The 420,423-nt window shown below is 38.2% G+C and overlaps 13 protein-coding genes and 1 long non-coding RNA gene across 49 annotated transcripts; 3 read left to right on the top strand and 11 right to left on the bottom strand.

The window, feature by feature from the left end:
* Positions 1-10,840: 10,840 nt before the first annotated feature.
* Positions 10,841-62,391, bottom strand: usp54a (ubiquitin specific peptidase 54a). Of its 5 annotated transcripts, none has more exons than XM_084092284.1 (22): positions 62,265-62,391; positions 40,805-41,402; positions 33,708-33,800; positions 31,386-31,520; positions 30,327-30,440; positions 28,009-28,091; positions 26,282-26,387; positions 25,148-25,294; positions 24,433-24,582; positions 22,130-22,298; positions 20,843-21,028; positions 20,358-20,546; positions 19,538-20,075; positions 19,300-19,442; positions 18,012-18,173; positions 17,711-17,830; positions 16,179-16,320; positions 14,956-15,857; positions 14,412-14,539; positions 14,134-14,271; positions 13,341-13,557; positions 10,841-13,074 (listed from the first exon to the last, which is right to left on the bottom strand). In XM_084092284.1, the coding sequence occupies exons 2-22, from the start codon at positions 40,949-40,951 to the stop codon at positions 12,515-12,517; spliced, it is 4,569 nt and encodes a 1,522-aa protein (XP_083948410.1). In that variant the 5' UTR covers positions 40,952-41,402; positions 62,265-62,391; the 3' UTR covers positions 10,841-12,514. The 5 variants fall into 5 exon arrangements, with proteins under 5 accessions (XP_083948410.1, XP_083948409.1, XP_083948411.1 ...); XM_084092283.1 differs by lacking the exon at positions 62,265-62,391 and adding an exon at positions 49,881-50,059; XM_084092285.1 differs by lacking the exon at positions 62,265-62,391 and adding an exon at positions 49,881-50,059 and having other exon boundaries at positions 18,012-18,170.
* A 1,090-nt stretch (positions 62,392-63,481) lies between these two features.
* myoz1a (myozenin 1a) lies at positions 63,482-69,691 on the bottom strand. The gene is made up of 6 exons (XM_084093177.1): positions 69,441-69,691; positions 67,743-67,839; positions 66,042-66,229; positions 65,582-65,846; positions 64,600-64,771; positions 63,482-64,498 (listed from the first exon to the last, which is right to left on the bottom strand). The coding sequence occupies exons 2-6, from the start codon at positions 67,828-67,830 to the stop codon at positions 64,264-64,266; spliced, it is 948 nt and encodes a 315-aa protein (XP_083949303.1). The 5' UTR covers positions 67,831-67,839; positions 69,441-69,691; the 3' UTR covers positions 63,482-64,263.
* A 1,665-nt stretch (positions 69,692-71,356) lies between these two features.
* Positions 71,357-82,447, bottom strand: synpo2la (synaptopodin 2-like a). Of its 2 annotated transcripts, none has more exons than XM_084092964.1 (4): positions 82,018-82,447; positions 78,526-78,677; positions 77,651-78,360; positions 71,357-76,229 (listed from the first exon to the last, which is right to left on the bottom strand). In XM_084092964.1, exons 1-4 carry the CDS (start codon positions 82,117-82,119, stop codon positions 73,699-73,701), a joined length of 3,495 nt encoding a protein of 1,164 aa, XP_083949090.1. In that variant the 5' UTR covers positions 82,120-82,447; the 3' UTR covers positions 71,357-73,698. The 2 variants fall into 2 exon arrangements, with proteins under 2 accessions (XP_083949090.1, XP_083949091.1); XM_084092965.1 differs by having other exon boundaries at positions 77,651-78,276; positions 82,018-82,259.
* Positions 82,448-84,884: 2,437 nt separating this feature from the next.
* camk2g2 (calcium/calmodulin-dependent protein kinase (CaM kinase) II gamma 2) lies at positions 84,885-145,919 on the bottom strand. Of its 12 annotated transcripts, XM_084092968.1 has the most exons (23): positions 145,686-145,919; positions 140,917-141,011; positions 124,428-124,487; positions 120,154-120,208; positions 119,224-119,289; positions 116,020-116,092; positions 113,040-113,142; positions 112,388-112,471; positions 112,113-112,207; positions 106,844-106,966; positions 106,488-106,571; positions 106,243-106,285; positions 105,919-105,981; positions 101,955-101,995; positions 97,655-97,732; positions 95,542-95,586; positions 95,073-95,127; positions 91,607-91,711; positions 89,159-89,290; positions 88,644-88,719; positions 87,905-87,999; positions 87,535-87,783; positions 84,885-87,455 (listed from the first exon to the last, which is right to left on the bottom strand). In XM_084092968.1, exons 1-22 carry the CDS (start codon positions 145,748-145,750, stop codon positions 87,551-87,553), a joined length of 1,869 nt encoding a protein of 622 aa, XP_083949094.1. In that variant the 5' UTR covers positions 145,751-145,919; the 3' UTR covers positions 84,885-87,455; positions 87,535-87,550. The 12 variants fall into 12 exon arrangements, with proteins under 12 accessions (XP_083949094.1, XP_083949092.1, XP_083949096.1 ...); XM_084092966.1 differs by lacking the exon at positions 95,542-95,586; XM_084092970.1 differs by lacking the exons at positions 95,542-95,586; positions 97,655-97,732 and adding an exon at positions 101,209-101,241 and having other exon boundaries at positions 145,686-145,911.
* A 5,556-nt stretch (positions 145,920-151,475) lies between these two features.
* On the bottom strand, positions 151,476-155,338 carry LOC311069899 (arylsulfatase I). Its single transcript, XM_084093455.1, has 3 exons — positions 154,921-155,338; positions 154,165-154,497; positions 151,476-154,081 (listed from the first exon to the last, which is right to left on the bottom strand). The coding sequence occupies exons 1-3, from the start codon at positions 155,178-155,180 to the stop codon at positions 152,986-152,988; spliced, it is 1,689 nt and encodes a 562-aa protein (XP_083949581.1). The 5' UTR covers positions 155,181-155,338; the 3' UTR covers positions 151,476-152,985.
* A 3,817-nt stretch (positions 155,339-159,155) lies between these two features.
* ndst2a (N-deacetylase/N-sulfotransferase (heparan glucosaminyl) 2a) lies at positions 159,156-277,202 on the bottom strand. 7 transcript variants are annotated; one of them, XM_084093805.1, is made up of 18 exons: positions 277,065-277,202; positions 225,722-225,756; positions 211,218-211,364; positions 195,456-195,538; positions 184,186-184,280; positions 173,227-174,863; positions 166,865-166,952; positions 166,220-166,374; positions 164,842-165,027; positions 164,120-164,248; positions 163,660-163,842; positions 163,338-163,434; positions 163,094-163,217; positions 162,608-162,782; positions 162,132-162,302; positions 161,644-161,753; positions 161,444-161,546; positions 159,156-160,282 (listed from the first exon to the last, which is right to left on the bottom strand). In XM_084093805.1, exons 6-18 carry the CDS (start codon positions 174,244-174,246, stop codon positions 160,157-160,159), a joined length of 2,667 nt encoding a protein of 888 aa, XP_083949931.1. In that variant the 5' UTR covers positions 174,247-174,863; positions 184,186-184,280; positions 195,456-195,538; positions 211,218-211,364; positions 225,722-225,756; positions 277,065-277,202; the 3' UTR covers positions 159,156-160,156. The 7 variants fall into 7 exon arrangements, with proteins under 7 accessions (XP_083949931.1, XP_083949930.1, XP_083949932.1 ...); XM_084093804.1 differs by lacking the exon at positions 184,186-184,280; XM_084093806.1 differs by lacking the exon at positions 184,186-184,280 and having other exon boundaries at positions 211,223-211,364.
* A 1,168-nt stretch (positions 277,203-278,370) lies between these two features.
* zswim8 (zinc finger, SWIM-type containing 8) lies at positions 278,371-329,599 on the bottom strand. Of its 12 annotated transcripts, XR_014603566.1 has the most exons (28): positions 329,124-329,444; positions 327,242-327,274; positions 323,612-323,765; positions 322,301-322,395; positions 319,914-320,086; positions 315,027-315,134; positions 313,764-313,845; positions 313,530-313,650; positions 311,749-311,950; positions 311,308-311,483; positions 309,931-311,155; positions 308,359-308,490; positions 308,081-308,260; positions 307,472-307,655; positions 307,265-307,363; positions 307,016-307,140; positions 304,926-305,214; positions 304,626-304,778; positions 304,160-304,382; positions 303,642-303,931; positions 301,733-301,956; positions 301,112-301,603; positions 300,580-300,760; positions 296,897-297,067; positions 296,699-296,814; positions 296,442-296,561; positions 281,695-281,873; positions 278,371-279,955 (listed from the first exon to the last, which is right to left on the bottom strand). XR_014603566.1 is itself a non-coding variant. In XM_084093357.1 (27 exons), the coding sequence occupies exons 1-27, from the start codon at positions 329,299-329,301 to the stop codon at positions 279,752-279,754; spliced, it is 5,856 nt and encodes a 1,951-aa protein (XP_083949483.1). In that variant the 5' UTR covers positions 329,302-329,444; the 3' UTR covers positions 278,371-279,751. The 12 variants fall into 12 exon arrangements, 9 of the variants coding, with proteins under 9 accessions (XP_083949483.1, XP_083949484.1, XP_083949487.1 ...); XM_084093357.1 differs by lacking the exon at positions 296,699-296,814 and having other exon boundaries at positions 296,897-297,070; positions 300,580-300,820; XM_084093358.1 differs by lacking the exon at positions 296,699-296,814 and having other exon boundaries at positions 300,580-300,820.
* Positions 329,600-331,895: 2,296 nt separating this feature from the next.
* On the bottom strand, positions 331,896-352,170 carry LOC311069758 (neurotrypsin). Its single transcript, XM_084093176.1, has 14 exons — positions 351,831-352,170; positions 349,422-349,464; positions 345,647-345,889; positions 342,973-343,111; positions 342,696-342,874; positions 341,831-341,978; positions 338,379-338,557; positions 338,076-338,217; positions 337,647-337,861; positions 336,943-337,084; positions 336,583-336,861; positions 335,812-335,934; positions 335,398-335,678; positions 331,896-333,939 (listed from the first exon to the last, which is right to left on the bottom strand). Exons 1-14 carry the CDS (start codon positions 351,909-351,911, stop codon positions 333,620-333,622), a joined length of 2,514 nt encoding a protein of 837 aa, XP_083949302.1. The 5' UTR covers positions 351,912-352,170; the 3' UTR covers positions 331,896-333,619.
* Positions 352,171-355,172: 3,002 nt separating this feature from the next.
* On the bottom strand, positions 355,173-359,069 carry chchd1 (coiled-coil-helix-coiled-coil-helix domain containing 1). The gene is made up of 3 exons (XM_084092876.1): positions 358,749-359,069; positions 356,432-356,544; positions 355,173-356,001 (listed from the first exon to the last, which is right to left on the bottom strand). Exons 1-3 carry the CDS (start codon positions 358,876-358,878, stop codon positions 355,897-355,899), a joined length of 348 nt encoding a protein of 115 aa, XP_083949002.1. The 5' UTR covers positions 358,879-359,069; the 3' UTR covers positions 355,173-355,896.
* A 4,923-nt stretch (positions 359,070-363,992) lies between these two features.
* On the bottom strand, positions 363,993-371,875 carry LOC311070077. Its single transcript, XR_014603614.1, has 5 exons — positions 371,762-371,875; positions 370,646-370,719; positions 370,420-370,569; positions 370,173-370,275; positions 363,993-364,913 (listed from the first exon to the last, which is right to left on the bottom strand). It is a non-coding gene; the product is annotated as an uncharacterized lncRNA (long non-coding RNA).
* A 9,759-nt stretch (positions 371,876-381,634) lies between these two features.
* Positions 381,635-396,508, top strand: LOC311069857 (rap1 GTPase-GDP dissociation stimulator 1). The gene is made up of 14 exons (XM_084093356.1): positions 381,635-382,027; positions 383,122-383,226; positions 384,646-384,768; positions 386,120-386,245; positions 386,968-387,096; positions 387,859-387,984; positions 388,167-388,310; positions 388,734-388,865; positions 388,961-389,095; positions 389,409-389,534; positions 390,876-391,015; positions 391,092-391,218; positions 393,868-393,996; positions 395,049-396,508. Exons 1-14 carry the CDS (start codon positions 382,015-382,017, stop codon positions 395,174-395,176), a joined length of 1,683 nt encoding a protein of 560 aa, XP_083949482.1. The 5' UTR covers positions 381,635-382,014; the 3' UTR covers positions 395,177-396,508.
* A 3,351-nt stretch (positions 396,509-399,859) lies between these two features.
* Positions 399,860-405,087, top strand: LOC311069564 (GRIN2-like protein). The gene is made up of 3 exons (XM_084092805.1): positions 399,860-400,022; positions 402,549-402,838; positions 403,620-405,087. Exon 3 carries the CDS (start codon positions 403,630-403,632, stop codon positions 404,908-404,910), a length of 1,281 nt encoding a protein of 426 aa, XP_083948931.1. The 5' UTR covers positions 399,860-400,022; positions 402,549-402,838; positions 403,620-403,629; the 3' UTR covers positions 404,911-405,087.
* Positions 405,088-409,616: 4,529 nt separating this feature from the next.
* On the bottom strand, positions 409,617-413,176 carry mtg1 (mitochondrial ribosome-associated GTPase 1). 3 transcript variants are annotated; one of them, XM_084092802.1, is made up of 12 exons: positions 413,118-413,176; positions 411,792-411,949; positions 411,501-411,565; positions 411,323-411,427; positions 411,115-411,201; positions 410,950-411,006; positions 410,786-410,876; positions 410,571-410,632; positions 410,379-410,475; positions 410,188-410,269; positions 409,960-410,072; positions 409,617-409,817 (listed from the first exon to the last, which is right to left on the bottom strand). In XM_084092802.1, exons 1-12 carry the CDS (start codon positions 413,159-413,161, stop codon positions 409,714-409,716), a joined length of 1,065 nt encoding a protein of 354 aa, XP_083948928.1. In that variant the 5' UTR covers positions 413,162-413,176; the 3' UTR covers positions 409,617-409,713. The 3 variants fall into 3 exon arrangements, with proteins under 3 accessions (XP_083948928.1, XP_083948930.1, XP_083948929.1); XM_084092804.1 differs by having other exon boundaries at positions 411,792-412,125; positions 413,118-413,143; XM_084092803.1 differs by having other exon boundaries at positions 411,792-411,980; positions 413,063-413,132.
* Positions 413,177-413,901: 725 nt separating this feature from the next.
* On the top strand, positions 413,902-420,122 carry elovl6l (ELOVL family member 6, elongation of long chain fatty acids like). The gene is made up of 6 exons (XM_084093647.1): positions 413,902-413,932; positions 416,201-416,310; positions 416,392-416,531; positions 416,641-416,772; positions 417,716-417,867; positions 418,147-420,122. Exons 3-6 carry the CDS (start codon positions 416,437-416,439, stop codon positions 418,572-418,574), a joined length of 807 nt encoding a protein of 268 aa, XP_083949773.1. The 5' UTR covers positions 413,902-413,932; positions 416,201-416,310; positions 416,392-416,436; the 3' UTR covers positions 418,575-420,122.
* Positions 420,123-420,423: the final 301 nt, after the last annotated feature.

Here is a 420,423-nt window from a genome sequence, read left to right as displayed (position 1 = left end):
ACAACGCGAAAACGGTTAAGACTGATGTATTATGCATGCCAGGCCAGTAGTTGGCGATGTCACTTTGTAAAGAAACACTACGTGCCTATAGACCAGGCGGGAAGGAAGTCGACCGGAAGTTGAAGCCGGCCGCGTGCCACCATCTTGTAGCAGAACTTCACCTGCAGTTAGCATCCCATTGACTCCCATTCATTTTGGCGTCACTTTGACAGCGAATAACTTTACATCTGAGGCGTTTGAAGACTCCATTTGTCCATTATTTATTTCTAAAGAAACACAACAATGTATAAAATGCTCCATTACCTTGTAGCTTATGTTATGGCCTCGTAGAAGCAGTTTTTGTAAAAGTAGGCTAACGATTGCGTCATAACCACGCGACTCTCTGTCGCACAGTAGAGAGATTACCGTATGGACGGGAGGAGAAGCTCGCGGGCAATCGGGGGGACGTGGAGGCAAAATGACAATATAATTAATCAGAATACCTAGCAAAAGTTGCTCCTGCTCCAAGCTCATGTACAGCTCCTACTCACACTCTCCGTCTCTGCAAGATTCGGAAGGGAATGATTCAGATTTCTCTTGGCACAGCTACTAGAAGACAGACGGGTTGCTCACGTGGTCCGTGTAACGCTTTGCTCGGTTTGAGTCTGCGCGTCAGGAAAGGAAGTGCTAAGAAATCGCTAAAAATGGGCTTCACTTGTCTCAATTGAGATCCAATGAGATGGCTCTGTCCACTTCTTATACTGTCTATGCTATAGACTGAACATGTAATATGCATGACGTCACGATTTTCACAAATTCATGTTTTTGTAGTATAACGATAACGGACAATAATCTTTTCAAAAACCTGCACTTTGTAACTTGTTCTCAAAAGTTTGCATTTTTGAACACCGGTGTCGTGTAATTGAACAGTCAAAACGCATACAAAAATTTCCATTCTTAGTTGAAAATGGTGTCATGTGAGCCCCTGAATCTGAACAGCTGAAAACGTTATACCCATTAATAGACACAGTAAATAAATCCTAGAACAGCAACCATAATGAAATTACCCTTCCCAATAGATAATGCTTTTTTCCAGCAAACTCTCCTCTGTTCTACAATTTTTTTAAATGGGTGAGTCTTAGTGTGAGATTTAGTGTGTTGCTTTCTCGCTCTTTATGACAACTAACCTATGCCACTACCACACCACACATCAAAGTAGCCAGAGCAACGTTTCTCTATTTACGGATATGACGAGACACACAAGGGAGAGTGACGTATGTTATTTCCCGCGAAAACAATCCCGTCAGGTCTAAAATATTAACACTTATAAACTTACCGCAGTGAATCAGGTTAAGACAAAAACAAGTAATATCTGCATAATCTCTTCAAAATATAGTAACTTTAAACGTAATATTGAACAACACAATACAGTTAAAATGTTATGCTTTAGTATTTTAGTAAACATCAAAATAATTGTACCTCTTTAAAGCACGACAAAAAATTATTGAAACATCACGAAACTTAAAGTAAAACTTTTAATTTGACATTACAAAGTGCACTTTTTAAAAGTGTACTTAAAGTCCCGCTGCAGTCAATCATTTTATCGCTCAAAACTCATCTTTTATCACCAAAATTATCGTTTTTTAAACGATTTTAAACGTTCTTTAAAATAGCTTGAATGTAACTCTAAACCCTTGCCTCATTTAGTATAAGCAGTTATGAATATGCACATTAGCCCCGCCTCCACTCACTCACACCAGCTCAGAGATCCACTTGTTGATCACAAGTTGACCTGATTGGTTACAAGGTAGTTTGTGACCTCAGAAACACCAGCGATTTCAAACCGCGTTTTTGAGTTTTCTTTGGTTCACTGCAGTTTTAAGGAGAAAATACTCAGCAATGGACTTATTAATTTACACATGGTTTATCAACATTAAAAGCTTGATTTTTTACCACAGGGGGACTTTAAGTATCGTGTGTTAATGAACAGTCACGAAAGTGTACTTTAAGTACAACTAAGTGGCCTTTTATTTCATTAATAGATCTGCAAGTATTTTTTAAAAGTAAGATTTGAGGTTCAGAGCACACAGTAGTGCCTCAGTGTGATTTTGGTACAGATGCCCAGAAGGCTGGTCACTCTCACACACCTTTACTTCATGCAGGCAGATTAACAGCCCCCTCATCAGTCAACACGCTCCCTGCAGGGGTTAAATCACTTTCTCTTGAATCATTCTTACTGACAGGCCAGAATCAGTCAGTCACAATGAACCATAGCTCGTATGCAGAACAATCAATCTAGGCAACAGCTCAAGGTGCAGATGATAACATCTGTGCTTCTGCAGTCACATAAAAGTAACAGGAATATCATTGAATGCTGATTTGATGCAAAATGAAATTTTATTCATATGCTATGCTATGTCCTTTGTAGAGGACACCAGGACTCAATTTTTTTTTTAAATAAAAAGACAAGAATAGGCAAAAGCAATGGAATTTTTTAAAACAAATCACCAATCAATTTTTTAGGTTTCAGGATTTTATATACACCAAACTTTGTATAAAGATGATTCTCAACTATGTTATGAAAGATATAACTATTATATCTATTATTATATATTATATCAAATAGAATTATTTGATTAACCATTTTGCTTTATGTGTAAAATGGCCATAAGGGTTTTTTCCTTGTACATTCTAATTTGCATTATAATGTGTTCTTGGGGCAACATGTAATAAAAAAAGAAACGTAATAAGGGGAGTAGTTATTGGCAATATTTTCATAATAATATCTAATATTTCATAGGAATATTGAAATTTCTTTCCCTATTCAGTTGTTGTGTCTCCCATCGTGCATGATAAACATGATTTAAGTCCTGATGTCCTCTACAGTGGACATGTATGAAAATAATGTATTTGTTTCGTAACAGAAAGTCATATTTTGATTTGAAACCCCATAACATTTTCCTGAGATGTTTATTTATGACAAACAATTACAATTATTTGTCAGACTTAAATTATAATTACAAAATATTATCATATTTCTATAAGAGTGTTAAATTTGATAACCAAATTAATGTCAGTCATTTTTAAAGTCCAAGGAGAGGAAGTTGTCATTGTGAAACTTCCAAACATTTGGTATCTCTGAAATGCCCTGATGTGCTCTTTATAGGACATCCGTGATGTATGATGTGACATGTATGATGTCAGAGAAATTCACAAAAATATAATGTCCTCCAGAGGACAAAAGTCTATTCCTGGGTCCCAGGAGGATAGGCAACCATGCATTCCTGCCAAATTCACTTATTTCATACAGTTAGAAAATGGAAAAAGAATATAGGCTCCTTTTAAAAAGATACAAACTCCAAAAGTTAGACTTAAAATCAAGGGTATTATTCATATATTAAAATAACCCCAATCTCAGTCTGAACTGTGAATAGAAGGCAATAAGAAAGAGGTCAGATGCTGTGCTAATGGAGGATTAAAGGGTTAGTTCACCCAAAAATGAAAATTCTGTCAGTAATTACTCACCCTCATGTTGTTCCAACCGCGTAAGACCTTCGTTCATCTTCGGAACATAAATTAAGATATTTTTGATGAAATCTGAGAGCTGGATCACTTGTCCATAGGCTGCTAGGTGACCAAAACTTGCTGGCCCAGAAAAGTTATTAAAGAGGTCGTTAATATAGTCCAAGTGACTACAGTGGCTTAATCTTAAGTATATCAAGCGACGAAAATACTTTTTGTGCGCAAAAACAAACAAAAATAACGACTTTATTCCACTATTCATTTCCTTCTCTCTGGGCCTCGTAGTGTTTTTGCGCAGCGCGTCTGTGTTACACGTCATCACGCATCACACACATGACCAGCGTCGGCCAATTGTGAGCCTACGTGGTGACGTATAACACAGACGCGCAGCGCAAAAACACTACGTGAACCAACTAGAGGCCCAGAGAGAAGGAAATGAATAGTGGAATAAAGTCGTTATTTTTGTTTGTTTTTGCGCACAAAAAGTATTCTCGTCGCTTGATATACTTAAGATTGAGCCACTGTAGTCACTTGGACTATATTAACGATCTCTTTAATAACTTTTCTGGGCCAGCAAGTTTCGGTCACCTAGCAGCCTATGGAGAAGTGATCAGCACTCAGATTTCATCAAAAATATCTTAATTTGTGTTCCGAAGATGAACGAAGGTCTTACGCGGTTGGAACAACATGAGGGTGAGTAATTACTGACAGAATTTTCATTTTTGGGTGAACTAACCCTTTAATGTGGGCACCTGCGTCACTGAATTGCATCTCTTCACAAGTCTAGTGCAAAAACAGACCACCAGTTTTCCAGACTAAATAAATAACACTGGCCTGTACCAAACATCACAAACGCTTTCCTGAATACAGGAAATATTTTCCAAAATATTACCCCCAGTATCCTCTCCATAGTGATGAGTACATTAGTAAGAGGAAAAAATTCACAACATACAGCAAGGCATTTTAAGGACATTTTTAGTTTTTAGCTCATTTTAATCATTTGGGAAAGTCCCTGAATAATCCTTACTGAGCCACATACCAAATCATTTCTCAGGACATATCCATCATCCTTAGTTTCTGCTTTTCACTAAAGAACAGATTTTGTCTTTTAGGAGTATTTCTCTTTATAAAACAGCCAAAATCATTGTGTAATTGAGGGAATGAAGGGCAAACTATGATAAATATTCTCTCACTGATGCTATAATTGGCCCAGCAGCCATGAACAACCTCACTGAGGTCTTTAATTGTAGTTGCAAATATCTTAACATAAAGCCCCTTCAAAAACGGAAATAGAACGTTTACTTCACAAATAAAAAAGTAATAACATTCTATTGGTGGTATATTAGAAGTAAAGTCATAACTGTAATAAACCACCAGACCAAACAAGCCCTCACAGCAGTGAGGCTGAAGCACATTCACAGTCTCATCACATATTCACAATAATCCCACTTATCTGATGACACACGGGCAGGCTTATGGAACCAGAATTCACACAGCAAGGATTAGGACAACACTACTTTATCACAGCACAGGATACTTATCACAACTCACTATAATGTCAGAACCAGTATACCTGAGAGATTATTATATGTGCATTGTAATGTTGAGTTATGCTACATTAACTTAAATGGATACAAGAAACTGTCCTGTGAAATACTGCAGAGTATAGTTAGTACTATTATGACTTCTTATTATGTGAATACATAGACTTTTCGCACAATGATTCTGAACAATTCCAGGGACCAGCTGTATAAACACAGCCGCTAAGTTAAGACTTTTTCTTAAGAACTAGTCTGATCAATAAAGCAATTAGTTAGGGCTAATCAGTCTTTTATTCTGATTCAAGATAAAAAATATGACCCATCTGAAGATAAAAAATAGATGACTAACTTGTTAGACTATAAGAAGTTTATGCAACCGACCTCCACGGACCCTGCACATACAGCAATTCTATACACTTTCATGGAATCCTTGAAAGATATAATGGGTTCTTCTCAATGGACTCTATTCTAAGTGTTACAAGAACATGTTTTGTTCACCTAGTGCACAAAATCAATCAAATCAAAAGATTTTTGAAAGACAATCAACCCAAATATGAAAATTGTGTCATCATTTACTCACCCTAACACACTCCATATCTGTACAACTGACTTTATTCTGCAGAACACAACAGATTTTAAAGAATGTTGATAACCAAAGAGTTTTGGTACCTATTGACTTTCATTGTATGGACAAATTAACATGGAGACATTTCTTAAAATATCTTCTATGTTCCAAGAGGAAAGAAAGTCATACAGTTTTGGAATTACATGAGAGTGAGTAAATGCTGACAGAATTAATTTTCATTTTTACATTTATGCATTTGGCAGACGCTTTTATCCAAAATGACTTACATTGCATTTCAAGGTACAGATTTACATTCTTATCAATTCTTGCTTTCCCTGGGAGTCGAACCCATGACCTTGCAAGCGCCAACGCTCTACTGTTTAAGCTACAGGAAAGCTACATAATTTTTGGGTGTACTTACCCTCAGCTGAATTTGCTAATTCCAAAATTGTTTTACATTTAGTTTCACACTATTTTAAAGTGTTTATATTAGTGCTGGGCAACAATTGATCGCATCCAAAATAAAAGTTTATGTTTACATAATATATGTGTGTGTACTGTGTATAATTATTTTGTATATATAAATACAAACACATGCATGTATATATTTAAGAAATATTTGTATATGTGTATATATATGTGTATATATATATATATATATATATATATATATATATATATATATATATATATATATATATATATATAAAATTATATTATATATAAATATATTTTATATATAAATAAAAAAAAATCTTAAATGTATGCATATGTGTGTATTTATATAAACAAAATAATTATACACAGTGTAATACATTTACATAAATACACTGTATATGTGTCACATCTGTTTTGGGTTTTGTTTCATGTTCATGTCTCTTCTTTTGTAGTTTCGTTCCTGGTTTCTCCCTTGCCCTCATTTGATTTTGCCATGTGCCTCCCCTGTTTATGCGTCTTGTTCTGGTTTGGTCCTGTTTCCTCATTGGTTTATTGTGTTCAGGTGTTTCCTGTTAGTCATTAGTCTTTGTGTGTATATATATAGCCATCATGTCCAATTGTTTCTTCGTCTAGCTTTGATGTTGTAAGGTTCAAGTTCATGTTTGATTTCAGGTTTATATTTCAGTTTATGTTTCAAGTGAAGTTATGGTCATTGTTATGTTTTTTTGGTATTAGTTTCATGTTTACTCCAATAAACTGTACATTGGTTCTCTACACAACCTGTCTTCAGTGGACTCCATTACAATATGATGGTTATATGATAAGTACAATGTGAATCTAACTAAAATGAATTATTAGGTGGAAGGACTCTTATTTGATAGAGCATTTGATTGGACAAAAATCTGTGTAGTGCTGAATGTCGTCAATATTTCTGGTCGGTTTTCCTGGAAAGATTCGGATGTTAGTCAAAATGGCTCAAAATGAAAAACGGGGCCGAAGGCGCCTAAATATGGTCTACAATCACATTTGATTGAAGAGTAAATATGTAGCTGTAATAAAGCTATACTTCACATTGCACAAAATAGCTGACAAAACAGCTCTAGTTTGAATGGAAACATTGAAATGGAAACAGGAAAAACTGCAAAGATGAAAGAGACACAAGGTCAGTCAGCATTGGTAATGGCCTAATCATTTCTGTGTGAGAGAAATATTGGTCAGAACATGTAACAGTTAAGCAGACTCTGGAGCACAAAGGGTCTGACCAAAGATAGTCATCTTCACTCTACTACTTATAGGTCATCTTAGAAAAGGTGAAAGAATGGATTAGTTCAGCACTGCCATTTCAGTAACATGAATATGTTTGATAAATAGACCAAATTCATTCATGCATGCACTCAAAATAACCACCGAATAACTCACACAAGTCATATTACTGTATCTTCTTAATATACTTGCAACAGGCACAACAAAAAGTAGCCAGAAGGAAAAAGGAGTTAAGGAACCAAATGTTTTATCAGTAATGTTTTGAATGAAAGACAGGAACCAATTAAAGACATGTCTATTAGTCCACATATGGTAAAATATCCAAGCATCTTTGGAGCAGTTTGGTTCAGAGCTGGAGTTCTGGACTATGGTATATAATATAGACAAAATAAAGATCCTTGCACCTATTATTAAATCCTTTTCACTAAAAACTCTCGTTTCCTGTAATCAAGTTTTCAAGAAGAATTTTTTTAATACTTAGATGAAATGTGACTTTCATGGTCACTGCAGCAGATTCAAGCCTACGCTTTGCATGTTATTGGCAGCATGAAGACTTCCCATGCTGATTAGATTAATGCTCATTAAATCTTTATAAGTAATTCCAAATGGTTCGCTTCCAGAACAAAAATCTATTACCCCGCAGAGGAAAGTACTGTGATTTAAAACCAACACAACCCCTCAGTCCCATCAGATTTCAGTTAACGCATAACTCCCCTGCCGAAGATCAAACCATTTGCATGGTCGTTTTGCAGATTATGGTAAAAGATGCATCTTTTGCTTTCGCATGCCTTCAGAGTTTAGCTGGACAGCAGTTCCAGTGATGCTACAGCAAATGAGAGATTACAGCGCCTGTCAATGGTTTGCTTCTCTGTTTTTCAAGAGCGCCATTTCTCACTGCTTGATCAGAAAGACAACAGAACAATGTCAGGTGATCCACCAGCGTGAGATATGCCCCTAGAATGACCCACTTACATTTTCAGTTGAATCGACAAGGCAACATTTCTAAGCGATATTGAACCACAGATGGCTGGTTTGGTGGATCGATCGCACTACATCAATACATCTTCATATCTGCAGGATACAGGCATCCAGAACATTATTAAGCCTATAGTTAGGAAGCACAGCTGGTGCTATAGTTTGAAACAGTGTGAATGACATTATTTTGATTAAGGGCATGTTACAAAAGAAAATCAGCTTGAGGCTTTGTAAAGAATATAGAATATATGTATTGGAGCCTGAATATTGCTTTGAGAACATTTATGTTCTTAGCAGGTGCTTTCTTACCATAGCAACTTGGAGGGAGTACATAAAGAGCACAAATCGTGTTACCGCCACAGGTAGATGAGAAGGCTTAAGCTTTCAAACTGCTACATCAACTTGCATGCATTATAATCAGCTCCAAGGAAAGCAAAAAACAGCTCAGCAGGGGCCTGGTTTAAAAAAAACAACCAAAAAAACATGAATTTTACAAGGTAAAACAGTTCCTCATGATGCGTTATATGAAACATCCTGCGTCCAGTCCTCTGCTGTAAGAAGTAAATGCTTTTCCAATAAAGAGCTGGGCCCGTATTCATAAAGAATCTTAATGCAAAGAGTAGCTCCTAGTGACAAAATTCTAAGAAAATTCTTAGAAATGTGGGCGTTTACTCTTAAAATTAAAGAAAAAGTCCTAGTAAAGAAAAAAGTAATTCAGAAAGCATCTTAACCCTTAAAAGAGGTCTTAAGGTCAAAATTGTTAGGAGCACGGACGAGGACTTTTAAGAGGCTTAAGTTTCTTTAGCAGAGGAGAAAATGGCAGAAAGACGAAGAAGGAGAAGAAATGTGTTGCAGACAATGGATGACAGTGAGTTAATAAGACTAGATTAGATCGTGCAGGGATCATGTTTGTGACTGATCTTATTAGAGACACGCTAACATCTCCGACACAGCGCAGAAATGCCATAGCGCCAGAAATGAAAGTAGGCTAATCACTACATTACGATATTTGGCCACTGGGAAAATTCCATGTTTGATACATTAAAACCAACATGCAAACCACCACTTAAATAGACATGCCAGTAATCAGTGTAACTGGAAAGAGTGGAACAATTTTTATCATTCTAAGCAATCAAATACCTTATAGGAAATTAACAGCATGGTAAATAAAAAAAGGATTTATATACACATATATAATGTGTGTGTGTGTGAGAGAGAACGATCAAATAGGAAAAATTACGCATGTAAAGTTCAAAGTGAAGGCTTAGAATAGACCCTATACTTAAAATCACTTTTTTTTTTCCTTCTTGGACAACCAACCAATCACAGTCGTCAAAAGATTGTGTCATACATAGCAACGGGGTCAACCCCGCCTCCTTACTAAGATAAAAGTTTTTGTCTTTTCCTTGCTCAGAGTTGCTCTCAGATCGGTCCCGAATCGCTCTTAAGCTAAGACTCCTACATAAAAGTTTTTAAGCTAAATTAAGAGTTTTCTGAGAGGATTCTTAGATTCTTTATGAATACGGGCCCTGATGTTTCTGGCCTTTACCTGCAGATGCTGCTTTGACTCAAGTTCTTTGTGAATCTGCAAGGAAGAAACTCACAAGACCTTTTGCTCTTTTCCTCACAGACAGCACAAGTCAATTCACACCAAACTGAATTGGCAGTTGCTCCACTGACCTGTTGCAGTTTACTTTGCAATTGACTTGCAGACTATTTTGTCATTGCTGTTACATTGGTTAACACTTTACTAGAACACATCCTGCACTATTCTAGAGCAACGCACAAGTCCAAAAGTGTAGGTCATTTAACTGGCCTACTTGTACTTGCTTGTTTGCTTACCTCTACATAATAATCTTCAATTACCTTGCTTACTTTTTCCTCATTTAGCAGTTCAATACTTCAACTTACCTTCATACTAACAATTTCTTTTGCACATTTATGCTCAACTTTATACACAAAGACATTTATTACATTGACATAGTGACTCGTTTAGACCTCCTTCCTTGTTTTAGAAGTTTTCTTGTTGCTAAGGAACTGAAACAACCTTATTACTGTTATACAAAACTAGAAGCTCATTGTCATCTCACTGTGTTAATGTTTGAAGAACAAGTGAAATCCTTGGAGAAGAACTCATGATGGGTCAAGGTTAACAAACCTTCCTGTTATGACTGGAAAGAGGGGAAATATCACAGGAAATAAAAGTGCAACAAGCAAACAGCAAGTGCAGGATGGTCACTGGAGGGACTCTCAAGTCTAAATTAGCATATTAACAGTGGCACATGAACAAGCATCAGTTTTGTTTTTATCATGCAAATATTTTTGTTACTTTGATACCATCATTGAAATGTCTGTTCCGTTTGACATTCTGTTCTGTCTGTTTCTGTTCATGTTGGAGATTAGGTATAATTTAAATCAGAAAAGGGTTCATGATTACTGGATATTTTCAAAATCAATTTGATAGGGATTGCTGGGAAGATGGCATTTCAACAAACAAAATTTGCATTTACGCATTTACGGATGGATGGATGGATGAAAGGCAGTCAGAAAAAAGGTACAGCGTTCTGCTCCTGATTGGAGCTTAATATAACTTTATTGCAAAAATACAAGTTTTATTTCTAGCACAGCATTTACATCAAATCTGAATCCATCTGTACTTAAGGTCAAAGACTGAATAGGCCTATCTGTACACACTTATATATACAGCCTTGCTTTTTTGCCATATCTGTTTGAATATTAATTAAAGAAAAGGGTAAATCAGTCACAGATCCATGTTCTGTTAGTAATCATCATGCCAGGGCAGTGTTGCACTGCATATTGGCCAAGCAAAAAAAAGTGAGAATTCAATGCAGAGGCACTCCGATTCATCATTAAGTCCTGATTTACATGCAAAACTGTTCTAGCGAAATAAAAATAAGAGAGCATGTGATTGGTTGAGGTATTTGACATGCTCTACAATTTATGAAAAAAAAAAAAACATGTTTGGCCCTGTTTCAAGATGAGCAGGTAATACTTTGATTTCCATGAAATGGCACATTGCACCATCAAACTTGGCTAACAGCTGAAACACTTTCAATGTGTAAGACTACAACTAAACATCTCAGGCCACAAGTTTCACCTCAACATCGTCCAAGAAATTAAATAAAATGAATATAAAAAGTATTTATTTTCCAGTGGGGGGAAAAGTGAAATTATCTTGTTTTGAGAACTGCAATTCTTGAATTTATCACTTTTATAATAAGCATTATTATAAGGCTGTAAATCGATAAAATGGACACTGGCACCCAGTTCCATTGCCTTTCACAAGCCAAGGCACTGCAGACAGTTCTGTCTTTCTGTTTTCAACATGTCACGTCTTAAAACAACCATGAAATAGTTTTGCACTTAACAGTTAATGTAAGATATACTGTATAAATCAAAGTTAAACTGCTGCTACTACAAAATGTAAAAAAAGAAAAAAAAGATCACAGGTGTTGGTGCTACTATCGGGCGGAACAATACTGTACACAAAAATATCGTCACAGATGCCAATGAGGTTTTTGAAAGTTGACTGTTGGTACACTGGAGGAATCTGATGTACCTCTGATTACTTACACAATGACGTTACAGCCCTCTAAACGAAGTAGTTACACAACCATTGTTTTCCCATAAAAATGGGAGAAGTTACAACAGAGGAACGCTTCTAACTTAACACTTCTGAAGTGCACTAAACTTGAGTTAACATAGTTAAATTACAATCACAGAACTAAGGTTAGCTTGAAAAGCTAATTAAAAACTAAAGCGTATTTGTGCATATACGAAGCAGACACTGTATATCAGCAGGCAAAGTTTGTCAGTCTTGACGTTTCGTGTGTTTGCGTCAGTTAAGTGCTCTGTTCTGCACAGCTTTATGCTGAGATTGTGGCCAATTAAAGTGAACTTAACTCTGGAAGTGAATTAGCAGTGGAAACATTTACTGTAGGTAACAGTGCAGGGAGTGACATCCTTCTTCCAGCGTTTAAACGCAGCAGCTGCATTTAAAATACGGTTTCAAAAAATTAACACTCCTCACTCACATTCACGTCTGAGCCAAAGCTGCCATGAAAGTCATTGTCTTTCACTTTAGCCAAAACGGCTAACAAGAACTTCCAGCTTTTTGCTGTGTAAAGAGCTTCACAGAATGGGCATGGGGTCTTATGCTTACTTTTAAGACAGAGAATGAGTGCGTTGAAGGATGCATCTCCAGTGTGACTCAGCTGGTCATCCTGTAGTGGTTCATTTGGGCTCTGCAGGTCTGGCAGTAGCTTCTAGTTGGTTCAGCAGGGCTCTGCTTGCACAGCCCGCAGAGATAGACAGGAGGACCACGGGGCATTCCACCACGTGGTTCTGTCCTGGGGAAGACATGTGTGTCCCTACCAGCCCTCCAGTCCCTCTCAGGGGGCATATCGAGGCGGCGGGGTTGGGCTGGCGGCTCTAGGTGCGGGTGATGATGGCTGGAGTGATGCGGGAATGGGGTGGTTGAAGCAGAATTTTGTTTCGGATGTCTGTAAAAACCATCCATCGTCCTGCTAGATGCTGTAGTGCGGTGAGGGTGGGACAGTGTGGCGTACGCTGCGTCTGGGTAGTTCCGGGGCCCCGGGCCCACTGAGGGTCCAGACCTCGCTTGGTGCACTGGGGGCCCGGATGAAATTGACCTACGGAGGGCCCGTGGAAGGGTGCCGTAGTTCAGTGCAACGTTGTGGTAGTTTTCACAGGAGAACACTTCACCCCGGTCAAGCACAGCCAGAAACTTGTTGGCCTTTTGGCAATCTCCTGCAGAGAGCATCGAAGATAATTTGAGTAGTTGTTTAAAGCAATAATGCATTCAGGGTTAGGTTAAACAGTCAAATTGAATGCAACTTGTAAGATGAATCATCAAGCTCTAATTTCATTATCCTCAACCTCAAGAGTGTTTTAGGTCCTTTGACCAGTTTCACAACAGATCTGATGGAACGCAAGATCACAGACAACAACAGAGACGGCACTCTCTTGCATCTGTGGCAGGGAGGCTGAACGAGCGAGTGGGGTGAGATGGTTACCTGTTTGTCCATGAGAGGGTCTCAGTGTCTGCTGGTGCAGGTGTGATGGAGGGGCGGGATGGTGGCGGTGGCTTGGGTGAAGGTATTGGGGCAGCGGTTCGTGAGGGAACACAGGAGGATTGTGGGAAGGAGGGGGTAAAACATGCAGGGAGGTGGTGGAGCGACGTGTGGGGGGTTGTACGTTCACATGCTTCGACATCCTGGAGACATGGGGGTCCTTTATGAAAGAAATAAAACAGAAGAATGAAAGGAATGAGTGAGGAGACAACGTGAAAATAAGACCCAGCCAGACAAGGAAAGAAATAACAAGAAAAAAAACAAAAAAAACAATTGGTACTAAAAGAATAGGACAATGGACAAATCAATTATAGAAAATATACAAATTAAAACAATAAAAGCAACTTGAGCTCTAAGTCAGTGGTTCTCAAACTGTGGTCCATGAAGGATTCCAACAGGTCTGTGAGATGATTGGCTGATTTAATAAAATAAAATGACTAAATGAATAATATTATAACTGACAAAAACTGCTTGCCAGCTGAAGTGGTATGTCACCTGTCAAAGTTTGAAAACCACTGCTCTATGTATTGTAGTTTTATTGCGTTCACTATAGTCACACCAGGTGGCAGTATTTCTCTTTCAAAATGAGTTCACAAAAACCATGATGTAGCATTTCACATATCCTGAAAGTACTTGAAAGCAAATTTTGCAGCAAATTAAATGTTGCTAATGTATTTTGAGTGCATAATATGTGGTTTGAGTGTTTGACCAAGTGACTTTAAACTGAGACACCCACAAAGCTTCTGGATGGGGGTACGTCAGTCCGTCCTCCAATGACAGTTCCACTGAGACTCCGAGCAATTCGTCGTAGGTTCTCTGCACTGTATGATTCATCCTCACCCAGTGGTGCATCATAGGTAACAGCAGACACAGGCTGCTCACACACACGACACACTGCATTAGCATTTCATATCCTTATCCACATTAAGAAATGACAATTACTTCATGACACACATCTTACACACGCTTCAGTACTATAAATACTACTGAGAAAATGCCGGTGTGCCAACTCACCTTCTGAAGTGGTTTAGTGCTGTATGCTGGCGTCCTGTAGGCACTCCTCTCGATCTCTGCTGTGGGGGTTTTAGAACGGCCAAGTGTGGCAGAGAATCCAGAGTTGTGCTTACGGGAAGCAGCGGGGCCTAGAAAAACAGTACATTTATACAACCTGAAGAGTCTCTAAGAAAGGACTTCTCATTAATTATATACAAAATATTTATTATCATATAAATAATAATAACAATAATATTTAATATTTTTATTATTAATACTTTCAATTATTACATTTTTATTATTGTAAAAAAAAAAAACAATTATTTGAATACATTTTTAAATTATAATAAATCATTATTAATATTATAATAGTTAATACTTTTGCAGGTGGCAGACCTTTTCAACGGTAAATGATGACAACAACAACAACAACATTACAGGTTGTATTACAATTTTACAAAATGTAAAAGAGATATACTTTTATTTTAAAAAAAAATATTGTTTTAAATTATATGGAAGTTATGGGAGTTATATGGAACCTAAGTGAGGTCTTGTTCGAAATTACCTGATCTGCTGGCAAGCTGAGGGCTGGGTCCCAATGGGGCTCGGGGCATGCTGGGAGCCTTCAAGCTGGCCTGATAAAGTGAGTCCAGCTCAGACAGCTCCTCACAGGGTGAGCCACGTCCCGACCGCGCACAATTCTGGGAATTGTAGTATCGATTGACATTCTCGGCCCACCTCTCCACGGGCATAGGGCTGGCTGGATGCTGCTCCAGTGCTGGTGATGAAAGGGTTGGAGGACAGGGGGATGAGGGGGAACGGAAGTCTGCTGGAGAGTACAGGGAGGAGTCCGTCACGGTAGGACTGCGATCGGGACGTTCCAGACTGCGACAGGACCAATTACGTGAGGGTGCCGTGAGTGATTTTTGACAGGCATCAGAAGCGCGGCTGTGGGGTGCGTGTGTTAGGCCATGGAGAGACTGAGGTCGAGGTGGGATTTGAAGTCCTTCCCCAGAGCTGGAGTGATCAGAGATGGAAGGTGTGTGACGGGCACTGAAATTAGTTGGACCAGAGGGCGTATTGAGCGGAACCGAGGACTGGAGAAGAGCCTCGCAGCCATTCACTGCAATAACAGGCACAGTGGCAGAACTGCGTTTTTTAGTTTGTACAAGAGAGTTTTCGATGGTGACAGGGTCTCTGGGGCCCCACGTGTCTGAGTGTGGCACATTCTCATTCTCTGTAACAGCAAGAAGACTTGAGTTGTCCCTTGCGCTGCCCTGCTGCTGAGAAAGTGTGTCTGTATGGTAGGAGGAGACAGCAGGGCCGGGGGCTTCAGAAATAGGTTTATTTATAGACTGAGGTTTCATGTGGAGAGGTGACGGTGGTCTTAATGCATCTTCTGAAACGGTCTTCTCATCCTCTTCTTTAACATTAGTCAGAAGTATTTGGACCGGGACAGACTGTTCACTGAATGCAGAACATAAAAAAATACCAATGAGTTTCTGATAATAAACCGTGAACTGCGAGTCAGTATCTTGAATCAGTTCTTGATGATGTCATGCAGTATATAGACTTACTTTAGCCTCTCTAAATGAGTGACATTACCTGGGCAGCGCGCTGCAACATGGTTTCTTACGCTAACCTGACTTTCAATCCTCCAAGTAACTTACAACAATAATGATCATTATTTTATTTTTTTAAGGCAAAATGCATGATTCCTCTTCCTGTGTGCGGGGCTCCTGGAGCACACACACACACACACACACAACTGCAGCCAGCAGCAGGTACCTGAGGGGCTGTTTCTGTTCCTTTTCTTCCTCCTGTTGCTTCTGCCGCATGCGCTGCTGCAGACCTCGTGCTCTCCTCATGCACTTTTGCATCCTGCCCTGAGCGTTAGCACTGCTCTCATGCAAGGTATGCCTGAGTTTAGCTACAACGCAAACAAAACAAAACAAAACAAAAATAGGCAAAAGAAAAATGAAACAGATGCAGAAAATAAAGAGCCGAATCATGGGGCGCATGCAAACACATTACGGGGAACTGAAATGAAAAGGATCTTGATGTTTGACTGACTGGGTCACACAAATAGGGTTGATGGGGAACCTAATAAAATCCTTACACAAATGTTAAATTCTATCAAGCACAAAATGATTAAATTATAATGAAGTTGACTTAAATCAAAATGATTTGTAGTTAAGCCATTGAACTAAAAGAAAAGCAAATTACCCGAGCCTAATACCGTTTCTCAGTATAATTAATTATAAATAATTACAGGACAACAATACTTTCACCATCATATGAGCTGCACTCTACCCAACCCTACAGAGGCTCTGGAAAGTGAAGCAGGTAGGGGAGTGAGGTGTAGGTAACACACAGGGGCCAGGCCATAGAAGGTGTGAAAGAGAGAGTGTGTGCAGTGTGTGTGTGTGTGTGTGTGTGTGTGTGTACATATGAACACCCCATAAGTGACAAACCTCAGGGTATGACATACACAAGACAGACAGACAAAAATGATATTGGTAAGTAAAGCCTTTCACATTGATCACAGACAGAAAGACAGACAGCATTTTAACATTTATAAAAAACTGATAGCTCTGGTTCTGGGGCTGGATTCATGAAAATATTAAAGAAGTTAGGAAGTTTCTTAAGATAAATTCTAAGAAATTTGTAGGAAAGGACCTAAGTGCAATTCTTGAAAAATGTGTATTTTTTCTTAAGAAAATGACATGCTTTGGAAGACTCACTGATCAACTCAATGAAAAACACTTTGAAGGCCAAATGTTTTGTCTGCCGGCAGATTACCGTAATAATCATATTAAGCAGGCACACTATTTTCATTGAATCCAGCCCCCAGATTCTGCTAGTTTAATTTCAGTTATGATCAAATATATGCTTGAGGCTGTGCGTCGTGTAGTGACTAGTAGTCAACCGATAAGGGTTTCTCAATAAAATGCCTAATGTATAAATATAATAAATATATTAATATGGTCAAATTTATTAAAAGGGGTTTTTAATTATTTCAACTGAACCCACTTTTTTATTGACAATGCTGTTGATTAGGTTTTGGAACTGGCTTTTGTTTATCAGCCAGCAGGACATAGTTATTGGCTGACACGGATCTCGACATGGTCACACATCACCAGCATTGACTATAATCAAAACACAGCAGAGCGTATAGTGTACATCATTACTATACGCAGAATTCATGAAGAGTCTCTACATTGAAACAGAGACAAACACACTCAAACACAGAGATGTAGAGACACACAAGCTTGTGGCAGTAGTGATAGCAGCAGCAGGCTAAGGGCAGGATTACTTACACATTGCTTCGTTAACCACAGACAGAGCGGTGGCCACCTCTCCTGCCTGTTCCAACCTCAGAGATTGGTCTAACAGAGACTCTGCCTCCAACACACACCTTTCAAAGCCTTCCCCTTTCCCTGCAGGTGACAAACATCATAGCATAGCGCTTTTCAGCACGGAAACCAGCACACCCACATTTCACACACACGTACACAAGCAGTCCCAAGCTCCAAATGTTAAACCACAGCAGAAACCCAAGAAATGCATCCGGAGACAGAGCCACTCCCTTCGCCCTTTCGCGGCATGCTGACGCCGTACCTTGGTTCTGGAGCTCATCCAGATCCATGAACTTGCTGGGTCTGGGATTGAAGCCCAGGGCCGCCTCTTTCTCCTTTTCCTTTCGCCTCTGTAATTCTTGCTCCGTGGCCCGGCGAGCTACTTCCTCCTGTAGCTCATCCAGTTCACTGCGGCCCTCACCTGCTACACACAAACATTAAGGAATATTAAGGAAACATTCTGTAATGATCCATCGCTGCATTTACAGTCAACCAATTCTGTTTTTCATTGACATCCAGAACACAGGCTTGACCTTGTTGCATGTATGTAAACAGCAAAAATAAAGATTATTTGGGCATCCAACTTTCCAATGCCATCTGACTTACATGCAGTGTTGTTATTGTGCAGTCAGAAAACGATAACAACTGAAAATGGTTTTTTGTTACTGAAATAAAGCTGAAGCAATATAAAACATAAACATCAGATTAAAAACGACTAAGTACTAAAATGACTAAAACTGAAATAAAAATGAAAGCGAAATAGAAAATAAAGTAATAAAAATGACAAAAGCACATAAAAACTAAACTTAAAACACAGCACATAAACTTAAACAAACTAAAATTAAAAAAGTTAGAATAAATAATAGCATATAAATAATACTAAAATAACAATGATTATATCTAACCCCTTGTATCTGATTCTCTTAATTCTGAAACTTTCTTCATTGTTACACAGTTGAGACAGTTAGTTGGTGTCTTAATTTTACCCAATCAGACCAAAGGTACAGGCCAATCATTTGAAAAACATCATGTCAATTATTGTGTGATTGATCATTACATACGCTAATCCCTATTATTAATGTTAACAGGAAAAAATAAAATAAAAATCAGATGAGTGTCAAAATATTGCATCGAAGCATTTAGATTTGCAGTGTGAAATCAGCCTAAGAGGCACATAGTTTTAATATGCAAAAAAAAAAAGGCAATGATCAAACATATCTATTCTGGTCACATGGAGAAGCACAAACAGATATAGCAGCTGATATTTCTCCAGGGCAGACTCATGTTCCTCAGTTTACATAACAGATATACAGAGATAACATTTCACAGAAAGGAACAGGATGTATTTGGCCACTGATTCCACTACATTCTGCTCAATACTGCTTGCTTAGTATATTAAGTAATTTTTTATGAAAAAGCAAAAAAGGCATGTGACACCTAGTTTAAACATTTGGAAAGAATGATTCATACCCTAAGGTAAAGAACAGGTGAATTCACCAACATGATGGCTATGTGACGACTATAAACACACATGATCATACTGTACACACCTAAACTCATGTGACTGCTGCCCTTGACTGACGCTTTGACATCCTGCAGTAGGGCACTGCTGCTCTTGGATTTGACGACAGGTACAGTTTTCCATGACGGGCTGACTTCAGGTGGAGGGTTTTTCTTTCCTCCCTCTTGTAAGCTGGAAAACAGAGAGAGAGAGAGAAAGATAGAGAGATATGAATAATGTGTTAACAAAGATCCTTATGAATTCTGCTAAAGATTTTTGCATCATACCTGTGCGTGCCATTACTGGTGCCCTCGCTAACAGGCATGTCTAGACTGACGGGGCTGTTACTGTTCCTCTCACTGCTCTCGTAGCCGCTCTCCATCCTCTGGATAAGCCGTGGGGGCTGCTCTGATCCTCGTCTCAGGAGTCCTGGCAGGTCTCGAAAGGTGGTTTGCTCCATGGATGCTGCCAAGTTCCCCTGAGGCCCTGTGTCTTCAGTCAACAGAGCTCCTAGCGGACTGTACCCGGCCTGCTTGCGCCGTTCCCTGCTAAAGATGCTATCAATGTTGAGGGCCTCACGACGAGGCTTCCAGGGCGGACGGTATCGCCCTCCAGAGGAGCTGGACTTGGACTCGCTGCTGGTGCTGTCGGCTTCCCAGTCTCGGGCCTTAGTGGTGGAATCAGGTGGGCAAACTGAGCCCGAGGACGACGCAGAAAGAGGCCGGTTATGGATAATGTTGCTCATGGTCTCCTTAAAGTCTCTTAGTCGACTGGAGCTGGGTTTAGGTAGGGAGCGGGGAACCTGCTGCTCTTTTAAAGTCTCGCCTGTTAGAGAGAAGGAGAGAAAAATAAAAAAATAAAAAGAGGAAGAGGAAATGTTATTTTTACATAACCTAATATTACTGTACACAGCCAGTAAAAGCAACAGTGATGACTAATGCAGCTCACATTGTCCAACATGCTACACTATCCTCTAATGATCTGTCAGAGAGCATCAATCCACTGACCACAGTTACAGATTGTTAACCTGGGTTCCATTAAAGTAACACAATGATCTGTTTTTATTTTGTATTGTGGTTTGGTGGCAGCATTATATTAAATGCATACCTTCACTGTGATAGCCAGCAGACAACACCTCATCTGTCTTAGAACAACGACTTCTTGAATCACCCCGGACCTCAAGTTTTCGTGGCCTGCTGGCACTTCTTTTCCGGTCCAAAACTCCTCCCTTTCTGTCCAAGACCCCATCTTTTCTCAGAGTGTGGCATTGCACTGGATCGCTTTCAGTCAAAGGACCTTCACAAAATGAACAACAACAAAAGTCATTGTTGGAGTTGTAGAGCAGCAGGGACGATTTGGAGGGGAGGGGGAAAATTCTTCTGATACATTCTTTTGTAAAAAACCCACACTTCAGTATCTTTCATCAAATCACAGCCTTTGCAATTTGATAACCACACTAAGCCAGGTCGCGCATTATTTGTGCAGCCTTAAGCAGGACAAATTGACTACTGTATGGTTCAACACATTTAGTGTCAATACATCTAATATGGTGTCTAAACTGTATTTCAGTGTGAACGTATATAATGACGTACCTGTGGTTTCCAGGCTGCTGTGGGAGGCAGAGTCGTTGTCAGGGTTACAGATGACGGTTCCCTGGGAGTCAGAGGAGAAGTGGGAAGCCATAGACTCGTGGTGGGAGTGGGAGTGTGAATGCTTATAGCTGTAGCTGTCAGTGGAGGAGTCTGTCCGTGTATCGCTGGAAATTGATGGCTCACGGCCTGACAAAACAGAAGATTTCATTCTTATCACTAAAGCTACCAATTGGAGATGTTTACATTTTTAGAAAATAAAAAAAAGTGAGTGGCAACTGCCCGCATAAAACTTTAAGATATTGTGGGTGGTAGCCAGGGAAGGGAGGAGAAAGGGCATTGCTAGGTGGTTGCTACAGAATTCTGAGTAGTTGTTTACTAAGGTCAAAGATAGGTAGGTACTTTATTGATAGGAAATTGAAGTGCTTTAGCAGCAATACAAGAAGACCACCACAAATGTCACCCATACACTACATGACTTTCAAAGTCATCTGATTGCTGTTCCTTTCACAGGAACCAGTTCCACTCAAAACCTAATTCCCACTTCAGGACTTTGATCACACACAGGTCTAGATTTTTAACCTGTCACATATCTCTTAAACTCAGATTTTAGGTCTTTGATGGAAATTTTCTTTAACTGTAGGCGAGCGGAAAAAAAAGTTAATTGGTTAACTGTCACCTTACCACATATGGTGAAAAGCTGTAAATGGTTTAACACTGCAGTTATGCAGTTTTACTGTAAATACTGTTTGTATGTAATTTATGGGTTTTGGAAGTTAAAACTATAAATTACTGTGTAATTTATAGTGAAAAACAGTTTTAAAAAAAAAGACATTGCCAGAAGTGCCTCTCATTACACCACATATTTTATTTAAATAGTTTTGCTTCATTTATATTAAGGTTATCCTATATTATCATAGTGGTTATCAGTAGATCAGTAGATTTTAAGCTGAAAAGTAGACTTTGGTACTTGTGTTGGAATACTGACATCATATCCCCTAATGAAATAAACCACATACCAAGTGAATTTCTGACAACCACAGCTGCTGATTTTTTCCTGTCAAATTAAAAGGGACTTTTTTTTTTTTTACAGTAATAGCCTTATCAAACTCTACAAAATTTGTCTAAAAAGCAATGCACAGATATAATTATTATAATCAGACATGAAATATTACTCATTTTGTTATGAATTAAACATTTGATGTAGTGTGTAGAACTTCCCTGATGAAGGAATGAAAGAAATAAAGTGAGTTCTATGAATAAACTAGCCTTATGATGGTGTGTAAATACCTGAATCCTCACTGTCATAATATGCTTTAGTGTAGTGATGTAGGTCTAGGCGTGAGGCCAAATCCTGAGCTGACACTGGCGTCCCCCTGGGGTCAGCATAAAGCAGCAGCAGTGGCTGGTAATGCCCCTTTATACAACGGGACACCACATCCTTCCACTTGGGCCCAATCTGTGAGAAAGAAAATGAGAGCGAGAATGAGAAAGTATAGTTATAAAGCAGTTCAAATAATACATTTGACAGATTTTCAAAATCGCAATCCCAACAGATCTCAACCAAATGTTACTTTTACACATTGTGGAAAACTAAACAAAAGCAGAGGCCAGGTTGAAATGTTCTGGATACCCTGAATAACAAAGCTGAGACTGAAACCCAAGTCCAACACTTTTCAGACGAATCTTACCCTGACTCCAACTTCCCAAATGGACGACTTTCTCTACGCTTCCTCCATAACCAGACAGGGTGTCCGAGCGGCCGCAGTAACAGACAAGAATGAACGCAAGCGTGAACTAGTTAGCTTTAGTGTGTGTGTTTGTTTGCGGTGGACTATCATGGCGGTTTCTCTCTGTAGGCCACGCCCTGCCGCTGTCCAGCTGGGGTTGTAAACAATAGTGGGATATCCTTGTTTTCAGAGGGCTTTTGTAAGAGCTCTGCGCAGCTCATGTGTAGGTCAGCATAGCCTGCCAGACTCCACGAAAAAAGCTGATTTGTATGCAACTGTCCAGGATCCACAGTCCTGCACTGCTATTGTGAATCTAAATCCTGCATGTTCAGAACTAAGGGAATGACACACCGCGTTAGTGACGTAACGCAAATTATTTATTTTTTCCAAGTAGTTTGCACAATATTGGTACCACATCAGTCATCAACCAATATTAGAGATTTGTATCAGCTGATATTGGATATTTTCGATAGTTAATTGTGCATGCTCAGTTCCTTTATTTTTACATTTAAAATCTTTGCTGTCATCTCAACCTTTACATAAACTTAATCTGTAAAAACACACACACACAAAAAAAAAAAACACGTTAAATCTTCAGAAAATTAAAAAAAAAATGTAATACTATATATTATAAAATATTGTTTTATTTTTCATTAATTTAGCCAAAATATTACAGATTTTTTGTATTTAACACTATTAATATTTAATATTTAAATAAAATGTACCATTTATCAGTTATCAGTCATAACATGACTTTTTTTATTACCGTTTAAAAGTCTGGAGTCTATAAGATTTTTAAATCTCTTATGCTCACCAAAGCTGCTTTTTTAAAAAATATAGTATGAACACCAATACTGTGAAATACTATTATAATTTATTATTGCAAATAACTGTTTTCTATTTTAATATATTTCAAAATGTAATTTATTCTTGTGATGGCAAAGCTAAATCAAAGCTTTCTAGCATCATTGCTCTAGTCTTCAGTGTCACATGATCCTTCAGAAATCATTCTAATATGTTGATTTGGTGCTCAAGAAACATTTCTTATTAGTATCCATGTTAAAAACGTTTGTGCTGCTTAATATTGTTGTGGAAACTGTGATCATTTTATTTCAGGATTCTTTGATGAATAGAATAATTTCAAAAGAACATCATTTATCGTTTGAAACCGAAATCATTTGTAACATTTTCTGCTTGTTTGATTGTTATAATAAGCAGATTGCTTGTCTCTTTGTCTGTCAACTGTTTGTATTATTTTGTGAAGCGACCTTGGGTTCTTGAAAGGCGCTATAAAAAATATATTATTATTATTAACAATGTAAAAGTATTTACTTTTGGACAATTTAATGCATCCTTGCTGAATAAAAGTAAAATTTCTTTTAAAAAAAAATCTTACTGACCACAAACTTTTGAACAGTAGTGTATATTGTCGGCATGATCCAGAATTTTAATACTGGTGAATAATAATCACTGAACGCTGTATCATTCCTGTCTATGTTATGACCATAATGTGCACTGATGACTACTGACAAGAAGCGAGCTACTGGCACATGTACCTGCATACACACTCCTGACTGGTGAGTCAACAAGCTGCCGAATTATGTAAAACAGCACGCAAGCACTAACGGAGCAAACACACATACACTCACCCACCCACTAACCACATGCTGGGAGCCTGTGGGGCAATGCTAAATAACGAGCCAACACATTGGACTATCCCAGTTAATGATTCCACACAAACTCCCCGTGGACTGAGCAAGCAAGGAACATTAGACAAGGGCATGTATAAATAAAGCAATACGAACAACTCTGACAAACCAGCAAGCTAAGAGCAGCGTCTTTCACATTCTCCCAGATAATTACCTCTTTCACATGAGCATCATCGAAGTAAATCCACTTGCGGATTTTGGTTTGGAAGAAGAAAGTGGAGTAGTGTTTGCCGTAGTAACAGACCACGCCCACCAGGTAGAGCTCCGCCTGTTTGGCCTTGTCCTCCGTCACTCGGTAGAACAGCTACGGGTGAAACAAAGGAGGAGAGGGCGCTTATTACTTATGCAGGCATACACATTCACATACACACACATAAAAGTAGATGCACACAAAACTTACAAAGATTACGTATTTTAAGTGATCATGACATCTTTCAAAGGCACTAGAAACATCTGTGATGGAGATCAAATTACCACTCTTGACCTCTAGATGCATTTTGATTTACAACAATCATTTGTTTGGGCCTGTTTAAAAAAGGTTTACATTTCACATTGAAACATGAACCTGGTACTTAGCGAAATGTTAAACCACTTAGGACACCCTGTGCCCGCCCCGTGTCCTAAGAAAGCGTGAACTCAGTGGCTTTTATGTTTGAGTCATTGTCATTGATGCAACAAGTTTGACAAGTTCTGCCTGTAATTCCCATGTGCATCACAGTAATCTCGGAGGCCTGGCTGCATTTATCACCATCTATATCAAAGGGTTCTGTTTTTGGCTGTGGGTTTGTTCATCTACCATCTGACTTATGTCAGCAGCATTGAGTGTAGTTTGTGGGATTTTTTGACTACTGGCAGGGAGTTTCTCTTACATCTCCGAGCCGCAGGACGGTGCCCAAGCTATGAATGACGTCTTCTGCCAGGTCAGAGTGGTCTGAGTCCCACACCAGGCCAATGGTGATGATCTCTGGGGAGTTCATCAGGACACGTCGGATGCGGAGCTTCTCTCCACAGTTGCCCTGTAGATGAGAAAAGAGAGAGGGCTTTTTCATACTGGAGCTTAATGAAAAACACACATAAAGATTTACACACACTGTTACTATTAATTCTCCTTCTCCCTGGCCAAACACCAGTCACCCTTACATAATTCATAATTCACAAATCACATACACACACATAATATGTATGTTTGTGTGTGTTTAAGCTGCATGTGAAGCATGTCTTCATCATCCCTGAGGGTCAAGAAAACATGTGTGTTTCAGATCTGTACACCTTGTTCTTGAACTTTCAAATGTGTTTAATTCATACTGAATATCTTGCTTTAGGGTTAAAATCTCAAAACATGTTTGCTTCCATTAGCACTAGGGAACAGACAGACCAAGCATAATACAATCTAATAATGTACTGATTCATTGTTGTATGAATGCCTTATATGAATATCAAAGAAATCTAACAAAATTTTGTTATATGGTTTATACTTAAAATGAGAAGAAAATTGCTTGCCAAGGGGTTAAAAAATAAACTTGTTTTCCCTTTGAATTAAGTTTATTCTTCTTACCCCAAATTTGACAACATTATAAATGTCTTTACTGTCACTTTTGATCAATTTAAGTTCTTTCTATAGAATTTCTTTTAAAAAGTAAACATATCTTGTTTCAAGGATGTTTAGATATTTTTGCTGGAAAGACAAAATACTGATTAAGAAAAGTATTTTTTTGTGATGTGATAAGCCGCCATCCCTTACGCACGGAAACTCTGATCTGACACGAAAACAAATGTGTGTGTGTGTGTTGCTTAAGAAGTTGGTCCTCCTCAGGGCCACGAGACAAATTAACATTCCACTGATTGCATCCTGTTTTGACCCAGCGATTACTCAATGGCCACCATCCTATTCAAACCCAGACAAGCGCCACACACACACAGACACACTGTCCCAGGCTTCATTATGCCTAATTAGCACTTGATTTGATGGATCTGAGTGTGTGGCGCTGTGTAGTAATGCTAACCGGGCAGTTGCGCAGGTCTCCCACGGTGCTGGCGTTCCTCAACAGCTCTCCAAACATGTCTGGGGTGGGCTTCTCTCGGCATTCCAGCATTCGCACTGCCTGGTTACTGTAGCATAACCAACACATGTCATACGTTAAGATATCACAAGCAATAAACTGCAGCTCTCATATCTGTAATTATGGGTGAAGTGTTTGTATTTGCTGCCTTTGATTTAGTAAACAGCCTATAATTACTATATGACTTCAAATGGAATTTGTAACACTAACCTAAATAAGCGATTCAAGTGTTTGGGTGCATTTGTGTACAGTGTTTTTGTATTCAGGAGGGTGTTTCTGAGGTCATTGTCCAGACAGGTTTGAAGTTATTGTTGCAGCAGAGGTCACTGCATCTCAAAGACACTGCAACACTGCGTGCCTGGAGCAACATCGCAGCTCAGGCAGGTCTCAGGGTGACAGTCTTGCCAATGTCACAATGTTACCTGTACATGCTCCTCTGAGTGAGAGTGTGTATATACACAAGGGAGACTTCGTCATCATTCCATACAATACTTTTAATATAAATATTCCCACTGACATTCAAATACACAATATTATAAAATGATCTAAAATCTCCTGGCTTAGAAATTTTGACTGAATGAGAGCCATGTTTAAAGCTGCTGGAAAACAGCCTATATGCTCACATCTTTGACCAAACATGAGTTGAATTATATATTAATGGGCCAGTTGCTGAGCGGAATTCAAAGGCATGTCCATAAAGATTGTCTCAAAAGTTAGGAAACGTATTATGTCTCCCTCAGATACGTTTTTCCAAATTATGGGATCCTAATGATAAGCTAAATATACTTACACTTATATACTGTGGATACAGTACTGAAAAGTATAGTCAGATTTTTTTATTTAAAATGTGTTAAGTACATTTATTATTATTAGAATATTGAATCATTCCTTTCATGTTGCATATTGAAACCAATCAGAGCCTGCCTATGTAGACTGCACTTAACGTTCCATGTAGGCAGTAGGCAGAGAGGCAGATCAGGCAGAAGCTTTGAGGCAGAGAATATTGCTTAGCTGAATAACTTTAAATATTTGTATTGTACTAATTTATTAATCCATTAGTTGTAATCCTTGCGACAGTACTTGGACAGTAACAGTACTCAGGTTCAGTGTTTTACACAGTAATAGCAATATCAGCTATCGTCATAAAAATCCTCCTTAATCACAGAGCCACATATTGGAATATTCATGAAGCCCTTTCATTGTTGTTGTGCTTACGTCTGTTTGTTCACGGCGCAAAGTATCTGCCGCACTGGCAGTCTGAATGCAGTAATCCAGACTGCACTCGCAACTCGCAGCTCTAAAAGCAGATGCTGACAAAGTCTGACTGCAGAAGTTCAAGGGGAGCTGCTCTGCTGTGTGGCTCGGCTTCGGATCTGGCCGCTCATCACCCATGATAAAAAGCAGTGGCCAGGAGACCTAGAGTAATATTTAAGCTGGCTGTTGCCATGTGCTCTTGGCCATTGAGGGAATCTCTTTCTGTTCTGATTGATTTCACTGTGTTTGATGTGGCGCAGAGCTCATTTGCTCAGCTGGAGAAGAGTATAGGACATGATGTTTTCTGTGCCGTGCACAGTGTGGCTCTTTTTGGTCCCAGCTTTCAAAATGACCTCATTCTTTAGCATCACTCACTGTTGTGCATGTGTATGTGCTGCAGGGATGTTTTTGCTCACCACAAAGAGGTGGTGGAGATGTAGTGGACCATCTGAATGAAGGGTAAGGGGTCTGAGGAGGCTCCACAGTTGCTGCACACACACTAAATTAGAAAGCAAACAATATCTGTTAAGTAATCCTTTCTATAAAAATGGACAGAGTGGTAAACATTACTGTATATTAAAAACTAGGCGTATTAGGGTTCAATACAATAAATTAATTTACAATTGATACAATTAATTTTCGTTAGTTTTATATGACTTTACTATGATCTAAAATAACTTTTATTTTTCAAGTCATTTATGATGATCTTAAAAAATTATTTACAAATACATAATTATAAGGAGGTATTTATAGCCAAATAAATACTTTAAAAGTGAGCAAAAAGACATCAATTGCGTGTCAAATCAAATCCTAATGTATACCATTTTAGATTTTTTTCCCCAACAAATATTCTGCCATTCAGAAATATGTCCCATTATGGAAGTTAAATACATTTCCAATGGATTTCATGCTGCCTTCAAAATAAAAGATACACCCAACCTCAAGTGAGCCTTCCTGTTATACTCGAAACTATTACTAACTTTGGAAAATGTTCTGGCTTTAAAGTAAATTTTTAAAAAAGTGAACTCATGCCCATTGGCCTGAAGGATTTATCTGTAATAAACTCCTCCCCATTTAAAGTTTCCACAGAAGAAAATACATATTTAGGAATAGTGGTTACTTCTAAATATAATTTACTCCTCAAAGCTAATTTCAACCCCTTACTATCCAAGTTACAAACCTGTATATACTATTGGAAAACTCTCCCGATCTCCTTAATTGGCAGAATAAATGCGATAAAAATGATATTTCTACCTCAAATATTATATTTATTTGGTAATATTCTAATACTTTTGCCCAAGTCCTTCTTTAAACACCTAGATTCGATTGTTCTTCCTTTTCTATGGAACTATAAGGGACACAGAATCAAAAAAATACACCTTTGTAAACCCAAACATGAGGGGGGGTTGGCCCTTCCGGAATTTCGCATTTATTACTGGGCCACTCACTTACAAGTTTTTGCACTATGGTTGGAACAGTCAGCTAATGCCCCAGAATGGCTTCAGATGGAGCGGGATTACTGCCATCCCTATGATCTTGGAGCAGTGCTGCTTTCCCCAGTGATATTAGACCAAACCGTAGTTAATGGTTTTGTCATAAAAAGTCAGTTACGCATTTGGAGACAGATAAGAGATTACCTTAATATAAAATCACTCTCCCTCTTAATCCCGATCGCAAATAACCCATCATTTCCCCCTTCGAGGTTGGATTCGACCTTTAATCAATGGAAGGAATTGGGTATATGCACAGTCAAGGACCTTTATATTGATGGGGCGTTAGCTTCCTTTACGCAACTACAACAGAAATACAACCTTCCAAAAAATATTTTTTTCAGATTTTTACAGATAAGGAATTACTTGCGTACACATAATGTCGCCCTGGATGAGGTCCCGCCCTCAATCGGTGATGATTGTGTCATTCAGTTTAGAGGAAACAAAAATCAGTTATCTTTAATTTATGGAAAGTTACAAGCAGCTACTTCTCCCTCTACAAGCTTGATTAGAGAGGAATGGGAGCGAGAGATGGGGATTGGAATCTCTGAAGAGGTTTGACAGAATTAAATGGTTTAGAGGATACTGATAAACAATCGGTCAATACAAGATTATGCCTCATTCAATTTAAGGTCTTACATAGATTACATTTCTCAAAAAAGAAATTACATAGGATTTTCCCCAATGTCTCGCCTCTTTGTGATAAGTGCAAATCAGAGGATGCTGATTTAGCCCATAGTTTTATTTTCTGCCATAAAATACAGGGATTCTGGTGTGAGGTTTTTAAAATGCTTTCAGATGTACTTAATGTAAACTTGGAACCAGACCCAGTGCTCATTATATTAGGACATTCTAACCATATATATTCGTTGAACAGTGGCTCAAAAGAAATTTCTCACATATTGTCTGATAACAGCCAAGAAACTGTTACTACTGTTTCTTTCATCTGCTACCTCAATAGGAATGTTACTCCTTAATGCACTGTATTGTAGGTTGACTTAAGTGCTGTGTATTAATGTCACTGGATTGTATATTAACAGGCGGGGGATGGGGTGTTGGTTATAGTAATTTATTTTATTTTATTTATTGTTTTTTATTTAATTTTTTTTGCATATAAGAAAATTAATCCTGGAACCTGTAATTATTTCAAGGCTATTTGTTGTTTGAATAAAAAAACCATTTGACAGAATAAAAGATACTTGTTAATTGTTACTACTAATTGCTTGTTATTTAAGGGGATTTACCTGCTCAAAGAGTGTCATGGCAAACTTCTGGTGAGGGATGCAGTGTTTGGCTGTGCAGATGTCCTCCTTGGTCTCATCAGAGATGTGAAAGTGGATCCTCATGAGGATATTCTCCTGCAAAAGAGAATTATTGCTAAAATATTAACACGTAGTGTGCTCCAATCAAAATCCAACTGAAGAGAAACAGCGTGTTTCCTGCATGTCTCATGTTAATTGATTCTCACTGTCCAGTGGGTGAGTCTGTGGATAACTCTTTTGGCTGAGGGTTATGGCTAAGGAAATTGGGTTATGGGGGGGGATTGGGGGGATGGGGGGGGGGGGTAATGGTTGTGTTCTGCTGGAAATGTTGAAAGTTCAAGCATCTGCCCTTCACCAGTGTCTCCAGTCTTGCATAACGGCCAGACAACAATAGTGGTTAAAAGGAAAAAAATTGCATTTGCAGTTTGTGGTTGCAGTTCTTACTGGTCAGCACATTGTACAATGTTGCTAAACCAGCAGTCGAGAGGGGCTGAGACAGGGAGCCATTCTTTATCTTATATGTTATGATGCTATGGCCTTTAAAATGAGCCATTAGGAGGAAATTAATCACTGTGTAAAATAGGAGATGTCTCTCTCTGTGATTACAAAAGATTACAGCGTCAAACAGGAAGGTTTACTTTTCAGTGGATCGCATCGCAGCTATCTGTACTATCAATCATCCTACCGAAAACTGACATGGAAGCAGACATGCAAGCAACAATGAAAGGAAAAGACTGAGATAGAGATATAGTTACAGGGCCAAGAGGATAACAAACATCTTCCTTCTACTTGTACTGATGGACTCAAGACACATGTCATAAGCTGAGCTAACAATGTACACAAGAAATATTTAAGACAAAGCAATATCCTCATCAAGAAAATCTACCTCATCAGCGGAGAGTACAATGTGGCATGTGAAAGCATACTAAAGAAGATGGAAAGAGCAAGGATATGGAGGAGAATAGGAGGAAAAGCAGTAATGCTTTAAAGGGGGAGGGAAGTGAAAGAAAAGAGTGATGGTAAAGAGTCAAGAGCCCTTACGAAACACTCAGCTGCGTCATCCATAATGCCAAGCTGGAATCGCTGCTCATCCTGGAAGGTTTTGGCCAGAGCACAGCGGAGAGCATCAGAGGGCAGCACCTTCTCACTGCTGAACTGGAACTGCGCAAAGATGCTCTGAAAAAACAAACAGCTTTCTGTTAATGTTAATCAAAGAGAACATTACCAACAGTTTGCCACCCAGTTTCTAAAAAAAAAAAAAAAAAAAAACACTCTTCACTGGGCCAGTACCCTTAAAAGGACCCCTAAAAGGTTCATAGTAGTACCTTACGTATATATATTACTACTCTAAAGCACTAATATACACTTTTTAGAGACAGATAAGGTACAATTTTTGCATTTGTTTCTAAAATTCTACAGTGGGCTTTAAAAGGGCACCTGGGAAAACAATTTAAACAAAAAGTTGTATGATATTTTTAAAACCTTTTAAAACATGATGTTGGAAAATGAATAAGACATGTTTAAGTTTCTGCACTATTCAAATAAGTAAATGATGTTACAAATCAGCAAATAACAGCTTACATTTTGGTTTGTTCCACAAACACTGCATTTGAATGGCTTCAGAATACTTTTAAATGTAGCCAATAATCATAACTTTTTGCTTTGTATGAAAAAGAGCAGTGACATTCTTAAAAAACATTTTTGCTTGTGTTTTACAGAAAAAAGAACATCATATGTGCGACATGCGAGTAATTGAATGAATTTTCATTTTGGGGTGAACTATCCCTTTAAAAGCGGTCTCTTTTCCCCTCTTAAGCCACATTTAAACCCTGCATAATTAAGTGTCTCCTGGTATATATGAACACACCTAAGGTTACCCATGCTGTAAGAAAGCAAGACATGCCTGTCTGCAAGACTTCTGTGCTGATATAAGAAACTCTTCAGTAAACTGAGTCATTATGGGATTAACATCTTTGCTTTGAAGGCTGAAAACTCTGAGAGGTTTGAAGCAAGATATACCCTGGACTTATGCACTGACAGTGAAACATACTGGAGTAAAGTCAGAGAAACACAGACAGCTGAATACAGAGGCAGTATTATACCCATGAGAGAGAGCGGACAGGCTGACAGACATATTGTCCCAGTCCTGTGTGTGAGAGCAGACAGGCAGCCCCCTACTGCACTGGCACAGGGCTCAGGAGAGAGCGCTCTAATTTCCAGCTGAGTTATTGAACATTTGATGGAAAGCGCCAATGGCACTCCTGAACATTAAAAAGGAATCTAATATAAATTGAGAGGGAGGGAGGGAGGGAGGGACAAAAAAAAGGGACGGAAAAAGGAATGGCACGGCAAGAGTTGCATACCCACAACACTGCTTGTCATGCAGCTCTAGTTAAACACATGACGGCTAGTTTTTTGACACACATCTATTCCTTATAATGCTTTACCATATACTTCATGTCTTAATAGTACATAAACATAAACATAATACAATACAGGTTAAAAGGTCTGCCAACAGCACAAGAGATAAAGCAATGTTTGGAAGCTTTAAACTTTAAGCTTTAAACTGATATAACAATGATTTTTGTGTTTTGGTGTCCAACAAACATCCAGTGTTTTTAAATAATTGGTCATTTGTGCTTTTTGACAAAATAATTAGGCCTAAATAATCATTAAAATAAACCATACATATAATGAAAATAATTCAACTAAATGGCAAGTGAATTATTGTCTTTGGTTCTCATTTGAGAATGAATAGTGGTTACATAAATTTGAGTAACTTATGCAAACAAAACATGAAATAAGTGAATGCACAGTGGTGTAATGGAGTTGTTGGGTGCTGTTCTTTATAGACTTACCGAAATGGTAATCAGTTAGGCTAAACCAACATAAAAAAAATAATTACTGCTTAATGTCATTCCAAACCTGTATGACTTTCTTTCTTTCCACTGAGACATTTCTCAAAATATCCTCTTTTACGTTCCACAGAAGAAAGAAAGTCATACAGGCTTGGCACAACACGAGAATGAACATTACCTTAACTTAATCATGTCATTTTTGGGTGAACTATGCCTTAAAAAAACAAATGTGTGACTACCTACAACAACAACAACAACAACAACAACAAAAAAACCTGGGTAAACCCAATTATCTCTCTGCTTCAACAATAAAGTTCACTATTAATGTTTCATAACTCTTCAGAATCTTAAAGCATACACAGATGGTAGAAACGCATTAGGCTTCATATAAAAAAAAGGAAACTACTGAATTAGAAAAGCTATAATGGAGCAGAGATCCCAGTCAGCTCCATGATTTAAATGCATCATGAATAATGTTAAAAACCTGATGGGCTCAGTGCTTTACCTTCAGAGCGCAGAAGATGCACGAGTCTTCCATGCACTTGTGTGTGGTGAGCTGCCGGAAACTTCGCCGAAAGATATCCAGATGCCAGAGAACCTGTAAGAAAAATGAGAAATTAGACCAAAGCAATGTTTACATAGACCTCTGATCTTTGAAGCTGACTGTGCATGATATAAAAGCTCTCTGAAAGACAAGGTTGAATCAAGTGTCAGACAGTCTTCAAGACACCTTCTAAAATGCCTAAGCACTAAAAAGCACTTGCTGCTCTGCACCGCCTGCAGTTGACTTTCCACCCCTTCTTAAATGTCTCTCTCAGGAGGGCACGACATCTTAAGAACAGAAGCCAGTTTGGAGACGGAGATTTTGCAAGCTGTATCTGATGCTGACAGACACCTTTCTTCAGCAATCTCCTAAATTCAGCTTTCTTGACACCTCATAATCCAATCTCATCCAATCACATGAGAGAAGCAATTATGTCTTACCAATCAGGTGTCAAAGATCTGATAAGCCCATGTGATTTATCCAAGAGTTTGAAGAAACAGGGAGCAGGTTACCAAGCAGAGGAAATTCTGAGTGTGAGATGAAGTGATGAGCATGCTTCCCAGCTTTAGTCTTTCATCTTGAGGAATGTATGCATCTCCAGAAGAAGGATGATGCAGAATGTCAGCGGAACAAACAAAGACCTGCTAGCTTCCTGCCGGGCAGCTTGCACGCACGCACAGACACACAATCATATACACCTCCCATCTGGCCATGCCCAGGAGGCTGCGGAGGCCGTCCTGACCCCACCTGCCTGCCATGAGCTGAGACTGTGTGCCATGGCCCCGCTGCTCGTCCGGCACATCTACACGCTTGCATGCTGAATTATTGAGAGAGCTGTCAGTCCCACTAAACACAACTCAGTTACCCAAATGAATCTGCTGTCAAACTTCACCTCAACAGATCTTAACTCTAATAGTGATAAACTCTGTCAATAGCTATGTTTCCATCAGAAGTTGCTAATTTAACTTATGTGCAAAATTGGAATATCGCATAAAACATTTGAAAATAAAGCACCGTTTCCATCCAGTGAGCCAAAGAGAACAAAGTCGTCACTTCCTGATAAGTTGGCGCTAATGATCACTAAGAAAAATGGAAGTTGCAGCAGTAGGAGAAGCCAATGTGTATATAATAATTTCGTATATAATAAATTACTTGCGCCTCAGAGCGCACGGACGAAATGCAAAGTTATTTTGCTTTCGGAGATAGATGTCTGCTGTTTGGGAACACAGTTGTATAAGACAGTTATAGGAGGTAATTATACTGAACCCCTTTGACGACAGACTTTGCTCGGGCATTTCAGAACAACCGCTGGTTAGTCCTGTTATGCCGTCTCATTGCAAAGTTTTTTGATGCGCATCGAGGAATTTATTCAGTAAATGTGTTTTCGCGACAGTTTATGCTTGTTTTCTTATTGGATAAAAAGTTTATCTGACTCAATTGAGCGTATACGTTATTAATGCGCATTCTTTCAATTTTTGCGCAGTATCCATCCAGTGTTTTTTTTATGCAATATCCCAAAATGCACATAAAAATAGGTGGATGAAAACATAGCTAATGAACTGTAAGACCTACTTCAGTCAAATGTCTTGCGCAGAGCTGTGTGTTCGCTTTACTTTGAAAAACCCTTTAAAAATCTGTAGTGCTGACAGAATCAATTTTAGAGAGTAATTTCAGACACAAATCAGAAAAAATCTGTTTGAGTGCAGTTGGGGCACTGAATGTGTCTCTGCACAATAACAACACTCAACAGCATTGATCTCTAAGGTCATTCAGCTCACCCTATATGACCTTCTGCTGACGCTCTTTGCATGGCAAAAGGAACTGTAAGGCAAGTGAATAAAATGCTTGAAATGCAATGCAGTCTTAGCTTAAACAAAAGCTTAAATGTAAATGTTTGCCCAAAAGAGAACTTAAACAGCACTATCACAGTATCCATCGTACAAATTTTTTGTTTTGTTTGCAATGGCCTTAGGAAGTAATTGTTTAGGAAAATCAACTGGTGACGGTTTACACGAAACCTTGGCAAGCAGGGCTCAAATATAAAGATCTGAGTGTTTCGGGACAGGTTGAAAAAGAGTAATTAAGAATTAGGGGTGGAGGTGGGGGGTTGATTCACATATGAATCCCGACTCTGTCTTCTAACTATTCTAATCGATTCAGTTTTGACCAATGATTTGTGACATTCTCAATATATATTTTGTTTCACAGAAGAAAGAAATTCACACAAGTTTTTAAAACATGTATTTAAAAGAAAAAATATATATATTTTTTTTTTTTTTTTACTTTATTCCGTCAACATCACATTATTAACATGTAAAATATATATGTTAATAACGTGATGTTGACAGAACAAAGAACAGTGGAGCACCCGGACAGTTTAGAGAGCGCACAGGCTTGCCACGGGGGACAAATGAAGCTAACTTGACAACAACAATTCCTATATCAATATTTTAACGAATAGAAAATAGCCTTAAATAAGACATGTCAGAATTGTGACCACAAGAATGGAATCGTGAGAGTCGAAAAGATTTCCACTCCTAGTAAGAACATGCTGAAAGTTATGGACCAATCAGCAATGCTTTGCCATGTGAGCCATCATTGTCCGGCAAGTGCTAATGAATTTATGGTTGTCTTGTAGTTTCCTGTACAATTACAATAACAGGATAATTTGATACTAAAAAAATTGTAAGCAATAGTTTTAAATAATTGTAAAATATTAAATAATATTAAGTACACTATAAAAATATTGATATGATAAAAAGATGACGTAAAAACAGTTTTATTTATTATACCTTCAGGAGATGGGTTGGATAAATAGGGTTAAAAAAAAAGGAATTAAGCAAAACAGCTTTTTTTAATAATACAACATATGAACATTAATATTGTTTAAATACATTCTAACTGCACTGGAAAAGAAAGAAACAGAACCAAACACCTTAGACAATGATATAAAGATATTTTCAGGACTTTTCTAACAATAAGCAAATCCTGGTCTCTGGGTGTATGTACGCAGCTCTGCAGACACACAGGGACATTCTCAGCCAGTGGCCATGGACTAGCTAGTGTGTCCATGTCTCAAGCGGTCAACATCAGGGCACAGTGTCCCCTTCTATTGATTTGACATCACTGATTTGACACTGAAGTTCTGGGAGCTTTTGACATGCCATTGAGTTTGCCTCTGAGAATGTCTAACAACAAAATCCAGCTTTTCAACTGTCCAGTAGAGTTGTATAGTTGTATGGGATGCGACTGGCCGTATTGATGAGAAGCCTGCAGGACCTTACAAATAGTACAGGTGTTCGCTTGCCAACCTGGGTCACATCTGCTCATTAAAGCAATGTTCTGACTCACCGTCATCACTGAGGGGAATGTCAAGCCCCTGTAAAGGGACAGTTGAAACTAAAGACAATTTGACGGTTTAAAAAAAAATCTGTGCAAAACAAATAAATGCCAGCAGGATCAAGGAAACTTTAGACAATCTTTTAAGAAATGGTCTTTTTAGATGAAAAGCAGCTGAAACTGATAAACTGTGGAGATTGTCATTGTGAAATACATGAACTGCAATAGGACGTTGCTTGAAAGATTAGTTCAATAAGAGCGAGCAAAACTACACGAATCCCCAAACTGGACAGATCAGAGATAGCCCTCTGCAAAGATGGACACCACGGCCCATCACTAACCAAATTACACGCTTCAGATCCAGGGAACGGAAAGCAGACAGGAGGCAGAGCCGATGAAAAAGAGAGATAGACTGAAACGGAATGAAAATTACTATGACTGACTGAAACTGAGTTACTTTCTTCAGCTCATCAAACATTCAAATAATGTGAGCGGTCATGTGAAGACTTTCCTTCACGGAATGTGACCATTTCACACCATGTGCAACATGTTTATTTCAAGAACAAACCTGACCTAACAATTTCAGGGTTCAGTGAAGAATGATTTATTTATTTTTCTTTTTTAGCTTGCCAGCAGTTCAGAACATTATTTATATTATAGAATATAATTGTGATATTTTTATATGAATATATATAAATTTATCCACAGTATTAAACCGGTATTAATAGATTAATAAACCAGTATTAATAGATTTATCCACAGTATTAAATGGCCTAGGGTCACAGATTTGTCTGTGATTTCTGAGGAAACTTGTTTCAACGCTGTCGCAATAACCACAATATTGTAATACCACGATACTGACAAACCAACAATGGGGGATGGCAAGCAGCCGCAACCGCGATGTAATGTTTTTTCTTTTTTTCACGAGGCTATCCCCTTTGTTTTAAACTTCATGCATGTGTATTGAATGTAACATAAGTTAATAATTATAACAAGAGTGAAGAATGTAATTTTTCCCACCAACTGGCTCTTTTCTTTTACTTAATTAAGGAGTGGGGGTTCAATCTTCAGCTGGCCGACAGAAGCCGCCACTGACAGGTCACGTGACCTGCCACCAGGCCATCCTTAAAAATATTTTGGTTTGCAGTAACAGCAAAAAAAAAGAAAAAAGGGTCGGTAGGTAGGTCTATATTTTTTTTTTCAAGATTCAATGAAAAAAAAAATTTGTCATGGTGATTACATATGTATGAATTTAAACTAATTTTCATATCGTGACGTCACTGACTGGGTCAGAATCAAGAAAGAAGCCACTAAATATCAACTAAAGTGGATTTTCAGAGGGAAATAAATAAATTAAATTGACTTTAGAATTCACAAAATGACAGTTAATTGCATTAACATGCAATGTAATACCTATGAAAAAAACATGTTAATGTGTTACATTAACAATGCATCTCTATTTAGTTTTTCACCGATGTCTAGGGGCTGTTTACACCAGGCCACTTCATGCGTTTTCTCAGATCGGATTGCTGTCTGATTTATCACACCTGGTTACATAAATGTGTTTTTTTTTTTTTGCGTATATAAATCCGATCTTCAATTCCCGCTATATGCAGATTTAATGGAGTGCACGTCACCGAAAGCAACAGTTATGAGATGCATTATTTTATTGATCATCAGCTAAAATTTCTGAATCAAAGCCCGCAATAAGAGAAAGCGGAAACAGCCCTGGTAAGATCATTTCGTTTCTTTACATTTAATGAAGATGATTGTGTGTTAAGCGTCAGCGACTTACTTTCACTTTGATTTGCGATAGTTTGCACGTTGGCTTGATGAATAGATGCTCAGCTTCTCATCTGCGGCGATGCGTGTTGCAGTAACGTCGTCATATCTGACTATAACATGACATATAGCCTATAACACGCTCTCACATGTTTATTTTTTAATAAACCATATTCAACAACATATAAAAATGAAATAATCTTTAGAGTAATTTGATAAAGCCGCAGCCATCATTACCAAGCGCGAACCATTGACAGTGAATGAAACGAAGCGAACTTAGTCTACAGGCCGTAGTGTGACATGCGTAAACCAATGGTGTAAACAATCATATGACGCGCCACGGGTTTTTATTTAAAAGAAAGAACGTAGCTTATGTTTGTATGTAGGTCTAGGCAATTTATATTCACAGTACTTAATAACTAATATTATTTTATTGCATTTGTATTAGTTGTTTGAAGAGTTAAAAAAAAAAATCGGTCGGTCTTAACGCAAGTTTACAACCGGCAAGTCGGTCGGACTAAAAGGGAAAATAAATAAATAATTGGGTCGGTACTAAATTGACAGGGTCGGTCGGGTTACGGCAAACAAGAATATTTTTAAGGATGGCCCCATCCACTGGCAAGTCAGCTGACCTGCCAACCAAGTTAAGACAACTACTAGAGATTTATACATTTAGGCTCATTAAATAAAACAGTTACAATCATTTTCTATTTTCTGTAAATTGCTTAAAAAAATACTTTTTTAAAACTTTTTTAAACCAACAATTAATATTTATTTCTTTTCATTCATGTCCGACTGTTTGGTTACCGCCACTCCTGGCAGCTCAGTCCAGTCAGTCGCCATTGAGCTCCAAGTATAACATGTCCCCTACCACTCTCGTTGCAAGAAATATTACAAGGATTTATTAGTGTAATCCTATTCTAATGGATGTTTTCTTTTACTGACCTTCACTGGCCTTCACTGGCCTTCACTGGCCGCTCAATACGACCAGCCACTGTTGACTTAATCTCAATTTTGTTACATTTTAAAGACTTCATTCTCCATTTGCATTTCAAGTATATCAAGGATGTTTAGATATACGTTTTGGAAAACAGGATTACTGTTTTCACCCCCGGGTTTTGCCATATTGTTAATCTTCATGGCAACAGACAATCCAGCCGCGACACTCCCTCAAACACCCAACCCCCCAAACCAGTCATAACTGACTGGCTAATTTGTAGCTTTAGACATATTATCAGCCAGCTAAGCCCCTTTATTTCCATATAGCTGATTATACAGTAATCCAAAAATAGAGGGTGAGTAATGGCAGGTTGCTGTGCAGGGTAATTACCGGCCAGGACAGTGTGCGTCTGACAGTTGTTTGTGGGGTCTAGTGCAGACAGTGCTTGAATCATCACTAAATCTAACGCAGGCTCCAACGAGCAGCACAATGGATAAAAGGCACAGTGGTTTCTGTCTAATGGCGCTCATGCGAGGAGAGCTACGAGTGAAGAGCCAGTGCACCGTTCCTACTGCTGCCATATGCATCTAGCCGCTTGACTTGTTGCTTTAAATGGCTAATCATGAGGGGAGCACAATTTCGCCCATGAGAGGAAGCATCTATTGAGGTCACGCAACGCACAAGTCATTAATTAATGAAAGAATATGCAAAATATTTATCCTCGCAGCCTACAAAGCAAAAGTAGATCCGAACAGTTGATGAAAACATCACGGCAAGCTCATGTGGGTTTTCCTCCAAGTGTGCAAAGTTTAATAGAGACCACACTGAGTCACTTGATACATCTGTGATACATCCCTAAAAGCACCAAATAAAGACTAATAATTTGTGTCAAAAGTCATGAGAAACTATTTGTACTATAAGTCCCTGATCAGATTTCTGAAATTAAAAGGAGGTAACATGTAAGATGTGTTTATAGCATGAACATATGTCGTCCTACCTGTAGAGCGCTGTTCAGGAAGCAGCTGTTCTGTCCCGGCTCGTTGATGAGTCCTTTGCTGGGGGCGATTGATGTCATGGTTCGTGGGGTGAATATGCCCTGTAACCCACTGCTGCCAGATGCAAAATAGTTTCTTTTCCATGACATGGTGGAGGAAATCTGCGCAAACTCTAAATCGTCCCTCCGCTTAATCTCATGTTCATCTTTCCAAAGCCGAGGAGAAATGCATTAGTGTTGTATCCAAAAGATGCAAATATTTCTTAAAAAAGTTCAATGGTCTGTTTTTGCAATCAGAAAATATAAAATATATACATTTGTTCTGGGGAAACTTTCATCCAAGGGTGTTGGCTTCTTGTTGTCCTCTTGCATCAGACAAAAAAGCAAATGCTGCCTCTTGGCCTTATTAACTGCTCTCTGGGACTTGGTTGTGGAATTTCACACTACTATACTTTTGGGTTGTAGGAGGTGTGGTGATCTTCACTACTGCGTTCTGTGCTACACCATTAAACAGAAGCAACAGTGTGCAGACTGACGGCAAGAGTCTTGTCCTACTTGTAAACAGGTCACACAAGGCGTGAATCTTCACAACACTGTATATCTGAAAAAATAAAAATAAATAAAAATGTTAACATCTCACACACAATCAAATTTTGTTTAAATTTTTTATTTTGTTTAAATCAAACACATTTCCTAATATTTCAAGGTTTTCCATGACCATAGGAACCCTTAAAAGGATAGTACTCCCAAAATGAAAATTCTGTGAAAGTGAGCATAGACTCAAAACAAGTAAAACACAAACAGTAACGTCTTAACACCGTAGCTGTGAAATTTCCTATACAATCTGACTCAGATCTCATCCTGCTGACTAAAATAACACTTGGGAGCAGACAAGGATTTATTGATTGATTGATTGATTTTATTTGACCCTTTTCTTTAAAATACGATACAGCTTTGCACCATACATTATAAAAGAAACAAAAAAAACAAAGTCAGGAAAACACAATAAATCCCTAGGGCTTATTTCCATTGTGGCCCCAGTCAGGGATCTGTTATCTGTTTGTCCCACTCCAAGCCAGCATAAAGAACATCCCTTAGCTGACTGGTGATGTCCTGCACTGACACATGACTTACAGGTCGACCTTCCAGACACAACACTCTGACATAACTCAACAAGTGATAAAATAATCACAGCTCTTAAACCACTCTCCCACTGGTGGCCTTAGCTATGTTACCAGCACTCAGCCAGCCTGTGCACATGCATTAAGGCTAGAAAGACGTCCAAAGAGGACCACATCCATTGCCTGCAACATTTAGGTTTTACATCGAACTCCTGGCAGGAAGTTTAAAAGCCGCAGCTTAGAGCCGTTCCTCTCAAGAGTTTAGCAAATTTCCATCACCGTCTGATGTGCTTTTAACGAATGCAGACTTGAGGGCAGTTTTCAAGGAACGCAGAATAAAACAAGAGAGGTGGGAGGACCACAGACTGACAGGAAAAGGCAGAAATGAACAAAGATGACAAGAGCCAAAGAGAATGGATGAACAGGAGAAAAATATTTACAAAGAAAAAGTACTGATTGAGACTGAAATGTAGAAAGAAATTCTACCAGGATGTGTGTTTATCCAGCTGTGAGTAACCGGCTGACCTTACACTGCTGATGTCACTGGATTCCATGTCTGTGTTTATGGCTTTGAAACCACATTAACGCCTAAACTCGCTCTTAAAATATGCTTTGCCTATAAACAACAGGGTATAATGTCCTCTTTTAAACACTCATCTGCATTAGTCTTTCGGACAGATTTGTCAAAGCTTTGAAGGGGAACAGTGACCATGTGATGAGTAGGAAAGCTAACTGATAACTCTCTCCAGGTATTACTGAATCACTGGGCCATGCAAACAAGCCAAGCAATGTTAAAAGTGCCACAAAGCTTAGAAGTTTACTTTGTTTGGGGAATTCAACCAAAAAAAAAAAAAAAATAGCTTACTTAGATGTCTCTGCACATTTATCTAGGATAGTAGAAAGTACTTTAACATTGAAGACATCACAAAAAATGTGCATACACTTATGGTGGGTTCTTTTTCCCAGGTAGGCTGTGTACTGTGCCTCTGCTTGGTCAGCAGGGGGTGAAGTAGGTCGAACGGCAGGTCAGGCAGACAGATTATCTTGATCAGACGGTGGATTATCCTGTCTGGCAGAAAACAGAACTAGCAGTGTTTACTGTAAGGTCCTCATTAGCTCCCAGACAGTGGCTAAGACTGTCTTGCTGGGCACTGTAGTAAGTTCTTGTAAACATGGTTTTGGTGAACCACAAGCGGATAAACAAGCATGTCTCAGAGATTCACTCAATGTCCTCAAAAAAACAAAAAAAAACATGGATATACTAGGGGTGTAATAAAATATCGATACACATGAATATCGCAATATTATATTTGGCGATACTGTATCGATTCTCAAAAACACGGTCGATATTTGTTTACATCCAAGATTCATGTCCGTGGCTTTGTGTTCAGTTTAAATCGACCGCTAGATGGCAGTGTAATCTCAGAACGTAACCTGAAGGGAAGAAGCGCAAGAGTGCATCGCTAGCGTTAGCATTAGCAAACCCAACTCATAAGACTATAAAATTATACCAGCTCCCGCCACAGTGCGGATTCATTTTGCTTCCACTATAAAAGGTACCACTAAAGAGATCGACAAGAGTCATGTTTGTATGTTTGTATTCCGTGCTGCTGAGCGTTTAGATTTGCTCAGGTTTTATGCATATGGTGGTGTTCTTTATGACAGTTAAAAAAAAATAATAATATTGCAATATATAGCCTTTCTTACAGAATTGCAAGATATTGTATCATGATCCATATCACATCACCAGATTCTTGGTGATACACGGCCCTATGATGGTGTCAAATAAAATGCAATTCATGCCAATATGTGTATGCCTAATGCAAGCCTCTAATTACATATCGTCACCTTCCTAAAATAATTGCCTAAGTCAATTTTTGACAAAAATGATTTTTTGTGTGTTTTCTGAGAAACCTGAAAAAATGACTTGGGCAATTATTTTACGAAGGTAACGATATGATGCTTTAGCCTGGCTTAAGCTCCACCATCACACGACTCCACTCTCTGATCAACAAGCACTAGTACAACCACCAGTTCACCTCATACAGACAAACAATGCTGAGCACCAAACAGCCTCTGCAGGCCTCAAGGAACAAGAGATCTAAGAGAACAAAGGTCAACTGCATCAACTTCATCTGCAATACGGAGCAAATCATCATGCAAGTAAGGCAATTTCCATTTTAGGAAAACCACTATGAAAAGCCAAGAAGCCGAAGGTGATGGATCCCCGACCAAATCTAACATAAGGTGTCACAGGATTATTCCTGCAATAATAGACTCTGCCGGGAACAGCGATGCCCATTTAGCCATCAGGGGTGAGAGAATTCCATCCCTCCCAGCCACCAGCTCTGACGCAGCTATCTGACATTTTCAATCCAGCAGGGCACATTTGTGGCACTAATGGAGTCTGTAATGTCTCACTGGCGAGAAGCTTCACACCTCAGTCTGACACCGACCGCTTTGCCAAACCTTCACTTGAAACAACAGTGAGAAAATATCCAACAGGGACAAAAGCTTGAGGGAAACATGTCGCCAGGCGACAGTGCAGTTGGATGAGCCTGATAGTCCTGGCACCCCATTTCTATCACTGAAAGTGAATGATAAACAAGCAAGCTATCTGGCCAAAGCTTCTCTACAGTTTACTTAAGTGAAAGTGATTTAGAGGCTGTTTCGGCAGAGGCTTTTTGCCATCTTATCATCAGATGCCAAATGAACAATGCTGTTTAGACAGATAGTGGACAGGCTTGCATGCGGCAAAAGCTATGTTTGGGATATTCTCTGTCCAGATAATTATATTAATAAGACATAACTCTGCTTACGTAATCAGCCTTAACCTACTTATTAAAGGCCGCTTGTGGAGTGCAAAAGGACAAGTAAACCTTGAATGTTCACGCTAGCGGCTTGGGTTATTTTACCGTCTGAGAGAAGCTAAGTAGGGCGATAGGAAACAGAAAAAGGCCCATCCCTGAATGATACGCTCTCCACTGTCTCCATCAGACCCAGGCTGACATCATCCCGCAGCAGGAGCCCGGTGCTGAGGAAGCACAGGTCCAGGCTGAAACACAGTTATTTTCCACTAAACAGAAATAAGACAGGGTGGGTTGCGGTTGCCATGGAGACCAAGACCTGGTGCTGTTTTTGGAAGGATGAGGTGCAAGCACATAGGGTGGTCAAGCACAAGATACAGCCAGGCACAAACAGTGTCCTTATGTTTCTATGCACTATTCCAAAAATTACTTAAAGGTGCAGTAATCGATTTTTAAAACACGCTTGTAGCACCAAAACACACTTGTAGCCAATCAGCAGCAAGGGGCGTATATACTCATGATGGGGGAGGAGAGACAGCTCAGTGCACAAGACAGACATTAACAGAACAAGGGAGATGGCAGAGAAAATACAAAAGAGGAAAAGGCCAGGGGAATATAACTTTTAAAAGAAGGGTTACGATCAGGCAAGAAAGACCTTAAGGAACAGGAAGGACTAAAAACTGACGCTGAGGTTGCTTTATTTCTTCTTGATACGTAGGATTTGCTGTGTTTCACAGAACTAAGACATGCCGACTATTGCTTGAATATACTCATTTGTCATCTTCACTTGTTTGTTCATTTGCATTATTAATATTATAAGCCTGGAATGTCTAAACTTCCTCCCCCATCTGTTTTAAGCATCGGCTCCCAAAGTGTGTACGAAAAGTGAGAAAACATACTCCTAATATGTTTTTTCTTTTTGTTCCCCTTTTAGTGACCGCTATAACCCCTTAATCTTGTCACATTTGTAATAAACTTGGACTATGGTGTTATGTAGGGGGCTGTTCATGAAAACATGTTTGTTTTTTGGGATGGAAGGGATGACTTTGCCATCGAAGGAGTAGAGGAGCTAAACAATTAGACATTCAACATGAATTAACATTGTAACACATATTGTTTTCACTTATTGATGACATCATGCCCGGTAGGCACCGCAGATTCTGCAATAGTCATTGCCTGTGTTGAATAGCATATATGTGAATGTGATAGGGGTGGGATCCTTTTGGGTAGGGGTGTATTTGTTTTGATGATTTCAAATATCAACAGCGGTCACCAGAAATGGCTTGCTGCACCTTTAAGCATAAAAAAAACAAAAACAAATTTGTCATACAAAAGATACTGAATAAATGCATGCCATAGATCACATACCAAGGGATCAGAGGATGTGGCCCATGGTTGGAGAGTTTAGTCATCCTCCTGTAAGCATGAGCTAGTGAGCATCACTTTGCCCTGGCACAAGCAACTGCATTTCCCTCGTACCATCTGTGAAGCTTTGAGGCCACCTGAATCTGGGCCAGTACGCTACAAGCTCTCTCTTCACAGCACAGAGTAAGACGGAGAATGCAACCATAGCAGGGCAAATTTAGCCTGTCAGTAACCACTGCAGTCACATCAGTATTAGCTTCAGTGCTGTAACTAACACAAGTTAATGAAACTGTTAGAAACTTTTTTCTTTTCTTTTTTATAATCTGGAATAACACTTGTGTCACTTCAACAAATCAATCTATGTAAATCCTTTTTCTGAATATGCATACATCCCAGCTAAAGAGCCTGTAAAAGCATAGTCAGATGAGTTGGATGTCCCATAAGGCCACAGAAACAAAGGAGCCATCCCATTCAAAATGTTGAAAACAAGCAATGGCAGAAAACTGCAGGGTAGCTATTTTCAAGTCTAAGTAAACTGTTTTTGTAGTTAGCATGTCATAGGACTGGAAACGGAGTCCAGCGAGTGAATTTCGAAAGGTGGCGGCATTCTAATTAGAACAGGTTACATTTTTTTTTTTTTTATACACTCACTTACAAAAAACAATCCAAGCTCCGCACAATAAAGTAGTGCAATAAAAAAAAAACATGCAGAGGGATACTCTGAGTCTATGGTTGGCTGCACAACGACGACTTTCATGATTTGCCATTAAACCTGCAGGATGAAGTCAATGGACAGGCTTCTCCATCAGTGCACATCCCCACAGAACTGATCATCAGATTTAAAAATGTGTCAAATAACCAGCAAAATACCGGAAGTGGGGCATTCCACAGACGAGAATCCATGAACTGCATTATTAGACTTTTCTAATGCTGCACAATATATTAAAACTAGGGCTGTCACAAGCGATTATTTTAGTAATCGAGAATTCATGTAAAAAATAAAAATGTTGCTCTTCACCCTGAAACCCGCAGGACATATATTTATTTAACTGAATTGCAGACTTTTGATTGATTTCACAATAGCACTATGCAATATTATGATTTTTAAATGGTTTTAATTAGGGATGCGAACCTGATTTGCTGCCTCTGTGATCTGCTCTCTCGGTCTCAGGGCTCAAGCAGCTCCGCCACACACACACACACAAAGAGCAGACAGCGATAGGGAAACTGAGCGTGTGTGATTACCTGCGTCTGTCCTTCTTTAGATCAAGTCATATTCGTGAAAAAATCAGTTTGCCATCAACTTTGTCAAAAGTTGAAAGCGATATCTTTGTCGTAGTATCATTTCAACGTTTAAGGGGATTTCCCATGACTGGCGTCATGCTGTTCAATGCATTAAATCAATGCCAGTGATCTCTGTGAAGTGAAACTTTAGCGTTACCCAGGTGACGTATTGCTCATCAATCATTCAACACCTTTTTTCATTCATGAATGAATCAGCATTTTAGTTGAATGAACATTTTGATGATGACTCACTCATAGAGACAGTCCCTTGCCGCCACCTGCTGGCATAATATAACTGCACTGACTGACAGCCTGCAATTATGTTCAGTTTTAAAGTTTTGTAGGCTCTTTAATAAGCCAAAGCATCGTAATATGAATAGTGTTTTGCGTTAGGGTTAGGCATCCTCCTTACCTGAACCTTTAACATTGTTACAACATTCTTCATAAAAACATATTAGGAGTATGTTTTCTCACTTTTCGTACACACTTTGGGAGCCAATGCTTAAAACAGATGGGGGAGGAAGTTTAGACATTCCAGGCTTATAATATTAATAATGCAAATGAACAAACAAGTGAAGATGACAAATGAGTATATTCAAGCAATAGTCGGCATGTCTTAGTTCTGTGAAACGCAGCAAATCCTACGTATCAAGAAGAAATAAAGCAACCTCAGCGTCAGTATACAGGAACTCACAGCGCCCATTGCGTTACTGTGGCATTACTATCAACAGGATTTTTCCCAACGAACACTTTATTTTGTGTGCCAAAGCCTGTTAGTGTGGTCTGTTTGATCTGAAGCTGACTCTGCCAAGGGTTTAGCCAGATTTCACATCAGTGCAATTAGACATGTGACTACCAGAGCTGACCTGCAAAGGTTTAAGTGATTCTTGAGCAGCCAGTACACCTTTTTCCGAACGAGTCTACTACATTTTAAATTATGGGTGGCACTTCCAGTTTGGGGAACTTCCACTCAAAAGGACTGAAACATTTTGAATATTAAGACCGCAACAAATAATCCAACAAATTTTTTTAACTCTTGGTATTTTAATGTGACATTGGTATCACAAGAATATCTGTGACAAAAGGTCTTTTCAGTCCCCTGTGTTCACGAGAGGGCGTAAATCAAGAGATAATTAAACATTTTGGCTGAACTAACCATTTCCAGTTTGGGAATAGTCATTTTGACACGCTTTCCTCAAAGTGAAAGCGCTAACAATTTAAAGTGACTCTCCCTGAAGTGAAAGCATAATTTAACTCACCATATTGCGTTTTTAGTTTTGGTAGTATGATTTTTACAAAGCGTTTTTAGATTGTTTATTCTCATCAGGTAGTGCATTAATCTGCCCAGGTGGCTTATGCCTGCATTGAAAGCCAAGTGTACCGAGTTAGAAAAAAAAACAAGTTTACAGATTTTCAGTAACAGTAATAAACTACTATATTTAATGTTGAATATAATGTATAATATAATGCAATGGGGCAATATTTGTGGGTCCTAATAAAGCCAAATGTCTACCAAAATTTTACCAGTAAAAAAGGGATTACATTATTTATAGGCTATGCATACTATAATTCTGTATTTTCAAGTTCAGAATGATGAATATTTTTATGCTGGTGTCACCACCGTTTTACTGCTTTACCTGTTCTCTTAGGTTTTCAGCTATCCTAATTCTAATTTTATGTTAAAATTCGGTTTTATTGTTCAGTGACACCCCTTGTCAATTGTTAATTTCAATACATATTTCAATTAAATCTTGAAATATTGTAAATTCTTCAAATTGTATGTACAACAAAGTTATTGAAAATTGTTAATGTTCGGAAATAAATCTGTTAACGTTACATATAACATGGCTACTTCAGTGTTATAGACAAGTTCCTCATGTAATCAACACAGATTCCTCCATGAGATAAAAATTAACTAAAAGAAAACGAGTAACTTAGAACAATAAGTAACTTGATATAATGATCTAGTTGAGGAGGTACATAACTATAACAACCACACACTATTTAACTTAGGCACTCAACAGGTTTCTAAAGCAAGACAAAGGTTTTCTTCTAAGGGTTTCAAGATTTTTCTCTCACATGAAATCACAGCACACACGTTCAGACGTTAAACACTTGTTATATAGTCGCGTTCAAGTTTAACTTTCTCACGATGTAACGTTAACTTACATAGCCTAACACTCTGAAACATCGATGCTGCATTAAAGTTATTAGCGCTGCCGTTTTCACCTTCTAACGTTAGTGCGCTTAGGTCAAGCCAACATACTTCTATTAAGCAAACACAAGTTTCAGCACACGCAGAAACAAGTAACGATATACATGTCTTGTATGTGAAAACGACATTTCTTCTGAATGTTTCTCTCTGAAGCCTTCGACTAAGTTACGTTCCCAGCTTTGCTCCATAGGGATTCAGGAACAATACTCTTCCGAACCAAATCCTGTGAGGAATGCCTGAGCAATCTTCCTAAACTTTTCGTTAAAGAAAATGTTTGTAAAACTCACCCTTTTCTTTCAAATGTACGTCCATACAAAAGTTGTGAGTGGAAACCTCCTGTTTGTTACTTGACAACGGGACCGTTAGTTTCAGTTACCGGTATCCTCTCGAGCTCCGGATTCTCCTCAGCACATAAATCACCGCGCGCGTTCATTGAGCTCTGTGATAATGCAGACACAGACCGGACGGGCGGGGGAGGGGTGGCGCTATTACCTGCAGCCCCTGCACCCCCCAAATCCCCCCCGACACACACTAAATGGGGGCGGGTGAACTACTGAGCAATGCCCACCCATGAAAAAGGATGCGTTTATGGATTTAAACACTCCATGAAATAAAAGCAGGAGTTTTATAGCTTTTAGTCCATATATTTTAGCTTTGGGGGTTTCTTTACGACAGTGTACACTTAAATGTTGGAAAAAAAAACTACATTTTAACATGCATTTAAAATGTAGCCTATAGTCCCTCCCTTATATGAGAAAATACAAAAGTCAATTAGGCCTACTCACTCTGCACTACATATGAAGACTTCAGATGCAAAAGCCTCCAAGTCCATCTAAAGTTTTTGTTTAATACTAACATTTTTATCAGGCTCCTATAGGTTTCTACTCAAGTCTACCATTTCTGAATGGGCTGAGGCCGAGATTTAGTGAGTTTGAAGTGAAAAGTATTTTTAATGAATGTATACTATGTGCGGAGAGCATTCACTCAATATTATTATCTAATTTTCAACAGAGGTGGCTTTTAGAGGCTTTTGCCTCAGAGGTCTTCATATATTTGTCAAATCAAATGCTCTTTATAAGATTGTCCCTCCCACTTATAGGCTACATAAATCATGAGCTGCATCCAAATTCCCATACTTTATGTACTGACGGTTTATGAATTATACTGGAGTGAATAAATCATTGTCACAGAGCTGTCGGTCAGACAGAGATTCATAGAGGATTCTCTGCGTTTAATGAGAGCGTTACTGGTTTGTGATTTAGCTGTCAAATTTCAATACATAGATCCTCCATATATTGAAATTATGCTAAATTATTATTTTAAGCTTAAGTGACAAGGTTCTTTGAGAATAAACACATAACTTACAGAAAAAACGGTGGTGGTGGTGGGGGGGGGGGGGGTACTCTGCAGACACTGATGGCAGGCACCAAAAAAACAGCAATTTTACAATCCCCATGCTGTTAACTGACTGACTGCTGACTGAATGAATGAAAATAACATGGTGTAGGGCAAGTTACTTCCTCCACCCAGAGATAATTAACAGGGCCATAAGAACAGTTTAACCTGGAAAGCAGCCAGCAGCTCCCATCAAGACTCATTATTAAAAACATACGACGAGTGTCACAGATTGAGAAACTACTTCTATTACACATCAGAAAAAAATTACTGAGAATGTATTCACAACAACACTATTTAACTCTTTAATGGCATAGTTCACCCAAAAATTTAACTTTTTTTTTTCTGTGCACATAAAAAGATATATTTTGAGAAATGTCTGAAGTGTTTGTTTGTTTTGTCTATACAATCGAGGTCAATGGTCACCAAAACTGTTTGAATATGAACATTCGTTTTTTTTTTTTTAAATCTTCTTTTGTGATAAGCAAAAGAACTTAATTCATGAATTAAGTTAAGTTATTTTGCTTAACACAAAAGAAGATTTTTGAAAATGAACCGCACCCTCATGTAGTTTCAAACCTGGTTTGAAACAGGTTTGAAACAATATGAGGGTGCGGAAATGATGACAGTTCAATTTTGGTAGAACTTAAATTTTCATCAAGTATGCTAATAAATTTCTTCTGTATACAGAATCAAGATTTAAATGGATATCATTCATGACATGACCAAATGAGGTCAAAACAAAAAGTTACGTCTACACCCAGATTTTCCATTGGCTGATAAGAGTATGCAATAATGAGAGCCAGTCTAAACTCATAGTGTTTATCGATATTTTCAGTGGCCACCCAGAGGAAGGAAGGGAAGGGAGGGCCAGTCCACACTTAACTTTACATTGGCAGATGTTAAAAGCTTTTTCTTCTGAAAAACAGACTGATGTGGTGACTGTAATGGACTTTTAAGTATGAAAAAGATTTGACCACACCAAAGCATGAACATCAGAAGCCCATAAACCATAATGAAGGCCATTTCTGACATGCATTTAATATACGTTTTGTCTCAAAAAATCTCAATAATCATTTCACAAGCTTGCCAGGGAAAGGTGGAGGTGGAATAACAGGATAATTCCAAACATACAATGGCATTTTGTGTTGTCAGAGATTTTTGAGATGTTTGAGCTGAACAAACCAAACAGGTTCTAGTGCATTTTATTACAGACAGAAACGAGGCTACTGTTCTTACACGTCACTGCACAGAAATGGATTTTAAAATGTAAACTAAAATAAAAAATAAAAACGTACCAAAAAAAAAAAACTGTACATCTTCCAGTCTGCACAGGAATAAAACACAAAGAGACACACACACGAGAATCAATCACACCACAAAAAAAAAAAAAAAAACATTATGAAAGTAAATCCCACAATCCAACATAATCACTAACAATTTTTCACAGAAAATAACCTCCCTCAAAATAATAACAATAAAAAGGGAAAGAAAAAAAACCCAACAACAATATTTTTGTTTTGTCAATTTAAGAGGGAAAAGCCATACCGTTTCCCACAATGGGCTATTCACTGAAAAGACAAAAGCTCAAGTTCAAAAACAAAAGGTTTCATTCATAATGCTTGCACTCCTAGTTCCACCACTTGCTTCCTCCCCCGTCCCAAAGGCATGACAAATTGTTGTCCCAACTTCACAACTGCATTCATTAATGGTGATTGTTCTGCCATTATTGTCCCAGAAAAAACATTTGAGTTTGGTTAGGGAATTATAGCAAACAAGACACAAAATGTCAGCATCTTCATAGCATCTTCACTCACCCATGGTAATAATACTTGTATTGAACCAGTGAAAAAAATCATTAAATTCTTCTGAGAATAGTGGTAATAATTAGTGTTACTTAACATATGGCACAAGAAAACTAACTGGCTTCAAAAACATGGACAAGAAAAAGTCCCATATGAAAATGTTAGCAAGCAAAAATTACTTATTGACCTTCTAATGTCCATTAGAGATGTTATCTATTCTTCCTGGTTGATATTTAAATAACTACAATACAGTATCACTGCATTTACCTTCAAAATTTACAGTACTTATAAAAAGCATGTCACTTATTTATCACTTAGTTTTGGGGCACACTGGCTACAATTTATTTTAACTGTTGATTTGCATAAAAATGTATAACCCACTTTTCTTGGCAAGAGGAAGAGAAGCGAGAGGAGAAGTTTTCACATCTAAACCCCAGAACAATAACCTAAACACTTCATGTAACGCAAAATTTGCATTCACATCATTCATTAGAAATGGAGTGACCATCCGGGTGATTCAGAGGTCTGAGTAACTATTCCTGCTTTACTTGATCTACTTCCTGAATGACATCACCCTCGCTGAGTGACACCTCCCGGACGGCGAGGCGTGCTTTACTCACTCGGTCATGTGATTGCCCAACACAAGGGCTGTTGTCAAGTATTATCTCACACCGTAATGACATCAGAGGGCAAAAAGGCTTCTTATGTATAAACTCATTGTCTGACTAAAACTACACCTGCTCCACAAATACTACACCAGAATGGAAAATAGGTCACTACTGGAATTTCATTGTTTACTACTTCACCAGTTTTCATAGCATGTTTCTGAGCCCTAATATTTTTAGCAATTTCCTGCAGTAGATTCCTATCTGCTCTAGGTCTCATTTTTCATATTCTGAAAAAGCACAACAGCTCATGGTATTTAAAACAGATCTGAGCAAAGCGGACCACTTTATGGCATAAAACACAGCTTAAATAAATCTGTGCGGTGACAAAGACCGAGTTAAACTGTCTAAAAGTAAAAACTTTACAGGGTCACAACTCCAAGGAAAAAGCCCAACTGTTAATCTATGATGACATCCATACACAGCCTAGTGCTGAAAGTATTGTTCATTATCAACACAAACAGAACCCGAATGTCCTCTTTAAAGATGAAAAAGCCAGAATGAAGCCACTAAATGTTTAAAACACTGCAATCGCACCTGTCAGCTACAGCTCTCTGGCGTACGGTTCCCGTAAAACTGTAAAACAAACCCTCAGGCTGACAAAAGAAGTTTCTTATATGGCTTTATCCTATGTCTGTGTACTTACAGCACCTGTCTGTCAGACATCTGTGATCCGGTCGGGAGCAGCTGGAATGTGTATGTCTTGCTGACAATCATGCAGGTTTTTCCAGGTGATTCTGAAACAATGACATCATCCCTATCAGCACACACCTGTTTCCTCAGGAAGCTCCTCCCACCTTTCTGCCTTTAAAGGGACAGACAGGGTACCACAAAATCCCATGTGACAACTCATAAAGTACATTATCTGTTTGGACAGACTGGGTCATGTGAGCCGATGCCAAACAGTGTGTTTTAGACAAACATGACCTGACTCAGATAGCAAATATTACTTGAGACATTTAACAGAGACAGAATATAGAGCCAGTCAGTCAAATAGAAAAAAAGAATGACCATTAATTATTATGTAATGTCTTGAGGTCTTGTTTTTTGTGTGTCATTGCCTATGCATCAGGATTAATTAAAAACAAAAAAACAATGACAGACATTTTATATTAATCAGCTGACACTCTTAAACGACAATGGATATTTACATCTAAATGGATATTTTATAAACATTGGCTTGTATCGATACTTATTAATATAAGCCTTTTAGTAGGCCCACATGCTTATAAGATTAAACCCCAAAATGTCACTTAAAATTAGCAACTGAAATATGGGACATATGGGACATTTTTGGCTGTAATCCTCTTTGCCATAATAGAGTGGCGCTGTTGCATGGATGGACAATAAAAGGGCATCTTGGTCTAATTTTATAACTAATTTGTCCTGAAAATCTGTTATTAAGAGATAAGCTTTTCTTAGAGATCTGCTAATTACATCATTAAAACTTTAAACATTAAGAACCTGTCATCTATAATCTTAATCTGCCATTCACATTAAGACATTCAACAACCTTAACTCAAGATCTATCATAAGATGTAATTTGCATTAAAATAAAATGATTTAGGTACCACAAAATTTGCCCTTAATTGTGGCTTTCATATTGGTGTGGGCATTTATCCATTGCAACAGGTGTGCTTCTGCAAGATAATCAAATTTATTTTCTATTAAGCCAATTTAAATGCCATTTTCTGGACAAAATAACCTGAAAGAATGATGAATAAATACGTACACTAGTAGAAACACCTTAGCAGCACACTGTAATTGAACAAAATTGAATAATGCACAAAATTGTCTAACCATAATTCTAAGATCTAAGAATAATCTTAAATGGAGCATTATAGAATAGAAACGACATGAATAAAGTAAAACTTTTAAACTTAAACTAAAAATAGGAACACAATATCCAGGAGCAAAGACAGTTTTATCCCTGCCAAATAAACACAAAACCAGCCACATATCAATAGTTATCCTCATGGCTGACCTGTTCACATTGTCACTATGCAACAAAAGTGTCCCCAATCAGAGGCTCTTTGGGGTTAGAGTGGTTGCGGGGGTTAAATTTGGATTGCTCAACTGCATCCGTCAATATGTGCGCTGCGTCTCCTCGGGTGGTTGGTAGTACACACACAGCGCCAATGGCACAGAATACAGTAGCCATTCACAAATGTGCGCTGTGCTCCCATGGGAATTCTGGGGGAGGGTTAAAAATAGTCTGGTGTTTCAAATGGGTGCCTTTCTCAGAATTTCTGTCTCTCAGCATGTTTCCAAGCTTGAACCTGGCTGCTGAAACGTCACTATTCTTTATCATCTATAAACAGTGTGGCCTCAACCATGAAATTATTATGCCAGAGATAAGAATGTGGATATTGTCTTTTTTTATTTAAAGCCTGTCTGGGTCAAAATTGTTTGGGTTATGCTGTTCTTTTCATATCAGAAAGAGAGACCGTAGTTTTTAGCTAAGTAAAGTCTCCAGGAGGCTCTCATTTTTGGGTGGCTTAGGCATTCAGGGTGTGGACTTCCTTACAGCAACCCACAACTCCATGTCTTCATGGCTATGTAGAAATTTCATGGTTTTCAAGGAATGCCCGTGACTCAAGCTTTTTCAATAATACACAGAGATATAAGCAGAAACAGATGGGAGGGAGAGAGAGAGAAAGAATAAGAGGGAGTGAAAAAAGAAATTAAAAAATCCTATTCAATGACTCACAGACGCCTATTCGGAACAAGGTCAACCAGTGTTTGTAACAAATTGAGTCTTTTTACCTGACATCATAATTGCCTAGTCAACATCGTAACGTCCCTTACCAGCATTACACCCTATAGGGGGTCATGTCATGGTTTAAACACACTGTGTAATGACCCTGTATGTCAAATACACTGTCAGCTTCAATTAATGTTCGGTTCGGTGCCTCCAAATCCAATTATTTGTTTAAGCTACTGTGAATCTTTTCTATGGGAACAGCAAATAGTTCACATGCACCGCACAATGAGATATTAAATAAACCGGCCAGCAGATTAAAAAGTGCAGGGCCTCCCTTAATTACATTTGAGAGAGCCTGTGGAAGTCTCTTGTGTTCAGACACCAGTCTTTTAAGAGTAGCTAATGTGCAACAGGGTTTTATAACTGACCTAAACCAGTCATTTTAGGAAGCATACTAAATACAGTAATAATAGGAAATAAGTTTACAGGGAAAGCAATCAGCAGAAATGTAAACAGAAATGTTTACACTGACATTTATGGGAGGGTCAACCATTCTTTTCAGTAGTAAAGTCTACTAAATGATTTTCCATGAAAACAATAGCAGCAATTTGGTATTAAACATAGTTTGTAACTTACAAATATATTATACACAGCATGTAGAAATAGGTAACGTGTAAATACCACTAAATATGTACTATGGCCACAAAAAGTATTTCTTCACTGAAACCACACTTTAAAAAGACCTTGGAACTTTGGATACACTACCATTCAAAAGTTTGTGTCAGAACTTTTTTTTAAAGAAATGTAATTATTTTATTCAGCAAAAACGCATTAAATTGACCACCAAAAAGACTTTACTGGAGTGCCTAATTGCAGAGCTCGTGCAAACACATCAACATTGCTATGATCAGATGCTTTCTTAACTACGGTTTTCTCTCCGCTGTCATTTTTTTTTGTGTGTGTATGTTTTTTTTGTTATTGAAAGGAAAGTGCGCAGCACATATCTAAAAGCCACTCTCAGCAGTGTGGGCAAGGATGTTCGCTAACAGTACGTACCACTGGTCACGTGTTTCGGACTTTGTTTTATCCCTAAATGAAAAAAAAATATTACCATTGAACTAGGGATGTCACGGTACCAAAATTCCAGTAGTCGGTAGCCTACCGATACCATTAAAATTTTACGGTTCTTGGTACCAATTTCGGTACCACAGCAAAATCTGTTGGAACTATTTTTCTATTTTATTTAACTATTTGAAAAAAATATTCAATTCAATTCAATGACTTTATTTATGACGGTAATCATAAGTAAATGATACATACAAGCATTAAAGGCTACATGCTGTTTAAACGTAAATATTGCTTATAAAAAAAAACCCATGGAGACGTAGCTAAATCTACTGTACAGTAGCCTAATTATTTCTGTCAATTTCTTCAAGTTAAACCAAACTTTTATTTTGACGGGTTGCCGTTTCTGTGTGTGTATGATATGACGATAGTTTTTTCTCAAATTAAACGGTAAAATGCTCATGAAGTGACTCTCAGAGTGGCTCTGGAGATGAATTTCATCATGTCCTCATATCGTGAGGCAGCAGAGACTGAAAACAGCGCGAGCATCACTCGTGCTTCAGTGTGTGTGTGTGCAATATGGCAAGCCAAGTGCTTCAGAATTACGCTATAGATTAATCACGTTTACAGCCAAACGCCGTCAAATATGTATTTCACACGTTTTATACGGCGTTTGTAATTACAACAGCATATTTTGTGCCGTCAAATGCGGTTTAAAACGCCGTCAAACGGGATTTAATCTATAGTGTAATTCTGAACCACTTGGCTTGCCATAGTGTGAGGTAAATGAAACCGCGCGCCTGCGCCATTCATTCACACAGAGACAAGCAGAACATGCAGGGTTAATATTTAAAAAGTCTTTTTGCAGTCTATTATACACAGACACTATATATATCGGCTACAGACAGTGCTCCAAGTAAAAAAGTTAGTCTGGAGCCCCGCGCTTAGATAAAAACACAGAAGCGACTTAAAGCAGCTGCCTATTAGTGGGTACCGAATATACCCGGTACTACAGAAATGCTGGTATCGTCACATTTTCAGTACCGACTTGGTACCGAAGTACCAGTACTTTGACAACACTACATTGAACAATTAATAAGTTCAATTCATTAAGTCAGAGTTCATTCACTCTTCGTGCGGAACTTGACTTGCGTACGTACAGCCGTTACCGGAAACCAGTGATTATTGTTTAGAAATATGGATATTTTTCTTACAAAAACTAATCGCTTCACTTCAGGACGCCTTTATTAACCCCCTGGTGCCGTATGGATTACTTTTATGATGGAAGGAAGCGCTTTTTATGAGCTTCAAAAAAGGGAGGCTACTATTCTCTCTCATTATAAAGCTGGGAAGAGCCAGAATATTTTTTATATACCTCCGATTGTGTTTGGCTGAAAGAAGAAAGTTATATAACGTTACACCTAGGATAGCTTGAGGGTGAGTAAATTATGGATAATTTTCATTTTTGGGTAAACTAACCCTTTAAAGTGTTGCTTAACTATTAAGTAGTATCATGTTGCTCCATGCCTTTTTTACAGAAGTTTTTTTTAAAAGACCAAATGTAAAGTGAGACCAAGAGGCTTGTGGCTTCAGAGACTGTTACATAATGACTGATCCAGACTGCCACACAGCTTACATGTGAGAGGAGGCCCTCACTATCAGCTACAGGCCAGCAGACAGAATTTAATGAGAAACAGGCAGGTGCGTGTGAGCAGCACTCGAAAGACAGCTGGACCACTGAAAGCATTCATCTTTCTCCATTTCTCTCTCTAAAAGCATTTCAACAAACAATTAATAAAGAATAAGAAACAAAAGGGCAATAGGGACAAAAACTAGAAAACACAGAGTAGAGCTGCACGATTCTGGATAAATTGAGTATCACAATTTTTTGTTTCAAATAGAGATCACGATTCTGAACAGACAACTACATAAAATAAAATGTAATTTACTAGAGGTTCTGACATAACGTTAATTTCTGCAGTCCATTTAAAAATATTTAATTATTCAGATTTTTTTTTAAATTGGTTTGAGTGAATGATTCAATGACAAAAACATTTTTTAAGACACTCGTCGCCCCCTAGTGGCACAGCAATGTAATCGAAACAATCGTTATTTGAGAAGCCAAGTTAATTTGCTCTATTTTGATCACTACGTTAAACATCAGTGTTTATATCCGGACTATAAACTTTTAACCCTTCTGAGATATGAATATTTGTAACACAATATCGATACTGTATGGTTGAAAACACTGTTTGTGAAGCGGTTTTATACATACTAAACATGATAACTGTTCTCTCTGGGTCAGCGGCAATGCCAACCATAGCTGTGAATGTTCTGGTATGATATAGTCAAAGGTTTAATAGGCACAGGTGAATCGTTGTCATGTAGGAATAAGATTGAGATTAATCGTGAAGCTCTAACACAGGGCCATTTCCTAAAATGACGAAGACACAGTGGCCCCAAAACATATTTGGACAGTTAGGCTGCACTTGTTAGTTTGATATTTTATTATCAATGCAATAAAATGTTTTTTTAATTTTTAAGTGTGACTTGATGTGTATAAATACTTTTTAGGCCAACTGTCCATTAGAAAATTACCAGAGCTGTTATATAGACAGACTTGTATCACTGTGAAATAAGTGACTGCTGTCTGTCATATGCATTTCCTGCAAAAAATAAATAAATAAATCTGCACTATTCTTGTTGAATAAGAGTTTTGTTCCTTTAATAAATCACAACTGTATATGCGACTAACTTATTGGCGATTACCCAACCTGTTTTAGATATTATAAAAATGTATGCAAGGTTGTATTGTGATATTGTGTAATATTGACTGGCTATAACAGTCCAAATGTGCATGATTATTTATACTGACTGACTGCCGTGAGACTTGCAAACTGAAAAGCAATAAAGCAATGTGGAATGCCAGCAGCAGTGTCAATCTCATTAAAATATCTTCACTGTCCATGATAAGTTTTACTGGGCTTCAGACTGTTAAAAATATATATTAGTTTTATTATCATAAAACCCTCAAAGTGCAAATAAAGTAAGCAGTTACAGACATAAAATAAATATAAAAGCTGTTTTAATTATATGTTTCTACATTTCATTTAGAAAAACCCAATGAGAATTCTCCATTGGGCTGCATGCAAGACCTGTGACTTCTTATCTACTCTAGAGAATATTGGTACCTAAATGGGACTGCAATTTTCATAATTTCATTAAATAAAATGTCTAAGCCTGTAATCACAAATGACTGCGATTAGTTGATCATGACCAATGCTGATGAAAGCAATAGGAAAAACATGACGGCATCATTCTGAATGCATCCAAGGACAAGAATTATCATTGCCACTTTATAAGTAGCAAATATAAAAAAAGTACATGAAATAGTAGAATTCTCATTATGCATTTCTATGACAATCTGTTGTTAAAGTCCATTCAGCATTAATGGACTGCTGCTTATTTGTGTCTCCTTTGCGGAGAGTGAATATATACCATCACCGAGAGAGGAGTGCATGTGAGCTGAGAGTGCATATCTGCAACCAGACTCAACTTGGGGATTGATGAAGCAGGAGAACTGCTCTCACAAGAAAAAGACCTTGGCTAATATCAAATGAAGACAAGAGTTTTCATTTACACATGAATGTCCCCCACTCAGTTCAAAAGTTCCTCTACCTTGAGAAGTTTAATAAAAGTTACCCTCAAGCGCTTTTCTGTCCCTTCCTGTCATAAGCCCTTAAAAGCATGTTGTGAAATTTACAGGAATCCCATACACCCCCAACCAATTAGCCAGACTGAAAGCTCTGTTTGCTGATGAATACACGGGAGCGTAGGCCCTCGAGGTGTGACCATCAGTATGTTAATTTATTCATTTCTAAACTTTACATAACAATTAGTAGCCTTCTTTTGCATGCATGCCAGGGCTCTTATTTACTTTTCACAGAGAGATGGCTAAAGAAAGGGGTGATGAGAGAACATAAATGGAAGCTTCGGATGGAGGGGTGTCTATTTTGATCACTCCTCTTCCTTGTAAGAGAGACACCGCCCCCTTGTTTATGTGTTTATGTAACATGTCATGCTGAAAACTGATTTTTGTGCACATCATTGATCCAACTCATTAAACTTCAGCCATTTTGTGATGAATGCAATTATGATTTTATGATGTTGCCATTTCCCCTGAACAGTAGGTGACAGGAATAAATGGATCTGTCTCTGAACAGTAAAAAAAAAAAAAAAAAAAAAGTAATGAAAATGAACCAAGATAGATAGATATCATTTTTAGCACACCTGAATGACCTACACATCTCAGTCTCTCGCTTCTCACCTGCACAGCCTCTGAAACACCACCAGATGACATTGGCGTCTAGAGGACAATCAAGTGTATTGAAAAGATGAGAAACCGCTACGTCACTGAAAATGGTGAGAAGCATATGGTCTTTTTGTGCTTGTAAGTTAAAACGCACGAGACGGTGTCAGAAATAAATCACCTAAAATATATAGGCTATAATATCAATTTTCCCTTTGATGTAGGCTGCATTACATCGGCATAACAAATATAAAATGTGAAAATGCATGCATGATTTGCCATATATGATAGAATTGATGCATGCATCGACACGATCGAGGCTCAACCATGTGGTTATTCTACTACGTGGCGAACTTCTAGATGCGCTCGTTCGTTGTGTCCGCCACAACGCACAGTGTGCACAGCTTCGTCAGCACATTACAGCGTGTGAGATGTCGTGTCTCTCCTTCGCACTATGCCTGTGTTAACAAAACAACCCTCGCGGAGAAGCATAGCATAAAAAGAAAACGCTCATTTGAAATACGCCGTACTGCGTAAATTATTAAACCCATCTTTTCTGACAGTGATGCATCCCTATGTTTGTTTACTAGATCAGCACATGCCTGTGGGAGAGCAGCTACGTCTTAACTTCCCAACTCAGAGTGCAAAACGTCTTCTCTGCCCTCTTTTCATGTCGGAAGAACCGAGAGGACTTGCTTCGATAGAATGGTGAAAGGTGGTTTCCTTACCTTGCAGTGTGCATCCTCCCCCTGGCTGGTCGGCTGGGCAAAATCTGTTATTTTCTGCCGCTAAACCTTAAACATCCCTCAGCGTCACTGTGTGCTGCAGCCAAGGCAACCAACTCTCGCGATGTTTGGCGTCTCAGGTGTCGACGGAGTGCGACAAGGAGACTGTGCTGTTGGATGGGATGGTTGGAGGCTCTGTAAATACAGGGGTTCATAAGTAGAAAGGGGAATCGAAACATTTTGAACGTTTTCATAAACGGTTCCATTAACGATTATTTTACTAGGCTACTTTAGAAATATTTCGAAAAAGAAATGCTGGTCCCACTACATTTAGCCTACCTCACTCAGCAGCAGTCTGATCCTTTGCCAAACTGTAAAATCATGGACAGATTCACAGATATAACAGATCAGACAAAAAATGCAATTATTAATGTTTGCAGACTTTTGAAAAATACTTTTTACAGACTTTCTATGCAATGTAATAAACTGTATGAATGGCCCACAAATATGGAAGCTTATGGGTAGCGATATTCAATTTGAAATAATATGAAAAATGGCAATGCAACATGTAAAATGGCAATGTATTTCGTATTTTCATTTTCATTTTCCGAACCAAATATGCAACATTTGGAGCAAAATGGTAATTCAAAATCAATAATAGGCTATAATTTACATTTACTATTTCCTATAACATATAATTTAAACATATATTTTTTAATTAGTAATTGACCATAAATTGCCTAACTATATATTAAAAATAGGCCTAGGCCTACTTAAACAAAAATGTTGACATATTTCATTCAAATTCGTAAGACCAAACATTTCTTGGTTTGTTTCGAGATAAGATGAAATAAAAACTAAACAATAGGATAGATTTGTGAATCAGATTAATCAGTTAATGCTCCAACTGATTAATTTATTGAATTTGTTTTATTGAATTTTTATTATTTTATATATTTATTTTAATAGAAATAACTGATAATGTGGGTAATTTGTTCAATTGAACACTGGTTGTTGTGTTGCACGTTTTTCATTCACTAAAAAGAACCGCCTCATAAGAGTCATTATGAAAGTCCTAATGAAATATTGCACGGATGTGTGTAGTATTAGTGACATAAAACAAAATCAGATAGCCTATACTTCTGATCCACTTTCTCCTTCTCAATTTAGTTATAGTCACAAAAGGTACAGTATATTCACAAAAGACTGCAACAAAAATATAAGCAATTAATAATTTATTAAAGAATGGGCATGTAGTAGTGTGAATACAGCAGTTTTGAGTTTTTTATTTTATCACCCCTTGTTAAGTATTTGCATTAATGTTTGGATTTAATTAGTACATTGATGTGCATAATGTGATAACATTTCATATTACTTGTTATAACAGTAATTTACCATAGCAAGAACAACAATACAGTGTAAGGTGTTCCCCAGCTTAATTATAATCATAAGTACATGATTTTCATGACTATAATCAGTACTTGCTCATGTTAATTACATTATAATGAATGGTAAAGTGTGATGATATGTAATTTAAAGGGCGGTTCCAGATTATGCAGTCAAAACTGTTTACCTTTATCTAAATTACAGGAAAAACAGCAGTGTGTGCCAAGCAGTTCATCACTGATAGTGCTAACCGGACATTGTTGCCCAAGGCACGTTATTCTCATTTGTTCACTTCTAAAGTGCAACATGCAGACAAAAGATCAAGCGAATCAAAACATTCTCCACCTGACACCTTCATTTAAATTGATATAATCCCTGCATTCAATTCCTCCAAAAATACATACATATTTCTTTGCTTAAAGCTCACATTCAGATGCAGATTTAGAATCAAAGTTAAAAGTACAAGTAGAGACGTTTGCCATTCACATTTTAAACATCTTCCTGATGGATCTACAGTTTGTTGCATTGTGACTATGTGTGCATAGGTGTGTTTTTGGTTATTATAGTGCAGGGAAATAAGGACAGGCATAAATTAGGTTTGTTTAGGGTCGTAGGTTCACAGGTCGTCAGTCTCCCCATCAAATGGTATAGTATCCAACTCCATGTGAATGCTGCCTGGTTCAGCACTACCCCCCCAACCAATGGGTGTGCGGTTAAAGGAGGGTCGTGAGCCGATATCATGCTGGTACACCACTGCTGTTTCAGGCTCCTCAACAGCCACCTCGATGTCTGGCAGCTGGAAGGTCATCAGCTGAGAGGCCTTCTCAAAGCCTCCATAGGGCATAGCACTCCTAGACAGATTGAGAGATAGTAATTAAAGGCAAAAAAAGAGACCATATGACTGAAAAGTACAATTGCAGAGTGCACAGGAAGTGAAGAAATGCAACGGCACCTGTTGAAGCTCTTATATTTGCTCAGCTCCTTATAAGAATGGGGTCCTGGCATTTGAGCCTTCATTGTGGCTAGAAGGTCTTCATTGCCCTTCATAGCCCGTTCCCAAGGCGAAACGTATGTCCTCCCATATGCATCCCTCTTTTTACCCTTTTCCAGAGCACTTTCCTCACCTATATAGAAATAAACCATAAACTGATTGAAAGTGAAGTGATCGATCAAGTCACATAAGTAAAAGTGTTCATTAGTTAAAAGGATAGTTTGCCAAAATTTCAATTCTCTCTTCCATCATTTACTCCTTTCGTGTCGTTCCAAAACTCTATGACTGGATTTGTCCATTCAGTGAAAGTCAATGGAGTCCAAAATAACACTGGACCCCATTGACTTCCAATCTATAGACAAAAAACAAATGAAACCTTTAAATAGTCAACTTTTTTTTCTGTTCCACAGAAGAAGTCAAACAGGTTTGTAAAAGCATGCGGGTGAGTAATTAATGACAGAATTTTCATTTTTGGGTGAACTGTCTCTTTAACAACAGTGTTATTTTAGTATTATTTATATACTATTATAGTTTTTATTAAAATTCTTAAATTATTTTTCATTTTAGTTTATGTGCTTTTATCATTTTTATTAGTTTTAGTTCTTTTTAAATTTTACTATGTATGTTTATTTATTTATTTTTATTTCAGTTTTAGTTTTAGTTCAGTTTTCAAGTTAGTAATTTATTTTAGAGCTTCAGCTTTCAACTTATTTTAGTTAGTTCCAAGGCAAGATCTGTAATTTTCTTTGTTTAAGTTTCTCATCTAATATTTATTTTATTTTATTTCAATTTTTAATTTATTATTATTATTATTATTAATTGTTGTTTTAATTAATGAGAATAATTCTGTTTAACACAAGTTTTATTGTGAGTCTCCATGGCATGTTTCTAGTGTGGGTGAACAGGCTAGTGTATAAAGGTCTCCATCTGGGTTCCTACTCACTCTGTGAGGCATCTCCTGACACACCATCCTTCCCTCCTGCTCCTCCTGCTCCTCCTGCCACGCCGGCACCTCCCGCTCCTCCAGCGAGCCCACCTGCTAGCAGCCCACCCCCTGCTCCCTTGCTATAGCTTCCGGGTTTGGGAGGAGGCACTGGGGCTTGGCCGGTCCCACCAGCCTGACCAGCCATCTGTCTACCAATCAGGCGGCCACCAACATCCATCATCATCTGGCCCCCCAGGCTGGGCACGAACTTCTGGAGGTTATCCTTTACACAGAGTAACATGGTAATTAGTGGAAGAATCTCCAAATCAGCAATTTAAATAAGAAATAAGAACATGACAAGAATGAAGAATCAGAGATGAATTTAGAACATTGACATACAGAAGATCTGTTATTTAGGAATAATGACAGGCATAAATTAGGAATAATATACACAGATGTTCAGAGCTCTCCGCCTTACCATGGACTCACTGCTGAAGAGGTCGGGGTTGTTCTCATAGATGAACTTCTCCACACGAATCTGCCTCATCTTGAACATCTTGGAGCCTTTGTTCTTCAGAAGGGATAGCTCCTCCAGCATGACATCCTTGGGTACCCTGATTTTTTTCCCCAAGTCAAACTCTGAGGCCTCAGGCTCCGATTCATACTCTATTAAAAAAAGGCGATATTTGCTAAATATTTTATGTTTATAAATCATGTAATGAAAAAAGTCTGGTCAAAGTCTTTTATAAAATACACTCTAATAGAAGAAAAGGTTCTATATAGAACCTTAGAGAGTGTATGAATGCTTGAATCTGACTGGTTGATGAACGTTCTAAGGTGTGCAATTATTTTCAGGAAAAAAAATATATAATAGTGCTGTCAAATCGAATGTGTGTAATATATACACACATATATACAGTATATATAAATATAAATATATGTGTGCGTACAGTATACACACACAGAGACACACACATATATATATATATATATATATATATATATATATATATATACTGTATATATATATATATTATATATAGGCCTATATATATAAATATACTCACACATATATTATGTAAACAAAAGCTTATGTTAGATGCGATGAATCGTGATTAATTGATTTGACGCACACACACACACACACACACACACACACTCTGCCTATCTGTGCACATGCCTGGCAGCGTAATCAATTTAATATTTTGGAAAACTTGTATTTTGACTGTGCATGATATTATTATGATGAGACTATGCTTGAAAAGAAGGTCCTGGATTCTCTTATATCAAGTGTCGTCATATTTATACAGATATATTTTTTCTGCATTGTAATCATAAAAAGAACTAAGTAAACATTAGTCATCCTACCACCCACTGTTTGTGCTGGGAAATCACCCACAGTTCCTTGGAAATGTTCATGACTGTTAATAAACAATACATTTATTTGAAATTTATCAAGTCTTTTTCTGCATTAGATCTAACATCCCTCATAGCTTTAACAAGGAATAAGTGTTTCCTCACATCAAAATAATGTTGCCTAAGGAAAAAACAAACATGTACCAGGATCACAAGAGTCTCTCGACAGTCTTCACAATTCATTGGCTAAATTTTCCATTCTTTCACAACAATAATTTTTCACTCACGTTCAAAGCGTGAAAAAGAACATGTCGATTTCATTTTGTTTCCGCTGGAGACACTTATGTAATGTTCTTTCAGTGGAGTATGTGTCCCATGATTATAATGATGAGGGGGAGGAAGAGGTGCTCTGGTAATAATCAGAAACACAGCTGACATTTCAGCTATGAAATCTACAAGATACATGTTGTTGCTGACATATTACTCCTCATTAAAACATATTAAATCCAGACGCATGAAACCTTAGTGACAGGCTCTGAAATTAAGATGATGTTCCCAATAAACAGTTTCAAAGTGACACCTCATAAGACAGGCTGTCTACGCAGACGATTGAGGTTGTATACTGTCAGCATTATGGCATGGTCATAATCTAATCTCTTTAATGACATCTTTCAAAGAAGACACCTTCACACCTGTCAGGAAGGCTAAACAAACACACTCTTTAATTATATGAAGCACAAAAGATGGGAAGAAAAAACAACAACAGTTATTTAGTCTTAGACCCCATCAATCAATGATAAAGCTCAAATTGTGGGTGTCTCACCGTCTTGGGTTATGTGTGACAGGTCAGTGATGATCTTGGAAAGCTTTTTCCTCTTGTTGGGTGGGGCTGGTGTTCCTGACAGAGGCATGATTCCAGACTGGGAAAACAGAGATCAGAGTGGATTTGACCATATACAAAAACGCATCCTTGTCTTGTCTATATGCAGTAGTTATTGATTGATGAACAGGTATTGTTTTTGTGTTGTAAGCAAACTCTGCAGATGACACGGTTAGTCCCTGAGGAATAATGGGGAAGAACAGACACTTATCAATGACCTCACATTCCTCATATTGTAAGGACAAGTAGATATCTGTAGATGCTTGTAGTGTTTGCTTTGTTTGGGGTGGTATTTTCAGACACTGTTTCCAGACACAATTGATCTGAGATTTACAGAAAAGCAAACTCTCTATTCATAACAGAAAATACATAATTTATGGTTTATGTGGTTGGATCATTATGTTCCTACTTACTAAAACTGTCAATGTATTGATAAATACTACAGGTGCTTCTTCATTGTTTCCTTTTCAATAAATCCCCCCCCCCCCCCCCCCGAATAAAACAAAAATTAAAAATATTGTTAACTGATCAAGTGTTTTCTCAATTTCACTTTCCATTCTGTTAGTCCTTCATACAATTCCTAACAAAATCAAATTCCGTAATGACGTCCTCAGGTGACAGCATTTTTAGTGGAGCATCAACAATACAAATATGAAGTAACTGATTAATACATTAATACATGAATTATGTAATTTTGTGCTATTAATTGGTTTGTCTCACTTAAAAGCATTGCATCCAAATTTCAGAAATCAGTATGATAAATGTACTGTATGTATGTATTATATGATATCTGTATCTGTATGTAGTTCATACAGATCTGAATCAAACACTAAAGAATATCCAAATTTAGCTCTTTATTTCCGTTATTTTCATGCCATATAAAATAAAGTTATAATTAATAAAGTTTAACCTAATTTTCTACTTTCAAAGTCTGAGCATGGATGTCCATTAGTAAAGTGCAGTTTGGGCCTATTTTTAATTTTCATTTCATCGGCTTACACATAGTATATCTGTTATTTTTTCAAGGCTCTGTTAATGGCAAACACTGCATCGACTTGACTGTAACTCAATACAGTATGGCTATTTTTGAAGCGAGACCTATTTTAGTGACGAGTCGTGGCATTGGATTTATTTATTTATTTTGTTAGATACTCTGAATTTGTAACAAACATACACACATAAACACACCTACACAATGACTTATCGCATTGTAGAAATTGTAAATCTCCTTCAAACTGAATCGACACCACGAATTGATGTGTGGTGAGAAGAGGGGGGCGCACTGACCCACCCTGTAAAATAATCACAAGCTGGGGTCCACTAGGCTTAAGTTCCCTAGCTGGACAGTATGCTTTGCATTCCATATAAAATCGTCAGCCAGGTTGGGTGGGAGTGTTCAGCACATTCCCACTTTCTGGCAACAAAAAGGCACAGGGAAAATGGAGCATTCAAGCTGGATTATTCCAATCAATGCAAATTTACAATGAGAAAATGCTGTCAGTGCTTGCAAACTCTGAGTGGGTATCACACCAGCAAAAGGAGTTATTGCTGGTCATGTTTTCATCGCGTCATGCAGCTGTTAGTTGAACAGTGTGTGCGGTTAGTTAAGTGACTGAAACAAAAATCACATAATCCACTTACCAAGGCTCTAGACTGCTTACAAGACGTGGTTTCAAAGGTACAGTGAAAATAGGAAAAGGCTTGTGGCTAAGAAGTTTGGTACCTTTGACCTGTGTGGCTGGACCAAGAACCCAAGGCGTGCAAAATCCACTCGGGATTTGGATGGCAGATCTTCATGGGGGGAGGGAGAGTCCGGGTAAGAAGGGGGAGTGAGGGGTAAGGGGGCCCAATTGGTCTGCACAGCACTTTGCTGATGGGAATATCAAGAGACTAATATCTGTCTTGCAGATGCTTCATTGGCTAAATATAGAGAGAAGGAGAGAGACCGGGTGATTGCACATAGTTATCAAATAGCTTCAAGAGGCAAAAGTGCTGTGGTAGATTTGCACTTTTTCTTCTTTGGTTAGTCACCTTCCACTTGTGAGAGGATTTGCACTTTTTAAATCCAGCAGCGGGCCCCCTAACTGTGCTAAATTTATTTTTATGATAATGATTTAAGCACTCAGAGGGGTCAACGAACTTTAGTCCAATATAACATGGTTCTAAATAGTTGTAGTGTGAATGAGACAATTAGTGGTGAAATTCACAAATTTGCACAGAGTGCAATCTCACTAGTTTGACATAACGGCCTGGGTTGAAATAGAACCTTTAAGGCATGTATGGGTGTGTGTATGTGTGTGTATACACACACACACACACACACACACACACACACACACACACACACACACACACTCTCTCTTTCTCTCTCTCTCACACACACACACACACACACACACACACACACACACACATATGCACACTCACTCACACACACACACACACACACACACACACACACACACACACACACACACACACATATATTTATACACTGACACTATACAAAAATGTTAAGCTTTTTTTAGATTTAGCATTTCAATTAATAGTAAAATTACGTCAAATTGAATTGAATAATCCTTACATATTTTAACTGAATAAAATAACAATCCTTAATCAATTATTAAAATATGTAAGGATTATTCAATTCAATTTGATGGAATTTTACTATTAATTGAAATGCATAAATATATATATAAAAAAATACAATTATTCAGAACAGTAAAATTAATATAAATAATATAATTTTCTTTCTTTACTCCATAATGTCTCTGCCAGTCGGGAAGAATTATTTCAGGTGACATTTCCCACCTGTCTCAGAGACAATGCTTGTTATATCACTTTCTCACCCACATCATTTGCACTGCATGAACCCGAGATTCTCGCTATCTTTGTCAATTCAGGAAGGATCTACTCAAAAATGGAATCTAAATAGGGAAAGCTTGGAGCAGCCATAAAAAGTGCCTGAACATTATCAGTCCTAAATATAGGAGGACAGCATATGCATGAGAATGGTGCCAGGTTCAGCTGTAGTCGTCTCACCAACAGTGTGCAATACCACACTTCACCGCTACTAAGTTTTAGAAGAAAGAGTGTTGATTATAGATTTGGCACTATATAAATGTCAGTTATTGTGATTTAAAATTATAAAGATAACAGCAGGTGGTTGTTTTTTTGTTGTTGTTTGTTTGTTTTTTTGAAAAATAAGAAAACGCTGAAATGCTCACTCTCATGTTTCATTACATAACCCGATTTAAATTTTAAAATGTGAGACATAAGCGCCACCATGTGGTGATTAGTAACCTTCATTGCACGAACCATGTGGTTTTAGTCTTTCCTAAAGGGACACATTGATACTGATATTTTTTTTTTTTCTTCAAATAAATTAATCAACTATTAAAACATGCCAAAGATTAAACGAGTATGGCCTTTTTCATAATGGCTTTTTTTAAATAATTCACACACCATTATCCTTGAGAGTATACAAGTGAGGCATTAGGATCATAGCTGAATTACATGCAATGGTTTGAAGCTTGCCATGAGACAGAGACACTGTGTGAAATTTCAGGTTTTATTCAAACTATTGATTGTATTAGAAATACATGACACTTTCAGTTAGAATCACATATGTCCTAAAGTTCAGCTGAGCTCATTATAAGCATTGCAAAAAACAAAATCACCAGAGACATTAAAGGGTTAGTTCACCCAAAAATGAAAATTTTGTTATCATTTACTCACCCTCAAGTTGTTCCAAACTTGTATGAACTTATTTCTTCTGCTGAACACAAAAGAAGATATTTTGAAGAATGTTGGTATAACCAAACTGTTGGCACCATTGTCTTCCATAGTTTTTTTTTTTCTTTTCTTTTTTTTGTTTTTTTCTTCATGCTATGGAATTCAGTGGGGTCCATCAACTGCTTGGTTACCCATATTCATCAAAATATCCTCCTTTATCTTTAACGGATGAAAGAAATTCATACAGGTTAGGAACAACTTGAGGGTAAGTAAATGATGATTTTTGGGTGAACTATCCCTTTAACCACAAAGTGTTTACAAAGACAGACATATTAATCAAATGATTTGTACAACAGCCATAATTAAGAGAACTGAACAATGTAAAACTTTAGTTTATAAAATAAAACATGATAACAAACGAACTGGAGAGACAAACAAAATTGTGGCTCAGGTTTTAAACACCATATCTACTCTGTTCCTGTTAACGTCTAATTCAATTTCTAAATGTAGCCTAATTTTTTTTAAAAAGGAGAGTTTAAAAATGAAATTTTCTCTCCTGCCAGTACTGCAATCATTATTTATTCATCCTCTCTGAGTCTCTGTATATCTAACACATATTTATATAAACTGATTTCCTTTCTTTTAACCTCAATTCATTGTTCCCTTAATGTTACAAGGCCTCAGATTTTTTTTCTCTAAAGACGTTGCAATATTTTTGAGGAACACTTTCAAAAACAACCACAATTATCAGCCTCACTGCCACAAATGCCATTCAAATGTCATGTTGCTTTGAGTATTCTGACTAATTCTAGTAAAGCCAGTTGGCTAATAAACCTTCTAATAATCCTGGACAGTGCTAGGTTTGCACTTTTTACGCCTGTCAAATAGCCTATGTCTGTCTCTAGGACTCTTTCCAACACTGTATCTTTCCAACACTTACTAATTTGACCACTTGAATACGTTTCTAAATAAATGAATTAAAAAGATTTTCATTAATCTCACCCCTTTAAAATATAGGTACAGGGATATAAAGACTACACATCCAGCCAGAGCACATTTTAAAGAACCAGCCTGGTTTCCCTGTTTACTTTGCTCCTACAAATAGGCTGTGACCCTCATGCACCTGTTCAGTTCAGGCTCTGCCAGGAGAGATATCATTTCTGATTGACCTAAGAGCATACAGCAAAACAAAGCCTCGGCTTTTCTCATTTTCTTAGGGATTTTTTCTTTTCTTAAAAATGTCAAGTAGATCAAAGCTTTGCAAAGCGATGACACTTTTGTATGTAAAAGGTGCCAAAAGTCAAAACTCACACGTCTTGAAGAAATTTTGAAAGAAAATATCTCTAAATACCTCAGTCAAATCCATGTGAAATGTTTTTCTAGGCACTGTGTCAGAATGTAGTTATCTTCATCCCTATAAAATTGGGAATCTTGCACTACAAAACCCTGTTGTCTAGCAGTCACTGATAAATAAGTACTCTGACACATGACTGTCAATAGCTTTACAATAATTATTATTACATTTAGTAGGCTATTTAACTTGTTAGGCCCATTTTTACTGCTGTAACCTGATGTGTAAATGTAACAAGATATGCAATGAGAAAATAAACAATACATAACGCAACTGATAGGATTGAGAATAATGGGCATTACACACCTCTAGGGAGCCAGACCAAATGTGAGTTTGCCTAAACAATGCCTGAGTAGCTATTTGGCTATTGGTTAATATCCAATTTGCCCGCACAGCCTGAAAGATGTCAACACAGTCATTTCAGAGAAGAGCAAGTTACACTTCGATTGAAGTTTACAAAGCTAAACAATGTTTTTCTTATCATAACGTTGCATTACAACGTAACTTTACATTAAGACCAGGAACATGCATTGAGAAATGCATGCATGTAGGTTCAATTTTGATTTCAAAATATTTAACATGGGAGCATTTTGCAGAAATGATTGATTTTTCAGTTAAGTTTTGAAAAATAATTAATATACTCCACAGTATATTTTCATATGAAATGAAGAATATAATTTCTTTGTTTCTTCAAGTTATATTAAACAGATGTTAACACATTGATCATACTTTGATCACACTGATCAAAATAGGAATTTTGAGTCTGGAACAGAAGCAGATGGTTTAGCTTCTTTCGCATATAAATTAATACTGTCAGTGAGGTAGGGTTCCAGGCCTCCAGACGCGGGGCTGGATACCCCCTCTTGTTGCAATAAAGTGAGGTTTGGGAACTTGAATATGAGACTTTGGTAGGATTGGTGGTAGGGCACTTAACTCAGGGGCACTCTTAAACTGTTTGGCAGCTTGGAGCCCAGAGTAGCTTAGGCTTGACATACTTGACATGGGAGCTGGGGGTGAGTACGGCATGGGGTGAGGGATGGGCACAGCTGAAAGTCTGGGGAGCTCTGGGAGGCCTGGGGCCCGTAAAGGTGCTGAAGTTGATTCGGTCACAGGTTCAGGTGGAGGGGACGTCAGGTCAGAACGAGAGAAGTGTTCGCCAAGCGTGGTCTGTGAGCGTGGTACAATCACTGTGGGGTTGAGAGTTGGTGCTGACATTGGGGTGGGAGTGGAGAAACGTTTGATTTCATACACACGTGCTGCCTTTACTGGGATCTGCTTTGGTGGTGTCAGAGTGTGGCCCTCCTTCTGTTGCCTCTGGTATGAGGGGATTGAAGACTGTGTGCCAATGCCGCCACCAGAACTGAACATTGCAGAGTTCAGTTGGTAAGGCTGCCGCCTCATGAAGTCCAAGACCTTGATACCCTCTTTTGGGACACCATAAGTACCCTTACCTCCTTTGAAACTTCCCTCAGACACCTTGGCACCTCCACGCTGCACCCCAACAGGACAGGAAGGAGACAGCAAGGGGTTGTAACCTATTGGTGGAGGGGCACGAACATTAGGGGAGTACTTCCACTGGGATGGGGTTGGCAAGGGTTCCAGTGGTTGGATCAAGTCTATGACTGATTGGGATTGTTGGGGTTGTAGAGGTGCAGGCTGCAGATGTGGAGAGTCTACAACAAACAAACCCATGCGACTCTGTCTACGAGCAAACAGCTCTGCACCTTTTCCCTCTGCTTGAGGGATCTGTGACATTTCTGGTATGACCCGTGGCTTAGGAGCCACAGGCGGTGGGACCCTTGTCCTATTGTCATCAGTGTTGTGGGTAATATCTTCAGGTTCAGAATATACACACCTGGGTCTTTCATCTAGGTTCTGCACCATAGACAATAGTTCAGGGTTTGGTGAGTTCTTCTTGCTGTCAGGCATCTTAAACATTGGCTTGTATGCACTACGGCGTTGGGACTCTCGGAGAATACCAGTGCGGCCACCAGAGGAAGAGGTTTTTTCATGATTAACTTTTGGTGACAGCGAAGTAACAGGGCTTGTAGGGGTCTCAGAAGTTGTTGCGATGTTGTCAACAGGGATTGCAGGAGGAACAGCTGTTTTGTCATTTATAAGAAAGGTAGGTTCTTTGGTTTGAACTATGGGAGGTGGCACTGATCCAACCTGGATGTTTTCCACTGAGGAGCAGTGAAGAGCAGGTTGAGAATATGATTCCATGGATACAGAAGTAGATGGAGGAACAGACTTTCCAGGCATAAAGGGCTGTGTAGGTATCATTTCAGAAGGGACATATTCACTCATTTGATTCATTGTGACTTGGCTTACAAAGGAGACAGGGGTGACACCCATGTCATGCTCTTCTGATGCTGCTGAAAATGATGGTACCTCCACAGACACCGAAACAGGTCTGGGTGTCTTTTTACTAACTGCAGGGCGGAACACGACAGGAGCGGTGGCTGCCCGATTGATAACGCAGCCTGGGGCAAATGGACGGGCAGTTCTATTTAACACAGAGCTGGCAGGTAGTTCTGGTAGAGGAGTTGGTGGTAGAAGCATCACAGTTTCAGCAGAAGGTACTGAGGGATTAGTTTGGGGCACCACAGAGGGGGCTGGCACCATTGTGTTTAAAGTATCCCTGCTAACCATAACAGGGACAGCAGAAATGGCCTTAGGTGTGCTCATCTGTGTCATGCTTTGTGTTTCTGCTGGTGGAACCTCGTGATGTAGTGTTTTTGAAGGTCTGGCAGGTTTTGGAGCAACTGATGGTGGCTGGACATTGGGCTTTGTCAATAAGTCTGGTTGTGGTTGAGGTTGCAGTGTCTGTAATTGAGGAAGTGATTGCGTCTCTTTCAGGACAATGCCCAGCTTTTGGCTTTGTAACTGTTCTTGCGCAGCTTCCATTTTCTTTGCATGTTCCTCAGCCCTTCTCCTCTGCTGCTCAAACAACTGTGCCCCCTTCCCAGAAGTATCACTCAAACCAGGACTGAGAGCACCACCCTCTCCTTCCTGACCTCTGGAAGCAGATCTTTTCTCTAGCATCTCAAGATAGTCGCTGTCCCATGTGGGGTCCGGTGCAGCAGAGAAGCCTTCCTCATCAAATTCTGATTCACTGCCAGGAAACAAGCCATCCTCTTCTTGAGAGTCTTGCCTCATGTCCTCATCAACACTTCCAAAGCTGGTTAGTGTGTATTTCTTGGAGCGTTGCCGGCGCTTTTTAAACATCAAAACACCCTTTGAATGAGGGTTTGGTGCATCCGTCAGTAGTGAGGCGATGGTGCGGCACTTGGACCGAGCTTCTTTCACCTGTTTGTCCATGACCGTCTCTCCGCGGTTCAATTCTGCATTACATGAGATGAAAGATTTCAGAAAAAATGTTATTGTTATTGTTATGTTGTTATTACAATTATAAATAATTTTTTATGGCTTTACACCATTCACTTTATTCAGTCAGATATATTGTTGAATAAAGTCAGTCTCATTAGGCCTGCATTATTGTGCAAAATCAGTGTCCATCAATGGCCATACACTTGCTAAACTTTACTCCTCTGTTAGGAGGAGTTAGGATAGTTAAAGATCTTTTAACTGTTCTTTTAACAGTTTTCACATCATAACTCAGTAAAAATGTGTTTTAAATCAAAGCATTTAGCATCAGGGCCACTCATTATATTAATCTATAGCAATTAGAGAAAAAGAGCATGGTGCCAAATTGATTTGTCTACAATGGGGACAAGCATTATTTGCCAGTGCTTAATTGTGGTCCCTGAGAAGAGCATGAGAATGTTTAGGGTACAGATTAAAGTTATCTTTAGATTTATGACTGTTTATTTATGCTGTTGCTTGAAATGTCAGTGCTTCAAATAGCCGTAGCTCTGAATATGCTTGTGCACTTTATAAAAATGGTACTATGGCACATGACCAGAACCTAAAACTAACCATTAAGTCTCACCTCTAACTTAATCCCTAAACCTAACTGTTATCATAAGAGGGAATTAACTGAACAAGAATTAATGTAAATCATGTGAAGTAGCCGTTTCGTTGGATTTAATAACTGTTGAATCTAATGTTTGCACTAAATGAATGAATGGTTATCATCGTAAATATTTTTCATACATATTTAACATTAATGTTCTATTAATAGCACATTAGATTCCACAGCAAGTTATGTCAGCATAAACACAGATGCCAATGTGTTGTTTACCACCTGATCTGGGATCAACAAACACACATTCCACAGCTGCAGTCCAGGAACAGTGTCATACCAGTGCATGGACACTGCATTACTAGTGTCCAGGACCTGGAATGTAAAACCTGTGTAACTAATGGTGCGCATCTCATTTTATGGACACTAACCTGTCTTCTGAAGTATGCTAATTTGTGACTTATACTGATGACATTTAAGTGACTCTAAATTCCATTCCAGCCAGATGCTGGCTGTTCATGTCTGAAAACAATACTGAGAATACTAACAATCTTGTCCAGTATTTCAGCTGAGAATATAGGTGAAGAGAATGAGGCCTGTGAGGTGCACTGTCACCTGATATGAGCTAGCAGCTGGAGATGCTTCTGCCAGCTCATGCAAAGCAGTGCTCAGGTTATCAATCCTGCGAGCCTCAGGACAAATATAGACACTGGTGGGGGCTACTCAACCCTCTTCAAGGGTTTACATGCAGGCAACCACAAACAGTGACTTTAAGAATTTACAAAGCAGGTGTTCATGACAGTAAGCCAATCACAAGAGCAATAATCTCAATATACTCACTTGCTTGTTTTGCTTTATCCATGTATGTTAATGTGAGTTCCTCATCCACTGGATTGTCAACTGGACCAACCATAGGAACCATCTGACTCCGAGAGCTCAGCATAAGAGCTTCTTTGGCTCTTTCTAGAGAAACCAGAGGGGGAAGGTTTGAGGGCTCCTGAAACCCACTGTCTTCTTCCATTAGCACTTCTCGTGGGTTTTGGTCATCCGCACTCATGGATGAGGTCTCCGTTGAGGTCTGTGAGGACCAGGCTCTATGGGGAGGGGGCTGGTAAATCACTTCTTTGCGGGCTACACCAGGCAATGCGTCTTCCCTCTTATTAGGCCCCAAAAGATTGTACATTTGGGCATCCGAGGCACTGTCATACCCACTCATTTCTGAAGTCTCTGCTCCCTCTGGTGAGGCTCGAGCAGCCTTGCCAGGTGAATTGCTGGGACTGCGTCGTTTTGGTTTGCGTTGCCTCTCATGAGCAGCCACGTCTGCATCGCTGTCCGTTTCTCCGTAGTAGGCTTCACTGCCCGGCGGGGAGGTCAGTCCACTGCGTCCGGTCGGGGACATCGTGGGTTCACGGTGTATCTGCCGCACACTGGACTGGTGAGGTCGGGAGCTGGATGGTGACATGGCCCTAAGGGCAGCACGGTACTCTTTATCAATGCGGGGAGAAGGAGCTCGAGCAACAAGAACCACTGACTGGAAGCCAGCCGGTGCCCTGATAGACATGTGAGGGGGTAAAATAGCACAGGGGTGGTCAGAAACAATATCTCACAGCATCCCTGGCTTGGAGGTCTAAATACAGTCAATACAATCATTTACTTTCAGCTCCCATTTGAGATAAACAAACACATAAGCATTGGCAAAGTAAAAGATGGTTTACCTCCTAACTCGGATGTGAAGCATTCCTGGCATGCAGTCGATCAGGTTCATGACCTGGGCGTGCGACAGACTCCCACAGGAATTCTCATTGATGGACACCAGCTCATCTCCCTCACGTAGTCCGGCCCGACATGCTTTACTTCGCTTACGCACCTACAGGATAAATGCAAGTTGATAATGTATGAATAGGTCGATTTTTTAAATGGCCTTGGATATTTAACATAGAATATAACATATCAAATTCTTACCATCTTTAAAAAGTAGACCTGCAAGGAATCACAACGAGTGACATGAATTTGGTCACATGCATTTACAAAGTTCATAATTAGTGTCTCCAATTCACCTATCCTGCATGTGTTTGAATTGTAAGGGGGACCAAAGCGTACACATCAACATTGGGAAAACATGCAAACTCCATATCGAAAGGCTTCCTGACACAGCCGGGACTTGAACCAAGGACCATCTTGATGTGAGGCAACAGTGCTACACACTGAGCCATTATGTCACCCATAAACACAATACAAAATATATTTAGAAATAAAAAATATAGTTCTTAAACAATCAATAAATGTTTCTGCTACTAAGTGAGATGAGCCAGCAAAAAACGTGCAACATTCTTCATAATAATTTTATCTTAATATTTACAATATGAATGATGTCTAAATCAGAATGAAAACAACACAGTAGGCTGGCATAAACAGTTAACAACAGACTATGTGCCAGTGTGTTAGGTTTGTTTCTCAATTGGACCTTCAATGCCATTGCTCCAACTCCTGTCCTGTCTGTCATCTTACTCAGCACAGGACGTCAGGCTCTGATTTCAGTGGTTTTGTTCACAGTGACAGGTTGCACGTATTACTGAAGCTGCAATAATCAGTCTATAAATACTTACATTTATCCTTTAAATAAGAACAGTTTGATGTGTTAATGACATTTTACATTCTCTGCTCTTTAATACTGTGAAAGCTCCTGAATCAATAAACCTGACTGTTAAAGCTTGGGTAGGCAATGTTTTTCATAAACACTTTTTGACACCGGTTGAAATGCTCTTCATATCCTGATGGCAATCTATAATAGAAGTGGTCTAAATATTTAAAAATGTACATATACTGTGGAAGTCTCAGGACCAAATTATATATTTTTTTTTTTCAAATATTCAGTCCGAATGCAATGATATGTCAAACAACAAATGTATTTGCATACCTTCGCGCACCCTGCTCATGCAGACTTCACACGTCATCAGCGTGTCCCATGAGTCTATGCCTAGTTGTAGACAGAGGCTGAATCCGAATTCTCCCCCTATAACCTCAAATAGGCATTATTTGAGGGGACAGCCATTTGTAGTGGTGTCCAAAACTATAGTGGACGTTATCGAGTGCACTCATTCTTTTACCACATTGCACTGCAATAATGTACACTCAACGTCTGTCCGAATTTGCTCCTTCAATCCTTCAAGTAAACTGTATTAGTGGACTAACATAGGGAATAATGATTGAGGATTTAAAGGGTGATTTAGGATTCAGCCAGACAGCCGTGTGCCGCAAACAAACAGCACCATCTTTTACTGTTACTTTTTAACCAAATCAACGAGCTTATGCTGTGTTCACGCCATGTCATAATTTCAGTAATTAAGAAACGGCAACCCATCAAGTTGTATTCGGAGCTGTTCATGACCGACTCGGATTTATGCTTAAGGAAGATTAACGCCAAAATGAATCTTTAGTAGTCAAGTGAAGTACAAGTCAGAGCTCTTTAAGATGTTTACATTAATAATTATTCTAACGTTATGTGCTTTGAGACATGAGGTAAATTAACGTCATTTCTCGTGATGCTTTGCAGACTCTGCTCTGGCTGTGCGCTATCATGTGTTTTGGAGGAGGTGGGGCTTTGGAGACGCTCTGAAAGGACGGTGGGATCTAATGCTTTCAAAGGTAGCTTTCTATTACTGGCGTCTCTGAAATTTCCTACCTCAGCTTTAACAGAACATTTTATAGTATGTGTGCTCCTATGGCCATTGAGCAAAACAGACTAAAGCAACATGGAATATGGGTCAGTGATCTGGTTTTCCATTTCGGATCCTTATCCTGTTGCCTGTGGTTTTTGGGATACAGGTTGTAAATGCAGAGGTACAGGTTCAGGACCTAGTGGTGAACTGGATCTGGAAACTGCCCTGTCTAAACTGCATCCATACCATTAGTTTAATCTAATTCCCTTTTGATGACAAGCATCTAGCTATCAATAAAAAAAACAATACTTCTCATGATAGCCAATATTAATGGATGCATAAAACAGATAACATTATTATACAGATAGACAGAAAATAGTCAATTAGCACTGTTGTTACTCCTGGCCTGAATGATCAGATTCGGTATCATATTAAACTAAAATACAAAATCATGGCCATTTTTATTTCCTATACAATTACAAACATATATGACATCAACATGACCATCAAACAGAATAGCTGCTTTATGATTACTTGCTAAATACATTATATACAGGACATTGTATCCTTTATAAAGAAAACAAAGTCTCCTGGAACTGGAAGAAAGTAGACTAATTTCTTTGAGAGATGACAAGCATGGTGTGGTGTGGGACCAAATTCGATTTAATTAGGGCAAGTTTTATTAAATATGACCTGAATCCTGAAAGCCTGAGGACAGTTATGAACTAAAACAGTGTGCTAGAGTATAAAGTTCAACATCCTTAATTTCTATGATAATATTCACTAACATTATAATGTATAATCTGCTATCTACTAAGTCATTACAAAATAACAGCAGAAATCAACATCACAAGTTTAATACATGTATTATAGAAACACTTGACAGTAGCTTCCCATGAGCTACTACAGTCATAAATTGCATATCAAATAATGTGTCATTTCAGCTATAATTATCATTCTACTGTACATATTAAGATTTATTCTTCAAGCTTGGCTTGTTACTAGTAATATACCCTTGAATTATTACTATAACTAAATTTACAGTTAGTGCACTTTCTATTTAGGACTCAAAATGTTAAGGAGTTTGGATAGTACTTGGAAGTTCACAGCTCTATGAATCATTTTGCTTTTTTGGTAAAGGATCAGTTCCACACCACACTCAAAGTGCAGGGGCCTGTGCTTCTGGTGTCCATTACATCTTAAGGCTGCTTTAAACATCTTAAGTTTCTTTAGAACTGAATAATTGTAGACGGACACAACGTCCACCCCGTTTCACAGCCTATTCCGGACTAAAATGCATGTTTGACCTGTTTTAACTGAAAGCAGCTTGCACTGACATATCTTAAAATATGTCACTGTCAATGTTTTGTCTCAAGATGCACACCATTAACGTTCTTTTTCTTTCTACTGCATGTTTATTAAAGCTACTTAAATGTCCTAATTGAACTAACTAACCCTGGCTTCGTCTAAGCCCGGTCTGTGAAACCAAGTGATGTATTGTGCACCTGTTTTAAGTTAATTTTATATTGATGTTTCCAGCAGTCATACCTTGGCGACCTGCAGAGGCTTCTGCTGCTCGATTCCTCCCTGTAGTCGGAAGCCCCATGGTGCTCCTCCGGATAGGGTGATGATAACCTCCTCAGCCACCATGGTGCGGTCTGTGCTTGCGTCTATGGTTCAGTTTGTTGGCCTGGGGGGCCCTCAGTTCGCGCGGTCCATGTTATTAAAGGGCCCCCTCAGAGAAGACAACTACTACTGCAACTATGTCCTTCTAGTAGCCCACCTGAGCTGAGCGTGTCACACGAATACACACAGATCCCCTCCCACACCCTGAGCTGGATGCTGGTGATAGGAGCGCAGCCATAAAGTCAGTTAAAATAGAGAGGGAAAGAGAAGTGATACCCACCGTCTCCCTATGAAGTGGAATCTCATGCTGGATGAAGGTAGGAACTAGTTCATCACAGCTGTGCTGTCACTCAGAGCTGGCGTGAAGGGAGGGGGGCGAACATCGCTGATATAAAAATAGCCCTTTGCCTCTCTTGCTAAGCGGACAAGCTTTTTACCGACATCAGAATAGCAACAAGTTGATCTGAGTGTGAAATTTAGATAAATTATTTATGTATACAAACTATCATTGAAAAATATCGAACCTTTGTTTTCTGTAAAGGGTGGTCAAGGAATTAGACTGCTGTCAGTTGAGTTTGTGTGGTTATTCTTTTCTAGGGGTTATATTATAACATCAGGACCTTCTAATTTTGTGGCATGGAACAGTTTGTTTTATCATTGCATCTGTACACACACTGACAGCAGACCTGTGTTCTCTTGGCGGCCAAACTGGGACACTTGGCCAATCAATCTTTCTTTAGACAAGCACGCACATACCTGACCTCAGTGGGAAATTAAAAGAGACTTGGTGACAATTTATTTCCACATACATGAGTAAGACTTTGATCACTATACATTTTAGACATAAAAGATATTTTATTACATTCCCAAATGATAATTCAGTAAGGTTCAAAAGTCTGGGGTTAGTAATTTTTTTTTTTTTTTTTAACAGGGATGCATTAAATTGATCAAAAGTGTCAAAGACTTTTACATTGTTATAAAATATTTCAGTTAGAAATAAATGTCCTTTCTATTCATCAAAGAATATCTAAGTTTCATCAAAAAACTAAGCAGCAAATCAGTATATTAAAATGATTTCTGAAGGATCATGTGACACTGAAGACTGGGGTAATGATGATGAAAATGCAGCTGTCATCACAAGAATAAATGACATTTTAAAATATATTCAAAAAAGAAAAAAAAAACTTTTACGGTTTCTTTCTGGGTTTTAGAAACAGCACATGAAATGTTACCATGTGCCGGTTAATACAACATACCACAAACATAAAGAAAGATGAAATAATAACACACCACTTTTCCCCCTTCTTATTATACCTTCTTATTTGTATATGACCACATGAAGCCATAGCACATTTTAACAGAATAATAGAAAAAAAGAAAATAGAACATAAAAGTTCTGCCATACTTAGCCAACAAATAAGACACGCCCCTCTTCCTAAGACCCCACTGTATTAAGTGATATCTTTCAGGGAGTAAGATCATTTTAGAAACTTGCCTGAATAACACCACATCTGGTTTAAAGGTGCAGACATTTACCTCTAGGGTCCCCTTGAGTAAGTGCTGGCCCTAGACTTCTGGGGGCCCTAAGCACTGTGAGGAGGCCCCGTCAATCCATTCATAAAAAGATTAAATTAATCCCCACCCCCTAATCTGTTGTTTCAGAGCAGTTTTGCTGTCAACAAACAACATGAATGGATTTCATTCATGTAGCTATAAAATGGTGGTATATATAAACCATAATATGGCACTGAAGGTACACTGCCAATATTCTATAATGGGAAATAAAAATGAAATAAATACAATACAATACAAAATATTAAAAATAGAATTAATTAATTTAACAAGTCTAAATAAATGAAGACTGAAAGTCCAAAAACCAACAACAACAAAAACAAAAAACATTAAACTGATAGTAAGAACACTGTAACACTGAATCCAAATTTTGGTTGACAGCTATATAAATGCTTTCTGAAAGTGACTGTGCTCGAACCATGTAGCTGTCAGAAAAAATATAACAGAGCTGAAATGTATTTCCAAATGTGTGATTTACTAACAAAACTAAATAATAATATAGTTTCTCTAAATACAGAATGCAAACTTTAGCCCAATTTAGCCCTTTTTTAAAAAAGCATTGACGGGAGTCAAAGGACAACTTGTATGACTGAACAGAAATGTGTTTATTTCTAAGAACCTTTTGATTATTGATGTGTACTGACGCAAACTGAAATTTATTTACATCATGGGGCATTTCTAACAAAACACAGTAGACCAATACTGAATCTGGAGGTCTGGACAAGCCATAGCCATACGTTAAAGGGTTAGTTAGGGTTGTAACATCATGAGGGTGAGTAATTACTGACAGAATTTTAATTTTTGGGTGAACCAACCCTTTAAGATACATGTCATGTTATTGCCTGCCGAAACGGTAATTACATAAATACAAATCATTCAGTAGTAAGGTATATAGTAAAATGTTTCCCACATGACTTCTCTTAAGTTGAATCCACATTTGGATAATATAACATTTTTAATGAAACTAAATTGCATATTTACACTATCTTTGAGAGCAAGGGGGCCCCTGGTGGTTCGGGGGCCCTACGTAACTTGCGTAACAGACAATGCCTTGAGTACTTTGTCTTGTCCTCGTGTAATCAAGTAGGTAAGCTTCAATTGCAAGCTGAGCAGGAGAGAAAGACAGTGATGTTGAGATGATCTTTTATTAAATGCTTCCAAATGTTTCAACAATAACAAAGCTATGATGGTTTAACAACATTCAAACAAACACTTGATAGATTTAAATTCATAGTTTTATTAATTGTATGGTCATGCAAAAAAATCCAGCATCCAATTAAACCTCAGAGTATAATCATATGTAGTCCCATCATATATGGTTACAATGCAAAAAAACTGACAAAAGTGGGGCAACATACCAAGCTAAAGCTTTGTTAATTTCTTTTAGTCCATTTCTTTACAAAATGAGCATTTTAGCATTGGAAACCATATCTCAGAGCCACATGTCATTTACCTTGAAGATGCAGGTAATATACACAATATTTCAAATTTAGGTAACACAGACAGTGAAAATTATTACAAGAAAGTTACACATGCATATTTTCCTTCTGCTGAACTGCATATATGGTTTGGTTGTGAGAGTTATTTAGTTCAGGAATTATTCACTTATCATACAAAGGCGTTTGTGTCCATCTAACAGTCATAAGAAATACAAGAACTATAATCTCCTGGATCTGGAAACATTTTTTATGTAAGTTTAACAGACTAAACTGCACTTTTTTTCATATCTGAGAGGACACACTGAGTGGAGGAAGTGGCCAGGCAGAGACTAGGACTGAACACACACTGCAGCAGAGAGCGCTGATGAAGGTATGGCAGACATCACAGTGCCAGACGGTTTCATCGGTGGACAAGTGAACTCACTAACAAGATGCTGTAGGGCAGGAGTACTCTCTTTCCTCCCTTTTTTCAACATATAAACTTGGGTGCAACATTTGCCCAACTTTAAAAGGTAATGTGTCACAAGAAATGGCTTAGCACAGAGTAAAGGGGGGAAAACGGCAAGCCCCCTAGGCATCACAATTCACACACAGGATTCTACATAATAACACGGTCAAGAACAGTGTTCCAATGTATTACAGTCACACAGATCAAAATTAAAGGGAGCACAATGTGTCCATGTGCTTTAACCGACATTTTTTAACTACGCATGTTTACTGTGTACTGAAAGTCGGATGAAGACGACTGGCTAAAAGTTCGAATCATCCCTCATCAATGATCTGCATTAGTATTTACAGGTTACACTGAAAAAAATAAAATAAAACAAGACCTTAAAAAAAAAAAAATCAACATCCCCAGAACAGATTCTGCCACAAAATGGACCCAAAAACACCCTGGAACTGCATTCATCAAGTCATTTTCATTCAATAACCAGCCTGTGGATGCTCAGGTGATCACTGGTTTACCAAAACCACACTCAAGTCACTATATATGATGAGGAGACATAATCAGAACAAGTGTACAGACACTCACGGAGGGGTAATGTGACAGATTGGGTCTTCTTCTAAAGCGTGGACCCCTATGGATGGATTTCATAACCTGAAGTTGCAAAGCAGTCCACAAAAAAAGTGAACAGAACAGCATAGAGTCTCAAGCTTGTGTGCAAAACAGTACAGGCCATTTCATTTTTTCCTTTTTTGACATGCTTATAGTCTACAAAATGATATGCACGCAGCTGGAAGCCTAAAAGAGTGAGCAGAATAACCGTGAGCGTGTTTGTGTGTAGTGTTTAGCGCCCCCTGGGGACCAAGAGACATACAACAAACTTGAATCAAAGTAAGTGAGAGTTCTGCAACTTCAGGTTCAGAGAGCCATGAGGTTATGGGTGTAAACATACATGAAGGCAAGTAAACCAACCCAACTTGAGTTTAGGCCTCACGTGGAAGTGTGTGGAAAGAAGATCTACGCAAAACACTATAGCAACGAGCATCTTGAACCCAAGAAAGAACATTTAAACTTACACAAACATCTCCTCACCCTTTTACCCCAGACTGTTTTGTCCTTTCTCGTTATAAATATCTATTTATGCACAGCTATATTAAATCCTGTCCCACTTTAAAACATTTGTCTTGAAAACACAAAATACTTTCAAATACAGCATCATTCAGGAGATTAAAAACCAAGAGTTCCACAAAAACACGACAGAAAGCCAGAAAGAAAATCTTCCCCAACCCCATTCTCCCTTTTTAATAAAAAATAAAAGCAACATTAAAACATCCTCTTCTCAAAGTCTAAGAGTCTACACTTTGGTGCGTCAACGTCTGATAAATTTTTCGTTCCCTCTGATATGCCATGCCATCACATTCTATGCGTAAAAAAAGAGGACATAACAGAAAAACGTTTTCTGAAACGTAATAAACTCACACCATTTACCCTTAAAACGGCGTGTGCTCTTCAAAAAAATTCACATTTCTGGTTCTAACTTCCATTTCTACCAGCTGTTAATTACACATGTGAAGATCTCAATATTTTTACAATATATTATTAATACTTTAAACACCATTTCCGAATGTTGGGCAGCAGAGATTATGGTTACAGACAATACAGCGCCCCGTGTGGGCATTAGAAGCATGCAGCATCCAGAAGGCAGGGCTGCTGCCGTGGCCGCCCGCCACACATCTAGCTAGAGTTGGACTAAAGTGGTGGCCACTTTTAAATAGATTTCTTAGTTGTGTAAATTTTTTCCCTCACGTTTTCGAAACTTCAAGAGGTTCTCTTCTGGCCGGGCTCCAGGCGGCAAGACGTGCACGGAGAAGAAATGCTCCAATCAGCTTTAGTATTCAGGCATGCTAAGGGAGAGAATATGAAGAATACTAAATAATATTTCACTTGTTGTGTCGACACCAAGATGTCTGGTGGTCTATGTACCTTTGCCCTGTGTGCTTCACTGTAGAGGTGCGGCAGGCGCTCCGGAGCAGTGGAAGTGGATGTTGAGCCACTTGGCATCTCTGCGGTGCCACACACGCGTCTCCTCTGATTGGCTGCTGCGTGGCCGGCCCTGGCTGTCGATGTACTGCGTCAGTCGGATATATGCGATGCAGGCGGCATCCTCTCCGATCAGGTGCACGTGAGGATTCAGGATGGTTGTGTGCACAGGCTTACTGTTCTTACTCAGCACTGTAGTCAAACACAGGCAGTAGACAAAGGTACCATACAACTCAAGTGAATTTGCTTAAAAATACAACAAACTTAAACATCTTTATTGCACTTTAGCACATTAAAAAAGCATTAGGCCTACAATTCTCAAAGTAGAACTTATGGAAGTCCATTCCCTCGACCAGGTTTCCAAGGGCCTCCGGCTCAAAAGAGGTCAGGCCAGGGTCACAGATTCTCCTGGAACAGTAAAGGTTACAGAGATGACAATGCAAAACACTTTTCAGTTTTGACTGTAGGGCTTCATGTGCTTTCAAATACCTGCCAGTCTGAATATCAATGAAAATACCATAATACAATACAATACAATAATTCCCGTCCTTTCATCATCATAAAACATTGACAAAAATACGGCATACTTTTTTTGTTTAACTTTACCTTTAAAAAAAAAAAAATGATATATGCAAATTGGCATAATTTTATTTAACATGCACACATTTGCAATATATTACACAAAAGTTAAACATATTCTACAGAAAATGGTTGGTGATCTTAACAGGTTGCATATTTAAACAAAATATTCCATAAAATGTTTCATTCATGTTTTAATTAAACACACAGAATAATATCCACCAAAAGTGCTGATCAAACAAGATTTTTTAAAATGTTCTCTTAATTACCAGCAATATCAATTAAAGTGCTAAATCTTAAATATGGGGTTTGTTCCTATTAATAAATATAAGATATTCTATTTTCTATATGCGCAACATTAACATTTTGTTGGCTGTTATTTGGGTGAAAATTTACCAACAAAAATGATCCATAAAATGCTCACAATGTTTAATCAGTGATATGTGAAAACAGCATATATAAACAGTACTTACGTGTAAGCTTCAAAATCTCCGTTGTTGATGGCCTCAATCAGCTGCTCCGTGATTTTAATGATCTCCTGCTTTCGTGCTGGTGTTTGGAGAGACAGGAGGAAGCGCAAGGACACAATCAAGGTTTATCCACATCCATTATTTGAAAACTGCAAACCAATGTTGTGCTCCTAGCTGGCCCAGAAATCTCATTCAGCCCATGATTCAACAGGAAACTGTCTTTCAGTATCTACCCAAGCATCCTGATTTTAGCACAAGCATAGGTCATGAATGACTTGTATTCAATGATTATTAAACGCTTATGATTTCAACCCGCTCAGTAACCATAAGCCAACCATAAAGTACAAACAGTTCACACTGGCATGAGCTCATGATTCCTGCGGATGGACATGTTTCGCTAGAGGACTGTAACAGTGTGATGAATTGCAGGGGCTTTTGTAAAACCAGAGGGAATGTCTGTTTAGAAAAACATCAAATTCACCATATCTCTGTCACTAAATCAACAGTCTAAGACTTACACTGCTGCCTGTGCACGCTGCTGCCCCCTGGTGTTGTGGAGGCTGGAGCAGGTACAGCAGGCTCTAAATCAGGACAGGAGCTCTGACCTGAACTGCTCCAAGCAACATTCTTAACATCATGTGGTGGTTCGGCTGCAAGACAACGGGACACATAAACAAAACTGCAACTATGCACACAGAGATGCTAGGCCACAGCAAAGCAAAAGCCTGACAAACACAGTGAGCACTAAACAGAGACAGGCTGTGTTTGGAATAGTATACTACTCTACTACTATTGCTACAGCTGCATGTATCCTGTGCACAATATGCACATTTTCTGTATGCAGAGCTGAATGACCAGTTACACTTGACAAAACATGCAGTATTAAACACAAATGTGTGAAATACTACATCCCACAATGAAATGAGCTGAAATTCACCTTCCGTTTCTAACGTGATAAGAAATTTTATTGACTTAATTTTTACCATCCATTTCTTCAGAAAATGTCTACAAAAATTTCTGCAAGACACATTTTTATACGAAGTATTTATAATTTTATATTTAATTGTATTTTATTATTATTATTATTATTTTAAATAGTAGGCATTATACAGTGTATCCTGTGTAATACTAGTTAGTAGTACACTAGTATTCTATTCCAATCATAGACACAGTCACTAATTCATCTAGATCAGTGGTTCTCAACCAGGGGCCGGGGCCCACAAGGGGGCCTCATTAAATTTCCAAGGGGGATTCAGGTTGACTTGATACTTAAGTCATTGTGTGTGCATTAAGAATGAAAATAAATAAATAAATAATTATTATATTAAAATAATCAAACAATTAATCTAAATTACACATCTAGAAAAACAAAATCAAGATGTAGTAATTGTATACTGTTTATTGCAGTTAATAAAAAGTTTGAAAACAAGCAGCTTTGTCATACAGCAGAAATACCTGAAATATCTTTTATATCCTATAATGTGAGGGAAAGGGGGTTGAATATTGTGTTAGACAACGGAGAGACTTCGAGCCCAAAAGGCTGAGAACCACTGATTACTAGCATGCTTCATAAAACATCAAGCTACTGCAAACCATGCTTAAACCACTGCATGTGTCACACAGAAAACACAGCAGAAATAAACTCAGTAATTAGATTATAACTGAATTTGAATAATGAACATTAAATACACAATAGCAGACGTGATAAATATGTATGAAAATGATTTAGAGGATTACAGCATGTTCAAGCAACTGCAACAGAGAGCTGGCAGTGCTTGTTTTAACAGTCCAGCAGATGGTGGCAGATCTCAAGGTTTTTTGTTTTTTTCTTCGTTTTTTTTTTTTTTTTTTAAACAAAGACCTGCAGCAGTCTGGTTCAGTGGTTTGAGCAGTCGCTGAACTCAACATGCAGCCAAGAAAGAGCAGAGATGTATAGGCAAGACGGCCTGTGTTATGACGGTGGCAGTAATCTATATACTGAACTGGCATAAGCAGTAGGAGTAAATGAAGAACACAAGAGGAGTAATGGCCATACTGAGTAGATCTAGGCAGTGTGTGCATGTGTTGAGCGATGTCTGGCGTGTACAGTCTCAGCACGGGCCCTCTGCTCATCTGTCACACTCAAAGTATTCAGTGTCACAGATAAATAAATGAAAAGGTCACTCTGACTGAAAAGGTCAGTGCAATTCTTTCCATGTCAGAGGTGAGGACGTACATGAGTAAAAGGGCAAAGATGGTGGACTGCGAGAGACTCCAAATCAGGTAAAGTGGCAATCTCAGTCCTTGATTGCTGTGCGGAGTACAGTAGATTATGTGGCGTGCATTGTGTTGCAATGACTCACGAAAGCCATAAAAATGCCATATTATTGTCTTAAAGGGGTCATATCATAAGGAATCAAATGTTCCCTGAGCTTTTGAGATAAACTACAAAAACACTCCATAGCATTAATTTTAACTCCTCAGTACAAAAAGAGAATTTACTGAAACTAAATAGTAAATATGACTCAATCGAAACATCCACAAATTTCTGACATCACACTTTAACACAGTATTCGCATCAGAAAAACGAGCAATAAAAAAAATTGTGACATCTGACTATCTTAAGTTTATTTTTACCAAACTGGTAATTTCAATACGACCGTAACTGTTTATGCATCACATTTAAGCAATAAAACTGCTGCCTATAATGATAAATCAATAATAAAATTAAAATGTATGATATGACCTTTCATACTGACACCAAAATACAAGATTAGGGCATTTAACAATGTAGATGTCCAGTGAGTCCATCTCAGTCAGATATATTAGAGTAACATATTAAGTAATGACAAGCTTAGAAAGGTGAAATACTCTAGGTTAGCAGTGGGAACAGTAGAAACGGAGAGATTGTGAGGTAGAGATCAGATCAGTCCAAGAGGGAGTTGTGGGAGCCTCTGATAAGGTCACTGCTGTAGCAGTTGACTTACTGGGTAGTGGGCAGGGGGGAGAAGCCTCGGTCTGAGGAGCCGGCTCATCGGAGCCACTGCATTGGCTGACCACTGCACTGTCAGTGCTAGCCCCGCCCACCGATACTGACACAGACAATTCAGGGGAAAAATGTGACATTTGTTGTGGTAAGTTATACCACAAGGCACAAACCTTTTTCCAGCTTGCCTTTTGTGCTGACACAATTTGCATGATAATCGTCCAAAAATATCAACAGCACACACTACACAAAAAAACACTCATGCTAAGACACAATGTGCATGCAACTTAAGAGCAGAAAATAATATAAAGGTAATGTTATGTAGAAAAAACAACAACAACAAAAAAACAAAACAAAATTAGCAATATTTTCTGAGCCCTGAACTCTCTAATACCTCGAGACAAGGACATGTTTTAGAAAAAGCTACAATACTTCTCTGTCGGGGACATTTTTGCACCCTAGTATGTGAGATCTTTGGGCCTTTCTGCTATGACACAAGTGGATTAACCCTCAGAGACTTACTGTTGGAAGAACTACAATGGTTATTTAAATAAAATATCTTCAGGATAAAACTAGGAAAAACATCATGATGACAATTAGGGATTCGTTTGATTGATTAAAAAAATTTGGTAACACTTTATTTTACGGTGCCCTTGATACAGAGTAATTACTTAATTAATTACTTAGTAATAGACTTTGTAATAACATGTAACAAAATGTACTTAACATGTAACTAAGTTATGGAACAGCCTGTACTTACAGATTGTAATTACGCACATGTAATAGGCAGCTACTGTTACACATGTGTAACAAGCCGAGTCTGTTACATACGTGTTACGGACTTGGTACACTGTAATTATGTAAGAAAGTACTTAGTATAACGCAATGTAACAACAAGTACTTAAATTTGTTAGGCTACTAAGGTCTGCAGTTACACATGGTAAATGTGTATGTTCTGTAACATTACTTGTATGTAACATAAAATAAAGTGTATCAAGATTGTACTTAAGTGCACTTCCTGTGTATCTACATATGTTATCCATCTGAATTAACCCACTAGTTCACAGCTTAAATACATGCATTAGCTTCCTAATTACATTGTAATTACATAATATTACACAGGGATAAGCTACGTAAAATAAAGTGTATCAAGAATGTACTTAAGTGTACTTTGTGTATACATACCTTATCCATCTCTGCCTTAGTTTGATTTTACTCACTAGTTCACAGCTTAAATGCATGCAGTAGTTTCCTAATTACATTGTAATTACATAATATTACACAGGTATAAGCTACGTAAAATAAAGTGTATCAAGAATGTACTTAAGTGTACTTCATGTGTATCTATAAACCTTATCCAACTCGGCTTGTTACACATGTGTAACAGTAGCTGCCTATTACATGTGTGTAATTACAATCTGTAAGTACAGGCTGTTCCATAACTTAGTTACATGTTAAGTACATTTTGTTACATGTTATTACAACGTCTATTACTAAGTACCTAATTAAGTAATTACTCTGTATCAAGGGCACCGTAAAATAAAGTGTTACCAAAAATTTTAGTTAAAAAATCATAATATTGTGAAATAATATTACAATTTAAAATAACATTTTCCCATTTCAATATATTTTAAAATGTAATTTATATACTGAATTTTCAGCATCATTACTCCAGTCTTCAGTGTCGCATGATCCTTCAGAAATCATTCTAATATGCTGTTTTGCTGCTCAAGAAACATTTCTTATTACAGTAGTCAACATTTGAAGTGGATCAAAACCTTTCATCAAAGTTATACATGAATTTTCAACAATACCCGTTTCTTGTCTTAGGACAACTTTGATCAACTTTTTTAATCCACTTCAAATGTTGACTACTGTATTATCAATGCTGAAAATAGTTTTAGTTTTTTCAGGATTCTCAGATAAATTTACTGTTCAAACAGAACAGCATTTATTTAAAATAGAAATCTTTGTAACATTATAACTGTCTTTACTGTCAATTGAATGCATCCTTGCTGATAAAAGATTAATTAAAGTATTAATTTTTTTTTTTTTAAAAACACGTTTGAACAGTAGTGTATATCAATATCCGTGCTTAGGTCTCTGAGGGTTAAATCTCAGTATATTGACTATTGAGCGTACCCGACCATCAAGCTTAGATTAGTGTCAAGCAAGGAATGATCCTTAAGCTCTACTGACTCATTAAACCTCTGCTTATTTTTCCCAGATTGAATTGAAGTGATTAAGGTATCTTATTATCTAACAGCCCTCAAAAAGCAATATAAAAGCTCAGAAAAGCTCAGAATTGATCAAAAAGGCCAATCAGATGATGAATGGTGCCATGATTATATATAATTGAGTTGAACCCATTGTGCAATATTGCTGTGTGGTAATGAACCACCATGTGACTCTGCCAGACAACATACTGAGATGTGATACTGAGGCTCAGTAATTCTCAGAAGGGGTATTTGTTGCCAGTAAAGGTCACTGCTGTAAAACGAATATTCCCTCAGATATTGTGGACATTCATTATGCGAACACAAGACTTTGTGATTCATCAGTGTCATGGTAACTTTGGCAATCACAGCATGGCTCCTTTTCATAGCAAAGCTTATGCTGATTCATGATAGCAAATCAGTCAGTCTGACCCTGTTTTGGTCCCTTATATAATATTACACAATAGCTGAAGCTGTAGTGAACAGCAATGTATCTAGAGCTGACAAGCTGGCCGTCAACACACACGCAAAGCAATTATCATACCATGAAGGTCCTTTCACCACACAGGAATCAATCTCTCACTACCTGTCTCTGTATATTTATTCCCTCTGGCCTTCATTACCACTATTTGGGAAGGTGTACAAGCCTTGACCCCATTCACATCTGGTATTAATGTCAACCCAAAGCAATTTGTGATCCTTTCATTGAAACCACATTCAGAGGTAGTCAGAAACACTACATAAAATGCATTCTGATGCGTTCTTGTTTTTCTTGACAAAACAACGCAAATATGATAAACAGAAGGTCAACCTTACTAGCTTGACTCAACAATTATCATTGGTTCATATTTGATGTGCTCTATGTATGTGTGTTGAACAATGTTTATATCTAAATAAAAACCTAATAAAATCTGTTCATCATATTAACCAATCGTGTCTCTTCAGAAGACTTGGATTAAACCTCTTGATTCATATATTTCTTTTACCATCTCTTTACAAACTTTTAATTAAGCATCAAAGTTTTCATGTAATGGATTTTCAATGGAGGGACAGAAATTTCTCATGTTTCATTAAAAATCTATTTATTTGTGTTTAGAAGATAAATGAAAGTCTCATGGGCTTGTGAGGGTGAGTGAAGGCAATTTAAGAAATATTTACATTTTGAACGAACTCATACACATATACCCTGTTCTGTAGATCCCAGAGAACAAAATAAAGACATGCAAAGTGCATGAGGAGTTGATAGTGTACCTTTCTTATCTTTCATGTCCTCCTCTTCTGTGGTGTTACAGCTCTCTGTAGACCCCTGTGATATGAGAGAGAGAGAGAGAGAGAGAGAGAGAGAGAGAGAGAGAGAGAGAGAGAGAGAGAGAGAGAGAGAGAGAGACAATATGCAAGATGGAGGGGTGGTTATATGAAGGTGGGAAGAGCGAAAAAGACAGGGTCTATAAACCATGTGGAACAATATATGGTGCACACACTGTAAACCAGCAAACACACACACATAAAGAATCACCCGCAAGCACAGATATACCCCTGCACACCCTCACACACACACAGACCCCTGACAGGAACACACCGAGCCCTGCACAAACCAGCCAACCAAGCATGAGGGCAAGACCCATTCACTTGAGTGATATTTGTGAAGTTCGGGGTTGTGGTTTTAGGAAGTAGCTCTAATGACCCGCGTTCAATGGCAGAGCTGAAAGAGGTGGCTTACCTTGATGCCATCGGCTGGATTGTGCACGACAGTGGTCTGTGATTCCTGGGGGAGGCAGGAGAGAGTTTACCATGCGGGGCTGAGGAAGAGGGTGAGGGGACCCTGACTCCACAACGAGCATGATGTGACTGTACAACTGTCAGGAGCATTGAAGACTTCTGCGTTTGTTCCATAAGCTAATAATGCGTATACAATGGCCCCAAAATGTTTTTGGGCACTCATTTTAAACTTTAAAAAGTATGAATTTCATTGCATCAGATGATAACATTTACAAGTGGTATTTAGTATTAGTTGTTTGTTGTTATAGTTTTTAATTTACGCTAAATAAAAAAAATAAAAAAAGTGCTTGTGATATAGTTCACTAAAACAAATGCCACTTGTCAATGGTGTTGTTACAGTATATCATGGACATATTACACTAATAGCCACAAATAATAATTAATTGAATGGGGATAATAAATATATAAATAAATGTCCTTATGCTATATTTCTTTAAAATGAATGGAACTTGATTTGTTGAAATGCTTGATAACCAGAAATAACAATCAATCAATAAATAATAAAATAATGAATTAATAAAATTAATGAAATAATGGAAATAAATAAAGCAAAGAGTGTACTACACTTATTTTAAAGGGATAGTTCACCCAAAAATGTACATTCTGTCATCATTTACTTACCCTCAAGTCCAAACCTGTATGATTTTTTTTGTTCTGCTGAAACCAAACAGCTGATGGGTCCCACTGACTTCCATACTATTTTTTCCATACTATGGAAGTCAATGGCGCCCCACATCTGTTTGGTTACAAACATTCTTCAAAATATCTTCCTTTGTGTTCAGCAGAACAAAAAAATGTATACCAATTTTCATTTTTAAGTAAACTATCCCTTTAAAAAAAATGCTACATATAATACAATGACATTAATTTGTGTTTAAGTGTGGGTTAGGTATCCAAATACATTGAGGCCCCTGTATACAATAACTATAATGTTTTGTAAAGAAAGACATTATACAAAGAACTTGAAGTTCAATGGATATGCATGCAAAGATTGGGTACTTCTAACCACAGAGACATTGGAAAAGGAAGTAGTCAATAGGCTTGAGAAGTCTCTCTCCAAGACCAATCCCAGTCACCAACAGCACACAGACATAACAGAAACGATTAACACTGCACAAACAGTTAGCTTTCAATGCCATAGTTATTTCTCCAGAAAACACAAAGCATTGATCCCACCTTTGCACATACACACACCCCACATATAAACAAACAGTCTTGCGCACTAGATCCTACTTTATTCCCACCACCACTAACACAACACCCTCTAATAAGCAACCGGTCAACGCAGACCTGAAGATGCAGTCCCTACGTGCTGAGAACCAGTTACAATTTCATTCAAAATAATATTTAAATAATATAAATTAAATAAAACATATCCAACAAATACTTTTAAAATCCTTTTTTTTTTTTTTACATTTTCTTGCTGATAATATAACGATCTTGGACTTTTAGACCCCACTGTTCCTTGACTGGGTGTGCGTGTCAGTTGACAAATTTGTTTGTTGACAGATCTGAAGTACCTCTGAAGTAGCACTATGTCCTCTGAAGGCTGTGAACTGGGTAAATGAGCAATTACCCATAATAATAAAAGTTAGGAACTGCATCTTCAGAACAAACAGAGCAGCTCTGCTTCCTGACGTAAAATGATCCTGTTTTACCCTTGGAGACTCGACTGTGAGATTCAGAGAAGATGCAACCAGGGATTATCTACATATTACTAGCCTAAGAAAATGTTCTCACTTTAATATGGTCAGATACTGAACAAAAAGTACAGGGGTTGTCTGCTAAGCTGTCAAACTTCTCCTGCGAGTTTGTTTGGGTAAAATAGGAAGTCAGAGAGAAATCCACAGGCACAAACCAGATGTTTTAGTTCAACTCATCAAAAACCATGAGTAACGTCACACATCTTCATCTGAGTGGATTGAGCGATGATTGGTGGAAGTCAAAATAACAGGTATGGGACAAACTGATAAAGCCTTTCACTAAACAAAGACTTAAGAACTAAGAAAAGGAAAGACTATGAATGAAGGAAATAAAAAGTTAAGATGAGGTACCATTGGTGCAGTGGATGATATGCTGCTGTCTTTGGTGCTGCTGCTTACTACACTGTTTTTGTTGTTGTTTGTCTGTGGCTGGGGCAAAAAACAAAACAAAAAAACAATGACAACACAAAATAAACAGAGCCATTCCAAAAGGGTCCTCGCACCATCGGTGCTCGGTTTCAGTGCAGTTCAAGAACTGACAACCTCAGCTCATTCTAGACATGAAAGGGGATCTGTATGGGTAAATTAGCTTAGAAATTTGCTTAGAGCACTTTTAATGATAAAACTTTCATGAAAAAAAAAAAAAAAAAAAAAAACTTTATTAAAAGGCATGTTTTTGTGAGAGGTACGTTATGGAATTACAGATTCAAACTACTCATGGTCGGTAATACTAGAGCAGAGTCATAAAATAAAAAATATTGAAAGAAATCTTCCCATATCTGTAAAATCACACTACAATTCTTGATAAAAACAAAGATAAAACATGGTGGGCTGTACAAAAAGAGACAGTAAGATTCCGTTACATGGTTATGTTCCTTGATATACAATTCGGTTGTTTTGGAACTGCTCAATTATTCTAAAATATGACTAGAGAAAATAAGTAAATTTACAGAGAATAAGTATATTTTGTTGACATTTAATAATAATAATAATAATAATAGATTTAGTATGTGTGTATGTAAACATCTTTCAACCTTTCATATGTAGAGACATTGTTAAGTGCTGATAAACATGTAAATATACTAATATAATTTGTATTCGAATATATCCAAAAAGATGGATACAACGGTACAAATTTTTTTTTTTTTTTTTAAAGTTTCAAGGCAACAGATATGAACATAAATGTTTGGTATTTACAGAAATATTTAAATATACTATTTATTATATACTCCTGGCACAATAACAATTAGAGGCCAATCTTACTGTCAAGGAGTTAAGGGACCCTGATAGGTCACTAGTGCATGCAGTGAAAAGCTTCAGCGAGAAGAGTTTATGCTCAGACCTCGGACTCTGTGAATCAATTCAGGGTACAACTAATGATTCAAAAAGAACAAAAGCTGACTATAGGAAAGAAAGAAGAGAGGCGGCAGTAAAATCGATACAATTCTTGAGAAGAATGTTCAAGAATCCTTACAGAAAGATTAGAACAGGTTACACACGGATCAAAAAGACTGAAGCAGAACAGCAGCCAAAAGTTGTTCATCTCAAATGTTAAACGGCCATAAAGAGAAAGGAGAGAGATATTTTTAAAGAAACTGCTTTATTTATGCATTCAGTCTCAGTTAATTGACGGTTATTTTTCAGCATTTTTCAGGAGTGATAGAGGCAGCAAGCTTGCAAGTGACCCGACTATATCATCCCTGAAAAACGCCTGTTAATTTTCTGTCAATTCATATGTTTTAGATGCTTATGAAGAAGGAAATATAATTAAAACTTATTGTATTTTACAAACTTTTATAAACTTATTTTATTGTAATATTTTATGCAAATATTAAACAAATATATAAATGCATTCATATTAAATAAAATATTATATTATTGTATTTATTAGGGCTGTCAAGTGATTATAAAAAAAAAAATCTAATTACACAATGTACCGATTAATTAATCAAATTAATCGCACATCAAATCTGGCTAAGAAATTACTTACAAAAGACTATTTTAAGTCATTATTGTGTTAAATGAGAAAAGCATCAAATAGTCATTACAAAAAGTAGCTTTAGACAAAAAATATTTAATTTGATTCAACATAGAATTTATTACACAAACTTTTAGGCTTCAACGGCTATGAGGGTGAGTAAATTATGACAATTTTCTTTTTTGGGTGAAGTAAACCTTTTTAATGGATTTTTTATTTTTATTAAATGATACTCTAAATAAACTAAACTAAAACTGCCAGTAGGTGGCAGTTAATGTCTAAATGAGTAAGTCATCGAGTCATTCATTCAATTTGTTCAAATGGCTGATTCATTCAGGAATAAAGTAAATGGATCTCTTTATAAATTGGCCATTGCATCATTGGTCCATCCAATTGATTCGCTCAAAATGCGGATTCATTCAGAAACGAAGCACTGCTGTGTGTTGCTCGGAGATGCACAACAGTTCTGCTGTGACTTTACATTGGCAAAACTGAGCAAATGCAGACAATATTGTGTCTAAAATATAACACAATATTAACTGTGTTTATTGAACTGTTGTATAAAATCAATATCACATTTGCACTCATTCAGGGCAAAAGAGCACTCTCGTGATATTGCTTAAGTATATCATGATATAAATATGAGACAAAAACTCATACAGGGGAATTTTTGCCCTGATATTCTGCTGCATTGTAAAGGCTACATCACTCAGTGAGTTGTTGGTCTTCTTCATGTTTGTCACCACTCACCTATATGAAAATAAGATGAACTGCATAGGTCGGGGGCCTTAAATGCATCAATTTTAACACGTTATTTCCCCCCAAAACTAATCAAGTAAAATAACATGTTTAATTGACAGCCCTAATATTTACAATACATTTTTTTTATAACTTCATACAAGATGTCTAATTGAGATCACTGAATCAATTAAAGGCTCCTTTAAGTTTATTATTAGATTCCAAAAATCACATATTCTCAAAGACTTGGCTGGAAAATCACAAGGTCTACTCAATAATGGGGACAATGATACCCACGAGCAGGAGTAAAACTGAGGAAAGGGTGTGCATTTGTCTGGACCTGATGGAGAAACTCAAGACATGAGAAATGGGGATCTATGCACACTGTCTGAATGATGTTTGTTCGATATTAAAAATGTCCCTCTGTGACGAGGCTAAAACAAATGATATGGTTAATTAAACATTCTTTATAACCATAAACAAAAATGAAAAACAGAACAAAAAGAAAGGTGCGTTCTAAGTAGTCAAATTTAACATAATATTTTCATTATCGTAACAAGTTCCTCTTTACTTGTTGTCAGGACAAACTCGATGTCACAAGCACTGCAGCTATTGCCATGGCAACAGAAATCGCCTGGCAAACTATGGACTGTGGGAAAAAGGGGAGTTCCTTTGAGAGAAAGGCTTGTTTGTCTGTGTCTTAACAGTCTGTTCCAATATCATTTAAACTCTCTCTTTCCTATTGAAGAGCACCAAGTAAGAGCCCTTTGTACACTGAGCAAACCTCAGCCCTGGTTATTATCAGTGGCTACATGAAAGCGGAGACAGTCGAACTGGTGGAAGCTCACAGGGTGTATCAAGGGCTTGTAGAGGTCGAGGAGAAACCTCTTAGACAAAAGCCCTGGTCTGAGTTACAAAAAAAGCACCAAGATGCAATGGGAATGAAGAATGAACTTCAAGGGGAATGGGATTCCAATAGGGACGTGTGTATGTAATAAAACAGAGCTGAACGGGTGAACATGACTCTGTTAATGTTTGATGATCCCATGACTCACAAAACCCTACGATGAGACAAAAAAAGACCCAAACAAACTCTCGAGCATCTCAACCAAGAAAAAAAGAGAGCCAGAGAGTGAGAAAGTGTTGAGGGAGAGTCAGAAAAAAGGGAGAGACACGGAACAGATCTCACCATCAAATAAACACTGGAGCTTGACTTCCTTTTCTGAACGGAGTGAAACAGAGGAGGGCAAAACAGGGAAGCATAGAAAACAGGCCAGTGAACACAGAAAAAAAATAAAGCTGCTAGTTAGATCCCACAGAGAAGAAAAAGAGGAAAAATAAACAAGGAGTTGCAAAGCCATGTGTGACATGACAGGGGTGTTTAGTAGCAACAGTTGAAAAGTGCTAAACTGCTGAAATTGATTTATTGATAAGACTTGTTTCATTTAGAGAAACTGTTGCTTCACAGTTGCTTGGTGAAAGGCTGGCGATTCACTGCACGCACAGAGACGGCACAGGGTTGAGTAAGTCTCTCTGCTTCAACAGATTTGACCATGACTCAGGACTAACAAATGGGCAAATATCCTTCTAAATATGCTGAATGGGTTTGATTGGGCCTCCTCAGGGGGATATTATTCAAGCTAACACACTGAAAATATATCATATAAACAGCTAATCATTTTAAATTAGAAACAGAGTGTATTTAATATCTTTGGTTTATACCAGCCATTTGTTGGTTAGCTTGACTGTCAGTTCTGTTTATAATATGCCCTTAAAAGAAGAAAAATAAATATGACAGGAAACATCATTTAAACATAAAAACTGGGGAAGAACTGTGCATTTGTTTATGATACAAAAACATTACATTTTATGATGCCAATGCTGATTCAAGAACTTAATGAGAAAGAGGTTTATAATGTGTGTGTGTGGGCTTACCTTCACGCCGTCAGACTTTTTGTTCAGTAAACTTTTGCATGCTGAAAGATGAGAGGAGAAAAAAAAAAATTAAACACTTAGAAATGGTCAATCTTTTGATGAACTGACTAGTTACTGACATCTACAAATGTTGTTCCTTTACTGTAGAAACCAGTTGGTACTCTTGACTAAAACTATTAAAAATTGTTTTGGGTAATTGAAAACAAGCTGAAATAAAATAAAATAAAAACATTAGATGAAAAACGTAAAAAAATGAAATATTTAAGTTTAAGTACTAAAATTACTAAGGGCACGTTCAGATGTACAGTACTAAAAACGGCAAGGTTTTTCCTTTGCATTTTTTTTGCATACAGGCGACAACGTTCAAAACAATCCCGTTTTACACGGATCGGCGAAAACGATTAAAAACGCTGTATTACGCATGTCAGGCCAGTAGTTGGCAACTTAGTAAAGAAAAACTATGCGCCTATAGAATGAGCATGTAATTTGTCACCATTTTCACAAATTCACATTTTTTAAGTTTAGAGACTATAATGGTATCGTTTTTAAAAACTTTGAAACCCCTTTTCAAAAGTTTATGTTTTCAGGCCCCCAAAATGCCGTTGTTGTGTAAATGATCGGCAAAAACGCATAAAATGTTTTTAGTTGAAAACAGTGTCGTGTCAACGGCCCCTAAAACTATATAAATCAAATTACAAAGTCTATATAGAATTAAAAAACTAAAAAAAAAACTAAAATGACAAAGCACATAAAATTATTAAAATTTAAATTAAAATGAAAATTTTAAATATATATAAAAAAGTCAATTCAAAATATGAATGAATACTACAATAGTACATAAATAACAATGGCCACATGACACGGAATACCATCCATAGGGCAGTAAAAATGCCACCTAGACCCATGGCACAAGCAAACACCAAAGCACTGGTAGCATATAAAGTGGCTACAAGATTCTCTCCACCAAGAAACATGAAAGACCACCTCAGTTTGATATGACACACTTTCTATGAGCACATCCTATCCTGTGTTCTCATAAACAGAAACGTGGTTTAAAAGGCGAAACAGATCAAATCAGACACTATGCCAACAAATATGTGCACACAAATAAAATAAAAAACAAGGATATGAGTAGACTTTATAAGTATGATCTTCAAATTCCCTTACCTTCAAAAGTAGATAGAGGTAGGAAAGAATGCAAAAAGGGAAAAAGGTAAGATAAATCAATCAACGGATTATTAAAAAGAAAAACAGCTATGGCAAACAAAGTAGTCAAGCAACTCAAAGCAAAACTAGAGGATTTTTTGTTCATGCTGGGTCCATGCTGTGCAGAGCCATCTCCTGCCTGGCCTGCTGTCATCACTGAAGGCATCTCTCCTGCACACGACTCCATGCAGATCTGACAAACCAATGCCTATGTCTGCTTCAGTTCACTCTAGCACTCTAGAGCTGAACTGCTGATTCATGAGAGGACTGAGTGGTTGGACGATAAGGCCTTTTTTTCTGATCTGTTCAGCTGTTGTGCTCGTAATTAAACTGGTTTCATAATTGAAATTGTATAATGCATCAAATGAGTTTGTGTGCTGCACCTGTTGATAGTGTGAAATTAATAAAAAACTAATTTAGCATGAGTTAGAGAGGGTAGCGGTGGACTGATAAGAGGGTTTTTTTTAAATAGTCAGTGCCACTGCCAATAGAGAGAACCGGGTGGATGATGGCCGAGTAAGTGATCATGTACTGTACACAATACTGTTCAAAAGTTTCAGGTCAGTAAGAAAAAAGAAAGAAAAAGAAATTCATAGTTTTTATTAAGAATGAATGCATTAAATTGATCAAAAGGCACAATAAAGACTTTTATAATGTTATAAAAGATTTCTAATTAAAAAAAAAAATTATTTGAACTTTCTATTCGAGAATTCGAAAAAAAAATTTCTTTAAAAAATTATCACATTTTCCAAAAATATATTAAGCAGCAAAACTGTTTTCAACATTGATAAGAATGGTTTCTATAGCAATATAAAGTAATGATGCTGAAAATTCAGCTTTGCCATAAAAAAAAAAGTAAAAAATCTGACCCCAAAATACTGACCCCAAAATTTAAAATGATGGTGTACAAGTAGAAATTGTGTGTGCTGAAATTAGACACATTTGCTCAAATTAAATAAACTCATAAGTGGGCATGGTTATCGGCAGTGTCTTTCAAAATAGTCAAATAGCAGCTAATTAAATGGCCTGGCTGATATATCACATTGTAAACAACTGCCTCTGATTAAATTAGATGTACTTGTGAGGCTTATATAATCTGCTGCAGCTGTTAACGGTGCAGTAAGCGATTTTTGAAAAATGCTGTTAAAAGTGGATCGGACCCAGCACCGCAACAAACTTGCAGCCAATCAGCAGTTTACTAATGATGGGAGAGGAGAGACAGTGAGCTGAGCACGAGGGATATTTGAAGAAAGACTAAGTTTAGATTACAAAAGAGAAAAGCTCACTGGAAAAAGAAGGGCTATGATCAAGCAAGAGCTTTAGGACCCGTGTTAATATTAGAAAAGCTTTCCAACACTGGTGAGACCCAAGCAGGAAGGCCTGAAAATGGATGCAGAGGTTGCGATGTTTCTGCTCCATCCGTGAGTAACATTATATACTGAATATACTCTTGCGTACTGTAGGTTCATTTTTTGTGCTTCCTTGTCTGTTTGTCCTCTTCACTTTTTTATTATTATTTTGCTTTGTTTCTGCTATGATCAAAAAAAACACTCTTGCATTGCATGTTTGTGCATTTTGGGGGCAAAGCAATGAAGGGAGGGGTGTGTTTGTTTGGGCTGATTTCAAATATCAACAGTGTTCAACAACTATTTCGGGAAATAGCATACTGCACCTTTAAGTATCATTGTAAAGCGACAGAAGCAATTGGCAGAGCGTTCACAGACATGCCACTTTCATTAAGACGTATACATGAAGAGAGGGGCAAGAAACTAAGAAACAAACAAAAAGCAAGACAGAAGGACATGTGGATCCCTGTTGCTTCGTGTCCTCCATGCACAAAGACACCCGAAGACATGCTGAAAGGTTCTTTTTAAGCACCCCACAGCGATCCCCGCTGTGAAGACTTCAGTACAGTGGCTCTTTTCAGTAAGTCTTTCCTTAAAACCATGCTATTGCTAATACATACATGATGTAGACATTCATTCTTACAACAGGCAAATGCATGTCAGCATCTACCCACAATTTCATACCACTGCAGCTGGTTGACCGAAAGCCGACCTGACTGTGACTGTGAGGTATACAAGGAGAAGGAGCCACCTTAAGAAACCATCAACATAAATAAAGGCCACTTAATCTGTAATGAAAACCTTAAATATGATGCCGTTGCTTAAGGTGACTCGGGTCGAAATACCTCCACCGGAGTATCCCTGGACCATCACCAAGAGCGCAAACCCATAATGCATTATGTTTCCAGAGAGACACCATTTGGAAGACATAATGTGTTACTCTTCTTACCATCCCAACCTGCTGAAAATGACACAAAACATCTTCTGACAAGTTCACAGCACTTGTGTAAAGATGTTCAGTGCAGACTAAAGGCAAAGGTCGCCTCTGACAGGAAAGGGCACCTTCATCCTAGACTTTGGTCAAAAGCCACGAAGCACAAAGGGTTACGAATGCGTCTCAGGGTTGGGAGTGACTGAATTACATGTTTTATACACATCAATTTACTTAAATTTTATTACTGTCAAGATATGCAGTCACGCAAGATTTCTATTGAATCAAATTCGAATTTGAATATTCTAAATTCAGTCAACGAACCCAAACCCTGGAGCGTGTGTTAAGTATTCTCTGCATAGCGAATGGCCTCTCAGAAGAGTTTCAGTGCCCGTGCGTTGGCAGGGGTATAGCAGGCTCCCCTTGGTCACATGCTGAGGCTGAAAGTGGGCAACGGCCCCCTAGTGCCCATCTCACATACCTTCCTGTGCCAGTGCAGCTGTGCTGGTGGTGGGGGTGGCGGGGCTGGTGTGCTGCCGACCCACTATTGGACAAAAGAGCATGTCGTTTTGGAGAGGCTTACTCAAGGCAGAAGCTCAGCCTCTCCGGGATCACAGAAAAACTTACCCAATTTGTTTCATAACAAAGCAACCAAAAGCAAAGCCCAAATGCCTCTATGCAGTCAGGAAAGTGAGGCCAGATTATAAAATCAAAGTTTCGAAAGAAACTACATAAACATAACATACTAATCTAAATGTATGATCACAAGACTTATTCATAATTCAGAAGCTAATAAGGCATTCACCTGAGAAGTTCCTGGACACCAGCATGGTGGTCAAAATGGCCCCCTGCAGGGGACATAAGTATCTTTAGTATCTTATCTAGAAAAGGACAAAGTCTTCAAACAATCATAGATTTGGATAGAGCACTAATGATGGCTATGGAAAGTAACCTAGATTAATACAGTATTGCACTTGTTTAAGTTAGCCAGTGCATTAACTAATGTTAACAAAATAGAACCTTATTGTGTTAGCAATGAATGATTCAGACCTTGAGTTTTCTACGGGCGTTGAACTTGCGCAGACACTCAACGGTTTCTTGGCGATGCATCATGGAGGCGACAGTGGAGCGTTGCTAATTGTGAGAGAAAGATGTCACAGTCCTCAGGACAAATCTTTATTCAGATACAGTATGTTATGACAGATTGTATACAAATTGGATATAAAGTCTCATTTAAAGTTTTTTATTAACCAAATAGGCTAGCAAATGTTTATTTCATTGCAAACTGTAAGCTCTTTGACATTATGCCAGTTGGTGCATGTAATCGTGACAGGCTGGGTGACGCAATATAAACCAGCCCTGAAAGATATATCAAAGTGCTTGGGGTTTAAGTCCAGGACACTTACGCAGATCCATGGATGCTTGATTGCTTGGTCAGCCGTGATCCTCTTCGCTGGGTTGATGGTCAGCATCTGGTTGATAAGGTTTTTGGCCTCTGGGGTAACAGTGTCCCACTCTGGAGAGGGAAACTAAGACATGAAAAAACAAGAGAGGAAAGATGATTGAGTTTTCTTGGCGAGATACAGTGAGGTCTACACTGAAAACCTGAGGTTTGTTTCATTTTAAACCTGAAAATGAGGGCGTGCTACCTCCCGGAAATTAGGTTTTGCAGGGTGGGATGTCTTATATTGTGTATTTACCATGGTAACTATAGTTTCCATACCCTTGAAACCTTGGTCAGAAAACTAGTCAGTATCTGGTGTGACCACCATTTGCCTCACGCAGTGCAACACATCTCCTTCGCATAGAGTTGATCAGGTTGTTGACTGTGGCCTGTGGAATGTTGGTTCACTCCTCTTCAATGGCTGTGTGAAGTTGCTGGATATTGGCAGGACCTGGAACACGCTGTCGTATACGCCGATCCAGAGTATCCCAAACATGCTCAATGGGTGACATGTCTGGTGAGTATGCTTGCCATGCAAGAACTGGGATGTTTTCAGCTTCCAGGAATTGTGTACAGATCCTTGCAACATGGGGCCGTGCATTATCATGCTGCAACATGAGGTGATGGTCGTGGATGAATGGCACAACAATGGGCCTCAGGATCTCGTCACGGTATCTCTGTGCATTCAAAATGCCATCAATAAAATGCACCTGTGTTCGCTGTCTATAACATACACCTGCCCATACCATAACCCCACCGCCACCATGGGCCACTCGAACCACAACGCTGACATCAGCAAACCGCTCACCCACACAACGCCATACACGCTGTCTGCAATCTGCCCTGTACAGTGAAAACCGGGATTCATCCGTGAAGAGAACACCTCTCCAAAGTGCCAGACGCCATCGAATGTGAGCATTTGCCCACTCAAGTCGGCGAACTGCAGTCAGGTCAAGACCCCGATGAGCATACAGATGAGCTTCCCTGAGACGGTTTCTGACAGTTTGTGCAGAAATTCTTTGGTTATGCAAACCGATTGTTGCAGCAGCTGTCCGGGTGGCTGGTCTGACGATCTTGGAGGTGAAGATGCTGGATGTGGAGGTCCTGGGCTGGTGTGGTTACACGTGGTCTGCGGTTGTGAGGCCGGTTGGATGTACTGCCAAATTCTCTGAAATGCCTTTGGAGACAGCTTATGGCAGAGAAATTCAATTCAATTCACGGGCAACAGCTCTGGTGGACATTCCTGCAGTCAGCATGCCAATTGCACGCTCCCTCAAAACTTGCGACATCTGTGGCTTTGTGCTGTGTGATAAAACTGCACATTTTAGAGTGGCCTTTTATTGTGGCCAGCCTAAGGCACACCTGTGAAATAATCATGCTGTCTAATCAGCATCTTGATATGCCACATCTGTGAGGTGGGTGGATAATCTCGGCAAAGGAGAAGTGCTCACTAAGACAGATTTAGACAGATTTGTGAACAATATTTGAGAGAAATAGGCCTTTTGTGCACATAGAAAAAAATCTTAGATCTTTGAGTTTAGCTCATGAAAAATGGGGGCAAAAACAAAAGTGTTGTGTTTATAATTTTGTTCAGTGTAGTTTTGTAATAGCCTTTCCTTATCCTGTTTATTCATAAGTGTAACTGATATTCTTACAACTTAGGTGTATGTTAAGTAAAGTGGGCATGGTGCGCTAACCATTTTTGAGAAATAAATTTGCTTGGTTCAAATTCATAAATATTTGGGTCGCAGTGTAATGACAATGGGAAAATGTCCAAATCATGACCAAATCAGCTGAGAACCACTGGTATAGTTTATTTATTTATTTATAATGGTAGATTCCTGGTTCATTAAGGCCCAATGACATTTTTACATTTAAACATTTTCTGTATAGCTGCTTTGTAAGGAAATGCATTGTGAAAAGTCCTACACAAATAAATGTGAAGTCAATATTTCAAGATCACTGATCATAAGTAAATTTGTGACATTGATCATGTGATTTTGTACAGATGGTAAGATGTTCTTCCATTGAAGCTCAAGATGCTCTTTATATCATCTTAAATCATACTGGAGAACACGATCATCAGGTTTTACACAAACTTGTTGAGTTCATGAAGCTTAAGCACTGCTGACATCAATGCAAAAAGACGACAAAACAAGTACTAATTCTGAATTCAACAATGTTAATTCAACTTTGCACCCAAATAGTTTTGCTAATACTAATAATATAAACAGTAATGAAAATTTGTACTGCATAAGAAAAGAATGAAAAATAGAAGTATTTTCACTATCTCAGATTTTGTATGAAACTGAGAGCTCAAATGTATACTGACATGGACAAACACACAGATCAATGGCTTCCATGGCCTGTAATGGATTTTAATATGATTAGAGCAGAGTAGCTAAAGTGATGACTGGAAGAGTTGTTTTCCACCTGGATGGCTGAAAATGCTGAAACTAAAACTGACCTTCATAATCACATCTCTCCCACACTGCAGCACTCCATCAAATGGACAACACCACTATGCAACAAACACAACAAGCATGCTATACTCCCATGCACTTAGTGAGGCTAGTTAAGAGGGATTTTAAAAACACAAATTAAATCAAATTAGTATGAATCCATACTATGATCATGCTGAACTGACAAACTACAGCTGATCACACGATGCCATCTCCAAGACTGTTGTAACCTCATATAAGCTATATAGAATAGTGTTAATGGGAAAGATCCCACTGTAAACTGTTTTCCTTTGGGGTTTGAGGAGATGATAATGCTGATGATAATGAAGAAGACTCCTCGGTTGTATGTTCCACTGCTGAGCTCTAGAGGAGGGGGCTGCCATAATTTATTATTGAGTAACTTGGCTCTCTATCCCAACCAATTAAATATTAACAAAGGCTTCAATCTGGGCTCGTCACTCTTGGGTCGATGAGGTGGCACTGAAATCTCTGTATGAGGACGGCCATGAGAGCTTCTCTGTCAACAAGTTGATGGACAATAAAAGACTAATGAAAGGCCTTTCACTTTCTGCTACTAATTGAGCCAAATGCCGCTTAAACTGGGTTACAGTCACTTTTTTAAATAAATAGGCCTTTTGTTTGACATGCTTTTACTGTTCGACTGTTTACTAAACGTCTGCTTTAATTAGATCAGATATGGGTGCAGTGTAGGGCTGGTCCGAATACCATTTTTTGAGCTTCGAAGCTTCGGTAGTAATGAGCATCGAATATTCGAAGCTTCGGAAAGAGGGTGCTGAACATATTCTTCTCTCTAATAAAGGCAGGAATCTCTATGTGTCTGTCTGTCCGTTTGCATTTTTATTATTTCGAGAACCGTTCATCCAATCGACTTCACAAGGGAGTGCAGAGTCGCATTTGGTGCAATATAGATGCACACGCGAGACGCGACACATTCAGAATTAATAAACTTTTAGTAAACTACAGAACAGTGCGAGCGGGAAGCGGCGCACCTCACGCAGGCAGGGCTTATATGCTCCGAGAACGGACACTGCACTAGTGATATAAAACGCACACACACACACACACACAGGTCTGTTAAATTAAGCAATACTTTTAAGGTAGTCTAATATTTTTCTGACTAACAAATTACTTTACTTTATATAAGGGTAGATTTAAATAAAGAAAAACGAAATTTAAATAAAGAAAAACGAAATTTAAATAAAGAAAAACGAAAGTTAAATAAAGAAAAAACGAAATTTAAATAAAGAAAAAACGAAATTTAAATAAAGAAAAACGAACAAAATTTAAATAAAGAAAAACGAAATTAAGTTAAATTAAAAACGAGATTAATTTAGATTGATAATAACGGGTAAAAAGGCTAATACATTTTGTTTCTATTATTCTATTTTCCACAATGTCAAAGCAACGCAGCTTAACCCAAAACACAAGCTCAGGCATGCACTTCTGTCCATACAAACTCTGCTGTTCTGCGCTCTAGCCAGGATACTCCCGTTGCAGGAACAGCTTCGGTTCTATTTCTAGCATGCACACGTTTTCCGCGTGGCTCGAGCCGCGCCTGAGACGCGTATCTCACGCAGGCAGTGTGCAAACTCCAACTTGTTAACATGGGAGCCGAAAAACGGACACGCCAGGCAGCTGAGACGCTCACGCCACGCAGCCAGTGTGTCGCCGGCCTTATTCAAGCGCGAATGAGAATCGTTTCGCGGGGGATCCCAGGTGTGCAAAAAATAAAAAAAATAAAAATAAAAAAACGAATATTCGAATGTCAAATTTTCAAATAGAATACCAACCCACCGAACGAATATTCTAATATTCGGGTCCAGCCCTAGTGCAGTGCGGAGTGATTTTGCCTGGAGTGAAAAGTAGGCGTTCTGAAAGTTGAGTTTCTTAGTTCCGGCATTGCTCCATCACCAAGCTGGAGAATGATGGAGAAACACAACCAGGGAACCATAGGTTTGTTTTGGAATTTAAAAAGATTTGTGATGTGAAAACAAGAAGTTTTCCTTTCACATGTGTACACTTACTGTTAAAAAGTTTTTAGAGAGAAATTAATACTTTTATTTAGCAAGGATGTATTAAATTGACCTAAAGTGACAGTAAAGACCTTTACATTGTAACACAATATTTCTATTTTAAACAAATGCTGCTCTTTTGACTTTTTATTTTAAAAATACTGAACAATATCACAATTTCCACAAAAATATTAAGCAGCATAACTGTTTTTAACATTATTAAGACATTACATTAATAAAATAAGAAATGTTTCTTGAGCATCAAATCAGCATATTAGAATGATTTCTGAAGGATCATGTAACTGGAGTAATGACTGCTGAAAATTCAGCTTTGCCATCACAGGAATAAATAACATTTTGAAGTATATATTAAAATAGAAAACAGTCATTTTAAACTGTAATAATAAAAATTTACAATGTTACAGATTTTATGGTATTTTGATCAAATAAATGCAGCCTTCATGAGCAAAAGAGAGGTCTTTCAAAAACACTAAAAATATACCACTGACTTCCAAACTTTTGTTTTGGATCTATTGGGTATGGATCTATCGGTCTACTGGACAAAAAGTAATGAGAATCCAACATTGAAGATCTCATATTGGTCAACCACTGATCTGAATATTGGGGTGGATGTGTTTCCTTCAATGGAACAGGCCTGATTAGATCTAAAACAGTGTCATTACATTATAAAGCAGTGAGAACTCATTAAGGGAAAACAGTGTGTGTGATCACTCACGTCATAGGCTCCAGCCTTGATCTGTTGATACAGTTTGTGCTGATCCTCATCCCAGAAAGGAGGGTACCCCACCAGCAGGATATACAAGATCACACCTGCCCAGGACACATAAATTGAACTATTCAAATACTAATCCACTCTTCTTCCAAAGTAAAGAGACTGAATCACATATTTAGTACACCGATTATTCATAAAAGTGGACAAATACATGACACTACAAAAAAAACGAAATACTTTTTAAATGACACTTTAAATAAAACAGGTGAAAATCTTACCACATGCCCAGATATCCACTGGCTTGCCATAGGGATCCTTTCTCAGGACTTCAGGCGAGAGGTATCCAGGGGTGCCTGCAAAACCTGTAAGGCCATATTGTGATTTACATACATTTAGTATCTAAAATGAACCGATTTCACTCAAAATCTTCAACAGACAACAACATTTCAGTTTGTATTAAAACACAAAATAGTTTGTGAAAAAAAAAGTGTTTATTTCTTATAAGGCTGTATAATGTGAAAAAGCATATAAGAAATTCCCACAATGTTGGAAAAGCTTATTTTTAATTTGTTCACTTGCTTTGTCGTCTGTGACCTCTGACTTGGTTCAAGTGAGTAGTCTTGACTCAAATAGAACATTAAACTCCATATTTCCCATGAGCACAGTGTAAAAACACAAGCTGGCTACTCTCCAGAGTTCTCCAGTCCCACAAGAGCCAAATATGCCATAGAGAGCAAACACAGCAATAAGGGAAAGCTAACGCTGCTTGAAAATCAGCGAATGTTTCAATGTATGAGAAACCAGTGAAATTCATTTGGTCTCTTGAATTTAATGCAATCTTGCATCAAGACGATCTACAGTGGCTTCAAGCCAAATCCCTTTGAGAGATCAGGCTACCAACGAGTTGAAGGAAAAGCAAATGAGTCTTACCGAACCAGGCCTGCTGATCTCCCTGCACCTCGATGGCAAGGCCAAAATCAGCCAGCTTCACAGCCGCCCCCTTCATCTTACTGGCCAATAGCAGGTTCTCTGGCTATAAGAGGACACATGAAAGAGAAAAGGGTAGGAGACAAGAAAGGAAGGAGGAATAGTGAGAAAGAAAGAAAATGAGAGAGGAGACATAGATAAGAGAGTGTGAAGGCGCAAAGGAGAACATAAAATGGGTATATCAGAGTTAAGTTGAGGCCACAGAAGCAAAAATTCACGCTCAAAAAAGGTCCACCATCAATGTATGAAGCACAGCAAACAGAAGTCACTTTTTTAAAACAAAGCTACTTTCTGTTGGACATTGTGGCGACCAACTTGACCAACATCAGCATGACCAACTTGAACCTGGTCCAAAATCTGAGGTGAAATCTCACAAGAAATTCCCAACCGGGTGGATTCCTGTTGATATTACTGATTTTGGCACGCAAACATTCTCTGAACAACAGTAAATGCGACTGCACCTTTACTATTCTACACAATTTCATCTAAATAACTTAAAAATAAAACACTAAAACAACATTATAGAGTACAGTATGAAAAAACTAAATGTGAGCCAAAAGAATTCTAAAGTGCAGTCGACAGGCATTCCCTCCCATACGGCTGCTCACTTATTCTGTGCATGATAATGCTAAAGGTGATGATCAAACATAACAAGGCTGAGTTTAATCAACTGTGATCTGCATTAAAGGACATAAACGTATCCAGCATGTTCTATGAGGACAGTCTTTCATACCCACACTGTAGGAATACTGAGATCCGGTCTCGAACTACAGAGGGAATCAAGTCAGAGACAGAAATAGTGTGCATGCTTGTATATGTGTGCGAAAAGAAGGGAGAGATTGCATGTGGTGTCTTTATCTTACTGGTGTCTGTGTGTAAAGCAGACCGATACTTATGACAGCACACCCATTGCTCTGAGCTGCATAATTCACGAAGAGACAGAGAGGGCTTGTAGTCTCATGCTATGAGAGCAGGGGTGAGCTGCTCTCTCGCCCCGCTGTCCCACACACCCCGCTGCCTCTGTATGCTGCAGACACAGGCCTGACCCAATACACAGTGCAGCCACCCTACAACAACTGCCGGAACAAGTTTTATAGTGAGCTGCACACAACACACTTTCTGTGACGTCATGACATGGTGATGGCTTGTTATAATAAATATTAATTAAAGGGATAGTTCACCCAAAAATCATTTACTCACCTTTAAGTTGTTCCAAACCTGTATGAGTTTCTTCTGTTGAACGTAAAAGAAGATATTTTAAAGAATGTTGGTAACCAGACAGTTGACGATAGCCATTGACTTCCATAGTATTTTTAGTATTATATGGAAGTCAATTGCTACCGGCGTCAACTGTTTGATTACCAACATTCTTTAAAGGTTTGGAACAACTTAACGATAAGCAAGTGATAAAATATTTTTTGGGTGAACTATCCCTTTAAATCATACTGACAGAAGATTACTTTCCTAGACTGCCCAATGATGTAAATTAAGGAATATTCATAAGCCAAGCCAAAAAAAATTCTAAATGTCTAGTTTTAAATGCTAGGCATCACATCCTCCTCATCATCTTTTTTTAAGAGCTCAAAGATTTTTTAATCGGTTTTAGCACTTGGAAATGGTATCAACATAAAAAAAACAGCAAACAATCAACACAGAATTGCAGATAATAGATAAATTAGTCGACAAATAAATAAGATAAATAAATTGCTACTTTTCTAGATAAATAGAAGGTCAACCTTACATTTGTTGGAACAACTGTTCTTTTCACTTAATTCAAGGGCACAAAAATGTGACTGTTATTATTTTTGTATTATTAATATACCATATCAGCAGTTGGAAACTTTATGGCAGGTAGAAGGATAAACCACTAAAGCGAACGGTCTGTTGGATCTGTGCGCTAGCACAGGTTAAAATTTTACAGTTTATTGCTATTTATAATGCCTAACTTAATAAAACAGGCTGTGTGATTACGAGGAATGATTACTTCAAAATGTAAGTCTGTATGCAAGTTTAAGGGACTTTATTTAAATTAAATGCATACACCTCTTTAGCTATTGTCACGTGCCAATGTGCCATAGGTTGTGCTCCTGCTCGACTGTCCCTGTTCGCTTCTTACGTCCCCGTGTCTAACATTCTCTTGTCTGTCTGTGTTCAATAGTCTCTTCCGCTCTGATGAATTAGAGGAGGCAAAATGAGTCCCTACCGCACACGCTCACCACCATGCCACGGTTCTGCAGCCTCTGTGACATCACGCGAGTTTCCATAGCAACCGGCCTGCCTTCAGCACTCCTCTGTCTGCCTTTACTTTTAAAGGTGAACTAATATGGAAAAGGCCGGTTCAGTTGGAGGTTCTGAAGGGGTGGGGTTAGACACATTTTTGTCCACCACATGCCGCTGATCTGTGTTTCATCAGTCATTACTGTAGAAAAAAAACCCACTTTCACGCAAACACACGATTTGACCTCTTACACAGACTCTACTACATCTACCGTAGGAAGATGAGAAGATACAAAATAAAAAATTGCTGTAACCTCTGACAAGCAACAAGGAAGCACTGTTTAATATTAATCCAATATGAAGTTCAGACTGAATGATGGCATTTAAGCAACAAATCTCTCCATCCTCTATTAAACATCCCTTTGATTGCTTTCTGCATTGTGCTTGTCATCAAATCACCCCTCTGGATTCGCCACAGCCAACTGGCCACTCTCTGACGTCAAGAAACACAAATAACAATCAAACAGGCAAGAAAACGGCCATCCATGTTCTCCAGTGACAAGTTAGCAGCCACACAGTGTTTAATGTCACAAGCACATGTTTGAGTGTGTGCTGATGACGCCACAGTGTTGCCAAGAGGAGGAGGAGGGTTTGGATGACGCAAGCTCCAAGATTGGCACATTTCCACACTGACGACATGACTCACCTTGAGGTCCCTGTGCACAATGTCATGCTGGTGGATGTGGCTGACGCTTTCCAGGATCTGATTGATGCAATGACTGAGAGAGAGAGAGAGAGAGAGAGAGAGAGAGAGAGCAGGGAGAAGGAAAAGAGGGACAGATTAGGAAAAGAAACCCAGGCATTAGTACAAGGATCTAACTCCAGATAGGAGATCAGGCACAAGAAATCTAGCTGAAGAATATGGCCTATGCGGAGAGACTGAGCTTTGTATGAACAGATAAATACTCTGATTTGTTTTATGGTTGTCAAAGCTGCCAGAGTAGCTCTCCAGGATGGGAATGAAGATACATTTACCATGTCATCCAAATGCCAAAACAGTTTTCCTGAAGATGAATAAATAGAGCAAACACAGTAATATTGTTTTTTTTTACAATTTAAAATAACTGTTTCCATTTGACTCCAGTCTTCAGTGCCACATGATCCTTCAGAAATCATTAAAATATGCTTAAGAAACATTTATTATTATTATTATCATTGTTGAAAACAGTTGTCCATTTTTTTCCAGGATTCTTTGATTAATATAAAGTTCAAAAGAACAGCATTTATCTGAAATAGAAGGCATTTGTGACATTATACACATCCATTCAAAGGTCAGTAAGATTTTTTAGTTATATACAGAAATCAACACTTTTAATTCAGGATACATTAAAGTGATCAAAACTGACAGTAGATACATTTATTATGTTACAAAATATTTCTGTAGTCAATGTCTCTATTCAGCAAAAAATCCTGAATTGTGTTTTTTTTTTACCACAGTACCCCCAAAAATATTAAAAGCTTTGCCATCACAGAAATAATTTCATTTTAAAATATATTAAAATAGAAATTGGTTACTTATTAACCAAGTTACTTTAAATTGTAATAATATTAGAGTTCATAATAATAATACCATTTTATTTTATTTCTGATCTATATCAATATTTCTCTCTCACACTCTCTATAGGGCATTTGTTGCTCCAGCAGACTTGTACTGCAGAGAGACATTTCAAGAAAGTGAGGCGACATAAATAAGCACCGTTGGAGCTGGAAAGAATGTTTATAAATGCAGAGAGTGGAGCAGCTCATTACGGAGCTCTGAAACCTGTTCAAAAGGTCATGACCCAAAGACAGACAAAGGGTTGGGAGGAGATGACATCTCTCTGAGGGAATGTTTGTTTGTTTGGAAACATACTTAAACCAAATCATTCAGAAATGTATTTTTTCATGTAAAGAGAGAGCAAAAAAGAGAGAGCTTGCAGAAAGAAAAGCAAATGGCAGTTGCGGAAAGAAAGAGCCCCATTAGAAATTCCCTAAAGCTCTCTTGAGGAAGGATGGCGAGAAAGGCATTTCTTGTGTCCAAATTTGGCAAAATCTGTGGACTGCATTCCATTCCATCCCATTACGGAGGCACTTTCCAGCAAAAACTCTCTCTGTTCTCCCTTGATGCAAACTCTCAGAAGCAGTCTTCACACTGTAAGTCTGGAGAGTGCTTTCCAAAAGTAATTGGAAAGTGACACTAATTTTGCTGTTCCGGCTTAGTGCTGAATATGAAGTGGATATGGACTGAAGTGCAGACAGTCAGCTTAAATTTAAGGGGATGCCTATTCAGGCAGAAGTTTAAAAATAACAATCACATTTCAGGCCAGCTTCCATCCCTGTTAAAGCACAGAGTATTTACATAGCTTGACATTATTTGAAATAAAAATATCATGTTTAATAATCAGTTGCGTAGCCCTGGCATTTAATGATTGTCTCACTGTCTGCCTGGTTAAAACCAGACCATTCTCAGTAGTAACTGAGTTATGGTCTGGCAAAGCTCCATAGACAAATCATTTCCAAAGGGGTGTCACCAACGGACGTCGCTCAAATGCCTCTGGGCGCAGTTGGATAGACCTAAAACCAATCAGAGCGATCGTCATCGTGTAAAGCCATATGCTGCGTCCCAATCTGCCTAAGTTACACTACACCATAAAAGTATGTACTCTTTTTGTGAAGAAAAGATATTTACTTTTGAATGTGTAGCAGAAAAGTAGGCAAGCTTTAGGACATACTACTTCGTCATCTTTATCGGACGGATCTGTCGCGTGCATCCTGTCACTTAAACTGCCCTGTCAATCATCATGTCACAGTTAAAATCCTCTATTAAATCTAATTTAATTCCCTACCGTTTCGGAGAGAAATGTAGTAGCACGTTCATCTGCCAGTGGGTCTTTCATGGAGACTGTCCTCATGTGTTTGCAATTTGAATATAATAATGCATTTAAAAGTTGAACGGACGTCGCTCAAATGCCTCTGGGCGCAATTGGATAGACCTAAAACCAATCAGAGCGATCGTCATTGTGTAAAGCCTGCCTCAACGTTTCTGATTGGTGCCGCGATTTCGACAGCATGGAAATGGGCTTGAATGAGCTCTTTGCCAGACTACTTCTCGAGCAAATCTGAATTTGCCGGAAGTTGTCTGGGTTTTCCCAGGCTACCAAAGGGCAGCATTAGAGTCAGAATATCTTCACTGAGGCCTTACAGTAAAGTACTGCGGTGGTGCCATGGTGCAGTGATGGCTCCAGACAGTAATACCATGGTAATATGCGTACATCACTATATAACTGCTATAGTACAAACACACACACAACCGTTCGGGGACAGTACTATTTAAAAATAAAAAAATAAAAAATAAAAATAATAATTATATATATATATATATATATATATATATATATATATATATATATATATATATATATATATATATATATATCTCTTGCCCTAAAAAAACAAACAAAAAAACACTGTTTAAAAAAAAATATATATATATTAAGCAGCACGTTTTCAACATTGATAGTAATAAGAAATGTTTCTTGAGCACCAAATCAGCATATTAGAATGATTTCTGAAGGATCATGTGACAGTAATGATGCTGAAAATTTGCCATCACATGGAAAAATTACATTTTAAAATATATTAAAATAGAAATCAGTTACTTAACAGTAATTTTAAATTGAAATAATTTATTTTTAAATAAATTGAAGTATTTTGAATTAAATAAATGCAGCCATGGTGAGCACTTCTTTCAAAAACTTTAACAGACCCCAAACCTTTGAACAGTATTGTATATATACAGAAATATATATACATATATATAAAATATTACAACTAAACACTGATATGGTTTTAGCTGAATTTTTTAACATACCTTGCATCTGCTTCACTGTAATATTCTCTTGCGACAATGTCTTCAAACAGTTCTCCACCAGTCACACTACAGGAAGAAATACAGGCTTTATAAACAGCTCAGGGAGGAGAACTCAAAACTATAAACTATAAAGAGCATGAGGCCTGTAGAGGAGTGTGTGGCTAATGGAGGGAAGTTTTATCACCGCGGTTCGGCACTTAAGTGTTGGGTGAGCTCTATCAGAGTCTTAATGACACAAGAGCCCTGAGAGAGGACCATACAGTTACAATCTACACACATGCATGTCTCGCTCTCACACAATGCAGTTACACAGAGGACTCTATATCTCAACAACACTTCAGACTCTGATAATCGTTCAACATGATGTCAACATAACTCAAGCAAAGGAGTTCAGTAATAAACCAAAGTATTTTAGACTATATGGTAGGGACGCACAACATGTATGTATGTATAGATGTATATATATATGTGTTAATTTTTAATGTTATCGTTATTGGCCCGGTAAGAAAATTTAACTGATATGTTAAAGCCGATAAATAATAGTTTCTTTCAGCAGAGACACTTCAGATGTGAACTGTTCGCCATGATGCTTTTGAATTGCTTGAAATATGATTGGAGTTATTTCAAAAAGGAAAATACAGTTAAGTGCAACGTGTGCAGCGCAAGTGTGTCATATAGGCTACATTAAATTATAATGAGAACAATATAATTGTGTGCTTGTGACATGGCCTTTAATGTCAAGACTTTTGTTTTTGTAATTGAGTTTAATAGTCATACATCAATTACATTTTCCTGTAATTAACAGTTAATTACAGCCAAACAGAGCTGGAAGGAAGTGGAAAGTGCGAGTATACAGGCCTCATCTAGGATCAATCTTGTTTAACAGCAGAAGTAAGAGGGAAGATCAGAGTGTCTGACTCAGATACTTACAGGTCAAAGACCAGGTAATGAAAGCCTTCTTCTGAGATACTGTCATGGAGACGCACTGTTGAGGGAAAACAGATAGAGAGAATGAGGTAAGACAGAGAAACAACATAAGCAGGATGAACAGAACAAGCTTTTATCCTTTTCTCGACCTGCCCATGAAGTCATCCTCGTTAGCTCAATTACAAAACCCAACCTTGCTGCCTAATGCCTTCTAAGGCAGCATCGTAAGTGACCCATTTGGAACGGCGCACACAGAGACCGACTCCACATGCCACACAAATAGAACTCAGCATAAGACAGTGGTTCTCAACCTAAAACATAATATTCGAAGGTCATACACCATATAAGGCAAGACATTTTCTGTATTTCTGTAATTGTTGTAATTATGACAATGTAGCTTGTTTTCAAAATTATTTTATTAACAGAAACTGGGACTATTTATATATTAAAGGGGACCTATTATGCCCCTTTTTACAAGATGTAATATAAAGCCGCATTTCCACCGCTGGAACTTTCCCCAGGAACAAGGGAATTTGGGGTGGTACTCTGTATGTTTCAACCAAACAGTTGATGGACCCCATTGACTTCCATAGTATTTTTTTTCCTACTATGGAAGTCAATGGGGTCCATCAACTGTTTGGTTACCGACATTTTTCAAAATATCTTCTTTTGTGTTCAGCAGAAAAAAGAAATTCATACAGGTTTGAAACAACTTGAGGGTGAGTAAATGATGACAGAATTTTCATTTTTGGGCGAACTATCCCTTTAACAGTTGTTTGCTATTCGAATTGACAGTTGAGTTTAAAATACGTCCGATGGACCGACAATGAGGTTCAGGCTTTATTAAGATTATATGCAGAAGATATTCAGCGTGAACTGTAAAATTACACACAGTCCTAATCTTCCTAATCTTCAGGGTGCTTCAGACCGCAATGGAAACGCAGACAGCAACAGGTCTGGGGGGAAAAAGTTCCTGGGACAATTTGTTCCGGGTAATTTAAGTTAATAAACCCCATTTTAATTAACCACAATGACACAGGAGACTGTGATACACTAATAAGGATACATAACATACAAATAATGGGCAAAATTAAATGAAATATTTTTACATTTTTATTTGGCTTACTCACATTTTAATTAAACATTTTTAATTACACTGAACTATTTTAGAACTAAATGAATTATACGTTTATTTATAGACAACATTTTCTCATGCTCGGCCAACATCTAAGATATTTTTTGTATTTGTTGCAATGCATTATTATGGGATTGTTTTCTCTTCAAAGGATACAAGTTACATTAGAAGGCAACACTATCACATTTTTTTCTTTGAAACAATGTGCCTTGATATATTGTGCACAATAAGACCGAGCTGTGAAAAAAGAAACACTGACTTCATGACCACTTTAAATTAAAAAGAATCACAGCTGACATCATTCGTGTCAGAGGAGGTACTGAGGTTCACATTACTGAGGGAACGGTGGCATTGCAAGTAAGGCAAGGAACATTTGTTATCCTGATTGAAAGTAATGAATTTGTCATCGGTAGTTACAGATTTGAAACAGTGCACCTGCCAGATCTCACACACGCAGGCATTAAGAGACCCCTTGGCTCGCTCTCATTGTGTGTGGGTCTGTGTAAATGACAGCGTGCATTAATCTCAGACATGTGAGAGGTGGCTGTGCTAGAGGAGGGCAGAGAGGACAAAGCAGAATTATATTATCTCCACATTCACCCAGGATCACCCGCGGCGCTGACACAAACACACACATTCTGACAGGAGGACTGTGTTTTTTAACACAATTCAGACTCATGGTGCTGTGAACAGTGTGTGAATGGAGAGAGATTTTAACAGGTTGGCCCTAATACTTTTGACTTTTTACTAGAGTACTGGTACTTCACTGGTCTAAAACTAAAATGGAAAAAAAGCAATAATACTAGTCGTGTGTGTGTTGTAGTAATGTAGCTGCTGCTGCAGATGTGTATAAAACATATTTATATGTAAAATACACAATGTACTAAATACTTGGAGTCAGAAAATATTTTTAATTCCTCGAAAGAAAGAAATACTTTTATTCAGCAAGTATGTATTACATTTATGAAAGTGACAGTAAAGAAATTTATAATGTTAATGTAAAAATGACTTTTATTTGAAATAAATGCTGTAAATTTATTCTGGTTTACACAAAAATATTAAGCAGCACAACTGTTTTCAACACTGATAATAATAAGAAATGTTTCTTGAACACCAAAACAGCATATTAAAATGATTTTTAAAAAATTGCCATCACTGGAATAAATTACATTTATTTAAAATTGTAATAGTATTTCACAATATTGCTGTTTTTACTGTATTTTTGATCAAATAAATGCAGCCTTGGTGAGCATAAGATACTTCTGTCAAAGCATTAAAAAAACCTTATTGACCCCAAACTTTTGTATTTTATATTACTTTTTTATTATTATTTTTTTATATTTCTGAACATTTATTTGCTAATTTATTTTGTATCTTTGTTCAGTTATCTTTATCTGTCTATTGTTATAACCCTTCACTGAACTAACCATATTGGGAGAAAAATCTGGCTGAACAATAAAAGTTCCTTTTTTATTAGCATAGTTCTATGATCCCTTGATATCCGGTAATATCACAAATCTTGACATGTTTTACGAATATCAGTACCGGACACATAAATCAAAATCTTTTATTTTATTGGTAGGTGAGTTTTCTTTAGCTTAGAGGAAAAAGAAATTCTGCAAAAACACCAGTTTTGGGTGAATTTTCACAATCTGTTGAAGAGCTCCACAGGGATACATTGTTCCTTTCTTACATCTTGTTGCACTGAAAACGCATGCCTGAAGACGCAGCTCTGAGTGAGATAACATGAAGAATGCATGTAGATGCATGTGGGCTGTGTGTGTGACAGAGCTTATAGCTATGAGTCTGCGGGCCAAAGGCAGTCATGTTTTCATATCTGCTGTTTTTTTAGATGAGGGTTTGTTAACAACAAACCCCGCTGTTGGCAACATGTACAAAGGCTGTAAGTTGCCCTGCATATGTACAGTCTATGTGTTCAAGAAAAAGGAAGCAGAAAAGAACGAGTTTGAGTCTTTGCTGCCATAGGCCATGTGCTCCTTGAGCATGCTCTCTCTCTCTCTCTCTCTCTCTCATATACACACTTGATTGCTCTTGAGTTTACTGGCAGTCCATGCAGAAAACATGACAATCTGATCCTTTGAGAGAGAGTGAGAGGGAGAAAGAGTAAAAAAAAGAGAAAAAGAGAACATGAAAGAGAGAGAGAGAGAGAGAGAAAGGGCCATTTAAGGCGGTTAAACAGTAAAGGGTACTAAAGACAGATTTAGGCCACTGGGAATGGAAGGGAGGGAATACAGGAGAAAGAGAAAAGCGTGAGAGGAGAGATGAGATAAGAGGGTGGGAAGGGAGACAAATCCTAGAAAGAAGAAAAATGAGGGCTACAAAAAACACAAAAAAAGGGATACATCAAGCAACGATTATGGCTACTAATGATTATCAATGAACAATGACACACATTTCAGATTGTCCCTTACATAAAGGTATAGTATGTCTTCAGAAAACTTGGAATAGCCAAAGTCTTATGGTCTAATTTTATGTGGCATCTCTGTCCTTTTTGGAGTTTAAATTGTTTTGGTATAAAAATGAGCAGCTTGAACATAGTGTCTAACCTCTCATTCTTTGTTTCATGGAAGAAAATAATAACCTGAATAAACATGAAGGAAAGTAAATGCTGGTGTTAGTCATTTCCATCACGGTTAAAGGATATTTTCTCAAACAGTTCCGACCATTTTGTTTTAATCCTGTTGTATTCCTTCAAGTCTTCATAACTTCAAATTCCACAAAAGCTTGATCTTGAATTCACAAACTTTCTAACTTTCTCTTTTGCACCTGTTGATTACCTCAGTGTCCTTTATCACCATGCAGAAACATCTTACCACAGCACTCAGCTGTTCACACACACTGAAGTGAGCCTGAAGGGACGAAGCCTGAGACATTTCCATGATTTTGCATGAGCAGGAGATTTTGTCTGTGTGATCTGTCGTGTCAGCCACATCCTTTCTCATTCCATGCAAATAATATTGTGTTGAATGTGAAGCATGTTTGTACAGTATGTCTCACTGTACATCCACTATTTTCCTTGATTACTGAGGGGAGAATGGCATCAGGGCATGTTGCATGCCGGACTCGAATCTGCACCCCCTGCATTGAGCATATTGAGCACAAGCATGTTGTTGAGACTCACCTATGTTGGGATGTTTGAGCAGACGGCAGATCCGAGCCTCTCTCTCCAGCTTCTGATGATCTGAGGATTAAACACAGAGAGAACAATTCAGCACATTTAACTCCTGAACCTCCACACCTGTCAGAACACAAACATTATCAGTGAAGAACCACTTACACTACTGTTGAAAAGTTTAGGGTTTTTTAATGTTCCTAAAAAAAGTCTGCATGTATTTGATAAAAAATACAGTAAAAAAATACAGTTTCTCACACAAATCAATTCTGTTTCTCCTTTGGCTTCAGAAGACGGACTTTTATGATGTTTATAAATGGTGTTTTTGGTCATTTGGTTCACTTTCATTAAATGGAAATGACCGATGTGCTCAAATCACCCTGAGATGGATATTAATCCCAGGTGTAAACAGTGCCTGTGATGCAGTCAATGCAACCGTTTAGTGACATAATTAATGGCAGGCATTCTGCCCTATTATTAGCAAGAATATAGTTAATGGGCGAATGCAATGTGCATGAGGTAAAGATGTCCACTCTAGAAAGAAAGCGTCCAAGATTAATATAACTGCCCATCCTGAAATAACGAGCATCGATCTCTAAAAGGATACAAGGTCATAGCCTCTATGGGAAACCTTTCAAGATTTTTTATGGCAGGGAAATCAAACAGACACACAAACAAACTGTTTCTGCAGTGTAAATACATTATATGAATACATAGGTCTTCCCAGCCTATAAACAATTATGTTACGCACCACCATTCATGGTAGAGACCTGATCATGTGATATAAAGAATAAGCCAAAAGGGTTTTGAACTCTTGACTATGTGTCAGTATGGAAAAGCAGAGTTTCTAATGCAGGGCTGTTGGTATTTGGTGTTGTGTATACTCTATCGAAACCATGTCAAGAATCTTAAATAGAGTTGTCTGCATTACGCCAGACAACACCCTAGTTGAAAAGAATGCACATGTGCACCAAACACACAGTCATCTGCAGCAGCAGTGATCCACTAGTAGGAATTCAAATCATGAACTCAATGCAGGCACTCCTGCTGGGTCAGATCAGTCTCACTTAAACACTAGCACACACAGCGCTCTTATGCATAACATATCCTTAGTCCAAGATCACACAGTACCAGGTGTGTGCTACTCGTCTAAAATGAGCCAGACCTCAAACTGTAAGAAAATATTACAAAATATAATAAAGACTGAAAAAAAATTATAGATGTCCCAGGGTGTTTATGTACTCATGTTGCTATGTTCCTGTCGGAGGCCTTCACTAACCGCATGTGGATGTGGATCTTCTACCCAAAAAGACTTCAAATTCTCTGACAGCCCCAAAGCATGATTCTCAGAAATGACATCAGCTTCAATCTTAAAGGATCAAATATTAATCTAAAAACCATCACCACCACACTAACATCACACAGCCTTAGCAGCATTCACAGTACTTCTCATGAACACACACACACTTGAAGTGATGATGTTTTCGTCATATTTGTAGAAAAACATGTGGGTGTAGGATCACGGGTGGCTTAAAGCTTTTCTGAAAAGTGCTACCTAATAAACATCCCTCTGAAAGAATGAACGGTGACCGCTGTGAGTGATGTGAGTGATGTGCGTTTGCGTTCGGTTCATGGCAGCAGATGTCTTTATTACCTAACAGAATTAATCCAGGACATTTAATATTCGGCTCCCTACAGAACAGTTAATCTGATGGCTGAGCGTGAGAGACGGCCGTACAACGACTGCTGGCATGTAGGGAAAATAAACACACACATAAATTAAACACTTTGAGAATGTGTAATAAAACATTTCGTTTTTATCATTTGCTGCACCTTCCACATGCAATCTATCCACTGCATTATAAATCAAGTTTGAAGTAGAATAAACACAAATCCACTGATGGCTGTGATCTGATAAAGGCTTCGAGAAAGAGAAATGGCTTTGAGTGGCTCCCCTCCCACCTTTTTTTCTTTCCACTCACGCTCCTCCCTTTGTGCGATCTCTCTCGTTTTCTCTTTTTATCCCATTACTGAAGAGATAAATAAATGATGTGTTGTTCAGTGACCATCTCTAAAATCCAATTGGGCTAAGTGCTGCTTTCTCACTGTGCGGTCAGGTCCATGATGTCATGGACTCTCAGAGAGAGAGAAACGGAGAGATTCAGAAAGCAGGAACAGTGAATTGACTGCTATGAACGGTTAAACGAAACATCAACAGGTGTATAAGAGCCCTGAGATTGGATCAGCATAAACCTTTGATGACAGCGAGCATTCTAGACCAGCAACTGTATGGTTTAAAACAAATTCCAATAGATTCCAACAAAATTCCAACAGACAGCAGGAACTTTCCACAAAACAAACACAATACAATTTATGTTTCTGTTTCAGCAAACGGTCAGTGAAAATAGAATTTAAAACCATTATTTGTGTGATTTTTTGGGGTCAGTAAGAATTTATGTTTTTTAAAGTTTCACCAAGCCTGCATTTGAGTAAAAATATACTAATAATAGTAATATAGTGAAATATAGTTTTTTTTAACCATCTAATAGTAACTGTTCTATAATATAGGCTAATACAGTAATATTGTAATATATTAATTATTTTGAAATGTATTTTATTCATGTGATGGCAAAGCTGAATTTTCAGCATTATTACTTTATTCTTCAGTCACATGATCCTTCAGAAATCATTCTGATGTGCTTATTTGCTGCTCAGAAAACATTTAAATTATTATCAATGTTGAAATCAGTTGCACAGCTTAATATTTGTATGAAAATATGGTAAATCTTTTCAAGACTCTTTGATTAATATAAAAGTTCAACAGATTTATTTGGAATAGAAATCTTTTGTATATCATTATGAATGTCTTTACCATCACTTTTGCTCAATTTAACGCATCCTAGCTGAATAAAAGTATTAATTTCTTAAACAAAAAACTTCCTGACCTGAAACTTTTGAACTGTAGTGTAATAATCTAGCTGTAAGGTGTTTATGCCTGCCAAGCAACGTAAAAACGTACAAATTCATATTGAATGTGCAGTAACATGTTCAAGATGTTTATCAGCTTTTACAACAGCACCATGGCTCATCCAATCAGAACTGAGTGTTTTTATAATGTACCATAAATACCAATCTGTTTTTAAAGCACACTTGTAAGAACAGCTGGAGCCGTTTATGTATATTTGCAGGTGCTCTTTCCAAGTTCCTTAAACAATAAAAACATCAAGTCAAATCAATACGTTTCTTTCATGTCTATCAATGGCTACAGCGAAATAACTTCTGTAAGCAAGTCAGTACAATAATGACACTTCAGCATGAGCATGAGCAGATGCATCATGGGCCGGTAACCTCAAAGGCACCCTTTAGAGAGAGTGTAAAACTCTGTGGTCAAGCTCTCAGTCTAGAGAAACACATATGTAAAATAATAAGAAAAAGTGCAACGGGGAAGGAAACCTGCTGCCAGATGCATTACTGCTTTTACAGTTACAATACAAAACAAAGAAATTGGTACCATGGTAATATATTCACTACATTGTATGCACACAAATAATCACCATATACCACTGTACAATCGCAGTACTTTTTTTTTTGTAATAGGTGCCATGCAGCTCTATAAGTCTCATTTCTGTTCTGGATTTACTAGCAGATGCTACACAGCAAACATGAATTGGCTTAATTTAGTTTAGTTGAGTCCTACAGCTCTGAAAAACACATTGACAAAATATGTGCACATATGCACAAGCTGCTCCTGCTCTCACAGATCCCAACACGTCACAGAACACGAAACTATGTAGTCAGCCCAGACTCTTGAACAGACAGTAGGGTCACTCCTACACATACTGGAAAAGGTGAGGGACTTTAATTAATTGCTCATTCTTCTCTCACATCTCCTCTGCACTCCAGAGAAGTGCCCTTGTTGTGGCCTTTTCACTCGTTCTGTCTGCTTGCTTTATTTTTCACCCTCTGTTGGCTCATCAACGCTGACCTTAGTGTCCTCACTGTTTACAAATCACAGGCTAACTCCAGTTGAAGACTACTGACTTTCTCCATCCCTTCCTTTCCTTTTCTGCTGCTCAGCTGTTCTTCCATGACAACAGACACACGGCGGAGTGTTATCATCATCTTGACTCATTTATCACAACCTGGCCATCTCTTTGACATGTACTGGTCCAATCTGTCCAGCCCTGCCCTTTTCCTGATGTTCTCTTGCTTTCTATTCTTTTGCTGTCTTACGAGCACTGGCAGTTCCTTCAGGAAATGCAAATGTAGTTCAGCAGCTGCTATTCCACAATGTTCCAACCGCAGTGATTCATAAGTGTAGATATCCATGTCAGTAGTGGTCATTTAGTAGACAAAAGCACTTAGAATGTCACGTTAAGTGTTTTGCTCAAGGTCATACAGTAAGTGTGATAACTCATGGTTTGAACCAGCAACGTTTTGAATGACAAGTCCAGGCCATCTAATATTGCAAAAAGGCCAAGTTCAGTTCAGATACTAATCACACTAAATATGTAATAAATGTAGAGTCTACTAAATATCTACTTCAAAAGTTTGAGGACAGTAAGGTTTTTTTTTTTTTAAAGAAATGTATACTTTTATTGAGCAAGGCACATTAAATAGTGACAAAAATACATGTTTAATAACAATAATCATGTTCCAAAAGATGTCTATTTCAAATAAATGCTGTTCTTTTGAACTTTTCATCAAAGAAATGAAAAATCACATGTATCACAGTTTCCAAAGATATTAAGCAGCAAACTGTTTTCAACATTGATAGTTAGAAATGTTTCTTATGCAGCAAATCAGCTTAGAATGATTTCTGAAGAATCACGTGACTCTGAAGACTGGAGTAATGATGCTGAAAAATCAGCTTTGCCATCACAGGATTAAATTGCATTTTAAAACGATTCAAATAGAAAACGGTGATTTTAAAATTAAATAATATTTCACAATATTACTGTTCTACTGTATTTTTTTCATCAAATAAATCTAGAGATCAAGGTTGGAAATAAGATAAATGACAAACACTTATTTTATAAAATTTTACAACAACAAAAAAAGAAGGAAAAAAAACCAAACAAATATATTTGCATTGTTCATTGTCAAGGCTGTCAGATAATTCCAGAACTGACTTGAGGCAGAATCTTGACTGACTACTGTCAATCATCCAAACGGGAACTAGCAATGGTTGATATTATTCATCTTAAAATGGCCAAATATCAGTTGATGAATTATGAACTACCAGACAGTATTTAGATTTTCAGTCCAGCAATGACGCAGCAAGTTCTCTCTCAGCAGTGGCATCACACGCTCATACCAGACACAAAATAAAAAAGAATATGAAGGGATATTAAAAAAATATTTTGTTTGTTATTCCTGTTCATTCCTTGCAGGTAAATACTGTACTGAAAAACATGTCTTGATTATTGTATACATATTTCACTTCTACAATCATTGTTGACTGTTTGGTAAAAACTCTATAAATTAACACTATAAATATCAAGATATATCTAGAACAACATTGATCAAAAAATTTAATATTCTGGTATTTGCAATGATGTTTTGAAAGAATGCAAAGTATGAAGTCAGTGAGAGCAGAAGAGGGTGTGAGACGATTGTTGATTTGGACAGGCTGACACTGCTGGAAGGGACAGTCAGAAGGAAACAGCTTCTACCTGGAACCAGATCCAGTCTCCTCTTATTAATGCAGTGGATGCAGAATTAAACAGGTCCTGCAACAGCAGCAAAGCCCAAGGGGAAATGTGTGTGTGTGTGTGTGTGTGTTAGAGGGATGTGTGTAAATATATAAGGGAGAAAGAAAAGAAAGTAAACCTTGTATATATGAGCGTTTTTTAATGAAATCCAGGCCCCTACGACACCTTATCGCTGGTTCAACGCAAGCGCACTGTGAGCCAAGCTGTCAGAGAGCAAATAAAAATGGTTCCAGTGAGACAGACACTCCAGTAATGCAGTAAAGTAGCTTGGTTTGGCTCTTCAGCTCATACCAATGAAGCATCGTACTGCCAGAATAAACAACCAAAAACAGCTCTCAGTATCTTAAGCATGAGAAAACACCACATCTCAGCCTGTCCATCAAATCGAAAGCCTGCAAATACAAGACAGACAGGCAGCCTCGTCAGCCTGATGTCCTCCGAGTAATGCACACTTCCAAAAACTGAGGCGATTGGGCCTGTTCCTTTTAAAATCAGCTTAAGGTGCTGTGGCGGGGATGTCTGATCCCTCGTCATCCTACGACTAATCTGCAGTGCAGAGTTTTCCTTAGACAACTGCAGGGGGACGTGGACGAGCACATGATTGAGTACACACACGTTTATTATAACATTATATCCTCTCCTGCCACCATGGTAACACTCACCTGACTTCTCTTTCCACCCCACTGAGCTCTCTTTCCACCTATATGCTTTCCTCCACATATTTCTATCATTCAATCTGTCTCAGGAGGTGTGTGTGTGGTGCTTTTTCTAGGGCTAATGGAAAAGCCAAACAGTTTATGTGCTCTTGAGGCCTACGGCCCACTTGAAAATAACTAGGTAATGTCAAACAAAAATTGTGAACAAACAAACAATTGATAAAAGTGTCAAAACAGTCATTCTCTGTAATAATTCACACTCTGACTAATATCACCACAGATATATGCATGAAAATTCACATATACACACCAAACTCTACTGGCTATCACATTTGTTAGTGTGCGTGTACATGGGAGCAAGTCCTCTCTGATTCCAGACACTCCCTGCATCATACCGGCTGCAGCTGTTGCATGTCGCAGGACTGGGTCCAGTCAGTGTTCTCCACCGCTCCGCACACGCCAGGAGACACAGCTTGTTTGACAGATGTGCTACATGTTGTTAATCTGTGATGAAATTAATTGTGAAAGACTGTGATGCATTTCTGACATCTGTTTTCTACTGAAGAGGAAGAAAAGATCTGGTCAGGAGATAAAACGTTGTAGTTGTTACCATAGCCAGCCCAGTAGCATCACATACTGACTCACCACTTTACCCAAAAAAATTAAATAAAAAAATAATATATTTGCTCAAAAGAGACACTAGACTTAAACAAAAAATATCTGGAGCCATTTGAAATTAGAGCCAACGACTCGTGATCCAAACAAAGATGCAACACGCACGTAGCATGAACAGTTGTTTTATAATGAAAATATAATTTCAAGATTTAAATCATAAACAGAATCTGTCTTTTAGATTTGTGAAATTACGCTACAGAAGACACACCTACACAAAACAAAACTGAATGATATGCACATTAACTCACTGCCAGTAGAAGCCTTTAAAAAGGGAAAAAGCAACTGTAGAATCCCTACAATATTTGCTTTATCCTAGTGGTTTTGATAATCTGCTACATCATAATCATGATGATGCCACACTGATCAAAACTGCTCATTTTGCATGCCTGGTCTTGCTTCGATGACACCAATAATGCCATAGAAATATGCAGGCAGAACAGACAATTCTACTTTTGATTCAATCAGTTAGGCAGGGAGTCTTTCACCTGCAGCACATTAATAAAGCACATGGGGAGCAGCAGTAGTAAAAAACGGAAACTTCTTAGAATAAAAGAAAAGGATAGACTCACTACTAATTTGGCATACGCTAAGCTAAGAGAGCCAAGCATGCTTCCTCTTCCTCTGGCTTCCTCTCTCAGCTCTGTAAGTCTGCGATGGATTGGGAAAGGCCTAGTGTTGTGGAAAGGCAGAATTGTTAACTTCAGGTTAAGGTCGAAGGATGACAGCCCCGGAGATGATTCAATAACCAGAGCAAAACAAGTTTGCCAGCTTTCCAAGCATTCACAGGCACAGCAAATTCTTTCACTCGAATGGTTCACTAGCTGTCCACCAACTGACCATTTGATTAGTGAGGTCCTAGTTTATCTCATTTTGTTTTAGCTTTAATGTTTAGACTACTTTGTTTTTTTCAAACGACAGCATGTTATACTTTAGCATATTGTTAAACTGTCAGCATGGTAAACGCTCTTAGATAAGTTGCGCCTCTAAATTCATTTAAAGCAATGCCACTACAGCCATTAAAACACTTTGACAAACAACTACACCATCTACAATAATAAACGGCAATTACTGTCTGACTTCAAATCGACTGCTGTGAACAAAGTTCTTGTTAGCATGTATAATCTGAAGGTCTTTATTTTTTTGGGAGAACCAATCACAATGTCTCATGATGATAGTTTTGTGCTTCTTTATACGTTTCGTGGGAATCAACCTACCTTGGCTGACTATAGTCGTCTCTGCATATAAAGCTGGTACTGGAGAATATACTTACTTACATTTTACTTCATTTACATGCCATGAGTATAAAGTCAGCATAAAATTAAATTTTCTAAATGCATGCTATTGATCTTATTGTGAATAATTCATCAAATGCATTTTAATCTTTTTTGACAATTTATTTTTTAATAAAAATGTCAAAACTCAATCTTACGGTGAAACAACAGACTTCTCGTGATGTATGCCACTAAAACCCCACCACTTACAATTGACTGCAAGCTCACATACAGATCCAATCAGCATCATACAGATAGAACCAAGTCTGTACATCACAATGCAGAAGAAAAGATCTATCGCAACATCACGACATGAACATCTGAGAAAAATATAAAATTCAGACAACCACACGACTGATCAATTATGACTGCTCTTGCACATCCCTATGCTCATTCAAGTGGTTTCAGTTCAAAACTCTTCCCTCTGATTGATTTCAAAGTTCAATACTTTTGTGGAGAGGCATGGAATGAGAGCAGTCCAACCACCAACAGCATTGTCACCATCACACTCTGCCATCAATCCACCCACCGAGAAGATAAAAAACCCCTTTCTTAACTACAAGATAAACTTCAGTCTTTTAGGAAGGGTGTGTATGTGTGCTTTGTGCAAGTTTATTGACATGCTATGATAAAAGTAAACATTCAACAAAGGACAGTAAAACTGTCAACCAGAATTGCCCTACTAATGGACTAAATTTCCAATAAGACAGCACTCACAATAGTGTATAACCTCTGTACTGAAACTATGCCCCCCACACTCTTCCAAAAGGGAGGGAAACATCCTATGGCCAGACAGAGCAATCACCTCAAAGGCTCTTGGCAGTTATTTCCTCATTAGGCAACTGAGTTTAAAATCCAAAACATCCAAACACTGGCTAATGGAAACAATGTTTACAATTATGCAAACTCACACCATCTCAGCTCAACTCTTTCTAGGAAGAATAAGCATAGCTGTTCTGTGTTAAGTGGAGGGAGTCTGGCTTTGTGCGCTGACGTGCTTCTCGTGTGTAAGTGTGAGCTTAAGCCGCGCGTCTGTCCCGCACCAGACCATCTGCTGATCCAGGGTGTCACTACATCTCTCTCCCCGATCCAACAGGGATTATCCTGTTACGTGATTTAGACGCCTGCAGATTCCCAGCAGTTAAAACAAAGCAGGTAGGACAAATCCCTCTGACCACTGCATGACAGCGTGAGAGAATAAAGCATGACCTGTTTGTGAATTCACTTCCAGCTCAATTCTGTCAGGGTCAAGTGTTTACTGACTGCAGGCTTGGTGTAGCCCATCAATATTATTCTAGAGTTCTAGAAAGATAAAGTTAAAATAATTTCAGCATGAAAAAGCAAAATTAAGTAATGTTAATGTATTTAAGTAAAAAATGGCCGAAATAACATCACTAATAACACAAAGCGCTTGAGAATGAGGTCACTACTTGTGTGCAGGGCTCTGTTTTACGGTCCCTCCAGAATAGCTTCAAATCTACAGCATCAAAAATATAAAAAAAGAGAGACGAGATTAAACCAGTGGTTCTCAAACTTTTAGACCCGAAGGCCATTGCCCAACACAATATTCAAAGGGCCAACATAATAATATATTGTTATATATAAATCAAAAATAAAAATGACAAAATCACAATTCATTTTCTTTTCCAGACGTTTTAAGAACTGAAATACAATAGGTATTTGGGGGGGATATTAATATTGATTAATTATATTAATTATTTAATGAATAATTCAATTAATTATTTTAATTATATTAATAATATTTGCTGAGGCACCCTATTGGTTGACCCTATTGAATCACTGAATTAAAATTAAAAACAATTCTACTCTGTAAACTGTCAATAACATTAATCTTGTAATGTTAAATACAAGAGCATCTAACCCCTAAAATATTATCTAAGATCTAACTCTAGTCTAAACACTGTTCCAAAAGATCAATGGAGATGGAGCTGGTGTAATGGAAAAATTCTTAATATTTACTACATTTAAAAAAAAAAAATCCTGTTTACCAACTATTGAGCTTTTTTTTAAATATAAAATGGTGTGTATTGCAGGATAATAGAATACTGTCCATGACAGAAAATGATTAATGCTTAATAGATAATTCTCAGTTCAGTGAAGATTACCAGGTCAAAAATTATGATCAGCTCTTTCAGCTCTCCTTCGACACAGCTTGGGGATAGTGACTTTAGCCTGAAATATGAATCAATTATTTAGGGCCTTGCAAACAACGAGTCAGCCACCTGAATAATGGTTTATCTGTGTCAATGTTTGTAGAGCGTGCCACATGGTACAGACTGTATCATCGAATACATTTTGTCCTTTCAAAATACAGAGCAACATTCATCGGTTTGAAATGAACAGAGCCTGCGGTGTAAATAGCATGACAGACCTGTGTTCTGTTTATGTGGAAGAAAAAGGTGAGCTTTTGTGTTGATATCAATTGTGCGATAAATGTGACTCATTACTTGTTGGTGGTAGGTGCAGCATATTTTATGATGTTAATCTAAAAAATCCCTAATGCTGAAACCCAATCACTTAAATGAAAATCTATTCAAACTAATGTTTAATCACCACCAAAATTCCTCAATTTTATGAAAATCAGCAAGAGTCGTAATGAAAGTTTATAGAAGTGCTGCGATTATTTCAGGGCACCTGCTGAACTAGAACTACAAACAAACTTGAAAGTGTTATATTTATGGATTGCATCCAAGAAACTCATCTTTTGTTTTGTTTTGTTGTTTGTTGAGTCCAAATTTTAGATTATTTTAATTCCCAACTAACTGAATAGTAGTAAATGTAACTTTTCAGAAGTTAAGTCCTCTGCTTTTAAGGAAACATGCACAGGAGGCTTTCCTTTAAACAAGACTACTCAAACTCCAGGGTAGTGAAATGATGGCTTCCATATGCTCTCAATTGCAAAACGAAATAAGCTGTCTGCCTTTTTTATTTTTAGCTCTACAAAACAAATACTCATTTAATAAATCAGCATATCTGCCAACTTGCAGAACATTTGAATATCTTTCAGCAATACATGACAGTTAAAATAAATACAAATGTTTATATAGCCAAAAAGTGTCAGAATTTTGTCGTTAACTATTGATCTGGCTATACAAACTCTATCGCTATGATCACTAGAAAACCCTTTTATCCCTCAGTATGTTAAATGAGCTAAAGCTAAATTTAAGCCAAAAACTAGGACTTGAGATAAATCTCCTCCGATCCAAGAACATTCCTTAGTTATAACCTATGCATGTGGCCAAGGCATGTAAACATTTGAACACTGATGAACTCAACGCTGCTAATCGGAAATCCTGTTTAATTAAGATTGCAAGTGATACTGAGCAAATGAGAAACGTCACCCATTCAAACTGGCGAGACAAATTAAGGCAGTTTTTCTTTCAAACACCCCTTTCTAAGCTATTGTAATTAAATTGTAGCTATGAGTTCATCTAAGGTTACAGGAAGGATTGTGACATCATCAAAGTAAACTCAAAGCATCTGAGAAGGGTGTGACAGGAGATTGGTACATACATCAACTGACTCAGAGCTTTAAGGTGTAGAGAGGTGAATGTCATGCAGTGTTAATCAGGAACCAGAGTGTCACAGACAACAAAGACTGAACTGTATGGGGGGGGGTCATTGACTCTCCTGACACCTGTTACACATTATACAGTCCAAAAGTCTGGGACAACTAGACAAAATTAGGGGTTGAGCAATATGTTTTTTTTTGTTGGCGATATTTATATTTAAAAAGCAGGGTGGCTAGGTTGATACAATGTCACTATACATTACCTTATGTATAAAGGATGTATAAATTGATCGAAAGTGGCATTTATAATGTTACAAAAGATTTGTTTCAAACTAATTATGTTTTAATTAACTATTAATTTAATCAAATCTATTCTATCCTGAAAAATTGCATCACATTTTCCACAAAAATTTGAAGCAGCACATCGGTTTTAAACATTGATAATAATGTTTCTTGAGCACCAAATCAGCATATTAGAATGATTTCTATTGAGTAATGATGCTGAAACTTTCATTACAAACTATGTTATCCATGTAACTCACATGTGTCAAACTCCACTCCTGGAGGGCCACTATCATGCAGAGTGTAGCTCCAACCAGCTGCAAAACACCTGCCTGGAAGTCTCTAGTAATTCTGAAGACATTGATTAGCTGGTTCAGGTGTGTTTAAATAGTGTTGAAGCTAAGTTCTGGCTTCCAGGAACTGAGTTTGACACCCCTAACTGAAATGTTTATCTTAGTATTTGTTCTTGTTTTTGTTGAATGTAAAACCTGATCCAGCATGATTTGAGAATGATCCCTCATGGAATCATATTCAAGCCCAACACATGCATGCATGCTTAACTTACAAGTACATAAAAATCTAACGAGTGCACAACCATCTCTCCCTCCCTTTGACACCTCTGGCCCTCACTGGAACTTACACACGTACATCATAAACATGCACAATAGTGTCTTTCCTTTAAATGTGCCCCAACACACACTCAGCCAACAGCCACTCTCTTTCCGTTGTGCGCACACACCATTTGGATGGGGTTCATTAAAAATTCACAGTTTGTTCCATTAAAGATTCACCACAGCAGTGCTGTTACGTTTATCAGGCCTCTGCCAGTCGCCCTCCAGCGAGCAGCGAGGAAGCATTCCAGGGCCCTGATAATACGACAAGGCCACGATGCTGCAGCTGATCTGAGGGAGGTCAGAGAGAGTGAGAGAGATGTGGAGAGGCAGAAAGTGGTGAAGGTCTTAGCCTCTTTTTCCATTTAGAGCTACGGCAGGCTGTGCATCTCAATTATTCAGCAGTGTTTCACGCGCCTCCTGACATCACCACTGCATGCTCACGATGTCTGCGTCTCAGCCACAGGCTCCACGCTGCCCTGGATCACACCACTGACCACCATCACACACACATACGCACGCTACAAGCAAGCACACTTCCATTAGTATGTTCAGCCAAACCACACATGGCCACAGAACTGTGTAGGAATAATGTTACATCTGAGGTCTTCAACAGGGGTACTGGACGGGTTTCAAATAATTTTAGTGACAAATACTGAAAATATGCATTAAATTCATAATTTTTCGTGTGCTGTGTGCGGATGCCCGTGTTCGTCCGCCACCATGAAGACCATTTCTGACAATATGAAAGAAAATATCTGTAGCTGCTTCCATTACATAATGACTTCAATGCATTAGGTTTAATGAACCAACAATGAACAACTTTTTGCAGCATTTAATTTGTGGCATAAACTAACTTTAGAAATGAATGTTAAATTATACTTAAAAAATGGTTTAGCACATGTAGAAATTAACATTAAGTATTGTTCATTGTCAGTTCATGACACTTCAATAGTTTCACAGCAAAAGTAAAAAGAAAGCATGAGATCAGAGCAACAAGGAACAAGTTCATGTTATTTGTTCTCAGTTACTGTGCTCTACATTTACATAATATTTACCTTTGCATTTCACTAGATTAACCTGAATTTTACAGGTACTAAAAATGTAAGCATCACATTCAAATAAATTCAATATAATACGTAACTGAAATTAAATCTTAAACTACACAACGAACAATAAGTATATATCAATAAGAATCTAACAAGCCATTTGGAGCACTACCATTAAACAACATACAAGAGTGTACTGCACTCTATATACTATAAGACATGAACATTTGACTGAGCAATTGCAGACTGTCCTGGCCTTTGCAAGATGATTCAGAGATGATAATAGCTTATACGTGTCTGTTAACAGGTTGGCATGTCGAGAGATCTCTCCGGGCTTTGATTAAGGCCAAGGGAATGGGGATATTTCGTGGGAGGGGGCTTTGGCACTTGTGTGGGCTCCACCGGATGAATAGCACGGTTGCTTTTTAATACAGTGCCAGCCAGCATGATAAAGAGTTTGAAGAATAACAGTTGCCAGGTTCCTTGAAAAGAAGCCTATGAGAGTCGCCAAACTATGCTGATCTAATTACCTGTTGCTTTTTGTCCAAGGATCTTTTAAATAAATCTGTTGTTTACTGGTCATCCATGGGGACCGTAGCGTACACAAACGCATACAATGAGAACAGGATCTGTTGTAATTCAACTTGAAGGTCTACAGACATTTCTCCAGCTCAGGCCATGTGTCCACTTACACATTTCACCCTAAAACAGCAACAAATGCTGAAGGGAACTGCTTTTACATGAGACCATGTTTACAGACAGAATGCATTTTTTCATTCCATTGTTTTTCAATGTAAACGTGCAAGACACACATTTTGACCGTTGCGCTCTCATCTTTTGCAGCGACTCGTGCATGACACGGCATTCAAAAAAACTTTACAGTACAATGAGGGGAGAAACAGAAGCGCATGCTTGCACATAAGTAGTGATTGTGAAATGACTCCAGTTCAGAAGTTGACCTGTTGATATAAAAGGAAAGAATGCACTGCATTTCAGCTTTATTCATTTCATTCGGACAGAATGAATTCGGTCTTAAAGTGGCAACAGCCTGATATTCTTCTGTGCTTTTAATCGAACGGCAAAAAACAACTGCTCTTGACTTATTAACTTTTGTAACATTAATGTTTATACAGTGAGGAAAAGCCTATGCAGTGATATTTTACATTTGATTGCTTCATTCAATTTCTGTAACTGAAAACTGTTAGACCTACCAGACAAATGTTATATAATTTGTATCTTTGTTCTATTGTATTTATTTGTTTGTGCAAGAAAAAAACCTTAGAATTGAGCCCTGCATTGTTTGTCAGACACACTTTAGTGGATAAAAAGCAGTCAATCTCTTTCTGAATAATATAATGTATAAAGCAACAGCACTGGAATTATTTAATGAGTTTATTAAAGAAAAATGTAATGTTCTATAATAATAAGTCAAAAATATTTGACAGCAAATATCTTATTTGTATTTTGTATTTCTTATTTTGTACCTCTCTTATAATGTTGGCCTGCTGATTGTTAAATGGTTCCAATCCATGTTCAATGAAAACAATTTGATAATGCATCAATAGTATATCCTCACCCTATTAATGTACTGTATGTGTTTTTAAACTTTGCTAATTTAAAACATGATCAGTCAGTAATCTATTTTATTGACAAAATTAGTAAGCAAGTGACAAATATGGGTATTGGAATTGGCCAATAGATGTTTGTTAAAATTGGTATCGACCAAAAACATCGGTGCATTCCTAACAAAACGCATTTTGTGTGAACGACCCCTAACAAGTCACAAGATTTCAAACCAAGCACCATTTTGGCACTTTATTGTTACTGGATTTCGGTCTGTGTGAAAAGTTCACACAAAGTGAATTCAATTACTTTGTTATCATGATCAATCTTTGCTGCCACCTCTGCGTTATCATTCCCATGCTGACAAACCATACCATACGAGTAATTTAATTAAAATTCATTTAATTTAATTCAAACCTAGACAGCCCAATCTGATACCCTGCTTCCCGAAATAGATCTGCTGCTTTTGTTTGTGATGCAGGTGAAACAGTGGCTGAGGCTCATATATCCCTACCCACTTCAACAACAGCATAATTAGCACTGATGATGCTGACAGTGATTAGTGACTCAACTGAGATAGAGAAAGAATGAAAGAAGTAGCATCAACAGGTTCACTGCATTAGCTGTTACACATATGAGAGCACAGCACAGACCCATCCAAAGTGAGACAAATTACCAATATTGTTCAGTCTGCTTGATGCAGAATGGAAGGACTAATATTTCATCTCTGTGCTCACTGTTAATCGTTTGTGGTAGGTTAATGTACCTAAATTAGCATTCGCTCGAAGTACAATCAGACAGCAGTGTCTGCCACTCAAAAAAAGGAGAATCAGGCTTAAGTGGCCAGTTGCATAAACAGCTTAGACTAATTTTGAAAGTTAGTCATTAATTTTTTAGAAACCACAATGACCACAGGGTTTTCGTGCCCCATCTTCTTAGCGACCATCAGGGCCAGCTGATAAATGAAACTTTTGCCGAATCCCGTAGGAAGGACGGGATTGGTCCGAACAGCTCTGGTTCGAGCATAGTTGCTCCACAACGGATCAAGTCCTACCGAACTTCCCGACCTCAAATGTTGTGGGCGGGACTACGTTCGGCTGGCATCCAGGCTACCAACTAACAGGACAGCAAAAGAAAAACCTTACCTCTTGCTGACAACTTTTTTGTGTTGATGATCTTAGCAGCATATTCCTGGCCGGTTGATTTCTTTACACATCGCCGAACAACAGAGAAGGCTCCCCTGTTTAAAAGAAGCACAGCACAATCAAGCTAGACTGGAATTCAATTCAAGCAAAAAGCCACAATATTAATGTTACAAATGAAGCTGACAGTGCTCGCCCACTTTTGCAGTGGGATTGGTTTCAAAAAGTATTTTTTCACATAATTTTTTCCCATAGGTTTTTTTTATTAATTTTATTAAAGTAAAGCAAAAACCTCTAAGTCCATCTGACATTTTTCTTTTAAATTATTATTTTTATGTTTTTAATTTTATCAGTGAATTTTTTTTAAATTAGGCATTTCAATAACCTTTTCATTGCCATTAAAGTGAAATTACTGAACTTAAACATGGGAGCCTAATGAAAATGCTCATTTAAAAGAAAAGTGTCAGACGGACTTTTGCATCTGAAGTCTTCAAGTCTTCATTAAAGCGTTAACCAAACCAACCAACTACGAAAAGAAATAACAACCTTACAGGTTTTAATTTGAAGCAAAAATTGAAAAACGGACAAAAAGACAAGGATACAAGACTGTGTACTTAACGATAATGTACATATAAACAACATACAAATATTTGAAGTAGCTTGAGAGCTTAGGGAGAGTGACTCTGTAACGTCATTTGCAGTGCTTCATGGGAGTGGGCGGGCTCTTAAGTGTTCTTTCTGTGCGATTTGCTTGTTTTGATTGGTGGAGATTTATTTGCACAATCATGGGTAATCTAGTTTTTCACCAGGAATTCCACTGCTAAACTATTATTTAAAAAATAATTTGAAATAATGCAGTCTGATGGCTTCAACAAAAGCATTTACCATTGCTTAACAACTCTTTAAAGGTGTATAAGTTAGCATCATCAATTCCCCTAGAGAGAACTGATCAATTCCCCTTCAGGACCCAACTGTTGCACTCTATTGGACAGACAATCAGGAAAAATAATTTGATTATTTATTTATTTATTATTATCTAGAGACCAATGACTGTCCAATGAGGAAAACTGTAGTTGCATGTGATGGCCGCATAAGATAATTAAAGCTGCTGTTCATGATTAATGCACAACACATACTTGCAGAAATGTCATCTTTTCTCGTAGGCAACTATCGTGAGCTGTAACGTCGTGAACGGTAGCAAACAGGGAAAATATGAGTCTATTTCTGGCTTTTAAAGAGCTCTCTGAAAAAGATTCGGCACTGGTTAAACATCTACGACAATATACTGAAATATTTACAATTTAAATTTTGGCTGAAAAAAAAAATTACTCATAAAACACAGCTACTTTTGAATGGAGAAAGATGCTTTTTGGCAGCAGAATGGTGTGGGTATGGCATCTAACAGCAGAGGCTAAATTAATCATGCTAACCAGTTAAAGGGTTAGTTCACCCAAAAATGAAAATTCTGTCATTAATTACTCAGCCTCATGTCGTCCAAACCCCTAAGACCTTCGTTCATTTTCGAAACACAAATTAAGATATTTTGATGAAATCCGAGAGCTTCCATGATATTGTTGAATAATGTCATTATTTTTGTTGTGTTTTTTTGCACACAAAAAGTACTTTCGTAGCAACTGTAGTCACATGAACTATTTTAACGATGTCTTTACTACCTCTCTGCGCCTTGAAAGTGGCAATTACGTTGCAGTCTATGGCTCTCGGATTTCACCAAAAGTAACTTAATTTGTTTTAAAACAGTAATTAATGACAGAATTTTCATTTTTGGGTGAGCTCTTTAAACCCTAACCCATTATGATGCATTCACATTGACAGTATTTAAATCGCGGGAAGCCGTGGAGTCACTGTATGTTAAGAAGTTTGTTTCTAGTAAGCTCTCTTCAGCTTAGTCGAGTTGCTGTCAGTCATGATGTGGAAACTGCTGTCGAAATGCTAATTTGTACAATCCCATTCATTTTAATAGAGAGCTGGCGATTTCTGGCTAAACAAGTGACAGTGACTGTTGGTGACAGGATGAAGGGCTACGACAGAGTGTGTCCAGCGACGCCACAAATGTGAGATATAGGTGCGTTCATGCCATGCCATAATTATTGCAATTACCGTACGTGATTTCAACTTTTAAAAAGCGGTCACGTCCTCGTAAAGCTCATAATTACAGCTTGTAAGATGGGAATTATCTGAGAGCTCCTATTTGTACCACTTGACCGCTGCAGATTTATTTAGGCGTTGATAGTGGTGCCATAGAAACACATTATTCCCAGTCTGAGGATGTGCACAGTGTGTCACGTGTTGACATCTTAAGACTACGGTAATTACGACATGGCATAAATGCAGCATAAATGTAACTTTCAGGAACAACAAACAATAGGAGTGAAGCGCACGTGATTCGTCAATGCATCCTGTAGTGGAGTGTCGAGGCAAGATGGAGGGGAAACTAATTTTAGCGGTCAGTAACTTTACTATAATTTATGATATGTCTCCGTCACTCCGTGTACATATGGTGGTACTTGCCGTGATGACTCGGGGCCTGAATGGTTTCATGAACCCAGATAGACCAGTGCTTGTGCCACAGATGAATAGGCGTGATGGCAAGGAGCACTCGCTGTTTCTTGTTCATCTTTAATATTAAGCATTTTATGTACTTATTCCATTTATATTGTCTATTCATTCCAAAATGTTTGTTTGTAGCGGCAAGAAAACTAATTCGGCGTCTACAAAATGGAGTAACATCTGTGAATGTCATTCACAAACGTTACTAGGCAACCCGTAGTGGGAACGCCCACTAGCGACCTCACCACCAGCCACTGGCGACATGCAGCAATAAAGTCGTTTATAGAGTGAACGCAGCTTAGGTCGCATAAAAAGGTAGCCCAGGCCAAAACTGACACCATTCGCACAGAGTACAACTCCAACTTGTCTGATCGGCATGTAAAACATTTTTTTCCTGTTTACAGAGACAAATGTGATTCCTCAGAACACCAATTACAGTGATATCTGTCATAAGGATCTAATGCATGGTATAAGGAAAAACAGCAGCAAGAATTGCATGTCAAATGCTAATTTGTACATTTCACAAACAAAACAGCACTAAAGCAATTACGACGTTATCATATTCACTTCATTTCATTACATGCTGTGTTTTTGGTGGCTGGTTAACAACTGTCAACAAAAGTTACCAGTGTGATATATGATGCTTAAAAATACTGATGGAAAATCTGAATCATTTCCACAGCAAAGTTCTTTCTATCAGTTTGTTTAACAGGTAAAAAGCAATTCAGCAGGACCTTGCATCCTCATGTCTTCAATGTGTTCTGAGTGTGTTTCTTCTATAGCTACTTCATAAAACCAACTGCCAAAACTTTCATACAATTTAATCATAAATATATTTCCAGTATGTTTTAGTAAGATCTCTGCTATTCAGCTGTTTTTATAAAGCAATTTTTATGCTACGTAATTCCAAATGGTCTAGTAGCTCATCGGTTCGGATTAATGAGACAGTCCGTTTTTGATTCAAGAACAGTTTAAACAGATTCAATATGATAAATGAACCAGACAATGCGAATTCACTTCTTTCATTCTGTTCTGATTCTTTTGGTTGCTGGTAAACAACTGATATATAATATAACGCTTAATACAGTGATGGGAAATCTGAATTATTTCCACATATCTGTTCTTTCTAACAGGTTAAAAAAAAAATTCTCTCATCATGTTCTAAGACGTTTCAATAGTTCAGTCATATGTTTTTTTTTTTTTTGTAGTAGCCTAAATAAAGTTTTAGACCCTATTTGCTGTGTTTATTTACAAAGCTACAGTTTTTATTAAAGCCAACTCGGTTTTGAGTAGATAAAACTGTCATACAATCAAAACGTTAACCTTTTACTGGTAACGTATGTTCTGTGTGTAATATCTGCTATTCGACTATTCAAGTAATTTGCATGAGTTGTTGACTCGAGAACCGCTCAAATAGATTCAATACGATACACGAACAATCGTGCAGGCCGGTTTTCTACACAGGTTTAACTGGTTCATTAAAACAATCCTACATTTATATTTCGTTTACGAATTGGACAACGCTAATTCACTTCCCTTCCTTCATTAACGTTACGCGGTGATGTTTTTGGCGGCTGGACAACAAACGTAACCGACCGCCCAATGACTCTGCGATATATGACGCCCAAAACAGCAGTATTTTCCATAACTATCGTTACACAAGTCTGCAGCAAACCGTCTACTATCACCCTGCGCGGCAGGAGTCATCGGTGATATCCGATCAATGCTAATGAATGCTGTAAAAGTTTAGGTGTGCATTCAAAACACGGATGCAGATCACCTCGGACTGAAGAATTTCCCTTTCTAACGAATGTCCGTTAGGATGTCGATAAAGTGTTTATAAAGTATTGTACATTGCATCACGACAACACGCAGGCTCCGAAAGCACCCTGTGGCGCGCGAGCACGATTTAGGAAACGCATCTAAAGATAAACAAAGAAACGAGCTTTGTGAACGACGAGGCTTAATATTCACACCGACTTGTTCAAATCGACTCAATCGGGCTTTCCGTTACCGGGCTGCACTGGCTTTTCACATGCAAAACCGATACGGCTCTGTGTGTGAAGGCTGCTGTCAACACTGAACTAGACACAGGCAACACGATGAGACACAATGCAGTGAGTGAAGAGAGTGAGTGAGTGTGTGTGTGTGTGTGTGTGTGTGTGTGTAGCGAGTCACACAAATGCAGCGGTGCGGTCGCTTACTTTCCGAGCTCTTCGTACAGCTGATATTCGTCTGTAAACCTGGTGGAGGTTACAATTGTAGCCATGTTGCGCTTTACGAGGATATCGCCTCTCTGATGTCTCCGGGACCGCCTCGCTCAGGTTTCGGGAGATCTCTCGCTCACTCAAAGGGAGAGAGAGAGATAGAGAGCAGGAGGAGGTGGGGGAGAAGGAAGAGAGAGTTGCTGCTGGTAAGTGGTGTGTGTGCGTGTTGGTGGAGGTGGAGAGAGAAAGCAGCCAGTCACGCGAGATTTTCTCCTTCGACGTCGAGAAAAGTGACAAACACAGCCCGAGCACGCGACGCGACAAGACTAGAACGACGTCGCGCTCTTGCTGAATGAACTGACTGCTGTGGTGTTTTTCCGCGTAGAGCTGTCTGAACGTGCACACACCGTTTTTGGAGTCGGAATTGTTCCCCAAAACCGGTTTTGAACAAGTCAACAACTTAGGATATATGATATATCTCATATAAGATAAAGGCCTAATAGTGAACCTAGAGCTAATGTTTGGAATGAAAGGATTTGGCTTAGCAAAAGCTCTTATAATGAGACAAACAAAAATTATGTTACAGATAAAACATATTATTGAAATATAATTACTAATTGGTTGTGTACACGTTTTATAATACCACATCAGAGTTAATTTGAATATTGGCCTACCCACTTTATCTTTTAACACGGAAGCAAACTATTTCCTATAGCCTATGTGCGAGACTTTCGATTAAAGTAAGTAAGTGCAGTAAACAGTAAAAACTGTTTTCATAAAAACTTCTTTTTTTTTTAACTAAGCAGCATAACTACCTGTTTTTGTAGCCTACAATAACTGGAAGCAGCTGACACCAGAAACCTTGCACATTAAAGTTTAAATGGCCACAGCTGCTTACATTAATATTAGGTGGATAGCAATGTAAAATGTACAAAAACTATAAGAGATGTAGGCCTAATACAATTTTAGTATTGTTTTATTATATCTTATTAGGTGCTGTGGCTGCACCATTGAGCTCTTCGATGGATGCACCATGGGGTTGTTATTTTTCTTTGGCATATGTTTGACTGAATCATAAAATGTCAGTTTTACAGTCCCCCTAACTCACATTCATAAAATATTTAATATTTAGCTGGATAAAGGGCACTTCATTGGCAGTCTGCATTCTAGTCTTACCATGCTTATACATTGTTGACACCATGACAGATATCATCACAATCTCAAACACTAATGTAACTCTAAAAAACATTTGAATCCATCACTGGAAGACTAGATCTACTTCCTGGAAGAAACTAACAGACAGTGCAGCAAGGCCCAAAACATAGTCTTTGCAAGTTAATTGTAATGTTGTGTGTCTTTTTATCTACACTATTAACCCTATGATCATTCAGGTAGGGTAGGGATAGTCAAATCTATAGCCTAAACCATACTCACCCGCCCGCCCACAGGTTGAAGTTCAGGAATGACCTAGAAGACCTTTGTGGTTGTTCTTTTTTGAGGCTCACTTTAAGTCCCACAGGAGGCAATTGTAACAATAAAAACACTATTGTTAATGCAACAAACAAACAAACTTAAAATCAGCTAAGAGCTCTATAATCAAGCTCTAAACAGCAAAATAAGTGTTTTTATTGTTACGATTGCCTCCTGTGGGGAGTCTCAAAAAACAACAACCACAAGGGAGTTTTCTACGTCATTCCTGAAGAACTTCAACCTGCGGACCAGTGAGAGTACTTTATGGTTTAGGCTAGATTTGACTATCCTTACCCTAACTGAATAAACAGGGTTGAAGGTGTAAGATAAAATGACACACTAAGTAACAACATAAATGAAGATGCTTCCAGCTACACAAACTCAATTCCATGCATTGTATGCATTTTAAACTCAATTCCATTTGACATTGTATGTCAAAATGCCCAAGTAGATGTATTGTTGATGTAGTTCCTAATAAGATAAACATATCCCACACTAGAGTCTTGTCAATAAATAGACCTGGCAACATAAATAAATACAAATGTCAATCACTGGTAAAACAACAATCATACATTTAAATATAAAAATCAATTGATGCAAGACTGCTTCAGGTTTGATCCACTATATTATTCCATTATGTGGACTTTTATTGCTTCATAAAGAATGTAACGATATACTGTCTCATGGCCGTAAATACTCTCTCTTCTTTCATGGTCAACCTTGTGAAGCAAAACAGTCCGATTAGGAATTAATGTATAAGAAGTGCAGGGACTGTAATTACACAGAGGCAGGTTGATATGAAAGCTTAATTAGAGCGGAGTAGAGGTGGGTGGTTATTAATTGCAGTGTTCCTGTAGTGATGTTGCTGTGTATGGCAGTGTGTCCTTGCGTGCTGGGAAACGCCACATTTTGGTATCCTCAGTCCTCTGCAAAAGCACAGCAGCAGAGGGTGGATGGCTTGCTGCCAGACAGCGTCAGTTCTTCAGGAAAACGTAGTGCTTTTGGTATTTTAGACCATATTTACAGATCATGTTTGAATTATTTGTGTGATACAATGTGCCATAATCAGGCTATTTTGTCTGTTAGTGTTTGTTAAGAAGTTATTTAAACAAATGAGTGATCAGTGTTTATTTTGCATTTAGAATTGAGCTACAGTAAAAAGAAAGAGGTATCAGCACAGTCATTACTTCATCTGTGTAACTGAAGATTAACTGAAGCGTCACAAAACGGGCTAAAATATCAAGAGCAGTCTGTGGGGCTCAAATTGCCCCTATTATGCTATTTTAAAGGTTCCCAATTTTGTTTTGGAGGTCTCCTACAACAGGTTTACATGCATCAAATGTCAAAAAGCAGTTTAATTTTCTCATAATATACATTGCACATCACCACATTGTTCAGTGATTTTCAAATGACTTGTCGGATGAATCAGTCTCTCTAAATCCCACCTTTCTGAGAGCCTACTCTGCTCTGATTGGCCAGATGGCCCAGTCTGTTGTGATTGGTCTACCATGTACAGTGCATTGGAAGCTGTGTGTGTTTAGGAAGCTAAACTCCCATTACCATAACTGAACTGCAGCTCCACCCAAAGCTTCCTAAAGCTCAGCGATTGTACACACTGTAAAGACAGCGATTTTACCATATCAATCCAAGAATTAGCTATTTAACCTGAACCTCCATTGCAAGGACGACTTGAGCAGGACGTTTCTCAGTGATGCGGTAATAATTTTGAGGTGAACATTATGAGATGTTGCAACTGTAAATCCTCACCGTCAGCATTAACAAATGTATGTCCAACAACAAACCGATGTATATATTTCTAATTTATTGCGGTGGACATGTGGAAACTATCAATAACGGTGCATATGTCTGCCCAGCGCTAACGTGAATGACTGATGTAACAAACGTTTTAAAACAAATCTTGCTCCATCCTTTATATTTACTCAAAGTAGTAAGAGCGACAAACAACCTGCATTAATAGACACAGTTTTAGGTAATAGTGGCCCACAGCTGATTAGCAGAACTATTTCAGTAACAAAATGATAACTAGAGTTAGCCGGTTTGCCAGAAACAATATAAAACAAAACTATTTTGAACTCCTGGTAGAAAATATATAGGCCTACCTAAATAATCACACTTACAGGTTGTGATTCTGAGGAGCAAGCTGGTCCAAATATACTGGTTACTGACCCATCTTTAAGCTTTTTGTGAATCCCACATTGAACGAGATTTAAGAAGCAGAGAAGACGTTTGTGGGCCGGTCGCGGGCGCAAACATAGGCGGGCATTATGCAAATGTCTTATACTGATGTAGAACCGTAAAGGAGTAGGATTCGAATTAAAAACGACTCGTGAAGGCGGTTCAGAGTCGATCTTTCTTTTGGGAGACAACTTTATTCATTGTGCACTTTTAACTTTACAACTTTGCAGAACGTTTACATTCAAAAACAGCTATATTACACACTGCATGAAAGGGAATATTCGAAAACCCATAATAGGGGCACTTTAATCTTTTGTATATTACAATTGTAATATTGTATTACACATGACATCTTTACATCAGCATAATTACCATCTTAAGAATTAAAATTTGCCTTTAATGAGTTGACTGCTGCCCCTTGTGACGATGATTGTGTTGCCACACCACAGCATTATGTTGCTGTATTGATTTGTGAAACATGTGTAATCCACTACTGCTCTTAGTTGTGACCATTAGCCTAAACGAGGATGAATTTAAGATGCTGTAAGCGATTTCAGTCATTTTGCTAACTTCCGCCACACTTGCTGTGAATTAGGCCACACACATTCTTTCAACAATCTGCCATTTCTCCAAAACCCCACCCTTCAAAGACTAGACAAACTCGAACATCCAAAATGAGTTACAATTAAAAAAAAAATAGTTACGTAGTTTCCTAGTAAAAAATAGTTTCCTAGTATTACTATTCTGTATCTATTTGCTGTGGTGTGCTTGTTGGATGCCACAACGAATGATATTTGCCAACAAATGAGCTGATTCTTTTTAACGTTTCAATCAGTAAAGATTGGCAAAACAGTCACAAGCAAATTAGTGATTTGAATCAGACAGTTATCGAGCCATTACAGACTTCACAACTTTGAACAAGTTTTGTGTTTTGGTTATGTTACATTACAGTAACATATCTTTGAATGTGTGAGACTTACATCAGACTTGCTGAATGATTGTTCATGTAATTTAAGAAAAAAAAAAAATGTTCAGGTTAAATAAATCAGGTTATTGTCTAGCATAGTTAGGCTCAATTGTAAGATTGAACCAATTGAGGAGCACTTTGTTTGGGAGTGGCATGTGCCGTTGGAACCATAATGCAACATTTGACTTTCATAAGAATATTTCTGCTAGTTTTAAATAAAACAAACTTATGTGGAACAAATACATTGCAGCCAAAAAAACATTACTTTATATGACTACAACATCCCTTCATCTCAGAACATAGCATGACTGGTGGTTTAAAGGTAAACGAAGAAGCTATACACTCAAACTCATTTATTCAATGAACGTATTTGGTGTATGTAAATATATAAAAAAATGTATGTATCCCCCTGAAGATTCTCAACCACTGCAATAGAATTGTAAGCGTGGACAACAGCGCTCTGAACAACCAACTGTATCAAATGATTCTGTAATTTGGCAACTAAAACATAATTTGACCCCTAAATATTTAATTTTGGAGCCCTAGTCTTTTTATTTATTATTTTTTAGTCTGAGCAGCTGTATCTGTCAGGTAGTAAGGACATTTTATGCGTTGCATTTCAAAAACAAATCACTCATAGCACCTTTAAGAGATGCCAAACTCAGCATGTGTTCAGGATGACTCACACACTGTGAGGGAGTTAGTTGGATTGCCCATTGTGCATTCTTACCACAGTTGAAGTCTTTCCAAAGTGGGTTGAAGCTGTTTTGAATAGTTTTCAGAGATAAACAGGAGGAAGTGTTTTTGTTACATTGGTGAAATTACAACACTTACATCTGCTTGTATGAAGGAATAATAGTTAGTTATGTAATAATCCTGGTAGATTCCTGAATTTTCTTTACTTCTTTAGAATGGACACATAGAAACAGGAAATAAAAATGCCCTTTGGACTATGACCTAAGATAAGTATACAACAGATTTACATCAGAGATTGTAAAGGTGTGGTCACTAGACCCTGTTTCTCCAATCTAAGTGTGAAGTCATTTAAAAAAGAAATGTATTACTTACTTTCTTCTGCTGAACACAAAATTGATATTTTGAAGAATGATGGTAACCAAACAGTTTTGGTGTCTATTGACTGCTATTGTTTGGACAAAATATATAAAAAAATTATGTCCCACAGAAGCACATCATACAGTTTACTGACAGAATTTTCATTTTTTACAGAACTATCCCTTTAACATTTAAAAGAACACAGTCTTATTCAGCAATAACAATTCAAAGGAAAGTAGGAGCAGTTTACTAATTTTGAATCATGGTTTAATGAATCTTTACAACATTGGCCTTCAGAAACAAAATACACGCAGTACTTCTTGCTGTGTAGCTCTTAAAGTAAACATATGTTTTGCATTATCTTAACTATGTACTAACGTTACTTTTAACTGTGTATTGACTTTTACCTTGCTCTAGATTCTTTTATCTTCTGACAACGAAGCATTGCGTTTCCTACTGTAGGACTTAAGGAAACGTTCTCCTCATTTAATTATTTCATATGAATAGCGTTTAATACAGGTCACTTCTTTGCAGCTTGATATAGGTTACAGTACCATTTATGTTTTGTGACTATATTAACATCTTCATGGGAGGACTGTTATTGTGAACAATGATGGATGGATTGTTTTCTAGGAATGCAGACAGACAACATTATCAGAAATACACACAATTACAACAGAGTAAAAGCATTTACATAGAAGGTATAATGTATATATATATATTTTTTTCAAAATACACATTACATTGAATACAGAGAACATTTCATCACTTCTTGTGAATTGTATTATCTCTTGAAACCGGGAGATGAACAGGCCAAGAATGTATTGTATAAAGGCACACAGCCTTCATACCCAAGAGTGATCCTCCTCCTCCTCAAATAGCCCTCATTTTACATAAAAGAAAATACTTTTCCTCGCTCTTATATGTTTGCTTCTACATCTGCTCTGACCTGATCTACTCAAACTAAGAAGGAATGCAAGAGGACAAGAAACAGGTGGAGGAGAAAGTGCAGAAACAATGAAGAATCATGTGTTATTCTAGTTGTGGTGGGCTATGTCAGAGCGGATTTGGATGGAGCACAAGCATAAAAGCAAAAGGTAGGAGAATAAGAGGCGTGAGGAGGAGTGCAAGGCAGAGGCATGTCAGAGAAAGAACAGATAGATGAGAGAAAGTGAACCAGGGGGTGGATTGGAGAACACTAGTCCACAAACAAGTGAAGAACAATTTAACTGCTGTATTATTCCCTATTAAATCATTGCCACTACTTGCATTATTTTATGTAGCCAAATAACTGGATCATCTAATAAAGATCCAGTAACATCTACATTAAGTGCTTAAGGAGTCACGTGATCAAATTCATTCTGCTCTTGCCTGGACCCCATTAACAGTAGGTGATCTGAACTTTACAGTAAAATCCATTGCATCCTACAGATGGGAACCTATGTGTAAAAATCTTAGTTCACAATGCAGGCAGGACATCAAGAGTTCCTGATGTCAACATCGCTGCACATATTACACACAGCCAGTGTGCCACAAATTCTTGCAAAGATGAGTTAAATGGACTGCCAGAATAAAATAGCTTTGTGGATCCTGTCCACAACTACCTCTTGACTACAAGAACAAAGTGGCCCTTTGCATACGGGTACCAACCTTTTTGAATAAGGCCCTGAGTTTACAGACTTTACAGGTACTCTTGGATCTGGCCTTTCTGTTTATGCTGTCTGGTTCCTCATCATCCCCTTCATCTCCAGCTTCTTCCTGTCCTAGCCAAGGAGTCCACACCCCTCCATGAAGTTGCGGGTCCGCCATTGGGTCGTCTGGTGGATTGCGTGGAGACACAGCAGTCCGGTTGTACTCGGCAAGCCGGGTCAAGAGCATTTTGACCACCTCAGGCCGTGCCTCTGCCAAATCTACCCTTTCGTAGGGATCAGCAGTGACGTTGAAAAGATAGACAGACTTCCCCCGCTGGTCTCGTCTCTTTTCCATGCTCTGCCACTGCTGCGGACCTCCTGGCATCGTTTGTGGAGGGAACCAGTCTCCATCGCCTACGTTTCCCGTCAGAAGTTTCCAGTCACCAACTCGAATGGCTGCACGCACTCCTGTATCCCAGATCCCAAAACCATTAAGAGTTAGGAGTCTCGGGTCAACTTCTCCATGCCTGCGTGACACTGGGTCAATGTTGAAGAGGATTTCAGTTCGTGGACAGGGTAGGCCGCTACTTATAGCGCCCCAAACATCTTGGCCGTCCAGGTGGCTGGAATCAGACTCTCGGTGTCCTGCAAGAGACAGCAAGGTTGGGTACCAATCGGAAACATGAATCAGAGCCTGACTCACCACCCCCTTCCTTTTCAAAAGTGGGCTGTGTACAAAGCCAACTGCTCGAACTCCGCCTTCCCAGTAGGAGCCTTTGCCACCACGCAGGGGCCAATTACAACCCCCTGAGAGAGGTTGGCCCCCGTTGTCTGAAGAGTAGATGAGCACAGAGTTGTTGTAGTAGCCTCGCCCCCGCAGCTCACTGACAATCTCCCCTACTGACTCATCTACGCCGCTCACCATTGCGGCATAGTGGCGCCGAGGTCTGTTGCCAAGGGTCTGGTAGCGTCTGAGAAGATGCCCAGGAGCTTGTAACGGTGTGTGCACGGCCTGAAGGGCCACATATAGAAACAGGGGTTTCCGCTGGTCATGATGTCTCAGAATTTCTTTCACTCTGCAAGAGTCCAAATGACAACAGAAGCATGCATGACCCATTGCAGAAAAGTATTTGGTTCACAAATGGCTGCAGTTTCTCACCTCTCAGTGTAAAGCCTTGTTGAGTAATTTCCACTCAGCTCCCAGGCTGGCCGGTCTCCATCATGCAGATCGAACCCACAGGCCTCTGTACCGTCACAGCTTTGGAAGTTAAAATGGTCTCCGCTGCCCGTCAGTGATCCAAGGAAGCTTTGAAATCCACGGCTCGTTGGCAGACACTCGGGCCGGCAGAAACCCAGGTGCCATTTCCCTACCATGTGGGTGCTGTAGCCAGCCTGCCGGAGCTTCTCAGGGAGCGTTGGTATGTCAGGGGGCAGGCATAGGGGCTGGCGTGCACGGATGATCGAGTGTTGAAGCCCAGTGTGAATCTGATACCTGAAGAAAAAGATGGTAGGTGGTGATTGTGATGGAGGAACACTGTCTATACCAGGGTTCCTCAAATCTGGCCACTGCCCTGCAGAGCTTAGCTAAAACCAGGATCAAACTCACCAACCTAATTTTCTAGTAACTCTGAAGACCTTGATGAACTTGCTCAAATGTCTTTGATTAGGATTGGAGCTAAACTCTGCAGGAGAGAAACCCTTGTTTGTACCAATACATTCACTGGGTTTAACCACAACAGAGAACAGCTGATATTAAATTAAACAGGACAGGATCATATTAATAGTAATAATATTAAGATTATGATTATTAGTATGAAGTCTCATTGCATTCAGGTTTGACATACACACAGACACATACATACACAGTAGGATGCATATAATAGTGGCATTAGAACAACAATAGTAAGTCACTTACCGTCCAGTCATAAGCTGGCTTCGTGAGGGGGAACAGATGGGCTGAACATAGTAGTTTTCCAGCTTCACCCCTTCGCCAGCCAGTTGGTCCAACACGGGCGTGTGGATCTCTGAGCCATGGTACCCGATGTCATTGAAGCCTTGGTCATCCACCATCACGAAAACAATATGTGGGGGAACTCTGCCCGGTCTGAGAATCTTTCCCTCCGTAGTGTGTAGCAGTCCAAGCACCAAGCAGAAGCCAAGCACCAACACATCCATAATGTATACACCAATCCACCAGGTTGCTTGTTCGTTCGTTGACTAGCCCTTTGGGACTCTAAATGTTCTAAATGTTGACTTTCAACCAAAACGAATTAACAGAGAAAGCTTGCTGTTATGATCCATCGGGGTGCATGAAGGTCCATAAAGTAGATTTTGCTCTTTTAATTTAATTTGAAACTAGTGTTTAATGAAATCCGTTCTGTAGGTCTTCTCGATTTGTTATGCTAGGATGGTATACTGTATGTCTGAGAAACTTTTCAAGCTGAGATGATTTGTCCAAGAGTAAACACTGCTGTCTTCTAACAAGACCATGTTACATTCCTCTAGCACACACCTACAGGATCAGGATAATAGAACAGTAATCGAAAGTGTGTTATGCATCATTCAAAAAAAAAAAATTTCATTATAAATTGAGCTATTTTCAATTTATAGCACATAGTTTATATACGTTTAGCATTACTTTTTAAACGTTATATTAAGTTTCATTGTGTGATGTTGCATGTGAATGTTTCTTGATAGGGGGAAATAAAAAAATAAAAAAGGAAATATGATGAAAATACAGGACAACAAAAAAACAAAGAAAAAACAAACAAACAAGGAAATACATTGTTGACACCATCTGGTCAGTAAGTGCATTACACCCAACTAATATTAGGTACTGTAGGATATTACCTGTGGATGATATTGACAAAACAAGCATTAGTGCAAGTGAAGCAGTGCTGATGAGACAAACCTCACAAATCGTTTCACAGATACTTTAATTACCTCAGAACCACAGAAAGGCGTTTACCTAATAATGAGTTCCCAGAACAGAGGCTGTGGAGGCTGACTTTCCTGTATAGTGGCTAACTGATGCTTACTGTGTAACAGTGGAAGTATGCATGTAAAGGACAAGCATTGATCTGCTGTATAAAGCTCAATAAAGTCTATACTTACACATCTATTAAAGGGACAGTTCACCCAAAACTAAAAATTCAGTCGTCATTTACTCACCCTTGTGTTGGTTCAAAGCTGTATGACTATTTCTTTTGCTGAACACAAAATATTTTTTGAAGAATGCTTCCATTGTATGAACCTCCCCCTTCCCCCCCATTGTATCCATAAAATCAGTAGCAACCACAGAAATACACTCCAACATACCAGGCCTGAGCTTGCATTTAAAGTACATGTGTCATGTTGTGAAACCTACCAATTCAATCAATCAAAGCAGAAGGAAGCCAGATGACCACTGCACTGATAGATAACAAATGTGTCGTTTGCAACCACCACACCTACACCAGGAACAGCTATAGATAAAGCTATGAGGCCATGGCAGTACATTACTGCTGTAGTTTTACAGATGAAGGTTGTGAGAATTCAAACAGGGAAACAAACAACACCACACAAGCGCACGCTCTCCTATGAGAGGAGAGGTGCGGCACACATATCCGACCCTCTGAAGGGCTATCGACCGCACTCAGGTTTGCTCTGCCAGCGATCTCCTCTATGTAGCAGAGAGGAAATCAATGCCACAAAATGAGTCAATTTCCTACATTAAGCCAAAACAGACGACAGTCTCACCCAAGTGGGAAATTTCACAGCCATTTCAGTGCAGGGAAAGAAAATGGAGGAGGCAGCCAGAGGGAAAGAGACAGAAAAAAAACAACACTCAAAATGAGCAGCCTGGCCTGTTCAGGCTTTAGTGCAACTGGTTTTGCTTCAGGACCCAGATTTTACCTTGGACATTGTGGTAACCTAACACAGTACTAAAATGATTGACACTAAAAGTGTGGCCATTTTACTATGAGAGACTAAACAGATGTCGAGTATTACAGATTTTTAATGACGTAAACAAGCCTTAAAGGTATTGTTCACGTGAAAATTTATATATTTATATATATTTATATATATAAAGCATTTATATAAATAAGAAAGTCATATAGGTTTGGAACTAAATGAGTAAATGATGACAATTTTCTTTTCTATCTCTACATTATTGAAAGCAAAACATAACATAAAAGTACATAACACAACTAAATACACATGAAAAATACACAAACGCACCCCTATCTATCCCTTTAATCAATAGATAAATGGAAATGTTCTACAGCGTGTGTATGCATGCATTATGTGAGATGAGGAGAGCATTAAACCATCACCAAATTACTCAAGTCTGTAGCGCCACTATGTGGGGTAAAAAGGCATAACACCTATAATGTTACTTATGGAGCCACCAAAAGGACAGTAATATACAACCATGCTGCATTCAAAAATGAAACCGAATGCAGTTATTTATGCATTTATTTACAAAACTGACTAAAGACAGGTGCACATCAGGCTCTCATGCATGGTGTTGGCGTATTTAGAGAAACTTTTTTCGTATTTCGAATGCATTTTGAAAGAGAAATGAAATCACCTTCTCATTTATGTATCTTTTTACAGACATGTTTTCTCTTAGCAAATCTTCCACAGGAAGCTCATTATGCAGCAGTTGTGATCTGTGGTGAGAGAATGTGGTTTGCTTGAAGTCACTGCGATGGAGACTGAGCTACTTTAAAATATTTATGTATTCACTATTAGACACAATATATGACTGTTACACACATATTTTCATTTTCTTGTGCTTTTGGGCAGCAAATATAAAAATATTAAAAAAGAGCTTCCCTAGACAGGATTGCGTGTTCCCTTTAAAAGTTGATTTGGTGGCAACACCCACAGGCAGCTATTTTCTAGGTAGGCAAGTACAGTTTGTTTACTTGAATGAAAAAATACCAAAATCTCTCAAACGGATGGCATTTTAGGATCATACACTACATTTAAAAAGTTTGGGGTCAGTAAGACTTTTTGTTGTTGCTAAAATAAATGAGTACTTTTATTCAATAAGGACGCATTACATTGATCAAGATTAATAGTAAAGACATATAACATATAAGACATGTAAAGACAAAAGACATTTTCAGGATTGTGACACAATTTGTTTAAAATAAAATGACATATATATATATATGTCATTTTATTTTAAACAAATTGTGTTCTTTTGAACTCTTTCAACAGATAATCCGGAAAAAAAATATCATCATGGTTTTCAAAACATTAACATTGATAATAAGAAATGTTTCTTGAGCACCAAATCAGCATATTAAAATAATTTCTGAAGGACCATATGACATTAAAGTCTGGATTAATGGCTACAAAAAAAATCAGCTTTGCCACCAGAGGAATAAATTACATGTGAAATTAAAATAGAAAATGTTAAATTTTAATAATATTCCACAATATTGCTGTTTTTACAGTATCTTTGATCAAACAAATGCAGCCTTGGTAAGAATAAGAGTAATAAGAATAAGAATAAAAAAAAAAACCTTACTGACCCCAAACTTTTGAACGGTAGTGTGTATCTAATAAAATATAAATAAAAACTAGTATCAAAACACTGGTATTAAATTTTACCTGAGCTCAAATAGCTTAAAAAAAAACATTTTCAGTTTTGTCCAGCTAATACACATGGGCTGCATCTGAAATCGCACACTTCCCTACTATATAGTAGGTGAAAAACAGTATGTGAATAAAGTATGTCAGAATTCACATTACTCATAAAAGAGTAGGCAAAAAGTAACTGGATGACCTACTACTTCCAGCGAGATTCTGAAGAGTGCATACAATGGGAACTATACATCCAGATTACATTCATACTACACATTCTCATACTATACAGAATGTACCTTTTTTTTAGTGGTCGTGGAGTAATTACTTATTCAAAATAAGTACCACTACCTACTCAAGAGAGTATGCGATTTTGGACGCAGCCATGCATGTTCTAAAGAACAAAAAAAAAAAAAGTAAAAAAAAATCAGGAATCAGATTGTGACTCCATGAATTCTATGACTCCATGAATGAGGGGCCAAAATATTTCCATCTACTTTTTAGCCCATAGGCCTGCTCTTTTTTTTTGCAAAATGCTCAATACCAGATCAAATGAGTCACACAAACATATCCAACCTCTCTAAGAGTTTATTAGAGATAATACAGCGTTGGGAGTTTTTAAAATACAGTTTTTTTTTTACAAAATAAAAAGAAAAGAAAAGAAAAGAAAAAGAAAAATAGACTAGACAGCAGCTTCTCCTTGTATAGGACAGACTACACAGCACAGGACAGCCCCTCTCCTCTCCCGCTTTCACAGCTCCTGACATACAACACATCTGCCACAGCATCTACAGTAACTTCCACATGTCAGTGTGCGTAGTGTAGAGGAAAGTGCATGGTTAGGATAAATATGGGGGATACACCTGATAAGACACTTTTCACTGGAGGATTCTAGTGGGAGATGAGACATTGCTCCCTCGATTGCATATCTTTCTTACTGTTTGGTTTCTGATCCAGCTTTGTGCGTTTGTTTGTGTGTGTGTGTGTGTGTGTGTGTGTGGAGAAAAGAAGGGCTGCGGATCTGACGTCCTCTAAGTGTCCTACTCAAACAGAGCTCTGGCTGTACACAAACGCTTTGAGGTTCAACTGATGTCTATTCAGTCATAATCCCACCCACCCAGACCCAAAATATACAACGCTTTTAAATGTACAATGCTTTACAATCATTCCTCAGGAGAGATGAGCAAGGCTAGACTGTGTGTGTGTGTGTTTGTACGTACGTACGTACGTACGTACGTACGTACGTACGAGTACTAGTGTGTATTAACACACTTAAGTCACCAGTTTATTCATGCTTGTCCACACTGGTTGTGCGTTCTGGTCCTGATAGGTAGATCTGTCATTAAGAGAAGAGAAGGGACTACATATCCCAGCATTCCCTCTTCTTCAACATGCCAGACAGGGCATGTGAGCACCTTGGCAGCAGGGAGAGGCTGAAGTTTGCAGTCCACTCAAAGCCGTCACTCATTTCATCTGCTACTATAGTTTTGAACCAAGTGGTTTTGGTACCTCTGTAGTGAGCGGACTGTTTTTTGAGGTGTTCTGATACTGGAGGCGCAGGAGACGTCCTCTCAGCTCCAGCTGCTGCTCTGGAGCTCTTCTCTGAGCCAGGTAGGTAATGCCTGGCCCAGCCGATTCAGCAGCCGCAACAATTCCAGGTTATGCTCCCGGTAGTACTCCGTCAGGAAGGCACGTGTCTGGGAAAGACACAAACAGAGCTGTTTCAGGAAACCTGCAGCTTATAACTGTTGTGTGTCCTAACTAAAAACAGCCTGTAGCAATGACTATGTTTGCAATATAGAACATCCTAGAGTACCATTGCTTAAATGCTTACATTTACCTGCTACAGTTTGTGTTTTAGAACAACAACTTCCCAGAAATGATTTCAAGTAGTGGTCCACAAATTAAATAAAAACATTAGAAAATTTAAAATGTATTTAAAACTATTAAATCTATTTAAAAACAACTTCCTAAGTGGTATTATTATTATTATTATTAATACAGTTATAAACTGAATTATTATAATTGTATTATTATTATTAGAAATATAATATAATAATATAAATATAACATTTTGCAATTAGAAATGATTAGTTCTATAATTATCAAATTATAACTTATATAAAAATTCCAAATGTTTGATTATTATTATACCAAAGATTCATGTGGTGAAATCAGCTTATTATTGTTACAGCTTATAATTTGTTATTAACAAAAATAATTGTTATTTTTGAATTTGTGTTAATTCTATTATTATTATTATTATTATTATTATTAGTGGTAGTAATATTATATATTTGTAATTACATTAATATAAAATTACAAATTATTTGGATTATTATTAGCAATATTCAAATTGCCAAAAGCAGCTTTTCCACTGTCGGGCCGAGCGGTTCTAAGAACGGGTTGGCCCGACGGTGGAAAAGCACCTAAAGATTCATGAAGTGGAATCCGCTGATTATTTTAACAGATGTGTTTTTGTGTACATTTATTGATTGTTTGTTTGTTTTCACTAAGAAATTTTCCCTATGCAGTTTTTTTCATTAAGCAATAAACGAAAATATGACAAATAGCCTAGAATGGCACAGAGAACCCTGTGTGTTCTATTTAATTCTGCTTGCAATGAACCAAACATGCTTCTTGTATTTTACTAGTTGAAACATATCCAGTGATATATGTGTCATATCCGTGTCTGTGTGAGGTCGACACGGACTATCCGTGTCTGTGTGAGGTCGAGCCCATCACTTCACACTGCCGGTGAGTCACACGTCTATAACAGCGTGTCCTTGCCACTGGCATCGTTCAGAAAGAGAGAAAGTTATATGAGGGAGGAGAGAAGAGAGGAGACTATTATCTACCTCAGGGGCCATTTCAGGATATTTTCTGCCTTTACTCTTCCCCAGACACTTAGGACGCCCACCTTCCAACCTCTGACACCAGAATCCTTTGCCTTCATCAAAGCTGCAAAACACACACAACACACAGTTTTATGCAAGAATAAGATTATTCACAGATGTTCATTAACAGAGCGAGGTGATGTGTAAACAGCGGGACTCACACGAGGGCCTGGGTGTAGTTGAAGATGGGTGTGATCCCCAGGAACCGCTGGATGCCGTCCATCACCAGGACTGGGTTAGATCGGAGCAGGGTGCCGTCTACAATATGGAGCTAATGTGGAGGAGTGTCAAATAAAGAAAGCATTAAAAAATAAAAAAAACAAATAGAATTGCTAATGTTTTGTCTAACATTTTTCAAAATGTTACTGACATTGACATTTCAAACTAAAACTATTAAAATTGTTAATTTGCATAAAGCTGAAATAAAAAACAAAAAACAAAAAAAACAAAAAAAAAAACAAACTGAAATAAAGCTAAATAGAAATCTAAAAAAATAAATAAAATAATGACAAATGCACATTAAATTGCTAAAAAAAAAAAAAAAAATCGAATAAAATCTCATTCAAAATAAACAGAAAAAGTAATGCTGTTAAAAATCAAAAACTCAACTGGAAAGGACCTGACAATCATACACAGATAACTAGTCTACCTGTCTGGCCTGGTAGTGCATAAGCCAGTGCTCTAGATGTGTGGCGTAAGTCCCGGGCTGAAGGCTGCGGTTCTGAAGGGTCAATAGCTCTTTAGATGCAGAGGGACTTGCTGTTACAACCTCGTGGAAAGTGTGGTTTATTGCAGCGGGGTCCTGGTGAGCTCGCTGATGCTGACAAGACATAAAAAAAAACACAATTCATGTCATAATTTCTATGGTGAAAGAGAAGGGTGGAGGCAGATTCGTGGTTAAGATAAATTATATCTGTCTAGGACGCTTCAGACAAGAACTTCTACTTCCTGCTGCCCATTTAAGGGCTGCCCTATTAATGCATAAAATGACTAATAGGAAGAAAGTGCCTAGAAAAAGACTATGGCTGTCACAAAGACTTATGTTTTCTGAGTCACCCCACTTAAAAAAAAAAACAAACAAACAAAAAAAAAAAACCTGGAGGATGAGAGAAAGCTGTAGAGTACCTGATACCAGGAGTAGGCTCTGTCGGCTGGGTTGATAAGCACTGCTATGACCTTGGCTCTGGGCAGCAAGGCAGCAGCCCTCTTTGGAGCAACCTCTGTGTCAAAGTAGTTGGCACTTTTTTCAAACATGAAGTCTGTGCTGACATTCGAGGGGAAGGGAAAAAAGTCCATGTACCTGCAAAAGATTAAGACACTAATTTGATAAAAATATGCTATAAGAGGCTACAATCACAATGTTTTTATTTCCAAATAAACCCAGACTGTGATAAGTCTTTCATTACAGAACACTGTAAATTATGTCTCACTATTACAAAGAATTTTTTAACAGAGGGATTGTCCTGTAAATAATGGATCTATTAGGAATTCAATATAAAACCCAGACAGTATTACTAATATAATAAGGTGGAGGGGGTAATACAACATATGACTAATGGTTTGTGTCTGCTACATTGGCTGGGAGAGAAAATGTTGTACTTTGTATATTACCAGTCAATGCCATTATGGTAATTCTGCCCATTAAAGAACTGGATCTCCTCAAAGGTGACCGGGCTGGGGAAGTTGCTGGTGATGGCAGGGTGAAGGGTCAGAAAGGAGTGCAAAGCTGTGGTACCTGTTGCCAAAAATAATCAATATACAATCAGATGCAACATCTAGGTTGTATTTTGGACCTTTTTTACTCAGTTAACCTAAGCAGGATTTTTGATTCGAGTCTGGAAACATGTGGACTTACCCGTTTTCTGTGGGCCAATAACCAGAAATTTGGGAAGCCTATCACAGGTCTTCTCTTTTGACCAGATGTCTTTATGTCTCTTGTCATGACAGGGGTTCTGAATGGATGAAAATATGAAGAAAACATTCCCACACATTTTGATTAAAAAATTTCCATGACTTTTCCATTCATTCAATATTACAGTTTTAATTATTATTATTATATAATTTATAACACTATTTTATAAAGAGATTTGTGTAGTGTTTTTTTTTTTTTTTTGCATGTCAGGCACCAATCATTGTAATTAATAGTTCTATGTGTCACAAATGTGATGCTCTCTTACCTGCCATAGGGGGTCCATCTCCTCTGGAAAGATCTGGAAGTATTTCTCGGCTAGTTCCATTGGAGGTAAAGTCTCTAGCCGTACGTTGGTCCAGCACTGCACAAACTTCACAAGAGACTCAAAGGTATAAAGACCAAGCCGATCATTTCCGTAGTTTGACAGGTGAGTCATAAAGATGCTGATCTGAGGGTGGAAACAACATTATTTACATTTAAGTTAATTTGTTTCTTTTTTAAATAAAAGCTGTGGAAACATCTACTACTTTCATTATGAAGATCATAATCTAGTTTATGTTTCCAGCTGCTGCACTAGCAAACACTTCAGGCGATAGGGCCGAACACAAACAAAAGCACACAGTGCAAGGGCAGGACTCTGTCACCAAAAAACATACTCGCTCCCATTCACTAAACACACACGCACGCACAAACACAGAGGAGAAAACAGCACAAATACAACTCACAGGGTTTAGGAGGACAGTGAGGAAGAGTTCTCCTCCACGTATGCTCTTGTCCAGCTCGCGAGAGCCTCCAGGGTACTCATTATAGAAGATAGTGTGAGTAAACAGGCCACATGTCTGCCTGGGCAACACCTGCAGACAGAAGAAGGTTAGAGACCTGCACAGACAAGCCTCAATTCTGCTTCAGCCACACTCCAAGAATGGCCAAGACAAATGTACTGTATTAGAAGGAATGAAACCACCATAAGTCATTTTATCTGATGATGGTGGGCGCAATTTGAGATCAGGCTACAATAACTGCATTATTGTGTCTAATTAATAAAACAAGCAGAATGAATCTCTAAATTGTTTATACAATCCTTATCGGATAAATTGTTGCATGCAATTGAATTATGTAAGATTTACACAGAAAATCATTCTGCTTGTGTTTTATGAATAAAGGCCCTTTGATTCAGCAAGTGACAGTAAAGACATTTATAATGTTACAAAAGAATTCTAATTCAAATAAATGTTGTTCTTTTGAACTTTCTATTCATCAAAAAATGAAAAACAAAAGAAGTTGTTTCTACAACAATATTAAGCAGCACAACTCTTTTCAACATTGATAAGAAATATTTCTTTAGCACCAAATCAGCAAATTTGGCTGAAAGATGGTTTACTTGGTTTCTCTCCTCTTTTTTTTGTATCAGATCATTGGGCCTTACAGTGAAGCAGCATCTTTTTACCTTTATGTCATGATGTATGAAGCCCCTGCGATGGCGTGCTGGCCTCAGGTGTGGATATTCTTCTGTGCTGGTCACTGTGATCCCCCACACACTCTTCCAGGCCTCGTACAGCTGGCTGTGTACGGGATACACCCCTGAATGATGAGGGGCCACGGCGTACCCCATGTCTGTGGGAATACCATGCTCCTGTAATGGCAAGAGACAAACAAACGCTTGAGATGATCAATCACAAATCCACTCACCACTTGAAATTCACTCGTAATTGCACTGCCAAGACTTATAGGGTGAATGGGAGTAGAACAGAGGAGAAAAGTCGATAAGAGATGCATTAGAGACACCGTTAACAAGACATGTCATCAGGGCGTTTGCGAGCGAGAAGCTTTTGATTATGTTTCTCAGCAGAGGCAGTGTGTCAAGAGGCATAGTTTTTTCCAACACCACAGGAGGGTGGTAGACAAACACATCCTAAGATGAGCAGAGGGCTTTACTTCAAGTCAAAAGTGCCACCTTTAAGAGCTTCCTCCACTCGTGTGTGAGTATGTGTGTGTGAGCACAAACTGTGAGATCCATAAGCCCCGGCTAAGAACGGCCCTTTGCAGGCTCATTAAACCTTGATGAAGGAGCTGTGTCTTCTTCATTGAGCAGAGAGCAGGAGAAGGCATATGTGTCAGTGTCTGCTCTAAAGACCGGATGTGACAGAGGGATTAGCGAGAGGAGGAAAGGGCTGGTTAGTATTCACGGCGCACTCTCTCTCTCTGTCTTTCTGCCTGCGGTCCATATCCCACTCCAATGACCATCATTACACCAGGGTGGGCTCGTTTCAACGGGCCAAATTCACAATCTCCTCAGCGGATGCACACCGAGTCAAGGTCAAAGAGAATCCTACCGATCCAATGAAAAAGTGCTAATACAAATCTATAATGAAATACCAACATGAGATAAAGCAGGCGGGCAGAGAATCGATACTCGCACCTCTGCGACAGCAGCAATAATGCCAGTAAATAGTGACACAATGATGAAGGAACAAAGCATGCTCCCCTGTCGCAACAACACATGAGGGGAAAAAACTAATTTGGAAAAGATCGAAGAAACCACTTTTTTTGTCACATTTTTTCTATGTAAAAATTATTTTGCCTATCTAAGCTTAATATTTCAAGAAAACTACAAGTAAGAATTCTGTAGGTTGGCTGAAGAGTGTAAACACTTAAAACATTAAAACAATGGAGTACTATTAAGGATGGGATCATCTCCAAATAGAAGTGATGGAGTGTCTGGGAAAAAACTATTTTGGTAACTTTATTACTGAAAATCAGTTTGAAACTGTCAGTGGCATAGAAATCAATATATTTCAGTTTTGAGATACATTTCACCAACTAACCTGTGCAAACTGCATGTTGAGTCTCATTTGCTCCGCCAACACGCTGCCATTGTGGAAGAGGTGAGGCTGCATGTGACTCCACATGTGTGGAAACCACCAGAACTCATGCCGGTGCTGTAACAGCATGTCATCGCCGTCATCCTCCTCCTCTGTACCTGCAAACACACATATACATACTGTTGAAGTTTAATAGTAAAGACATTTGGATCTTAGAATGGCTTAAGACAGTAAAAATGTGTTTGTTTGTGCTTATGTAACAAAGATCCATTTTGTGTTTTTGTAGTCTGAACAGGAAAAAAAAGTTTAATACTTTGTAAGTTGTGCAAATCTGATTGAAATCACTTTTCACTCTCAGTTTGCACTAAATTTAGATTTTTCAAGGTTTCCATAAAAAATATTAAGCAGGACAACTCTTTTCAACATTGATGATAATAATAAGAAATGTTTCTTGAGCAGCAAATCAGCATATTAGCATATTAGAATGATTTCTGAAGGATCATGTGACACTGAAGACTGGAGTAATGGCTGTTGAAAATTCAGCTTCACCATCACATAATAACTTTATTCTTTTATAAAAATATAAAACAGCTGTAAACAAATGCTTAGAGTCTTAAAAGACAACAAAAGAAGAGAAAAAAAAAGTACCTGCATGGTAGAACTTTCCAGAGAAGCCAAGATTGAAGGTGAAGTTGGGAACTAGCGTCCGTAGTTTATTCTGTGTGTTGAGCAAAGCCTTGAAATTGAAGAAGAGTTATTACTTTAATAACATGCTATCAAAGTCCTGTCTTAAATCTGTGGAATAAGATTAGCAATTTGCCAAGAACAACAACATCATCATCTGACGTTACCCTGAGCTGTGCTTGAAGGCAAAAACATCAACAGTGTTGTTAAAACGAATCTCTCCGCTACCTTAACAAATGTATGCGCTAAAGTCACCAACAGATGGCAGTGTGGTGCCTATTCAGTCCTATGAAGAAATGACTAACTTTCAGGCCGTAGGCCAGATAGACAGAATGAGTGGGATGTGAAATATACATTTGCATTCAAATCTCCTCTACCCACGGGCAGGTCAGACGTGCCGAATGAAGCTGCAGCCTTAACATCAATCTAAACTCATCCTTGTGAAATGAACACATTTCATAACTTAGCATCACTGCGCACATCTAGCTAATGACGGCGCTGTGAGGCTTGAAATACAAAATGATCCTGCCATCAAGCCCTTCAAACTCTGAGAGTGATACGGGGGTATAAGCGAATTACAGCGCTGTTCCAGCACAAATCAGATGGCGGGGAGAGATAGTGTCGCTTTCCGCACAAATCTAACACAAAGCTGAGCCGATAGTTGCAGCAATATCACAAATCAAGATGAGCTGCTGGGGAGAGAAGGCTGCTGCTTCGCCATGAAGAGATGGCATCTTACGCTGATTTAAGAGACGCCGGTGTCCCTGAGTATGTGTATCCAATATTTGTTCTGCCTTGAGTGTGTTTGCTCAGCATGTCAGCATAATCCTGCAGTTTTTATGGCAATCTGCGAGCCGTCCAAGACTGCAGGGTGGTGTCCAGAGTGGATAATCAGTAGTGTGAATCAACTTTGACAGTCTGATAAAAAGAGTTAACGTTAGTTAAAATAAAATGATGTTTCCCTTTAAAAAAAGAAAATGTGGTATTTCTTTGACGATCAATAACCTTGATCAAAGTTACGACAGAGAAAGAGAAACAGTCAATACGGCCAGAGGTCAGAACAAAACTTTTGTCACCACTTTGCCATCACAATAGACTTAGCTCAGCACTGCAGCACCATTTTCATACCTGAATCCTATTTTCTTCCCATAGCCAGTCTGATTATCTCTAACAGACTCAAGATTGTTCTTAAGACAAGATTCAGCTCCTGCAGACAGATTGACTGCATGCACAGCAATGTCGCATTCAGCAAAGGGAACACATTTGGTCAGTGGACAAGGATAAAATATTCATTCCCACACAGATATTCTCTTCTCCCCGTACAGCTGATAATTATTTATATAGCGCTTTTTACAATACAGATCGTTTCAAAGCTGCTTTACAGTGATAACAGGAAAATAATGCAACAAAAGTTTGTTTCGGCTGTACAGCAGATCTAGAAGAAAATAGCGTCCTAGTCCAGCTTAAGTTCAGTGTTGGTTCATTTTTGTTGCAAAAACGTTATTCATTTAGTTAAAACAGTGATGTCATCGTTCAGTTCTTATATAATGGTGTAAATGCAGGCAGATCAACAATATTGTTGAATATTAAGTGTCCCCAACTAAGCAAGACAAAAGCCAGAGGCGACAAAGGCGACTAAGTCTCTAAGTACATTTGATATGTCAAGAAGCTCAAATTTGCAACAAACTGTGAAAATTAAAGTATAAAATAATCAGGGTCTAAACTTAACCAATTGAAAGTAAAAACAGGCTTTGAAGTGTAAGAAAGTTATCTATTGAACTACACAATTTTTCATGTCTATTTATTTGTAAACTTGAATTTTAGATTCAAATAAAAAATGAAATACATTTAACATATATTAATACATAATACATAATTCCTTCTTGTTATGTTTAAGTGGCACTCTATATTTCACATCACTGAACAACTATTTAAAAGTACATTTTTTTCTTCAGAACACCATCTGCTGATACATGGAATATGACCCACATTAAAAGAACAAAATGAAAGTCACAATCACTGTTTTTTTTTTTTTTTTTTTTATAGGTGCCGTTTCACTGAAGACTGTCTCACCTTGTTCATTATGTTGTCAGTAACCCAATGACCTGTACTTTTTGTCACAAATATACAAGCTAAAATGCAGAAATAATCTGTGCATATGACCAAAAATGTCTAATACAATGCATATATTGTGTAAGGGAGAGCGGGGCACAACCTAACACTTTTTGACTTCCTTAGTTTGTGTAAATCCCCTTGGGGTTCAGAGAATTTATTTTTTCCCACATTAATTTCTATTAATTATGTGGTTTTGTTTCATTAATACAGTGTTTTACTTTTTTTCTTTATTTACCCCCCCAAAAATGGAACCGAAATGTGACAACATGCCATAGGTGGGGCACATTTAACTTATGACAGCTTAAAATGTAATCTGATGTGTTACCCCACCTCAATAGCAGCACACAACGGTACATTGTACCTAACAATAATTTTTTTTATGTAAATACAACCATATATAAAGTGACCGATTTTTCTTTACTTGATACGATAGTGGCATCTAAAATTATTAAAAAGTTATTATCATGAAAATAACTGAAAGTGTTAAAACGTCTTTAACTTAAAACTAGATTTTAGAACAATAATTAAAAAAAATAGAACAATAATAATAATAATAATAATAATAATAATAATAATAATAATAATGATCTTAGCTTACATTTATTATTTATTTGGCTTAAATTATGTTTTTTTTCTCATAAAGGGACAATTACAGTTGCACCACCTGACATTTACCTGACATTTGCAACTAATTTTACATTGAATAGGCTAGGCTTCTACTTGGATGCCTGTATTAGCTTTTGCCCATGCTAACAAGTTCATACATAATTAAAAATTTTTAATACAATAAATAAGTTTATGATAAAATAGCATTTTTCTAGTTTTACATCGGTTGTACCATATGACATGTAAAGTGTACCAACCTACCCATACTTGAAAGTAGCTAATTTTATCGGTATTTGAGAGAGATCTACAAACCTTTTCAGTCTGCCACAAAGATCAATTGGGGTCTTTTGGATGATGCATTATCATACTTGCTGTTATTACCTTTTCACTTTATAATAAAATACGTTGTGCTACCCTGACAAATATGACCATAAAAATTGCCGGACAAAAGTTCTCTTTTCTTTTCTCAATCTTAAATTATTATACAATTAAGCCATAATATTTTATTTTTGAATTTATTAATATTAAAACACCATTTTAAATAGTTTAAATATACATTTTGGGGCTTTAAAATGGCATAAAATAATTACATTTTTGTTTTTAATTTTATTTAACATAATTGTAAAATTTTATAGAAAAAAATGATTCATGTCATGAATTTTTCAAATTATTTAAAGGAAATAATGCACAAAAATATATACGTCAAGTCATTGACCCATATATACTATAAACACATACAAAAAACCTAGGAAATATATTAAAATATCATTGCTTGATTAAAATAAGTAAAGCAAAACAGAGTTTCATGATCATTAAAAATTAAATTTGGAACAACAATGCCAATCAGAACAAAGCTAATTATGTCCTCTGCACAGGAAAAAGAGCAGTGAACTGTGTGTACATATGTGAATAATGTATGCAATGTGTAGCGAGTAGGTGGAAATAAGCTGAAAAAGCATATGGAGTAAGAATAGATGCGATTAGTCCACCATTAGACACAGTTTGTTTGAGTTTTCTATGCAGTACCACTGGCTGAGGTGATTACAGCCCACTTGTTCAGCTTGAGGCCAGGTGGCATGGCATACATCACCATACAAAGCTGGCAAAAGAACAACAATGTAAACAACTCTGTGGGTGGATAATCTGTCTGTTACACACATATTCCTGAAAATCATTTATGCTATCTGTGGAAAATAGAAGAACATGAATGAACTAAAAACCATGTCCTTGCTCCAAGATATTGTCCCTAGTAACCATTATGATTAAGAATGACTGTAAGAGAAAAACATATGGAAATGAGATGCTACAATGCTATACATTCTTTCACCAGTAAATAATACATAGCAGAGGTTGTGTAACAGGCTGTGTTTTAAGGGATGTTCGGGGCTAAATGCAAGTTAAGCTCCATCAACAGCATCTGTGTCATGCTGTCAATTACCACAGAAAGTAATTGAGTCATCCCACAGTTTGCAAAAACAAAACATGTTGACAAAAGTGTACTTACAATTGAAGTATATTGGGCAAAACACAGCAATTGCTCCATAGAATTCTACTGTTAGTGCACAGATGCTATTGTTAGAGATTACCTTGCATGCAGTGGTTTTCATACTGAGGTACTGGATGGATAAACTTTTAGAGACGTTTATACAGAAATATTAAATATTCGTTTACATTTACTGCAAATGGTAGGTTTTAATATAGAGCACTGACGTCCCTTTCCCGCTGGAACACGCAACCTCAGCCAGACTGAGTGGCAAAAGAGCTGCTACGTGACTGGATTTAAGAGGGGAAATGCAAAAACGCAAGTAAAACAAACGATTATCAGTTTAAACTAAAGGTTTAACTCGATATAGTGTTCCTTACAACTTACCAAAGATCCAGTGATCCATGGATATTAACATGCAGCCAGAAATCGTGTTTCCTGACATTTATGTGCCTGATTTCGACGTCGGGGAAAGCAAATTTGCCTGTGAACGCTTTATATAAATACAATATATAGGTAGGTCTAAATCCGGGTGCTTACTTATATCGATGTTATAAATATCATCATATCGTCCAGCGCTAAAACTTGTATAGTTTTTGTCAGTGTTTATTTAAAAACATCCAATTATGCAGAATATACGATGGTAAGTCCATTTGCTTCTCTGTTCTGTAGCTTTCGGCAGTCTGTAAAAATATACCTCAGATTTCTTGTCAAATCTAGTTGTTCAGTCAATCGCAAAGCTCTTTCCCATTTTAGATGCGTCTTGTGTGTTTTTCACGGCATTCACGCTGAAAACAAATGCTGCTGCTCAGTCTTTTTGCCACTCAGTGGGCATAACCACAGTCACTCCTGCTGACGGTGACGTCACACACATATCCTCTATTTGCAAGGTATGAACATGATTCCCAACCCATGTTATACAAACTTGGCAGAAACTTAAAGGAATAGTTCACCTAAACATTTAATTTCTGTAATCATCACAGTCATTCCAAACCCTTGTAAATTTGGAGCTGCTTGACAGCAACAGGTGCTTTTACGTTCATTATATGGAACAAAGTGGTCATATTATTGTTTATAATGAAAGTAAGTCATGCAGGTTTGGAATGACATGAGGTAGAGTAAGTAATGACAGAATAATGATAGAATTCTTGTGTTCGTGCATAAGCTATTCCTCAAACAGAAAAATAAATATTTTATATCAATGCTGATAAAAATCTACTTTTGATCATTATGCTGACGTTACAGATATCCATTCGCCATTTTAGCACATCAAATTTAAAATTGTCAAAGACCAATCATCAATGTACTTTTCTCCACATCCCTTGCATATGAAACTAAATGTTGCTAACTTTGTCAAATATAATTGATGGCGAGCTAATTAACTGCCTGACTGACTCAGATGTTTCTGCTAAAAAACATCTTCATGTTGTCAATGCAAATGGGACATTAATTGACATATTTCTTATTAGAGCTGTTCATTTACTTTGACTATTTTCAAAGAGGATGACCTCCAGGTGGTGTCTCTCTTTGCAAGTGTATACTACACATTTATGGCTCCTGAGGGTGTACAGACCACAGTCAGCAGAGTAGTTTGCATATTGTGGAAGGCTGAAAGCTTCTACACAACCTGATGATGAGAACTGGGAGGGATTCATAAGTCTGTGTAATCAGCCCTTTTGGCAGAGCCGCTAATAAATAGGAGGTTAATAGGCACATTGTCCAAACAGAGCACTTATCCCTTGCTCTAACAAGTACATTATTTTGAGTACTAGCTGTTAGTCTCTCCATGACACTACAGTGCTCAAAGCATCATCTGCGTAGTGTGTACCATGTTATCTGTTAGCCAATACATCATTACCCATTTCGAGAACATACGTTTTGCTCGTTACGTCAACAGCTGAGATGATGAGTTTGAGAGAACAATGTGAATGCTCACAGTTAAACAACATTGAGCAGCTTAATAACTTAGAGATAGTTCACCCAAAAAATTAAATTCAAAAATGTCATTCCAAACCAGAGAAAAAAAAGAAAGTCACAAAGTTTTAAAATGTCATTGCAGTAAGTAAATGACAGAATTTTTTGGGTAAATTATCCCTTTAACAAAGATAGAAGAGACACGTACCTTCACATCTGTCACCTTCATCCGCGTCCCCTCCTTTCCCACAAATATATCATCCACGTCAACTAGCAGATGCCTCTCCAAGGACAGGCAGAGTCTTTTTCCTGTCAGATAGGCTATGGCATCCACAAAAATCAACTTATGCAGCCAAAACGACAGATTGTTGCCAAAAAGCACTCTTTGAATGCCATCGTGAAGGCCAAGGTCCTGAACTACAGTGGCATGAAGGGCTCGATGGGGGCCCAGGTGGGCCAGCGCTTCTGAGGACTTTGTGACGGCCAGAAGCACAGGCTCGTAGGTGCTGTGGTTAGACTGAAAGACCGTCCAGTCATCACCAGGGAGTGGGCCCTGCTCCACCTCATTGGGTTTAGTGATGTACAGTAATGGGGCAGCTGGGTTGATGTGGTAGTCCCGTAGGCCCAGGTTAGAGTGCAGGAAAAGCGGGAAGCCCTTCAGCTGGGCACTGAGCAAGGAGTTCTCATTGGCTTTAAAGAAGCCGATGATGCCCACGCCGAATTCTGCGCAATATTTATCCAGCAGGTCACGATTCCAAGCATCTAAGTTGACATACTTGAGAATGTTCTCATAAATGACCAGGGCGTAGCGACCAACATCGCGTTCCATCAATGTAGGCATGTCACCTTTGCTGGGTGCAATCTCAGTGTGGTAACGGAAGCGGCTGGACTCGAGGATAGCTACAATCTCTTGTCCGAGTTGAGAGTAAATGCTCTCCACAAAGACAAGCACCACAGGCTCCGTTCGAGAGTTATCCACCACTTTAACCGTCCTCTGCCGGCCTGTGAAAGTTGGCAGGAAAAGAGGAGCCCGTTGCCCTCCTGCTGCAGCCGTGACAACTCCACCACAGTCACTGAAGGGCAAAGGGGGCGCCTCTTTAATTTTAGGGTTGTTGCTGACATAGTAGGCCAGGAAAGCCATGGAAAGCAGGCAGAAGACGATGAGCGCCAGGATGAGGCGGTGGAGCTCTAGTTGCCTGACGCCCCGCACTAACTTCCACAGCCCCATGGCCACAATGTGAAAGCGGGACTGGGGAAGAGAGGGGGGCAGAGGGGAGGCTGAGAGGATGACCGTTGCAATGTTCGCAGCAAGAGGAGGACAACAGAGAGGAAAAGAGAAGGAAAAAGGAAAAAGGTTGAGCAGCAGACACCAGCACAAGCTTTGGGTCAAGAGTAGCCATTTATGCTAGGTCACCATGGCCCCCATAGTCCATGACGTGTGTCTCCGCTTTGATTGCTGCCTCTAGCCCCAGCCCCAGTCCTCCAACCAGCACTTTCACCCCCACCACGCGTTCCCTGAGTGCACTCACTCTCGGCTGGCGTCTTGGGATAAGAGGATTAGGTTTCTTGATCTCTCTCGACACTCCACCACCACTCGACAAAGGATCAGCTGTTTTACCACTGACTTCTTTTGCGTTGCTGTGCACCAAACTTTCAAATAAGCATGTGCTTCTCGGTGTAGAGGGCTCTTTTGGATATTTTGGAGAGATTCGAGGCCGGTGCTCCACTTGCCCCGCTGGCCTCAGCAGCAAATACTCTGAGGGTGTTCACCACTAGGGCAGGATGGTGAACATGACCCCCAGTAGAGGCCCAGCATGGACAGTACATTCACCATTGAGTCAGAACCTGAAACGGAGAGAGAGGAGAGATGCAATCAGTTCAAACATCAAACAGCTTTTAAAGAGTGCATGAAGCAAGCAGAAGCAAGCAGATCTTAAGCCTAGTGAATGACCAAATGCTGCATCACTCTTTATACTTCCAAGTGGCCATGTGATTTTACTATTAGTGTGACTGTTGATGCGGACCACTACATTACCATGGAGTCTTCTTTTTTCGTATGACACCTAAAATAGTCCTGAAGCTCTTGTCCTCCAGTAAGATAGCATTACAGGTGGGATAGAGGATCACTGACCTTTTGTGAGTGACCTTATGGTCACTGTTCCAGTGACTGGAACAGTTTTAAAGATGAACCTTAAACAGTACACTTTTTAGAGCATGGGAAGGCAGATGATGGGTAATTCAAAACTGTGATTGGAATGCACTGTTTGTAAACTTGAGAATATCTTAAATATTCTCCATAGGAGAGAACAAGTTAACAGTTAGATTGAGTTTCAAGATGCTTGAGACTGAAATCATCGAATTCCAGGCACATTTTCTCGTTCCTCTCCCCACCAAGAGAGGCTTTGTCAGCTTACAGCCGACTATCAGTCTCTGACATGATCAATGCTAGCCATGCTGTAACTATAAATCAGGGCTGGCACTTAAAGGATCATTTTTCCCACAGATGGACAAGCATGGCCTGTGCTTTGGTCAAAGGCACCTTGTCTAGGACAGATGATAAGCTAAGAGAGAGAAATAAAGGAAATGAGAAACATAGCATAAGGAATGAAAAGACACTAAAAAAGAGAAACTTTACTTCCACCCTCAAAGCTAATAATTAATTCAGAGAATCGTAATTTGGTAATTCACCTGTCTGAGAGATGGCAAATAATAATTGCAAAGAATAATTACAAATAAAAAAAGAGAATGGGAGCAAAGTGCTCAGCTGTATTAAATTGTTCAAACTCAGAATGAACTCTACAGAAGAACACATCCTGATACTGAAACCTAGGTTATTATTAGCCTGGGAGCACTCTAACCTCACTGACCAGTTCTACATTAGTTCAAAACATACACACAATCAAATACAAGTGCACACAAACAGCAGGTTTCCATCACAACACATTGCAATTCATGAGATCATAAAGATACACTCAGATCAGTGTATCTAATTCAATATATTATCTGTACGGTAAAGCAACAGGGTGTGAGATATGGAAGTAAAATAATGTCAAATGTTTTTGAAATAAAAAAGCCTGTTGAATTGCACTACTTGAAAAAAATAGGCATTGCATTAACCATGCTTGCATTTTAATGCATTGTATTTTTAGGGCTTGCATTTTTATGCGCTGAAATTCAACATGGTTGAATATTTAAGCTGTGAATATTTCAATTAAAAACATTTCAAACACATTTTCATTATTAAAAATTCAATAATCCATATTCACCTTTCATATTTCACTTCCAAAATATTCCAACTGTTTAAAAATACAACCTATAATATTCAACAGGCAATTTTCGGTCCATTTTATTTCGCTTTGAAAATTCGCTTCCACAAATTCAGTGATTCAAATTCGACAGAAAATACTACGATGACATCCAGGAACTGCAGGAAAAGCAGTATGCGGAAAAGATGATAAAGACACAAAAGCTGTGTTTATGTTTCATTCAATAACTTCATTGTTACTTTCCCTGTGTAGCCTACATGTTATCAGCTTTCTCTACCATGAACGGGATTATAATCGGTTTCCCTCAATACCTCATCATACTCAAGGATTTCCCTTCCGTCGGGACAAAACGCTTAACGTAGCTTAATGGACTAATACAGTGATATAAAAGACCAAACTCGCACCTTATTGGGGATGTAGGCTGTAGGCTACTATATAGGCTAGCAGGCAAGCAGATGGACTCAGAATATGAACTTAACGCGCAAAGTTTCATGCAGAGCGTTTCGTGATACTGCCATAAAATCAACACTTGATCAATTAATACTAACACTTTCTCTTCTATTCTATTTCTCTCTCTCTCTCTCTCTCTCTCTCTCTATAGTATGTCTACGTGTATTGCATTAGCTTAAACTGGGAAGAGTCATAGCACTTGCATATTGTTGTCCTCCTATTGTTAGTTTAACTAAATCGCTTTGGATAAAAGCGTTTGCTAAATGACTAAATGTAGCCTAATAAATTTAAAATTGGCTTGACATTGGACATTCGCACATTTAGTAGGGGTGGGAATCTTTTACCATCTCACGATTCGATTCCATTCCGATTCTTGAGGCCACGATTCGATTCAAAATCGATTTTCGATTCAAAAAGATTTTCGATTCAAAACAATTCGATTTTATTCATAATGATTTCTAATCAGGTTTCTGATCATGATCTACTCTCATCTGCTTTGCAATACAGAATGACAAACGGAGACATTAAAGTGTCTTTTTCACATTTATTAAGTTCAATTCTCAGGGAAGTGCCTTTTATCAAAAACATTGAAAAAATATTTTTACTTGGTACTTTTAAAGCAAAGTATTTATGATGACCCATAACGAACTTACTTCCAATACTTCCTATATTAATTGTATTAATAAAACAAATGGAAGTGATTTGGCAAGTCAACTGTAAGGTTACATTTGCCAGCATATGTCCCAACATTGCTGAGAACCAACAGGAAAATAAATGTGTGCCTGTACTAGCAGCATACTTGTAGTAAATTAATACAAACTTCAGCATATTCTGAATCTCTAGCATTTAATAATAGACTTCTAACCAACATCCTCTTGTTATTTCCAATGAGCAATATAATCCTTCAGACAAAAAAAAACATTTTGCTGTAGCAAATTCACAAACAGTTTTCGTTCAAAAATATAGAATTATGTACCAGAAGCTATCATAACGTATAATGCTTGTGGACTTATGCATATTCTGAATAATTAGTAACATACAAAGTCGCTCTTGACTTATACACAACTAAATAATAAAGAGTTATGACTTGAAATGTTTGCTGTATACCACAATCAAAAATAGCAAAGAAAGTGAATGAACATTCTGCAGAGAGTAACTTACAGTCAAAATGTAACTTTTTGTGACTGGCATTGCACATATTGCATACAGATCAGATCGGTTTACAAAGCATATTGATGTGAAAACTAAACAATACAGAAATTCGCTCTCATACAAAAAAAATACTAAATAGATCACAATGAAATTGCCAATGTTCCATACGTTAGCTTTTAACGAAGACATTCTCTGGTGCCGTTCGGATTTGGCGCTCAGCCATCATGCGTCTGTTATGTGCGCGTCTCTGTTATGTGCACGCCACAGACTGTCCGCGCACTGCACGTCCGCTTCAGAGTTCCGCCTTTTGCGTTCCTTCAATGTTACGTTATTAGATTTTTTTTTTTTTTTTTTTTTTAGAAAATCGATTTTTGACATTTGTGAATCGATTCAGAATCGTCCACGTCCCGAATCGCGATTCATCTAAGAATCGATTTTTTTCCCCACCCCTAACATTTAGGGACCGTCTCTAAAGTTACATACAACATTGGCATACACGTTTCTAACTTCAATAGCAAACTAAAATTTATTTGAATAAATATCAAAAATCCAAAGGGTGCGCATTATGCCTGACACTACATGAACACTTTACAGTTGGCTTTATGACTGTAAGTCGTTCTATTCAAATGCTATCGAAGTTAGAAACGTGTATACCAAATTTCGTATACACTTTAGAGACGGTCCCTAAATGTGCGACTGTCCAACGTCAAGCCAACTTTATGCCAGTCTATCACAGGGAAACGCTCAGCATTAAGCTTTGCACATTATTCTGAGTCCATCTGCTTGCCTGTGAGTTTGGTCTTTTATATCACTGTAATTAGTCCATTAAGCTACTTAAGCGTTGTATATGTCCAGCAGGGGAATCCTGAAGTATTGAGGGAAACCCTAATAGCCTGCATGCAGCACATCGCCACAATATAAAGTTAACAAACAACCAAGAGAAATATACGTCAACCTCAAAAATGTAACATTGGATCTGTACATCCGCATCGGGGAATAACATTAATCTCGTTCACGGCAGAGAAAGATGCATGTAGGCTACACAGGAAAAGTAACCGTGAAGACACTGAATTTAACATAAAACAGTCGTCATAATAATCACAAATACACTTGCATTGCTGTGAGTTTTATGAATGAATGGCTTGTTCTAACTGTTGCTGGTCTTCGTCAACAACACGCGCTTTTGCACCACCTGCTGGTGAGGTTGACTAACAGCAGATGGAGAGTATGCTCGGTAATCTACTGCTTTTCCTGCAGTTCCTGGATGTCAGTGTTGAATTTACTGTCGAATTTGAACCACTGAATTTGTGGAAGCGAATTTGCAAAGCGAAAAATAAAATGGACCGAAAAAAGCCTGTTGAATATTATAGGTTGTATTTTTAAACAGTTTGAATATTTTGGAAGTGAAATATGAAAGGTGAATATGGATTATTGAATTTTTAATAATGAAAATGTGTTTGAAATGTTTTTAATTGAAATATTCACAGCTTAAATATTCAACCATGTTGAATTTCAGCCCATTAAAATGCAAGCCCTAAAAATACAATGCATTAAAATGCAAGCATGGTTAATGCAATGCCTATTTTTTTCAAGTAGTGCAATTCAACAGGCTTTTTTATTTCAAAAACATTTGACATTATTTTACTTCCATAGTGAGAGAAGGAAAGGCAGCCCTGAATCATTGAGTAGAATGGTTTCACATGGCATGTGCTGCTAAAGCCAGGATGAGAGTACTACTGAGCACTTCTCATCTCAGGAGAATAGCGTTCACATTTGAGCCAGAGAATGCAATCATGAACTATTCAGAGCTGAACTCGACCAGGAAATGATCAGGATGGCCATGCATATCTTGTGTTTATTACACTACTCTCGTCAGGAAACAAACATGCTTACAGAGTAATGGTAAACATGAGCACAGGAAGAAATAAGATGGGGGAGTGCGACTAAGGGAGGAAATAAGATGCAAAGGAGGAGAAAACAAGAACAAGAAGGAATAAAAGATGGTCAGGAAAGGAGATAAGGAAAAAGCAAGCGAGGCAGCAGAAAATCACTGCTAACTAATAAGCCTCCACTGTATTGAAGCAGAGTATGCATGTTTGAGATTATTACATTTTCCCTCGTAGTGATAAAGTTTTTAAGGATGAAGGTTTAAATCTTTCTAATTTGCTTATTTAGTGCTCAGTTATTAAATATTATTTGTGCTCAATTTTTAATATTTTTTCTTATTATCAATGTTGAAAGTTTTTGCTGCTTAACATTTTTGTGGAAAGATTATTTGATGAATGAAAAGTTCAAAAGAACAGGATCTATTGAAATATGAATATTTTGTTACATTATAAATGTAGTGAATCCTTGCTCAATAAATGTTCTTTTTTTTTAAAGAGAAATTTGAAAAGATTTTTTAATGGTTGAGTATCATGGTTTCCATAAAAATATTAAGCCGCAAAAACGGGTTTCAACACTGATAAGAAATGTTTCTTCTGCACCAAATTAGCATATCAGAATGATTTCTGAAGGATCACATAACACTGAAGACTGGAGTAATGGCTGCTAAAAATTCAGCTCTCTCATCACAGGAATAAATTATATTTTAAAATATATTAAAATAGAAAACTGATTTTGAATAATATTTCACAATATAAATTGTTACTTCATTTGAGATTAAATGCAGCCTTGGCAAGCATAAAAGAGTTATTTCAAAAGCACAAAAACATTTAATTATTCAAAACTACCTGTCAAAAGGATTCATTTTTTTTAATAATTAAAAATGTGTGTGTATATATATATGTGTATGAAAGAGAGATATTAATATTATAGTAAAATAGTTGTCTACTAGCTACAGCAACTCGCTGACCTCCAGCAATTTGAATGATGTTGGTATGAATATGCACTCCTGACATGAGACACAGAGATGAAGAGAATCAGGAAATTTATTAGAATTGTTCTGTAATTAGCAACAAAATGGAAAGTCTCGCATCAATATCCTGTGACACTACAATTTTCCTGGTAATACAGAACGGTGTTATTGTGGCAGAATGAGGACAAAATGAAGAAGTGAGTAAATGTGAGACCAAGTGTAAGAGCAAGACAAATGACTGATTAGACAGGGGCGTGAACAGGTGCATACAGATGTTATCACCTTGATATGACACACATACAGGCACATACCAAAAGACACACATATTCACCAAAATATGGGAAACAATAAGTTTCCTGTGCTAATTTGTCTATCCCACACTGAAAGTTAGGGGTGGGCGATATACCGGTAGACACGATTAACCGGTAGAAATGTGTCAACCGGTAGAGTCTCTACCGCTGTTACGCTCATGTGACTTTGTTGTGCTGCACAGGCATGAAAGCTTATTATTTGCATGCTTTTTCAAGTGATTTTAAACCCACAAAGTGCAATAATGAGCCAAAAAAAAAAAAAAAAATGCTATATGCACGCTGTCAGAGAGATGGTTTCTGAACGCTGTCTGAGAGACGCCGTGCGCAGATGAAGCTGCTGCTCAGAGCACGTGAGTATTGAACTGAGTGCTTTTATGCAGCCTAATTGGGCTTGAACAGTTAAATACACATACTTGTGTATCAAAATGACTGTCTTTGCAAGTAAACAGTCATTTAAGTGAACGTAAACAGTTAATTTAAGAAAACGCACAAGTATATTGGATCCGTGCGTTTGGTCTCAAAGTGACAGCATCCAAATCTACCTACTGTCGTCTGTCATTAATGTTAATTAAACAAAAATAGAGAGAATCTCTCACTGCTCTTGACTGAATCACTTTTGTAACTTTAATAAGAATGAATGTATATTTAAATTTACACAGTAAAGACTATGCAGGGCTTTTATACATTTGATTACTTTGTACAATTTATGTAGTATTTCTTATTTCCAGTGCTCAAGTTTTTCAGGTTGGTCCATTTCATTTGTGCCTTTGTTCTATTGTAATTAGTTTCTTTGTTCTTTTGTTATCACTGTTTATTTGTCTTCAGTAGGCTTGAGAGTTTTGTTGTTGTTGTTTTTTAAAACTTAGGCTAGTATTAGCTTTTGTGATATTGAAAATGGTGATGAGGATGAGATTTCAATGGTATCAAAAATGTTGATATCTTAAAAACGTTATTTAAAGTGATATACTGTATATCATTATTGTGAAATAAAATTACTCATATCCTGATATAAGATTTTGGTATCACCCACCCCTACTGAGAGTGAAGCAAAATCACATTTGTGTGTCCCGTCAAGGTCGATTATGACAAACTGGGATTTACATGAAAAAGATGGGTTTAATCATATAATGGCATTTCACCGGGTTAGAACAGTGTTAAGTGTACATCGTAAGATTACCAACCAGGAGGGAACTAGTTCCTGTGGTGCTGCATAAATTACCCCTCAAGACTGCCATGCCTCACATGACCAATATGACCTCTGATCCCCTGACCCATACTGGCTGAGCTTTTATGAGGGCTATGTGGGGTCTCAGGTTTTCATCACTTCAGTTTCTTTCTGCTCTAACCGAATTACGCCAGAACAACTTAATTTTTTGAGCTGTCAAGATACAGGAAAAACCTGTATCTTGACCGCTAACAGAAATCAGATACAAACTCAATCAAACCAGTAGCTGTGAAGTAAATGCATTAGCACTACTTTATCTATACCAAACTACATTTTTACAAATAAATAAATAAATAAATAAAGTTAAGGCTTTGTTAGTGGTTGCCAAGGCACTGCTACAGAGTTGCTAAGTTGTTTTTCGAGTGGCTTTTTAACATATTGCTATGTGTTTGCCTAATAACCCAAGTCAAAAGAGTCCACCTCAAAGTCTATTATGTTGTGCTCCATATATGGACGTCTATGTGATTTATTCACCCATATTACCATCAGTCTGCAGACTTGGAATAGTGCAACTCTAGAATAGTGCAACAGTGATTTGAGGTTTCTTTCATTTCCTTAGCACAAATGGTGTGGGACACGTTACACACCAAATTTTAATACGTGTGGTTAGGGGTCTGTTTCAACCTCTAACCCCAACTATGTGCAAATAGTGATGCTTGCCTTGGCAAACAGCCTTAATTAGCCTACAGGAGTCATGGTGCAGTGTAAAAGTGACCAGCAGGGGGCTTCCACACACAATGCGCAGAGAATTAAGGTCTCTGGGCAAAGTGGAGGAGGGGGCTATCATTAGGCCCCAAGGTCATATTGTATTTGAGCCACAGGTGAGCAGGCCTCTGGGCATCTCGCCTGTACAAACAAACAAACACACACACACACTTGCAAGAAAACCAGACCGCTTCAATCAATACTACGTATAAAAAAGAGAGCACTTTAAACTGCTACTATGTGTGGAGAAATTTAATGAGCCTGCAGCTTACCTGCTACATCCAATTTTCAAGAAAAAAAAAAACACAGAGCGCTTCTACAATAACAAAACGATTTAATAGCAGAAAAAAATCTTTAGATGGATTCAATCCTGTGGGACAATTAACATGCAAATTGTTTGTAGAATTTACAAGCTGTGGGGGACGGTTGAAAAAACAGTTCAGCTTATTTTTAATCAAAGGAAATGTTTTAAAACAGCTGGAGAGTGTGGCTTAATCTGAGCTATAATTTTGCATCCCTGAATTCGAGACAACCGCAGGGTGACAAACTCAATGCTTGCATGAACCACAAATGTTTGGGACAAAGAGATGAAGTGAGGACCCTCTCCTCAGCCTCTCTGTCCCTGCAACCCTAGGGTCAAGCCTTCCCTACCCAAACACCACAATGCTGACCGTCAAATTCCACAGGCCGCTGCCCCCCTCTGATTATTCACCATGAATAACACACCAAATAGACTCAACTCTAGTGCATGAAACGCATGCCGAACAAAAACCAAAGAAGAAAGGATAAACCCCCCCCCCCACCACCATTTGTCTTCTTCGTGGCATTTCTGATTTCAGCTGAGAGGGGAAAAACAGAAAAAGAAATTAGAAAACTGAAAGTCAGTTCCATTTTAATATTCCTGCGAGCTGAACTGTCTATCAAGTTTGTGAATTTCTTTTAGTGTGGATGGAGATAAAAGAGCTTTGCTGCTTTTCATCCCATTCAGACATCAATTGGGCATATGAAGTGCGGCTAAACTACGTCTTTAAAGTGTTTGTTTTACTCGTCCATTTCTCAGAGTGCTATGTGAGAATGAGGGCAGCGGTGCTGATAAAGCTCTGCTTGTGTTTGGCTTTTGAGAACACCAGCTTCTCTCTTTCTGCCTCTCTGAAAATAGTGCAAAAACAGAATGTATAATGAGTGACTGAAAAGGAATTACCCAAACTAAGCTGATTTACTGATGTGAGTTGCATGCTGAGGAGCTCTGGCAGGATTCACTGTCGCTGGCCGCTGATAATTCTTGCAGTGCAGTCTCTGTTAATTGAGGGATTACAGGACAGCAATTAGCGAGCCAGACTTAACTGGAGAGGACAAAGAGAGTAAATAACTAACACAACTGGGACAAGTCTCCAAATCTGGGTCACAGTTTTTTATGAGAGCTACCATCTTAGAATAAGATGCAACATCTTACGGTGACAGTCAGACAATTGCGTTACAAGGGTAAAATGATGTAGTGAGTCTGCTAACTTGCTGTTGTACCTGATGATTTTGGAATAAATTACTTTAAATGCACTGTATCATTGTGCTAAAAAAAAAAAAGAAAATGAGAAAATAGTGAAATTACAAGGGGAAATCTACACAAGTGTCAAGGAGTCAAACAGTCAACATCATATATGCAAACCTAGAAACTTTTGCTTTTGGACATTTATTCAAAATTTGCAAGTGTTGTTCATGCAGTCTACCACAAAGACTGATCAAACACTTTTTGGAGATTACAGGCAGGTTTTAGGAACTAAATGAACAGTTCCATTCACTAGAATCTATGGATACCTAGTATCTACATGTACCATAACACCTCTTTACCATAATGTTGAAAAAAAAAAAAAATGAAGGTCATAGACAGTTCAGTAAGTTTGGCAGACAAAATGGTGGATAACAACCGGCGAATGACTTACAAGCTTATCAGATTTGGCTGTCAGTCATTCATTTGTCTGTCATTGGGTCAGCTAAAAAATAGGCTTCCTTTTAATACATGAATTGGAATTTAAATCGAAATAGCCACATTCCACAGAAATTTGAATTGAAATGAATGAATGAATCTATCTATCTATCTATCTATCTATCTATCTATCTATCTATCTATCTATCTATCTATCTATCTATCTATCTATCTATCTATCTATCTATCTATCTATCTATGCTTATGGCCTACTTTAAAGACTTAAAAAAATTCTTTACATCTTTACATCACTCAAAAGCAACATTAAAAGCTTGTCTTGATAAATCATGCTTTCCAAAATTGCAGTTCTACATTCTCAATTCAAATTCAAGAACTGAATCAAACTGGGAATGCCGCACAAGTCTCACTGAGGAAACAACTCCCTATGAGTGGCCACACAAGTGTGAGATTCATGACTCAGAGTAAAGTATGATCAGAAAAATCCTACTCATCTACACTTACTAACACTCTTTGTTAATTTAACATCAAAAGATTTTGAGAGACCAGATCTTGTTAGGAATGACAACAAGCATTGCTACGGTGCAATGGCTGGAGGGAAGCAGATAAAACGTTTCATTACAGAGAGGAGGAGTGATTAAAAAAAAAAAAAAAAAATCCCACACTGAAAAATATTGAGGGCTAATCTCTCTCATTACAGCAGAATAAATATTTAACGATTAAAAATGGCACCTCATTAGAGGGGTGATTTGTCAAGAGAGTGCGCTGCAGTAGGCAGTCAGTCAGAGACGCCTCTCCCTCATTCTCTCGCAGGTGGCACCCGTGATGAGCCCACTGGCATCGGGAAGGCCATGTCAAAATATTTGCATTGCTGGTGAGAATGGCATGCCTATCATCCCTGCTAATCCAAGCTCTGGAGCGTCACCACAATACAGAAGTGCATGTGATCAAAGTCATAATACGTGTGTGAGATAAAGAGAGTGTGCAGGCTCAGTTGCCACATGCTAACTGTGCTGTGACTGGGCTGGTAATTGTAAGTATATTTCAGTTGGCCAATATTGGTCTAGAGATATTCAGAGAGGTAGGGACTGAGAAAGCGGAAAGCTGCAGTGACAAGAATCAAGCTCAGGAGAGGCTGAGGACACGCCTGAGATCCATTTACCTCGAGATCAAGTTGTTCCCGTACCGCAGCACCACACACGGCTGTCTGGAGAATAAACCTTCCGCTCCTGCACGCTGCAGAGTCGAGCAAACCCGGCCACCCACTGTGTGTGCGTGTGTGGGATGGGGGACACGTGCCTGTTCCGAAGGCAGAATGAAGGAATCTGACCACCTGTCTGCTGGATGACCCCCAGGCCTCCCTGATCTCATAAGTATGGTGTGAAAAAGACTGTTCAAGCTGACCACCATGTGATCCCTAGTGGCTCTACAGTAGCAGTTCACTAGTAGGTGTTCCTAATCGAATGCTATATCCAATGGTATCAAGCGGGCAAGAAAAAAAAACTATCCTCAAAAACAAACGACTTCTGGTCTCTTTTCATTACAAATCGCTGCTAATGTGAACACCCTTAAAAGACTCGGAAAATACGATAGAGGCAGGGAGAGAGTGATAGGCAGAGCTGTGCATCATTATTGAGAAGTGAAGGATGAGCGCAGGAGAGAGAGAGAGAGAGAGAGAGAGAGAGAGAGAGAGAGAGAGAGAGAGAGAGAGAGAGAGAGAGAGAGAGAGAGAGAGAGAGAGAGAGAGAGAGAGAGAGAGAGAGAGAGAGAGAGAGAGAGTTGAGTCCTGTTTACACAATTTAACTGTCTTGGCTGCCTCTCATATGAAAACACAGAATTCTGAGTGTGCAGGCCAAAGTTTTAATCAAACCAGAAGAGTGGTAAGGTCAGGGTTGGACATGTTACAGGCATGATTGAATAGTCAATTCATTTGAGCAATTCCGAGAGCTACTCATGTAATACAATACCGAAATCTCTTAATATTCTCAATGCAATTTGGGGAATGTAACTACCATATACATTTCAAAATGGTCAATCCACAGACAAATGCCCACAGCCTGCATAAAGTAGTGGTGCCTTGTTTTCACAAGCAGTGTTGACTTCCGTGAAAATGTGACGTCAGAACATTTCACAAGTGACTGCTTCGTAAATCAGGCACAGTTCAACGCCGGTTTTTCAAAGAAGCTACTCATCAAAGATTCTACAGTCTCTACATTGTTGGGCCCGACCTCTTATTCGCTACCCGTAAATAAACTTCGAACACATTTTATGTTACATTATGGAACCAGCATAATCTGAAATTATAGTTTGTAAACGGATATGCTAAATTGATGCTGATGTGTTGTTTTGTACAGTCTATGGTTGCCACAAGCTTTGATAGAATATCTGTTGGAAACAAGACAAAATATGTTGTTTGTTTTCCTAAGTTACAGAAACTGGCCCTGTTGGTGTCTGTTGTTTTTATTGAGTTAAAGACGGTCAGACTGAGTTCACTCAGTCTCTGTCTCTTTTGTTTTGCTAACAGAAACTAACGTTTAGTGTACTTGCATGGGTACACATGGGAGTTTGTTTACAGACAGTTTAAATTAGCGTTAACGTTAAATCTGCATGCAGCATCGATGTAATGGTAATTATAATAACTCTTACAATAACCGAAAGTTAAAAAAAAAAAAAAAACGACATTAATTACCATTTTGAAACGTCCTTTTGTAAGTGCGTTTGAGGAGGTGGTTGGTTGTCTCCTGTCGTCGCCGATTCGGGGTCTGAGTCCGGCTCGAACATATAAGGCCGGATCACATTTTCCTCAGCAATGTCCATCATTACAGGTGTTTTATTTACCTTACTTGTGAGCATCACCAAGCCACAGCAGGCTACAGCACTTAAACTTAATATCAGCTATATTTATACATTTAAAAAACTAATTTCAAACATATTATTTTCAGCTTTATTTAAACCCTGGATTTGAAATGTGGATTCTAGAACTCCAATGTGTCGACTGGGTGATTAGTACATATACTATGAGGCAGCTTACTAAATAATACATTTAAAAAAAAAAAAAAAAATGTGTGGTGTGTTTAGCATGGATGATGTGTTCAGAGTTTACAAGCGAGTATTTAGACAGCACTAGTCTTTGGAGTACAGCGTGTTTCAACTTGCTGAGCATGAGAGAGGAAACTCGTCCTGAGGTTTGTCCTGAAAGCACAGGTCTGGTGGCAGATTTAGGACAGAGAGATTGCGGAGGTAGACTGTTGACCTCATCTGCCATTACACAGCACCCACATGTATATGGCAGTTGTTGTTTTTTTTACCATGGTATCGATGTCAAAATTCTGGCCAGTGAAAATTGAGTGACTAACTTTGGAAAACCACTAGCCACATTGGCTGGTGAGCAAAAAAGTTAATGTCAAGCCCTGCTTTAACATGAGTAACTTGTGATGCAATATTGCTGATGTTGGCATGTCCCATTAACTCTCAGATTGTTCAACGCAAAATGTGGTCTAATACGCTAAAATAACTTGTTTACTTCTCATTTTCAAAATGTACTTGCCTAAAATAAAGGCGAGGAGCTTCTTGTTTTTCCCTGAAACTCTTCTGAATAGTATGAAGTGAAACTACACTGTCAAAAACACACTCAACAGAAGTTCCTCTCTACCCACTTCCAGTCAGAAACTTCCAGAACTTATTAAATAACCTCCAAATGTCTTTGAAGAAGACAAGAGAAGTGTCTTTTAACCAAGTACATCTCTGAGCAGAGGAGACCAGTCATCTTGAAAAGCCCTAAGAGTGGGATGCTATTTCCTCCTATCTTTATGCTTTCTGATGTCTGGCGGTGTGCAGACGAGGCAGCAGATTTGGAGAGTTGATGGCACTGTCCCTTAGCAATGTCCGTCCTCCTGGAGTGAAAAGCAGGCTGGGTCGCTGAGGAGTTCACAGGAAGCTCTGATCAAAGGCAGCCCCTGAAGGAGCTCTGCTGAAGGGAGCACACATACCTACAATCGTCATGGTGGCACTCAGCTGAAATCTAGTAGAGGGTCTTACTGCCTTCCTACTTCTGTAACAAAAGCACTTCGCAAAAATGGTCACGAAAAGAGAACTGATCGTTTTTGATTTTCCAAGGCTCACACTGCCAGTGTTTGGAATTGATGACTGTATTTACTCAAATTCGTCTGTACATACCAGGGACGAGCTTGAGTATTTGGAAAGGATACTAATGATCATAAAAACAATTTAGGAAAAAAACATTTAGTTAAGCATTAAAATTAAAATTCTGGCTGATAATTAGTTCATAATTATTTACAATGAATATTTTTCAAATGCTATAACTGAATTTAGGGTTCACAACATTATAAATGTACAGCATGACAAATTTACATAAAATTAATAAAACGAAAAACCCTGGAAAGAGTGCACACACATGCACAGAACGGGTTTCTACAACTAGACAGACTGCAACTGAATGGAACAGAATTAAACAGAATTACACCATTTTGAATTCCATATTAAAAACACAACCAGACACAGTAAAAACAGTCAATGTAATGAAATACAGTGCATGCTTATTTCAATATTGAAGTTACTCTGCAGCAAGTGCAGTGACATGCACTTTGAACGTTGTTTTAAGTTGGCCAGCTATGATTTCAGGTAATTTTTTATGCTTTAGGTCTGTAATAAAAGCATACAAGTTACTGAAAAAAAAACCCCTGATACAATGGTTTAATCTGACGCATGTACTGTAAATAGTCATTTCCCTCCCCTAATTTGCTATAACCTTGAGTAACGCGTGTAACCATTGTGACAGTGACAATAATAAATACTTCGAATTGCATCTTCAATGAATACATATTTGAATCATATTGACACTTCGGCCCACTGCGTTCATCCTTTGAGGTGAAGTTGAGGTGAAGAACACCGTTTCTGTTCATGCAACAAATGAATTAAACTCGCTCTTGAAAATCGACTGAGACTCCTAAAATTTAAGATTGTCTCCTCTTTTCCTCCTCTAACCCTTTTCTCTAATGCATTCAATAACATGCTTAATAACCGCTTTAAAGAAAGCAGAGACTGCAGAAAGGTGTGTGTTTCAGAGCATATTTGTGCAAAGTATATATAGACAAGGGAATGGTAAAAATCTATATATTCTTGAGCAATGTCAGAGTGGCCAATCACGGCCAGCTTCTGTCACCAGTGTCATCATGACATGGGTATTTAGAGCTTTCTAATTGGTCACACTGTGCAAAGACACAGAGAGGCAAAATGACAACTGACAATTGATCCACTCTCGCTGTCAAGTTACACTTCCACAAACCGCCCACATCCTCTACCCAAGGTGCTACAGTAATACAGTGCAACAGAAAAATGCAGTTTGAAATTTGCAGCTCCCTTTGGCTTTTATATGATAGCATGCTGCCACAGCTGGCCAATCAGTGGCAAACGCTGCCTCTGTGAACTCTTCATTTGTTTGAGTAGGCGTGAGAAAAAGCGACGGGGGGTGCGTGTGTATCTGATTCTGAGAGCGACCTTGCTTTCTTTCTCTACTCCGTATTGTCATTCTGTTTCTCTGGCCCGGGGTTTAGGACCCTCCCACATCCACCACAAAAACCAAAATGCCTCTTTGCTCCAATTAGAATTTCTTTGGCACAACTTCTCTGCAGTTATCTTTTCACTTTGTATCTGTCTGAGGAAGATGCTTGCCAGTATCCTCCATTCATGCTGTGATCAATCCCACCATGCACACAAAAGTCCTGGAGGACCCCACAAGCACAAACTTGCCTTTAAACTACGTCTCTTTCTCTCACGCCACACAAATACAGGCAGACATCATTATACTATTGAGGAGATGTGCATGCAAGGCCCCTCTGAATAATGAATCTTTCCTTACAGGGAGGTCTGAATTAGACAAATTAAACTGTAACGAACCTTTAGAGCAACGTCTTGTTGACAGAGCCCTCAATGAGGTAACGTCTTTCCCTCGCACTGGGTTTCAATGTCTAGGTGAGGAAGTTATCTCCGGAGGTACGCTGAGTTGGTAAGGTGCTTGCTTAATTGGCACAGAGCAGGAAGAAGGACAGGAGAGGAGACAGGGAGGTGGGGGTAAGGTTCAGGGGCCACGATTCTCTTCTTGGCAGAGCTGATGGTACTACTGGGACCACACACACATACAGTATACAGGGACACACAGGGGAGCAGGCTTTTGTTAAGCATTGTCACTTCACGGAGCAGGACACTGAAGCATTCATACCATCTCTCGCTCTCTTAAACACTCAGAATACAGAGGCTGCAGAATAATGACAATCATTCAAGTACACTAACATGCCCGCTTGCAAGAGTATGCCTGCATTTACACACCCACACACAGCCAACACAAACAGCAAAACGGCAAGATTACCACACACACACACACACAATGAGCATGTTGATGGACCCAAAAGGAATTTCTATGAAAATCTCTACAGTTGTAACCCACAGGGATATCCAGATAGAGTTTAAGGGTGCACAAAATGTGATTTTTGCATAAATTTGTCATAAAAATGTGATCTGATCTTCAGTTAAGTCAAGAGACTGCGTAAACAGATAAAACAAAGAGACATTTTCGTGCCTTTAACGAACAGTGTACACATTCACAGAGTACAGTGTGGAAAAGTAGAGTATGAGAATCTCTAGGGTAATGACTTTCGCAAAAGCTAATTGGAGTCAGCTAACCTAGAGTTCAAACAATAAAAGTTGCAGCTGTTGGTCACATTCTTCCTCCCAAAACTTTAATGAAAATGTAATGATGGAAAAACTAAGGGGATAGTTCACCCAAAAAATCCCTCATTTCATTCCAAACACATAAGACTTTCGTTTATCTTTGAAACCCAAATGAAAATATTTAATGAAAACCATTCAACTTAAAAACAAAATCCAGATACATTTTTTAATTTATCTAGATTTAATTTAGACTTTTGTTCAAATATAAACATCGATCAACACATATTATATAAGCACATCTTGTAAAAGTTGACCGATTGATCGGTTTTGCAGATTAATCAGCACAGATAACTGATTAATCCAGATTAATCCAAATATTTTATATTTAAAAAGTACAGTACATTTTTATGGTTCAGTACTGTGTTTCTTTTATTTTTGTAATAAAGTTCAACACTATTTTATGTGTTGTGTTTGTTTTCATTCAGTATCCATTTTAAAAACTATCAGTTGGGTAAATCTGTTATTGGCCAGCATGGGCCAACCTAGTTATTGGCAAAATCCACTATCGGTCGACCTCAAAATCATGAATGGAAAACAAACTCTAACAAACCTGCTTGGAAGTACAAGAACAAACTTCATTGGTTTTTGAGCTTCCATGTTCCTTTCATTACTTTTACATTGTCTTTATGAATTTTTCGTACAATGGACTTTCAATGGAGGGGCAGACATCTTTCAGGTTTTAATAAAAATTTCTTCATTTGTGTTTCATAGATGAAAGAAACGTCTTATGGATTTGTAACAACGAGGATGAGTAAATGATGACAGAATTGTGATTTTTGGGTGAATTAACTCTTACTAGTTTTAGACAACTTGCTGAAAAATAAAATGATTGTATTTTGTGATTACAAACACTTCTGATGTCAATCAGCTATTTTCATAATTGGCGCAAGTGATAGATTATTTGGCTAAAGTTTCATTACATAGAGTCACTTGCAAACAATTAACCGGAATGAAAAACGATGAGCAACAATAACCATCATTTAAATGTCTTATTTTTGGATCCCAAATTGGAAAATGTTCAAATCTATTATAAAGCAAAATAAAAAAAATACTACAAAGTGGACATTTTCATGAATCCAGAATAAAAAGGCATTTGGGAATATTAAGAATCAGTATCAGATCAGATAATTTAAATGAAGATTGTATTCACAAAATATCCATTTTTACCCAGTTCTACATCGATCGCAGTGAGATAAAACTCCCCTCATCCCCTCAGGCTCAACTTCTACATTCTAAACTTAAATCAGATCAACAACAGGGGAGGGGGAAAATGACAGCTCTCCAATTGGGTAAGAGAGTCATCGATCACGACGGCCCATGTCATTACCGTGACAGAGCTGCGCTCAGCAATTCAGCTCATTTTCTGTTTAAGCAGAGTTCATAGGGGGATGAGGAGCACAGAGCGCCCGTTGCACAATACAGTAATGCTCTCATCTCTCTCTACCTGCTCTCCAATCAATGCCATTCATTGTCAATCAATTCTTTTATACTCCATTCAGTGGATGGGTTATTGGCATAGTATATAGTATAGACAAAGAGACAAAAGTATATGACAACAACAGCAGTCAGTTCTCAGTATCTACTCATTCAGTAACAAAGTCTTTCTTATTGTGCCAAGTCATTGTCATTATTTGAGATCCAGAGTTAATACCCACAGGCTGTCAAAGACAAAATAAAATAAAATAATAAGATCTAGGAACAGAGAGGCAGCTGATGACACAGGTCGACAAATAAGCACACTGATGCAATCTCAACTGAGCAAACAATATCAAATCAAGATAATCTTTTAGTCTTTTTGTGTCTCTCTTATAAAACGCTGACCTCGGGCATGCACATAGCTGAGCCAGCTGCATATTCTCACTGACAGATGTGCAAGAGCAGGGGTCTGCGATATTGGAAAAAATATCATGATTTCGTTCAGGAAGATCACGATTCACAATTTTATTACGATTCTTTTTAAGTCACTTAGCATACAGCAAAACTAATTATTTTGCCTTACAAGGTAACAAAAGATATAAAAGAAAAAAGAATGACAGACCATTTAGGCATTTTATCTTTTTAACTTTGTTATTAAAAATAAGAACAAAAAAGCAAATTACAAATAATAGGACAAAAACAATATAATATACAAATGAAATAAACATTGCTTTAATTTTTTCCAGCTACAGTATTTAACAGTTGCATTCAAGTAAGAAACTGAATAAACAACCGTAAAAATAAAACACTACATAGACTTCACCGTATAAATAATATATTGATTCTTATCAAAGCAATAAGAGATTTTTTTATACATGCGACAGCATGTATATTAGGCCACATTATAAAACAAGAAAAATAACTTGTTTTTTGACAGGCTTTTAGTGTGCGTGCACTTATAAAATGTTTAACTGGCAGGCTTTACAAAGCATGCAAATAATTATTATTTTTTTATTGCGAAGAACTGCAATGTCACGTGAACGTAAACGTGATGTAAATGTACCTCGCATTACAGTATGTTGGGACGGGGGCACCTCACCACAACTGCAACTGACAGAATGTGCACTGTAGCACGATACTACAATATTTCTTCAAAAGCAGATTGTGGAGACATTTTAATTGTTCACAATCTAAAATCGCAATATTGCACATCCCTATGCTAGAGAATGACATCCAAGACCTGGAGAGCTTGTATTCTCTATGGAGGTCTGGCCCATAACCTGCTCTGGAAGTGTGCATGTGCTTTCAGACACATAAAAACTCCTCTTGGTTCTGGGGTCAATTACATTTAAATTTGATCAGCTCAAGAGGTGTACTGAGCACACAATTCAAACACACGCACACTAAGTAGATTCAAAGAAAAGCCTAGTTTGGCTAAGTGAAATGTGACTTTCTGAGCCCTCCGAGTAGGCGTTAAGTGTTTCTGCAGTTCAGTCACAGTGAGGTTTGGATGGCTGCTCTGCAGGACTGGCAGCAAACAGCTGAGTGAGTTTCATTCACTGTAGTGGAATTAAGACTGTTACCATGCCGACAAGCTGCTCGGAAGTGAGAGATGAAGACCATTTTGATAAGGGTTTTAATGAATAATGACACATTTGATAAAAAATGAGTGCTATACACAGTTCACCCTATTACTTTAAATATTTTTTTTGTGAGATTTTTTTATTTTTTTATTGTCATTGTCCAAAAATACAACGAAATTATTAACTGTATACGTTAATATAACAAAACATAATTTTGTTGTATTTTTGTACAATGACAATAAAAAAATAATCTCTAAAAATAAAAAACAAAACTTTTATCTGCATCAGATTTGTATAATAACAGGAACAATCAGTTTAAAGTCTGGGGTGAAACAATAAAAAAATAAAAAAAAGTTTCACACAAAAAATAAGTTCTCATTTGCAACAATACCTGGAAATATAATAATTTAACTATGAAATCTTAAAATATACAAATTTTACTAAAAAATGTTTTTATATAATTTTCAAACCATTTTAACTTTTAAGACTATCACAAATAGCTGATAACTTTACCATGTGATAGATTTTATTAGCAGAAATCCAACAACAATGTCCAATATGTCACAGAATATTAAAGTTCTCATCATACAGGGTCATCCATGTTGAACCATAGGAAACCATCCCATTCACAAAATAAAATGAATAAATTAATTAACAAACATAGAAACAAATTGAGGCCAATTATCCATAGCTAGAGGTCTTTAAAACATGAATTCTAAAAAAGAAGTAAATTCAGGATTATTTTAGTGATCAGGTCAAAGAACAAGCAAAGAAAACAACACTTACTCCTCTCAGCTGTTAAATCAGTCAGTGTGTTAGTTTATTTGTCCTTGGTGGAAGTGTGTGAATCTCAGCGTGTGTTCAGACACCTGTAATGAGGACAGAGAGGACATGCGGTGAGGATTTGATAGATGACTCTGGCGCAGTTGTGTCACTTTTGCAGTCAATATTTGCTCTCTCTCATTTGTGAGGTGTCTGTCTCAGACGGTCCACTTTTCTCTCCAAGACTATGATCTAAACACCACTGAATCGTTTTGTGTGTGCTGATGTATATGTATTGACAAACCATGCAGAGATAAGAACACACCAATTAGAGACCATCCACTTATACTCATACACAGATAGGAGAGATGTCCAGGAAAAAAACTTTAAAAAAAAGCCTTTCAACGACTGTAATGGGAGATTTGAATAATTCCAATCTATTTGGGATTCAAGCACACGTTGCTATCTGTGTTTAAACTTAATTATGCCTTGCCAATTTAAACATTCAAGCACATGAAGACATGAAAAAGAACTCACGCACGCTGTGAGATTTGGGTGTAGCACTCATATGAAGCGCGCATACGGGCATTGAGTTCTGCATGTGTTTTTTAATTATAATCAAAAAACAAAAGACAAGAAAAATCACTCACTGCTCTTGACTGAATAGCTTTTGTAATTGCTCTTTATTTTTGTTATTTTAATATATGAATGTTATTTTACATTTGATTTCTGTACCTGTACCTGAAAGATTCCAGAAAAACCTGAAAAGCACTGTTTATTTTATTTGTATCTTTGCTCCATTGAATTTATTATTGCTGTTGCTTATAGTTAGATTTTTTTCTTCCTTATTTTCTTTATTTTTATTTGACAGTAGTCCTCTTTTCTCTGAACACTGCAGATAACAAACCTTACCGAAACCGTGACCCTGAAACCATGATAAAAACCGAACCATGAGTAATTTGAACTGTTACACCCCTAGTCTTTTACATAGGTACAGCCGTTTCTGCTTGGAACCAAAAATCATAATATAGGAGTTAGTTTTATTAAGCAAAAACTGTTTGGTTGTTAGATGACTAGTCAACCATCCTGACCCATAGACACACACATTAACACAGGAAGTGCTAAGTGACACACTCGTCTCTCACATAAAATGGACCCAAAATTAAATTTATACATAAACTTTATGAACAGAAATACAATTATGAAACAATGATTTACAGTCAGATCTGGCCACCGAAAACAAGTAGACCTCATGGTGATCTCCACAACAACCAGCATGCATCTGCTGTCAATGAGTGCATTTCAGCTGGAGCTTTATTCTTTGGCTGGTAATGCACGACAGGAGGCAGAGAGAGAAAACAAGGACACGTGGAGAGAGTGATACTGTGAAAAAGTGTGTGTGCGCGCAAAAGAGAGAGAAAGAGAGAAAGAGAGAGAGAGAGAGAGAGAGAGAGAGAGAGAGAGAGAAAGAGAGAGAGAGAGAGAGAAGGAGGGCAGTCAGAAGACAACAGAGGAAGTACACAGGAAGAAGCCTTTGTTCTTGCTGATGCAGACTGAGAGTTTAATGTTTAATGGATCTCAGAAAGACAGAAGATCTCTCAGAGGACCACCAGAGGGAACCTTAACTAGGATGTCAACTAATACTTATACTTTTCTGATAAAACTTTTGTTGGTGAAATGATGGGTTTGTGTGACGTTGTTCCAGAGGCATGTTACGGGCGGGTTTTAGTGAAGTGCTGCGATGCAACTGGCCTGACGGTGGAAATGCAGCGTGGTTTTGGGCTTGGTGCAACAGGTCCGAGGCTATTAGCCCAGCCCGGCCCGGTGAAAGCCCTGGCTTGCACTGGCCCGACAGTGGAAATGCGTCTAATGTCTAATGTGTCTACATCTGCGCTGTAGAGGTTAAAAATAGTCTGACTTCTAAAATGTGCCTCAAAAACCCTGCATTCTGTGACACTGAATTTAGCTGTTGTATGTAAACTTTCACCCTAATAAACAAGTCAGAGCACAGGTAAACCTTAAACCATACCAGATGGCTAGTCATTCAGATAATCCAACAAAATAGTTGATTTGAATAGAATATGTAGTTCTGCGCATTTCCAACATGGACTATTAACAATCGGATGTTGAACAAGAGGGATGTCATTGACCCAACCACAAAAACAACAACATTTAAACCAAACAATTACAAATATGACATGTATAGTTAAGCAGCACTCAACTCGTCTCTCCTTCACACACACACACACACACAAAAAAAACAACCTCTGCACAGTGTCAAGGTCCCAGTGAGAGCCATGTTTCACTCTCCACTGACTAATTCAATATTGATAAAGAAACTAAACAAAGCATGACTATCAGCGCTGTAGGATTCCCAGTACCAACAGTGAACAATCTCTCAACTCCACCCTCCCTCTACATGACTCTTCTCCACATTTATTTCACTGTTTCCTCCACATTCCGTGGCTTTCCCCAGTTACATTAAACAGACTTAAGACTATTCTCAGATTATCATACTACCACACAACACAATTTTTTTATGTATATTATAAGAGGGAATTTCACAAAACGACAAAAGAAAACAAGTTGCATAAAGAATGAATTCTTTTAGGACCATAATTTCAAGTATTGTGAAATTTTTAAGACAACTCATGATATGTTCTCCCTTACCTCTAATTAATACACTTATTGCTTTTTCCACTGTACTACAACTTTTTTTAAAAAAAGAAAAAAAGAAAAAAAGAAAAGATTTCTTAATTTTTGTTTATTTTTTTATTAGTGTGAAGGCAGTAAATAAATACAACCAGGATGATATGTTTTAAAACTAACAATACATTTTTCGTCCATTACAGTAATACAATTTTTTTTTTTTTTACATTACAATAACGGAATTGCCCCATTCCATTTCTGATGATCAAGTACACCACATTTCTGATGTACTTGGTCAGAAAGTTGAACTGGTGACAAGGTGCCAAAGGTTGCTGGTTCGATTCCAGTACCGGCAGGAAATGACTGAGGTGCCCTTGAGCAAGGCACCTAACCCCCAATCACTCCCCAGGCGCCAAACAGGCTGCCCGCTGCTCCGGGTGTGTGTATCCACTACTCACTACTCTGCTCCTAATGTGTGTGCACTAACTTGGATGGGTTAAATGCAGAGGTCAAATTCCAAGTATGGGTTACCATACTTGGCCATCATGTGTCACTTTCACTTCTCACTTAAGTACAATGGATTCGCAACGGTCACAACGCATCCAGTATAGATACAGTGTTCGTGTTTAAGACATTTTAACCAGAAATTGAATTGAAAATGCCATGTTTTTCCTTTTAACAACTGGACACAAATTTAGGCTACTGAATTAAACAATATTTTATTATATTGGTGTCATTGTAAAATACTGTTTGACAAAAAAACGATCATATTTAATCTGTGCAGTATTCAGCACACTAGCATTTCATTCTGAACAATCCGATTCATCCCTCTACACATCCTTTGCCCTAACCCACCCCTACACAATCTCCTCTCATCTCAGTGTGACAGAACAGTCTATAGTTCATGCAGGGTGCTAATTGATTGGCTTAAATCCCTTAGCTTGTAGACAGTGTACTGATTGGCTGAGTGTTTGACAGCAATGAAGACCCTTATGTCAGCCTGTAACAGCTCTGCATCATCAGGCAGGAACAGGACAAACTCCATCTACCCCCTTCATTATGCAGCTTTCCATTGACTGCCAGTTTGCACATGCAAAAGCCCACAGAGATCCAAAATGACCTTTCAAAGAAACCCAGCACTCATTTCGCCATCACTGCACCATCAAACCAGCAGCAGCGGTGAGTGTGTGACAGAGTGGTTGGGATGGGATGCGTAACAGCGCATGGATGGCTGTGACTCATCGCTCCGGCAGGGAATCGGGAGAGAGCGGTGCGACGTTGACAACGGTCAATATGCAAAGGAAGATTAGAAAATGATCATATTGAAGATTGTGCAGGGCTGTGCTCCTGTAGCAACACTCATAATCATGGGCATGTTTCACAAATAAAAGATGAGTGTAGGGAGGAGAGATGTAATAAATGAAATGCGCTTTTAAGATGCTGAAATCCCAGTGACATTTCATTAGCCAAAGAGCAGCTTCAAATTTGTGAGCTGCACGGGTGAGAATGGCACCGAGCCGGGGACGTAGCATAACATGACTGCCAATCTGGTGACAGTGAATGACTTAATTATACCTGAAACCAATCCACGAGAAAGAGAAACGTAGAAGAGAGCAAGAGTTATCACAAATCTTATCACAAATCAGCTCTGTGTGTCAGGGTGAAGGGAGAGACAATAAAGCCCACTTAGAAAACACTTTAAATTCATCAGTGTGATATGTGAAAGTGAAAGAAATGATTTGTTTGAATCCTATAATAAAAAGGCTGATTGAAAGGCATCACTACAGCACAGATATAGCCGACAGAGCTCTCCCTGAACAACCACTCAACCTATCTCAAAAGGCATTTCCTCATCTCAGCTACGCAGAGAAGATAAAGCAGAGGGGCGAACCTGTTGTCATATAGTCTCCTTATAATGACAAATACTGTCACTCTCTTCAGCATTGGACACAGCTTTTGCACATATCTGTCTCCAAGGCACATAAGTCAAAATGTAGATTCATCCATCCATTATCCAAACCGCTTGTCCTATGTAGGCTTGATGGCAAAATGTAGATGCGATATAAAAAAATATTTAAATTAAATAAGAAAAACACAATTAAATAAATAAAAAAACTTAATTTTTCAAATAAACAACAAACATTTTTAATATACACTATCGTTCAAAGTTTGAAAAAGATCAAAAGAGACGGTAAAGACATTTACATTGTTACAAAAGATTTCAGTTTCCTATAAATGCTGTTCTTTTGAACTTACTTTCGAAGAATCCTGGAAAAAATTTATCACAGTTTCCACAAAAACATTAAGCAGCACAGCTGTTTTCAGCATTGATAAAAAGAAATGTTTCTTGTGCAGCAAATCAGCATATTAGAATGAATTAAGGATCATGTGACACTGAAGACTGGAGTACTGATGCTGAAAATTCAGTTTTGCCATTATAGGAAACAATTAATAATAAATAATAAAAATATATATATATTTTTTTTTTATCAAATAAAAGCAGCCTTAATTGGTGAGACTCCTTTAAAAAAAAAAAACTTTTACCCCAAAACTTTGAAAGGTAGTTAATTTAAAACATTGGTAAATCTTTTAAATAGAGCACTACATTCTAAATGGCTGATGAAAGCACTGGCACTGTACCTGCTCCTCTGCTGACTCCTATGCTCTCATGTGCTGTCATGTCTCAGTTGTAGAGCTTGATGTTCGATAAAACACAGAAGGATCCCTGCTCATAAAATTAACATTTAGTCCCTATGGAACATCCAAACATTTTCATTGCAAATGTTTTGAGTTTTACTGTTGGAGGCAAGGAGCTGTTTTTTTGTGTATGCCAAGGAGAAAACAACCTCAGCCTTCACTAAAGCCGTCTGTTACCAACTGCCAGGAATTTAAATCTGCAAATAGATTTTGTAGGTCTCAATACATTCTGAAAAGTATCAAGAAAAAAAAAAAAATCTTTCTCAGAGGCAGAGATGTTTGGAGCTTATCAGAGATATGCAAGTAGGTTCTGGACAATTTAGCTAAAATTATTTGGATAGAGAGATACTTCCTAAAAATAAAGTACAAATTAAGTGCAAATTTCTTTAAGTCCAGAGAGTTCAGCCAAAATTCCGTCATGTATTCTTCCTCAAGTTGTTCCTGTGTGTCTGCCTTTCTTCAGTTGAGATATTGTACATAATGTTCAAGCTGCACTTTTTCATATAAAAAGCATAATACATAGATGGGCACATAAAAATAAGCTCCAAAATATCATTCATACATGCGTTTATTCAAACTTGGTGCCTTCTGATAACTCACACATTGGGAAATAGATCAAAGTTCCAGGCTTCAATGAACACATGAGATTTTATGAGAAAATAATCACTCCTGTTACGTTAAATGGAAGAAAGCAAATCATAGGGGGTTCAAATTACATGCATTAATGACAGAATTTTTCTTTTAGGATAAATTATCCTTTTAAGGTTTGTGGATTTCACAACTACTTAAACAACTAGGTTTTCATGAAGGCTCTTCATAAATACCTTGCTCAAGGGCACTGCAGTACAATCATGGGTCATAAAGCAGCTGGACCCTCGTGTAGGTGGGGAGACAGTGAAACAAGGAATGAGTAGCCGCGTTTCCATTACCCTTCAAACTGCGCAAAATGAAATTGCGAATTGAAAATACGCCCAATAGATACGCGTTAATTCGCAAAAACTGTCATTTATCGCAAAAAAGTTTACACGCTCACATGAGGTGGTTTTTCAGGCAATTCGAAAAAGAAATATTTCGCAAAACTGCAATGGAAACAGTTTTTGCACATTTACAGGTCACCTGACGTAGATGACGTGCTGTGTTTGGACAGAATACGAGACAGAGTTCTTTATTAAATTCATAAAAGACAAAAGAATTACAGGAATACATGGATTCTACCTCAAAGAAATGCCACAAGACCTCGAAGCAGATATGAGGGAGAAACACCCAGAAGAGTCTTTCCTTACCATTAATGCTTGGATAACACACATACATCTCATTCGATTAATAATAATGGCCAGTGCAGTGGCTGGGATATACGTAAACCTATACCAACATCCGTCGCCATGATTTTTGGAATGACTTATCACGAGAGGAAGAAATTAAATTTTAGTCACATTACATCGGTTAATGGAAACGCCGTCATTTCACAATAGTTTTTTTGTTGACATTTAGAAGAAAAAAAAATATAAATAATTGCACAAGTTTTGCGCAAATCTGTAATGGAAGTACAGATTTGCCTAGTATCAATGTTGTGTGTCAGGAAAACATCTTTCTGCAGGAAGCAGTAAAATGTACCGTTACGATTTTAAAAGATTAAGAAGTCAGATCGGTATATATATTTTTTCCAATCAGAGGTCAAAGGAAGCATAATTTCCTCAGCTATTCAAGCCAATTACATTCACAATGTTTTATAGTAAAGTAAAGTAAGTAAAAAAATAAAAAGGCATGCTTATTTCTCTCAGCTTTTTTTCAAACGCCCCATGGGAACCTCAAAGAACAGTTTTGAGTAATGACAAACTTAACTAATCCGTGGAAATGAATCTAACTTCACAGCACTATTGTCATTTTTGTATCTGTGGTATAAATCAGAGACACTACTAAACACGTTTCAGGAGAGGCCATAAATCTAGCCAACCAACATGATCTTTAGAAAAGTTACATTCATTCAAGTCTGTGCTTGACCACATCAACTATAATAATTAATAGACATTGGAGAACCATATCAAAGCTACTCCAAACTACAGAGAAAACAGAGAAGCACAAACCCAAGGGACTTATAAAGACAGAAATGTTCATCAACAGCCATGACAATGGATGACCCTAGACCTTCTGACCGCCCCTCGTCTTTATCCACCTCATTTGACCTGCCCTATCATCCCAGAACATTCCATTAACTGCACTTCTCCCATTAGAGACCGTCAGAACCCGCTTAAAATCAATGCTTTGCTGAGGAGTCCAGCTGCACTCCAGATCCACTGGCATATTCCTGTGTGACTCACAGCGACTTAATGACTTTATTTCAGCGCTGCGCTCCCAATCACCCGACAGGTATTTTTAGAGTGGCGAGTGCTCGCACATTGTCTGTGACTTTGCTTTAATTTAAAGACAGGATATAAACAAAAAGGTCAGTTAAGGAACTGGAGATAACGATGCTTGTTGAACCATGGAGGGAAAGGGAAGGGAGGAAAAATGGCAGAGAGAGAAGGCAGAACCCTGCTCTTTCTCTCTGAGACATGATACCAAAATGTTTGGCTATGCCATCCACAGCTCTTCCTAAACTCTCCATGGCAGATAGAAAGAGAGAGCGAGTACATGTCTCAGAGCAGCTGAGACGAATGGGCAGCTCAGTCAGCTATGCAGGTAGAAAGGATTTTTTCTGATTTTTTTTCCTGGGTCTCATGGGATTGTGCAGAGCTATTGATCTGACTGGATCAGTTTGGTTATGGAGTGATGAAAGAACAAGGGTCGAAAAGTCCATTTAGCTATGATGGATGGTTCGTTTAAACCTATGAACAAAGAACAGCTATGTTGAGACATAAAACAATGCTAAAAATGTAAAGAGCAAATGCATTTAGTGTCACCTTTGTCAAGGTTGGACACTGGAGAGAATGAATGGTGTTCACAAAGAGGAGGGGGAAAACATATGAATGATTTTCTTAAACTATACGCAATTTTAATATATGAAGCTATAAATTCTTTATCATGCATTCATCATTTATGTTTGCTACTATTCAAATGTCTTGTGTATAGATTTTGTTGTTTACCATTTGACCATCCACTATGAAAATACATCATAAAATGATTTTTAAAAACAATGGTACTCTAAACCAAGATTGAAATAAATAAACCATGACAAAACAATTTAAAAGTTTGGGGTTGGAAAGAAGTTTCTTCTGCTCACTTGATACAATAAATATAGTAAAATGGTGATATTGTGAAATATTATTACAATTTAAAATAACTTTTAGATTTTAATATACTTTCAAATGTAATTTTTTCCTGTGATGGAAAAGCTGCATTTTCCATAGCCATTACTTGTGATACTCCAGAAAGCAATACAAACTTCAAACAGTCGTGTGTTTATTGTGTGAAAATGAAAAAGCTTTAAACAAATTAGTATTATCTCTACAGCTGTCACTTTCACCACAACCACAATTTTGCCTGTCAAGTTAGACTACTTTGTTGCCAAGGTGACAAAATTATCGGCGAACATGTTTGAAATATAACACGTTATGTGTGAAGAAAATAATACGGGTTTAGTAAGATTTTTTTAAAGAAATTATTTTATTCAGTAAGGATGCATTAAATTGATCAAAAGTAACAACATATATTATAATGCTAGAAAATATTTATTTTTCAGATAAATGCTGTTCTTTTAAACATTTTATTCAAAGAATCCTGAAAAAGTGTTTTTAACATTGTCACTGTAACACTGAATACTACAGCAATGATGCTGAAAATTCAGCTTTGTCATCACAAAAATAAATATTTTAAAATATCAAAATAGAAAACAGTTTCAAACTGTTTTTTTTTTTATTTCTTTTTTTAATCAAATAAATTAGGCCTTGGTGAGCATAAGGCCCTGTTTATACCTGGTATTAAGATGCGTTTTGGTCGATCGGATCACAAGTGGACGATCACGTGTTAACGGGGTCTGAAACGTTCTGAGACCCATGTTTGGTTTGAAGACGAAAAACGTACCAATCACAATGTTCTCTCACCATTTCTGATTTCTAACAAGCACTGGCCGTGTTCGGCATGGTCTTGCGGTTATCAGAGCAGAAACGAAAGCTGCTGCTCTCTGTAGGTTTTTCAATTGTCTCCAGGCACATTCATATGTAAATTGCGCAAGCTAGATCTGAGAAAAAAACACACAAAAAAAACACACACATATTTACCCGCCCATAGACTCACCCCTCAAAGAAATCAGGACAGAAGGGGCTGAAAGTGGACAAAAGAGGCGGATTAAAACACCTGGTGTAAACGGGTATGTGTCTCCCTCGTCTACTTGTTTTCTGATTGATTAAGGGTACACACCATTGTCAAAACCATTGTCAAAACAATCCCCATTCACACAGATGCGTGAAAACGACTAAAAACCCTGTAATCTGCTGCCAGGCCATTAGATGGTGATGAAACATTATAGATTGAACACGTAATACGCATGTGCATGACGTCATCGCCTTCAGAGATTCGCGTTTTTGTTGTTTACACAGACCGTTTTCAAAACTTTGCGTAACGCCATTGTCGTGTAAACAAACGCATAAAAAGTTTTACGTTTTTAGTTGAAAACGGTGTCGTGTAAACAGCCCTTAAAACGCATCATAATACCGGGTGTAAACAGGGACTAAGAGACTTCTTTCAGAAACATTAAATATATCTTACTGACCCGAAACTTTAGCAGTAGTGTATGTTCTAAAAGTCCACAGGACCAAAAGAGTATTGGTGAAGATTCAAGCACATTTCACACTGACTAAACATCCAAACACAGCACACATGACCATATACTCACACCTGAAAGTCGTAGAGCTTGCATTTCCTCTCTGGTTCTAGCTCATTTACCACACTCACATTTTATGTTCACACACACACACACACACGAGAGGTCATTCGGAGGAAATAGACCAGAGATGGATCACAGATCAGAGGAAGAAAAAGGGGAAGAAAGAGAAGGCAAACGATATGGGATAGAGCAATGAGGAGAGGGAAACAGAGATAAATAAAGGTGGAAGGTTCCAGGCGCATCTGTCAGTGACATTGACAAGGCCAACCAGGCGTGGTGTCCAGAGGCGGTGGGACAGGAGAGCTGAGAAATGTGTGTTCCACACCACTGCGCCAGGGGCAAAACACACACACTACTCATCCAAAGAAAGACCTGGTTACCTGTTATACACACACACCACTAACGGCAAGGCTTAATGAGATCCAACGACTGGCTTTGAGTTTATTTATTTTATTGGAAGTCACCTGAATTCCACCTCCAAGTCAGACCTCAGCAGTTTTGGAGCTAAGAAGCAGAAATAATATCTATAAATCACCAGATAAACAAGAGAAGGCAAAGAACAATACCCTGAGACTCGGCTAATCGTGGGTTTGGCTTTGAGCCTTTGAGGAATATCTGTCTGACTGAAATTTGACCCAATAAACCAGCAAGGACAATAAGCACCTCTCCAAGCCTCTCATTAGATAAGGTGGAGGTCTGTCTCTAATGCCAAATTAACAACACCAGTCCCATTCCAAAAGCACAGATCCTATTTGCCCTGTGGTCATGTTGCCAGTGTGGTCTGTTACAGCCCATAATCAGCATCTGGGAGAGATAAGAGCTCCATGTAAAGACTGAAGGCAATGGTCTGATGGCGCGAGCGTCTGACGGGGCGGGAGACTAATCCAGCCCCATGCTGCGACAGGCCCCGGCTAATCACAGGCGGTTGGATTAAACCGAAGACCAGACGCAGGCACTTGAGAGGACGACTAGTGCAGTGGGAGGTGAGCCCAAGAGACGAAGGATTACCTGATGGAAATATTCATGCAGGTTTTTTCTCCCTGCTGTCTTTCTTCGCTGGTTTCTGCGAGCGCAAAATGTTGGGTCCCCAAGGACAGCATCTTTAAAGGCAGATTAATGATAATCCAAGTTAATGCAAGAGGGAAAGCTCACTCTGAAATATGCCTGTGTGCCCTAAACCAACACGAGCAACCAGAGAGGAAAGCGTGTATTATTGCTAATGCTTATTACAATGCCTTTTTCATGGTAAAAAGGGCAAATTTGACCATAATAACAAATAAATAACTGATCTAATGTGTATATAATATGATAATTATTCTGTGAATGTCAAGATGCACCTCTAATGTTTTGTTGTACATCCTAAAATATCGAGATACTCTTCTTTTTTTATGATTTTGCACAGGAGCTACTAGGCAACAATATGTCATGCAAATTGTCTGGTAATAACTGGCTGCGCTTCAAAAGGGCAGTAGCAAACAGGGTCAAAACTGGAATTGTTTGAACTTTAAGCATCATATTACAACGCTTGACCTGAGCACAACACGGCGCCGGGAGTAACGCTGTAGCTAAATGCAATGGGGAATGTCGAGATGAAACGCTGACATTTTTTAAATGAGCAGCACTGCTGTTGTGTGTGCGTGCGTAAACACAAAATTGCACAAAGTAAAGATAAATAAGAACAACACATCTCTAAATAAACTAGATTTGGGAAAAAGGAAGCACTCAAGGCAGCAAAATAGTAGTGTTAATGTTTTAGGTTAAGATGAGGTTTTAGGCTTTGGTTCAGAGTATATGAAGTGCTGCATTAGAGCTGCTTTGATAAGCACCACATCTTGCTTTCTCGGTTGGAGAGCAATAACCTCATTTTTGTGTGAATTCAGAGCAAATTGTGGCACTCAAACAAAGGGGGGTGGAGGTGTCCACCTGGAGTGTGTATGTTCCAGGCTGATTTAATAAAAAATGAAGAAGAAATAATTGGTAGCAGTAATTTTAATTTAGTGTTGTTCACCTACTACAATAGAGAAGGACAAAATTTAAAAGTTCTTATCTTCGGGCTCATAAATCTCTATTTCTACTGTCTCTCTCTCTCTCCCTCCTTTATTCATTTTCTATCTCTCCCTCTCTCTCTCTGTCAGAGCGAAAGAGTCAAGGGTGGTTGTTCACTTCGAGCACGCTTATTGGGTTAAATGCACCACGCTGCTTTGCTCCTCTCTAATGCAGTGCAGCTCAGGAGACGAGACTTCCCGCTGAGAAATCTCTGAGCCGGAGAGAACGTTGACTCACTGCTACATTAGACACACTTGCAAGAGCGCAAACACATGTGCGCGCACACACACAAAAGAGCTTTTCCGTTGATGCATCCCACTTACAAACACTTTGATTCCACTGAACAGGGATCAAGATGACACCCAGAGCCAAAATTTATGGAACATACTGATTAAAGACTGACAACTTGTTATTCAGAAGAAACTGTTAGTGACTGAGCTTCAGAAGGAAAACAACAATAGATTTCTGTGCCCCAAACTTTAGTGAAGTTTGTGTCATTTCTTCCCTCAGCTGTTTCTCTCTGAAATAGAAGTGACTGAGCGCTCTGTGTGGAGGTAATGGTGCGGCAGTTGAGACGCAGCGGTTCAATGTGTCAGATTGCATCAGGGTAGAAGCATTACCCTGCAGCAAGACACACTCAGAGGAAGCTGTGCTCTGCTCACACACAAGTGTTAAATGATGGGATTAAGCAATGAAGCTCTGGCTCGTGAGAAGAGGGATGAGACAGTCACTGATGCTTATTGACAGCCTGAATGCTTGTTTCTCATATGATATGAGAGAATAAGGCAAAGTACAGAAAAAGGGCAGCTTTAGATAGGGCGAGTTAAACATGAAGGTAATGACTGAGTAACATTCTCTCTTCCTTGCCTGATTCAAACTTACCGGAGTGTCAGTGGTGTAGTTATGCTTAATTCATGGACCTTGTGGAGATACACAGTCACACACACTGGGGTTTGGCCACTCTTGTCTCATTAAACCACTCAGTGGGAATGAATTTGATACACACAGAAGGTATAACTCACACTGACACACACACACACACACACACACAGCTCTGTGATCAAAGCCGCATCCATGGATTAAATACTTGGAAAAAAACACAAAAAAGTGTGAAAAGGTCAAACAAAAAAAACAAACATACAAGACAGTACTGTTATTGTTACTGTTAAAAATAGTTTTCATTAATTGAAATAAAACTGACATAAAATATAAATATTAGATGAAAAACTTATTTCAGTTTCCAAATCAACAGTTCAAGTTTAAGTTGAAGTACTAAAACTGAAATAAAAATAAAGAAATATACAATAATAAAATGACAAAAGACAACAACAATTACTGAAACTAATTTAAAATATTAAATATTAGTATATAAATAAAACTAAATTAACACTGATCTAAGATAATGGACAAGTAGAGAAAAATACTGATTTAAAATAAAACTCAATAGTGCTCAAAAAGCAAGGTTAACATAATTAAAGATTTATTCTTTTATTCAATTTATGTGTGCAACATTTTTATGTTTAAAGTCAGTGCAAAGCCCAGGGAATCAGCTTTTTCAAGAGTCATATCATAGCCAAAAATCACTCCAGGGTACTGAGACGTTCACTTCTGAAAAAATTCCACAATCCACCATAAAACAACTGAACATTAGCTACTCAATATATGCATTTACGGGAAATGTTAAATTTTCCTCAGTCTCTCAAGACAACAGAAATAGAGGATGATATGCATATTTCATAATGGCACATTATTTTTTAATAGCTACAATTAAGACGCAAGATAATGATATCAGAATAATATCAGTCCTGATGTTATATACAGCGATGGTGCTTAAAGATGTTTTAATGTGCAACCACATAATCATGTCACAGGAAATTGAATCATGAGTGTGCTAATGTTTAGTGGATCAAGGCCTCTGCTAGTGCACGAATTCGCATTCACCACATACTGATTCCCGTCATAAAGAACTAGAAAGTGAAATGAGACACATTAACTGTCTCTCCTCATTACAAGGAAGGCAGAATCAATACAGCCGTGTGAATGTTTTACACGAGGACTGTTATCAGCGCATAATAACCGCTGCGACTCATGAGCCGATCAGCCCGTCTCTTCAAGCTCATATCACCACATCTACTGTAGCACATTTATATTCATGCACTAGTCCAATTTGCTTTTGCCGTGAATTAAATTTGCTCTTAATTTCCATTTGCGAACCTGCTATTTTAGGAGAGTTGCTTGAGCATTTCCTGTCTGATTGTAAACCGTCTGCCATCTTTTCTTGCTCAAATTAGGCCGGTGAGACTCGAGTCATGCCGGATGAGGAATCCTATTACTTTAGAGACCAGAGGAGGAAGGAAATAGAACAGTGATGGAGTGTTTGGCATTCACAGCCAAACATATTAAGATGTTCCCGTGGAGGGAGATAATTCAAACTGTGACATTGAAGGAGAAAGCAGGAGAGATTGAGATAGAGAGATACAGAAATGAAGGCTGACTATGTACAGATCTGACATGCCGTTCAAATGATTTAAGATATACGGCTCTTTCTGAAGCAGTCACTCAAATTAAGCTGAAAAGTTGAGCTGGATTACTTTTGTTCACCTAAAGATAGACAATGTGAAGCTATAGCCACTTTCATTCATACAGTCTTATGCAAATTTAATGACATCTCCCTTTAGAGGTGATATATGTGATCAAGGTCTGTTTTCGAAATGCCAGTCCATCAGGTCTATGCCAAAATTGCCAGAAATGAATAACGGTTTGAACACATACTAAGTTTGGACGCTCTGATGTAGGAAGTCTGCTGCTGTCAAAGAGCTTGAGTCAATCAAAAGTTGTGACAAAAACGCCTGTGACATGAGAACAAAAAACAAAACAAAAACAATGACATGTTTGTGTCAAATTGTACAGATACTGAAATGAAAGAACTGCTCAGATGGAAATATTACTGGAACGGTTAGATTCTTTTACGATTTGACAAAATTTAGGGCAAATGACATCACAGTTCGGTTAGGGTTATAACACATTTTGATGTTGATGTGTGAACGGTAGCAATATAGACAAAAGACAGACAGCCGTTCCATATGTAAACATGCAACATGCATGTAGTATATTTATGTGATAAATCTGGCATTTTTACTCCAATATAACAAGTTTTGTGTGAAAGTGGCTATTATGCATCACAACACTTTCCCCCGGATATATCCATGATCCAAATGACCGTTTAAAAGTTTGGAGTCAGTAAAATGTTTTAAAGAAATTAATACTATCATGGATGCATCCAATCAATGCATTCAAGTGAGTATAAGGACTTTCATAATGTTACAAAAGATTTCCATTTCAAATTCTTTTTTTACTTTACGTTAATCAGAGAATCCTGAAAAAAACGTGACACTGAAATATCTAAACATAAAAGTTATTTAAAATTGTAGAATTTTTTGGCAATATTCATGTTTTTACTACATTTTCACAAAATACTGTAAAAGAAGCATTGTTAAGCATAAGTGAAAAAAATAAAACAATCTTGCAGAATCCAAAATTTTGAAAGGTGGGATACATTTAAACAACTCTACCTAACTGTAAATCAAGTCTCCTAATGACCACAGGGAGCATCTTGCCAGGAAGCAGGTGATTTCCTGAAGCTGAAGGTCAATGTCTACTCGGCAGTGCTACAATAACATCAGTCTGCATGTTGTACACAAACCAGAGGGACTCCCCAGCTGCAAAAATAAATAAATAAATAAATAAAATAAAATAAAAAAACCTGAACAAGCACACAAAAATATCAATATTAAGACCAATGTAATATTGTGAGGAAAATCAATCACTACACGGTAAATTGTGCTATGATGCGAAACATTAAACTTGCAAAAAAACTATCACACACATTAAAGGACATCTGTACCAACAAGAAGGAAATAGGGAGGGAGTTGTGATTGGTTTCCACACCATTCCCATAATTCATGAACCAAATGCTCTGATTGTGTCAGGGAACATTAATTGGTCATTGTGGTGCTGTGAGCCATTAACTAGAACAGAGGCCAGGACACCAGTGAGACTACACAATATCTATTGTTGCATTATGTACAAGTGCAGAAGAGATGAAGATGTTGTTTCGAATGCCTTATGACAACAGAGAAAAGGGGGAGAGGAGGAGCTGGCAGTGATGAAGAGAGCTGCAGGGGTTTTTTGGCGTTGCATTAACACTAATTAGTGTAGAATTGATTGAGAGGCGAACACCCTCTCTCATTATAGTACAGCCATTACTCTTAGAATGACAAGTGACAGTGTTTCAAATGAGACTGAGATAAGTCAATGCTGCTGCTGATAGCAGCATCGCTCAGAGACGGCACGAGGCGGCCTAACAGACAGAGACTTATTAACGACGGCAACGGTACCTTGCACAGACCCTTGGCTGGTGTCCGAAACCTGAAAAAGGTTACATGCAATGCATGCAAAGGCATCGAGGTACGCCTGAATCTGATGCTTATGTTACATCCTGTAACTTATGATAATCCTATGCAGGGTACAAAATTAATCTTCAAAAACACATGCCATTGTGATTTTACTGCACATCACAAGTGGATGTGACAAACAGAAGAAAAAAAAAAAGGAAAGAAAAAAATGGCAAACTGTTCTTTTAAAGAATTGCTAATTATTTTAAAAATGTACTTGTTACTATAATTTTTATATTCATAATATAAATGTATTATAATTCCATTACAGCTGTTTATTCATTTTGGGGTCGATTTATATTTATTTAAAAAAACTGTTACTGTATACATATTTTTATCCACCTTATGAAGGGCCAAACAGGAAATAATTATGTAAATCGTGAATATATAGATCAAAATCTGTGAATACATAAATATAAATGCAAATTTAAATCGTGAATATTTAAATGTAAATTGTATTTGGATTTACATTTATATATTCAAATTTGTATCTATACATCCAAGATTATAAGCATATACTCAGATTTGTATCTATATACTCTGACTTAAATTTATATATTCAAACTAACAATTACATATTCAGATTTACATTCACAATTAGTTCCTGTTTGGCCCTTCATATATATATAAATATATAAAAATATATTTGTACATCGTTTCATTACATGTTCACTAGTTTAATCACTAAAAAAGACAAGTCTTTAAAAGCGTTTCTGAAACCAATTCATTTTCCTAGGCAGCAAGGCAGGTGCCTTTGGTTTCAGACCAGACCGCAGTGATCTATCCTGTTCCTGAAGATCAACACTCCTGCAGAGTTTAGCTCCAGTCCTGCTGCAACCTGTCTGTAATTTTCAAGTGAACCTAAAGACCTTGATTAGCTAGTTCAGGTGTGTTTGATTAGAGTTGGACCTGAACTCTGCAGGGAAGTAGACCTCCAGAAGCAAGTCTGAACACCCCTGCAGTAAAACAAATCAGCATCCTGCCTATAAAGTCGTACAAAGCTGATTGTTGTTGAACTGCTCTCCTCCATAAAGGCCAGTAATTGGAGTATCTCTGCTTCTCTGGTGGAGCTGCAGTGAAGAAAGAGGTGTCTCATTAAAGGAGAGAGTGAGAACAAAGCGTAAAGACAGATGAAGAGCCATTAGTGCAAACACAAGAGAGCGAACCTGCAACGTGCACCCTCTGTCTTGATCAACCAACTAAGAAAATGCCAGGCACGTAAGCAGCCACACAGGCGTGTCCTGGTTTGGTCTGCGATTAACGACTCTAACAGAGCGTCTTCCCCTCTCCATCTGCTTGGTCGTCTCAGTGGCACTTGGCAGCAGTTTCGGGACTCACCAAATCCCTACTAGCGACACCATTCACATCCCAAACAATCGGTCTCGCTCACACTCTCGGCTGCTATCAGACAAACACACGTATGCAGCTTAAAGGGGTCATATAATGTCATTTTTGTACAAGCTAATATGATTCTTTAGGGTCTAAATTAAAAGTTTGTAATATACTTTAATTAAAAATTCTCATTAGTATTGTAAGAAAACACTCATTTTACCTGGTCAAAAACAGCTCTGTTTTCAGCATGCCGTTTCAGTGCATGTGTCTTTAAATGATAATGAGCTTTGCTCACCCCGCCCCTCTGCTCTGTGCGTACACTGTTTGTTATAATAACACAATAACCTAACGCGTTGTTCATTATAAACGTGGGATTATGAATTATATTGATAACGTCGTACATAGAAAACATGCCATAATGTACCCTGAGTGTAAAAATAGCCACATTCATCGTGAAGCGTGCAAGCTATTTTCAAAGATTAATATAAAGGTCAATAAAACGTTACACTCACTTGTTCTTCTGGAGGTTCAGCAGGAACACGAATAGTTGGTACTGATCCTTTTTTCAAGAGCAGCTTCTTAGCAAATCCAGCTTTATACTGACCTTCGTTTGTAAAGCAGTCTGGTGAAATGATTCGCGCAAACATGAAAGCACTGACGTTGATCGTGGGGAATATTCCCTTCGAAAACAAACTCAGCCACTGCGTCTTCAGCTGTACGGATTTAGAAACATCATCAATATGACTGCTGTGTTCGTTATTACACCCAAGAACAGAACACCACAATCGTTAGACGCCATTCTACTCAGCACTCCAGCTATCAACAATGAACGCGCGTCGGCGCGTGCTATGATTGACAGCTCGCTCACGAGGGCGGGTCTGTGTTTGAAATGCTGCTGTCAATCAGACATCGTGGGAGGGGCGTCGATATTGTGACGTCACAATATCGAACAGCTTGATTTGAGACAGGAGGAAACATATAAGAAGATTTTAAAAAAACCACTGGATGGATTTTTATCATTTTATGATGGTTGTGTACAGGCACTGCCAACACACATTTCAGTACAATCAACTTGTAAAAGTGCATGTACCATTATATGACCCCTTTAACACTTCATTGTTAGGGATGCTACAGTTTCAAAATTGACATAGTTGGTGGGTTGTGGGAACAACTAGTCAATGTTATAGAAACCCTGAATAATTAGGCTGGTTTCCAGTTTTCTGATCAAATGCTTAGAGAGCATTCATAATGGATGTTTTTGTGTTCAAAGACTCTATTGAGCACAACAGAATATAACAGAAATAATAATAATAATAATAATAATAATAATAATAATAATAATAATAATAATAATAGGGGTCCTATTATGCCCTTTTACAAACTCTTGATTTTGTTTTTGGGGTGTATGCTTGTTTGTTCCAAAAACGCATTATTTTTTATATATTTTACATTATTACAGCACCTCTGTCCCGTCGGTCTCAAACGCGCCATCGAGGTCCTGTTTCGATGAAGCCCATCCTTCTGAAATACGAAATGTGCTGTGATTGGTTAGCTGGCCCAGTGTGTCGTGATTGGCACATTAACTAGCGCTAAGACCCAGAATCTGCCCTACCTAAATTTACGGCCAGGAGCCGCTACTGACGTGAGCCCAAGTTTATTTGTATATTAGCGCATTTCCCAAAAGCCAGTAGTTTCAGCTTTGCTTTAAACAAACTTGTTTAGGCTTACTAAATGCCACTATTATTTCTGTTTGTTTTATACTTAATTTTTCTATTCTTGCTCCATTCTGAATACAGTTAAATTTAAAAGGTTTTTTTTGTGGAGGGAGGGGAACCACAATTCATAGTGTGTTTTTTTTGTTGTTGTTGTAAATGTTTCATTTTATTTACTGCTATTTTATATTTTGGAATATTCACCAATGTAACTTATTGGTGTTTTTTCTCTCAAGAATGCAGTTTTGACCCAGTAAAACGTATTTTCCAGAAAATAAGGTAACAACTTCTTTGAGAAGGTTTTACCGTACAGCAATAAGCATCAATATCAATTATCAAACTATTAAAAAAAACAATCAACTTTGTTTCTACTTCTCAATCTGCACTCCAATGCTCTGACATTTTTTAAGTATGAACCTACAATCTTTCCCACCATAATTCCCTTACTGTCTTCTTACCCTTACTGTTACTTATATCAGCTGCAGCTTATCTCTCACCAGCCCCACAACACAGCGAACGACTGTCACTGCCACTAAAACAACCTGCAGATCCTGATGACGATCATCAGCCTGCAGGTGGGAGAGCCAGAGAGAGAAAGAGATCAAATGAAGGAGAGATGTCAAGCTTTCAAAAACAATAACACCAAAGAAATGGATATCAAATAAAACCATACAACCCCATATTTTCTCACACACAGCAAGATGAAACAACTACAACACACCGTAAAGCACAGCACACACAAGACAGAAGGCCGGTAAAGGTTTGCAACAAAAAGCCACAGATGTGAGCCAACTTGCCGCATGTGATCGTCAACACTTAGAAGACATGTTCAGCAGATGTTATGACAATTAGAGATGCACCGATTACAATTTTCTTAGCCGATTCCGATTTCCGATTTTTCATTGAGTTTGACCTGCCGATTCCGATTTTAGCCGATTCCGATTTCATTTTTTCTAACCACTTTACAGCACACACAAATATTTATTTTCTATCTTTTCTTTAATAGAACATTTTGCATAGAACATAGATAATTTTTTTAACAGATAAGCACTATAAAATAGAACTATATAAATTACTCCTGGTGTGGGAAATACACAGCATATCCTTGCAGTATAAAGATATTTCTATATTTCTATAATTTCTGGCTAGTTTACTTTATTTTTTATAATCATAACCATACTTGCAACCAAAACTGAATAATGAAAACAAGTTAAATGGGTAAATCTTCTACAAATATTTTTGAGTCTTCGTTTTCTTTTCTGACATAGCCTACTGGAGTTCTAAAACACACTAGACATTCTTATTCTGTGCATTTTGAGCACTTTTTGTATGAAATCATTTTTAGTTTGTCCATCAAAAGTGTGCTTTCACTTTAATTGAGCGTGAGCAGCAGCAAAAATAGACCCGTGCCGAGACCCGTGCCGAAACCCGCGCTTCACTGCTGCTCACGCGACGCTGACATTTGCGGTGTGAAACGGCCGTAATTCACGAGGTTTCCTACATGTGCGCTCCATGTGCACGTGTGATGCTGGTGTTGCGCGATGTTAATCATGCGGCGCCCGAGTGCATTTGATCGGCATAAAATCGGCATATGTCAGACTGACCGGCCGGTCGCCAGTCATTGGCCGATCACGTGAAAATCGGCCAATTCCGGTCACCAGCCGATCAATCGGTGCATCTCTAATGACAATGATTCAAACTTATTTGACAACTAGACTGGTCATCAGGTTTGTGAAGTATGTTCAACAACCAATGAAATAGCTAGAGAACGGATGAGCAGTAGGAAGTGGTGGCCCAAGTCTTCCAGACATCGTTCGTCACATCTATATTTTTCACCTCTTTCCCGTTCTGTGCAATTAGAGCAAAATGACAACAAGCCTTTCCAAGTTGACATCAAGATGATGTGAACAATGCCCATGACATTGAAAACACGACAGAAAATACAAAACTTTTAAGTCTTTAAATGTGTCCAGGCCACTAAGTCTTGCAGTGTGCACTGGCTTAAAACAAATGCCTTATTAGAAAAGACCCTTGAGTTAAAAGTAGTAATGGAAGCTAGGTTGATATAGGGTGATCCAAGCTATGATGCTGATTGGGAGAAAAAGAGAGCGAAAACAACAGACTCTCTAGGGGTGGATATGGTGAGATAGACAGACAAAGATGAATGGACAGGCTGCTATATCGGCACACCATGGCTACTGCTAACAAGGACACACAGGCCAGATGAGAGAGCATGACCACCACCACAAACAAAGGCACAGACAATCCTTCTTGTTTGATGGTGACTGAGAATTGCATGGTCTCTCTGCTCTGAAGTCATCACGTCTGGATGGAAATGCAACAGTCATTCTTCATAAGGTTTGAGAATATTTTATTGTAAAAACGTCAGGAACTGAATGATGATTTACGGTGCTCAGTTGCGTTAGCTGTTCTTGAAGGACTGCATTATTTTGTTTATGCGAACTGAACGCTGTACTAAAATGACTATTTCCTGCACTACTTTATGCCGCTGCTGAATCTGTAGTTCCACTACTAAAGAAATTATGGCAGAGCCATCAGCTGGTAGTCTGAATTGAATATGATGAGAAATACATAGTAAAAATAATACAGAGACAATAAATAACAGTGTCGTATGAGCCGGCAGCACACAAAAACATATACATAGTGTGATAAGATTTGTTAAATTACTGGTATTTTGAGCTGTTATTATTAACAAATTAGTCAAAAAGACTCAAATTAGTTACCTGTTTGGTCTCAAGTGTCATTAACTCAGTCTTGTTCAACTCAAAATTAACCAAGTAGTTACTGTGTAGTCAAATTTTAAATGTAGTTGAACTTTGTTTTTTTGTATTATAAAGGGAGGATGCCATAAATTGTTAATGCAGTCATCAATGAATCAGAATCTGAACCAGATTTGTTGAATTCCTTACCCATCACTATTCTTCATTCCAGAGCGGCAATCCTGAGGGTTGGTTTACTTTCCATCTGTGTTTGGGATTGTGTGAGTGAACATTACTTTCTAACTCTATGTGTGCCGTGACTGACCATGTGCACTATTTGTTTATGATAACATCTTCAACCAAACTATAATGCTTGTAGACAACCAATGTCAGCATGGACTGGGCTTCATTCCTCTCTAGTTGTAAGCCTGAAGCTATTTACTGTTTTTACACCATTTCCAGCTATCTGGACACATCTTAGATAGTTTTCCTACATCTATCTGTCCTATAATCTTTCCTCTTTCCACCCAGAGAAGCAGTGAAACTTCCTGCACCCTCATCTCCTCTTTTCTCTCCCTCTGGGCGTCTCTTCTCCCCATTACCCCCTTCTTCCTTCTCTCTCTGTCCTCACATGCATTCTGCTTCTCTCATTCCTCGGCTGCTTCATTACTCCGCTCGTCCTTCTGGTGGAAACAGATCCCAAACGTTCCTGTACGTGATTAAGCTGCAGGCGCTCATTACGGATGGCTCTCGGCTTTCAAGCTCACATATCTGCTCGGTTTCGCTCTCACTCTCTACATGCTCCATACTGCTCACACAAAGTAAACAGGAAGTGAGGGAAAGTCAAGGAAGAAACACAGCAAGCGGCCATATCATTCCTGCTAAACTTTAGACTGATCTGAAGTCAGAACAGCCATCTGTTTGGATCTCTGCACAATGAACAGAGCAGAAAACACAGTGTTGAGCTGTTTTGCTATCACATCTTTGTATTATGCCAATGGCAGGCATCTGCTGTAAGACGTGCCGTTCTGTTTGTTAATTCTTAGTCTACTCCAAAAGAAAAAAGAAAAAAAACAGTCTATTGAGCATAAACACCAAACACTGAAGTCATATTAGACTAGAGCACTGCTGAAATTCCCCCTTGAGCTTGATGTGGAGGAGAGGGAGTGCACTGGTGTTTGGTTACCCCTGCTGAGAGCAGCTGCTGGAGTGACAAGGTAAGGTAAAGCTATGCTGTTGGTGTAAAGTTGCAATTGTAAAGCTGGTAGAAATATAAAGTTGTGCTGGTGTTAAGTTGAGCTGATGGAAAAACACAGCTTCAAATTGCAATGGATTTAGATTCACATCTCAAGATCAGATCGGGTTACTCTGTTTGAGGGGAGAAAAGTCAATGATGGTTGGCCTCTCTATAAATGACTCAGCAGTTCCCACTGTCACTGTGTGCCTGTTGGTGTCCAAGTCAAATTGCATGCACCAATACGCACATTATTTCGCTGTTGTAGTTCCAGTAGAAACAGTCAAATGTGTTGTTTTTTTTTTATTTAAAGTGTTTTTTTTATTTTTATAATCATCTAATGCTCTCCAAGGCTGCATTTATTTGATCTAAAATACAGCATTTTTTTACTGTCACTTTTGATACACTTTTTGCATCTTTGCAATAAAAGTATTCATTTCTTTCAAACAAGTGGGGTTGTGCAAATGAAAGTTGCTTGTTACCTAGTTTGAAAGGTGTAGCAGAGAGCAGCTGGTGCACTGATGAAGTCTTGTAGCATCATGTCGTGAGTGTAAACCTGATGCAGTTATTGAGTGTCTGGATGAAATTTGTTGGATGCTTTATTTGCCAGACTAGCACTGTTCACAGTCTCACTCAGAGCACCTGGAAACGTGCCATCTCAGCTTTTCAGCAGCATGCAATCAACACTACCAAGTGTTCCTCGCTCACACACAAACACGCACACATTCAATCGCCCCCTGATTTTCCTACCTTTAACATACAGGCACCATAAGAGATGAATACAATTTGAAAGGCGAGTTAAAAACATCCCTTTTCCACAGGTCTGCTACATGCAACGAATACCATTTCCCACACAAACAAACTCCAAAACACAGGCATGAACATACACACAAACTGACTAAGACAGATTCAGAGCACACCCCATGTCTGGTCTTTGCCAATGGCCTCATCCTGTCTCTGCTGTGATAGCTGAGGGAGAGCTGGGAAGTGGGCGACACTGACAAATGTCCAGCCTCAACCCCACAAAATGAGAAAGAGGAAGAGAGAGAGAGAAGCATGACAGTTTCTTCTCTGACAAGGCCATCTGCACTGCAGCAACCCTAGAGGCCTTGGTTCAGATGACTTCCTTTTCTTCCCCCTCGTTCTTTCTTCATCGCTGCTCTTAATTCTCTAGCAAGCCAAGTACAAATTACCCCCTCATGCACAGTCAGCAGTAATGACAGCAGCAGTGAAAGCAATATGAATTCACCCTGGTGATGAGGTCTCGGTTCAGGTCAGCCGGCCAGCTGTCCATCAGGCAATAGCCATCATGATGGCTTACCGTTAGTCTGGTAGTAGAGAAGTCGGTGCAGCCAGACCTGTAGGGCTCCATTAGCGCAAAGCTAATGAGACAGAACCTCAGCGGGCGGGGGTACACACTCATTACGGCAGGATCATGGGCCAGTGCGGGGCAGGGAACTGGTGTGTGTGAGCGTGTGACTTATGACTAAGAGGTGTGATGGAATTTGTTGAAAGTTAAAGCTTCAGGGCTCCATTTCCATTAGAAAGAAACCAAGTATAGATTGAATGTTCAATGCATTTCTTAAACATCTGTAGAAAGTGTTGCCCAAAGCGGTCTAATTTACATAGAATTCAGGAAAACAATGGAAAAGACTGGCACATAGTCTTGAAGCACAGTGTAAACTAGATGTTTACATGTTCTGAAAAAATTTGTGCTTGCACCTGTAAAACTGCCATGATGTCAAGCGGTTCTGGGTGGTTGCCAGGGTGTTGCTACCAGATTTGGCTAAAATCCAGAATTAAAGAATTGTTTCCTTTCCAATTCGTAAGTTAGAATATGAATGTTTTCTTCAAATGTCTTGGAGACGTTGCCACAGTTCTTCAGGATTTAGTCGTCTCAGTTTTTTTCTTTTTTTTTCTTCATGTAATCACAGAAAGACTCGATGGTGGTGAGCATACTCTGTGTGGAGCATATTGGCTGTTGTCAGACATACAAGAATCTCACTGAATTATTACATTTAATGGCAAAAGGAATGTTTGGAAATGTAAACTGATATTTCCTACTGACACTGACACACCACAGCAAAAGATGTAGGCTAATTAAACTGGCTTTCGCACAGTGCTGTATATGTTTGGCTTAATTTTATTGCAATGGGGTAAACTATAATATAAACAAATACAAAGAAATATCTAACTTTATGTATATTACAATTGTATATATATAACAGTTTTTAATAATAGGGAAATTATCCCATATGTTGTCAGCATGATGACATTAATAGGCATTTCATGCAAAAAAAATAAAATTATTAAAAACCACACTTGTGCAGTTAATATGAAATTCATTCTTCACAATGAATTAAGCTGAGGTATGAGTATAATGTGCTACTGACCTGACAAACTAAAAGGACCTCAATGAGTGACTTGATTAATATAGCCTGTCACTTGCGTGAACTCAATCTGACCTAACCCAGGTTTCCTTCTCTCCAAGATCCACAAGAGATCCACAGCCAGCCATAACACAGCCTGAAAGGCTGATCAGCGAAATGGACACCACCTGCTTAAATACGACGGGAGCAAGATACCAAAGCAATATAGTCCCTTCTTTCCATGGCTGAATGCAGGAAGGTGTCTAACTTGTCAAAGCTACACTGTGCCTTGACCTGTACTTAAACAAAAGAAACAGAGCCAACCTGCTCCATTAGGGCACAGCTGAGTGATGTCAGCACTGGCACAGCCCCTGTGATGTAACACGGCAGACTAACAATCACAGTGAAGAGAAAAGACAGAGCTGCTCTGGCCGTAAGGGACTGGGACAGACTGTGCTTTAGCCTGGCTCTCATTTTGGATGCCATACTGAAAAGCCATTACCAAAGGAGCCATTTAACAACATCAATTAATCAATCACAACAGGCAGGAAATGAATTTGGTGAGGGCCTCATCAAGGAGTGCAATTTTTGATACAGAATGTCTCATTTCAGAATGGTGGTGGGGTGAAGATTAAAAAAAAAAAAAAAAACACAGGAGAGGAAAAAGGTCTCATTTGGATGGTGTCCCAGCTTCCAAAAATCTCACTTCATTAGCAAAAGTGGCAGAGAAAATACGAGGACTTTAAGATAACTTTGAAAACGAAGCAGCAACGATGGCAGCATACGAAATGAAAAAGGACACAAGCAGCTGTTCTCTTCAAGACGTGTTGATTAGCGTATTTATATATTTCTAGACAAATCTTGGATGACAGATTGCCAGGTCAATGCGGGACTGATTGTGTGCATGCAGATTACCACAGCTGATTAGTAGCAGGGCCTTATGTTGGTTTAAGACGACAAGAGGCCAATACTGATGACAGGAAGTGCCCATCAATAACCAGACACTGCGTCTCAGGTTCAGTTTCACTCCATCTGTCTCAAACCAGCCTTCGGTTTAACTTCTTTCCCCCTCATTCACCCCATTACCTCCCATGTATCCTCAGGTGGCCCATCTGTGTGGAGCGGCAGTCTGTGTCCCCTCAGGACACGTTAGGGAGAGGAACAGAACAGTGCCGCACACTTCAGCACTATAAGCAAGGTCCTGATCAATCGGATCAATGGAGGTGATCAGCGTTATGAGCTCTGATCAGCCCGCATGGGGAACCGGCTAATCCAGTTAAGCCATTAGCTAACTGGGACAGATGAGCCTGTTGGGCATTGAGCCCATCTATGAGGTCTGCTTATAAGCATGCTGCCATATGGAGAAAATAGAACACGGTCATGAATGTAGGGCCCTATGATTTTGTGAAACAAAACACACAGAAGGAATCAAAGAATCTAGATAATAAAACTGGAATGTACGTACCGTATCACACTGAATGTCACTACATTTTGAAAATTGAAAATTTCTAAAGTAGTGCTGTACACTTAGTCAAATTGGACAAAAAGACTTATTTAAATATGCATGTCTTTGTGTGAATGAGTGGTGCGGTTTCGTTTTCTACACGTACTGAAGCATGCATGATGCTCATGGTGTTTTCAGCATCTGCTCTCTCACTATATGGAGGACAATCCCCTGAACTTAATCTCCAGCTCTGCTCTGAAAGTCACTTCTCCAACATTTCATCATTTCATTTGAAAAAACTGTTGTCAGATACACACAGAAACTCATAGGTCTTCACGTCAACCTTGTTAAAATAAAAGTTTGGTTGAGAAATTATGACAAATATATTAATATTGTACAGTAAAATGTAATCCTCAAAGTAATAATAATACATTTAATAAATTGTTATTTTTATGCCTTAATTTGATAATACATTTCTATTAACTCATAAATCCAGAAAAATTCAAATAGAATTATTTTGATTAATAAATTTAATTAAACCATTGAAACAGATTCCAGAAAAAAATGAATTTGGGAAGAAAAAAAAATCCGATTTCATAGGACCATATGAATGTAGGAATAAGACATGTGGAAGGTCTGCATTTGTTTGCGGCTGATCTGGAGCGACAGAGGAAGTGTGTGTGAGCTAACATGACTGGCGAGTTCTGGTTAAGATGCGAGGCGTAGGGCCGGAGGCTACAAGGAGGGAGGAGGGGTGAGACCCTGCCCTGGGTAAACACAGAGACAGCGTGGCCCCATGCTGGAGGTCACCCTTCAGCCTGTGATTGAGCATGTGGATCAAACTACATTAAATGCACTACAGCTTGTGTTACAGAAATCCATTTGCAGCTCCGCAATTACCAGCAAAAGCCTTCAACCTGCACTCACACTCGCCGCCCATCTGGGAGGCGGTTTAAAACAAGATCTGTCCCACGGTTAGCAAGCGAGTGAGCGAGGGACCGGTGGAGAAAACTTACAGGTCTGCTGGCTGAGTAAATCACATTAATCATCTGTCCTGGTTTTGTTTTTCCTGCTGCTGCATTTCATTTGTTTCATATTTAGATGCTCCTCACAGATGAATCTCTGCAGGGGCTCACGTAGGCTGCCGATGGCAGAGAGGGCATTAAACAGCTCTGCCCGAACCTACCATAAATTACACAGCCACATTAGAAGCTACTGCAGAGAGAAAAAAAAGAGAGAAAGAAACTAGCGCTGGTAGGCCAAAAGAATAAGCTAAGCATGTGACATGGCCTCCTTTAGAAAGTTGTCTTTTTTAATCACATCCTCTACAGTAAAAAAACAGATTGGCAGACGGAGACAACAGGCATCCTCAGCGGGGTGAGAGGTGTCAGATGTAGTTGGAAGAGGGCGAGAAGAGAAAGGAGGAGAGGAAAGGTGGAGGAAACAAGGAGGGGTTGAAGAGAGAGAAATTTGGTCATCACAACACTGTTTCAACATATGAGCGGAAGGGATTTAAACGATCTCCGCATGAATGCTGTGCCTCTTTTACACTGTTGTAGAGACTTCAAACTCCGACTTCAGAGACGAGATGTTGCCTAAACAGAGGAAATCACCTCAAAGCAGCAAAAAATTTAAATGTCATATTTTCCATTCAGCCTGGGAGCAATCGGAGATGGAGGGAATAGTTTATGCTGCTACTGCGTGAAGATATCAAAGGGACCTGAGTTTATGCTGCTATAGCATAAAAGTATCAAAGAATCGAATGGCGCACATTTGATATAGATGGCTGCTCTCTCCATTATGATTACTCCCCCCACCACATTATCTCACTTTGAGTTTGTTTTACACTGAGCTTTTCTATCCTCTATTTTCAACCGTTAGAATGACAAACCTGTTCTAGCGCCATTTTTCCATGAATTAATGTCCCGATAGTCACAACTTGTTCTTTTCTTTATGATACACATATACTAGGGATACCCTGGAAATCCAGAGTTCTCACGAGAGCACAAGTTGAATTTGCTCAGCGAGTTTACTCTGGCGTCGAGTAATGATGCTCATTAAATATGCCCTTGTATCCGAGCTGCACCAATCACATTGGGTTATCTGATATAGATAGTATATCGCCAGAGGCGAGCTAAACAGATGACGACAGCGCTGTGACGTCGAAGTCATTAGTAAACATTGCAAGATGGCTATGGACGAACACCAGTTGTTTGAAACGGCTCCACTACAATGAATGAGTTAGACTTGGCTTTTTATCTAAAAGAGGAACAGAAGACGGCGCTCGAATCGTCCTTTGCATGAAGGGTGTTTTTGCTGTTTTGCCGACCGGATACGGCAAGAGTCTAATCTACCAGTTAGCTCTGCTGGTAGCTGAGTGTATGGGGCTTGTTGTGATTGGTCGTAGTGTTATCCAATTGCGTGCAGTGAGATTTTCAAATGCATGCTTGGTGCCGCCCCTCGAGCTGGCCGATTTTCATTAGTCGATGCCAGACCATTAATCTTTCAGATTTAGGTCTGGATTTCCAGGCTAGACTAGGGATGCACTGATACAAAAATTCTGGTGGATGATTATTTTCATGTTATGACCGAAAATTAAAATGATATACCATCTTAAATAATGATAATAAATTCTAAGTAAATGTATGCATTAAAACAACGTGCAGTATGAAAATTAATATTTATTTTTAGAAGATGTGTTAAAGATTACATTTAACATTCTATTTCTTATTTATGAAATTTTTTTTTATCATGGTTTCCATTAATCTGATAATATATTCACATGGTCATAGATATATCTACACAGCTTACCTTATTGGAGGGAGTTTATCAGCAGAGCCAAAGATCTGCAGAGAGAAAAAGAGAGAGAAGGATCATTACCAATGCAGCTCGAAGCTCCACAAATTGAGCCCCTGCTGTTCAGGTCTACATCAATGTAACCTGTCTTTTTCCTATATTCCTCAGACCAAATGAGCGGAAAAAGACACTGAATGACTTAAGAACACACACACACACACACAAAAAACTCTGACCTTGAGCATTTCTTTTAGAAATCAGGGCTTAGTACTGCTGTAACATTTAAATTAAAGGTAAAATAACCAGGTCAAAACAAACCTTTATATGCTTAATTTTCATGTGATTCCCTTGCTTTATGAATACAAACTCATCATCAACCTGCATTTTCCCCATGAGGAAGCAGAAGTCGCATCGTTCTGGATCCTCATACATGCAGAAAGGAGCAGCACTCTATTGTCCAAGTCTAAACTGCACGAGACGCCTAGTGCAGGGAATTCTGGGGCGAGAACCTGAGGGATCGGGGGATGCTGGTCCTTGACACTTAACCCCCTGAGCCTCACGGATGAGCCGGCCAGCCGTTGGACACTGTGCATAAATAATGCAATACTATTGGCTTCAGCTATGAATCATTCATACACGTTATACACATTTATGCATGCACACAGTATTGCAGATCGTTTATCCATGTACCTTTATTCTTACGCATGTATAAAAAAATAAATAAAAAAAAAGAGAGATTGCTGAGAGTTCATGGTCATATTTAGAGATGAGCTCTGATGCTGTCGATGAAGAAACATGTCTCACTGGACAGACTCAATGAAAGATTCTTCTGACATTAGCAGATTATGGACAATGTTTATCTTGTTTGGACCTCTCACTGCCAACGTGATCTGCTGTATCTGCCAATTAACACACCGAAAGCAACACTAATAACTCTGCCTGACGGATTCCACTGTGGATGGGGATTCTAATCCTATTGTAAACCAGAGTCTCCCACTTGGGGATAGAGCAAGAATGGAGGAGAGAAAGAAAAATACCGTGAGACAGAGAGAGAGGAAGCGAGAGTGATAGTAAACAGTCTGCCAGAAGGTGAGGATTAGTAGTCTATCATGGGATTTTACCTGTGTGGTATGTAGCAAATCAGCACAGTAGAAGAGAGTTACACAAGACTGAGTCCAGCATTTCTACACTGACACTCCAGAGATTCTCTCTCACAGCTCCTTGCACCTGACCATGTTCAGGAGACATAAGCAAGACATATCTCTATTGTATAGAGCACACAAGGAAAATTTGAGAGTTTAAAGTTGATAAGGTGCGCACCTGCTCTGAAACGTGACGAGATGCACAGACAAAAAGCATGACTGCGCATCAGTCTCACTCTTGAATATCAAAAGCATACTGCTGCCAAATTCAAAAATGCATTGCAAATTCAATCCCTAATATTTCTGACTAGAAAAAACAAAACTACTTTTGTAGTCAAAACTGACTACAAAAATAAAACTGACGGTTCAGTACGTACCTCGTTCACGGTCACTGTTCGGTTCTATACCGTGCAGTACAACGGGGGGAGAAAACTAAACATAAAATTGCTTTTTTTTATTAAACAGTGGTTTATTGAACAAATTGTGTCTCTGTCTTTCATGAATTCAATTATAATTAAAAGGATGAAAAAATATCTGCAAATGCTGTAAATTGTATAGGTAGCCCTTTTTTGCACATTACTATAATATTAAAAGGTTAACAACAGCCTAAATTCAATTGCTATTTATTTTTAGATATAATAAATCAACAACACTCAAATAACAAATTGTAGGCAAACGTAAGGCAGTTTCTGTATTAACTTCTAAATCTAATTATAAAATTATGTTTTTACTCCAATTCGTTGTTGAAATCATTTACGCTTTACACTTACATTACAGACATCACAAACAGGTTAAATAAAATATAATGAATGTATCGGCCAATATAGTGCATATATTTAGCTGAAACACTGATGTGATGTGTTTCAGTAAGTTGTACTGTATCTTTCAACATACCTTCAGTTGTTCATTCATGTTTATTCTGTAACTAGTATTAAGAGGAAAAGATGATCACATTCACTCACGCTCCGCGCTGCCGCGCCTATGATAAATTGTGATGTCATGCCACAATTTTGTGATAAAATGGACAGAATTTGAAAGATGACAGTTTGTTTCTTATCGAAAGTAACAAAACGGCAGAGCTTATTGTGATTATTGGTGGTTAATTGTGGTTAGGCTACAACGCTGTATTTGTCGTGTATACATAAGACACGTAAATCCGTGGGACGAAAAAATTTACATTTAGGGATGCAACGACAATAGATTTTGTTGGTATGATTATAGTCTGAGGAATAATCACAGTTTCACTATTATCATGATTATTATGCATTCATTAATTTCACAACACTAATGTTTAAAATCACATGAACACTCTTTAGATTTTAAAGTGTTATTTATTGCTGCTTTTTGAAACCGAAATAACACCGTAACCAAATAATACAGCACAAAATAATAATAGACAAACAAAAGTCCATCTCTCCTTTTGGAATTAAAGAAAGGTGACCTCTGCTCTGTTTTCCTTTTGAAAATAACAAATGGAAATAAATCACAAAATTATTTAGTGTTTTTAGTTTGTGCATTCTTTCTGTATTTTTTTAACCTGAGGTAAAAAACTTGGAAACATGGTGAAAAAAATATCTTGTTGGTTTTTGACTTCAACATAAAAAAATACTATAACAGAGATAATAAAATCACAATGAGAATGTGCATATATTTAAGAAAAATGTGTTAATTATATATAAAATATTTATATTTATATATAATATAAATTATATATAAATATACAGTATATACATGCAATTATTTCTTAAATATATACATGCATGTGTGTGTATTTATATAGGCTACAAAATAATTATACACAGTACACACACATGTAAACACACTTTTATTTTGGATGTGATTAATTGCGATTAATCGTTTTACAGCCCTATAACAAGTTACGCAACTTTAATGCGCAAGAAGCATAGAGTGTAAAAAAAGATGGAGCTCCCCTTCACTCTCTTCCATTGGTGATGAGTAAAGCCGCCAAGCCCTAATATGGCGCTGACATCTTGTGCAGATTTGGGACCTGATTCTATAGGTTCACATGTTGACATTCTATATCGTTGACATTCTATATCGACATCCTTATATTGTTTTTAATCAATGCATGAATTGTAACAAACAGATTAACACTATCTGTGCCTAAATGATTGGGTGCAAAAGGTTTGGGTGGGCTCAGCACACCCCTGCTGATGCATTGAGATCAGCCCCCGGAGGGAAAACATTCCACAATGAAAAAAGGAGAATCTCTTAAGAAAGTACATTCACTTCTAATCAGAGTGGCTGAAGTTCATGAGGTGACATTTGCGAGCTGACAAGCACATGGCCCGTCATGCTAATGCTACAGAGTAATTAATCTGCCCCCGATGGAAACCCAAACCACTAAAAGGTCACTCGTATACACTCTCTCTTTCACACACACAACACAAGTATCCCCGATTGCACAGCCACAATCCACAGCCACGAACAAACGCAGAGAGGAACTGCATCAAAACAGCTAATTTATCTTCTGGTACAGAGCGTTCTGCACCTCTGCTTGTATCTGTATTTGTGTGTGCATTTTTCTATCACCCCTGTTGTTGCCATTCTTCTGCTGACAGGTGAGATATGAGCATTACCTTGACCTGTGAAATCACACGTAGAGGGGAAGTGCTGTTTTTTTCCCCGAGTTAATGCAAATGGAATCAGTACTGGAATATTCTTCTCAGCTGTGAGATCTATTCAAGCAGCACAGACCACTGATCCTTCACTGCTTATAAAACTCACACGAGCAGCGTGCATGTGCATCTCATCTAAGGAAACAAGCCTTTCATTATTACCCATTCCTGGGTTTGTGTATAGAGAACTGCATTAAAGAGACAGGTCAGCCAAAAGTGGAAATTCTGTCATTTACTCACTTTCAAATCGTTTTTTTTCTCCATACAAATCCATTGTTGTTTTGGACCTCATTGACTTTCATTGTATGGACAAAACCATTAAGGGTGCTCTGATTCATCGGGCACCGATCGTTATCGGACAATAATAGCTTTATATAGTTTGATCCGTGGTCTCTATTTTAGTGTATTTCTTTCCTTCACAGTGCTGCGCTTTCATTCCTCACTAAAAGCCCAAACTTAAGGCCCAAATCAGCTAGATCAGTGATTGTCGTAAAAAGAGTGCTTGATAATAAAAAGAGTTATTAAGAGTGGATTAAGGCAGGAAAGTGATTCTGTTCCTCAAGTGGCTTTCTGTATGTGCAGTCCGAGACGAGTGGAACAAGGACAAGTAAAGTGAACTTTGGGTTCGCGTCTAAATGGTTAAAAACTCAGAAATATGTCAAAATGCCCAGCTTGGCGAGTATTCACTTAAACACCGTCGGTTATGCTTTAAGTGAACATAAACAGTAGGGAAACAAGTCACATTTGTAACAGTATAGGCTAATGGATCTGTGCAATTGTCTGAAAGTGACAGCAGCCTAATATTCCTGCTGCAGTCTGAGTCAATGTCAATCAAACAGGAAAAGACGGAAAAAAAAAGTAGATTTGGTAGGCTTAATCTATATCTAATTTATACAGTGAAAACTACAGTATGCAGTGTTGCTTTTCATTTGATTACTTTTTTGATGGACTATTTTTAATTAATTTATTATTTCACAGGAACAAAATACAGTATTTGTTAAAGGGGACATATCATGCCAAATGCACTTTTTTAGCCCTTAAATGCATTTTGTTGTATATTTGGAGTGTTTAGAAGTACAGAAAATATGAAATTATTCTCTTCAGGTGCTTCGTTGATATCTTTATATTCTGTTTTGGTCATATTTTTCAACCTGTTCCGATTTTTCTGTTATCTATGACGTTTTTTGAACTATTACGTCACAGTATTTGCAGCGGAACTGCCAAATAAGGACATTGACTTCCGGCCCAACACTTCGAGCAATCCGCCATTTTTATTTCTCGCTGCAATTTTGTAGTCTAAGCTAAAGGATGCAGAAGTTACGAGAGGGTAAGTTAAAATGTTCGGTTGTTGGATGTAGTAACCCACACGCTTCATTACACCGTTTAATGTAGATGAACTGCCGCGCTTGTTACAGGACGCATGTTTAACTGAAAGAACGAGCAGAGAGAGAGACCCGGTCGCGCGCGCGCTCACTCTCTCTCTTCAGAGCCAGGCTAAAGTGTAAACAAGACATCACCGTCTCCAAACTAGACGCTGTCTTGCTCTCTCTCCCTCGCACATATTAATCAAAATAAATCGACACGGTGGTAAAAGGTCGAAAGAACCAAAGTTTCATGTGTAAATACAGTACACACCATTGCGATACATCCATATGAAGACGTTGTTCTACAGGTTCGTCGTCTTCATTTTCATCTCGCTCCTGCTCCGTCTCTGGCTCGAACATGTAAGGCTGGCTGGACAAGTCTTCCGTTGTTGACATTTTGTTAATAACGTGTGAATAAAAAGTTTCTGTGCCGCTAGATAATCGTATCTCTGCTATCAAACTACAAAAATGGCCGAACGGGGTGGAGTTGAACCGAGTGTCACCGCTACAACCTGGAGAGGGGGCGGGGTATGAAGTGTCTCAATTGTATTTAAAGAGACCGCACCAAAACGAGTTGCTCTCAGACGCACATCAGAAAAGGGGTAGAAAAGGGGCCTGTGGAGCTATAATAATGAGGAATTCAGACCCAAGCATTGCAGTCCCGCTTTATATAGACTACAAATGTATGATTTATATGTAAAAAGGAACAATTTAAAAGCATGATATGTCTCCTTTAAGCTCTAAGTTGTTCCTAATCACCTCTAAGAGAGGGAATGGAATATGTTGCCTATGTTGCTTGCCAATAAATCATGAGTTGTCAATTCATGATACTTTCTCATCTTAATTTTTTTATACTTAAAATATATTGTTGTTAGGAATAGGGGCGGGAGATATTGACAAATGAATGAATATCTCAATATTTTTTTCCAATATCTCGATATCGATATTCAGACGATATTTTTGCCATCCTTCAAAGAAATGTGTGCAAACTGGCAAAGAAGGTCCAGTTGGTTTTTTGACTTGCTGCATTTGACCTATTATTGTAGGCTATAGAAAAAACAATAAAGGAGCTAACTAAACAGAATCTGAGGTAGCCCCTACTTTTTCCACTTACAAAAAAAATTAATTAAAAAAACGGAACTAGGCACCTCTTGCAATAGTGATTATTAAATCAAACAACAATATTGTTGATGATAAATTCAAAGTACAAAAAATTATTTTCAAAACGCTATAAATCATCTTTTTTTTTTCAAAAAATTGATGGTTTGTCTTTTAAAAAAAGTCTTTTGTCTTTTATTTTTCGTGTTTGCATTTATGAGGAAAAAACAATATTACGTGACAGTTCTCCATTATGGACGCGAGTGCTCTGAAAGCGGCACAAAAGACTTTCAAACTTTCACAGAGACCTCAAAACAGAAAGCACAAAGCCTTTCTTTAAAACGAATTTCGTTTTGTATTAATTGTATCTTAATTTTAATAAATTTTTCATTAACCAATTTCCTGGATTTAATACATAAAAAGTAAATATAGGCTAGCAATCACAACATAAGGTGCTTGAACTGGAGATTATATTATCATGAACCGGACCGTAGCCTACTCGCCTCACAGGCCTAAAAAATGTGAAATATATTTACAGAAAACAGGTTCTAAACAAAACAAAATAAAACTATGTAGCTTAAAAAATGTGCATTTCTCCGGTACGTTCATTAGTCTACTGCGAAGATCGCGAGTCAATAGCCTATCGTCAAGGTTATAATGTGCATTATTTGTTTTCTCTTTAACTTCTTTCAGCTCTTTTCATGTTTAGGGGGTCGGATTGTACAAATTATGAAATATTCGATATCCCAATTTTGCATATCGTCCAGACAACAATTTGGATATTATCGTCTAAACGATATATCGCCCACCTCTAGTTAGGAATAGTTGGCCTATTTATTGCGATGACCGGTATCAGCTAGGGGTGTAACAATATCGTGTCACAATATATATCGCTATACAAAAATGCAACAATATGTATCGTGGATAGTGACAATCTTGTGTATATTTCACCCAAAATGAAAATGACTTTGTGAGAAAATATATCTAAATATATCTAGTCAGTGACAGAGTGTAAGCATATTTGTCTAAAATTATTCTGTATTTCAGAATCATGAATATTCTGGGGTCACCATTGTCCTGTGCATTGGGTTACAAGCACCCAGTCCAAGCCTATTAATTTCCAATCCCAATGTAATGCCAAAATTAGCATATCAAATAATTGTTTTTTGTTAACCTTTTACCATATGTCTTGGAGTATCACAATAATATTGTATCGTGAGTTCAGAATCGTGATATGTATCGAATCGTGACACGAGTCGGTATTGTTACACCCCTAGTATCGGCCAATACTGCTTCCAGTGATCGGCCCAAAAAAATGCTCATCGGATTATCCTTATCATTTTTGGTTTTCAACAGAAGAAAGATAGTCATACAAGATTTGGAACGACATGAGGGTGAGTAGATAATGACATGCTATTTGGAAAAAGTCTGCTGGTTTAAGATGTTGCTTTCAAATGCAAGGTCAAATGTACCTGCATGTATATGTACCCCCATCTCATCTGCATATTGCGTCCCAGCAGGAGGAGACAGTTAATAAAAGTGACCCTCCCACTCCACAATGATTGGTGGGCCAGCTGAGATATGATTTCTATAAAGGAAAGTGGTAACTGCAAGCAGGACCCATTGCTTTTTGTGTGTGAGAATCTGTGTACAGTACATTCGATATGAGATTTTTCCACTAACATTGTTCACAAGAGCTTTGTGACAGAAGACATGCTACATGTTTGATTAAGAACAAAATACCTATATATTTTTACATGTATGAAATTGCAAAAAGATAAATTAATTATTTTGACTGCAAATAAGCCCCTTTGTGCAATTATGCAACTGCGCTATATGATGAATAGGCACATTTGGGCAAAAGATGAATCTCAGGCCGGTGTATCTGATAAAAGGCAAAAGTCTCTGTGGTCCCACACTAATAACAAGAGAGAGATCTGCATGGCTGATTGCTGTGGCCCGCAGGCTTCACAGAATTGTGTCAGGACTATACAAACATCCTATGCAGATCTAACGAAGATTAAAAAGGCAAATGTAGGACTGTAGCAATGTAGCAAGATGCCTGGCCACCGACGGGCCTATGATATTCACTTAAGTGCCATGCCTTTTTAATGAATGCAGAAAAGTTGCGTTGTGCTCCAAACAGCGGGGCTAGTATTAAAACATGCATTGGTCTTTATGTATAATTCACTGAACATCAAGAACATTTAAATGTCAGTGAATGCAAAGCTAGTGATGTTAAAAGCCTGCTTGGCTGTGTACATACGAAAGAAACCTTAAAATGGCACACTCCCAGTTGAAACAAACACTCTTAACATTACACACACAAAAACAATTGCTCAGTTTGTATTATTGTCTTTCCAAAAATCGCTGGGAACTTCCAAAGATTATGAAAATACAATAATCGGATAAAACTATTATTGTTCTCCATTCCATTTATTTTCCAGCGGTGCACTTTCACTTCTTAAAAGTCCAAATCTAACATGCAAATCATTGGGGGAAAAAAGTAACACGACTTTCGTAAAATGGGACCTTGCTTGATATTATAAAGAGTTATCAAAAGCACGAAAGAGAACACGCGCAGTTCCGCAAGAGGCTTTTGCGCCCTCCGAGACGGGGCAAAGCACAGGCAAACAAAGTGAATTTTGAGCTTTGGGTGCGCACATATGTCAAATAAACGCGAAATGTTATGCTTTTATTTTATATTTTTTATGTTTTTCAACTTTAGTTAGTCTGCAATGTTACTGTTTGAGCATAAAAAAAGATCTGCAAGGTTACAAAGATCATAGTCCACTCCAAAGGGAGATATTTTATTAAACAAAATCCACTTCTCAAGAATTACAACAAATGGATCGTTTGGACTACTTTGGATTTTTCCGGATCTTATTAGGTTATAATGTTCCTCATTTAAATAATCCGCGCCCACAGAATACACAAAAAAGGTGTCGATTAGGCTACTGTTTGGGTTACCATAGTTTTGACATGGTAACAATATCATTTGACAATATCATGATGCATTTGTGAAAATAATGCGTTTTTTAACAATCAAGCATGAAAACATATTCTAGAGCACCCCAAAAACAAAATCAAGACTTCGTAAAAAGGCATAATAGGACCCCTTTAAATAATCATGATTACAATATTGACCAAAATAATTGTGGTTATGATTTTTGCCATAATCAAGCAGCCCTAGTACAAGCACCCCCTGCCTGCAAAAAAAAAAGCATGATCAAGCTCCCACAGCAGAAAAGAGAAGGGGAAATAAATATGAAAAGCCACTAGGAAAGTGCACTGCAGCAGAAGTGCACACTTGCACTTTCTGACAAGAGGAAGACAGCAAGCAGGGCAAAGATTTATGGCGTGCACAACATCAGGAGTTGATAATTCTATTAGTGGTAGCACCCAGGATTAATTCACATCCTCTATGGGTCTTCCATGTGAGCAAAACAAAATGGTAAAACAGTTAGTTCTTCCCAATAGATCGAAAGAAGAGAGGCAGGAAGCTGACAAAACTACAACTCCAATCTCTAACAGACTACATCAAACTACTACAAGGGTGACTCGAAAGGGAAAAAAAAATAGCCATGATAAACACTGAAAGAAGACAAAATAAAGATAGATAAAGAGGTACAACCAAAAATATATTCTGTTAATTTACATAATTTACATAAAAACTGGTGCAATACATCTTAAGGCACCAAGTCTGAATATGCACAAGCACATTAGAGATTTGAGATTTTTTGTGTGTCCTTTTTGGCGCTTGACAGTGTGCCATGTCTTTTTATACTTATTAGGGGTTCACAGCAACAGCCTGACAAGCTAATGGTTAGCTTAGTAAAATGCTAACAGCAAAAAGTCCCTGTACACTTTTTTAGCTGTCTTGGTTTTGGAAGTATTTTTCCAATTTGGGATTTGAAAAAAAGTCTTCATTTGAGAGTTGTAAGCTATAAACTAAACCAACCAGCTACGAGGTAAATAGTGGTGGGAAAAAAAAATCGGTTCTGTTCACTATCGCGATATTTTGCGAACGCAATTATATCGATACAGTAGCGCAAAGTATTGCAATGTTTAATTATAAAATTATCTCTTTTACTTTCGGGTTTTCTCCATTAGTTTTCTCGGAGTTTACTCTGATAATGATAATACATTTGCATATTACATCCACAAGGTGGCGCTTGTTGCGGTGCTTTGTTGTCGTGCATTCAACAGCAAATTCAAATGAAAATGGCTTCACCATCACAACCGGTTGTACACGACGCTCCGTCTTCTTTCAAATCGAATGTTGTTTGATGACCTTACAGCCAACAGGACTGGACTCTAGTAGCAGGCTACACATTTTTGTTTATTTTTCTCAATTTGATTGAAGCTCTAAGTTACTCTTATTTATATGATTATTCTCAGCTTTCTGTTACTCTATTATGTCTGCTTCATGTTACTCTATTATATTTAAATAATTTTAAGTTATGTGCTGGGAGCTCACCATTCATGTGAGAGGTCTCCTATTCAGAGAATAATTACGTCCTGTCCTGTAATGAGGTCCTGTGTCTTGAATGTTCAAGGACAAAGTTTTTGCACTACCCTCCTAAGTTTTTGCACTTCAGTTAATGTGTAGAAGATAATGTTCACAGAATTAAATGTGACATTTGAAGTGAGTTGAGCAGTCTTATTTTCCTAATTTTTTGTAGTGCCTTTGAATAATATGGGGGGCATGAATTGCAATTTATCGCAGAATCGAATCACAATACTTGTATCGCAATATTTTAAGAATCGCAAAAATATTGAATCGTGGTCCAAATATCGCAATACTATCGAATCGTCACATTTTTGCCAATTCCCACCCCTAGAGGTAAATCACATCATTACACACTTTTGAAGCATAAAAATAAAACATTGGACAAAAAGTACAAGACTGTGTACTTACTGGCTTTAATGAGGGAAAGAACTACAATCCCATAGCCTGGCAAGCCAGACCCACATCAAGATGTCGGGTCTGGGAACACACCATTGGCAGGGCTCAATCCGAGGGGCGGGATAAACGGTTGTCTTTCAAATTCCCTCTGCACACAATAGGACAACCAACCAGAGCGTTTTCCCACCAGCGGAGCTAGTTGATAGATTAAACTTTTGCCGTATCTGGTCGGCAAAACCACGAACACATCCTTTTTTAAGAATGACTTAAGTGCCGTTCTTTGTTCTTTTCTCAAAGAAAAGCTTAACTCCAAGACCTCCAGAGTCACGGCCAAAGCCGATTCGAAAGACCGCTGTTCACCAGCAGCAGCAGCTATTCTTTGTTTTCAAGTAGCAGCGAACTGTCGCAACTCTGTCGTCATCATGTTAAGCCCGCCCACCGACTCTATACATGATGTGATTGGCCTGACTACAGTTTGGTTTTTCCAGCTCAAAAGCCAACGGAGAGTTGCTAGACCACCCTGGCTGCAAAATAAAATTTGCTGCCGCTAGGGTGCGTCTAGATTTCTAGGCTAACAATCCCAGGAAGTATTGCGAAAGATAAAATTAAAAACAAAGAAGAAATATAAAACTATTGATTTTAAGATGTTGATTAGGGTGAATTCAGGTTGATTTGGCAAAAAAGTGACCCAAACTAAATGTACCCCTATAGAAACAATATATTTTACATTTATTACAAAATATTGCAAAAAAGTAGTGTGAGAGTATAGGGAGACCAACTCTCATCATTCACAGTGTTTCATGGGCACTACAGTGTTCATTTGGCACGGTTTGCTTGTGTTTACCCCTGAATCTGAAAAAAACATCTCTAATCAGAGAATGTAGTTTTTCACCAAGAATTCCTCAGGCAAACACGAATATTTATGGTTGAAATAACCCAGACTGCAAAAGCATATACCATCAATTATCAACCTTGTAGCTCACAGAAGGTCTGTCTTTAACCCTCTGAGGTCGGCAATCACGCCGGCGTGATCTGCTCGTTTTTTTTCCTTATCAGTGCGAAAGAGATTCAAAATACTCTATTGATTTTGATATTACATGCTTGTGTTGTACATCAATCGATCCTGTTAAGTGTGTATTATTTTTGTGTATACTCACAATAAAAACAAAGTGTTGTGCTTTTTGCCAAATAAAGAAAAATAAACACGAAGCGAGTTCTGCTTTCTCTCCGTCAGTGAAGTCAATTCTGAAACGCGTCCGAAAATGAACTGTAACTCAGCGAATACTCAGTCAAACAGTCACACAGGCACACAGACATGAAGCTTGAATTCTCTTCTTTTAAATGAAGTAATTTTTATAAAAAACAAATATTCACAGTACAGTGTAATATGTATGTAAAGAGAGAGATGTCAGTCGTTCTCATCTCAGCTAATTACTTTTAATGTGACTCCGCCCACGGAGAGCGCACGCTGTTCAAACGCAAATAATCTGAGGACGCAAACCTGTGAAACGCCCACATCAGCTGGATAACACACACCGTGAGTTCACTTTCAGTCTCATGTACTTTACGACGATGTGAGAAATAAAACTCTCTTGATAATAATCCTGGAAAACTTACCTCAGAAGTTCTGGAAGTTTCATTTCGAGGAGCAACAGATCCAGCTGAGGAATAGGTCAGTTATATGCTTTGTTCTAATCGCAAGTGTCTGTACATGCAAAAAGACTGTTTAAATATGAGTCGCGTTTCTGTGTGTGAATGAATGAATGCACAGATGCGTGCCTACTAAGAGGAGTAAAAATCGACTACAAAAATCGGACAGATTATAAAGTTTTTACTGTAAAATACTGCCACATCAAATAAGCTTATAATGTTGCCAATTTCTGCTTGTGTATATATATATATATATATATATATATATATATATATATATATATATATATATATATATATATATATATATATATATATATATATATATGTTTTGTCAAAAATAATCAACTAAGATGTTAGATGTTCCAATGTTGGCTATATTCAAACTAATGAATACATATGATAAAATGTAGGCCTATAATAATTTTTTTACAAAGAAAGAGTACACTTGAAATATTGTTGAAATTGTAATTATTGTTGTAATTGTAACCTTTTTAATAAAATAGCAAAACATATTTATAAGATAGATGTAAGCAAAATCTTAAATGGTCAATATAAGTCTTCTTCTAAATATATCTTTTGTCCTTGCACTGGCTCAGTCAGTGTCACACCTGAATGAATGGCTCATTATGCAAGCAATTACGCATAATGGGTGGGACATTGTATTCTCAGGTGTAAACCACTCCTCGTTCACGCCCCCCTCGCATATTGGCTTTCCAAGCAAAACCTGTCTTACCCAATTTAAATCAATGTAGGCCTATTGTTTTATGTGAACGATAAAGCAAGACTATTTTCACATAATTTTGAAGCCAGAACTCGAAGCGACAACATCCATTAGTCAAAAGTCTTGTGGACACATATTTAGTATGAGTTTTGTGGTCTTATTTCAGCAACTTTCATTTTTATTTTTTTCAATAACCACGCATAAACATTATTCTCTTAAAAATACAAACATCTACATACATGATGCTTACATATTATGGTAGCCCTGTTTGTGCTATATAGAGTGAATTTACACCTTTGCCATTAATATGTTTATAAGCAACTGAAAAAAGCACAAATGTCAGGGCATGTCAGAACATCCCAAGGGCCCCAAAAACACCTCAGACCCCAGAGGGTTAAAGGAACACTCCGACTTTTTGGGACTTTAACTTATTCACAGTATCCCCCAGAGTTAGATAAGTCCATACATACCTTTTTCATTTCTGTGCGTTCTGTAAGTGTTATTTGACGCACCCACCGCTAGCCTAGCTTAGCACAAAGACTGGATGTAAATGGATAATGGTAGCATACTAATCCCAATAAGTGACAAAATAATGCAAACATTTTCCTATTTACATGTTGTGATCTGTATAGTCACAGCGTGTACAAATAACAAGGCTATATGAGACAGAGACCATTTTTAATCGTATTTATACTGGGAACTATATTCTCACTAGGCGTAGGAGCACAGCTAACGTTACTTGGGCGGAGTGATTAGCGCAGCACACGAGACGCCCTGTGGTGAGGAGCAGAGAGTTCGCTCAGAGTTGGAGTAATAGAGTCAGCAATTACTAGATAGTAAATTTATAGTTTACAATCATGGGTGTTCGCTGTATTGTAAAGAGCTGCGACAATAAACAGACCAGGTAATACTATGATGTTTCATAGAATTCCAACCAAAAACGCTGACCTGATGAATCGATGGCTACTAAACACACCTGTAAACAGCATCACGAAGTATTTCGTTTGCTCTGAACATTTTACTATAGACGACTATTTTGTAAAAATGCAAGTTGCCACACGGACCATGAAACGCGTGCTAAAGGATACAGCCATCCCATCGATAATAAAGACAGGACAAATTGGATCACCTGTTGCTGCGGTAAGTGTTCCATTATGTTTTGAGATGACTAACATTAGCCATACTGTAACAGTGCCATGCTAATGTAATGTAACCTTAGTAGTGACACACTATTACGTGAATAGGGGCTCCGTGTATCCCCTTTATTGTTATTATTGTGTTGTCATGACCACACTATATGCAATGGCTATACTACAATTTCATTGAACTATGAATGATCATTATAACAAAATCACTTACTTGGTGGACAGCTGACCATTAGGTCATGTTCGTTCTGATTCTCCCTTCGACATCAATCTGTTCGGCATCTTGTCTTACAGCTTCCAAAGTTTGTAACTCCTCGTCTGTGTATTCTGGCTCAAAACTATATGGTTCTGGATCTTGGTTTGATACACAGTAAAATTCCTCTGACAATTCCTCAAAATCAGCCATGATCACGAGTCACGTCTAGCTAGTTAGTCACGTTTGTTTTGTTTACGGAACCATCAACAGGGCGTCTCGTGTGCGGCGCTAATCACTCCGCCCAAGTAGCCACTCCGCCCAAGTAACGTTAGCTGTGCTCCTACGCCTAGTGAGAATATAGTTCCCAGTATTTATACGATTAAAAATGGTCTCTGTCTCATATAGCCTTGTTATTTGTACACGCTGTGACTATACAGATCACAACATGTAAATAGGAAAATGTTTGCATTATTTTGTCACTTATTGGGATTAGTATGCTACCATTATCCATTTACATCCAGTCTTTGTGCTAAGCTAGGCTAGCGGTGGGTGCGTCAAATAACACTTACAGAACGCACAGAAATGAAAAAGGTATGTATGGACTTATCTAACTCTGGGGGATACTGTGAATAAGCTAAAGTCCCAAAAAGTCGGAGTGTTCCTTTAAAGGTTTAAAAGTTATCAAAATAAATTCCCCTATGGAGAAAATAAATGGGATTTTTACTTCCGAGACCAAACTGTTGCACTCTCTGGGAATGAATTTAAGTTGCTTCCTATGGACAGTGTTCCTAATCAGTCACTGTCGAGGTTTCATCTCTGTTAGGATACTGTTGAAAAAGGTTTTGAATCAGACCCAGAGAGTGGGTGATGATGGACATAACACCTTCGCACAGGATTTAATCCTTCAAGACAAGGAGAGTAATCTTGTTTAGTGCAGAACAGACAGCTCAAAACACACTACTTCTTTCTCTATGGGGAACAACCGTCCAGATGGTACTCATGATGTGGCTTGCAGTTGCAGCCCAAAAAATTAACGGAATAACGACTAACAAACTGATCTACGAGAGCCAACAGACAGAATGAAATTAATAAATAACTAAAATAAAATGACAGACATATGCATAAGCAACCATATGTGTCGCGCGAAAGCTCTATGTTGCGGCACGTCCTCTGCATAGCATCATATTACAAATTTTCAAAAACATTTGTTGCAACAACACTTTAGGCTTCGGTTAATGTCTGATAGAGATCATCAATCCATGAAACACACAAGCACAACAAACTAAAGAACGACACACACAAAAACACAAGGTCCTTTTTTTTCTTTTATCAGAGCTCAATTATTTCCATATTACGAAGGCGCTGCAGAAGAACAGGGGAGCGTAATAAATTGCAATGAGGCGATACTAATGTACCTGTCTTGTGCTCCCCACTTTCAGCCTGAGAAAACACAACAGACCGACTCTCAGGCCTGGCTGAACACAAACCCTCCTGAATGAGCTTGAAGTGTTGGGGGTGGGGGGTGGGGTGTTGCGGCTTAGCTATTCATTTTTTCCCTCTTCAGTTTTGTCTCGGCACCCGTGCAGCAGCCTGCCTCTTTGAGTTATCATAGTGCAGCGTGTTCACAGTCTGTTTCTCTCCAACCACCCCCCACCAATTGTTCCCAGCCTATCTGCCACAGGAAATTACACTTCCACCTTCAGGCCACGCACGAGCAGGCAAGGCCTGCTTCCACATAAAGACCAAAAACAGGCAAGGGGAGAGTAGAAGACGGATGCGGATAGACACGCAAGGCAGGACACTGGCTCAGGCCCTGTTTACATCTGGTATTAACATTGATCTCAGACGACCACATGAAATGGAGTGGTCAACCAAAACAAATTGATGTTCACCTGTTATTAGCATACATCTTTTTTGACTGAGTAATTCTTGTCTGAGACAGTTCTTGTCCATGTTAATTTGGTTGTTTATCAATGATTATTACTCCTGCAATCTCCATGTTCCTAGTCTGTTATTTAATAAAGCGTGTTTTATTTTGGACTCTCCTTCGTTGTGTGCTCACTACAGCCAATTGTAACACCCTAGGGCTTGGTAAAAATATTGATTTTGCAATTAATCACAATATTCATCTGAACAACCCTGATATTGACTCTTAAAACAAAACAATATTTTACCCTATGCCTATTTTCAAGAGTACAGCACTTCTCTCCATGCTGAATCAATGCTGCCATTCCTAAATTGTTGTGAATGCGAGTTGGGAATGTGCAACCCTGGTTCACTGAAAATACGTGCCTACAGCAAGATATTCTGCAAAAAATGATGTTGCAGCGCAAGCACAATGCTGTACCAGGTGAGCTATGGAGCAAGTTTAGCGATGCATTGAGCTGGTTATGTGATGCGAACATCAAAAATGTATTTGTTTACAATTAGTGCACTATGGTAAAAAGGTTTCAAGGGTTAAAGTTTTGTGCAAGGAACAGTGCGAAAACAAGTCTTTTTTATTTTTTTATTGACAATCTGCTCCTGTAACCATAATTCGTGTGCAAAGGAATCAAAGTTGTTGCCATTATACTGTCCATGTCTCGAAATTGCGACCAATTTGGTCGCATATGCTCCTGAAATTTAATCTGTGTGACATCAAAATGTATTTGGGAGCATTTGTGCGAGTGAAAATAATTGTTGTGTTTTCTGTATTCACTCTAAATCTTGAAACCATGTAATCTAATTTAAATCAAAAACAACTGCTCATGCTACATGTGTGCAGCATCTTTGTTTGGATTCGATTGTGATTAAAATGCAGTGGTTGCCGCTAATTTCAAATGGCTACAGATGTTTTTAAGGCCAGTTGGGCCTGTTACAGAGCAAATAAACAACAAATAAATTTGCTGAAAGAAAGAAAGAACGAGGCAATGATATCGGAATTGGCCAATTTGCTTGTAAAGAAATGTACACGATTCGGCACTAGTGGTCACATGTATTTCTGGCTAGCTTTGAATGTGTTTGCAGTTATCAGATCACAAACAGTTAGTGATCAGATCAGCGGAGATCAGGTATAAATGTGGCCTTGGTTGAAGCCCACATCATCTGCACTAGTGAGCACAAAGAAATAAAGAGCAGTTATGTCACAAAGGTTAAACAATTTAAGTCATATAGAGAAGATACATGTTCAGCTGCCAAAGACAGAGCATAAGTGAGAGAAAAAGCTGTCGAAAGATAGCCACAATCATCTCTTTCACACACTTATTTCAGGTGACAATCAATACAGATTTCTAGCAATTAAACATTTAACTTGAATCTGAGCTTAACAAAAGCAACAGATAAAGGCATGTGAAGGAGAGAAATACCTAGAGTGTCACTGAAATGGAAAAAAGGCATAAGGAGCATCAAACCAGAGGCATAAGGGATATGGCTGAAAGGAGAAAAGGTTTTTAAAAAAAAGAAAGAAAGAAAACCGGTTGTAGCAGGCAGCACAGCTGAGAGGCTGCCTTACTCAAGTCAAGGAACAAACATTTAAATAAATAAAAAACATGAACATCTCTTCAAGCCGAAAGGTCTTGGTTTCCAAATGGAATCTCATTACTTGGCTCTCCAGGCGGCAGGAAAACTATTAACACAACAGCTGGATTTAGACAGAGGGGAGTAAGACCACGAGGGAGAGGCTGAGCGGGGGCCAGGAAAAGAAAAAGTGAGCTGAATAGACATGTCAGAGTAGCAGGGGGGAATAAAGAACATGATGTGAGCACGGATGACAGAAGGGGAAGCGAGGGATGTAGAATGAGAGTGCGAGAGACACAATAACTTTAAACCTTTCACCTAATCCACTATAAGACAAGCTGCAACATGCCAGGAAATGAGCTACAACAGAGGGGAAGATTATAAACGAATAAGGACTTAAATTTGGTTGTTCATCACACAAATATATATATCACAAGACAACGAATATAAAACATAACCACTTTTATAATGTTTTTTTCTGACACTTTCAAGCTCAGAGTCAACAGCCTAAATCCCCATTCACTTTCATTAAATGGAGAAGACTGACTAGTACAATCAACATTTTTCCTTTTGTGTTTCATGGAAAAAAGCCATAAGAGTTCGGAATAATATGTGGGTGAATAAATGATGGAAGAATTGTTATGTTTTGGGTAAACAACCACAGTTTGCCAGACTGACAGCAAGGGGTGGGCGATAAACCGGTAGAAATGTGTCAACCCGTAGAAATTTTGGACTATCATCTCTATCGCAGTTACACTCACGTGACGTTGCTGTGCAAGGCAGTCATGAAAGCTTATCGTTTGCATGCGTTTTTAAGCACTGCGGTTTTGAAAAAAATTATATTTTAAACCATTGAAGTGCAATAAGCAGCAAAAGACAACTCGTTTCAGTATATGCGTGTGCTCTCTGAGAGACTGTTTCTCAGCACTGTCTAGGAGATGAGGGACATGAAGCCGCTGCTCAAAGCATGTGAGAACTGAACAGTGCTTTTTGCCACCTAATTGGGCTTGAACGGTTAAATAAACATACCTATGTGTCAAAGTGACCATGTATTTGAAAGTTAACAGTAATTTATGTCTTAAATGAATGTAAACAGTTTTAATATAATGGATATGTGCAGTCGGTCTTAAAGTAACAGGATCCGAATTTACCAGCTGTCATTATTAATGCTAATGAAACAACAAAAAAAGAGAAATTCTCTCACTGCTCTTGACTGAATCACTTTTGTAACTTTAATAAGAATTAATGTATATTTAAAGCTGCAGTCGGCAAGTCTGGCAGATTGAGTGGACTTAGCCAAAATTTTGAATGTTTACAACTCTCATGCCCCTCCCCCACTACCAACGAGCACCCGCCCATCGTCAGTGCGTGTGTACCTGATTTTCTGTGAACGCGTCCGTCTCTTCAGCATCGATCAACACCATGGACTCGGAGGTAGGCTGCCCTGGCTAATCTATCCATAGATAGCAATAACCGAGGAATTGGAAGCTTGTTAGTAGATTTTCTCTCCGCCATCACGCTTTGTACAATCTTCAGGCGAACTTCAGGCGTGTGCATGTGATATTGTAATGTGCGCGTCTGCGCGAGGGAGGGGGGATCTGTGGCGTGTGCACGACCTGTGATTGACAGTCAGATCTCACACCCCCCTGCGCTGATTGGACCCGATGAGACGGGAGCGGTGGATTTTTGCAAAACAAATAACACGTTCCAGGTGGAGTTAGAAGCTCGGGTTTTTTTTCTAAAACCAACTTAGTTATGTTGTTCTGTCGGATTATAGTGTCAATTTCACTGAATTTGATCAAAAAAATGTTGCCGACGGCAGCTTTAATTTACACAGTGAAGACAAGGCAGTGTTTTTTATACATTGGATTACTTTATACATTCTATATAGTACTTCTTATAGTGCTTGAAGTTTTTCAGGTAGGTTTATTTCAATTGTGTCTTTGTTCTATTCATTACTGTTAACTTGTCTTCAGTAAGCTTGAGGTTTTTTTTAGGCTAGTATTAGTTTTTTTTATTATTATATTGAAAATGGTGATAAGATTTAAGAAATTTCAAAAAATGTTACATCATAAAAACCTAATTTAAATCAAAAATAACTATATCTTGATATATATATCGTTATCGTGAAATAAAATTACTCATATCGTGATATAGGATTTGGGTCATATCGCCCACCCCTACTGACAGCAGTTAAAAACTGAAAGAATCTGAGTAATTCTCAATAGATTCACAGAGCTTTTACAAACAATGTGGAAATGGCCCAAGATTATTTAACAGATATGACAACTTACTTGAGTCGGCCTACACAAACCACAAGTACAATCTCTCTGAAGCTCAAGCACCCTGCTCCATGAGATAATTATTTCGAAAGAAGGATTTTGATTTCAGTGACTCTCTAGACTGCATCAAGCCGCAACCTTTGTGTAAACATATTCTTAATCAATAGGTTACAGCCACCCCGAGCACTCAGAAAAAGCAGAAGCCTTGACAAGATTTACTATGCAGCGGAAGTGCTGTCTATAAGACTCAAGCAGAGTCGCTCTCTATAAAGCCCTGTTTAATTTGGCCATTCTGAAGTCCTTATCTTTAACACGCAGTCAGCAATATAAGTGACAATGTCTTTTCCAGCTGTGAAAAGCAAGTAGGAAATGTCCTCAGGGAGACAAAAACAGTCTCAAATATGAGCTCCTGCCAAGTTTCCTCGCTTTCAGCTTTTATTATAGCACAGAGAAGAGGAAATCTATCAGTGTAACATAAATGCTTCCCGAAACCTGCGACTCATCTCAAGAGTTCTGTAAGGAATAAACACTAGCACTGACTGCATTTACAGGTACAACAAACTGACACACGTGCACTCAAAACAGTTTGGCACTTATGTTCACATACACAAGCACAGAAAAAGGAATGTCACATCATTCAGCTATTGATCTGCAAGTAAATAGGTGCTTGGTCTTAAGGAGAAGCTGATGCCATTAAGTCATTAAATATATTGTATGTCTTACACACGAAGAAAAAGGCAAATATTTATTCTCATCTGCTCTCACATTCATCTGCATAGGCCAGCTGCTTTGAGCATGCATGTATGCCATTAACCAATACAATAAAACCCTGCAGGACAAACGTGCATAATCTTTTGTATAGGCAAATTCATCTTTATAGGCTATGTCTTAAACCTCTACATAAGAATGAAGTTCTTTCATATAAGAGCTTAACAGTTATATTAAAATGTCCTAACACAACCATGAAATGCATATCTTATTAAACACTTGTTGAGACACGGTTTCAAAAAACCTCTATGGTTTAGCACAAACATATTTGTATCGAGGTTTATCTACCAGCAACTAAGAAAACATGAATATTTAATGTGTAGCCTATGCATTGTAAGGTGCCCATTTTCGAGAGTAAAGATGGTAATACTATCGCTGTAAAGTTAAGAGAGGAGTAAAAAAAACTGCAAAGTGGAAAAACCCACTGCTCAGCATTTTCTCTATCATCAAATCTTTCCACTGTTTATGTTGTACCAATGTTTTACCAGTGTTCGAGTTTGTCTTTGTAGGTCTTTGTCCTCTGGCTTCTGACATTTTCTGCGTCTTTGGCCGTAGAGGTACTGATTCTCCCATTGTCTCCACTGGTAAAGCATGATAATAAGTGCATTCTATTGTCTAATTTTCTCTCTTCGCATCACCAAACACCACTTTACTACTAGCGTATCTAGAGGCGGCAGCCAATGAGAATTATCTCCGCTCTCTGACATTTAAGCCCCTTTCACACAGAGATTCCGGAAAATACACAGATAAAGTGATCCGGGATTTGACCCGGGTTCGTTTGATTTTGGTTCATTCGCACTGCCAGTGATTTTCCGGAATCAGAGAGTGCGTTCACACACAACCCGTTAAAATCCTGTAAAGACACGTGACATCGATGTGACTTGTAATGTCTCAGCAGCATCTTAAGTTTGCTTATGAGCTGCGATTTCTCTCTCGAGAAACCACGCTTGAGCATTTTTTTCTCTGATTCGATCATAAACTTGCGCATTACATACCGTTTCACTAGCTGGCGAACGATCCCGGCTTCAGCGTCATCACTACGACACGGCAGTATTATGGCTTTTATTCACTCAGCGCGCGTTCCGGGACTGAACACGGCAATGTTACTAGGTCCCCAACCCGGCATCGATGCCGGCATCGATCCCGGGTCATGTTTGCGTTTACACAGAAGGAGTTCTGGCAATTTCCCGGCAATTTGTGCTGTGTGAAAGGGGCTTTAGTGAAACGCTGCAGGTCACAAAACCATGAACAAAACATCATGACATCAGAACAGCGGTACAAACTGAACTGTAAGAAGTTGAACCGTTACACCCCAATACATACATAAATCATGTCCTGCCATGTCCTTAGAGAGAGAGAGACAGAGAGAGAAACAGAGACAGAGACAGAGACAGAGAGAGGACTATCATAAGAGAGGATAAGTCCTGAATTGAATACTTGATGTGGACTTGTGGTCCAAACCGTCCAATGGCCATGAAATTTTAGGGTGTCACATTTGTCATTTTAAGATTCAAAAGGGTGTTCATAAGCATCCATTTTGTGGTCACTTATTACACGGATCTACATGGCACATGGCTGAGGTCGACACATGGGACCGAGAGGTTAGTGTGGAAAAACAGAGGACAGGACACAGGAAGGTCTTTAAGATGGCTGAAGCAAGAGTGTTGATGACATTCACCATCTTCACCTTCTCTTGTATAATCTCCTACAGTAAACCACCCAAATGCTGGTTCACAGCCAGCCTCAGAGATAGTGAATCCTTGACATCTTGGCAGGACCTTGAAAACTCTTCCTCATGGAAACAGTGGGGCACAGAGCTCCAGCATCACGACGCCTCTAGCAGAGGCATTTTGAATCTTGACCATATGGACTATCCTTTTCATTTCAGCTTTTTGGCTCTGCAGATGCCAGGATGCCTGCACTCTGCAGCCCATGGGCTGAGATCAGAGTGTGAACACAGGGTGTGTGTGTGTGACTGGGACAAACAACAACAACAACAAAAAAAATCATCCCAGACTGGCCCACTACATATGATCATAAACACCACCCATCTTTGCACGCCCTTGAATATGTAAACATTCGTTAAAACCACTAATGCCATGTAATGAGTGAGTAGGAACGAGTGAGAGTTAAAAGATGAAATAACCCCCAAAAATTGTCATTTATTAAAACAATTGAACTATACACAGTGATGAACCCTAAAACAAGCTATAAGCTGCATTGGCATATAATAGCAATACTATATTGTAAAACAAATGCACTGAGAAATAAAGGAAACTTTTTATAATTAGTTTTGTACTAATTTCTAAACTTGAAAGTGATAAACACATGATCTTTTATTTTGACGGAAACTGCATTGAGCTTTTATTTTGGCAGAAAACATGGTTTACAAACGCGTCTCATTACAATTCTAGTAAAATGCAGTAATCGTCAACTATGCAGATGTGGAAATAATGCGTAACTGGGTAATGGGTTCCTACACTCATGATGACATATCCTAAGTGTTTTGAAAGTAGTTCTGCTTACCGCAGGCTCTACACTTTCTCATCTCTCTCCTTATCCTCCTCACTATCATCATCAGCCATGGCAGCTGATGAAGGTCCTGCTGCAGAAAACATATCTGTTATTTTGACACATTTTACAGCGTCTGCTTGAAGGGCCCGTTTCTTTTTTTCACGCCATTTCTCTGCACATTCCTTGCGTTTCTTCTCCATCTCTCTAACTATTTTGACAGATACACACTGACACTGTATATATATATATATATATATATATATATATATATATATATATATATATATATATATATATATATATATATATATATATACACACACACAAAAATCCACAACAAAATTACTAAAACTTTAAAAATTGAAATGAAAACAGAAAATTAACTATTCACACTATTAATAAAACCTAGCCATCTCAATGATACTAAAATAATACTGGTGGGATAAGAAAAGAACAGACAAACCAGCACAAGACAGCCAAGAAGAGTAAACATATTCTTCAACTTAGAAATCATCTAATCGTTACCTGTAAGGATCTGAAGGTCATAAACTTTCTAAAAGTACTCCCATCCATTTTTTTCGTTCTTCGCCTTATTTCTACCCATTTATTTCCCTCTAGGTTTCATCATGATTCATTATTGAGCAGGAATTTTCTTGCCATGATGCAGGATCTGCCTGTCTACTCTCCGTGCTGTTGCTGTTTGAGCTAAAGGGCCTGATCATGAGTCAGGTCAGAGCGTTAAACCCCACTTAAGCCCAGCGGACGGCAAGCGAGGTGTAGAAGCCTTCTCAAGACTGAAGTGCACTTGACTGGAGAACAGGGGCACAGGGACCAGGAAAGCATTGCAGAAAGCTGCAAAATCCAGGCGAGAGAAAGTATGTGCGTGGAGACTTATAAGAGGGATGGATGAAAGTGACAGCATGACCACAGTGGCATAAAGAAATTTGGGAAGAGTTGGTGGATAGGACTGAGACTTAAGGTAAGAAAGAATAAAATGACTGAATGATAAGTGACTGAGATTTAGCCCCTTAAAAAAGAGAGCCACAGGCAACGCTTTTCTTGGCAGATTGTACAGAGTCAGGGCTCATTCAGAGAGCAAAGTCTATAGCCATTAGCAAGACATTAGGAGACTTAGGATCAGGTTCTTTTCACAGTGTTTCTGTATCTTCCTAGATATTCAGGGGATTGGTTCGGGGTCAGAATACCAACGAATTGTCTAGACTGGAGCATGAGATGAGAACACTGGCAGATGGATGGCTGGAAATGAAGGACAATACAATAACATGAATGAAGAACAAAGTGGGAGAGAGCTAGAGAAATGGATGGACAGAAAGGAGGGAAAATGAAATGGCAAAAAAAGAAAACATTGACTCTATGAGGGCAAGTCCAGTCTTGTGAAACAATCCACCCCGTCACTCTATCGATAGCAGCGAGCCTATTAAACACTGTGAGCCTGCTGTAATCTGCTCTGTTTGTGACAGCTACACTTCATATACACAGACTCTGGCAAGTGCGATGGAGAATGTGCAGAATCATGGTCATGGTGACAAAGCTGTTGTCATGGTAATAAAGAGGTCAGGATTTGTACTGGGTTGAGATGAATGTTTGGCCTAGGCTATGCCGCTGTTTTCCACAAGTCTGTTAAAACAAATAGAGGCAAACTATGAACTCTGGGAGATATTCTATGACTAACTCAAACTAGGGCTGCAAGACTGGATAAATTGAGAATCACAATTTTTTTCAAGTTGGGACAGCAAAAAAAAAGCAAAAGGAAAAATACACATTTTAACAGAAAAACACAACCTTTAAGATTTACCTCATTTAAATGCTCAAGCTGAATGAAAATGGCCTCCAAGTTACCATCCCATGATGTTCAGCAGGAGCAGGGCTCTTGTAATGGTGTCTCTACGCGTGCAGGCTTGTCAACGCTGGAATGCAGCCACAAAGCCCTGTGCTGCCACAACCTCTTACAGCTGGAGCGGTCGCCATAGACACAGCAGGGTCACAGTGAGGTCAGCAGGTTAAAAAACACAAAACCTCACTAACTACATCAAGACACGCAAGGAGAAATCACAGCGGCGCTTTCCTCCTGGACCTGAACTCAAACCACTCAGTGACAACATGAGCAAGAAACGGAGAGAGAAATCATATGGGAAAAAACCCCAAGGAGGCGGAGCTCATGCTCAATTCCTCTGAGGTGCTGTAAAAGCCAGAGGGCCTGAACCAACACACACATGAAAAATGACTTGGCATAAGAATTGAGAACAGCATAAAAACGGCTGCGGTCTCCTGCTCTCATGCTTGGTGACCTCCATACTGAGCCGCTGTAGGAAACTAATCAGCAGGCTGTGCTACAATCAGTATTTTGAGACATCGTGACACTTTCTCAATAATGTATATATTGCATCATGATCATATATACTGCATGTCATCCAGATAGAGGTAGCAAACTCATTTCAGGTTGAGGGACGGGTAGGGGAAATACACGCGGGCCAAATTACTTTGTTACTGACTGAAGCTTTTTCAAGGTAATGAAGTTGGCATCAATCAATGTTCACTCTAAGCTGCTCATGTACGTGGCGGTGTACTTTTGAAGTTATTCCTGACAGACTGTATAGAAGCCTACTCAAAATATGTGGGAGAAAAAAAAAAGTTAGATATTTCTTGAACCAGACCTAAATGAATTGAATGCATTTTAACTGCATATCCATAGATTTTGTTTCAGTATGGAACTGAAGAAATCTTCTGTGTAAATGATTCATTCATGACATATTTAATTCAAGAAGAGTTGAAATTCATAGACTCGCATACAAAGGCTAACAGAGGCAATACATTATTTTTGTGCTCCACAAAGATATCTTGTGCCTACAGCTGAAATACAGACATGCCAGTGTTTCCCACACATAGACTAATTCGTGGCGGTGCGCCACAGAATCAACACCGGCCGCCACATATTGCGTTTCATTATTCATTTATCATTTTTAACGCCATTTAAAACACGTAGCGTATTCGTTCAGCTGCATTTCCTTTCCCTGCTCTCCGTCTCTCCCGGCTGCCAAAGACTTATTTGATCGGTGAGTGATGTAGATGATTGCGCTTGCGATAGGGTGCATGTTAAGGAAAGAACGAGCAGAGAGAGAGCCCCGGGGCCGGTTTCACAAAGCTATTTTAGACCGGTCTATAGTGTTAGACAAATCTAAAATTTGCTCATAGACTAGTCTAATGCAAGTTAGACTGTTTCACAAAAATAAAAACTGACTTGTTTAGACCAAAAAAATTTGACACCTTACCCCCAGGCTAACTGAGGTCTAAGACTCTGTTACCTTGGCAACCAGCAGTAACAATCAGTTACATTACAAACAACCAAAAGAAAAGGGAAAATGGCTCATAATTTGTGGTTTGCTGACGACGTTATGGAGAGAGCTATGAGAAGGGAATATTTCCTCTTAAATATTTCTTTTTTGGCATCTTGTACCATGTTTTTGTATCTTTTCTGTACGTCTTTAACGCTCAACGGTCGGATTAACGCTGTTAACTGTCGTAGCAATCTTTTTCCAAATTAAACATTTCTTCTTGTTAGTTTCTTCTGGGTGTGAATTGTGCTAAAAAAAAACGTTGCCTTATCTTCTCTGAAAAGCGTTCCGCACATTGAGCTGAAATAAAAAACACTTTGAATAAACAAAAAAAAAAACCTATCCAGTGATTAAATGTTTTCTGTGTTGACACAAATCTTGTGCGATGTCCTAAACTGCCGGGCAAAAAAAAAAAAAAAAAAAAAAAAAAAAAAAAATCACAACGCGTGCCGTGGTCCGCTAATGACACGTCCAATTCGCAAACTAATGACTCCTTTGAACCGATTCCATTTAATGAATGGTTAAAACAACTCATCTGTCCAACACTGAATTCACGAGACGTCTGAATCCGTGTATTACAAATCGGTAACACTTTACAATAAGATTCCATTTATTAACTACATTAGTTAACATTAACTATTAATAAACTGCACTTCTACAGCATTTATTAATCTTTATTAATGTTAATTTCGCCATTTATTATTAGCCTACATTATTGAAATCAAAAGTTGTATTTGTTAACATTAGCCTAATGCACTGTGAAGTAACATGAACAAACAATGAACAACTGTATTTTTATTAACTAAGATTAACAAAGATGAATACAGTAACAAATCTATTGCTCATGGTTCATGTTAGTTAGCTTAATACATTAACTAATGTAAACAAATCAAACCAGTGGTAAAATCAAAAAAAAAGAGGGAAATCAAGGATGACAGTGTCCATCGGCCACCACCGAAGACCAATTTTGACCCAGGAAAAACAAGAATTTTGACCCCTTAGCAAACAAGCGATTGCGCCTTTAGAAAGTTAACTAGAAATTCTGCTTCAGTTACTCTGAGAAACAACTATATTATCCTCAAATTTAAAGTGGAGTAGCATTCTGCCACACACCTGACACTTTGTTTGGACCCTAAATCCATGCATCATTTTGCTGATTACTCAAAGACAAGGCTTGACACTTACATTTTTTCAGCAAGTATAAGACGTGCAGCTTCTTTGAAAAATTTAGGAGTGCATAAAGAACTTCAGTGATGCAATGAAAATGTATCAAATAATTTAATAAACGGATACAAGGAGACATTTACAAGCAAAATGCACCAAAAGTTCGGCTACCAAACATTTTTTTGGCTGAAACAGCTATTTTCTGGTTCGGCCTAAAATCAGTGACCAAAACAGACGTTTAAGCGCTTCTCTGATGGCACGTTTTAACCGTATTCACCGTGACCTTGTTGACATTGTTTCTACTGGAGTAGAAACAATTCTATAATTAAAAAGTTGATATAAAAACTGTCTTATGTGCAATTTAAATGTACAACTCAGTTTTAGCTATTTGAGTGTTGATTATAGGGCTGGGACGGTATGGATTTTTTCTTACCGCGGTTGAAAAGCAAGAAATTCCCGCGGTATAGCGGTAAACCGCTTTAAATCAACCCCCCCCCCCAATATACAGATATATATATAGATTCATATATACTGAAAATGAAAAAGACTGAATGGAAAAGCCCTGTAAGCTGAAAAACAAAGTTAAAAGCAGGGAGGCAGATTGGATGGAGCGATTTGTGACAGACCCCATGTGTGTGACTCACAACAGGAGGAGGGCCCTTATGTTTCCCTTTGACAACCAGTGCCACCTTTCTAAGCTTATTTTCCTCAAATGAAATGTGTAAAAGAACAGATGATGAATTCAATAGAACACCATTATTCTCTGCAGTATAACAACACACACACACACACACACACACACACACACACACACACACACACACACACACACACCTGCTGGCATAAAGGCCAGAACAGACGGACTTCCTACTGAGAGCCGACAGAAGGAGATGGTGGAAAAAAATATTTTCCTTGCAGTGTCTGGCCATCAACAATTAGTAGCATGAGAACTTGTATCTCAAACGGCCCTGCTGATTTTAATATTTCCAGAGCACAGTACAGTACACAACTTCAAGACTGTGACCTCAGAAGGCTCTGAATAAGCTTGTATGTTTCTGCATACGTTCATCTTATATTATGCATGCAGTGACCTCAACAAAATTAAGCATATATATGAATGTTTGTTTGGATTGTGCACTTTAATTTGCAAGGTCTCTTTCTTTAAAGTTCAAAATCAAAAGATGGCTAGCTACTAGGGCTGGGTGACACAGCAAAAAATAAATAAGTAAAACTAAAAATTTCTCTGTCTTTTGATGACATTCAACACATAGTTGTTTGTTTTTTCTCTGAAACGGCTTAAAATAAGATGATTTACCCTTCAAACGGAGGTACCATAATTAGTTTAAAACAAATCAAGGCATTAGTTTGTTTTAAACTAATGATGGTAACTCCCATTTGAAGGGAACATCTTATTGTTAGCAAAAAAAGAAGCCTCTTATGCTTACACAGGCTAAATTTATTTGATCAAAAATACAGTAAAACAGCAATATTGTAAAATATTATTACAATTTTAGATGACTGTTTTCCATTTCAATATTTTAAAATGTAATATATTCCTATGATGGCAAAGCTGAATTTTCAGCAGCCATTACTCCAGTCTTCAATGCTGATTTGCTTCAAGAAAAAAAATGTTATTAATATTAATGTTAACCAACAGTTGTGCTGCTAAATATGTTTGTGGAAACCATGATACTGTAAATTTTTTCAGGATTCTTTGATGAACAAGTTTAAAACTTACATTTATTATTTTTATTTTTTTTACAATTTCTCGTTCGGGCCGAGAACGGTTTTTAATTGTGCCATGCCGAACCAAGCTTAAGTGGAAATATAACAGTAACCGTTCCTTACTGTTCTTAGAACAAGACTTCGCACTCTACTCTTAATTATTCAAGATGCCCAGGCTGATGTATAAATGGTTGGCTACACAAACAGAATGATGTCACACCTCTACCTTCGTGTCATGTCTGTGACAGTTGCACAGACGTCCACGGGTTGGCCTGCAAACATAGATGAACTCTGAACTGAGAGAGAGGGAGTGACTTTAGGATAGGGAAGGGTTATTTCTAATATAAAATGTATCTTTACGAAAGATTACCAAAATCTTTAAACAATGACGCCTCAAAACAGCAAGCGCTAAGGGCTTGGATTCGAGAAAGAGGAGTGCTTGCCAGGACGGCACCCTGCTGGGTAAAAGGACGGCCAGCGACTGACTGATCCCACAATAAGCAATAAGAAGTGACAAAAGAACCATTTGGTACCACTGACACTACACGACACTCCAATATGGAGGATTAATGTTTTGATGGTCCATGCATCCGAAGCTTTCCTTCATCCCGAACAATGCAGCCTGCTGGAGTTGAGATACAGAGGGAGAAAAAGAGATTTTGTCCTAGTATGGTCTCAAAAACACATGCTAGTTTGAATGGGTCATGCACAACATTTTCACACAGCAATAAGCTTGACAATTTAAATGAGATCTTAAACACAAGCATGATCAATTCTCAACTTTTTAGAAAAGCCATGAATTCTGCTGCTACAGCCTGGTCGAGCGAGTACATTAAGCTCAGAGACGTGTGGGAAAAGTTAAACAACTCCTTAAACAATCCTATATACATATATATAGAAAACACACATGAGACTGAATTTCTCACAATTACAGCGTGAGATGTGAAATGAAGAGACTCTGGAAGTACATGAGTTTCCATAGTTAAATGGTCAGGAGCAGCAACCCATTAAAATAAGAGACGCTTCATAAGATTATATTGCTCAGAACAACACTCACTTTCACTACAGTCAACGGTGCTTACTGGCTTGATCTTCTGTGACATTATAAAAGACATATATAAAGAATCTTTGAAGTTTTCTTGTACTGTTTTTCCCAAAAAGTGTTGTACTTGAGCATGCTACATCTGTTCTAGCTACCTGTCCTGGAAATCGCCACTTATGCGATGAGGGCATTCAAGATCATGAATGCAACTTCTGTCACTGAGGACTTGAATAATTAAATAATTATGTAGTTCTCTGGGTAAGTATTGTTAAATTCAAAAACAAACAAACAAACGTGTGCCTCAAGAAAAATATTAATTACTTTAGAAAACGTGATTCCTGAGTTTGTATTTATTTGTTATGGCATTCAACACTCATTTGGTTTTTATTTTCGGATGGGCATGTAGAAATCAGTTTCATTTCAAAGAAGTGAATCTTCTCAGGTTTGGCAGGGATTGTAGAAAGGAAACAGCCCAAGCTAACCACAGTGATGAGACTTGTCAATGTTAGAGCAAAAACAAAACATTTTCCTCAATCAAATCCCATGCTTTGTGATTTAAAAAATAAATGAATTTGTCAAACGATTAGCACATTGAATTATTCTCTCTCATAATTGGTTCTTGGAACATTTTCAAAGCACTTGGCACAACCCTGTTTGTGGTAGCGTGTAAGCAAAATGCGTGCCAGATTATGTGCAATTTAAACATCTAGGATTAAGGGATTAATGATCATGATCTTAATCAATCCAAATGAAAGCAGGTGACATCTGATGACTAAACAGCACAAATACACCATCAATCAAATATTAAACAGGTATGATGCAAATCAAATGAAGACAAGTTTCATGAAGACCACATGGCACAAAAAACATGATTTTTCCTATTGTCACTCTCCACAGCCTTGAATCTGCAATAATACAGTGCTCTGCTCATTAATACAAGAGCTCATTAAACTTGGAAATCTATGATTCAACTCTCAACATCAGAGAACAGCAGTCTCTACAGGTGCACAATCTGTAAATGTAAATCATGCCAAAAAAGCCCCGAGTCTGAAACGTAGTCCCCACTCACCTCACTATGTGCACTGCACACAATACACACAAATTAGACTCTGTTCAATGAGCACTCTTTTCTATAGGAGACCAGCAAGTCCCATTTGTTTACATGGCACTAATTAAGTGTGCTTAAATGGAGGAGCAAAAGTGCCAACACTAGCTGGGTTTCCATCCAAATGTGAAGCGAATCTTTTCCAAGTTCACAAAAAAACAAAACAAATGTGAATTAGGTGCGTTTCCATCAGGTTGTCGACTCCTTTAAAGGGATACTTCACCGATTAGCAATAAGCTTTGTATCAGTAGAAAACCTGTAGTATTTTCGAATTACCGTGCTTCCCTCCCTCATGTCCCCCTGAGACGATAGATTTATGTATTTTTTGTCTGGAAAAAAACCTCAGATGATGCAAAAATCGTCATTTTGCGCCATCGGAGGCTTTTTTGGCCAGAGGCTAAAAACTACAGCCAGTAGTAGGAGCTAGTTACGCATGTTTTCAACCCGCCCATAGGGGGTGGGATCTCAATCACAGAATGTACAAACAGTGTCAGCCATCTTTTTTATGAAGCTAAGCTAACAAGCTCTTGCTCTGTGGACTGAATTCATTCCGATTGGTGAATCTGAATGTAGTGTTTACATGAACGCTAGGCTAAACAAGTGATCGGTTGATGTGCGTTTTAGCATTGCTAAGAAAATTCCTGTGTTTTCATCTCGTTCGGGATCCGTGTGAAGCAGAATGCATGACCTGCAAAGCTGGCACATACGTGTCAGTGTCAAATAATGTAAACATAATGAATGGTGACTGTAGAAAGCAGAAGCCGAATCCCGGACATTTTGGGCGATCTCGAAATCCCGGCTGGACATGTCCGAAGAGCCCGGGCAGACTCGAGCTGGGGCGGACTAACTCGTCACGGAGACTCACGATAAAATGCCATCTTTTCAGTTGAGTCAACTAGTAGCCTAGTTGTATCATTTCTTCCGATACTGCCCTCTGTAACCGGTAGGCGTGGCCTCGTAGGGCAGTGAAGCAAGTGCATTCTGAGAGTTGTTGAGCCAAAAATAACATTTTCTGGCTTTTCTCAGTCTAAAAGGCACCAACTTCTAAAATAATTTCACATTTCTACTACATAAATGACCCAATTTAAATACACATTTATGTTTCCAGCGGTGAAGTATCCCTTTAAATGAACGGTGAGAGTCGGTTCCAGTCTGAGAGCCGTTTTCCCTTTTAGTATATTAATACAAAACAGAATAATAAGAGTATCCTTTTGCTACACTGCTCAGCCACACATCAAGTAGTCACTAACTGAATGTTATTTTGATGTGTATGTGCGTGCGATCACGTGTGATGACATTACCAGCGCCACTCTCGATTTATCGCATGAACATACAGTAGGCTATACACATTAACATAATATTCAGTCACTGCATGGAGTGCGTGTGGTCGAGCAGTGTGGCGAAAAGATCATCCTTGTAAACTCGCACTCGATCGGCCCAAAGTCCGGCATCTGACCAGCGGGGAAGGTCTCTACTTGTTACTGTCTTTTCTCGTGGCAAAGTATTTCTGATTAAATGCAATACATTTTCTCATATGTATTTTCTAATTAACATCTGCTAACAATGGGAATTTACATTCAGAGTTGACACCTTTTGGGGGTAGGAGACCATTTGTCTAGAGACCACCTTCCTTTGTGTGCCAGTTATCTATAAACTCTTAAAAACCTTATTACCTTTTGTTTTACTTATTTGGAAATGAGACCTTTGTACCAGTCGCCCTGAGACAATTCAAATGATACTAAACATGTATAATACTCAATGATAATCATTCACATTAAACTATATATATATTCTTGGGTGAATTCAGGTGATCTTAGCATGAGAGAAAGGGTGAGGGATGAGGGGAAGAAATATAGATTAAGATTATTCAGAGGTGAGACTTTCGTCTCGCTAGTGCACAAGGGAAGTTCAAATGTTAATTTCCTTTGTTCTCTAAGAGAGCTGCTCTCTCTTCCAGTTCTTCCAGTTTTTCCAGTCTTACATCCTTAATATCAGGTCAGAAAACAAGATGAGTAACACACGCAAATGTATAGGCTACTCTTATTACTGAGGCGAGTCAAAGTATCTGGTTCGGTTCCCTAAAAAGAGCCGTAATTCCCATCATGAGGAAACCTATCAGTCACGTGGGTTTAATGTCAGGATTTCCATCTCCCATTATTTGCATTAAAGTCAAAAACCACCTCAAGCGAGTGTAAAAACTTTTTTGCTAATTCAGGTTTTTCTTTTTCTTTTTTTTTTTCGAAAAAAAGCTTCCATCTCTCGTTTCTGATGCGATACTTCAAAATGTGTATAAAAACAGGGTGATGGAAACATAGCTACTGAGTCCCTGTGTTGGGAATGAAGGAACATCTCAGGTTCTGTTCGTCAGTCCCATATTCACATCACAGCCATTACACAAAAGAAAAAGTAGACATTGAGCAATAAGCATATCCCCGTCAGGTTCGTCACTTATTGGGGTCCCCTGGAAACATTTCCGTCGTGGTCTGTGCTATTTGCAGTGCGTTTCTGTGTTTAGTTGTGTTGTGAACTTTTGCAGCGCGTTTCTGTGTTTGGTTGTGTTGTGAGTATTTGGAGCACACGTGTGTTAAAACTGATGAAGATGTTTTCTTAATTTGCAGGTGTTTTTTCTATTTGTATGTTTTCTTCAGTTGCAGCGTGTTGAGCTCTCTCGGCCACCGTACGCGTCTACTACTGCAGATATGACGAGTCAGCATCGACGACTTAATCTCTGCAACCGAAGACATTACCAAAAATTATTAAAATGTTTAGACGTTCTCCTTGCTGATTTTTTTTCAAGACACATTCATAATCATTACTTTTGCCGGTGCGCTGTGGCAAGCCATATGCGCTTGAGCAATGATTAGGCTATGTATTATAGGCAATTAAAAGGCTAATTTTTATGATTTATATGGCTTACACGTGCTATTTGTCGACTAATCACTTGAACGACTACTAGTCGACAAGAAAAATCTTTAGTCGAGGGCAGCCCTACAATTAATGTGACATATTTAAATATAATTATAGTCATGTTAGAATAAAATAGCCTAACTTAACACGATTATAAGTCCGTACAGAGTAGGTGCTTTTTGCGTACGTGTGGTTTCAGTGGTTCCTAATTTTTTTTTGGTTAAAATTTAGAATACATTTTATTATGAAACCTTTGATGAATCATGATTTGTTCTTAAAATCGTTCGTACGCACATTTCACGCACAAATTTGTGCATACACATGCTTAATGAATGAGACCCAATAAGTGAAACTTGAAGTGAACATCATACCCTAAATGTTATTCCAAAGACAAAAAAAACTCCACCAAACTTGCTCCACCTCTGACTTTTCTGTTCTGCTGACATTAACAATCACTTTCATTTTTCAACCTCTAACCATGTACAGGCCACTTTTTACAGTCATTTCACAGTGGATAAAAATCAAGTCTTATTACCATTTTTTCTGAAACAAGTCACATTACGCAAGTAAAATGCATAACGAGTGCCATTTCTGGTAGACTTTAACAAGCTGAGCCATAAAGGGCACAATACATCTACCCTCGTTATCTTTTTATAGCACAAAAACATGAATCATGCCAAAACGGGGTAAAGAGCAAAGGTTTCATCTTTGAACGATAAGGATCTTAAACAGTAAAGCATGTTACGAGTGCTTCTCTTCATTTGCAATGCAACAGAAGTTGAGCAGTTTATTCTGCCAAGAGGCATTGAGACAGTATCTTGTCATTGGCTAAAAGCATCTCTCAGCTCATCCATCTGCCAACTGGAATTTCTGCTTGTGTTTGGTGATGATCCAGACCAAGAAGCAGAACTCCTTCCAAATGATTTCCATGTGGGGCACAAAATACAATCGTATTACCAAAAGACTATGAGCTGGGCATGAGTCGGCATTGGCTTAAATACCAAAACAGACGAAAAGGGAAATGAAAAACCTGCGGTGTCTAAATTACGCACGCAGAGCGGAGGGACACAAAAACGGTGGAAGATTTTCTCAGAGGAGAGGCTAATTCTTGCACACAAATGCTTGTTTTTGTGCTCCTGAAGGCAGTGTAATAAAACATGCATGCAGCTCAACAGAGAGGAAGAGGCCAGTAAACAGAGAAGCTCATCACGCTTTTCTCCCTCCTGTGGAGCCCTGCGAGGGAGAAAGAGAGCGAGACGGAGAGAGAGCATAAGTGGGAGAGCGAGCTGTGACTGCTTGTTGCAGATCCTGCTGTTTATCTGCCAGCCTGCCTCCACACTGCGCTCATTCAGTCTGAAACAAAGCCCGATCAGCCGAAAGGCTCTGCTAGGACACGCACTACAAAACAGGAATACCAGAGAGAAGAACAGAGATGGACATAGAAAGAAAAGCATAGAGGGGACTAAAGGACAGAGAAGAAGAAAAACAGAGATGCTGTACCTAAACAGAAGCAAACACAGCTCTGAAGGAAACAAGCAGTGAAAGAAAAAAACGACACGCAACATTCTCAAAAATGTTTCAACAGCAAGTACACTCACTGAGTCACTCGGTCACACTGAGTCATGCCAGCTATTTTGCTCGGCCCAGACACCTGAGGTAGAATGGAGTCTCAGAGGATGTGCTCTGTCATTGGCTATGGAAGGACCTCCAAATTTCATCACCGGCCCAGCAGGGCAGCTGTACACTGACAAAACATATGAATTTGCTTGACAACAACATGGGGCTCTAACAGGTTACCAGTACACTAGACAGCCCTGTGTGGCCAAACAGCACTTTTTTTTTTAATAACCTGAAGGCCAAAAAAAAGAAAGAAAAGTAAACGACTAGTATTTCCAAGTCGACTAGCAGCGAACAGTCTCGCACATCCCTACATTATATAATGCAGATCACGGGTCAGGTCACAATATTTATGAACGACATGAACGTTTGTTTGATTAAGATTTTATACATTAATACTCGTATAACAGTCACAAACTACTGGTGTAACATAATGAAGCATTATGTAAGGGTCTTGTGAATAACAAATGAAAGTTATGAAGTTTATTTATTTTATCAGATACTCATAATAACACGATCAGTCAGGGCTGCAATCCAGGGATGCCTGCAAAGTAAAATATTACAAATTTCTGTCAAGACAAATATCTTGTGTCATGCATGAAGAATTTCTTGGTTTTTTTTGTGACAATTTAATTCAATTAAAAACTGTGCCCATAAAAATAATTACACTTGGGGGGGGCATGAGTGCTCCTAAACAAACATGTTAACACAGAGCCGTGTCTCAAAGATTTGGGAGTATGACGCTAATGACAACAGTGTTTGCTAGCAGTCTGTCACTAATGAGGCTAAATTAAGTCAACAGATGTATTCGCACTTTTCTGAGTACAGCAACTGAAAAAAAACTGTATAAAAGACTGACAGTAATCCAAGCGTTTTACAGTCGTCTGTGTGTGTTCTGTAAGCAATTACCATTCAAAATTATCTTGGTCTTAAGGAGGTAAGCCACCTGTTCTTAACGCATATGTTCCCTTGACATTCAGTCAAATTCCAAATAACGAAGTAGGCAGTTTGTTACTTTATGTGCCACGATTACGTAATCATGATTACAAAAATGTGCCGTGATTACAAAAAAGTTAAATCGCATTATTCTGCATGCTTAACTGTACGTTCACACCGCCGCCGACTTGAGCTGCAAAGAAGCTCTGGCCGCCCAGTCAAAGACGCTTGTCAAAAAGTACGGGGAAGCTTGTTGACGCTTTGGCCGCTCTGACGTAGCAGCATTCTGTGTTCGATCATGGGAGAAGAGAAGTGTCACACCATGAAATGTAAACAGAAAAAACAATGCATTCGGCAATTTAGGATATCGCGCAAGATTTTTCAACACAGAAAACATTTCATCCCTGGAGAGTTTTTTTTCGACACCATCGTATCAATTGATTTTGATTAATATGCGCGAGGGAGAGAGAGAGCAAGAGTCTTGCATTCAAGACAGCGCTCGGGTAAGTGTGCGCGCGCGGCCGGGGTTCTCTCTCTCTGCTCGTTCTTATGCCCTGTCAAGCTGACAGGACTTTAAAACACATGCAAATGATACACTTTCACTCTATGATGGTTAGACTCTGCAATTAATATTTTTTTCTCGGAACTAATGTTTTGGTAGGAACGAAAGTTTACATCGTATGTTTCTCCGGAATCAGCCAGCGCGAAGGACGTCTATATTCCGATTGGTTGCTGGCGTTTTGCCGCTGCTTGCCGCTGAACCGCGTCATAGCTCATTACCATAAAGTTGAGCTTCTCTCAACTTTCAGATTGACGCTCAAAACGCTCAAAACGCCCAAAACGCGACGCCGAGGAATTTGACGCTCCGTGCAGCTGAGAGAAGCCAGCTTCCATTGAAAATGAATGACTTCCGGTAACTTTGGAAGCTCAAGTCGGCGGCGGTGTGAACGCACAGTAAGAGGTGTGTTTAGAGCATGTTACATTGTGAGAGGCGAATCATGACTACTTCAGAGAGCCCAGCACAAGAGGAACTACCAGTGATGCAAGATGTGTACGCTGATTGGTCGAACACGCGCGAAACACCAGCACACGCCATTTTTAAAAAGTCATGTACACAGCCTTCCTATATGATTTACTCCAGAAAGTAACTCTACGAACATGAAAAACAGTGATAGATGGACCTCTCAACCTTTACACTAAGGAGAAAATCCAACGCAACTTTGAGGGGACCAAGCTAAACATGGTTATGATTTCTGCTCAGCTAGCGACATTGGGCATCAACCACACGGCAAACGCGAATACTTTTTCATATACCGTCTACTTTGATTAACAGTTCTAATAAGATTTTAGACAGGACTGTTAAACAGATCCTAAACTAATGAAGACGGAGAATGGGAGCCACCCTGGTGGCTAGTTCCTAGAACTACCCAGTTTGAAAGCCCCTATAATAATACCATGCATTTTTTTTAAACAAAATTTATTTAACAATATGGTATGCAGTTACATCAATCAATGATATAAAGCCATTCAAAACATCATTCAGTGTAAATTGTGATAATCGTAATTAATAATCGCAATTACAATTTCAAGGGAATAATCGACAAATATGATTTGTCATAATCGTGCAGCCCTAGTTTCAGCCCTAGCTAAGCCAGACTGGAAAACTGCTCAATTTCTCATAAATAACTATCAACAGTTTTGTTGTTGTTAAAACTAAAACCAAAACAAAACCAGGCCATCCTGTTTACTGTGTGGGATCATGCTGCAATTCCTTCAAAATATCTGAATTATTTTTCTGTCACATACAGTGATTGCAGCCTGTGGTAGCTTAGTGTCATGAAACTCCTCATATCATAAAACTCATTTCAGCACAGGTTACCACCTCTCTTTAAACATTCTTTTTCTTTTTTTTTTGCAGAAAACTGTCAGTTGGGATAACTAAGGCACTGTTGCCAAGTTGTATAACAAAATGTTCTTTAATATCTGACGCAACATTTAATGGTGTCATTACAGAGATTAAAAACTCACTCCACTGCCACATTATGCCTTTGAGAAAATCAATTAACACGAGATTGCTCCAGGTGGACTGTCCCTACAATTGTTGTGGTGCAAGTCAGTTCGGAAAACTAGCATTTGCTAAACAAAGCAAATAGCTATTACAGTCTGATCGCAAATATTCGAAAATGCACATTAACACAGACTGAATTCAGAACATTGTGCTGAGACCCTGTTCACCTACACTCTTGCTTTGTGTGATAAAACTTTAACATTTTACATTGTTAATGACTGCTTGAGAGTTTTTTGTTTTCCATCCATGTCAATAGAGGAAGTGAGAAAAAGTTTACTACCATTCACATTCATTCATCTCAAAATGCTTTTATGACGCAAAATGAATGTAAACAGTCAGTTATGTCTTAGAGATTAAACTGACATGACAAACCACATCTTATATTTCAAAAGAGATCTGTTTGACTGTGAATGCAGCTTAGTAGATCCCCTGCTGTCTGTGATGTCATCAGTATACAATAATACAACAACAGTAAAGCTGAGAAAGAGAAACATCACTCACTGCTCTTAAATGGAAAACATTCAGATACTCTTAAATACTGAAAGCACTCTTTGTTTATTGCTTGTAATGTTTCGTTGTTCCTCTTTATTTACTAGGCTACTTGCTTATTTAAAATCTTAACATATAATTGTATTAATTTATTTTTTTAAACCTGTAATTATTTAATTGGATTGTGACTCCCAGAATCGGAACGGATGGTGCCTAAAGATTCCCACCCCTAGTTCACATGGACATGTTCTTGCATTTCTTCTCATTGTTGCACAAAAAAAAGAAAAAAAAAATCGTTGTACTAACTTTTTAGGATGCTGTGTCAGCTTCAGTTCAAAAAGCACTTTAATTTTCTCATAACATACATTGCAGCAATTACGATTTTTTTTTTTTTGCTCTATTACAGGCCAAACTGGCCTTAAAGGGATAGTTTACCCAAAAAATAAAACAAATTGCTGTTAATTTACTCCAAGATGACCATCCAATATGTAGGTGACTTTCTTCAATAGAAGAGTAAAAAAGATTTTTAGCTGAAACCTTGGTCCTCTGTGATTCATATAATGGAAGTCAATGGGCGCTGTCATTTTGAGATAAAAAAAAACCATGCAGGACAAGTTAATTTATTTTTCGAGAAAAGTAGCAGTTTTGGACAAACAGGATTTCCACCTGATAGAGACGATATGCATGTTGATTTAACAACAATGCACCCTTAAAACAAATGTGAAAACCTAAGTGTGCCTCTTTTTTCTTTTTTTTTGTGGCCCAAAAAAAGAAAGAAGAAAAAACCATTAGGGGTACACGTACTCCTACACAGTATAGTTTCAATAGTACCTGAAGGATACTTCCAGTATTCAGCAAGATTCCCATTTTAGAGTTATTCTCAGAAATGCTTTAGGTATTTGGAAGCCAAACTCAAGGTTGTGCACTGCACTTCTCTAGAAAAATTAAAGGAAATCAGTCTAGACAATGCAAGAGTAAACTGCTACAACAAACAATTCAATAAAAGTAAAACACTAACCAAAATACACTCAACCTAAATGCAACCTGGTGCTTTTATTTAGCCATGGGAACTCAAGAAAATATATTGTGAAACAACCACAGTACTTTATCTCCCAAGGATTCATGCTCTTCTGAAAAAGTAAAGCAACAGCAAACGCTTATCGATTTTTTTCCTTTGATGAGCCTATAGACATAAGTATCACTTTAAAAGGGGAGCATCCCAAATTGCTGAGTGTGTGCGAAGTCTGAGTAATAACAGTCTGTATCTCAGCAGTCAGGAAAAGTGCACAGCAATTGATTTAACTCTTGAAACATTAACCGCAATCAAATGAAGCCTTACAGAAATAAAGTGTGGAACATGAAGCCGTCAGCAGGCATACAAACTCGGTTGAAAAAAGGAGGAAAATAAGCCATGGGATTGTGTTACTTTTTGGAAGAAGACTAAATAACATTACCCTTATTCACAGACGAGAGATGACCTCAACCTGTCATGAGCCTCAAGAGTCCAAAATCAAAGTGAATCTTGATATTATGTCGGGGTTTCCCACTGGAGGTTCGTGACGGAAATACAATGATTTGGAAAAATTGTGACAGAAATGTGAATGCTAAATGAATAATAAACTATAATTGAATTAAAATTTAAACATTTAAAAAATAAAAATTTTATTTTTTATTGTTTAATTGCATTCGAATTCAAATAAAAAAATTGTGTGGGTATGGTTAATAAATAAGTGGGTCATGAACGAGCTTAAATGCTGAAAGAGTTATTTCCTGTACAAGACGAAAGTGAAGAGAAGTTTCAATCATGTTCCAATTGTGAAATTGTGATGCATTGCGATGCGTTCCATTTTGCAAGGGAGATGGTGATCGTTGCTGCTGCTATCAGTGGCATGGATACAGTGTTCTCTTGTGGCTCACGCACAGTCTTCACACAGACGCGCGCTTCAATCTATCGCTGTTGCAGAGAGACTCTATTCAGTGAAATCACAAAACAAAATGCATATGCAATGGTGCAATGGTTTTGATGAGAAAAAAAAAAACTTTTTTTTGCGGCTTAGAACCCAGAACCGCTGACAGGCTTGGCAAAAGTAATACCACTAGCCCATGAAAGCGCACAAATTACATTCGCGGACCTATGGATTTATTCACGTGAAAATTCTCGGCACTAACAATTAGTACAGTAGATCTCATTAAATGGCAAATTGAACCCAAAGTACTATTGAAATTGATTTATGGACATCGTAATGTTATTTTTTCAGAAAATTGTTATTGTACACATCTTAGCATTCTATAGCAACCTCCTACCCCCACCTTCTTTTTTTATATTATCGCTGTTGCAAGTGCGTCCCGAACCGTGGGTGGAGAACTAAGGATGCACCGATTGGGAAAGTCTGGGCCAATACCGATACCGATGTTTAACATAACAACTTGGCCGATGGCCGATGCTGATGCCGATGTTTTTTCTTTTTGCTATGTATTCCTTCTTTTGTGCCACGGAAACATACAAGTCTTTCGGCTCTTGATCACACTATCCTAGAATGAGCACAAATTCAATCAGACCAATTTATGAAACAAAAACAACCTTTAATGTCACTTTCTGGTTGACATTAGTTATAACCTTATTTATGACAAGTTCTTTTTCAGTGGTTATGAGGAGCAATATGAGAGAGAAATTTGGTAATCATTGTCTGACCCAACAAAAAAACATTATAATATTCATTTTATTTTTCGTGTTCGCATTTATGAGGGAAAAAACAACGTGTCAGTTCTCTGTTACGGACGTGAGCGATCTGAAAGCGGCACTAAAAAGACTGCATTAAAACTTTCACAGAGACCTCAAACAGAACAGCTGCCTTTCCTTAAATTGAATTTCGTTTTGAATTAATTATATCTTAATTTTAATCAATGTTTCATGAACCAATTGCCTGGATTTAATAAATAAGAATTAAATATAGCAGAATCACGACATGGAGGCACCGGCGAGTGAACTGGAGTTCGTCTCATTAATGAACCGAAACTCAGCGTATAATGCACATTCACATTCACAGCGTATTTAGACACATTTAGACGCATTCATAATCATTACTTTTACCGGTTCTTTGTGGCAAGCTTTATGCGTGCGGTTGTGCGCTTGAGTGCGGCTATATTACATAAACGCTCATTATCCTGTAGCCTATATAAGTAATTAAATTAATATAAAGGGGCGATTTGTCCACGAATGACTTAAATGAACAACTAGCCTACTAGTCGAGCGACCCTGCGGAATGAACGAGCGGAGCGGAATATTCAGAAACGCGCTCTCCACTCACGAGCTCTGATCGGAACAAACCCGAACCTCACTGTCTGCTGAACTTGCGCAGAAACATCAAAATATAACCAGTTTTTTTAAATGGTTTTTAAAACTACACTATTTTAGCACAAATTATGAGCTTATTGGCGATTTTTTTTATAATTATTGACAAAATTAGAATATAGTAAAAGTTTTTTTTGTTTTTTATTTTATTTTTTATTTTAAGTTTTGGGTGGGCCTGTTGAAAAGTGGGGCCGTGCCTGAGCTGCAGGACATCGTCTTTCAAAACATAACCTGCGCGAAAGAGAAAAAAAATGAATGCGTCATTGTACCCAGCACTTCTGAAAATGCACTTCCGAATGCGTCTCTGTCCCCAGCACATTTCAAACCAAACTGACGCCCATGTGACATCGGCGAATGTCATTTCCCGATGGCAGTTAACGAGGCAAATATCGCCCGTTACCGATGTTCAGCCGATGCATCGGTGCATCCCTATGGAGAACAGTATGGTTACATTTTTTACCGAGAACCATTACACCCCTAGCCCTAACAGACACTAACGCAGAAAAAAAAGGGCAAAGATCAAGATTTGGAGGTTAAATGCACAACTACAAAGACACACACAGTTATTTGAAATATCAAATGTGTCAATGCAGCTGCCTCCCTGAGTTCAATCTCTCCATCTATTACAATGAAATGTTTAAAAAGCCACCTCAGAGGAATACCTGACCTTGAATTGAAGCGACAAGTTCAGATCAGCTATTGCTTGATTGCCCAAACTCAATGATTGAGGCAGTACATTAAGAATGTTCAATGCCTTGGTGTTCTTGGTAGTAAATAATCGCAGCCAATGTATCAAGACGCTTCTATTTAGGTAAACATGGACAAAAATACCTTTTGAAATCCTTTTACAAACAGAACAACAGATGTCAAATACAAAGGAAAAAAATATATTTTGCTTTAAAGAAGCCTTTCATTAAAAAGATGGACAAACAGACTTCCTCTTCAAGCTAAGCATGAAGACTGAAGTGAGCGAGATGTTTCATTTTGAAAGAGTAGAAGCACTGCTCTTTGTAGAAACCCCCGTGTACAAGAGCTCTTGATGGAAGGCAGAAAAACCCTGAAGAGATTAGAACAACTAATCTTCCGCTGCTACTTCAAAAATGTTGTTTTTCTGGGTCCTTTGATCTCTCATTTACAGATAATTGAATCAATCTACCATTTCTTTATCCTAAGGGGTAAAAGCATTCTAGAGGTGCACTCCCCACCCCTTGCGTCTGTGTAGACTGATTAATACTGGTCTGCGGCAGACTTTCATCAGCATGCATTTCAGATGGGACTCTAGTGGAGACGATGATACATATGCAAGTAACAGATTATTTGTTACGGTATTAGTTTGAATATTCACAATATATTCCACAGCAAGTAAATAAAAAAAATAATACTGCTTAGTGGTGTTAAAGCCACAAAATACAATGCTGACAGTCAGATGGATGGAAGTGCTACAGGTAGTGACACTTTCCCCCTCCCTATGTTTTTTTTCCTCAGATGTGTGATAAGATTGGATAGCAGCATGGCACAGGATGGATCACTTGAGCGAGCCCGCTGGATAGCACAGTGCAAACTGCTAAACCTGTGCACCCCATTTGACTTCTGTGAATGTTCTACTTTTAAGCCCTAAATAGAGAAAGTCAAACAGCTGGAAAGACTGACGTTAAAAACAGAGGGCGAAAACTTGACCTTGCTGGCGAATTTTGCAACATCGAACTGACTTGAGCTGAATAACGACACCATTTTCTTCTTTAAAGTTGCTTATAGCTGAATTTGACTCAAGTTTGCATCATTGATTGTTATTTTCCTGTTTATTACGGTAAAGCTGTATTGAAACATTCTGTATTGTAAAAAGCACTATATACATTTTATAGTGGGAAAAAGATTCTTTAGATTATTAAGCCGTTTTAAATGTACATAAAAAAGACTAATTCACGTATATTTTCTATATTTTAATGCAACTCACTGCTCCTAATGTGTGAACTAACTAGGATGGGTTAAATGCAGAGGACAAATTCAGACTATGGGTTACCATACTTGTCCATCACGTCATGTCATGATCATTAATATCTCAGATATCCTAAAAACATAATGCAATATGTAATAATTATGTAAATAAACCAACTCATGTATGTATGCAAGCTATCACCAGAGACAATTTTAATCCAAAGAAAAACCCTAGGAGAAAGTATTTTAACATAAAAAAAATGACAATACATCACACACTATAATGTTTTCTAGCAGTGATATAGCCACCAGAGACGGACCGTTTGGACATCACCTCTCTGACAAAGGCTTCTCTCCAGAAGAGCAGCTTGATCATGTTTGTCCAGCACAAGCAATTCAGAAGGGTCTTTCTGATTATCAAGTTTAAATGAAATGCCACACACCCACCTCACCTATGAATCAGCACCAGGAGAATGAGGCTTACATTCAGGAGAAGAGAACTGTGCTTACCCTGCATGGCTATGCAATTAGTCACAGCCAATCTTATCCCTGGAGGAACTTCAAGAATAAAATAAACAGTCAAAAAAGCAATGCAATTTTTTGTAATCCACAGCTGTGTGGAGAGATAGATCAAGTTAGAAACAGACATAATATCTTGTGGCATGTAGAAAGAATCCATCTAATGGGGTTCGAACCAGGTGAGATTTACTGGCAAATTGCAGATAAACAAAAATACATGGGGGGGGGGGGGGGGGGGGATCATGCAACTCTTTTTGAGAGGTCTGCAAACAGATGAAGAGAAAGTACTCAGAAAACCTTTAGCCTGAAAACACAGCCTTGGACAAAAGGTCTGATCAAGCTAACAATCGCGCCAGGGCACGGTACAAGTCAACCGTGCCTAGCGTGAGTACACCCTAAAATAATTCTTAATAGGCTTCAGTGTTATCACTTATCCGAGTCTACACCGGTGAAAACTCCCACTCTTAAATTATAACCATTCATAATTCATCATCTACTAAATAAAAAAAAGATTGCTCTCTTCAATGCCACAACCTGTGAAGATAATACAAAGCTAATTGAAGCCCCACAGGCTTGCACATGAAGGATTCAAATATCTCTGCTGGGCTGGCAATCAGCTCAGAACTGATCTGATATTAAACTAGCATGCCATTAATACTTGCACCTCTTGACCTCTGCCATGCAGCGATCCCTGCAGCATCCCATTTTATTAATAACAAGAGCCATTTAGACTCAGCATACTGATCTGCTGTTAAAAACTAGAGGAATACAGGATGACCGCCTGTTCGCCTCTGCCTCTCAGTGAAGTGAGGGCTAAAAGAAGCTCTGCATGGGTACACGAAGCCGACCATTTCAGTGCACCACTCTGGGCTTGTTCTCAGGGCTACAATCGGTTGGCCCGATCAAAGCTACAACCAAAGTTTTTCAAACACACCAACTTGACAACAAGAGACTGCCAGTAAATGTCATGGTAGCTTGTATGTTGAGAAAAACTGAGTGATCCAGCGGCCTCAGTCATGTTCATTCGTTGAAACTCTTCTTTTAACACTTACAGCCAATTCTGGATTCATATTATTACTGGTGGTGTTATTGCTATTTTTAGTCCTGGAATCCTCAAGACCATTGGTTTGGAGAAGAGCCCTTCATCTCCTCAAGCATTCCTCGAGTGCTTCCTTCATTGCACGACTCGATCAAGCTGTAGAATTCCCTACATCCCTGTCTGATCTCCCAGCGCTGCACAAGACCTGACTCAGCTCCCTGAAGATTAAACGGACTAAAAAAAAAAAAAAAAAACAGATCCCCAATTTTCTGTTCTTTAGTGGAAAGTGACAGTAGACTCAGTGGACTGCACTGCAGCAAAAGCACTTTTGCATTATCAATGCAAATAAAAAGTGCATTTCATGGATACAACAAGGCTTTTATCTAAAATTGACATGACAAAAGCGTTCATATGATTATAAAGTTACGTTGTAAGTTCAGTTAACCAGCCTTTCCAAAGGTCATCTTAAACAACCAGTGAGCGAGTAATACTATAGGCATGCAATTAAGATACAGCAGCGAAATTAATACTAGCTTTAGGGAGATGAGGCGAAAGAAAAGAGCCTGGTCATTTGAAGTCATTAATCTAATGGGATTCTGGGTTCTTCACCGGCTTGAAACATAATCCAAGTCTTGTCCCACTTTCAACGATTTTTTTTTTTTAACCATAACACCCAAAAACTCTCAGCATGAGAGCCACCCCAGGCCCAACACTCATTTGCAAATTATCTCAGACATTTATAATGTTCTTGGGACAGAACCAAACTCATCTTTAACTCACAATTCAATGCTAATTGGGTCATGGACTTGGGGACAGAGCCAAATGAGTTATGGGCATGTATTTGTCTCGTTTTAAATCAGGAGAAGAAAAGAACAGCTCAAGAGATATAATGGCTTAAAAAAAATAATCTTGATTTTACACTTATCACACTACTTGATCTGTGAGTCTTCATACCAATATTTACAACATTGCCTCAGGATGAAGAAAATGATTTTATGCTCATTCATGAAAATGTCTCCAAATTTCTTGAGGGCAAAAAAGGACAAGCCAAGGAGCTTGTTAACTTTGAAAGCTATGAATCAAGTATCACTGAATCACTTAAGGTACTGAGATAAATTTCATTCGTTATCCAATTTCAACGATTGTTAAACATTTGACAAAGCTAAAATTTATTTGAACATCCTTTTTTCATAATTCAATATTCAAATAGCAGAATACATGATACAATAACTTCAGTGTTTTTATATGTGTGTTTCTAAACGCAGTGTATATATATATATATATATATATATATATATATATATATATATATATATATATATATATATATATATATATATATATATATATATATACACACACACATTATATATTTAAATACAAACACATACATACATGTATATGTATATATATTATATATATATATGTGTGTGTGTGTGTGTGTGTGTGTGTATATATGTGTGTGTGTATATATGTGTGTGTATACAGTGAGGAAAATAAGTATTTGAACACCCTGCTATTTTGCAAGTTCTCCCACTTGGAAATCATGGAGGGGTCTGAAATTGTCATCGTAGGTGCATGTCCACTGTGAGAGACATAATCTAAACAAAAAAATCCAGAAATCACAATATATGATTTTTTAACTATTTATTTGTATGATACAGCTGCAAATAAGTATTTGAACACCTGTCTATCAGCTAGAATTCTGACCCTCAAAGACCTGTTAGTCTGCCTTTAAAATGTCCACCTCCACTCCATTTATTATCCTAAATTAGATGCACCTGTTTGAGGTCGTTAGCTGCATAAAGACACCTGTCCACCCCATACAATCAGTAAGAATCCAACTACTAACATGGCCAAGACCAAAGAGCTGTCCAAAGACACTAGAGACAAAATTGTACACCTCCACAAGGCTGGAAAGGGCTACGGGGAAATTGCCAAGCAGCTTGGTGAAAAAAGGTCCACTGTTGGAGCAATCATTAGAAAATGGAAGAAGCTAAACATGACTGTCAATCTCCCTCGGACTGGGGCTCCATGCAAGATCTCACCTCGTGGGGTCTCAATGATCCTAAGAAAGGTGAGAAATCAGCCCAGAACTACATGGGAGGAGCTGGTCAATGACCTGAAAAGAGCTGGGACCACCGTTTCCAAGGTTACTGTTGGTAATACACTAAGACGTCATGGTTTGAAATCATGCATGGCACGGAAGGTTCCCCTGCTTAAACCAGCACATGTCAAGGCCCGTCTTAAGTTTGCCAATGACCATTTGGATGATCCAGAGAAATCATGGGAGAAAGTCGTGTGGTCAGATGAGACCAAAATAGAACTTTTTGGTCATAATTCCACTAAACGTGTTTGGAGGAAGAAGAATGATGAGTACCATCCCAAGAACACCATCCCTACTGTGAAGCATGGGGGTGGTAGCATCATGCTTTGGGGGTGTTTTTCTGCACATGGGACAGGGCGACTGCACTGTATTAAGGAGAGGATGACCGGGGCCATGTATTGCGAGATTTTGGGGAACAACCTCCTTCCCTCAGTTAGAGCATTGAAGATGGGTCGGGGCTGGGTCTTCCAACATGACAATGACCCGAAGCACACAGCCAGGATAACCAAGGAGTGGCTCTGTAAGAAGCATATCAAGGTTCTGGCGTGGCCTAGCCAGTCTCCAGACCTAAACCCAATAGAGAATCTTTGGAGGGAGCTCAAACTCCGTGTTTCTCAGTGACAGACCAGAAACCTGACTGATCTAGAGAAGATCTGTGTGGAAGAGTGGGCCAAAATCCCTCCTGCAGTGTGTGCAAACCTGGTGAAAAACTACAGGAAACGTTTGACCTCTGTAATTGCAAACAAAGGCTACTGTACCAAATATTAACATTGATTTTCTCAGGTGTTCAAATACTTATTTGCAGCTGTATCATACAAATAAATAGTTAAAAAATCATACATTGTGATTTCTGGATTTTTTTTTTTTGATTATGTCTCTCACAGTGGACATGCACCTACGATGACAATTTCAGACCCCTCCATGATTTCTAAGTGGGAGAACTTGCAAAATAGCAGGGTGTTCAAATACTTATTTTCCTCACTGTACATACATACATATATATACACACACACACACACACACACACATATAAACGTATGTCTAGTATGCTAAAACGTACTAGGGTTATTTTGAAAAACTGACACGTACTTATATGGATTTTAAGATATGCACATTATCTTGTACATAAGAATCTTTTAATTAAAAATCTTGATAATGTCAATGGACACGTTATGGGTCAACAACCCACAAAAATATATTTTCTTAACGCAAGATCAAAAGATGGTCAAAAACATTCAAACAACCCTGCATACATGCAGACAATTTACTAAAAACACCTAACGTTAGGCTACATTTTGAAATACTAAATCCAAGAGCATTATTCTTCTAACTTTCAGCTAGAGTAGCACGCACTGAATTATCATTTTAAAGAGATTTTCGACAGGAACACAGCTGTACACTACAGGCTGACACATGAGATATTCTTCTTGACTCATCTAACGTTATAAAAGAGAACTGAGCATTGAGTGAAGCCCATGCAAAATTCATTACTGCCCAAAACGAGTCTCCATGGCAGAGCTGCTCAGATTTTCCAATGGACTGCGTTAAGGTACCAATGTAGACTCAATCTGCCCATAAAGTCCTACAGAAAAACATGCATTTAAAAGCAACAAGCATCCCGCTTTGCTTTTGTCCCAGCTGCTCTGCAACTCAAACTTACACACGCTCACACTGTTAATGCACATTAATCCTGTGTAAACAAACAGGAAAGCTCTAGGTTGCTTATGTTTAATGATTCTAATAATTATTTAAACACTTTCTGGTCGTATAGATGAAAATCACTGACTACACGAAACTTCCACTAAACTAGAAACTACGCCGCGGTTCAAATAATCTCTTCTATGACTAAACGCAGTTTTTATACAAACAGCAAAGCTTTGAGAGGGCTGAATGTCATTGTTTTGAAGATAAAGCCGTGTTTGTGCAAACTAAAAGGAGTTTAAAATAAGAACATTGATAAGGCGCTTCTCTGATTTTCTTCAGAACGAGGTTAGCGCGGCTAGCCGTAGCATTTCTTCAGTTCCGAAGAGGCAAAACTGCACTTGTTTGGAAGAAAACACAAAACATGACTCACCGATACAGTTTTTTTTTATACAGCTATCCGTAAGCGATCCTCAAAGGTTTTAACAAGTTTAAAAAATGAGAGGTGAACTCAAACTCTCGTTGACAGCATCACTCTCAGAACCGCCATCTTCACTCAGCTATGATGCTGCTGTTGGCTCGAGACGCTCTACCTACCGAAAACTCTGGAACAAACCAAATCAGTCCGTCAGATGGGGGGGGGAAACCTGCAGAAACTCACAATTTCGCATGACATTATCTGTAAGTATTGACACAAGTGAAGCTTAAGTTGGGTGTTAAAATCTTTTAACTGGAATTTTAGAGTGCTTAGAGCAATATATACTGGTTAAAACATTTTAAGAAATAATTACAGTGAATTAAAACCCCCGTACTGTAATCAAATTTGAGAGACTTGTTTCCAACAAAGTGCACCTCCGAACAGATTTTTTCAGGTAACGTTAGGGGTACAAACAAGGACCGGTGTGAGATTATCGCGCATTATCTTGACACATTTGTTTTTTAAATACATTCACCTGAACTTTCAGTAAAGTGGTTTGAAACACTGTATTCTACAAGCATCATTATATTTGTTTATCATTAAGACAAATCATCAAAAAGTTTCATTTGGCACCAAAACTACTTGCGTGATTGAATAAGCAAAGCTTTTATATATCAGCCCATTTATAAAAGAATCGGAATCACCGATACACAACAAAATAAAAGTGTCAATATTTAACCTTCTAGCGCCCCCAGGCGATTAAAACCGTTGATTCCCTGCTAATCAAATTCGAGGTGCATATCTGACACTTCCAATTAAACGTATTCGTATCTTTATCGATATAAACAAAGTAAGATTTTTTTTTTTTTTGTATAATAAAAATATTCAGCAAGAACGCATTTAATTAATCAAGTTAGTAAAAACATTTATAGTTTTGCAAAATATTTCTATTTCAAATAAATGCCGTTCTTCAAAGAATCCTAGAAAAATGTGTTACAGTTTTCACGACAATGTAAAGCAGCACTACTGCTTTCAACATTGATAACAAGAAATGTTTCTTGAACAACAAATCAGCATATTAGAATGATTTCTGAGTGAGGTATTAAGTGACACTGAAGACTGGAGTAATGACTGCTTTTCCATTTTCAATTCAGCTTTACAGGAATTTGAATACATTTTAAAATGTACTTTTTCACAATATTATTGTTTTTACTGTTTTTAAACAAATAAATCCAGCTTTGTTGAACATGAGAACTTACAACCCCTAAATTTTGATTGGAACTATTAATAATGGTTAGAACAACAGACACAGATAAAACTATTAGTGTTTTGATTTATCTTTATTAAGTAAACTCTACATTTTTAATATTGCTTTGTTCCAATTTAGTTTTTCTCTTTTCCCCCCCATTTATTCTAAATTACATCCTCTTGCAATCAAAACAGTTTCATATTTATATGCATTTATATAGATTTTTTTGTTTGTTTTTTTTTCCAACCAAGCTACACTTGAAGAATACAAAAATATCACAGTACATTTTCTACACAGTCACTCTCCACTAGTGAGTTCCAAAGCTGGGGCCGATGCTGGAAACATGGGAATCTGGCAGTGACGTTCGACCACTCAATTACGCTAGGCCGAGGGGAGCAGTTAACCTGTTTTAAAATGAGAACAAAACTAGATTGTGTGGTTCGACTAAATCTTGAAATATGAAATTGCAAGGTCTATTAATGGTATGGGAAATGACTTGTCCAATAGCTGGATTTTGGATATAAAAGAAACCAATTTAAATTAAATTTAAACAGGGAGCCTGAATTGTTTTGGACTCAAGTCACCGCTGACATCTAGAATTAAAGCTGTGTAATCTGGTCCAGCCAGACTTCTCTGTTCCAGCACTCAAGCCACCAAAATCTGACCGGAAAAAGGAACTCACAGATCAGTCAGTAATAACATTCTTCCATTCCTCATCCTGCTCTCTGCAGACACGCCATACTATACAAAATATTAAAAACAAAAGATAAAACAAAACACTGAAGAATCCTCACCCGTACTTTGATTATTGTTTCATAATAAATGTCTCTTTTATTCTTTTAACAAAGTTTTGTTTTATTTTCCTCATTTTTACACTGCCATCCACTATCCAACGTTGAAATCCTTAATGACCGGTGGAGGCTCTGTTCTCCAGGGTAGAGGAATGTTGCAGTATGAGTCTGACATTTAGTGGTTTTGTTCAAACTTGAACCAAACATCAACATAGCAAGTGAAAACCTTAGTCCCCTTATCAACCACCTAAACGAACTCCGGGGATCACAAAACATACAAATCAGTGAATGAAAGATGTTAGGACACAGATAAAACATAGATAGCCATTAAGTTACTTGACTGAACACACCAAAAAAGAAAAAAAAAAGAAAAAAAAAAGGGTCAGACACAACACTGGGATCAACAACTCGACAAAGGAGGGACCCACTGACTGGAGTAATTCACTTGCCCCAGCATCTCTGTGCCACTTTCTCATGACTTCAGGGCCCGAAGGACTAAATTTTCAGTCATGTGAGTGGGCTTGTACAGGAAGTTGGCATGGCTACACTTCCTAACAAGGGGAATTGTGTGTCGGATTGAGCTGTGTCAGTGATCTTGGGGGGGGGAGGGATGATATCTGCAGGAGATTGGGCGTCTCTGTCCCCGCTGGCCTCTAGAGCAGTCATGGTGAGAAGGTGGCCATCTCCAACGAGATCCGCTGCCATAGTTCTTTTGTCTGTTTGCCCCTCTTCAGGTTCTGCAGCACATCGTTGAACTGCATCATGCCAACTGGTGTCAGGCAAAACGCCCCGCGGGCACTTCGGATGATGTTCACAAAGTCGTCATAGTCTGCGGGAGTCAGATGGATCAGCCTGTGGTGGATATACTGGAACAAAACATAATTAGAAATTGAAATGAGCAGGGAGGACACGAATTCTGTCCCAAGGTTATTTTATTTTTGCATTTTAATAGTATTTTTACTATTTTCAAATTGAATTTCAGTTTAGTTTTACTTGTCTCCAACAATAGTTTTGTTAGTTATAGTTTAGTTTTTCAATCATTATGAAATGCAGTTAGCAAGCCTTATATAATGTCATCTGTTTCTAAATGTGAAACATACAAAGCTCACATAAGGGGACATAGTGATGAAAAATTATATGTTAATGCTTTTGCATGCACTCACAAAATGTTTACATTCCCCCAAGAAACTGTGAATACATTTATAATTTTATAAAATATATTTTTATTCTTTAAAGAATCCTGAAAAAAAAAAAAAAAAAAACCCACAAAAACGTTACACAAAAACATTTAGCAGCTCAAGCAGTTTTCAACACTGATAGTAATAATAATAATATTAAATGTTTTTGCGAAAAGTTTTGCGTTAGTATCCAGTTTCTCAGGGGAACGCAAAAAGTTGAGATGGAAGGAAATATTGTATTTCAAAGCTTTTGTGGTTCCCCTAAAAGTTGTGTTCTGTCGCAAAAGTTTCTTGGAGAAATCAAAGTTCCATCAAAATCAAAGTTTTGAGGGTTTTGAGTTTAGTTTCTAGCTCTAAATGTGTTTATGTATCTTTCAACAGCATTTCATTACAGTCATGCCTTTTTGATCTCCCTGTGGTTAAACATGTGTGACATGACAAATTCATAAATATTCCTGCTACTGGGTGGCACTAACCTGAACCCGTTTTAATAAAATGTCAACAGGTTATGAAGCATCATGTCCCCGGATGTTTATTGGGACATGTACCATATGGAGTGCATTTCCCACCAGCGACGTACGAAATGACTCAGAGACAGTCTCTGTGTAGGTTTCTGCTTGAGTACAGCCTCTCGGCCCCTCATCTCATTCTCCACGCATGGAGAGAGTGGATTAGAGCTGGCACGGTCTCCCTTTCACATTTACCCAACATTCATTCGCAAAGATTTACAGTGACAGACATATGGTAGAGTGTCCCTTGATTGGGCATTTTTAATTATAAGGCCATGAGAGTGCAATGGTCACTTACGTAGACAACCACGTTGTTTGCCCATGCAACAACTTGAAACCTCTTTGAAATGGCAAAATAAAGACTCTGAGGCTGCTAGCAGGTAACTGCAAGAGCCTGTCTGTGTATGAGAGGGAGAGATAGCGTGTGTGCGCTCCTTCTCTAGGCAGCAGCTCTTGGCTTTGGGCTGTCACAGTGTGTTTGATGCTCTCTCATCAGTATGCTCCATCCTGTGAACAGACTCAGACTTCCCTCTCTAGCTTTAACACTCCAGAATTGTTCATGCACAATTTATATTCAGTGTGGGCGACAATGCCGTCACAATCCAGCCTTGGCACCACTCGAATGCTCTAAAACCCTACTTAAATTCTCTACTTGAAACTAAGTCTAACTAATATAAAAACGAACTTTGAGATGGTTGCACCACATTCCATACAAATGTCAGCTGTGACTGATCAGCTCATGTGTTGGAGTGTAATTTTAACCACTTCTGTCAGCGCAAGAATATAAATTTCCTGGATTATCATCATCATCAGGGTACAGACTTATTTCAAGACTTCATCCTATTAGGGATGTTATTAGTAATAATGTCAGTGTGATTAGTTCCCCAGGCTGAATCTTAGGGATTTGTGAATCTGTACCTGTAAGTAGGCCTGCTGGCAGCGCTGCACGAGCTGGTGGAAGGCAGGAGTGCGGAGGTGTGCGTGGATATGTGCAGGGTTTAACCTCTGCAGAGCCTCCATAATGATCTCCTGAAGGACAAACGGACTAAGAACACCTTTCGCTGCCCCCACACAAAACTGGTACACGTGGTTCACACCTGAGGAGAGAGGAAGAGGGAGGAGGATAAGGAAACATTCTGAAACTGAAGGAATCTCTAATACATTGCAAAACTTAAAGTTTTTAATTTATGATTCTGTTTACATAATTTATTAATGTTGAATTATAAATTAATTATTCATAATTATTTGTAATTTGAATTAATTCACCCAAAAATTAAAACTGTCATCATTTACTCACCCTCATGTCGTTCCAAACCTTTAAGACTTTCGTTCATCTTCAGAACACAAATTAAGAATTTTTTTATGAAATCCGAGTGATTTCTGTCCCTCTATTGACAGCTAAGCAACTACCCCTTTGACGCTTCAAAAAGTTCATAAACAGATCATAAAACTAACCCATAATAATTGAGTGGTTTAGTCCAAATTTTCTGAAGAGACACGATCGCTTTATATGCTGAACAGATTTATTTTAGGCTTTTATTTACACAAATATTCAAAGCAGGTTCGGTTGAGCTTCTGTTTATGTTCGCTGATCAATGTTTATGTGTGAATAAAAGCCTAAATTCAATCTGTTCATCAAATAAAGTAATTGTGTCTCTTCAGAAAACTTGGACTAAACCGCTCAATTCATATGGATTAGTTTTACGATCTCTAACTTTAAGCGTCAAAGTGGTAGTTGCATAGACTGTCAATGGAGGGAAGAAATCTCTCAAATTTTATTAAAAATATCTTCATTTCTGTACAGAAGATGATCAAAATGGGATGATCTTACAGGTTTGGAACAGCATGAGGGTGAGTAAATGATGACAATTTTCATTTTTGGGTGAATTTAACTCTTTAAAGTGCCCCTATTAGGGGTCGTTCACATAACGCGTCTAAAAACACTTGGAAGGAGCTCCTTCTTTCCAAAGCGCTTGCGCTCCCGTTGCGTCTGTTGGTGCTATGCAACCATGAACTGCGATCTCCACAACGACGAAGAAGTTTCAGTAATGGATTTCCACCACCGAAAAACGCTTCTTGTAGCTCTGCTACAAGATTAATTTACATAGAAGAAAAAACGTAGTGTTTGGGTGCACCCCATACTTCATGTTGACTGAGCTTTCAATGTTGTTACGGAAAGGGTGAAGTGAAGCTGATTGGTTGGTTCTTGTCACATGACAAGCTGTGCGCTTACGGCATTCTGAAAAGTTGTCACTCTTAAATCTCGCCTGGAAAAAACGAGCGCGTCACACTGCGTACATTTGAAATAACGAACTTGAGCGCACAAAAGACGGGATATGTGAACAGCCCCTTGTGCTATTTTAAAGGTTCCTAATTTTGGTTTTCATGCATCAAGATAAAAAAAAAAAAAAAAAGGTGAATTGTCTATATATACATTGCACATCACCTCATTTCTAAAAGAGTCTGAAAACAATTAGTTTGAAGATTCAGTCTCTCTAAACTCCTCCTTTCAGTGAGCCTACTCTGCTTTGATTGGTCTTACAGCCCAGTCTGTTGTGATTGGTCTACCGCTTACAGCGCATGTTGGAAACAAAAACGCCTATTACCATATTTGAATTTCAGCTCCGGAGGCTTCTTCAGCACTTGTATACACAAGTAATACGAACGATGGCATTGGGTTTTCCATATCAATTCCAGCACGAGTCCTCATTCTTTTGAAGTGCGTGCGTGCAAAATGGATTTGCAGCGCTGAAAACGGTCTTCTCGACATGTTGAAAACACAAGCCAAACTTTTCAAGACCTCAGCTAAAACAACAGTGTTCGAGGTCGGATCAAAGTAGACCTTGTTTGCGGGCAGCCAACGAAGACCATAGGCTGGTATTATGCAAATTGTTTACATTGTTATGGACGATGGAATTGTTGACAACACATTTCAGCAGTTCAGATCAATTCTCGATTCTTTTAAGAGACAATAACTTTATTTGTCATGCACTTTGATCGCAGACCTTTAACATTCACAAACTGCATGAAAGGTAATATTTGGTAATACCAAATAATATCAAAGATAATACCAAAAGGTAATACTTCATCGCACCTTTCTGATTATGCCTTGCTTATCAGTGCATTGCTTTGCTTGTTCTTGTTTTTTCCATAACATAAAATCCAATGAGCCTACAAGTCCCAGACAGAATATGTTAAGATCACAGCTATAGTATCACAGCTCCATAAGTTATCAAAAAAGATAATTTGCATGAATAACTTATTTAATAAATCAAACTCAGATGGGATGCTTTACAGAGGTCAAGTAATTTTAATTCTTTGTGTGGTGAAATTTAATTATCGAAGCTCAAATAGAGTGAAATATCACCCACAAGTAAAATACAATCGTTAGAACTGTTAAATGCAAACAACTTTGGAAGACTGCATCTTTAGATTATGTTCATAAATTGTGAGGAAAGCGGTTTTATAATTGAATTTATATTTTGTTGCATTTTTGTCGCATTATGTCTGCATTTCCTGTGCACCATTTCCTGGTCCCAAAGTTTTTACTATGAAGGGCCAAAAATAAGACTTGCATTATATCTAACTATATAATAATAATAATAATCTCTACATTTCAATGCAAAAAAAAAAAGCAAAATATGTTAAAACAAAAAGATACATTAGAAATAAAGATGTGCTTCAACTTAATTACACTAAGGCTTGTTATTTAGTTTCTTGGAACTGCAAGCATTACCAAAAATATGCCATTGAATATTCTAATCAATTAACAGCCCTCTATTTTGATTTGCAGAGCTGCGTTTCAAGTGTGCTGACATTTAGTATTAAAAAGTCCCTATAATTCAAAATGAATAATTCCCTTTGGGCTAAATTGGCCTGTTTCTCTTACATCTATTGGTTGAGAATGTGGGTAGTTTAATCTAAATTGTAAGCGTATACCAAGTCATTTATCTTTTCCATTGTTGCGGATGAAATAGATGTGAAATGTAGCGCATGGCTTAATTGAATGTATGAATGAATGAATTAAGGCGAGACACGGCAGGCAAAAACATTGTTTTTTTTTACTGGTCAATTTTGAGATTTTTGGATATTTGTCTTCAATAACATGTCTTCTTTCATACTGTGGTGAAAAAAAGTCTGAAATACACATTTAGGTCTTTATTTTATTACACTTTGTCTGTTTGCGTCTGTAGATTTCGCGTAAATTCAACAAAAGTTGTCGTTGTAAATCATCCCACCGATCCGCGATCTCTGTCTGCTCTCTGTCATCACAGGCACGGCTGGAAAGCTCTCTCTTCACTGTACAATGCTGTCGGATCCAAATATGGTCATTTCCTTTTTATCAGCAACCAATCGCGAAAGTAAAAGGGCTGAATGCAATCTCATTGGCTGATGATAAATCTTTAAAGCCCGTTTTCTCAAAATGACCTTTCTCTCATACTCCATGTACAAAATCTCCACTTCAGTAGCACCTATATACACCAAACTTTCCAGTCTTGTACCTAGTTATATTATGAAGACATTTACAGAGGGATTTGTAAATATATTATTCCTAGCCTGATTTATATAACATTTTATTACAAAAAACATGGCGAAAATCATTTTTTTAAGGCTACTGACAGTATATTCTGATTTATAGGATAACAAAAGTAGATATCCATAAATCCCTCTGTAATTTTTTCCCCATCTAATATGTGAACACAATGAAAAAATAATTTTTAATCTGGCTTTATCCAATACTCAGATTTCGTTTTTTAAAATATATACAAATTAGCGCATATTTAATTAGATATTGCCTAATTTGCATATTTAAACATTAAATTACAGAAAACTTGTAATACATTTTTTTCTCAACTTAATGTAGGTAATCAACTGGTAAAGTTTCATGGTGATATCTGCTAGTTAAAATTTTTACCATATTCACCTGTAGTGTCTCGCCTTAATGCAGAGAAGCTGTTACTCTAATCTAGTCTGCCTCCCTATTTTTAAACTGCAGTAAATTAAGATCTGACATCTCACACTATACGATAAGGTAAGAATTGAGCGTGTTCCTCAATTTCTAGAATGCCTTGTTTATAGCTGAACTGATGCCATTGCGTGTTCAGTGTCATTCAAATAGCTATCAGTCACAGAGAGCTGAACGAAATTAAACTGCAGTAATAAAAAATCCTCTAGAAGGACGAATATTCTCCTCACAGAATGGTAAGATTGAGTGTGTTCCTCTATCTATTTCTAAAGGCCTTATTTATTTATAGCAAGATTGTTTGTCAGTGCGTGTACCATTTCAATTAATGTGCTATATCCTCCCTGTGTTAAACAGCTAAATGCTTGCCTGTTTGTGAGAGCTCGTGCAATGCTGCTTGTCCGAGTGTGATTTGAAGGGGAACGATTTAAAATCTTGATCAAGTAAAGCTTAACATTGAAACTGTGAATCAACAGCGAAGAAACCCTGTTGTTTTACGCGCCCAGAGAAACTTCCACAGAGACAAACTTCCGCCGAGCTCGATGTTCCATCAATTACAGCGCAAAACTGTAATTTGCTTGTCGTTTACCGAAACAGTTGTGTTTACAATGAAGTAATTTCAATTTATCATTATTTCTAAATTTATCTTTTAGATCTAATCACCTTAGGATGAATAAGTCTTGAACTTTGAAAGTTTAAGTAAACTTTTTCTACCAAAAATGTTCCTATCACCCTATTAACAAATTTGTTTAGATTCACACTTAGTTCTGGCATTTAGAACTGTCATCTAGCTTTAGCTTGTCATTAACTATGCACTGAAGCAGGGGAGTCTCAAGAGAAGCCAGATTATCCTGGTATATTTTTCTGTTGATATGAAAAATTGTGAACATTTAGCAATATAGCTGGTGAATTATGTATATTACGATGTTGATTAACTATATGCCTTTCTCCACTGACATTAAGTTGTTCAAAGCGTTTCTAAGGTTACTGATTTTTAGAAGGCAGACTGAGATGGCAAACAGGAACATGGTTTGTGTAACAATGTCAACACATTATTAGCTGTTTGATAACGTAGTCAAGCCAAAGGCTAATAATATCAATTACCGTTACGTGTCCGACGTTGTAGAGATAGATATATAAAATGCATTAACATTCTAATACTTCGACTTTGTAGACGACTCAGTATAATTCACTCTTCCACTTCTTCTGAATCAGTTTCATGTTCAAACACATATGGCTGAATAAAACCAGTATTTCCACTTGCCATTGTGCAGCGTTTATTACAGTAAAGTTGACCGAGTGGATCTCTGAGCTGGTGTGAGTGAGTTATTTAATAGGCATGAAGAAATGTTTTTCACAGGAAAAATGTTTAAATTTGTAATTTTGGTGATCAAAGATCTTTAACAGAGACAAATAAATATTGAGCATTCAAAAGCATCCCTGGTAAGTGGTGGAGTCAATCCTGTCAGACTAAGAAAATAGGTATCAGCACTATCATTGTATTCTTTTCCTTTCAAACATAAATAATAATATTGTTTAACTTTTTAAAACAAGTAATAAAAACTCGGTGAGTGTTTTAGCGCAATTTTCTGACCTCATGGGATCACAACACTAAGAGATAGTAAATCTTTTCCTGGTTTTTTTTTTGTACGTTCCAGAGATTAGACCTTCCTTAACATAATGCCGAAAACCCGAAGTCTCTAGGTGGTCTGGTTGAGGAGTAGATAGAAGTGCAAGATTGGTGCGCACAGACAGAACAGAAATCATGAGTTAACAATCGCAATTTTGTCCGGTGGAAAATTGCGCTAAAAACAGCTTTTAATTAATAGAAAGAGAAAAAAACATTTTTCTTTACTCAGTTAAGTGACGAAGTCTCACATATCTCACAAATCTCCCATACATTTTTTTTTTTTAATTGTTTCTTTCCATTGAGATTTGTTTTAGCATTTTTCGCTCTTTCCCTCACTCAGTTGAGTGATAAAGACTTCACATCACTAGCCAACCTGTCTACACTGAGGCCAACACTTCATCACCACACTTCACTATTAGTGTACAATCACTGAAACGACACTTAGCTGTTCCACTGCCTAAGGGGAAGATGTGGATGCCTGGCTCAGAAGCATTACAGACTGCCTCAGATCAAAGACAATTGAACTGTTATTATTTTTAATAATAATCATAATTTTGAGAAGATTCCTGACACACGATTTAAGCCAGAACCACAACCATGTGGAGCTAGTCAGTGAGACCACCAGTTCTCTAAGCCATGCCTTCCCAGCGCAGCTGAAATTAAGCAACAAGCATATCACCCACTTTCAAGAGGAGCTGACATGTGCCAAGAGCCGCACAGACAAGCTGGAAGTGGAAGCTGCAAGCTGGAAATGAAAGTCCAGGACGACTTCAAGTGTCAGACCACTGAGTTCCTGAGAGAGCTGATGCACACTCAACGCTGCACAGACTAGCTCGAAGTGCCCGATGAAGTGGAGCAAGAAACAAGTTGAAGTTTCAAGAAGCTCTTACAGTCGCTGAACGTGACAAACAAGAATTCAAGACTGTCCAGAAGCACCTGGTAAAGCAACTCCAATCTGCTGAACATCTACTACAGAAAGCCAAATCTGATGTTAAAGACAAGAACTCTAAAATCAATGCTCTGGAAGACCCCCTGGAAAGCTACTGGGTGCAACGGATCACAGTTGATCCGTTTCCAGGCCCCACGGTTCGACACGCATGTGATTCGCGGAATTGCTAAATTTAACCCTCATAGAGTGAAGTTTATAATTTGGACGTGTTTTGTATTGCCAATTTACACATTCAAACCAATTTAAACACGGAAGAAGAGGCGAAAATCAGGACTCGCACGTTATCTGCGCGCACACAGAGAGAGAGAGAGAGAGAGAGAGAGAGAGAGAGAGAGAGGCGAATTTCAGATAGTGCTCGAACACAAATTGATTCCTCTTTTGCGTTTCCTTGCCCTTGAACAGACACATACACACACACACAAAATTATGTCTAAATACCCATCTCGGCATGTATTCTCTCGGTTATGTCATAAGTGAACAGTTGAGAAAGAAACCGGATGTTTGTCAGTTTTTTTTCGGTCCGTGCATTCGGTCTTAAAGTGACAGCAGACACCTAATATTCCTACTGTTGTCTCTGTGTCATTTATGTTAATAAAACAACAAAATACAGCTTTAACAAAGATTTAAACTATATTTAATTTCTACAGTGAACAAATAGTGTTATTTTACATTTAATTAATTAATTTCTGTACCTGAATACTACTGTTAGACTTTGTAACTTTGTTATTTAGTATTCATCTCTGCTTGTAATTTATGTATTTGTTCTTATTTTATAACTGACTGCTGACTTATTTTTAATAATGTTTATACTACAGGGCCGTTGAATGCTTGAATCTGATTGGTTGACGAACGTTCTAAGGTGTGCATTATTTTCAGGGAAACGCACAGCTAAAGTAGTTCCAGGCAGGTCTCGACCGCATTACAGTTCCATATCACTTCGCGTAGTCAACTGTAATAACGGAAAATAGGATACAATTCATAACAAGAAAAAACATTTAGCCCCATGCGCTTGATCTGCAATTTTCAATGTCTAGCTTCACAATCAATGGAAACATGCAGTTTAATTTTAATAAATAAAGTATATAGTCCTATATAATCAATAGAAAATTAAACTGAATATAGGCTAAATAAATGGATAGTCCTGCAGCACGGATTTTTATTGCAGATAATTTAACAAATAAATAATTATTGATTGGCCTACTTGTTAAAAGGGCTTTGTGTTTCATTTATTTGGCTAGTCTACTGTCATCTGTCAATAATAGAAACAAAAGAATGAACGAATTAATTAAAACGAATTGAATTAATAAATAAATAATAATATTGACGCACATGCTTTTCTGTCTCATTATTGCACATCTCTCTCTAATAACTGCATTAATAACTGCATAAAGCCGGGGACACACTTTAAGGCCGGTTATGAATGTAATTTGATACTTATGACTGATCATGCCCAAACGCGTGTTCAGCGCGTTCAGTCTGTGTTCAGAGTCGGTGTTTAAAATATGCTGCGATGAAAACAGTCAGAGAGTGTGTCAGCTAGTCGTGTGTCCCAGCATTAGTCTGCTATCAGTGGCTCAAACCTCCGTTACTAACTCTAAAATGACGTTTTGGAATTAGCAACGGAGGCATGGGATTAGATGCGTAAGAAATTAGTCCTACATACAAGAGCGTTTTAATGACAAAAACTTTACAAACGTCTTGAAATACATAATCTGAACAATGTTTCGAGGTGTGGTAACTGTAGTATAAGCGGAATAATTGACTTCAGGCCGTTGAATTATTAGAAAAATAATGCACACCCGAGGTGAACGGCCACTCCGCTTCGCGTCGTGACCGCATTACCACCTCGGGTGTGCATTATTTTTCTAATAATTCAACGGCCTGTCGTCAATTATTCCTTACTTGAACTTTATCAGTTAGACTAGAAGTTTTTGATGTGGCATCAAAGAACTTCAAGTGAGCTTTAAGTAATAAATGAAAAGCAAAGTTACATTGATTGATTGTTATGTTGATTTTCTGTTTTTTGTTGCCTTACTAACATTAAATGGATAGTTCCACCCCAAAATGAAAATTGTCAATTTACTCTGTCAGACTGTTTTAAACCTGAATAAGTTTCTTTCATCTGTTGAAAATAAAAGTTATTTTGAAGAACGTGGCTAACCAAACAGTTGCTTGTCCCCAGTGAGTTCCATAGTATATTTTTCCTGCTATGGAAGTCAATGGGGACCAGCAACTGTTTGGATAGCCACTTTCTTCAAAATATCTTATTTTGTGTTCAGCACAAGAAAGAAATTAATACAGGTTTGGAACAAGATTAGAGTAAGTAAGTAAGGACATAATTTTCATTTTTGGGTGAACTATCCCTTTAAGGACAAGTGGCAGCATGTTTACTATTAGGCTACTGTCGCTTTAAGACCTGGACGCATCTAATATATAGGCATGTGTGTATTTGACAGTATTAGCGCAATGAGACTCGAAAGATAACTTAGTCCAGTAACCAGGCACTGTTTGACAGGCTTTTAGTGCCTGTGCGCTTCGGGTGTATGCGCTCAGAAAAGCACGTTAGAACAGCGCATCAGCACGCGAATGAAATGTTTAACCGGCAAAGCACATGAAAATAATTAAATTTTGTGAATTGCAGTGTCCCATGAGTGTCACTCTATTTCTGCGTTACCACGTGATGTGAATGTACGTTGCGTCGTGAGATTGAGGCGCCACAACTACAACTGATAGAATGCACTGTAGCATGATACTTTTTTTCATGATACGATTTTTCTTCAAAAGCAGATCGTGGAGACATTTTAATTGTCCACGATCAAAAATCGTGATATCGCACACCCCTAGTCCACAGACAACCTGTTCACACAAAGTCAAACTATCAGCTACTAAGTGAGACACTGCTTAAAGGGTTTACAGGCATGGAGTCTAAAAATGTACTGTTAACCGCCTTGAAAAAAAAAAAAAAAGAAAAAAAAAAAAGGTTGACAAGAAACTCCCCAAGCCTACTACAACCGTTTTCAACAAGCCTACTTTGGTGCACATAAGAAAACCCGAACTTGAAGAGGATATGAACTTCAAAACCCTCTTCCTAAGAAATCTGCACCCTGGAGTAAGTCATCACCTAGGCCTCATGTCCTGCCCTAGCACGATGACAATCCAATAGCTACGTGACCTGACACTAGGGCTGCCCCCAAATAGTCGACTAAACGTTAGTCGATATGAAGAGGGCTTGGTCGAATACATTTTCATTAGTCGGTTGGTCGCAAAAAAAATCACGTGAAAAAATTACGCAATCAGGGGCTGCGCACTGCGCAGTCAGTGTATGACATGACATCAAAGCAACAAGAGATCAACGAGATCTGATGAAGGATGAACTAAAAATGTACTTGGCAGATTAAACAAAGGTTAAATTCGGGACCATTGGCATGGTGGCAAAAAAATGAACATCGATATCCAAAGCTCGCTAAAGCAGCTAAACGCCTCCACTGTATCCCTTCCACATCCACTCCATTAGAGCGCATCTTTTCAAAGGCCGGCTTCATTGTGAACAAGTCGAGAAGCTCCCTTCTTCAACAATGTGGACAAGCTGGTGTTCCTCTCACATAATATGAAAAAAATAAAATCGAATTGAAAGCTTAGGTAAGAATGCTTAATTTCCTTTTTGTAGTGTTTCTGTTTGCTATCCGTTAGGCTATATAAAAAAAAAAACGGGTATTTTTATAACGGGTAGGCTATACAAATAAATAAATACATATTATTTTTATTTATTCGTTTTTATATAATGCAGAAGTTAAAAATTAGTCTGATGTTTGCAATTTGTTGTTTTAGGTCAAGACTCATCCGTCGTCTTAATGGCAGTTTGCGGCTTTGCTCTGATATTTTTTATTTGTATTAGTGTTCTTTAAATTATTCGTTCCACATTTTGTCTTAAATATAGTTGTTCTAAACAATTTAATCAAATACTTAGGCTGTTGATTTGTTTGCCGCCTTCTTTTTTATTCTAAGTTTTGGCGTTGTGCGATGTGCCATGTGCATTTATTAAATTGTTCGTTTTTGTTAATTTTCCTTTTGAACAATATAAAAATTATATTAATTTTCCACTGTATTTTTATACCAAACAGCATTTTTGCTACTGTATTTATTTGGGGGTTTTTTTCTTGTTTTGTACTAGGCCTAAGTTACTAATAAGTTTATTTCATTTATTTTAAAGAACGAATTTTATTTTATTTTATTCAAAACTGTAACTGTTACAGTTTGTATTTTTGATAATAAATTATTAAAATGCACAGGCAGTCGGATTGCTGTTTTTATGTTAGGCTATAATTAGCCTATAACGTTCCGGCCACTGATTTTTGTGTCCGTAAGCGCTGTATACTTTAAACGCTTTACTATTCTGTTTTAAGCGCTTAATTTTCATTTTGAACGCGCTAATATCATGCTTTAGCATTTTCTGTCATATGGAAGTGTTAAACTTCAACTTGGACTATACCTTTCCTTGTATATACGCAAGTTTTTATATTAATATCATAAATGAACGATTATTCGACTAATCACTAAAATGCAGGAGTGTTAGTCGACTAGGAATATCTTTAGTCGGGGGCAGCCCTACCTGACACACAAGGCCTACATCAAACAAAGACAGCCAGCCTCAAAGAAAGGTTCGAAAACATCCACAGTTTTAAACTCCATCGCCCAAGACACAAGCCTTGCACTGGAAGACACACAGTGGCATGACAACACCATAAGTCCATGCCAATGACAGCTACCTAGGGGTGGGCGATCTGACGATTTTATATCGTGGTCAATCTTGAAGACGTCGATGATCTACTTTTCAAGTGAATCATAGAGACCGTGATCTTTTATGTCCCCGTAATAGCGGGACTTTTATTTTGATGGCTTTGAGAATGGCAGCGTCTGAGCACACATCGCTCACATTCTCCATCTTTACTATTACTAAATTGAACTGTTAAACAAAGAAAGTAAACGGTTTACGAAAGAGTATCATAGCATTTGCTTTTACAGATATTATTAGTAACAGAAAGGCAAACACTATTAATACATTCTCATTTACCTTCAGCAAATGTGAATTTATATAATTTAAACAAATCTTTGAATATCTAATAAACATTTAATTTCACAAACCTTGTAGGCTTATTCGAATTTAGCAGTCAGATCTTCTGAAGTGCACATTTGTAGCCTGGATGATCGCGTGTATTCTGTCCGTTTGAATTGAATGCGGACAGTAGAGTTCAGCTTCACTGGAGACGCACGATCGACAAATTGTGAACCCTTGATTTCAAACTATGCTGCGCTATATTTAGTAGCCCGCTATGTCATATTCATGTAATTTTCACTGTGCTGTATGTAATATTAGTGATACCTTGTCTATTTGAAAAAATGATTACCAGTGTGCACAAACTTAGATTACTGAGTGCCCTGTTAGTTACAGTGTTTACTTTTTATAAAAAAAATTAAATGTGTCTTTATTTGTTAAACATACTGTAATATGATAACAGAATCAAGAAGTTGCTATCTAAAGTAAGTCTGTTTAATTTAGAGAATTATTTTTTAATTAATTTTCAAATTATGTATTTAAATATTAATTCAAATATATAGGCTTTATACATAAACCAGGACCCCGCGCAGCGTATCTTAATGAGAGTGCAAATTAGTACCTGTCTGCCTGGCGGAAAAATTAAGTTTTAAACGTGCTCATATTTTAGAGAATGTAGTTAATATTTACATTATTAATGATTTATCATATCCATATTACTTGACCCGCCCGATCCGCGGATTATCCACAGCGCCCACGGATTTAACGCGCATCACTAATACTCTGCTCTTTAAGATATCGGCATCACTATCCGCGCATCACTAATACCCTGCTCTTTAAGATATCGGCATCGGCCATTAAAACTCTAATATCGGTCGACCACTAGTTTAATGACTATATTGACAACTGATTGTTTAATGCAGTACTGTGTTTTAAATTGTGCAAATAGATAAAGTCCATAGGCTTGTTCCAGTCTGGATATTCTCAATAGTATATCTCAAAATTGGGAAGATCGCGATTCAAATCATGGATTGTGATTGTTTGTTATAAGATCACGATATGAAATTTTGGGAAGATCGCCCACCCCTACACGTACTACACAAACTGCTGGGAAAAGTCATGGGACCAGCCATAATTCTCAAGAAACCCAAAAGACTGAACAACTGGAAACCTAGCTGGACATCCAAAGGAGATCAACCAATGCATTCAAAAGCATCCAATGTGGGTAATCAACGACGAAACCTACCTAGACACCATTCAGTTAAGCACAGCACTGAGGATGCCCAAGAACGAGAAAATATACAATAAAAGACATGGAACCACTAATGAGGCAACTGAAAGTGTTCATCGAAAACAAGCTAAACATGGATGAGCACCAAGATGAGTCATGCTCGTTATGACTAGTGATGGAACGGCCAATGATCATCTGGTACACCTTCATAATGAAGATGATTGATCCACCTGTTCTACAACACCACAGAACAAAGGTGTCTCTCACAGCCAACCACCAACAAAGACCCAGAGGTACCAGAGAAACCCGTCCTGGTTACGCATCACTCACAAAGAAACCACCAAATGAGCCCCAAAATCAAGAACCATGTTTATGCAACAGTAACCACAATAAGCATAGAAGGTCAGAAAGTCTGCCACCACCAGAAGGCATCACAAGAGGAATGCAATGTAGGAGTAAAGTTTTGCACTACAGCTCGACACAGCCATGCCAAACTACCTCCCACTGTCTGCCAAAGAACTTCCTGCCTTACTGGAGTGACTCCCGTCAGATCATGGATGATCCCTTGTCCAAGGCAAAGATGCAAAAAGTCAATTGAAACTCAACTGGGAATAAACATGGGTCAAACCTACAAGAAAAGTGGGGATCAACACAGACTGAAACAGATCTGACCCTACCCTACACCCTACCCTCTACCCTCAACAAACATGTTCTTCCCACAGGTAGAAACTAGCTTCAGAAAGGAAACATGTAACTATCCACCCAACAAATAAAACACCTAACATTAAGTTAAGGTACATGACACCTTAGCTGTGCAACTGTAGTTGTAAGCCATACCAGAAAACACTCAACTGATTTGTTTTGTTTCTTCTCTTCCTTTATTAGGTAAAAAGGCTGTCTACCCCATAAGGGTCAAGGTAATGATATTAAGATTGACGCACCACACCTAATCTCTCTAACATCCTAATATCCACCTTAAAATCAAATGTGAGAGAGAGAGAGCTCCATGCACATCCACATTTTTACCACAAATTATGTCACCAGAAAATTAAAGGTAAACAGTCTCAACCTAGAACAATTTCTCCCAAGACACAATTTCAGGCATGAAAAGACCTCCAGCAAATCAACAAACCTGAAAACCAAGGACGCCGACAAATTGCTAATAAATAGTGCTAATGTGCTAATAAATAGAGTTTTCACTATAGTTTGGATATTAATATCCGTGACAGAGTTTATAGTTATAACCCATTCAAATGAACGCTGGACGATTCTATGTTCGGCTGTAAAATTAAGTAATTCTTTCCAAATTCCCAATAAATTAATGAATAATCCTTTGAGCTAAATTAACCTGTTTCCAAGCACACACACTGTTTATATACTAACTTAGCAAAAACATTTTAAGTATTTAACCCAGAATATCCTTTTAAAGGAAGCTTGAGGAGGTCCATGTCATTACCTTCTGATAATACACATCTATGCCCATCTACACATACACATCTCGGAGGGGACCATTAGCAATACAAGAATACAAACAAGCCATTTCATAAGATGTCTAACCAAAACATGGCATATTTTCTACTTCATTCTCAATTGTAATATTTAATCCCATTAAAACTGGCAACATGCGCGCAATCAGCATGGGATAAAGCTCAGAGTAACAAGACAGACATCAGGATGTCAATAACTGGAGAGTCACCTCTTATCCGCTGAAGGCAAGGTAAACTGCCAACATATAATTTACAGTCTATTTGAACTATTATAGCAGGTAACAGGAAATAAAATGGGATTTTAGAAAACTGTTTTCCCTAAAAGCCAAATTGCAAAGATAAATGGGCATACCAAGACGTGCAGCCAGGCCCAACAGCCATTTGACGTCTTCTGTGTATGGGGGGCTACGGGAAAAGTTGTTCGGATGATCGTTGTGGGCCCTCCTTCCCAACATCTCCAAGGCCAGCATACCTAAATAAGGACAGGAACATTTCGCCATCAACACTCTGTACTGTACGACACTGTACTGATCAAGTATTGAATTGACACATGCACCCAAAAATCCTAATCTCCAGGACTTATGAGTACTGATAGAACGGAAATCATGCCTTAATTAATATTTCTCACTGTGAGAGTTCTTTGTGAGTCCTGCAACATGGACACAACCGACCTCTCCCTCACCTCTCTTGATAATTAATCACCACAATTCAGGACCAGATGGATCCTAATGGGTGCAAAACAGCAACATAAGGACAGGCAAGCCATGCCCTAATGGATCTATGTAATTAGAAATCAGGCGTCCTTACCGACTCTGTAGGCCGAGTGGAGGTAGTGCAGGCCCTGCTGGCTGATTGGTTGACTGTGCTGCTCGTCTTCCACAGGGAATGGTGCACTGACCAGCGAGGTGGGCTGGGACGAGAGTCCTGGAAGAGAAGTCCCCTGAATGGCCTGGATGGTGGCGCCTGAGTGTACTCCTGCTGCTGGGCAAAAAAAGGGGAGAGGATGTTCAGGGGTGTCTATGAATTTGCAGACTGTCCAATGCTTTCCCAACAATTTCTGGAAAACTGGTAAGAACTGTACTTTTGTCTGCACTGAGTTTAAGGTGCACTAAATAACTATGCTTAAACTAAATAACTCAACTATGTAACTATGGTCTATGCTTTCAAGATGGCGCCGCAAACGGCCACCTCTGTGTGGAACTCTCCAGTTGTTTTACTGTATTTGTTAGTTTGTCCTGTTCTTTTTTGTTTTTCTTAAGCAATCAGTTTCACCAGGGATGAACTGCTGAATATTCGGCAGTACACGCTACCCAATCTTCTACAGGTTTTTGATTATTCTGACGTTTTGCTGAACATTGTAGTTTGAGGAGCAGCAGCGAAGCCGAGAAATCTAGTCAAGAGAAGCGAGCCGGAAATCTAGTCAAACTCAGACATCGCGGCTTTAGAACCACGCTGCCTAGTATCCATCTGGCAAATCTCCGCTCTCTACCCAACAAAACGGACTACCTTCTCTCCTGAATCAAAAAAAGGACTTTTCAAACTCTACAGCTGTGTTTCACAGAAACATGGCTGAATGGAGCCACTCCTTTTTCCTCTTTCATCCTCGTGAGTGTTTACATTCCATAGCAAGCGCATGTGAGTGCAGCGCTGCAAAAGCTGGCTGATCCAAACACAGAGGAGCAACATCCGGACTCTCTTATTATTATTCTTGTTGACTTTAATCAAGCAAACCTCACCCTTGAACTGCCAAAATACAGACAACACATTACATGCCCAACCAGAGAAAAAAATATTTTGGACCACTGCTACACCACAATAAAGGATGCATATCGGTCCATCCCTAGAGCAGCTTTAGGACTCTCTGATCACTATCTGGTTCATCTTATACCGACCTACAGGCAGAAACTGAAATCAGCTAAACCTATAATAAGGACTGTTAAAGGATGGACTAAAGAAGCAGAGTGGGATTTAAAAGCCTGCTTCAATTGCACTGATTGGACTGTTTTTGAAGCTGCTGCCACTGATTTGGATGAACTCACAGATTATGTCACACCATACATCAGTTTCTGTGAGGATATGTGCATTCCTACCAGGACTTATTTAACATACAACAACGACAAACCGTGGTTCTCAGCGAAACTCAGACAGCTTCACCAGGCCTAAGATGATGCTTACAGGAATGGGGAAAAAAATCATGTACAATCAGGCCAAAAACACACTGACAAAAGAGAATAGAGTGGCTAAAAGGAGACATCACAATCTACAAGACGATACCATCCCCCAATTCTGTAGGGAATAAACAACTGGCCGATGACCTGAATGATTTCTACAGCAGATTTGAAAATCAAAGTCACACCCCACACCCACTCTGACAGTCTCTCTGCACAACAATCAACACCTCCAGTAACCCCACTCTTCCCCCTTCTGCACTTCAGATCAGTGAAGAGGATGTGTGTCGGGTCGGGAAACAGAAGACAAGGAAAGCACCAGGCCCAGGCGGTTTCTCACCAGCCTGTGCTGTCCAGCTGGCCTTCATCTTCTCGCAGATCTTCAACAGATCACTGGAGGAAGTCCCTTCCTGCTTCAAATGCTCCACCATCATCACCATCCCCAAAAAAAACAAAAATCACTGGCTAAATGACTACAGACCAGTCGCTCTCACGTCTGTGGTCATGAAGTCGTTTGAAAGACTGGTACTGGCACACCTGAAGGATATCACAGGACCCCTGCAGTTTGCCTATCTAGCAAACAGGTCAGTGGATGATGCAGTCAACATGGGACTGCATTACATCCTGCAACATCTGGACAAACCAGGGACTTATGCAAGAATCCTGTTTGTGGGCTTCATCTCGGCCTTCAACACCATCATCCCAGCAGTCCTTCATACTAAGTTAACCCAGCTCTCAGTTCCTAGCTCTATTTGTCAGTGGATCACCAGTTTTCTGACAGATAGGCAACAGCTAGTGAGGCTGGGGATATTCACATCCAACACCTGCACAATCAGCACTGCGGCACCCAGTGATTGGAACTTTTTACGAAATGGAAGAAACAATTAGTAAATGTTTTTAAAAAAAATGATGATGTGTTTTTAATGTTTTTTTTCTTATTATTTATTTATTTTTTCTTTTACTTTTTTGATAATGTTGTGCTGCTCATTTTGGCCAGGTCATTTCTGTAAAAGAGATTTTAATCTCAGAAAGTTTTATCTGGTTAAACAAAAGGGCAAATAAATGAACAGTTAAATGCACCCACTGGGCAATGATAAATATGTGCGCAATACCACTTTATTTTGGTATTTGGTATAACATTTATTTTGACATTAACCTACCTCTTATTCCATTCCCAGAAGACAATTAACCTACCTCTTATTCCATTCCCTGTTAATTCTATTCTATTCTGTTATATATAGCACACCTGTACATACAAATTTTTCTATTTTTATTTATATATTATACTGTATATACATACGTATATTATTCATATATCTTTATTCTTTATTTTTTATTTTACTACCTGTGAACTGTTGTTGTCTCTGTGTACTGGAAGCTTCTTCTGTTACCAAAACAAATTCCTTGTGTGTGCAAACATACTTGGCAATAAAGTTCTTTCTGATAACTAGTTTGTTGCACTAACCTTGAATTATGTATATTGAGGGCACTGTGACGAATTGCTCATGTTTCTTATTTGTCTTCAAGCTCCATTAATAAAATGTAATTTTGTACATGTGATATTTGTCACCCATGATTAAATAATATTGACAGACATCTCATAATTAGATCCATTTTTGATTAAGGGAGTGACAATCCAATTCTAAAGTGATTCCTGGTGCATTTAAATGTTTTCTTACTGACTATTCTGTCATGTAAAAACAATTTTGGCAACGTGAGTTGTGTCTCTTGTCTTGTCCTGTGACAGAAGGCTTTATGCTCGATTTCAGAGGAAATTACTAAATCCATACTAAATCCAACTTTTTTTTTTTGTTGGTGTGGTTGCTGAAAAACACTGAGGCCATTTACATTCCTTATAAATGAGCTATGAACAAAACAAAATATCCATAAAATTTTATAAATTATTCTTCAAGATCAGCAACATTCACACTTGTTTGCAGCATGCAAGATGTGAACTGCCACTCACTGGTAATGCAGTGAGCAGTAATAGTGACAGGATGCAAGCAAAATTGTCAATCTTGAAAGGCTAAGCGAACTAGATAGTAAATGAGTGTCCAACCAATTGTTTCAAAATACCATAATTTTTTGCGTTCCCATATGCTCCAATGAGATGGCCTTAAATAGTCGTTTTATTCTATGTAAGTGCAAATAATTTTAAATGCAAATATTAAATCTGATGAAAGTAGTGTTCATCTCTTGCAAATTACTGTATGTTGTAAAATTGCATTTATTCAGAATTATTTTAAATAACATTGGATATTATGCCGAAAGTTGTGTTCATGTTAAGATGGAATTGAAATTCTACAACCAACTTGTCCTTACCTGCCACAGTAGTGCTAAGAGGCAGGGCTGCCTCTGCAGTATGGTATGGGTGGACAGCGATCTGAGTCATGGACGGCACTGGAACGCCAGGGAAAGTGACAGCGGTCGCTGCCATAGGAGGATGAGGGCCAGTGGCCACAGAAAATGGGTACTGAGCACCAATAAAAGCAGGGTGCATTCCCTGAGAAGACAAACAGATGCTCTTAAAACCAGCTTGATACGCCTTCCTCGAGTCATATACCTGCCATTGAAAAATTAAAACCACAAAATTAAGTTAAACCAAGGGGAAAGCAGTAAAGATCATTATACATGTATAAACAAACTAGTATGAGTTTCTCCATTTATATTCTGCCAGGAAAGTCATGCTATGCATCAATGACTGCCAAGTAAGCGTCTGCATTAGAGCTTAAATTTAGTATTAATTACCTTCAGTTAAATGCAGACAAATAATACTACAGACTGAAATAAAAATGCTAAGCACAGGTAATTGAAACCCATAATCATTTCAATAGGAAATGAACAGAGCTCATACCTGTGGGTAGGCTGTCCCAGAGACGGGGAAGACGGCAGGACGGGGGACATGTTGAAGCGGGTGGCCCAGGTACTGCGGGGTGCAGACGGTGGGCAGATGGGTTTGGATGGTGGTGTAGGGATGCAGACCTGCCGTGTGTGCCATGGCTGAGCCCGGCAGCGCATGTGACTGGTATATGGTGGAGCCGACGGAAATGACAGGTACTACGGCGGCTGCCGTCACTGTCGTAGTTACAGCTGAGACACCTGATGAATCCAAGACTCCGGTGTTATCCAGGATACCGCAGCCTCCCTCGGGTGCCGTTCTCCTTGCTCCACCGTTGGCCCCGCAGCGGCCGGAACCCTCTCGTTGGGCCCCTGAACCACCACCCACTGTTTGCTCGTACAGCCAATACCACTGGTGAGCCACCTCGAACAAGACCTCAGGATATACACCGCCTCCCTTCGCAGCCTCCTCAACAGCCATGCAAGCTTTCTCCAGCATCACATTATCCTGAAGATAGAACAATGCAGAAAAGTGTTGTTTAAAAGCAACAAGCAGATGATTTTTATAACATTAGATTAAAAATGGATTGTGATCCAGTGGCTATGTATAATGAATGAGGGCTGTGCTGGACAATACCTGCTCCTTGCACTGCACTAGAGCTCTCTGAATCTCGTTGGGGTTCAGGGCATGAGCGTGAGGCAGGCAGCTCAAGGCCAGCTCTGCCGCAGCACGCACCATGTTGGGATCACGTGCTCGTGATGCGCGGTCTGCGAGTGACGCCACCTCCGGAGGAGTAAGGTGCCCGTCCCAGCATTCCACCAGAATGTTGAGGGCAGCACTCCCAATCTCCATGGCCTGGCCTGTGCAAACACGACAGAATAATTCAAAATCAAACAAAAGGCAGGTTTGCCCACCCATTTGTTAGAATACTCTTGTATTAACTTCATATCCATCCATATCTATCTACTTAATTAGAGCTGCACAATTAATTGTTAAAAAGATCACAATCTCAATTCAAACACTAGAGCTGTGTTTGATTCATCGATACAACGATGTAGTATCATCACATGGTACTTGGCGATACGAGTGTCAATACAGCTGCTTCTGTATCGATTCCGCAGCATGTGTGCAGCAGTGGACCACGCTTAATTTGAATACAAGAACAGTGTTTTAAACGGCATGGTAATGACCTGGAATTAATTAATATAATATACAGGTAAGAACAAGGTTTTAATCTGGCAAGGTTAGGAACATAACTGGGGTTGCCTGATATCAAGAGACTTAATCCCCGAGCTTCAAAATATGCTAAATGTTTTGCTTATTTTTTAACCTGGTAACCATGTGTACACGCTCTGTCTCTGGATAAAAGTGCTGGCTTTCTGAAAACACCGCTAAGCTTGCAGTTTAGCAATCTAAAGTTCGATATTCTATTCACAGAAAAGTGTAATACATCAAGTCTGTGTTCATATGGGCCTGAGAGAGAGGGAGAGAGAGATTGCGCATGTATGAATTACCTCAGTCTGTTCCTCTATTAACAGTGAAGCGCCGGTGAGTTTAAAAAAAACAGTGCTTCAAAAACAGTTAAGTTACCAACTGCTTGCTGAAAAAGATAATGTAGCTCTTTAGTGCTGAAGCGATTTTATTGATAAAAATCAAAGGGCAGCGTTGAGAAGTTTCTGTGTTGCTGAAAATTTCGGGGCGCGCGATCTGTCCGAATGTGTGCGCGTGAGCTACAGTGAAGAAAGCGCATTACAAAATGCTTCTAATTTTTCAGAGTGTGTGTTAATTAGTGCAATGATAACCTATCAGCAATGTAAAGATGATTTTATTAAAATATTAGAATGAGTAGGCTACATTACAATATAAATTTCTTAGAACGAGTACATTTTTATTTATGTGCTTAAAAAACAGAATATTGTACCTGGTGGGGAGTGCCCAATGTTAACATGAAACTTACTCCATTACCTATATTGTTATACAGTGCTACAGAGGCCCTTCACAATGCAGAGGGCAACTGCTTGGTCTGCCTATAGTTTGCAATGGCCCTATAGTATGCAGTTTAATAAACAGCTGTTATACTAAATTCTGCTAAGGTGAAATTTAGTTCAGACCCGTATTGTGATGTATATCGTAATGTGGCATCTGTATCATTATATGCATCGCATTGTGACTTTGTTGCTGATACACAGCCCTATCAAACACCCACACGATCTTATTCCTAAATGACAATGATTCGCCCTTGACAAAATCACACCAGAACATTCAAATCTGCATTAGTGCTGCCGCTGACCCAGAGAGAGCAGATGTCATGTATAGGCATGAAACAGCTTCAAAAACATCCATCCATATCTACCTATCTATATCCATCAATCCAAACATGAGCCTGGAGAGATTAATATACTATAGTATAGTACTATAGTTCTCCATACTGAATTGATACTCTAATGCCAAGGATATGAATTTTAAAAATTACATTCGCATTTCAAGGGGATAATAAATCATTTTGAAGTTTGTGATCCCTGCAGATTACACAATTATCTCTCACCTGTAATCCAGGATACATGTGAGGAATACGTCCTTGACAGCCAGTTAGGAGACACAAAATTATGGAGTCCGAGGGCATACAGGCCAATCTCAAAGGCACACAGATGTAGGTTGCGGTGGGGCCCCTGGTGGCCTCCACTGGCAGAGGGTTGAGTGAAAATGGAGGTGGAGCTGTTTCCTCCAGCTTTAATCAGCACAGTCTTGGCCAGCTCAAAGTAAAAATGGGCAGCTGCCTCGGATGGCTGGTTGGGCACATGTGGAGCATGGCATTCAGGCCGGCGGCCTTTATACCTATAAAGAGAGAAAGTGACCGTGTGTGTCATAAACAGCAGACTTAGAGTCAGAGAATCTGTTCTGAATCTGAACTGAAACAACTTATTTAGTCAATGAATAGGTAATGAAGTAGAGATTTAGTTGTGTTTGTCAAGGGCTTGAAAGAGATGCTGATGGACAAGCACCAAAAACCGAGACCAAACCCACATAAGGGGCAATGAGGGCAAAAAGACAGGTTTGTCTCACCTGCTGGTGTCAGTACTCTTGGCTCTGGCTCCTCCTCCAGCTCTGCGTGAGCCACTGGATGACGATGAGCCAAGTGAATCAGATGACGAGCTGCTAATGCTATCACTGTCCTGGCCTCTTCCCCAGGAAGCAGCTGTCCAACCTCCTCGAAGTGGGCGTCGACTGAGAGTAGGAGAGCTGTCAGAGGTGGTCTCTGGAGCGCTGCTGTCAATGCTTGCCATGCCTGAGAAAACATGCCAGAAAGAACACCTTTTTACACTCTCAAAATTCTTTATGCATAGTTAAAAATAATAAATTCAATTCATATATGCAAATTAATATATTATATTTGGAAATGTATATTTTTTTACAAATAATATATTATTAAATAACTATTTAAAAAAAGGCTAATGGGTGAACTGATCATCTTTGCAGTGATCTGTGCACTTCATCTATCTGTCTAATTAAAAAACCCACTGTCTCCTACCAGTGTGTTTCTTTTTCTGTCGTACAGGTGATCCCCAGCAGCGTGTGCCGTATGCCCCGCGGCCCCCCAGTGCCAGGCGACTGGGCACTGTGCCTTCAGGCTTGAAGGGTGCAGCTTCGCTCTGCTGCTCACAGGAGGTCGACTGTGCACCCTCTGCCAAGAAAGAAAGAGGGATAAAAAAACAACTTTAAACTAGGTCACATCAAACTCCACAGGGACCCAAGTCAATAACATTTAAGCAATGAATTTCCTTCTGAAATTGAAGTGTCTACCCATGACACTTTGGTGGATGTGGTTCACCTTGATCTCTGTTGTCAGAGATGCCCTCTCCCGTTGCTGTGCTCTGAACTCCGCCAGCCGCTAAACCTCCCTGCTGCCCTGCCGCTCCCCCGCCGGTCACGCCCTGCACAGCAGCTGATGTTGCTGAAGGGGTGTGCTTTGACACTCCCCCCGCGGCTCCGCTGGCACCATGGGTGGCGTGTTTGGATGGGCTCTTTTGGCTGCTGGTAGCTGGTTTGCTAGAGTAAAATGAGCTCAGAGTCTGAGGCTTATGCGTCTGGCTCTCACGGTCAAGGAGTTTGTCCAGAATCTACAAAAAGATGAAATCAGAAATTTATACAAGACATTTACTGCATTTCACACATGATATCTTGGCTTATCCTTCATTACAAAAATGTTATTTGAGAGACTAAGGCCTTGTTTACACCTGGTATTAAGATGTGTTTTGGTTTATTGGATCACAAACTTTTCCACTTTCAACCACTTCCAGAGGTTGTCGAAAATGCATTTGAATAGATTGCTTTCATAGTGTAAACACTGATGTGGTCAGATGTGTTCGAACAGCCACAAAACACAGCCTGCTCCCCACCTACTGACTTAATGAGTAAACATTATGGGAAGTGCGTTAGCCAGACTAAAACTTTGTTGGCTCGAGACCCAGGTTTGGTTTGAAGATGAAAAACATACCGAGCACAATATTCTCTCAATCATTCCTGATTCTAAGATAAACCACTTTAGGATTTAATAAAGACACTTCGAAATTATTTAGCAAGCAATGACAGAACAATCACAGCAGTGTGTGTCTAATTATTGTAATCCTCATACTTTTGCCGATTATACACATTTGTAAATAAACCCCCCATTTGTAACTTTTAGCTTTGTAGTCAATTAATTTAAGAACTTGTAATTCAATTTTAACATTTTAATTGTTGTGGTAAGCTTATAGAATTGAACTAAAACCTTGTGAAGGTGAAATTAGCAACCCTGCAGCACTGTGTTTCCAATCATTAGGGGCCTGTTTGTAAACAGCCCCATATAGAGCATTGTGCGTTTTGCGGAAAAAGATGAAGAAGGTTATCATGCATTAATTCATGCATGTCAAAAACAAACATTTCTCATTGTGTTTGAATACTAATGTCTGGTTGAAGTTATGCAGGCTATCAACTAAGAAAGCAATAGGGAATGACAAAATAATCACAACTGAAACTTTACTATGCCACCACAGATACATTTATACAACTTATCAAACGAAAATATTTTAAAAGACCAAAGCAATTAAACAGTAGTAGCCTATATAATTAAAACAAATGAACTCGATGGCTGCTGGCATTTATTCGAAGCCTATAAGCACTGGCAAATCAGTGGCTGTAATCATTCAGTTATATCACACGGCACAATGTACAAACTATTGAGCATACATACAGTTATTTAAAAAGAAGCTTAACTTAATTCAACGTTGAAACGCAATTACATTACTGAAAACGGTTTCTGTGATCCGCGGAGCATGCACTAATATTTTCAATGGCGCTTTAACACGAAACAGGAAACTCGTGAATATTCATGTAAGCTTCGCCCAGTGTCACCAAAAATCTCAGACACCGAATATTTCAGAACACTGGTTCTGAGCGCTTGATAGCACTTTCTGCGCAAATAGTTTAACAACGCTAGCAAGGCGGATCAAAGATCTATATGATCTGGAGTCTGGCTAAGATCGGGCGTGAGTAAGCATGTTTTCAAGTTTTTCATAAACTCTAGTGCTCTAAACATGAACCAGAACTGTGTATGCACATATATTTAATCACGTCTTCTTCAAATGAAATATATGTGCAAATAAGGTATTTATTCAATGTTATCCACATTTCATCTGCAATAGCATTTTGAACTTTTGTAATGATACGTTTGATCATTGACTACAAACACATGAGGAGAGTTCTCAGCATGAGAACCCACAAGTTCTCAGCATCAAGACCCATGACTGGCAGATCAACGTACTACTACATTTATCTGAAATGGTAGGAAATTAAATTAAATTGAATGTGGAGGATTTTAACTGGGACAAGATGATTGACAGGGCAGTTTAAACGGTGACAGGATAACTCCAAAAGACTTGCCTTTTTAAGCTTGCTTTGGTCATCTTTATAGGTGATCATCAGTGCTAGAGCCAAGTCTCCTTTTTCTCTCCGTGTGCCTTCACATAGCAGAGGATGCTCTGCCTCACTGACCGTTGTCTTCATACCTAATGTACAAAAAAATAAGTTAATGAAAAGGAGAGACAATTGAAACACAGAATGAAAGAATATTTTCGACAACACACATTACTGCTGGTTGGTTTTATATTTTTTTCACATAAATTGACTTACCAAGAGCTGCAACAGCAGCCTCAAATCCCAGCTCCTCATCACCAGGCATTTCATTGTTACGGTTCCGGCTAGGAGGTCGAGAGCCCGTGGGAGAGACCACTGCAACAGGCAAGTGATAAGAAAAAAATATGAAAAACGAGCATGGGGATTTTGGGGCTTTTAAAGAGCATTTTTAAAATGGTTGGATAAGGTCGATGTGTGAATTACCAGGGGTGCAAAGCACGTCAAATATGAAGCTTGCCAGCATGAGAGGCAGAACCGGACGATAGTCGCAGAAGTTTCCATCACGGAGCTGCTCTGCTCTGTCCCTTATGGAAGTCATTTCTACAAGACCCAGAGGAATCTTCTTCAGGAGAGCCACTACCTCTGACTCCTGATATGCCAGCTTGACCTAACACAAGAGCACAGTTTAGAATTCTGGGACAAAAAAAATACTCCACTGCACATCTTTGAAATCAGCCATCAAAACATTACAATGCATTTTTAGTTTGTGGTTTGTTATACTGTGTGTTAATAGAAGTGCTCAGATCTCTGCAATTTGTGTACACCTCATTTGCTAATGTTAAATTATACTACTTGCCATTATTTTTTATATTTATGCATGAATACATAAATTATAATATAATATAAAACATGTAAATACTTTCATACCATTAAAATACAATTAAGTTAGAATAAAAAAAAATAAAAAAACCTGATATTACACTTCCAAATTTCAACAAGACCAGACACATCCCTAACAACAAACTATACTGTCTACCAGCAGATCACCATATTTATGAGATTTGCTTTACATCTGCTTTACATCTGCTTTACCTCCAGAGCTTTAGTAGAAGCAGGAGGTCTCTGCAGCTCCAGGGAAAACATGCCAGTGTTGAAGGCCAGGTTATGGAGCTCCAGCCTCTCACTCAACACAGTCAGCAGAAAGGCTACTTTAGACAGGGTGTTAGTGGCCACCTGCGTCTGTTTACTGGTCGACACCTTGCTCTTTTTACCCTAAACGAGACAAGGAGATATTCATTTTCAAAGGTGAGCATGATTGTACGTCACAGCTGAAACCTCTGGGAAATCAATGAAAAATACTATTTTGGTACCTTTGTCTGTGGCTGCTCCACCTTCAGGTCAGGCGGATTAGCCAGAAGATCTCGAGCAAGGTCAACCGCCAGTCGGCAAGCATCATTACTGTAGCCATGAGCATAGAGAGCCTCAGCACAGGCAAACAGTACCTGCAACACAACATTATACCTTTGAAAACCTTTTAAAGTTCTGTGCAATTAAATTGAAAAGAAAGAATAAAATAAAATAAAAAGTAAAAATTGTGGTCAAGCCATGAAACTGTTTTGCAACATTTTCTTTATACAATTATAAAACGGACAGTTCCAGTACTTGATTATGATTGGCTGCCTTTAGAGCCATTGTGAAATACTCTATAAAATGTGTGACCTAAAATGTGTGACCTCATTAAATCAGTATTACTTCATTGCATCTGTGTGTTCCATGGCAACCATTCTACTAAAAACTGCTGAAGAACTACATTGCTTGATGGAAGGATTATTTGTTAATAAATGATTCATTGTTTTTCTTGCCGTTTTTTATTTTTTATTTTATTAAACCATGTCACTTGTGTGCATGTGTGTGTGTGTGTGTGTGCGCGCGTGTCATATATATATAAATATATATATATAAATATATATATAAATATATAAATATAAATATATAAATATATATATATATACACACACACACACACACACACACACACACACACACACACACACACACACACACACACACACACACACACACACACACACACACACACACACACATATATATATATATATATATATATATATATATATATATATATATATACACACAGACACACACAACCCGGCCAAAAAAAACCAAAACCAAAATCACTGTTTGGGTTTAAAAAGGCAAATATTTAAGAGTCTATGTTTGGATCATTATTGCAGTGATTATTATGTTTCTAGCATGTTATACGTGTGGCAACAGTTCTTCTAACCCTAACTGATGGAGTGTATAGCTTTTCATTTCTTAAACAACCATGTACAGTAGGTCATGATCCAGAATTTATACACAAGGAGTCTGACAACAGCCGGTTTGATCTGATCTCACCATCAGCGAGTCTGTCTGTGATTACATGAAGAAACAGAAAAACTGAGGCAGACTAAATCCAGAAGAACTGTGGCACTGGCAACATCTCCAAGATGCATGAAGAAACCTACCTACAAAGCTACAGTACTGTGAAAAGTTTTAGACACGTGTAAAAATGCTGTAAAGTCAGGATGCTTTCTAAAATAATGGTATAAACATTTTATTTATCAATTAACTTCTAAGCTAATCAAATCAATATTTGGTGTGACCACCCTTTGCGTTTAAAACAGCTTTTGTCCTAGTTAAACTTGCATGTAGTTTTTAAGGTAGCTTTGCAGGAAGGTTTCTTCAAGCATCTTGGAGATGTTGCCGCAGTTCTTCTGGATTTAGTCTGTCTCAGTTTTTTCTGTTTCTTCATGTAATCACAGACAGACTCGATGGTGGTGAGATCAGATCATTCCGGCTGTTGTCAGACTCCTTGCATACAAAATTCTCACTGCATTATTACAATAATGGCAAAACAAAATTTTGAATGGAAGCTTCACCTCCATCCTGCCCTCCTGTTCCAAAGGTTTAATCCCAGCAAAGATGTCTGGCTCTTCCTCATGGTTGCCGTCTGCAACCCCTCTATCCGCTCCCTCTTCTGAGGCAGCGCTAAGATAGTAGGCTTGATAGTCATCTTCACCCACAGCATCTGCACCTGCTGCTGCCTCAGCCGCCTGAGGTCCTGAGGGCCCTGAAGCTCCACTTCCATCTCCCTCTCTGCGGCCCCGCTGAGCCTGGCTGGGGAGCGAGGCACAGGGCAGGGCATCGTCTACAGGGTCCTCGTCTCCTCCAGTTTCATCCAGGTCTGCATCCACCTCCACCTCTTTCTCCATAGCTACCACTACAGGGGTTGCAATGGAGCTCTCCTTTGAAAAGCAGGCATGGCCATCAGCAGCAGAGGGCATGGCAGCATGTGCCACATGTTTTGTCTCAAAAGCACGTTCTTTTACGTTACCGCCGGTGTATTTGAGTGGCTCGCGGAGCAGCGGGCTGGGTGAAGGCAACATCTCAGGAGGAGGAGGAAGGAAATCGAAGGTGTTGCAGGCCTCTGCCCCGAGCGCCAGGCTGGAGCCATCATCCAGACTCAGCTCTGCCATGTCAGGCTCTAGAGAGCTGTCCTCACTGCTGGTTCGCCGCTTTGCGCCAGGGTGCTTCCCACTGACACCACTCGAACTTCCACACGAGCCCTTGTTGCTCTGCGTTAGCTTGGCCTTACTACCAGCTGATGGGGAGGAGCTGTTGGCTTTATACATGCCTTTACCTCCATCCTGAAGTGAGAGAGAGACCCTGCCACCCAGACAAACCAGAACGCCTCCGCTGTTCACGCCAGACACTCCTTTCCTCTTGCTCACAATGGTCTCCTTAGGGCGGACAGCCACCTCCTGCTGGGGAAGATGTGAGTTACTCCTTGACTTGTGTTCAGAGGAAGAACCTTCTGAGGTTCCACCACGAGTGCCATCTCCTGATTCCCCACCGGTCCCAGCTTTAATGCCCCGCTGCTGCTGCATTGCCCTGGCCCAACAAAAGGAAGCGTTTTTCTTATCTGCGCTGCAGTAGGTGATGCCAGGTAAAGGGTAGGCCACTTCCCAGTTGAAGTAGCAGCATTCAACAGCTGGTTTGAAGCCCTGGAAGAGTTTGTCCAGAGACTTACGGTGCTGCCCTCGTTTCACAATCTCTATTACCTTCAGGTGCCACTGCTTCAGCTGGGCAGCAAGCTCCAAGCGCCTGAGGAGTCGCAAAAAGGGGAAAAACATTACCTTACCTAATTGATGAAAAATACAGCCACAAATCTTAAATTGAGCAATTCTAGATCAACATCACAACAAATAAGAATCACTAGTACTTTAGAGCTTAACCAGCTGTACAAACTTGCTCACCTCTGGGGACTCATGGTAGGGTCTAACACTGCCAGTCTCCATAAGACAACCATCTCATCACACATACTGGCACATGCATGTGCCGCGACCTCTGTCTGCCCATTACTGCGACCTGTGTGCCCGCTGGCACTGCTGTGAGACGCGGATGTCCTCACACTGTACCACCAACCAATGATCTTGAGGATGAAACAAAAAGAGCAGTAGAGTATCATTAGAAAAAAAATGTATTATTTAAGTGTTGAGTTTAAAATGCATCTCCAATCCAATATTAAGCATATAAAGTCAACAACTAAATATTAAATTTCCTTCTGAAATAAAATAAAATAAAAGGTTTGAATGCAGGCACAAATGTGACAAGTGTTTTCAACAGGATAATGCAATTTTTTTACACTTGAAACGGTCACCCTGGGGTGTGAAGTGTGGCTGAGTCAGGTTTGGTACCTGTTCATGAGTGAGACACTGTTCAGTGAGTATCTCTAACAGAGGTGCAGCGTTGCTGTCTCTCCTCTTAAACATCTCTCTGACGATGGACAGAAGGTTCCAGATGCCCTCTGGCTCTCTACCTCGCAGGGGCCTCAGCAGACAAGCCCATTCAGCAGCTGCCGGAGGCTCAGTGGACGACAGGTACATGGAGTTCACATCACTAAGAACAACAAGAGACAAAAAAGAACAGTTATGTTTGTGGCCCTTGTAATATGCTAAGACGGTCTATATAAAACGATTTTTTTATCATTATTAAAATACAAATCAATATTGGATAAAACAAGTCTCACAAAGCAGGCTAGTTTTAAATACATAAAAATAGTCTTCAGATAAGGGACAAAACATGTCCTACACAAAAGCCCTATTTATGTTAAAAATAAAGAAATTTATCCAAATAAAAATACTTAAAGTTACATCAAGGAAATCTGGATACTGTAATATATCTGTAATATATCAAACCATACAAAAAATAAATCTTGTTTCATGATTTTATTTACATATATATTTGGTCTGATTTACATGCCTTATATAAACAGCATCTTTACATCTACTGTCACCATGAGATCAAAATTGGTGATACTTATTTTTTTATGGAATATTGCCGTTCTTATAAATAATTCTGTACACATCTTTCTTTTTACAACCTGTCACTCACATGAGATCACAGCAATAGCAAATGGACTGACGTAATGGACTTCATAGAGAGTGAACATGTAGGTCAGGCACAAATGTAATTGATGCGTTTTAAAGACAGGCAACAGATTCTTTGGATTCACAATGGGAACATTTCTGTTGCTGGAACCTAACATAAGCTTGTATTCTGTGAGCTACTGAAGACCCATAATGAGACGTACTGTACTGCTAAAAAAAGAAAAACAAACCACTGGAAGGATTGTTGTATTAAATTAAATATTAGTTTAAAAATTAGTTAGTTGTCTTAATTTATTGTCTTGTCAATCAGTTGTTGTAAACTTCAGTTGAAGCTTTGTCAACTCCGCCAGTTTTTATCAACTCCCTCAGTATTTAACACTGTCAGATGAAGGTTTCTGATCATTTTTAAGAAATATTTTATTCTTTTTTCCATTTATTGCGTTAAAATATTAAAACATGAACTGAACTACATGATATTATGTCTGATTTATCTAAGAAAATTGGTCATATACATTTAATATTTAAAAGGAAGGTAGAGAATTAAGAAATTTAGGAACAGGATTGTTCATAACCCTAACCCATGAAAAGAATTTAGAAAATGTATTTTTTCACTTAGCTCCTTTACTGAACACCATTATTACATAATTGATGACTTTACATTGCTTTTGGATGGATCAAATTAAAATAGCATGCTTTTAATGCGTCTGACGGAGTTGACAAAGTAAGTTAAAGTGAATAAATGTACATTTTTAGAAAAGAAACCTTTTCAGAACATTTTCAGTTCATTGGCTGAGACCTTTGTCGACAAATAAATCATTTTATAATTAATGTATTATTAAATAATAAAAACTAACTTCTAAAACATGTTTTGTCCCTTATCTCAAGAATCAGTGTCACATATACACACACACACTCACTCACTCTAGCTTGTGAGGTATATTCTTTACCCACACAAATAAAATAAAAAAATGTCAGAAAAAGTACCCCCAAAAACCATGTATGCCTGTTTGGGAAACACTGGTTTAGACCACAGATGACAACAGTAAACTGTGCTACACTGTAAGTAGTACCAGTCTGGTTGCCTTTACCTAAACACAACCGGTGAGGGGCCACAGAACTTGTGCAGGGTCTTCTTAATGTTGTCACTTAGGGTGGACTCATCTAGATACCAGGTGCTCTGGTCAGAGGCTGAAGGGCCAGCAGTAGGATCTGTTGAACCAATCGTTAGAAAAGAAGAATGAGGATTTACAAGGTCTGCATATCTTCACAGAAAATTAGACATTTAGAAATTCATGAATTGTGGTTTGTAGGTCAGTGCATACCCGGGGCTCCACACACGGTGTTAATAGCGGTAGACTGGGAGGAAAGAAGCTCATCCAAAAGACGCTGAGCTGTCGGCAAGATCTGCAGATACAAAAGAGTGAATCACAATAAAGCCAGAAATTAATTTAAACATCAGATGAGAAATTATCTGATAAAAGTTTTTTATTAATATTTAAAGGGATAGTTCACTTAAAAATGAAAATTCTGTCATCATATACTCACCCTCAAGTTGTTTCAAACCTGTATGAATTTCTTTCTTCTGCTGAACACAAAGGAAGACATATTGAAAAATGTCAGTAACCAAACAGTTAACTGGTCCTATTGACTTCCATAGTAGGAAAAAAAAAAATACTATGCAAGTCAATGGGACCAGTTAACTGTTTGGTTACTGACATTTTTCAAAATATCTTCCTTTGTGTTCAGCAGAAGAAAGAAATTCATACAGGTTTGAAACAACTTGAGGGTGAGTATATGATGACAGAATTTTCATTTTAAAGTGAACTATCCCTTTAAGCAATAAAAAAATATATTTTTAAAAATTATGTTTAATATAATGTTATGTACAAGTAACTAGTGTTGTCAAAAGTACCGACTTCGGTACCAAGTCGGTACTGAAATTAAAAAAATGTGACACTTTGAGCGCTGTTTAGCAGAATCATAAACACCTCTGATTGGCCATTGTGTTCACGCGCTCATCGGATATGTCTGTGATTGGCTACAATGATAAACGCACGGGAGCGTTTGAGAGCTCACGGAAGTGTTTGAAAGTGTCTTGAAACGCTCGCGTGTGTATCTGTGTAAGCGCTCCCAGAAGAGCGTCATTGATGTATATTTACAACATGTTTTTGAAGCACTGATCATTGTAGCCAATCACAGACATATTTGATGAGCTCGTGAACACAATGCACACGGTATTTTTGACAACACTACAAGTAACAATATTAGATTATGATGACATAATACATAGTATAAAACAATAAAACATTAGCATTTACCACATACATATTATTGGTAACTGTTTTCTGCCTCATTCTGTACCAAGTATTTACAGAACCACACCAAAGTCATGAACACAGAACCATGATACAAACTGAGCTGTAATAAATCTGAGCAGTCACACCCCAATATGGACAATGAGGCCACTGTGTGCACTTCATCACAGTTATTTAGAACTGTGCAAAGACACTTTAAAGCTCAGAGGAACCACGGGCAACCAGACCATGTCAATTTATGAGAACAAATGAAAAAAACGCATGCCTCACCTGCTGTGGGAGTTCACTGATGAGGTATTGTGCAAACTTCTGGAGTTGATCCCGTTGTAACCTGGACAGGGACTCTGACACAGGTGCTCGAAGACATACAGCAGAAGCCTATAGCCAAACACAAGTCACTGATATGTGAAGCTGGCAGACGTAACTGAAATTAAGCTTCAGTGCTTTAACCTACTCACTAGTGCAAACTAAACCAGGAGCAGGCTGCTCATTAGCAAACACTTGTGCATTTCTAATGTATCTGGAGGCTTTGATGCCTTCAGGTGGATGTCCCAGTGTGCCATCACCTGGTACTCCCTTCTGCTCGTGGTGGACACACATGCTGGAGTACCCCTCATTTGCAATTGGCCCATACATAATATATGAGCTCCAGATAGACATGCTTTGAGCCGATCAGAGCTAATTCTCTCTTTGGCTCAGAGTGAGATTATTAAAGAGAATGCAGAGTGTCCCGTGGGGGAAGCATTGTGAACTACTGGAGTGAAATGTGTTGGCTGTGTCTGGGAGATGGAGGATGGGGAGAGAGGAGGATGAAGGACAGACCTGGAGAACTAAACTGAGGAGGATAAGGAGGACGGAAATGTTTAGGATTCCTGGACAACACGCCCCAGTATGACTGAGTGCTGGATTAGCCACGTGGCTGAGAGTCTAACTATGGGAGACCACATTCTTCCACACACAATATCAGACTGACCCTTCCGCAGACATTTCACACAATATGTATTCTAACTTTGGGGGTTTTCAATCGTCTTGATTCCAAAGATCCTCATTATGATGATATTTTTATGAGGGAGCCCCATCCCTCCTAAAATATAAAATGGATATATATTTTAATCATTAAAACCTATTTATTAAGTGTGAGAAAGACACTTAAGTTATAATAGTTAAAATTAACCTAAACATAAGGCCTTTTTAACACCTTCCTGTAGCCCAAACAGTAGATCATGGCACTAGTAACTCTAGCACTATGGGTTTAAATCCCAGGGAATGCATGAATTAAAAAAAATATGTATAACTTAAACGTAATTTAAGTTACTTTGGACAAATGCACCTGCTAAATGGATAAAATGTAAATAAAATGCAGCTTTATGTTTTTTATTGTTATTAAAGGGATAGTTTACCCAAAAAAGAAAATTCTATCATTTACTCACCCTTATGTTGTTCCAAACCTGTATGAGTTGCATGCTTCAGTTGAACTATAAAGAAGATATTTTGAAGAATGTTGGTAACCAACATTGACGGTAACCATTGACTTCCATAGTATTTTTGGCTACCGTCAACTGTCTGTTACCAACATTCTTAAAAATATATTATTTTGTCTTCAGCAGAAGACAGACACTCATACAGGTGTGTAACAATATAAGGTGAGTAAATGACAGAATCTTCACTTTTGGATGAACTATCCTTTTAATAAAAAAAAATATATATATACACATACACAGTAGTTAACGTGAAGTGGATCAAAAAAGTTTATCAAAGTTGTCCAAAGACAAAATGGGTATTGTTCAAAATTCATGTATAACTTTGATGAAAGGTTTTGATACATGTGTGCATGCTATATATTGTTTATTGTACTAAAGCCAAAGTAAATAAATATTACATTGAATGGTAACACTTTACAATAAGGTTCATTAGTTACCATTAGTTAATGTATTAACTAACATGAACTAACCATGAGCAATACATTTGTTCATCTTTGTTATCATTAGATGATAAAAATAAAGCTGTTCATTGTTTGTTCATGTTAGTTCACAGTGCACTAACTAATGTTAACAAGATTTTATTAAAGTATTAGTAAATGTTGAAATTAACATGAACAAAGATTAATAAATGCTGTGTAAGTGCAGTTAATTATTAGTTCATGCTAACTAATGTAGTTAACTAATGTTAACTAATGAACCTTATTGTAAAGTGTTACCCATTGAATAAATATAAATATTAAAATATAAAGCATTTCTTCAATTTATTGTACTGTATTTGTGCAGTAATGAATATTGACTTTAAACAGCTGTACAGAAAGACGAAGGAAACTAAAACAATTTCAAATTTGGCAAATGTATTCTGTAAACTTTTTTTCAGGGACCACCTATCACCTCTTCTGCAGACCCCAAACCCCCCATTCAATCTGACTATTGCAAAATTCAACTAAGTTAATTGCAAATGTGAAAAGTCACGAAAACTGGCTAAAAGACAAAATTCAAGCAAAAGGTTACCACATAATTACCCTGGTGGTTACTATTCCAAAGCAGTTTAGGGAAAATTATGTTCATTTTGGTCAAGATTAGGACCCTTTTTAATGTTTTCAAATCAGGTCAGTTGAAATGTTTTTTAATCCTAGTTGCAACCAGCATAATTAGTATGGTGAGGAGATGCATTGATGCAATTTGAGCTGTGAGGACAGTCTGACAGCTAACTACATGGGAAAAAAACACATAAGCCCACTCAAATAGTTAAAGGGCACAGCGATGATGCAGAATGAGAGGTCTAAATGACTGACACACAAAGTTTATCACTGGTGCATGCCTCTCTAGCTTCTCTATGTACAATATCATAATCCAGTAGTATCAATGACTGTTTGAGTCTGTATCTTTCTTGATGTCATGTTCTGTTTAGGATTTAGAAAAAGTCTGCAGGAATGCATTATACTTTGTGACAATCTTTGAGATGTCGAGTAGGTGGGCTAAATGTCAAGCCTGAAGCATTTGAACTTCAGGCTGCAGGCTGTGATGTGAGAAAGTGATAGGTAACCTCATCAGACACCGGCCTCAACACGCAAAGAGGCAAATGAAGGGATTCTGCAGCAAGATATCAAGTCTTAAGTGTCAATGATTTACTGAAATTCCTGTGTGGCTGATAAATGGTCTCATATCATAGCAGAACTAAGAATATACTGTTTATTCAACTCACAATAGCATAATAGACTCTAAAGCCATTTGAAACGCACAGGAATGCACAATGATGGTAAATGCATTCAAATTAAACACTCAAAGCTTTTTGCCAAGAAACGGTTTAAGATAAGATACACCTAACCTACAAACATGGGCAAGCGTCATGTTGCAAAATCTAGGCTACCTAAAGAGTTTAATTCTCCTCCATTTTCCTTCACTTTTCCAAAATTACAATATTAAATTCAAATAAACACAACGGATATCTAGCGACAGCTATAAGAAACTAAACAGGGGAACAGTATTTGATATGTACAACAAAACCACACCATGTGAGAAAAGCTTATGCAAAATAAGTTTGTTATAATTTCCCCCAACGGCAGCAAACTGAAGACAAAGCCCACATGCAAATGCTAAACGCCACCCACGGCCCGGGCCGCCAGGTCTATCTGACTGTGGCAGGGCCTCCTAAGGGGGGTGGGATATCACAGCAGTGCAGATCCTTCCCTCCACCCTCCTGACTCCACAGGGAGGCATCAAACCTAATCAAAAGCTTCTCAGTGCACTCACGCCCACGGTCACTCCGCACAGATAGAAACCTAGAGAAAGTTTGTGTATGTGCTGTAAGTGAAATCTTCCCCACAGATACGTCTATCTGAATTCCAGTGTATATGTCATTTTGAGACACAATGAGAACTGTTGCCTTAAAGTAGCTTGTTTTCTTTTAATGCATTCATTTCTTCGAACCTTAAGGGACAATCTTAACTATGCTACATATGGAGCTGCAGTGTTAGTTCATAAGACACATTAAAATATACTTCTCTTTTAAGCTCTGTATTTCACCCTAGATCAAATTCCAAACTAAACAAAGGTAATCTCAGTAATTGCACTTTACTTCAAAAAAAAAGAAAGAAAGAGAAATACGGAAAACAAATATCGGTGTTGAGGCGGAAACCTTGTATATCCATATCCTGTCATTTAATTATTATTTTTTCACCAATCATTACTTTGTCACCCTTTCTGTGGGTTTTGCAAATATTTAACCAATGAAAAATTAAAAAAGAGCTTGATACTTAACCTCATAACTCTATTGGATCCTCAAACTGTTGGTCAAACCTCAAAACTCCACCCGCCTCTATCGTGAATAAAGTGCCGTATGCCGTTTTCTCTGCTTGTTTGCAATGCAAAGGGAAATAAAGAACTGGTTCTTTTGAATAGTATATATATATATATATATATATATATATATATATATATATATATATATATATGGACAGACAGACAGACGCACGCTAGTGTTTTATGTATTTGAGGAGCAGAGAAGAGTGTCTTAGGCTAGCATTTGTTGTCAAATTATAGTACTATGCATAGCACTTTGTCTTTAAAAACAAGAGATTTTGGCCAAATGACAGAAAGAACTGAGCACCCACATAGCAACAGTAAACTTACTAACCTGTTAAGTTGATGGAAAAAAAAATTAGATACACTTACTGCCTCAGATTTAGTCGTTCTAATGACAGACAAAAAAACGTATGAGCAAAATTCTTCTAAATTCTCTGGTCAAAAACCTTGTAACACAATTTAAGCTTTATTTTGGTAAAATGTTAATATAACAATGACACATGCAAGTGTCAGACCATATATAAAGCCACAATATCAGCTCTGACAATGCAGTGCTTATTTTTTTTTTTTAAAAAGCATTTTTTGCATTTCCTGAAAAGTAGCGTTTTTGAAGAAACAAGATTTCCGCCCAACAGTGACGATATACAGTATATTACTTTTCAGATTTGCTGAAAATGACATTTAACATTGATATTAAATAAGTGTTTTTAAAGATTAACTTTGAGTGAGCATTAGCATTATTGATGTGTAAAAATAGGTTAAATAAAGAATGCACAATTAAATATCCATATCCTAATATCATACAATAAATGATACAGTTATACTATGTATCCCAAGCGAGAGGACAATGTGTGCATCTACAAACTCTTACATTGTGAATTCTGAAGAGGCAGAGGGCCACAACGTGGGCACACCATTTGGCTCCTGCTCCACAGGTGCAGCTGCAGGAAGTGATGCGGCAGCGGTCAAACATTACAGCCACATTGTAGGCTCCTTTTGATTGGCCGGCCTGGGGCGACACTACTGTGGCACTGAGGTGGAAACCTGTTTAAGGGAACAAAAGCATGTCAGTCTTTGGTAACACATTTCAACACAAAACTAGTTCACATTCTCCTCACACTCTGGATAAAAATGTCCTTATTATTGGGGAGTTATTAGTTGTAAAATTCTGTTTAATATGAAAACTTGTGCTTTGTTTTTAGAGGGATTATTTTGAAAACATCATATTTGCACCTGATGCAAGGAGGTATTTAAAGAAAAATTGGGAAACATTAATGTTTAAATGGCTGAGGGAGTTTGGTGACTGTAAGACTGAATGATAAAACAGCAATTGAACTGTACACAGACCATACAGGAAATGAAAGACATCTGAGATGGAAGAGAGAAATGTGTGCATGGAGTGTGTGTGGAGAGTCGAGTGCAGGGGGTTGGCCGAAAGCTTTTACCACTGGACAGCGGCCAGCGCTCCTCTGGCCAGTAAGAGCAGAGGTGGGGGTAGTGGGTGGTTTCAGCTTATAGCTCCTGTTCCAAATTCAACGGGCCTCCTCAAACCAATTCTACTACACTGACTCTTTTTTTCTTTCAGTCTACCTGTCGGTGCCAAAAGTACCCCTCTATTCCTTTATTCATGACCCACATTCTCCTGTCAGCTGTCCCTGATAAAACAAAAGGCCCAAAGGTTTCATAAAAAACTTTTAACTTTAATTAAGAGAACAACTGGCTGGACCAATAAGCACATCATAATTGCAAATGTCACTAGGATGTCATCAGTTACACGTCATTAAAGAATATAATGTTAGTATTAGTGATATTGTTACAGTCATGGTAAACTTAATCTCTGATTAAACTGATATCCCAGTGGGCAATGCAGCAATGTTTGTTGAATAGACTAATAGGTCTGTAACAACCAAGAAGTTTGGGCATGACATGAAAAGGCTGAAGGTTATAGTCTTTTTAGCACTGTATTCTCACTATGAGGTTAAACACCGTGCAATGGGAAGAGTTTTGGAAGCACTTCCCTTTTAGGTGCAGCTGTTCTCTGTCAGACCGCTCTGGCTCCACTCTGGTGGAGTGACTGAAAGCGTTTGATTTGGCCTTGACGGGCAGTTAGGAGGTCAGTGTGGTGGGTTGTCACTGATTGGCCAGGGCAGCTAGAGGAGGATTTTTTTTATGGTCTTTTCAGAATCATATCATTGATAATAAATCCCCCTAACAATCTGCTACTACACTGTAAACAAAAAAGCAGTGAGCGAAACTCACATAAATCAGAAGAACCAAACACACCGAGGGGTCAAAATGCAACCAAAACCTTAAGTATGCTTCTGAGGAACAAGCTAGTTGGATTTTTCCCTCTAGAAAGTTACGTTTATGAAAGTTTACGTTATGTTTAAACAGCAAGATCACTATTTATTATTAGAACTACTGACACATTGGTAACACTTTAAAATAAGGTTTCATTAGTTAACTACATTAGTTAACTTACATTAGAGAATGAGCAAGACTTCAACAGCATTTATTAATCAAAAGTTTTTATAATTTCAACATTTACTAATAAATTATTCAAATCAAAAGTTGTGGTTGTTGACATTAGTTAAATGCACTTTGAACTAACATGAACAAACACTGACTGTATTTTTATTAACTAACATTAACAAGGATTTATAAATACTGTAACAAATGTTTGTCCATTGTTAGTTCATGTTAGTTAATACATTAACTAATGAAACCTTATTATAAAGTGTTACCGACACAACTTACCTGGAAGTATCTGACTCATTAATTACACATTTCTAACCTTGAATTCTACGGGCAGCCTAAACACTGTGAATGGGCACGCAGGCAGAGAGCCCTGAAGGGTGTGTGCATGTGCAAAGGCTAGGTCAGGCTTGGGCCAGCAGCATTATGATTTCCCTCTGCTGCTGTATGGCCCACTGCCTCCAACAACAGCGTTAATTCACACAGCCTGAGCTTAAACCACTTACACATACACTCAGTCATATGTGCCATGCCTCTGGTTCTCTCTCAGGCCATTTGAAGACTTGGCATTGAACATGTATAGAGCCAAAGATGACTCTAAACACAAGGATGGCTTATTTAGGGTGCTATTTTAAGATTTATATCCTATAAAAAACAATTAAGATTTATGTGAGAAGTGTTCAGTGCAGCAAAGCAATTCGCCTAAAGGGACTTTCCGAACATTTTGGTAAAAAACCCACCACTCATGACACAATAAATACTTAAATGTCTTTGATTTCTCACCTATCTGCAGAGGGTCTTTGACAGCTCTCACTCTATAGAGCTGCTCACCACGCTGAAACTCATCAGGGCTGCCATTGGCCAAACAAGAGTATAATCTGCACAAACAGAAAGGAGAAGGAAATTAAACCGAGCATTCAGCAGGTCATACTCTGTATATTAATAGGCATTCTGGTAAACTGATTAAGCATAAAGGTAAAGCACAAGTATTTAAAATAATACACTGCCCAGCCAAAAAAAAAAGCTGCTGTGTGGATTTAAAGGGTTAGTTCACCCAAAAATGAAAATGCTGTCAGTAATTACTCACCCTCATGATGTTCCAACCCCTTAAGACTTTCGTTCATCTTCGGAACACAAATTAAGATATTTTTGATTAAATCTGAGAGCTGGATCACTTCTCCATAGGCTTCTATGGGATCGAAACTTGCCAGCCCAGAAAAGTTAATAAAGACATCATTAAAATAGTCCAAGTGACTATAGTGGCTCAACCATAAGTTTATCAAGCGACGAGAATACTTTTTGTGTGCAAAAAAAACAAAAATAATGACTTTATTCAACTATTCAATCATTTGTTTTTTTTGCGCACAAAAAGTATTCTCGTTGTCGAACGATGTCTTTACTAACTTTTCTGGGCCGGCAAGTTTCGATCCCATCGAAGCCTATGGAGAAGTGATCCAGCTCTCAGATTTAATCAAAAATATCTTAATTTGTGTTCCGAAGATGAACGAAAGTCTTAAGGGGTTGGAACAACATGAGGGTGAGTAATTACTGACAGAATTTTCATTTTTGGGTGAACCAACCCTTTAAATAAGCAAATGCTTAAGAGTCTATGACTGGATCATTATTGCAGTGAATATTATGTTTTTAGCTAGTTATACGTTTGGCAAACAGTTCTTCTAACCCTAATTGATGGAGTGTTTAGCTTTTCATTTCTTAAACAACCATGTAGGAAGACGCATCATGGCCATATTCCAAGATGACAAAGCCAAGACTCATCAGGCTCAAATTGTGAAAGATTGGTTTGGAGGGAGCATGAAGAATCACACATGAATTGGCACCTCTGAGCCCAGACCTCAAATTCATTGAAAGTATTTGGAAATGTTAGAGCAGACTTTACAGAGTACATGACTCTTGCATTGTCAATACAAGATCTTGACCAAAAATTGATGCACCTCTTAATGGAAATAAATGTTGTGATGTTATTTCCATAGACTCTTAATTATTTGCCTATTTAAATCCAAGCAGTGACTTTTTTTTTGACCAGCCAGTGTTTAATACTGTTTATTAGCAGTTCCAAGGTCTGTGGGCTTTTACCTGATGTCCTCTTCATTCTCTGGAAAGCTCCAGTAGGCGATCCGCAATTGGAGCTGCTCAGGAACGGGAGGATAGACCTTTTCCACCACTTCGAACGGAATATGGAATGCCACCTGCTTGGCCGACAGCTCCACCAGAGGGATGACTTGTCCATCTAAGAAAGGAAGTGACATCTGAGTTACAGTTTCTGCTTCAGATAAACTAGATACTCAAAGAATTAATGACATCAATGGCTATTTAGCAGCAATCAGAAGGCCTGTTCACACAGACAAATATTCAGTGTGAAAGTTCTGTGCAATAAACATTTTAATTTGAAAGAACAGCTGTTAAAGCGTCTGTTCAGACCGACACAAACAGCCACACACATTTAATTCGGTGCTACTTGCCATTTATTTGTAATAATTTGTGAAATTTACTAGCAAATTCTGAGTGAAAATCGTTTCAAAGTAGGCTAAATCTCACACCAATTTTTTTGTGTGTGTGGTCACATGTGCAGAGCTGTTGCTGTTATGTAAAACTATGATTTGGTGGTGCTCACGAAAATAATATTTTGCTAAGCGACAGTGAATAGCTGAGGATGAACCCAGAACCAGACCAATCTGACCAAATTCTCATGCCGAACATTCGTGTTGGCATGAACAGGCCTTGAGACGGCTAGATCAACAGGTTGATAAAATCACTACATTCCGGTCACAGCCACTCTGCATTAAACAATCAAAACTACTTGGCATCTCTGTCGAATAGTTGAACAATAGTCACACAGATGGCTGCGGTTCAAATTACTCATTTTGAAATGGAGGGAACAGGACTGAGAAGTGAGGTTCAAGACCTCAGGCAACCTATTTTGTTTCTAAACCAGACGGTCCATATACACTCAAGGCTAAATGGAGAGAAAACCGGAGAGCTGCCAACAGGGACTAAATGCTGTCCGCTGAGAAGGGGTGGGGGGTTCCAGTATCCTGCAGGGTCCTGGTTTCAAGTCACTAATTTCCTCCAGACAATGATAAGAGTCGCCAGGCATTAATAATGAAAAATACTCAGACTAAAAAAAAAAACACTCCTTAAAGAGCAACTGAATATCTGTGCCTACAGCCTAAAGTGAACTCAAACACAGGTTTCAGAGGCAGCACATATAATAAAACTTTTCTTATATTGAGCTGCAAGGCTGTAGTGACATACTTATCTCATAAGATATTAGCAAGATCCATTTGAAATGAACACCAACATCAGGTCATTATCATAACAGAGCTTTAGGCAATGGCACTGTAATCCACTGTACTCGGTCACCTTAGAGCCGCATCTCATATTACATTCACACAGACAATGCACTGGTTTGCTGTCACTATACAACTGCCACATGAAGCCAAAGCATTTTTTTTTCTGCATGTTGTGCCTAAAAACAACATTTAGACCTGATTATACTAGTATAAATTGTACAAAAGCCTCAACTGTCTTACTGTTTTTATAAAAGGGTTACTACATAATAAAAACATTAAGGACACAAACTTGCACTAAATAAGTTGTAAATTCACTTCAGTGCATTAATCAATGTAGAAAGTAAATGTTTTTGAGTGAGTCATCAAATCATTCAGTAAAATGATTTGTTCAAAAACACTGATTCGTTCAAGAAACTTCACAAAACAAAACAAGTGAAGTGAAGTGACCCTATTTAAGGGTGGCCCCACTGGGTCATCAAAGGTTCTACACACACTGCCCAAACTTCTTCATGCCCACTTGAACCAAATAGTGAACATATTTGATAAGCAGACAAGTGTAAATATCACAATTTTGGGCCTATGAGTAAATCATTGAATCATTCATTCAACCAATTCATTCCAACAAGCTGATTCATTCAGGAATGAAATAAGTGATTGTCTTTGTGTTTTTGAACGAATCAGTAGATTAACAGATTCAATGACTCGCTCAGATTCATTCTGGAATGAAAAAACAGTTTGAATATGCTTTTTTTCCACATTGACTTGGAACTTTTTTTGTTTATGGAGCAAAAGTAGTGAACTGGCAATAGTGTGTCTACAATGCAAGTTATTTACAGTAATATAAACTAATGCATTGAAAGGAAACAAGCTCCTCAATTTCAAAGTTCTTGTAAGACAGGAATCATTTATCTGATTCCTCATGAAGGAAAATCAGCAGGACTGTCCATTTCCACAAAGTGTGACCATGTTATTAAAAATGGGACAAGTTTTATCTAGGGTTAAATCAATCACCCTTAACCAAAAAGCACAACTGTCAATGTCAAGTACTGTCAAAAAGGATGCTATGATATTACCTTCAGGAAAAAGAAGAGGATGCAAAATTATTGACAACATGCAACTTAACATTTTACCATTACTCCGTCTACCTACAACCTGGTGTTTCGGCTGTTAAGCAAAGCACTGAAACGTGTCATGGTTAAATAGAAGCAAACCACACAATTACTAGCCACCCACATAATCTAAAACCAACCGCCAAAAGATGAAACGCTAAACTACTTTGGAGATGAATTACCCAGACCACAAGTAGATACAAGAATACATTATAGACAGACAGTGGGAGTCATAGAGACAACAACTTCACAGGGGACAGGTGACTCATTAAAGGTGCTGCCAACAAACAGCTGCTCAGCAACAATATGTGCATAAGTGTGAGCGAGATCCCAATGAATCAGGTGGCACACTCATAGCCAATCTTGGCTGACTTAACCATGGTGACCAACAGAAAAGGAGTTAACACAGACTACGAGACAGCTTTGTCTTTTGTGAGGCAGTGAATAGGTGAGACAGTCTCTCATGAGCGGTCTGCCGTCTGCACTGCTCCAAACCCAACCGCCTGCTGCCCAACAACCAGAGAACAAAGACACCCAGCTCACAGAGTGCTATATAAACAGCTACGTCTGAGTGATTGTGTTCCCTCAGTTCCAGTGCCAAGAAAACAGGCACGTGATATACCTCCGATTTACTTTTAGAACAGATTATGATAAAAAAACAGGGGGATTTGGTGTCTAAAACTGGGCTGTGCAAGATCAGCAGCATTATGCAGATTGATCAAATGTGGCTTTTTTTGTTTAACCACAATCCTCTGCTCTGAGGCAGTGACCTGCACAAGACAAAGATCTTTTTACAGCCCTCTGCTGCTCAACTCCACCCAACCCCCCACAACACTCACTCACTCTCAATCTAAACACCACACAGGCCTTCCTTTCCAAACAACCTTAACTTATCCAACAAATGTTACATGCTCCACTCACAGATCTGCACCAGCACAGATCTCTCCCTTCACAACTGACAACTCTCTGGACACATGCACAGCATGGGGCGTTTGGTGGGATGGAGTTTCAGCAGTTCCAGTTCAAAGAACTTGCAGTAATACAGAGTGACTGACCAAATGCAACTCAAAGTTGTTTCAAACATGATTTTAACACATCACAGTTGTGCTGCAATATCAAAGATCTAGATGTACTGCTAGAAAAAAAAGCTATGGATACTGTAAAACATTTTTATAGAGACAAATCTGAGTTAAACCAGAACTAAAAAAGAAATGCATAAATTCATAACAATTGGACATTGCTTTTTCTAGTCAATATAATAAAGGGACATTTCATCCAAATATAAATTGTCGTCATTTACTTACCCTCATGTTGTTTCAAGCCTGTATGACTTTCTTCTGCGGAACACAAAAGAAGATATTTTGAAGAATATTGGGGTTCAAACAACCCATTGACTTTCATGGTATGGGGAAAAAGACATTTTTGAAAATATCTTATTTTAGTTCACAAAACAACTTAAGTCATACAGGGTTGGAAAGGGATCAGGATGAGCAAATGACATCATTTTTATTTTTGGGGGGGAACTATCCCTTTTAAAGTGTAAGTTTAACCAAAAATGAAAATTCTGTCATCATTTACTCACCCTCATGTCGTTCCAAAACTGTAAGACTTTCGTTCATCTTTGGAACTCAAATATATTTTTAATGAAATCTGAGAGATTTCTGTCCCTCCATTGAAAGCAACGCAACTACCACTTTGACGCTTCAAAATGTTCATAGAGAGAGATTGTAAAACTAATATATATTAATTGAGTGGTTTAGGCCAAATTTTCTGAAGAGACACAATTGCTTTATACACTAAACAGATTTAATTTTTATTCACATATAAACATTCATCAACGCACACATCTAACATGGTAAACGGAAGCTCAAGCTATAATGTCCTAATGAGGTTCATTCTCGTGTTACGCAGCACATTTGAGCTTCCACAAGTGGTTTGTTCTCACGCATCAAGCAGGTTAGTTGAGATTCTGTTTATGTTTGCTGATCCATGTTTATATGTGAACAACAGCCTAAATAAAATCTGTTCATCAGATTCATATCAATTCATATGAATTAGTTTTACAATCTCGTTGTGAACGTTTTGAAGCATCCAAATGGGAGTTGCATAGATGTCAATGAACAAACAGAAAGGACTCAGATTTCATTAAAAAAAATCTTCAGTTGTGTTATGAAGATGAACGACAGTCTTACAGGTTTGGAACAACATGAGGGTAAGTAAATGATGACAATTTTCATTTTTGGGTGAACCATCCTTTTAAGTTTACTATTGTCCTCTGACATTTCACTCACCTGTGATCTTCAAGTCAAATTTCACTCACATTGAAAACAATTAAAAATACATGATTTTTTTTTTCACTAGAGTACAAATCTAAAGATTCATTTTAAGAAATTATAACTGCTGAATATTGCTGTAACAACAAAATATATCTTTTTTTGCTGCTTAATTAAAATCACTTTGGGTATTTAATAATATATTTTTTTTTAAAAACTGCTGTATTACTCTATAATTTGTAAACAGATGATGTGCATCTTAAAGAAATTTTTACATGCATATTTCACAAATAAATCTCCATAGTGTCTGAAAGTCACTATGAACTCACTTTGCAAAATCATTGCAACAAATCACTTCATCCCTACATGCAAAACAATGTGCTGTAGTTCTACAGGTGTTATGAAAGTAGTGTAGTGGCTTTAGCTGCTATGCTAAAAGATGAAAGATAAAATTATATCAGTGGGGCATTTTACCACACTGCACCCTATCATAGAGAACAGTATTTGATTAATATATATAAGATGCTTAACATGTTACAAGCCAACTGACCATAACTGACCTTCAAAAAATAATTTAACACAAAGATGGGAAACTTACTATAATATATACAAAATGTATTCTTATATTCTTGACAATGCCTAACTCCACCACTAGTGATATTTAATGTGTATTCTTTATCAAAAAATGTGTCCAAAATAATACAAAGGTTAATTAAATCGTCCAAATAGGGCTATGTTTGGAGGTACAGTTTAATTTGTTAGTTCTGAACATGCAGGTCACGTGACAGTGTTATCCATAAGTTAAGAATACATCCTGAGGTCAAAAGTGCAGCCATGCCAAGGAACGGTGCGCTCACGTTACAATGACAGCACATAAAGCATTTCACAGCACACAAGTACAATATTCCATTACCTTTAATCTTCACAGTGGGTGAATTTGGGCCGGCAGACTGTTTCCTCCATCCTCTCCAGTTCTGGCACAGGCTTTCCGCCTCTGATATGAATGAGCACAGGGAGTCCTCCTCAAAACGGTCCGAATCTTCAAAGGAGAACCTCTCTCCGTCTTCCCACTCAGCGAACATCAGTTCCATCACATCCGCTGTGTGGAGACCTGAAAGCTCCAACTGAACGTGCCTCTGAGCTTCTGTTGTTTTGAGAAAGTGACACTCGCTCAGGGGGAGGGGAAACTCACACTCAACCCAAACACCCTGCGAAGCCCTTCAAAAAAGCCTGCGTTTCTTAAAAATGTAGGCTATATTTAGGTTGTCAGATGGAGCACTTGCACATCACTGCGGTGCAGTTAAGTGGAGTTAATCCATGCTTTTAGACCCCAATTGCTGGAGACGCTTAGGGGTCTAACGTTAGTTCTTGAAAAAAGTGACAGCCCATAGCTAAAGATTTAATAAACCTATATACTTATGACTTTCCCCCCTATATAAGTGGTGTCTTACATCGTCAAGTGTGTACGTAACGTTACAGGACAGAACACTCCAGATATGTATTACTGGACCTTTGTTGAGGTTTAAATCTTATGAAATAAGATTTTGAAATCAATAAGCCCCTCTTTAGTGTAGTATTTAAACTACATAGCAAGTAATGTTATTTGACAGCATGAACTGTAGTGACTCACTTGCATGTAAACATGTTAGCAGAGTTCTGGTCGTTTTAGCAAGCAGGAGTTTTCACTCAAATGTTAATTTAAACCCCCTCTCCTCTGTTCGTCCTATCAGCTGAGCCTCGAGTCCCACAACAGCTCTACGGCTAACAAAACAAGAGAGCGGTGAAGAAAAACAGGTCCCCAAGTACACCTAGTGACCCTCTGCAGGGATATTTCTCTTAAATAAGGCCATATCACAGTAGTAAACCTGTGTTAACCAAAAACAACCCAGGTACGGTTGTTTTTATTTCGATCGAGGTAGCTCTGCTAACTCCGATAGGCTAACGTTAGTCGATTAGCCTGCTAGCGTTCCGGCTAACCCGAAATCCCAAACACTTCAAAAACTGTCAAAATAAGCGCTGACACGACCTGTGCTTATTTGTCCCTACACATAATCAGACGGAATAACACTGTTTTAATGTTTTGGCACAAAAGCCTTGGTCCCTAATCCGAGTCTTGTCGATCCACTGATTACCCCAAACAAACGACCGGCCAATGCTTTTATCTCAGCATTTTGCCTCAACATAGGTTTAAAAAAAAAAAAAAAAAAAAAATCAGACGACTAAAATTCTGATTTGACCCCTCGACCGGGACAGACGTCCATCTGTGGAAAACACATTTGTCTTTATGCCACTTCTAGCTGCCTCATATGTCTTCTCCTTTGTGTGTAAAAGCTTGTCATCCGCTTGTCTACATGTGCCACCGGCCGGTTCTTTTCTAGTCCTCCGTTTCAAAGCAGCCAGCGTTCTCTGGATCCAAAATGTCTTTAAAAGCTGACAATTTGGAGTTGAGATCCCCCTGTTCTTTCTGTCCTGTCCCCCTCTCCTCTGCTCTGCTCGGGAAGATGAAGATGGCTCTCCAGCATCAGCTGATCCGCACTTCCGCTCCACATTAAAGCCAGACAAACACTAGTCTCTCATTACAGAATTTAGCATTGCATAATAAATTATATGGCAGTTATTTGTTCGTTAGTATCTAAGTTTAGGACTAAATCATAAATCATTTATAATGCATTTCAACTGTTTGGTTTACCTTAATACTTCAGTATCAACAAATGAATATTGTGCAACAGATTGTCATGGTCCGATTGTGTCAGTCTTGGACTGTGTGATTTAGGACATGAGCTTACATTCAAAATCAAATACCTTAATAACAATGAACGAATGCTTGATAGTGACTTGGATAGAGCTTCTTTTAGCAATGCAACAATTCATGTTGCTGTGTTGGTATCACGCAAACAGTGGATTTTTATCATTTTCAGAGCCAGTATCCATTCCAGCATAATTTTTGGAATTTGGTGCCACCCAAATTGCAGGATAATATGATTACAATTTACAATATGCTATAAGTCCACTGATATTTTGTATTGTTATAATTTTTTATACAAAACTTAGGCTGCTTAGGCTATTTAAAATGAATAAAGCATGGCAGGATGTAACAGACAAAAAAAAAATCTGATTCTATTATAGTTATCTTGAAATAAGTAATTGTTTGACTGTTTTAAAATTAGGTGACATTATTAAGATAAGATGTCATACTATCAAACTGGACATTTACCTTTATTACATTTACCTTTATTGATGTCTAAAGTAATGGACATTGGGTCTCAGTTCTGCAAAACTGCTGGAAGTAATATTAGATTAAAAAAAAAAAATTAAAGTCAGATTATCTTCAGACTATGATTAATAAAGGTTGCCAACTGTATATTCTGTTCTTAAAACCATTTATGAATATGCTGGAAAACTGTTTGTTCTTTTGAATATTTTATTTTGTTTTTGTTACTTATTTAGTCTTTTTTTTTTCCGATAAAACAACTTAATCTACAACAAATGTATATACCTATATTTATTTGGATGTTGCAGAATCAATGTTTATTGAAATAGACTTTGATAATAAATATTTGAATGACTCATTTATTTCATTCATTATCATTTCTAGCAGATATAAAGCATGATCATATTGTTGTGTACCTGCAACATAAAGGGTGTGAGTTAATTTCACCATTAACAATAATAATACATATTCAAAACCCTTTCATATGTTTATTTTTTAATCAGCCTGTTCCAATGTTAAATTTTAAACATTTAATACACACACAATTTAAGATAAATGATTAATATCATGATGCCTTAACATTACACTATGCGTTTTGATTTGCTTGTTTTTGCTTTCCCATCATCATTCTCAGAACAAGAAAATAAAGTGCAGAGAAGGACATGCATTTAAATCTGTTTAACCCATTGTTTCCATGTTATGTTTGGTACATTTGGTGTCTAATCATTTGACTATTCACAGTTTTGCTAAAGTGGTTTAAACGAGGCTAAATTTGGCATAACCACCTACACATTTTTACATAATTACATCAAAGTTTCTGTTTGGTATTGATGAAAAACATACTGTTCATAAAGTATCAAGAAACAAAACATCTAAATAATTTGACCAGAATGGACTTGGAATTGTACTTTAAGTATGCTTTGCCATTAAACTTGACTGATTACTAAAGTGGTCTTCTCCACCATTCCTTCTGTCTATGCCTATTTCAGCAATTCTTGAGAAACAATGAATTTGTACGCCTATACCTTGTTATGTAAATAAATACAAAAACCTTAACACTGCAGGAAGCAAATGCAACAACATCACTCAAGCCCCTTTAACACAACTTCCATGTAATATAATGACTGACAGAAAATGATAACAGATGACATCATTTACTTTTCAGCAGCAGATTCTGACCATATGTGAAATAAATATGAAAAAAGACAGTTGCCCTGAATATTAGTCTTTTGTATTGTAATTTTTACCTACAACATACTACAAAGCCCCTAAGGCGACATGGTGGTGAAAAAAAAAATGAGATAGGAGGAATAATTATATTTCAATACATTTACAACACTTTTGGGTTCTTTTGCAAAAGTATTGCGTTCCCCCGAGAAACTTTGCGTTCATTCACAAAAGCATTGAAATATAGTTTTCCACCCACATCATAGTATTTACAGCACCTGTTTTGTACAAATGCAAAAGTTTTTCAAGCGTTTATATAGTTTTTGCTTCCATCTCATATTTTGTTAATCACCATATCCCCATGTCATCCAGCCGATTAACAGCCCAATGCTTCATTTCACTGATATTATTACCTCTCTTCAGTAGGGGCTTTAGAAAAATGTAATATGTATAAATAAACTGACACTGTTTTTTTGCATCCCACCTGAAAAAACTCTAAATTGTAAGCTCAATAATGATAGTCGATACCTTCAACAAGAGTACAAATAACCAACATACAAGTGGAATGTTGATACATTTTTACATGCATGCAGCTCCTTACCTTAATGAACTTCAGCTCAACAAAATATGTTTAAGTGCAATATGTGAACTGATTTAAGAATCCAGAAAAGCCAGACCAGAACACAGATCTCCCACATATATATTCCACTTTGTTGGCATGCAGATTAGTGCAAAATGACATATTTACAAAGGCTTATCTGTCAAAGACCTTTCAGTCCTGGAAAACTCCACTCACTTAATGCAGCTGTCCCTCAAAAACATACATTTGTGGCTTTACGTTCTTGTGCATGTTCACAAACGTTTCACGTGTACAGAAATGGAACTGAAATAGCATGGTGCAAGTGGTAAAATGTGCAACACAAAAAACGGAATCAAACCTGCTTTAAACCTAATGGCCAGCTGGTGATCACTTCATACATAATATATATTTATACAATGCATTAAGTGGCTTTAATATCAACACTGTAACATCACGCTTTGGCAGGGCTGAGGGTGACTTTCTCAATCCACTTCAGGAACCGGCCGACCCGTGTGTATACACCAGGATAGGTGGGGTCGCCACAACCATGACCCCAGGAGATGATTCCTGTGAGCATCCAGTGCCCACCATCGCCCTGGCACACCAGGGGACCCCCACTGTCACCCTGACAACTGTCCACACGCCGATGGTTCGACAAGCTCCCGGCACACAACATGCGGCTGGTGAAGCGACTGCCGTAGCGTTTTTTACACTTCAAAGAGGGCAGTAATGGAACCCAGGCTTGCAGTAGTGTTCGGGAATACTCAGAGTCTAATACAAGAAGAGAAAAAAATGAGCATCTCCAAACCTTTAAAAAAAAAAAACATTTCAATGTATGTAAATAAATGATATAATATAAAAATATACAGTACCATTCAAAGGTTTGGGGTCAGTAAGATTTACTACTTTTAAATTCTTTTATTCAGCAAGGACGCATTAAAGTGACAGTAAATTAGCCTAGAAATCTAGACGCACCCTAGCGGCAGCAAAATGTATTTTGCAGCCAGGGCAGTCTAGCAACTCTCAATAGACTATCGAGCTGCAAAAACCTAAATTGGGTCAGGCCAATCACGTCGCTTATAGAGTAGGCGGGGCGGGCTTAACATATGACGACAGAGTTGCGATGGTTACCTGGCTGCGACTTGAAAACAAAGAATGACGGCTGCTGGAGAACAGTCTTTCGAATCGGCTTTGTCCGCGACTCTGGAGGACTTGGAGTTGTTACGTTTTTCTTTGAGAAAAGAGCAAAGAACGGCACTTAAGTCATTCTTAAAAAAAGGAAGATGTGTTCGTCGTTTTGCCGGCCAGATATGGCAAAAGTTGAATCTATCAACTAACGTTAGCTCCGCTGTTGGGAAAACGCTCTGGTTGGTTGAAGCGCTGTCCTATTGCGTGCAGAGGGAATTTGAAAGACAGCCGTTTATCCCGCCCCTCGGATTGAGCCGTGTCTATGGTGAGTTGCCAGACCTAACATCTTGATGTAGGTCTGGCTTGCCAGGCTAACAGTAAATACATTTATGCCTAGTTCTGTCATGAAACTCTAGATGGCGCAGGCTGGTGGGTCCTTAACGCAAGCTGATGATATTTACAGCGTTAACTACTTGGCACAAGCTGATTGGTTCATGTCGCATCTGCAGCCAATAAGCTTGCTGCTCAACATTTAAATGGCATTTAAAGTTCGTCTAAAACCCTCCACCTTCCCCAGCTCCACCAGTATAGATCTGCTATGGGTAATTGATATGTGCTATTTGTGCAGCAGCAGTCTGTCTTACATACTCACAGCAGCGTGTCGTGTATATACTGGCAGTAGCAAGTTCCTACTTGCTCTGCAGCAGCAGCAATAATCAACAGCAGCAGCAGCAATAATCTACAACAACAGCAATAATCCACTGCAGCAGCAATTCAGCAGCAGCGTAGCAGATTTATTATTTATTTTATTTAAAAAATGCAGTCTTGGTGGGCATAAGACATTAAAAAAAAATCAAAAAATCTTACCAACCCCAAACTTTTGAATGTTACTGTATTTTAATTGTCATATTATAATATTTACATGTAGATATTTGTTTGCAAAAATAGTCTTAATTTTCCTTATTCTATTTAATATACTGTTTATAAATAATTCAGATTTATATTGTTTTTTACCCAGCATTATTAGAATAGGTCTTTCTAAAGGAAACAATTAATCATCATCAGTGTGTTCAAATCACTTTGAATTTAAGTTTGCAGTACCTGTAATTCCCCAGCCGGTAATAACACAGGCAATGGGCCTCTTGCCCTTCTTGTTGCTGTGAGCCGGAAGGCAAACTGCATTAGTGTGCGGGTTAAAGGCCACACAGTTCTCATCTGTACCCTTCAACTTCAGTAAGGCAATATCATACTCCCAGCCCTGGCTGTTATACTTCCTGTGGATCACGATGCGCTCAGGAGAGAGAGTGCGCTCAAAGTCGTCCCTCTCCTCTGTGTGGTAGTCGCCGAGCCGCAGCACGTAACGGGAGGGGTCAGAACCAAACCTGAAAAAAGAGATGTTCACGCACAGCATGTTTATTTATTGCCAAGATGTCATGAATGGCATCAATTGTTACAGCGTAAAGTGGTTATCATTCTATGGAGAGCCACTAGATGTCAGTAGAGTCTCTCTCTCACCTCTTGAAGCAATGAGCTGCAGTAATGACCCAACAGGAATTGATGAGAGTCGCCCCACAAAGTGGATGTGTGCCTTTCGATTGAGACCTCAGCCACAAAGATACTTGCCACGGCCAGTCCCCACTACATGACAGTTACACATGGTTTAAAACACACGTGCCAAGAAATGTACTCTTTTTGTTCATGTTGGTTTTATATGGTTAACACTTTGACACCATTTATAAAAATGTAAATTAAAATTGAATGTGGTGTAATCACCAAAACAAAACATTTTCAGTGACCTTGAACTTACAATTGTATCTTTCAACAAAATTAAGTAAAACATTAAAATTGTGAAATACTACTTTAAAATAACTGATTTATATTTTAAATATATTTAGGCAAAGCTGAATTATCAGCATCATTACAATTTCCTTCAGAAACATTTCTTTATATTGTCAATGTTGAAAACACTGCTGCTTAATATTTTTGCGGAAACTGTGATAATTTTGTTCAGGATTCTTTGATGAATAGAAAGTTCAAAAGAACAGCATTTATTTGACAGAAATCTTTTGTAACATTATAAATGTCTTTACTGGCCCTTTTGATTATTATACAGTAAATGTGTAGTCACTTTCATGTAACTGTAAATATACAAACATTATATGATGTTCTGTGCAATATAAGACAATAACAATGGCAGCTGGCCAATAAACAAAAAATACAGAGATTCATAAAAACAATGCAGATGTTACAATGTTAGCAAATAAAATGAACCCTGACGTCCATTACCGTAGAGACTTGTCTCCTCCAATGATCCTTCTCCTGCGCCTCTGTGTGTTGGGTCTCAAACCACATTCCTGCTTGCTCATGCCGCTGTACTTTACAGGTTCAGTGGAGTAATCACAGATGACCCCTGCGTCCTCACTGTTCCTGCAATCATGGGCGTCCGGGCCTACAGCTGAACACTCACCCAACGAAGCCTCTGTTCCAACGCACTTCACGTTATCCAGATGGATGGGTCCCTGGCCCTCGCCGAAATAAGCCATGGAGCGGGCCTTCGAGACCCCACTGATATTGAAAAGGGGAAAGAGGAACAAATAAGTGTCTGAAGAATTTGAGATGATCTTTGATCACATGAAACATGCTTACATGAATCCTAGCTGTCTGCAGACCACTCCAGCATTGATGTCATTCCAACCGTCATCACACACGCTGCCCCACTGGCCATTAATAAACACCTCTACGCGGCCCTCCTTACGGCTCTCACCATCCACCAGCCTCACCAGGGGACCTGGAACCACAGCATAGCTAGAAACAGCACAGATGGGCCTCTATAGACCTGAACATGCGGTGAATATATGAGAATAAAATTAATGTATAATTATTTACAATGTAAATCCATTCTCTTTTTTAAAGGATGATGTTATGCGAAATCATATCCCCCATGTGGGGTACAAAGGCATTTCATTGGCTGAGAATGTTTTTACGGGCACTCTTGTTATACAGCACTACAATATGGTGTCAATATGGTGCCTGAAATGACAGAAAATAGCTTTTTTATATAATTCTTTTAAAATCACATTATGTTAACGAAGATTTGATGTCAGAGCAACAAATCACTTTCTGATGATTTCAATATTTTTTACTCCATGTTCTAACCATGTTCTTCAAGATACAATGTTTTTTATAAGCATATATAAATATGCAAACATGCCATATTATAAAAGATGATGTTTCCTCGTATCCAATATTTATGGAGGGCTCTTAAAAGTGTAAAATGTTTCTTCTTGTGTAACATTTGGTTAGGATTGTGTGTTACTCTTGATAAAAGTGTTTACATGGAGTTTACGCACCTGCACCAGGAGCCACTTCAGGAATTTCATTGTTATGTCCTTCTCTTTCACAGCGTATGCCCACATCTTCACTGTGGGAGCAGTCATGCTGCCCCCACTGACCATGAGCACAGTCCAGCAGAGAGCTCTCGCCCCCTTCACATTTCACCTCATCCAGCAAGATCAACCCTGTACCCTCCCCATACATCCCATCTGGAGCCACCTCAGCACGCCCTCTGTTGGACAAATAGCGGTATTGCAGCAACAGATCAGACAGCTAAATGAGAACATTTATACAGTCATTCATTCTTGGTTTCCTGAGACCAAAAGATCTCAAATTAAACTTGAAAACATCTAATATGCAAAAATGTGCTGCTTTTAGTTACTTCAAAGTAGCACATCATATGCTTACATACATTTACATTAAGAATATGTTATCAATCAGCTTACCGATAACCCAGCTGTCGACACACCACCTGGGCGTGACGTCCAGTCCAGTTGTCATCACATACGGTGCCCCATTCTCCAGTGTAATAAACCTCAAGGCGTCCTTCCCATGGGCTATCAGCTCCTACTAGACGCAACACTCCATCTACAGCAGCATTAGCATGGATATGTTTAATCTATGCACTTATACAGACAGATGAAATGGTGATAAAAGTAAAAGGGGCAGGACTTTTGGTCCTTATAGTACTTTCAATGTGTTATCAAACGGGCAGTGATGTTGTCTAACACAGTTCATGTCATCTTCACCTGTAAATGGGTTACAAGACACTCCAGCGTCCTCCATGTGGTCACAGTTGTGCCGGCCCCAGGGCGCATGAGGACATTCCTCAAGAGACAGTTCATTTCCTGTGCAGTGCACGCCATCCAGTACAATAGGCCCTGTGCCCTGCCCAAAGTGTGCCCATGTCCATGCCTTTGGTACACCACTAAAAATAAACAAATGCCTGTGATTCTTTCCTATGCCGAAACAGTCAAGAAACACACTCCTTTTCAAAAGTTTGGGGTCAGTACTTTTTTTAAATGAATACTTTTATTCATATAGGATGCATTAAATCAATCAAAAATGACAGTAAAGACATTTCAATTTTACAAAATAAAAGTATTTCAAAATGTTGTTTGAACTTTCTATTCATCAAAGAATCCTGAAAAAATGTATCATGGTTTCCACAAGAACATTGAGCAGCAAAGCTGTTTTCAACATAAATAATAAGAAATTGGGTACCAAATCAGAATGATTTTTGAATGATCATGTGACACTGAAAACTGGAGTAACCACCAAGTTCCCCCATTCACACAAAGAACAATAACTATGAAGATAACTATAACTATAACAGCTGCCATTGTTATTGTCTTATATTGCACAGAACATCATATAATATAACTATAACTAGTTCCCACCAATGCAAAACCTTGTTCTGTTTATTATGCACATGCTGCAGTTTTATTGTCTGACGCTTTAAATGCTCAAGCTCTTTAAAGCGTGATGGATTCTGATTGGCTGTCAATTTTTATAATATTATTGTTCATCAGCTTGAAAAAAACGTTGTGAAAGTGAGTCCAACGATCTTGTTTCTCAGTGCCGGTATTGTTATAGTTGTGGCGTGGGCTCTACTATTATTTTACATTTAGAATGATTTTGTTCATTCATGTTTAAAACTTTATATTTATTATCGTTATAGTTCTTGTCCTTTGTGTGAACTGGCCTTAATGGATGCTCAAAATTCAGCTTTGCCAGCCAAGAATAAATTGAACTAGAAGTATATTACAATAAATAATAGTTACTTAAAGTGTAATACTATTACAATTGTTGTATTTTTGATCAAATAAATGCAGCCTTGGTGAGCAAAAGAGACTTCTTTCAAACTTTTGAAAAATACTATACATTTATGATTATAACTAGGGGGAAGAAAGACACAGAGGTACCATATTAGTTCAGTTACATAACTTTGTAATGATACTTACAGTGCAAAGGAATTCAAGATAATCATTATCGATGTATATAATGTACAATAAGAGGATAGTGAGAAGTGTAGTAGAAAGTGAACACAGCAAAGTATTTGGGTCTGTGTGTGCGTGTGTGTCTTTGGTGGTAACAGAAAACAGAACAGACAAAAATGTTAGATGGATGGTGAAGGGTAAAATCGGTTGCTTTCGATCCCACTGCAGATTCATGGAGTGAATCCCTGCACCCCATCAATCATTCATACACTCCTTCCATTCATCTATATTAATAAAGTTCACTCACTGTGCTAGTGCGCGTAAAAAGGACTGTCCTTTTAAGCAGCACTCAGATTTGTGCATGACATCATCAGTGTCTCCCAGCTCAAAGCAAAACATTTCTAAATATTTCTAAACATTTCTAAACAGAAAAGAGCTCAGTAACATCCTGATGATGTCCTTACTTACAAAAGCTTTCAAGCAACATTAGAAGAACTTGCACTCTAAAAAATGCTGGGTTGTTTTAACCCAATGTTGGGTCAAATATGGACTAACCCAACGTTGGGTTAAAAAATGCAATTAAAAAATGGACAAATTGCATTTTGGACAAAATCAAAAATGGACAAAATCAAAAATGGACAAAAATGCAATTTAAAAATGTACAAATTGCATTGGTTACATTAAAAATGTAACCCAGTGGCTGGGTTTGTCCATTTTTAAATTGCATTTTTAACCCAACGTTGGGTTAGTCCATATTTGACCCAACATTGGGTTAAAACAACCCAGCATTTTTAGAGTGTGCAATATATCCTTGTACTCACGCTTATAAGATAAGGTTCTTGTTTTTTCAAATGGAAAGCCACAAGGCAGATCATGGAAAATGTACGTTTTTTTTTATTTTTTTTACTAAATGTATTTTTTAGGGCTGTCAAAGTTAACGTGTTAAGATATTTAATCTAACAGCTGTATTTTCCTTTTTATCTACAGCCTCAGCCTGAAAGGTATGAAATAAAATCCAATCTGTCAACTTAATAGAAAATAAATATTTCCCAGATAATATTATATTTTATTTTAATATATATATTAGGGCTGTCAAAGTTAGCGCGTTAATAACGCGTTAACGCAAAATCATATTAACGGCACTAATTTTTTTAACGCTCGATTAACGCAGCGCGTATTTTCTGTTTAACCCGTGGCCCAAAACCTAGTTGGAGAAATGGAGATACACAGTGTTGCCAACTTAGCGACATTACAGACCCATTTAGCGATTTTTTTTCCCTTCAACAAAGCGCCCAAACCTTATTTAGTTTCTGAGAATCTACCGGTACCGCCGGTACTGCTCTCCCAGCACGCGCGCGCGCCTCTCTCTCTCTCTCTCTCTCTCTGCGTCTCGCGCTGGAGAGAGGAGCAGCGCTTTAATTCAGTTAGACACAGAATTTATGTTACTTCTCTAATTTTACATGCAAGTATAGCCGAAATCAGAGCACAGATATTGTCTTTATTTTATGTGTATTTGATTTCACCAGACGACGGCTCGATTATCAGGATTTTTTTGCAGATTAACATCTTGGAAGGGAGAGCTGGTTATGTCTTAATGGGTCGCGTTTCAGTCACCATTTCATATTCATTGCGTTTTTTGACAACAGAAACAGCATAATATACCAATGAAAACAGTTTTATTGAGAATTTAGCTTCATCAAAATGGGCACAGAGAGAGACAAACTAATGTAATAATAAATAATAAATGTACATTTAGCATTTTCAGAAGAGCTGCCCTGTCATGCAAAAGTCTAAACATGTTTGTGTTAATTGCTCAGTGCAAAGAAAGAGAAGTAATGGGAACCTGGTATTTCTTTGTTCTTTCTACATGTGTCTAATAGACATGAACAAGTTCTTTGAAAAACATCTATGACCTTTGAAACATGTCTCTTCATGCTCTATGTTGACTATGGTTTCAATAATAAACATACATTTGCATAAAGCATCCATATTTATCCATGCCCACGTTGATTAGAGTATTACAAACTTGAAAAATATTAATTTAAGGTACATTTAGAACAAATAAAAAAATGTGCGATTAATCACGAGTTAACTCATGACAATCATGCGATTAATCGATTAAAAATTTTAATCGATTGACAGCCCTAATATATATATAAAAATTATTTAATTGGAAGTATTATATTTAAGCTTTCTTAAAAAAAGTCATATTTGGGGGTCCTTGGCATCAAAAAGGATACATATGATGACATATTTCTTACCCCAACCCCAACTGTCTGCAAACCACTTCAGCATCAATATCATCCCATTGGTCATCACAGATAGTACCCCACCTCCCGTTATGGTACACCTCCACACGCCCCTCAAAATCCTCAAGGCCTCCCACGAGCCTCAGGGGGGCAGCGTTACCTAAGCGAAACATTTCATTTACTCCGATAATTCATTTACTGCAGCAGAGAATGATTAGGACAAAATAATCAGTGAAACATTTCACACTATCTTGAGAGCAGAAGCTTAAAACTATGATGCTATATGCATCAGTAGAGATACTTTTACAAGATATATGTCTCCCACATATGGCATAATGCTTAGTAGCATGTATGTGTGCGTGGTAAATGATGGGGACGTATAAGAACCCTTGGCAAAGCCTCAGAGATCTCAGATTGCTTTCTCCTTCCTAATGTTTCTGTGTGAATAATTCACAGCTCTCCCTAAATATACCTGACCTTGTTCTAGCAAACTGTCCCATTACAACAGGCACACGGTTTATGACTCTGCTTCTGTCTGTCTTGAATTCTGTCTCCATTTAGCTCCACAGAAGGCCTTGCTAAACCCCTGTTGAACATATATCTTACAGGAGTATGATCAGCAGAAACAGGAAGCTCAGCTATTGCTTCATGAACTGTGAATCTGACAAATTTAATTGACAGCATGTGACAAAGATAATGTTTCCTAACTTGCATTTGTTCTCTCTCTATATATACATCTACATCTAAATAGGCCCTATAAATCGATATCTATATGTACATCTATATACCTTTCAAAAGTTGAAGTAAATTAAAGTGAAAGAAAATGAATACTTTTTTTCATGCATTAAATGGATCAAAATTGAAAGTATATACTTACCCTCTGGGACAGCACACACCACTCCGGCCTCATTGCCATGGTTACAGTCGCCGGAGACATATTTCCGGCTCCGGCACTTCAGCAGAGAATCTTCATTGCCATGGCAGCCAAGACGTTCAAAGTGGAAGAGACCAGATCCAGGTCCAAAGTAAGAGTGCCGAAGCGCAGTGCCGATTTCACTGTTGGGGAGTTAGCAGGTAATTAAATGAGAGCGTATACTGAGCGTTAATCAGTTCAGAGCCTCTAGCTAATAATGAATAGAGTTTGCAGCTTATACCCGAGCCTCAGTTGTCTACAGATCACACTGGCATCTCGATCAGTCAGGTGAATGTCACACACTGCTCCCCAACGGCCATTCAGGTAAACCTCAAGACGACCACTTTTATTAGACGAAGCCCCCACCAACCGAGCCTCACCTGGAGGAAGAGGTGCAGAATCTAACACAATCAGAGATTTTGATATATAACAAAAAATGTAACTTTCCCTTGAATATATATATATAGTTAGGTCAATAATAAAATAAAGTCAATAATAATAAGTAATAAAATTAAGTTCTTGTTTCTCTGATGTCGGTTAATGGTCACATGGCATGCAGGTAAACAAATAAAATATTTAATCTTTCTTATTAAGTGTTTTATTTTGATTGATTTATTTTAATATTATTTTTTATGATTTAATTACTTAATAGCTTTTCATTAAACTCACAAACCCCCTGCAGTTCCCTCAAGAAACCCAGTTTGGGAAACCCTGACGTGATGTAATATGTAATGCACTTCATATTGTTGATAAAGAATTGAATATATTTTCTCTCTCTTTGTATTTTTATATCAATATGGTACAAGATTATCACGTTCAATTCAATGTGACAATGTGAAATCTTTGTGTTCGTGTGGACTATTTGCCTGTTTCCCAGTCTGGATTATCTGTGCTTTTGTCTGTTTGGTCACTTGGATTCGCACCCTACGCACCCGTTCCTATATATATATATATATATATATATGCTTATCAAATGCTTTTTATGTTTTGAGAAATTCAATTCTCCATTTCCTTACTGTTGCAGATACTGTCTTCTTTCTATTCTGTGGAGAGCAGACATCCTGAAATATAATTACCTTTTACCTCCGTCTTCTTTCTCCTTGACTAGAGGACAACTTAAGTAAAAGTGGCACAGCTTACCTCACTATCACCCATTTACATCTACAGACTCTGTGAATCAACTCTCTATAATTAGTACAGAATGATCACATTAGAGACACTGTGTCTTGCAAATTATCATCTTGCTGCCACACGGCATGCTCACAGACATGAATTTAAATACACACTAATTGTTTGAGTCTCTAACCGTGTTTAATGTTATTACATTGAAAAGAAAAGGAGGAGAGAGCCAGACAGAGATAATCACAGCTCCCAGAGATAATGCAGATAAGATTTCAACACCAGCTTGGGACTGAACCACAGACACAGGCAGGTGATGATGACAGACCAGCACAAAGAGATCCAGAGAGCAAACAGACACTTTCAGAATGGGAGTAATACAGAGAACAAATACACATGAGGGACGTGAGTCTGATTGATCATTAGACAATAAATGCATAGACAGGGGAAGACGAATAGAGTATATTAAAAAGAGAGGACAGAGAGTATCCTTGACTGTGGTTGTGTGCTGTGACTGCCATAATAAACGTCACTCGATTCCTGTACAACAACACCTACGCTAATATGACAGCTAGGACACAAATACTCACCAGGACACATTCACTTAATAAACACAAACAGCACGGTACAGTAAGAACTAGAGCCACCTGCAACCATGCGCTACAGACCCAAATGTTAATTTATTTTCTGCATTTTTGAATATTCTAGTTGTTTCTCTTATTTACTGTATGTACTGCAGCTGTTTAAATTATAATGACAACTGATTTAATATGGAATGAGTGTATTCCAATAACCCATTTCTATGTAAAGGACTCAAAAAGGAAACTTAGATATAAATTAGCTTGGCTTCAATCTCTATGTACAATGCATTTCTATAATGCAAATAGACCTAAAAAAATGTAAACCTAAAATAAATAAAACTGTAAATTAATGAATAAATATATATAAACATGTAAATAAACCTATACATACATACATACATACATCTCCAGAAAAGCATGTGTTGATCATAACGGTAATTCATTTGAGAATAATAAAGATGAATCAGAATTAGCTCACACGTTTGTCAGATTTACCAGTCTGTGGGTACAATTAATATGTCTAGAACATATTCAGTGCATAATTTACCTAATTATAACTTAGCTGGTCACAGTATATCTCTGATGTCTAAAATGATCCATGGGAGAGTCATGCTAGACTGATATAATATCTGTAACGATAACCAGCCTGCTCAACATTTTGAAGAAACAACCTGATGAAACATTTTTGCATAGTAACACTTATCATTTTCAAGCTTCAGATCAGAAATAGTTTTGCACATGTGTTGGTTGGTTTGTAAATGGCTTTTGTCACTTTTACACTTAGGGTCTGTCCACATAAAATGTTTTTTTGCATTCCACTGCTCTGCTTTTCCATTGTTTTTCTATCCAAACATGCGCTGGATTGACATGTTTGATCGTTGCACTCCGCTCGATGGTGTTTTAAGCCCCCAATGGCTCCTTAGAGGCAGCTAACCCTACCCTCAACCTTAAACCTACCCATCCCCTCGCTGCCTGGAAGGCGCCGTTGGGGGCTTAAAACACCAAACACCTTGCACTCCTGTCTTCTGAAAACACAGTGCTCAAATTAAATGAAGTTCAACTGTTAAAAACAGTCTCAAGAGCATGTTTTTTTTACCTTCCACTGACCTGCATCTTGAATGGTCCCTTACTCTTCCTCAAAACTCAAGGTACAAAAAGATATTAAAATAACAATAAAGCTTTTGTTTAAAAAACAAACAAACAAGGAATGCTCACCCTGGTGGCAGTCGCAGTAGGCCCATCCGATTGCTCCTGACTTCTGTCTGAAAAAGCACCAGGGGTTGGATGCACGGTCAGGATTTCTACAGTGGTTGTGGTCACCCAGCCCACGATCAGGGTACTGCAGCATGTAGTCTGGAAAGTCAGTCCATTTTAGACAGGAAGAGCCAGAGTCTGTCTGAGACACAGATCCATTGTAATAACCCAGCTCAGTGAAGCCCTCAGAGCAGGACAGAGGTCCTATGGGAAACATGCAACATTTAAAGTTAAATTCAGCATTCAAACTTGAACAATGCCCTTGATGGAGCATAAAATAATATTTTAATGCAGTGGCAAATAAAGCTCAACTCATTTTAAAATCCTTGGCATGAAACAAATGTGCATGACCTAAAATGATATGACCTTGTGTTATGTCAAAGCAGCAGTGTTGCAAACCTACGGTGGTCTTATTAGCTTTCTGATCTTGTAACTTTTTTTCTCTGAGTGAAAACCCCTACAGTCCTTCCTCTGAACAGCAATGAGATACTAATGATGGCTTACTGCACTGCTGGAACAGCAAGACCTGTGAGGACCCACTATGATGAGTCACAGATTCAGACCTTACATGCCTTGTAGTGATGTGTTATACAATGTGTGTGTGTGTGTGTGTGTGTGTGTGGTGTGTGTGTGACATATTTTCAAACAAATTAATATTAAGGAATTACTCAAATAACTCATTTACTTTTGCTTGCTTGCATCAGGAAACTCCTTTTTCCAAATGATTCTAATCAAAACCATTAAAGTAAACAAAAATATTGTGCCTTTGGAGCATTGTTGTGACCAAATTATGTGATCTATTCTAGACAAGTCTCATGTGAGAGAGCATTCTCTAAAATATTTACTGTGTAGCAGGCAGCCAGGAACAACAATTTAATTGCATGCTTTAGTGTGGGTTGTTAAATTAATTTGTGAGCATTTAAACAATAATTTAATACAGCAGTCCATAACTTATTAGTTACAATCTTAAGCAGTTCCCTATTCGCTGCCAGTCTGTTTTCTAATGCTTTTCTGGAAATGTGACTAGAAAGGGAGAAAGTCCTGGGCTTTGTGCCCACTGTCCAAATGCACGCTTAACTGGAGTCTTGACGTATTTTCAGACAAGAGACAGACGGTAAATCCATCCACCACAAGAGAAGGACATTTAAAAAGTAGTATCAATTCATTGGATGCTTTGGGGCATTTATAAAAGAGAATGAAATAAGGAGGAGACGCTCTTTAATGCAATTAGAGGTTTGCATCTCCGAAGTTTACATCTCCGAAGATATAAAGTCAGAATTGCATGATATAAAAGTCGCAATTGAGTGTTATAAAGTGAGACTTGCGAGATATAAACACAATTGCGAGAAATAATTCTGACTTATATTATAATTCTGTTTATATCTTGCAATTCTGACTTTATATTTCCCAATTGCGTGTTATTAAGTCAGAATTGCGAGATATAAACATGCAATTCTGAGGAAAAAAGTCAGGATTGCGAGTTTATTTCTCGCAATTGCAACTTTATTATATCACTCAATTCTGACTTTATAACACACAATTGCGACTTTATATCACGCAATTCTGACTTTATAACTCGCAATTGCGACTTTATATCTCACAATTTTGAAATTGTCAGACGTTAACTCGCAATTGTGAGAAAAAAAGCTAGAATTGTGAGATAAAAAGTCACAATTACCTTTTTTATTTTTTATTCTGTGGCGGAAACAAGCTTCCATAGAATCGATCAGTTCTGAGAAGAGGAAAAAAAAAAAAAAAAAAGCTCCTGAGAATTTATGGGCCTGTTGTGCAGGATCAAACTGAGGACATTGTGCCCTAGTCTCTCTTTAGAAGCAGGTGCTAAACCCTTAGGGAGAGAGAGATGAGACAATCTCAAACTCTGAGTATTATGGGCAAAAATGCTAGCAGATGTAACGCCAGAAAAGTATTTACACCTGTATGCATATACAAATCTACACCTAGCGGACAGATAGCCTAACCCTGCTTGTGTAGATTACTTTAGACTTATTGAGTTGAGACAAATGCACTTAAAGACTGATGGCCAAGATAAGCATATTAGAGCTAAAGCATCACTGAAAGTCTATTACGTCATCCTCTTCTATCTACATTATTCCAAAAATAACTGTAAACAAAGTACTGAAAAAAGCCTCACACAGTATCATTCCATATCTTATGAAAAACATGTTTCATCAGGGGCCAGTATTAGATTTCCAATCTGAGCCTTTTTTTAACTTCCAGTCCATCCATTATATGATTATCTCAATTTAGGCAGAGGCAACAGAGGAGCGTGACATCCGACATCTCACCGAACAAAAAAAACTAAACTTTCCATAATCTAATGATAAAATATTGATAATTATTTTCATGGTATGGCTGATAACCAATATGTAATGCAATTTAATATAATGTAATGCAATGTAATTAATATAATTTAATATAATATAACCATTATCAAATATATATATATGCATAAATTTGATGCTATATTATATATATATATATATATATATATATATACATACACGATATATAGGCAATAAATGAAAAAAATATAATATCAGTCAATAACTGGTACTGATATATATTGTGAATTTCAGTATCATAAATATGTGCATTGCATAGCTAGTCGCTGTGTGAGTATAGTATATGAGCAAAAAAAATGATCTATGGAAAAGAGATTTGATTGTTGATGTTTCCAATTTAAAAATATTTTCGACATTATAAACATGTGCACATTGGCAGGTTAATAGTTCAACAGTCTAAAATCTTTTCTTGCACACACTCACGTCTCGTCTCGTGAGAGCTCAGGTTCCACGCTGTATGTCGGTCTATACATACAGTAAAGCAATTTGCTGAAATAGCATCAGGGTTGAGTTCCACTCATATTTATCATGGTGTTACAGTTATAGAGCACGATAAAGACCACCAACGAGACTCCTAGTGGTATCACAAGAGACTAAATATAAGTGGTTTAACAGCAGAGGCTGCTGGCCTGTGTAAAATAAGTCTACATATGAGGCAATCATAGAGGAATCTCACACTGCCCCAGCATGAACTGGGAGTAGGTTGACGGTTCTGTGGGAAGGTTGAGTATACTTCAGCATCCTGCCCTAAGGATGTCAGCGCACAAACCTGTCCAGACTTGGAAGGCAAGGAAAGCAATAAAGTTCACAGAATATGAATATGACACGTGTAATATGCAAAAACAGTGGGACATTCAGTCTCAAATTAGCGACTCCTCAAAGCCCATCAATGCCACAGTTGCTTCTCATCCATTCACTGTCATCAGTAAGTGTTTGTGCTTTACTCATATTACAAGCACATTGAATATTGTGTTTCTCTCCATGCAATCTTGTCTGAGAAGCAATTGTTGTGGTTGAGTATTTCTTGAACTCTGCCGTAGGGAAACATAGACAAATATATCTCTTGACAGTCGAGTGTTTTTCCATCGGTTAATGTTGTATTAAATACAGTGCCAAGCAAGGATGTGGTTACTGGCACTGAAAGAGATGCTTTTTACGAGAACAAAGTACAGTGACATTTCAGCTGCAACCAATAAGTGTGTGCCTGATTTAGGTGGCATAATTTAATTTCCCAAGCAAATGTTCTCACAAAAGAGATGCTGGTATATCGCCAAATCTCGTAAAGAAACAAAATAGGATTCCAGCTTGCATCTTTATTTAACCTTTAAGAAATAGTGAAAAATATAGACTTGTAAATGCATGCAAGTGCCTACCTGAGCTCTGCAGGGTATTTAGGTACACAGCGCTCTGTCTTGCCTATGAAGACAAAACAACAACAGTCAGTTTACTTCTTTCACTAACAAAAAAGTAAAAAAATAAAAAGTAACAAGGACAAGGTTTATTTGGACATGTTCTTTACCATATTCTTAGAATTACCATGTGAAATTAATGGGTAATCATTTGGTATTCATTTTGGTATATCAATTTGGAATTGGTATTTTGTTTAATATATACAAAAGTATCATGGTATCCCAATCTAATACTTCACGATTCCACACTCTTAAAAATAACGGTTCCAAAAGGGGGGTTTGCAGCGATGCCATAGATAGAAGAACCATTTTTCGGTTCTTCAAAGAACCTTTCAGTGAAGAGTTCTTAAAAGAACCATTTTTTTTTTCTGAGATTGAAGAACATTTTAATAATCTAAAGGACTTTTCAACTAAAAAGAACCTTTTGTGCAATGGAAAGGTCCCTTAGATGTTAAAGATTCTTCATGGAACCATAGATGCCAATAAAACACTTTTTTTTTATGTGCATGACACTTTTTTAAGGGCATGACAAATAAATGAAGTGAATAATAATAATGGCTAGACAATAACTGGACATGGCATACAGCCTTATTTGTAGTTTATACAATTTTATTTGTTTTGTTTGAGTTATATGTTGTTTTGATCCCAAAAACAAGCTGCCAGCCTTAGTCAGAGGTTTTCTCCCTAGAGGAAGGCTATTAAAGGTCTCCGTTGCTTTACGACAGGAAAATGTCACAAAGACATGAGTTAATGGTGTGGAGCAGTTATGCTTATAGCAGAACTTCAGCTGAGATCAAAGAACACTTTCATGATCAAGCCATTATGTGACTGCTACTATGTGAGATGGGTGTGATGAAGGGAATGAGCATCACACTTTTCTCTCATCCTCATTCCTCACTAAACTGCAAGCAAACAATGGGACAGGACGCTTGCAGTGTACTAGAGGGTGTAAGTACAATTAAGATGCAAGTTTCTCAAACCTTCAGACTTTAGGAACAACTAAGACAAAAAATAACAGCAAGTATACGTTAACTGTCCTATTGTCCTAAGAAAATGTTTTGTCTCAAGATGCACGCCAGTATTTTTTTCTAAGGCATGTTTACAAAAGCTATTTAAATGTTCTAATTAAACTAAGGCCTAATCCTGGCTTGGTCAAAGCCCTATCTGTGAAACCAGGCCTTAATATAAAATATTAAAAAGTAAACACTATATATAACTGAACATTTGCTCTAAATGTTTTAGTTTAGATGTTCTTGAAAATGGTGCAAGCCTAACTCCAATACCAAAAAACTAAATGACCCGAAGACAATAGAAGGGTTAAGCTTTGGTTGTCTGATGTGCTCAGCTTGCACAGGATATGTACGGCTTTAGTATATTCTCCCAAGTCATTATGTTCTGTTTATTGTTTTCATGAATGTTTTGTTTATTCATATCTCCCTGCTGAAACATCTTAACAGTGTGGCTTTCAAGTATGTTGACTGATTTTAGTGGGTTTTTGGACACTTTTCAGCTTGTCAGGCCACAGCAGACCAGCTGAAGATCATCTTAAACCATCTGAAACCAGCAAACCCACTTAGACTGGTTTAATGTTTTATTGTACAGTTTTATTTTATTTTATGTTACATTTGTTACATGTAGGCTACTTACTGTAGTAATAGCAGTAAATGATGCATAAATGCATGCAACTAACTCTAAACCAAACTCTATTCCTAACCCTATAGTAAGTGCATGGTGTTCATTACTTAAACTGTAACAAGGACACATTAAAATAGTGCAACCATGTTTTTTTAAATTAAGTAGGGACATAAAGATAATAAAAAAATAACATAGGACTAAAAGAAAATAAAAACTTATAACGCAACATATTATGGAAACATATGGCATCATAACGGGACGTGTAAATATGCATGCACGGCTCTCATTATCTCGTGATTATTATTTAGATACTTTAAATAGATTAAATGCATTCGGGGCAAAGTACACCTCAGCCACAAAAAAACGAACAAAGACTGCATAATTCCTTCTGTAACAATCACCACACACTTTCATGTGATACACGACGTTAATGTCACAGTGACGACGTCAAAAAGAGTCATAATAACATGCAGGATCAAAATGTTTAATCTTTCGCGTGTCGACTTCCATTCTAACTACTCATTTAACAGAAGAAAAATGTACAATCTCATTTTAAAGACTAGTAAAAAAAAACATTACTGTACACGTATTAGGCTAGCTTAAAAAAACAGCTTTTTGTCGCCGTCTGAACTCCTCTACTAAAACCAAAGAAACGCGTAAATAAATAAATCACAGTCAGTTTGACTGTTTGTGAGCTGACTAAGAACTTATTAGTCATAGCAAACTGAGTTTACATACCTCGCCGTAGACACCGACAGAGAAACGAAATACAACAGCAATAGAGAGAATCCCAGTGATATCCATCCTGTCATTGACCATACATCCAGCACAACTGTCCCATCATCGCTCTCCGCGGGCATACAGGGAAAGTGGGACGCCTTCCCGCCTCAAAATGTTTATAAATGTATGTTCCAGAAGAAGAAACATTGAAAATGATCAGATAGAACAAAACAATATTGTGTAAACTTCTAAAAGTCCAACGACACGACTGACACCCCTCCCATGCTGAGGTCTGACTGAGGTTTGCGTTCACTGAGGTGAAGAAAAGACACGCCGCTCCTGCAGCCTTCAGTACTACAAATGATTATAGGACATAAACATTTATGGAGCACAATGCAGAAAGGCTATGGCAAGCCGTTTTAACAATCATTCATTTAAACTAACTATCATTTATTTTTATATAACTAGTAGGCTACTTGGCTTTAATTAGTAATCCAATGGTGACTATCCTATTTGACTAGTAACTAGATAGGCCTGCTTATGCCAATAGGCCTATTGCTGACTTTTATTTGGTAGACAAAGATTAAATAAATTAAATAATATATAAAATATTTAAATTACTTTACTGTGATTTAATAAATAAACAACATTGATAGATTATGCTAAACAACTTGAGCCAATGTTTTTTTTCCCCATAGCTAATGCCAACATTGACTATGCAACATCGGTATAATTACAAAAAAAAAGGATTTTAAAATGTTGCTGATCGCTTTGATTGGTGAACAAATATTAAAAAACATTTAAAGAAAATATACCTTTATAATCGACATGAAATGAAAATAAACCTTCTAAATGGATGTTATAGATCTTATTGTGAACCACTCATCTGTGCATAGGCTACATTTATTTTTCATTTTGAAACATCCAATCAACTACTGATGTAGAACTAAGTACCCATCCTACTTTCTTTTTCTTTTTCAGTACTGTTACACTCTGATGTGTCACAATATGGAAGAAAAGATCTGTCGCTACTTCTGTCTCATCGTGACTTTAGTTTAAAAGATTGTCAGTCTACTTGTGACAAAGTTTTAATGACATTTTAATGAGAAAGAAAAATCTCTTGACAGTTATGGACTAACCTGATCTTGTGAGAAAATTTTACTATTTTATGAGGCAGCGATTTCATATGAATTTCATCAAATAAAAAAAAAGCCATGAAATTTACGGTAAAAACCCAGCAGCTCTTGCCAGAAACTTAGGCTACAGTAAAAAAAATATGGTAGCAACAGATTTAACTTAAATTTACAGTAAATATACCAACCTATAATAATATCTGTTTTGTGCCTTTGTACACTGACAGCCAATAAAACCAGGTGGTGATGAGAAAGTCACATGATGAATCAAAGATCATCACAAGCTAAGAAGGTAAATTCTAATATAAAGGGGCACTGTGTCATTCACACAAATAGTAAACACCATCATGATAACACATATGACACTAAAGAAATGGAATAAACATTAATGTAATATAAGAACCTAATGTAGCTACATAACTGATTTTGAAAAAAACTAAGAAGAAATATTATACATCATCAAATGTATGAAAATACATCATATGTGAAGTGTCACGTATGGAACTCTGGCAATGTCAATTTACTTTTTTTCACTCTAAGAAAAAATGGAACAAATACAATGACTTGTTCTTTTTCACTACCAAAAACTATAAATGTAACAGTATTTTATACAAGGTTAGATCTATTACAGTTATTCACTCTAAGGAACCTTACTGTTAACCAATTAACAGGTTTTTATTGTCGCATTTTTATAGTCTTTTGCTATTAAAATCACTTTTTTTTTTTATGTGTACATTGTGATTAATACAGAAATGTATGATTTTTAGAAAAAAGTAAGCATCATCAGTGGGGCGTAAGCAGATTGTACAAAAATGTAACAATAATTTAATTGGCTAATTTATCCAAATTAGCCACCAATTCACCAAAACGTAAAATCATTACAGGATATATTTTCTTTCAGAACTTTAAAACATGTTCATCATAAAAAAAATCAAGTTATCTGCATACAATGCGTTTTTGGAATGTTTTTTTGAATAACTCAGCAGACCAAGGGCACAGCACCCTACAGCACCCCCGAAAATCCGCCTAAAGCTTAAAAACAGAAAACACAGGCCTTTTGCGGTCACATGGCAAATATGAAACAGACAGATGGAATTCCTGTTCTTTTCCATAACTCCTGAAGCCTTCTTAACAAAGGGCAAAGGGCTTGTGTTGATAAGGTGGCTATTATTAACCACTTGTAAAAAAAATGATCTTTTAAATCTCCTGGGTTTTAAATATATTAAAAACAAGAGCCTCTATACACACAGGTGGTTGAGCTCACCATGTCTTGCATTGTTCACCTGTGTACACAGGCACTTGAATAGACCTCATTCCACATTGTTCACCATTCATACAGCTTCAAAAGAAGTTAGCAATACCTGAATCACTTACTCATAATTTAATAAAAGATCAAAGGCTCCTTTTAACCACACCACAATTACACGTTATTCATATTCTACTATACTTAAATTCATTCATCTGTACGATCAGTTTACTTGCGTCCAGATTTGAGTTGGCCTTTTACACATACAGATAAAATAACATTTGTTTCTTGCTAAAGAACACTAAAATTACATCAGTACTTAAAATGTAAGAATTTGTCAATTTGATCAAAGCTAAAGTCATTTTATCAGGTATCAATGAGCTAAAAAACAAACAAACAAAAAACAAATGATAATAGTTGCTTTGCTCTTATCTGATGCCCAGAGGTGTGGCTGCATTGCTTGGCATTCTTCCACTCTCTGTTCTGGGGGTGTCTGCATGGATTACTGTATATAACATCAAATGCCTAGTAAATATAACAGGTTGAGGTAATCATTACTTTGTAGTATTTCAAATAAAATCTGAGGGGCATTTACATTGGTAACACCATTCTGCATTCTGTTTCAGTCTTAGATCTTAATGTATTTTGGGCTGTTCATTGTTGCTTGATTAAAGTTCGTCCAGTTGACAGCTGTTCAACAGCAGCAGATTTATAATGTCGTGATTGAGTAATGTTTAGTCTAACAGCAGACAGCATTTCCTTTGGGGTCTAAACACATTACGCTGCAGACAACTGTAGATAATCAGCCTAAGGAAATGGTGGGCAGTGTTATCACAGGACGGCCATGGTTAAATTGCATTAAGGGAACTAAACCAATTCATGGTCACAAAGTTGAACAAAGTTTCAAATCAAATCAATCAAAACATGAAATCTATCATTTGAATAGAAAGTGCATTATTTATAAGTTAATACGATTACAAATTAGTTATTTCAATCTTTATTGCAGAGCTTTAATGGTCAAAACCAATACACTTTGTCATGGCATGTAACATGATCCGGCACTGAGTACTTCTCCCTTGATCTCCATTTTCTGATAATTGAGAATGGCTGAGACTAATTATATTGTGGACACAGCACAAAACAGGAAGAAAAATTGTAAAATAAATAAATCTTCTGGATTCACAGATCACAGCTCAGTTATGCAGGGGAGATTTAAAAAAGCAATACAATAACATTCAGATTATCTGAGGAAGTAATGTTGGTATGGTCAAACATTAATAACACAAATTAAAAGTCTATCAACATTTACTCATCCTCATATCATTTCAAACGTGTACGACTTTCTTCCTTCTGTTGTGCACAAAAGATGACATGAGGGTCAGTAAATGGTGACAGATTTTCATTTTTGGTTGAACTATCCCTTTAAGTATGTGAAGGGAACTGAGCTTCTTCTTTTATACTGTTAAAATGGGACGACCTAGTGCAGTGAGTAAAATGTAGTAATAACTTCAAAACCATGCTGTGAATGCAGCTCGTTTGCTTGGAGAGCATCCCAGTGACAGCTTCAAAGCTGTTTTTTAGAAAACCTTTCCACACCCCGTTCTCAACAAATGGCAGGCGCAGTAATGCACTCAGACTAAAGTCCCCATCTATACAGCTCAGATAATAAAAGTGTCAATTCTGTGACTAATCTATGTTACTGATCCTAAATCTCAGTGGCCAGGTTGGGAAATCGTTTTAATAAGGTGTTGGCTTCCTTAGGCAAAAGTCGACCCTGAGTTCCCTGCTGTCCTTTGGCCTTGGTCTGCGCCTGTAAGAAACGAAATTAGAAAACTATGTTAAATAAAAATGACTATTGCATGCATTTTAATTACTATTCCTCCTCAACAAAGGCTTTAAGATAATTAATTCTAGCTAACATTCAAGCTGTAGACTAGAGGGTGGATGCTAGCAGAAATATTATCTCACTAGATGCGTGAGGATGTCAAAAACAAGGAAATGAGCAAGGTAAAAAAAAACAAAAACCTAAAGGTCTAGCAGGAAACTGCACTGCAAACTGGGAAACGTGTTCGCCATAACCAGGAAATGGCAGAGAAAATCTAGTTCTCCATTCATCCCAATTAGCCATTCCCATTTAATCATCAAAACCATGTTAATTCAGGCCATTAAATTGCTGTCAGCTATCAGTAGGTGTTTTACGGAGGATTTCCTGAGGATTGTGAGTTGCATGCCTGCAATACCTTTTCAACACATGTGTAGAAGGATGAGACTTCTTTAGAGCAGAGTGCATTGTTAAAGTCGTTCAGTTTCCAGCAAGCCATCATAAACGACATCTCCGTAACGCAGGTGGCCTCTGTAACAAAGAGATTATATCACCATGTAAGATTTTAGCAAAACAATGCATTACAACAGGCCTTCGATGTTGCCTTAAAAAAAGGCCAACTAGCAACACGTGTATTTCCTGTCCCATTTAGGAAAGCAAAAATCATTTTTAGTGCATGCATGTCATTTTGGTTTAGCCAATCAGAAAATGTTTCTTTTAATATGGAGACTGAGTGAGACCAAGTTACTTATAATTGCTAAATTTATGCTTAGAAAGATTTAAAGGGGTCCTATTATGCCCTTTTACGAAGTCTTGATTTTGTTTTTGGGGTGTACTTGAATATGTTTTCATGCTTGATTGTTCAAAAAACACATTCTTTTTCAAATATTTTACATTATTACAGCTCCTCTCTCCCCAGTCTGGTTAAATACGTTGTTTTTGATGAAGCCCTTCCTTACGAAATCCGAAATGTGCTGTGATTGGTTAGCTGGCCCAGTGTGTTGTGACTGGCAGCACGTAGCGCGTGTTCGGGAAATGTTACGCCTCCTTTCTAACCGCGAGCTCTACTGTAAATATTGTAAATATTAACGCTGGCGTCAATTTCAAAACATTTCAAGCTATATTCAGACCTTGACAATGGTAACGAAAAACAGGATTGTGCTGAACGGATTTCAACACAGATTTCACAGGAGGTTTCAGAGTGGTATGTTTTAAAAAAAAAAATTCTTATAGATACAATGTTATCCACCATTTAATCATTTTTGTCGGAAAACTATGTTAACACAAACAGTAATCGATCACAAAATCATGGATAATTTTCCTAAGAGGCGGTGAACAGTCTTACAAAAGCAAGAGCTTACAAAAGCTAAAGTAAACACTACATCAATACTATAACGTCAGTTAGCAGGCTAGCGGAGGCAAAGCATTGCCCTTCGTCTACATCATAGCTATCATAGCAACTACAAAAATCTTTTAATTGGAACTGTTAATAGAAAACACAACTACAAATAATAAGACAAGTTGTGATCCATAAACAACAGATTGTCCCGACAAAATGGGAATGGGTACATCTTTCAGGACATCTTTTTATATAGCTTGCATTGTACTCTCTTCTGGAGGCTGTTCTCCATAAAATGTGCAGCACACAGACAAACGTTATGGTTATAATGTTCAGGAAAAGTGTTAAAAATAAATTTGAACCTCTCTAAGTTCGTCAGCCTTAGGACAATTTTTTTCCAGGGTGTAAAAAACAGCGACAACACTCTTCCTCTTCTCTAAAGCAGCCCAACATGGCCTCACCACCTTTGTTGCGTGTTCCCGGTGGCAGGGTTTATGTACATTTAGGGTTTGTGATGTCACCAACCCAGGAAGAAGTTTGCTGTAGTCCTTAAAAAGCGATTTGTGTGAAGGAAAATATCTCCCTATGCATTGAACTTTGAGCGTCGTATAACTTTGCAGATGATGTTTATGCTCAAACAGCAACATTACACACTAACTAAACACTTACTAAAGTTTTAAGTTTAAAAAGTGAAATCATAATCAAGGACCGCTTTAAATAACACAAAACACTTTTTTAATTGAACTACAGCTGATTTAAGTTGATATTAAAATATTAAAATCTTGAAATCTTTAATGATTCATATTAAGTAAATGTATGAATAACTTCTATATTTTTATTAATATTTTAAGATGAACATCTGGACTCAAATTACTGGACTGAACGTTTATTTCTTAATCACCATTATATACTACATTTCATTATATGTTTTGCCCCCACAAATAAAACTACAGTGCTTTTTTTCATAAAACAAAGCATTTAAATACAATCTTACTATGACATAACGTTACTATTTGGGATTTTTTTTTCCTCTTCAAAAGTGTGCTGCTCCATATTCTCACTATCAATATGGGAGATAAAGCCTGATGCATCAAATATGATACAAGACATAGCCTAGAACACATTCAAATTTCTTTTTGATTTTCTTTTATATTTTGTATAAAGGGTAAATTAAAAAAAATAGATACAACAAGAATTAATCACAGCAAGTATTAACTTCGACAAAGGATAAATGAATAACGTTAACTTACATGCAAGCGAATAAACAAAACGTGAGAAGAAGACAGTCATACCTAACCTGTTTAGCGCACATCCATTGAAGTAATGGACTAACAGAAATCGACTAACAGACATCTAAGAGTTTATGTACACATATGTTAAATGAAAAAGTCCAAACCTCCTTTCTTCGGCTTGCGGTTAGCGACCACATTCTTGAGAGCCAGAGGTTTGACGGCTTTCATTGCGGGTTTCCCATTCTGCCTGCTCAACAATCTAGCAACCTTCTCTTGAATCGCAGATCCACTCATGGCCTTTCTATAATGTCTCCTCTCGATACGGTTAACAAATTAAATTCAAAATAAGACTGAAACGTAGCCTAACAATATAACAGTACTAATGATCAACTTAAATGTCATTGCCGACTACTTTCATGTGCAAGTCGCCATTTTGTGTCGGAAAGCGTTCTCGACTTGTTTTCATGGTTACCGCTGTTGACACTGTCGTAAAAGTATCATGAGCTGATTCTTTTCATGGCTGTCATCTATGGCTGTCATACAACCACAGATTGTTCACTGTTCAGACATCATTGGATGCACATAAAGTTATGTCAACTGCGAAAATAATAAACCAAGAAGAAGATATTGTTGGACCTCAAATATTATGAGCAAATTTTTATTGGCAACAATTTATATTTTTTACATCAGTTGATTTTTGTAACATTTAAAAAACTAATTTGATCAATACACTATTCCATGGCCAATTACACTGGGGAATGCAAGTAAGTGGTAAAATCTAGTGCAATTCAGAGTTGTTTCTAAGGTGTTCTGGCTTGTTCACCTTAAGGATTAACTCTAGTTTTAACAAGAACTGGACATGTGCTTAATTGTAAACATCAGGACAGGATGCCTTTAGGTGATGCAGGTTTTCCAATAAAAGTTTTACTCAGGGCATAATTACTTATGACAGCAGGATCCTGTGAGAGCACAAGACAACCCAACAAACTTGATTTTTACTTTTAAATGGCTAAGTTAAAACGCATTGTTCTTAATATAACAACATTTAGATCTTTAAATTCCCAGTACTCTAATCTACAATTAAGTACGTTTCAAATAAGTACTTTTTAAACAAAGTCTCTATTTTTCTATTTTCTGAAACCAAAGCTTTCCTTTAATCCCCAAAAAACAGGGCATTCAGATTTCATAATAAGCTGATTCAGAAACATTTTCACATGGATTTGACCTAATGTAACACCACAAAAATGCTTCCTGATCTTGTTAATTGCTACTTACATGAAAAGTACTTCACTCTTAATTAATGAGGCCTATCAAACAGAAATTCCCTTCATATGCAGCTCAGTTATAAACATGCAGAGACAAAGTTTCAGTGACCATGCTGTTTTTTGTTCTTCCTTGCAGTAAAATCAGACCAGGAAGGTTTTTTAATGGATTGGCTAACTCTAAGTCATGCCATCGTGGAGAGATTAGATACGATTTGTGTGGGAAGGTTTCTGTCCAAATGTAAATAATTCAAATTACATTGAATATGAAGATAAGGCAAATATTTTCTCACTATTTTTGGATAATTTTTCACCTGTCTTTCCCCACCACGTTTCCTTCAGGGTACTTAAACAGACGATGAACTGGTCCATGCATTCCATTAAATGGCAGCTTGTACTCAGATCTGTTCTGGTATTCAGACTGTGTCTCTGCTTGTTTGTATCTTTGCTGTATCTGCTTGTATCAGGGCTACTTACTACTAGTTTTCAGACAGCTGGAACAACTATCAGAACTATCATAAACCAGTTTTTGCATATACGAGTGTTTCTGGAATGTTCAGGACTGTTTTTAAGTAAATTCCATTTCAGAATTTCATATTAGCAAAGTTCAACAAGTTAAAACGTGTGGACTGTAGAAAATGAGGTATCATTTAACATTTTTAGTAAATCAGATTTCAGCACAGTGCATGTAAGTGTAGCTCCAAGCTGATTCCAGCCATAGTGTTTTTTTTTGTGTGTGTCTGTATCGGGTTTTCATGCGCCAGCAGAATAGGTTGACATGGACAATACACAAAGACTGCCCCTCCATGAACTCTGACCTCTCCTGCTTCTGTTTGCTTGACTGAGCTACATTTTCCAATGAAGTGTTTTCTTCTTCTTTTTGGTGAGGTTGGGTTTTCTCTGCTCTCAATTATAAATCATTCCCCGAAACAATCTATTTCAAACTTCATTCAACAAGCCTGACAATGTAGCTTTTTTCTCTTAGAACTAGAGCTATTGGACTAGTTGGTTTTGTATCAGGACTTCAGTGTCTTTTGCTTTTTAAGGAAAATCCCTCTCATCGAATTGCTTTTTAGAAGAAGTTAGTGAGTTAGTCTATAAATGTAGACCCTGGAAGAAGTATATTTTTGCACCATGAAATACTTTTGTAAAATCTAAACTGTAAATGTACAAATGGGGCCCTTTTAAAACTAAAAGGATAATCTGTGACCAGTTGAATCTGTTTTCAAATTTTTATTTGAATCTTTCTCTAGTTTTCTCAACCAAGAATTCAGTTTAACCATATTTGTCTCACATTACCATGTTTCCCTTTCTATTTTCCTCTTTTTAGTCAGCTGTGCTTGCCCAATGACTTGCATACACTGCTCAAACATACCAGACCAACTGAGGTCATGACATTCTGCTCCCTCATTGTTGCACTGAGTATTTGTGCCGGTACCTTACTGCTTGGTAAGGTGACCCTGTAACCTGTAAGAATGCAGCTAGATCTCCTTTAAGACCCTCTTTCATCACATGATCCCACCAAAAATCTTAACTACCACATTAGTTAAAACACGTCATTGAAGAATGACTCTGGTGATTGTTTAATCCAAGCCTAAAAGTCAAGTCAAAGTGATAATGTAACACATTTTTCTCATATATTCAGTGATAATATGAAAAAGAATATCAAGGTTACTGTGGGATTCTTGCTATTAAAGTTTCTTGGCTATAATTCGATAATAATCCCTCACTCTAATTTTAGAATGAGTTTAATGGTTGTCAGCGGTGTAACGTGATGTGAAGGAAGAATGGAAGGCTTAATATAATATCATTAAACTCTTTATAACTTACAGTCAGGGGAAAAGGAATTAACGAACACTTTAAGGCTTACGTTTTATTTGCCCATAGAGGAATGAAGCGAAGTAAAGTAATAATTTTCTGCTTTATAGAATTTGGATTTTAAAAAACTGTGACCCACGTGTAATAGTTTTCTAAATAAGTCTGATCATGTTTTTATCTGTCTTTCTCTTAATTATTTCCTAATTTCTCTTAGTTTAATGTGCCAGGTTCCTGTGACCGTTATTGCTCAGTTTTGGTTTCATTTTCATTGTGATTCAGTTTTGCCTGCCTTAGTTATAGTTATCTTTGTTTAAATAAACTATTATTTTGATCTTCGTCATCCTCCTTCATCTTCGGTAGCGTGACAGTTCCTCCAGCCTGCTGTTAATTCTTAATTTATTATAATCTGATTTTATATATTTATCCCTACCTTTTTTTAGTCAAATGAGTTTCATAAATATAGTCTTCTCCTTAAGTATTTTATATTCAATGTTATGATAATGGGAGACATCCCTGAGGGAGTAGAAGCCTACTGAGTGTATGAATATGATGAATTTTTGATGAGATGTCATGGTGTGAGCCTTTTTCATCAGATGGCACATAGTGGCACAGACACGAGGGTTCTCTGTCCAGACCCCCTGTAGAACACAGCCATGACACCCCATCTGCCAAAAACAGGACATTCAGAGGCTCAGAGGCACTCAAACACCATGTATACTGAAAACTACATGTAATACACTGATATTACTCAAATACACTACATAAAGAGGGCTGTTTAGCATCTCTGAGGTATTAATTCAACTGTCTCTCTTGCAAATGTGTGTTGTCCCTATATGATTCATTAATTTAATTATCCCCTGCATTTAATTTCACACTTGAACAGTAGACAGACTTTGTGAGACGATATGTGGCTGAGAAGATATTGAGGGTTTGTCCATGGGGAATAGACAAAAATTAAATAGGACAAAAGCGTGTCTGTGTTTGTAATAGAGAGAGAGAGAAACAGAAAGGAGAGACAGTCTGGTCTCTCTGAGGACTGTCTGGAATTGTGAATTGATTAATGCAAGGCAGATCCATTAGCTAATGAAGTCTGTCTGGTCACCAGTACATTCTGTAGAGCAATTACTTCACCTCTGTCATGCATCTTTTGACTTTGTTCCTTCACCGTATAGTATCAGTGATTGGTATTATTTCTTTCTTTTAATGAATTATTTAATTATTGCTATTGGATATCATTATGGCCAATAGCCTGTAATATGTAAGACTTTACATGAACTTCCATTACTATGAGAAGAGAAAGCATGGTTGATGCAAATGTGTTTATAAATGTGACGTTAAATATCATATACGTAAATAAACTTCTGTAAATGGGGTGTCAGCCGTTCCAGGATGGCTGTAATTGTGTTCCCCACATGATTGCTTTAATATACTATGATGATAGTCCGGTGGTGGGTAACTTAAGTGTTGTCGTAATGTATTAGTTTGTGTAAATTTTGTTAGAGGAATAACTTTTTGACTTTTTCTTCTATATTTCTATACTATTTCTATATATTTCTATACTTCTATACATTACTACATTTTTATGTTTTTAAAACAGGTCTCTTCTGCTCACCAAGGCTGCATTTATTTGATCAAAATACAGTAAAGACAGTCATTTTGTGAAATATTGCTATTTAAAATAACTTCTCTTTTTAAATATATTTTAAAATGTAGTTTATTCTGTGATTGGCAAAGCTGAATTTTCAACAGCCATTACTCCAGCCTTTAGAAATCATTCTATAAAATTAGTTCAAAGGAACAGCATTTATTTAAAATAGAAAACTTTTGTCATTTTAAATGACAAACAAATGTCTTCATTGTCACTTTTGATCAATGTTCCTGCTGAATAAAAATGTCTTTTAAAAAATCTGACTGACCCTAAACTTTAAATGGTTTTATATACTGTCAATATTCAAAATATTGTCCTATGGAGATGGTTTGTTCTTTAACTGGCCAATAGTGGTTAATGTTACGAACTGCTCCGCGACATGAAGGTTGAGATCCAAATGCAGCTTTAATTAAGGGCCGGGGCAATCCAGACACGTAATCCAATATACAGGCAATAGGTCAAAACACAGGTAGGCTGTCCAAAAAAAACAACAAAAAAACAGGCAGGGGTCAGAGGCAAAAGAGTAATCCACAGAACAGGCCAAAAAAAATCCAAAAACCAAGAGACATGAAACCAGGGAAAACGCTCAGAAATGCAGTGCAACAACATACAAAACTGCATAGTGAGTGAATGAGTGAACATGGTATAAATAGGCTGAGACTAACACACTGTAAAAAATAAAAAGTTGAGTAAACTTAAAAAAGTAAAGCAACCAGCTGCAAAGCATTTTTGAGTTTACTCAACTTCAGTGGTCGAAGTTCATCCAACTACCAGTCCAACTCAAAGAAACGAGTAAGCACAACTACAGAGGTCCTGAAGTTCAGTAAACTCAAAAAAGCTTTGCAGCTGGTTGCTTTACTTTTTTAAGTTGATTCAATTTTTTACTTTTTTACGTTGATTCAACTTTTTTACTTTTTTAAGTTGATTCAACTTTTTCAAATATCTCACCCAGATACTTGTATAGCCTTCACATTAAGAATCCAAATGCAGGGAGTAAACCATACTGTAAATACAACACAATACAAAAGACATTGCTATCATTACAGAACTTATTTATTGACAAATATTCTGCATTCTGCAAAACAGCACATTTTATATTTGCATTAGGTACACATATTATAAGGTGATGAAGTTCTATTCCACTCTTCAAGATTTATTTAAAAAACTAAAAATAGACTATGCACAAAATTAGAGTACAAACTGGAATAAATAGATGCTCAACCTTACAATTATCCATATGGATTGCAGCTACTTGGACAATCTTTTGAAGGACTATGCAAAAAAATCAGCCTTGCGGAGCATTTTAGGTCAAGATAAATAAACGTTTTTTTCTAAACAAACTAAGCAATTTTTTTTCTTAACCAGTTACTACTGGTGTATATTAATACTTTAGGATAGTTCACATTGGGGGCATAAATCAAGCCAAAGAGGAGAGTAACATCTGTGGCAAAGGTTTTGCACATTATGGTGCCCAATCAGCTCTTATAGTACTACAGAGAGGCACCTTATATTTGGGTTTGAGTGGATAGTGGCAACATCATCTTCAACGATAGTTAAGATCCTCATCTTCTCCCCTTGTGAATGTCTTCTGGCTCTGTGTCCTGCAGTAAAAAACAGCATAAAATTAGGGTCATTTTTTTTTTATTGCATTATGTTAGACCACAGAGTGTTCCTTAAGGTCTGCTCATGTAACTTCACTTGAAAAGTAAAGGTGGTCATGTTTTTAAGCATGTTCAAATTCAGCCATATAAAACTGATAAACGGAAAACATTTCCCAACTCCAAACAATGCCATATCAGCATTGATGTGATTGCCTGTGGCACTCGTCCACAGCAGAATCCACGGCCATTCTGATTTAATGCTTTTTATTTTAGGTAACCCAAATCGTACATGTTTTAAGGCACACATTCTGTTCATCACCCAAAACTGGTCATATTGCATCAGTGAAGATTGGTTTAAATCACTAGAGTCACATGGATTACTTTCATGCTGCCTTTTCTTGTTTATATCTCCTATATTCATATTGTAACGGTCACCAGCTGGAGTGCCCTTGAGAGCCACCAGAGGGCACTCCACATAAGACTATCACTCACAAACTACATTTCCCATAACTCACTGCCCGGACTCATTATCACTGATCACATTCACCTGTACCTCATTCACTGATTGCATTCACCTGTGTCTCATCCTGTTAGTCTGTCTATTTATACCATGTTCATTCATTCACTCACCGCAAAGTCTTGTTAAGTGTTACACTGCATTTCTGAGCGTTTCCCTGGTTTTCTTGTTTCTTGGTTTTTGATATCTTGCCCTGTTCCCTGGATTACTCTCTTGCCTCTGGTCCCTGGATTACTCTCTTGCCTCTGGTCCCTGCCTGTTTTGTTTGTTTTGTTTGTTTCTTTGTTTTGACTACCTGCCTGTGTATGACCCTAGCCTGTACTTTGGATTACGCCTCTGGATTGCCCCAGCCAATAAAGCTGCATTTGGATCTCCTACTTTGTGTCTCTGAGCAGTTCGTAACAGAAGACTTCGCCACACCCAGATCCAGCAGCAATGACAAACATGGACCCAGTAACTAAACTCTGCTCCATCTTCCAGGATGGTCGCCCCATAGAGGACTATGTGGGTGAGTTTGTGGCTTGTTGCCACCTGGCCCCACTGGACGACAGGGAACTCAAGGATTGTTTTTGGATGGGACTGGATCAGGACGTGAGTTTTTATTTGCCCGAGGTTGACCCCAGATGGACTCTGGCTCAATATATAGATTTTGTTTTGCTATTTTGTGGGTCTCCCTTCATAGTGGGCGAGGTTGAGCCCACACCTCACGTCGCTTCTGCTGATCTAGAGACTGTTCACGTCGCTTCTGCTGATCCAGAGACTGTTCACGTCGCTTCTGCTGATCCAGAGACTGTTCACGTCGCTTCTGCTGATCCAGAGACTGTTCACGTCGCTTCTGCTGATCCAGAGACTGTTCACGTCACTTCTGCCGAGCCAGAGCCAGAGCTTCACGTCAGTCCTGCCGAGCCAGAGCCAGAGCTTCACGTCAGTCCTGCCGAGCCAGAGCTTCACGTCAGTCCTGCCGAGCCAGAGCCAGAGCTTCACGTCAGTCCTGCCGAGCCAGAGCCAGAGCTTCACGTCAGTCCTGCCGAGCCAGAGCTTCACGTCAGTCCTGCCGAGCCAGAGCCAGAGCTTCACGTCAGTCCTGCCGAGCCAGAGCCAGAGCTTCACGTCAGTCCTGCCGAGCCAGAGCCAGAGCTTCACGTCAGTCCTGCCGAGCCAGAGCCAGAGCTTCACGTCAGTCCTGCCGAGCCAGAGCTTCACGTCAGTCCTGCCGAGCCAGAGCTTCACGTCAGTCCTGCCGAGCCAGAGCTTCACGTCAGTCCTGCCGAGCCAGAGCCAGAGCTTCACGTCAGTCCTGCCGAGCCAGAGCCAGAGCTTCACGTCAGTCCTGCCGAGCCAGAGCCAGAGCTTCACGTCAGTCCTGCCGAGCCAGAGCCAGAGCTTCACGTCAGTCCTGCCGAGCCAGAGCCAGAGCTTCACGTCAGTCCTGCCGAGCCAGAGCTTCACGTCAGTCCTGCCGAGCCAGAGCTTCACGTCAGTCCTGCCGAGCCAGAGCTTCACGTCAGTCCTGCCGAGCCAGAGCTTCACGTCAGTCCTGCCGAGCCAGAGCTTCACGTCAGTCCTGCCGAGCCAGAGCTTCACGTCAGTCCTGCCGAGCCAGAGCTTCACGTCAGTCCTGCCGAGCCAGAGCTTCACGTCAGTCCTGCCGAGCCAGAGCTTCACGTCAGTCCTGCCGAGCCAGAGCTTCACGTCAGTCCTGCCGAGCCAGAGCTTCACGTCAGTCCTGCCGAGCCAGAGCTTCACGTCAGTCCTGCCGAGCCAGAGCTTCACGTCACGTCTGCCCGTCCAGAGTCTCGTCTCGCCGAGACTGAAATTGTTCCTGAGCCTGAATCTGATACTGATCCTGAGCCTGAATCTGTTCCTCTTCCTGCGCCTGTGTCCTCGGACAAGATGGCCGACTCCACGCCTGTGTCCTCGGACAAGATGGCCGACTCCACGCCTGTGTCTTCGGACAAAATGGCCGACTCCACGCCTGTGTCCTCGGACAAGATGGCCGACTCCACGCCTGTGTCCTCGGACAAGATGGCCGACTCCACGCCTGTGTCCTCGGACAAGATGGCCGACTCCACGCCTGTGTCCTCGGACAAGATGGCCGACTCCACGCCTGTGTCTTCGGACAAGATGGCCGACTCCACGCCTGTGTCTTCGGACAAGATGGCCGACTCCACGCCTGTGTCTTCGGACAAGATGGCCGACTCCACGCCTGTGTCTTCGGACAAGATGGCCGACTCCACGCCTGTGTCTTCGGACAAGATGGCCACCGCATCCCCTGAGCCCGTTCCTGTTCCTGTTCTTGAGCCCGTTCATGTTCCTGAACCGTTGGATCCGCCTGAAGGGTCGCCTCCGCCCCGGCCGCCTGAAGGGTCGTCTCCACCCCGGCCGCCTGCTCAGCCTGCTCCGCCACGGCCGCCTGAACAGCCTGCTCCGCCCTGGCCGCCTGCACAGCCTGCTCCGCCCTGGCCGCCTGCACAGCCTGCTCCGCCCTGGCCGCCTGCACAGCCTGCTCCGCCCTGGCCGCCTGCACAGCCTGATCCGCCCTGGTCGCCTGCACAGCCTGATCCGCCCTGGTCGCCTGCACAGCCTGATCCGCCCTGGTCGCCTGCACAGCCTGATCCGCCCTGGTCGCCTGCACAGCCTGATCCGCCCTGGTCGCCTGCACAGCCTGATCCGCCCTGGTCGCCTGCACAGCCTGATCCGCCCTGGTCGCCTGCACAGCCTGATCCGCCCTGGTCGCCTGCACAGCCTGATCCGCCCTGGTCGCCTGCACAGCCTGATCCGCCCTGGTCGCCTGCACAGCCTGATCCGCCCTGGTCGCCTGCACAGCCTGATCCGCCCTGGTCGCCTGCACAGCCTGATCCGCCCTGGTCGCCTGCACAGCCTGATCCGCCCTGGTCGCCTGCACAGCCTGATCCGCCCTGGTCGCCTGCACAGCCTGATCCGCCCTGGTCGCCTGCACAGCCTGATCCGCCCTGGTCGCCTGCACAGCCTGATCCGCCCTGGTCGCCTGCACAGCCTGATCCGCCTGCACAGCCTGATCCGCCCTGGTCGCCTGCACAGCCTGATCCGCCCTGGTCGCCTGCACAGCCTGATCCGCCCTGGTCGCCTGCACAGCCTGATCCGCCCTGGTCGCCTGCACAGCCTGATCCGCCCTGGTCGCCTGCACAGCCTGATCCGCCCTGGTCGCCTGCACAGCCTGATCCGCCCTGGCCTCCCATCCTGCCGCAGTCTCCAGGTCCTCTGCCGCTCCACGGGCCTGGCCCTCCATCCCGCCCCCGGGTCCGCCTCCGCTCCACCTCCCTCCTGGACAATGTTAGGAGCGTCTGGAATCCGCTCCTTAGAGGGGGGGCTATGTAACGGTCACCAGCTGGAGTGCCCTTGAGAGCCACCAGAGGGCACTCCACATAAGACTATCACTCACAAACTACATTTCCCATAACTCACTGCCCGGACTCATTATCACTGATCACATTCACCTGTACCTCATTCACTGATTGCATTCACCTGTGTCTCATCCTGTTAGTCTGTCTATTTATACCATGTTCATTCATTCACTCACCGCGAAGTCTTGTTAAGTGTTACACTGCATTTCTGAGCGTTTCCCTGGTTTTCTTGTTTCTTGGTTTTTGATATCTTGCCCTGTTCCCTGGATTACTCTCTTGCCTCTGGTCCCTGGATTACTCTCTTGCCTCTGGTCCCTGCCTGTTTTGTTTGTTTTGTTTGTTTCTTTGTTTTGACTACCTGCCTGTGTATGACCCTAGCCTGTACTTTGGATTACGCCTCTGGATTGCCCCAGCCAATAAAGCTGCATTTGGATCTCCTACTTTGTGTCTCTGAGCAGTTCGTAACACATATTCTTTTATATTATATAAATTTTATTTACTCTGCTATTGCTACATTACTGTTTAACCTTATGATTGTGCACTGTATTGTTTTAACAGGTTAGATATCAGAGGGAATGTCTCCGGACAGTGTTGTGAAGCAGTAATTTTACATTGTCTTTGCTTTGGTAAAATAACAACTTGTTGAATTTGTGCCATCAGGTGAAGTCAAACTAATCACTGAGAAAGTTTCAACTACGATTATTTAATAAAGTAATTTTTACCATGACTTTGTCTGTTGATGATAAGTTTTGTATATCACACAAAACCTATCTCTTAACAGCATCTGGTAAATAGGTGAAATACAGTGCTATGCATAAGTTTAGACACCCATGCTAAAGTTGACTAAAAAGAGGAATAAAAAAATCATCTTTTGGAAATTGAACTTAATGCCTTAATTAAAAAATTAGGAAAAATCCAACCTTTAAGGACACCAGTTTTCTTTGTGAATGAATAATGTATCGTAAATAAATAAATGTTCTTCCTTAAAATACAGGGTGCATAAGTCTGGACACCCCTATGTTAAATTCCCATAGAGGCAGGCAGATTTTTATTTTTAAAGGCCAGTTACTTCATGGATCCAGGATACTATGCATCCTGATTAAGTTCCCTTGGCCTTTGGAATTAAAATAGCCCCACATCATCACATAGCCTTCACCATACCTAGAGATTGGCATGGAGTAATTTCCATAAGATCATCTCTCAATGCAAATCAAACCAGCTATTAGGCTAACTGAAATAAAACCATGCCAATCTCTAGGTGTGGTGAAGGCTATGTGATGATGTGGGGCTATTTTAATTCCACTGTATATAATAGCACTGTATATCAGGTGTGAGTGTATATGCTGATGATCTTCTTACCAGGCAAGTCTTCAGGATGTTTCCAGACTTTTCCCTCATAAACAAAGGCAGACCTTTATGAATTGTTGACTTTTTTTGAGGAAGCACATTGGAGTGTCTGTGTCTGAAAGACAGAAAAACAAATACGGAACAAGTTATATACAAAGAGAAGAGAAGAGAAACTTTTTCAAGGTTTTTTTACCTTGAAAAAGAGATGGCACCATTCAGCCTTTAACCAGAGAGATATGATCACATGCAAAATAATTACTTGATGATCAAGTTGGTCTAGGAGGATCTTCATCTCATCTCCATACGCTCCACCACTTGCTCTGTACAACTAGATGTGTATTCATCTAACTAAGAGAAAAAGGTGCTCTTCGGATCAGTTTGTGTGATTCTGTAATACTCAGCAGAGACCCTGAAAAACAAAAAAACATTGTTGAAACAGTAAGAATTAAGTGTAGAACAACACAAGTAAATTCAGTTAAACTCACCTGATCTTTTAAAAAATAAAGGCCACTGTTTTAGCACATACAAGGATCTTGTCACTGTACTGATGTTCTTTAGTCTAAAAATGACAAATACAACAGAACAAAGATACATAATTGTATTAAACAAAACAACAACAAAAAAATCAGTTACAGTAGGTTAATTTAACATGTAGTAAAAATAATACAGAAATTGAATGTTATTAATATTACAGATATTAAAGATACAAAAGTTATTATAAGAGCAGTGAGCGATGTTGTCTTTTGTTAATTGATTAACATTAAGGATTTAGCCTAATATTTGTTTAGGATACACAATATTTTTATCCTATTCACTTTAAAACATACCGCACACATACTACCCATTCTATTATTTAATATGCAAAACTAACATACATATTTTTAACATAACACACTAGTTTTGCATATAGGCCTATATTATTATTTTTTTCCTCTAAATTGTATTGTATTTAATTATATTGCACTACTGTAGAATGCCTGAGCCTCAACTTAAGCATGTACAAATTGTAACTATAATTTGTATAGCCTACGTGACAAATAAACTTGAAATTAAATTGAACGGACTGCGGTCACTTTAAGAGCTCATGGATCTAATACTGAAACATCTAGGTTTCAACAAATTGGTTATGTTCACTTAAGACATTGCCGACTGTGTTTACTTGAATACTTTCTTTGTTTTGTTTTTTGTTATTGACCTAATTGTATGTGTATTTCACTATTAAATCGCAATACGCCACAAAAGATAGCTGAAATCGCACTCAGATTCTGTCCGAGTCCGAGAGAAGCAGCTTTCTGTCTCTCAATCAGCGCAAGCAATTTATTTATATTCTTTATTCACGACTTACTGAGCTTAACAATTTTAACATCTTTTAAACACCATGCACGTCCTTGTCCTTCTTTTCTCACTCAAGCATGTTTCCTCACTCTAACGTTAGTCTGGGTAGCAATAACGTTAAGTAGCAATGTGCTACGTGGATAATCTCTAACAATAGAAACTTATCGTCACCACGAAATATATCTTTTAAAATAATACTATATTTTATCAACATATGTGTGCAATTTATAGCCTATTTTCATTCATAAAGCTTAAAGAAAACTTACCGCAATCAGATAAAATCCAGTCCCTTTGATAGCATGGTTGAAGGAGGGAAACCCCGAGTAACGTACAGCGAGACAGACTGCGCATGCGCGATGATGGGAAGTTAAACGTTCAAACTATGAAATCAAAATATTAAGTTTTCTCAACTTAATTGTTTGTGTTCATTGGACAAAATAGTAGTACACTTGCAGTTAAATAGTTTTTATAAGTAAACTCAACATTGCAGTCAAAAATTTGTCCACTCAACTTAAAATTTTAAACTGAGTTAACAATTTGCAAGTTGGATTTTTTACAGTGCAGGGTGATGAGACACAGGTGAATGCAATCAGTGATGATGAGTCCGGACAGTGAGTTATGGGAAATGTAGTTTGTGATTGTCATAATAGTCTGGTGTGGAGTGCCCTCTGCTGGCTCTCAAGGGCACTCCAGCCTGTTACAGTTAAACAGCACAAGAAGTGAATAGTGGTGGATTGAATCAGTGGTGGTGAACAAGAAGTGGATGTTTAGTGACATATGACTATTTGCCCCAAGCTCAGGAAATTTACTTTATAATATAAAATATAATATAAGCTAAAACTATAATATAAATCATGTCAGTTCATGTTTCAACTTTCACAGCTAAATTAACTAGCGACATCGATAGCGGTCTGACTGACTCCCGTGGCCAACTAACGTTACTATTACTAATTATATAATGACCAAATACAACCAGAAACAAATGTTCAGTCTTGCTTTTGAAAGGTAATTCCCCAAGACCTGTTTTCAATTGTGCGGCGATTTGTACAGCCCCAAGCAGCACACGAAGCAGGCATTTTTCTCAATTCCCGTTATGAGAGAGGTATAATGGGAAAGTTGCCCTCCGCAATATGGCGGCGCCGTTGACGTACGATCCAGCGGCCAAATAGTAAGCAAGTCCTGACCACAACAACTAAAATATTAAAATTGAATTAGCTTACAAGTGGTTAAATTGATCACAAGTTACTCATGTGGATTTTATTTACAAATGTGTATATGGAGAAGACATAATTGGCAAAAGTATTCGGATTATTATTTGTATTATTAATATGGGGATTATAGCTACACACTGCTGTGATTGTTCTGTCATTTCTTAATTGCTTGCTCAGTTGAGGGTTTCCCAAATGGGGGTTAGTGGGGGACTTGCAGGAAGTTTGTGAGCTGATGAAAAGATAATAATGAAAAGGAATGTCAAATTATATTAAATGTGGCTGCAGAATTAATCGACATAATCTAAAGTCGAGACATCTTTTATTGAATCGAGAGAAAAAAAGAGAGACGTGTGTCAATGCAGGTCGAGCCCCGGTGTCTCTTCTTTAAATAGCTCTCTATAGGCTGAGACATTCGCTTACGGCCATACCACCCTGAGCACGCCCGATCTCGGAAGCTAAGCAGGGTCGGGCCTGGTTAGTACTTGGATGGGAGACCGCCTGGGAATACCAGGTGCTGTAAGCTTTTGCTTGATTTTCACTAATACACTTCATGGCTCGGCTCTGACGGTTGTTCCTTTATACTTTTAAATTAAATTGCCTCGTTTATTTTTCTTTCATTTTGCTTTCTCTCTGCTTCTGTCTGCTTTCTATGGCAAAGGACAGCTCAGCCTCGTCGTTCTTTCTTTCTCCTCCAGGGGGCGATCGACATGCTTTTTTCCTCTCTCAGTCTACAAGCACAGAACTCAGAAAGAGCGCTAGTTCTTGTAACCCGCTTCTTTCCTCAGCTTCAATTAGACCAGAGGTTCCCACACTTTTATGTCAGTCGAATGCTCAGATTTTAACTTAATATTTCAATAATTCAACACATATTCGCAATGGTATTCTGACGTTACGTTGGGAACGGACACATGAGGACATGCAAACAGATTAAATATTCAATTAATTGTTTTTTTGGGGGGGGGGGTTAATTTTATTTGGTTTTATTTTAGTATAGGGCTTCGAGTATAGAGTATTTGATAGGCCTAATTATCTGCAAAATAATTATTTGATTTTATGCTGCAAGTTACAATGCTTATATTCATGTCTAAAATTCTTCTCTTTCAAACGTTCAGATGTAAGTTTCTGGTGAAAGCTGCAAACTTCTCTCCACAGAAATGTCAGAAATTGTGCGAAATGCAAACTTGTAAATAAAGGAAACCTATAGTGCATATCGTGTTCCCTAAATGCACGTTAAACTCACTGCACATGCAGGGATGGAGTCGGTGAGAAGCAGCATTTTCTGTGTTGAACCGAGGTGCTCTGAGACGCAGTCATGTCTGTTGGTCTCTTGAATGCAGTGGAAACTACAAACATGAGTAAAAAAGTGTTAAAAAAACTACAAAGCATGGCAGATATGCTGGCCCGACGGTGAGAGGTTTCCCAACCCTGTTCCTGGAGGCACAACAACACTACACATTTTCCAACTCTTCCTAATCAATCACACCTGAATCAACTCATCAGGTCGTTAGTAGAGACTCCAAGACCAGAAATATATGGGTCAGATAAGGGAGACATCCAAAATGTGCACTGTTGGTGTGCCTCCAGGAGCAGGGTTGGGAAACACTGGTTTAGAACAAAGGTTTGAGTGACTAATCAAAGTTTACTGTGACAGGATGCGACAGAGAGCAACCGCTAAAGACGCAATTGTATGACGTGATAGTATCTCCCAAAGCTTGTGTACTCTTTTGCTACACACTCAAAAGTATATACTTTTTCTTCACAAAAAGAGTAGGCCTACATACTTTTAGGGTGTATCGAATTGAGATGCAGCAAGTCTCACTGGGATCAGGAAAAGCCCACAAGACAGGGCTCGAACTCAGGTCACCCGAAGCCCAATAGCACCATATGTCAGTGTGCTTACCACAAGGCAATCAGCACCATCTAGCAAATATTAGAACCTCATTCTGTAAGAAACAAATGGGGGGAACAGACTTCGGCGGCAAACAATCCAGCTGTCGGAATCCGTTCCCCCAACCCCATGATGAGAGAAGTTGATGTAGTGGCTTAAAAGATGCTGATTCTATTAATGGAGATTAACCAGTATAAGTTTAAAGGCTGATTTTTTTGGCATTTTTGCCTTTTATCATGATAGGGCAGTATGTAGACAGGAAAAGAAGTGGGAGAGAGAGAGAGGGGGACGGGATCAGGAAAAGCCGAGAAGCGAGGGCTCAAACTCAGGTCACCCAAAGCCCAACAACACCATATATCAGCGTGCTTACCACAAGGCTATCAGGACCATCTATCCTACAACAGTTTTGTAAATATTAGAACCTCATTCTGCAAGAAACAAATGGGGAGAACGGAATCCGATGGCAAACAATCCAGCTGTCAGAAACCGTTCCCCCGCTCCAAGGATGAGTAATGTTGATGTAGTGGCTTAAAAGATGCTGATTCTATTTTCTGTGTGAATGGAGCTTAAGCAGTATCAGTTTAAAGATAGATTTTTTTGTGGCATTTTTGCCTTTTATTATGACTAGTGCAAAATGCCTGTGCAAAATCAGTTTTTGTGTGTGTTTTTAGTAATTGTTGGTTTGGTGTGTTTGAGTGCACATTGTTACAATTGCACAGCAAAAGTTCAGTGACTTTTTTTATTTGTGCATGGTAGAAAGCACAAAGTGAACTCTGAGAAAACGCTATGCTTGAGCAAACAGTTTGTGAATAGGCTACTACAAATGATGCCCGTGAAAGAGACTGTGATCGCATTGAATAGGATGTGTTTAGTTGGTGAATAGCATAGGCTACTATTACACAGTAGCGATAACGTTAAGCGCACCAGAATGAAATATAATATTCAGAAGTAAACAGCATAGCTGACTTATAGATTCAGTTAACATCCACAAATGAATAAGCGCGACGATTCAGGGAGCAGTGCAAAGTGCCCGTGCAAAATCAGTTTTTGTGTGTGTTTTTAGTAATTGTTGGTTTGGTGTGTTTGAGTGCTCATTGTTACAATTACACACCAAAAGTTCAGTGACATTTTTATTTGTGCATGGTAGAAAGCAAATATTGATACTGACATAATGACATACAATAAATGTGGAACATTGAACTACACGATTCAGGGAGCAGGCTACACAGTGAACTCCAAGCTAACAATGTCAAACTTGGCACTGCACTTACTCATGCCCGTAGCGAGACAGCTGTCAGGTTTGAAATCCATAGGAATAACGGTTCGAGAGATATGCGAATAACACACACACACACACACACACACACACACACACACACACACACACACACACACACAGAGACAGAAAGACATTCCCGTAATTTATAGATAGATATAATATACAGAAGGCAACGGCGTAGGTGACTTACAGATTCAGTTAACATCCACAAATGAATAAGCGCGACGATTCAGGGAGCAGATAAAAACAGTGAACTCCGAAAAAATGCTACGCTTGAGCAAACAGTTTGTGGGGGTTTACATGGGGGGTCCATGTAAAAGGCAAAACGGCCAAAACTAAATCTTTAAACTGATGCTGGTTAAGCTCCATCCATACTCAGAACAGAATCAGCATTTCATTCAGAAATTCTCTTTCCACTCATCATTTGTGAAGTGTAGGACAATGTCCCACAAGTCTTTGTTCAGACTCTCATCCACAGACGCTTTTAGTCAAGTCAAGTCAAGTCAACCTTTATTTTTATAGCACATTTAAAAACAACAGAAGTTGACCCAAAGTGCTTTACAGATCAAGCAAGAATAAATTAACACATTTAAATACAACATTATGCATTCTATCAGCTTCAAAAAAACAACTTAAAAATGGTGAGTGATGAAGATGACCTCACATGGAAAGGAAGACTATTAAACATGTACATCAACCCTGATCACTTTAATTAGTGTCCATGTAATTCATCAATCGGAATAAATTTATTTAGATTGAAGCAAAAAGTGTCCATGTAAACGTAGCTACTGTTAGATGTATAGTTTTTTTTTTTTTATACAAGCTTTGAAGCATCAGTGCCGAATATCACATCACTAGTTTCTTTGTTGCTAGTTCTAAAAGGCTTGGGCTCAACTGTTAAACTGTCAACTTGATTTCGTATAAACAGATTTCGTATGATATGAGAGAATACTCACCCTCAAATTTGTCGATTTAGCTCGAAATATATAATTTAAAGCCCTTCTCTTTCTTAGGCCACATTTACACATAGCCGGGTATTTAGAGAAACGAATATTTCTCCCCCTCCGTTTTCAAAAATAACATTGTGCACACAACATCGTTTTCAAAAAAAGTTGTCGTTTACATCAACCCGCATAAATACAATGGGCGGCAGGGTAGGGAGAAGGATAAAGCCATGCAAGCCAATCAGAATCCTCAAAATCGACAACAACGAATAGCACGAGCGACTTCCTGTTCCTTTCAAAACAACAGACATGGCGCGAGGTTCGTTCGTGTGGACAGACAGCGAAGCAAATGCAAACAGGCCAAAAGCGTTTGCACAAAAGTAAAAATGAGTACCACTTTAACAGCATCCATGATCAAATAGTAGCCAAACAAACTCTAAACATAGGCGCTCACATGACGTAAGCATTTTCTGGCGCATAATATGACGTTTGAGAACCTAAAACCCCGTTTCTCCCAGTTGACACGGCAACACATAACCGGCGTTTTCAGAAATCTCCACTTTGGCCGGCGTTTTTAGAAATAATCGTTTTCTGGGATAAAAACGGCGTTTTTGTGTAAATGACAGGCCAAAACGCAGGGAAATATCTGCGTTTTCCAATCGTGTAAACGGGGCCTTACTCTTAGGTGTGACAGCTAACTGCCTCACAATATTGTTAACATCATTCACGTTAACCGCTGAAAGTTCTTGTAAACAGCGAGTGTAATTTGCCATTTTCTCCACCGAATGCAAAAACGGCTTCCGACGCAGCACCGGATGTAACTGGGCGGGCTGAGACAAAACGTGGAAGCGATCGTGCATAGAGCCTATAGCAGGGGTGTCCAAACTCAGTCCTGGAGGGCCACTGTCCTGCAGAGTTTAGCTCCAACCCCAATTAAACACACCTGAACCAGATAATCAGACCTTGATTATCTGGTTCAGGTGTGTTTAATTGGGGTTGGAGCTAAACTCTGCAGGACAGTGGCCCTCCAGGACTGAGTTTGGACACCCCTGGCCTATAGGCTCCTTTGAGATGAGCAAAATCTCAGCAGAACCGATCACCGGTCATCACCACGAGATGCATGCCGGTTAGAAATGTGTCAGAGATGAGTGTGGTCCAACTTGCTCTGATGTCATTCTGACGTGTGCCAAAAAAACTCTTGTGAAGGCGAGGCGGCCGTGTCGGATTCTGCAGTCGGTGCAGTTGCACTCCCTTGACTGCGCTGATCAAAAGCACGATGAGAAACGACTTTCTGACGACACAATTTAAGGCTCATTGGTTTAAACAGCTGTGATGTATTGTTCTCCTTTAAAATGTTTGATTTTAAAACTCTGATATCATGTTTTTATAAGTGTACAAATTATGTGTGAATATTCCCAAACTCTCTGGCAGTGTGTATGGGTTATGTGATTGTTGTTATATTTCTAAAAATATGTATAAAACATGTCAGCATTAAAGTAAAAATGATTAATAAACACATCTTTCGAAAGCAATTAGGTACTTTGGGTGTCTTGTTCATAATATTTATTTTCATATAAAAGCATCAGAACTTAAATTATAGGCTATCCAGTTTATTAGCAACGTTGTGCATGAGTGTGAATCCTGTGATATCCGCCTTTGATCTGACAGGTGGCTGCACTTTTTCACTCCTCCCCTCACTGCAGCCGCCTAGCCTACTCTCGGCTGATAGATATCGCACTGCTACTTGTGTGATATTGCTTGTATATTATATTGAAAATCTTCAGTTTTGCTCTATTTTAACCAACCAGTTATCTATTCAAAATTAGTTTCTCATCCCTCTGGATAATTGTGATCATCACCTTCATGACAACCTGCAGTTTCGTTTTAGTAGCCTCTTTAGTATGATTCAACAACTCTTTTTAGACCCATCAACCCCAAAGCTAAATTTTCTTCTCAACTGAATGACGGCCTCATACTGCCACCTGCTGCTACAAACCATTAGATGAAAATGACTGAACAAATGACTCTGTGAGTCTTTGTTGGTCTGAATTGAAGCACACACTTAGGCGTAGCCACACATTGGAAAAATATACAATATAGCCAGGCTGTTTTGGTTTTTACATTTTTAAGTAAATACATAACATTTATTAAAAAGTACCATATGGAACTAACATGTTATTGAACATGTAACATACTAGCATGGTATTTTTTGCATACAGCACGAATATGGTAATCATTCACTAACATGGTAAATCAAAGTATTATGGCATCTAAAATCTAAAACATAACAGGGAACATAACAGACTATTAGACTTGTTTTTGTTATGTTTTTAATGTGTTATTTTGATTTTCTGTATTACTTTGTTTCTATATTACTGCTATTTTTGATGGTTGTTGCTGCACTCTGATGATGCTTGCTATTCTAATGTTATATTCCCATGCAAGTCATGGCACTGCAGGTTGGGCCTACATTAAAATAAGGACATAATTGTTATATACAGAGAAAACTTTACTATAGAATATTGTTGTCTCTCAACACAGATAATATTGAACATCTGTTTTCATTCTACTGGGTTGAAGTTTCGTAATTAAATGTAAACCCTCTCCTTGTAGTCGTAGCAACATTTGCGTCATTTGTCCTTAGGGCCATCCATTTTAATTTGATTCAGATGTGAATTCCCTTTGTAATAATATTTTATTACTGTCAATTAACACACAACATTTCACAGGTCCATGTCGAGATTTAAAGAGACAGTTTACCAGAAAATTTATATTCTGTCATAATTTACGTAAGGGTTGTTCATATCAAGGACGGTAACAATAAAACAATTATTAAATAAATAATAAATGAGTACATAAATAAACCCAAACCATGTTATTGCCTTACCTTAAATCACTATTTAGAGATTTTACTGGATACTTCTGTAATTCGTCCATGCGAGTTTATACATCATATCTGTAAATAAAAGAATTTAGATCAGCACAACTCATGGAATTACCAAAACAATGTTGCTCCTCAAGAAACTTGTAGTTTTTAAAAGTTACATAGTGTAGCTTTAATACTAATCATTATAAGAATATGGAAGTTCACCACATAATGATAACGACGCAGAGGAACAATGGGGAACTTAATTTCACCAAGTAGAACATGGTCCTGGATTAACATCCTTGTTGATCCTGGAACAATGTTTCAATCAACCAATCAGATTTGAGAGTTTATCTCAAGTTTAGGCTTACAACAAGGGTTAAGAGCTTCTACACCATTCTTAAGGCTAAGTTGTGGGTAGGGTTAGGACTCTTTGGACATAAATGTTTTTATAGGATCAACAAAAGATGTTGATCCAGGAACATGTCTTACTTGGCAAAATCATGGTGACTGAGGAAGCATATCATTGGAATCACAATATTTTTTTCAGCTGTTAAACTTCCCGTATTATGCCCCTTTTCACAAGATGTAAAATAAGTCTCTGATGTCCCCAGAGTGTGTATGTGAAGTTTCAGCTCAAAATACCCAACAGATAATTTTTTACAGCATGTTTAAATTGTCATTTTTTGGGGCACAGAAAAACGCGCTGTTTTAGTGTGTGCCCTTTAAATGCAAATAAGCTGCTGCTGGACGACCCAGGGGGCGGAGCTTCATGAGCTCGCGCTCAGTCTCTCAGGACAATTTCATCTAACGGAATGATGATAATATCAGAAACTCTCAGTAACGGTGTTCATTTCGAGTCGGACAATAATGCCTACAGAGTCAGAGTGCTGTATAGAGATGAAACAGGTATAGTTTAGTAGTTTAATTACGGTTATTATAACGTATTTGTCATCTGCTTGTATGTATCCATTATTTATTAATAGCCTAACGTTATAAGTCTGCTGTCTGAATGATGATCAAACATATACTGATGAGTTTAATAAAGTTTATTGTACATCACACAAAAGATGAAGCGTCAGTTTTACTTTAGAAAATCACCGTAAGAGCTGAGTAAACACAGTAAGTTATAAGAAGTACGCAAGTACATAAACGAATTTCGGTAGAGTTGAGGGAGCATTCCTGTGGGCGGAGGTTAGTCAAAAAACGGTTCTAGTGACGTCATTAAAGAAGGAAGTAGAGGGATGTAGTCCAAACGGGCCGTTCGATGTAGGCGACTTCTGTTAAATAAAATATCTCGCTTGGCATTGAACTTTGAGCTTTATAATTTTACAGATATTATTTATGCTCTAACAGCAACATTACACACTAGCTAAAGTTTGAAACATGGGATCACGAAGAACGGGACCTTTAAACGACTGACATCCAATCAGAACCCATCCAATTTTAAAGCACTCAAGCATTTAAAGCAGCAGACAACATAACTGTAGTGTGCTTATAATAAACATAACATTATCGTCTATTGGTGTGGACACATTGTTCTCTCTGTGAACATCATTTACCCTCTCTCACCCTTTTTTTTTTTTTTTTTTTTTTTTTTTTGCGCGGTTCTAGCTGCATTGCAGTCTCTGGCTGGTCCTCATCCACAAAACAGAAAAACAGCAGTTTGGACATTTTGCTTAGTGACCAGGGAAATTCATTTTTTTTGTGTGTGTGAACTGTCCCTTTAAATGAGTCTCCCCCACTGAGACAGCTCTAGTATCTTGATAAATAACTGCCAGACCCCCTGGGCCACAGATCCCAGTGTTTAAATTTCACGTTTGCTCTGCAATAATACCCAAAGATGGAGGGGTAGAACTGCAGTGCAATGAGAATTGTGTGTTAGCCTCAGCGTCTTCCTCGGGCTAATTGTCAACTGATGAGCTTTGAGCAGCTTTAGGATTTAGAGTGTATTATGAGGAGGGAGGGAGGGAGAGGCAGCAAGAATACTGCCAGAGAGCCGAGGACCGGGGCGGGTAGGATTGCATCGGCGAGAGAATCACACACACTGAAATAATAGGGCATGTGAATTAGCCAAAGTGGATGCAGCGTCACTGAGAGGCACCGAGTGAAAGTGAGGGAGCGAATGACAGCGAGGGACCGAAGGAATACGCATGTGTGATCAGCACAAACGGGAAGGGTGAGGAGCCGAGCACAGGAGAGTCTGCTTTACTGACTTCAGGCATTCTCAGGGCTGGAGCCTTCCATCCTGCCTTGAGGAGGGCTGTCTCTAACCACACGCCGCCGAGACACGCACGGACGCTCAGCGAGAGATTCAGCGGACCCGTGGTCATGGCAGACATAGGTGAGTGATTCAGTGATTCTCTTCTCTGTAAATCCTATTTGGGTTATTCTGCAAGTTTTTTAACCACAATATGAGGTTTAACTTTAAACACACACACTTTCTGCCTCTAAAGGTCACACTTTCTTAGGTTCGGAGAAGTCGAATTGTGATTAACCCTCCAGGTGAGACGAACCCCAGTGTTTGAGAGGTGTATCCTCAGCGTGTGGGTGTTAAAATAAGGGCATGCTGGGAGCCAGACACCCAGAGTTAATGAGAGCCCCAGGGTATCCTCAACCCCGCCCAGCTCTCATACGCACTGCTGCTTTCCATCCCTGCCCTTTACACCTATAATGGAGAGGGCTGATAACGCAGAACATATCTATTGTGTCTGTGAATGGATCACAGGGAGTTTGGGGAAGGGAAAGGTATGATAGACCTCCTCTGCGTCTATTTCCACTCTGCTTACCAGGGATTATCAGGGTGATTACTTACAGCCAGAGATACAGAATCGTCTCTGTTTCTCTCTTTCTGGCCCAGTTTGCTTCCTGTGATCATCAAAGTGGGCAAATGCAAATAGTGTTTGACTTTTAATGTATTAGTGGTAGGCTATAATATAGGCACACGTACATGTATATATATACAAATGTTCATGGTGTGAAGAATGTCACAGCAGATTGAAATTAAATCACACTGACATGTTTGTCCACAGGCATCTTCATTCATTGCTGTGTATTTTATTTAAATAGTGTATCCATGCACATCATTTTGTAAAAAAATGATTATTATTATTATTAAAAGTTAATGTAACAGTGTTATTAAATTATTAGTGTTTTTAAGTGAGCATTAAAGGTAATTTAAATGAAGCATGTGTGTAAATAACCAATTACATAAAAAATCCTAATATCATTATACAGACATTTAGTTTACTTCATTATAATTTTGTACGATAATGTACATGGGAAATTCACCGAATGCTTGGATAAACTATATCTATATAACTGAGATGGTTATGAATCATCATGAAAAATGTCTCAGAGACACTTAAATCTGCTTGTTCTTTTGAAATGTTGTGCGGTAGGGATCGTGGTGTGGTGACACTCATGATTGTGTTTCAGAATCTCTCAGCGAGGCCCTGAAAGCCATCACTGTGAGCACAGAGCTGGTGGAGGAGGAGCTGAAGCCTCATCTGGATGTTCTGCTTACCCTCCTATTAGAGAAGAGTGAGTTTACACCAATGTGCTCATTAACTACTATTTATAAATCTCTGTGTATCTGTCAGCCCATCAATCCATAAATCCGTCTTTTCATCCATATCTTTATGTATATCTATTGCAACATCCAATCCTTGTGCCATGATCCATACAAGAGACTAAAAAGCCATGATCACATGTGAAAGTGATGTGTGTTTTTGCCAGATGCCCTGCTGAGTGAGGGCATCATTTAGCGTCACACTCATTACATACTCATCCTGCTGTGAGCTGCTATTTGCCTCTGCCTCCTTGAAGTAGTATGTGTGTGTGTGTGTGTGTGTGTGTGTGAGTGTGTGGGAAGACAATCCAATGTAGGGGGCAGCAGAGGGTCAGCTTATCTTCCTGCTAGCAGATTTGGGGCACAAGTAGGAGACAAGTAATCCGCATTTACATTTACAGAGAGAGGGAAGGCGAAGGAGAGAAAGGGTTAATCTCATTAATCTTTCTCTTCTTTTCTCCACTTCACTCCCCATCTTCTTCTCATTCTCACAAATTAGTTTGCACCAGCTGGCCCTTCTTGGCACATTCCTTGTGCTTTCGGATCACAAATGCTAAAATGTAAAAATGGAAAAGCAGCCTCCGCAAAAGAACACAAAGTAGATGTTACCATAGCAGCTAGGCTTCCTCTGACAGCTTGACCTGCCACCGTGGCCCTTGTGCATATATATTTTTTGAGGAGAACATACTTTAATGACAGATTTTCTCCTGTTAGCATCTCTGTCTCCGGGGCAGATCCTTGTCAACTACTGTGAATTTGAACGGATTACTCAGCCTTGCTGTCAGAGCATCTCTGGAGTGCACAGAACAAAACCTGAGGGAGGAGATAAAAGAAAACGTGAAGCAACAGGATGAGCAATAAAAAAATCAGTTCGACATCAGTAAAAAAATAGGGAAGCTTTGTTAAAATATTCAGTTGGTTTTATTCATTGGGGATGTCTGTCATGTTTGGTTGCAATAAAGGTGAGAAAGGATCTATTTGCAGCAGTATTGTATTTATTAAACAGAACTAAGAACACTATGGAACAAAACAACCGCTATACACACCATGAGAACTGACTATGAACAGAAAGAAATACAGGGCTAAAATACACAGACCAAACTAATTAACCAAATGAACATCATGTGCAAAAGATGATTAAACAATGAATAACCAAGGTAACTAACAGAAACACAGGAAACTGAACTAAACACGTGCAAAACAAACCAAACACAGATTAACCCTGACAATATCCAGCCTACAAAAATGGAAAACACGCCTGTAAAGTATATGACCCAAATAAACACACGCATATTTATATATACCCCACTAACACATGTTTGTGTGTATTAGACATTATATAGATATTACAAACATGCAAAGAAAATAATCAAATCTATTTCTATCCCCAGAGAAAGGAACAGCAGAGAAAATAGTGTCCAGTGGTGTTCTGCCCATTCTGGCTCAAGTCCTGAGGAAGAAGAGTCCCCTCACCTCTCAGGTCACCTTACTGGTGGCAGAGATGGCCAGAGAAGGTAAATGAGATTTATATTAGAGTCTGTTACTTACATGGGTGTTGCATCAACTTCAGCCTTTTAGCCATGACATTCTTTGAAGCTTTTTATCCTTCATTTATTACTATTTTCAAATGCCTTTTATTTATGGTAACACTTTAAAATAAGGTTTCGTTTGATAGCGTTATTTGGCTACATTAGGTAACATGAACTAACGATAAACAATACTTCTACAGCATTTATTAATCTTAGTTAATGTTAATTTCTACATTTACTAATACATTGTTAAAATCGAAAGTTGTATCTGTTAACATTAATGCACTAACATAAACAAACAATGAACAATTGTATTTTGTATTAACTAACACTAATAATGATCAATAAAAGCTGTAAAAATGTATTGCTTATAGTTAGTTAACTATAACAAAGTAATAACTAATATTTACTAATGAGATCTTATTGTAAAGTATTACCAATTTTATTATAGGTTTTACTTTTGTCCCAGACTCATCATAAAACTGACATCTGTCATTAAAATATAATTTATTACATTAAAAACTATGATAATCTAAACAAAGTGTGAAATAAACATAAACCATTTCAATATTCATTGTGTGAATCAAGGTGAATATTTTTACCTTTCACGTCAGTGAACTGAATATTTTTATTGTGTGTTATTTCTCACAAAGCCACAATTTTGTCAAATTATGTAACGAGAATGAAAATATTGTTTAATTGTATTTAAGGTACTTAAAATGCTAGCTATGAAATTAGCATTAGCAAGATAGAGAAGTCTGTCATTTTATTGCAAAAAAGTTACAAATATCATTTACTTATCAAATATCAATAACTGTCATTATAAGCATTTGAGTTCACAAAGTTTCTGTAGATAAAACCTCGTATTTGTCCATCCATGTATATAAATAAAACTTATATAAACAGCTCAATAGAGGGACTAAATAATGTCTGTTTTCAAATGCACACTCTTAAAAATAAAGATTCTTTATTAATATCAGTGTTTCCATGAATTACCTTTAACATCCACTTAACCTTTATATTAGACAAAACATTCTTTATAGTGAAAAAATGTTCTTCAAATTGTTCTTCACTAAGAAAAAAAGAAAGGTTCTTCTAAGAACTGTTCACTGAAATGTTCTTTGGGGATCCCAAAATGGTTCTTTGGCAAAAAAAAACAACCTTTTGGAACCTTTCTTTTTAATGCCAAAAGGTGTTTGTAATGGGTAAGATTAGGGAAATAATTTCCAACTCAGGTAATTATATTAAGCTTAATAGAATAAGAAGTTCAATAGAAAGCAATGTGAGGTTTCCACCATTATGTAAAACATGACGTTTGTGCATTTGTGTGTGTTAGCCACTGTGAGAGACCGCTGTATTGAAGCAGGTCTGGTGACCGTATTAGTCCCTTTACTGAAAAGCACAGACCAGGACCAGCTGCTGCACACGGGCCGTGCAATTGGACGGATCTGCTTTGAAAATGGTGAGTAAAACTGTTCCTGGATGTCTCTGAATTAACGTTTGATTGTTTGAGGGTAGGGCTGCTTGAGCATTCGTAGTGTTCGGTGTGACAGAAAAGCTCCTTGACTTGATGCGTCTCTGATTTGGTCCCACAGTTCCATTCAGCTTCTTCGCTTCGGTTCTGACACAGTTTTCTTACCACATAGTTTCATTTGGAGTTTCACCTGTAGTTCTCCTGATATTATGGCTCGGCGATCTGCGTCTGGTATAAAGACGTGTAGTGTGGAGTGATTCTTTGATCCTTTCTAAGTCCTTGGATTGACTTTCTGTTTTGTCAACATCTCCTGGCCTAGTTTTCTCTGCCTTTGTGTTGACACGAAAGTTTCTTCTAAAGTACCAGCACTTCTGTCCAGGTCTATGTTGAATTTCATATTCTAAAGGCTGCTTGCTGTTCCTTAGGTTGTTTATGCAGTTTGTGATTAGTCAAAAAGTAGCTAGCTAAAAAGATGCTTTAGGTATAATGTATATTCTGCTCTTGTTTTGTTGAGGCTTGGTTTGCGACAACCTGTTCATGCAGAGCTTTCATTACGCACATTCATAATAAAATAAACCACCATTCATTCTCTGTGCTCTTCTCTCCATGATTATTCTCACATCTTCTATAGCTCTCAATGCCCATCCCTCTCTTGGCTGTCTGTCCCTGTACGCCCACTCACCCATCCGCCCCATGTCTCTCTCTCTCAGCTGCTCAGCAGATGCAGCTGGTGGAGAATGGAGTAATCCCTAGGCTGGTGGCCATAATGCAGCAGTATCCTGAGAATGACCCGCTGGTAAATGTCTGCCTGCTGGCACTCTGCAACCTTGCTGATGTGGGTAAGACAAAAATAGAGAGCAGGAAAGCACTAAAATCATATATAATGAAAACACTGGCTGACTGGACATTGTCACACTTGGTAGGGATACACTGATTTTTTTCTTTCTTCCCATAACCATTAGACTACATGGCCTAAAATTCTGGGTGATTTATTTATTTATGTATTTATTTATTTAACCGATATATGACCACCAGTGTTGATATTTTGGGCTATCATTTTTTTTTATATATTATATTATTTATTTATGTAATTATTTATAATTTTAATGTTATTATTATTATAATTATTTATCATTTTTATATGATCTATATTTTTTTTGCATAACCGATAAATGAACGATGTTTACATTCTATGTTATTTTGTTTGAATAAACTAAAAATAAATCTTTAAAAAACTAAAATACAAGCGAATTTAAGCGTCACAATATAAAAATATACCGTATGAAACATGGATATTCATTTTAAGATGTCCTAAAGTGTTATTACATTTATTTATGTTTATTAACTTTAATAATATTAACTTAAGATTAACTTTAAGTAGGTGTTATTAGATGAGGGCAAAGTTCATTTGAAAGTAAAAATAGGGAAAATGAGCATGCCAATATGCTACCAATATATCGTGCATCCATAACACTGTTTTTATAGCCATCCCATTCTCAGTTACTCTTATTTACATAAATATTCAGGTATTTTTTCTCATAATATCTCTTGTATCTATACAAGATCTAGTGATTCATTCTGAGGTATGCCACTGTGTTCAGATGCTGCACGAGAGGCTCTGGCAGAAGTGGGTGTTGCGGAGGTTTTGACATATCAGTTGAAGCGGGCACCGGATGCTGAACGCCGGCATCTCATACTAGAGGTTCTTGGGTCACTGGGAGAGAGTGGTGAGACGAATATTTAAACCAGGTCCATACATGAGCCTGTATTTTACAAAACATTAATTGTATTGAGTACTTTGGTTGAAATATGATCTTGCTCCTCAGTCACTGTGTCTAGAAGTGAACGGAAAATGTACTTGTGCGTGTCCTTGCAAATCCCTGTGTGACCACATGTTCATGTCTCTTAGATGCTCTGAAGCTGCAGTTTGTGGAAGCAGGCGTGCCTGAGGCTCTCTCTGAAATGATTCGAACTCTTCAGGGTGGCTCTGACACACATGACCTCTGCAGCATCAAAGTGGCTTCCAACCTCATAGTGTCCCTTCTATTGGGAGGTATGGCTCTCTATTACTTCACCACTTGGGTTGTTATCATAAACTAAAACTGTTAAAATTTTGTTTGTTGGAATAAAGCTGAACTAAAAACTAGAACATTAGAAATGTTAAAACAACATTAAAATGAAACATAAACGAAAATCTAAAAATAAAAGCTCATTTAAAAAAATATATAAAAAACTATAATAGTATATAAATAGTGCTTACCACCACTAACTTCATATCTCTTCACATTTTAGTTTTAATCCACTTGTGGACCATCACTAGTAACAGAATCTCATGAATATGTCAATAAATATGCAAGTCTGAGTACTGTTCTGTTTTATTTTATATTGCTTGCTTTATTAACCAAAATGGATGGATGAGAGATTCAGCATCCTTTATTTAATGTAGGCTTTTTCTAGCATCTGTCTTCCATTACAGATGAATCAATGCAGAAGTGTTTTGGGGAAGGGACAGGGATGGTGTATCAGGATGTTCTCTCCTGGCTGCAGTCATCAAACACTGAGCTGCAGTTGTCAGGAGCTCTGGCCATTGCTAACTTTGCCAGAAATGGTGAGGAGATGAATATAGTTTTTTTTAGAGAAGGTTTTGTCTGAATCACTCCAACTTTCTCAAGTCTCAAGTTTCCTCTTTTTTTTTGCTCATAGATAGCAACTGTGTGAAGATGTTGGAATTAGGAGTTGTTCCTCATATTCTGGACCTGTTGGAGCAACATGTATCAGAGGGAGATGTATCTGTGCAGCACGCTGGCCTCAGTGCACTTCGAAATCTCGCCATTCCAGGTTCTTCAGTTCTCTTCTTTTCCATACAATTCAATATCATCAAACTGCCTTCTTTTTTCTGGCTGTTAACAGTATTTTCTGAATAAAGATATCCAAAACCCTTTAACTAATGAACTAATTGAACCTGGCTTTATTTAATGCTTATTTACATATTTAAACAAAGTTTTGTAATAAACTTGTAATACAAAACAATTGGCATAATGTACAGTGATTAATCAACTGGGGAAGTATGTCTTGCCATAACCAGCTACCACAATCATTCTTAGTTTCAGCTTTGCTCTGTAGTCTTACTCTCTCTATTTCCCTGATGTAGCCTCCAATAAGGTGCGTATGTTGGAGGATGGAGTCACGGAAAGGATCAGGACCCTTCTGCGCTCTGACATGCCCCCAGTCCAGTTCAAACTGCTGGGCACTTTGCGCATGATGGTGGACGGCCAAGGTAACGGGTCAAGAAAAATAATATTTTGAGAACATTATTAAAGGGATATTTCACCGCTGTAAAGATGAATGTGTTTTTAAATTGGGTCATTTATGTAGTAGAAATGTGAAATTATTTTAGAAGTTGGTGCCTTCTAGACTGAGAAAAGCCAGAAATTCTTTTTTTGGCTAATGTGGATGAAAGACAACAACTCCCAGAATGCACTTGCTTTGCTGCCGTACGAGGCCATGCCTACCGGTTACAGAGGGCAGTATCGGAAGAAATTATACAACTAGGCTACTAGTTGACTCGAAACTGAAAAGATGCCGTTTTATCGTGAGATCCCCCCCCCTATGGGCGGGTTGAAAACATGCGGAACTAGCTCCTACTACTGGCTGTAGTTTTTAGCCTCTGGCCAAAAAAGCCTCCGATGACGCAAAATGACGGAGGGTTTTTTCCAGACACACAATACAGAAATCTCTCGTCTCAGGTGGACATGAGGGAGGGAAGCACGGTCATTTGAAAATACTACCGGGTTTCTACTGATAGAAAGCTTAATGCTAATCGGTGAAGTATCCCTTTAAAGACCATATCTTTTTGAACAAACGTTCTATTAACATTACTGGAATAATGTTTGTTCAAAACACTGAGAGAACCTTGCCAGAACTTTAGACAAAGTTCTGAGAACGTTCCCTGTTAGTTGGGGTGCTAGCATCGGCAAAGTCATTGGTTTGATTCCCGGGTAATGCATGAACTGACAAAATATATTGAATGCAATGTCACTTTTTACTCTTTAAATTTAAAAAGTTATTTTAAAATTACTATTAAATGCATACAATGAAAAAACTGAATAAGTGTGACAGTCCTGGTGGTAGTAAAAAAGTACATTAATCTGGCCGTTGAAAAGGAGGACATGACAAAAGACAGGTTGTAATTTTTAGACAAAAGATTTGTTAAACTATACAATTACCTGCCAAATGACTATAATGGCTGATGAATTAACATTTCTCCTTACAGCTTTATACTGTTGTTCAAATGTAGGGAACATAGAGGCTGTAATTTCCAGCCCTTCAGTAAAGTGTGTTATTTTAGAGGGAGCCCTTAGACACCTCAGTATGCAGACAATAGGCCTGCAAGGGCTTTGACGCACTAAATTATTGTCTGCACTCCAGTGATTATTTCCGTTGACAAACGTGAACTGAGTAACTAAATACAGAGGTAAACAAACCTTAAAGTGCTGCCACAGCATCTCTTTGACATTTGTAATGTCTCATTAAATGTATCAACAGTTAAATGACAGTCAAATGTCTTATTAAATGTTTTCTCTCTTCATTTCTACTGTACTTTTTTCCCATTTCGTAGAAGAAGCAGCTTCAGTTTTAGGGAAGGATACAGCTTTGTTAGCACGAGTCATGGAGTGGTGCGAGGCTAAAGATCACGCCGGTGTCAGAGGCGAGGCCAATCGCCTTTTAGCAGCTCTCATAAGACACAGCCGAAACCCTGTGAGTTTTAGACACACATATGTGTAACTGCTGTCATTATGGCTGTCTAAAATATAACCCGCTCTTGTCTTTAAAGGAAGTCATCCAAACTGTCATTAAAGCAGATGGAGTCCAACATCTCATCTCAATGGCAACCAGTGAGCACGTCATCATGCAGAATGAGGCTTTAGTTGCTTTGGCCATTGCCTCTGCAATAGACATTGGTGAGACTATGGTTGTGTCCCATAAGACATATTATACAATATACACTTTATACTATGCACTATTCATACTAGTGTATCAATTTTAAGAGGTTATTTGTGTCTAATAGCCCTTCTCCCTCCACTACTAAAGGAAAGCTGCGACAGTTGAGTGCATGAAGTGTCCAACCATCCACACTTATACTGAAATATAAAAATCGTTCTAAAAAACATGACACAGAGTCCAGTGATATCATTATAGTTGTGGTTTGGGCTTTGCTATTCTTTTAAATTTAGAATGATTTTTAAAACTTTATCTTTATCTTTATAGTTATCAACCTAATGTGTGAACAGGTCTTGCCAGTCTTTAGGCCATTTCACTCTGCACGACAGACTGAAACATAACAACATTGTGCAACATGATCCGACAAAACCTGATAAAGTGTGTTACCCCTTTTGGTGTCTGTTGGCTTTGATCTCCACTTGTTTTTGCCAATTGAACATGTTGAATTGCCTTTAGTCGGGTTGTGGGATGTCTGAGAAGTGATGTACTGTAATCACTGCCATTGTCTAGGTTAGTCGGCATCTGTCTGTGCAGTGCCCTCATACATGGTGCTGGGAAAGTTACTTCCAAAATGTAATACATTTTATATATATATATATATATACTAGTTACTATCATTTGAAAGTAATTAGTTACATTACAATTTTACAGTCTCTGAATTGTAATGCATTACACTACTTTTGCTTGGCTTTTTTAAGTTACTTTCACCAAAATAACCACAGAAATATGACTAGGCATTCTCAAATGCTAAAATGTAGTTTATTGCTGCTCATTATACATCCAGTGGAGAGCAATGTGATATAGTATAATGATTGTGTAAGCCACAAGCCTACTAACTATATAGGGCCAGATTTACTAACAGCTTGCGCCAGCGCAAACCCTCTTTTGGCCTTAAAAAGCTACTTTCAGGATTTACTTAAGACACGCACGCAGTAAATAATTAGCGCTGAAAAGTGGACGTAGTTATTTTTGCAGCTGACATTAATGCATATGCATTTGTTGGAGAGTATTTAAAGTCCTCCTGTAGTCAATAATATTATCCCTTAAAACTCATCTTTGATCACCAAAAGGACATATTTTTTAAAAAAATCCTTGAAAAAACATTCTTTATGCCTTAAAATTGCTTGAATTGTAGTGTAACTCTACACCCTTGCCTCATTTATTATACGTGGTTCTATAACATTCTTTATGCCTTAAAATTGCTTGAATTGAAGTGTAACTCTACACCCTTGCCTCATTTATTATACGTGGTTCTATAAATATGCACATTAGCCCCACCTCCACTCACTCACACCAGCTCAGAGATTCACTCGTTGATGATCACGCGTTGACGTGATTGGTTACAAGGTAGTTTGTGACGACGGTTTGAGACTGTCTTTGGTTCACTGCAGTTTTAAGGGGAAAATACTCGGCAATGGTGTTGTTAAAACAGCATTAAATGCTTGATTTTCACCACAGGGGGACTTTAAATTAATCTTGCAAGGTGATTTACTAAGGTTTAAGCTAGTCAATTTACTGGTATTTGCGCCATTATTTACCATCCAAAAAATGCATGTCTTAAATCAGACGCTAATTTGCGCTGCTCTTGGTAGATTATGTTGGTCATTATGGAAATGATACGGTTGCGTCTGTGTTCTTGAATCTGCACATCGTCAGTAGATCACGCACTAAACTTTCCACTCCAATCGGCGCTTTTTTGGAATTGCGCTCTCACACTAATTTGCCATGTTTAGTTAATCTGGCCCATAATGTAATAGGCACAGTAAAGGCTTATGACACAATACAATAAGTAACAGCCACTGTAAAAATCACAAAAGTAGACAAGCAATCAAAGTCTGGTAAATTATGGTAGAGATACCAAACACAATAGAGCTAGAGCCCACTATAATGCAACCTTTAGCCTAATGACATGGCAAGACGCACAACCTTTTTTTCGTTTCGTTTCTATTCTTTTCTTTTCTTTCAAGTTCACAGCACAAACCTGGCATGCATATGTTCCGCAACAAGTCTCTTCACTTCTCAGGGTTCAGGTAGCATGGCAGACTGAGAGAAAATGAATTTCTGTTGCTTTGTCTTGCCCCGCGCTCTGGTCCGCCACATTCTTTCTCTTCTCCGACCCTGCAGCTCTCTCGGTTAGTTTAGTGTTAGCGTGGAACTGGTCCAGTTGTTTCTTCAAGTTACTTTCTCGATGTAGAGAGTTCCATTGGTGTTGCATATATATTGCACTTGACTATTATGTTCTTGTTCTTTTCTCTGACTAACTAAAAATAATGGGAGTATGTCCATCTCACAAATGTAGAATCTGTCTCTGCAGTCATCTCAACCATTGATTTCAATTTTTTTCTCTGGTGCTGGAATGTCTCGCAGTGTTGGTAAATTCTTAAAAAAAATAAAAATAACACCACTTAATTTTGGGTAAAAATGCGTTGTTGTAACGTACGTTTCTGAGATTGTAAACGGTATTATATTATCAAAATGTTATTAGTAATGCGTTATATTACTGAGTTTCATTTATTACTGTAATGGCATTACTTTTGTAATGCGTTACTCCTGCTCATACATCCCATCTCTAATCTTGGTATATGCGTGCCACTTTCTCTTCTCTGCAGAGGCAGTCCAAGAACCATTTCTGGATGCAGATCTCCTTCCCACCTTGCAGAAGATGCTAGATGACCCTGTTGTGGCTGTGGAGGTCAAATTCAGTGCTTTAGGCCTCATTTGCAGCCTAGCCAACTCCAGTCAGTACCGCAAAATGAACACACTATGGAAAGGGCAAATATTGATGGATGGATGGAAATTTTTCTTGCATGACAATATACTCAATCATTCACAATCATTACCCATAAATCCCCAAACCCTGATAATCACCAGTCAACAATACAATACAGTACAATCAACAATACAATCTCATAGAAACAACATGACAAAGAGACACATAAGAGACAAAGAGTTACAATTAGTGTCATTTGATTTCTTACGTACATATTCAGTTTCAATACAGCTTGATGTACAAAAGAATGCTTTAGTCTGACTTGATAATATCTCAGAAACTTATACTGCCGATAGATGGTAAGAATACAAATTCATTATGCAGTACATGATTTTGTTCCAAGACAATATTATTAGCTAACCTCAGGGTTGCCAGGTCTGTGCAATAAAAGTAGCCAAATGGCCAATCAAAAGTTGCCCAAAAATAACCCAAATGCGATTTTCTCCGTCAGGCGGATGAATTCGCCACTGAATTTGTATATATGGGGATGGAAATCAACCCCACAGAAAAATGTTACACACAGCAACAACTTAAAAGTAGCCCAATTCCACTGGAAAACCGCAGACTTGGCAACACTGGCCAGCCTTAAGAAGTTTATAATAGGATAATTAATATACTTTTTCGAAAGGGTGACCTGTAATAATAGAGCAAAGTTTTAATTGATTCAACAGCTTTGTTTTTAAACTAACAGACGGGCTGATACCTGATACCATATGGAATTACAATACTGTAAGACACTCATAATCACAGACATAATAAAATAATCTGTTTTCTCGCTCCAAAAGACCTGAGACGGCTCCACATATATTCTCCACATTGTCTTTTTACATATACTGTCTATATGGTCCTTCCTAGATACCTTGTTATCTCTAATTACTCTTAGGTACTTATGTGTCTGTCTAACTGATGTTTTCATTGGGATAACAACAGGCATACAATATAGAAAACCCTTGTTTTGAACTAAACTATATCTTTCTATTTACCTCTTCTCATCATTTGCCTTCTCTTTCTCTCTTACAGGCATGTTAAGGGAGCAGATAACATCTCTAAACCTGAGGGATACCCTGTCCAAACTGTCCAGTCACACCAGCACAAAGCTGGCTAAGCAGGCCGACACGGTGATGGCTGTTCTTTCTGAAACTGCCTAGGCTAACACGTCTTGCATAGTCATCCGTGTGGGGATATTTTCAGACAGTTCATCCCCATAAGGACAGTAAAACAAAAAAAGTTACTCCCATCTAGCTTGGCATATAGTCAGACCAAAGCAATATAAGTTTACCCCAGCCACTTTGGAGAAAGGTGGTGCGATTTAATCATCTAAAGTAGGAAGAAGTCAATTTGTGTTCAATGATTTATGTCATTTGTTGTCAGCTATCCCAGGGACAGAAACACTTGGGAGACAGACTATCCATCAGACATCAGTAATGAACCTTCTGCCCTACTAAACAAGAAACAGAAACAACTCTTTAAATTTATGAGGAGTGTTCAGTGGGAAATAACTTGGTTAATATCTGCATACAAACATGCAATTATATTTGCCATGGACTTCCATTGTACGATCACTAGATCTAGCAAAGCAGCTGTATCTATCTATGAGCTTGCTGTCTGTCCATGGAAATGAATTAATAACAAATATATAATTTTATGTTGCATACCAATGTACCAAACTGCTGTTTATATGAGTAGTGTTATATTTGTCTTGTGGTTTCTTCTATCAGAGTATGTTAACACAGCTGATTTATATTTCATCAAGTTATAAAATGTGGAATGAAAAAAAATGGTTAGAAAATAGTATGTCTCGGGTTGTAATGTCTATTTTCATATCATAGCTGGCCTTACTATTTAAGTTTTCTTGTGTAGGGCTTTTTAATGCAGATTCTTTGATCATGTTGATCATTTATTTCTAGCTAGCCATGAGCACAAAACTGAATCTCCATATCATGAAAGCAATAGCCAGAAACATATCAAGAACAGTTCTTGAGCTTCCCAAGTCTAAATAAAAAGCAATCGTCATTGATACCTCTAGCAGTGTTGTGTAAATGCTGTTGTGTAAATGCTGTTGTGTTTGCATCTTTGTATCCATGTCTTAAAAACTCGCTGTTTCGGTCAAGGTCAGACAATCGACAAAACAGAACAATCTTAGTGACAACTGTGTCAGAGGAAGTAATGTTTTGAACTGTGTCTATGAGTGTGCGGCCTGTATATTTCCCGGAAACAAATGGCCTGAGGGCAAAGTCAGACTTTTCAGATTTAACAAGCTGAATATGTGATGTTGATGTGGCCAAGAAGGCTTCATGCAGCACTGAAGATCACAAGGCTTTTCACAGCTTGATATATAGCACAATATCCATCCGTCCTTCATAGCTGCTGTGCTAATGGGTGTTGATTACCTTTTTAAATAAATAGACTATTTTTGTGTGTAAAGTGTACGGTTTACCAGAACAGCTTGCTTCTGGCAATAAAGTGGAAATACAGCAGAGAATGCCTGGTTTTATTTATATAATGATCTTTAGACAGGAAACAACCATGATTATTAATACATACATATATACATGTATATGTATGTATATATATATATATATATATATATGAAAGGATGATGTAGAAAGTTTAAAAATAAAAATGCAGTCACTCTCTATTCTTGTAACTGTCTTATTTGTAAACCTCTTATGAACACCTTCATTAAAAGGCCCCCAAATCAGAAGTCTTCGACATGACCACTAGATGGAGATAATTGAAACACTACTTTGACCAGAAGGCATGCTTTCATTGCAGATTTCAGTGCGTTTGTCTGTACAGCTCTTTCAATGGCCTTAGGGAGCAAATCTTCATTATCTTAATAAAGAAAAAGCTGAGAAACCAGTTCAGTACGTATCTATTTGCTGTCTAATTTCATGGCAATTACTATCTACAATCTGATTATTTGTCATTCATGGTAACCTATTATTTTTAATTAACTTGTGTAATGAAATCAGAATAGCTACCAATTACTGTGTTTTTTTTTTTTTTTTTATGTATATATTATGTGTAACGAACATTCTGACAGTTTACTCTGGTAAGGCCAGGGTGTTGATTCATGTGACAAAGGATTATGATGGCTGAGGGAACCACTATCTTTGAGGTTTTGTGTACATGTTTGCATTAAACAAACAGTGGACATGTTTTGCAGGATCTGTGCCGAGTGAAACATATGGGTAGTCTCTGCAGGTGATTGGTACAACAGGCCACATGCCCAGAGTTCATCCACTCTCATCTGTCCACATTACACAAGCCACGGCACCCAGCTGAGCCTAATCAGTGTGTTCCTCCATCATCCACTGAGTGGACCTCCACCTCCTATAACAGCAATAGCTCAATAACCTCACTAGGAGGAAATCACAGGTGAGTCATTCTGTTATCCAGTACATTTTCATATAGCCATCATACACTTTAATATATTTGAACTCACAACTGCTGAGGATGGAAATCTGATTGTTTTTATTTGATCAGAACAAGAGAATGCCCAAAGTACTGTAAATACAGTGTCATTTAAAAAAACATTTAAACCCAACCAGCCGAGTATTCATGTTAAAATACATTCCACAATTGCAATACTTAACATACAGTGTACATACTTTTTTATTTCCTCCTTATTATTTCCCATCCAATTGACATACTGTTTATTTTACTGAATAATAGAGTTTAAGTGCATGTTCTTAAAGGGCATATTTCTGCATAAACCTTTTATTCTTTAAATTGCAACACAGGTATATTCCTGTTTTAAAATGTACAGAATCAGTACTGTATACTGCTCAACAGAACAGGTATTTCAAGTACTGACTCAAAAAGGAAGTATCACAATCTGAGATGAACTTGCTGATTTATATTCATTGAAGGAAGGCTGCTGGGCTGGTTTCCCTCTTCCTGTGTCAAGATTCATCAGAGAACTGCAGCTGTGACGCTCATGTTACGGTTGTAATCTGGGCATTGCTATATCTAAACCACTACAGCTACACAAACACCCAAAACCACACAGAAACTGGTTTGAATGGACACTGTGCTGCTTCTTTCAATGATGCTACAAAAATGATAATGTCATCTTTGTATTTCAGCAAGTTCATCCTTTCTTTAATTCACAATTGAATCAATGCTTGCTGTTGTGGAACATTACAGCACGGCCTTTACAGATTACAGATCACACAGAGGTTAATCTGCTGATCCTTCAGAGTTATCAACTTCCACAAGAAAGAAAAAGGGATGAAGAGGAGAAAAACAAAAAGGCGCACTGATCTTAGGTTAGTGATTGGTCCATTGGATCTGCACATCTAATCTCCATTGGAGTTATGAAAAACTACAGATGTATGGCTTCTACTCTACTGCAAAGTGACAATGAATCATGACATAAGTCTTCTTTATATATGTGTTGCAGTACAAATACTGTAATTTATTTCTGATTTACAGAATTGATTGAATACACTACATTACAAAAAATCCTTAAGTGGTGAATTGAAAAATAAATTGCAATTAGTTTGACATTACAAAACCAGCAGCACACTTCTATTTAAAAAAAATAATATTTTTTTTACAATCACTATTGGATCAATTTCTCAATACTTACTGTAGGTCACTTTCACTCAAAACTCTTCACACAGTGAGCATAACAGTGGCCTAAACTGTGGATCATTTATTATATCACCGCTTTGGCACTAAATGCATTCATAAACCACTTATTTCGAATGATATGAATTATTTTCTCACTTAAACACAACCACCGCCAAAACTCTATGTATCTACAGGCCACTTTGCACGTTTACATATTATTTTCAAAACTGTTAAAGTTAAGTTCAAAACAATAACAATACAAAACTGATTATGAAAGCAATTTCATAAGTAATACCATACTGAAATTATCCTGACGCTAAAAAAAATAAATGTTATCAAAGCAATTGGATGTAGCTGAAGATGTTAATCTTTCAATTTCATTACTGAAGGGGACCATTTAGGAATAATTTTGTACTGTAATGTAATCATGGACCATGTAACAGTCACATGTAGGCTGTGTTAAATCCAAAGAGGAGTAAAACACAGGAATAACAGGATACTGGAGAGACTAATAAACAATGAGATTTAACAAAGGAACAACACATAAACAAAGACAACAACAGAGAACTGGGAAATCAAAGGGCTTATATATACAATGATCTAATTAACCTAACACAGAACAGGTGTGCAACTTGATTAGCAACCTAGCCAACTAACAATGAATGAGAACACACAGGCAAATCTGGAACAGGGAAACCAAAGTAAAACACAAAAAAACTAACAGACCTAAACATAACCCTGACAGTAACATATTCTGCAGTGACTTCTAAAGAGTAGAGAACTGTCATGTTTTGTTTTATAATTTTTTTTTTACAAAAGAAAACATTTTATAATGCTATATGTGCTGTTAGTGTTTTTTAGATTGTTGTTTTATGAGTGATAAAGTGTGCTTGTTGGGTGACAGGCTTTGCTAGTGTTATGGAGGAATGGCTCAATTTTAGACATGTATGAAGTGTTTTAGTAGATTTAATGCATTTTGAATGTGAAATAACTGCTGTGCCAAGTTGAGAGTTGGTAAGGAGAACTGTGTGAAGGGTTTTGAAAAAGGGACTTTAGTATTAAGAAATGTGTCTTAGCGATTGTAAAAAACCAGTAATGTTTCTGAAACTGAAAATGTAGGGAGCGGCAGTACTGAATAAATTGAGCTAAAGGTCGGTATTGACACTTTTAACATCTGAAGGTGAGAATGTAAACATGCCGGCGTGGGCGTGGCTGGACTGGTCGTCGTGTGAACAGTGGACAGGAAAAGTGCTCCAGGGGAAGAGACAGGGAACAATAGTGCACTTTGGAACAGCCATGACTCATGCTTGAAGGACTATCTTTCATAAGAGAAAGTTCAGAGTCCCATTAAACGAAATCTGAAAAAGGCAAAAGGACCCAGGACCACCAAAGGACTGAACTCACCTATGCAAGGTCAGTAGAAAATGATCAAGGTCGACATATTTAACTGTTTAACCACTGGGCCTGCTTTAGTTCAAATAATTTTGGTGATTGGTCCATTGGATCTGCACATCTAATCTTATGAAAAACTACAGATTTATGGCTTCTAATCTACTGAAAAGTGACAATGATGTATCATGACATAAGTCTTCTTTATATATGTGCTACAGTTCAAATACTGTAATTTATTTCTGCTTTACAGAATTGATTGAATAAACTGCATTACAAAAAATCCTTAAGTGGTGAACTGAAAATAAATTGCAATTAGTTTGACATTACAAAACCAGCAGCACACTTCTATTTAAAAATATATACTTTTTACAATCACTATTGGATCAATTTCTCTAATTTTGCTTTAGTTCAAATAATTTTGTTGATTGGTCCAGTCTGAATATAATAGTTTCAGTAGAAATGTGATTTAGTATTGGAGTGTTTCTGATTATGTTAATACGTTCTGCTAGAACTATAAATTGCTTAAGACTGTATTTATTTACATTATTATACATTTTTGTGGAAACTGTGATACAACTTTTTTTTTCAGAATTAGTTTAGAATAGAAGGTTCAAATGTACAGCATTTATTTAAAATAGAAATATTTAGTAACACTGTAAAATATATTTTCTGTCACTTTTGATCAGTTTAATGCACCTTTGCTGAATAAAAAAAATAATTGTTTCTTTAAAAAAAATCTGATTAGCATGACCCATTTTGTTTTCAAGGCTTTTCAGATTAAAGTCACTTTTCCCCCATTCACTTCCAGCAGATAGGCCTATATGATGCCAAAAGAAAAGCATTTAAGTGCACACTCTCTGTTAATTTACATATTTGTGTGAAATGTACACTTAAGTACAAAGATCATACATGGAAAATAAAAATGATGGGATAGGTCATTTTACTGTGCAAATTATGGATGAAGTGGGTTTTATTGTGTTTTGTCCTGTAGATGTTTGTACAATTTTTTTGCACCATATATATAATATTATTATTATTTATGTATTTCTAAGTCTTTTTACTATTCTTTCTCTTCCTGCCTTGTTTTTATCATTAACAAGTTGTTTTTTTTCATAATGCTGAGTCACTGAATGGGTGCCAGGAGTTCTTTTGTTTATTATACACAGCTTAACCTTGTTCCTATCTGCTGCCCTCCATTGCCTGCATGACATTGCTTTCTTATAAACAGTTCAGCTCAGAATGCACTCTCTGAACACATAGCAGTTTCCCCCCCTGCATTTTATGGAGCAGAATTTGAAACTCTCTGTAAATAAGGTCAGATCACTTATTTTTGCCTCAATATTGTGATGTTGTTCTATAATGTGAGCTGTCAGAAAACCCCCAAAATTGTGTCAGAAGCACAAGCAAAGTCCAATTTCGTTTTGAAAAGGGGCCAGAACAATAGTGGCCACATCCATCTTTAACACACTGACAAAAGAAAGCATCAGTCCTTATACAAGACTGACGATTGTTGTCGGCTGCTTTGTGGCTTGTTTTCTCTCTCCGTCTGTTTCTGTATTTAATCTGTGCGCTTCTGATCACACTCCTCTCCAGATGTTGAGTCTTGGGGCTTCTCTCCCTCTGTAACAACGATAGATAGATAGACAGATATATATATATACAGATAAGGGAGACATCCAAAATGTGCACTGTTGGTGTGCCTCCAGGAGGAAATATTTGGAGAAATATATATATATATATATATATATATATATATATATATATATATATATATATATATATATATATATATATATATAATTTTTTAAAGGTATAAATATTTCTCCAAATATTTCCTCCTGGAGGCACACCAACAGTGCACATTTTGGATGTCTCCCTTATCTGACCCATATATTTCTGGTCTTGGAGTCTCTACTAACGACCTGATGAGGTCTGATTGATTAGGAAGAGTTGGAAAATGTGTAGTGTTGTTGTGCCTCCAGGAACAGGGTTGGGAAACACTGGCCTAGAGCACACAAGTAATAAACTGGTGAATGAACTGTTAAATGACCTGTTTGCCCACAAATTACTCTGAGGCACAATTGTTCATTATACACACTTCATTTTGGTGATCCCATAATAGTTTGTGTACATAGAGAGAGACAATATGTAATATCGCAGTATTACGAAGATTCATCTCAGCCCCATTGAGAAATGTTGTTTCCATAGCAACAGGGGGAGAATGATGTTAAGCCACAGAGACCTAGAGAGGGAGTGTCACTTCTTTATAAAGAAAGAGGTGAAAGACAAAAATACATTTCCACTGTGTTTGTGTGTGTACGATTGTTCATAAGAGATAGTGAGGACATTTGAAGATGAGGGGGAGTGAGTGAGGGAGAGATAATTTGACTGTACATCCATTGGATTTCCTTTACAAACACGGGCACTCACATTCCTCTCTCTCTCTCTCTCTCTCTCTCTCTCTCTCTCTCTCTCTCTCTCTCTCTCTCTCTCTCTCTCTCTCTCTCATATACACGCATACGCACTCTCCTGCCTGGGGATTTGAAGATGTGACTGAGGCTGGTTTGTAATCAGATGAAAGACGAGTATAATCCCGAAGCTCCCTCCATCTTTTTCACTGCTGGAGTGGGATGCTGAAGGAGAGGACAAGGGCCAGGATGGGTGACGTGTGATGGAGAGATCTGTGCCGAAGGGTTCTGCCTTTATAAGGACCTGGACTGACGTTGCACTCTTGGGAGTCTGGGATGACCGCAGAGACCATTGAAGAGAGAGTGGACAGGTAAAGACGGGGCAGAGAAGTCATTAAAAGGGAGCTTCATCTGTGACTGGGACACAAGGTAAGCATTTCTTTTGAAAAAACTGTCTGCCATCGTTTTTTTGATATATGTGTGTGGATGGGTTTAGATGCACAGGATGGAGTTCTCACCTTGCCAGCCAGGTATTTTTGGATTTAATGGAAGAAAAATGCACTAGGGCTTTAAATGAATTGATAATGCCAGGCTGTTTCATCACACTGTGCCCAAGTAGCACATTCTTTTCATGTGTGACATTCAACTTATTTATGAAATTTATGAAAGACTCTTAAAGTAAAATACTAAACATGTTTTATTGTTATTTAAAATGTATAATGCAAATAATTTGTTGCTAGACTATAGATGTTATTTTCCTCATCTGTTAACATATCACAAACAAGATATATCACTGAAAACCAAATCAAAGTGTGGAATAGTGGGGAAAAACATTTTGGACCATTTTAAGAAAGCTCTACCAAAAGTACCAAACAGTCTTGTTTTGGCTGGTTTTTCCACAGTCTATGCAATGTCTAACAACAACATACATATAGGCTATTCTAATGCATGCATATAGGGACTGTAGAGTGAGAAAACAACCATTGTGGGATTGAGACTCTTAGAAACAGCTGGCTTCCCACAAGACAAATGCCAATGTCTGTCTTGATACTTTAAGTGCGTTTCAAATGGTTGGGATTTTTTAAATTATTGAATGTATTTGAAAGTCTCTTATGCTCACAAGGCTTCATTTATTCAATAAAAAAACCCTAGATATTGTTTTCAAGGCTTTTCACATTAAAGACACATTTTTTTCTCCATTCATTTCTAGCATATATCTGATGGCAGAGACTGGACACACAGTGTCATTCCCACCAGGGGGCCTCATCCAATCAGACCCTGGCATCATTGTTGAGTGCAGTTCAGCAGAGATGACGCCTGAAGATGTACTCCTGAAGACCTCCAATGAACCATCATTCTCTTCAAAAGACCTCAAAGACAGCAGCTTGAATGACCAACATCAGAATAAACACTCATGTTCACTGACAGTACACAGGGAACATGCCTTATCCCCTCACCAGGACTTAAATGAGCACAGTCTGTTATCAGTACAGAGAAGCCACTCAGACAGCTTGCAGATTTTCAAAAAGGCCACAGCTTCTCCTCTTTACTGTGAAACGGGCGACGCTTTTTGCCAAGGACGAGACCCTGATGTTTGTGCGCAGTCGTTTCCTTCTTTAGTGTGTAAACAGGCCATGCCGCTTCAGCAGAGCAATACGGTGACCACGTCAACCAGAGCAGGGAGTAGCGGGTCGGGCAGCCCCACTCAACCAGCCAAACATGGCTTCGTTCAGATCTGTGAAGTCATTCCAGAATCCACCTGCCCCAAATTCGAAGAGGCTGCTTGTTGTAACTCACACTTCCACCATGGAGCCGTCGAAGACACATTTGCGGCATATTGCCACCCGCAGCCCATTCCTGCCCCAGCGCAACTGCTTCCGCACTTAGTGGGAATGGAGGAGAACTACAGGGGTCAAGTCTCAGCAAGCAACCTGCTTGCTCTTCCACGGCTCATCTCCTCCGTCAGCGAGACCGGATTGGATGGTAAGCGACTCCTTCGCTGCTGCAATCTGGACTGCTCTTGGCCTGGTCCGTTGCGTCCAGTTGGCGCCCAGTGGTGGGTGGATCAAAAGACCACAAAGGAAGTGGAGACCATGACTTCACAAAATGAACTGAGAGATGTAGGAGTGCAAGTGGGTCAGGACTCTGAGGAGCATCCCCAGCACGTGTTCCCAGAAGTGTGTCTGGTTGAGGAAAAGGCGAATGTGAAAACGGTGTCAAAGAGTCAAAAGTCTCCTGTGAAGGAGGTGAAATGGGATGCCGAGGGCATGACCTGGGAGGTGTACGGGGCCTCGGCCGACCCTGAGGAACTCGGACTTGCGATTCAGAAACATCTGGAGATACAGATCAAAGAGACTAAGGGAATAGCGGCGAAGCTCTCGCGCCAGAACACGACAACATCCCAGCATAGCTCAGGATTGACCCAGAGAAGAAAAAAGGGGTTATTGGGATCTCTGCGCCGTCTGGGATGCTGTTCTTGCACCACTGGTGCAGTGGACTAAAGAACCAACCTGACTGAGACCCCCAAATGGACATTTATAATACTCTTCTTGGGTATATAGATTTGACAGCCATGTAAAGAACAGGTTCAAAATAGGGTATTTTTAGCAACGGTACTATAGCAACAGCAACAGTAATAGATTTCAGAAAAAAAAATCATGTCTTCCTTTCATTTTTAACACCTCACTTGATTGCTGTAGTAATTTGCTCAGTATATTAAAAACTTTATTTTGTAATAGTTAACTGCTCTTCGGTTTATGTTTTCCATCAGTAAAACATAATGATTATGACTGTTCCTGTCTTGCATTAGTCTATGTGGAATCGTGTCCATTCAATTAAAAACCTTTATTGTTTAATTCTGTGGCAGCACTGTGATGGAGGTAAGAGAATACAGTAACCGTGGAGCTCCCTGCTGGTCAAAACATGACAGTAAGATATGCTATCACAATTTGTTTACAATGTGTAACTGCTTTTAAAAGTGAAATACTAATTACAATACGCTAACATTCAAAAGTTTGGGGTCTGTAAAATGTTTTTGAGTCACTTTTGCTCACCAAGGCCGCATTTATTTGATCAAAATACAGTAAAAACAGTATTGTTGTGAAATGTTATTATGATAACTGTTAAAATAACTGTTTCTTATTTTGTTATATTTTAAAATTAAATGTATTCCTGTGATGGCAAAGCTGAATTTTCAGCATCATTACTCCAGTCATCAGTGTCACATGATCCTTCAGAAATAATTCTGATATGCTGATTTGCTGCTCAAGAAACATTTATTATTATTATTATTATCAATGTTGAAACACAGTTATGTACACTTTTTTTCAGGATTCTTTGATAGTTCTTTTGTTATTGTGTTTAAAGCAAGCATATTCATTGATGCACAGATATTATAGGTCTATATTTGATGTTGTACAATATAATGGGCCATTCTAGAATATTGTCTAGCCATATCCACGACATAAATATCCATACATGAATAAATACACCATGAGTTATTACACAGTTAATAAATTTGCTAATTTCCATAGACAGGATTTCCACTGTCTTCAAGCATTTATAAATTGTATTTTAAAGTACAGTTGCAAAATTATGCATTCAAATACATTCCGCTGCTCTTCTATTGCACAGAGGCTTCTTTTTACTAGAGCAGCAAACCTGATGACTATACACCTGTCATTTGTTAATTCATCATCTCCAGCAGCAGCATACACGAGCAGTGCTGCCTTACATAACGCGTGCATTTGATTTGATCTCACACATGATAGTGAGATATCGCGGGTTATTCTGTGGACACGGACACAAACGGAGGTAAGTGCCTCGATATTGCCAAAGATAAAAGGAAAATGAATGAATATGCATAATGAAGGGTTGTTGCAGAGGTGTAGCATCCATTTAACCAATTCTACTAGACACCGTCGAGACTCCACAGAAACGCCTTGGGTTTGTGCGAACGTTAGTGGACGTCGCATGCATAATGTCATATTATCAGGCATATCCGCGCCTATTCTCATATCTGCCTATATTCTCATAGAGGCTGACAATGCCAGATAATGGGTCGCATTATCGTGTTCTAAAAAACTAAATGAATTATTGATATCGTGACCATTTTGAATTTGTGACCAGGCGAACGATGTGTAAAAAGCGTATTTTTCTCCTCGTGTATTGAGTGTCATGAATTGTATTACTGTATAGTCAGAATAACACAAGGTGAGGATAATAGTCTTCTGCTATCTCTAGCAGTTATTGTGAGCCGTAGCCTAAATTACAGAATTTTTAGTGACCTAGTTGGAGATTAGCATGATTTATTACCATTTCATCACTTAACTAAACACACGACAGTGAAGACCACATTTTAAGGCAAATGCATTAAAATGTATTATGTGTTAGGAATATGAGCTCATACCATCAGTGTGCTTTTCTCTGGTCTTTGTTTATATTTGGCCTATATCAAATCAATCTATTCACATATGGAGACAATATCACCGAGCAAACTAAATGAACCTGAACGGGCATAACAAAATGTTAAACCTTTGTTAAATAGTTACATACTTTGCAGTTGCAGTGTTCCCAACCGTATTTGGACACCTAAGTAGCTTGTCAACTGTCTGTAGTAAAAGTTTGTTACATTTATGGTTTAAAAAACTGGCTGATGTGGTTGCCAGAACTTTATCATAAAAAAATGCAGTGACAAGACAATATAAGGATGAGGTTACCCCTGCAAAACACATCAGGATAAAACACATGACACACAAATAATGCAATATGCATGAAATAGCCTACATGAAAAAAAGAAAAGAAAAATCCCATGCACATAACAACATTTTAAAAATTAAATATAAAATAAATGTGATAGTTTGCACAAGTATTCAGGTGTCAGCAATGGTATTCATGCATTTTAAGTGCGACTTAAAAATCCTTAAATTATGATTTAAAGGCCCGGTTTAAACTAAGAGTAATCCTTATTCAATTAGGGCATTTAAGTAGCTTTTATAACCGTGCCTTAGAAAAAAAAAGTGTGTGCATCTTGAGACAATACAATATTTTAAGATATGTTGCTTTCAGTTAAAACAGCTCAAACATGCATTTTAGTCTGGGACTAGGCTTAAAGGATTAGTTCACTTTCAAATGAAAAGTTCCTGATAATTTACTCACCCCCATGTCATCCAAGTTGTCCACGTCTTTCTTTCTTCAGTCGAAAAGAAATTAAGGTTTTTGAGGAAAACATTCCAGGATTTTTCTCCATATAAAGGACTTCAATGGCAACCAACGGTTTGAAGGTCCAAATGTCAGTCTCAATGCAGCTTCAAAGTCTCTACACGATCCCAGTCGAGAAATAAGGGTTTCTAACATGACCTTTCCAACATGACGACGTAATGCGTGGCGCATCTCAGAGATAGTACAAGACATGCATTTGAGGTTAAAAAGTATATGATTTTTATTTTTATTTTAGAAAATGACCGATCGTTTCGCTAGATAAGACCCATATTTCTCGACTGGGATCGTGTCGAGCCTTTGAAGCTGCATTGAGACTGACGTTTGGACCTTCAAACCGTTGGTTGCCATTGAAGTCCATTATATGGAGAAAAATCCTGGGTTTTCCTCAAAAACCTTAATTTCTTTTCGACTGAAGAAAGAAAGACATGGACATCTTGGATGACATGAGGGTGAGTAAATTATCAGGAACTTTTTATTTGAAAGTGAACTACTTTAAGCCTTATCTGTAAAACTGAGGGAAAGTGTCCAAATACAATTAGAGGCCACTGTAATATTGGGAAAAATAGCTAGAAGCTTTTGTAATTTTTTTCTCTCTGTCATCTTCATGTTTTTCTTCCATTCCCAGGGTGATCCAGAATGAACAGGGCTGCCGCCACCTGCTGGATATTTCTCCTGCTTTCAGCATTCCTCTGCGATCAGGTGATGTCCAAAGGTGGCAGAGGAGGTGCCAGGGGTTCAGCGCGGGGCAGCGCCCGAGGCGGCCGGACGTCCCGCACCCGAGGCTCCCCCGCTGTGCGGGTGGCAGGGGCAGCGGCGGCCGGGGCTGTGGTGGCGCTGGGAGCCGGAGGATGGTACGCGTCGGCCCAGCGCAGACCGGATGACAGCTCAGAGCATGGAGATGATTACTACAGTAACAGAACAGACTGGGAGCTTTACCTCGCCAGGACATCAAGCGCAATAGTGTATGACTCCACTACCACTAAACTTTCCGCTCTGCTCCTACCAATAAACCTTGTCATGTACTTTGCCCCTTGAGGCAGTTTAAGACACACATTGGCACAGCTTAATAAGCTGCTCATGTATGTTACTGTGCAACACCTATGTTTAATAATGTGTCTGTTGTACAACAAAGAGGATATGAAAACAAAAGAAAGATTCAAAACTTTTATTTAGTTTAGTAGACATTTTAGGAATAGGATCTGAAGTTAGACTGCATAGTTTGCTCCAACAGGAGCATTAGTAACTATAGACTACTTAAATTATGCTGGTTACATCATGTACTGGATGGCAAAAATACTGTGTTATTGTTGTGCTGCTGAACGGCTGGAGAAACACCACTGTAATTGAGATTTACACAAACGTGAACCTTTTTTTAATGAACCTATGTCTCTTTATCAATATTTATGTTCACATTTAACTAATATATGTGTGTAGATTGAAGAGGTATGCTGTAACATGTTTAGAATATGAAAACCGTTTCTGTTTGTACCTGTACTTCCATTGCTGTGGGTGTTAAAATGTCCTGTTTTTAAATTTCTACTTTAGTCATGCTATTTCTAGTAGAATTTTTTGATAATGCAGTATGTATTAAGTACACTAGTGTTTAAAAAAGGCAGTGGAATTAAAGATGTTTTTATAATATAACATACACAAGCACTGTTTGCCAGCTGTTAGATAAATTTAAAAGATTATAATTTTAGAAATCAAAGCAATTACGTGCCAAATATTTTATAAAATGGACATATTAGTAAGGAAAAACAGCTGCTGTGAAAGTAGACAATCTAATTGTTATAAGTACTTTTGTGTTGGCAACTGACGTTTGTTTGTAATCGTTGCTTTTCACATACAAACTTATGCACTCAAGATACCAATGCTGTTAAAATTAAACTGAATAAGTTATTGCTTCAATTGTGGTTCTGAAAAATAATACATTCACTGCACCTTTGACCTGATAACTACACAATAAAAACAAGACATGTCCAAAATACCCATTGCACCACCTTTTAATTAAAACATTAAAAGTAATAAGTGGTTCACTTATGTGCTCTGTGTCCAGTCTTGAACGTAAATACGGTAAAGTCAAGTCAAGCATAGTCAAGCATCACGTTTCCGAGTTCTCCTTTCCGGAATGCTCTGATGAAATCGTAGGCTGCTGCACTGTAGTCTGGCATTTGGACAGTGATGTTGCCTAAAGAGTTGATGTGTTATTGGTTAAATACATTGGATAAGTTATGTTTCATGAACAACTGAATGCTTCAATAATTAAAGGAGTGTAAGTGAGGTTGATTTATTGTGTGAATTCACTAAAATTAAAAAATAAATCAGCTCACCAACTCCAGTGATGGCCTTCACACGCTTTGTCTTGCCAAGCTTTACTGCTATACACTTCAGCACGTGCTGAATATCATCGCAAGGCTCTTCCAGATTGTACTTCTCAACGTAACTAAAGGAGAAATTGTCACAATCATTATTGATTACTTTTACATGCTGCTTTATAAAATATGCAACAGATGACTGTTTACTGCTCAAAACTCACTGAGAATAAATGCAAAACCTACCTAAATCTTTCCAGTCTGTTCAGTGAAAAAAGCAGATAATCTGCAATGATATCCTCACCAACTAAATGGTCCAAAATGGTACCTGTTTGAAAAGACAACGCTTTCATTACCTTACAATTGTGACATTACAACAACAAAGCTACTATACACTAAGAAATACACTATACACTTTCTGAAATTTGTGGACTTACCACATAAAGCAAGTTTCATTCCAGTCTCTATGTTCTCTATTTTAGGTGGCAGGACTCCTGGGGTGTCCAGTAAATAAATTATGGGTCGGTCACAGACCTAGTAAAACCAAATTGAATTGAATGCTACGGGAGAACACATCAACCCAATTGAATCCATTATCCGCCTATTAATTATTAATTAATACAGCAAACCTGAATTTTGGTCAGGACAGCTTTTGTAATTCCTGGTTCACCTCCAACTTTTGAAGCTTTCCCTGAAAGCAAGAAAATACAAATATCAAATGTCTAGGCCTAACGTTTGTTTGTTAAAGTCAAACAAACAATTTCAGTTTCATGCTGACTTTAAGATTAATAGATTGGGAGTTTCTAACAGCAAGCAGAAGATTATTTACAAAAATACTAAATACCTTTTTTCAAATATGTTCTTCTTACAGCATTAATCAGTGATGATTTCCCCACATTTGGCACACCAATGACCATCAGACAGTAACTTCTGTCCTACACATAGATGGATAACAAAGTCAGAAAACTTTACAGCAAAATGTAAGCCACTGAAATAATTGAAACCCACCTCTTCTCTGTGAAAACGTGACCCACTTTCTATCAACTCTGTCACGAGAGGAATGATCTGCAACGTCAGACAGTGAAAGACAGAATGTTTAAATTTATAAGGTGTCAGGTTCCCCAGTCAAGCTTTAATTTAGAAATTTCTGATGTAAAGTGTAAAACCTCTCACCTTTTTTAGGTTTTCATCTCGCTGTCTTAAGCAGTCTGTGAATAAAACATTCCTCACACCTTCTCTCTCAAGCCGCTTCATAATGTTCTGGTGGAATTAAAAAAACGTGTTACATCTGATTAGCACATTATTTAAGTACTTTCTGTTCTTGCATCTATTAAGGCAGTTTAAATTCAAAGCAATAATGACATGTATAAGATTATGACACCTGCTTTTTGGACGTGTCTGCCAAATCCATCTTGTTCAGTACAAGTAAATGTGGCCGGACATCAAGGCTTTCTTGAAATGAAGGATTTCTTCCAGAAAAGGGTATGTTGGCCAGTTAAAGAGTGTTTAACTGAGGTTTAATCATTCAAAATGTACATTATCTGCCATAAAAAGGATATTCTAGCATCATGGATCTCTACAATGCAGTCAACCTTCCTTAGACTGGCTCTCATCTGCTTGAGTCCTAAAAAGAAAAAGTCACAACGTTGAGCATAATTCTGAAGGAATGACATGACAATTTTGAAACTTTAAGAAACCTGTTTTTTATCTGATCGCCATAAATAAGATCAGTAACTAAAGTAAGCTGAATGATTGAAATGTCCCTGTTCTGGATGTTAACTTTTGGCCCTGTGTAGCAACAAATTAGACAGATAAGGCAGATTTAGTGATTTCTAGTATGTGGCACGCACCTTTAGCCATATGTCCAGGGAACCAATGCGCCACCTCTCGCTCACCAAAGTCAAACACTCTCCTAAACTTGGTAGCATTGAGTAAAGAATGATAAATTCTCATCGTGGCCGCTCGGTCCGTCTGAATGTAGAATGTATTTGCAAGACTAAGACCGCTGCTTGTGAAACAAATCGTATAAGTAAAGGCTTTTATACTACAGGGCCGTTGAATGCTTGAATCTGATTGGTTGACAAACGTTCTAAGGTGTGCATTATTTTCAGGGAAACGCACAGCTAAAGTAGTTCCAGGCAGGTCTTGACCGCATTACAGTTCCATATCACTTCGCGTAGTCAACTGTAATAACGGAAAATAGGATACAATTCATAACAAGAAAAAACATTTAGCCCCATGCGCTTGATCTGCAATTTTCAATGTCTAGCTTCACAATCAATGGAAACATGCAGTTTAATTTTAATATATAAAGTATATAGTCCTATATAATCAATAGAAAATTAAACTGAATATAGGCTAAATAAATGGATAGTCCTGCAGCACAGATTTTTATTGCCGATAATTTAACAAATAAATAATTATTGATAGGCCTACTTGTTAAAAGGGCTTTGTGTTTCATTTATTTGGCTAGTCTGTCATCTGTCAATAATAGAAAAAAATGAACGAATTAATTAAAACGAAATGAATAAATAAATAAATAATAATTTTGACGCACATGCTTTTTCTGTCTCATTATTGCATCATCTCTCTCTAATAACTGCATAAAGCCGGGGACACAGTTAAAGGCCGGTTATGAATGTAATTTGATACTTATGACTGATCATGTCCAAATGCGTGTTCAGCGCGTTCAGTCTGTGTTCAAAGTCGGTGTTTAAAATCTGCAGTCGATGAAAACAGTCAGAGAATGTGTCAGCTAGTCGTGTGTCCCAGCATTAGTCTGCTATCAGCGGCTCAAACCTCCGTTACTAACTCTAAAATGACGTTTTGGAATTAGCAACGGAGGCATGGGATTAGATGCGTAAGAAATTAGTCCTACATACAAGAGCGTTTTAATGACAAAAACTTTACAAACGTCTTGAAATACATCATCTGAACAATGTTTCGAGGTGTGGTAACTGTAGTATAAGCGGAATAATTGACTTCAGGCCGTTGAATTATTAGAAAAATAATGCACACCGAGGTGTAACGGCCACTCCGCTTCGCGTCGTGACCGCATTACCACCTCGGGTGTGCATTATTTTTCTAATAATTCAACGGCCTGTCGTCAATTATTCCTTACCTAAACGATTTGATTTAAAACACTAGTAAACATCACTCTCCTACAGATGCCTTACTTCTTCTGTGCTCCGAGTGATTGTACAGAAAGAAACTCAATCATCGCCACCTACAGGATTGGCAGGGGAACTCCAGGACTGTCCAGATCATGGTCCAGATTCTCTGCCATATCTTTAGCAGCCAGGTATAATAATTTGCGAAACTCTATATGAATTCATTCTCGTTATGAAAGTTTTCACTATTTTTATGATTGAGTTTAATAATCTGAGAGTGGGATTATGAATGAAATATGGGCCAAAATAAATTTGAAACGCTGATTCTTCCCTAGTTTTCCTTTAATAAAAGGGTTAATAAAGCATGTTTTTAACAAGTCTTGTAATGTAAATCTGATTCCAATTACCCTTTATTTTAGGTGTTTTATTTCTACTGATTTCAGTTGAACAATGACTGCACAGTGCACAGCCGAAATTAACTCTGTTTGCATCATTGAAGCATTGAATAATTTTCCTGAATAATTTTGGTGAAATAGCGCCCTCACGTGTCAACATTTATACATACATTTATACATATAACTGTCAATTTCGTAACCGCCCCTTTTTCCCATAGACTTCAATACAAAATAGCGGCACAAAACAACGTCCGTACACAGCCGGCAGACGTGTATAACTTCAGAAATCACTTAGATGAAATATGTCGAGTAATTATATGTCCACCCTGCCTTCCATAGAGCGTGAACGATACATTTATAAACTTAATTTGGGCAACTTAAAAACATGTCCCTTTCATTCTACCAGCGTCAAATTGGTCTAACAACCCCACCCAGTGGCCAGAATGTCTTACCCGGACATTTACTCGTACCTCATCGAGTCACCAGGTAGCCAGTGAATGATTTTACTACGGTTTTAAGAAGTAAACATCTTTAAATGTATATATTATGTCTTTATATTTAGAGTAGCTATTTAGAGTAGCTACTGAGTGCACTTTTCTGTCCAGCCATACAACTAGCCTGATTTAGCTTTCGATAGCATCATCCGTAATTCATTATATTTCCATAACAGCAAGATATGGATGATGATGGCAGGCAGAGATGGGCATAAATACATGGAAATGTAAGGAATAAATTTCAATTTTGGGTTTTTACAAATATTATTACCACACAACAACTCTTTGGCATGTTTGTAAGGGTTAGTACACGTCCTCAATCCGTTTGTTTTCTCCTAAAAGTGGGCGTGAACCTTTTCAGAGACGTTCTATGACGCTTCGCCGGTTGTGCGTATAGTTGATTAGTAAAACAACGCACTTTTACGTCACATGTTGCCAGTTCAGTTCACTAGAATGGAATTTGCCACACTCACAGAATGTTCATATGGAATTTGAATAGGAACGGCAGGAATTCGAGTTGAATTTGCAATTCAAAGAAATTCAACAGCCACACAAACGGTTTGGGGAAAATAAATGATATAATATAATAATAATTATATACATTTTGACTAATTTTGCCTTTTGATTCTCTTATTAATGACCTTCTTACAATTAGGCTATACATATTTCTCTAAACTAAATTTAATAGCCCTACACTAAAAATAAACTAGGCTAAAATAAATATTTTAACAGTTGTTATAGGCCTATTAAACATATTTGTTTGTTTGTTTAAAAATATCCTATAATTGTCATACATAATTAGAGAATATTAATTAAGAGTTCATTCACCATGGCACCATCATGGTCCATGAAATCCAAACAAATAAACAAATTAAATATATAGGCTAAATGAATAGCAGGGGAGAGCGGGGCACAAAGTAACGCTTTTTGACTTTCTCAGTTTGTGTAAATCTACTTATGGTTCAGAGTATTTATTTTTTCCCACATTAATTTCCCACATGTCTAGTACAATTATGTGTTTTTGTTTTATTAATACAGTATATACTTTTTTCTTGATATACCCCGAAAGAATGGAAGTGAAATGTGACAACATGCCCCATAGGTGGGGTACATTGTAACATGTGAGGGGCACATTGTAACATAACATGACAGCTTAAAATGTTATCTGATCTAATAAAAAAAAATATACAAAACAAACTAAAATATTTTCTAAATACAATACAATTAAAAAACTTTTTCATATAAAATAATGGCAATTTTTAATAATTAAATATAAACTCATTTTTGAGTTTTGACTATGAACACATGAAAACACAGCTATACAACATAGTTCAAAAACAAATAAATAATTAGTCATTTCTGAACATTGACTCTCAGTCTTTATTCACCTTTTTCTCACGTTTTCTCAATAAAATTAATAAAAGTATAGAATATAATAGCATATTTCTAATATGGGCACATTGTAACGCAGTGTTACAACATGCCCCCGCCTGCACAACTGGGATTTAAACCCGGCTAGTGTCTTCTGCTAGTTAGCGAAGCATTAAATAACATCTTGGAGATTAAAATAATATCAGATTTGTCTTATTTTAAATAAACACAAAAAATAGAGATGAAAAATTAACTTAAGTAAGAAATTTACTTTTGCTATGGTTTAATAAATGTCTATGGATATCTTCCAAAAAAATTAATATTTTTGGCGGAATTTTTTTTCTATATAGTGTTGATATGGCAACTAGTAAATAAACAAAGTTTCGTCATCCAAGCATGTGCGGAAGTATTTAAAACAAGCGTGTTACAACTAGCCCCGTGTTACGTTGTGCCCCGCGCTCCCACATATCAATTAAAAATGATTTGATTGACTAATTGTATTTTACGTCGATCACCTTTAACAGAAATGCTCTGTTCTTTTTTCATAGGTTTAACACATCACAGTATGCTACTTTTTAGTTTTGATAAATATAAAGGCTATTTTTCATGAAATATAAGATAAAAATGACAGAAACAGAAATAAGAAATGCATTATGAAGTTAAGAAATGCAACTACTGAGAGCATTCTGGCGATAATGTCGCTATTATTTGCATAAGTCATAGGCTACTTAACTGTAATTATCTTATCACAGCTCTGAGTTACATGGCTTATTTAAAGACTCTCAATCGGCCTCTTTCTCCCCCTGTGTATATTATGGATAGAAACTATTCTATTTAACTATAAACTATTCGTTTTAACATAATAAAGTGTTCTTTGGGTGCATTGCAGAAACTGGCATTCGATTCAGGAAATACAAACCCAGCCTTTTGCCCGAAAGTCACTCCCTGAACTCCACTATAAACTCCACCCTGATTTGAATGGGCCAGGTGTGTGCACAGGTGTGTGTCTGAGGCTGCTTAGTTAACTGGTGGCAGCCCTGCCGAGCGGACAGTAACCGCAACTTTTTATTTCCCCCCCAGAATTACCTTCACTTTTATCGCGCAATTTTTTGAAGGTGATTTAAAATGAATGCCACTGAATTTGGGCTGCCTCTCACTGAGTATGATTTTGAGCGCCATTTTGATGAGAGGTTTGCTATTGAATGGATGCAGGACAACTGGTAAGAACTGTCTTTGACTGAATAAGAATTTCAATTGAATACACTTGCCATCTTTGCTTGGAGGTCCAGTATAAATTATTTTTCTGGTGTTCTATGTTGTCCCTTTCAGGAAAAAGTCGTTTTTGTTTGGTGCTGTGTATGTAGTGGTCGTGTTTGGTGGGCAGCACTTTATGAAGGAAAGACGGAGACTTGATCTGCGAAGAGTGTTACTGCTGTGGTCCCTCAGTTTGGCCATCTTTAGGTAAGTTTAAAAACTAGTGTTTAGTTTATAGTGTGCACACTTACTTTGTCTAAATAACCAAGTTATTTTACACATTAAGACATCCTTAAAAAGAGGTTTTGATATATTTAGCCCACTTCAGGGTATAATGATTTATTTATTTTTTTTACATGTTTGAGGAATAGCAAGTAACACGTTTATTTAAAGGGATAGTTTACCTCAGAATAAATTCTTTTGTCATTTACTGACCCTCAAGTTGTTCCAAACCGGTTTAAATTTCATTCTTCTGCTGAACACAAAATGATTTTTTTTTAATGTTTATAACTAAACGGTTGTGGGGCAGTAGGGGCACCATTGACTTCCATAGTATTTTATAGTATCAGTCAAATGCCCTGAACTTTTGACCTTTTAATGATACTGCACATTGTCTTTTTAACGAGACTTTCAATCTTGGATATTAAGTTACATATTGTTGTCTGCAAATTTGGTGCTTGAAATGTGAGAGTGCCAAAATGCACGCGAGTGACATGTTTGTGAGATTTACCACTTCGTGTGGCTTTTAAATCTTCAGTGCTGTTGTTTAAAGTTGGATTTGGTTTCACTTGGGTGGGGATAAGTTGTCTTGGTCCCATCTCAAAAGATGACAGAAATGACAGTAAGCACAATGTAATTGTGTGCATGCTTTTGGAAAGAACAATGGAATATTGTGATTGGATGGCAGCAGTGACCCCTGGTCACATGCTCTTTAGATCTCCCATAGCAACTGAACTTTCACCACTTAGTGAATGTTTTGATATTGATTGCAGTTTAACACAGAAACTGCCTGTTAGCAATGTTCCTGGGGGGTTTCTCCCCCACCCCTAAAGTTAAGAGGCCTGAATTGGTTATCTTGGAAAACATTGTTTCACAGCCATGGCAGACAATATTTATATACAAATCATGTTTTTTTGTTTTGTTTTTTCAGTATCATTGGAGCAGTGAGAACTGGGTGCTTCATGTTGTACATGCTCAGCACCAGTGGTTTTAAACAGTCTGTTTGTGATCAGAGCTTCTACAATGGGCCGATTAGCAAGTTCTGGGCTTGTGCTTTTGTGCTGAGCAAAGCCCCAGAGCTAGGTGAGTTTTTTTTTAATTTTTAAAGGGATAATTAATCAAAATAATCAAATACCATTTTGTTATCATTTACAATGTGGAACACAAAGGAAGATATTTTGAAAGTAGAATGTTCCAATTGTTTGCATATGTAATGAAAGTCAGTGGAGTCCAAAACAACATTGGACCCCATTGACTTTCATTGTATGGACAAAAAAAAAAATGTTTTGTGATTTAAATTATTTTTAATTCTGTTAATTCTCGCTTTAATTGCTTATAATTTTGCACTTGTAATCTTTTCAGGGGACACCATATTCATCGTCCTGCGTAAGCAGCGGCTGATCTTCCTGCACTGGTATCATCACATTACTGTGCTGGTGTACTCCTGGTATTCCTACAAAGACCAGGTTGCCGGTGGTGGCTGGTTCATGACCATGAATTACACTGTGCATGCGCTCATGTACAGCTACTACGCTGCTCGAGCTGCAGGACTCCGTGTGCCGAAACCCTGTGCCATCATCATCACTTGCACCCAGATTGCCCAGATGGCCATGGGGCTGGCAGTAAGTGCACTAGTGTACCGGTGGATGCAAGATGGCAATTGTCCCTCTTATGTGGATAACATAGTGTGGGCTTCACTCATGTATTTCAGCTACCTGCTCCTCTTCTCTTCTTTCTTTTATCAGTCTTACATGAAGGGTTCAAAACCCACGGGCATCAAAACTGACTGATTATGCAGGACTGAGGTTTATATACAGGTTTTATTTTTGATAGTTTACCTTTGATAAAAAAATATTATTATTGTTATATTATTTATTTCATGTTTTTAAAGCTAGGTGAACAAAGATGTCAACTGCTATTATAGTCTGTCTATGCCTCAAGCTGTTTAAGGGCTGTGTCTGTTCGTTCTATTCTGGTATTAATCAAAAACAGCTCTTTATGATGTTGTTGAGAACTTTAATGATTTCGAAGGACTTCCAGACATTTTTTTAAAGGGTAATTGTGAATTTTCTGTGTCATATGACTGCTTTGTCCTGCAGTCTTACAGGTCACAGTTTCTAATCTTCAAAAGTCCATGTTTGTTTACTCTTTGCAGACTTGGTAACATGCCCTGAACCCAACTGAGACACACGGTGTACGTTGTAGCGTGTGCTGAGAGCCAAGATCTGTGTTTGTAGTTTGAGAACAAGTGAAGAATTTGTCAAGAGTCCTATTTAAATGTACATATTCGTAGAACAAAGTCCTAGTTTAAATGGCCACACCATTAAAATTTCATCCATTTTTGTATGTTCTTCTGGGTGTGTAGGTATTGCTGCATGATAGTTGTTTCCTCATGATGCTACAGAAACTTGAATTATCTGTGCTGACTGGTTGGACAGGTTCCTAGAAGTTTAAAATAGGCATTTTTAAGGCTGGAATCCAGAAGGACGACACCCGTGTTCTCGGTCTCATTCTGTGCGTGTTTCTGTCATTAGTTCTCTGCAGCCCTGATGCACTGAAGTTACATTATGTAATACTAGCTGAGGAATGATTGATCTAGACTCACTCACCCTTGAATAACACATGTAGAGTCAGTATGAAATTGTTCCTTTCTGGTTTTCTGTCTGTGAGTATTGAATTGGTGTCTGACAGAGCGGTTAGCTGTCCCTATAATGGTGTTTGTTACTTGAGTCATTAGTAAAATGTCATGTAAATCACACGCGGTCACATTTGGGAGATAGTTCAGTTTATGGTTGTGGGGGAATTTGGTTTTCCACTGAAATTAGCATGATGAGGTTTCCACCTATGGTATTGTATTATGTACTGGTATAGAACAAGCCTTTGAGAATACTCAGTGGGACTAAATATGTATTCTAATTTATTATCTGAAATGTTGCTGCTACCGTCCGAGAAGTTTGGTGTCTGTCTGTACTCTGGTTTCTCCTGTCTGTTCCTTTAGAATCACTTTATTTTAAGACTGAAAGTTTCTATATTTGCAAATTTCCATTTAAAGGACATTTTGATTTGTTTTAAATATATTTTATGACTTTGTCTTAATGTTAGAGATGATGTGTTTGTAGGAACTTATTGTGTGAAGTTGAATGTATAGTGGCACTAGTTTACTTTACAAAACATTTACAACAAACATGTTTACAACTCCTATATTTTAATAAAGGAGTGAAATGTGATGTAATGAAGGTGTCAAATGTAAATATTTCTTTCCTACCTGATTGTCTGTACAAGTTCCTAGCCAATGTGAAGTAATTATGATTGTTTATTGTCATTAAAGTTGTTTCTGTATTATTGTGTCTATCATGTTCTGTTCAACTTTTCACAGTCAAATGGTGTCAGCTGACATGTTCTCTGAGCTGGAATATTTTACACATTCATACATACTTTTGTTGTAAACAGGAATTTGTACATATTTCCAGCTCTGATAGACGTAGACCTTAAGGTTGATGTATTTTCCTTTCTTTCATTCTCTCAGTTCAGTTGGGCCAGTCACTTTTTTTTCATTTTTTTTTTTTCAGTACATTATATAGCACATGTGTTTGGATAACACTCTGGAAGCCTCTTCAGAAACCTGATTTCTTTATCACA

The sequence above is a fragment of the Abramis brama genome, assembly GCF_963993115.1.
Source record: "Abramis brama genome assembly, chromosome: 19".
Classification (NCBI taxonomy): domain Eukaryota; kingdom Metazoa; phylum Chordata; class Actinopteri; order Cypriniformes; family Leuciscidae; genus Abramis; species Abramis brama.
Note: the sequence above shows the minus strand (reverse complement) of the source record. Positions and strands in the feature narration are given on the sequence as shown.

What these genes read in the sequence shown, in the direction of transcription:
- zswim8 (XM_084093357.1), bottom strand. Translation starts at nt 329,301, where the DNA reads ATGGAACTGATGTTCGCTGAGTGGGAAGACGGAGAGAGGTTCTCCTTT. An exon ending in GCCTCTTCAGAATTCACAAT is followed by an intron (nt 315,135 to 319,913) that starts GTAAGAGTTTGT and finishes GTTTGGCTATAG; the next exon opens with GCTTCTGCTGTATGTCTTCG. An exon ending in TCTTAGCACTACTGTGGCAG is followed by an intron (nt 297,071 to 300,579) that starts GTAAGGACAAGT and finishes TTTTTTGCCCAG; the next exon opens with CAGCAGGAGTACACTCAGGC.
- mtg1 (XM_084092802.1), bottom strand. Translation starts at nt 413,161, where the DNA reads ATGATTGAGTTTCTTTCTGTACAATCACTCGGAGCACAGAAGAA. An exon ending in CAGACACGTCCAAAAAGCAG is followed by an intron (nt 411,202 to 411,322) that starts GTGTCATAATCT and finishes TAATTCCACCAG; the next exon opens with AACATTATGAAGCGGCTTGA. An exon ending in GAAGGCCATCACTGGAGTTG is followed by an intron (nt 409,818 to 409,959) that starts GTGAGCTGATTT and finishes TCAACTCTTTAG; the next exon opens with GCAACATCACTGTCCAAATG.
- LOC311069564 (XM_084092805.1), top strand. Translation starts at nt 403,630, where the DNA reads ATGGCAGAGACTGGACACACAGTGTCATTCCCACCAGGGGGCCTCATC.
- LOC311069899 (XM_084093455.1), bottom strand. Translation starts at nt 155,180, where the DNA reads ATGGATGTGTTGGTGCTTGGCTTCTGCTTGGTGCTTGGACTGCTACAC. An exon ending in AGCCAGCTTATGACTGGACG is followed by an intron (nt 154,498 to 154,920) that starts GTAAGTGACTTA and finishes CTTTTTCTTCAG; the next exon opens with GTATCAGATTCACACTGGGC. An exon ending in ACAAGGCTTTACACTGAGAG is followed by an intron (nt 154,082 to 154,164) that starts GTGAGAAACTGC and finishes GGACTCTTGCAG; the next exon opens with AGTGAAAGAAATTCTGAGAC.
- LOC311069758 (XM_084093176.1), bottom strand. Translation starts at nt 351,911, where the DNA reads ATGGTCAATGACAGGATGGATATCACTGGGATTCTCTCTATTGCTGTT. An exon ending in CTGTCGGTGTCTACGGCGAG is followed by an intron (nt 349,465 to 351,830) that starts GTATGTAAACTC and finishes TTGTCTTCATAG; the next exon opens with GCAAGACAGAGCGCTGTGTA. An exon ending in AAATACCCTGCAGAGCTCAG is followed by an intron (nt 345,890 to 349,421) that starts GTAGGCACTTGC and finishes TGTTTCCCATAG; the next exon opens with GACCTCTGTCCTGCTCTGAG.
- chchd1 (XM_084092876.1), bottom strand. Translation starts at nt 358,878, where the DNA reads ATGAGTGGATCTGCGATTCAAGAGAAGGTTGCTAGATTGTTGAGCAGG. An exon ending in CCGCAAGCCGAAGAAAGGAG is followed by an intron (nt 356,545 to 358,748) that starts GTTTGGACTTTT and finishes TCTTTGTTACAG; the next exon opens with AGGCCACCTGCGTTACGGAG. An exon ending in TCTACACATGTGTTGAAAAG is followed by an intron (nt 356,002 to 356,431) that starts GTATTGCAGGCA and finishes CGTTTCTTACAG; the next exon opens with GCGCAGACCAAGGCCAAAGG.
- usp54a (XM_084092284.1), bottom strand. Translation starts at nt 40,951, where the DNA reads ATGTCATGGAAAAGAAACTATTTTGCATCTGGCAGCAGTGGGTTACAG. An exon ending in ACCAGTAATGGCACGCACAG is followed by an intron (nt 19,443 to 19,537) that starts GTATGATGCAAA and finishes TCTGTTTTCCAG; the next exon opens with CTTACAAGAGGGAGGAAAGA. An exon ending in GAACAGAAACAGCCCCTCAG is followed by an intron (nt 15,858 to 16,178) that starts GTACCTGCTGCT and finishes TTCTGCATTCAG; the next exon opens with TGAACAGTCTGTCCCGGTCC.
- ndst2a (XM_084093805.1), bottom strand. Translation starts at nt 174,246, where the DNA reads ATGGGGCTGTGGAAGTTAGTGCGGGGCGTCAGGCAACTAGAGCTCCAC. An exon ending in TCAACATGCAGTTTGCACAG is followed by an intron (nt 165,028 to 166,219) that starts GTTAGTTGGTGA and finishes TTGCCATTACAG; the next exon opens with GAGCATGGTATTCCCACAGA. An exon ending in TACCATAATGGCATTGACTG is followed by an intron (nt 162,783 to 163,093) that starts GTAATATACAAA and finishes AATCTTTTGCAG; the next exon opens with GTACATGGACTTTTTTCCCT.
- LOC311069857 (XM_084093356.1), top strand. An exon ending in GGCAGAGATGGCCAGAGAAG is followed by an intron (nt 384,769 to 386,119) that starts GTAAATGAGATT and finishes TGTGTGTGTTAG; the next exon opens with CCACTGTGAGAGACCGCTGT. An exon ending in TGCCTCTGCAATAGACATTG is followed by an intron (nt 391,219 to 393,867) that starts GTGAGACTATGG and finishes TCTTCTCTGCAG; the next exon opens with AGGCAGTCCAAGAACCATTT.
- synpo2la (XM_084092964.1), bottom strand. Translation starts at nt 82,119, where the DNA reads ATGGTGGCTGAGGAGGTTATCATCACCCTATCCGGAGGAGCACCATGG. An exon ending in AGCCTCTGCAGGTCGCCAAG is followed by an intron (nt 78,678 to 82,017) that starts GTATGACTGCTG and finishes TTTATCCTGTAG; the next exon opens with GTGCGTAAGCGAAGTAAAGC. An exon ending in GGATAAAGCAAAACAAGCAA is followed by an intron (nt 76,230 to 77,650) that starts GTGAGTATATTG and finishes CATGTAATGCAG; the next exon opens with AATTGAACCGCGGAGAGACG.
- elovl6l (XM_084093647.1), top strand. Translation starts at nt 416,437, where the DNA reads ATGAATGCCACTGAATTTGGGCTGCCTCTCACTGAGTATGATTTTGAG. An exon ending in GAATGGATGCAGGACAACTG is followed by an intron (nt 416,532 to 416,640) that starts GTAAGAACTGTC and finishes TGTCCCTTTCAG; the next exon opens with GAAAAAGTCGTTTTTGTTTG. An exon ending in CTCAGTTTGGCCATCTTTAG is followed by an intron (nt 416,773 to 417,715) that starts GTAAGTTTAAAA and finishes TTGTTTTTTCAG; the next exon opens with TATCATTGGAGCAGTGAGAA.
- camk2g2 (XM_084092968.1), bottom strand. Translation starts at nt 145,750, where the DNA reads ATGGCTACAATTGTAACCTCCACCAGGTTTACAGACGAATATCAGCTG. An exon ending in AAAAAAGTTGTCAGCAAGAG is followed by an intron (nt 124,488 to 140,916) that starts GTAAGGTTTTTC and finishes TTTAATCCTCAG; the next exon opens with ATCATCAGAAGCTGGAGAGA. An exon ending in GGAGATTTTGAAGCTTACAC is followed by an intron (nt 88,000 to 88,643) that starts GTAAGTACTGTT and finishes TTACTGTTCCAG; the next exon opens with GAGAATCTGTGACCCTGGCC.
- myoz1a (XM_084093177.1), bottom strand. Translation starts at nt 67,830, where the DNA reads ATGCCTCTGTCAGGAACACCAGCCCCACCCAACAAGAGGAAAAAGCTT. An exon ending in TCTTCAGCAGTGAGTCCATG is followed by an intron (nt 65,847 to 66,041) that starts GTAAGGCGGAGA and finishes CTCTGTGTAAAG; the next exon opens with GATAACCTCCAGAAGTTCGT. An exon ending in GTCAGGAGATGCCTCACAGA is followed by an intron (nt 64,772 to 65,581) that starts GTGAGTAGGAAC and finishes ATTTCTATATAG; the next exon opens with GTGAGGAAAGTGCTCTGGAA.